Source organism: Podarcis liolepis (assembly GCF_965112155.1).
Source record: "Podarcis liolepis genome assembly, chromosome: 7".
NCBI lineage: Eukaryota > Metazoa > Chordata > Lepidosauria > Squamata > Lacertidae > Podarcis > Podarcis liolepis.
The window spans coordinates 6,769,435-7,340,584 of record NC_139561.1 but is presented as its reverse complement, the minus strand read 5'-3'; the positions used below and the strand labels follow the sequence as shown (position 1 = coordinate 7,340,584).

Genomic DNA, 571,150 nt, shown 5'->3' with positions numbered 1-571,150 from the left:
GGTGTTCATTTCGCTTTATTGGCCGAGGGAGCCGGCGTACAGCTTCCGAGTCATGTGGCCAGCATGACTGAGCCACTTCTGGTGAACCAGAGCAGCGCACGGAAATGCCGTTACCTTCCCGCCAGAGCGGTACCTATTTATCTACTTGCACTTTGACATGCTTTCAAACTGCTAGGTTGGCAGGAGCAGGGACCGAGCAACAGGAGCTCACCCCGTCGCGGGGATTCGAACCGCCAACCTTCTGATCGGCAAATCCTAGGCTCTGTGGTTTAACCCACAGCGCCACCTGCGCCCCTAAGGCAAAAGGTAGGCATGGTTAAACCCTTAATTTTCTTCCAAACTGTAGCAGCCTTGTCTGCATGGCCAAATGAGACATTCCCTCCTGCTGGGGTTGAGCTGTGGCCCCTGGGCACTTTTGACCACATGGATACCTCCTACTCCTGCATAACTTTGCTGCTCTCCTTGAGCTCAAGTTTTCCCTCCAGGGCGAGTGATGGAAGGAAAGGTCCCAGCGCTCGATTGTGGCTCTGGGCACGTTCATTTCAGGCTGCATCTCATTCACAATCTCCCAGCTCTAATGTTGCATCATCCTCAAAACACAACATATGCTGCAGAAATAAATTACAAATTCCATCTGGGGCGGAGTGATGAATTGGAGCACTTGCAAAGTTGCCTTATCGCCGCCATGCATATGGGCACCATTGTGTGTGCGCGCGTGCGTGTGTTGTGCGTTTGAGGGAGAAGGAGGGGGCGTGGGAGGGGTGGAATGAGGAGACAGTTTCCCCTCCCTCCCCCTTTTCTTCCCCCTCCTCTTTTCCCCTTGCTTGCAAGCCCTGTGCCACAAGGCTGCTTTTGCCTTCCTTGCAAAGCGAAATCGAGGCATCCTTTCCTAAGCTGCCTCTCTCAGTTCCATGTTTCCCTTTAATTCCTGCAAAGGAAGGGTGCAAACGGCCAGATTCTTCAGCACATGTCAACCTCTCGCAGCTTCAAATTCCTAGTTCTCCCCAGGCCTTTCCCCCAGACGGTTGCCTCTTGACAGGTCAGTGCTGCTGACCATTTCTCTTTACTGATAGGAAACTGTGAACGAGCAACTTTGGCCGGAGTTGGGCTTTCTCTCCCGAGGCACTTTGAGGTTATTTGAAACCACAATAATAGAGGTTCCACTTTATGTATTTCTAAGAGTGTTTGCATACTACCATCTCATAGATAGACCATCTGGGTGGTGAGCAGCAATATGCACACAATAAGGCATCACCATTAAAAACAGCAAAATATTAGAAACAAAATAATTGTTGCAGTGGCTGGCTAATCAAGACAGATTTAAACAGCTGCACAGGCCTGTTGGCACAAATCCAGCCTTCAAACGACCTGAAAATCAAACATGAGGATGCCTGATGAATCTCTGCTGGAAGAGAGTCTTCCCTGCAGCAGGGAGGCAGCCACATGCAATGCCCAAGTATGGGGGACCAATTTAGAAATAAACACGAATAAACTGTGTGTCTCGTGAGACAGACAGATGCCAGCAACAATGCGCAGCAGCAGCAGCAAAAGAAAAAGGAAAGCTACTGCAATTCTAGGCTGCACCAACAGAAGCAGAGTGTCCAGATCAAGGGAAGTTTTTTTGCATTGGTCTGTGTCCAGTTCTGGGCACCCCAGTTTAAGAAGGGTATTGAGAAACTGGAAAATGTGCAGAGGAAAGAGACCAACAGAGGATCAAAGGTCTGGAAACCAAGCCTTATGAGGAACGGTTGAGGAAGTCAGGTATATTTACTCTGGAAAAGAGAAGGCCGGGAGGTGATGGGATAGCCACCATCAAATATCTGAGGGGCTATCAGATGGAGCAAGCTTGTCTTCTGCGGCTCCAGAGGGGAGAAGCAATGGATCCAAATGGCAAGGAAGGTGATTCTGACTAAACCTTGGGAAGAACTTTCTGATGGTAAGTGTCAGGAGTGCGAGCAGGAGCCAGGCCCTGGGACCAATAGGACTCTGCAGGACTGGTGCCTTCCTAAGTTTGTTCTGAAGAGGCAAGGCACGGCCGCACAGGTGAGGCCGATTGGTAACTCACAGCACCTGGTGGAAAGAGCCGGGAAGGGATATAAGGTCAGCATTTCCCTTTGGCTGGTTGCCACAGCAACACGTTTCCTGCCTTGCTGCGTTTGGCTCCTTGCTTCTTGATCCTAGGACCCCTGACTTCGTGACTCCTTGCTTCCTGACCCTCGGACCCTTGACTTCATGACTCCTTGCTTCTTGATCCTCGGGCCCTTGACTTCGTGACTCCTTGCTTCTTGATCCTCGGGCCCTTGACTTCGTGACTCCTTGCTTCTTGATCCTCGGACCCCTGACTTCGTGACTCCTTGCTTCTTGATCCTCGGACCCCTGACTTCGTGACTCCTTGCTTCCTGACCCTCGGATGCTGACTTCGTGACTCCTTGCTTCCTGACCCTCGGACCCTTGACTTCATGACTCCTTGCTTCTTGAACCTCGGACCCCTGACTTCGTGACTCCTTGCTTCCTGACCCTCGGGCCCTTGACTTCGTGACTCCTTGCTTCCTGACCCTCGGACCCTTGACTTCATGACTCCTTGCTTCTTGAACCTCGGACCCTTGACTTCATGACTCCTTGCTTCTTGATCCTCGGGCCCTTGACTTCGTGACTCCTTGCTTCTTGGCCCCTTGACTTCGTGACTCCTTGCTTCTTGATCCTCGGGCCCTTGACTTCGTGACTCCTTGCTTCTTGATCCTCGGACCCCTGACTTCATGACTCCTTGCTTCTTGATCCTCGGACCCCTGACTTCGTGACTCCTTGCTTCCTGACCCTCGGATGCTGACTTCGTGACTCCTTGCTTCCTGACCCTCGGACCCTTGACTTCATGACTCCTTGCTTCTTGAACCTCGGGCCCTTGACTTCGTGACTCCTTGCTTCTTGGCCCCTTGACTTTGTGACTCCTTGCTTCCTGACCCTCGGACTCTTGGCTTTCTGACTCCTGGCCTCCCGTTCCTGCTTCCACCCCGCCATCTTGCCCCCGGTCCTGACATCCCCAGTTGGGACTTGCCCGTGAACCGAACCGTGGCAGTAAGAGCTGTTTGACAGTGGAGAGGACTCCCTCAGAATGTGGTGGGCTCTCCTTCACTGGAGGTTTTGAAGCAGAGCTTGGATGGCCACCTGCCAGGGATTCTTGGGCTGTGATTGCCGCATTGCAGAGGGTTGAATGACCCTCAGGGTCCCTTCCAACTGTACGATTCTATGATTCTGTGGCATCGCTGTCAGTTTACGTCTGCATCAGCCATGGAATCAGAGGCTTCCCTTTCAACCCTTCCTGGCCGGCCGACTGTGTGGGCCAGCTTCCTCCCACGGAAGGACACCCCCCACCGCCAGCACAAGGCTTTGGCTCAGAACATCTAAGCCTCTGCCTGTGAAATTGACACAGTGGTTGAAACGACACCAGGATGTTGGGTGTTGGAGGGGGAACAAAGAGCAGCCTTGACGGCCATTTAGGCCAGCAGGAAGAGGGAGGCTGGCAGGAAGGAGCCTTTGCCCCGGGGGCCCAACAGAAGGTCAAACTTAAATGTTTTAGGCATCTTTTGTCATTCAACCCTTGACTTCAAAACTCTCTGTGACACTCTTCCGATGCCTTTGTGACACAGCGACTGCCAGATTCGAGTTTATGAATAGGAGAGGTCAAAGGGAAGTCCAGCGGCTAGGACCTTCTCAGGCAGACACTGACCCCAAGTAGGGTAGGGTGCTGCTGGTGGCGAGAAGAAAGGAGCCCTTAACAGAGCCCTCTGTCTCCTGCTGTTTGTAGAGAAACTCACTACAAGCTGTGTTAAACGTATGGAATCATACCGAATTGTAAATCTGGAAGGGACTCCATGGGTTCTCTAGCCCAGTGTTTTTCAACCTTTTTTGGGCAAAGGCACACTTGTTTCATGAAAAAAATCACGAGGCACACCACCATTAGAAAATGTTAAAAAATTTAACTCTGTGCCTATATTGACTATATATAAAGTAATTCTCTTGAATAGGAATCAAATAAACACAGAGAAAGTATTTTATAATTACTTTATTATGAAATAGTAAGTAAACAGAAATATGAAAAATTATAAAATACTTTATTCAGTGCGCAACCTGGGCCTGTTTGGCTGAACACAAAGCTGATATTCTGGCTGGAATCAAACGTTGCGGACCGTTCTCTGCTCAGCGGGGATCGATCCGCTGATCCCCGCTGAGCCGGCGGATGACAGCTCCGTCTCCACACTGTGTGCGGAGAGGGAGATGTCAGAGCCCCGCTGCTCTCTATGGGGAATCGGATGAGAGCGGACCGCCTTTCCGCTCTCATCCGATCCCATCCGATCTGATCCCCACCCAGGACGGATGGAAAATAGGGTGGACACAGTCCGGCGCCCGCCTAGTGGGCAAAAATTTGACATATATTTTTTTTAAAAAATCTTTCGAATTTTTCAATTTTTCCCACGGCACACTAGGCAACATCTCGCGGCACACTAGTGTGCCATGGAACAGTGGTTGAAAAACACTGCTCTAGTCCACCCTTCTAGCTCTAAAATCCTGATTTTTCATCCTGGTCACACCTTAGACTCAGCCCTCCAGCTACTTGATTGTAAGAAAACAACCTCCCGGCAAAATAATCACAATAATCATAATAAATTTTATTTATATCCCGCCCTCCCCAGCCGAAGCCGGGCTCAGGGCGGCTAACAATAAAAGAATACAACATTCTAAAACCATTTCATTATAAAATTAAAATTAGATAAATCAACAAATTTTTTCAATGCAATTTGTGGGAATGTTAAGGACTATAGGAAAGGATATAGAGTGGTATCTCGGGTTAAGAACTTAATTCGTTCTGGAGGTCCGTTCTTAACCTGAGGTAACACTTTAGCTAATGGGGCCTCCCACTGCCGCCACGCCGGCGGCGGGCAATTTCTGTTCTCATCCTGAGGTAAAGTTCTTAACCTGAGGTACTACTTCCGGGTTAGCAGAGTCTGTAACCTGAAGCGTCTGTAACCTGAAGCGTCTGTAACCCAAGGTACCACTGTATTGAATAAGCATTATCTTTCCTTCACTCATGCTAGTGAGTGATGTAGCAGAGCAAATTCCCCTCAATATAGCTGGAAGCTTGTTTGCAGATTTGTTTGAATCTCTGAGTTAAGATTATTCCTGGTGTCCCCTTTTGATCCCTCTTAAAAGAATAAAGACACAAGAGTCTGAGTAAAGTAACAAAAAGTGTACTCACATTTCAGTTCACGATTTGATCCCTGAAAGGCGGGCTTTGCTTGGTAGTTGCGCAAAGAAACGGTGAGTTCATCTGATATGGAGACTGAACTCATGTGCAGCTGGCTGAGAGCCAGCAGACAGCAAAATTACATTAAGAGAATACAAAATGGCTGCAGGAGAGCAGCATGGCAGCAAAAGAACAGTATCAAGGCAAACAAGAATCAAGACAACTTCTGAGGCAAAACAACAAGAAGAGTGGACTGCGCCTGAAAAAATGGCTGCATGACTTGGCTCTTTTATGGAGTCGGTCAGGGCCACGCCTTTCGAAAAAGTTACGATAACAGTGGACTAAAATAGATTAAAAACGCACACCAAGTTTCTAAACAACTGTGAATAGGCTTGTTTAATCAGAAATATTTTCAAGGAGGTGACAAAATGAGAGCAGTGAAGGCCTGATATTAACAGGCGGGGAGTTCCAAAGTATAATGCTTACATTTGAACCCCTGGTAGTGTAACAAATGCAACAGGGAAAACAAGCTTTGCAGCAGTTAAAGAAGATACTGTATTTTTCACTCTATAGGACGCACCAGACGGTAGGATGCACCTAGTTTGGGGGGGGGGGGGAGGAAACAAGAAAAAAAAAATCTGAATCCCAGAAGCCAGAACAGCAAGAGGGATCTGGCTTCTGGGATAGCCTCTTGCTGTTCTGGTTTCTGGGATAGCCGCTGGGATAGCTGGTCTAGCTTTGCGTGACGCCTCCACAGGGCACGGGGAGCCTTCATCCCCATGCCCTGTGGAGGCTTTGGGGGCCATCCAAAAGCCAGTATTGCTCTCCCGGCTTCAGCAAAAGGAACCTGAAGCCTTTGGAGCGCAGCACGAGGTCCTGCTGCGCTCCAAAGGCTTCAGGCGGCTATCCCTAAAGCCTGGAGAGCAAGAGGGGTTGGTGTGCACCGACCCCTCTCGCTCTCCAGGCTTCAGCGAAAGCAACGCGTAGCCTCTGGAGCGCGGAGGGAACACTCCCTCTGTGCTTTGGAGGCTTCGCATTGCTTTCACTGAAGCCAAGGAGCCTGCATTCGCTCCATAGGATGCACACACATTTCCCCTTAATTTTTGGAGGGGGAATAAGTGTGTCCTATAGAGTGAAAAATACGGTACATATAGGACAGCGACTAAACCAAGGATGAAACTGGCCAGATCCGTGATGGGTAGCATGAACCTGAGCAAGGGTTCCAATCCTGTGGACCCTTGAAAGCTCATAAATAGAAGGAAGGAACCCCAAGGGTCATCTAGTCCAACCCCTGCAACTGTTAGCCACCAAGCTGCAGAGAGAAGCATCACAGCAACCCAGTGAGAGAGTTCAGCCCAGAGTGAGGTGCTTTAGCTAGAGGCCCTGGAAGGCAGAGGTGGAGGGGCACAAGACTGGTATTTGCAGCCTGGGTCTGCTTGCCTCATCGACCACCACATGGGGGCGCCCTGCCCTCCCACTCTCTTGCTGGACCCCCAGCCAGTGGGGACCTGGTTCCAGGCAGGGTCTCAGAGCTGCACAAATACTGTAATTGCCGGGGTTCTGAGCTAGGAAGAGCAATCAGACTAATTAGCCACCATGCAAATGAAAATAAGCAAAGGGGAGAAACAGCAAAGCCAGTAATTGAAGCCCAATAATGAATATTTAACTCTCATAAGTAAAGTTTAATTAAGTTCCCTATGGCTGAGGCTTTCTGCAGCATCACTGTGGCTTTTGAGCACATTAAGGCGAGCTGGAAATAACCTGAGCAGAGAGAGAGAGAGACGGGGCCTGCCTGTCTCTCTCCTTCCCTCTCCCTCTCTGAGGAGTTGTTTTCCTGCACCGCACTTTAGCCTGTAGGTTTCATTAACAATAAAGTGGAATTAATTTAGAGGCTGAGTCCCCTGCCTCCACCCTCTCCCAAAATGAATAACAAACAGTTTAGTTCCATTAGAATTAATTAGGGACAGATTCTGACAAAATAGGTCATCTTCGTAAGAGTCCTGGACTTAGGGGTAGGTGCTCCTGGGTCTATTCTGGCAGCAGGAGACACCAAGGAGCCTCCAAGCAAGGATGGGTGAGGAAGGCTTTGATAGAGTGGGCATCATGGAGACCTGGTGGAGCGAAGGGAACCAGTGAAACACAGTTATCTCTGGATAGAAGCTTTTTAGGAAGGACAGGAAAGGATGTACCAGAAAGGAGATTCAAACTAAACACTGGGAAGGAACTTTCTGATGGTGAGAGCTCTTCAACAGTGGGACAGACAACCTTCGAAGGTAATGGACTCCCCTTCATTGGAGTTTTTTAAATGGAGGTCAGTTAGGGATCTTGTATGTGTGATTCCTGCATTGCACAGGTTTGGACTAGATCAGAGGTGTCCAAACTTTTTTCAAAGAGGGCCAGATTTGAGGAAGTGAAGGGCCGACCAGAGTTGTTGACCTTTTTATAGGGTTGAAGTTGTTGACTTTTTAATGATTTTACCTCAAAGTTGTTGGGATTTTCAAAGGATTGAAGTTGTTGAGCTTATTTTAGGATTGAAGTTGAGGTTTTTGAGGATTCACCCCAGGAAATTGCCACAGGGGCCGGATTAAACTAACCAGCAGACTGGATTAGGGCCCCGCAAATGGGCTTTGGACATGCCTGGACTAGATGATCTTTGGGGATCAGAAATCCCAAAAGGGACAGAATTGTTATGGATGTTGATACGGGGTGCCAGAGGGAGCATGAAACAGGGTGTGTGTCATTTTCTCTCTGATCAAAACTCTCAGGGAGATCTTCTGATGAAGAATCAGATCAAGGAAAAGAGTCCAAAAGAGGAGATGTTGTACTTGTTAGAATTCCTGCTCCATGGTTTCAGTCATGAGATTGTTGTCTATTACATGACAGTATATGTTTTGACTCCACAGAGTGGGACATGACGGAGACAGGATGTTGGTGTTACTGTGTTCCGTGAAGTGGGACTATTGTCCTTTGTTTTTTCTCTTGGCTGTCTGATGCTAGAGAGAGAGGGAACCATGTTACAGTGCTCCGTGTGTGTTTATATGTAAATAAAGTAGATTAGCCAAAATGCTGAGTTGCTGAGGTCTGTCACGCAAGTTGCACAAACTCTGTGGATCCCTAAGTGTGTCGATATCTGTTGGCATCGGTTGCTGTGATGTTTGGGATGAAGAAAGCTTATGAAGCTCCCGAACGAACAACCAGGAGGGAGAGAACATGCCAATCGGGCATGTGTCTCTACCAGGGTCCTACTCGAGTGTCGGCTGAACTCCTGACAGTACTAAGGGTTACTTCAACTTCCCTGAGAACCTAAAAAGAGCCTGCTGCATCAGGCCAAAGAGGTCCACCTAGTCCAGCATCCCGTGGCCAACCAGATGCCCCAAAAGGGAAAACCAACAAGCAGGATTTGAACACTAAAGACACCCCTCCCCTCCTATGAGGTAAAGGTAAAGGGACCCCTGACCACTAGGTCCAGTCGTGACCGACTCTGGGGTTGCGGCGCTCATCTCGCTTTACTGGCTGAGGGAGCCGGCGTTTGTCTGCAGACAGTTTTTCCGGGTCATGTGGCCAGCATGACTAAGCCGCTTCTGGCGAACCAGAGCAGCGCACGGAAACGCCGTTTACCTTCCCCCCTGAGCGGTACCTATTTATCTACTTGCACTTTGATGTGCTTTCGAACTGCTAGGTTGGCAGGAGCAGGGACCGAGCAACGGGAGCTCACCCCGTCACAGGGATTCGAACCGCCGACCTTCTGATCAGCAAGTCCTAGGCTCTGTGGTTTAATCCACAGCGCCACCCGTGTCCCTCCTCCCCTCCTATAGTTTCCAGCAATTGGTGTTCAGAAGCATTGTTGCCTTCAACCGTGGAGGCAGAGCCGAGCCATCACGGCTAGTAGCCATCAATAGCCCTCTCTTCCTTGCAGGGGTGCCAACTTGAATAACATATTGGGGGGGGGGGGTTGTAAGCTTTGTCCTGCATAATCAATCACGTGACACAGTGCATGCGCCCCGTTTGAATGGCAATGCCCATCAACTTGGAATGCCCCCCTCAAATATTTTATGGGTCCAGCAAGGTCCCCTTGGCCCCTAGGAGTTGGCTTCTATGCTTTCATGCATTTGTCTAATCCTCTTTTGAAGCCAGCTAAGTTGGTGGCCGTCCCTGCCTCCTGGAGCAGTGAGTTCCATAGTTCAACTCTGCGCTGTCTATAGAATGACTTTCTTTTCCCTGTCCTGAACCTTCCAGCTTCGCTGAGTGTCCAGGAGTTTTAGCATTATGAGAGAGGGAGAAAAACTTTTCCTTTATCCTCTCTCTCCACCCTAGGTATCATTTTATAAACTTCTCTCTTGGCGCCTCTTACCTGCCTTTTCTCTAAACGAGAAATTGCTAAATTCTGTTCCCTTTCCTCATAAGGGAGCAGTTCCACCCCCTCGATCATCTGGGTTGCCTTTTCTTGAAGTTTGTCCAATCTCTACAATATCCATTTCAAGGTGAGGCGACCAGAACGGCCTCCGTTCCAGAGCCCCGTTTGCATCTAGAGATAAATGTAGCTTGTGACGGCACGTCTGCACATGCGTGTGTCGCTTTTCCCCGCTTCTGCGCATGTGCGTGACGTCATTTTGAGCGTCTGCGCATGCGCAAGTGGCGAAACCCGGAAGTAACACGCTCCGTTACTTCCGGGTTGCCGAGGAGCGCAACTCGAACGCGCTCAACTCGAAGCATATTTAACCCGAGGTATGACTGTACAGTGTTCTAAAGGTGGTCACACCATAGATTTGTATTATATTGCCTTATTGTATCAGCAGTTTTGTTTCCGAATTCTTTCCGAATGATTCCTAGCATGAAATTTGCCTTTTTCACAACTGTTGCACGCTGGGTCACATAGACTGGCTACATACATGTTCCAGTCATGACAAAGAGGTCCAATTGTTCCATGGTTCTGTTGTTGTGCCATTTGGCATCCATTCATGGCATTCAAATCAGTTGTCTCTTCGGGGAAGATGAGGCCGGGGACAGGGGCCTAGGGTAGTGTCGCACAGTGGTCAGAGTGCTGGACCAGGGATGAGAGACCTGACTTCAAATCCCCACTCACCATCCATCTCACCTGGTGGCCTTAACAGAATTGCTTACTCAGCCATGCCTACGTCTCAGGCTTGTTTTGAGGATGAAAAGAGGGAGAACGTACCTTGCCCACTTGGAAGAAGGGCAGTAAAGACATTATCAGGCCACTGAACTTCCTCTTTGAGATTCTTTTTGGATCAGACCTACATAACTCCCTGGGGTGGCTGGTTCAACTCCCCCAGTGTTTGAAGAAGAAGAGGAGGAGGAGTTTGGATTTGATATCCTGCTTTATCACTACCCTAAGGAGTCTCAAAGCAGCTAACATTCTCCTTTCCCTTCCTCCCCCACAACAAACCCTCTGTGAGTGGGGCTGAGAGACTTCAGAGAAGTGTGACTGGCCCAAGGTCACCCAGCAGCTGCATGTGGAACAGCGGGGAATCGAACCCAGTTCACCAGATTACGAGTCTACCACTCTTAACCACTACACCACACTGGCTCTCTACAACTCCCATCAGGCTCAGTGTTACCTGGCCAGGGACCTGTACCAGAATGAAACCAGCAGCGGGTAACAACATCAACTTCTGCCTCCTGTGTTGTTTTTGCAGCATTAGTCGCACCAACATGACCTCTCCAGGGTGCAAGCCTGGACATTGTACATGGAGATCCTGGCCTGGCTAGATGGCAAGACCTGCCCCCCTCTTGATGGGGTCCAAAGCAAAGCAGAGCATTATTATTATTATTATTATTTATTATAAATTTGGAACCAACTCGGCTGCAGGAGTTGCTGGAAGGACCCCCACAAATACAAAATCCCAAGAACTGGAAGGTACTCAGGGCATCATCCAGACTGACCCCCCAAACCCACAATATGAATTTTCTTGCACACCAATATGTGTGTTTTTGTACTTATATTTTGCCTGGAGCTGGACTATGCAGAATTAGATAAATTAACAGGAAGGATTCGAAACCTGCGGGACCAGAGATTCTTAGAACGCTGGAGTAAATAGATGAACTATTTGATGAGTAAGAGTAATGAACAGATTATGTTTGTAGGATTGCAAGAAGTTTTGTAAGGAGGACTGTTTGAAATATTACAAGTAAGACTATGAGGAGAATTACCGTATTTTTCGTCCCATAGGACGCTCCGTCCCATAGGACGCACCTAGTTTTTTGGGGGGGAAATAAAGGAAAAATTTTTCCCCTTTATTTCCCCCCCAAAAGCAGGTCGGGGAAACAGAACCAGGTCGAGGAACAGTGGGATGGCAGCGCTGCGCCTCCCTGCTGTCCCCCGAGCTTGTGGGGCTGGCCGATGTCTGTCCCGCACGAGGGGCGCTCTGCATCAGGGCGCCCCCCTCTGCGGGGCGGCAAGCTGCTATCCGCAGCGTGGGGAGCCCTGCGGGGAACTCCTGCAAGGCTCCCCACGCTGCGGATGTCTGCCTGGCGCGGGGGGCGCTCTGCTTCAGGGCGCCCCGCCCGCCGGGCGGCAGGCTGCTATCCGCAGTGTGGGGAGCCTTGTGGGGAACTCCTGCAAGGCTCCCCACGCTGCGGATGTCTGCCTGGCGCGGATGTGTTCCTGAAGCCTGGAGAGCGAGAGGGGTCGGTGCGCAAAAAGCATGCATTCGCCCCATAGGACGCACCCAGATTTCCCCTTCATTTTTGGAGGGGGAAAAGTGCATCCTATAGGGCGAAAAATACGGTATTAGTTTAGGATAATTAAGAGTAATAGAGAAATTAAGAAATGCAGAATAAGTGATAAAGAACGGAAAATCATCAGAGGTGTTGACGGAAGTCAAAAATATTGTGTAAGATAAGAAGTTATGTTGGAAATGATATGTTAAAAAACTTATAATGTATAAAATATAGTTTGCCTGGAGAATTGCATTATAAAAGTCAGGGGCGTGAGAATTTCAAAGGCGAGCTGCCTTTCAGTTCATGTATAGCTTTGGGAAAGTACAAATTAAGTAGGTTAACATTCAAAGTTGGAGATGAGTGGACCCCCTACCCCTGCCAGGGACCCTGGGCAGCAGCTGCCTAAGCCTGCAGCGCTCCCCAGGCGTTCCAGCAGGAGAGGGCTGGGATCAGCGGCTGATCACTCTTTTAACTCCAGCCAATTTCATTAGCACACACTCTGCCATCTCTCCTGGGTTTGCTTTTATGAACTTGCAGAGCTCCCCCCCCCCCCCCCAAAGCTGTGTGCTGAGTTCCTGGGATGATGCCTGGATAGAGCTGCCTATTGATTTCAGTGTCAACCTGTTAATTGCAGAGTCTCCATCTAAATCCTCTCTTCGTGAATGAGCATTTGGATGTATGAGTGCCACTCATCAGCTTCCATCGCAGATGTGGGGCAGAGGCAGAGAGAAGAGCTTGCCAGCAGCCAATCCTTGCTTGCAGCCTAAGAATGTCAGGGATTCTTTCCTTGTGTTTCCTGCATTGTGTGTGTGTGTGTGTGTGTGTGTGAGGGGGGGGGTTGAGCTAGATGACCCTTGGGTGTACTTTTGAAAAAAAATTATAATTCTATTAATGGAGTGGAGTGGTAGGCAAGGACCACAGAGCTCCTCTCAGTTAACTGCTGGTCCCCACAGATGGCAAGCCAAACAGGGAAAGCTACAAAATCCAGTACTGATGCCAGGACTCATTTATATATATTTTTAAAAGAGTTAGTCTTTTCTGAGCCTAATGCTAATAGGATAGTTGGAGGAGCAAGCTATTAAGACATTACCTCTGATCCTCCTGGTATGCCCCGCAGAGGACCTTAAGGTCCACAAATGACAACATTTTGGAGGTCCCGAGCCGCAGTGTGGTTAGGTTGGTCTCAACTAGGGCCAGGGCCTTTTCAGTACTGGCCCCGACTTGGTGGAACGCTCTGTCACAAGAGACTAGGGCCCTGCGGGACTTGACATCTTTCCGCAGGGCCTGCAAGACAGAGCTGTTCCGCCTGGCCTTTGGTTTGGGCTCAGTCTGACCCTTATGTTTCCCTCCCCTTATGGTTTTGACTTTTAAAATGAGGCTGCATTTTAAATTGCATTTTAATCTGTATTTTAAATTGTTTTTTCCTTTTCCTTTTTTTCTTATTATGTTTTTACTGAAATGTTATTGATGTTAGCTGCCCTGAGCCTGGCTCTGGCCAGGGAGGGCGGGGTATAAATAATTTTTTATTATTATCATCATCATCATCATCATCATCATCATCATTATCATAGAATCATAGAATCATAGAGTTGGAAGACACCACAAGGGCCATCGAGTCCAACCCCCTGCCAAGCAGGAAACACCATCAGAGCACTCCTGACATATGGTTGTCAAGCCTCTGCTTAAAGACCTCCAAAGGAGGAGACTCCACCACACTCCTTGGCAGCAAATTCCACTGTCGAACAGCTCTTACTGTCAGGAAGTTCTTCCTAAGGTTTAGGTGGAATCTTCTTTCTTGTAGTTTGGATCCATTGCTCCGTGTCCGCTTCTCTGGAGCAGCAGAAAACAACCTTTCTCCCTCCTCTATATGACATCCTTTTATATATTTGAACATGGCTATCATATCACCCCTTAACCTCCTCTTCTCCAGGCTAAACATGCCCAGCTCCCTTAGCCCTTCCTCATAAGGCATCGTTTCCAGGCCTTTGACCATTTTGGTTGCCCTCCTCTGGACACGTTCCAGTTTGTCAGTGTCCTTCTTGAACTGTGGTGCCCCGAACTGGACACAGTACTCCAGGTGAGGTCTGACCAGAGCAGAATACAGTGGCACTATTACTTCCCTTGATCTAGATGCTATACTCCTATTGATGCGGCCCAGAATTGCATTGGCTTTTTTAGCTGCCGCGTCACACTGTTGGCTAATGTCAAGTTTGTGGTCAACCAAGACTCCTAGATCCTTTTCATCCTGGGTAACCTCTATTATCAGAAGCCATATGTCCCCTTCACTTAGGTTCTGCTTCTGTGCTTCCCATTAGGACATCAGAACATAAGAAGAGCCTTCTGGATCCGACCAAAGGGAGCCATCCAGCCCAGCACCCTGTTCTCACAGTGGCCAACCAGACACCTGTGGGAAACCAGCAAGCAGGATTTGTGCACAAGAGCTCTGTTCCCTCCTGTGTGGTTTCCAGTAACTGGTGCACTCAGAAGCATTGCTTGCCTCCAACCGTGATGGAAGAGCACAGCACATTTTGGCCCCCGGGGCAAAGCGCAAAATGCCAGGGAACAAGGCAGGGAGTGAAGAGCAACATTGAGAACAAAGCAGGGAATCCAAGCCACCTAATCTGATGGTTGGAGTGAGGATCAAAGGCCAGGGGGGTAGGGGTGGGGGGGAAGGAGCCTTCGCTGAGTCATGCTGGGTGGGTGCAGAATCTAGGAGACCTCAGAACGTAGCCCCTGACCATTTCCTCCCTAGGGGTGGGAGGGAGACATGACCCCAGGGTTGGGAAGAGATGATTTGCTGAGAGGCTGCTGTAGAGGCAGTGTGTGTGTGTGTGTGTGTGTGCGCGCGCGCACTGCTGATGTGGTGGGAGACCTGGCCTCCAAGGAGCATGTTGCTGCTGCTGCTGCTACCACCATGAAGGAGTTGCCAAGGCATTTCTTGGAGGCCAGATCAGCTGCCTCTATGGATTCCGCCACCTGAGGCAGTCGCCTCACCTTGCCTCACGGGTGGGCCAGCCCTGTGGCAGATAGTCCTCTCCCTGTGAAATTTGTCTTATTTCCTTCCAAAGCCATTCTTATGTACTAAGCTTGGATCCTAGAATGCAACAACAGATTGGCTTGCAGGAAAAATCACTACAGGACTCCGAGTATATTTCAGCCATCCAAGTTGGTGGCCATCACTGCCTTCCGCAGGGGCAAGTGCCACAGTTTCACTATGCGCTGCATGAAGAAGTACTCTCTTTTATGCTTCCTGAATCTTCCAACACCTGGCCGGCCACTATGAGAACAGAATGCCAGACAAGGGCAGACCCCCTTCGCCCAGACCCAGCTACTGCTGCCGGGCTCTTCTTGTGATGGCACTGGGGGATCTGCCTGTCAGGAGTGTGTGCAGGAGCCAGGCCCTGTGACCAATAGGACTCTGCAGGACTGGGGCCTTCCTAAGTTTGTTCTGAAGAGGCAAGGCGTGGCTGCACAGGTGAGGCCGATTGGTACCTTGCAGCACCTGGTGGCAAGAGCTGGGAAGGGATATAAGGTCAGCACTGTCTACTTTCGAAATCACTGCCCTTGAGGATGGAGCTGTGTGCTTTGAAATGGGCTACACAGAAGGCTGTCTTGAGCTTTCGTGATTCCAGCAAAACATCCAAAGAAGGAAGCAGGCATCTCTTCCCCGAGGAAGATTTGGTTGCCATGTGCCTGCAGGAGGTATGGTTGCTGCTGATTCTGTGCCCATTTAGTGCTCTCCAGATGTTTTGCCCCATCACCAGGGGCTGTCCTGGTAGAAGTCCAAAACAGCTGGAGGACACCTGGTTGGCAATGGAGGCTCTGGGGTAGATGTTCAGAGATCCTTCCTTCCTTCCTTCCTATGGCATGCACGGTTTCCCTTCTCATTTAATCCCTGCAACCCTAATGTAGAGAGCCAGTGTGGTGTAGTGGTTCAGAGCGGTGGACTCGTAATCTGGTGAACTGGGTTCGATTCCCTGCTCCTCCACATGCAGCTGCTGGGTGACCTTGGGCTAGTCACACTTCTCTGAAGTCTCTCAGCCCCACTCACCTCACAGAGTGTGTGTTGTGGGGGAGGAAGGGAAAGGAGAATGTTAGCCGCTTTGAGACTCCTGAAGGGGAGTGATAAAGCGGGATATCAAATCCAAACTCCTCTTCTTCTGTGAGGTAGGTGAGGCTGAGGGGCAGTGACCACCTAGTGAGCTTCATGGCTGACTGGGAGGATTTGAACCTTGGTCTCTTCAGGGTCCAAGTCTGACCTTCTTACTACACCACAATACATGTCAACACCGGGGTGGCAATCAAGGGCACCATTTCAGGGGACAATAAATTAAGTAGGATATATAGCAGAGCCTTCTCGTGAGTACATTCAGGACCAAACTCCAAAAAGGTCGTTTGTTGTAAAAGCAATTTGTGTTGGATTTGTTTTAGGAACTACAGCAGCGTTGTCAACTCAGATGAAACAAACATCCGATAACATTTGCTCTTAGCCAAAAGAGTTGGCATTTTTGGCACGCAAACTTAATGGGCGGTTGGGAGGCAGGTGGAATTGCTTGGAACGACAGCCGCCTCCTTCGGTAAAGATGGCCAAAGCCATTTGGGCACAGCCCTGCGGAATAACAACAACTTGTGGCCTGGAAAACCTGGAGCTGCTGGTGGCTGAGTGTGGGGAGATGTGCCCCTTGACCTCGCCAGAAGAGGGAAGCATCTTTCAGCCTGTTCCTCCGTAAGTGGAGAGCCTGCTAGCAGAGTCAGGAGGATTGTTCGCTCCGCTTTCTCTCCCTAATCTGCATGTGCTCATCAAGCACTCTAAACAAACCACCAAAAATAAAACAAAATTGTCTCTTCTGCTAAACGGCAATCATTCCCCGGCGGCCTCTTTTCCAAAACGCCTTCAATGACAATGAGTGATTTGTAACAACATCCAATCGGGTGCACCTCACCCTAACCCATAATTGCCTGCTTTTCCGTGGCGCTTAAAAGCTTTCCAGGTTACAGGAACAGAAGCTTCTTGTCAGAACACCAGGCTATTATACAGATGAAAGGAGCCGGCGTTTTCCCCGCTGCCCGTTTTGTGATGGCCTGCCCCTCCTCTCCCTCCCCTCTCTCTTGAGCTATAATGGGAGCGTTTGACTTCGGGACATTGCCAAGATGATAAAAAGAATTGGAGTCAGGCAGGCAAAGGCTCTCTAGCTAAGCGTGACTCCACAGAGACTGGACATCGCCACCTAGCCTCGCCGAATCATGATGTTGGAAGGGACCCCCCGGGTCATCTAGCCCAACCCCCTACAAAATCACAAAGAAGTCCCAAAATATGGCCATCGGAACTCTGTTTAGAAACCTTCAGCAGTCTGTTACCTTCCGAGGGAGTCTGTTCCACACTCAAATACCTCTTGCTGTCAGAAAGTTCTTTCTAATGTCTAGTCAGAATCACCTGTCATGCAATGTGAATCCATTGGTTCAGCGGCAAAAAAGCTTGCTACGTCTTCCAACTACTTAGCTCATTTGATTAGAGTGTGATGCTGATACTACCCCACCCTCACCTAGCTGCTAGAGCCCGGGTGGTGCGTGTGTGAGCTGAGCTGGGATCAGTCTGGAAAGCGGAGATACAGAGACCTGCTTGCTTTGTGCCGGCTCCAAAGCTGTGCCTAACGGAGAAGCGAAATCTGTTACTGCTGTGAGCCCTTCCATCCTATGCTGAAGTTGTAGCTGTATGTAATTAAAACCATATATCCTAAAGACACCACAGTCTCTGCTGACGTTCATTCTAAGGAAACCAAGTCTGGTAAATGCATGGAACCCCTGGAGTCTCTCACCACTCGCAGATTGGGGGAGCTTGCAACAATATTTCCCCCTGCTTAAAAACTAGAACTGTACCTCAAAATGAGCTCACCTCTTCTCCCCCACTCCAACTACCAATGAAAGTGTTTCCCTTATAATCAGCCTGGTTTCACTTTTAAGAACAAAAATGCGAAGGATTTATTTATTTTTTTGTGGGGGGAACTGAGTCAACAGAACAACTGGAGGCTTTTAGGGGGCAGGGGTGGCACTTCAACTTGGGGAGGGGCCTTGTTAGTATCACTATCCTAATGGGGTAAACTTTAAAAAGGACACCCCAAGGACACAATCATTTCAGTTGCGGATTTCATAAAGTTAATTTCATACAGAACTGATTTGTTGTTGTTTAGTTGTTTAGTCATGTCTGACTCTTCGTGACCCCATGGACCAAAGCACGCCAGCCACTCCTGTCTTCCACTGCCTCCCGCAGTTTGGTCAAACTCATGTTCGTAGCTTCAAGAACACTGTCCAACCATCTCATCCTCTGCCGTCCCCTTCTCCTTGTGCCCTCCATCTTTCCCAACATCAGGGTCTTTTCCCTGGGAGTCTTCTCATGAGGTGGCCAAAGTATTGGAGCCTCAGCTTCAGGATCTGTCCTTCCAGTGAGCACTCAGGGCTGATTTCCTTCAGGATGGAGAGGTTTGGTCTTCTTGCAGTCCATGGGACTCTCAAGAATCTCCCCCAGCACCATAATTCAAAAGCATCAATTCTTTGGCGATCAGCCTTCTTTATGGTCCAGCTCTCACTTCCATACATCACTACTGGGTAAACCATAGCTTTAACTATACGGACCTTTGTTGGCAAGGTGATGTCTCTGGTTTTTGCGCCCAAAAATACATCCGTCTAAAAAGATACATCTGTCTAAAATGTAGTCATCCTCATCTTGCAATCTCCAGGCCACGTTGCAACGTAAGTAGGGTTACACTCCATCCCAATATGTGAGCAGCGAGAGAATCCAGTGGTGCAGTTTAATTTCCTTGGGATGAAGGTCAATGGAGCCTGTGGTATATTTTAGGATATGTGGTTTTATTTAGACATGCACACAACCTGAGCATAAGATGGAGCAACTCACAGCGTTAAAACCCCAGCAGATCTTGCATCTCCTTCAGTCACAGTTTTGGGTCCAGCACAGAGGAAGCAGGTCTCTGTGTCTCCAGCTTCCCCCCTGCTTCCAGCTCAACTCTCACACGCCACTCTGGCTCTTGTTCTCCTACCTAACCCCTCAGGTGAGGAGGGTGGAGGGCAGGCCCACCCATTAGCCTGGAGGGCCCCATCACTTAGTGTTAGCTCTTGCAACCTGGGTCATTCTTTGGGGATGCTGTTGAGGACATTGAAGTGGCCAGCTAAGCTTATCGTTTTACAAAGAAACTTGCCTGTCTAGTTTAGAAATAGAGATCCTAACCCTTCCTTGGGCACAAGACCCCTAGAATTAGAAGGGACCCAAGGACAACACCCCCAAAACTCGTAACAACCTGTTTGCCTGTGAACTTTCCTGAATAGAGATATGGGTGATATACAGCTTAGAACAATCAACACAACCTCGCCTGGGGTGGGGGTGTCTGCTCCCCCAGGTATCACGGAATAACACCACCACTTGGCCTTCCATCATACATGTCATCTCTTTCATCTGTACCACACCGACTTGCATTTATTCGTGCAAGGTTCAATGTCCTTCCATCGAACCTGCTGAGCCATAGATTTTCCAGGGGTTTGGTGTCTCCGCTATGCGTGTGTGACGGGAAAACTGTTGAATCTCTTCCTCATATAATGTTCAACTGTCCCCTACATAGCATAGCCAGGACTAAATTCCTGGGTCCTGCTTTATTGCACTTGGTTGGCAGGCCTGTTGAGTCACATGCCACACTACTTTTGCAGGATACAGATCCTTCTGTAACTCTGCAGGTGGCGAGATTCCTGAAGGCGGTTATCTCACACACAAAAACCACCAAAAAACAACAACAACACCAAAACTAATCGGACAGTTATGATGAGAGTGCATGTCGGATCTCGTCTTCAGTTTTCCTTTTTCTGCGATCCGTCCCGTGAAGCTCTCCGGGCCCCAAGCTGTTATTTGGCTCTGCTCAATGACCCACCCTTGCATTGTGGTGTTCACCTTCTGGTGTCGAATATATCGGTCTTTATGCCTCTGTGCTTTTATGTTTGTACATATTTTATGGGCTAATAGCCATAAATAAATAAAATACAGCTTAGAACACAACTTAAGATCTCTATCACTACAGGAAAAGGTAAGAAGGTGCACAGAGTTGGGTATAATTTCCAAAAGCTCTTTGCAATAGCTTTGATGACTCCTGGATCTACCTGCATCATGTGGAGAAGATCCTTCTGGATGTTCAGAAAGCAGATCCCATCAGTCGCAGACAACACAGTCAGATGACAGTGGGACTGGTGGGAGTTTGGGTACAAACATCTGGAAGACCACCAGGGTGTTGAAAGTTGCTGGGGTATAGCATGAAAGAAGCAGCCCCCTTTCGCCCACGTTTTAATCTGGAACCCAACAATGTTCTTGCCTGATAAGGGAGTCTCCATTCATCTGATTCCCCTTCCTCTTTGAAGTGCGAGAGCAACATCAAAACAAATCCACAGAGGGGGATGTCAAACAGCTGGCTGCCAATTTCCAAGAGATCAAACTCCTGTCCCAGAATAGCGCGGCTGATTGCCATGTCATCATTTGCAATTTTCTAGCAATTAATTCTGCTCCTGGTGACATCCGGTCACTTTTATACACAAGGGGCTTCTTGCTGATCCTCCTTGAACAAACAGTCAAACATTTCATGGCAAAGCAGAAGCCGAGAGGATGTCGGATCCCAGTCATGTGCCCCCGACAAGATATATGACCCCCCATCCCAGTTCAAGGGACCACTCCATGACCCCAGGGGTCACCGATGCTAGTCCTGAATCACTTCCTGTTCTGATGCTCTGACGGCGAACCATTGGTCTTAGAAAAATATCCTCTGGGAGCAGATTGAGTATGTTGATGGGGGGGGGCAGGTGGCGTTTAATTCCCAAAGATCAAACTCCTACCCCAGAAAAGCTCCCATCTCTGGGCTAAGGTTACCAGATTTTTTTCAAAGAATCCGGGGACATTTTTTTTAAAAGAGAGAAAAAGTTCTATTTTAAAAATCATTTTTTATAAAATTTAAGAAGTAATATCTTCTCTTCTGGGTCTCCTCTATTGTGCAGCCTTTCTCTGGGCTCCAGCCTGCTCTCTTGGAGCGCTATCTGCCGTGGAGTAGACTTGGGTCGGGCCTGGGCTTGGCCATGTGTTCTTGCCCTCCCAGTGCTCTCCTACCTCTCTTCCTCAGCGGCAGTGGTGTGGCAAGGTCAGGGCTCCCCTCTTTTTTCTCCTTCCTCTTTCTCTTCTTCCTCCTTCTCCCTGCATTGGCTCCAGGGTTTTTACTGGCCCTGGAGCGCCGCTGGGCAGTCGGGCAGGTGGCTGGATACTGTCACTCCTGGCTCAATTTGGCCCTGGAGCGCCGCTGGGCAGTTGGCCAGGTGGCTGGATACTGTCACTCCTGGCTCAATTTGGGTCAGCGGCTCCCCCAGTTGACACGCTAGGCGTCCCCAGTTCCTCCTTGGCAGTGGCTCTGGCTGGCTTCAGGAGCTGCCCGCTGCCGTGGCATCCGCCATTTTGCCTCACCGGAAGTCCCCATATGATGTGTCTTGTGCCGTTGAACCAATCACGCAACATTCATTCTCTACTAATAAATCTACAACACTTAAAATATACATCGGGTGACATTAAATGAAATCCGGGGACATTCCGGGGACAGATTTTGTCCAGGGACAGATTTGTAAATCCGGGGACTGTCCCCGGGAAATGGGGACGTCTGGTAACCATACTCTGGGCAACAGATTAGATTGGAAACAACTGTGGTCTGTTCCATTTCCCTGACCAGAAGCTCATTTACCATCGTGGTTCAAAAACTTCTTTAGGCCCCCACTTGCTTGGTCCCATAAATTCACCCCCAGTGCCCCCCACTCTACCCTATCAAAAGCATTATTCAGAATAGCAGTTTACAAAGCCCAGGAAGGAAAATAATTGTTGTTGCTGGCATGTCTTGGGAGACAATTGACGAGTGTGCTTTTGGGGTTAAAGTCAAACTATTGGAAAGTTACAGCGTCTGCTTTGGCTGTAGAGATGGATGCAGGAGAGATGTGTTTTATTGCAAGTGGGGCTATCGTTCTGCCCGGACACTGAGGTCCATCTCCGAGGGCCTTCTGGCAGTTCCCTCACTGCAAGAAGCCAAGTTACAGGGAACCAGGCAGAGGGCCTTCTCGGTAGTGGCACCCGCCCTGTGGAACGCCCTCCCACCAGATGTCAAAGAGAAAAATAACTACCAGACTTTTAGAAGACATCTGAAGGCAGCCCTGTTCAGGGAAACTTTTAATGTTTGGTGGACTGTTGTATTTTAATATTCTGTTGGAAGCTGCCCAGAGTGGCTGGGGAAACCTAGCCAGATGGGCGGGGTATAAATAATAAATTCTTATTATAATTATAATGAAGACGTGTGGTTGCATTGCTGCAGATACACCATGGCGTTTCTTCTCTCTGCACTCCTCCCAATAAATAAAATTGGGAAATAATAACACAATAAAATTCAGAACAGTAACAATTAATTGCACATTTATTAAAAAAATATATCAATATATGCCAAAAACATATGCAAAAATGAATAAACACAAAAATGAATATATGATCTGCTCTAATCTTGTAGCTAAAAGAAAAAAGAAAGAAAACCTACTGAATTATTGCCTGTTGTGCAATTGCAAAGGGTTTTGTGGGACAGTTTAAAAACCTTCCCTCAAATTCCAAAATATTTCCATCATTAGAACGAAAGCTTTGTGGGATGAGGCATCAGACCACGCAAGGAGGAAAATGGAACCAAAGTGGGAGAAGGACAAAAGAAGTTCTTCCTGATCTGCTCTGGTCAGACCTCACCTGGAGTACTGTGTCCAGTTCTGGGCACCACAATTCAAGAAGGACACTGACAAACTGGAACGTGTCCAGAGGAGGGCAACCAAAATGGTCAAAGGCCTGGAAACGATGCCTTATGAGGAACGGCTAAGGGAGCTGGGCATGTTTAGCCTGGAGAAGAGGAGGTTAAGGGGTGATATGATAGCCATGTTCAAATATATAAAAGGATGTCACATAGAGGAGGAAGAAAGGTTGTTTTCTGCTGCTCCAGAGAAGCGGACACGGAGCAATGGATCCAAACTACAAGAAAGAAGATTCCACCTAAACCTTAGGAAGAACTTCCTGACAGTAAGAGCTGTTTGACAGTGGAATTTGCTGCCAAGGAGTGTGGTGGAGTCTCCTACTTTGGAGGTCTTTAAGCAGAGGCTTGACAACCATATGTCAGGAGTGCTCTGATGGTGTTTCCTGCTTGGCAGGGGGTTGGACTCGATGGCCCTTGTGGTCTCTTCCAACTCTATGATTCTATGATTCTAAGTGTTTGCTGGATCAGAACAATGGCCCGTCTAGCCCAGCATCCTGTTTGCACAATGGTCAGGCAGAGGTCCCAGTGGGAAACCAGCAAGCAGGATTCAAGCCCAAGAGCAGCCTCTCCCACCACCTGGCATTCAGAAGTATAATACAGGCAGGCAGCTCTGGCAAAAAGGCTCAGCAGTCTTTATTTCATTATGGACAATATATCTACATATACATACAATTTCATTTTTAAAAAAAAATCAGAGCAGTGAAAACAAATAGGACAACCACCTATACCACCTTGAGCTCCTTGGATGAAAAAGGTGGTATAAAAAATGTAATAAATAAAATAAATATAAATGCAAGAAAAAAGGACATAACTAGTCAAAAATCACAGCTCATTTGCTAACTGTAGAAGAAGAAACATTTTTTTTAAAAAAATTGTCTGCATCAGTCTGTGTGGGAATGTTTAGGGAGGCAGGAGAGGATATATTGTTTAATGATATCCTTCTGAACTTGCATTAGCAAGTTCTATGTCTTAGCAGAGTTTAAACATTCCCCTTTAAACGCACAGTGGTTCGCTCGCTGCAGGTTCGTCTGAACCTCTCTCTCTAAGATTCCTGGTAAGATCCCCTCTTGCCCCTCTTAAAAAGAATATACACGACAATCTTATTAAAGTGAATATAAAAGTAGTTTACTCACATTCATTCTGTTCACAGTTAGATCCCTGAAGGCAGACTTAGGTTACAAAAGTATATATACATGTGGGACTATCCTGTAAGGGAGTTAGTCCCAGGTGACGGTAGACAGGCAGTCTGCTCACACATAGAGAAAAACAAAAATGGAGAAGCGAGGAGCAAAAGAATATGTTGTGCTCTTCTGCCCCAGATTAGGCCACACACACAACCTCTAGTCACATGCAGAAGAAGTTTGTCCCAGCTCAAGAGGAAACAGGAAGTTTTCTCCTGGCTAGTACAAAGCATCCCCTAGCATGTCCATTCTAGGAATGTTGTACTTGACTGCTGTGTGTTTCACATCCCACAGTCTGGTGGTAGAGAAAATACGAATGTCAGATGAGTGCAGTACAGTGGAGATCACTGGAGGCCTGGACACACTGCGAGTGGAGAGTGCTGCAAATTATTTGGAAGCATAATGCTCTTCCTACGTCTATGAAGCTAAGGTATCTCTTGTAAGCCACCGTGGGTTCTATTGTTTTGATTTTCGGAGCAGAGCCAGAGGCTGGGGGGAGGCTGAAGAGGGAGGATGCCTTTAGGTTATGGCTACCAGATTATTATTATTATTATTATTATTATTATTATTATTTTGAAGCTGAGTAGCAACAGGGAGTCAGTAGTGAGGATGGCAAGGCAAAAGACCCTGGTCCCAAGTACACATGCATATTGTATAAATGTGCAAAGCCCTCCTTTCGCACCCTGTAAAACATAAATGTGCAGTTTTTTTAAAAACTGGGCAATGGCGTTCCACCTGCCTGTGACTCCCAAGCCTTCCCTGATCTCCTGCCCCCTTCCCCCTTTGTTTTGACAGATCGGGGGAGGCTTGGGAGTTGTGGGCGGCTGGCCATTGCCGTTTTTTAAAAACTCTGCGCATTTATGTTTCGCAGAGTGCAAAAGAAGGGCTTTGTACATTTATACAATATGCATGTGTACTTGGGCTCAGGGTCCTGGCAGGGTAACCGTGTGCCTTGCCTGGGCAACAGCCGCCTGCCTGCAGTTCCTAAGCCTCCCCCGATCTGTCAAAACAAAGGGGGGAAGGGGGCAGGAGATCTGAACCGCTGGACGTCCCCGGTTCACCTTCAGCAGTGGCAGTGAGCAGCTCCTGAAGCCAGCCAGAGCCAACTGCGCTACCAGGGTGCCTCTGGGCTGCTGAGGCTGCCGCTGCCACGTTTCCCGGGGGCAGATTTGCAAATCTGGGGACATTCTGGGGATGGAATTTGTGCGGGGACAAATTTGCAAATCCGGGGACTGTCCCCAGGAACTAGGGACGTCTGGTAACCCTACTTTAGGTCCCTCTATGTGTCACTCCCTGGACACATAGACTCCCCGGAAAAGAACCTGATATTGGGAAAGATGGAGGGCATAAGGAGAAGGGGACGACAGAGGACGAGATGGTGGGACAATGTTCTCGAAGCTACCAGCATGAGTTTGACCAAACTGCGGGAGGCAGTGGAAGACAGGAGTGCCTGGCGTGCTCTGGTCCATGGGGTCATGAAGAGTCGGACATGACTAAACGACTAAACAACAACAACAATGTGTCACCTTTCACCTTAAGCCCCAAATTCTTAAGAAACCAGAGAGGATAGGGAAAGGTTTTGTGCTCTCTGTCATTGCACTAAAACTCGTGGTCATCCAAGGAAGCTGGATGTTGGGAGATTCAGGACAGATAAAAGAAAACACTTCTTCGTGCAGCACATAATCTGTGGAACTCCCTCCCACAGGAAGCAGCGATGTACAACAATTTAGGTAAAGGTAAAGGGACCCCTGACCATGAGGTCCAGTCGTGACCGACTCTGGGGTTGTGGCGCTCATCTCGCTTTACTGGCTGAGGGAGCCGGCGTACAGCTTCTGGGTCATGTGGCCAGCATGACTAAGCTGCTTCTGGCGAACCAGAGCAGCGCACGGAAACGCTGTTTATCTTCCCGCCAGAGCGGTACCTATTTATCTACTTGCGCTTTGAGGTGCTTTTGAACTGCTAGGTTGGCAGGAGCAGGGACCGAGCAACGGGAGCTCACCCCGTCATGGGGATTCAAACCGCTGACCTTCTGATCGGCAAGTCCTAGGCTCTGTGGTTTAACCCACAGCGTCACCCGCGTACAACAACTTAGGGGGCGTTAAAAGTGGATTGGACAAATTCATGGAGAAGACTAAGGCTATCAATGGGTACTAGCCAGGATGGTCATACTCTGTCTCCAAGGTGAATACCAGTTGCTGGAAACCTCAGAAGAAGAGAGGGCTCCTGTGTTCGAATCCTGCTTGCTGGCTGTGCACTGTGAGAACAGGATGCTGGACTCGATGGGCTCCCACTGGGCTGATGCAGCCGGCTCTTCTTATGGTCTTTTGGAATCAGAGCAAGTGAGGGCAGACCTTGAGCTGTCCATGTCCTCCTCTACACAGAAGACTTTGAAAGGTGCAGCCCTTAGTGTGTAGAAAAATATTATATGTCGCTGTTGTGTGTTATATGAGAATGAAGCTGGACTATCTGCCAAGCTGTGCTGATTAGGTGACAGCGAGGCCAAACTCAGAGGTCTCAAATGACTTTTCTTTCATTCTGCGGCAGCCACGTAAATCCTGAGACTTGGATCTGGAAACTGGGATTAGACATTGTTTATTAAACTCCTGTTCACAGATGCTGCCAGCAAAGAAAAGATTGTTGCCATTATGGATTGAGTATGTAGGGGAACGGAAAGGGGGGGAATCACGACTGCCTTGTTTACTCAATTCTCTTTCTTCCTTTTAAACTGGACTGTGAATCTAAGAAAGCACCTCTATCCCGCCCCCCACCCACAGAGAGAGAGGGACACACACACACACAGAGAGAGAGATCCCTTCTATGTGTGCTCATTGGGAGTGCTCATTGGAGTACAGGCAGTAGTAGCACTGGTAAAGCAGAGTGCCTGCTGTTCACCAGGAAACGCATCCCTATCCATCAGATGGGAAGGAAGGCTTCTGGCAACCGGGCTTGCCCAAACACTATACAGTAGTACCGTGGGTTAAGAACTTAATTCGTTCCGGAGGTCCGTTCTTAACCTGAAACTGTTCTTAACCTGAAGCACCACTTTAGCTAATGGGGCCTACTGCTGCCACTGTGCCGCCGGAGCACGATTTCTGTTCTCATCCTGAAGCAAAGTTCTTAACCCAAGGTAATATTTCTGGGTTAGCGGAGTCTGTAACCTGAAGCGTCTGTAACCTGAAGTGTCTGTAACCCGAGATACCACTGTATAACAAGAGTAGGCATCCTAAGGCCGGGGGGGCCAGATGCGGCCCAATCGCCTTCTCAATCCTGCCCACAGATGGTCCAGGAATCAGCATGTTTTTACATGAGTAGAATGTGTGCTTTTATTTAAAATGCATCTCTGGGTTATTTGTGGGGCATAGGAATTCATTCATGCCCCCCTCCAAATATAGTCGGCCCCCCACAAGGTCTGAGGGACAGTGGACCGGCCCCCTGCTGAAAAAAATTGCTGACCCCTGCTATATACAAACATCCGTGTTAGGGTCTTAAACTTGTTGCCATCACTAAAATGTTGTGGGATGAGACTCCTCATCATTTCCAGCTATTTCTTTGCCCTGAGTGTTCCTGTATATATTTGGCACCTGTAAGGAGAAGAAGGGAGTGGAACTCCCTGCAACCTGCACACTCCCTGCTTCGGGTGATGCCACCTGCGATTGCATTGGCCTTTTCAAAAGCAGCCCTGCTGGCTCAACATTTGGCTTTTGATCCTTCCTTCATGCCCTGCTGCCAAGTCAGGTCTCTGCCATCCTATGCCATGCCTTTGATTTTCCTTCTTTGCCACCCAAAGGCAGGCACTGACTTTGATCTCTGTGGATTTGATCTTGTTTCCACTGGTCAAGATGATTTTTCACCTCTCTTTAAGGGCATTAGCTCTTCTTCACGGCCTCACCCGATTCACGGATCAAACTGCTGCATAGGGCATCCTTGGCAGGGGCCTCTGACACCCCACTGGAGACCCCCCTCCAGCCCCAAAGGAGCACACAGCTGAGTCTGGTTGCTTGACCAGCTGTAGCTCCAATCAGTGGCGGAGGAACCCTCACTGGCACCCAGGGTGGCGCAGCCCGTACAGACTGCGCATGTGCGGCATCCCATATGGTTTGTCTAATCCTCTCTTTTTTATCATTCAAAGTTATAACAAGACATATTATCCAAAAACATATCATCCTTGTTCCCCCCCATTTTTCCTCCCTCCCCCCCCACAACCCCCCCACCCCCACCCCACCCCCCAACTTCCCTCAGTTCCAGTCTTTGGTTTCTCTAAGAATGCTGTTTTCTGCATGTTACAAAGTTGTATGGATCCTCAAACTATTTAGCTGATTATTATCAATAAAAAGTTTGTGAATGTTTATTCAAAACTTGCCAAGGAGTCCAGTTCACTTTGTTGCGTCTTCAGATACTTTGTAAAGGGTTCCCATTCATCCTTAAAGTCACAGTTATCCTTGTCCCGTAGCTTAGATGTCAGTTTTGCCAGTTCTGCATAATCCATCAATTTTTCTTGCCATGATTCTTTAGTTGGGATTTCTTCAGTATTCCATCCTTGTGCTACCAGAACTCTTGCGGCCGTTGTCACATACATGAAGATGTTTTTCACCTTTTTTGGCAGGTCTTTCCCTACAATCCCCAACAAAAATGCCTCGGGTTTTTTAACAAATGTTAAATGGAACATTTTCTTCAATTCGTTGTAAATCATTTCCCAAATTTTTAAAATTACCTTACAATCCCACCACATATGATAAAATGTCCCCTCCTTTTCCTTACACTTCCAACATATATTTGAACTAGTTTTGTACATTTTCCCTAACTGCACTGGTGTTGTGTACCACATGTACATCATCTTCATGTAATTCTCCTTCAATAGGGAACAATCTGTAAATTTTAAGTCAGTTTTCCATAATTTAACCCAGTCTTCCATCATAATGTTGTGCCCTACATCTTGTGCCCATCTAATCATAACTGATTTTACCTCTTCATCTTTCGTCTCCCATTCTAATAGTATGCTGTATGTGGCCTTCAGTAGTTTCACTTCCCTTCAATTACTCTTCTAATCCCCTTTTAAAGCTATCCAAGTTGGTAGCTATTCCTGCCTCCCATGGAAGGGAGTTCTATAGTTTAACTCTGTGCTGCGTAAAGAAGAAACTTCCAATACTCAACTTCATTGGATTTTGACACGTTCTAAAGTTATGAGAGGGGGAGAAAAACTTTTCTCTACCTACTTTTTACGATGCCACGATCCACAGATCCATAGGTGTAATAGGTATGAGTTACTCGTGCGTAAACTGGTGCCTTTCTCGGTTAATTTGCCTTGTTAAACCTTTCTGACTGCACAGCCCCTTCTCATCGTGGCTGCCTCAGTCACTGGCAGAATCCGTCAGTGGGCGTTTCTTGAACCTCTTCCAACATAAAAGTTGTTTGACACCCAGTCTCCTCCTCCTCTCATTGCGCGGGAGTCTTCTGCGCAGGGAAGGCGTGGGTAGCGGAGGACCTGGGCTCTCCTCACTGATGTCCAGTGAAGAGTCCTGGAGCCCTCTCTCCAATTCCCCCGTCTGCCCCCCTTTATCCCTGGTGTTGTGCTGATTAGCTTCCCCCTCTACTGAGCTGTTTCTCCCCCTGGTGCTGGGTCCTTCGCCAGCATCATCTGGGAGCCTCCCCTTCGCCTCTCGCTCCGATGTCAGTTCCCTGACAATAGGCATGGGCTTGCGCCTGTGTATCCACAAGGGTGTTCAGGCCTGTTTCCACGGCCGGAGGTGGTGATATGATAGCCTCACTGGGCCCCTGTTGTGTCTGATGGTTTCCCAGCTGGCTTCTCAGAAATTCAAGGTGACACCCTTAATTTAAACCTCAATACAGCTAACCGTTTGACTCTGTTATGTGTTAGACCTGAGGGGAGGGATTGGGGGAAACTCCGTTTTCACGCCAACTGAGATCATTTGTGCTTCTTAACTCTGTGAACTGAGGCAGAGCTTGCTTTTGAAATTCACACTTCTCTGAATTTTGTGATGCCTCCGATAAAAAATAAACGCATACAGATGTGTGCATATTTGGGTAAAGTGTGTAATGACTGTGAGGTTGATAATGTAATAGAAATGTACAGAGTCAAGTAAAATGAAGTACAAAAATGTTCTGCGTTAGGAGCAATGCAAATGGAAATGATGATGAATTTTCACCAGGATTATTTTTTAAAAATTGCAAACGGTTGCTCAAATGTGTCAAAACAGCCTTAAAGCTAGGGGGAAATGATAAATGAGAATGGACAGATTTGTCCTATTCTAGAGCCGAGTGCTAAGGATGCTAAGGTCTGTTTGTGGGGAAAGGTACAAAGTCCTGTCTGTTGTGGAGGATAATTCAAAGATATGAGCAGCCCCACATGGCCAGACACCTGCCTTTCTGCTGATACTATTTTAGGCTGCATCAACAGAAGTTGATTGTCCAGATCAACAGAAGTAATAGGACCATTCTGTTCTGCCTTGGGAGAAAAGCAATGACAAACCTAGACAGCATCTTAAAAAGCAGAGACATCACCTTGCCAACAAAGGTCCGTATAGTTAAAGCTATGGTTTTCCCAGTATTAATGTATGGAAGTGAGATCTGGACCATCAAGAAGGCTGATCGCCAAAGAATTGATGCTTTTGAATTCTGGTGCTGGAGGAGACTCTTGAGAGTCCCATGGACTGCAAGAAGATCAAACCTCTCCATTCTGAAGGAAATCAGCCCTGAGTGCTCACTGGAGGACAGATCCTGAAGTTGAGGCTCCAATACTTTGGCCATCTCCCTGGAAAGACTCTCTGGAAAAGACCCTGATGTTGGGAAAGATGGAGGGCACAAGGAGAAGGGGACGACAGAGGTCGAGATGGTTGGACAGTGTTCTTGAAGCTACCAGCATGAGTTTGACCAAACTTTGGGAGAGTGCTCTGGTCCATGGGGCCATGAAGAGTTGGACATGACTAAATGACTAAACAACAACAACATTCTGCCTTAGTCAGACCCCACCTGCCGTCTTGTGTCCAGTTCTGGGAGCCACAATTAAAGAAGGATATTGGCAAGCTGGAAGGCTGTAGAGGAGGGTGACCAAGAAGATCAAGGGTCTGCAAACCAAGCCTGATGAGGAACGGTTGAAGGAGCTGGGTATGTTTAGCCTGGAGAAGAGAAGACTGAAAGGGGATATGAGAGTCATCTTCAACTACCTGAAGGGCTGTCACGCGCACGATGGAGCAATCTTGTTTCCTGTTAGCTGCTCCAGAGCAGAAGACCAACAGATTCAAATACCACTAAAGGAGATTCTGACTAAACATTAGGAAGAACTTTCTGAGTGTGAGAGCCATTCAACAATGGAACAAACACATTCAGAAGGCGGTGGACCCTGCTTTGTTGGAGGTATGTAAGCAGAGTTTGGATGGCCTTCTGTTACGGATTCTTCAGCCCTGTTTCCTGCATTGCAAGGAGTTGGACTAGATCATGGGTAGGCAACCTAAGGCCCGTGGGCCGGATGCGGCCCAATCACCTTCTCAATCCAGCCCACAGAAGGTGCGGGAATCATCCTGTTTGTACATGAGTAGAATGTGTCCTTTTATTTAAAATGCATCTCTGGGTTATTTGTGGGGAATAGAAATTTGTTCATTTTCCCCCCTTCAAAATATAGTCCGGCCCCCCACAAGGTCTGAGGGACAGTGGACCGGCCCCCTGCTGAAAAAGTTCGCTGGCCCCTGGACTAGATGATACAGTGGTACCTCAGGTTAAGAACTTAATTCGTTCCGGAGGTCCGTTCTTAACCTGAAACTGTTCTTAACCTGAGATACCACTTTAGCTAATGGGGCCTCCCACTGCCGCTGTGTTGCCGATGCGCGATTTCTGTTCTCATCCTGAAGCAAAGTTCTTAACCCGAGGTACTATTTCTGGGTTAGTGGAGTCTGTAACCTGAAGCGTCTGTAACCCAAGGTACCACTGTACTTTTGAGTCCCTTTCAACTGTACAATTCTTTCAATTCTTTCTTTCCCACCAGGCAGGGGGACCCTCTCCCATCTCTGGTCATAACCAAAAGAGCAGCTGAAGGTGACCCTTTCAAGATCAGGACCTTGCCTTTGTGGCTCCCTCTCGATTTGCAAGGTCTCTATCCAAACCCTTCCAAGTTTCCTCTGCGCCCCAGGCAGTTTGCAGATCAGCAAATTTTTTCTCGGCAAACCTCTCTATCCCTAGAGCTCCACCAGTCAGCCCCTCTCCCTCTCCGCCTTGTCCTTCCGAAGCTCTGGTTGCTGTTGTTCCCCACCCATCCCCATCCCCCAAGAAGCTCTTGAACAATTTCAGACAGTCAGAGTCGTGAGTGATTGTGTCCAAGGATGGCATTTAGATGCACGGCGCAGCAGGCACGGAAATGGCCAGCACTCAGCTTGGCTGCAATGCTAAATTTAACCGGAGAAGAAGCAGGGGCTGTTTTGCAGGCACAAAGCTTGGGATCCACACCTCCCACCCACCCGCCCACCGCAAAATGCCCACACTGGGAATTAACAGAGTTTCAATCAAACGTCCATTCATCTTTCTCCCCTGGCTGTGTTGTTCCTTTGAAAGCCACTAATCACTTCTCTTATCTTTGAGGTTGGAAAAGCTTTTGGTTAAGGATCAGTGTCAACCTTTGCAGATTTTCAGAGAAGGCTGCGGAGGAAATAGAAGGGAGCAGTTGGGGAGGGGCAGAGGAGGAGGGGGGGCTTATGCTTGCTGGTGACAGGGGGGGCTCCAAATTGTTTGATGCTTTCCCACTGAAATGTTGCCCAAAGCAACTCACAATGCAAGGGCAAAATACATATCATAGAACTGCAGAGTTGGGAGGGAACCCAAGAGTCCAAGGCAGGAATCCCGGCTAAAGAATCCTGAGAGATCTCTGCTTACAAACTTCCTTTGAAGGAGAGCCCCCCCCCCACCTTCTGAGGGAGTCCATTCTCCACTGTCAAACAGCTCTTACCATCAGAAAGTTCTTCCTAAAGTTTAGTCAGATTCATCTGGCATAACTTGTTTTTGAGAAACCCATACTGGTTCTTACTAGTCACAACATCCTTTTCTAAGTGCTCCCAGTTCCTTCCAGTCTGCAGGGAACTCACATGTTGTCCAGGAATCTCAAAGATTATAGACAGAGGCTGTGAGATTATATCCGAAGGCAGCCCTGTTTAGGGAAGTTTTTAATGTTTGATGTTTTATCGCATTATTATTATTATTATTATTATTATTCTGTTGAGAGCCGCCCAGAGTGGCTGGGTGAATAATCGGTGAATTTATTATCGGTGAATAATAAATCATCATCATCATCATCATCTGCAAGCTCCATAGTAGCCTTGAGTGTAGCTCACCAGGCCCTGAAGATCTGAATTCATTCAAAGTAGCTAGCTGTTCCCTTATCACCCCCTTTCCTATCTTGGGCTGCAGCTCCTTCTCTGCATCGTTTAGTCCAGGGGTCAGCAACCTTTTTCAGCCATGGGCCGGTCCACTGTCCCTCAGACCATGTAGTGGGCCAGACTATATTTTTTTTCCAGGGGGAGAATGAACAAATTCCTATGCCCCACAAATAACCCAGAGATGTATTTTAAATAAAATGACACATTCTACTCATGTAAAAAACACCAGGCAGGCCCCACAAATAACCCAGAGGTACATTTCAAATAAAAGGACACATTCTACTCATGTAAAAACACGCCGATTCCTGGACCGTCTGTGAGCCGGATTGAGAAGGCAATTGGGCTGCATCTGGCCCACGGGCCTTAGGTTGCCTACCCCTGATTTAGTGTGTTCTCACCAGGCTGGGTATTGTTCATCTGGCAACTTTTCTTGAATCCTGTCGTATCAAATCCATTCATATTCTGAAACAGTGGTGGGGACCCTCCAGTCCACAGGCCAAACCTGAGCCACTAGAGAGTCCAGTTGTACCCACTGGACCATTCCTCCCCCCCAAAAAAAACCCCCCATGCCCACCTGTCAATCAGTTGCTGTCACTCAGTTCTGCAGCCCTAGCCTACAGGTGCCCCTTAAGAGCTAAGCCCACACTAGGGAGAGACAGAAAGAGACACAGCTCCCTTCTAAGTCCTGGTCCTGACCCAGATGGCAGCATCTCCTTTTGCGGAATAAAAGACCACCAGCAGCACTCAGCGAAAACAAGACACGAAGTTGTTGTTGTTTAGTTGTTTAGTCATGTCCGACTCTTCGTGACCCCATGGACCAGAGCACGCCAGGCACTCCTGTCTTCCATTGCCTCCCGCAATTTGGTCAAACTCATGTTTGTAGCTTCGAGAACACTGTCCAACCACCTCATCCTCTGTCGTCCCCTTCTCCTTGTGCCCTCCATCTTTCCCAACATCAGGGTCTTTTCCAGGGAGTCTTCTCTTCTCATGAGGTGGCCAATGGAGCCTCAGCTTCAGGATCTGTCCTTCCAGTGAGCACTCAGGGCTGATTTCCTTCAGAATGGAGAGGTTTGATCTTCTTGCAGTCCATGGGACTCTCAAGAGTCTCCTCCAGCACCATAATTCAGAAGCATCAATTCTTTGGCGATCAGCCTTCTTGATGGTCCAGCTCTCACTTCCATACATCACGACTGGGAAAACCATGGCTTTGTGATGGCCTGGGATTCCGATTCGGAGGATGAAACAGAGGAATCCCAGCCTGCACAGGAGTCCCCGCCTCCAGGGCCGGCTGAACTGGGGCAAGGCCTAGATGCTGAGGAGCCTGCACCTGTGGCAGTGCATCAGGAGCTGGCCCCAGGTGAAGCCCTTCTGGCCCCAGAGGGGCTTGATGACTCAGTGGCCACAGGTGAGCCTCCTCCAGGGCCCAGTAACCCTTCGGCCTCTCCTGATCTGCAGAGGCTTAGGGCAGAGAGGCGAAGGGAACTGGTTGCCCCCAGGAGGAGTGCTCGCCTTAAGGCCAGAGGAGGCGGGGCTCCTGGGGGTCGGGACCACCCCTGACCTTAGAAGAGGATAAAAGCCCAGTCAGGCCGGCCCCAGGTTGCGGGAGCAACGTCGTTGTTGGCTACGGACCTTCCTGTGTTCCTGTTCCCTGCTCGGCTTCCTGTTCCTGACTATCCAGTACTCCTGTTCCCTGCTCGGCCTCCTGTTCCCGTCCAGCCGGCGTTCCTGTTACCTGCTCAGCCTCCTGTTCCAGCGTTCCTGTTCCCCGCCCGGCTCTCTGCATCGGACCTCGCCCCTCTTCGTGTGGACTCTGCTACACTCACGGTACCTTACCCCCGGGACCAGCACAGGCTTTAACTATACGGACCTTTCTTGGCAAGGCACGAAGTAGGACTGCTCTTTTTTTCTGAGGGTACCCAGGACCTGCCTAGTTCCACAGGATCCTCAGCTGCACTTCTCTTGAGTAGCAGCTGCTACACCTCCTGCTCCCTTGCCTGGCTGGATGAAGGAGCCGGCCCTTTGAAAGCCTTTGGCAGGCCAAAATGTTTGGCTCCACCACACAGGCCTCTTCAGCTCCCATTAGGGAAGGTGCCAGCTGCTGCCTTGCAGTGGGCACCACGTCCACCTGGCAGCACTCCAGCAGGCAGCTTTATCCAGAGTTGCAGGTCTGAGAACAAAGGAACGTGCTTGTCCTAGAGTTTGGACTCCCACGGGTGCCATGGAATGCAGGAATCACATCTAAATAACCCCTGACAGCCAAGCTCTGCTTAGAACCCTCCGTTGACTCATAGAATTGTACAGCCGGAAGGGACTCCCTAGGGGTGGAGGAAGGGGGGTGCAGTGGGGGCAGGCTGCCCTGGGTGTCACCACTGGGGGGGGTGACACAATGCCAGGCGGCACTCACTGCGGGGCTTGCAGTGCACCTAAGCCACGCATCTCTCCTGGGAGTGACACACTGGCTTGGGCACTGCAGGCTCCGTGTGTGATGGCCTGGGATTCGGACTCTGATGCTGAACCTGAGGGATCCCAGCCTCCACAGGATTCCCCGCCTCCAGAACCAGCTGAGCCGGGGCTGGGGCATGAGCCTGAAGGGTCCTCACCTGTGCTGGGTCCTCAGGTGCAGGCATCAGCTGAGTCTGCTCTGGCTCCTGAGGTGATGGAGGACTCATTGCCTGCTCCACTCTCAGCCCCGTCAGAGGAAGCTGAGGTTGCCTCTGGGTCCGGTAACCCTCCAGCCTCTCCTGAGCTGCAGAGGCTCAGGGCAGAGAGGCGGAGGGAACTAAGTTCCCGCAGGAGGAGTGCTCGCCTCCAGACCAGGAGGCGCGAGTCACCAGAGGATAGGGGCCGCCCTATGCCAGATAAAAGCCGCCCAGCCCCAGTCCCAAGTTGTGGGAGCAACAATGTTGGTTGCTAGTTCCTGCCTGAACCCTGTCCTGCTTTCCTGCCTGAGCTCCTGACCCGCCCTGGCTCCCTGCTTGCAAGCCTGCTCCTGACTTCACCCGGCTCCCTGCCCTGCACCCAACTTAAGCTACTATGGACTGCCTGCGTGTGATGCCACACATGCGCTGTACATGGCGGTTTGCCGCCCACACCGGGATCCTCAGCTCAAGGCTGCAGCCACGAATGGCGGATCGTCTGCATGCGGCTGCGGCGACATGATGGCTGCTTGCGCCCCCGCAAGGTGCCTTCTTGTCACCCCCCCCATCATGGCACCCAGGGTGTGTGGGAATGTTCTGGGGTGCAGGAGAGGATATATTGACTAATTATATCCTTATCCAACTTGTCCTAACAAGTTCCCAAAATATCAGCAGAGTTTATAGACATTCCCCTTTAAGTTCGCAACGGTAACGTGTGCACAGGTTCGCTAGAACCTCTATAATAATTACTCTGGTAATTTCCCCTTTGTTCCCTCTTAAAATACAAGACACAACACAGTCTTTATAAAAGTATAAAAGAGTTTACTCACGTTCTGTTCACAACATGATCCCAGACGGCAGACAGGCTTAAAAAGTTACATATACTTAGAATCTATCTTATTGCAAGATAGACCTTATCTCCTCTCTTGGCTGAGAGCCAAGAGGGCATATTTACATGCTTCCTCATCGAAGGAAAATGGCAGAGAGAGAGAGATGGCTGCCTGCCCTGTGCTTTTGTCATTACCTGCACAGGTGAGGCCACACCCACCTCTGGTCACATGTGGAGGAAGTCCGTCCCCAGGAAGTTTACCTGCTTGCTGGACAGACATCCCTCCCCATGTTGTAACATGTACTCTCTAGGAATGTTGTCATTGACTGCTCCTGTGTTTACATCCCACAGGGTGCACTGCCCTCCCATTGTGACGCCACTGTTCCCCTCCCCAGTGATTTCCCTGTGAAAACTCGCTCTTTACCGCTGAATCGGAGCAAATGGCAGTCTGCAAAAAACTCAAATTGCCTTTTGTTCCGATTCCGTATCAAAGAGCAGGTTATCGCGAGGCGAAAAAAAAGTGCTCAGCCATAGCCTAGAAAGCACAGGGCAAACGTTAAGTGTGGGTGATCCCTAGAATCGATGGGCAGAGAGTTCAGGGAAGCTGATTTGGGAGAAAGATGTCCTGAAAGTAAGAGCAGTTCAGCAGCAGGACAGGCTTCCTTGGGCATTCTTAAGATTTAAGGGTGACTGTAAGGCTGAAATTGCATTGAGAAGAGGATGCGAAGGGGGGGCACGGAGTGGCTCCCTTATGAAGAAAGTTTGCAGTTTGGGGGGATTTTTAGTTTAGAGAAAAGATGAGTAACAGGTGACATGATAGACGTTTATAAATTGATGCATGGCATGAAGAACGTGGATGGAGAAAATCATTTCTCCCTCTGTCATTACACCAGACCTCATCCAAGAAAGCTGAATGTTGGTAGAATCAGGCGGTATGTAAAACTTAGACCTAGATGGCCTTTGGTCTGATCCAGACAGCTCCTCTTATGTGAACCCAGTGGTTCGTGGGTGGCGCTGTGGGTTAAACCACAGAGCTTGGATTTGCCAATCAGAAAGTCGGCAGTTCGAATCCCCGTGACGGAGTGAGCTCCCATTGCTCGGTCCCTGCTCCTGCCCACCTAGCAGTTTTAAAACACGTCAAAGTGCAAGTAGATAAATAGGTACTGCTCCGGCGGGAAGGTAAACGGCATTTCCATGCGCTGCTCTGGTTTGCCAGAAGTGGCTTAGTCATGCTGGCCACATTACCCGGAAGCTGCATGCCAGCTCCCTCAGCCAATAAAGCGAGATAAGCACCGCAACCCCAGAGTCGGCCACGACTGGACCTAATGGTCAGGGGTCTAAAAATAAATAAATCAACCCAGTCCCTCTCCCAGCTCTGTGATTCAGCTTGCTGCCTATCAGTTCCAAATGTAGGTGATGCTTCTTGGAGGAGAACATGCAGTGGGAGACAGGATACTGGAGACACAAGCCTCATCTTCAGGTTGTCCTCCCTTCTGCTGACTCCCCAGCTAGCTCTCCTGGCCCACTTGTGCCGCAGTTCAGCATATTTCCTGTGCGAAATAAACATTACTTTCTTGCCCACCTAAGTCCAATTCATCTTCCTGTCAAGGAGATCACACAGAGAGGGAAGGAGGCAGCAAAAGGCCACTTATTGCTTACGTATGGCAAAAGGAACGGCGTGCTTGTCCACCAGACCCTCTTGGTGTTAGACTTTTTCTCTCATTCTCTCTCTCTCCCCCCCCCCCTCTTCCAGTTTCCTTGTTTAATCAAATTGAAGCAGGGATTATACGAGCCTGAAAAAGAGCCACCTTGTTCGTTGCAACGGTATCTTTGTTCTATCCAGGACTATAAAACCCTTTGCGATTATTATCTTTTTCATAAACTTTTATTGAATCCGGTGTTACGAGGGCCGTCGAAGGCGGTGCAATTAAACTTCCCCAGTCATCTCATTCTGAACTCCGGCAAGCTACACTGATGGGGAGATTAAAAACTAATACAGATGACAAATGCAGGCAGACAAGCCCAGCCAAGGAGTCTGGAATGGAGGGGGCAGGCGGGCAGGCAAGAGACTCAGGATGGCTGAGCTGAGAGTAGGCATTCCAGACTCAACCTTTCCATTTCCCTTTGGCTGCAGGTTGTCTACTCCACAGGCTCACTTGGGATCAGCTATACAGCTGCAAATAAAACGTTTTAAGTGTGTTTTAAAATGCAACATACAAATGTGACACTAGATGGCGGTGGTGAGCTATGGCAAATTCAATATTTTTTTTTTCCAAAACGCTTTTTTTGAAAAGCATTTTCACAGTGGTTTTTATATGTTTGTAGATTCTACCTTGGACCTCCCAGAAAGACCTAAGGGATACTGCCATCTTTCTGGGTCACCTTGCCGTGACCTGGACTCACTGAGGTTTTGCTGTAATGCGAGTCTGGGGTCTGCTTGGCAAGAAAGAACAAAGCTGTCCTGGTTTCCATGTTTAGCCCTTCCGTTAACTTCACATGCAGAGATTGGAAGACAGGAACTGTTCTTCTCCCAGGCAAAAAGCTTTTCCAGTGACCTGGTCTGGAAAGCAAGTCTTAGAGGACAAACAGTTGAGGGAGCTGGGTCTGTTTAGCCTGGAGAAGGAAAGACGGACAGGAGAGATGAGAGCCATCTTCAAGTATCCTGGTTTGAGAGCAGTACATGTGAAAAGGATCTAGGAGTCTTGGTTGACCACAAACTTGACATGAGCCAACAGTGTGACGCGGCAGCTAAAAAAGCCAATGCAATTCTGGGCTGCATCAATAGGAGTATAGCATCTAGATCAAGGGAAGTAATAGTGCCACTGTATTCTGCTCTGGTCAGACCTCACCTGGAGTACTGTGTCCAGTTCTGGGCACCACAATTCAAGAAGGACACTGACAAACTGGAACGTGTCCAGAGGAGGGCAACCAAAATGGTCAAAGGCCTGGAAACGATGCCTTATGAGGAACGGCTAAGGGAGCTGGGCATGTTTAGCCTGGAGAAGAGGAGGTTAAGGAGTGATATGATAGCCATGTTCAAATATATAAAAGGATGTCACATAGAGGAGGGAGAAAGGTTGTTTTCTGCTGCTCCAGAGAAGCGGACACGGAGCAATGGATCCAAACTACAAGAAAGAAGATTCCACCTAAACATTAGGAAGAACTTCCTGACAGTAAGAGCTGTTTGACAGTGGAATTTGCTGCCAAGGAGTGTGGTGGAGTCTCCTACTTTGGAGGTCTTTAAGCAGAGGCTTGGCAACCATATGTCAGGAGTGCTCTGATGGTGTTTCCTGCTTGGCAGGGGGTTGGACTCGATGGCCCTTGTGGTCTCTTCCAACTCTATGATTCTATGATTCTAAGTATTTGAAGCGCTGTCCCATGGAAGATGGAGCAAACTGCTGCTCCAGAGGGTGGGACCGAACTAATAGAGTCACTGCTAGCACATTTGAAAAGCCAAGCAGTTTCAAATTGGATGGGGGGAATGTTCAGATTTCTGCATTGCAGGGGATTGGACTAAATGACTCTTGGAGTCCCTCTTAACTCCGTGATTCTGTGATTCTATCCATTCCTGAGCATTTGCTGGGACTGGGCACAGGCCTGCTCTAAACATGATTCCCTGGACCCGCAAAATGCTTTTCTCTTCTATTACCATTCCTATGGCCTTAGATTTTGAGAAAGCCTGAGAAACGAGACTGCAAAGGATCTAATGTGACAGAAGGAAGCTTCTTAACACTTTCTTTCTATAAAACATAATTCATTCAGACTCTTTTATTTTCTAGAAGGATGAACATCATGCCGCCTTAAAAACTAACAATTTTATTATGGCATGAGCTTGTGTGGGGGCTACAAGCCTCTTCGTCAGATGTGTGAAATGTTAGCCTGAGTTACAGGTACATATACTCATAACAGTGTTAGAATTCCTGCTCCATGATTGCAGTCATGGGATTGTTGTCTATCATATGATGGTGTATGTTTTCATTCCGCAGAGTGGGAAGTGACGGAGACAGGATGTTTGTGTTACTGTGTTCCGTGAAGTGGGACTATTGTCCTTTGTCCTTTCTCTTTGCTGTCTGATGCTAGAGAGAGAGGGAGCCACATTGCAGTGCTCTGTGTGTGTTTATATGTAAATAAAGTAGATTAGCCAAAATGCTGAGTTGCTGACGTCTGTTACTTGTCGAGTGCCAGCTCGACATCTGAAGAAATCAGTCTCGCACCAAGATAGGTTGAAGAAATATGGCTGCTCTGGCTCCTTAGAGCTACTGCAGCACAGCCTTTATTGTGTGAAATCAGAAAGATACAAAATACAAGCAAAGCAATTTGTTCTCAGCCAGCAGATAAGGGCCATCGCACTAGACCACGCGAGCATCAGGCCATGCTAGTTGACCAATCATTTGGGACAGCACGAGCTATTCACGCGCTGTTCATGCTCCAAGGATGCTTTTAGCTATGAAATCACCCTGCAATAGTAAGAACTTTGCTCATGCTCTTATGTACAAGCAATCATTTTCCCACATGCCCTCTTTTCTTGTTTATATTATAAGAGGAAAAGAGGGACCATTAATCAGAATCGCAATCCCATTACCTAAGCATTTATATTTTGCAAGATAAATTCCCCTTGTAATCCCTGTGGTGGGCCTTGGTCGGTACCACCATGCAGTACATTGGGAAATCAAAGAAAGCAAGCATTGAATACATAATAAAACCAACAATACATGCAATTACAATCAATAATAAATTTCTTAACCATAATCCATTAAGTAACCAAGAAAATAACCAATCCCATGGATCAAAACCTTCAGGTGGATTCAAAGGATTATGGGCTATCATTTGTTCCATATAATCAATAATAGCAGAGATATTGGTCGATTGATCAGTTATATACATACAACAATGAGAATGAATTAAGGCATAAATTCCACTTTTAGAGACAAGGATTACATTTAAAGCATAAAAAGTTTATAAAACAACTTCTCTTATTTCTGACATTTCTGTGTTAATCATTTTTAAAGCCAAGATAGCAGAATTAAACAAGGCTTCAGTCAAATTTGCCAATCTATGCAAATCACGGTAATTCATCCCTACACCTAAAAAGGGAAAAAGGGATCTAGAGATGGCTGTTCCTGTATAATGAGAAATAGGTGATTATACTTCCCTTCTGTTACGCAAACGAACCTCTGGGAGCTTATCTATTTTATATATCAGGGGTATCAGTATTCCTAGAGTGTAGGTTCCAGAAAAGGCCAAGGGGATTTCTTTGTAGGCCCTTGTGCCACAAAATAACCATAAATCAGATTGAAGCAAACATGTAGATTTACTGCTCTTTCTCATCCAGTCCAACCAAACATAAAAATCTCTACACGCAGCTTGTTGTTCATAGGTCATATAGGTTGTGACATTATTAACTGAGACTTTCGGTCTATCACTCATAGTGGTAATATTAAAAAAAAACAAGAAGATCCATTAACATACTCATAGGTCCAATTACAATATGGATAATGACCTAAAAATTTTTTTTTGCTATTATGATTAAAACGAAAACAATAAGACACTATTTCAATCAACAAAACACAGGCGATAAACTTATACGATTGTCCTTCATATTATTGCTAAACTTATATGAAGCATTTACTGGAATGCTAGCATACCACCACCAAAAAAAGCTCAAAGCTTTGAGAAGCTTTTAAAAATCATTTTTCTCAGCAGCTAAAAGGCACTAGCCAAGCATATTCCGCTTGATGTAACTAAAAAGATTGCAACAAGGTCGAGAACAGAGCCCATTGTCTTCGCAGGCCATGTTAAAGAACCATATTGCAACTTTCTTTCTGTCCGGGAACCATGCCAAAGCACAAAAATGAAACAACTGGAACACACTGAAATCCTTTCACCCCCTCCCTTGCCAAGAGTCCACAATAGTTCCAAGACAGCCCTTTGTACATGCTCAGGGGAACACATCATAGGGCAGGACTCCTGAGGGAGGAGAAAAAAAGAGATCTGGGGGGTAAAATCCAAGCGATGCCAATCCGGCGAGGGCATCCCACAAAGAACAAAAATCAGAAAAGGCCTGAGAAATATACGCAGGGCCATTGTCAGTTTTTAAGGTATGGGGTTTTCCCATAACAGCAAAACAGCGCATCAAATGTTGAATAACATGTCGAGTGGTCTCTCCTTTAAGAGGAGTGGCCCAAATAAAGCCAGAGGCAGTGTCCACAGTGAGGTGTACCTTAGAAAATGGAGCCAAAGAAGGCGTGTGGGTGACATCCATTTGCCAAATTGCCAGGGGATGCAGGCCTCTAGGGTTGACTGCATCAAAAGGAATGACTGTGGGAGATTTAGCGCATACTGTGACCCAATGTCTCGAGCTTGAGAAATGGGCAACGAAAAAAAAATTTCGCCAGAACTTTAGCATTTTGATGAAATACAGAATGACTTTCAAATGGGTCTGAAAACAATGAAAAAATACCATTCTTCAAAGCATGGTCTGCCTGGGCATTAGCTTCTGCCAAATACCCAGGGTGGCCAGTGTGAGATCTGAGATGGGCAACATAAAACTGACAAGTTCTAGCTTGTACCAAGTTCTGCAAAGTGGAAAACAATGTAAACAAATTTTGATCAATAGCAGGAGTGATATAAGACAATGGTAAGACATTCAAAAGATTATATACATACTGAGAATCCACAATGAGATTGAAAGGGATATTAGCAAACTGTTGAAATGCCAAAATTACAGCTGCCAATTCAGCACGTTGTGCTGAGGACTGCTCAGTAGTATACAAACTTTTCCATTCCCCCTCCTCTTCCCACACCACCACCCCTCTGGATTTGGTACCATCAGTGAACACAGTAAGGGCGGAGGGTAAGGGTAGGAGGGACAAAGCAGTTTGCAAGACATAACGTAGCCCTGTAAGAAAAGACAAACGAGGGTCTCTAGGAGGATTGTGAATGATATTTCCCAAGAAATCAGCAAAAGCTATTTGAGTAGAAACGGCTGTCATCATCAGATGCTTAAATTCTTCCTGGGAGAAGGGCAGGCACACTGACTGTAAGTCCATTCCAGAAAGGGCAAGGGCTCGATGTCGGCCCTTAGCAACAAGGTCCATGACGCTGTTGGGTGTAGCATACACGTTACGCGGGGGAGTATGAGGCAAGTGAAGCCACTCCACAATAGACACAGTCCCAGGCTTCTGGCCTGTGGTGTACAATATAGCTGTTGGAAGGAGCGGGGTGGCAAATACTGCAAGTGATAATTGTGCCATGGAAAGAGAAGGAATCCTGTCCACCATACATCTGCGGAGATGGTTGTTCACAGTGGTTAGAGCCTCTTTCATTGCAGAGGTGACTGTGATCTTGTCTGCTGGATCCTTATGTCCTTTAAGGGTAGAAAATAGTGGAGACAAAGTGGAGGTGGGCAGGTCCAAATAACTCTTTATCCAATTCAGCTGTCCAAGAATTTGTTGTAAATCCACCAGTTTAAGATGATCAGGAAACTGTAGTTGAGGCGTGACTGGAATGGCAGCAGATGCTGTCAGCTTGTGTCCCAGGCACGTAATGGGTAAAGTCCGCTGGATTTTTTCCTTAGCCACTGTCAATCCAACAGGTTTTATCCTTAGCAGGATTTTGGGACACGGTGGAGGACAGGACCATGGCTAGCAGGCCGTGGCTAGCAGTGCCCACTGACTGGCAGGCTTTAAGCATATCAGCAATGGCTATATTTGATGTTGCCATTAGAAGGCGCAGCGCTTGCTTACAGTCCTCATTTGCATTAGCAAACGCAAGCTGGTGTACAATCAGTTCTTGTGCTGCCAGGTCCTGAACTTGCCACTTGAAGGTATTATACAAGCGATCAACAAATTGTCCATAGGGCTTTGCAGGGCCCTGTCTGACGTTTCCCCATCGGCCATCTCGCTCATTCCTGTCATCAGGAACAGAGGCCAGAGCCTCTTGGGCTGAGGCTGTGGTGGCTGCCCAATACATAGGATCAAGGGCCAACTGTTGGGCAATAGGAAGAAAATTGCCTCCTCCCGTCAGCCCATCGAGAACATCGGTTTGGGTCAGCATAATGGGGGCTGGGGGTGCAGGAGCAATCACAGGAAAGTGATTTGGAGTATCAGAATCAAAAGGCAACAACGGAGCAGCAGTACAAAGAGTCTCTTCTTGGAGAGGAGTGGTAGAAGCGGTGCCAGATGCCTTTTCCCACAGTTACTCATGATGCGCAAACTCTGCGGATCCCTAAGTGTGCCGGTGTCGGTTGGCATCGGTCACTGTGATGTTCGGGCAGAAGAAAGCTTTTGAAGCTCCCGAACGATCAACATGGAGGGAGGGAACATGCCAGTTGGGCATGTGTCTCTGCCAGGGTGCTACTCGAGTGTAGGCTGAGCTCCTGACAAGCAGACCCTCCAACATTCCTCAGATGGAAATTGTGACATTTCTCACTCTCCCGCAACTGACCCTTCTTGACCCCCCCTCATTTCCTATCAGAAGACGGGCGAGGGCCACCACCACGACACCAGCAGGACCTCCACCGCCCCAAGAAAATCCCTTAATCTCTATTTTATTTTCTTCTTTGGTAGAGTTACAAAAAGAAAACCACACACCAGTAAACAAATTTTAGAAAGGGGCAATATTAGATGTGACACACAGAGTATTGTTTTGTATATTTAAAAAAAAAACAGGACTCCTTGCGCTCCGCTCTGCTCCTCCTTTCTTCCCTCCCAGGGCACCCCTGCTCTCTGCTTGCCCCTCAGAGCCGTCCGGCGGCAGCCCTTCCTTCTCCTTGCCCAACCTGCAGCAGCCACTGTGTGCTGCCCACAGGAGGCTGGCAGCAGCTGCCATGGACAGTGCCAGATTTACGCATAAGCTAAACAAGCTATAGCCCTACTCTTTGGGAGGGCCCCCCAAAAAATTAAGGGGGGAAAACTGGGTGTACATTTCCAAAATATAAGATCAAAAACAAATAAAATAAAACCTACATACAGCAACAGTGTTTGGTGTTGTGTAGGCTCCTATGATGTAAGTAATGGGCCCCGCCTGCTAGCCTGCTCCCTCAAATATCACTGGTTTGCTCATTTCTATATACAGTGGTACCTCGGGTTACAGACGCTTCAGGTTACGCGTTTTGAGCTAATGGATGCACCAAAACCCGGAAGTACCAGAACGGGTTACTTCCAGGTTTCGGCGCTCGCGCATGCGCAGTAACACTAAATCGTGCTTTGCACATGTGCATAAGTGACAAAACGCATCATGCACATGCACAGACGCAGCGCTGCGGGTTGCAAACATGCCTCCTGCACGGATCACGTTCGCAACCCGAGGTTCCACTGTATAGGGTGCCTACATTCTGCATGGACTGGCTGCATGGCAACAGGTAGCAGGCAGCTTCAGTCTGCAGCGCAGCACAGTTGAATGTAGGTCAAGCTGTTGTACCTGTTGTGTAATATTAGAGAGTGCTTGTAGACTGGTGATCAGGCAGCATGGGCTAAGGGTATGAGTCTTATGCCTACTGATTGATTTCATGTAATACGTAATTTATTTACTTTGATCCCGTTATAAAATTACTTTAGAAAAATATCCATCTTTATTATTTAGTAGGCCTATATTTAGCATATTTAGTAGGGCCCCATTACCTTCAGTAGGTTAGGGCCTCATCAAACCTAAATCTGGCCCTGGCCATGGAGAGGCAATGAAATGTTCTCTTGCCACAGCCCCCAACATCTGTGAGAAACACTGGCTCATTCTCTACTGGCGGAGGAAATAGGGGCATTCTGGGATCAAATCAGAAGCATAGCTGTCAAGTGCCCCTTATTTGAAGGGACAGTCCCTTATTCCAGCACCATGTCCCGCTGCTGTCCCTTATTGATAGATGTCCCTTAAATGTTCCTTAAATGATGTCCCTTAAATTTCAAAGGAAGCAGGTCCTCTCCCTCCCTCCCTGCCGGCCAGGGAGGAGGGAGGCTCCAACTGTGTTGCTTGGCTGCGTTGCTCACCCAATAAGGAGTCTAAGAACGACTGGGGGGTGGAGCTTGCATGCCTTGTGTGTGGCTAGTTAATGCAAGCTGAGGGGTTTTTTGAATGCTGGACGCCATTTTGTTGCACGTGCTGCTGCAAACTTTGCAGTGCAAAGCCAGGCCGGGGAGCCATCTTAAATTGAGGCTGCATAGGCCTTGTGGTGCATGTGATTCAGATTCTATTCAGATGAACCTCTGGTTACAAGGTTGGCTGGACAGTGTTCTCGAAGCTACCAGCATGAGTTTGACTAGACTGCAGGAGGACAAGAAGACTGGAGTACCTGGAACAGGTGAGACTGCAGGTCCCTTATTTTGGCTGCTGGTCCCTTATTTTCAAGGCTGCTGGTCCCTTATTTTCAAATCTGTAAGTTGACAGCTATGATCAGAAGCCGGGATGGCTTTTGTAATTCCAGGATTGTCCCTGGAAGGAACTAAAGACTACATTGCAAAGTTGGTTACATCATAGACAATTGAATGAACTGTTTAAGGAAGACAAGAAGAAAAGTTTCAGCTACACAGTGTCAAACTTTCAAAAAGAGGTAATTGAGAGTGATACGAAATTACTTTTTAAAAATGTATACAGTGGTACCTTGGGTTAAGAACTTAATTCGTTCCGGAGGTCCGTTCTTAACCTGAAACTGTTCTTAACCTGAAGCACCACTTTAGCTAATGGGGCCTCCTGCTGCTGCCACACCGCCAGAGCACGATTTCTGTTCTTATCCTGAAGCAAAGTTCTTAACCTGAAGCACTATTTCTGGGTTAGTGGAGTCTGTATCCTGAAGTGTATGTAACCTGAAGCGTATGTAACCTGAGGTACCACTGTAGTCACTTCTAGGATGCCCTGGGAGGTTGAAAGGTTTGAAACCTCCACTGGTTTCTAGATATATTGTCATTTCAGATGTCAGATTTGTGTTCGTTTTTTCTTCTCCCTGAGGACTGGCTTTTTTGCCCTTTGCAGAATGCAGAAGGGCTTTGTTCGCAGATGGTGGTAGGTGATGCCACTGGAAGAAGCAGGTGGATGAATTTCTCCTCTCTTCTTCCTCATTTTCCTTTCTAGATTGTAGGCTAGAGGGCTGTTTTGTCTTTTTTAACTTTTCCTTTTCTTTTGAGTGATTTGAAAGCTGAGCTGGGGGCTCTTTTTTTGGCTGAAGAGCAGCATTTTTTAAAAAAATAAAAGAAATCCCTTTATCCCTTGATGTTGTGGGGGATGTTATTGGGACCTATAATGGTGTTGCCCTAGTAGAATATAGGGGCAGATTTGACCCCTGCCTTTTTCTTATAGGGTCTGGTCCACAATTTTCTGTTGCTGTCTTTAAGAAAGCGCAGAACTGCCAACCAAGGTCAGCGGGAGGAAGGTCTGTCATTGTCCAAGATTGGGCTGTTGATCATTACTGACACATTTGAGTGGTTTCAGCTGGGAACTATCAACAGCACTTTCTCTTCCAGCTCTGCCTTTATGATAGATCATTCCTAGGTACCAGTCTGGCCTTGTTGAGCTGTTTCCCCCTCCACCATTTCATTTTGTTGGATGGGTATTGCAGTTTGAGGAATGCTTGATGTAAATTCTTAAAACGCAGAGTCTCTGCCTGATGGGTCTCAAGAAAAGTGGTAGTATCTTTAAGCTTGGTTGTGGATCTTGTTCTGGGTGTAACCTGGAAGTATATAAATCTGAGCAGCAGTCAGTGGATCTCCTGTGTAAGGCGGTGCCCTTATGTAGCTGCCAGGTCCGTCCAGAAAGGGAACCTCTTCTGTGGACTGGTCTAGGCTCAGGCTGATGATGGGGTGCAAGTTTGTTCGCCTGGAAGTTCTGGTGAAGCTGTACAGGTGCCTCCTGATCATGAGTCCAGATTATGAAGATGTTGTCCATGTATCTCAGGTAGAGACAAGACTTTTTACTTCTAGCACCTCTCTGTTTGTCAGGAATGAGCCAGCTCCAAGTGAAGGTTTGCAGCCAACTGCAGAAAGCAGCCAGGAACAGAGAGGCTTAGATGTTAGTCAGGCAGGAGAGAGCCTGCAGCTGCAGACTTCGGCTCTTCCTGAGCTTGATGGGTCGGCTGATAAGGCAGTTGCTGAGAGCAGGCTAGAACACAGTCAAAGCTTGCAGGAAGCACAAATAGGAGAGAACAGATTCAGAGACAGCCTCTCAGACCAGGAAGAGGTTTGAGCTGATCCACTAAGTCCAAAGAGTGGGTGAATGGGAGGGTTGCTAGACAGGAAGCAAAACAAGAGACGAAGGGGTCATAAGTTCAATATCTTCTGTCAACGCTGGAAACAGTCTTCAGAAGGGTCAACTTCAGTAATGATGCCGGAGGCTTTGACAGAGCCGTCCAGAGCTATCTGTTTGTTTTTGCAATAAGTCCTCCTTTTTAATTACCTACACTTACTGTGTTATCAAGCTGGCAACCTGGACTCCTGACACTGTTGGTGCCATTGCCATTCTAAGAGAACGATGGAGGTGTTCATGGTGAGTTCTGGCACCTCTTTTTCTAGAAAAATAGCACTGGGTAGAGGAGAGGTTTTTGGAGGCTGGAGTGGAGAAGGCTTGTTCTGTGTCAACCATTAAATGTTTGTTTAATTTTGGAGCCAGGCAAGTGACCATGGCAATGCCACTGATCTGAAGACATGTTCTCCACAAGGCTGAAGTAACTGTGGAGTACAAAGTGGCAGAATTTAATAGCAAGGTGTGCTGGAGCCTGTCAACAATGGGATCTCTGATAGCTTGCATCCCATCTCTGAGGGTGGTGTGAAGAACATAAGAAAATAAGAGGAGTCTGCTGGATCAAGCCAATTGCTCATCCAGTCTAGCATCCTGTTCTTACAGTGGCTGACCAGGTGCCCCAATGGGAAACCTGCAAGCAGGATCCAAGCCTAAGAGCTTGCGGTTTCCAGGAACTGGTATTCAGAAGCATTTCTGCCTCTGACTATGGAGGTAGAGCGCAGCCATCATGGCTAGGAGCCATTGACAGCCCTCTCACCTATGAATTTGTCTAATCCTGGTGAGAGCTGGACCATCAAGAAGGCTGATCGCCGAAGAATTGATGCTTTTGAATTCTGGTGCTGGAGGAGACTCTTGAGAGTCCCACGGACTGCAAGAAGATCTAATCTCTCCATTCTTAAGGAAATCAGCCCTGCTTGCTCACTGGAAGGACAGATCGTGAAGCTGAGGCTCCAATACTTTGGCCACCTCATGAGAAGAGAAGACTCCCTGGAAAAGACCCTGATGTTGGGAAAGATGGAGGGCACAAGGAGAAGGGGGCGACAGAGGATGAGGTGGTTGGACAGTGTTCTCAAAGCTACCAGCATGAGTTTGACCAAACTGCAGGAGGCAGTGGAAGACAGGAGGGCCTGGAGTGCTCTGGTCCATGGGGTCACGAAGAGTCGGACACGACTAAACAACTAAACAACAACAACAAGTTGGTGGCCATCAATACATTCCAGAGGAGTGAGTTCCATAAGTTAACTGCCGTATTTCCGCTGCATAAGACGCACCTTTTTTCTTCCTAAAAAGTAAGGTGAAATGTCTGTGCATCTTATGGAGTGAGTGTTTGGTCCCTGGAGCCAAATTGCCCAAGGGCAAAAAGCAGATCATGCTTTTTTTTTTTTTTTTTTGAAAGAGGGAAGTGGGTGTTGAAACAAAGCCGCTAATCTGCAAGCGATTGGGGAGGGAGATAAGGGACTCTACAAATAAAGGAGGCTGCTTGGGAGGGGGGAGGTAAAAGTACATGGATCCTCAGGATTTTTGCATTGGGTCATCCCAAATTCACCATCAGATCACATAGCATGTCCATGGCTACAGCCTGCACACACACACACACACACAAAAATCATGCACCCACTGTTTCGTGGGGCTGCAATGGTGCAAAAACGTGGTTACAAAGCACGGATCCACATGGATTCTCAGGATTTTTGCATTGGGCTACCCCAAACTTACCGTAAAATCACATGTCTGTGGCCGCAGCATGAACCACAAAAATTATACATCTACTGTTTTGTTCAGAATATTTTTTTTCTTGTTTTCCTCCTCTAAAAACTAGGTGCGTCTTATGGTCAGGTGTGTCTTATGGAGCGAAAAATACGGTATCTGGGAGGCTGGGGAACCAGGTGCAGCGGAACTGCTCAGGAGCTGCAAGCGACTGGCCACAAGGACCAGCTCCTGTTTCTGGCAGATCTGGAATTTAATTTTCAGCAAAGAAAAGCGACCGCTGACTCTGCAGGCTGTGAAGAAACTGCTCCTTTAAAAAAATTATTGTCTATAGGGAATTAACTCAAAAGGGCACCATTCAAAGCGGAACTTTTAACCTTCTGCAAAAATGCAGACCGATACTATGATCTGTGTATTTTTACATTAAGTGTGATCTAAAGAAAGATCGCATTATGCACTTTGTATGTCAAAGGAAATGGACATTTTTTGCCACCTGTATTTCCAGCAGTGGGTGCTTATTATTCCCTTTCTTCAACAGTGACTTTATTCTCCCTTCAACCTTCACAGCTTTAGGAAGGCGAGGTTTAAGCTGTGTTTTCAAAAACATCTGCCGCAGCCCCTCCACTACAAGCAGTTAGAACAATCCTATTCCCTTTGAACCGTTTGTTTCCTCTATACATATCTCTTCAATGCAGTTTAAAGGCAACATACACACCTTTATTTCCTATTCTCGACAGCTTCTAACGATTCTGGACTTTTTTTATATAAAAAACCCAAGCACCTCCCATCCAAGCCTTATGCCTTGAAACTGACAAGCTCCCATTTCACTGATTCTCTCTCTTTTACAGGGCAGGTTTTGAAATATGTTCCTTTTGATGTTTGTCGTTCTTTGATGATTGTAATTTTTGTTGGAAGCGGGGAGGAGTTTTGATCAAGTGTCCTCTGCTTTGTTTAGAGGTGTATGATAGAGAGACGTCTTTCTCTCAAAACACAGCTGGACCAACAGCAGTGGCTGAAAAGGGCATGGCAAAAACGCTTCCTGATTTCAGGCATTTGCATCAGGGCTTTGCACTTCCAGACACTTTGAGCATTTGGCCTTGTGGGATATAATCCTCTGGAGCAGTCAAGTACAACATTTCCTGTTTGCCTAGAGTGAACATGCAGGGGAATGTTGGTTCAGCCATAGCTGTCAACTTTCAGATTTGAAAATAAGGGATCAGCAGCCTCACCTGTCCCAGGCACTCCTGTCTTCCACTGCCTCCCGCAGTTTGGTCAAACTCATGCTGGTAGCTTCGAGAACACTGTCCAACCAGCTCATCCTCAGTCGTCCCCTTCTCCTTGTGCCCTCCATCTTTCCCAACATCAGAGTCTTTTCCAGAGAGTTTTCTCTTCTCATGAGGTGGCCAAAGTATTGGAGTCTCAGCTTCACGATCAGTCCTTCCAGTGAGCACTCAGGGCTGATTTCCTTAGGAATGGAGAGGTTTGATCTTCTTGCAGTCCATGGGACTCTCAAGAGTCTTCTCCAGCACCATAATTCTAAAGGATCAATTCTTCAGCGATCAGCCTTCTTTATGGTCCAGCTTTCACTTCCATACATCACTACTGGGAAAATCATAGCTTTTACTATACGGACCTTTGTTGGCAAGGTGATGTCTCTACTTTTTAAGATTTTAAGATGCTGTCTAGGTTCAATGTTACTAGTGAGCACAGTTACCCAGTCAGGATTTGAATCTTGGTCCTAACTTTTGGGGTTAAGTTTCTATTTAGCTGTCCATTAATACTGACAAACCGTATCTCCTATTCATCTCTCAGATTCCCTTGTAAATCTCAAGTACTGACCTCACCACATCCTGCGGTAAAAAAATTCCCCCAGTTAATTACACATTGTGTGAAGGTAAGTGTGTGAAGCTACAGCATTCCTACTATGAGCTTAAGTGACACATTCTCTCTCTCTCTCTCTCTCTCTCTCTCTCTCTCTCTCTCTCTCTCTCACACACACACACACACACACACACACACACACACACAGTAGAGCCCCTCCAAGCCAAAGGCACAAAGGCAGAAAGCCAGCAGCCAAACGAAGCCTCAAGCGGTGGTTCCCACAGCGCAGCAACCCGGCAAAGGGGATGCAGCAGCAAGGAAAACCACACTGTCACCTCTCCGCTGGGAAGCGCTGAAGCAAAGGCAAGTCCCCAGGCAACGTGGCCAATTTGATTGGCACAAGGCAGGTAAACTCCACCCCCCAGTCATTTTCAGACTCCTTATTGGTGAGCAACGCAGCCGAGCAATGCAGTTGAGGAGCCTCCCTGGCCGGCAGGGAGGGAGAGGAGCTGCTTCCTTTGAAATCTGGGAAATTTACGGGATATCAACAATCCGGGATAGCAGTGGGAAACGGCGCTGGAATAAGGGAGTTTCCTGCCAAATAAGGGAAAGTTGACAGCTATGTGAACTTCCTGTTACACCTGGTCTGGAGCATCTTTCCTTTTGCATGTGACCAGGTAGGTGGGCATGACCCTTCCAGACCCCACAAAAGGTCCAGACACGCGGCCATCTCCCTCTTTTTGACTCTTTTGCCTCCTGGACTGCTGGGGTATACCCATATGGACTAAATCCACTCCTCTACTTATTTGCAACTTCAAGCCTAAAGCTTGCCTTCAGGGACCACACTGTGCTCTGATCATGAGCAAACTTCTTTTTGTTACTTATGAAAAAGACTGTTGTGTCTTTATTCCTTTTTAGGAGGGATAAAAGGGGTCTTACCAGGAATATACTCCAATCTGAATGAAGCCAGATTGGATTGCTTAATAATAATAATAATAATAATAATAATAATAATAATAATTTATTTATACCCCGCTTATCTGCCTGGGTTTCACATATAATATAAATGTGCTCCAGTCCTTTTGAAACAGTTCGTCGTGCTGATTCCGGATCTTCCCCATCAGCTTTGCTAACTCTGCGTATTCCACCATCTTACTCAGCCATTCTTCCAATGTTGGAAGTTCCTGCTGCTTCCATTTCTGAGCCAGAAGTATCCGTGCAGCCGTTATGGCATACATAAACAAGTTTACATCTTTTTTTGGAATTTCATCTCCAATTAAACCTAACAAGAACACCTCCGGTTTTTTACTAAAATTATATTTAAACACCTTTTAAAATTAATTATAGATTATGTCCCAGTAAGCTTGCACCTTAGTACATGTCCAGTCTTCCAGCATTCAGTTTCATTGGATATCCATGACTTGGAGTGTTATGAGAGAGGGAGGAATACCGTATTTTTCGCTCTATAGCACGCACCCGACCATAACACACACGTAGTTTTTAGAGGAGGAAAATCCGTAGGCATGCCACCCGTAGGCATTCCCTCCATAACACGCACAGACATTTTCCCTTACTTTTTAGGAGGAAAAAAGTGAGTGTTATGGTGCAAAAAAGACAGTACTTTTATCAGTCCATTTTCCCCCACACATATGCATGGCATTTTATAAACTTCTGTCGTGTCGTCTTTCTACTTGACTTTTCTCTAAACTAAAGTCCCCAATACCTTTCCTTAATAGGGAAGCTGCTCCAGCCTCTTGATCAAACTGACCTCAGATGGAAATTGAGTCATTCCTGCCTCTCACAGAGAAGGAGAGGAGGCTGTGAGCTGCTTGCTTGTATGCCGATTGGCAAGTTCAGGATGTTTCCTCAATATAAAATTGTCTTGGGCTCCATGATCACCGCAGATGGTGACAGCAGCCACGAAATTAAGATGCCTGCTTCTTGGGAGAAAAGCAATGACAAACCTAGACAGCATCTTAAAAAGTAGAGACATCACCTTGCCAACATATAGTAAAAGCTATGGTTTACCCAGTAGTAATGTATGGAAGTGAGAGCTGGATCATAAAGAAGGCTGATCTCTGAAGAATGGGTGCTTTTGAATTCTGGTGCTGGAGGAGACTCTTGAGAGTCCCATGGACTGCAAGAAGATCAAACCTATCCATTCCTAAGGAAATCAGCCCTGAGTGCTCATTGGAAGGACAGATTCTGAAGCTGAGACTCCAAGACTTTGGCCACCTCATGAGAAGAGAAGACTCCCTGGAAAAGACCCTGATGTTGGGAAAGATGGAGGGCACAAGGAGAAGGGGATGACAGAGGACGAGATGGTTGGATGGATGGTTCTCGAAGCTACCAGCATGGGTTTGACCAAACTGTGGGAGGCAGTGGAAGACAGAAGTGCCTGGTGTGCTCTGGTCCATGGGGTCACGAAGAGTCGGGCACGACTAAATGACTAAACAACAACAACAAGGTGCATAGGTACCAGTCCCTGTCTCTATCACGACTTCAGATAATACTGGTTCTGCCCAAGTTCCACATCTTCTGTAATCAATGGTGAAGAATCCAAAGTCTGTTCCTACTAAGATACCAGCTCCTCTGCTCCATCACATAAGCAAATACAGTGGCTTTTTCCTAAATAACTCAAAGGAACCAATAATGAAGTGGAATTGCATAAGCAAGAGGTTCCTGAAGGCAGAAGAGAAATGGTCCTTAAGATCTATTTATTTCTAGAACTTCTTATGTGACAATTACTCCCTTCAATGGAGTTGCTCTCAGGCTTTGCTTTCAAACCATCAAGAGTTTTCCAAGAGTGGTACTAATAGAAAGAGAGAAATGATTTGAGTTGAATCTTGGGGCAAAAGGAAAGAAGCTCCGTTTTCACTCAGATTCTCAAAATATTCTGCCAATAGTAGACTCAGCTCAGTCAAGTCCCACTTCTCTCCAGGTCTCAGGGACGTTTTTTTTCTAAGTTGAAAAGTCCGGAATGTTGTATAAGCTTTCCTGGAAGGGAGATTGCTCCATCCCTTCAATCATTCAGCTCCAAGTCTCAGGAAGGCCGATTCAAGGTAAGACATGGGGAGTCATGAATCACAACTGAGTCAACGGCAGACTTCAGAAAGATTGCTGCCGCTCTCTGATTCTGGGAGTGCTGCAAAGCTCTCCTTCAACAGGACCTACTGTACACATCACAAAGAAGAGAATAAGATCAGGTAGTCGACTGCTTGAAATCCAGTGCCAGATTTACCTATAAGCTAAGCAAGCTATAGCTTAGGGCCCCACTCTCTTGGGGGGGGGGGGCAAAAAATTTAAAGGAAACCTGGATGTACATTTCCAAAATATAAGATCAAAAACAAATACAAGAAAACCTATGTACAGCAACAGTGTTTTGTGTTGTGTAGGCTCCTATGATGTAAGCAATGGGCCCTGCCTGCTAGCCTGCTCCCTCAAATATCACTGGTTTGCTCATTTCTATATACAGTGGTACCTCGGGTTACAGACGCTTCAGGTTACGCGTTTTCAGGTTACGGACGCACCAAAACCCGGAAGTACCGGAAAGGGGTTGCTTCCGGGTTTCGGAGCTTGCGCATGTGCAGAAGCACTAAATCGTACTTTGCACATGCTCAGAAGCGCCAAATCGCATCATGCGCGTGCGCAGATGCAGCACTGCAGATTGCGAACATACCTCCTGCACGGATCACGTTCACAACCCGAGGTTCCACTGTATAGGGTGCCTACCTTCTGCATGGCCCATTACTTACATCATTGTTTTGGATTTTTGGGGCGGGCCCCAAGAGAGTGGGGCCCTAAGCTATAGCTTGTTTAGCTTATAGGTAAATCCATGGAGTGAGCTTCCAAAGGGCTACTGTCCCTCCCTCAGCTCCCCAGCCCAAATTCTGCCAAGCAGACCCAGGAATGTGCTTGGCAGGGAAGCCTTACAGATCACAGCAGCGGCTCCCTGGAGGCCAACAGTGACACTGGTGAGAAGCATGCAGGTGAAAATGCCTGCAGAGCTCCCAGAGTGGCAAGTCAGCCCCAAAGGTGATGAGTGGTGCCTTCTGCAAGGTTTTAAGTGAGGAAGGGAATCTCACCAGGCTGCAAGCCTTCCTGAAAGTTGCCAGCTCTGTAGCCTTTGAGGAATCTATGGAAGCAGCAAAGTGGTGGATTGAAGTGAGGGCCTTCTGGCAGTTCCCTCACTGCGAGAAGCCAAGTTACAGGGAACCAGGCAGAGGGCCTTCTCAGTAGTGGCGCCTTCCCTGTGGAACGCCCTCCCACCAGATGTCAAAGAGAACAACAACTACCAGGCTTTTAGAAGACATCTGAAGGCAGCCCTGTTTAGGGAAGTTTTTAATGTTTGATGTATTATAGTATTTTAATATTCTTTTGGAAGCCGCCCAGAGTGGCTGGGGAAGCCCAGCCAGATGGGTGGGGTATAAATAATAAATTATTATTATTATTATTATTATTATTAGGGGGGAACCACCCCCACAACATGCTCCGTCTGCCCCCAGGCATCAGCGTGAGGGAGTGGGCCTGAAATATTGTGGTCCTTCATCACTGGGTCTCACAATATTTCCTCAGTGGGCATTTTACTGCTTCCCACTTTGAGGGGTTCATTCCATCTTCAAGACAGAAAACCAGGTGAGAGGTTGCACACTTAAACAAACACTATTTTTAAAATGTTAAATTCCGCCTCAGGGCAGGGGCAGGGGCAATCCCAACAATTCAGCTTCCGTTCACCTATGAATTGTGGGAATGCTCAGGGATGCAGGAGAGGATATATTGTCTGCTTATATCCTTTTCCAACTTGTGTTAACAAGTTCCACAATTTAGCAGAGTAACATTCCCCTTTTTTAAACTTGGAGCAGATGCGTTTGCTCAGGCTCGCTAAAGCCTCTATAATAACTGTTCTGGTATTTTCCCCTTATTCCCTCATAAAAGATAAGACACAACACAGTCTTCTACAAAAGTATAAAAAGAGTTCACTCACATTCTGTTCACAATCAGATCCCAGAAGGCAGACTTAGCTTAGAAAAGTAACATACACTTGGAATCTATCTCATAGGAAGACAGTCCCTTTGTCCTTTCTTGGCTGGAAGCCAAGAGGGCATCTTTGGCTTAGTAGATGTTGCTTCTTCGATGCATGTGGTGAAAGAGAGAGAGATGGCTGCCCTGCCCTGTGCTTTTGTCGTTACCTGCACAGGTGAGGCCACGCCCACCTCTAGTCACATGCAGAGGAAGTCTGTCCCAGCCCAGAAGGAAACAGGAAGTTTACCTGCTGGCTGGACAAACATTCCTCCCCATGTGTAAACATGTTCACTCTAGGAATGTTGTACTTGACTGCTCTTGTGTTTCACATCCTACACGAATTCAGCAAGTGTGTTCGAAGTTGACGAGAGAGAGGAAACTTCCACATAAGAAGACGTGAGAAGCTGTCTTTCCCTTTGACTCTGATCCAGCAAGATGCCTTCCAGACTGAGGAAGACCAGGAAACTGAGGGGTCATGCTAGCCATGGCCACGGCCGTATTGGCAAACACAGGAAGCATCCTGGAGGCTGTGGTAAAGTTGGGGGTTTGCACCACCACAGAATTAATTTTGACAAATATCCTGGTGTTGTTTTTTTTGGAAAAGGTGGTATGAGACATTACCACTTGAAGAAAAACCAGTACTTCTGCCCTGCAGTGAATCTGGATAAACTCTGGACGCTTGTTAGTGAGCAGACAAGACTCAACGATGCCAAAAATCCAGCAGGATTAGCTCCAGTTATTGACGTAGTACGCTCGGGCTACTGCAAAGTCCTGGGCAAGGGACAACTGCCCAAACAGCCTGTAATCGTGAAAGCAAAATTCTTCAGCAAGAAAGGCAGAAGAGAAAATCGAAGAAGTTGGTGATGCCTGTGTGTTAGTGGCATAAAGGATTTTTCTATGTATCCAGGCTTCAATAAACACGATTTCAGCTGTGTATTCATAAAAGAAGAAGAAGACATGAGCAGAATATAAGAAGAACCTAATGGATCAGGCCAATGGCCTATCTGGTCCAGCATCCTGTCTCACAACGGCCAGATAGATATGATACGATAATATTTAATGTCATTGTCCCATACAGAACAACGAAACTGAAAAAATCTACATCAGACATTCAAAAACCAACAAGCCTGCTTTCCCAGCTATACCAGCCTGGTTAGCTCCCTAAAAACTCTGATACCCCATAATTAAATACAATATACTCCCATATATAGAGAGCCAGTGTGGTGTAGTGGTTAAGAGAGGTAGACTCGTAATCTGGTGAACCCGGTTCGATTCCCCGCTCCTCCACATGCAGCTGCTGGGTGACCCTGGGCCAGTCACACTTCTCTGAAGTCTCTCAGCCCCACTCACCTCACAGAGGGTTTGTTGTGGGGCAGGAAGGGAAAGGAGATTGCTTTGAGACTCCTTAAGGGGAGTGATAAAGCGGAATATGGGCTACCTTACAATGCGTTTAAAACCAAAATCGCATTTGAATAGAAACTGTTTCTCAGGTGGCTAGTCCTAGTCTTTATAACCCTGTACCTTCTTCCAGAGGCTCCAATACTTTGGCCACCTCATGAGAAGAGAAGACTCCCTGGAAAAGACCCTGATGTTGGGAAAGATGGAGGGCACAAGGAGAAGGGGACGACAGAGGACGAGATGGTTGGACAGTGTTCTCAAAGGTACCAGCATGAGTTTGACCAAACTGCGGGAGGCAGTGGAAGACAGGAGTGCCGGGCGTGCTCTGGTCCATGGGGTCATGAAGAGTCGGACACGACTAAATGACTAAACAACGACAACCTTCTTCCAGAAGGCAGAAGCTGAAAGAGATCATTTCCAGGGTGTGCACTGTCCTGCACTATCTCTGCAGCTTTCTTATGGCACCTGGAAGCATAGATTTGATCCAAGGTGGGAAGAGTGCACCCAATTATTCTCTCCGCAGTCTTTACAACCCTGGATGTCCCAAAGGGAAAACAGCAAGCAGGATCTGGGCGCAAGAGCCCTCTCTCCTCATGTGGTTACCAGGAACTGGTATCTAACTGGCTCTAACTATGGAGGGTTGAGAATAGCCATTGTGGCTAGTAGCCATCAACAGCCCTCTCCTCCGTGAATTTGTCTCACCCTCTTTTAAAGCTATCTAGATGGGTGGCGATCATTGCCTCCCGTGGGAGCGAGTTCCAAAGTTTAACTATGCACTGGGTTAAAAAAGGACTTTCGTTCATCTGCCCTGAATCTTTCACAGGGCTGACAATGCAGAGGGAATGAAGTTTCATATAGACACAGCACACACCAGCTCATTAGGAACCCTCCTAAAAATTTAAAACAAGACAAATCACCTTTCATGGGTAGTACATGGAGATTCAGTGCTATTAGTACTATTAATATGGAGCTGTGAGTGAAGGATGGAAAGGGGGAAGGGTCCTTTTTGGAGCGAGCGATTAGTCCAAACAAGCAGGCATCACCAATATGCAAGGGGAGAAGGGGGAGAAGGAATGTGCAAAAACCCAAAGACCTGAACCCTGGAAGCTGACTCATAAAAGGAATGGGGGAAATGGAAGAGGTCCAGTACCCCCCCCCTCCAAGACGCAAAAATAGGGTGGAACAGGTTACAGTGGTACCTCAGGTTACATACGCTTCAGGTTACAGACTCCGCTAACCCAGGAATAGTACCACAGGTTAAGAACTTTGCTTCAGGATGAGAACAGAAATCACGGGGCGGCAGCAGGAGGCCCCATTAGCTAAAATGGTACCTCAGGTTAAGAACAGTTTCAGGGTAAGAATGGACCTCCAGAATGAATTAAGTTCTTAACCCGAGGTACCACTGTACTGTTTTGGAGGGACAGGGGGTGGGCGGGTGTGCGGGACTCCCTGGTCCTGAATGGAGTAAGTGTGCCCCTGAAGAACCAGGGGCACAGCCTGGGAGTCATTTTGGACTCACAACTGTCTATAGAGTCACAGGTTAATTCTGTGTCCAAGGCAGCTGTCTACCAGCTCCATCTGGTGCACAGGCTGAGACCCCACCTGTCTGCAGACTGTCTCGCCAGAGTTGTGCATGCTCTAGTTATCTCTCGCTTGGACTACTGCAATGCGCTCTACGTGTGGTTACCTTTGAAGGTGACCCGGAGACTATAACTAATCCAGAAGACAGCAGCTAGACTGGTGACTGGGAGTGGCCACCGAGACCACATAACACTGGTCTGGAAAGACCTGCATTAGCTCCCAGTACATTTCCGAGCACATTTCAAAGTGCTGGTGCTGACCTTTAAAGCCCTAAACGGCTTTGGTCCTGTATACCTGAAAGAGCATCTCCATCCCCATCATTCTGCCCGGACACTGAGGTCCAGCACCGAGGGCCTTCAGGCGGTTCCCTCCCTGCGAGAAGCCAAGTTACAGGGAACCAGGCAGAGGGCCTTCTCGGTGGTGGCGCCCGCCCTGTGGAACACCCTCCCATCAGATGTCAAAGAGATAAACAACTACCTGACATTTAGAAGACATCTGAAGGCAGCCCTGTTTAGGGAAGTTTTTAATGTCTGATATTTTATTGTGCTTTTAATTCTGCTGGGATCCACCCAGAGTGGCTGGGGAAACCCAGCCAGATGGGCAGAGTATAAATAATAAATTATTATTATTATTATTATTATTATTATTATTAGTTGGCTTTCAGCTGCTTATGGTTGATACCGTGCAATTAAATTGCACATAAGATGTGAACGTACTGTACAAATATAAAATCAAACCAAAATCAACCAGTTAAGCCAGAGGGAACCAGGAAGAGGGCCTTCTCGGTAGTGGCGCCTTCCCTTTGGAACACCCACCTTAAACACCCACCTTAGGAGAACACTTCAATCTCCCAGGACATTCTATACAAGATCTCAAAGTAGCTGTTTTACTACAAAGGAATTTCAGAAATAGACTGGAAAGAGAAGCTGCTGAACTACAACTCATTGCCAAACTTAAAACCATGGACAGACCTGGTCTGAACAGAGACATTGGATTCTTATCTCATTATACATGACTAAGCCATTTTTCACCTTCTCACCCCTTGCCTTTTCCTGTAAGACCTATTGCAGTCGTTAAGAGTCGTCAACAGGCTCATCTCAGCTATCTGCCAATCTCCCATTCCCACCACCCTTCTGAGTAATACCCCTCCCCACCTTCTCACTATATAGAAGGATCTGGCAACTTCTGTTTCAGTGTATCTGAAGAAGTGTGCATGCACACGAAAGCTCATACCAAGAACTAACTTAGTTGGTCTTTAAGGTGCTACTGGAAGGAATTTTTTTATTTTGACTATGGCAGACCAACACGGCTACCTATCTGCACCTTAATTCAGTCACTGCCAGCTGATGGGTTCTCTGATCTGCCTCTCCTTTGAGTTTCCTATAAGAGCCATGCAGATCCTCCAGAGGCAAAACCCACCTATCTGAGATACAGATTGTAGCAGTTCAAAGCCTCAGACTTCTTCCTCTCTGTTTTGCATTACTCACTCACTCACTCACTGAGAGGTCACTCTCCAAAGAAGGAGATATGTAATTACCCTTGATTGTGTGAGGCTTCTCCTAATTCCCTCCCCCACTGACTCATGCATGCTAAACTCCCCATCTCTAAATGCTTGTTGAATGGAACTCCAATTCAACAAAGCTGTTTTGATGCACTAAATAAATATCAATTGACTACTTTTTAAAAAATAAAATAAAAAGGAGCTTATTTGAGAGGCTTAGTGAGTATGAGGCAGCTGTAGGTTTGCAGGCTTGGCTTTGAAACACAGGCCTTGTTCTAGCAGCTGTCTGCTAAAACCAGGCATTTGAGAGTCACTCTGGTCATTAGGAATGCCACACACAAGAGCTCTCTTTTGCAGGCATGAACTAAGCCCCAAAACATCCTATTTGTCCAACAAGGGCTTGACAGAGGCAGATGGGGAGGAGGGGAGCTGCAGCAGCAGCAGGTCTAGGAGTCAAAAGAGTCTTCCTGAGCAAGCTTTTGATGACCTCTGCAAATAGGAGCCAATAGGATTCCCACTGGGGTAGCCATATGAGTCTATTGCAGCAAAAAGAATGCTTCATGTGCCGCAATATCGTGGCACGTGGCCACAATCTCAGAGTGATGAGAGACCTCAGGATTCCAGGTGTTTACTTAGGGCAGGGGTCAGCAAACTTTTTCAGCAGGGGGCCAGTCCACTGTCCCTCAGACCTTGTGGGGGGCAGGTCCATGTGTCTCACCCCTGAGAGAAAGAGACGAGCTGCTTTGTCTGGCCAGTCACATGGCCCATGGGCAGCCTTGCCCTTCTGCAATGCTTCCATGTCCACTTCAGTAACCAACTGGCATGGTACAGAACTGTGGCTCAGTGGTTAGAGCATCTGCCTTGAAACCAGGTTCACTCCCCAGTGGCACCTCCAGGGCTGGAAGGGACTCCTGCCTGAAACCCCAGGTTGCTGCTGCTGGGCAGTGTAGACCAGGGATAGGCAACCTAAGGCCTGGGGGCCAGATGCAGCCCAATCGCCTTCGGCCCATGGACGGACCGGGAATCAGCATGTTTTTGCATGAGTAGAATGTGTGCTTTTATTTAAAATGCATCTCTGGGTTATTTGTGGGGCATAGGAATTCGTTCATTTTCCACCGCAAAATATAGTCTGGCCCACCACATGGTCTGAGGGACAGTGGACCGACCCCCTGCTGAAAAAGTTTGCTGACCCCTGGTGTAGACAATAGATCAGGGGTCAGCAACTTTTTCAGCAGGGGGCCGGTCCACTGTCCCTCAGACCTTGTGATGGGCTGGACTTTATTTGGGGGGGGGGGGAGAGAATGAATTCCTATGCCCCACAAATAACCCAGAGATGCATTTTAAATAAAAGGACACATTCTACTCATGTAAAAACACGCTAATTCCCAGACTGTCCGTGGGCCAGATTTAGAAGGGGACTGGGCCAGATCCGACCCCCAGGCCTTAGTTTGCTTACCCGTGACTTAGGGTTTGATTTCTAGGTTTATCTAGGTTTGGTTCCTTTTCAACGAAGGTCAGCAGAGACTCTGGAGTCTTTAGGATATATGGTTTTATTTACACACCTATAGAACGTGAACATAGGATGGTGGGGCTCACGGCATTAATACCCCAGCAGATTTTGCTTCTCCATCAGTCACAGCTTTGGATCCAGGACAGAGCAAGCAGGTCTCTGTGTATCCAGCTCCCACCCTCCTCCCAGCTCAGCTCTCACATACCTCTCTGGCAATTGTTCTTTTACCCAGCAGTTAGGTTGGGATAGGAGGCCTACCCATTCATTCTATGGCACAGAGCAACTCCTATGGTGCTTGACTAGTCAGCCAAAGCCATTGTCTGGAGAACGGGACTGGTTTGGCAAGCTTGCTCTCATACCTTCTACCCCCCAGAGATGCAGGAGCCCAAAATTGGAAGTCACTCAGGGCATCATCAAGACTGCCCCCCCCAAAAAAAACCCTCATAACAAGGGAAGGTTTGCCAGACAAATGTCATGAGGCAAGTGGGATCTGCCTTGCCTCTCCTTGAACTGAAGAATGAGCTCATTTTGCACAGAAAGTATCCCAGAGAGGGCAGTTCAAGTTCACGCTGATGGCAAAAGTTCCTGGGAACACAACACACAAACCCTTAGGAAGTCATTTGGCTGGAAGAGTTGAACACATGCCGGGCTGAATGGTGCCAGAACAAGCACCAGGCACGGCAAAGTTGGGCTGCCTTTGACCAAGGGGTCAGCGCTGAAACCCTGGAAATTGGGGAGATGGAATGCCACACAGTGTGATCAATCTGAGAAGAGAGACTGATCCTGCTCCTGCTGCAGAATTCAAAAGGCTGTTTCTTTTTTAAAGCTGCCTGTGTAAATAGCTTCTCTGTGTCCAGGAGAAAAGGGAGAAGGCAGGAGAGGAAGAGGCTTGACAAAACCCAGCCTTGAGCCCAGAGTCAGGCACTAGGAGGCATCCAAAGGGTTTTGATGAGGGCAGGAGGCTGGTCACTGGATATAAAGTGCCCCAGCCAGTGGAGAGGAGAGGAGCTGTCCCTAAATGCAACTTCAATCCTGAAATGAAGAGTGGAATAGGGGAGTCTCCCCAAAAATTCCCACCAACTGTTCCAGAGTTTATGACCATATTTTTCGCTCTATAGGACGCACCCAACCATAAGACGCACCTAGTTTTAGAGGGGGAGGACAAGAAAAACAATTCTCTCCCTCTCTGTGCAGCGCCCCTTCAGCGAAGCGGCAGGAGAAACGGAGCCCCTTCCATTTCTCCTCCCGTTTCGCACAGAGGGGGAAAGCTGCGCAGCGCCTCTCCAGCGAAGCGAAGCCAGGAGAGCAAGAGGGATTGGTGCACACCAACCCCCCTCGCTCTCCTGGCTTCAGGGATAGCCGCCCAAAGCCTCCGGAGCGCAGCAGGAGTGCCCCCTCTGCGCTTTGGAGGCTTCGCGTTGCTTTTGCTGAAGCCATGGAGCCTGCATTCGCTCCATAAGACGCACACACATTTCCCCTTAATTTTTGGAGGGGGAAAAGTGTGTCTTATAGAGTGAAAAATACTGTATTTTGGGATGAATTGCTGCTGATCTCCTGGCCTCAGAATCATGGACTCCCCAAGACATGAAGGGGTTTGGGGTGAAATCCAGAATCAACAGGTTGCCAAAAAACAACAACAACAACAACAACAGTGGAGGAAAGACATGTGTAAGAGAGGACATGACAGAGAAGTACAAAGCTATGCATGGTGTAGAGAAAGTAGATAGAGAGAAGTTTTCTCCCTCATCATCCCAGAACTGGCTTGTGCCATACAGTACTTGTGCCATTCCCATCTGCTTAGCCACAATCTGAAATGGAAGTTTGGATCAGATGGGCTTTTGGTCTTATCCTGCTGCAGGCAGTGGTGCAGGGATATGGGAGAAGCATAGAGGCAGCATTTTTGCCTGTGCTGGGCCAGGCTCAGAGGTTGGGGTGTGCCTAACAGTAATGATAGTACCTCGACACAGCAGCCTGCATATTTGGACTCTATGCGTTCTTTAAGGTTGCATCATTGGAACAGTACTTCCAAACTTTTCACCACTGGCTGCTGAATAATGAAAGAATATTGCTGTGTGTTTTAGGGGGGTCAGTCTGGATGACACCCTGAGTCCCTTCAAATTCTTGGGTTCCTGTTTCTGTGGCGGCAGAAGGTATGAGAGCAAGTGTGCCAAACCAGCTCCTTTGTCTAGGCAATGGCTTTGGCTCAGTAGTCAAGTGCCATGATGAGCATAACCAAAGGAGCTGCTCTGTTTCATTGAATGAATGGATGGGTCTTCCCTGCCTCGCTCACTTAGCTGCTAGGTAGGAGAAGGAAAGCCAGAGGGTTGTGGACTGGGCTGTACTGTTCTATAGGTGTGTAAATAAAACCATATATCCTAAGGACACCAGAGTCTCTGCTGACCTTCATTGCAAGGAAACCAAACCTGGATAAAGACCTGGAACCCCTGGATTCCCTCACTCCTTGGAGATTGTGGTGTGGCGTGTCTCACCCTCCAATGCCAAAGTTTGGGTTCCTGTATGACAGAATGCAAAGGGGCTGCCGTAATCCCGGGGAGTCCAGATGGCTGCTCTTGGTGGAATGATTGCCAGTTCCACACAACCGGTGCCAATGGAAATGTTCTCTCCAGAGCAAATATCTCTCTCAGGATCACCACAGGGGAGAAAATAATTTCATCCGTCCAACAAAATTTATGCCATTTTGAGTACAGATGTGCATCTATCATGCTTAAAACTATGCTAACCGACAACAGTTTGTTTCTCCAGTGCACATCTGGTGGGGAGGCAGAGAAAGTTCACACCTTATGGTACAAAAGCAGCAGGAACACGCTAATCCTTTGCAAATTGTGCCACAAATTGTTTGCCAAATAGAACCACGTTGCTGCTGCCAAATTTGGAGGCTGGAATTGTTCTGCTGGCTTGCTCTGCTGTGTGCTGTTATTGGTATGGCAATGGAGGAAGAGGACCCCTTTTCAAGGGTCTTCTGAGAAGTAGATCAAGGCAGGGTGGGAAAGAAGGATGCTCTGATTTAGGAGCTGTCCCTCCCCATCCAGCCCTCCCCTCCCACTAGACATGGACCATTCCTCAGTCCTTATCAGCCCTGCTGTTTCAACCCAAGCCCTCAGTTTAATCAGAGGGGGTTGTGTGCATTGCCTCCTTCTCTGCAGCTGCTCACAGCTGGGATTTTGAGAATCTCGAGTGAGAAGGTTAACCAAGCTGTCAGAGTAGATTCCCCCCCCCCAAAAAAAAGATGGCAAAACAGTGACACGTGTTTAGTTTGGGGTTGGGAAACTAATGGGAAATAGATATTCCGGCTGTGCAATGTGCTAACTGCCTTTGACATGAATGATGGACCTTTGCTTGGAACAAATTCATCCAGTGCCTAAACACATTATTTCGAGTGCTGATGGCACCGTGTTGCAAATATTCTAATGCTGGTGCTGCCTGCATTTGCTCTGCTGCGTATCCAGCACATCTCATTTGGTGAGGCCAGGGGGAATAAGGCGGATCTGTTGTAGAGTTTGCAAATGGCTCCTTCTTCCTCCTCGCCACATCTCACCTTTGCATAAAAGGTAAAGGGACCCCTGACCATTAGGTCCAGTCATGACCAACTCTGGGGTTGCTTCACTCACCTTGCTTTATTGGCTGAGGGAGCCGGCGTACAGCTTCCAGGTCATGTGGCCAGCAGGACTAAGCCACTTCTGGCAAAGCAGAGCAGCTCACGGAAACACTGTTTACCTTCCCGCCAGAGTGGTACCTATTTATCTACTTGCACTTTGGTGTGCTTTTGAACTGCTGGGTTGGCAGGAGCAGGGACTGAGCAATGGGAGCTCAACCCGTCGCGGGCTTCGAATCGCTGACCTTCTGATTGGCAAGTCCTAGGCTCTGTGGTTTAACCCACAGCGTCACCACAATCTAGAACCCCCTCAATACAACAGCCTTCTCTTCCAATAGATTATTAACAGATGGATTATCACAGGGTGATGCGTCAGCAAAAAACAAACAAAACACCTCTCCATGGAATTCTAAGCTGCATCAACAGTTGTTCTACTCTGTTCTGCCTTGGTCAGACCCCACCTGGAGTTCTGTGACCAGAAAGTTGAAACCAAGCCTTACGAGAAATGGTTTCGGTTACGCTTCCTCAAACTTGGCCCTCCAGATGTTTTGAGACTACAGTTCCCATCATCCCTGACCACTGGTCCTGCTAGCTAGGGATCATGGGAGTTGTAGGCCAAAAACATCTGGAGGACTGAGTTTGAGGAAGCCTGGTTTAGGGAGTCGGAGATGTTTAGCCTGGAGAAGAGAAGTCTGAGAGGTGATCTGAAGGGCTGTCCCATGGCTTTGCCCAGAAGGTTAGTTCCTCTTCTCAAGGTATTGATCACCACAGTATGAAAGATTGCTATGCACCAAAGGCCTTGATTTACAATGAAACAGTCCCCAAAGGTGGCTCAAAGCTTCCATATGAGGATGTTTGTAAATGTGACTTAAGTGACTTTGACATCATTGAGTGGGAAGCTCTGGCATGCGTGAGGAACATCTGGTGTCTCAGACTCTGGGCTGGTGCACACAAATGTGCCAAGAAATGTCTCCTGCAGGCCAGTAGAAGCGCATAAGCAAAATGAAGAGTAAGGAGGGAGGAGACGAGAGTTGAAAATGGGCTCATGCACGCAGCTTGAGGTTGATCAAGATTGGTCTACCTAAGCATTTGTATGCAGACATGTGTGGGCTACTTTAGGAAATCTACATTATATGGTATGCATATGATGTTATATGTATAATTACACTTGACTTGATCTTAGCCCAAAGGCCGAGAAGCCTTTTGACTTGCGATTTCGATCACACACAGTCTGTAGTCCGCTGGCAGTAGGAGTACAATATGGGCATGTCTTTAAGTTAACATCTTACATTAAAAACCTGACAGTACCAAACTATCGAAGGCTTTTCACCAAAGCCAGACTAAACGTCTTTCCTTCTGCAGTGTTGGATGGCAGGTTGAGAGGAGTTCCCTACCAGGACAGACTTTGCTCGTGTGCTCAAGACATCGATTCCATAAAACATATTTTGTTGCACTGTGCAAAATATGAGCAAGCCAGGGCTGAACTGATACTACCCTTGCTGGTACCTTTCCCAGGAAAACCAGAGGCTCACTATGTCAGGTTCCTATTGGAAGACCGGACATATGCTAGAACATTAGCAGTGGCAAAGTTTTTATCGGTGGTTGCAAGAACCAATGATCCCTATATTCTGAACAAAATGCTTGTTTAACCTGGAAGTAGGCTGTGTGAATTGTGTATTGTTTTGTAATGATTTGTTGGGTCTCTGGACTATAATAAAGATTGGTGATAATAATTTGTATAATAATGCATCTATCTTCATCATCATCATCATCATCATCATCACCATCATCATCTTTGTGGTATTGTAACTTTAGGAAAAAGACAATAGCCTAAGTCCCAAACATAAACTGTGTGTTTCCAGAGGATTGGAGAATCCAGATCCTGGTAGGACTTTATTTCCACTGCTTCAGTCTTTGATGCTCAACATTCACCATTCACACCAGCTCAAGAAATGTGGGTGCCTTGATTTATATCAGTACTTCTCCATTTCTTGATTGATTGATTGATTGATTGATTGCTTTGTATGTAGCATGATGTAATGACCTGCTACTACACTTTTGGATTATTAAGTAATGGCAATAAAGGAAGTTCTTTTTAAATTTATTTTTATGATTAGTAGTAGTAGTATACGGATTCACAAACTGCATCACAGCAGAAATCCATAGAAGAGGGTGCACAAGATGAAACAGAGTAAAGGCAAGCTCCAAGTTGAGTAAAAGCAATTCTGCAAACTCTAAAACAATAAAAACCATCTCTTAAAAACAACATAACCCTTTCATCAGAGATGCAGTTTTCAAATCGAATCAAATACCTTTATTGGCATCACAGTATAAATTAACATTTCAAGTCCCTGGGATAATTAAAAGGACAAGGGTGAAGCTGTTGAGGGTAGAAAGGTCACACTGCGATTGTGTGCACTTAGATATTCTGCTTTGCCCTGTCTGCTCCCCAAAAGGATGGTTCGTTGGGAACCCTTTCGGGTAAAATTGTGGCTAAAAAGGAAGCTGCTAAAGCAGTGATCTGCCAGGAGAAACCTTATTTGACTTCTTCATGGAGTTATAAGCCAGAGGTCCAACATTTTGCTCAGCATCAGTTGGCGAGGTCTACTGTGTAGAGAGCAATCTAAGAGAATGCGGTCCATTGAATCGGGTACTTCTTGGTTGCAGACACACAGACGGGCTTTGATATGGGGTATGTGAGAATCTACTTTGGTCACTGCAGAGGGGAAGACATTTAATCTCACAAGCATAAAGGCTTTTCGATGGGATAGATCCTTCAGAGATGCAGTTGATCGTCCATAAACGACCAGGTAACACCCCAAGGAAAGCCTTCCAAAACAAAAAAACATCTTCAATTGCTGCCTAAACATAATGGCACTAGACACCAGTCCGATTTCAGCTTGGAACTGGTTCCAGGGGGCTGGCGGTGCAACACTAAAAGCCCAGTTTCTAGCACAGGCTGAGCGCACCTCTGGGGCATACGGTACTCTCAGCAAATTCCCCAACAGAGGAGCACAATTGCCGGGCAGGGGTAGATTGGGCAAGGAAGTACCTTAGATATCCTGATCCCAAGTTCTTTAGGACTTTAAATGCAATTCACAAAGGAGCAGATACCCACACTGCATTTAGGCACTTTGCTGGTGCATATCTCCTGGCCCATGTTAAAACAGGGTTTTTAAAGCCCCCCCCCAAAAAAAAAACCTAGTGAGGGTTGGGCTAGATGACCTTGGGGGCATCTTCCAACTGCAGGATTCTAGGATTCTGTGCTCACTAGTGGAGCAGACTAGGGGGTTGGACTAGATGGTTTCCAAGGACCCAGCCAGCTCTGTGATTCTATTATCCTATCCTGGCTCTTTTTCTCTCGGTGGGTCTTTCAGTGCCAGCATCTCTAGTGGGGGCTCCTCGCAGGAGAGGGATCGAGGGGCGGCTTAGCACATTACCTGCTTTGTCTTGCAGGGCTTAACACTGCGCTGGAAAGAATATCTTTATTCCTAAACCCTTCAGTCCCAGTAGGGACAGCTTGCCTGGCAGAACTGTGCAGGGAGGGCTCCTCTCTCTCCGTGATATTACTCAAAGGAATGAGCAGCTATTATGAAATCATTAAATTAATAACTTGGTAATATAGGCAGATATATAAAGCAATCTGTTCACAGAACAAAAGAAATTACCACCTCCCAAACATTCATAATTTAATTTAGCAATGAATTATTAGTAGCATGGAGGATTTCAGCCTCAAAATGTCAATAGAATCATGTAAATATAACTTTGCATTCCTAATGCTCAGTGTGTCGACAGAAGGGGGTAGGGAGAGCTGGGCATTGTGTGGGTACCATTTTGAAGATTCCTGTTGTGGGTCGGGGGCACTGCTTCTCTTTTAGCCCCCGAACCCAACAGACAGAAATACACAAGATGTCTGGCTTTTAATTAAGAGTTTATTAAACGCTCAAAGCTCTCTGAAGGAAAATGAAAACATGGGCGAGAGCTGGGATTTACTCTGTTTGTAGGATTTAAAAGAAAGACTCGACCCAGCGATATTTGAAGAGCCCAGGAGTTTCAGGCAGCTGAGAGAGTTTGTGGGTTTATTGTGGGAAAACTAGAGGGAGCCCATTTGGAAGAGCGAGCAGCGGAAACAAAATCTGTTCAGCAAACTGTGAAGCTCCAACATTGGCTCAGATATCTAAATGGCCATCTAGGCACCAACCCGTAACAAACTACAGTTCCCATTATGCTTTGGGAGAACTCATGATTGTTAAAGTGGAATAAGAGTGCTTTTATGGTGTAGATGTGACCAAGGTCACACCAGTCCAGGAAGAGATGGGGGACTTGTGGTCCTATTTCATGCCAGAGGTGCAGGAAGCAATTCCAGGGGCAAGAAATGCTGAGCAGTAGTGGGGTCCATTGGGCCACCCCATATGACTCCCTGTTGGCTCTTGGGTACAGTCCAAGGACCCCACCAGCCAATGGAGGGTGGGAGAAGGAACCTGGCAATTCCAAACACAAGTGAACATACTCAAGAAGGATATTGACAAGCTGCCCTCCATCTTTCCCAACATCAGGGTCTTTACCAGGGAGTCTTCTCTTCTCATAAGGCGGCCAAAGTCTTGGAGCCTCAGCTTCAGGATCTGCCCTTCCAGTGAGCACTCAGGGCTGTTTTCCTTCAGAATGGAAAGGTTTGATCTTCTTGCAGTCCATAGGATATGATAAAAGGTAAAGGGACCCCTGACCATTAGGTCCAGTCGTGACTGACTCTGGGGTTGCGGCGCTCATCTCACTTTATTGGCCGAGGGAGCCAGTGTACAGCTTCCGGGTCTTGTGCCCAGCATGACTAAGCCGCTTCTGGCAAACCAGAGCAGCGCACGGAAATGCTGTTTACCTTCCTGATGGACCTATTTATCTACTTGCACTTTTATGAGCTTTCAAACTGCTAGGTTGACAGGAGCAGGGACCAAGCAACGGGAGCTCACCCCGTCGCGGGGATTCGAACCGCCGACCTTCTGTTCGGCAAGTCCTAGGCTCTGTGGTTTAACCCACAGCGCCACCCACGTCCCTTATGGGATATGATAGTTGTCTCCAAATATCTGAAGGGTTGTCACAAGGACGATGGAGCAAGCTTGTTTACTGCTGCTCCAGAGTGGGGGACCCAGACCAATGGATTCCAACGACAAGTAAGAACGCTCTGATGGTAAGAGCACTTTGACAGTGGAACAGAGGCTCCCTCGGATGGAGGAATTCAATCCTTGGAGCGATTGAAGCACAAGTTGAGGGGCCACCTTCCAGGGATTCTTTATCTGTGATTCCTTTGTTTTATGGGTGGTTGGACCAGATAGCTCTTGGTATCCATTCGAGATCCACAATTCTATTTTTCTAAGACCAAAGGAAGAATGCACATTCAAGCCCCATGCAGAAACTCCATCCACAGTGGCTGGTTCAGGATCTCTTCTGGCGACAGCCTGAAATGGAATGAAGTCTCTGCGCTGCCATGGCTGCACCTCCATCATCTTCCCTCCTGCTGCAGAAACTCACCAGAGCTCAGAGCAGCCCCCACTGCCCCGCTAATTCCAATCCCAAAGCGCACCGGAGAAATCTGTGCCCGACGCCTGCCTCTGCCTCGTGGTCTGCCTCAGACTTTCCGCCCGTGTCTTTTTTCCATCCGAGCAACCCAATAGTTTCTCTTTTGGTTGGAAATTAATTTGTTATAATATATGTGTGCATACGTTGATTGCTTTTGATTAAGTTTAACAAGCTGCAAAAAAAATCTGCTGAATTGAACACCAGAGTAAACAAACCCATTTTCGAGGTCTGCTTGTGTATAATTAATACACGCTGTCATTTTGGGTGCAGTGAATATATCTATTATGTTACAATAAAATATGTGTTGTGGTAATTACTACATGCAGCCCAAATATGCACTGAATAAGTTTGCAACCATCTCCAGACACAAGTTGCATGCCAGGCATTTCCCTTATTGCTTGTAACTGAAAGACATCTGTGATTGTGAAGGGGGGGAAGAGAGGTTAGCAATTAGAGATGGCGCCAAAGCGGGGGGTGGGGGGTGGGAGTGTTCAGAAATGAACTTCTCCAGTTCATAAAGCTTGAAGTACTTACGGGGGGAGCCCAGCCCCCTCCTGTATTGTCTGTTGAACTTTAGCTAACAGATTCAGGCTCCACACAGGTGTTGGTGAATAGTAGATTTGCTTTACCGGATCATAATTACAGAGCACTTTTGCAGGGCTCTAAAGCACATTCCCACAGCAGAGTTCCTCTTAGACTGTGGAGAAAGACAGAAGGGAGCCAGAGGGACTGCATGCTTCTACTTGAGGATAACTTGAAGGACTCTGCTGATAGGGTCCCTGTCACCTCAATGCTTTTGCTCAAATGTGCATTGCAGGAGAGGAGGGAGACAGGCAGCAGAGAAGGATCGTGGCAGAGTAGGGGGTGGGTGGGCAGTTCTCACAATGGAGGGATGCAAGAAGACTCAGAAGGGACCCCAAGGGCCATCTAGTCCAACCCCTGCAATATAGGAGCCACAGCTAAAGAATCCCCAACAGATGGCCTGTCGACCTCTGCTTAAATACCTCCCTTCCGACATCATCACCCCAGTTATTTGATGAGTAAGCAGGCAGAAATAACTCCCACCCCCTACACACACATTCAGCTGAGCTACATGGGAGAGAGTGGGTGCATCCGCTACTGGGGGGTGGTGGTCCCAAAATGTTAGCACCCCCTCATTGTACATGCTCAAAGACACCATCTTTATTGTTCCTTCACATCTTTCGTATCCGAGATAGGAGCCATTTCAGTGTCTATTTAGGACACTGGAATGTTTTAGCTCAGGCATAGGCAAACTCGGCCCTCCAGATGTTTTGGGACTACAACTCCCATCATCCCCGACCACTGGTCCTGTTAGCTAGGGATGATGGGATTTGTAGTCCCAAAACATCTGGAGGGCTGAGTTTGCCTATGCCTGTTTTAGCTCAAACTCTGCAATGCCCCAGCCTGGGGAAGCCTAATGAAGAGACGATCAGGAGGCCCTGTCTTTCTACAAAGCCCCATCAGGGATCCTGTGACATGGCCAACGAAGGACTCTCCACATGCAGGGTGAGTTCTGTGGGAGATATTACAGCTGAATCTAACAATGAATACCTATGCTACTTCTGACTGTCTCGCCAGAGTGGTGCATGCTCTGGTTATCTCCCGCTTGGACTACTCCAATGCGCTCTACGTGGGGCTACCTTTGAAGGTGACCCAGAAACTACAACTAATCCAGAATGCGGCAGCTAGACTGGTGACTGGGGGCGGCCGCCAAGACCACATAACACCGGTCTTGAAAGACCAACATTGGCTCCCAGTACATTCCCAAGCACAATTCAAAGTGTTGGTGCTGACCTTTAAAGCCCTAAACGGCCTCAGTCCAGTATATCTGAAGGAGCGTCTCCACCCCCATCGTTCTGCCCGGACGCTGAGGTCCAGCGCTGAGGGCCTTCTGGTGGTTCCCTCATTGTGAGAAGCAAAGCTACAGGGAACCAGACAGAGGGCCTTCTCGGTAGTGGCGCCCGCCCTGTGGAACGCCCTCCCATCAGATGTCAAAGCGATAAACAACTACCTGACATTCAGAAGACATCTTAAGGCAGCCCTGTTCAGGGAAGTTTTTAATGTATGATTTTAGTGTATTTTGGGTTTCTGTGGAAGCCGCCCAGAGTGGCTGGGGAAACCCAGCCAGATGGGCGGGGTACAAATAATAAATTAGTAGTAGTAGTAGTAGTAGTAGTAGTAGTAGTAAATGAAGGAGTTAAGGACCACAGAGATGTGAATTTCTAGAGAAGGCACGGCTAGATCATGCCCTCTCACCTTCACGGAAGGAGAAAGTAAGGCTTGCTTCGTGTTCCTTTCTCTCTCTCTCTCTCTCTCTCTCTCTCTCTCTCTCTCTCTCTCTCCTCTTTGAATCCTGCAACTGAGTAGACATCTGAGGCTGGGGCTCTAGACTCAGACTGCGTGTTTGAGACCAACTTCTGCATTTCGTAACCAAGGATACCTTACCTGTGTTGTTTCTGCTGTGCCATCGAACAATGCATGAGTGAGACCTCTGATTACTATAAGTAAAGCATTTAAGCTTACTTAAGGTTGTGGTCTATTCACTCCAGGAAGGGTAGAGGCCAGAGAACACAATTGTAAGCACTTAATACTGGAACATTTAAAGACCCGACAACCTATATTTCCTGCTGTTTTAAACACTGCTGGGGCGTTTTTGGCTAGAGAGTGAGTCCAGCCCCATGTCCTTTTTGAAGCCAGGCAGTCAAACTGGTTTTTCTTTTGCAGTTTCCCCACACATTGGGATGAATTGGTATTCCCCAGTTGTTCCCAACAAATTCAGCCTCTGACCAAACAGATCCCAAGCCAGAGGAAGAGACGGTGGCTTACAGGCCAGATGGAAGTCCAGCCCATATACAGGCAAGGACTCCTCTGGAGCGATGTCTCCTTGGGAGTGAGGCCCTTCTCTCAAGGAGACCTCTGGAGAGAAGGGAGTTGAGAGGAGTCAGCTCAGGCTGGGGTGTTGTTCCAGCAGCTCCAGCTCAAAAAAACCTAATGTTGGCCTGGAACAACATCCACGCACCAACTCTGTGCTCCTCTGCTTGTTATCAGATCACCTGCCTAAGCCAAACCTGACCACAAGGATGTTCTGATCCTTTGTAGTGCCTTCTGCTTGCTTAGACTCTGACCATGGACCAACTTGCTCCTCCCTGTTTTCCTGCCAGTTCATGACCTTTAGACAAATTCATGGAGGAGAGGGGTGTTGATGGCTGCTAGCCATGATGGTTCCTTTCTGCCTCCACGATCCGAGGCAGCAATGCTTCTGAATAACAGCTGCTGGAAACAGCAGGAAGGGAGAATGCTCTTGTGTTCGAATCCTGGGTTTTCGATTCAGTAGGGTCGCCATATTTAAGAAGTAAAAATCCAGACACCTAGCTCTTTCTTTCTTTCTTTCTTTCTTTCTTTCTTTCTTTCTTTCTTTCTTTCTTTCTTCCTTCCTTCCTTCCTTCCTTCCTTCCTTCCTTCCTTCCTCCCTCCCTCCCTCCCTCCCTCCCTCCCTTCCTTCCTTCCTTCCTTCCTTCTTTCTTTCTTTCTAACCCAAAAGCTGCTGAGTGTTTTACAAAACCCCCCCAAAATCCCCAGTTTACTTGCTGAAGATCCAGGACAAACCACCACCTTCCAGAAATCCCTCCTGGACGTCACGTCCGCCTTTGAAACCCTAGTAATGTCCGGGAAATCTCAGATGAATGGCAACCCTATATTAGGGCATCTGGTTGGCCACTGTGAGAACAGAACGCTGGACAAGATGGCCCCCCTTTGGTCTGATCCAGAAGACTTGTCTTACAGTGTTGCACGGGTACATGTCAGAGACAGAATGGAATCCAGACTGGAGACAGACCAAACTGAAGACAGCAGGTGAGAGCAACTTTAGAATGAAAATCCATAGCAACTGGGGCCAGCCCCCTTAGCCAAGCAAGAGGTTTAGATCAGGATTTAGGAGGACGAAATGGGCTTCCTGGTGTCCACGTCAGGACTGGCTGATGACCGAAATTTCATTCTGCTTAAAGGAGGGACACTGTAGAAGAGTGTGCTGTGTTTTATTAAGGCATATTCTCTTTTCCCCTCCCAAACTTCACACCATCATCTCAGTTTCCTCCCCATTCCATTGTTCTGACAATATTTTGGATCTGATACTCATCAGCCATCAGAGCAGATTCCCCAAGCTCCTCAAATGTTGCCTCCCCTTCTTTCTGAGTCTGTCACCATATTTCAGAGTCATTTTGTTTCAACTGAAATGATCAAGGAGATGGAACAACTCCCCTCGGGGGGAAAGGTTGCAGCGTTTGGGACTTTTTCATTTAGAGAAAAGGCAAGCGAGAGGTGACAAGATAGAACTATATAAAACTATGCCTAGAAAGTGGATAGAGAGCAGGTTTTTCTCCCTCTCTCATAACGCTAGAACTGACGGACATCAGTTTCAGATTCAGATGACAGGAAGTTCCTTCTCCATACAACACAGAGTTAAACTGTGGAACTCCCTCCCACTGGAGACAATGGTAGCCACCAACTTAAAGGTAAAGGGACCCCTGATCATTAGGTCCAGTCATGGCCGACTCTGGGGTTGTGGCGCTCATCTTGCTTTACTGGCCGAGGGAGCCGGCGTACAGCTTCCGGGTCATGTGGCCAGCATGACTAAGCTGCTTCTGGCAAACCAGAGCAGTGCATGGAAACGCAGTTTGCCTTCCCGCTGGAGCGGTACCTATTTATCTACTTGCACTTTGACGGGCTTTCGAACTGCTAGGTTGGCAGGAGCAGGGACCGAGCAACGGGAGCTCAGCCCATCGTGGGGATTCGAACCGCCGACCTTCTGATCGGCAAGTCCTAGGCTCTGTGGTTTAACCCACAGCTCCACGTGCGTTCCAGCCACCAACTTAGATGGCTTTAAAAGAGGATTAGACAGATTTATGGAGGAGAGGGCCACCGATGGCTACTAGCCAGGATGGCTATGCTCTGCCTCCAGAGTTTGAGGCAGCAGTGCTTCTGAATAGCAGTTGCTGGAAGCCCCAGGAAGGAAGAGCGCAGCTTTGGAGCATCTGTTTGGCCATTGTGATAAGAGGATGCTGGATTTGACAGCCCCCTTGGGCCTGATCCAGCAGGCTCTTCTTATGTTCTTACTTTAGCTAGGAGAAGGAACAGAAATCTACATGATGATGATGATGATGATGATGATGATAATAATAAAATTTATTTATATCCCGCCTTCCCCAGCCAAAGCCAGGCTCAGAACGGCTAACAACAATAAAAGTAACACAGTCTACATAAAATCCCAATCAATTAATTGAAAGGCATTCTAAAATCAACTCATTCTAAAATCAATTCAGAATCAAATTAATGGCGACCATTGGGCTAGAGTTCTAGGAGGGGGTCAGACTGTGCCTTGGCCAAAGGCCTGGTGGAACAGCTCCGTCTTGCAGGCCCTGTGGAAAGATGTCAAGTCCTGCAGGGCCCTGGTCTCTTGTGACAGAGCGTTCCACCACATCGGGGCCACGGCCGAAAAAGCCCTGGCTCTGGTGGAGGCCAGCCTAACCTCCCTGTGGCCCGGAACCTCCAAGATGTTTTTGTTTGAAGAGCATACGGTCCTCCGTGGGACATACCAGGAGAGGTGGTCCCATAGATCCAAGGGACCTAGGCCGTATAGGGCTTTAAAGGTTAAAACCAGCACCTTCAACCTGACCCTGTACTCCACCGGGAGCCAGTGCAGCTGGTATAGCACCGAGTGAATGTGATCCAACTGCGAGGACCCCGTAAGGAGTCTTGCCGCGGCATTCTGCACCCACTGGAGTTTCTGGGTCAGTCTCAAGGGCAGCCCCACGTAGAACGTGTTACAATAATCAAGTCTGGAGGTGACCGTCGCGTGGATCACAGTGGCTAGGTCAGGGCGAGACAATCGCAAGCAGACAATCACTGTGTGTGTGTGTGTGTTGATAATTTTTACGATGCCCATTCCCTCTCCCGGCCCGGTCATCAACTGTCCTCCTCAACAGCTTCTGTTTGCATTTAACATCCCATAAACGTGGATCTCAAGCAGAAGGTCACCTTTGGCAGTCACACATACTATTTAGGAGTTTCTTCGTTTATGGCATTTACCGTATTTTTCGCTCTATAACACGCACCCGACCATAACACGCACGTAGTTTTTAGAGGAGGAAAATCCGTAGGCATGCCACCCGTAGGCATTCCCTCCATAACACGCGCAGACATTTCCCCTTACTTTCTAGGAGGAAAAAAGTGAGTGTTATGGTGCAAAAAATACGGTATATCCCACCCTTTTCTCCGAGGAGCTCAATGTGGCATTCCTAGGACTACCCCTCCTCATTTAACCCCCACAACAACCCTGTGATGTAGGCTAGGCAAAGCGGCATTGACTGAGGTCACACCCATGGCTGAGTTCCCCTTACCGGGTCCAGGTGAATCTCTTCTCATGTAACAAAGGACCAGATCATAGCTCTGTAGCCAGAGAGGGTTTCAAAGGCTGCTTTCCGCTTTGAAGAGAGGGCAGAACCGATGGAAATGAGGTAGGGCGCATTTATTTTTCATTATAATCCCAGGTGATACCGCCATGTAGCTGACGTTTTCCTATTCAAAAGGAGTCGAACGTTTGAATTTTGGCAGCCAAGGCCATTACAAATTTTTTTTAAATCCCTTTCGCCTACAGTTAGCAACATTTGTTGTATTTGGGTTAAAGGAAGTGTATCATTTTAGAAGCTACTTGGCCAATTATTACCTTTTCTTCCTTAGCAAGCCCCCCCCCCCCACCGCCACCCATGTACCGTCTAATGATAGTAATTGCAGGCAGCTTCAGAGAACAGGGAAATTAATGACTAAGAATGAAGGCAGTTAGCAGCCAAAGGAACCGGGGCACTTGGTGCAACGCCATTGTTGCTGGCATTTAATATTTATGGCTGGTGGTGTCAAATAAGCTGTAAATTGAATGAGGTTGTTTGCAAGGTAATTAAAAAGAGGCAAGGCAGGAGATGGAAAGTCTCCTTTATGGGGAGTTATAAAGCGGATGTAATTGGGGATTTGGGTGTTCAGCAGGGAGGGAGCAGCCTATGGGCTCACGGAGAAAGGGGGCACCCCACTCGTGGGACGGGGAGGGAGGGCAGGCTGAAGGCAAAGGGCCTCATTGGAGCGGAAAGTCTGGCAGGTGGGCCTCCCGCTGCAGAGAAGCACCTTCTGTTCGCCGGGGCCGATTAGAAGACAGGCATATCTAAACATGTCAGGCTAATTACAGAGTTGTTTAGACAGCAGCCGTGCTTCTGCTTCTCGTAGGGGCTGCGTAATGATGGGTGGAAGCTGCTGCAAATAGCTCTGCTCATTCCCAGAAATAGGTCAGGCCACGAGTGGAGGGGGCTCGTGGCAGCGGAGCTGCTCTGTACAACGGCTGCCGGCCCCATCGGCAATGGCAGGCAGCAAAGTGCTTTGGAAGAGGGGTTTTGCTCAAACGGGCGTGGTAGAGAACTAGGCATTTCTGAATGCAGGAGCACAGCATAGCAATTCAAAGCACCGCAAGTCAAAATGCAAGTCTTGAAGAAAGAGGCAGTGTCAGGGGCTCAGGGACAGAGGCACAGGGGAGAGAGGAAATGGAGAGCGAAGGGGAAGAATCTGAGGGCAGCGTAGGGGAGTATGACATTGACCTGAGAGATTCCATGAGCTTCTCCAGCGAATCAGGAGATTCCCAGAAGGAGGCGCCGATGGTCAGGGCAAGGGGGGTCCCAGGGGGGACACACCAGAAACAAGGGGCCAGCGGAAACTCCCAAAGCAGCAGCGGGAGATCAGGACCAGCTTCCCCACCAGAGCGTAGTGGGGGGGAAGGGTCCCATGTGTCAGGGCCAGCGTCTCCTCCAGCAAGGGGAGAAGATGAGTCAGGGCTGACCACGCCTCTATCGGAGAGTGGGGGAACGGAGGGGAGGTCAGGTCCAGCTAGCCCCCCCGAAGGGGGAAGCAGTGACAGGAGCAGTGTAACGAACGGTCAGGAGGAAGGTTGCCGGCTGGGCGCGCGCGCCAAGTTCGAATGTACAGGCGTGTGGGACAGCAGAAACCCCGGATTGGGAACCAGGTCCTAAAGCCCGCTGGAGGCAGGGGGAAGACTCAGGGGACTCAACGTCAGAAGAGTCTAGGAAGGGCGAGACCCCAGCGGACAGGCGGAACCAGAGGAGGAAAGAGCAAAGGAAGAGGTGGAGCAAGGCTAGAGTCTTAAACTGGTGTCTGGGGGGAGGAGATTCAGACGGAGCTTCAGCGGTCTAGAGTTTCAGACGTAGAGCTGCACGCTGCGGTTGTGAAAGCGAAACTGAACTTCAATAAAGACTTTTGTATATAACAACGAACTGGCGTTGGTCCTTTGTGAGCTGGGACCTCGGGCAGCTCTGACAGGCAGTATAAAAGTGTTTATACACCGATGCTGGAAGCCTCCAAGCCAAGGTGGGTGAACTCTACAGGAAGGACAGAGAAGGACGTGGTGTTACTCTGTCAATGTCTGCTGTATAAACCACCACGGACCTCCTTCCCTCTTTGTCGTGCCACTCCTTGCTCGCCCTGGGTGGGGTCCTGGGGGAAAGGGGTGCCTCCTCCTCCAAGCAAACGCCTCGCTCCCCTTGTTTAATGGAGCAACCAGCCTCCGGATCGCTTTCCATGAGAACCTTTCTCCAGCACAGCCGAAAATCCTTGGCTTCCCACTCCTCAGCAAGACTCCGACTCAGACTATTATTAATGTCAGCTTTGATGCAACCCTATTCCTGCTCCAGTTAATTCTGGAGGCAAGCCTGCGACAAACACACGCAAAGAGCACAATGGCTTGGCCGCGGTGCCATTCGCAGTCTCATTTCCAAGCCAATCTCTTCCCGAGCTTGCAATACACAAAAAAAGTGGCAGGGTGGAAGAGCTCTAATGCAGCTGTGGGACGAGGGGCAGAAAGAAGGACTTGCGTGCGCATGTAAAGGTAAAGGGACCCCTGACCATTAGGTCCAGTCGTGGCTGATTCTGGGGTTGTGGCGCTCATCTCGCTTTCTTGGCTGAGGAAGCCGGCGTACAGCTTCCGGGTCATGTGGCCAGCATGACTAAGCCGCTTCTTGCGAACCAGAGCAAAGTACAGAAATGCCGTTTACCTTCCCGCCAGAGCAGTACCTATTTATTTACCTGCACTTTGACGTGCTTTTGAACTGCTAGGTTGGCAGGAGCTGGGACCGAGCAACGGGAGCTCACCCCGTCGCGAGGATTCGAACCGCCAACCTTCTGATCGGCAAGTCCTAGGCTCTGTGGTTTAACCCACAGCGCCACCCGCGTCCCTGATACAGTAGATAGATAGATATAATTCAGTTGTACCTTGGGTTAAGAACTTAATTCGTTCTGGAGGTCTGTTCTTAACTTGAAACTGTTCTTAACCTGAAGCACCACTTTAGCTAATGGGGCCTCCCACTGCTGCTGCGCTGCCGGAGCACAATTTCTGTTCTCATCCTGAAGCAAAGTTCTTAACCCGAGGTACTATTTCTGGGTTAGTGGAGTCTGTAACCTGAAGCGTATGTAACCTGAAGCGTATGTAACCCGAGGTACCACTGTATAGTGTTAAAAGTAAAGTCGACAGGAATTTTAATTTGCTGCAGCTGTGAGGTGATTAATTGTTTTATGATCATTCTGTAGTTTCTAGTTTTGTTTGATGGTTACTGTATATTGATAAATGGCAGCCCACTGATGGCAGCAGGCCAGTCGTGTTGTGCAGTGGGGCATGGGAAACCAGAGGGTGGTGACTGCAATATCACCATATTTTCTCATTAGGGAGTAAACCTCATTTATTTCAAGAGAGGTATTTCTGAAACGGGACGCTGGTGGCACTGTGAGTTAAACCACAGAGCCTAGGACTTGCCAATCAGAAGGTCGGTGGTTCGAATCCCTGTGACAGGGTGAGCTCCTGCCAATCTAGCAGTTCGAAAGCACGTCAAAGTGCAAGTAGATAAATAGGTGGGAAGGTAAATGTCATTTCCGTGTGCTGCTCTGGTTCACCAGAAGCAGCTTAGTCATGCTGGCCAGCTGTACGCTGGCTCCCTCAGCCAATAAAGCGAGATGAGCACCACAACCCCAGAGTCGGCCACGACTGGACCTAATGGTCAGGGGTCCCTTTACCTTTTACTTCTGAATAAAGCATACCAAAACCAACCAGTTGTATTTTATTCTGAAAGGCAGCACACTTGGGGGGGGGTGTGTGTGAATGAAATACTTTATATGTCCAGCTTCCTTTTGTCAACAACAAAGTGTTGCTGGTTTTGTGTTGAATTTATGCTATATATATATATATATCCAACCTAGATAGATAGATAAACAGGTGGTAGATAGATACAGTAGATAAATAGATGAAATACAGTGGTACCTCAGGTTAAGTTCTTAATTTGTTCCAGAGGTCTGTACTTAACCTGAAACTGTTCTTAACCTGAAGCACCACTTTAGCTAACGGGGCCTCCTGCTGCCGTCGTGCCGCTGGAGCACGATATCTGTTCTCATCCTGAAGCAAAGTTCTTAACCCGAAGCACTATTTCTGGGTTAGTGGAGTCTGTAACCTGAAGCGTATGTAACCTGAGGTACCACTGTAATGTGGACAGGAGGAAAGTACTAAAGCAAACGTACCCTGGTAACTTCTCCTATCCAGCTTCTCCTGCTACTCTGGAAGGGTCCTATCCTGAGTCCCAGGAGGTGGGGGTTAGCATTTTTTCTGTTGCTTGCTTTGCAGCAGTGATTAAGCATCCTTTGACTGCCAAGTGCCAAAGCATTAGAGATCCCTCCACATTTTCTGCTCAAAGTTTCTTCAGAAATGTCAGAAAGAAGGAGAGAGAGAGAGAGAGAGGGAGGGAGAGAAAGAGGAAGAAAGAAAGAGAGAGGGGGGGGCCCTGTTGGCATGGGGCCTGGTACAATTGTACCCCTATAGCCCCCTAGGAGTGGCCTCGTTTCCTGACATCTGGGAGCTTGAATGAACATGGAAAGTGCTTAACACAACATGTTAATCCGAAAAGGATTTTATTGAACGGATTGGATTAGAAGCAGAGTTCAGTCCTGAAAGGCCCGTTCCATCTCCTGCTTCTGAATCGTTCCCAGCTGGTCATAAGAAGAGCAACTTTCTTTTTTCTTTCTTTCTTTCTTTCTTTCTTTTATTTATTTAACTTTTACACTTTTATTTGATTTCTTTTTTTAAATAATTTTTTATTAAAGTTTCACAAATTTTTATAAACATATAACACAAACAGAGACAAACAAAATAAACAAGTATAACTTGAAAGCCATATTTTCATATACCTTAATTCACCGACTTCCCCGTACCTCCCCTTTCTACATTCCAATTTCAAAATTTAATTCAACAAATCCTTATTCTTAATTTTATCTAGTTTATAACCCTTCTTCTTCTTTAACTTAACCCTCACAGCTGTAAACCACACTTTTTAGAACCAACGTCATTCTAGCATTCATAAATTTTACAGTATTTCTTAAGATAGTCCTCAAATTTCTTCCAATCTTCTTCCGCCGTCTCTCTTCCCTGGTCTCAGATTCTGCCAGTCATTTCCGCCAGTCCCATAAAGTCCATCACCTTCATCTGCCATTCTTCCAAGGTGGGTAGATCTTGTGTCTTCCAATACTTTGCAATGAGTATTCTTGCTGCTGTTGTAGCATACATAAAGAATGTTCTGTCTTTCTTTGGCACCAATTGGCCGACAATGCCCAGGAGAAAGGCCTCTGGTTTCTAGAAGAGCAACTTTCTAACTTCAATAGCATTCCCTCCCTGTCCCTTTGTGTGTTGTGCCTCTTAGATTCTAAACCTTCCAAGCAGGGACTGGCCTTGTTTGAATTGCTTGTATTTAAGCCACCCTGGGAGTCCTTCTTGGCCCAAGAGGGGCGTCCAAATGCTCTGAGGATGCCTCTGGACTCTCTCTCTATAATTTGGCCCCATGGGTGATATTTAGCAAGTATGAAATGGACTGATATAGTGATTTCTTTTTCAATGAGAACTTCAGAGAGCTTTATTGTTTTTCTATTATTATTATTATTATTATTATTATTATTATTATTATTATTTGCAGTATTATTACAATCTGTATCATGGTTTGTTAATTTTTATTTGTCCTTTCAGTGCCCCGGGGAAGGCTGTTACCACCACCCAACCCCTAACCTTAGATCATCTAGTGAGCTTTGTGACTGGATACTGGATTTGAAGCTGAATATTCGTGGTCCTGCTTCATGAATCACATTTCAGACTATTGACAGGCATGACATAGTAGGGTGGGCTGTCTAGGGCTCAGCTATACAGCTGCAACTAAAATGCTTTAAATGTGTTGCAAAGTGCAATATACAAATGTGACACTAGATGGCGAGAGTGAGCTATGCAAAATTCAAAGTATTTTTCAAAACTTCTTTTAATCATTTTCACAGTGTGGTTTTTTTTTTAAAAAAGTGTGTGTGTAGATTCCACCTCTATCTGTGTGTGCAGGCACACCTGTCTGTGTGCACCATGGCTCCACAGGTGTGCAAAAGAAACAGAGCTGGTGCTTTTCGGATAGTATTCATTTTCTTGGGTAGCTTATTGCTTAAAAATGGGTAGGATTTTACTTAAGGTGGGAGAGAAATTTCCAGAAAAGGGTGGGGCGGTGGCTAAACCAACCTCTCAGCAGTGGAAGGGGCTTATTTATTTGTTTATTTATTTATTTATGAAATACTTTATTGTCCCTTGTACAACTTGTATACAGTGAGATTACATGAGCACCCCCCACTCAGCTCTCTTAGTCTTAATTCCCCTTGTTTACTGATGCACACCCACCAAACCCGAAAGTCTGTTGCCCTGTTGTTATCTTTTCATTCACCAGCCTAACAGCCCATGGATAGAAGCTATTCTTTACCCTGTTGGTGCGACTAATCATGCTTCTATATCTTCTGCCTGAGGGCAAGAAAGTGCCGGCCAGGGTGTGAATCATCCCTGAGAATTTTCCTCACTCTCCTGAGGCAACGTTCTTTTGCGATGTCATCCAGTGGATTCATGGGACAGCCCATAAATCTTGTGCTGTATTCACCACCCTCTGTAGCCACTTCCTATCAGTTGATGTCAAACCAGCATACCACACCGTGATGCAGTATGAAAGGACACTTTCTATTGTGGACCGATAGAAGGAGATCATCAAATGTTGATTGACATCGTTCTTTCACAATACTCTGAGGAGATGGAGTCTCTGTTGGGCTTTCTTAGCCACCCGGGTTGTATCGAGAGCTTCCTGGCATCCAAAACCAGAATGGTGCCAAGTGGCTTTGACTGCAGAAAACAGCAGGAACTGGGCCCATTTACCCCCAGTCCATAGCTGTCAACCGTCCCTTATTTGGCGGGAAAGTCCCTTATCCCAGCGCCATGTCCCGCTGCTTTCCCTTATTGATGATGTCCCATAAGCCAGGGAGGAGGCCAGGGAGGAGGGAGGCTCCACCTGTGTTGCTTGGCTGCATTGCTCACCCAATAAGGAGTCTAAGAATGACTGGGGGGCGGAGCTTGCATGCCTTGTGTTGATCCAATCGGCCGCGTTGCCTGGGGACTCGCCTTTGCTCAGCGCTTCCCAGCAGAGAGGTGACGGTGGTTTTCCTTGCTGCATCCCCTTTGCCGGGTTGCTGCGCTGTGGGAACCACCGCTTGAGGCTTCGTTTGGCTGCTGGCTGGGCTTTCTGCCTTTGGCTTGGAGGGGCTCAGAAGTTGAACATACCTGCGCTTGGAAAATCCCTTATTTTGGCTGCTGATCCCCTATTTTTGAGGCTGCTGGTCCCTTATTTTCAAATCTGTAAGTTGACAGCTATGCCCCAGTCGGCAAAGTCTGTCCAGGTTGCAGAATCTTGATAGGCTAGTTGTGCAGAATAGCAGGGAATGTGCTGCAGGAGAAGGATATAAACAAACAGCTGCCCCCGCCCATAAGCCATCAGCAAAGGCTTCAAAACAAATTAAAGTTGTTATAGCAACTGGAATGTGAGGGCAGCAACTCGTGCGGCCCAAATTAACACACAGGCTGCCTCTTGCTGCTAATTAAACGATCCCTTCCGTATCCCAGCCCAGGGAGTGAATTGTAAATCCGATCTTGCCTGGAACAGGCAGAGTGTTTACATCAGCATGACGAAAGGGTGGGATGCGGCTGTTTTATATGAGCATTAGCATGTTTTTCTACTCCTCCCTTCATGCTTCTGTATTTCCTATGTGTGGGTGTGTTGCAATTGTCTTAGCTGATGCCCTGCTCTGCTTTGTTGCTCTTCATTTGGGAGGGTGGGGAATTCAAAAAAAGCTTTCTGACAGCAAGAGCTGTTCGGAAGAGGTTTTCAAGCGGAGGTTGGATGGTCATCTGTCATGAATGCTTTAGCTGAGATTCTTGCATTGTGTGGGGGGTTGGACTAGATGACCCTTTGGTCCCTTCCAGCTCTAGGATTCTAGGATTCTATGATCAGCCAAGAATCTATAGTTAGAACTGGATATGGAACAACTGATTGGTTCAAAATCGGGAAAGGTGTACAACAAGGCTGTATATTGTCTCCCTGCTTATTTAACTTATATGCAGAATTCCTCATGGGAAAGGCTGGACTGGATGAATCCCAAACCGGAATTAAGATTGCCAGAAGAAATATGAACACCCTCAGATATGCAGATGACACAACTTTGATGACAGAAAGTGAGGAGGAATTAAACACCCTCTTAATGAGGATGAAAGAGGAGAGTGCAAAATATGGTCTGAAGCTCAACATCAAAAAAACGAAGATCATGGCCACTGGTCCCATCACCTCCTGACAAATAGAAGGGGAAGAAATGGAGACAGTGAGAGTTTTACTTTCTTGGGCTCCATGATCACGGCAGATGGTAACAGCAGTCATGAAATTAAAAGACGCCTGCTTCTTGGGAGAAAAGCGATGACAAACATAGACAGCATCTTAAAAAGCAGAGATAACCCCTTGCCGACAAAGGTCCGTATAGTTAAAGCCATGGTTTTCCCAGCAGTGGTGTATGGAAGTGAGAGCTGGACCATAAAGAAGACTGATCACCAAAGAATTGATGCTTTTGAATTATAGTGCTGGAGGAGACTCTTGAGAGTCCCATGGACTGCAAGAAGATCAAACCTCTCCATTCTGAAGGAAATCAGCCCTGAGTGCTCACTGGAAGGACAGATCCTGAAGCTGAGGCTCCAGAACTTTGGCCACCTCATAAGAAGAGAAGACTCCCTGGAAAAGACCCTGATGTTGGGAAAGATGGAGGGCAGAAGGAGAAGGGGACGACAGAGGACGAGATGGTTGGACAGTTTTCTCGAAGCTACCAGCATGAATTTGACCAAACTGCGGGAGGCAGTGGAAGACAGGAGTGCCTGGCATGCTCTGGTCCATGGGGTCACGAAGAGTCAGACACGACTAAATGACTAAACAACAACAACATGATCAGCCTGTTGGAACTGTGGGCCTTGGGGTTCCTTCCAACTTTGCAGGTCTATAATTCAAGGAAATCATGTGTGCACACACACACACATAGACATGCCCCAGCTGGGAGATTTTGAGGCTGCTGTCATTTGTGCAACAAATAAACTGCTCTCCTGTGTTTCTGCCTTTCTCTTCAACCTGTCTGCAAGCTGCATTGTGTCTATTTTTAAGTCAAGGTGCATCAAGGCCAGTAATTGCAAAGTGGGGACGCCTTGCCATTATGTTAATGACAAAAGGAAGACCATGATTCTCCACTCTGACTCCCCCAAAGGCCATCTATTTGAGGAAGGAAAGGAGGAAGGGAGGGATAGCCCTCCTTGCTGCAGCTTTTCAGTCCAGCACATTCAGATCTTGTCTCCAGCGCACCTATGTACACAGCAATGTTCACTGGCTGATCTCTCTGGCAAGCTTCCAGGGCATCCCTAGGTGTGGGCGGCCACAGGCAGGAATGCTTCTGAACACCACTTGCTAGAATCCACAGGGAAGCACTCGGGTCGTGCTTGCAGATTTCCCTTGGGGACATCCAATTGGCCATTGAGAATAGGAGGCTGGACTAGATGGACCATTGGCCTGATCCAGGTGGGATGATCAGAAACGGATAACCCCGTTTTCAGGCCATGGGCCATGTGCCAGCTTCCCCTTGTCCTGTGCCGTTTTCCGTTCTGAATTGTTTCCCCACAAAGCCCAACCATGAATGGTGTCAGGTGTGCATGCAGGAGCCAGGCCCTGCAACCAATAAGACTTTGCAGGACCGGGGCCCTCCTAAGTTTGTTCTGAAGAGGCAAGGTAACTCACAGCACCTGGTGGCAAGAGCTGGGAAGGGATATAAGGTCAGCATTTCCCTTCGGTTCTTTGCCACAGCAACACGTTCCCTGCCTTGCTTCTTGATCCTCAGACCCCTGACCTCCTGACTCCTTGCTTCTTGACCCTTGGACCCTTGACTTTGTGACTCCTTGCTTCTCGACCCTCGGACCCTTGACTTCGTGACTCCTTGCTACTTGATCCTCAGACCCCTGACTTCGTGACTCCTTGCTTCTTGATCCTCGGACCCTTGACTTTGTGACTCCTTGCTTCTCGACCCTCGGACCCTTGACTTCATGACTCCTTGCTACTTGATCCTCAGACCCTTGACTTCGTGACTCCTTGCTTCTTGATCCTCAGACCCCTGACTTTGTGACTCCTTGCTTCTTGATCCTCGGACCCCTGACTTCGTGACTCCTTGCTTCCTGACCCTCAGACCCTTGGCTTCTTGACTCCCGGCTTCTGGACTCCCGTTCCTGCTCCCACCCTGCCATCTTGCCCCCGGTCCTGACATCCCCAGCTGGGACTTTGATCGCCCGTGAACCGGACCGTGATAAATGGTCTTGCTCACAACAGCTCCCACTGCATCATCCTCTTGCCTTCCTTCGCCCTCCCCTGCCCACCCCTTACTGGGTCCATGTTTGGGAGACATGTGGGGGCAATCAATCTCCAGCTCCCCTCCCCCTGGTCTTCCACGAGCTGCAATTCCTTTGGGTTTTAAAAGCTTTGTCAAGAATGGGTGGGAATTTTCACACCGCCAATTTCCCTGCCAGATGATATGATCCCCCTGCAAGATTCCCCTGGAAAATGTCAATTAGGATGAAATGTTTCAGTTTAGAGTGCAGAGGAAAATGAAGCTGCAAAGGGTGTGTTTCACCAGATTAAATCATTGCGATTCGATTGAAAAGCCAGCGGAAATACACAAAGCCTTGTTGGCTTTTAACGTTCTGTGAAATTCCCTGACATTTGGGCTTCTGATGGGATGTGAAATGTTTTTAAGGGCTGGCTGAATTCCGCCCCCCTCCCCAATCAGTCAGAAAATAATATGGGCAGTGCTGATGAAAGCAAAATGTTTTGTGGGGTGGGGGTTGTGGTGGAAGAATTCTGAAAACAGCTGCACCGTTTTTTTAAAAAATGTGTATTTAATTCTGAATATTGCATTTTACATTTTCCTCTGAGGTTAGAATCCCCTTTCCCGTCTTCTAGATTGGGGTACCCAGGAGCCAAATATGGCTGTCCAAGGCTCTGTCTGGCCCGCTGGACTCCCCAAGACAGAACAGAAGGCTACTATTACTGAACACTAGACTTCTGTTGGTGTAGCCTAGAATTGCATTAGCTTGTTTTTGCTGCTGCATCACACTGTTGACTCATGCTCAGCTCTTGTTCTCCTAAGGCTCCCAGATCCCGTTCACATCTGATAATCACAAAACAATTATTAATAGACACAATCGTAAGTTCCCAGGAAAGTCATCTTAGTGAGAATCACGCAGTAACGCAAGGCTGAGCATTATCCTGGGGGTTTGTGTAGCTAGTGGCTCCAGGCCTGTTCACAACTGAGTTGAATTTTTTTATTTGATTGATTGATTCCCTTTGTATTCCAACTTTATCCCCATGGAGCTCATGCAATCCCTCACTTCCTGGCCAAGTGAGGTTTTCAACCCTGGTCACTCCCAGGCCCTTGTATGACCCTCTAGCCACAACACCAGACTGACTGTCAAAGGCAGTTGAACTTGTATTTGAAGCTCTTCCACATGACATCTCCCTCAAACTGCTCCTAAAAGGTAAAGGGACCCCTGACCATTAGGTCCAGTCATGACTGACTCTGGGGTTGCAGCGCTCATCTCGCTTTATTGGCCGAGGGAGCCGGCGTACAGCTTCTAGGTCATGTGGCCAGCATGACTAAGCCGCTTCTGGCAAACCAGAGCAGTGCACAGAAACGCCGTTTACCTTCCTGCTGGAGCGGTACCTATTTATCTACTTGCACTTTGATGTGCTTTTGAAATGCTAGGTTGGCAGGAGCAGGGACCAAGCAACGGGAGCTCACCCCGTCACAGGGATTCGAACCGCTGACTTTCTGATCGGCAAGCCCAAGAGGCTCAGTGGTTTAACCCACAGCGCCACCCGTGTGCTTAACCTCCAAGAATTAGAACATAAGGAAAGCCTGCTGGATCAGGCTAATGGCCCATCTAGTCCAGTATCCTGTTCTCTTGCCGTTTACCTTCTTTATCTTCTTTCTACAAGAAAGAAGATTCCACCTAAACATTAGGAAGAACTTCCTGACAGTAAGAGCTGTTCGACAGTGGAATTTGCTGCCAAGGAGTGTGGTGGAGTCTCCTTCTTTGGAGGTCTTTAAGCAGAGGCTTGACAACCATATGTCAGGAGTGCTCTGATGGTGTTTCCTGCTTGGCAGGGGGTTGGACTCGATGGCCCTTGTGGTCTCTTCCAACTCTATGATTCTATGATTCTATGATTCTACCTTCCCACCGGAGCGGTACCTATTTATCTACTTGCACTTTGATGTGCTTTCAAACTGCTAGGTTGGCAGGAGCAACTGCTCCTACCCACTTGGTTTTCCCTTATAAATTTGGGTTTCTCTGATCCAGGGATCATCCAGTAAGTTTTGAAAAATGCAACTCCAAACTGCTCCTTTTGAGACAGCAGAGGCATTTCCCCTTGTGTGTGTGTGTGTGTGTGTGTGTGTGTGTGTGTATACAGTGGTACCTCGGGTTAAGAACTTAATTCGTTCTGGAGGTCCATTCTTAACCTGAAACTGTTCTGAACCCGAGGTACCACTTTAGCTAATGGGACCTCCCGCTGCCGCTGCGTGATTTCTCTTCTCATCCTGAAGCAAAGTTCTTAACCCAAGGTACTATTTCTGGGTTAGCGGAGTCTGTAACCTGAAGCATCTGTAACCTGAGGTACCACTGTATCGAGCATCCATAAGCAGGCTGGGAGCTGGAGAGACAGAGACTTGCTTGCTCTGTGCTGGATCCATAGCTGTGACTAAGGGAGAAGCAATATCTGTTGGGGTGCCAATGCCTCCTATGCTCAGCATCTATAGATGTGTAAATGGAATCATATTTCCTAAAGACACCACAGTCTCCACTGACCTTCATTCCAAGGAAACCAAACCCTAGACAAATGCTTGGAACCCCTGGAGTCTCTCACTTCTCAGAGATTAGGGTGCAATGTAATGGTATCAAACAGCCATTTTCCCGTCTTGAAATGGGAAATCCCATTTTTGTTTTTTGGTGTTTTTTTAATTGTTTTTATTGATTTTCCATTAAAAAACATCCAATTAAATATCCAATCATAATACTTCAATTAAAAAAAAACTAAAATAAAAAAGATCAAATTATAGTCCAAATTGTATTTATTAATTTCTTGGGGCTCCCCACGGTCTGGATCTCTGGAACATATCTCCACATCTTAATCCTGCTTCTCATTGTTGGGGAAATCCCATTTCTGGATTGTGTATAAAACAGTCTGTGCAGGTAAGTTTGCATTGCATGGGGAGGGGAGGGGAAATACAATCCTATTCTGCAATTCGGGAGGGACGGTTTGCAAGCACTGCTCAGCTGATTCCTGTGTGCATGCCCTGTTTCTGCACAATTAATACATTTGAATAAAAAAAGATGGAAGGCACAGACAAAAAAGGAAACACTTCTTGTTATGGGTTGGAAAAAGCAGGCTTGACCTTCAGCTTCAACTGTAAATGCATCTCTGCGTGTGTGAACTAATAAGGTCAAACGGGAAGGGAGACAATGTGGATTCCAAGTGAGATCCAGCTCCCAGGTATGATCAAGGCCCCAGCCCAGCTATTAATTTGTTAGATGCCCATCTGTCATTGCTTTTGATAGTTAGCAAGCTTTGTTGGACAGGCTCTCTCCCAGGTGCTGTCATACCTTTGTGGTCTGTCGAACGATTTACAGGATTTAGAGTTAGTGGCAATCACCTGCCTAACATCTGTTAGCAGGGTTTTTGTAAGCTTGCAGCTTTGTTCAAAGTTCCTTCCAGGTAAGCCAGGAGGGTTCTGTTCGGCATCCTGAGAATGGCATATCACCTGCATTACGTCCTTTATTAAATCGAGCATTTCTTGCCAGAAGGTTAATGTTTGAGGACTTGAGCATCATAAATGTAGGTCAGTGGTGTGTAGTGTTTGAGACCTCCAGCCCCTGCCCACCTGGGGGGTTTGTGTTCTTCAGAAGACCAGGAACCATATGGCACCTGTAACTCAATTGCAACTTGAATGGATTCAGTGTCAAATTTATCTGAAACATCTCACTCCTAATCACTCCTCTGCTTTGCTGCCTTCCTACACTCCCACCCCATGCGGGGGAAATATACTTTGATCTCTTGAGAAATCCAGCAGCGCCCTTCTCTGTTTCCTAGACACTCACTGCATGGCCAGGCAGAAGAAGAAGAAGAGTTTGAATTTCATATCCTGCTTTATCACTCCCCTTCAGGAGTCTCAAAGCGGCTCACATTCTCCTTTCCCTTCCTCCCCCACGACAAACACTGTGAGGTGAGTGGGGCTGAGAGACTTCAGAGAAGTGTGACTAGCCCAAGGTCACCCAGCAGCTGCATGTGGAGGAGCAGAGACGCAGACCCGGTTCACCAGATCACGAGTCCACCTCTCTAACCACTACACCACACTGGAGAACAATCCCCACCACCAACTCCACACTTTTCAGAAGGAGAACTTTCCTGCAAGGGCAACCGGTACAGTTTTAGGGGGGGGGGTCTAATAAAAAGGATTTGCTTAATCTCCCATAGTGTTTTATGTTCAGCTGGTTTGGAAATAGCAGGCATGAAACAGGTGGCCTGCTAAAAAAAAAACCTGTCAAAGTGAAGATAGATAGGTCCAGGGGCTTTAATGCCAGGCCCCTTTGAAGTTGTTTTGGGGGTAAAGGTAAAGGGACCCCTGACCAGGGGTAGGTCCAGTCATGGCCGACTCTGGGGTTGTGGCGCTCATCTCGCTTTAATGGCCAAGGGAGCCGGCGTACAGCTTCCGGGTCATGTGGCCAGCATGACTAAGCTGCTTCTGGCGAACCAGAGCGGGTGGCCAGGACATGATACTGTAGCACCCCACTTGTCACTTTTTTCCAGGATGACAAGGAACCATTAATGAGTACTTTTGGGGTTCAGACAGTCAACCAGCTACAAATCCACCTAACAGTTACCTTATCCAGCCCACATTTTAACAGCTTCTTTGCAAGAATATCATGCAGGACTTTGCCAAAACCCTTACTGAAATCAAGATACATTACATCCATAGAATTCATTCCCCTGATCCACCAAGCTTGTAACTCCATCAAAAAATGAAAAAGAAATGAGTTTTGACTTGCATGACTCGTTTTTGGGGAAACCCTTGCTGGGTCTTGGTAATCACAGCATCCTTTTCTAAGTGCTCATAGAAGAACTGTTTAAATATGTGTTCTTAGACCAGGGGACAGCAACTATTTTCAGCCGTGGGCTGGTCCACTGTCCCTCAGACTATGTGGTGGGCTGGACTATACAGTGGTACCTTGGGTTACATACACTTCAGGTTACAGACACTTCAGGTTACAGACTCCGCTAACCCAGAAATAGTACCTTGGTGTCATAAACGTGGGGGTTGCTCGTGTGCAAGTTGGTGCCACTCCTGGCTAAGTTGCCTTGTTAAACCTTTTCTGTCTGGACAGCCCTACATTTCGTGGCTGTTCAGTCGCTAGCAGAATCCGTCAGTGGGCGTTTCTTAAACCTTTTCCAGCATAAAAGCTGTTTGACGCCAAGTCTCCTCCTACTCTCCCTGCGCGGAAGTCTTCTGCGCAGGGTGGGCGTGGGTAGCGGAGGACCCGTGCTCTCCCCGCTGGTGTCTGGTGAAGAGTCCTGGAGCCCTCTCGCGGATTCCCCCATCTGCCCCCCTTTATCCCTGGTGTTACGCTGATTTCCTTCCCCAGGTGATGAGCTGCCTCTCTCCCTGCTGGGCCCTTCTCCAGCATCACTTGGGAGCCTTCCCTCCGCCTCTGGCTCCGATGTCAGTTCCCTGACACTTGGGTTAAGAACTTTGCTTCAGGATGAGAACAGAAATTGCGCAGGAGCAGTGGGAGGCCCCATTAGCTAAAGTGGTACCTCAGGTTAAGAACAGTTTCAGGTTAAGAACGGACCTCCAAAATGAATTAAGTTCTTAACCCGAGGTACCACTGTATTTCGGGGGGGGGGGGAAATGAATGAATTCCTATGCCCCACAAATAACCCAGAGATGCATTTTAAATAAAAGGACACATTCTACTCATGTAAAAACACGCTGGTTCCCTGACCGTCCACGGGCCAGACTGAGAAGGTGATTGGGCCGCATCCGGCCCCCAGGCCTTAGGTTGCCTACCACTGTCTTAGACCCTTCTTTTAAAATAATGATGTTCGTTGGCCACTTAAATGTTCTCATCAGCATTCCAAAAGAATGAGCAAAGTTCCAAGAATTCCAGCCAAGTGGGCCTCACCTAGCTGCTAGGTTGAAGAACAATAGCCAAGGTAGTGTGTGAGAGCTGAGCTGAACTCAGGCTGGAAGATGGAGACACACAGACCTGCCTGCTCTGTGCTGGATCCAAATTTGCCACCAATGGCGAAGTAGGATCTGTTTGGATGTTAATGCCATGGGCCCCTCCATCGTATGTTTTGGTTGCATCCATGTGGAAATAAACCATATATCCTAATGACGCCATAGTCTCTTCTGAGTTTTATTCCTAGGAAACCAAAACCCGAGGAAGTAGCTGGAACCTCTGATGCCTCTCACTGCTTGGTGATTGGGGTGGTGTGAAAACAGGCATTCACAGCTGGTACTTCCAAGGAAGACTGGGAGGAGATTAGAATCAAAAAATTTAATAAGCAAATCTTTCCGGGGTTTGTTTTTTTTCTACTAAAGCAAATAAAAGTAAATATTAACTGCATATCATCAATCATTTTGCAAGTACAGCTATTAGGCAACAGCAAAACCCTCTTTTCCCCCCGGTATAGCAGAACAATTGCAGAGTTAAAATGAAACATAAGCATCTATGGTGTTTGAATTATTTAGCAGACAGTATCCCTTACATCCCTGGACTTCTCTTTTGTACCAACCATGTGCAGCTTAAAGTAATTCTGCATGCAATGATAACATTTTTCATCCCTATAATTAATTTACTGGAAATAAGTTAGGGAAACCACCACTGCCTTTCTCTTTTGATAGAACGCATGGATCTGTGATAAATTAACGAGGTATTCTTGCTCCCAAGCACGAAAACAATACAGAGGAAAGAAGGGGCGGAGAGAGAGAGAACCCAGCAAATAGCATATTGAAATTATTGAGATGAACGCTTCTACAGTGGCTGCTTTTACCACAAAGCATATATTTCATTGTGCATCTCAGCTGCAATCTTGTGTGCTGCTAAGGGTGACAAAACAAAAACGAGGCAGTGGAACTTAGTGCAAAATGACTGCACTCTTTCCATGCTCTTGTGCAGGGCCGTCTTAAGCATACCTGGCGCAGTGGTGCAAAGATCCCTCTGGCGTCCCGCCCCCCCCCTTTCCCAGAGTTGTTGATCCTTTTTTTAGGACTGGAGGAGGTGCACAGTGGCTGGAGGGCGCCTCCTCCGGCGGAGAAGAGGCGGAAGCTGAACGTGGCGCCTCCTGGTTCAACTAGCCGCTTTGTGCCACAATGGCCACAGCAGGCAACACACTGAGCGAGTGGGCCTGCACCAAGCAAGCGAGGGCGTGTGTGCCGCTCCTGCCATGCATCGGCTCAGTTTTGTCCCTTTTAGCCTTCTGGCACCCTGCAGAATTCGGCGCCTGCAGGCTAAAAGGGAAAAAACCAAGCTGATGCTCAGCAGGAGTTGCTCACTCAGCATGCTCGTTCGGTGTTCCCCGGACTCTAGCCTGGCGCCCTCCAGAACTTGGCACCCTGGCGCCCCCCGCCACTAGCATCTATGGATAAGACGGGCCCGCTCTTGTGCAGCATCCATTTTCACAAGGAACACTTCAGCTGGAGTGAGCCGGTGTCACAGAATCACAGAACTGTTCCACTGTTGAATAGCTCTCACCGTCAGGAAGTTATTCCTAAGGTTTAGTCAGACTCTCTTTCCATAGCTTATCAAATTGTAGAGCTGTAAGGGACCCCAGTGGTCATCTAGTTCAGCCTGCTGCAGTGCAGGAATCACTCAGTGAGACTTGTTGTTGTTTAGTCGTGTCCGACTCTTCGTGACCCCCTGGACCAGAGCACGCCAGGCACTCCTGTCTTCCACTGCCTCCCGCAGTTTGGTCAAACTCATGCTGGCAGCTTCGAGAACACTGTCCAACCATCTCGTCCTCTGTTGTCCCCTTCTCCTTGTGCCCTCCATATTTCCCAACATCAGGGTCTTTTCCAGGGAGTCTTCTCTTCTCCTGAGGTGGCCAAAGTCTTGGAGCCTCAGCTTCAGGATCTGTCCTTCCAGTGAGTGCTCAGGGCTGATTTCCTTCAGAATGGAGAGGTTTGATCTTCTTGCAGTCCATGGGACTCTCAAGAGTCTCCTCCAGCACCAGAATTCAAAAGCATCAATTTTTCGGCGATCAGCCTTCTTTATGGTCCAGCTCTCATTAGTTCTGAGTAAAAATGCATAGGATTGCAATGTAAAGCTACATGGTCTCTCCCTAGTAACCTGAGAGAAAGCTCTCTTGAATACAGTGGGACTTACTTCTGAGAAGACATGTAAAGGCTTGCAGCTCCATTTCCAGTAAAGGAAGCAACACTCCCTGTGTTTCCTTAAAAAATGGCTGGCTGGTGAAGCATTTCAGTTAAAGCATTTAAAGTGGATTGGTGACATTTTCCTTCAAAAGTATAGGAAGGGCTTCGTATGCCAGTTTCCCTATTTCCTTCATTTGGTTCAAGCATTTTATTTTCCATATAAACAGGACTCCGTTTTTGCACCTACGCCCACACACAGCACTTTTAATTGTCCTCTGAGATGTGGAGGAGAGGAAAACTGGGACATTCTAGGAACAAACCAGAAACTGGGATGGTGACTGTAATTCCAGGACTGTCCCTGGAAAATCGGGACACTCAGAAGGTATGCAACCAAATATGCATTTGTTAGGTTTGGCTGCTAATCTCCTGCACAACCTGGTTTGAAAACCCGAGGGAGTCCGTTCTCCTGTCGAACAGCTCTCCTCACCAGAAAGTTATTCCTAAGAACTTGGTTTGGTTGGGTTCTCCCTTCTTGTCATGTGAATCCATCAGAGCAGTCGCATGTCCCTCCATCTCTGTAGCAAGTCTGTGCCCTACACAAAGGAGGCTGGCAAGGCTGCCCTTTGCAAGAGGATGCCTGGGTCAGCCATGTCCGGTCCTGCCCCTTTGTGTTCAGCTAACTGGTTGATCACCGAAGAATTGATGCTTTTGAATTATGGTGCTGGAGGAGACTCTTGAGAGTCCCATGGACCGCAAGAAGATCAAACCTCTCCATTCTGAAGGAAATCAGCCCTGAGTGCTCACTGGAAGGAGAGATCCTGAAGCTGAGGCTCCAATGCTTTGGCCACCTCGTGAGAAGAGAAGACTCCCTGGAAAAGACCCTGATGTTGGGAAAGATGGAGGGCACAAGGAGAAGGAGATGACAGAGGACGAGATGGTTGGATAGTGTTCACGAAGCTACCAGCATGAGTTTGACCAAACTGCGGGAAGCAGTGGAAGACAGAAGTGCCAGGCGTGCTCTGGTCCATAGGGTCACGAAGAGTCGGACACAACTAAACAACTAAACAACAACAACAACAAAACTGGTTGACAATAGCCGCATGGCTGCCTTCTCTCGCTCAGAGGATTGTGGAGCCACGTCCATGAAATCACATGCTAGTAAAGCAACAACAACACTGCAGGTGAACATGACCCACGTCAAGTCCTTTGCAAACCACCACCACCCTTTTCATTTTGAGCAACCAGCTTTGTTTATGAGTCTCTAACATATTTGAGTGCCGGCTGAGGAGGTTTTTCTCCCCGACACTCCAGCAGGCGAGTAATTCCCTTTGCACAAACATGTGAGCGGAATGCCAGCCAGACAATTAGTGCGGCTTTTATTTTGCCTGCTTGCCATCCTTGCTAAGCTGAAGGAAATTTGATTTATTCCAGTAATAGGGAGGCAAATGCACTGCTCCTTCTAAGTTCACCCTCTCGTGTGCCTCACCATATACATCGCTGAGTGCGGAGAAGGCAGGGAACAAACCGTGTCAACACCCTGTGCTCAGCTGGAACAAGACCTGACGGCCACAACGTTCTTAGCTCAATGCAATGCATGAGTTTGGCAAGGGGAAAGAAAGGAGAAAGGTTATATCTGGCCCAAGAGCTGGACATTCTGATAGACTTACTCCCTTATTAGGGAAGGTTGCTGCATTTGGGACTTTTCAGTTTAGTGAAAAGGCAAGTAGAAGTTTATACATTATGCTATGATAGAAGTTTATAAAATTATGCCTGGCATGCAGAGGGTGGATGGAGAAATTGTAGGATGTGAAACACAAGACCAGTCAAGTACAACATTCCTAGAGTGAACATGTTTGCACATGGGGAGGAATGTTTGTCCAGCCAACAGGTAAACTTCCCGTTTCCTTCTGGGCTGGGACAGACTTCCTCTGCATGTGACTAGAGGTGGGTGTGGCCTCACCTGTGCAGGTAACAACAAAAGCACAGGGCAGGGCAGCCATCTCTTTTTGACTACATGCATCGAAGAAGCAACATCGGCTTAGCCAAAGATGCTCTCTTGACTTCCAGCCAAGAGAGGACAAAGGGACTGTCTTCTTATGAGATAGTTTCCAGGTGTATGTAACTTTTCTAAGCTAAGTCTGCCTTCTGGGATCCAATTGTGAACAGAATGTGAGTGAGTAAACTCTTTTAATACTTTTATAGAAGACTGTGTCCTGTCTTATCTTTTATGAGAGAATAAGGGGGAAATACTAGAACAGTTATTATAGAGGCTTTAGCGGGCCTGAGCAAACGCATCCGCTGTGCAAGTTTAAAAAGGGGGATGTTACTCTGCTAAATTGTGAACTTGTTTACACAAGTTGGAAAGGCTATAATCAAACAATATATCCTCTCCTGCATCCCTGAACATCCCCACAGAAATGTTGCCCCCCACCGCCCCTCCGAACACTAGAACCTGTGGACATCCATTGAAGCTGGATGTTGAAAGATTTAAGACAGATAAAAGGAAGTCCTTCTTCCTGCAGCACATCGTTAAACTATGGAACTCCCACCCACATGAGGCAGTGATGGCCAAAAACTTGGATGGCTTTAAAAGGGGATTGGACAAATTCATAGAGGAGACATGGTTAAGTCTGGGGGGGGGGGGGACAGGAACATGATGTGAGGGGCAGGCAGGACTCCAAAGAGTGTGGGATGGAGGCAGGGGACCAGGAGAGTGACCCAGGAGAGGGGACAAGTGATTGATGGGGCTTGGTGTTGCCTGTAAGTAGCCAGGGGAAGCGGGAGAGTCGGGGCAGTCTGCGTGGAGAAAGGCATGCCAGATGTAGAAGGCAAGGCTGTTCAGCCAGCAGATGGGTCTGCAGGCTCCCCACCTTCTCCTGCCCTGCTGTCTTCTAGATTCTGGAGGGCCACAAGGCAGCAAGAGCTGTGATGACTGCCGCGCAAGAGAAGTCTCAGGTTCTGTATGTGCAACCCACGAGGGGAGGGCATATAAACCAGAACACTGGTGTGTGTGTGTGTGTGTTTGCTTTCTATTGCCATAACTGCTCCATAGGGCCCCAGACCAGTGGACAGCTGCTTAGAGGCTAGAAACATGTTTACGTGTATGTTTCTCTTGCAAAGAGAGAGTTAACTGTCATATGTGTGCCTTCCTTATCTGTGACGGGACAGGACACATAAGAATTATCCCCTGGTCTCCATGCTGGCCCAAATAGGACTAATTTAGCCAGCTAGCCCTGGTGATCATCTAATGTTTATTGGATGGTTTCCCCCCCCCCCAAATTGATTTTTTAATTCTGAAATTATCATTATTCATGTTTTATACTATATTTTATGCTGTTTTTTGTTGCATCAATTAAGTGCTTTAAATTTGTTCTTAGCCGCCCTGAGCCTGGTTTTTGAACTGCGAAGGGTGGGGTATAAATAAAAAATTTATTATTATTATTATTATTATTATTATTATTATTATTATTAACCCCAACAACCATGCTCTGCCTCAACAGTTGGAGGCAGCAATGCTTCTGAATACCAGTTGCTGGAAAGAACAGGAGGGGAGAGGGGTCTTGTGTTTGAATCCTGCATGAAGGTTTCCGATTAGGGCATTGTGTTAGCCACTTAGAGAAGAGGATACTGGACTAGATGGGCCATTAGCCTGATCCAGCAGGCTTTCCTTATGTTCTAATTCTTGGAGGTTAAGCACACGGGTGGCGCTGTGGGTTAAACCACTGAGCCTCTTGGGCTTGCCGATCAGAAGGTCAGCGCTTCAAATCTCTGTGACGGGGTGAGCTCCCGTTGCTCGGTCCCTGCTCCTGCCAACCTAGCAGTTCAAAAGCACATCAAAGTCCAAGTAAATATATAGGTACTGCTCTGGCAGGAAGGTAAACGGCGTTTCCGTGCGCTGCTCTGGTTTGCCAGAAGCGGCTTAATCATGCTGACCACATGACCCGGAAGCTGTACGCCGGCTCCCTCGGCCAATAAAGCGAGATGAGCGCTGCAACCCCAGAGTCAGCCACGACTGGACCTAACGGTCAGAGGTCTCTTTACCTTTAAGCACATCTTTTAGATTTTAATTTTCCTTTTTCAGAGCCAGCAACTCCCAATTCCCCATGGCTGCCAATGCAAAATGATCACAGACCACATCTAGATGTTAAGTCTGTATTTGGAGTACAGTGGTGCCCCGCAAGACGAATGCCTCGCAAGACGAAAAACTCGCTAGACGAAAGGGTTTTCCATTTTTGAGCTGCTTCGCAAGACGAATTTCCCTATGGGCTTGCGAGTGTTCCGATTTTTTTCCGCTCCCCCCCTTTTTCTAAGCCGCTAAGCCGCTAATATTCTTTTAGCCGCTAAGCCGCTAAGCCTTTAATAGCCGCTAATCCGCTAAGCTGCTAATAGGGTTGCTTCACAAGACGAAAAAACCGCTAGACGAAGAGACTCGCAGAACGGATTATTTTCGTCTTGCGAGGCACCACTGTATTTATACCACACCTCTTAACAAAGGCCTGCTCATTGAGGAGCTTCCAGCAACTGCAGGAATCATTGCTGCTGAAAGGGTCTTAGGGGTCATCTTGTCGAACCCTGGTCAGCAATCCCCACCATCCACCATCATGCTTTATTAGCTGTCGTCATGACTATAGACTTCCTGAATTCAGAATGCGGAGGGGGGGGGGAGAGAAAGCAGAGCCCACACTTTGCCAGCGCTCTCCCGCAGGAGCACTGCATAGCTTGGGAAATGCGCGGCCGCACCATTTAGTCAATTGATCGGTTGCATTTCTCTCTTAAAAAGAGCTCCCCTGCTAAATCAAGCGGCAGCGTTCAAAATACTTTTGCATCGCTGTTTATAGGAAGTCCTGTTTTATAAGAAGATTGGCACCATCGTAGATCGAAGAGGCACTGGCAAATACCTGATATGGCTGTCGGGAGTTCAGCTTACACTCGAGTCGGACCCTGGCAGAGACACATGCCCCACTGGCATGTTCCTTCCTTCCTGGTCAATCGTTTGGAAGCTTCATAAGCTTTCTTCTGCCCGAACATCACAGCGACCGATGCCAACCAACACCAGCACACTTAGGGATCCGCAGAGTTTGCGCATCATGCGTGACAGACCTCAGCAACTCAGCATTTTGGCTAATCTACTTTATTTATATACAAACACACACGGAGCACTGCAACATGGCTCCCTCTCTCTCTAGCGGCAGGCGGCATCTGAAAAGCACCACTTTAGCTAATGGGGCCTCCTGCTGCCGCCGCACCGCCGGAGCACGATTTCTGTTCTCATCCTGAAGCAAAGTTCTTAACCCGAGGTACTATTTCTGGGTTAGCGGAGTCTGTAACCTGAACCGTATGTAACCTGAAGCGTCTGTAACCCAAGGTACCACTGTACTCCTGAGCCAGGTTCAAGATCTTTGCATTAATTCACAAAGTGCTGAACAACTTAGGTCCAGGGGACCTCCTGAACCCTTCCATCCCAGCTTAGTCACTGAGATCAACTGCAAGAGCATTGTTGCTCATCCCCCAAGTTCTGACGTTCATCTGACAGCTTCGAGAAACAGTGCCGTTTTCTGACATTGGCCCAGTCCTGTGGAACTCTCTGCTACTGGAGATTTAGCAAATAAAAAAATTGTCCAGTAGCACCTTAGAGACCAACTAAGTTCGTTCTTGGTGTAAGCTTTCGTGTGCATGCACACTTCTTCAGATACTTAGTTGGTCTCTAAGGTGCTACTGGACTATATATATATATATATATATATATATATGCAGGTTTTGGTGTCCTCGGGTGTCTTCCCGTGTAAAAGTTGGGGTGTCTAGGCGACGTTTCGACGAGGTCTCACTCGTCATCTTCAGGCTGGTGCTTTCGGCTTCTTGTTACTTCTTGTTCCAGTAACAAGAAGCCGAAAGCACCAGCCTGAAGATGACGAGTGAGACCTCGTCGAAACGTCGCCTAGACACCCCAACTTTTACACGGGAAGACACCCGAGGACACCAAAACCTGCATTCCTGTACCCGTGAAAATCTACGAAAACATATATATATATATATATATATATACTGCATCAGATATTTCGACTGCATCAGACCAACACAGCTACCTACCTGAATCTGGAGATTTAGCAGTCACTTTCTCTGCCAATTTTTAAATGCCTGCAGGCAATGAAGAATGCATCCTTCCCTAATGGTTAATGGAGGTCTGTTTCAAACTTTTAAAATAGTTTTTATGGCTGTAAAGCACTTCAGCATTTCCCCCACACAAACAAACGAACAAATAAATAAATGTGGAAGTGGCATATTTTACTCTTGGTGGGCAAGTCCATGTGTCTCGCCCCCTGAGATAAATAGAAGAGCTGCTTTGTCTGGCCAGTCACATGGCATGTCCACTTCAATAACCAACAGGCATGGTACAGAACTGTGGCTCAGTAGTTTGAGCTTGAAAGCAGATTGGGCCAGGTTCACTCCCCAGTGGCACCTCCAGGGCTGGAAGGGACTCCTGCTGGAAACCCCAGGTTGCTGCTGCTGGTCAGTGTAGACCAGGGGTAGGTAAACTAAGGCCCGGGAGCCAGATGTGGCCCAATCGCCTTCTAAATCTGGCCCGCGGACGGTCCGGGAATCAGCATGTTTTTACATGAGTAGAATGTAATTATTTAAAATTCATCTCTGGGTTATTTGTGGGGCCTGCCTGGTGTTTTTACATGAGTAGAATGTGTGCTTTTATTTAAAATGCATCTCTGGGTTATTTGTGGGGCATAGAAATTTGTTCTTTTTTTCCCTTCAAAATATAGTCCGCCCCGACCCCGCAAGGTCTGAGGGACAGTGGACCGGTCCATGGCTGAAAAAGGTTGTTGACCCTTGGTGTAGACAATAGATCAGGGTCAGCAAACTTTTACAGCAGGGGGTCGGTCCACTGTCCCTCAGACCTTGTGGGGGGCCGGACTATATTTTGGAAAAAAAATAAATGAATGAATTCCTATGCCCCACAAATAACCCAGAGATGCAATTCAAATAAAAGCACGCATTCTACTCATGTAAAAACACGCTGATTCCCGGACTGTCCGTGGGCCGGATTTAGAAGGTGATTGGGCCGAATCCAGACCCCGGGCCTCAGTTTGCCTACCCATGCAATAGGTGAACCAATGGTATGAGCCAGAATCACAGAATTGTAGAGTTGGGAGGGACCCTGCAGCTGTCCCGTACAGGGATCGAACCTGCAACCTTGGTGTCACCAGCATCATGCTCTAACCAATCGAACTCGTCAAGCTCCTTGTGTCACTAATGAGCTATGGCTCATATTTAAAGGCAATTGTGCGGTCTGTGGATAAGTGCGCCCTTCTCATTTTGTCACCACTGTACAATGGTACCTCGGGTTACATATTCTTCAGGTTACATATGCTTCAGGTTACAGACTCCACTAACCCAGAAATAGTGCTTCAGGTTAAGAACTTTGCTTCAGGATGAGAATAGAAATCGTGTTCCAGCGGCGCAGCAGCAGCAGAAGGCCCCATTGGCTAAAGTGGTGCTTCAGGTTAAGAACAGTTTCAGGTTAAGTACGGACCTCCGGAATGAATTAAGTACTTAACCCAAGGTACCACTGTAATTTGCTCACCAGCAATTCCCCAAGGACAAAAACAACAACAAAAACAGCCTGGGGGGGGGAGGCGCAGAACCCCAGCAATTGACTTCCCTCCACCGAAGGCAGTCTTGCAGCTGATGGGCAATTTCAAGCCACGGCCATCACCGTGGCTTCTGGCCTGGCTCCCTTCAGCCCAGAAGCGATTTCCTTTGCCTTGGAATACCTTGCAAAGATGCGTTCCCTCCCGCTCCCCACCCCTTTTCCCCAATCTCCACCTGCAGGTAGAACAGGTGGAAGGCAATTATCATAAAGGCAGCGGCAATAGGCAATTTCGTGGAGTTCTGTTTGCTTGCGAGGCACATCAGAATCTTTCAATTTCATTGCCCTCCGGAGATTGTATCTATTTTCTTCCCCATTTGGAGAGGCGGCTGTTGAGAGCATATATAATGGGCCCGGGTATTTCTGAGAAGAGCTCTGGTTCTTCCACCGAGCTTCTTTCCGATCAGTCACCTGAACAAGCGGCCGTTTGCCTCTTAGCAAATGAGGCCATTCAGACCCACCCTCTCTTGCCTCTGGCCACATTTGAGCCATGCAGCCACAAAAATATTAGGAGGTTGCTGGATCAAGCCAGCGGTCCATCTAGTCGAGCACTCTGTTCTCACAGCAGCCAACCAGATGCCCCAAAGGGAAACCAGCAGGCTGTACCCAAAAAACAGGTGACCTCTCCTCTCCTGGGGTTTCCACCAACTGGTATTCAGAAGCATTGCAGCTTCCAGCTGTGAAGGCAGAGCATAACCATCATGGTAGTTGAGCATCCAGTAATGTCTCCAGGTATGGCTGGAAGTGAGGGGTGCGGGAGGCGCTGTGGGTTAAACCACAGAACCTAGGGCTTGCTGATCAGGAGGTTGGCAGCTCGAATCCCCACAACGAGGTGAGCTTCCGTTGCTCGGTCCCTGCTCCTGCCAACCTAGCAGTTCGAAAGCACACCAGTGCAAGTAGATAAATTGGTATCACTCCGGTGGGAAGGTAAACGGCGTTTCCACGCGCTGCTCTGGTTTGCCAGAACTTAGTCATGCTGGCCACATGACCTGGAAGCTGTACGCTGGCTCCCTTGGCCAGTAAAGTGAGATGAGCGCCGCAACTGCAGAGTCGGCCACAACTGGACCTAACGGTCAGGGGTCCCTTTAAATTTATATAGAACTAGGGATGCAGGTGGTGCTGTGGTCTAAACCACTGAGCCTCTTAGGCTTGCTGATCAGAAGGTTGGCAGTTCGAATCCCCGCGACGGGGTGAACTCCCGTTGTTCGGTCCCAGGTCCTGCCAACCTAGCAGTTCGAATGCACGTCAAAGTGCAAGTAGATAAATAGGTACCACTCCGGCGGGAAGGTAAACGGCGTTTCCATGCACTGCTCTGGTTCGCCAGATGCAGCTTAGTCATGCTGGCCACATGACTGTACGCCGGCTCCCTCGGCCAATAAAGCGAGATGAGCGCAGCAACCCCAGAATCGGCCACAACTGGACCTAATAGTCAGGGGTCCCTTTACCTTTTTACTCATGACCATCTTAAAACACAGCAAGGCTGCCCCACCCACCCACTTTGTTTCAAATGTCATGTGTGTGTCATTAAGGTCCGTTTCCACATTGCCACCTGCCTGTCCACACAAGTGGGTGGAGAGGGGGCACAGGTGCCTTCATGTGGCTTATGTATATTCCTGCATTGCAGAGGGTTGGGCAATATTCCCCTCAGGGCCCCTTCCAACTTTGCGATTCTATGATTCCAAATCAGGTCAAAGCTTGTTTGCGGGAATGCAGGAATCACGGCTGAAAAATCCCAGACAGAGGACCACCCAACCTCAGTTGAAAACAGTGTTTTCCAAACTTGGGTCTCCAACCGTTCTTGGACTACAACTCCCATCATCCCAGTGGTCAGGGATGATGGGAATTGTAGTCCAAAAAGAGCTGGGAAACACAGGTTCAAAGCCTCCAATGAAGGAGAGTCCACCATCTTCTGAGGGAGTCTGTTCCACTGGCAAATACCTCTTACCGTCAGAAAGTTCTTCCTAATGTTTAGTCAGAATCTCCTGTCTTACCATTTGAATCCATTGGTTTAGGTCCTCCTCTTTGGAGCAGCAGAAAACAAGCTTGCTCCATCTTCCATGTGAACAGTTGAGGGAGTTGGAGGGTGTTTAGCCTTGAGAGAAGATGGGTAGCTATCTTCAACTTTCTATCTTCATCTTTCTTCTCCTGTCAAGGATAAACTCCCTCCAACTCCCTCAACTGTTCATCGAAGGCTTGGTCCATTAAATGATTGAAAAAAAATTTATGTTAACCATTTAGAGGTTTGTTTTTTTTATTAGGTTAAGCACATGGGACGCGGGTGGCGCTGTGGATTAAACCACAGACCCCAGGACTTGCCGATCAGAAGGCCAGGGTTCGAATCCCCGCGACGGGGTGAGCTCCCATTGCTCGGTCCCTGCTACTGCCAACCTAGCAGTTCAAAAGCACATCAAAGTAGATAAATAGGTACCGCTGAATTGGGAAGGTAAACGGTGTTTCCATGCGTTGCTCTGGTTCGCCAGAAGCGGCTTAGTCATGCTGGCCACATGACCCGGAAGCTGTACGCCGGCTCCCTCGGCCAGTAAAGCGAGATGAGCGCCGCAACCCCAGAGTCGTCCACAACTGGACCTAATGGTCAGGGGTCCCTTTACCTTTTAAGCATATAGTTTTTAAAAAATATAAATGAAATAGGCACAGACCAGAAATATGGTGGTTTGACCATTTCCAGCTGTATTCACCTACAGAAAGGCAAGTTGAGGCAGCTGCTCTGAGCTTGACCCTCACCTTCCTCAAGCAGGATGGGGAAGTAGGATTGTGGGGGGACGGCCAGTGACTCAAACAGCACACACTTTGCTTCTTGGTATGTTTATTTTAGATATTGGTTAAGCACTCCCAACCGCTCTCCTCTTGCCAATGCCCCCACCAGCCCCAGGGCTCTGGAGGAGGTCATCTTGAACATGGAGGGCAGAGATATTTTGTTCCCTGTTGTAGACATTGGTTAAATAATAATTAAAAAAAAACTTTACAATAATACATTTTTGTTGTGGTTTTGATCCTTAAAAAAGAAGACAGGAAAGCTAAAGGAACCCTATCCAGGTTATGTGTTTGGTTACGTATATCCATATGTACCGTATTTTTCACTCTATAAGACGCACCTAGTTTTTGGAGGAGGAAAACAAGAAAAAAATATTCTGAATCTCAGAAGCCAGAACAGCAAGAGGGATCGCTGAGCAGTGAAAGCAGCAATCCCTTTTGCTGTTCTGGCTTCTGGGATAGCTGCGCAGCCTGCATTCGCTCCATAAAATGCACACACATTTCCCCTTACTTTTTAGGAGGGAAAAAGTGAGTCTTATAGAGCAAAAAATACGGTATATAAAGAAGCAGGTCTCTCTTGATATACATATGCTAGATATGCCTAGGATCAAAGGAGAGTAATGAATGCTGGTTGCCAGCTATGGCTGCTTCCATCCATCAGGAACCCAAAGTGACATTGGGGCAACCTTGAGAAGAGGAGACGTTTCACCTCTGGGACAGCAAAAATCCTAGAAAAGAGAGAGGAAGGGAATCAGAAGAAACAGCAGAACGGGGTATCTCCTCTGAACCTGTCCGATACGCTTCTTGTTCCACCACGAGACTTGACTGGGTTTGCTATCAGGAAGGCTGTCCTGAAGGCCTAGAAAATCATGGGGTGTTGCTGCTCATCTCACAGTGCTCCTTGCACTCCTGGAGGGACCCCCTTGCCCCCCGCCAGCTGCACAAACCTCTTCTCCACCTTCTGCTTCGAGAGGAGAAAGTTAAGACACTTCTGTGGGTGACGGAAGCTAAGCTTGGCTGAGGGGAGGAGACAGTTGTGTGTTTGTTTGTTTTCCAAGCAGCAAAAAGGAATGGTATGGAGACTGGGGGGGACAGGGGGAAAGGGGTATAGCTGTCTCTTGCCCTGCAAAGCAGTTTGGCAAACTAAGGCGCATCAGCCACAACTGGCTAAGTCTCTCCGTCCAGAGTCAGCCTCCGCGAGATTCTCCAACCGCTTGCAAAAGCAGGCGCGCTTCTTTGAAACGCCATTTGCGAACCCTTTCAAACATGGATGTATTTGGACACAATGGGAGACTCTCGGACTCTTGCTCTAGACACTTCAAACCAAAAGGAAACAGAAAGCGGAAAAAACCCCTTCTTTTAGTATGCAGAATTCCCGGCGTTTAAGTGCTCCCTCAGCACAGATTTCCTGGGGGAAATTGTCCTGTCAAAGCTCCTGCAACTTGCCACCGCGCCTTTTCGAAAGCAGAGACTCCGGAAGGCCCAAAGGCCGAAGGAAACGTTTTCAAGGTGTCTTTGTCCATCTCTTCATGCGCAAAAGTTTGGGCTGCGCCTTCCCCCACCCCCTCAGAGCACTCATCCCTCTTTTCTTCTATAATGCCACTTTCAAAAGGAGGAGAGGGAGAGCAAAGAGGGTCCCTGGGACAGAAGGCCGGATGCCAGATCCATTTGTGTCCACAAACGTCTTCTGTTCGGGGATCATGTCTGTGGTCAGCGACTTCTGCAGGGAGAAAGGAGGAGGGGGGGGGAGAGAGGGGGGAAAAGAAAGGAGGGTCAGTTCAACAGAGCGGCAGCCACCCCAGGGCACTGGAGTTTTCCTTGAAAGAGCTGCTTCTCTCCTTCCAAGCCAAGGAGAGCCAGAACTCTTGGTTTCGAGAGAGGATATTGGCAAGTGTCGTTGTGGGCATGCAAAGCAATACAGCTCTCCTGGGGAGATTAGTAAAAACCTAGGCAGTGACTGCAGGAATCTCTGCATCAAAATAATAATACAGTGGTGCCTCGCAAGACGAAAAGATACCATTCTGTGATTCTCTTCGTCTAGCGATTTTTTTCGTCTTGCGAAGCAAGCCCATTGCAGGATTAGCGGATTAGCGCTATTAGCGGCTTTTAGAGGCTTTTAGCGGCTTATCTGCTGATCGGATCAGCTGATAAGCGGCTTAGCAGCTTAGAAAAAGGGGGGAGGGGGAAAAAACCAGCAGGAACTCGCAAGACATTGTCGTCTTGCGAAGCAAGCCCATAGGAGATTCGTTTTGCGAAGCACCTCCAAAACGGAAAACTCTTTCGTCTAGCAAGTTTTCCGTCTTGCGAGGCATTCGTCTAGCGGGGCACCACTGTAATAATAATAATAATAATAATAATAATAATAATAATAATAATAATAATATATTACTTTTACCCCAACCACCTGGCCACACACCCCCAGCCACTCTGGGCAGCTTCCAACAGAATATTAAAAACATGACAAAACATCAAACATTAAAAACTTCCCTAAACTGGGCTGCCTTCAGATGTTCTCTAAAATTCAGGTAGTTGTTTATTTCCTTGACACCTGATGGGAGGGTACTGTTGTTGTTGTTGTTGTTGTTTCTTTATATCCCTCCCATTACCCTGCCCAAGACTCAAGACTGAATACCCCAATCAAAGCAACACAGATAAAATGCAAAAAGCTACAAATGTTTAAAAGTCATTAAACTCCAATAGAATTAAAACCGTCTAAAGAACAGATCTATTAAAATGCAGATGGTGAAAGACAATAAAAGCAGGACAGCACTCCTTAAAAGCCCTTTCCTTAAAATACAACAGTCATTTCCCAAAGGCCTGTAGGGATAATACCATCTTCACTTGCTGTCAGAAGGACAACAAGGAGGGAGCCAGTCTAACTTCTCTAGGGAGGGAGTTCCAAAGCCTGGGAGCAGCCACCGAGAAGGCCCTATCCTGCATCCCCACCAAGCAGGCTGTGATGGAGGCAGGACTGAGAGAAGGGTCTTCCCTCAAGATTTCAGAACCCAGGCCGGTTTGATGGGAGGATATAGTCCCTCAAATAGGGTGAGGTAAAGGGACCCCTGACCATTAGGTCCAGTCGTGGCCCACTCTGGAGTTGTGGCACTCATCTCACTTTTATGGCTGAGGGAGCTGGCGTACAGCTTCCGGGTCATGTGGCCAGCATGACTAAGCCGCTTCTGGCGAACCAGAGCAGCGCACGGAAACACTGTTTACCTTCCCGCCACAGTGGTACCTATTTATCTACTTGCACTTTGACGTGCTTTCGAACTGCTAGGTTGGCAGGAGCAGGGACCAAGCAATGGGAGCTCACCCCATCGTGGGGATTCGAACCGCCGACCTTCTGCTCAGCAACTCCTAGGCTCTGTGGTTTAACCCACAGCGCCACCCACATCTCACAGTCCCTCAAATAGCTTGGGTTAAAGCCATGAACTCATGGACAGACCTTAGACGAGCCACTGTTCTACACACACACACACACACACACACCATGTACCCCTACCCACTATTATCACATCTGCTTCACATACTGACGGTCCTGAGTTCAAGTCTCTCTGCAGCCTCCTGGGGAAGGCTCACCACTCACTGGCAGCAAAGCTTACCCTTGACATGCAGAAGGACCCAGGTTTAAACCCCGGCAGTAAACAATCTCAGCCAGGAGATGGTAGGAAAGGTCTCTTTTCTCTCTGCAAGGCAACCCCTTGCTAGTCTGTGAAGCCAATGGGCTCATCCACAAGTCTGCTTGCCCCGCTGCCTTCCCCTGGGAAAACCCACGGCTTAGCTCTGAATTGGAGCAAACGGCAATCAGGTTTTGCACAGATTGCTGTTTGTTCTGATTTATCGCTAAAGAGCATGTTTTCTGGGGGCACAAAGGCAAAATCACTCGGACCCGTGCCTAGAAAGCAGAAAACCACTTGAACCTGCACTTCCTAGGCATAAGGCAAGCAAAAGTGTGGACCAGCCATACGTACAGATACTTTCAATTGACGTTTCTGACTGCGGATTCCTTTAATTGTCGGCTTTTAACAGATCGTGGTTTCAATGTGCTGTGTACACCGACTGGGATTGTTACGATTCTTTTATAATGAATGGTTGTTTATAGATATTTAATAAAATATATAGAATCAATTTACTACGCTAAAGAGGCCAACAGTCTGGACTGGGCTGGGAAAGGGAGCTTCCTCACTTCTCCTGATCACCATCTCCTAATAATTCCAGTCTACCTTTGCAGGTGTTGTGAGGATTACTGAGCTGGAGCACATCTGCTTTAAGTACTTGAAATGTGCTCCACTGGTATCATCATCATCATCAGTCATCAGTTACAGATAGGTAGCCGTGTTGGTCTGCCATAGTCAAAATAAAAAAATTCCTTCCAGTAGCACCTTAAAGACCAACTAAGTTAGTTCTTGGTATGAGATTTCGTGTGCATGCACACTTCTTCAGATACACTGAAACAGAGGTTGCCAGATCCTTCTATATAGTGAGAAGGTGGGGAGGGGTATTACTCAGAAGGGTGGTGGGAATAGGAGATTGGCAGATAGCTGAGATGAGCCTGTTGACGACTCTTAACGACTGCAATAGGTCTTACAGGAAAAGGCAAGGGGTGAGAAGGTGAAAAATGGCTTAGTCATCACAAAACAGAGAAACCAGTAGGAGAACACTTTAATCTCCCAGGACATTCTATACAAGATCTCAAAGTAGCTGTTTAACTACAAAGGAATTTCAGAAATAGATTGGAAAGAGAAGCTGCTGAATTGCAACTCATTACCAAACTTAAAACCATGGAGAGACCTGGTCTGAACAAAGATATTGGATTCTTATCACATTATACATGACTAAGCCATTTCACCTTCTCACCCCTTGCCTTTTCCTGTAAGACCTATTGCAGTCATTAAGAGTCGTCAACAGGCTCATCTCAACTATATTATGGAAATCTGTTCATGCTAATGTCTTTGATATGTTAGGATACAATATACCCCTTGGAACCTTAAATAGTTCTGCTTGGTTATCTAAAAGCTGCAATTCCACAAAATAATCAAGAAATAGTGTTCAAACTTATAACATCTGTTAAGATTGCAATATCAAATAATTAGGAGGTGGGGGAATCAAATCTCCTGCTATATCTGAATGGACTGAAGAAAATTTGGTTTGATTAAGCTAACTTATTAACAAAACAATACATAGAAACCAGCCTAACAGGTTTGTGGAGGGGGGTATATTTTATCATCTTTTGGAACAACAAGTTCAATGATAATGTCCAACCTTTTGCTGCTTTGAACCTGCTGTGGCAGCACAGCACAGTATGCTCTTTGTCTTTGGCTTATTTTCTTTACTTTTTTAAAGAAATTAAGACCCCAAAGTAATTACAACTTGATAGAATGGCCCCACTCTTTAAAATGAGTACATAGTAAACGGGTCCCTCGAATCTGCACCCCGGCACCTCTTTTGATCCCCGAATGAGAGATTCTTTCTGGGAAATGGGGCCTAAATAGATGTCAAAGGGGACTTCTCTGTATTTGTCCCCTCCAGTTGAAATCTCTTGAGCCTGGGAAGAACGACGACGTGAGCTTTGAAGAGGCTCCTCTCGGGGATGAGCAAGAAAGGACCAAAGAGCCCCTAATGTTTCAAAACCAGGAGCTAGTAGAGGAATCAGAGCAGCATCCTTTGGCATGAAACCATCAAAGACGCACGTCTCTTTCCCTTCATGAACTTGAGAGAGATAACTTCAGCTGCAAAAAAAAAAGACCTCATTAAATTCCACAAGATGGATTTCCTTCAGGAGCTCCTCAAGCCACAGAGAACAAGCAAATTACCTTGTTTATGAGATGCTGCTGTACATATAAAAACCATCTCTGAATTGATGGAGTGCAATTTGACCTGGGCGACAGGGGGAAGGCAGTTATACCAGAATGCCCAGTAGAGAGAGGTGGAAGCAGCAGAGGACGGGTGGCCTTCATTCACGATTTACTATGTATTATTATTTATTGGTTACATTTTTATCCCACTTTTTTCCCTCCAAGGAGCTTGAAGGGGCATACAGTGGTGCCCCGCAAGACGAATGCCTCGCAAGACGGAAAACTCGCTAGACGAAAGAGTTTTCCGTTTTGGAGGTGCTTCGCTAGATGAATTTCCTATGGGCTTGCTTCGCAAGACGACAATGTCTTGCGAGTTCCTGCTGGGTTTTTTTCCTCCCCTCCCCTTTTTCTAAGCCGCTAAGCCGCTTATCAGCTGATCCGATCAGCAGATAAGCCGCTAAAAGCACTAATAGCGCTAATCCTTTAATCCGTCAATGGGCTTGCTTTGCAAGAGGAACAAACCGCTAGACAAGAGAATCACAGAACGGATTCTTTTCGTCTTGCGAGGCACCACTGTACATGGTTCTTCCGCCCCCTCCTCCTTTAATCCCCATGACAACCCTAGGAGGGAGGTCAGGCTGAGAGGCAGTGAATGCCTCAAGGTCACCCAGTGGGTGTCACGATGGCCAAGTGGGGATGTTAGCCCTGTGAGGGAGGTTCGGCCAAGAGTCAGTGACTGGCCCAAGCTCACCCAGGGAACTTCATGGTGAGTGAGCAACATCATCGGATGGGTTTTCCCAGGACCAAGGTGAAACTGCCAAGCTCCCGCAGCAAGAATACTCATCGCAAAGTATTGGAAGACACAAGATTTACCCACTCTGGAAGAAGGGCAGATGAAAGTGATGGACTACATGGAATTGGCGGAAATGACTGGTAGAATCCGAGACCAGGGAGAAGAGTTGGTGGAAGAAGATTGGAAGAAATTTAAAGACTATCTGCAGAAATACTGTAAAATTAATGAATCTTAAAATGATGTTGGACTGAAAAGAAGTGGTTTTGGTAATAAGGTTAATAAGAATAGGTAAATATAGATAGTTATACGGAGGAAAATATATTGTTATAATAGGTTAAGTTATAGAGCAAAGATAAATGAAAGAGGGTAAGGATTTGCTGAAAATACTTGGAAAACGGGGATACAAAAGGGGAGGTGTGAGGAGGTCAAGGAAATAAGCAAATGAGCTCAAAGATGCTGAAAAATGGATTTATTCTTTTTTAAAATATTTTTTTTCTTTTTCCTATTTCTTAGTTATCTGTTTTTTGTATTTTGTATCATTTTCTTTCCCCCCCCTTCTTTCTAGGTTGCTTTTTTTGTTAACTTTCTTGCTAGCTTGTGTTTGTTAGTTTTTTTCCCCCCTATGTGTAATTTTTTGCATAATCTCAATAAATATTCTATTAAAAAAAAAAAGAAACTGCCAAGCTCCCAACTTAGTTTTGCTGTTGGATTTTGTTAACATACTCATAGAATTGTAGAGTTGGAGTGGATCCCAGAGGGTCATCTAGTCCAGCCCCCTGCAATGCAGGAATCTCAACGAAAACACCCACGACAGGTGGCAATCTCTGATCTTGTTACATTTATAGTACTGAAATGTTAGGAAAACGTTTTTGCACTCTTTGGTTTTGAAATGCCTTCTTGCTTGTAAGCTACTTTGGCCTGATTTTTTGAGTGGAAAAGTGGCATACAAATAAAATTACGAATGAATGATGAGCGAATGATGGCCAAGTGGGGATTTGAACCCTGGTCCCAGAGGGATGCGGGTGGCACTGTGGGTTAAACCACGGAGCCTAGGACTTGCCGATCAGAAGGCGGTTCGAATCCCCGCGACGGGGTGAGCTTCCGTTGCTCGGTCCCTGCTCCTGCCAACCTAGCAATTTGAAAGCACACCAGTGCAAGTAGATAAATAGGTACCGCTCTGGCGGGAAGGTAAACAGCGTTTCCATGCATTGCTCTGGTTCGCCAGAAGCGGCTTAGTCATGCTGGCCACATGACCCGGAAGCTGTATGCCAGCTCCCTCGGCCAATAAAGCGAGATGAGCACTGCAACCCCAGAGTCAGCCACGACTGGACCTAAGGGTCAGGGGTCCCTTTACCTTTACTACCCAGAATTCCCAGTATGCAGAGCCAGGGGGGATACCTGTCTATCTCTAATGTGGGATGTAATCCTCTGGAGCAGTCAAGAACAACATTCCCTGTTTGCCTAGAGTGAACATGCAGGGGAATGTTGGTCCAGCCAATTGAACTTCCTGTTACACCTGGTCTGGAGCATCTTTCCTTTTGCATGTGACCAGGTAGGTGGGCATGACCCTTCCAGACCTAACAAAAGGTCCAGTCACTCAGCCATCTCCCTCTTTTTGCCTAACGCCCACCTTCAGGGACCACACTGTGCTCTGATCGTGAGTAAGCTTCTTATTGTTACTTATGAACAAGACTGTTGTGTCTTTATTCTTTTATGAGGATTCAAAGGGATCTTAACCAGGAATAATAGAACTTATGAGACTCTAACGGATCTGCAACTAGTCTCCTGCTGTGTAAAAGGGGGGATGTACTCTGCTGTATGAATAAACTCACTAGCATGAGTTAGGAAGGATAATATTTACAGTAGACACTCGGGTTGCAAACATGATCCGTGCGGGAAGCATGTTCGCAACCCGCAATGTTTGCAACCTGCAGCACCGCATCTGCGCATGGGCGGATCGCGATTCGGCACTTATGCACACACACAAAGCGTGATTTAGCGCATCTGTGCATGTGCAAGCACCCAAACCCATAAGTAACCCGTTCCGCTACTTGTGGGTTCTGCGTGGTGCGCAACCCGAAATTGCGCAACCTGAAGCGTCTGTAACCCGAGGTATGACTGTAATCAATGTATCCTCACAACATTCCCACATCTAACACATCTGGATTCCCAAAGACCATTCCTTTCTCAAAGGTCTGCAATGGTGCTCTTCCATGGGTGCCCTGCCTGCAGGCTCAGCTTGCCCCCTCACCCTCACAGGGGCCACCCTGTGACACCCATGCCTGGCCCCCCTGGATCCATGCGCGCTGAACTCCGGGGCTTGATGTCCTTGTGAAGCAGCGGCCCAAGGGCAATGGACAAATTCTCATGCTCATCACAAGCTGGCAATTACTCAGCTGGAGAGGCGGGAGGCTTGGATACTATCTGTTTGCTTAAATATTTCGCCTCTTTACATGCATTTCTTGACACTCCGACTGCCAGAAGAGATTTGGAGAGGGAAAAAGAAGGGCCCCCACATTTAGCTCCCTGGGAGGCTCCCGCCCTTTCCTTTTTTTAATGAGGGAGGAGAGAAGAGAATAAGAGAAGAGATTTCATTGCACCAACATTGCTGCTTCTTCATGAATGTCTAGATCTTGGACAGCGGTTCTGCTACACGGCGTGCCAAGCCGAAGGGGTGCAAAATTGAGAAGATCCATCACTGAGAAGGTCCATTTGGGGGTGTCAAATTTTGGCCTTGCAAGGGCGCCATATTACAAAAGATTACCCAAGTCTGCCTGTATCTTGGGAGTGGGAAGCTGGTATTAGGATAGAATAAAAAGACTATGAGCAAATCATCTAGCTGATGAAGGGCCCCCATGCTTAATATTATTGATTTGCTTATTTAGCATATTGTTTGTCTCCTAATGTTTATACACCGCTGGTTTGTAAAAATAAAATAAAACAAAAATCTCAAAGCAGTCTGCCGAAAAGATGCCACACTCAAAGAGCGAGTTCGATTCCTGAATTGCAGAGGGTTGGACTAGATTGCTCTCATGGTCCCCTCTAACGCTACAATTCTGATTCTAATCTTATGCGACACCTGTAATGATGGCATTTCCACCGACAGAAGCAGCCAAGTGGGTGCATATGGGCAAGGTGACCTCGCAGGTAGACTGGTCCCAAGTTATTAAGGGCTTTGGATACTAATCGAACACCTTGAACTTGACCCAGTAGCATTTGAAATTTTCAATTATTCTTGTAATTTTTCTTAGTGATAATTTTTTTGCTTTATCTTTTTTTGTACACCATTTTGAGGTGTGTGGTTTTTTTATTTTCTTTTAACAATTAGGCAGTGCATAATTTTTTTGAAATAAATATTCACAGTTTTTGGAAGAGAAGGGATGGAAACTGGTGCGCTGATATACTGATAAACAGAGGATATCTATATTGGTGTACAAAGGCTTCTAAGTGTTGTGTACTGAGTTGAATAGGATCCAAAATGCAGCAGTCTGATTGGTCCTAGAACAATATGATCCAGAATTCAGCAGTCTGATTGGTCCACAGGAGCCACCCAATCCAGCTCCAGGTGGAAGTGAATCCACAACCTGATTGGCCTACAGGAGAATCCCGGAATTAGCCAATCACGTAGGGCCCATTATGTAAATAATGTATATAAAGCAGACTTTCTGGGGGAACTTCCATTCCTCCTCACCACTATGAGCTGAATAAAGAACATGAAATCCACTCTCGGCTCTGAGGATATTTCACTAAGCCACCCCAAAAAGGGCACCTGCATCCAGCACTGAGTGCATATTATGGGGTATATGCCCTAGAACCTTAGAATTGTTATCCCTGAGATTAAGAGTCTCATGCTCTACTGACTGAGCCACCAAGTCTAAACCTCCAGACAAATTCTGGAATAGGGCACTTTAGGTCTTTTTTTGTGGGGGGGAGGGGGTTGTACAGTTTGGAGCTGGTCCTTGTCAACTACAGCATCAAAAGACTTTTTTTTTTTTTGCCTGTGCAAAATGTAACAAAGGTTGTCCAGGTTTGACCCCAGGCTTGGCTAATGAATGTCCCTTGTTCCAGGGCAGGCAGTGAATCAGTCAATGGGGCCGAGGATGTGCTAATGGAGAGGAAAACGTTCTGTCCTATCCCCCTCTTGCCGTGGGTGGGGGGGGGGGAGAGGTTCTGTCGCGAGTAGAGGTGCCCGCGAACAGAGCACCGGGCCTCTGATGCGATGCAACTCTAGCATGAAATTGAGCCGCTGATTGTCTCATGCGGCGGTAACGAGAAGCATAAGATGTAATTTCTCAGGCATGCCGGATCTAATTAGAGGCTGCCCAAGGGTGACATTGCTGCCTTTTGCATCTGCTCGCCGAGCTGAGGAGGGGATCCAAATGGCCAACAAGACCCCCGGGAGAGGAGGAAGGGCTTCAGCAGAGAGTTGTCTCGCAGGTGGGCTGGGGGGTGCAAGCAGGCATTGTGTCTCCACGCACATGGGAATGCGCCCCGTGGTGAGGGGCTCACTGAAATGGTCATGTGCTCCTGCTGCTCCCTCGAGTCTTGTCCAAGCGTGGCTTAAATCACAGAATCAGAACTGTCATGTAGGAAGGGAGCTCAAGGGCCATGTAGTCTAGCCCTTTGCAAGGCAGAAATCAGAGGTAAAGACACTCTGACCGATTCCCACCCAGTCTCTGTTTAGAAACCTCCAATGAAGGAGAGTCCATCACCTTCCCAGGTCATATACTGTATAGACTTGAGTATGTTGTTGTTTAGTCATTTAGTCGTGTCCAACTCTTCGTGACCCCCTGGACCAGAGCACGCCAAGTACTCCTGTCTTCCACTGCCTCCCGCAGTTTGGTCAAACTCATGTTCGTAGCTTCGAGAACACTGTCCAACCATCTCGTCCTCTGTCGTCCCCTTCTCCTTGTGCCCTCCATCTTTCCCAACATCAGGGTCTTTTCCAGGGAGTCTTCTCTTCTCATGAGGTGGCCAAAGTATTGGAGCCTCAGCTTCAGGACCTGTCCTTCCAATGAGCACTCAGGGCTGATTTCCTGAAGAATGGAGAGGTTTGATCTTCTTGCGGTCCATGGGACTCTCAAGAGTCTCCTCCAGCACCATAATTCAAAAGCATCAATTCTTCGGCGATCAGCCTTCTTTATGATCCAGCTCTCACTTCCATACATCACTACTGGGAAACCATGGCTTTAACTATACGGACCTTTGTTGGCAAGGTCATGTCTCTGCTTTTTAAGATGCTGTCTAGGCTTGTCATTGCTTTTCTCCCAAGATACTTAAGTATAAGCCAACCTAAATATAAGCCGAGGCACTTAATTTTAGCGCAAAAAACTGGGAAAACTTATTGACTTGAGTATAAGCCGGTTCACCACACCACAAACCTGGTGGTGGCGGCAGTGGCGGAGGAGGAACGAGCAGCCCAAAATCAGCCCTTTGGGGCTGCTCGTACCTGCCTCACTTGAGTATAAGCCAAGGGGGGCTTTTTCAGCATAAAAAAATGTCTTGAAAAAGTCGGCTTATACTCGAGTATATATGGTAATTATAAACTTGTAGAGTTGGAGGGGACCCAAAGGTCATCAAGTCCAGCTCCCAGCAATGCAGGAATCTCAACTAAAGCATCCATGACAGATGGCCATCCAACCTCAACTTAACCTGCCCCCCAATGAAGATCATTTTTTAACAAAAACAAAACCTCCATTGAAGGAGAATCCACTACTTTCTGATGGCGTCAGTTCTACAGTTGAACAGCTCTTACCCTCAGAAAACTCTTCCTAATGTTTAGTTAGAACCTCTTGTCATTTGAATCCATTGGTTTGGCTCCTAGGCTCTTGAGCAGGAGAAAACAAGCTTGCTCCATGTGGCAGCCCTTTAGATATTTGAAGGTGGCTGTCATCTCATCTCTCAGTCTTCTCTTCTCCAGGTTAAATATCTCCAAGTCCTTCAGCTGCTCAAATGACCCCTCATTGGAGGCAGACTGACCATCAGTGTGTCTGCTCTGCCTCCCTGTGTCCCCCCGTCACCCTCTGTGAGCTGACCCCACTCATCAGCTGCTCTTTGGAGCTAAAACTTACACAAGCAACAAGAACATGAATGGAAAGTGGAGTTGGTGGGACTGGCCTATGCCCCATCCTCTAAGGAAGGAAGGCTGGGCCTTTCAGACTCCACACTGTGACTTGCTGTGATGGCCTGGGATTCGGACTCGGATGCTGAACCTGAGGGATCCCAGCCTGCACAGGATTCTCCGCCTCCAGGACCAGCTGAGCCGGGGCTGGGGCATGAGCCTGAAGGGTCCTCACCTGTGCTGGGTCCTCAGGTGCAGGCATCAGCTAAGTTTGCTCTGGCTCCTGAGGTGATGGAGGACCCATTGCCTGCAGATGCTCCACTCTCAGCCCCGCCAGAGGAAGCTGAGGTTGCCTCTGGGTCCGGTAACCCTCCAGCCTCTCCTGAGCTGCAGAGGCTCAGGGCAGAGAGGCGGAGGGAACTAAGTTCCCGCAGGAGGAGTGCTCGCCTCCAGGCCAGGAGAGACGAGTCACCAGAGGATCGGGGCCGCCCTATGACTCAGGGCAGATAAAAGCCGGCCAGCCCCAGTCCCAAGTTGTGGGAGCAACATAGTTGGTTGCTAGTTCCTGCCTGAACCCTGTCCTGCTTTCCTGCCAGAGCTCCTGACCCGCCCTGGCTCCCTGCTTGCAAGCCTGTTCCTGACTTCACCCGACTCCCTGCCCTGCACCCAGCTTCAGCTACTATGGACTGCCTCCACGTGCACCTTTGACCTCGGACCGGACTTGGACCTCGCCTCTCAGGTTACCCACAGGACCAGCACACCTGCTAAGCAAACCAGTGCTCTTGAGTCGCCATGAAGGGATACAGGGATGCCTTCTCATAGGACTTACCTGGATGGAGGCCGAAGTGGTGGTCACACCTGTGTCATAGATGGTGTTGCTGTCATTGGCGTCGTATGTTGATGTCTCCATCTTGGGCGGCAAGGTGATGTGTTGAATCGGCGGGAGAGGCCGGTCCGTGCCGTTGCCAAAAGCCTGGATGGCATTTCCTGGAGAGGGAAACAGACAGCTTTACTGAAGGAACAACGAAAGCTCCTCCTCGACATCACCTCCATGCCCTTTCCTATCAGGCTTCCCGGTTAGGGACCCACCCCTCTCTGACCTGCCCATTGCTTCCTGAAAGTGCTCTGCAGCCCCACATGAATCCGATATAATGACTGTAACCACAGGAGACGGTAATGGCAACCAACTGAATGGCAAATTCATGGAGGAGGGGGCTAGTGAGGGCTACTAGCCAGGCATGAAGGCTAAGCTCTGCCTCCACAGTTGGAAGCTGCAAGGCTTCTGAATTCCAGTTGCTGGAAACTCTTGTGCTCAGATCCTGCTTGCGAGTTTCTCGAAAGTGGCACTTGGTATGTAATGGTGGAGAGGGCTATTGATGACTACTAACCATAACGTGATCAGGCCAGTGGCCCATCAGGTCCAGCATCCTGCTCTCAAGGTGGACTCGATGGGCCATTGGCCTGATCACATTATGGTTAGTAGCCATCAATAGCCCTCTCCACCATTACATGTGGTGCGCTCTCTCTCTCTCTCTCTCTCTCTCTCTCTCTCTCTCACGCACACACACACACACGAGGCTTCACGGTGTTTGAGAACAGCCCTAACCTCCCTCTGGCCAACTTCTACTCTGGGGACCATAGAATGACTTACGCAGGCAGGGGTTTTCCATGAAGTCCTTCAGGAACTTCTCACACTCTTCCTCCATGTTGCCACTGCCCCGGCAGGAGCACGACGGGGACACAACGAGGTTGGCAGTGCTGGAGTCGACATAGTTGGGTGTCATGTCTAACCCTGTCCAAGAAGGGAGAGGGTAAAGGTTAAGGGACCCCTGACCATTAGGTCCAGTCGTGGCTGACTCTGGGATTGCGGCGCTCATCTTGCTTTATTGGCCGAGGGAGCTGACGTACAGCTTCAGGGTCATGTGGCCAGAATGACTAAGCCACTTCTGGTGAACCAGAGCAGCACACGGAAATGCATTCCCGTCAGAATGGTACCTATTTATCTGCTTGCACTTTGACGTGCTTTCGAAATGCTAGGTTGGCAGGAGCAGGGACCGAGCAACGGGAGCTCACCCCATTGCAGGGATTTGAACCGCTGACTTTCTGATCGGCAAGCCCTAGGCTCAGTGGTTTAACGCACAGCACCACCCGTGTCCCCCCTACACACAGAGGGATGGGCAAATGCCACCGTCTTTGTAATTCCTTTCTCAAAACCCTGCTCCATTTGTCTAGCACACATCAGGTACTGGACCCCCAGGGTTCAATTTAAGCAATTTAAGCATCATTGTGTATCTCACAGACCCAGCTCTGGGCTGCCCCATGATATTGTGGGAGACTGCAGTCAAACAGAACTACGCACGACTCCTAGTTAGTACATGAAGGGGTTAAGGACTATATTGTATTGCTAGATAGACTCAGTTAAGTCATGCTCCTCCTCTCCAAAGAGGAAACAAGGACTGTTTCCTCCTCCTTTCTGCCATGTGCTTAAGTCTACACTTAGACCACTTGTCTGACTCTGGCTGTATTTTCTACCCAAGACTATTTTGCCGGTATTATCCCTGCATGGAACAATGCATGACTGAGACCTTGCATCTGCAAGCAGAGCATCTTAAACTTACTTAACATAGAATCGTGGAGCTGGAAGGGACCCCAAGGGTCATCTAGTCCAACCCCCTGCAATGCAGGAACTTCAACTAAAGCATCCTCAACAGATGGTCATCCAGGCTTTGCTTTAAAATGCCCAATGAAGAAGATTCCACCATCTCCTGATGGAATCCATTCCACTGGTAAACAGCTCCTACTGTCAGAAAGTTCTTCCTGAGGATCAGTCAAAATCTCCCTTCTTGTAACTTGAATCCATCAGTTCGTGTCCTACCCTCCAGAGCAGGAGAAAACAAGTTTGCTCCATCTTCCATGCGACAAGCCTTGAAATATTTGAAGATGGCTATCACATCCCATCAGATGGTCTTTTCATTGCAAGAGGGGCAGAAAGAGGTCAGCTGCTGTGTGCAGCTAATTGGGATAAGAAAGGTCCATGAACCTACATTCCTAATGTTGTTCTGCTGCACAAGCTGTGACTTGATAGCCTCAGGTAGGAGCAGAGGAGGGAGGTGGATGGAAGCCTTTCTGTTTTGCCTCAAGTGACAAAATTCACAATGGGGTAACATGCAATTCTATATTGGATTGTCTTCCTGTATCAGATTATACATGGCTAAGTAAAATCTGATTTTGGGGGTGGGGTGGGGTGGGGAGAGTACAAACCACTATTTTAATGAGGAATCCAGCTGTAGACTTGGAATGTGTGGGAATGTTCAGGGAGGCAGGAGAGGATATATTGTTTAATAATATCCTTCCTAACTTGCACTAGCAAGTTCTGTAACTTAGCAGAGTTTTACATTCCCCTTTTAAACACACAGCGGTTAGCTTGTTGCAAGCTTGTTTAAGCTTCTCAATATAAGATTCCTGGTAATTTCCCTTATATTCCTCTTAAAAAGAATAGACATGACACAACCTTGTGTAAACTATATAAAAGAAGTTTACTCACACATTCAGTTCACAGATGGATCCCTGAAGGCAAACTTAGTTACAGAGTATATACATGTGGAACTATCCCATATGGAGATAGTCTCTTTGTTTGCTAAAAGCCAACAGAACATTTCTAGCTAAAAAAACTGCTGGTCTTGCGACGGAGAAGGCAAAGAGAAGAAAGAAGGGGGGCTGCATGTCCTATGCTTTTGTTACCTGCACAGGTAAGGTCATGCCTACCTCTAGTCACAGGCTAAAGGAAGTTTGTCCCAGCCCAGGAGGAAACAGGAAGTTCCAACTGGCTGAACCACTCTAGGAAAACTAGGAATGTTGTACTTGACTGCTATCTATGTATCACAAAAGGGATGTCATGTGGACACTGCCAAAAATAAAAATACAAGACACAACAAGCAGTTTCAACACAGCATTGGCTTCAGTGTGGATGAGCCCATTAATGCTACTCACCTATTAGGCCTGCGTAGGAACCAAGACAAGCCTGGTAATTGTCCCCAGGGCAGCTGGTCAGTGAATGGAAAGAGGCTTGGCAATTCGTGTGGAAATCTGCCAGTCTTGACCTGGTGACAAAGACAAGGGAGGAAAGGGGAAGGAAAGTTTAAATACTGCCCTGCTCAAGAAGTAGCAAGTTGTTTATGAGAGTCAGGGTGAAGGGAAGAGAGAGGAGATGAAGGGAAGCATGGTATTGCCAAATCCTGGAAGACCTTTAATCTTAGTGCCATGGTACCTTGGTTGTCAAACTTAATCCGTTCCGGAAGTCCGTTCCAAAACCATAGAAAGTAGCGTAAAATGGATTAATCCGTTCCAGACTTTTAAAAACAACCCCTAAAAGAGCCATTTAACATGAGTTTTACTATCTAATGCAGGGGTCAATTTTACTATCTAATGCAGCAAACTTATCCAGCAGGCGGCCGGTACACTGTCTCTCAGACCTTGTGGGGGGCCGGACTGTATTTTTTTTGGGGGGGGAATGAACAAATTCCTATGCCCCACAAATAACCCAGAGATGCATTTTAAATAATAGCACACATTCTACTCATGTAAAAACACCAGGCAGGCCCCACAAATAACCCAGAGATGCATTTTAAATAATAGCACACATTCTACTCATGTAAAAACATGCTGATTCCTGGACCATCCGCAGGCCGGATTTAGAAGGCGATTGGGCCGGATCCAGCCCCCGAGCCTTAGTTTGCCTACCCATGATCTAACAAGACCACTGATCCATAAAATGAAAGCAATAAACAACATGCTGCAGTCACACAATCAATCAGTCAGTAGCAGAACCGTGTTCCACACAGTCACAAAAACAAAAGAGCCGCAAAAACAAAAAGCAAAAACAGACAGACCTCAGCGTAACACTCAAAACGGGGCACGTTTGGCTCCTGAAAAAGGTTCGCAAACCAGAACACTTACTTCCGGGTTTGCAGTGTTTGGGTTCCAAGTTGTTTGAGTACCAAGGCGTTTGAGAACCAAGACACCACTGTAATTTGGATTGCTGGTATTCAAGGATTTGCAAATGGTCCTTCTTGAAAAGGTATCTCATAAACAAAATATCTAAAGGGCAGGGTTCGACTGGCCTTTTTTTTGCTATATATAATAGAATTATAGAATTGCAGATTTGAAGGGGACCCCAAATATTGTCTAGCCCTATTCCCTGCAATGCAGGAATCAGAGATAAGCATCCCTGACAGATGTCCAACCACTGATTAAAAACCTGAAATGAAGGAGAGTTCACCACCTTCCAAGGGAGTCCATTCCACTTTCGAACAGCTCTTACCTTAAGAAAGTTCGTTCATATGGCATGATTTTATTTCTTATACAAATATGGAGGCACATGGTCACTCAGCCACCAGCAAATGTCTGACTCATTTAAGCATATACAAAACTTTGGACACATCTACGCAGCTGCAAATAAAACATTAAAAATGTGTTGTAAAGCGCAATGTACAAATGTGACACTAGGTGGCGATTTTCAAAACCTTTTTTAGAAAAAGCATGATCACAGTTTATTCTTAGTAATGATGGAACTCACAGATGAAGAATAATTTTTATGAATCTTTTTGTCTTTTAAAAAAAGGAGTATTTTTGTGAGTTAATACTTTACTATGCCTTTGGAGCTATGTTGCATCTTTAACTATGATTCCTGCTTTGTAAGGTTCAAATTAGATGGCTCTTTGGGTCCCTTTCCATCTCTATGATTTTATTATCTTTGTACTTTTGTCCTCCCAGGCTTTACGGTTTACATTTCTGACTCTCTCTTTTTGCCCTTTTTGTTACGTTTGCACTTTTGGCTGTAGTCCGCAAATCAATAAAATAGAATAAAGAATAAAGGCAGTCAAGGGTCTGGACGGCTGCAGGAGGTGGTCATCATGTCACAAGTCATATTCGCAACCCTTTTGTGGCTCTTCCTGGACCTCACACCGTGAGCGAGAGGAGGCAGAGAAAGCTGCCAAGAAGATCTATGTCCGAGATGACCACGGAGGCGTGAAGACCATCACCCAGGGAAGCGCAGAAACTAGAGCGGGGCTGAAATGACTCACAGCTTTTCATAAATTTTTCTGGCAGTGCAAAAAAAGGAAAAAAAGCCACTCTTAGCATTTGGTCCCCACGTCCTTCTTGTGAAATTATGCACTTCCTTCGTTGACAACTGGCTGTCTTTTCTCTCAGTTAACCCTCAGTGACATCTTCACGCGGCCAAATTGAATTGGCTTTGCAGCGTTGTGGCATCTCGTTCGCTGCATAGAATCATAGAACTGAATCATAGAACTGCAAGGTTTGGAGGGGACCCCACAGGCCATCTAGCCCAACCCCCTGCGGTGCAGGAATCACAGCTAAGGAATCCCTGACAGATGGCCGGCCAACCTATCTTTAAAAACCTCCAACGAAGGAGATGATGCCGTCTCGCGAGTGAGTCCACTGCAGAACAGCTCTTACCATCAGGAAGTTCTTCATAATAATAATAATAATAATAATAGTAATAATAATAATAATAATAATAATAATAATAATAATAATAATAATAATACTGTAATAATAATTTATTATTTGTACCATGCCCATCTGGCTGGGCCTCCCCAGCCACTCTGGGCAGTTTCCAACAAAGATTAAAAATACATTAAAATGTCACACATTAAAAACTTCCCTAAACAGGACTGCCTTTAGGTGTCTTCTAAAAGTCAGATAGTTGCTTATTGCCTTGACATTTGCTGGGAGGGCATTCCACAGGGTGGGTGCCACTACCGAAAAGGCCCTCTGCCTGGTTCCCTGTAACCTCACTTCTTGCAGTGAGGGAACCGTCAGAAGGCCCTCGGAGCTGGACCTCAGTGTCCGGGCTGAACGATGGGGGTGGAGACGCTCCTTCACGTATACTGGGCCGAGGCCATTTAGGGCTTTAAAGGTCAGCATCAACACTTTGAATTGTGCTCAGAAACTTAGACACAGTCACCTATATCCTTTTCACAGGTACTGCTGTCAAACCAGGTGTCTCCCCTCCCTACATTCTCTATTTGGGGATCTCACTATTCCTGCCTAAGTGGAGAACTTTACGTTCAAAACCTAGTGGTTTTGAAGCAATAAATAACCTTTCATAATTCAACACACCTGCCTGGAGGAAGCCTTTTAATCTGTGCCTCTGGGAGGTTATGTGTGTTTCATTTCACTGGCTTTGACCTCACAGCTCTCTCTTCCTCCATCCCATCAAGAAAGAAACTTGCACCCCTATTTAATCCAGATAACACTGAGCTCCCTTTTAATGTGTCCAGTAAATGTAATGGCACGTATTGTGGAGTGACCAGTTTAACTATGTGGTTTGGTGAAGATGCACCTCCTTCTGCCCAAATCTTCCAGCAATTCAGCCTGTTGGCATTTCATAGGCATTTCATCGTCTTCGCGGCAATACAGGGCAGGCTTGCAATGCTAAAATCCTGGCATGCGCAGCTGAGTTTGACATGTTCTCTCTGCCTCTCGCTGGAGCCTGGGCGCGCTGGTGTCTTCAGGCATCTCCTGCTGGAAAGCTGGCTTGTTCTGGGCAGGTAATGACGCAATAGAATCGATGGGTTTTCACCCTTCTTCACTTTGAGGGAGGCTCCAGGGTGGGGGCAGGGAAGGTGCTGTGGCCGCAGTAGGAGAAAGGGGGCCATTTAAAAAGCAGAGACATCACCTTGACAACAAAGGTCCGTATAGTTAAAGCTATGGTTTTCCCAGTAGTGATGTATGGAAGTGAGAGCTGGACCATCAAGAAGGCTGATCGCTGAAGAATTGATGCTTTTGAATTATGGTGCTGGAGGAGACTCTTGAGAGTCCCATGGACTGCAAGAAGATCAAACCTCTCCATTCTGAAGGAAATCAGCCCTGAGCGCTCACTGGAAGGACAGATCCTGAAGCTGAGGCTCCACTGCTTTGGCCACCTCACGAGAAGAGAAGACTCCCTGGAAAAGACCCTGATGTTGGGAAAGATGGAGGACACAAGGAGAAGGGGACGACAGAGGATGAGGTGGTTGGACAGTGTTCTCGAAGCTACCAGCATGAGTTTGACCAAACTGCGGGAGGCATTGGAAGACAGGAGTGCCTGGTGTGCTCTGGTCCATGGGGTCACGAAGAATCGGACACAACTAAATGACTAAACAATAACAACAACATTTCATTTGCAGCCCCTTCGCAGGGCCGGACTGGGCACCAGCAAGACACTGGGAACACTGCTTACCTTTCTTAGTGGGTTGTGAAAACTACTATTCCGGATAACCCTTTTTAGAGTGTAGGGGCAGTAGGGGTGAGTTTATGGAAATAAAATGCTTGGGAACCACTGAGAGGTAAATATCAGCCTGTAACTTGAGTCTACCACATACAGTTGGTATAAGGATTTCTGGCATCACGCTTGTGAGAGATGTTCAGCACCTGCATAGGACAAGGCCACCTAAACACTAAGGAAGCTTCTTCTTATTTTGCTCCTCGCCTGAGACCTGCTTTGTCCAGGTAGGCAGGTAGAATTATGAATAGTTATTTCTTTGTTTAACCACGGGCTAAAGGAAGCACGGGACGCAGGTGGTGCTGTGGGTTAAACCACAGAGCCTAGGACTTGCCGATCAGAAGGTCGGCGGTTCAAATCCCCACAACGGGGTGAGCTCCCATTGCTCAGTCCCTGCTCCTGCCAACCTAGCAGTTTGAAAGCACATCAAAGTGCAAGTAGATAAATAGGTACCGCTCCGGCGGGAAGGTAAACGGCGTTTCGGTGCGCTGCTCTGGTTTGCCAGAAGCGGCTTAGTCTTGCTGGCCATATGACCTGGAAGCTGTGCGCTGGCTCCCTCAGCCAATAAAGCGAAATGAGCGCCGCAACCCCAGAGTCGGTCATGACTGGACCTAATAGTCAGGGGTCCCTTTCTTTACCTTTACCTTTACCTTTACCTATTTTGATCTATAAGCAGCCTTGAGGTCCGTGTCAAGGGAAAAGGTGGGGTAGAATCAATCAATCAATCAATCAATCAACCCTTTGGTATAAATCTGGAGAAATAGTACATGTTGCATTTTCACAGATTTATTCCCTAGGTGGGTATCTCAATGCTCAGGTTCTGCTGCGTCCCTGATCCCAGGTTCAGAGTCGGTCACATCAATTGCCCCAGGAAGCATCACAAGCTCGTTGCCAACAAGGAGAGAAATTTGTCACACACACACACACACCCCACCGGCTCCTGCTCCTGGCTTGTAGCATCCTCCAAGGCAAATGTTATTCTTTGCACAATACATGACAGGCCAGCTGGTAATCTTTCCGTAATATCCAAGCCAGATGTCGCTCTTTCCATTAGGCACAATGAATTCACAGTTATTGGATGAGATTTTAACTGCCAGGAATAAACCTTCCTGGAGCCATTCCAGGTCTTCTCAGGTTTCCGTCTTTCAAGTGCCTCGGTCGGGAGCCCTGGGCCAAGTCCCTGGGTGTGGTGGCATGGAGAAGTCAAGCCAAGCTGCCACTGAAGCACTCCTGGGGCAGGCAGGTGGTCCCGTCCAGGCTTCAAAGCTGAAGGGGGACCTGGCTGAGGTTCTGGAAAACGGGATTAATGCTGAAGGGAGGCCAGGAGGCCCGGAGAAGAGTCCAAGAACTTGGTTGGGTTCCTTTCCTGACATACTTTTGAGAAAGGTATAAAGGAAAACAGATGAAAAACTCAGGCTGCCTTCCAAAGGCTCCATTTCAAAATTAAATCTCCCAGTTGTTCCTCTTTGAGGAACTCATTACATGAATGTACTTTCCTTCTGGAACCATTTGACTTGGCCGGGACTCGCTGAGAATGTCTCCTTGGCAAACAAAGAGCACACATCGCTCAAAGTGGCTGCATCCCCGGGCCTCTGTCATGGGACAGGGCCATGATCAAGCACTGGCCTAAGCTGCAGAACCCCCTGAGCTTCGCATGGCATTTATTTTTATTTATTTATTGCATTTCTGTCCCACCTTCTTTGCCAAGAAGCTGAAGATGGCCCACATGGAGCCAGTGTGGTGTAGTGGTTAAGATCGGTAGTCTCGTAATCTGGTGAACTGGGTTCGCGTCTCCACTCCTCCACATGCAGCTGCTGGGTGACCTTGGGCTAGTCACACTTCTCTGAAGTCTCTCAGCCCCACTCACCTCACAGAGTGTTTGTTGTGGGGGAGGAAGGGAAAGGAGAATGTTAGCTGCTTTGAGACTCCTTAAAGATAAAGGGACCCCTGACCATTAGGTCCAGTCGTGACCGACTCTGGAGTTGTGGTGCTCATCTCGCTTTATTGGCCGAGGGAGCTGGCATACAGCTTCCGGGTCATGTGGCCAGCATGACTAAGCCGCTTCTGGCGAACCAGAGCAGCGCATTGAAATGCCGTTTACCTTCCCGCCGGAGTGGTACCTATTTATCTACTTGCACTTGATGTGCTTTCAAACTGCTGGTTGGCAGGAGCAGGGACCGAGCAACAGGCACTCACCCCGTTGCGGGGATTCGAACCGCTGACCTTCTGATCCACAACTCTGTGGTTTAACCCACAGCACCACCCGTATCCCTTTGAGACTCCTTAGGGTAGTGATAAAGCGGGATATCAGATCCAAACTCTTCTTCTTTTCTTCTCTCCCTCCACATTTTATCCCCCAGACAGCCCTGTGAAGTAGGCTAGGCTGAGAGGCACTGACTGGCCCAAGGCCACCCAGTGAGTTTCATGGCTGAATGGGGACATCGGAACCCTGGTCTCTCCCTAGTCCAACCACTACACAACACTGGCTCTCAACCATGGAGCCACACAGGAGTTGAAGCTACAATCTCCTTGTCCACAGTCAGATGTGTTATCCCTTACACCACTGGTCCAGCTCTTGTAAAACCAGCCCAGGCCTGGATTTCAAAGCATGTCTGGATTTGAAGTGCTCTGTGCATACGCTGATATGCAGATGTGCAAGTGCACAGTAAAAACAATGAGCTAGGTATTTGTAATCAAATAATGGAAAAGCAAGTCTAGAGCGGAGGTGTCAAGGGGGAGGAGATCTGGAGAAATAAGCAGCAGGTGCATTAAATGAGGATGGAGAGGACCATGTATGCCACCTTGAGCTCCTCAGAGAAAAAGGTGGGCCATTAATGAAATCAATCAATCAGTAATACTGGGGATCACAGTGCTGGCTATTTACCACTTAACACCTAACCATAATCGGAGGAGTAAATGGCTTGTGGGCATCCAATGAAGCCGAGTGTCAGAACATTCAGGACAGATGAAAAAGTCCGTCACGTAGCATGTCAATAAACCCTGGAACTCCCTCCCACAGGAGGCAGTGATGGTCACCAACCTAGATGGCTTTAAGAGAGGTTAGACAAAAATTAATGGAGCCAGGCCACGAGCCAGGGTGGCCACACTCTGCCTCCACAACTGGAGGCAGCAATGCTTCAACTGCGGGAAACTAAAGGAGGGGAGAAGGCTCTTGTGCATGAATCCTGATTGCAGGTTTCCCAGAAGAGGCATCTGCTTGGCCACTGTGAGAACAGGAGGCTGGACTAGATGGGCCATTGGCCGGATCCAGCAGGCTCTCCTTATGTCCTTATGCTTAAGAGTTCTTATGCTTCTCCAAGGCCTGCAAGTATCTGCAGAGTCCCCAGAGGCCCCGTAAGTAAAGGGCTGAGGGGAGCTGGGTGTCTGGAAGGAGAGGACAATTACAGAATGGCTTTCATTTGGCAAATTTGGGCTAAGGAAACTGCAGGTTGACTTGGAGAGATTCTATCTTCCAGAAGTATTGGCTCAGTGGAGACCAACATTTGGAGTAGCCCTGGTCTTAAGGTTCTGTGTACAGTGGTACCTCAGCTTACAGATGCTTCAGGTTACAGACTCCACTAACCCAGAAATATTACCTTGGGTTAAGAACTTTGCTTCAGGATGAGAACAGAAATTGCGCAGGAGGCCCCATTAGCTAAAGTGGTGCTTCAGGTTAGGAACAGCTTCAGGTTAAGAACAGACCTCCAGAATGAATTAAAATAAAAGAATTCCTTCCAGTAGCACCTTAAAGACCAACTAAGTTAGTTCTTGGTATGAGCTTTCGTGTGCATGCACACTTCTTCAGATACACCTTAAGTTCTTAACCTGAGGTACCACTGTAGTTGTTAATCAATTGATATTAATTTTTGTATCTTTATTTTAGATCTTACTGTGATTTATGTGGGAATTGTTCAAACTGGTTGTGTATTTTTTGATGTTTGATTGTTTATGACTACTTTGTTACGTTGTAATTATGTACTTTTCCATGTTGTAAGCCACCTTGAACGTGGTTTAAACCAGGCATGGCCAAACTTGGCCCGCCAGATGTTTTTTGGGACTACAATTCCCAACATGCCTGACCACTGGTCCTGTTAGCTAGGGATGATGGGAGTTGTAGCCCCAAAACATCTGAAGGGCCAAGTTTGGCCATGCCTGGTTTAAACCATGTTCAAGGTGGCTTACAAATAAAATTATGTATGCATGCATGTGTTAAAACGCACACACTCAAAATGTATGCATTAAAATGCACACCTTTAGGTGGGATCATCTGGACTGTTCCCATGCAAGTCCACGAACCACACGTGTGGATTTCTTTCCGTCACAAATGGCAAATAGAATTGAGAATGGCAGCCCATAAAAAAACAACTATAAAATCTACAAGGAACATTAAGTGAGTTTCTTATTTTATACAGAGGAAGGTAATTGAGCCAACTGTTCAAACGGATGTTTTGGGAGCCTCCAAAACAGAGAGAGAGAGAGAGAGAGAGAGAGAGAGAGAGAGAGAGAGAGAGAGAGAGAGAGAGAGAGACTGGCACAATTGCTTTGGTCTTTTGCTTCCCTCCTCCACCAAAAAGCTCCTGCCAAAAAAGAGCTCCTTTCTAGTCACCTTGTTCTATATCTTGCTAAGAAAAAGACTTTCCTTTGGGGAATGTAGGCCATGAAGAAGTGTAACCTTTCTCAGAGATGTCATCTGTGTAGCCCTCTGCTCACTACAGTGTCTCTCTTAGTGCCCTGACCTTTGAAAGACATGTACCTATTTTGTCTGTTTATCCTTGTAGTAAACTGCATCCAAGGCCCTTAGACTATAGTTTTAGCTCTTTGGCTTTTTGCTCATCTCTCTTCTGGAAGCCTAATTCCCCTCTGGTCCCCTGAAACTTTGGATTCGCCTGCATCTTTTGGAAGTGTGTGCCTGCAGCAGCAAATGCAAAGCGTATGTGGTTCCAGATCCACCTTCCTCAACCTGGTGCCCTCTGGGTGTTGTGGACCGCAGGCTGATGGGAGTGATAATCTAATAGAGGTGAAGACTACAAAGCTGAACCAGGCTGCACTCTGTGAACCAGTCTTGGTCTAGTCCAGCACAGGTAGATGTGTTTATCTTTTAAAAACATGACCACCTGTGCTGGATCAGACCACAGTGGGGCCATAGAGTGCAGGTGGAGATTTGTGGGTGTCTATCTCACTTAGGGCGCTGTGGGTTAAACCACAGAGCCTAGGACTTGCCGATCAGAAAGTCGGCAGTTCGAATCCCCATGACAGGGTGAGCTCCCGTTGCTCGGTCCCTGCTCCTGCCAACCTAGCAGTTCAAAAGCACGTCAAAGTGCAAGTAGATAAATAGGTACAGCTCCGGCGGGAAGGTAAACGGCATTTCCGTGCGCTGCTCTGGTTCACCAGAAGCGGCTTAGTCATGCTGGCCTCATGACCCGGAAGCTGTACGCCGGCTCCCTTGGCCAATAAAGCGAGCTGAGCGCTGCAACCCCAGAGTCATCCATGACTGGACCTAATGGTCAGGGGTCCCTTTACCTTTACCTACCTCACTTAGGAGGCCAGCCAGGGCTGGGTCAGAGAAACCAGCAGCCAGCCAGCCCCAGAGAACATCTCCTTGCATGGTGAGACTTGTTGAAGTCAATGGGAGGTCCCTGACAGCATCTTCCATCACTCTGGTACATTTCAATGCACCTACCAGGGGGATTGTGCTCAAAGGCTTATGTTCCACTAGCAAAACTTCCTTTTCAAATCCCACCTCGGTATTTGCCAGTGTGATGTTGTTTCCACTTAAGAGCCCGTGTTTTCTTTTTAATTCACAGCGGTTAAATGCAACTTGAAGAGGAGTCCCCTCCCCGTGGCATCCCCTCACCTGTGCTCAGAGGCCATGATTACCTAGCGAGGGAAGGGAAGAATTAAGGGCATGCATCATTTGATTTTAATTGAAGGAAGGTTCTATCCCATTGAACTGCTAACTAAGCCGAACACAGGATTGTGTTTACATAAGCAAGCCCCGAGTCGATATAGACTTGCTGTCACGTTAAGTCAATACTTATGAAAGTTCTCTGTTTAATTATTCAGTGAGGATTGACTTATTATTGTGTTAAGATGGTGGTTAGCCTTGAGCAAAGGGAGCCGCAGAACTGAAAAGGCTTCTTTCGGCTTTCCCCGGAATCGGCTGGGGCTCAGAGATAGAGAGAGAGATAGACGGTCTCTCACATCTTCACCATCGTCAGAAGCTCCTTCGATTGGGGGGGACGACACAGCTGGGGATGGGGAGAAGGAGGCAGCTTTCCATTTTATTATCTTTCCATTCATACATTCCCGAATCAAAGCACGACCCCAGCAAGCCTTGGAGCTGAATATCAGCCAGCTGAGATCAATGATTCCCTAAGAAAAAGTCACCAGCCTTATTTCACTTTCAGAGCTAATCGAAGAGCCTCAATTCCCCCAGATGTATTGTTCCACGCTGCCCCAGTCTCTGAGCGATGAGAGACTCCAGGGCTCTTGCATGCTTAGCCAGGGTTCAGATTCCCTGGAATGAAGGTCAGTACAGCCTGTTGCATCTTTAGGGTATGTGGTTTTGTTTACACCGACATACTGAGCATAAGATGAAGGGGTTCACAGCATCAGTACCCCAGCAGATCTTTCTTCTCCATTAATCACAGCTTTGGCTCCAGCACAGAGCAAGCAGGTCTCTGTGTATCCTGATTCTAGCCTGCGTCCAAAAGCTCAGCTCCCACAAACTACTCTGGCTATTTGTTCTCCTGCCTAGCAGCTAGGTGAGGAGTGACCCATCCCTTAGCTTTGAAGGGTCCCATCACTTAGTTGTAGCTCTTGCAACCTGGCTCACTCTTTTGGGATGCTGATGAGGACACTTAAATGGCCAGCCTAAGGTCTATGTCATATCAAGAAACTTATCTATTTCAACAATAGAATCCTTTATTAGATTCTGACCCTTGCTGCCCCCAAGAATTGGAGGGTCTAAACTTAGGCATCATCCTGACTGACCTTCACGCCCCCCCAAACCCCACAACAATATGCTTGCAGGGATGAACATGTTCCCACCCCCTTGAAGAACAAAGCTCAGGTCAGGGGGAGGTATATATGGATGTCATAAGAACATGTCCAATCAGAGGGAGGCTCAGGGTCACCTCCCCCTTGTGGAGCACTTTCCATTCGGCACAGCCCCTCCCCTCCATTCTTCCCTGATGGGGACCAAGGAGAGCTGACATTTCCCCATCTAACTACATGGACAGTATTTATATAATTACAGGGGAGGTTGTGGTCCTGTATGAAGGGTGAGTCAGCTGAATGTCATTCTGTCATGAGAGAAATGGGTGTGGGTGTGTCATTTCTATGACATACAGTACCAACATAATGCTAAGCCTAAATTCAAGCTTTGTTTTCCCATGAGAGCAAAGCATCCAATGTAAGCCATTAACCATGGATCCCTGTGGCACGTGAACAGGTGTTACCTGCCACGGTTTATTGATCCAGCCAACCATTTAGGTAAAGGTAAAGGGACCCCTGATCATTAGGTCCAGTCGTGGCCAACTCTGGGGTTGTGGCGCTCATCTCGCTTTATTGGCCAAGGGAGCCAGCGTACAGCTTCCGTGTCATGTTGCCAGCATGACTATGCCACTTCTGGCAAACCAGAGCAGCGCATGGAAACGCCGTTTACCTTCCCGCCGGAGCGGTACCTATTTATCTACTTGCACTTTGGTGTGCTTTTGAACTGTTAGGTTGGCAGGAGCAGGGACCGAGCAACGGGAGCTCACCCCGTCATGGGGATTCGAACCGCCGACCTTCTGATCAGCAAGTCCTAGGCTCTGTGGTTTAGCCCACAGTGCCACCCGCATCCCTGACAACCATTTTACCAAGCAGTAAAGGCGGGGGAAGCCTTACGACTGGATGAAACCCCCAACCTTGGTTATACACGAGAAAACATAACAGGGAAAGAATTGTATTGCATTGCTAGACACGCTAGAAAATCTGGCCAGTCACATTGGGCTTAACTCCCACAAAGAGAAGTGACTGTTGAGCTACGGAACTCCAGATGATGAGCTCAACACTACAAATATATGGCTCTTTCCCTAAGAAGGATTTCTGAACCCCTCCTTTCCACAGATTAATAGGCAATTCTGATTCCTCTCCTGCCCTGCCTATTCTCTGGCTAAAACCTGGACCTGTGAACAGCTGCTCCAAGCCCTTCTCATTATGTAGTGTAATGAGAAGGCCGAATTGCTCTGGTTGTTGGTTTTTTCCAAAGATGTACTGTATTACCAAATGACATTTTGCCCATTGCTGCAGAGGGTGTGAAGCTCTTTGGGTCCAGGTAAAATAATAATAATAATAATAAGCAAGCGTCCCACTTGGAACACGGATGCTCTCAGAGTCAGGTCATTTAATGAGCATCTTCTCCTCTTTCGAGGTTTTCCGTTGGAGGGTGTGGAAAAGAGAGTCGGAATTGAAGGAAGAACCCCAATGAAAAATGAAGGTCTCTCCTTGCCTCTGGAGACGGTGGAAACACAGCCTTTGTAGAAGATGGGAAATTCTTCCGAGGCAGCACTCAGTGAAGCATGTTAAGACCAGATTATTTGTGGTCCTGATTTGCTGATGCAAGATGAAAAAATACAGCAAACTGCAGCTGCTGAAATCAGCTCTTTTCATCCTTTCCCCTCCTCTTTCCCCTTAGCTGAGGTTATGGTTTTGAAAAAGGTTTTATATTCTGAAGCTAAAACCTGTCCGGTACAATCAGCGCCGCGGTGCAAAGTGTCTGTCAGAAATCCCCGCAGCTGCGGGGAAGACAAGAAAAGCCACACAGAGGGGAACGAGGGTGCCAGCAGAGGGAGGGGGTGCTGCTCCTTTTTTCCAGCCACCTTTTTCCATTCCAAGGGGATAGGGAGCCGGATCCAGGCACCCTGGGGTGGGGCTGGGGGCTTTTCCCACTCTCAGCCAAGGTCCCAAGGGGTGGCAAACAGCACGTGACATACAAATGCATGGGGGGGCGGTTTACTGGCTGCTGCTTTAATGAAAAGCGGGTCATTGGGAGGCTGAATCATGGAATTGTGGAGTGGCAAGGTACCCCCAAAGGTCATCTAGTCCAACCCCTCGCAATGCATGAATCCCAATAAAGAATCCTTGTCGGGTGGCCATCCAACCTACTGCCTCTTTTTTAAAACAACAACAACACCCAGTGAAGATTTGTACAAGGGAGGGGCGGTGTTGTTAGCCTTTCCCCTGCTAGCCACGTTTCCATTCTTCATTTCTGCCCCCCCTGGTTGCATTAGCAGTTTGACCCCAGTCCTATAAGGGGCAACCTACTCCCTGCCTCCTTTCCTCTGATGTCCTCCTGCACTTGAGATAACAGTTAAGGGGGAGGGGGGAAAAACAACTCTCTTTAAAGGCTCTCCAATTACAGCTCATCTTTTTGCCTATTAGCTCCTGGGTTGGAGGTTTAATTACCTGCTGTCCTCCTAGCACAGAAACCTTATCTTGTCTCTAGGTTGTTATTGGGGTGGTAAGTGCGTAAGTGCGGTGTTCTTGGTTGTGACTGGAGTCCCATCACTTTGTTGTTGTTTAGTCGTTTAGTCGTGTCTGACTCTTTGTGACCCCCTGGACCAGAGCACGCCAGGCACTCCTGTCTTCCACTGCCTCCCACAGTTTGGTCAAACTCATGCTGGTAGCTTCGAGAACACTATCCCACCATCTCGTCCTCTGTTGTCCCCTTCTCCTTGTGCCTTCCATCATTCCCAACATCAGGGTCTTTTCCAGGGAGTCTTCTGTTTTCATGAGGTGGCCAAAGTACTAGAGCCTCAGCTTCAGGATCTGTCCTTCCAGTGAGCACTCAGGGCTGATTTCCTTAAGAATGGAGAGGTTTGATCTTCTTGCAGTCCATGGGACTCTCAAAAGTCTCCTCCAGCACCAGCACAGCACCCATCACTTAAAGGTAAAGGGACCCCTGACCATTAGGTCCAGTTGCGAATGACTCTGGGGTTGCGGCGCTCATCTCGCTTTACTGGCCAAGGGAGCCAGCGTACAGCTTCCGGGTCAGGTGGCCAGTAGGACTAAGCTGCTTCTGGTGAACCAGAGCAATGCACGGAAACGCGGTTTACCTTCCCGCCATTATTTATCTACTTGCACTTTGATGTGCTTTTGAACTGCTAGGTTGACAGGAGCAGGGACCGAGCAACGGGAGCTCACCCAGTTGCGGGGATTCGAACCACCAACCTTCTGAAAGGCAAGTCCTAGGCTCTGTGGTTTAGACTAGAGCGCCACCCGAAAGCCGAAGGAATGAGCATCCTTTTTCCCAAGAACAGCCAAGCAACGCCTTCCACGTGGTCTCTTGCACCTGGCACTGCATGTTTCATGAGAAAATAAGAAGAGCACCTGCTGGGTCTGGCCAATGGCCAGCATCCTGCTTCTCACAGTGGCCAACCAAATGCCTTTGGGAACTCCACAAGCAGGATTCAAGCACAAGAGCCCTCTCCCCTCCTGCGGTTTCCAGCAACAGGTATTCAGAAGCATTGCTGCCTCCGACTGTGGAGGAACACTATAGCTATCCTGGCTAGTAGCCATTGGTGGCCCTCTTCTCCACGAATTTGTCCAAATCCTCTTTAAAAGCCATCTAGATTGGTGGCCATCATTAGCTCCTGTGGGAAAGAGTTCCACAGGTTCAGTATGTGCTTTGTGAAGAAGGACTTTCTTTGCCCCCAGTCCAGCTAGAGCTGCTACTTCAGGTCAAGGTGCACACAGTGACCATCTGTCCATTATTTAGAGGCCATGATGGCTTCTGTAGAATCCACTCCTAATGCTTTTTGACTTCCGACCTGTGTGCTTTTCTCCAATGCCTTCAGCCACCCAATTTCCCTTTCCCCTTGCTGCCCTCTTGGGCTTGCAATGCTCCCCCTTTATACATCTATGCCCCTCCCCTTTCCCACCAAGCCTTCGGGTTCGGTCCCCTTGTGCCCTGACCCTCCTGACAGTCACCTCTGCCAATCACAGAAAACAATGGCCCATTCGAAAATACCAAGAAGCCCACCCGATTTGCTCTCTTTTACACTTTCCTCCACTTCCGCTGTCATCTTTTCTGGGCTGATTTATATACATACATATTCTCCTTCATTCCTTATCTCGCTGCTCCTCATGTAGAGCCCAGAGTAGCTACCAATGTATAAAATATAGCAATAAATGACTCCTGAAAGCACAGTCTAAAAATACAGCCATAAAAATGCCATTAAGCAGCCTATCACAATCCGAAGTGCTGCAGGCATCCTGTCCCAATGGCCTGCCAGAACATAAATGTTCTTTGCTGGCATCTGAATAAAGTTGGGGTGGGGAGGAGCCAACCTGACCTGCAGAGAGAATAAATTCCACAAACAGGATGCCGCCACCAAGAAGCCCCCGCCCTCAGACCATCCTCAATGGGGGGGCACCAGCAGAACCTCCCCCCCCCCCCGGACCTCCTAACGCCCAAGCTGGTCAGCACTGGGCAAGACGCTCCATTGAGTACTGGGCTCTTAGTCATTCGGGGATTTGTACATTAGTATCAACCCTCTGAAACTGGGCCAGATCATTTCGTCTTGCCATTCTAGATAATAAATGGGCAGTAGCATTCTGTACCAGCTTCAGCTTCCCAAAGCACTTGGGCAAGAGGATCCCAATGTGCCAGGACCTCTCCAGCCACAGAAGCCAAGCTGCCCTCTTCGGAATCCAGCTCAGAAGCCCCAGCGAAACCATCGTCTCTCCTGCTCTGCTCAACAACTGCTAAAGCCAGCTAGGCTGCTGTAACTGAAGAAGTTTCTGCCACCAAAGACAGAGAAAGCCACTGAGAGAGAGCTGCAGCTCTTATTCAGGACTCAGCCTTGGAGCGCAGAGGCTGAAACAACACCTAGGTTTTTATGGAGCCTGCAGCCAGAGGCCTGCATGGAACTGTCCAAGGTGCCAAGGAAGGCTCTCCCTCAAAGCAGAAGAGACTCAGAAAAGTCCAGGTAGCCCCCTGCCCACTTCCTGACACGCGGCAAACTATCCTGTACTGGAGCAGAATATTCTGCAGGATCAGGCCAATGGGGGCCCACCTGGTCCAGCACCCTGTTTTCACAGTGGCCCACCAGATGCCAGGGGAAACCCTTCTGAAGTCATTCCACATGGGACAATGAAAGTACCTTTGAGGGGCCCCATCCGCAGAAACCTTGTGCAAAGGCTGTTAATGGAGGAACAAAGTGAAAGGTGCCTTAATATCAATGCTGGATGTTCCATAAACAAATTTCCCTTTAGAATGGCCTGGTTGGTTCCTAATCTATTTCGGTGGTCCCCTTTGCCACCCAGAATTCACTGCTCCCAGTTCCACAGCAGAGCTAACCTCGAGAGCCAGTGTGGTGTAGTGGTTAAGAGCGGTGGACTCGTAATCTGGTGAACCGGGTTCGCGTCTCCGCTCCTCCACAAGCAGCTGCTGGGTGACCTTGGGCCAGTCACACTTCCTTGAAGTCTCTCAGCCTCACTCACCTCACAGAGTGTTTGTTGTGGGGGAGGAAGGGAAAGGAGCATGTTAGCCGCTTTGAGACTCCTTAGGGTAGTGATAAAGCGGAACATCAAGTCCAAACTCTTCTTCTTCTTCTTCTAATGTATAGAAAGATACTAACAGGACAATGCAGTGGTACCTCGGGTTAAGAACTTAATTCATTCTGGAGGTCCGTTCTTAACCTGAAACTGTTCTTAACCTGAAGCACCACTTTAGCTAATGGGGCCTCCGCTCCTGTCATGCCACCGCTGTGCGATTTCTGTTCTCATCCTGAAGCAAAGTTCTTAACCCGAGGTACTATTTCTGGGTTAGCGGAGTCTGTAACCTGAAGCGTTTGTAACCTGAAGTGTCTGTAACCCGAGGTACCAGTGTAGTTGCTTGATTAGCCGAGCATCCACCTAAGAGTGTGCAGAGGAGGCCTAAAACACCAAGCAACAGATGCTGGCAATGCCCAGGGAGTCTTTCTTGGGCAGCAGGAGGGTGAGGTGGCTGCCCAACATTCCTACTGAGCAGGCAGGGCCAAGCTGGGGCAAGTTTCCCATAGGCTTGTGGGTCTCCCTTTGGGGCATCTGGGTTTCCACTACAGGAACAGGATGCTGGACCAGATAGGCCATTGGCCCGATCCTGCAGTCCCTTCTGGTGTTCTTACGCTCTTGCACTCATGCAGGATTCCCACAGGGATTTGGCTGGCCACCTTGAGTACAGGAATCGTCCCCATTCCAGGGTGAGGCTTTGCCAGGGATTCCCCATTCCTGGGCACTTGTTGGGCCCGGGCCCAGTTCTACTCCAAACACCATTTCCCAGGCCCACAAAAGGCCTTTCTCTGATATTATCATTAGGTAAAGGGACCTCTGACCATTAGGTCCAGTCGTGGCCAGCTCTGGGGTTGCGGCACTCATCTCACTTTATTGGCAGAGGGAGCCGGCGTACAGCTTCCGGGTCATGTGGCCAGCATGACTAAGCCGCTTCTGGTGAACCAGAGCAGCGCACGGAAACGCCGTTTACCTTCCCGCCGGAGCGGTACCTATTTATCTACTTGCACTTTAACGTGCTTTTGAACTGCTAGGTTGGCAGGAGCTGGGACCGAGCAACGGGAGCTCACCCCATCGTGGGGATTCGAACCGCCGACCTTCTGATCAGCAAGTCCTAGGCTCTGTGATTCAACTCACAGCGCCACCCGCGTCCCTTTTATCTATTATCTTTATGATGGCCTTAATTCATGGGAGAGCCTGAGAAATAAGATGACCTTTTCCGTTTAGAAAAGAGTAGAGCAAGAGGGAGGGAGGGACATTGCAGTGCCTGGGACTTTTTAATTTAGTTTAGGAGAGTAAAAGGTGACATGGTAGAAGTTTATAAAATTATGCATGACTTGGAGAAAGTGAATAATGTTTTCTCCCTCTCTCATAACCCTAGAACTCACAGACTTCAATTGAAGCTGAATGTTGGAAGGTTCAATGCAGATGTTTAAAAAGGACTTATGTATGCAGTGCAGAGTTAAACTGTGGAACTCACTCTTGCAGGAGGCAGCGATGGCCACCAATCTGGATGGCTTCAAACGAGGTTTGGACAAATTCATGGAGGAGAGGGCTATCGATGGCTACTATAGTTCTGAATATCAGTTTCTGGAAGCCACTAGAGGGGGAAGGGCTCTTGTGCTCAGGTCTTGCTTGTGGGCTTCCCAGTGAAGCATCTGGTTGCTCTCTGGGAGAACAGCTGGACTAGATGAGCCCGGCTGGCTTGATCCAGCAGGGCTCTTGGATGTTCCTATGTGCTGTAGTTCATCCACTAGCCATTCCAGCAGCTCAGAGTTTCTTCCCCCCGCCTCCTGCCTTTGTACCCAGCATTTAGCAAGGGGCAAGGGGAGGCACACAAGGATCGGCAGTGCCCATTGGCCCTTGGAAGAGAATATTGCCCTGGCAGCTGATTAGACTGCCGGGGGAGTTCTGGCAGCTGGAGAGACAGAGAGACAAAACCAGAGAGACAGGGCAGAGCAAGAGACCGAAATTCAGGGAGACAAGTCTAGCACTAATGATGTTTCCCCCTTGGCCAGCACTTTGACACCTCCTTTTTCAACATCACTTGCAATTTCTTTCTCCCTGATCTCCTGAGACACATCCCTGCCCCTGTGTCCAGCCCTAGCAGAGCGTCACGTGCCCTCCCACCCCCACAAACACGCAGACACATGCGCCTAGACCAGCTCCCTTCCCCTGCCTTCCTAAGCAGGCCTGTCTTCTTGGCAAAGTCAGCTCCAGGTTGCCTGGTCCATTGGGGCCAGATGATTGGCAGGATCCCCATCCTGTCTCACAGTGGCAGACATGAGGGATGAACCAGCATGGCCAGCACTGTCGCCATCCCCAACAGCACCCCATCTGCGTTAGAGTACTAGAATTGTTGAGCTGGAAGGAACCAAAAGAGCCATGTAGTGCAACTCCCGGCAAGGCAAGAATCACAGCTAAACTATCCCTGACCTCTGTTCAAAAAATTCTAAGAAAGAAGAGCACAACATCTTTCAAGGAAGTCCATTCCCTTGTCAAACAGCTCTTACTGTCAGAAATTTCTTCCTGACGTTTAGTCAGAATCTCCTTTCTTGTAACTTGAATCCTTTCATTTGGCTCCTACCCTCAGAAGCAGCACAAAACAAGCTTGTCCGTCTTCCCCATGACAGCCCTTCAGATATTTGAAGACGGTTGTCCAATCGCCTCTCAGTTTTCTCTTCTCCAGGCTAAACATTGCCAGCTCCCTCCACTGTTCCTCACAATTCTTGCTTCCAGACCCTTGATCACCTTGGTACCCCTCCTTTCCACACTTTCCAGCTTGTCAATCACAGGACTCCAGGTGGGGTTGGACCAAGACAGAATAGAGTGGTACTATTACTATTACTTTAAAAAGAGGGAAAGTTGACGGCTATGGTTTCCCCAAGAACACTCGCAGCATGCACCCAAATCACTGCGTCAAAGCAATCCATCATCAGAGATGCTGGAGACTCCATCAAAAACCACACACACCCAAAACTCAGAGCCACAAATGGACCACAATGACAATGTTTCATTGGTGAGCCCAGGATGATGAGCCTGTTTTCCTTAGTGACCTTCCTTTGGAAATAAACTCCAGGGCTCAAGGCCTTCCTTCCTAGGTATCTTCTCCCACGTTTGAAAACTCTGCTCATAACAAAACCCAAATTTCACAAACCATTCATGAGCCCCAGAGGCTTTGCCATTAGGAAACCTGGCTTTGAAGGAATGGGTTTCTGTGCAGTCAGTTTGAAACTGACCCAAAATCCGCATTTTTCCTTCTCCAAGGGAGCATTTCTAAAATGCATTAACTTGAGCTGTTGAGCAAATGCATAACAGAAACCCAGCTGTATAAACAAGTGCTCAAAGCCCTCTCCCTTATCAGTCCGTGACGGCAATGTATGGCCTTGACTGTTCCAGTGGAGCAGGGATGGCGCATCTGGGTCTTATCTTATGTCCTGACCACACTCTGACGCACAGGTCTAGTCTGGGAACAGCGCCAGGAGAGTTGGTGACCTTCTTACCCCAAGATAAGAGTGCTGGAACAGGAATACCCTTATATGGTCAAGAGTACAGGAAGAGGAACACCCTTTTATGGTTAAAAGTACCGGAGCAGGAACATCTGTGATGTCAACCTGCGTGTATAAGCTGACGTGGCTGGATTCCTGGGGAAGGGGGGAGAGGGTGCCTGGACGATATATATATACTGCATGAAATTTTTCATTTCTTTGGACCTGCTGTGAGCTGACCACGCAAGTACCTTCTGCTATACGGAGAGCAGAATAAACTCTTTCTCTGAACCAACCCTCGGTGTCATTTGACTTCCTTCCTCCCATCCAGGAGCAATGCTCACCATACCAATTGGTAAAGTCCAATAAGGCTACAGCTTCACAGTGAGGCAGTCCTTACCGGCAGAGGGGGTCCGACCTGCACAGGCTGCGGAGCTCCAGGCAGTTGGGCTTCTCCTTGTCCTCGTAGGAGCAATGGGGGACGATGGTCTGTCGGCGTCGCTCGGCGCACGCCTGGTCCCTGCAGGAGCAGAAGAGCAGCCGGTAGGTGTACTCGTGGGGCACGCGGTCGAAGAACTGGCGCAGGGCTTTGTGGCACTTGCGGCGGTTGCAGCGCTCCGTGGATGAGATCTCCTTGTTGCAGATGGAGATGTAGCTCGAGCGGAGGCGCTTGCAATTGTCGTTCAGGTTGCAGGCTTTGGCCGCATCGAGGCAGTGGTTGCTTTTGGCGTTGGCAGTCGAATCCATCCCTGTCCCGGAAGAAGAGAAGAAGGGGTTACTGTGCATAAGTGTTGGTGTTGACCTTTAAAGCCCTAAACGGCCTCGGTCCAGTATATCTGAAGGAGCGTCTCCACCCCCATCGTTCTACCCGGACACTGAGGTCCAGCTCCAAGGGCCTTCTGGCGGTTCCCTCACTGCGAGAAGCCAAGTTACAGGGAACCAGGCAGAGGGCCTTCTCGGTGGTGGCGCCTTCCCTGTGGAACACCCTCCCACCAGATGTCAAAGAGAACAACAACTACCAGACTTTTAGAAGACATCTGAAGGCAGCCCTGTTTCGGGAAGCTTTTAATGTTTGATGTATTATAGTATTTTAATATTCTTTTGGAGTGGCCGGGGAAGCCCAGCCAGATGGGCGGGGTATAAATAATAAATTATTATTATTATTATTATTATTATTATTATTATTATTATTACCCCGCCCTCCCCGGCCAGAGCCGGGCTCAGGTCAGCTAACACCAATAAAATCACAGTAAAAACATAATGGGGGGGGGTGTCAATTTAAAATACAATTTAAAATGCAGCCTCATTTTAAAAGTAGCCAATAGATCAAGACCATAAGGGGAGTGAAACATAAGGGTCAGACTGAGTCCAAACCAAAGGCCAGGTGGAACAGCTCTGTCTTGCAGGCCCTGCGGAAAGGTGTTAAGTCCCGCAGGGCCCTAGTCTCTTGTGACAGAGCGTTCCACCAAGTCGGGGCCAGTACTGAAAAGGCTCTGGCCCTAGTTGAGACCAATCTAACCACCTTGCGGCTCAAGACCTCCAAAGTGTTGTTATTTGTGGACCTTAAGGTCCTCCGTGGGGCATACCAGGAGAGGCGGTCCCATAGGTACGTGGGTCCTATGCTGCATAGGGCTTTAAAGGTCAAAACCAGCACCTTAAACCTGACCCTGTACTCCACCGGGAGCCAGTGCAGTTGGTAAAGCACTGGATGAATGTGATCCTGTGGCAAGGACCCCGTAAGGAGCCTCACTGCGGCATTCTGCAACAGCTGGAGTTTCTGGGTCAGCTTCAAGGGCAGCCCTGCATAGAGCGAGTTACAATAATCAAGCCTGAAGGTGACCATCGCATGGCCAGATCAGGGCAAGAAAGGTAAGGGACCAGCTGCTTGATACGGCGGAGATGGGAAAATGCCACCTTTGCTGTGGCTGCAACCTGTGCCTCCATGGAAAGAGAGGAGTTGAATGTTACACCCAAGCTCTTGACAGAAGGCAGTAAAGGTAAAGACCATTAGGTCCAGTCGTGGCCGACTCTGGGGTTGCGGTGCTCATCTCGCTTTATTGGCTGAGGAAGCCAGCATACAGCTTCCGGGTCATGTGCCCAGCATGACTAAGCCGCTTTTGGCAAACCAGAGCAGTGCACGGAAACGCCGTTTACATTCCCGCCAGAGCGGTACCTAGTTATCTACTTGCACTTTGACATGCTTTTAAACTGCTAGGTGGGCAGGAGCAGCGACAGAGCAACGGGAGCTCACCCTGTCACGGGGATTTGAACCACCGACCTTCTGATTGGCAAGTCCTAGGCTCAGTGGTTTAACCCAAAAAGCGCCACCCGCGTCACGACAGAAGGCGGTAGGAGCCCCCAGTAGCCCTCTCCTTTATGAATCTGTCTAATCCTCTTTTAAAGCCATGCAAGTTGGCGGCCATCACTTCCCCCAGTGGCAAGGAGTTCCATAGTTTGCCTATGGACTGTCTGAAGAAGACCTTTCTTTTATCTGTCCTAGATCTTCCATCATGCACCACAGGGTTCTCTGGGCGCTTCCAGACGGGTCCTTTATAATGTGCACTTTGTGTGATCTGTGCCCTTGGTGCTTTGAGGTGTGCGAGAGAGACATGCACCCCTCCTCTAGCTGCTCTCTGGGGTCCTTTTGCAGCAGGTGGGATTCTTATCTATGCTCTGGGAACAGCAGGTTGCTGCCATTTGAGAAGGAGAACTCCCAAGCATGGCATCTGGGTCCAAGATTACATGCATCTCTGATCCAATTTGAAGGATGTGCACCTGGGAGATTTGGCATAGGTACCTCTAAAATGCTCAGAAGGGGCAATCAAGCGAGAGAGAAGGGACTGACACAGAAGCATCGTTGTGGGGCTTGCCCCCCCCATCCCTTTCCTTCCACTCCATCCAGCTGTTCCCTCTCACCAAACCACAGAAGCACTGACCCACTAACTCTGTGGCTCCCAAAAAAACATTGTTCAGAACATCACTTTGCACAACCCGTAACGGAAGGTAATATCACAATAAAATTCAAAACAGTAACAATTAATTGCAGCTATTCAAAAGCCAATTAAAAGTATTTCATTTAATGGATTCAACAAAACTGATCCAGCGAGACCAGCTATTCAAAGTCTGATAGTCATTTACACCTTCCACCCCTCCCCTGCAATCCCCTTGCCTCTTAGCACCCCCTGCCCACTTTGGGTAACACTGAGACCCTCAAGGGCTGACACCAGCAGAGCATTCTGGAGCCCTAACCTGGAGTCAAAAGATTTTTAGGGTGCCCATCAGTGAAACTTGCAGGCCAGCATAAGGGTAAAGGGACGCCTGACCATTAGGTCCAGTTGTGGCCGACTCTGGGGTTGGGGCACTCATCTGGCTTTATTGGCCAAGGGAGCAGGGGTACAGCTGGTCATGTGGCGACCCTTTTTCTGGTTTACAGTGGTTAGGTAAACGTAAAGGGACCCTGACCATTAGGTCCAGTCATGGCTGACTCTGGGGTTGCGGCGCTCATCTCACTTTATTGGCCTAGGGAGCCGGCGTACAGCTTCTGGCTCATGTGGCCAGCATGACTAAGCCGCTTCTGCAGAACCAGAGCAGCGCACGCAAACGCCGTTTACCTTCCCGCTGGAGCGGTACCTATTGATCTACCTGCACTTTGGCGTGCTTTCGAACTGCTAGGTTGGCAGGAGCGGAGACCAAGCAACAGGAGCTCACCCCGTCGCGGGGATTCGAACCGCCGACCTTCTGATTGGCAAGTCCTAGGCTCTGTGGTTTAACCCACAGCGCCACCCGCGTCCCGCAGGCCAACATACAACAAGAGTAACAGAGCATCATTTAAAAGGAAAGGTGGGAAATCACAATTGAAAATGCAGAACTGGACAAAAGTAGAAAATGCAGCAGAGCTGAATGAAAGCCTCTTCCAGCTCGCAGTCATCGCTGGAGGGGCTCCTCTGCTCATTTTCTCAAGGGTTTTCTTGGAAACTGCAGCTGAAATTGGACAGAGGTGGGCAGCAGGGAGACTCCACATGCCGCCAGTGGCCCGCCTTGCTCCACCAGAAGCACCAGAAGAAAGGAACAAGGCATGTCTGAAGCTGCCATTAACCCTGAAGCACTGAGCTGGGCTGGGTCATGTATCTGTTCTATAGTGGAGAAATATGACCCACCCACCCAAAGTGAAAATCCTCTCCTGCCAACTGCAGTTGGATTCTCAGCATCTGCCCTGCATCACCAAATATTGGCATAAAAAGAGGAGGAAGGAAGGAAAAATGAAAGCTGGGATTTCTGTCTGAAAGAAGCATTGGTCCCCCCCACCAGAAGAAGAAGAAGAAGAGTTTGGTTTTGATATCCTGCTTTATCACTACCCTAAGGAGTCTCAAAGCGGCTAACATTCTCCTTTCCCTTCCTCCCCCACAACAAACACTCTGTGAGGTGAGTGGGGCTGAGAGACTTCAGAGAAGTGTGACTGGTCCAAGGTCACCCAGCAGCTGCATGTGGAGGAGCGGGGAAGCGAACCCGGTTCACCAGATTACGAGACTACCGCTCTTAACCACTACACCACACTGGCTCTCCAGCTCCCTGAGTCTGCTCCATAGCCACCCAGAACCTCAGCCATCATGTCATTCATACCTCATGGACCTATTAGAACCTCTAGGAGTTCTTTGTCAAGGAGCAGATAGAAAGAGGTGATCTGGTTAACAGGCTGGACTTGTGGTTTGGGGGGGGGAAGCGTCAGAAAAAGGCAACTAAAAGGATCAAGGGGTTGGAGCAACAGGTTGTAGAATGGATTTCTCTTTCCACAACATACTCATTTTTCAACAAAGGTCAGTGAAGCACATAATCTGAATGAGAGTTGTGCAAGCAACTTTTGGGGCCACACCATTCCTCTGGCCACACATCAACAACAAGAGGTCCACAGCTACATTCAGAGACAGCATGCACCCATCCTGGCCCCAGGATGTGCTGCCTCCGGTGGTGATCAGCAAGCTGGCTTGAGGTACAAGGCCTCCCTGAGCAACAGCCTCACTCCAGTGCACAAATCTCTGACCTCAGAGATCCTTTCCAGATGTTCATGGGGGAAGTTGATTTGGTCTGCTACAAGCTGGCCTGAGTCTTCAAAGCATCTTCCTTGCCTTTGTCAACCAGGATGGTCAAGGGGCCAGAGTGACTCCCCTGTAAAGAAAAGTTGCAGCTTTGGGGGAATTTCAGTTTGGAGAAAAGCCAAGGAAGAGGTGACTTGACAGAAGTTTATAAAATGATTTCTGGGATGGAGAAAGTGGATAGAGAAACATTTTTCTCCCTCTCTCATAAAACTAGAACTCGCAGTCATCCGGTGAAACAGAACTTTGGAAGAATCAGGACAGAAAAAATACCGTATTTTTCCGTGTATAACACGACCCCATGTATAAGACAACTCCTATTTTTGGGAGCCCTCAAGTTTCTTTTGTAAGTTTGCCGAGCTGTTGAGCAGCTGTTCCACGATCCCCCGCTCTGGTTGACCGAACTGGTGCCGTAATACACCGCATTCTGACACTCACCAAATTCTCTTCCTAAGCCGGGGAGAGCAGGTAAGCAGCCTCCTCTCTGACATTTCCCTGCTACCACTGCAGCACCAATCTTCGCTTACTTAGCATATTAAACTGTGTATAAGACGACCCTCAATTTATCAAAAAAAAAAAAAAGTACAGTGGTACCTTGGGTTACAAACGCTTCAGGTTACAGACGCTTCAGGTTACAGAGTCCGCTAACCCAGAAATAGTACCTCGGGTTAAGAACTTTGCTTCAGGATGAGAATAGAAATCGTGTGGTGGCAGCGGGAGGCCCCATTAGCTAAAGTGGTGCTTCAGGTTAAGAACAGTTTGAGGTTAAGTATGGACCTCCGGAACAAAGAAAGTACTTAACCAGAGGTACCACCGTAAACCGAGGGACATGGGTGGCACTGTGGGTTAAACCACAGAGCCTAGGACTTGCCGATCAGAAGGTCGGTGGTTCGAATCCCCGCAATGGGGTGAGCTCCCGTTGCTCGGTCCCTGCTCCTGCCAACCTAGCAGTTCGGAAGCATGTCAAAGCGCAAGTAGATAAATAGGTACCACTCTGGCGGGAAGGTAAATGGCGTTTCGGTGTGCTGCTCTGGTTCGCCAGAAGTGCTGGCCACATGACCCAGAAGCTGTACGCCGGCTCCCTCGGCCAGTAAAGTGAGATGAGCACCGCAACCCCAGAGTCGGCCACGACTGGACCTAATGGTCAGGGGTCCCTTTACCTTTACCTTACCACTGTAAACCAGAAAAAGGGTCATCTTATACATGGAAAAATACAGTAGTCCTTCTTCATGCATTACAAAGTTCAACTATGGAACCCGCTCCCAAAGGAGGCAGTGATGGCTACCAACCTTGACGGCTTTAAAAGAGGTTTAAACAAATTCACGGCGGAAAAGGTTCTGCTCTGCCTCCACAGCTGGATGTAGCAATGTTTCTTAATCCTAGTGGCTGGAAGGAGAGCTGCTCTTGTGATCAATTCCTGCATGCAGGTTTCTCAAGGACATCTGGTTGGCCACTGTGAGAACAGGAGGCTGGGCTAGTTGGGCCACTGGCCTGATCCAGCACATACTCTTCATATGTTCTTATGGTAGGAGCACATTCATCATTAGTCTTTTATATATACCAGTATATATATATACATTCTTGTTGATTTTTTTAACAGATTGGTTCCAACAGTCATACAACACAACTTCTCATCTTATACAATATTTTAGACTTCCATCAACCCCTCTGATGATTTCCCATTCTTTATCACTTATTCTGCATTTCTGCATTTCTTAATTACATTTAATTGTCCTTAACTAATAATTCTCTTCATATTCTTTCTTGCAATATTTCAAATAAGCCACCTTACAAAACTTCTTGCAGTTCTACTAGCATAATCTGTTCATCACAATTACTTTTCAAATAGTTCATATATTTACTCCAGTCTTCTAAGAATCTCTGATCCCGCAGGTTTCAAATCCTTCCTGTTAATTTATCTAATTCTGCATAGTCGCTCAACTTCATCCTCCATTCTTCTTTCGTCGGTAGTTCTTCTTGCTTCCATTCACATTCATCATTAGTCATTCCATGCCAGTCTTATTATGGTGCCTGGGCCCTCCCCACCCTAAGCCACTGAGCCTAATGGGAAGATAGCTTACTGGGAAGTACTGGTGCCCCCAGTTCCCTTCTCCTGCAATAGCCAGTTTCCTTCACTGCACAGAGCCAGTTAGCTGCTTTCCTGATAGAGTTTAAGCAACACGATAACCATATACATACGTAATAGACAATCTTTATAGAATACCTTCAAACCATAAAGAGTTCAAAATGAAATCTTCAGTCTCAAAGTCTCTGAAAATTTTTAAATGAAGTGAGCTACCAAGCTTTGTACGATGAAAGACAAGCTGTGAAGCTTTGTGTATTCAGCCAATATGATGTCCAACGCTGAACAGTGATTCCGGATATTGACTACTGTTTTGCAGAACTCTTCATCAGTGTGGTGGGTGGATATAGAATGCTTCATAAACCCATCTTATTTCGAATGACCACATTATTACATGAGAACTGTTCCACAGCATTTGATATTTTCATTTACACACATTCATTCGAAATAAGATGGGTTTTTGAAGCATTCTATATCCACCCACTCTTTAGGGTTTGAAGGAATTCTATAAAGATTGTCTATTACGTATGTGTATGGTCATCGTGTTGCCTAGACATTGTTGACGTTCTCTTTGCAACACATGGGTTTGTTTGGAGACTTCATGACAGAGTTAACATGTGTCAGGTGCCAAGTTCTAATACAGCGTAAAATTAAAGTCAGACCAGGGAAAGCATGAGACGACACGCAAGTGAAAGGGGCGCCCCTCCCACGTGCCTGCCTTGAACTCAAGCCTGTCCTCATCCGCCATCTGCTCTTGATTCAAACCAGCTTTCTCTGCGAGGGGAGTAATGTTTCGGTTCCTTTTGCTGAAGCTGATCCTGGCCCTGCCACCAGCCCTCTATGGCTGGGGGATGCAGAGCTCCTAAAGCCACAACAGAAAGTCCTTCTCCATGCAGCGTATAGTTAAACTGTGGAACTCCCTTCCACAAGAGGCAGTGGTGGCCACCAACCGGGATGGCTTTAATAGAGGATTAGGCAAATTCATGGAGGAGAGGCTATCGATGGCTCCTAGCCACAAAGGCTCTGCTCTGTCTCCACAGTTAGAGGCAGCTATGCCTGGAAACCGCAGGATGGGAGAGGGCTCTTGTGTGCCAATCCTGCTTGTAGGTTTCCCTTTGGGGCATCTGGTTGACCACTGTAAGAAGAGGGTGCCAGATTAGATGGGTGCCCATTGGCCTGAACTGGCAGACTCTTCTGTCGGATGTTGCAAGAGGGAGAAGGTGGCAAGTCACACCAGCACTGGCCCACCCATGAGGCAAAGCGATGCAAGAATGTACCTCTTGCTGCAGCAGGTGATCTGTGGTGCACTTGCTGTAAGAGTTTTATAAAGGTCATATATATATATATATATATATATATATATATATATATATATATATACACACCGTATTTTTCGCCCTATAGGACGCACTTTTTCCCCTCCAAAAATGAAGGGGAAATGTGTGTGCATCCTATGGGGCGAATGCAGGCTTTCGCTGAAGCACCGACCCCTCTCGCTCTCCAGGCTTCAGGAAGCTCTGCGCAACCCTCGGGAGACGGGCTCCGAGGGTTGCGCAGAGCTGCCTGCAGTCCCGGGATCAGCGCAGCTAAGTCCCGCCCCGCTCCGGATGGCGGCGCAGAGCTGCGTGGAGTCCCGGGATCAGCGCAGCTCTGCGCGGCCACCGGGAGCGGGGCGGGACTTAGCGCCCCGCTCCGGATGGCGGCGCAGAACTGCCTGCGGTCCCGGGATAAGCGCACTTCTCCCCATCGCCAGCCCCAGAAGCTCGGGGGACAGCGGGGAGGCAGAGCGTGCCTTCCCACTGTTCCCCGACCTGGTTCTTCCAGCCCTGCACCTGGGGGGGAAATAAAAAAATATTCTTTATTCCCCCCCCCCAAAAAAAAAAACTAGGTGCGTCCTATGGGCCGGAGCGTCCTATGGGGCGCAAAATACGGTGTATATATATATATATATATTAGATGTTCATAAATGTACCAAGCAAACACATACAAATATAATAAATAAAAATTCCTTCCAGCAGCACCTTAGAGACCAACTAAGTTTGTTATTGGTACGAGCTTTTGTGTGCATGCACACTTCTTCAGATATCTGAAGAACATGAAACATGTGAAACACAAGAGCAATCAAGTACAACATTCCTAGAGTGAACATGTTTACACATGGGGAGGAATGTTTGTCCAGCCAGCAGGTAAACTTCCTGTTTCCTTCTGGACTGGGACAGACTTCCTCTGCATGTGACTAGAGGTGGGCGTGGCCTCACCTGTGCAGGTAATGACAAAAGCACAGGGTAGGGCAACCACCTCTCTCTTTGACTACATGCATCAAAGAAGCAACATCTGCTTCGCCAAAGATGCTCTCTTGGCCAGCCAAGAGAGGACAGAGGGGCTGTCTCCTTATGAGATAGTTTCCAGGTATATGTTACTTTTCTAAGCTAAGTCTGCCTTCTGGGATCAGATTGTGAACAGAATGTGAGTAAACTCTTTTAATACTTTTATAGAAGACTGTGTCGTGTCTTAGCTTTTATGAGGGAATAAGGGGGAAATACCAGAACAGTTATTATAGAGGCTTTAGCGGGCCTGAGCAAACGCATCCGCTGCAAGTTTAAAATGAAGAACGTTACTCTGCTAAATTGTGGAACTTGTTTACACAAGTTGGAAAGGCTATAATCAAACAATATATCCTCTCCTGCATCCCTGAGCATCCCCACAGAAATGTGGCCCCCCACCGCCCCTCCGAACACCAGAACCTGTGGAACTTCACTCCTTCTTTCCTGGTGAGGGACACCATTTGTTAGTTTGCCTCAGGTGCTAAAATGTCTTGGACCAACCCTGGGCCACACACCCCTCCCCATCTCCCTATCCTTAACCTGGCACAGGAGAAAGGAACAGCAGGGAACGCATCTCCCCTCCTCCTCCAGCTTTTGAGCCTGAATCCAAGCTGCCCTTTTGCAAGAGCATCAGTGCAGGGATCTATGTAAAGCAGGCTTGATTGGCTAATCCTCCCGAGTCCCCCCTGCTCTTGCCCTGCCTGAGACCGGCAGGGACCTGGATGCATTTTAATAGATCTAGAGCTTGCAGGAGTCTTGCTTTCTGGGGAGCTCATTAATGAGGTACAAGCATTAAACTTTCATGAAGAAGAAGAAAGGGAGGCTGGAGCCGGGCCTTTCGGAGGGGGAGCTGAGCATCGCTGACCCCATTTGTTCTCGGGGGCCAAAGAGACATCCGCTGCCTCTCCTGCCTCAAAGGCCTCAAATACCCAAGATCCTTTATTCCACACTCAGAAAGGAAAGGCATGTTTTCCCTTTGCCCTCCTGCATCTCCAGGGCTCGCCAGAAAACATAGCTGTCAACCATCCCTTATTTGGTGGGAAAGTCCCTTATCCCAGCGCCGTGTCCCGCTGCTGTCCCTTATTGATGATGTCCCTTAAATTTCCCGGGTTTCAAAGGAAGCAGCTCCTCTCCCTGCCTACCAGCCAGCCAGGGAGGAGGGAGCCTCCAACTGTGCTTCTTGGCTGCGATGCTCACCCAATAAAGAGTCTAAGAACGACTGGGGGCGGAGCTTGCATGCCTTGTGTTGATCCAATCGGCCGCGTTGCCTGGGGACTCGCCTTTGCTCAGCGCTTCCCAGCGGAGAGGTGACGATGATTTTCCTCGCTGCATCCTCTTTGCCGGGTTGCTGCACTGTGGGAACCACCGCTTGAGGCTTCGTTTGCCTGCTGGCTGGGCTTTCTGCCTTTGGCTCGGAGGGGCTCAGAGGTTGAACATACCTGTGTTCGGAAAATCCCTTATTTTGGCTGCTGATCCCTTATTTTCGAGGCTGCTGGTCTCTTATTTTCAAATCTGTAAGTTGACAGCTATGCCAGAAAACACTTGGGACAAATAAAGTTCAGAACCTAAGGAGATCCTGCCCATCTAGTCCAGCATCTCACAGTGGCCGACCAGATGACCATTCAGGGAAACCCCAAAACAGAAACCAGGTACAAGAGCCCTCTCTGGACTAGTGGGCCTTAGTCTCGGTTGCAGGGGAGGTTGTAGCCTCTGCCTGCCCCTTCATGGAAAAAGATATCCCAATAATGGGATCTGCGAGGAGTCGCATCTGTCCAGGTACCCAGGTGGGTGCTTGGGCCAGAGCACTCCTCGATGGGGACCCCTCTGGGGGTACCCCTATTTGATGAAGGTCATAGGACTCCCCAGTTGTGTCTGCCCTGGGAACACTCCAAGAGGAAGGGCTGGAGTGTGAAAAGGTATATCCAGTGCCTATGCCACACCTTTCACATCCGTAATCAATAAAGTTGTGGCCTATTTGACGCAGGTGGCGCTGTGGGTTAAACCACAGAGCCTAGGACTTGCCAATCAGAAGGTTGGCGGTTCAAATCTCCGTGATGGAGTGAGCTTTCGTTGCTCGGTCCCTGCTCCTGCCAACCTAGCTGTTCAAAAGCACGTCAAAGTGCAAGTAGATAAACAGGTATCACTCCGGCGGGAATGTAAACGGCATTTCCATGTGCTGCTCTGGTTGTCCAGAAGTGGCTTAGTTATGCTGGCCACTAGACTTGGAAGCTGTACGCCGGCTCCCTCGGCCAATAAAGCAAGATGAGCGCCGCAACCCCAGAGTCGTCCATGACTGGACCTAATGGTCAGCAGTCCCTTTACCTTTACATTCTTTGTCCTTTGTGGGGGGGCCGGACTATATTTTGCGGGGGGGGGGGGGATGAATGAATTCCTATGCCCCACAAATATCCCAGAGATGCATTTTAAATAAAAGCACACATTCTACTCATGTAAAAACACACTGATTCCCAGACCGTCCATGGGCCGGATTTAGAAGGTGATTGGGCCAGATCCGGCCCCCGGTCCTTAGTTTGCCTACCCATGGTCTTGAGCCTTAATCTGGGGAAAAGGCAGGATATAAATAAATTGTCGTCGTTATTTGGATGCTTCGACATACCATGCTTTGCAGATGATGCTGCAGTCATTCCTGGGCTCCCAGGCACTTGACCTATGCTCAGCAGGTAAGGGGGCCTTGTGGCCCTGCCCATAGAACATGCCATGCCCCCCCCCCAGGGACAGCATCTGAAGACACCCCAGTTTCCGACCTGCCTGTCCACCTGCCATCCCCAGCATGTCCCAAGGGGCTCCTTGGTTTTGCAAAAGAAAGCTTTGAAAAGCTGAGCTCCATTGCTAACCTGCTTTGTGGTGAGACTTAGCAGGTTTGACAGCCGCTGGGCGAGGAGGTGGGAGGTTTTGAAATTTAAATAGCATGTTTTCCACATCTGCCTTTGGATCCAACCTGAGGGTAATCGTTTTACATCCCCGTGCAGCTGGAAAAGTGACGCTACCCAACGTTTAGCTCCTTTCCTTGTGCAAGGACAACCCCCCCCCCAGCTCTCAGCCCCCCACCCACCCACACGCATACACGCTTCCTGAAAATATTTTCGGCGATGAGATCCAGAATAAATACATCCAAGCGCTAATGCTTCTTGAAGCCAAACACGGCCCATTCCTTATTTTCCACCAGCTAAATAGTTTATTGATGGGGATTTGCTTCAGAGCGGAAAAAAAGAAAAGTATTGTCGACTGGAATCTAAGCGCTGCATTTCTTGGAAGGGAGTTTTGCAGATTTCCTTCTGAATGTCAATTCATATTTCCTGCCCATGGAATTAGGAGGGGAAGGGAGGACCAAAGCGGCCGGCAGCCCTTCGGGGCAGCTCTGTGTATGGGGCATTGTCTGAGCACATCCAGTTCTCACTGCCCAACACAACATGCACACGCACACAGCAGGTTCCTTGGCTGCCCCCAACCCCAGCCCCTCCAGGAAAGAGAGGAAAGACCCACACAAACCACAGGGCAATCAATGGGGCTGCACGGCTGCTCTCCTGAGCCACAGCTTTCTTGAAGGAATTTCCCCAAGGTCTGCTTGGACATGCATACAATTATACATGGCATGGAGGAAGCGGGCAGGGAAAATTTTTGTCTCCCTCTCTCATAAGAAGAAGAGTTTGGATTTGATATCCCGCTTTATCACTACCCCAAGGAGTCTCAAAGCAGCTAACATTCTCCTTTCCCTTCCTCCCCCACAACAAACACTCTGTGAGGTGAGTGGGGCTGAGAGACTTCAAAGAAGTGTGACTGGCCCAAGGTCACCCAGCAGCTGCATGTGGAGGAGTGGGGAAGCGAACCCGGTTCACCAGATTACGAGTCTACCACTCTTAACCACTACACCACACTAGAACCCAAGGTCATCCAGCGAAGCTGATTGCTGGAAGATTTGGGACAGATAAAATAAAGTTCTTCATGCACCGTGCAGTTAAACCAGGGGTCAGCAAACTTACTGTGCCTCGGGCTGGTGTCTCCAGCACCAATCGCACAGACGAGCACATGCCCAAACGCGTGTGCACACGCTATTTCCGGCACACTTCCGGGTTGGAGGAGCACCAGAAATAGCTTGTGCGCATGTGCACGGGCCTCCTCCGACCCGGATGTGCACCAGAAATAAACGCTTGCACATGCACAAATAACACATGCACATGCTCACAAGCTATTTCCGGTGCTCCTCCGACCCGAAAGTGGGCAGCGGTGCAGCGCAGCACCAGTAAGAGCGGGCGGTGGCAGCGGGCAGCGGGGGTCGCCGCGGGCCGGATAAACGAGTCTCTCGGGCCTTATCCAGCCCACGGGCCTTAGTTTGGGGACCCCTGAGTTAAACTATGGAACCCAGTTCCACAGGAGTCAGGAATGGCCACCAACCTGGATGGCTTTAGAAGAGGATTGGACAAAGGCATTGAGATCTTAAAGACTGTTGTAAGATTGAGGACTGCTGAGATGTTACGGTGATAAGAAATAGAGAATTGCAGCTGTAAATCATAACTTTAAGGAATGTATAAAGAAAATGAGGGAATGAATTGAATGGAGGGTTGCTGAGAAAGGTTAAACATAAGGATGTAGAAAAAGGGAGGTATGGAGAAGTCCGGGAAATAAGGTGTATGAAAATATGTTTAAGAAATTATACATGTTTATTTGTTTGTATGTTTTGTTCTGTTTTGTTTTATTATATGTTTGGAAAATTAATAAAAATTATTTTTTTAAAAAAAGGACAAAGGCATTGAGAAGAGGGCTTTCGATGGCTACCAAGCCATGGTGACTCTGCTCTGCCTCCACAGACAGAGGCAGCAATACTTCTGAATACCAGTCACAGGAAGCCCCAAGAAGGGAGAGGGCTCTCGTTCTTGAATTCTGCTTGTGGGTTTCTCACAGGGGATCTAGTTGGTCACTTTGAAAGCAGGATGCTGGACTAGATAAGCCCCCGGCCTGATCTAGCAGGCTCTTCTTATGACATTAAAATGCCACGAGCATGCACCCACGTGACGATGGAAACTGACTTTCCCTCTAAGATCAAGTATTAGTCATTGGCTATATTTATTATTATGCCTCTCTGGGTTGCCATCAGCTGCTGTCAGCTCATAATCTTTGCAACCGCGTTTACAGAATCAAGTTCAGCATTTATTTATTGCTTTGAAGCATTTATCTGCTACTGTTCAGCCAAAACGTCCACAATATCGCCCAAATTTAAAGCAAGCAACTAGCAGAAGCATTAATAAAATAATTTGGCAACGGAAAAAAGGGATAAACAGCACTGCAACATTGCCACCAAAAGCAGAATCGACCCACAAGGATGCTGTGGGACTACAATTCCCATTACCCCTGACAATTGGTCAGGATGGCTGCTGGGAATTTATTTGAGGCTATTCTTCTCTCAAATATTTACATGACTTTATTGCTGCCGTTTCTGAATATTCTGTTTCCATGTCAAATGTAAGCCTCTGCTCTAAACATTCCACATATCATAATTAAAAACAGCTTCTGTATTTACCCAGGCTACTTAGTATCATGACAGGACGATCAAAGGAAAGACTGCCTCCATCAATGCCTAGAGTGAGTAGGACTTAGATGCACCTGGTGAGAGAAGGAGGGTGGATTTCACCACTCCACTAGGAGACAAATCCCCCCCCCTTCCAGGCCTACCAGAAAAATGCAAATGAAGCCAGCTGGATGCCACCCTGCCTCCTTGGAAGGGGAGGGGCAAAGTCCTCTTTCTGGCATCCTTCCTGGCCAAGACCACTGAATGCTGAGTCAGTGGCTTGAAGTTGAGTCTGAGAAGCAAAGAATCTGCTCCTGAACTGGGGTGGGGTGGAGGAAGGGTTGTTTTGCCCCACTTTGCTGACACAAGGTGCCTTTTGCCTGCTCTCGATTCCTGGAGAGGGATGACCAGACCACCGAGGGATCCATGCTCTAGTTAGGTCCAGGCTGCGTTGTCGTGGTGGGTAATATAGGAAGTGGTCCAGAACATAGCTGTCAACTTACAGATTTGAAAATAAGGGACCAGCAGCCTCGAAAATAAGGGATCAGTAGCCAAAATAAGGGATTTTAGTCAACCAGCAGCCAAACGAAGCCCCAAGCGGGGGTTCCCACAGCGCAGCAATCCGGCAAAGGGGATGCAGCAAGGGAAACCACCATCACCTCTCCGCTGGGAAGCGCTGAGCAAAGGCGAGTCCTCAGGCAATGCGGCCAATTTGATCAGCACAAGGCATGCAAGCTCCACCACCCAGTCGTTCTTAGACTCCTTATTGGATGAGCAACACAGCCAAGCAACACGGTTGGAGCTTCCCTCCTCCCTGGCCGGCAGGGAGGGAGGGAGAGGAGCTGCTTCCTTTGAAACCCAGGAAATTTAAGGGATATCATCAATAAGGGACAGCAGCAGGACACGGCGCTGGGATAGGGGACTTTCCCGCCAAATAAGGGACGGTTGACAGCTATGGTCCAGAGGTTGATGCAGAAGATGGCTGCAAGAGCCTTAAGTGGAGTACAGGGTCAGATTTAAGGTGCTGGTTTTGACCTTTAAAGCCCTTCACAGCCTAGGACCCTCATACCTACGGGACCGCCTCTCCCGGTATGCCCCGCGGAGGACCATAAGGTCCATAAATAGCAACACCCTAGAGGTCCTGGGCCCTAAGGAAGTCAGATTAGCCTCAACCAGAGCCAGGGCCTTTTCAACACTGGTTCCGGCCTGGTGGAACGCTCTGTCTCGTGAGACCAGGGCCCTGCAGGATCTGATTTCTTTCCGCAGGGCCTGTTAGACAGAGTTGTTCCGCCTGCCCTTTGGCTTGGAATCAGCCTGATCCCCTCCCCCTCTTTCCTTTTCCTTCTGTGATGGAACTCCTACTTGGGGACTTCCCTGGCTTTTTTCTGGCCCACGTAGGACCAGTATGGATAGTTACCCTTGGTGAAGACTTGACGTTTTCATCCCCCAAAAAGTTTTCGATTTGAGCTTTACTGAAAGGAGGCTGTATTTTAATGTTGTATTTTAATCTTGTTTTTTTAAAGTTGTATTTCAATCAATTGTTTTTGTATCTGGTGTTAGCTGCCCTGAGCCCGGTCTTGGCTGGGGAGGGCGGGGTATAAATAAAACTTTTTATTCTTATTCTTCTTATTAAGCAGGATCAGGTGTTAACAGATGTATAATGTCAATGGTCACCCATCCAACAAACTTGTTTTGGGGGACAACTGGATGTCACAAGAGGAAGACCAGGGCAGGTCACACACATTAGAAGAGGCGGCTGGATCAGGCCAATGGCCAGTCTAGCCCTGCATCTTCTTGTTGCAGTGGACAACCAGATGCCTATGGGAAACCTACAAGCAGCACCTGAGCCCAAGAGCCCTCTCCCCTCCTGGGGTTTCCAGCAACTGAGATTCAGAAGCACTGCTGCCTCCAACTGCGATGGCAGAGCTGAGCCATGGTGTCTAATCTATGGTTACCAGACATCCCCGTTTCCCGGGGACAGTCCCCAGATTTTCATATCTGTCCCTGGAATTTCCCCGGATTTATATTTTAAGTGTTGTAGATTTATTAGGTAAAGGTAAAGGGACCCCTGACCATTAGGTCCAGTTGCGGACGACTCTGGGGTTGCGGCGCTCATCTCGCTTTATTGGCCAAGGGAGCCGATGTACAGCTTCCGGGGCATGTGGCCAGCAGGACTAAGCCGCTTCTGGTGAACAAGAGCAGCACACGGAAATGCTGTTTACCTTCCTGCTGAAGCGGTACCTATTTATCTACCTGCACTTTGACGTGCTTTCGAACTGCTAGGTTGGCAGGAGCAGGGACCAAGCAACAGGAGCTCACCCCGTCATGGGGATTCAAACCACCGACCTTCTAATCGGCAAGTCCAAGGCTCTGTGGTTTAACCCACAGCGCCACCCGCATCCCTTGTAGATTTATTGGTAGGGAATGAATGTTGCGTGATTGGTTCAACGGCACAAGACATATATCATATGGGGACTTCCGGCGAGGCAATATGGCGGGCGCCACGGCAGCAAGCAGCTCCTGAAGCCAGCCAGAGCCAACTGCGCTACCAGGCTGGCTCCAGGCTGCTGAGACTGCCACTGCCGAGGGGGAACCGGGGACACGCAGTGCGTCAACTGGGGGAACTGCTGACCAACCCCTGCAACCCAAATCGAGCTGGAAGTGATAGCGCCTGGCTGACTGCCCAGTGGTGCTCCGGGGCCAGGAAAACCCCGGAGCTGATGCAGGGAGAAGGAGGAGAGGAGAAGGAGGAGAGAGAAAGAGGAAGGGGGGAAAAGAGGGGAGCCCCGACCTTACCGGGCCGTTGCCACTGAGGAGGAGACATAGGAGAGCACCGGGAGGACAAGGACACGTGGCCGAGCCCAGGCCCGACCTGAGCCTACTCCATGGCGGCTAGCACTCCAAGAGCCCAGAGGAAGGCCGCGCAACAGAGGAGACCACAGAAGAGAAGATATTACTTCTTTTTTTTTTAAAAAAAAAACCTATTTTTTTCTCTTTTCAAAAAAAAAGTGTCCCCGAACTCTTTGAAAAAAATCTGGTAACCTTAGTCTAATCCCCATTGATGGCCCTCTCCTCCGCCTGGAATATGTCCAACCGTCTTTCAAAGCCATCCAAGTTGGTGGCCATCACTGCCTCCTGTGGCAGTGAGTTCCATAGTTTATCTATGTGTTACATGAAGAAGGACTTCCTTTTATCTGTCCAGAATCTTCCAACAGTCAGCGTCATTGGATGTCCAAGAGTTGTAGTGTTACAAGAGAGGGAGTAAAAACCTTTCTCAAGGGAGTTTGTGAGACAACCCACCAGTCAATCATGCAGCTTGGCCCAAAAGGCCTATCCTGGTCAAAAACTGGCCCGCAGAGCTAAAGGCATACCCCATGCCCTGCTCTGTCCCAGGCACACAGTATATTCAAACGTTGCACACATCCGATTTCTCTTGTGAGCGTTTGCTGACGCACGACGCTCTCCGTTGAACATCTCCATGTTTCTTAGGATGAGATTTCTTTGCACTGCCTGTGGGTCTCCCCACCTGCCCTGAGTTTTGGAAACTCAAGGTCCACTGTGCACCCAGCTAATTTCTAAATCATTTTCAAGGTACAAGTTTCCAATATACCAGACATGCACAAAACAGTGGTTAAGGAAAAGACATTTTGCTGCCTGAGGCGAAAAACAAGATGGCACCCTCCTCCAAGGCTCGTCCTGAAGCCAACTGGACTGGTAGTTGAATCCTACTTTAATACAGTGGTACCTCAGGTTACATACACTTCAGGTTACATACGCTTCAGGTTACAGACTCCGCTAACCCAGAAATAGTGCTTCAGGTTAAGAACTTTGCTTCAGGATGAGAACAGAAATCATGCTCCGGCGACGCGGCAGCAGCGGGAGGCCCCATTGGCCAAAGTGGTGCTTCAGGTTAAGAACAGTTTCAGGTTAAGTACAGACCTCCGGAACGAATTAAGTACTTAACCCGAGGTACCACGGTACTGGTGAAACGACTACCCTCAAGGGCAAAAGGCTAGCCTAGGGGCTACAGGGCAGGTCATATGACACTCACAGCTCTGTTCGCTCACTGCCCCACCTCAGCATCCACCGCCTGAGGCAGCTGCTTCATTCTACCTCATTGTAGGGCTGGCCCTGATGGGATGAACCAGATCCGCTTTAAAGTGCCATGTGTCCATACACAGACAGCCCTGAACTCCCAGGAGAGAGGAGCAAGACGATGTTGGTTCTCCTGGAGTTCTGCAGTCAAGTCACCTGATGGAAAACAGCAAACAGAAATGGCCAGGAAGCCTTTTTCCCTTGGCCTCTCTTACCTGAGACAATTGAAGCAAGTCTGAATATATCAGTGAGACGAGAGGTGACTGGTTCGTAGGGGGAAGCTTCATAAAACTCTTCTCCTGGAATGAGAAGGAGGAGAAAGAGAGACTCTTAGAAACTCATCATGTCCTTTTGCTTTTGCACGGGGCGGGGGCAGAGAGCCACAGATCCCTGGATCCCTGTTAATCTGCGATTTGTTTCTTGTGAAAACAAACTCAGAGCAGTTGACCAAAAACCTAAATCAATAGCATTGTTAATCAGAAAAATTAACAACAACAATTTAAGGCTTTGGAGAATTTAAAATGACAATAGACTAAGCACAGATTAAAACTCACACCAACTTTCTAAAGATCTGGGCAGGCTTGTTTTTAACAGGCAGCAAAAAGAGGACAGTGAAGACGTCTGTCTGATGTCAGTAGGCAGGGAGTTCCAGAGTGTAGGTTCCACCACACTAATATACTAACTTCTTGCAAATGTGGAATGAGTATTATTTGGCACCTATAACAGCACCACCTCCACTGATTGGATAAGAGGGTGATGTGGCTCAGCAGCTATCATGGGTTGGCCTTAGCTGATCTGTGAAATCAGATTCAGCTCACAAACACTTTTCTCCAGATAAAGCTCTCTTCCCCCCTTTTTCTTGATATCTGACCTATGAAACAGGACTGACAGCCTCACAGGGTTGTTGCAAGCATGAAAGAGGCAAAGGCTATTGTAATAGGTATGAGTTACTCGTGCGTAAGCTGGTGCCTTTCTCGGTTAATTTGCCTTGTTAAACCTTTCTGACTGCACAGCCCCTTCTCATGGCGGCTGCCTCAGTCACTGGCAGAATCCGTCAGTGGGCATTTCTTGAACCTCTTCCAACATAAAAGTTGTTTGACACCCAGTCTCCTCCTCCTCTCACTGCGTGGGAGTCTTCTGCGCAGGGAAGGCGTGGGTAGCGGAGGACCTGGGCTCTCCTCACTGATGTCCAGTGAAGAGTCCTGGAGCCCTCTCTCCAATTCCCCCGTCTGCCCCCCTTTATCCCTGGTGTTGCGCTGATTGGCTTCCCCCTCTACTGAGCTGCTTCTCCCCCTGGTGCTGGGTCCTTCGCCAGCATCATCTGGGAGCCTCCCCTTCGCCTCTCGCTCCGATGTCAGTTCCCTGACATCCATTTTAACACGGACAGTTCTAAGCATCAAGAGCCTAAGTAGTTTGATTGAACGGCCCCTGAAGCTGCTCAGGCAAGGCATTTCAGATGCATCCGGGAGCCCTTGCATTCCCAATTCACCCCTGAAGCCCTGGTGTGACCGTGATTCACACACCAGACCAGAGGGGCACGGAAGCAATCCAGAAGAGGGAGGGCCCCAGTTTAAACCATGGATTTCAGCAGCTCTTAGTCCCAACGCCACTTTAAACCACAGAATTTTAGAGTTGGAAGGAACCCCAAAGGCCATCTAGTCCAATCCTCTGCAATGCAGGAATCAAAGCTAAAGAATCCCTGGCCATCCACCGTCTGTTTAAAAACCTCCTACAAAAGAGGGTCTTCTCTGTATCGTTCCAATTTTAGTATAAAGGTAAAGCGACCCCTGACCATTAGGTCCAGTCATGGATGACTCTAGAGTTGTGGCGCTCATCTCGCTTTCTTGGCCGAGGGAGCCAGCGTACAGCTTCCGGGTCATGTGGCCAGCATGACTGAACCACTTCTGGTGAACCAGAGCAGCGCACAGAAACTCTGTTTACCTTCCCGCCGGAGCGGTACCTATTTATCTACTTGCACTTGATGTGCTTTCGAACTGCTAGGTTGGCAGGAGCTGGGACCGAGCAACGGGAGCTCACCCCGTCGCAGAGATTCGAACCGGCGACCTTCTGATCGGCAAGTCCTAGGCTCTGTGGTTTAACCCACAGTATATGTGCTACCGAAGCGAGTACCCTACAACAGAGAGCCTGCCACCTTCTGAAGTAGCCTGTTCCACAGGCAAACAGCTCTTGCCACCAAAAATCTCTTCCTATTGTTTAGTCGGAATCTCCTTCCCTTAAATTGGATCCATTGGTTCAGGTCCTGCCCTCTGGAGCAGCAGAAAACAAGCTTACTGCATCCTGCATATGACAGCCCTTCAGGTATCTGGAGATGGCTATCATGTCACCTGTCAGCCTTCCCTTCTCCAGGCTAAATAACTCCAATAATAATAATAATAATAATAATAATAATAATAATAATAATTCATTATTTATACCCCACCTATCTGGCTGGGTTTCCCCAGCCACTCTGGCCGGCTTCCAACAAAATATTAAAATACAGTAATGCATCAAGCATTAAAAGCTTCCCGAAACAGGGCTGCCTTCAGATGTCTTCTAAACGTCTGGTGGTTGTTTTTCTCTTTGACATCTGATGGGAGGGCGTTCCACAGGGCGGGCACCACTACCGAGAAGGCCCTCTGCCTGGTTCCCTGTAACTTGGCTTCTCACAGTGAGGGAACCGCCAGAAGGCCCTCAGTGCTGGACCTCAGTGTCAACTGGTCCTCCTCCTAAGGCTTCATTTCCGGACCCTTGACCATTTACTTCAGGGGTCGGCAAGGTTTACCTCGCCTGGGCCGGTTCACTCCAGCAGAGATCCCTCTGTAGGTTGTATTGTGTGTGTGAGAGAGAGAGTGCATGCGCACGCAGATGCAATTTCCAGCAACGCAGAAGCGAGTCCCCATGCCGCGCCGGTTTAGTGCAGCACACGGGGACTCACCGAGCGGGCGGCTCGGGGGCCAGTTAAATGATCCCTGTGGGCCGCTTGTGGCCCATGGGCCTTAGGTTGCCAACCCCTGATTTACTTGTTCCACCCTTTGTGATCAGGAGTTGCAAAACAAGCTCAAAGAATGGAAAGACTCTGGTGGAGGAGGAGGAGGAGAAGACTTCCCTCCCAGGTTCCTCCTGGGCTGCTTACTCACAGAAGATATTCTCAGCCTGCAGGAGGAGGAGGAGGAGGAGGAGGTGATGGTGGCAGCTGCCCCCCTCCTCTCTTGTAATTAAGAAGCTCAGCTGCTCAAACACAAGGTTATTAGCAAGCCAGGAGCACTCCAGGAAGGGTCAGCCCCCACCACAGGAGCTCCTCGCTGGACAGTTACAAATGCATTTCATTACAGTACTGGGGATTGTTCCCCATTGCCAGGCGAGCTCAGCTGCCCCCGTGCACAGAGGCTGCTTTTCAAGGGCACGCTTCTCACACAGGCTGCTTCTCTCCTTTCTCAATAGGGAACGGGAGCCCGGGAAGGGAAAGACAGAGCTTTAAGGGGAGGTTCACATGGAAATCATAGAGTTGTAGAGGCGTCATCCCCCTGCAATCCGACTTGAAATGCAGCAAGGTCGTTTCCCAGCCACCCACAGAGTTCCAAGATGCATTTACAGAGGATCGTTCCCATCAGGAAGTGGGATGCCTGAACCCGACACGCAGGATGGTTGACAGATTCTGTGTACAGATCTGTAGGCACAGAACACCCCCCGACCCAAACTAGTTCGTTAAGAAAATCCCCATACAGTGGTGCCCCGCAAGACGAATGCCTCGCAAGACGGAAAACCCGCTAGACGAAAGGGTTTTCCGTTTTTGAGCTGCTTCGCAAGACGAATTTCCCTATGGGCTTGCTTTGCAAGATGAAAACGTCTTGCGAGTGTTCCATTTTTTTTTCACTCCCCCCCCCCCTTTTTCTAAGCCGCTAAGCCGCTAATAGCCTTTTAGCCGCTAAGCCGCTAAGCCTTTAATAGCCGCTAATCCGCTAAACCGCTAATAGCGCTAAGCCACTAAGCCGCTAATAGGGTTGCTTCGCAAGACGAAAAAACCGCTAGACAAAGAGACTCGTGGAACGGATTATTTTCGTCTTGCGAGGCACCACTGTACTTGGTTCCATGGGTGACTCTGGGTCAACTCTCTGCAGCAGCTTATCTTAAAGTTTTAAGTATCTATAGGCTTATCCCATTTATAATTTTTAAATTTATTGTTGTACATTGTTTTAAATGTTTGTTTTCCTTCTGGGATTGTACCCCCAAGTGTGTTTTACAAGCTGGTCTCTACCTGTAATAAATTATCTATCTATCATCTATCTATCACAGGACCTTTTCAGTTTCCCACCCTGACAATTACTATTTACGAAGCTGTTGTCTGCGCACACGTGATGGCCAGACATTTGCGCGGCCGCTGACTCTGCACCCAGTTTCCTAATCAGATTGAAGCTGGTTTCAGAAACGGCAGCATTTGTCAAGGAACAGCAGGACCGAAACGGATCGTGGCTAACATCGTGTGAACGCGGCTTCTAAATTTAGCAGTGGGAGTGCACTGGATGCAGAGGAAGCGGTCATTTGAACGTGCCCAAAGAGGCTCTGGGGACACAGGTGGCACTGTGGACTAAACCACTGAGCCTAGGGCTTGCCAATCAGAAGGTTGGTGGTTCGAATCCCTGCGACGGGGTGAGCTCCCATTGCTCAGTCCCTGCTCCTGCCGACCTAGCAGTTCGAAAGCACGTCAAAGTGCAAGTAGCTAAATAGGTACTGCTCTGACGGGAAGGTAAACGGCATTTCCGTGCGCTGCTCTGGTTCGCCAGAAGCAGCTTAGTCATGCTGGCCACATGACCAGGAAGCTGTACGCCGGCTCCCTCGGCCAATAAAGCAAGATGAGCGCTGCAACCCCATAATCATCCGTGACTGGACCTAATGGTCAGGGGTCCCTTTACCTTTAAAGAGGCTCTGACTTCCATCTAAGTGTGCAAAGGGGGAGTAAGTGAGGAAAGTCCTGGTGTCTGTCAGCCATAGCTCAGTGGCAGAGCAGCTGCCTTGCATGTAGAAGGTCCCAGGTTCAATCCCTGGAATGCCCAGGAAGGGTTGGGAGAGACCTCCTCCCCGAAATCCTGGAGCGCTGCTGCCGGTCAGGGCTTGTCCACATCCCTGTTTGTCCCGTGCTTAAAAAAGCTCAGGTCTGAGTGGTTTTCCACTTCTCCCATGCTTTCTAGGCACAGGTCCAAACGGTTTTGCATTTGCCCCACAGCTCCCCTGGAAAAATGCTCTTTACTGTTGAATTGGAACAAACAGCAATCCATGGAAAACTCAGTTGCTGTTTGGTCTGATTCAGTGGTAAGAGCCGTTCAGCAGTGGAACAGACTCCCACGAGATATGACAGACTCTCCTTCCTTGGAGGTTTTTAAGCCGAGGTTGGATAGCCATCTGCCAGGGAAACTTTAAATGAGATTCCTGGACCTCAGGGGGGTTGGGCTGGATGACCCTTAGGGTCCCTTCCAACTCAGCAATTCTATGAAATCGATTAAGTGGCTAGCCTTGCTTCTGCCTCCATGAAGCTGGAGAATTGCTGGCGTGGAATCAAAGCTTTGTCTCTCCATGGGCAGCTCTGACAGGCCACAGCTTTGCATTTCCCCCTCGCTGGGCTTGCAATGACAAATCACACATTCGCAATTCAGGTGCCTCAGCTGCTTCTTTTTCTATATCGCCTCGCCAGGGCCATAAGTAATTAGGTATCTGAAAAACTTTGCCCCTCGCTAGGAAAATTGCCGTGCATCAAAAGGGCAATGGACTTCCCCTGAGCTGGAGGAGGCAGAAATAGCCTCTGGGGGAAGCACCAAGATGGAACGGGAGCTGCCTTGTGGGTGGGTGGGGAGCTCAGCTGGGCTCCTTCCAGAAGGAAATAGGGCCTTTGGGCAGTTGCTCAGGGGCAACATCTTGGGCAGGTGGGCAGATCTTGCCGTTTGCAAACTATCCTTTGCCTGTAGGTGCAGAGAAATATGCCCAGAGACTTGCATTTGCAGGAAACAGGAAACTGTGCCACGGATCTTATATGTGTAAAATGGGGTGCATCCATCAACAGAGCACCCCCCTTTTCACCAATGCTTTCCTCCCTCCTCCTGCCAGTTTACTTATAGCTGCTGCACCTTCCTAGGCTAGTTTGTTTCTGACAGATTAACATAGAAAAACTGAGATAATGAGGTACCGGTAAATGGCACACAGAGGCTGGGTACTGCCTTCTTTTTCATTGACAGGGTCCCTACTTCATGCTAAAAATTGAAATGGTAACACTTAGAATCACAGAATTGTAAAAGCCGGAAGGTACCCCCTCTCCCCGGATCATCTGATCCAACCCACTCCAGGGCAGAAATCTTTGCAAGATTCTTTGCATTTCCAGTGAAAGGCAAAAGGCTGCATTTCAGCTGGCTGGAGATCTTTTGTGAAATCTCGATGCGTTTTGCACATTGAACCTCTGCAATCAGGAATAATATATGATGATGATGATGATGATGATGATGATGATGATGATGATGATAATAATAATAATAATAATAATAATAATAATAATAATAATAATAATAATAATAATAATATATTATTATTATTATTTATACCCCGCCCATCTGGCTGAGTTTCCCCAGCCACTCTGGGCGGCTTCCAATCGAGTGTTAAAAACAATACAGCATTAAATATTAAAAACTTCCCTAAACAGGGCTGCCTTCAGATGTCTTTTAAAGAGAAGATAGCTGCTTATTTCCTTCACATCTGAAGGGAGGGCGTTCCACAGGGTGGGCGCCACTACCGAGAAGGCCCTCTGTCTGGTTCCCTGTAACTGCACAGAGTTCCATGGATCCTACCCCCACTTAGATTGCTGGTATGTGTGCATTGTAATGGATCAACACCATTACCTGCATTCCTGGACACGCTGTGGGGAGGAGGGCCATGTGGGACTCTCCTGATGAGCTGCTGCACTTCAGAATTTGCCATGGCACTGCAAGTCTGGATTGCAGGTAGTGCCAAGGGGGACACGTACCTTGGGCAGCCCGTTAGAGGGACAGCAAACCATATTTTGTCCCCTTCCTTTTTCATACCCCTCGCTGCCTGCAGCAACGCAGAAGCAAGCCCCTTTCAATTTGGTTTCTTTGCAGGGTTTGTTCTCCACTGGGTGGGGAAGGGGAAGAGGTGTAGCCAGGGAAAGAAGGCATGGGAAAGGGAGCACACCTGGTCTGCAAGAGCAGCAGCTTCAAAAGAGCAGCCAGCAAGGTCATGTGGCTTGGAAGATGTGCTTGAAAAGCCTACAATCTTAACCAAGTCCATACAGCAGTAAACCTTATCCAGCCTCTCTTCAAAGAAAGCTTGGTCTAGGCTTCCCTGGGATTCTCCCATCGAAGAATGAGATGCAGACTTGCACAACCGGCACTGGTACAGGTGCCATGTAATACCCGTTATCCATTTATAAGAACTCAAATCGTTTGGTTCTTTGGAACTCCCCGCCTCATGAAATCAGGCCGGCGTCTTCACTGTACTTTTCACAATGCCAGTGCTGCCAATTGAAGCAATCATGTCGGCAGACATGGGTGAGGCGATCTCGCAAGTAAACCGGTCCCAAGTTGTTAAGGGCTTTATATACTAATAGCAACACCTTGAACTTGGCCCAGTAGCAAGCTGGCAACCAGTACAGATCTCTGAGCAAAGGTGTTCTGTGCTGACAAGGCCTCACTCCCGTCAGCAATCGTGCTGCAGCATTCTGCACTAACTGCAGCTTCCAGATCAAGCGCAATGGAAGCCCCACATAGAGTGCAATGCGGTCTCATCCATGAAATAACTGGTGCATGAACTACTGTGGCTAAGCTGTCCGTAACTGTTTGAAACTGTTCTCCCTGAATTATTCCTCCACCTGCTTACAAGGAGAGGCTTACTAGCCATTTTAGGCACTGATTTCTTTCTGTTTTGTTTTTTAAAAAATGATCTCTTAAAGCAAAAGGTAATTATTTTTTCATGTCCTGTGTACAGTCATACCTTGGGTTGAATGTGCTTCAGGATGAGCATGTTCGAGTTGCGCTCTGCGGCAACCCGGAAGTAATGGAGCGTGTTACTTCTGGGTTTCGCCGCTTGCGCATGTGCAGACGCTCAAAATGACATCATGCGCAGAAGCGCCGAAACGTGACCCGCGCACACGCAGACGCGAGGACACGGGTTACGTTTGCTTCTAGATGCGAACGGGGCTCCGGAACGGATCCCGTTCACATCTAGAGGTACCACTGTATTCCATCTGGTGAAGGGCTTCACTCCCGCCAGCAGTCATGTGCAGCATCTAGATCAGGCACCCCCAAACTCAGCCCTCTAGATGTTTTGGGACTACAAATCCCATCATCCCTGACACCCTGGTCCTGTTAGCTAGGGATGATGGGAGTTGTAGTCCCAAAACATAAACATCTGGAAGGCCAAGTTTGGGGGTGCCTGCTCTAGATGAAGCACAAGGGCGGCCTCACGTAGAGCGCATTGCAGCAATCCAGCCCAGTTCTCAAAGATCAACTCAGTTTCACACATGGACACCCCTGCTAGCCAGGAAGGTACTTACCCCCTGTCAAGCCAAGGTGGATACTCCAGTAGATCTGAAGGCACAGGAGCTCCTTCTTCATCCCGCGCTTGCAGTGGCAGTCGTAGAGGGGGCTTTCCTGTAGCACCTCCAGTGCTGCCTGGCACTCCTTGTTGGCCAGCATGGTGTTGCGGTCACGCCCGGCCACACACTGGCGCAGCGTGCGGTAACGGGAGCTGCAGCTGGGCTCGGCCGCACACAGCTCGTTGGCGCGGACACAGTCCACAGGGATCCGCCAGGTGTGGAAGTCCTGGGTGGTCAGCGAGGAAGAAGCAGCCCAGGTGTGCAACATCTTGTCTGCAGGCAAGGAGGAAAACAGAGAGAAGTGGCTCAGAGAGGAAGAGAGCAGAGACACAGGGTACCACGTCCCCAAAGCCTGGGTAAGCAGGGTTAGAAACTCAGATATATAAGCAAGGCACCAAACGGCTCCTTAAACCAAATTTGCAGTCACCAAAACGGAATGTCTAGGAGGCAAGACGGCTCTAGAGTCTTTGTTCCCCAAATGATGGACTGACCGTGATTGATTCTCAGTTAAACATCTCGCTAGTTCAGAGCACAACCTTGAGCTAGGTTAAGAGCATTGAGAACTCAAAGAAGAAAAGTCACTTGAGCCAAGGACAGTCCAACAGGCCTGTTCTGACCTCTTTCTCTTAATCATGAATCACGCTGCACAGAAAAAGCATTTGGGCTGCAGAAATTCATTCCAACTGGGCAGATAAAATATAATTGATAGAATTCTGCAGGATTAGGCTGTGAAAACTGGGCTGATCCAACGGTCCCCAGATGGTGGAGATTCCAGGTGTCATCCTGACCCCCAGGCATCTTCACTTGGTTGCAAGTGATTGAAAGCCACATGCTAATTTCGAACACTGTGGGTAAGGGGTGGCATGAAAAAAGTTTAGGAATTCATGCCTGACATGGATAAAGTAGACCGAGAAAAGTTATTCTCCATCTCTCATAACACGAAGAACTGCTTGTGGGTATCTAGTGGGGCCCCTGGTATAATAATAATAATAATAATAATAATAATAATAATAATAATTTATTAATTGTACCCCGCCCATCTGGCTGGGCTTCCCATCTGGGCGGCTTCCAACAAAGATTAAAAATACATTAAAATGTCACACATTAAAAACTTCGCTGAACATGGCTGCCTTCAGATGTCTTCTAAATGTCAGGTAGTTGTTTATCTCTTTGACATCTGATGGGAGGGCATTCCACAGGGCGGGCGCCACCACCGAGAAGGCCCTCTGCCTGCTTCCCTGTAACCTCACTTCTCACAGTGAGGGAACTGCCAGAAGGCCCTTGGCACTGGACCTCAGTGTCCGGGCTGAACAATGGGGGTGGAGACGCTCCTTCAGGTATACAGGACCGAGGCCGTTTAGGGCTTTATAGGTCAACACCAACACTTTGAATTGTGCTCGGAAACGTACTGGGAGCCAATGTAGGACTTTCAAGGCCAGTGTTACGTGGTCTTGGCGGCCGCCCCCAGTCACCAGTCTAGCTGCCACATTCTGGATTAGTTGTAGTTTCCGGGTCACCTTTAAAGGTAGCCCCACGTAGAGCGCATTGCAGTAGTCCAAGTGAAAGATAACTAGAGCGTGCACCACTCTGGCGAGACAGGAAAGGTCTCAGCCTGCGTACCAGATGGAGCTGGTAGACAGCTGCCCTGGATACAGAATTGACCTGTGCCTCCATGGACAGCTGTGAGTCCAAAATGACTCCCAGGCTGTGCACCTGGTCCCCTTCAGGGGCACAGTTACCCTACTCAGAACCAGGGAGTCCTCCACACCGCCCCCCAAGAACAGAACCAAAATGTTATTTGGTTCTGATGTTTTAATGTTTCTGTGTTACCAGGAATGGCAATGAGAAGATCTAAGTATTAAAATAGTAGCCCCAAGCTCCTCCTGCCCCACCTGAAAGGCTGCCTCTCCTTCAACTCAGCAGGATCACCAGGCCTTCAGGGCCTCACAGCTGGTGAGTGTTAGCACAAGGAAGCCACCCACCATCCTTTCCCAGACCAGCCCCAGGAGAAGTGGAGAGCACACCACCCAGAACCTGCCATCGCGCAACACCCAAGGGTGCTTTCCTGAATACTTCATATATTTGCTGGAAACTGCCTTAAAGCATTTGTTCAGGCAAAAGGCAGAGAAGGCATCTAGCAATCAAATGCATGGACCACACATGGACCAAGAGCCACGAGAAAATGCAAGCTTCTTGTTTCTCATCATCTGCTGAGAGAAACCAGGTGTGCTTCTTCCAGCTAGGAGTCGACAACCTATGAGGGACCAGGTGCACATCTGGAGATCTGAAGAAACACCCTGGGAAAAACAGGGGGGTACTCAAGAACCTCCTTGCCCACACGCAACAGGAAAGGCACACAGAGAGAGAGAATATTTAGAACAGATAGAAGCACGTTTTTCTTCACATTAAACTAGGGCACTAAATTATGTCTAAATTATTTGTATAGAAACATAAAAGTGGCTTGCTTAAGCCATGCAGTCCAAGTATCTAACTTAGGCCTCCTTACAGGTAGGGTTGGGGCGCGGGTGGCGCTGTGGGTTAAACCACAGAGCCTAGGACTTTCTGATCAGAAGGTTGGTGGTTCGAATCCCCGTGACGGAGTGAGCTCCCATTCTTCGGTCCCTGCTCCTGCCAACCTAGCAGTTCAAAAGCACGTCAAAGTGCAAGTAGATAAATAGGTACCGCTCCAGTGGGAAGGTAAACAGCGTTTCCGTGCGCTGCTCTGGTTTGCCAGAAGTGGCTTAGTCATGCTGGCCACATGACCCTAAAGCTGTGCGCTGGCTCCCTCGGCCAATAAAGCGAGATGAGCACCGCAACCCCAGAGTCGGCCACGACTGGACCTAATGGTCAAGGGTCCCTTTACCTTTACCTGTACAGATAGGGTTCACATGGTGGGAGTGAGAAAACAAAGCATTTGCTAACCTTCCTCTCAAGGTGAAGGGGTGTGACCTATCTAAGTCTGGCAGAACAGCTTACTCTATGGTCTTAACCCCTTCGTGCATTAATTAGGGTTAAGCATGTTGGTTATTTATCCCACATCGCCAGCCCTGGCAGATGGCAACTCCTGTCTCAGCAGCAGTAGAAGCACCTGGGCAGCTCTTTTGCAGGTAAAGCGCTTTCTTCTCTTTCTTTTTGTCACTTTAAAACACCCAGCTGCCAGCATGTCTTTGGCAGGAAGGTCACAACTGAATGTCAAATGAAAGTGTTACTGGAACATCAGTTCTGGGGGCACAGTGGGGAGGCGGACTGCCCAGCACTGCCAAGCCTCACTTTTTATTTTTAATGTATCACAACTCTCCTAACTGCTCAAGCTGGGTGGAGCCAAGAGGAGCAATAAGGGTACAGCAAGCTCAGTGTTGTTCATTGAAGGACAACTTCCAAACACCACTTTTAGAGAGAAAGGCGGGGAGAGAGAGACCTGCTGTTTCTTCTCCAAAGCCAAGAATATCCCATTGAAATGCTGGGGCTTTAGTCATTCTTGGGATTTGAAGAACCCATCTCCTGCACAGCTGTCCTACAAAGTCAGCCTTTTCTAAAGAATCTGGTTGCCTTTTTATTTTCAGGCACCAAAGAAACATCCCAGCAGACTCCGAGAGCCTCCTAAAACATCCATCAAACCTTACTGCAAGACAAGAGGAGGACAATGGTGATTCTTTCATGTGCTGCAGAAGACGGAGGAATCAGAAGTAGCTTAGAAGCAAGAGGAGTCAGGGGTTGTGCTGCGCAAAGGCCTTGCCACCGTCTTGCAGGAGGGATATGCTTGGCAGAATCCCAGACTGCATCCCTTAACCAAATACCGTACATGAAGATGATCTGTACTCTGCAACACTTAAAAAGTACATGCCCAACATCCAGACTGCAATGTGTTGCCTGTTTTGTAGTCCAGTCAAATGAAGAAACTGTGCTGTCATCACTTACATTCCTGGCTTTGAATCTTGGATCCGACAGATTTTCAGGAGCATGAATCGGATGGAAATAAAATTATGTTGCTTTGTTCTTTCTCCCAAGCCCAGTCCTTTGAGGTTTCATCTAGAAGGCAGAAAGAGATCCACAACTATGCCAAGAAAAGGAAGACTACAAACAAAGAAAGCATTGAATCCTTCTTCCTTCCCTTGTCACAATGGCAAGGACCCCCAAGAGGCAGAAATGTATCTCACGCTTGCATTTGAGCTGTATGCTCAGGGCTTGTTTGTCCCTGGGGTACAGGAATTGTAGTGATCCAGTACATAGCTAAAGGTAAAGGGACCCCTGACCATTAGGTCCAGTCATGACCGACTCTGAGGTTGCGGCGCTCATCTTGCTTTATTAGCCGAGGGAGCTGGCGTACAGCTTCCAGGTCATGGGGCCAGCATGACTAAGCCGCTTCTGGAGAACCAGAGCAGCGCAAGGAAACGCCATTTACCTTCCCGCCGGAGCGGTACCTATTTATCTACTTGCACCAGTGTGCTTTCAAACTGCTAGGTTGGCAGGAGCAGGGAGCGAGCAATGGGAGCTCACCCCATCGCGGGGATTTGTACTGCCGACCTTCTGATTGGCAAGCCCTAGGCTCTGTGGTTTAACCCACAGCACCACCCACATCCCTAATACAGTACATGGTCTTACACAAATGTGTTACTGTTACACAGTTTTAGAAATCATTTGGAGGGCATAAATACATGAAAACTTGGTCTTAAACATTTTGTTCATCATTCTAAAAGAAAATATTTCTTAATCTAAAAACCTTTCAAAATGTCCATGGGGGGGGGGATCAGGAAGGACAGAATGGGACAAAAAGGGCTTTGAGGAAATGGGGAAATACCTGTTTTCTCCCCTTTTTCCAGTCCACCCCCATCCAGCCTTCAAAGCTCTACATTTGGGCAAAAATTCCTAACTTAACATATATTCTAAGAGGGTTCAAATTGGCAGGACTGACTAGGAACAAGGTTTTGGGGCAAAGGTGGATTCAATGAAGACATTGACCCAGTGCGTGGCAGCCTTGAAAAAAGTGAATTCCGTGCTAGGGATCATTAGGAAAGGAAACTGAAAATATTATTTACCACTGAATTGGAGCAAACATCAGTCTGCAGAAAACCTGAATCAGGCATCTCCCAAACTCAGCCCTCCAGGTGTTCTGGGACTACACTTCCCATCATCCCTGACCACTGGTCCTGTTAGCTGGGGATGATGGGAGTTGTAGTCCCAAAACATCTAGAGGGCTGAGTTTGGGGGTGCCTGACCTGAATTGTTGTTTGCTCCAATTCAGCAGCAAAGAGCAGGTTTTCGGTGGGGAAGGGGAGGGAAGCAACACTTGGGCACAGACCAGGAAAGTGCCAACTTGTGCCTAGAAAGTGCAGGGTGTGGATGAGCCCTGAATGTTGGACAATTTTGGACAGACACATGTCTTCACGTAGTTCAGCTATGGAACACACTCGCACAGGAGGCTGTGACCGTCACCAACTTGTATGGCTTTAAAGGAGGATTAGACATATGGATGGAGAACAAGGCTATGGATGGCTGCTAGGGCACCATGTTGGCAGTCCACTGTCCCCAGCCTGGGGGTCTTCTGCATTTCACTGGCCCTCCAGTCATGCAGTCTCAGGAGGGTCCTGTGAGAAAGTGGAGAGGGAATTGCTGCTTCCTCTTCTAAGTTGCCATCTGTGAAATGACCTCGGTCTCAGGCTGCTGTCTGCAGGAATTAGATGCTGAAAGTCTGGAAAGCCCTGAAGGGGTTATCCCAGCAGCCTTGAAGCAGAGCATCCCCTCTTCCAAATGCAAAGGGGTTGGGCTCCATCACGTGTCAGACATGCGGGTGCTGCGCGGAGGTTGGCGCAAGGTGACACGAGAGCCACAGTCCACGCATTCCTTTGAATTCAGCACCCTCTCAGGGTTCACCTAAGTTCACCCAGTTCCATGCCTGGGACATGTTGTTTTCATTAAAACTGCATGATGCGCTGAGAGAGAAAGCATGACAAGATTTGATGCCTTCATCTGCTTTACAGGATTAAAGTCACGCAGACTCAGGAGAGGAGGGAATTTGGGAGCGGTGAATAAGTTGGTGTGTTCTGATTTCATAGGCTTGTAGATCTGGAAGGGACCCCAAAAGTCACCTGGCCCAATGCCCCACAGTGCAGGAATCACAGCTGAAGAATTCTTGACGGATAGCCATCAACCTTCTGTTTAAAAACCTCCAGTGAAGGAAAGCCCACCATCTTCTCAGGTAATCCGTTCAACTTCCTGATGTTGAGCCAGAAACTCCTTTATTGTCACTGGAATCCATTGGTTTGGGTCCTCCCCTTTGAATCAGCAGAAAACAAGCTTGTTCCATTTTCCATGGGTCATCCCTTTAGATATCTGAAGATGGCTATTGTGTCACCTCTCAGTCGTCTCTTCTCCAGGTTAAATGTACCCAACTCTCTCCACCATTTCTCATAATTCTTGATCAGTTTGGCCACCCTGTTTTCCACACCTTCAGCTTGTCAATCTCCTCCTTAAACTGTGTTGACCAGAACTGGTCACAAGACTCCAAGTGGAGTCGGACCAAGGCAGAACAGAACAGAACAGTACTATACTTCCCTTGATTTAGCTTCCTGGGAAGCTCCAACAAGAGCCAACAAAGGCTGCATCTTGGGCTGCTCAATCCTGACTTGGCCAAAGCTGGCCAAAGCTGTGGTTGCTCAGCTTTGGCCATCTGCTCTGAGTGTCATATGAGCCACAGAGACCAGCACTGCACAGAATGAGGCAGAATGGGTTGTCCAAGGTAAGGCCAAGAGTTGCAGGCAACCTAGGAAGCTGGTGGCCAAAGTGGTGTCAACCCTTTGAGTCAAAGCCAAGAACAAGGCTAAAGGAAAAGGAGGGAGGGGGAGGGGAGGGGGAGGGCTGTCAATGGCAGCACAAGAAGATACAATGGAAACTTGAAATGACCAGCTGCCTAAAGTAATTTGACACAGGCAAACAAGCAACAGGAAAGTTTGGGAAGCCAGGAAGCTGGTTCATCCAGCATCAGACCATTGGTCCATATAGCTCAGCACTGTCAACAGGGGCTGACAGGGGCACTCTGGGATTTGGGGCATGCTCTCTCCACCACCACCACCCCCCAATCCAGAGGGAGAAGCAGGCCTGGGTGGGAGCCATGGCAGGACAACCCTTTAGCAGCAGGTGAGAAGAAACTGCTAAGAAACCCGAGGAACAGGATCCAGCAGAGATCAAAACTTGAGCCTTCAAAGGGCATCTTCTCCCAAGACTTTGTTCCTGGCCCAGTTGCTCTTTGAAGTGCGTCAGTAAAGTTTTAAGGCTTTGTAGATCCCAGCTCAGGGAAAGGATGGCCTGCCCTGGGGGGTTTATTAGAGCATTGCTGGGTGCATGGCATTTTCCCACCCCCATATGGTCTGGACTACATTTCCCATCAGCCCCAGACAGCATTGCAATGCTGAACTTTTAAGACTGCACTGGCTGGGGCTGATGGAAATTGTACTCCGAAGCTTTGAAAAAGGATTGGACCACCATGGGATGAGGATACAGCTATCAGTGGTTGCTAGCCAAGATGCCTCAGAAAAGCAGCTGCCAGGAACTGCAAGTGGGCAGAGTGCTCATGTGCTCATGTCCAGCTTGCAAGCTCCCCAGTGTGAGAACAGGATGAGGGCTGAGATGGTCCATTTGCCTGACCCAGCAGGCTGCTGCTCTTATGTTGGAAGGGAGGCAGAGAAGGTTCTGCCCCACATCCATGGAGCCCAGCAGGCCAGCAGACACAATCACCTCCTCTCTTCGCAAGAGTGAGTCTCTCTGTCTCTCCCCATCTTCCTTCTCCTCCACACCCCCATCCTAAACCCATCCACTTAAGCTCAGCATTTCAGGGCTGCAGCTCTCCACCCTGCTCCCCCAGGAGGGAACTTCACTTCTTTTGTACTTTGTTTGACTTGGTCTGGCAGGAACTGTCCCATTGAATGGGAAAACTCAGCTTTCCCCCTGCTTGGTTCAGGCAACGCCCCCCCCCCCCTCCTGCCACCCACTTGACTAAGGAGGGAAGGCTGGGAAGGCTTCCCAACAGCTTCTTGGCTGAAAGACAGTGGGGAGGGGGATCAAAAGGGCTGCCTCTCCAAGGCCCCCTGCCTCCAAGCACACACAGCCTGGCCCTGGCTTGTAATCTGGGGCCATACAGCCTTTGCCTGCCCCACCCCACTGATGCCACCACCATACACAGAAAAGGCACCAGGCAGAACCCCTAGGAAGTGAGGCAGCAGCGACACCTACAGGCAGGTGGGGCCTCTGCCCATTCAGTGCTTCCCAAGGCAACACACAGATGGGGCAGTTCGAAGGGTTGCTCCTCCAGATACTTTCCAGCATCATGTTCCAGCTGAAGCCTGCCTGCTCCGTTGCAAGGCCCTCTGAAGGCCAGCGCCTGGTCCCTGGCAGTAGCCAGCACACAGTCTCTCCATCCCAGAGGCTTATTGGAGACCCTGGACACTGGCCTTGAAGCCTTGCATGGTGACCCCCACCTGAAAGGGAGGTGGAGCTGCCTCAGAGAGGCCTTCTGATCAAGGCCCCAGCTCCTCATGACCTGGCTCTACAGCACACAGAGGCTCAGGGGGACCAGGGTGGAGCTGCCTGGGCAGAGGCAGGAGGGTCAAACAGCTGGGGCCTGAAGGAGGCCAAAAGCGGAGCGCTCTGAGAGGTAGGCAATAAGGAAAGTTGAATGGTTGTTCATGTGGCACCTGTCACATCCTGGCCTATCCTTTCTCAGAGAAGAGTTTGGAGTTGATATCCCGCTTTATCACTCCCCGAAGGAGTCTCAAAGCAGCTAACATTCTCCTTTCCCTTCCTCCCCCACAACAAAGACTCTGCGAGGTGAGTGGGGCTGAGAGACTTCAGAGAAGTGTGACTAGCCCAAGGTCACCCAGCAGCTGCATGTGGAGGAGCAGAGACGTGAACCCGGTTCACCAGATCACGAGTCCACCTCTCTAACCACTACACCACACTGGAGAACAATCCCCACCACCAACTCCACATTTTTCAGAAGGAGAATTTTCCTGCAGGAGCGGGGAATCGAACCCGGTTCACCAGATTACGAGTCTACCACTCTAAACCACTACATCATACTGGCTCTCAGGAAATGAGACAAAGTTGGAGCAGTTGAAATAACGTATGAAGGGTCTGGATCAGGCGAAAAGGGGTTTCATTTAGCCCAGTATCCCGTTTTCACAGTGGCCAAAGGCTCCTAAGAACTTAAGATTCTGGACAGACTGCCTGTGGACCTGGAGGTTCCACAAGAATATAAGATCCTGATGGACCAGGTCAATGGCCCGGCTAGTCCAACATCCTGTTCTTAAATTGCTCAACCAGATGCCCTAAAGGGAATGTTGCAAGAAGGAGCTGAACATAACAGCAACTCGCTCCCCACTTGCAATTCTGAACAACTGGAGGATTATTCTTACTTAAATCCCCACCCCCACCCCTATTTCCAGGCAGAGGTCTGTGTCAGAGCAGGGTTTGTTTGTTTTTGCCCCAAACTTTCCCTGCAAATACCCATTCTTTAAAGCTGAATCGGAGAAAACATCAATTTGGCTTTTCAGCGGATTGACGCTTGCTCTGAATGAGATTTAAAGGGTGGGTGTTCGCGGGGAAAGCTCTAGAGCAAAAAGAGGGTGGGCACTCAGACACAGAGCTTTAAATCGCAGGCTGTGCCTGTTGATAAGGGAAAATAGAAGGTGTTGCAATTCCCCCCCCCTTGGTTTTAACACTGGAAAGAGGGGAGGAAAGGTAAGCCCTGAGAGTCAGAAGCGTGACCGCATAGCTATCATGGCCAGCACCCCTTGATAGGTCTCTCCTCCATGAATTTGTCCAATTCTCTCTTAAACCACCACTGGCGCCTGCAGTGCCATTGGCCTATGACAGCGGTCACTCCTAAGTTCAGTGACTTGAGTCTCAGAGCATTTCCAGACAGAAAAAATAAGTCCTTTCCCACCTCTAGAGGGGAGGGGGCAGCCTTTCTGTTTGGGGGGGGGAGCAGGGCAGGAAGAGCAGAAGTATTAACATTTTTCCTGTGCTCAAACAACCGTTCCTGGCAAAATTCACCACTGCAGAACTACTCCATCAGTATCTCGGTCCTGAAGGAAGGAGAGCTCTCACGTTCCAGCTGTTCCCCTCCCACACACCCTGTGGCTTTATTGCATCATTTTAATTGGTGCTTGTTGTTTTAATATTTTTTGTGCACACCACTTTGTGGTGTGCATGCAGTAAATACGTTGTGTAAACAAAAAAACCCGTTGCAAAGAAGCAGAGTTCTGCTTCAACACTGGACAGAGCGGGGGAGGGGGCGGTGTACACTGAGATACAGTGTGGTGTACTGGTTAGAGTGTTAGACTAGGACAGGCATAGGCAAACTTGGCCCTCCAGAAGTTTTGAGACTACAGTTCCCATCATCCCTGACCACTGGTCCTGTTACCTAGGGATGATGGGAGTTGTAGTCCCAAAACATCTGGAGGGCTGAGTTTGCCTATGCCTGGACTAGGACCTGGGAAAGCAGGATTTGAATCCCCACTCAGCCATGAAGTTCACTGGATGACCTTTGGGGAGAGCCATCTATGTCACCTTGATCTCCTTGCAGAAAAAGGTGGGATATGAATTCAATAAAATATTGGAAAGATTTGTGAAATGATTTTGTGTGGACAACAGTCATTGGACAGGGTGTTGGGTGGGAAGCTCTACATTGGGGAATTGGGGTGCTCAGTTTTAAACAGTTTTATTTCAGGAAAGAGTCCCAAAATTGGCTGCACATTGTTTCTGCAAGAGGAGCTTGAGAGCTTTGACCTCGCTGCCTCCATGACCGCCAATCAACAGCCCACCACTGGCACTTCTATACCACCAGGTAGAGTCACCTGGTACAGTAAGATCATAAGCACATAAGAAGAGTTTGCTGGATCAGGCCTATAGGGGCCTATCTAGGGCAGCATTCTGTTCCCACAGTGCTTGACCAGATGCCTCAAAGGGAAAGCCACAAGCAGGATTGAGCACACAAGTACAGTGGTACCTCGGGTTACAGACGCTCCAGGTTACAGACGCTTCAGGTTACAGACTCTGCTAACCCAGAAATAGTAGAAGAAGAAGAAGAAGAGTTTGGATTTGATATCCCGCCTTTCACTCCCTTTAAGGAGTCTCAAAGCGGCTAACATTCTCCTTTCCCTTCCTCCCCCACAACAAACACTCTGTGAGGTGAGTGGGGCTGAGAGACTTCAAAGAAGTGTGACTGGCCCAAGGTCACCCAGCAGCTGCATGTGGAGGAACGGAGACGCGAACCTGATTCCTCAGATTACGAGACTACCACTCTTAACCACTACACCACACTGGCTCTCAGGTTAAGAACTTTGCTTCAGGATGAGAACAGAAATCATGTGGCGGCAGCGGGAGGCCCCATTAGCTAAAGTGATACCTCAGGTTAAGAACAGTTTCAGGTTAAGAACGGACCTCCAGAACGAATTAAGTTCTTAACCCGAGGTACCACTGTACTCTCCCCTCCAGTGGTTTCCAGCAACTGGTATTCAGAAGCCTTGCTGCCTCCACAGCATAGCCATTGTGGCTAGGAGCCTTCTTTGCCATGAAGTTGACTAATCCTCTTTTAAACCCATCCAAGGTGGAGGCCATCACTGCCTCCTGTTCTGTGGGAGGGAGTTCTGTAGTTTAGCCATGTGCTGCGTGAAGAAGTGGCTGTTGCCATTCATTTTTGTTGTGTGCAGGAGAAATGTGATTCCCCCTGCTCCTTCCTCCCCTGCCCCCCCCCCAACAACACACACACACAAGCACTTGGAAGAGAGCCATTATCTGAATGGTGTTCAGCAATGGTCTTCCCTCCCCCTTTAGGCAACTTTGGTACCCTTGTCTAGCGCAGCTCATCCCTCATCTGGAAAAGCCCCCCCCCCCCTTGAGCATGGCAGACTTGCATAACCAGACAATGCATCTCTGATCAAATTGCTGGAAAGGAGTGGAGCCCAGCGCCCAGGGAACACGTGCTGAGAGACAATTTCATCCCGTGTACTACCTGTTCCTTTCCTTGTGTGACTGTCAGCGGAAGGCCAAGACAGAATTCAGAAGCCACTTCAGCCCTAGAGACCAACATGTCAGCACTGTGTGCTTGTCAAGCTATGAGGTTATGCAGTTTTTCACCAGACACTTATGCAAGGCAGCATAGAAAAGTTGCAATGGCAAATGGTGGCAGAATATTATTTGTTTGTTTGTTTGTTGCACTGATATCCCACTTTTTCCTCCAAGAGCTCTGTGAGGCAGGTTAGGTTGAGAGTGAACGACTGGCCCAAGATCACCCAGGAAGCTTCATATCTGAGTCGGGATTTGAACCCTGATCTCCCAGGCCCGGGTCCAACACTCTAACCACTACACCACACTGGTTGCTTTGACTTTATCACCACCAAACAACACTCTTAGAAGGAGCAGACACCAAGCACAGTAAGGAAACAAAGCAGTCCTCCTCTAGGCTTGGGATCCACAAAGCAAGGAAGCAGCTTCAGCAAGCAGCAGCAACCTTGATGGTTAACAGAATCATCCATGAGAGGGATGGGAAAAGTCACCCACCCAGGATGGTCACCCACCAAACTGCCACAGGTCCCACTCACGATAATCCAGCCCAGATGAGACCACTATATCCCAAGGTATCAAGAGAGAACTAAATCTAGCAACAAAACAGCAGGAACCGTATTTACTCTACTGCAACTGCAATCAAGAGCGCCCAACTCAAGATACTCCGCTTGGTTAAGACTCGGTGATCCATCTGTCCTGTTTCAGTTTCTCTGTTTCCAGAATATGCTTCCATTCAGGGATAATTTTATCCAAGCCATGGACACAAAGCTCACAGTGCTATAGGAATCCCCAAAGGGTTGTTTCCAGGAGACCTAGCCCCTAAATCCCATGCCCTACAAAAAGGACATGGGCCTGAAAACCACACACCCCCCAACCAGGAAGAGAAGGGCAACTTCCCCATTTCCGCTGGGATCTCTCCCCTTTCACATGATGCCGGAGCCCATCCCACTTTAAAAAGATCAGCTTCTTCCTCGTTTTGTGACCCTGTTCAGAAGCCAGCCTAAGGACATCCGTGGCATTGATGTCCTGTCAGTTCACAACGAGACACTCTCCATGGATTTTGGACCTGCTCTGCATTGGTGATCCAGGACCTGGTTTGTGCGAAAAGCAAAAAACCAATGCCTTTGCCTGCCAAATCTTCTGGACACCCAAGTTATCCCAGGCACCTATTGATGTCTGTGGTCAGCCAGCAAACGGAAAGCAGATCTGGAAATCTAATCATGCAGTTTGTCTGGGTGCCAAACTCCTGTTCCAAAGGTTGCATTTGTAATTGGTTTGCCCCCTGCCTGGATCACCTGTCCTAGTGCCAGCCCACACTTTGCTGCCGTATCAAGAGAAGAAGAAATCCCACACACGCCTCCAGAAGACAGAATATCCCCCCCCGCCCCCAACAAAGAAAGCCAGAAATGCTCGCTGCCAGCTAGTCAAGGTTGTACGCTCTCCCCCAAACCCACCACACATTCATAAACATGTACGCTCTTTTTCTTTAAAAGTCATATGTGAGGCAACACACACACAGAGGACAGCAGATTTGTGGAGCTGGTCTGTTGGTTCTGCTGACCAGTTCCAGCTTTCCTTATCATACAATAAGGAAATGGTTTCAGTTGCACGCCACTCTTGAAAGGTAGGGCGAGCCAGCTGCGGCTTTGCAACTCAACTTCAGCTCCCAGAATCAGCACCACACAAGAGCAGCTTTAGTCACCAACCTGGCTGACACCTTCCAGATGTTTTGGACTACAACTCTCACCACCACCACCACCACCCCAGCCAGCGCAGTGACTCTCCCATTCGTTGAAGCATCACACAGCTGTAGGTTTGTTAGGACACCAAGGGAAGTTGCATAGGAACACAGAAAGCTGCCTTATAGTGAGTCAGACCATTGGTCCATTTTGCTCAGTATTGTCTACACCAACTGGCAGCTGCTCTCCAGGATTTCCAGCAGGGGATCTCTCCCAGCCCCTTCTGGGGATGCTGGCAAGGATTGAGCCCGGGCCCTTCCACATGCAAGGCAGATGTTCTACCACTGAGCTACAGCCCTTCCCCAACACAGCAGGAGGTTGTTGGAGAGTATTCCAGGTGAAAGGAAGGAGGTGGGCAGTCTAGATCCAGCTGGGTGGGTCCAGTGGACCCTGGACCTCATCATCAGCCCTGCTGCTCATTGCTGTTGCCAACGGCCCAATCCTGGCCACCATCTCCTTACACTGTGCTGTTTGCATACACACACATTTGTGCAGAGAAAGACAACATGACGACTGGGGTCAGCCTCAGCCTCCGAAAGCATTGCATTTCGCAAGGGCAGTGGAAAGAGAAGAGGCAGAGGTGGGGAAAGGCTGGGGGGCTCAGCAGGCCCGAAATGAGTATCACGCACCCTTCCTCCATTGAGAATTGAGGCTCTCTCTGTGACAGCACCAGTCACTAGCCCAAGCGGGAAATGGGGAGTGGCCAGGTTTTGGCAGGAGGGCAGTCGTGAGCTGCATCCCCCAGTGTGGCGAGGACTGCTCTCTCATGCCCAGTTACAGCCAGGATGCCCAGAGAGGGCAAAGATTGGTCAGTGGGCTCCTGGGGTCTCTGCGCCTGTTCCAGCTGGTCTTCCTGCCACGGACCTTTGCGAGGCTGGACCTTCTCTTGAGGAAGACCCTTCCTTTCCCTTCCCCTCTCTCTGGTTCTGTACAGACATCTGGCATTCTGGGGGTGGGCAAGTGCTTAGCTCCCACTGAGGTCATTTTCTAGTCTAGCAAAGCACTTAAGGCGGTCTCTTCTCGAGGCGCTGGCCGTCCGCAGCCTGGTGTCAGCATTTGGGGAGAGATGGAGGTGATACAGTTTCTCTCCCCTCATATATATGGGTGGGTGGGCAGGAGAGACCCCCCCTCTCTCCATCGCCCTGGCCTATTTCTCCAACTCGCCCTTCAGGACACCCCCCGCCCGGCCATCCGCCCCTCAACCTAGGACTCGACCTGGGGCAACCCCAGGAGACTGGCCTCTCAGTACCCTCCAGCAGGCGGGCGAGGCGCACTTTTATGCCCCCCCCCCCAGCTCGTAAGCCAGGGAGGTTGATTCCTCAGGACAAAAAGAGAGGACGCCCCCCGCCAACCAAATACACCACCACCCCCACAGCTCCGGTTGGCCTGGAAAGACAAAGATGACAATGTCGTCCGCACCCCCGCGCTCTCCTTCTTTCAACTAAACTTTCGGCGGGGGCTCTCCAAGCCGACCTTGGCGGCGGGGAAGCAGCTCCGATCAGAAGCGCTGCGGTGAAGCAGCCGACCCCCCCCCCCCATCCTTCCCCCGCCAGCCATGTCCCGTTTCCTGCCGCGCTCCCAGCTGGCAAAGGCAGCGCTGCCCCCACCAGCTGAGACGCCCCCTGCCAGGCAGATGCGCCCCTCCAACACACACCCGTCCTCCCTTCACACAAGAAGACCCACCAGCGCGCCCCCGTTCCAGTCTTCCCCCACCCCGCTCTCAGCCCAGACTGGGCGCCCCTCCGCTTCGCCGTCCAGGGTCCAACCTTCCCCGGCGCACCTGCTCGGTCACTCACCCAGGCAGAGGAAGAGGCAGAGCACGCCGGCGGCGATCATGGCAGGCAAATCGTCCCCGGGACCGGCGGCGGCTCCGCCAAGGCAGCAGCAGCTCCCGCGCTCCGTGCGCTCTCACGGCTCCGTCCGCCCGTCCTGCCGCCGCCGCCGCCGCCCTGCTCCTCAGTCCCCGCGAGGCGGAGGCGCCGTCCGCCGCTCCGCCGGCAGCATCTTGCCTGCCTGTCTCTTCCACGACGACGGAGCGGAGCTCAGAGCGGAGGCTCCATGCCGCGCCGCCTCTCCGCGCTCTCCGCCTGCCCGACGACGACAACGAGGACGGCGCTCGGCTCGCTCTGGCGGCCGCGGGAAGCAGCCGCAAAAGTGGCCGGCAGGAGGCGGAGGAGGCGGAGCTGTCCGCGGTGCTTCGCCCGGCCTCCGCGCCCGCTCCTCGGCAGCCTCTCCGCAGCCCGCCGGAGCCCAGACGTGCCGAGCTCTCCCCCGGCGGAGGCGCGGGCGGGCGGGGACCTTTTGAGGCGGAGGGGAGGCCCTTGGTGGCTCCGCCAGGGAGGGAGCGAGGGCGGGGCACAGCCTCGCCCGGGCGCGCCGTCCAACTTGGCCCTGAAGACGCGCCGCCCGGGATGCCGCTACCTTCTGCCCCAGCAGCAGCGGCGATGCCTCCCCTCCGAGTAGCGGCACAAGGGAGGCGGCGAGGCGGGTGCAGCGCGGCGAGGAGGAGTCGGATCGCGCGCCGTCGAGCCTCGCTCTCGCAGGACTTACCTGATCTTCCCCCCCCCCCGCCTCCCCGGGACGTCTCCGGGGACGTGGAGCTGCCTCCCCAAACCGAGATCGTGCCTGGCGGTGGCGTCCTGCCGCTCCGGCGCCAAACGGCCCCGAGGGCATCTCTCTGAGGTGCATACAAGCAAAGGAACGCCCAAAGACCTCTGTGTGCGTGCAGAGCGCGTTTCCCTGCCAGCTGATTTCACGCAGCCTGCTCTCTAAACCCTCTCCACGTTCATTTTTAGGAATGCTATCTTTGCATTCATATCCCACCCTTTCCTCCATGGAGTTCAGTTTGGTGCACCCGGTTCTCCTCTGCCTCCCCGTTTTATCCTCACAACAACCCTGTGAGGTAGGTTAGGCCGAAGCTCAGTGACTGGCCTGAACCCTGGTCTCTCCTAAGTCCTAGTCCACCACTCTAACCACTAGGCTGCACTGACTCTTAGTTTCTGGTTTTCTACCTTCCTTCCAGGCAGCACTGAGCTCCCTCCCCCACCCCTGGGAAGCAGCTGGGGGAGACACTACTGACCCAGGCAAAGAGGCACTTAAGAGTCTTGGACTTAGCTTAGACCTTGGAGGTCATCTCAGCGCAGGATCTCACAACTGCAGCCTCCACCAGCTCATAAGGAACTCTGGCCTCTCCCATCAGTTCAACAACCTTCCTGTTGGGAAGTTTGCCCCAGGTAGAGGATCTTGTCTTTTGTAGATCTGACCTGTTGCCTCACTCCCTTGCCCATTCTCTCTAAAGAGAAGGGTGTCTGCGTGGAGAGGGGGAGAGAGTGCAGATTTGGGAAGAAGTGGGCCTACTGGTAGGGAGGTGGTTCTGAGAGAGGCCTTTTCAGCCTCCTCTGTATCACCTGCCACCCCTAGCTGAGAAATCTGGATATCCCTACAGATGCATGAGTGTCTCCCAGCAGACTGGTGAGCAGCTGCTAATGGGCACAGGCTGCTCTGGGGGCTCTCAGGTGGCCAGGCAGCCTCCGCTGAGACAGGGCCATGATTCTGCCCAGCCTGCAAAGAGGTGGGGTGGGGGGAGATTAATTATTGTTGTTGTTGTTTGTTTGCTTGCTTGCTTGCTTGCTTGTTTATACCCCGCCCATCTGGCTGGGTTTCCCCAGCCACTCTAGGCGGCTCCCAACAGAACATTAAAAGCACGATAAAACATCAAACATTTAAAACTTCCATAAACAGGATTGCCTTTAGATGTCTCCTAAAAGTCAGATAGTTTATTTCCTTGACATCTGATGGGAGGATGTTCCACAGGACGGGCGCCACTACCGAGAAGGCCCTCTGCCTGGTTCCATGTAACCTCACATCTCGCAATGAGGGAACCACCAGAAGGCCCCCAGAGCTGGATCTCAGTGTCCGGGCTGAACGATGGGGGTGGAGACGCTCCTTCAGGTATACAAGACTGAGGCCGTTTAGGGCTTTAAAGGTCAGCACCAACACTTGGAATTGTGCTTGGAAACATACTGGGAGCCAATACCGTGGTACCTCGGGTTACAGACGCTTCAGCTTACAGACCCCGCTAACCCAGAAATAGTACTTTGGGTTAAGAACTTTGCTTCAGGATGAGAACAGAAATCGCACAGCGGTGGTGCGGCAGCAGTGGGAAGCCCTATTAGCTAAAGTGGTGCTTCAGGTTAACAACAGTTTCAGGTTAAGAACAGACCTCCGGAACGAATTAAGTTCTTAACCTGAGGTACCACTGTATAGGTCTTTCAGGATCGGTGTTATATGGTCCCGGCGGCTACTCCCAGTCACCAGTCTTGCTGCCGCATTCTGGATTAATTGCAGTTTCCGGTCACCTTCAAAGGTAGCCCCACATAGAGCATGTTGCAGTAGTCCAAGCGGGAGATAACTAGAGCATGCACCACTCTGGAGAGACAGTCTGCTGGCAGGTAGGGTCTCAGCCTGCGTACCAGATGGAGCTGGTAGACAGCTGCCCTGGATACAAAGTCAGGAGTCAGGAGTGTGGGAGGAAAGGAATCAATGGTACAAAGGCTTGGCTGAAAGGGATAGAGGGAGGGCAGAACTGGAACACCCTTAAAATTAGCCCTGCTCAAAGTAAGTCAGCCCCACATGACCAAGCAGGAAAGCTGAAATAGTGGAATGAGACACTCATGTCCCCAAGGGAATTCCCAGCAGGGTGAAATTTCTTGACTGTCATGGAGGTAGCATGATGGTGGATACTTCTTAAAGCACACAACACAGTTTTGCAAAAACTTAAGTCAAACAAAACTTTGATCTTTCATGCAAGGCTTTCTTTCTTTTGCAGCCTCATGGAGTGATGGAGCTTTGTTCTTTCTCTCTCTGCTTTGCAGGGGAAATATAACTAAAGGTTCAGAATCCGTTTTTGTTTTCTTTTGTTTAATTTTCATCAACTGGTGAACAAAATAAAGTGCGGAGATAACAAAAAGAAAGAAAACAAAGAATGAAAAGGCTGCGGTGTTCGGGACATGAAATATACTCGGAGTCGAGAGTGGATTTCATGCTCTTTATTCAGCTCATAGTGGTGAGGAGGAATGGAAGTTCCCCCAGAATGTCTGCTTTATATACATTATTTACACAATGGGCCCCACGTGATTGGCTAATTCCGGGATTCTCCTGTAGGCCAATCGGGTTGCAGATTCACTTCCACCTGGAGCTGGATTGGGTGGCTCCTGTGGACCTATCAGACTGCTGCATTCTGGGTCCTATTGTTCTAGGACCAATCAGACTGCTGCATTCTGAATGCTATTGTTCTAGGACCAATCAGACTGCTGCATTTTGGATCCTATTGTTCTAGGACCAATCTGGCTGCTGCATTCTGAATGCTATTGTTCTAGGACCAATCAGACTGCTGCATTCTGAATCCTATTGTCCTGGGACCAATCAGACTGCTGCATTTTGGATCCTATTCAACAAAGTACATAACAGGACAGTTTAGAGAAAAAAGCAATACTGGTAAGAGGTGACATGATAGAAGTTTATAAAAGCATGCCCAACATGGAGAAAGTGGATAGAAAAAAGTTTTCTTCCATCTCTCAAAACACTAGAACGCATGGACCTCCAATGAAGCTGAAGGTGGGAAGATTCAGGACAGATAATAGAAAGTCTATTTTCATGCAACACATAAACTATGGAACTTGCCACCAGTGATGGCAGCATGCGGCCAAATCTTGGTGGTCACAGTGAGAACAGGATGTTGGTCTGATCCAGCAGGATCATCTTATGTTCTTAGGTTCTTGTTTGCTACTTTTGTTCCACCCCATCTGGGGAACATTACCCTTTGCAGGAAAAAAGCAACCTGTGTCAAACTGCGTGCCTGCTTTTCCTCACTGATGCTTTGTCAGCTGATAAGCCATTTGCCTCTTTGACCCTTTCCATAAGGCAGCACGCTCCTCTCCTCCAAGGACAAAAATGCACATTTCCCCCATTGCAGGGTTTCTTCCACTGCTTAAAACATTGCGAACAGACTTCCCTCCTCACGATTCCAGAACCACACACAGCAGGGTTGCATGTCGAGGCAAGAGATCAACGCTGCCTCCCACCGCCGTGCCGGATTAGGTCAACTGCAAGGGAAGCACTAAAAATAAATGTGGTGTTTGTTTTCCTTTCCATCTTTCCAATTAGGAAAGGTCCTAATTTGGCAGCAGCTGCTTCTGCTGTGGTTCCCCTGGCCCTGGCCTTCATGGAAAGAAAGAGAGCTTGGAAGAGGCCCCTTCAGGCTGGAGCTTTTAACTGGTGTGGGCTAAGCCATTGCTGCTGCTTTTGGGCCAGAGCTCCCTTTGAAAGCCTGCTGAGATGTCCTTCTTTACGCAGAGAAGTTCTAGAACAGGGCGGTCCAACTTTTCATACCAAGTGTGCCGAAAGAACACTCGGACACAGAACCCAAAGGTTGCACACTGCCTGGCAGTGGGGTGGAGAGCGAGGCCGACATTTGATGCCCCACCCCCAGCCTTCATTCTGCCTCCCCAAAGCTTCCCTCCCACATCCTTCCCAAAGCTAAAAGGTAAAGGGACCCCTGACCGTTAGGTCCAGTCGCAGACGACTCTGGGATTGCACGCTCATCTCGCTCTATAAGCCAAGGGAGCCGGCATTTGTCTGCAGACAGCTTCCGGGTCATGTGGCCAGTATGACTAAGCCACTTCTGGAGAACCAGAGCAGCACACGGAAACACCGTTTACCTTCCTGCTGGAGCGGTACCTATTTATCTACTTGCACTTTGATGTGCTTTCGAACTGCTGGGTTGGCAGAAGCAAGGACCGAACAATGGGAGCTCACCCCATCGCAGGGATTTGAACCGCCAACCTTCTGATCGGCAAGTCCTAGGTTCTGTGGTTTAGACCACAGCGCCACCCGCGTCACCACATCCTTCCCTCACACATCCTTCCCAAAGCTAGGAAAGCACTAACTAGGCCATGGGTAGGCAAACTAAGGCCCGGGGGCCAGATCCAGCCCAGTCGCCTTCTCAATCTGGCCTGCGGACGGTCTGGGAATCAGCGTGTTTTTACATGAGTAGAATGTGTCCTTTTATTTAAAATGCATCTCTGGGTTATTTGTGGGGCATAGGAATTCGTTCTTTTTTCCCCTTCAAAATATAGTCTGGTCCTCCACAAGGTCTGAGGGACAGTGAACCGGCCCCTTGCTGAAAAAGTTTGCTGACCCCTGAACTAGGCTTTGGGAAGGAGGTGGGAGGACTCTAGGACCCTATCAGTGCCTTGTGTCTCCTTCCCAAAGCCCAGCTCCTCGCTTACCTCACTTTGGGAAGGCAGCGCAAGGGTTGCCTGGTGTGCGGGGTGCATCAAAAGTTGCTGAGGACCACAAAAAAGGCCTCGGGGGCCACATCCGGCCCTTGGGCCACGTATTGAACCACCCTGATTCAGAAGAAAGTTGCACATGGAGAGGTCCCGGTATTCCTGTGTTGCAGGACAAGGAAATGCTTCCTGCCTGAAGCCCCAAAGGCCCATCACCAGAATAAAAAATGCTGAGCTGGGCAGATCAATGGCCTGACTCAGGACAAAGCAGCTCCCTCTCTTTGCAGCACAGAGTGGTTGGTTTCTGGATATTCCGGGGCGACTGTATGAGTCGTCAATTCAATGCTATTCCATACTTGGCTATGTACACATTAGTGGCTGAAAACGCAGCAAGTCCTTTCCTGGGCTTCAAGTTGTGTTTTCATGTCGCTGTACACATCAGAGAGAGGAGTCTCCACCCAATGCTCACAACCTTTCTGTATTCTGTATTCCCTGCCTACACATTACTCACCCCCAGCTCTGTCATTTGCACATGTTCAATGGCCGTCTCAAATGTACACACCTCACCTTAACTGCAAAGTGAATGTGGCTCAAGTTTTCCTTTTGGCATGAAGTTGGTTGGAGGGCAAAAAACCAATTGGAAGCATTTCTCAAGAAACAACAGGATAGCTCTTATATGTGAAAATGGGGGGGAGGGGTTGCCAAATTTTGTCCTTACTCAGGGTGCCATATTGCCAGAGTTAAACCCTGCACATTTGGCCTAATAATAATAATAATAATAATAATAATAATAATAATAATAATAATTTATTATTTGTACCCCACCCATCTGGCTGGGTTTCCCCAGCCACTCTGGGCGGCTTCCATAGAAACAAAAAATACAGTAAAATATCACAGATTAAAAGCTTCCCTGAACAGGGCTGCCTTAAGATGTCTTCTAAATGTCAGGTAGTTATTCATCGCTTTGACATCTGATGGGAGGGCATTCCACAGGGCGGGCGCCACTACCGAGAAGGCCCTCTGCCTGGTTCCCTGTAGCTTTGCTTCTCGCAATGAGGGAACCACCAGAAGGCCCTCAGCGCTGGACCTCAGCGTCCGGGCAGAACGATGGGGGTGGAGACGCTCCTTCAGGTATACTGGGCCGAGGCCATTTAGGGCTTTAAAGGTCAACACCAGCACTTTGAATTGTGCTCGGAAACGTACTGGGAGCCAATGCAGGTCTTTCAAGACCGGTGTTATGTGGTCTCGGCGGCTGCCCCCAGTCACCAGTCTAGCTGCCGCATTCTGGATTAATTGTAGTTTCCGGGTCACCTTCAAAGGTAGCCCCACGTAGAGCGCATTGCAGTAGTCCAAGCGGGAGATAACTAGAGCATGCACCACTCTGGCGAGACAGTCCGCGGGCAGGTAGGGTCTCAGCCTGCGTACCAGGTGGAGTTGGTAGACAGCTGCCCTGGATACAGAATTGACCTGCGCCTCCATGGACAGCTGTGAGTCCAAAATGACTCCCAGGCTGCGCACCTGGTCCTTCAGGGGCACAGTTACCCTATTCAGGACCAGGGAGTCCTCCACACCAGCCCGCCCCCTGTCCCTCAAAAATAATAACCCCAGTCGTCAGGGGTTAGGTCCAGTCGTGGCCAACTCTGGGGTTGCGGTGCTCATCTCGCTTTACTGGCCGAGGGAGCCAGCCTACAGCTTCCTGGTCGTGTGGCCAGCAGGACTAAGCAACTTCTGTCGAACCAGAGCAGCGCACGGAAACTCCGTTTACCTTCCCGGCGGAGCGGTACCTATTTACCGTATTTTTCGCTCTATAAGATGCACCAGACCACAAGACGCACCTAGTTTTTGGAGGAGGAAAACAAGAAAAAAAATATTCTGAATCTCAGAAGCCAGAACAGCAAGAGGGATCGCTGCGCAGTGAAAGCAGCAATCCCTCTTGCTGTTCTGGCTTCTGGGATAGCTGTGCAGCCTGCATTCGCTCCATAAGACACACACACATTTCCTCTTACTTTTTAGGAGGGAAAAAGTGAGTCTTATAGAGCAAAAAATACGGTATCTACTTGCACTTTGATGTGCTTTCGAACTGCTAGGTTGGCAGGAGCAGGGACCGAGCAACGGGAGCTCACCCTGTCATGGGGATTCGAACCGCTGACATTCTGATCTGCAAGCCCTAGGCTCTCTGGTTTTACCCACAGCACCACCCACGTCCCTTTTTTTTCATGTACTTACAAGGAATCAAAAGCCAAGGAGTGGAAGCATGCTGGAGTCATGTGTACACAGCCCACATCTCAACTCTTTTCCTGGATCTCCTCCACAAAGCTTCCAGGCAGTATTTTTACCTTTCCTTCCAGCTGGGAGGCAACAGAAGCTCCAGGGGGCAGAGAGATCCATTATTCATTATTATAACAAAATCCTTGGACTGATTTCTTTCCTCCACTAACACAGACAAAAATGTTCAAAATCTATTATCACAGAGTCTGCTCTGGTGGGTCGCTTTGGCCTGATAAAGACATCACTTTAATAAGGATTTTGGTTTGTTTTTTCCCCCTTGTGGGCCAACATAACTATTTTTAGTTTATGTGTGACCGGAAAACATTGTGTCTGAGATTTATTCTGAAGCAAAGTATGTTTGAATCTGGCCAGAGTGGAAGGACCAAGTTTTCCCATTTGGCAGTGGAAATTTCCAAGGAACACAAGATCCCTTCCTTTACCACTTCAGACTCCAGAAAGGATGGGCAATGAGTTTTGAGTACAAATGCAAGAGGGAGAAAAGAGATGGTCACCTCCCTGGGGTGGAGGCATACATGAGATTAAATAAATGATTGAAGAACAAAGTTATCAGCCTTGCTCTGGCTGGGATAACTCTTGGATCCTACCTCCACTGCTGAAGGCAGAGTGCCTTTGAATCTCAGTTCCTCGGCACCATGTACTGTTAGATTGGGACCTGCTTGTGGGCATCTCCACTTCATGGAGAAGATGCTGGACTAGATGGGCCAACTTTGGTCTGATCCAGCAACCAGGTTCTTCACATAACACTGGAATTTGTGGACATGCAATGAAGCTGGAAGTGAGAGCTGGATCATAAAGAAGGCTGATCGCCGAAGAACTGGTGCTTTTGAATTATGGTGCTGGAGGAGACTCTTGAGAGTCCCATGGACTGCAAGAAGATCAAACCTATCCATTCTGAAGGAAATCAGCCCTGAGTGCTCACTGGAAGGACAGATCCTGAAGCTGAGGCTCCAATATTTTGGCCACCTCATAAGAAGAGACGACTCCCTGGAAAAGACCCTGATGTTGGGAAAGATGGAGGGCACAAGAAGAAGGGGACAACAGAGGACGAGATGGCGGGACAGTGTTCTCGAAGCTACCAGCATGAGTTTGACCAAACTGAGGGAGGCAGTGGCAGACAGGAGTGCCTGGCATGCTCTGGTCCATGGGGTCACAAACGAAGAGTCGGACACAACTAAACAACTAAACAACAACAACAAATGAAGCTGGATGTTGGACTATTCAGGAGAGCTAAAATAAAGTCCTTCTTCATGAAGCACAGAGTTAAACTATGGAACTCACTGCCACAGGAGAGACTGATGGCCACCAACTTGGATGGCTTTAAAAGACAGTTGGACATATTTATGGAGGAGAGGGCCATCAATGGTCATTAATGTGGGAGCAGTCAATGACAACATTCCTAGAGTGTACATGTTAGAACATGGGGAGGGATGTCTGTCCAGCAAGCAGGTAAACTTCCTGGGGATGGACTTCCTCTGCATGTGACCAGAGGTGGGTGTGGCCTCACCTGTGCAGGTAAATGATAAAATCACAGGGCAGGCAGCCATTCTCTCTCTTACCTCTCTTGCCTCTCTCTGCCATCTTCCTTCGATGAAGCTACATCTAAGAATGCCCTCTTGGCTCTCAGCCAAGAGAGGATGGGACTATCTTGCTATAAGATAGATTCTGAATGTATGTAACCTTTTTAAAGCTGTCTGCCTTCTGGGATCATATTGTGAACAGAACGTGAGTAAACTCTTTTATACTTTTATAAAGACTGTGTCGTGTCTTGTATTTTAAGAGGGAACAAAGGGGAAATTACCAGAGTAATTACCGTATTTTTCGCTCTATAACACGCACCAGACAATAACACGCACGTAGTTTTTAGAGGAGGAAAACAAGAAAAAAAATATTCTAAACGAAATTGTGGATATATGATTTTTGTGGTTCATGCTGTGGCCACAGACATGTGATCTGACATTGAGTTTGGAGTAGCCCAATGAAAAAATCCTGAGGATCCATGTGGACCCATGCTTTGTAACCATGGAGGAGGGAAGGAAGGGGTTACGACTGCAGCAAACACCCCCCCCCCGCCGCCACCCGCAGGCATTCACTCCATAACACGCACAGACATTTCCCCTTACTTTCTAGGAGGAAAAAAGTGAGTGTTATGGTGCAAAAAAATACGGTATTATAGAGGTTCTAGCGAACCTGTGCAAGCGTTACCGTTGCGAACTTTAAAGGGGAATGTCATAAACTCTGCTGATATTTTGGGAACTTGTTAGCGCAAGTTGGATTAGGCTATAATCTCACAATATATCCTCTCCTGCACCCCTGAACATTCCCGCAATTAAGCCATGGTGGCTATGTTCTGCCTCCACAGTTGGAAGCAGCAAAGCCAGTTGCTGGAAGCCGCAGGAGGAGAGGGGAGTCTTCTTGTGCTTGAATCCTGCTTGTGGGTTTCCAACTGGGTCGTCTGCTTGGCCACTGTGAGAACAGGAAGCTGGACTAGATGGGCCATTGGCCGGATCCAGCAGGTGCTCTCCTTATGTCCTCATGTCATTATGTCTGGCAGGGAGCTGCTGCAAACACAGTGAAGCACCACATGTGGACTACAATTCCTGAAGGACGACAGGGCGGCTGGGAGTTATAGCGGAGGGCACCTGGTTGACAAAGACTGAACTAGGAGGATCTTGCTCTGATCTAGCAGGGAGGCTCTCATTTGGAGGGCTTTTCCTTCTTTCTTTTGAATGTTACACCTGGCTGGCTGCCCCAGAGCAGCGGTTCTCAACCTGTGGGTCCCCAGTTGTTGTTGGACTACAACTCCCATCATCCCTGACCACTGGTCATGCTGGCTAGGAATGATGGGAGTTGTAGTCCAGCAACATCTGGGGACCCACAGGTTGAGAAACACTGCCCCAGAGCATCACTTGGCTCATCCCACACCTTCCCACCTCCTGCTCCCATGGAGCTCAGGGTGCCGTGTGTGGGTGATCCCACCTTATTTTCACAGCCACCCTTTGAGGTAGCTGAGGCTGACAAAGAGCAGCCGGTTCAAAGCTACACAGAGAATATAAAGCATGGGCAGGGAGTTGGACCCGGGTCTGCCTAGCCTATGCCTCAAAGCTCTAGTCATTCCACCAGAAGCCTTTAACAAGTAATAATCAGATGATACTTCAGAGGTTTCGTGGCTGCATCACCATCAAAGTCTAAATTGCCTCCTGAAGTTACCCGCAATATCTGCATAAATCTCACAGCATGCCTGGGTTTAGGCTGACTGTGCTATTGTGCAAGGCATTTGCACCTCACAGTGCAAAACCTCGTAGCTGTCTGCTTCTAAAAATATCTCTGTTTGTACCTCAGGAGATCCTCCTTGTTCTCAGCATCCTGACATCTTGGTCAATGGTGGGGAGGGCAGGTCTGGTGGAGAAACACCATTGGAGGGATCCAGCATCAGTTGTTAGACCCGTGAGGAGGAAGCAAGTGTCAACGCATGGCGGGGCAGGCGCTTGCATGGGGGGAGAGCAGGGACAGAATTAAGGGTGAGAGGCAGGGGTGTGTGCTTGGAACACGCCAGGCTTTTGGCTGGGGTGGCTGGATCTTTCTTCTTTTAGCTGTGTCCCATCCCTGTGATTTTGTTGTTGTTTAGTCGTTTAGTCGTGTCCAACTCTTCGTGACCCCATGGACCAGAGCACGCCAGGCACTCCTGTCTTCCACTGCCTCCCGCAGTTTGGTCAAACTCATGCTGGTAGCTTTGAGAACACTGTCCAACCATCTCGTCCTCTGTTGTCCCCTTCTCCTTGTGCCCTCAATCAGTGGCATAGCGTGGGTTGTCAGCACCCAGGGCAAGGCAAGTAACTTGCGCTCCCTAACCCATGGATTTGCGCCCCCTAACCAGTGGATTTGCGCCCCCTAACCCTAACCCCCAGATGTTGCGCCTGGTGCAGCCGGCCCCCCCTGCACCCCCCATGCTACGCCACTGCCCTCAATCTTTCCCAACATCAGGGTCTTTTCCAGGGAGTCTTCTCTTCTCATGAGGTGGCCAAAGTATTGAAGCCTCAGCTTCCGGATCTGTCCTTCCAGTGAACACTCAAGGCTGATTTCCCTAAGAATGGATAGGTTGATCTTCTTGGGACTCTCAAGAGTCTCCTCCAGCACCATAATTCAAAAGCATCAATTCTTTGGCGATCAGCCTTCTTTATGGTCCAGCTCTCACTTCCATACATCACTACTGGGAAAACCATAGCTTGAACTATATGGACCTTTGTTTGCAAGGTGATGTCTCTGCTTTTTAAGTTGCTGTCTAGGTTTGTCATTGCTTTTCTCCCAAGAAGCAGGCGTCTTTTAATTTTGTGACTGCTGTGATTAGAGATGGAATTATGGTGGTGGGGAGGTGAGTGAGGCTGCCATCTCTGTAGTGGTAAGCAGAGCGCTGGAAGGGGGATAGTTACATCAAAGCTCTTGCCCCTTCTTCTCCCCCCACTCTATTTGGGGAGCTGACCTCCTGTTCTGATGCTGTGGGTGCCAAATGTCAAGCTTGCTGAGCAAGGATAGAGGAAGGGGGGTGCGGTGGGGGCGGGTCGCCCAGGGTGTCACCACTGAGGGGGGTGACAAAATGCTAGGTGGCACTCACCACGGGGCCTGCAGCGCACCTGAGCCACACCCCTCTCCTGGGAGTGACGCGGTGGCTTGTGCACCCGCAGGCTCCGCGCTGTCCCAAATGGTCCACCTGGCTGAGTGGGAGGAGGCAGGCAATGTGATGGCCTGGGATTCGGATTCAGATGCTGAACCTGAGGGATCCCAGCCTGCACAGGATTCCCTGCCTCCAGAACCAGCTGAGCTGGGGCCTGAGCCTGAAGGGTCCTCACCTGTGCTGGGTCCTCAGGTGCAGGCATCAGCTGAGTCTGCTCTGGCTCCTGAGGTGATAGAGGACCCATTGCCTGCAGGTGCTCCACTCTCAGCCCCATCAGGGGAAGCTGAGGTTGCCTCTGGGTCCGGTAACCCTCCAGCCTCTCCTGAGCTGCAGAGGCTCAGGGCAGAGAGGCGGAGGGAACTAAGTTCCCGCAGGAGGAGTGCTCGCCTCCAGGCCAGGAGAGGCGAGTCACCAGAGGATCGGGGCCGCCCTATGCCTCGGGGCAGATAAAAGCCGGCCAGCCCCAGTCCCAAGTTGCGGGAGCAACATTGTTGGTTGCTAGTTCTTGCCTAACCCTGTCCTGCTTTCCTGCCTGAGCTCCTGACCTGACCTGGCTCCCTGCTTGCAAGCCTGTTCCTGACTTCACCCGGCTCCCTGACCTGCACCCAGCTTCAGCTACTATGGACTGCCTCCCCGTTGCACCTTTGACCACGGACTGGACTTGGACCTTGCCTCTCGGGTAACCCACAGGACCAGCACAGGCAGACTCCTAGGAGACCCCACGGAGCGTCCTGCCCCGGTTCGCCCTGCCCCCCTGGGCACAGGGCACACGCGCCGCCCCAGGCGCCCAATCAGCTTGCTCCACCGCTGGGGGGTGGGTGCGAGGGGAAACTCTGTTCTTCCGTGCATGCATTTATTTATTTACAATTTCAAATCCTGCTTTTCCTCACCAAAACAGCTTGCAATCTCCAATAAAAGCAACTCCACCTGACAATAAACCATAAGAATGAAAAATGCCGTACAACTGAACAATAAACCAGCGTGAAAAGAGAAGCAGAGAAATGCAATATAAAGCATAATGCAGATCACACAAACAGTGATCCTGTAAACAGCATCAAGACAGAGAAACCAGCAGAAATTAAGGGCTGCAGGATTGGGCCCGTGCATCTGATCGAACACTGGGGGGGGGGCATCATCGTGGAGGGTTTGTATTTACCAATACATAACTGAATGTTAGTGAGAAAAGCCAGGATGAGAGAAAAAAGACAGGAAAATGTGAAAGTGCAGAGGAATCAATAACAGACTTGCACTCAGTGCTAGTGCTCACTTTTTCTTTGCTTAATTTTATTTTTACTTCACACCAAGTTTTGCTAATAGAGCCGTGTTTGCTCTGAGGCCTTTTCGCCTTCTCTCTGCAAGGAGAAGAGATTCCTTGCTTTGAACGTCTCTCTCCTTCTGGCTATTTTATCTGAATCAGCCCTTCTAAGCCTGGATACTTGGCTCATGAATAGTTTTTATGAGATGCAATTTTTATGGGGCTTTGTTTTCCCTAAGATCCTTCGTATTTTGATTTGTTTGTTCCGTTTGTTAACTGCTGAGACTCAGACTGCATTATTCCGATTTTAAATATTTTTCTTGAACTTACTTCCCACCTGGACCATACTGGATTTTGGATTCCTCTTTCTCAACTTTCCCTTGGAGCCCACAGAAGCCAGTTTCACGGATTCCTCGTGCTGAGATTGATAGTATAATTCTGCACACACACACACATTTAATCTTCAGGCTAAACTAATGTAAGGCTGGGAATCTAGTAAGCTTTTTAACTAGTTTTGACTGGGGGAGGTTTGAGGAAGATGCAGCCCAGAGCTTAGCAATATGCCTGCTTTCATGGTAGCTGTTTGGCAAATAAAAATGATTAAACATTCTCATCCCGTTTTCCATTAATGCATAAATTAATTCATATATTCTCTTTATTCTTATCTTTCCGTTATTGCTGAGTCTGTCCTTTTTCATTCAAATCTTCCCCATTTATGTTATTTTGGTCTGACTGTGGTCCCTTTCTCATTACCACCGCAAGCTCACTGGAGCAAAAATTAAGAGCCTCTTTTTCACGTGGAGCTTTCCTCTCTCTCTCTCCCCCCCCCCCCTTTAATTTTTTATTTATGCACTTCCCAAAATTCATCTTTCAATTCTCTTCATTTGTCTCATTTATCCAGACTTCCCCATCCACCCACTCATTTCAGCTTTGTTCCTTGTTTTGCTGTTTATCCATTTATATCACCCATTTTGATTCTATGCAATATCTCCAGTGTTATTAACTGCTGCTCACGTATCTATCCTTACTTTGAAATTTATCTGGTTGTTGTACTCCCCCTCCCTTTTTTATTCACACAACAACCCTGTGAGGGTGGTTAGGCTGAGAGAAGTTGACTCCTAAGATCACCCAGTGATCTTCTTGGGGATCTGAAGCCCAGCCTCTCAGGAATGAGATCCAAATTGTAGCCAGTCCCTCACACTGGTTACCAACCCTGTGCTGAAAACGTTTGCTGGCCGCTGGTGTAGAGCATGTGGCCTGTTGGTATCATGGGGGTGGCTGTTAAGTTGTAGGTGAACATATCAGACGACACAGTGATTCTTCAAACAGCTCTTGTTTATTCAGAGGCCAGAACAGAACTGAATTGAAGGGCTCAGTCAGCCTGCTTATATAGAGCTCTAGTACAACATTACTGTAGCAACTTTCTAAAACTATCCAATCACTGAACGTCACTTTCGATCCTTCATTTGCATAACTATCTACGATATCCCCTGCTGGCCCAGGGTGAGAACTTCAGTACATAACAGTGGCAGCACTCACTCTTCTTCTGATGGGAAATAGAGGACTTGAGGAGGGTCAGTTGGTGAGGGAGTGAGAAATGTCCCTGTTTTCATCTGTGGAATGTTGGGGGGTATGAGGTCATTGTCTTACATTGTCTTACAAAGAAATTTGTCCGACCGCAATAGAATCTTGTATTAGATGCCAACCTTCACTGGATAAAGGTAAAGGGGCCCCTGACCATTAGGTCCAGTCGTGGCCAACTCTGGGGTTGCAGCGCTCATCTCGCTTTATTGGCCGAGGGAGCCGGCGTACAGCGCCAATGTTTGTCCGCAGACAGCTTACGGGTCATCTGGCCAGCATGACTAAGCCGCTTCTGGCGAACCAGAGCAGTGCACGGAAACGCCATTTACCTTCCCGCCGGAGCGGTACCTATTTATCTACTTGCACTTTGATGAGCTTTCAAACTGCTAGGTTGGCAGGAGCAGGGACAGAACAACGGGAGCTCACCCTGTTGCGGGGATTCAAACCGCCGACCTTCAGATCTGCAAGTCCTAAGCTTTGTGGTTTAACCCACAGCATACAGGACCCCAAAAAGTTGAAGGGACATCCAGAATGACCCCCCACAAACCCACCTCATATTTTAATATTTTGTGATTGTAGTTATTTTGCTGGTGTTTTGAGATACCATTTTAAATATATGTATATATTGTAAACCACCAAGGGTTTCGATAATGAAGGGTGGTATATAAATATTCTAAATAAATAGAAACCTCTCGTTTTCCTGTGAGGTTTTAGGCATCAAGGTAAAGGGCCCCTATCCAAGAGTGTGGTGCCATTTTTGAATTTTCCACACTGAGCTCCTCTGTACACAGCCAATCCCAGAGCAAGAAAAAAAAACACACACACACCGGGCACCACAGCACCGGGTCAGAACAGAGTTGTCTTCATTATCTGCACGGAATTGATAATTATGACGAAAGGATTTTCCTTTCCATTTAAGCTTCATTAGGATAAGCTGGATCTTCTCCCACTTTCTGAATCTAATTCGGAAAGAATTACCACATTAACCAGCGTCAAGGTTGTTAAAGTGATGGATAACTCATTAAGGCGCGATTCCCAAGAGGGAAATCCTGTCTGGACACCAGAAAGTGGGCTCTGTCTGCCTTTGCAGGAGTCATTTGGGGCACAGGGAGACAGAAGCATACACCCCTTCACACGCAAACACACTCCATCACTTTTCTTCCTTGTGCACAGGGTGTGATTTGTGTGTCTGACGGCTGCCTGAAGCAACTAACCAGCTTGGCCCCTGTGAGAGCGGGATGTTGGGTTAGATGGGTCACTGGCCTGATCCAGCAGGCTTTTCGGATGTGCTTATGTTCCCAAAGGAAATCCAGGGCCTCCTAGTTTTGGCTTTGTCACTGGAGTGTGCTGGGCCTGGGGGTAACCTGTGAAACGCGGTTCAGAACCGGTCCAGAATCCGAAGGTTCCACTGGGAGTCAGTCCGACAAGGCCAAGGCAGGACATGAGGCAGGAAACCAGGCAAGGACAGGTGCAGGATCTCAGGCAGGATCTAGCATATAGCAATGTTGCTCCCACAACCTGGGGCGGGGTCCAACAGCCTTTTATCTTTGCCAGGGTAACGGCCGGTCCTGATCCCCCGGTGACTCACCTCCCTGTTTCACCTGGAGGCGAGCACTCCTCCTGCAAGTACTCAGGTCTCTCCTTCTCTCAGACCTCAGTCTCTGCAGCTCGGGAGACATCGGTGGGTTACTAGACCCAGAGGCCGCCTCAGCCTCTCCTGACCCAACTGGTAGTGGAGCAGCTGTAAGTGATGGCCCAGCTGAAGGCAACGAGGTAATCCCCACACCTGGAGCGAGGGCAGGCTCAGGCCCCTGACTCGGCCCAGCTGGTGTTTGTTGCAGGGGAACCTGTACAGACTGGGACTCTTCAGGGTCAGGCCCCAGACTTGGTTCAGATGACGCCTGAGGCAAAGAATTTGGTGCAGACTGAGATTCCTCTGGTTCCGAGTCCAAGCCTGAGTCCCAGGCCATCACACTGAGCTGTCAAGAAAGCGGCGGGGAGAGCACCCAAGGGACCAGGAGAATCACAGTAGGGCAGCCAGCACAACTCACATATCATAGAGCCCACATCACAGAGCGGCATTATCACCACAGAGCTCCCTTCAAAACTTGTGTCTATGGACTTCTTGGGCCTTGCAGAGAGGGCTAAGGAGGAAGGCAAACCAATGCAGTTTTTCTCAGGGAGGACTGACTGGTGGGTTAGGAGCCTTGTTATGTACTGAGCTGAATCCTAGAACAATAGGACTCAGAATGCAGCAGTCTGATTGGTCTGCAGGAGCCACCCAATCCAGCTCCAGGTGGAAGTGAATCAATGACCTGATTGGCCTGCAGGAGCAGCCAATCAGGCTCCTGGATGAAGTGAATCAGCAACCTGATTGGCCTACAGGAGCAGCCCGGAATTAGCCAATCACGCGGGGCCCATTGTGTAAATAATGTATATATAGCTAGATGTTTTGGGGAAAGTTTCATTCATTGCTACTATGAGCTGAATAAAGAGCATGAAATTCACACTCGACTCCGAGTATATTTCAAGCCTGGAAGGGCAGAAGACCAGATTCCCCACTCTCAAAATCCTGGGCATGCCTTGCCTGGGTGATAACTTGTTCATTGGCCATCTAATTAATTGTGTGCTAATCGCTAATGTGCAATTAGCCAGCATTCTCCATCTGTCTCAAATATTAGTGCAGTTTCAAAGTTCAGGCAGTAGCAAGACTCAGCATGTGGAAATCAAGAGGAAAAGTCCATCCTCTGAAGGCGGTGGGCTCTCCTTCATTGGAAGTTTTTAAACAGAGGGTGGCTGGCCCACCTGTCAGTGATTCCTTAGCTGTCATTCCTGCATTGTCGGGGGTTGGACTAAACGATCCTTGTGGGTCCCTGTCACCCCTACAATTCTATGATCCAGCAATGACAAACCTAGACAGCATCATAAACAGCAGAGACATCACCTTGCCAACAAAGGTCCATATAGTTCAAGCTATGGTTTTCCCAGTAGTGATGTATGGAAGTGAGAGCTGGACTATAAAGAAGGCTGATCGCCAAAGAATGGATGCTTTTGAATTATGGTGCTGGAGGAGACTCTTGAGAGTCCCATGGACTGCAAGAAGATCAAACCTCTCCATTCCAAAGGAAATCAGCCCTGAGTGCTCACTGGATGGACAGATCGTGAAGCTGAGGCACCAATATTTTCGCCACCTCATGAGAAGAGAAGACTCCCTGGAAAAGACCCTGATGTTGGGAAAGCTGGAGGGCAGAAGGAGAAGGGGATGACAGAGGATGAGATGGTTGGACAGTGTTCTTGAAGCTACAAACATGAGTTTGACCAAGCTGCGGGAGGCAGTGGAAGACAGGAGTGCCTGGCGTGCTCTGGTCCATGGGGTCATGAAGAGTCAGACACAAGTAAACGAATAAACAACAACAACAACATGATCCAGAAGTCCCAGCAAGGCCCGGGAAGCTCCAGTATCTGAGCTGGAACCTCAATGCTCAGAATTGGGAAAGGAGCAAGCTGCATTTATGGTGATTAGTTTGGACGTCAGATTAGGAAGGGAAAGGTAGACCAGACTGCTTTGTGTGGGGCATTTGTGTGTCTGATTCACAACCACAGGATCTTGGTAAGAAAAGGGCCTGAAGAGTTGTGCATTTCATAGCTTTCCCATAGCTTGTCTTTGAAGAAGAAGAAGCGTTTGGATTTGATATCCCGCTTTATCATTACCCTAAGTAAAGGTACAGAGACCCCTGACCATTAGGTCCTGTCGTGGCCGACTCTGGGGTTGCGGCGCTCATCTCGCTTTACTGGACGAGGGAGCCGGCGTACAGCTTCCGGGTCATGTGGCCAGCATGATTAGGCCACTTCTGGCGAACCAGAGCAGTGTATGGAAACGCCGTTTACCTTCCCGCCAGAGCAGTAACTATTTATCAACTTGCACTTTGACGTGCTTTCGAACTGCTAGGTTGGCAGGAGCAGGAACCGAGCAATGGGAGCTCACCCCGTTTCCGGAATTCGAACTGCCAACCTTCTGATCGGCAAGTCCTAGGCTCTGTGGTTTAACCCACAGCGGCACCCGCGTCCTCATCACTACGCTAAGGAGTCTCAAACTGGCTAACAATCTCCTTTCCCTTCCTCCCCCACAACAAACACTCTGTGAGGTGAGTGGGGCTGAAAGACTTCAGAGAAGTGTGACTGGCCCAAGGTCACCCCGCAGCTGCATGTGGAGGAGCGGAGACACGAACCCGGTTCACCAGATCACGAGTCCACCGCTCTTAACCACTACACCACACTGGCTCTTTGAGGTCTTAAGGAACCTGCTGGATCAGGCAAATGGGGGCCGCATCCTGTTCTGGAAGCATTCATGCAAGCACAAGAGCCCTCTTCCCTCCTGTGGTTTCCAGCCTCCAACAGTGAAGGCAAAGCATAGCCATCATGGCTAGTAGCCTCCTCTTCCTCCATGGATTTGTCTAATCCTCTTTTAGAGCCCTCCAAATTTGTGGGCATCACAGCCTCCTGTTGGGAAGGTTGTGGTCTCCCCACTTACCAGAGAATTGCACTGGTTTGCCATGAATATGATTCATATTAAACAATTAGCCCTGCTGAGAAACATTTCTGAATCTTTGCGAGGCAGATGTTTTGAGTTTTCTGTATCTGAATTTGTTGAGGGGAGGCTTGAATGTTATCTTCTACAATCAAAATACCATTAAAGTGAATAAATGCAGATTATACAAAAGCCTGCATTAAAGCAATAGGTTTAGTGAAGGTGACCTGGAGATGTGTGGGTGGATTTGATTCATCATCCGTGTTTCCCCCCCTCCCCCACCGGATGGACTGTGGACGGCAAATGGAGTGGTGCTACACCTCAGTGGCAAAGCGAAGGCTTGCTGTGCCCAGAACTACAGGATCAAGCCCCAGCATGTCCCATTAAAAGGAGCGGGGAAGTGATGATGAAAACAGCCCCTTTGCCCCCACCATAGGAGACCCTGGAGAGCTGCTGCTGTCTGAGCAGAGAATTTGGGGCGAGATGCCTTAGGGCTCTGACTCATCCATCCTTGGTCAGTTTCATCCATGCAGTGCTGGGGAAGAGAATTGGTGCCTTCGCACTCCCAGCCCTTAGCACAAAGCTGTGCATGGATTTTAGCAGTGAAAAAGCATGCCTTTCGGGAGACAAAATACACACACTTCAACATTCCTCTGATGAAAATAGGAACGTCCTATTCAATTATTAAGGGACGCGGGTGGCGCTGTGGGTTAAACCACAGAGCCTAGGACTTGCCGATCAGAAAGTCAGCGGTTCGAATCCCCGCGACGGGGTGAGCTCCCGTTGCTCAGTCCCTGCTCCTGCCAACCTAGCAGTTCGAAAGCATGTCAAAGTGCAAGTAGATAAATAGGTACCACTCCAGCAGGAAGGTAAACGGCGTTTCCATGCGCTGCTCTGGTTTGCCAGAAGCGGCTTAGTCATGCCGGCCACATGACCCAGAAGCTGTACGCTGGCTCCCTTGGCCAATAAAGCGAGATGAGCGCCAGAACCCCAGAGTCGGTCATGACTGGACCTAATGGTCAGGGGTCCCTTTACCTTTATTCTATTATTATTATTATTATTATTATTATTATTATTATTATTATTATTATTACAGTATTATTATTATTTTACTGATTATACCCCACCCATCTAACTAGGTTGCCCCAGCTGCTTTTGGCAGCTTCCAACATATATAGAAACATAATAAAACATAAAACATAAAAAAACCTTCCCTATACAGGGCTGTCTTCAGAAGGCTCCAGGGTCAGATAACTCCATACCCTCCAACATTTCTCCGATGAAAATGGGGGCATCCTAAGGAAAAGTGGGACGTTCCCGGATCCAATCAGAAACCAGGAAGGCTTCTGTAAATCTGGAAAATAGGGTCACTTGGAGGATCTTAAAATATTCAGGGCCAGCCAGGAGGTGATGGCACCAGGAACGCCCATGGCTATGGGACTCTGGCCTGCTTCTTCAGCCCACAGCTCAGCCACCAGCTTCAGAAGGTGTGCTTGGTCTGCCTCTGTCATGCAGGGCCTTGCTGGACCTTAGACTGACCCCCAGGTGCCACATTTCTTGGCCTCCTCAAATTTGGCCTTCCTGACCCCTGCAAACCGTTGTGCTGTGCACTGACCCCAAATACCGAGAGAGCATTTGGCGCCTTGTATCCAACAGCCTCTGCACAATCTTGCAACAGTTGAGAAACACTTTGGTCAATGACACATCCCTCCCACCCACCCCCCTTCGATATGCCAGGATGACACATGCATTCAGACCCAGCCAGCTACATTCCCTACTCCAGGCCGCTTTCTATCTTCCCCCGCTCCTTAAGGCAGCCTTCCCCAACCTGATGCACAACTCTCAGTGTGCCAGAGACCCAGTGTGGTGTAGTGGTTAAGAGCAGGAGACTTGTGATCTGGTGAACCGGGTTTGCTTCCCCGCTCCTCCACATGCAGCTGCTGGGTGACCTGGGCCAGTCACACTTCTCTGAAGTCTCTCAGCCCCACTCACCTCACAGAGTGTTTGTTGTGGGGGAGGAAGGGAAAGGAGAATGTTAGCCGCTTTGAGACTCCTTAGGGTAGTGATAAAGCGGGATATCAAATCCAAACTCTTCTTCCCATCAACCCCAGCCTACATGGTTCTGCGCCCAACACACACACCCTGCAAGACAGACCCATACTGGTTGAGGCTGAGGGGATTTGCAGCCCAAACCTTTGGGAGGTTGCCAGGCTGCTGAAGTCTACCATAGCTGCGATTCATATATTGCGCAGACGCCCCTGCAATTATTCTATTATTTCCAGGCATTCTACAGGATAGGGAATATTATGTTACTCTGTTGTTGCTGCTGCTGCCACCACCTCCTCTGGCTTTAGGACCAGCCCTGTAGGTTGTTTTTCTGCATTCGAACTCACAGATATCCAATGAAGCTGAACACTTGAAGATTCAGGCAGAGCCGGCCCACCTATGAGGCAAGGTGGGGAGACATCCTTGGATGGCAGGATGCACAGGAACAGCAGATCTGGACGTTCCTCTTAATTCCTCCCTTGTTCCTGATGTAGACCTTAACTCACAAGTTCTTCCCTGGCAGGGAGGGGGCGCCGTTTGGTCATTTGCCTCAGGCGTCAAAATTTCTTGGGCCAGCCCTGGATTCAGGACAGACAAAAGAAAGGACTACTTCATGCAGCACATAAAGTATGGAACTTTCTCCCACAGGTGGCAGATATGGCCACCAGCCTAGATGGCTTTAGAAGAGGAATACCGTAGACAAAATCATGGGAAAGGATGGTGCTATTGATGGCTATTAGCCAGGATCGCTCTTTTCTGCCTCCACAACTGGAAGCAGCAATGCTTCTGAGTACCAGTTGTTGGAAACCACCAGAGGGTAGAGGGCTCTTGTGCTCAGATCCTACCTTGCAGTTTCCCATAACAGGCATAAGATCAGGATGTGGGACCAGATATGCCCTGGTTGGCCTGATCCAGCAGGCCCTTCTCAAATCCTTGCATTTGTTTGCTCTTGTGATGGGCTGGAACTCAGTCTCGGACTCGGAACCGGAGGAGTCTCAGTCCGCACCAGATCCTTTGCTTCAGGTGGCATCTGAACCGAGTCTGGGGCCTGATTCTGAAGAGCCCCAGTCTGCACAGGTTCCCCAGCAACAAGCACCACCTGGGCCGAGACAGGGGCCTGAGCCTGCCCTGGCTCCAGATGTGGGGATTACCTTGTTGCCTCCAGCTGGGCCATCACTTACAGCTGCTCCACTACCGGTTTGGTCAGGGGAGGCTGAGGCAGCCTCTGGGTCTAGTAACCCACTGACGTCTCCCAAGATGCAGAGACTAAGGTCTGAGAGAAGGAGACACCTGAGTACTCGCAGGAGGAGTGCTCATCTTCGGGCGAGACAGGGAGGTGAGTTGCTGGGGGATCAAGACCGGCCATTACCCCGTCAGAGATAATAGGCTGCCGGACCCTGCCCCAGGTTGCGGGAGCAACATTGCCGCTTGCTGGTATCTGCCTGTTACCCTGTGCCTGACCTAGCCTGGTTTCCTGCCTCAGCCCTGTTGGACTGACTCCTTGTGGAATCCTTGGATTTGGGTCCGGACCTGGACCGTGTTGCTCAGGTTAACCCCCGGGCCCAACACAGCTCTGATCCCACTTGCAGGCTTCCCACTGGGGCATATGGGTGGCACTGGTGGAGAAAGGGGGGTGGGGGGAGCGCACCGCCCTGGCAGCGTGATCCCGGTGGGGTGCCATCATGGCTGTCCCCCGCCCACGCTGGCCACCATGCCCCTGCAGGTGGCACATCATGCCCCTAGGACAAATGCCCCTAGGACAAACGCCAGCCACACCCCCACCTGCTCTCTGCCCCCCGGTGCCGGAGCGTATGGTCACTGTGAAAACAGGATGCTGGACTGGACAAGTGTTTGGCTTGATGCAGCAGAGCTCTTGAGAGCTTACCTGGGAAAGGGGGCATTTCTCTTCCACCCATTTTGTTGGCAATGCAGGGTTTTATTTTATTGTTTGAGTCCAGGGCAGAGAAAAGTTCCCACCTGGGGAAATTAGATCACCCAGCGGGGACCCTGGTTGGCACAGTATTCATCCTCCTGATTAATCCTGATGTGAGCCTGATGAAGGCCTAGAGGCTGATTGCCAGGGTCTCCCCCCTGTGTCACCTTGCTCAGGAAGCCACAACCACCTCCAGCTGATTGAAGCTTCTCGCAGGCTCACGGATTGTTGCTGTCAGAGAAGCTGCCTTGTTGTGATTACAGAAGTGAAGGCGAGCCGTCGGCCTGGCAGAAAGAGAGTCTCCTGACAGCCGTGACCCCTCTGAATAAATACACCTCTGTTTGTCAAGCCAGAGAGCTTCCTTTGGGTGGAACGCGGTGCGCAAGTTCAGCAGCGCCCTTGCCTGGGGAATTTGCTCACGGACGCATCTGACCGGGACAAGTCCCCATTAAGAGAGCGCTGCTGCTTTGCGTCCTCTCGGGAAGATGGCAATTAAAGCCAGGCAGCGCCTCTGCAATGCAATGCAGGAACCTGTCACTTGCTCACTGTCGAGGCAGGAGGCGTCACTCACCGAAGGTCACCCTCCTCTTCTCTCCATAGCTCCACTGTCTTTCCTCTCCCAGTGCTTGTGGGAGAGAACCACAGGAGAGGAATCTGGCTGGGGTGCAGGTGACATAAGTGGGGAAGCATGGGCAGAAGCAATAAGGCCTTGGCCCAGTATACCTGAAGAAGTGTCTCCATCCCCATCGTTCTGCCCAGACACTGAGGTCCAGTGCCCAGGGCCTTCTGGCGGTTCCCTCATTGCGAGAAGTGGGGTTACAGGGAACCAGGCAGAGGGCCTTCTCTGTAGTGGCCCCCCACTACACCACACTTGACTCTTTCTGGACAGGTATCTCACGTTTCCCAGGTAGTACCCTTTTTGCTTATGAAGAGGACTGGCAGGGGATGCCAGCTCAGGGTCCTTCTTCGCACCATCAGCCTCCAATGCTGGACCCAGATGCCTGGAATTCATCCTGCTTGAAGCATAGGATCTGCGCTGTAAGAGACCAGCATGCTCTTCTGAGATCTGGGAGAGACCCAGGGAGTGTGGATCGCCTTTACCCTCTGAGTAACTGACAAGATTGCCATGGGTCTCAGAGTTCCTGGGTTTTAGGAAGCTGAGAGGGCTTTGCCAGGGAAAGGCACGAGCTGCTTAGATCTTGGACTGGCATAAGGCAGCTGGAAGCTTTCCCCCAGCTATTTGCGTGTGGGTTGGACCAAGGAGTGCTGGGCACCCATCTGAGGATCCCAGCAGAGGTGGATTTAGGGGAGAGTGACCAGTTTGGTTGCACTGGGTGTGGTGCCTCTGGAGCACTGCAGGGGGCGCTGCAACTATGATGTAGAAGGCTAGAGATGCCCATAGGTAAAGGGACCCCTGACCATTAGATCCAGTAGTGGCCGACTCTGGGGTTGCAGCGCTCATCTCGCTTTATTGGCCGAGGGAGCCGGCGTACAGCTTCCGGGTCATGTGGCCAGCATGACTAAGCCGTTTCTGGCAAACTAGAGCAGCGCATGGAAATGCCATCTACCTTCCCGCCAGAGTGGTACCTATTTATCTACTTGCACTTTGACGTGCTTTCGAACTGCTAGGTGGGCAGGAGCAGGGACCGAGCAACGGGAGCTCACCCCGTCGCGGGGATTCGACCTTCTGATTAGCAAGTCTGATTGGTTTAACCCACAGCGCCACCCGCTTCCCCCAGAGATGCCCATGGCACATGTAAAAAGGACTCTTTCCGGAACCTGGAGCCATCCAACATGCCTGCAAGCCGAAGAGTCCGCTGGGCTGATCAGAACTGCGCAAAGCTGCCCCTTCCTTTCTTTTGCATTTCTGATGCAAGCCCACCTGTGTGAGCTGCTCTCCCCAAACCCCTCGGTTGAACGAGGGGCCAATTAGCTCCCAAATGCTCTGCATTAGGTCCGCGCAGGGGAAAGATGTCAGGCGTCCTGGTCATGGCCACATCAGCTTCCACAGCCCCAAATTATATTTGACATTTAATTAAGCCCCCTCAGGCACCTAAGCAAAGAGTGCTGGCTTCGGAAGCAAGATGACTGGGGATTTTCTTCCTAAGGAGCAGATTTGTTTGACTCCGGTCCCTGCTTATCATTTTGATCAGCGGCAATCCAGCAGCTTCAGGAGGCGTTAGGGAGACTTGCTTAATGAGAAAGGGAGATGGGGGCAAAGTGCGGAGAGGGAAGGACAACCAAATCCGGGATTGCCTCTGAAATTGAGCAAAGCTCTTCATTCGCTGTTCTCTGGGGCTCCCATCACCTTCTCCCCCAGAGGCTGCCTGCCTCCCCCTCCTTGGGTTGTAGGGCAGGGGAAGGTGGCTCGTAGACCCAGAGCTTGTGGCTCAGGCTGCCTGAGCATAAGCAGAGCCTGCTGGATCAGGCCAATGGCCCATCTGATCCAGCCTCCCGTTCTCATAGTGGCCCACTAGATGCCCATGATGGGAGACCCAGAAGCAGGAGCCGACCACAAGACCCCTCTTATCAGGTGTGTGTGTGCAGGAGCCAGGCCCTGTGACCAGTAGGACTTTGCAGGACCTGGGCCTTCCTAAGTTTGTTCTGGAGAGGCAAGGTGCGGCCGCACAGGTGAGGCCGATTGGTAACTCACAGCACCTGGTGGCAAGAGCCGGGAAGGGATATAAGGTCAGCATTTCCCTTCGGCTCTTTGCCACAGCAACACACATCCTTTGACTTCTTGCTTCCTGATCCTTGAACCTTGGCTTCTTGATTCCTTGCTTTGTGATCCTCAGAACCCTGACTTCGTGATTCCTTGCATCCCGACCCTCGGACCCTTGGTTTCTTGACTCCCGGCTCTCTGACCCTCGGACTCTTGGCTGCTGACTCCTGGCTCCTGGACTTCCGTTCCTGCTCCCACACCACCATCTCACCATCTTGCCCCTAGTCCTGACGTCCCTGCCAGGACTTTGATCACCCATGAACTGGACCGTGACACCTCTGCCCTCCTGGGCTTTCCATTATAAGAATTTTAAGGTCATATATATAAAATGTTCATAACAGTATAAATAAACCACATATCTGAAACCCCAGAGAAAAAGTCCTGAACAAATTGACCTCAAATATTTCTCTGCAAGGTCGAAGTGGGAAACCTCCCCATTGTCTCTTTCCTCACAAATCCTGCCTTAAGGGCACATTCAAGATATGAACAGGGTGTGAGCCTTTGACCTGCGACCTAAATTCAGGAATTAAGTAGTTATAATAACAAAAGAGTGGCCAAAACCCAGATAATGCAATCAGGTAACTTGCCAGACAGGAGATAAAACAATGCACTCAGATTTCTGTTGAAGACCACCTTTTCTGTGATGTGTGAATGATATTTCTGGGGGTGGTCTTGGACTCTAGGATGGGCAATTTAAAATGTCTATATAGGGGCTTGCATGCATGGTTCTGGGTCCTCCTCCTTTCCTGTGTGTAAGGGGAGCACCCTGTTGCAACAGTTCAATAAAGATCAGGCTTACTAGCTGCTTTGCTTCTCAATATTCTCTGGTTGGCCTCTGTTATTTTCTCCTACCGATAGAGAACCTACAAAAGGACTCTATATGGGCTCTTGGGTACCCCGTAAGGGAAAAGGAGCAGTTTTTTTACTTATATCAATTGGCGAGCTTTACTTATATCACCATAAAGGACGTAAGAGCCTGCTAGTGGATCACGCCAAGGGCTCATGTTCTTACATTCCTCTTCATAACAAAGCCATAGCTGCTCTTTCTGGTTTGTTTTCCTGCAAAACATCTTCCCATTATCATGTCTCGCTGCTGCTCTTCCTTTCTCTCTTTCAAAAATGCTCCCATTTGTTGTTGCATAATTAGGCACCAAGTGTTTGCTGGCGCACTGAAGCAAGGCCACGGGGGGGGGGAGTCGTAGTTACAGAAGAATCCAGGTACTGTTTTCCTCCCCCACCCCCAATAAAGCTCAGATTTTTGAAAGCACAGCCAGGGGGTGCGGGGTGGAGGCTTGCTTATTTATTATTTATTTTATTTAAATACCTCCCTATACCAGCCTAGCAGTTCGAAAGCACGTCAAAGTGCAAGTAGATAAATAGGTACCACTCCTGCGGGAAGGTAAATGGCGTTTCCGTGCACTGCTCTGGTTCGCCAGAAGCGGCTTAGTCATGCTGGCCACGTGACCCGGAAAAACTCTCTGCGGACAGACGTCTGTTCCCTCGGCCAATAAAGCAAGATGAGCGCCGCAACCCCAGAGTCGTCCGCAACTGGACTTAATGGTCAGGGGTCCCTTTACCTTTACCTACACCCACAGCTCTTAGGGCAGTCCACAAGATTTCCCTTTGCGATCCTCTATAAAAAATATGCCCCTCACACTCTAAGACAGTTCAGGAAATGTGTTTGTTTGTCTATATTCAGTGAGCTTCGTGTCCGAGTGGAGATTTGAACCCTGGTCTCCCAGGCCTTAAAAGGTAAAGGGACCTCTAACCATTAGGTCCAGTCGTGACCGACTCTGGGGTTGCGGCGCTCATCTCGCTTTATTGGCGGAGGAAGCCGGTATACAGCTTCCGGGTCATGTGGCCAGCATGACTAAGCCGCTTCTGGCGAACCAGAGCAGCGCACGGAAACACCATTTACCTTCCCGCCCGCACTTTGGCATGCTTTTGAACTGCTAGGTTGGCAGGAGCAGGGACTGAGCAATGGGAGCTCACCCCGTCGTGGGGATTCAAACCGTCGACCTTCCGATCAGCAAGTCCTAGACTCTGTGGTTTAACCCACAGCGCCACCCACATCCCTCCTCCCAGGCCGTAGTCCTCATTTAATCTTCACAGCAACGCTGAGAGGTAGGTTAGGCTGAGAGACAGTGACTGGCCCAAGGCCATCCAGTGAGCTGCATGCCCGACAAGAACCCCAGTCTCCCAGGTCTCAGACTCTAACCACTACACCACACTGCCTCACTCTGGTGGCAGGGAGTTCCCCAGCTCTTCCTTCCTTATCTCATATAAAGTCCCTCAAACCCTTCTTTGCTTCTGAGCATCCTCTTCCCCAACCTGGTACCCTGCAGTAGCCCAAAACAGCTGGAGAGGGCACAGCTGGTTGGCAAAGGCTTGCTTTGAGGATGAGCAAGGAAACTCTGCCTCTGCCCCCCTCCCACTCCAAGTGGGGAAGTGTGGGGGTATCTGATGGATTCTTTGGAGAGCCGCTCCTGTGGAAATGGCTTTGGGGAATGGAGCAAGCAAGGTGCTGATCTGGGCCAGCTCTGCTTTCATCCACTCAGCCTTGCTCAGGCCAGGCAGCAAATTGAGTTTCGCTAAAAGCCTGGGAGGCCTGCCTCCGATCCTGCCCGGGCGGCCGAGGGGAATGAGTGCGCCATCCATTAGGGGGATGTAATCAAGAAGGTTCCAACTGGGAGCAGAGACAATGTAAGTGGATTAGGAGTTCCCTTTGTTGAAAAAGGATGGGCAGACTTGGGCTTAGTGTCAGAAAACAATGTTAAATCTTCCCCGGTCAACATTTCTTTACTCTGGCCAAAGGGCTTTGGAGCTGGTGGAGGGAGGGGCGGAGAATCACCTGATCCTGGAGCAGAGAGGCAGAGCAGAGGGACTAGCGCCCCATCACTTAGTTGTAGCTCTCACAAGGCCTCTCCTCCTCCCAGAGGGGAGAGGTTGTGAGCGGGAGCACCTTCCCGCAGGTGCAGGGAGGCGTATTCAGCTCCTGCTCCTGATTGCTTCTGCTGCCGAGGCCAAGCCTTCCAGCCGACCAATAAGGCCAGGTGGTGGGCGGGGCTAGATGCATTTAAACAGCCGCAGCAGCGCTCAGCTCCCAGTCTGTTCCTGCTTTCTTCAGATCTCCTGCCCTCCCTCCCTCTTGGTATTGACCTTGGTATTGACCTTTTTGCGTATTGACCTTGCCATGGACTTCGGTTGGTTGCCTTGGTTGCCCAAGGGGCCTGGTAGGACTTTTTTATCCATTTGGCAAATTGGCACCAGCCTCTTGGTTTTTTCGCCTGCCTCGTAGCAATTCATCACAACTTTCTGGTATTGGCGGTTAGGCATTGGAATGTGTGTGCTGTGTTGGAGGATTGGGTATGCGCCATCATCTACCCCTCCTCTTTTGGGTATTCCGATAAAGGAATCCGGTGGTCGTGGATCCTCTCCGATGCCCTGCTGGTGGCTAGGGCCATGGCACGACCCCTGGTGACATCATGGGGGAGCTTCCAGTTGTATTTGCATCAACAAGCTCCTCCCATTGGTTGTTAACCCTGATATGACTCCCGTGGAGTCTTGTATTGCTGTTTCATCCAGTGTCTAAGCCAATACTACTCACATGCTGTAACCAATAAAAGTTGTGGCCGAATTTTGCCCATTAACCTAAAATAATGTGTCTGTGTGTCTTATTATAATTCTATGCGGGTGGCGGGTCCTCGACTCACAACCGAGCACATTCTTTTGAGATGCTGATGAGGACACTCAACGGGCTGGCCGAGCTCATTGTCTTACAAAGAAACTTGCATGGCTAGTTCAGCAATATAATCCTCTCTTTGATTCTAACCCGCACTGGGAACAGGACCCCAAGAAGAGACTCAGGGCTGACTGCCCCCAACCCACAACTACTGGTTACAAAATGGGAGATTTTAGTCTTCTACTAGATGACTCAGTTTAGCAGGTAGGTGAACATCTGGGCCATCCATCACATCTGGGCTTTGCCACAGCCACGTCCTCCCTACCCACTGGTCTTTGCTTGTTGCCTTTTTATCCCACCTTTTCCTTCAATGAGCTCAAAATGGTGTGCATTATTTTCCTGCTTCTTATTTAATCACCACCACAACCCTGTGAGGCAAATGAGGCTGAGAGGCAGCAACTGGTCCAGGGTCCCCCAGTGAGTTTCATAGCTGAGCAGGGATTTGAATCCTGGTCTCGCAGGTCCTCATCTGACATTCTTCTTTTTTCTTTTGAAAAAAAATTGTTAGGAATTTCAACATAACAATTTATCAAAAACACATCATCCTCATTCCCCTCCCATCCCCCCCCAAAGAAAAACCCACCCTCCCACCCACCCACCCCCCGGACCTCCCTCATCTCCCCTCTTTGGTTTTTCAGCACATGTTATTCTCTGCATATTATAAAATTGTAAAGATCCTTAATTTATCTATCTATATGTTACCAATAAAAGGTTTGTGAATGCTTATTCAAAACCTGCCAAGGAGTCCAATTCATTTTGTTGTTTCTTTAAGTACTTTGTAAAAGGTCCCCATTCTTCTTTAAAGTCACAGTTGTCCTTATCATGTAGTTTATGTGTCAGTTTCGCCAGTTCCGCATAGTCCATCAGTTTCTCTTGCCACAGTTCTTTGGTCAGGATTTCTCCGTTCTTCCATCCTTGTGCTATTAAGACTCTTGCCGCCGTTGTCGCGTACATAAATATGTTTTTCAGTTTCCTTGGCAGGTCTTTCCCTGACATTCTAACCACTATGCCACACTGCTTCTTATACCCCGTGGCAAATAGCGTACAAATACGGGCTGCCCAAGGGCTTGATGAGCTGAAATTTCCAGGGCTTTAAGGCAATCTGGCAGCACAGAGCAAAACATTCACTTGGAATAAAATGAGCATTTACCAAACTGCTGAGAGCTCAGGTCTGCTGTTTTTATTAATTAGACTTGGAGACACATTTCACTTACACCTGAAAACGTTTATGAAAGTGTGTTTCTTAAGGTGCCCCAGTGGGCGAGGTGTGTGTGTGAGAGAGAGAGAGAGAGAGAGCGAGAGAGAGAGAGAGAGAGAGAGCGCAAAACCTGGGAGGCAACAATTAGCTTGGAAAAATTTATTCTGCATACACCAGCAGAAGACCACTGAATTATTTCAGTTTATAATAACAGTAATATCAGAGACACAAACAGCACATTATATATAAATAAATCTCAGAGAAGAGAGGAATATAATGAACAGTGTAGATAAGTCATGATTACATGGAAAACAAAACAGAATATGAATATGCAATTTAACTTTTAAACATAACTCTACGCACAACAACATGCAACTTAACTATTGCAAACAATAATTTGGGCATATGAAACTAGTAATTTAAACAATTGCTCAGTATTTATTTATTCCTTTAAGCTTCCAAACCAGCTGAAAGGCTTGGCAACGTTGCAGCTATAGAGGAGCGTATCCTAAATATTAAGAAAAGAGAGAAAGGGAGGCAGTGATAGCAGAGATGCAAAGGAAATGGTTTCTGAGCGCTCAGGGAAGAGATGAATGGGTAAGGGGAGAAGAAAAGGTTGGGGGAATAAAATGGGGAAGCAAAAACCTCAGCTGGGAATAAGCCAAAATATTAAAACACAAACAGGTGCATAAGAACTACAAAAGCTAAATCTCTTCAAAGTTGTTTACGAGCCAAAAGCCCAGCTCCAAAGGGCTGGTTTGGAGGAAAGGGCCAGGGAAAGCTTCAAAAAGTGAAGGAGGGACAGGTTCAAAGCAAGGTCTCAGTGCTTCTCTCAGCTGCAAACTGAGCTGCAAAGGGCGCAGCACAAGCAAAAAAAGAAGGATCAGAAAAAACTTGGAGCTAAGCACAGATCAAATTAAGCAAAGAAGCAGTGAGCTGTAAGCTGACCAGTTCAGCAGGGATCAGGGAGACTCAGGAAGGTCAACCAGCCCAGAGCGGCGAATCTTGTACCTTAGTCACATTGATACACTTTGGAACTCCCTGCCTATGGATATCAGGCAGGAACCTTCACTGTACTTTTGTTGGTGCCTGCTAAAAACATTTTTGTTTAGGAAACCCACCTCAGATATTTAGAAAACTGATGTGAGCTTTAATCTGTTATTAGTCTATTGTTAACTTACATTTTCAAACTTCTTAAATTATTGTTTTGAATTGTTTTACTGTTTCATCTTCTTTTATAAACCATCTTGAGGTCATTTTATACACAAGCAGTGTATAAAAAGGTAAAGGGACACCTGACCATTAGGTCCAGTCGTGGCTGACTCCAATAAACCTCACTTTATTGGCCGAGGGAGCCGACGTACAGCTTCCGGGTCATGTGGCCAGCATGACTAAGCCACTTCTGGCAAACCAGAGCAGCGCACGGAAATGCTGTTTACCTTCCCACTGGAGTGGTACCTATTTATCTACTTGCACTTTTTGGCATGCTTTTGAACTGCTAGGTTGGCAGGAGCAGGGACCGAGCAAGTGGAGCTCACCCCATCACGGGGATTCGAACCGCCGACCTTCTGATCGGCAAGTCCTAGGCTCTGTGGTTTAACCCACAGCACCACCCGCGTTCCAAGCAGTGTATATATTTTATGAAATAAATGCAGAAATGCATATGTCCAAAATGTGAACTTTCAAGGAAATGTGATTTTTTTAAAAGGACTTTTTTTTTTAATTCTCAAACAGAAATGTGGAAAAGTGAAGTTAAGTGAAGGTAAGACTAGGGGGAAAGAATGTGGACAGATTAAGCCCCACAACAACCCTGTGAGGTAGGTTAGGCTGAGACGCAGTGGCCATGACCCAAGGGCACCCGGTGAGTTTTGTGGTCAGGTGGTTTCAACCCTGGTCTCTCCCAAGTACTGGCCTGACACCTGAAAACTGGAAGAGGGTACAGGGGGAGGGGGAGAGGGTTAACCCCTTGAATTACCAACCAAACCTTAATTATTAAAAGAGACCTTGTGTATACTGCCTTGCTTTCAGAAAAGGAAGAGGGGGGCAAAGAGGCAACGAAACTGGACTCTGGTCTCCTGGTTCCCAGACTCTTCGAGCTTTTCTGAGAGCAATCGATATTACAGGATTCTGTATCCGGCATATGAATGAAATCACGTTCTCCCCCAACTACTTCTCCTAGCAAAGCCCAACACATTCTGCTGCGTCTTTCTTAGACCGTAGCCATCCGTGATCAAAGAGACTGCGATATCTTTCTCCTAGCCAACTTCAGCCTCATTGCTCAGGTTCCCCGATATCGTGCAGAAGACGTGACGAATCAAAGGAAGAGTCTGCTGCAGCTGTGAGTGTGTGTGTGTGTGTGTGTGTGTGTGTGTGTGTGCCTAAAACAGCGGCCTGTTTATCCTCCTGCAAATGCCTCACTGATACGATCCATCACAAAGTTAGTGATCTTTATATGGGAGCAGCGAGACAGGGAGAAGAAAAGCTCTTAGAAAGTTTACATGGCTAGACAAAGATGATTATCTTAACAGCCACTTTTGAACTTATCTGACTTGGCGGGAAGAGTAATTATGGGATATAGATGATACATACATAGATAGATGGTAGATAGATAGATAGATAGATAGATGATAGATAGATGATAGATATAGATAGATAGATAGATAGATAGATAGATAGATAGATAGATAGATAGATGGTAGATAGATGATAGATAGATAGATAGATAGATAGATAGATAGATAGATAGATAGATCTAAATTACAGAGCCTAGGGCTTGCTGATCAGAAGGTTGGCGGTTCGAATCCCCGCGACGGGGTGAGCTCCCATTGCTCGGTCCCTGCTCCTGCCCACCTAGCAGTTTGAAAGCACATCAAAGTGCAAGTAGATAAATAGGTACCGCTCCGGCGGTGTTTCCATGTGCTGCTCTGGTTCGCCAGAAGCGGCTTAGTCATGCTGGCCACATGACCCGGAAGCTGTACGCCGGCTCCCTCGGCCAATAAAGCGAGATGAATGCCGCAACCCCAGAGTCGTCCACGACTGGACCTAATGGTCAGGGGTCCCTTTACCTTTTTACATCCTGAGCATAAGATAGAGGGCCTCAGAACTAACAGCCCAACGGATCTCACTTTTCCATGAGTCACAGCTTTGGATCCAGCACAGAGCAAGCAGAGCTCTGGGTCTCCAACTTCCAGGCTGCCTCCAGCTCAGCTCTCACACATACTCTCTGACTATTGATCTTCTACCTAGCAGCTAGAAGAGGAGGATGGAGGAAAAGCCCACCCATTAGCCTAGAGGCCCCTCATCATTTGGTTGCGATTCTTTTGGGATGCCAATGAGGACACTTAAGTGGCCAGCTGAGGCCATTGTCTTACAAAGAAACTTGTCTGCCCATTTCAGCAAACTCCCCTGCTAGATTCTAACCCTCTCTGGGTACAGGACCCCAATACAGTGGTACCTCGGGTTACATATGCTTCAGGTTACATACGCTTCAGGTTACAGGCTCCGCTAACCCAGAAATAGTACCTCGGGTTAAGAACTTTGCTTCAGGGTGAGAACAGAAATCGTGCAACGGCAGCGGGGAGGCCCCATTAGCTAAAGTGGTGCTTCAGGTTAAGAACAGTTTCAGGTTAAGAATGGACCTCCGGAACGAATTAAGTACGTAACCAGAGGTACCACTGTAAAGGAAAGGCACTTGGGGCATGATCCAAACTGACCCCACAAACCCACAACAATATATATTATATCACTGGGGTATATGAAGGATCTCACAGAGGAAGGGGGTGCTAAACTTTTGTTTTGTTTTCTTTTGTTTAAATAAATAAAAAAAACTTGCAAAAACAGAGATACCAAAAATATAGAAAACACCAGATGTCCCAGCAAAAATATAAATTCTGTGGAGAGCATGTATTGTACACTCATTAATAAAGCTAACAAGCTGGATTTGGGCCAGAAGTGGAAGGAGATTAATGATTTTAAAATAAAATAAGAACAATTCCTCATTTTCTGCTATCAATACAGAATATCAGCCTTGAATTTCATTATCTCTCTGCAGAAAAATAATGTGTATCTGTTTGAATTCTTTATCGTGTGCTGTATTTTATCATTCTGGTGTTGACTGCCAGAAAATTGACCAGTGTACTCTTTTCATTTAAAAAGTGACACAAATGTCATTATACAAAACTATGGGGCAACCCCCCCTTGAAATACTACATCGCCTCACTGCAAAAGCGATATTATGCAGTTGGGAAAGATTCAGAAAAGGGCAACCAAAATGATCAAGGGGGTGGAAAAGTTGCAACAACTGAGCTTTTTAATTTAGAAAAAAGTCAAGTGGGATCCCTCTCTTACCGTATTAGGACCCAGTGGAACCACTCAGTGAAGCTGATTGCTGAAAGCTTTTGGAGAGGCAAAAGATAGTCCTTTCTTGCACAGAGAATAGTAGAAATGCTCTCTCAAAAGATGTAGAAGAAGAAGAGGAAGAGTTTGGATTTGATATCCCGCTTTATCACTACCCTAAGGAGTCTCAAAGCGGCTAACATTCTCCTTTCCCTTCCTCCCCCACAACAAATACTCTGTGAGGTGAGTGGGGCTGAGAGACTTCAGAGAAGTGTGACTGGCCCAAGGTCACCCAGCAGCTGCATGTGGAGGAGCGGGGAAGTGAACCCAGTTCCCCAGATTGTGAGTCTATCGCTCTTAACCACTACACCACACTGGCCACCAACATTAAAAGAGGGTGAGTCAAATTCATGGAGGCTGGCTATGAATACCAGGTGCTGATAATCACATGTGGGCAGAGTGCTGTTGCCCTTCCAAGTGGCGTCTGGTTGGGCACTCTGAGATGCTGGTAGAGATGAGCCTGATCGAGAAGTACTCTTCTTATGTTTCTGTTTTCTTTGAGACAGTCATGTCCACAATGGAAGGGACTCAATATCCCCTTAACCCAGCTGTGGGAATGTTCAGGGAGGCAGGAGAGGATATATTGTGTATTAATATCCTTCCTAACTTGCGCTAGCAAGTTCCTTTACTTAGCAGAGTTTTACATTCCAGATAGCTAGTTGCAGGCTTGTATAAGCCTCTCACTATTAGGTTCCTGGTAAGTTCCCTTATATCCCTCTTCAAAGAGTAAACACGCCACAATCTTGTTTAAAGTCAATAAAAGAAGTTTACTCACATCATCAGTTCACAGTTGAATCCCTGAAGGCAGGCTTAGTTACAAAGTATATACATGTGGATCTATCCCATATGGGGATAATCCCAGTGTCTGAAAGCCAACAGAGCATTTCTAGCTAAAAAGCTGCTCCAACGATGGAGGAAGTCAAAGAGAGAGGGTATGGCAGCATGCCTTGTCCTTTTGTTACCTGAACAGGTAAGGTCATACCCACCTCTAGTCATATGCAAAGGAAGTTTGTGTCAGGAAAAAGCAGCAATGCAAGAGCGAGCTGCAAGTTGCTGGAATGCAAAACAGGATGTTGATGTTTGGGACTGTACTATTGGAACAAAGGGGCAGTCTATTCACTGTACTGAGCACCGGATGTTAGCTCAGAGTGTCATCTCTCTCTACTGTTGGAGTCTGGAGAGTGCAGACATGTTTCTCTGTACTGCTGGAATGACAGAAATAAAAACAAGTAAATAGATTTCTGTCTGTCTCTTTCCCCTCCCTGAGGGAAGCAGGGAGGAGGGAGGAGAGGTGTGTCCCTCTCACGCTGAGTGGGATCGCCGATAGTGACCTTGCCTGTATCCTGCCGGGAGACGTAGACGGGGAGGTCAACAAGGATCTCAAGCCGAATGCCTGGAGTGTGGCCAGTTACCTCTGACTGCGGCCTGAGAATCTGACAGTTTGCTCCAGTCCAGGAGGAACAAGGAAGTTTCGACTGGCTGAACCAAACATCCCCTTGCATGTCCACTCTAGGAAAATAAAGGAATGTTGTATTTGACTGCTACTTATGTAACACATCCCACACCAGCTACCTAGCCTGAAATGAGGGCTGAAGACTGTGCAGATCCGCTTAGATGCCAGAGGTAGCTCAGTGAAGAAGCACATCCTTCAAGAGCAGGAGAAGCCCTCAAGGGGGTGCTTCTTTCACCTTTGGCAGGTGTCCAGAGGCTTAAGGTCCTGTGTGACCAAATGCTTGCCAGTGCCAGCACCTTGCTATCTGCTTTCTCATGCACAGTGGTGGACCTACATTTGAACTGTCATGGGGGCACAACCAGCAACAAGGGTAACCCCTGTTTTCTTCTTCCATGGGGTTTTTCCATGACAGATCACCATGCCTTTAAATGTCTATGCAACTGACTCTCAAACTTTGGGGTTGTTGAAACACAGACAACAACAAAAATCAATCCATTTGATGGTAGGTTCCAGTGGCAGGGCAGCTGGGGTGCCACCTCAGACGCTTCTGATGCCTAAGGCGGCTGCTTCACCCAGTCTCATGGGTGGGCCGGCCCTGCGCATCAGTGGCCACTAGCCATGATGGCTATGCTGTGCCTCCATGCTCGGAGGCAGTAAACACTTCTGAATACCATTTTCTGGAAATGCAGGAGGGGAGTGTGGTGTAGTGGTTAAGAGTGGTAGACTCGTGATCTGGTGAACCAGGTTCGATTCCTCGCTCCTCCACATGCAGCTCCACCTTGGGCTAGTCACACTTCTCTGAAGTCTCTCAGCCCCACTCACCTCACAGAGTGTTTGTTGTGGGGGAGGAAGGGAAAGGAGAATGTTGGCCGCTTTGAGACTCCTTAGGGTAGTGATAAAGCGGGATATCAAATCCAAACTACTCCTCCTCCTCCTCCTCTTCTTCTTCTTCTTCTTCTTCTTCTCAAATCCCGATTGCTGTTTTCCCACAGGCTTCTGCTTGGCCCCTATGGGAAGAAGATGATAGGCTAGATGGGCCGCTGGGCTGATCCAACAGGCTCTTCTTATGTTCTTCGGTTGCTATGTGGACCCAGCCCCTTTGCAACACGTTTCCCTTTAGCCTGATCTGCCACTTTGGCTAGTCATCGGCAGCAGCTGACTGTCTTGGCTGCTCTTCCAGACAGACAGATGGCCCTGTGTCATCTGAAGCGTGGAGTCGCGCGGCTCAGCCCAGCCAAGTCCAGCCAGCACTGGGCAGGTGTAACAGCTTTTTGTCACGCACCCATCCGCAAAGCCCCCAAAGTGATTTCCGCCTTGGGAGGCTGATGGAGTGAGAAGGCAAGTGGCCGGTTCCTCCAGAAAGCCTCCTTCTCATCACCCAGCGTCCACCGAGGCTGATCCCTCCGGCCCGCCCGGCCAAAGCAATATCAAGGACTCTGGGCTTTGGGTTCACCTTCACAGGCAGCCAGCCTCCCTCCCAATGCCTTTTGCTCTTATGCCAAGAACCATAATGTTGCACTGAGAGGGCCAGTTCCCCAGGCCTCCCGTGCCACCTGCTCAGGATGAAGTCTGGACGGGAAAGGGCATAGAAGCCAAAGGCAAATGGAGATAGATCTGTTGTTGATGGGAGCAGAAGGGGAGAAAGGATGGCAGCAGGCAAAGGGTGGGGAGAGGTCCAAGCAACAGGAAAGAGAAATTTTCTGGCATCAGCGCTGGAGAACCCCCTTTTTTAAGGCAATAAACGCACAGCTGTTTCACTTCCTTTCTGCTGTATTTTTCCTACCCCTCACGCCACGATGTTCTGTCATTGCAGGGGAAAAGCCATTTTCTCCACATCACCTGTTCTTTGCTTTTGATGGAAAGGTTGTGCAGAATGTGGTGGTGTGTGGGGTCAAGGGTGCCAGCCGGCTAATGCCCATCAGACAGTACAAGTGATGAGTAACCGCCAGGCGTCTAAGCCAGGCACGGAGCGCCTGGTGACCCTTTAAAAAGAATTATGTCTCATCTCCAGGCTTCCACAGGGACTGAGCAGCTTCCTCTTCTACCACTTGAGCACACCCAGACCTTCAAAATACGTCTGGAAAGGGCAGCTCTTCCCTGCGTTCAAATTGAAGTTTGTATTTCATTTCTCTTTGAAGGATATATGTTCCTTGCTTTCCAGTGCTGAAGGATTCAAGCAGACCGTGGCCACTGCCAATCTCTGCAGCATGGAAAGCTACCCTCCAACTAGCAGGACACAACCTGGGACCCTCCAGATGTTTTGGAACACAAATGCCATCAGTCCCAGCATGCTGCGGCTTTGCTCCCATCATGCAGCTGCGCTGGCTGGGGGCTGATGGGACTTGTAGTTCAAACTGTTTGGGGATGATATACACAAATTATCAAATGTGGTGACAGTAATAATAATACAACAAAACAACAACACCACAAACTGGCTTATAAGTATAAAACCAAATTTACTAGAATAATAGCTAGAATAGAGATAGACTTGTAACCATTCAAACAAGAAACATACTCATGTGCCATGTGCAAGACAAAGGCTGGATATACTGTAAACATGGAGTGGATAAATGTACAACTCTATCTTAGCAAATTACATGTGCAGTAAACATTATACAGACTGGATAAATGAACCGTTCTATAAGTAGCGTAAGTCCAATCACAGAACGCCAACCCCGAGCCACCACAACGGCAAGGGTAGCAGACTGGAGAATATGAAAAAGTTTTTCAAAGATTGAATATGAAAAGCTGTTTTTCAAAGATTGAACTGGATGCGATGTTCTTCAATGGGTCTTGAGATGGAAACACAAAGCCGTATGCATGGATCAATCACAGGAAGGCAAATCAAAGCCACCACCCTGGTGAGAATAACGCAAGTGGGAAAAAGGAGACCTGTTCTCCGGATATATTACAGGTTTCGCTACGCACTTCATCAGTCCAAAAAGCCAGTCATACAAATTGGTTTGCTCAGGATAAAGAAAGTATTCACAGGCACAGCTTTGTGTTTCCAACTCAAGATTGGACTTACACTACTTGTTGAACGGTTCATTTATCCAGTCTGTATAACGTTTACCAGTTTGGGGATGGCTGATGTAACAGGCTGTTGCACACCGACCCATCTCTGAGAGGTGAGAGACTCCAGGCTCTTAGTCAGGGTTCTGTTTCCTTGGAATGATGGTCCTTGGATATCTGGTTATATTTACACAGAGATACAACCTGAGCAGAAAATGGAGAGGCTCATGGCAATAACACGCCAACAGATCTTGCTTCTCCATTAGTCGCAGCCTTGGATCCAGCACAGAGCAAGCAGGTCTCTGCGTCTCCAGCTTCCAGCCTGCTTTAAGTTCAGCTCACACAAACCACACTGGCTATTGTCCTATGCCAGGGCCCCAACTCCAGAGAACTGACCACCAAAAGCTAAGTTTAGGAACAGAATCCAGGATGTGCAACTGTCTCACTTTAATGCCAACCCCATTCCTCCCACAGGAACCATTAGTGTACATTACAGAGTCAAAAGAGAACCCCTAAACCTAGGTCTGGTCACCTCTTTCTCCAAATGAGCAGGCAGTCATAGGGCAAAGTGGCAACCAAAAGATTGGGGGCAGAGCAAAGACAGCAGCTGGGAGCAATTGACTGTGGAGAGAGGATGTATGCCGGCTGGTCCCATCTGATGTCCTCTCCCAAACTTCTGCTTTCTGGAGGGAGATCTTAGCTGTGATTCCTGCATTGCACTGGCACACCCCAGGGATGTGTGCGAAGTCCCTACCTGTATTCATTGTATACATACGATTGTGTATCATCTGACCTGTCTACTGCAATTATTAAGTTTGCAGATGACACCACCATAATGGGTTTAATAACAGGTGGAAACGAATCAGCGTATAGAGGGGAGGTCCAAAAAATATCTACATGGTGCCTAGGGAACAACTTGCACCTTAATATCAGCAAGACAAAGGAGATGGTGTTGGACTTTCTGAGGAGGAGAGGAGAACTAGCCCCGCTGTACATCGGGGAGGGCTGTGTGGAGAGAGTCTCTTCCTTTAAATTCCTAGGAGTTTATCTCAGTGAAGACCTTACTTGGAAAATCAATACAACCCAGGTGGTTAAGAAAGCCCAACAGAGACTCCATCTCCTCAGAATATTGCAAAAGAACGATGTCAATTGACATTTGATGATCTCCTTCTACCACTGCAATTTCAATTTCAATTGCAGGTGGTTGGACTAGATGACCCTTGGGGTCCCTTCCAGCTCTACATTTCTATGATTCTATGGTCTCAGTTCTTCTCAGGGGAAAGGGACGGCTTAGCCATGAGCCATCAAGCTTTTCATCCGCATTTTCCATTAATTGAAGGCGAAGTATTAATGACAAGTGAGATCAACTGCAATTGACAGTGGAGAAGAAGGAATATTCATGGCACGGCTCTTGCATTTGCATTCTTACTCAGCTTGCATGAATGCAAAAAAAAGTGCGCCCCACTCCTGTCCCCAAATAGACATGAGCCACACGAATGCCCCCCGCTTTGGCTTCTGGTTTCCTTTCCTTCTTTCATCCTTTCACCTCGCTTTGGAAATGTTGCCAAGCACTGAACCGTCTGTCTGTCACAGCTGGTCAAACATGATGCTACCAGCAGAGGCTTCCAGGAGGCAAAGATAAACATGAGCATAAGGGGGTTTAGAAGAGAACAAGAGGGTAATCAAAGAGGGAGGGTAAACAAGAGGGAGGACAATTTAATTTCCTTATAATTGGAAAAGAAAGTCTCGCTCTTTGAACAGCTGTGTCCTCCTACAGGCTCCAAGATGCTTAGGAGATGGGCAGAGCATTTATGCAGATCAATAAGTGTCACCTGTATGTTCTAGTACTGCCAGTACCAGCCTTCAACCAACCTGATGTTCTCAAGATGTTTGGGACTAAGAACTCCCACCAGTGGCAGCTGTTATAAGAATTCTAAGGTCCCAAATATAAAATGAACGTTCATAAATGTACAAGGCAAACACATACATAAGTATATAAACCACGTGTCTGAAATAGTACAGGAGAGCAATCCCAAAGCCATTTTGACTCTCCCAGTGACCTCAAATATTCCTCTGCAGTACGGAAGGAAATGGGGAAAGCCTTCCCATTGTCTTTTTGCTTACAAATCCTGTCTTTAGGGCGTATTTGTGTATGAATAGGGTGAGCCTGTGACCTGGGTGGTGCTGTGGTCTAAACCAGTGTTTCCCAACCACTGTTCCGCGGCACACTAGTGTTCCGCGAGATGTTGCCTGGTGTGCCGCGGGGAAAATTAAAAAATTCGAAAGATTTTTTTTTTTTTAAGTCAAATTTTCGATTGGGGCGCCGTCACTAGATGACCCCTGGGGTTCCCTCCCTCCCTCCCTCCCTGGCTTGGCAGCTGCCACTCACTCACTCGCTCGCCCACCCGTCCCTCCATCCCTGCACCCGGCCTCTCCCCCTCCGTCCCCGGCGCCGTCACCTGCAAAACCTGGTCGCCTCTCATATATTTCGTGCATTGCATTCATCGCCCGCTTTCTCCTCCAAGGAGCTCCCGGGGGTGCGCGTGGTTCTCCCCGTGTTATCCTCGCAACAACAGCCCTGCGAGGTGGGTCAGGCGAGTGGCCCAAGGGAGCACCCAGGGATTGTCCTGGCCAGGTGGGGTGATTTGAACCCTGCTCTCTGCCCGGTCTTCGTCCTCATTTAGCCCCCACATGTGCATGACTGTGCATGACTGAGGTTTTCCCCCCTCGTCTTGGCTATGGTGTGAGTCTGTGCTGTTAATTAATGGGGTTCTGCCTTCGGAGAAGATGAGACAGCCCTCAAGGAGGTGATTATGTAATTTGCTAGCAATTCATGTCCCTCCCGGCGTGACGCTGCGCGCTGACGTCACGGGGCTGTAATGGTGGTGTGCCTCGGAATTTTTTTCATGAAACAAGTGTGCCTTTGCCCAAAAAAGGTTGGGAAACACTGGTCTAAACCACAGAGCCTAAGGCTTGCCAATCAGAAGGCTGGCGGTTCAAATCCCCGCAACTGGGCGAACTCCCATTGCTCGGTCCCAGCTCCTGCCAACCTAGCAGTTCGAAAGCACATCAAGTGCAAGTAGATAAATAGATACCGCTCCGGCGGGAAGGTAAATGATGTTTCTGTGCGCTGCTCTGGTTCGCCAGAAGCAGCTTAGTCATGCTGGCCACATGACCCGGAAGCTGTGTGCGGACAAACGCCGGCTTCCTTGGCCTATAGAGCGAGATGAGCGCCGAAACCCCAGAGTCATCTGTGACTGGACCTTTACCTTTACCTAGCGGTACCTTTATCTTTACCTAGGGTGAGCCTGTGACCTGGATTCAGAAACTAAAATATTCACCATCACAAAAGAATGTCCAGGCTGCCCAGGTAGACCATTAACAGGTTTCTGGGCAGACAGGATTTCTGCTGTAGACCGCCCTCCTTCTGTGATGTATGTATCATGTTTTTGGGGGTGGTCTTGAGCTACAGAGTGGGCAATGTGCACCATTGTTCTGGGTTCCTCCTCCTTCCTGCATGTGGTGAATAAGGACCTTGTTGCAACAGTTTAATAAAGATCAGGCTTACTGGTCACTTTGCTTCTTGATATACTCTATTTGGCCTCTGTTATTTTCTCCTACTGATACGGAACCCACTTAAGGACTCTATATGGGCTCTTGGATAAGGGAAAGGGAGTGGTATTTTTCTTATAACATATCCAATGGGAGCTGTGGTCCCAAACCACTGGAGGTCACCAGGTTTTATATAGTTCTTCAGAGTATTTAGAGAATTTGCATTGCTTCAGTGGAAGCTGCCAAGCTTTGGAAATGTCCTTCCTAGAGAAGATAGACTGGCTCCCTCCTTGTCCTTTCCCCATCAGCAGAAGACCTTCTTGTTGCAACAGTCCTTTGGGAACTGACTGTTTTCTAAGGAAAGGGCTTTTAAATAGGACTGTGCTGTTTTTATCATCCTCATCCTAATAGAATTTGTTCGATGTTGTTTTAATTCTATTAGAGTTTAATTACTTTTCTACTCTCATCTTTTATACGTTCTTCGCTTTTTGTAATATTCGTCCGTGTTCTTTTCATTTGTACAGGCCACCTTGAATCCTGGTCTGGAGAAAAGGCAGGATATCAATCGATAAATATAATAATATCGTAATGTTATTTGCACTGATCTGTTCGTTAATTAATTAATTAATTAATTAAACAAACAAACAAACAAACAAATAAATGAAGCAGGTCTTTGAATTGGAAAACTTGGGGGAGCTGCAGATTGTTTTGGCTTTATTGCCTTTTATTGTAATAACGTCTGCCTACACGCTTGCATTTCCAAGCCTTCATATTAGCAAACCATATTGGGCGCGAGGAAAAATAATAAAGTAGCAAAATAAATAACGGGAATTCAATGAAAATAAATCATCATGAAATTGTTCTGCCATTTCCCCCTGCAAGTTTTTATTTTCTTTTTTTTTTAAAGGTGGGTGTTGGTGGGTGCTGATAAACCTCTCATTCCACGCTTGCTTAGTTTGTGCTCAAAAGGCGGTAGTGGAAATAACAAATCGGTAGGCACCCATTGTCGAATGACACACCATTTTGGGAATGCCCACAAGTACAAAGGGAAAGCAGATAGTTTTGCAGCTAAAATACAAGCACCAATGCAAACATGCGTGGACTTCGGAGAACAAATCAGAATGAGAAAATGGAGTATTCCTAGCCAGAGTCCATTCACCCCAGCAAGCATTACAGAATCTTAGAACTGTAGAGTTGGAAGGGACCCTCAAGGGACATCTAGTCCAACCCCCTGCAATGCAGGAGTAACAGGTGTTCACCTGCGAAAAAATGCAAAGGCAGCTGTGCATAACAAGATGAAGCTTCGCTGCCATGCTGTCAAAGCGCAGAAGCGAATGTTCATAGAGAGTCAGAAATGCGCGGTTCATGCCACAAGCCACTTTTCAGAACTACGTGTGTATTGTGTGGGAACGTTCAGGGATGCAGGAGAGGATATATTGTTCGGTTATAGCCTTTCCAACTTGTGTTAACAAGTTCACAATTTAGCAGAGTAACATTCCCCTTTTTTAAACTTGGAGCGGACGCGTTTGCTCAGGCTCGCTAAAGCCTCTATGATAACTGTTCTGGTATTTTCCCTTTTTTCCCTCATAAAAGATAAGACACGACACAGTCTTCTATAAAAGTATAAAAAGAGTTTACTCACATTCTGTTCACAGTCGGACCCCAGAAGGCAGACTTAGCTTAGAAAAGTAACATACACTCTTGGAAGCCAAGAGAGCATCTTTGGCTAAGCAGATGTTGCTTCTTCGATGCATGTAGTCTAAAAGAGAGAGATGGCTGCCCTGCCCTGTGCTTTTGTCATTACCTGCACAGGTGAGGCCACACCCACCTCTAGTCACATGCGGAGGAAGTCTGTCCCAGCCCAGAAGGAAACAGGAAGTTTACCTGCTGGCTGGACAAACATTCCTCTCCATGTGTAAACATGTTCACTCTAGGAATGTTGTACTTGACTGCTCTTGTGTTTCACATCCCACATATTGGACATGGACTATATATTGGTTAAGAATTACATGAAACATAGGCAAGATAACCAGGTTTCAGGCCCCTTTCCAGACTGCTGGACCCCGGTGATTTGTACTGGCTTCCCCTGCTCTCCCATTGGCCCTGGCCGTGGGTCCTGGGTTCCTTAGGCTTTGCCTCCGCTGACCCATCTCCTTATTCTGAACCCATGATCAAGAGGCTTCCAGCTCATGGTCAGGGCAGACCTAGAGAGTATCAAGACATCCCAGTGCTTAAGGCTGCTCAGCCCATCCCAGTCCCCCCAGGCCCATGTCCACTCGACTGTCTCCACATCAGTTGCCTGGCCTGCAGTAGCACAACCACCAAACACACACACACACACACACACACACACACACACACACACACACACACCCTTCCAGCAATCCTCTCCACCAGGAGGCTGGCCAATAGGCACAGCTGCTATCTTGTTAGCGCAGGAGCAAGGAGGAAGGATTAAGTCTGATTGGCAGGCTGGCAGGCTGGCTCCCTCTCTTAGCCTTTAGACAAATGGTTTAGATGTTTGCTCAGTTTTTGCCAGGCATTTGGGCTGAGTTTATATATTTCCCGTGGCTGCTGTGGATGTTTCTCACGTCGCTGTTTTCCACCGCCACCCACCCCCCATTTCTCTGTATTGCAATAACAGTGATAAATAAATGCAAATGTGATAAATGTTCTTTAATTGTACTGTTTGTATTTTTATATATATACAAAAAATATGCAAACCATACAATTTGGGAGGCTCTGATGGTTGAATATCCTAAAGAAGCATATTTATGTTGCATAATGTTGTGAGTTTGGAGATTATGGATGATGCCCTGAGCCCCTTCAAGTTTTGGGGGTCCTGGACCCAAAGAGAGTTGGAATCTAATATTGCTGAATTAGTCTTATGTGTTGCTTTGTAGGACCTTCTTTGGCTATGTAAGTGTTGTCAGGGACCGTGCTGAGGAGGGCTACAGGATCCTGAATCTTCCCAGGAGCAGGAGGACAGTATAGATTTGGAACAGTGGTTTGCAAAGGGACATAGTTCAGAAGGCAGAAGCTGGGAAATACTGGATGGGGAACAGCTAGCAGAAGAAACACTGGGAGACTCACTGTCTCTGGAAAGCATTCATCCACACAGCCCAAGGTCGAGAAGAGCAGATAAGCTGGCAGCACAGAAAGCACAGTGGTTATGAGATCAGGTTACAAGACATGGTAGCGACGTGGGTGACTAGGGAGGAAGTGGTTGGAGCCCTTAACTGGGAGCACCGCCGTTCCTAGGAAATGGATTATTTGTTCTCTCACTGTGATCATTAAAGCTTCTAACTCTTAAGAAGACTCCTTTTCCTTTGTTCTGCATATTTACTGCCAAAGGGGAGAGGAAGCCTAAAGCCTGACAAGTGTCCTCATCAGCATCCCCAAAGAACGAGCCAGGCTGCAAGAGCTGCAGTTAAGTGATGGGCCTCTCCAGGCTAATGGATGGGCCTTTCCTGCAGCCCCTTCACCTAGCTACTAGTAGGAGAACAACATCCAGAGTGTGAGACAGAGAGCTGAGCTGGAAGCAGCCTGGAAGCTGGAGACACAGAGACCAGCTTGCTCTGTTCTGGATCCAAAGCTAGTGACTAGTAGAGAAGCAAGATATTTTGGGGGTGTTAGTGTTGTGAGCCCCTCCCACCTTATTTTCAGGTTGTATGGATGTGCACTAAAACCACATAACCTAAAGACATCACAGTCTCCGCTGGCCTTCGTTCCAAGGTCTTGAAAGACCTACACTGGCTCCCAGTACGTTTCCGAGCACAATTCAAAGTGCTGGTGCTGACCTTTAAAGCCCTAAACGGCCTCGGTCCAGTATACCTGAAGGAGTGTCTCCACCCCCATCGTTCTGCCCGGACACTGAGGTCCAGCGCCGAGGGCCTTCTGGTGGTTCACTCACTGTGAGAAGCCAAGTTACAGGGAACCAGGCAGAGGGCCTTCTCAGTAGTGGCACCCGCCCTGTGGAATGCCCTCCCACCAGATGTCAAAGAGAAAAACAACTACCAGACTTTTAGAAGACATCTGAAGGCAGCCCTGTTTAGGGAAGCTTTTAATGTTTAATAGGTTATTGTATTTTAGTGTTTTGTTGGAAGCCGCCCAGAATGGCTGGGGAAACCCAGCCAGATGGGTGGGGTATAAATATATTATTATTATTATTATTATTATTATTATTATTATTATTACAAGGTAACCGAATCTGAGTAAACATCTGGAATACCTTGAGTGCCACACTGCTCGGAAATTGGGGTGCTGTGGCACACTAATATCTTTGCACATCCTCATGTCACCTGTGAGCTGCTCATGGTGCTTACAGACACATCTCTGCACCTTGATGTGGCAGAGGCAGCAGGAAGCAGCGCCTTCCCAGTTCAGCCATCAGCCTCGATGTGAGTGTCCCTCCTTTGCTTGCTCTGATCAAACTGTACAGGAAACCTCTTTTGAGATGTCTGAGCCAATCTCCCAAACTGCTGTCAGCGGCTGCCCCAGAGGTCCCTAGCAACATACCTGAGTCCCTTGATTGCTTTTATTGTCTCTTCCTCTTCGAGGCATCACTGCTGTGTCAGCAGGGATATTTATATACCTCCCCCTCTGCGGGCGCGGGATTCTGCCTGCTGGTTGTTAGCAACCTTGCCTGTCTTTCAGTCCTGCTCAAATTAGGTTTGGGATCCCTTGAATATGCCTTGTGGCAGTCATGCACTGACTCACCGCAGCAGCGAAACCTTCTCCACAGACTGCAGGGAGTTGCATCTCTGTGTTTCCTCCTAGAGTTACTATTTCTACTCAGGCTCTCCCAACTCCTGGAACTCCGGGCCTCTTGACATCAGACAGGCGGCTTCATATTGCTCTTTTTGGAGCCTGCTAAAAACATTTTTCTTTAGACAAGCCTCTCCAGACATGTGGAAAGTTGCTGTATGTTTTAATCTGTTTTTAGTTTATTGCTGATTTTATCTTATGGCTGTTTTAAGGAGTGGTTTATGCTGCTTTTGCTGATAATGTTATTGTATTATTCTCTTTATAAACCACAGTGTATAAATTTTATGAAATAAATGGTAAGTACAGACTTCTCCAGAGACAGACCAGACAAGTCTTCGGCTTCCCAGAGCCTCAGAGTCAGGAGGCCAGTCGTGTCAATTTCACAATGCCACACAGCGGCTGGTGGCTGGCTCTTGAGAGCCACAAATCAGTTGGTGTGGGTGAGGCCAGAGAGTCCGTGGGAAAGAGGGTGGCACAAGGGGTGTGGAGGAAATGGAGGGGATTGGGAAACAAGGATGGCTCAGGACATTTGGGTGCCTAAGGTGAATCAGAAAATTGTATCCCCTCCCTAGGAATTCTGTTGTGAAGGCGGTGAAGGTGTGAGTGTCTGAAGGTGGTTGGAGGTTGGATGGCGGCTAACAGATTGAGGTTGAATCCTAACAAGTACTGTTCTTGGGGGACAGGGGATGAGCAGGTATGGGGGATTCCCTGGTCCTGAATGGGGTAACTGTGCCCCTGAAAGACCAGGTACGCAACCTGGGAGTCATTCTGGACTCACAGCTGTCCATGGAGGCACAGGTTAATTCTGTGTCCAGGGCAGCTGTCTACCAGCTCCATCTGGTACGCAGGCTGAGATCCTACCTGCCTGTGGATGGTCTTGCCAGAGTGGTGCATGCTCTAGTTATCTCCTGCTTGGTCTACTGCAACATGCTCTACATGGGGCTACCTTTGAAGGTGACCAGAAACTGCAATTAATCCAGAATGCAGCAGCGAGACTGGTGACTGGGAGTGGCCGCCAGTAACATATAACACCGGTCTTGAAAGACCTACACTGGCTCCCAGTAAGTTTCTGAGCACATTTCAAAGTGTTGGTGCTGACCTTTAAAGCCCTAAACGGCCTTGGCCCATTATACCTGAAAGAGCGTCTCCACCCCCATTGTTCTGCCCAGATACTGAGGTCCAGCTCCAAGGGCCTTCTGGCAGTTCCATCCCTGTGAGAAGTGAGGTTACAGGGAACCAGGCAGAGGGCCTTCTCAGTAGTGGCGCCTCCCTGTGGAATGCCCTCCCATCAGATGTCAAGGAAATAAACAACTATCTGATTTTTAGAAGACATCTGAAGGCAGCCCTGTTTAGGGAAGTTTTTAATGTTTGATGGTTTATCGTGTTTTAAATATTTTGTTGGGAGCTACCTAGAGTGGCTGGGGAAACCCAGCCAGATGGGCGGGGTATAAATAATAAATGGATCATAGAATAGAATCATAGAGTTGGAAGAGACCACAAGGGCCATCGAGTCCAACCCCCTGCCAAGCAGGAAACACCATCAGAGCACTCCTGACATATGGTTGTCAAGCCTCTGCTTAAAGACCTCCAAAGTAGGAGACTCCACCACACTCCTTGGCAGCAAATTCCACTGTCAAACAGCTCTTACTGTCAGGAAGTTCTTCCTAATGTTTAGGTGGAATCTTCTTTCTTGTAGTTTGGATCCATTGCTCCGTGTCCGCTTCTCTGGAGCAGCAGAAAACAACCTTTCTCCCTCCTCTATGTGACATCCTTTTATATATTTGAACATGGCTATCATATCACCCCTTAACCTCCTCTTCTCCAGGCTAAACATGCCCAGCTCCCTTAGCCGTTCCTCATAAGGCATCGTTTCCAGGCCTTTGACCATTTTGGTTGCCCTCCTCTGGACACGTTCCAGTTTGTCAGTGTCCTTCTTGAACTGTGGTGCCCAGAACTGGACACAGTACTCCAGGTGTGGTCTGACCAGAGCAGAATACAGTGGCACTATTACTTCCCTTGATCTAGATGCTATACTCCTATTGATGCAGCCCAGAATTGCATTGGCTTTTTTAGCTGCCGCATCACACTGCTGTTGTTGTTGTTGTTGTGTTGGCTTTTTATTTGTTTATGAAGAATACAGGCAGCAGGACTGAACCAGAGGTGGGGCGTCTCAATTTTGTCCTCCCTCCCCCTCAAAATGAGCCATTATTAGCAGGGTGGAGGTGATTCTGTGGGCCAGCAGCTGAGGAAACCAAGGCACAAAAGTACCTTCTGTGGGTAAGTTTCACTGTTTAACTGCGTGCTGCAGAAAAGACTTTCTTTTATCTTCTAACACTCAGCTTCTTTGGGTGTTTGCGTGTTCCAATGTGGATCTTTTTTTGGGGGGGAGGGGACCTTGAGCTCACAATTGCAAAAATAAAAAAATTCCTTCCAGTAGCACCTTAAAGACCAACTAAGTTAGTTCTTGGTATGAGCTTTCGTGTGCATGCAACAGGCTTATCTCAGCTATCTGCCAATCTCCCATTCCCACCACCCTTCTGAGTAATACCCCTCCCCACCTTCTCACTATATAGAAGGATCTGGCAACTTCTGTTTCAGTGTATCTGAAGAAGTGTGCATGCACACGAAAGCTCATACCAAGAACTAACTTAGTTGATCTTTAAGGTGCTACTGGAAGGAATTTTTTTATTTTTGACTATGGCAGACCAACACGGCTACCTATCTGTAACTCACAATTGCAGTACACTTTGGCTTGGAGCCAATTTGATTCCCTCCCTCCCTCTCTTTCTTTTTTCTTTTCCTTCTCCTCCTGCGATGAGGCTACATTTTAATATTTAAATGTTCCATTATTTTAATGTTGTATTTTATTTTTGTTTTTAAGTTGTAATCATTGTTTTTATTATTGCTTGTAAGCCGCTCTGAGTCCGGCCTTGGCTGGGGAGGGCAGGGTATAAATTTAAAAAAACATTATTATTATTATTATTATTATTATTATTATTATTATTATTATTACACCGTGGGCAAAGGACAGCTACCCCCAGGTGAATTAGCAGTAATATAGACACCAAGGGTTAGGGTCAAAGAATTCACCATGTATTAGGAAACAGAAAAGGATTGATTAGTATGCAGCCTGCTGCGAAAATATAAGATCATTAAGTCCAGGCTCTGCAATTACCTCCCTGTGAGATTTGCAACGTTGATATTCTTCTCTGTTGCTGGTTTTATCCTGTATTTGATTTTAGGGTCGTGTGGGTCTGGTTTTATATTTAATGGTTTCAGATTTTTGCAGTAAGTTCCCCAGAGAATTTTCATTACTGCTTGGCATGTCAATACCCTAAAAGAAATAAATGGAGTAAAAGAAATAGTGGTCAGGAAGCCCAGAGGCAGGGCCTGAGAGCAAACCATGTCCCTGCCTTTTAGTGTCCTTTGGACCTGGAGGAGATTCCATATCTAGCCAGGACTATGGCTGTGTCCTTATCCCAAGTGCAGATTTGCCTAACTCATTATTCCACGTACCGTATTTTTTGTTCTATAAGACGCACCAGACCGCAAGACGCACCTAGTTTTTGGAGGAGGAAAACAAGAAAAAAAATATTCTGAATCTCAGAAGCCAGAACAGCTGCGCAGTGAAAGCAGCAATCCCTCTTGCTGTTCTGGCTTCTGGGATAGCTGCACAGCCTGCATTCGCTCCATAAGATGCACACACATTTCCCCTTACTTTTTAGGAGGGAAAAAGTGAGTCTTATAGAGCAAAAAATACGGTATTTGTGTTTTTTCCTTCTCTGAAGTTGTCATCTACTTGCCAGTGAATGTGTTGGAGGGACCATTGCTTTAGGATGTTGAGAGGAGATAAATCATATCCCCGAAGAAAACCTTGGGAAACCTCTTCCTTGGCAGGCTGGACTGTAAAATCTGCTGGAGAGGCGAATGTGTCACGTGTATCAATCTGAACAGCGTGTGACGTCGAAGCAACAGATCACCTCTCCGTCTCCTCTTCTGCAGGCAAAACATCCCCAACTCCCTCAACCATTCCTCACAAGGCTTGGCTTCCAGACCTTTGGTCCTCTTGGTCACCCTTCTCTGCACACTTTCCAGCTGGTCAGTCTTCTTCTGAGACTGGGGTGCCCAGAACTGGACTCCAAATGGGGTCTGACCAAGGCAGACTACAGCAGTACAATGGCTTCTCTTTGGCCTTCTTCTCCTTCGTATGAGAGCACAGCATTGCATAAGCCTTTTCCCCCCACAGTTGAAATCAGGTTTGTTTAAGCAATAAAGCATCTCTGAGCCTGTGAAGAGCACAGCCCTGACACCAGGAGGCAAGGAGCAGGGAGGGAGGGGCGTGTGGACAGGGAGGGCATGCCTGGGTCCCCCACTGCTTGTCTCGAAGAGCTTGCAGGGTTGACAACATAATGGCCCAGCCACTCTCTCCAACCATCTGTTTTCCCTCCTGTTTGATTTACTGCGTTCATTCTTCTTGGCAACGGAAGCTGAGCTTAATTAAAGGTATTTTTATGTGCATTAATAGCATTTGTTTTTCTTCAAGCCAAGTCAGCAGGATGGGGAGGGAAAGCAAAACCAGCTCTCCCAGTTGTTTCTAAGGGCTGGGATGGAATTTCCTTTAATTCTCCACCTAGGCAGAGAGTCACAGGTTTTATGCACAGAGATTTGATACCCACGTCCAATCCCAGGGCCGGCCCAAGAAATGAGGCTGCCTGAGGCCAAGGACAAGATGGTGCCTCCTCCCATTCCAGGAACAAAAGAAGGCTGGCAATCGCATGCCATTTCCTACAGTAGCCCAGAGGGCAGGAGACATACCACTATCTTTAGGATATATGGTTTTACTTACACATCTATACAAGCTGAGCATAAGATGCAGGAGCTCACAGCACTGACACCCCAACAGATCTTGCTTCTCCATTACTCGCAACTTTTGATCCAGCACAGAGCATGCAGGTCTCTGTGACTCCAACTTGCAGCCTGATTCCAGCTCACGACCTATAAAACACTACCTATTGTTCTCCTCCCTAGCCGCTAGGTGAGGACCCCTCCCCACCCCATACCCTGGAGGGCCTCATCACATAAATGTAGCTCTTGCAACCTGGCTCATTTCTTTGTGATGCAGATGAGGACACTTAAGTGGCCAGCTAAGGTCACTGTCTTCTCAAGAAACCTGTCCTTTCAGCAACTTTCTCTGTAACTGTATTTTTTGCTCCAAAAGACGCACCTGACCATAAGACACACCTAGTTTTTAGAGAAGGAAAACAAGAAAAGAAAATATTCTGAATGAAACAGTGCATGTATGATTTTTGTGGTTCATGCTGTGGCCACAGACATGATATGTGATTTGATGGTGAGTTTGGGGTAGCCCAATGCAAAAATCCTGAGGATCCATGTGGATCCGTGCTTTGTAACCACGTTTTTGCACCGTTGCGGCCCCACGAAACAGTGGATGCATGATTTTTTGGTGCAGGCTATAGCCATGGACATGCTATGTGATCTGATGGTGAATTTGTAGTGATCCAATGCAAAAATCCTGAGGATCCATGTGCTTTTACCTCCCCCCTCCCAGGCAGCCTCCCTTATCTCTAGAGTCCCTTATCTCCCCCCCGATCACTTGCCGATCAGCTGCTCAGTGGCTTTGTTTCAACACCCCCTTACCGCTTTCTTAAAAAAAAAGAAAAAGCATGACCTGCTTTTTGCCCCTGGGCAATTCGGCTCCAGGGACCACGCATTCGCTCCATAAGACGCACAGACATTTCCCCTTACTATTTAGGAGGAAAAAAGTGTGTCTTATGGAGCGAAAAATACGGTAGATTCCAATCATCCCTGGATACAAGATACGAGACACCAAGAACTGGAAGGGACTCGGGGCATCGTTCACACTGACACACGCACCCCCAACCCACAACAAAATGTTGAATGCATTTAATGTATCAGTTTTTGTTATTTCAATAGCAGATGGAACCATCAGAATGTAGGAAGCTGCCTTATATCAAGTCTGCCTTGATATGTCTGAGTGGCAGTTGCTTTCTAGGTTTTCAGGCAAGGGAGGGAGGTTTTTCCTTACCCTATCTGGAGATGCTGGGATCTTCTGCACGGAAAAGAGAACATAGGAACTTGTGGCAGTTGGAGGATGGATGGCAGCTAACAGATTGAGGTTGAATCCTGACAAGACAGAAGTACTGTTTTGGGGGGACAGGAGGCGGGCAGGTGTGGAGGACTCCCTGGTCCTGAATGGGGTAACTGTGCCCCTGAAGGACCAGATGTGCAGCCTGTGAGTCATTCTGGACTCACAGCTGTCCATGGAGGCGCAGGTCAATTCTGAGTCCAGGGCAGCTGTCTACCAACTCCATCTGGTACACAGGCTGAGACCCTATCTGCCCGCGGACTGTCTTGCCAGAGTGGTGCGTGCTCTAGTTATCTCCCGCTTGGACTACTGCAATGCGCTCTACGTGGGGCTACCTTTGAAGGTGACCCGGAAACTACAACTAATCCAGAATGCGGCAGCTAGACTGGTGACTGGGAGCAGCCGCCGAGACCACATAACACCGGTCTTGAAAGACCTGCACGGGCTCCCAGTACGTTTCCAAGCACAATTCAAAGTGTTGGTACTGACCTTTAAAGCCCTAAACGGCCTTGGTCCAGTATACCTGAAGGAGCATCTCCAAGTCCATCGTTCTGCCCAGACACTGAGGTCTAGCACCGAGTGCCTTCTGGCGGTTCCCTCACTGCGAGAAGCCAAGTTACAGGGAACCAGGCAGAGGGCCTTCTTGGTAGTGGCACCCGTCCTGTGGAACGCCCTCCCACCAGATGTCAAAGAGAAAAACAACTACCAGACTTTTAGAAGACATCTGTTTAGGGAAGCTTTTAATGTTTAATAGCTTATTGTATTTTAGTGTTTTGTTGGAAGCCACCCAGAGTGGCTGGGGAAACCCAGCCAGATGGGCGGGGTATAAATAATAAATTTATTATTGCCTGCTGGATCAAGACCATGGACCATCTAGTGCCTGAAGCAAAGTTGCCTCCAACTGTGGAGGCAGAGAATAGGCATCATGGCTAGCAACCATCAATGTGACCTCTCCTCCATGAATCTGTCTAATCCTCTTCTAAAACCATCCAAGTTGGTGGCCATCACAGCTCCCCATGGAAGGAAGTTCCATGGAATGATTATATGATGCATAAAGGACCTCCTTTTATTGGTCCCATGGTGCTCTGCTACTGAGTTATGGTCCAGGATTGCGGTGCAGAGGGAAGGCAATTGATCTCCACGCCCCCTTGCCACAGGCATGGCACAAACAGGGAGCCCTTCCAGCGGAGAGGCTGCCTAGCAGGACACAGCAGAGTCTGGCCTGCCCAGAATGCCCCTCTCCACCTTGCTTCTGCCTGATTTAAATCTGTGCTCAAAGGCAGCGGCCATCTCAAGTGGAGTCAGCTGAGCAGTTGAGCACAGGGTTGTCCGCATAATAGCGCTGGCATTGATGTTGTCCAGCAGTCCGCCAGCCAGCCAGCCAGCCAGGTGGAAGTCTATTAACTGGCCCCATAAATCTCACTTCCTCCCATTAAGACCCCCGGCTAGCAGAAAGGTCCTGCTCCAGCTGCCTGCCACACTTGCTTCCACGGTTCAGCAGCTCCTTCCTCAAATGGGAAAATATTTCACAGCCTCCGAGACTGGAGGGGTAATAATGCCAGACCTAGTGGAGGCGCCTCAGTGGTGCTGGGCCAAGTAATTCATGGTGCAGGACCGAGGCTGGCTCAGGGCAGGCACTCCATCTCCCCAAACTGCCTGTCTCTTTCACGCTCCCCTGTGAAGTCTCAGGGAGAAGCTGGAGCTGGCAAGTGAGGGAGCGCAGAAGGGCTCATCTCCTGTCACCACTGTAAGGTAACAAAGATCAGATCCCTTTGCCTATGAAAGCATGAGAAAGGGGGTACAGCACAAGTGGTCCCTGTTAAGTGCCTTCACTGGAGCAGGTAAAGGTAAAGGGAACCCTGACCGTTAGGTCCAGTCGCGGACGACTCTGGAGTTGTGGCGCTCATCTCCCTATATTGGCCAAGGGAGCCGGAATACAGCTTCCGGGTCATGTGGCCAGCATGACTAAGCCGCTTCTGGCGAACCAGAGCAGTGCACAGAAATGCCATTTACCTTCCCACCAGAGCGGTACCTATTTATCTACTTGCACTTTGATGTGCTTTCAAACTGCTAGGTTGGCAGGAGCAGGGACTGAGCAACGGGAGCTCACCCTGTTGCGGGGATTCAAACTGCCAACCTTCTGATTGGCAAGCCCTAGGCTCTGTGGTTTAACCCACAGCGCCACCCGTGTCCCTGGAGTAGAGGAAGGAGCAATTGTCAGATATTTCCTGTGCCTGGAGAGGAAAACCTGAGGCTTACCATTCACAAGGATCTGGTGGGAAATTAAAGGCCGCTATATGGCATCTTTGTCTGACGAGAGCACTCCTGTGTAAGGAGGAACTAGAGAATGAATCTTCAAAACTGCCTGGAAACCTAGCCTTACGAGAAATGGTGGCAGGAGTTGGGTATGTCCAAGCTTCACGTGAATCAACAGTGTGATGCAGCCCCCCAAAAATAGAAATAGAAATCTAATGCAATTCTAGACTGCACCAGCCAAACTTGAGTGCCCAGATCAAGGGAAGTAATAGTATCAGACCCCACCTGGAGTCCCATGTCCAGTTCTGGGCACCCCAGTTTAAGAAGGATATTGACCAGCTGGAAGGCTTGCAGAGGAGATGACCAAGATGATCAAGGGTCTGGAAATCTGGCCTTATGAGGAACAGTTGAGGGAGTTGGGCATGTTTAGCCTGGAGAAGAGAAGAATGACAGGTGATATGAGAGCCGCCTTCAAATATCTGAAGGGCTGCCACGTGGAAGATGGAGCAAGTTTGTTTTCTGCTGCTCCAGGGGATGGATTCAAATCACAAGAAATGAGATTCTGACCAAATGTTAGGAAGAACTTTCCAACAGTAAGATCAGCAGTGGAACAGACCCCCTTGGAAGATAGTGGACTCTCCTTCATGGAAGATTTTCCAACAGAGTTTGAATGGCCATCTGTCGGGGATTCTTCAGCTGTGATTAATGCACTGCAATGGGTTGGACCAGGTGATCGTGGTGTTTGAAGAGGCAAGGAGGCTCATGAAACCACTTCATGTGGGACCTTCCTACTAACTTCGCTTTTCCCACTAACTTCGCTTAATGAAACAAAGAGGAAGTGAGCCAACTCCTTACAATAACCAGCTAAAGGATGGAAATATATATGTTTACATGTTACATGTTGTCTGTTATATGTGAGTCTGTTCCTTGTCTCTCTGTCATTTTAGAAATGTTTAAGGGGTTTGTGTTTAAAATTGGCCACAACACCCACAGACTGCCTTTCTTAAGTGTGCATAGTTTAAAACTGCAAGCTTGCTTCAAATTTTAGTTTAAAGAAACCATGTTGGACCTGATCAACTTAAACATGACATGTTTTTAACACTGGGAGCTGCCCAGAGTGGCTGGGGAAACTCAGCCAGATGGGCAGGATATAAATAATAAACTATTATTATATTATTATTATTATATTCCAGCTTTCCAGTTCTATGGCTCTATGAAACACTCCACGTGAAATAGTAAAATCCCGTCTGTATGACGCCCCGGAGGCCGTGCTGGAAAGAACAAGCAGCGCACATTCTGGTAGGCAATGTTTGGGTAGCACACCATCACGGATTGTGTTTCTGGTCCTCATGAGTGGCAGTGGGGTCCTGGCTGCCCCAGAAGTGGGGCATCGCTTCACAAGATTTGGCACAGACATGCGAGGGAGATGGGCTTAACAGCCCAACGTGCTCTTCTTCTGGGAACTCAATATGTGCTAGTAGCCACATTTTTTATTTTTAAAATTTTATTCCACCTGCTTAATCAACAAAACCTCTAAGTGGTATATAGGAAATGCTATAAAATATTCATCGAAAATACATGCAAGGTTGAAAACAAACAGAGAAGGCACCTCCCTTCCCCACTTGGGCTTCCCGGCACCCTCATCCAAGGAGCAGGAGGCAGGAGGGAAGCTTCTGCTCACAGAAGAGGCTTGTTGGACTTTCCTGGGCTGCGGCAGACATGCCAGCCTGGATGTGGCCCTGCCTTTGCCTTAGCAGACTGAAGCTGTTATGTACTGAAGTTCTCACCCTGGGCCAGCAGGGGGGTACTGTAGATACTTTTCACTCAGGTCCAAATATGCAAATAAGGGATTGAAAGTGACGTTCAGTGATTGGATAGTTACATAAAGTGGTTACAGTTGCGTTGTACTGGAGCTCTATATAAGCAGGCCGGCTGCACCCTTCCGTTCAGTTCTGTTCTGGCCTGTGAATAAACAAGAGCTGTTTGTTGTTGTTTTTAAATAATCTTTATTAACAGTTTAAAGACTATAAAAAAGAAAAAAAAATCAACAAAACAATACAATACAATACAAAAACAAAAACACTACATTACACTAACACTAAGACATTGAATTAACACCACAAAACAAACACAATTTAAAACACATCCAATAATTTCAGTATCTTATCTTTCATTCACTTGTTTCCACGACCTCCTCACACCTCCCTTTTTGTATTCCACTTCAATTAACTGTTTCAGCAAATCCTTTCCATCTTCCTCTATTTTCTGTCCTGTAATTTATCTTAACTTATTCTAACCTTATTTTTCCCCTTTAATACATTAAAAATCTATTTGTACTTAATTCCTTATAACATTTCTGCTAAGGCCATATACCTTCATTCCAACATTTTTCTAACATTCATTAATTTTACAGTATTTCTGTAGTCAAAACAAAAAAATTCCTTCCAGTAGCACCTTAAAGACCAACTGTGTATCTGAAGAAGTGTGCTTGCACACGAAAGCTCATACCAAGAACTAACTTAGTTGGTCTTTAAGGTGCTACTGGAAGGAGTATTTCTGTAAATAGTCTTTAAACTTTTTCCAGTCTTCTTCCACCGATTCTTCTCCCTGGTCTCGGATTCTGCCAGTCGAATAAACAAGAGCTGTTTGAAGAATCGCTGTGTCGTCTGAGATGTTCACCCACAACCTAACAGAAGCCCACCTGCCTTTCACTCCACCTGCCTTCCTAGGCCTCTTGTTCACATCTGGGCACCACCAAGGGATGCTGAGCTGGCACTGCAGTCCAAGAATCTAGTCCATCTGCCGCACAACCCTCCTGCGAGGCAGATGGTGGGTTCTCCTTCACTGGAGGTTTTTAAATGGAGTTCTTTAGCTGGGATCCCTGCGTTGCAGGAAGCTGAACTAACTGACCCTCCAGGCCTCTTCCAGAAACACAATTCTATAACACTATGTTGCACTGGAGGGTTTTAAACAGAGGTCAGGGATTCTTCAGTTGTGATTCCTGCACTGCAGCGGGTTAGACTAAATGGCCCTAGGCATCTGTTCCAAATCTACAGTTATATGGGAAAGTTATCTGGGGTGATTCAATAGGAGGCTTGCATGGGGTACTAGGGCCATTAAGGGGGTGGCTGGAGCCAGAAACCTCCTTTCTTTGCCTGCTCAAATGTGTTCCTGGTGGAATGGAATGGAATGGAATGGAATGGAATGGGGGGTCCCCTCTTGCAACACACGCAGGGGGCGTGAACGGAACCCCTGCATAAGTGGGGATTCCCCTGTATTCTGAATAATGAACTTTATAGGGTAGTGGGTCACTGAAGGTGAGTTTATGGAAACGGAGGTGGGTTGTGGCCCAGAAAAGTTTGGGAACCACTGGTTCAGAAAAAAAGGCAAGTAAGGGGAGGCATGATAGAGGTGTATAAAATTAGGGAAAGCAGCAAGGCATTCACATATTTGGAATCCGGCAGGAAACTCCATTTTGGCACATAGGACTCCATTAGCCACCGGCTGTTCTCTCCTCCACAGCACTCAAGAGCATACACATTTTGGACTGAGGCTACTTTTTAAGATTGATGCTAAAAGAGGAATAGACAAATTCATGGAGGAGAAGACTAGCCATGGCTACTGGCCAGCATGGCTAAGCTCTGCCTCCGCAGTTGGAGGGAGAGATTCTTCTGAATACCAGTTGCTGGAAACCACAGGAGGCGAGAGAGGGGCTCATGTGCTCTGCTGCTGCTTGCGCACTCCTTTCCCAACAATTCTATGAGTCTATGCATTTGTGAAGTCTACATCCCTTTTACTTGAACTGGCCATTGCACTCTTCTGCCATCGTTGCATTCTGACTATTTAGAGCTCACAACCATCTTGCCCCTTAATGCCATTCTGGCACTTGTCAAAATAAACAAATGATTTTTGAACTTATGAGGCTCAATGGTTCTTGCTAATTCCTCCAAGTAATCAAGAGCAAAGGGCAATTTCACCCAGTCTGTGTCTCAGCCCAGGATTGCTGCATTTGTAAGAACTTGATGTTTTAGTGCGGCAGCCCCTACACTTTGGAACTCCGTCCCCATTGACGTACAGCAGGTGTCTTCACTGTCCTCTTTCTGGCACCTGCTGAAAACATTCTTGTTTAGGCAAGCTTACCCAGACATTAAGGGTGGCGCTGTGGGTTAAACCACAGAGCCTAAGACTTGCCGATCAGAGTGTTGGCGGTTCAAATCCCCAGGACAGGGTGAGCTCCTATTGCTCGGCCCCTGCTCCTGCCCACCTAGCAGTTTGAAAGCACATCAAAGTGCAAGTAGATAAATAGGTACCGCTCTGGCGGGAAGGTAAATGGTGTTTCCGTGTGCAGCTCTGGTTCACCAGAAGCGGCTTAGTCATGCTGGCCACATGACCCGGAAGCTGTACGCCGGCTCCCTTGGCCAATAAAGCGAGATGAGCACCGCAACCCCAGAGTCATCCGTGACTGGACCTAATGGTCAGGGGTCCCTTTACCTTTACCTTACCCAGAAATTTGGAATGCTGATGTATTTTTTAATCTGCTTTTAATTCACCACATGTTTTATTTTTTTTAATGTTTTAAAGAATTGATTTTCCTGTTTTTACTTATAAATGTATTCTGTTCGTTAACTGCTCTGAGGTTTGTTTGTTTTTACAATCAAGCGGTATACTGATGTTATGAAATAAATGAATTAATAAATAAGATTTCAAAATATCCTATCCGTGTGGTTACATTGGTGTAGAGGCCTGGTAACAAAAGCAAAACAAATTCAGAAGGAAACAATGAATCAACATAAATTAACAAAGACATCACATGCAGTTTTGAGCCATAAGCTCCTTTAAAAGATAAGGTAAACAGTGATATATAACCACATAACGTTTGTGCTTTTCCAAAAAGATTAATGGGCCAAGTGGGGGCTTAGGGGGCGGGAAATTGGCTATGATTAATATATGATATAAATAGATAGCAAGCAACATATAAAGCATCACGTTTGACCAAGCCTCTGGAGAGGCAAGCCTTCAGAAGAGAAACCTACCATATAGGTCCTTGATCAATAGTAATGGTTTGATGAGTAATGTCCTAGCGATTTCCTAGAGAATTTGTAAGCTAATGCCAGCCAGAACATCACAATTCCTCCACTCATGCTGTCTATGCCTGTGTCCTCAATCATAATATATTGGGTGAACCACTCCTATGGCTGCTGGAAGGCCCAGAAGGAAGGTACCAAGGGTGCAGAGATCTTAAGGGGATGATGCCCTTGCTCTGGCTAAGACGGGATGCAGGGAATAAAGCTGAATGTTGTAAAATTCAGGACGGAGAAAAGAAAGGACTTCTTCACACAGTGCATAGTTAAACTGTGGAACCCCTTCCTGCTGGCGGCAGTAATGGCCAGCAACTTGGATGGATTTTAAACCTAAGGCAAAGGCAAAGGAACCTCTGAACATTAGGTTCGGTCGCGGCCGACTCTGGGGTTGCGGTGCTCATCTCACTTTATTGGCCGAGGGAGCCGGCTTACAGCTTCCGGGTCATGTGGCCAGCATGACTAAGCCGCTTCTAGCGAACCAGAGCAGTGCACGGAAACGCTGTTTACCTTCCTGCCGGAATGGTACCTATTTATCTACTTGCACTTGCACTACGTTGGCAGGAGCAGGGACCGAGCACGCGGGGATTCGAACCGCTGACCTTCTGATCAGCAAGTCCTAGGCTCTGTGGTTTAACCCACAGCGCCACCCATGTCCCTGCATTTTAAATCTAGATGGCTTTAAAGGAGGATTGGACAAATTCATGGAGGAGTCGCTATCAATGGCCACTAGCCACAATGTCTATTCTGTGCTTCCCATGATCAGAGGCAACAATGCTCTTCCCAACAGAGGCATCTGGTCAGCCACAGTGAGAAAAGCAGATTCTGGATTAGATGGGTCACGCGGGTGGCCAGAGCCCAGGACTTGCTGATCAGAAGGTCAGCGGTTCAAATCCCCACGACAGGGTGAGTGCCAGTTGCTTGGTCCCTGCTCCTGCCCACCTAGCAGTTTGAAAGCACGTCAAAGTGCAAGTAGATAAGTAGGTACCGCTCCGGCAGTAAGATAAATGGCATTTCTGTGCGCTGCTCTGGTTCGCCAGAAGCAGCTTAGTCATGCTGGCCACATGACCCGGAAGCTGCATGCCGGCTCCCTCGGCCAGTAAAGCGAGATGAGTACTGCAACCCCAGAGTCGTCCACAACTGGACCTAACAGTCAGGGGTCCCCTTTACCTTTAGGCCTGATGTTATGTTCTTGCATTCTTATGTTCATTGGTTCCATAGTTCACAAAGAGGACTCCCCACATCCCCAGGACTCTGGCAGTTATCTTTATACAGTGGTACCTCTGGTTATGAACTTAATTCATTCCGGAGGTCCGTTCTTAAGCTGAAACCGTTCTTATCCTGAGGCGTGCTTTCGCTAATGGGACCTCCCGCTGCATGCGCACCTCTGGCGCACGATTTCCATTTGCATCCTGGGGCAAAGTTCGTAACCAGGAGCAGCTACTTCCGGGTTAGCGGAGCTCATAACCTGTAGCATTCGTAACCAGAGGTACCACTGTATCTGATCTTTCAAATGAGCTTGGATAGTTAACACCAGCCACTCAGGGCCACCATGAGGGAGTAATTCCTGCTGAGTGACAGTTTGGGGCTTTTTGATAAGATGTCGAATGGCACAACCCAAGCTAATGAACCTTAACAGTTTGGATGCGCTCCAGCAGTTGGGCTCCTGCGGAATGATAAATCACACATGCAACAGATAAACCAGATATTGCTCTGAGCCTCTGAATAGCAGTTCTATTTTTTATTTTTACACGCTTCCTAGGAGGTCCAGGAAAGGAAGGAAGTGAAGGGGAGAGCAAAGGGGGGAGCCAGCATGCAGACCCTTTCTCTGAACGAAGAAGGGCTCATAGAATCATAATTTTGTAGAGTTGGAGCAAATCCCAAGGGCTGTCTAGTCAAACCCCTTGCAATACCAGCATCACAGCTAAAAAACCCCAGGCAGGCAGCCACCCAACCTCTGTTTAAAAACCTCTGATGAAAGAGAGTCCACTGCCTTCTCAATCTTCTCCTGTGGGAACCTGCTCCAACAGGAGGCTGAGATGGCCACCAACTTGGATGGCTTTAAAAGGGAATTCAGCAAATTCATGGAGGAGCAGGCTATCAATGGTGACCAGCTATCATGGCTCCACTCTGCCTCCACATTCAGAGGCAGCGATACTTCTGAATACCAGTTGCTGGAAATGGCAGGAGGGGAGAGGGCTCTCGTGCTCAAGTTCTATTTTTGGCTTCCCAGAAGAGACATCTGATTGACCACTGCAGGAACTGGATGTTGAAGTAGATAGGTCCATTGGCCTGATCCAGCAGGCTCGTCTGATGTTCTTATTTTCTTATGACTTCAACAGAAACCCTCTCAGCACCTCTGAACAGGCTCAGAACCACCAGCATTAAAATAACTAAGCAAGTATTAGAATTCACCCCAGAATTGGCCCTACTAAACATCTTCCAAGACAACAATGCCCACTTACACCACAAAGAACTCATAACCCACCTACTTTCAGCAGCCAGAAACATCATAACCAGACACTGGAGAGACCTGTCAGGAGTAAGCATGGACCAATGGTACCAGATAGTATGGGAAACAGCCTTACTAGAAAAATTAACCAATAAACTGAAACTGACACGGGGACAAACAGAAGAAGACACCTTTACCCTGGTATGGCCTCCCTTTATCACATACACAGCCCAACAACACAATGACAATAATCCACCAACAGCATACGAATCAATATGGCTAACCTGATCCAAAACACCCACCCACCCCACTCACACATGAAAACAAAGACCACCACAGCCAACCACAAATGAACAACCACACCCTAGGCCAACCCCAACCTCTCTCACCACCAAAGGAACACAAGTGAACAGCAGAGAAGCTGCACAAGCAACGCTGACACCAAACCCTACATACATTAAGCAAGATAGAAACATCGCCACCTGACCCCTAATGTCTCAACAAATGAAACTGATTTGTAAAAATGTTACATGGAAAAAATACAAGAGAGAGACATTACACATACGTCTGTAAATCAAGAATATATTTAATAAAAAAAAAAAAAAAAAAGAACCACCAGCATAAACATGTTATGCTTTTTCTGTTGTTTACTGTCAGAGACTGGGCAGAGGAGGAATGGTGGAGACCGCTTCCCGGGCCTGACCCTTCCAGAGAAGGAGGAGACAGTTCAGAATTACAACAGGAGTTTGAGGGAGGTCACAGCTAAGAGGCAGATGAGGGGGAAAACTGGGAAATTATTGGAGAGGAGGAGGAAGAAGAAGCACAAGGGGAACAATAGCTGGTAGACTCAGAGTTTTTAGAGAGCATTCTAGACCCTCCCTCCCAGAAGACGGCAGGCCTTGAAAGTAGGAGAACAAAGAGCTCAAAGGTAAAGGATACATCTCAGCACCTGTAGTGATGACTCATGAGGAAGTGGGAGGGAGTGGAGATTCACTCGGAGCAAAGCCATTATTCCAAGAGGCCACATTCTCTGTGAATATTGAATAAAAGCAGGTGGTAAAGACTTTCCCTTGCCTTGTCCATTCCTGGCAACCTGCTGTGGGGGTTGGTTCCTCTGCTGCCTGACATCTACTGTCCAGGGTTCCTTTTGGGTTGAGAGGTTCCTATGGGGAAATAGAAAGCCTCTGCTCCTCTTGAAGTATGGGGAAGGGGGTGTTGTTCCCCCCCCCCATGATTTTGCATCACCATCCCATCCCGGCAGCATCTAGTTGTTTTTTCTGAAGACACATCCTCAGCCTTTCTTGCCACAGCCACCCGCCTCTGCCCTGCCCACCCAGTGAGGGGTCTTGTTCCCCGCTTCCTGACAGAGGGCTTCCCTCGGCTCCTCAGTGTCAGGATCCTGGCTCCCCAGAGCCACCGAGACCATCTGCATAATCTTATCCAGGCAATTTGTGCAGGCCACCTTCGGGTCATGGCGATCAGTTGAAGCCACTTATCTGCCCATTTTCTTCCCCATAATATTAGGCTAATTTGATTACTCCGCAACCTGGCTGTGCTGTGGCAGAATAATTGGGAGGCTTTTCACCCAAGGCAGGTCAGTGGCGTTTGGATTCCTAGACACTGCTCTGTCTATCAATGCCAACTTCCAGGCCCACTGAGAATGGAGTGAGCACATCTGTGGGCTCGATTCGGCTTGTCTCCTTCTGCAGAGATACAGGGAAGGAGCAGGGCAGTTTGGGACAGTTTTCAGCCAGCCTGTGCTGATGTCTTCCAGGCTGATGCTGAAGCCTACTGTGATGGCCTGGGATTCGGATTCGGATACTGAACCTGAGGGATCCCAGCCTGCACAGGAGTCCCCACCTCCAGAACCAGCTGAGCCGGGGCTGGGGCATGAGCCTGAAGGGTCCTCACCTGTGCTGGGTCCTCAGGTGCAGGCATCAGCTGAGTCTGCTCCTGAGGTGATGGAGGACCCATTGCCTGCAGGTGCTCCACTCTCAGCCCCGTCAGAGGAAGCTAAGGTTGCCTCTGGGTCCGGTAACCCTCCAGCCTCTCCTGAGCTGCAGAGACTCAGGGCAGAGAGGCGGAGGGAAGTAAGTTCCCGCAGGAGGAGTGCTCACTTCCAGGTCAGGAGAGGCGAGTCACCAGAGGATCGGGGCCACCCTATGCCTCGGGGCAGATAAAAGCCGGCCAGCCCTAGTCCCAAATTGTGGGAGCTAGTTCCTGCCTGAACCCTGTCCTGCTTTCCTGCCTGAGCTCCTGACCCGCCCTGGCTCCCTGCTTGCAAGCCTGTCCTTGACTTCACCCGACTCCCTGCCCTGCACCCAGCTCCAGCTACTATGGACTGCCTCCACATTGCACCTTTGACCATGGACCGGACTTGGACCTCGCCTCTCGAGTAACCCACGGGACCAGCACACCTACCTTGCAAAACTGTAGGTACAATGGAGGAAGCAAGGAGGTCTTCCTCTCCTCCTTCAAATTAGCTTCCTTCACAGCTATATAGAACAGTCAGTGGTGCCTATTGGACGTGCAAAGCTGAAAATGCTGGGAGATATGGTATATATGCTGGATAGGACCCCAAATCTTCCACAAGCATCTCAAGAAATTTGGGATAAGTAACATCTAACTGGTTGAACAAAAACTATCGCTCTAAAACACAGCCTTTTATTCTTGGTTCTCCTTGGGCTTCTGATGGTTTCTGTTACAGCTTAATGTTTCCGTATATCTTGCAAGTCATGTGCACAACATCCCTTGTTCTCTTTATTTCTTATGACAGTGCTCTCCCCTTACCTGTCTGTATCTTATCACAAATATCAGGTCGTTGCTTTTTAAAGGAAAACTGAAGAAAAGAAGAAAATTATGGGAAGATACAGCAATGGAAACTGACGTAATAACTGACTGTACTGTTCCCACGAATCTAATTTTACCATTTAGCTACAGTAAAGAAACTGAACTAATAGAGGCAGGGAATTGATGCAACACCTTTCAACTGCTGCCAGAATTACTATTTGTCAAAACTGAGTTGGGGGGGCTGATAAGAAGACCATACACGACAGAATGGATAACTAAAACCTGGGACATAGAATGCATGGTTAAGCAGAGAGGAAAGAGAACCAGGTAATGAATTCATCGAGAAATGGAGCCCTTTTTAAAAAACATACAGGAGGATATAAAATACAGATAATGTAAACCCATTTGTGTTATTTGGAACCCTGTGATATTTATTTATTATGTTTGATTTTTGTTGCAGAAACCTGTTCCTGTATGTTTAAAGGTAAAGGGACCTCTGACATATAGGTTTAGTTCTATATAAAAAGGTAAAGGTAAAAGACCCCTGACGGTTAAGTCTAGTCACAGATGACTCTGGGGTTGCGGTGCTCATCTCACTTTGCAGGCCGAGAGAGCCGGTGTTTGTCCGCAGACAGTTTTTCTGGGTCATGTGGCCGGCATGACTAAGCTGCTTCTGGAGCAACGCAACACCTAAACCAGAGCAGCGTATGGAAATGCCATTCCCGCTGGAGTGGTACCGTTTTATCTACTTGCACTTTTTGGTGTGCTTTCGAACTGCTAGGTTGGCAGGAGCTGGGACTGAGCAATGGGCGCTCACCCCGTTGTGGGGATTTGAACTGCCGACCTTCTGATCGGCAAGCCCAAGGGGCTCAGTGGTTTAGACCATAGCACCACCTGCGTCCCTAGTTCTATATAAAGGTAAAGGAACCCCTGACCGTTAGGTCCAGTTGTGGACGACTCTGGGGTTGCAGTACTCATCTCGCTTTACTGGCCGAGGGAGCCGGCATGCAGCTTCCGGGTCATGTGGCCAGCATGACTAAGCCGCTTCTGGCGAACCAGAGCAGCGCACAGAAATGCCATTTACCTTCCTGCCGGAGTGGTACCTACTTATCTGCTTGCACTTTTTGGTGTGCTTTCAAACTGCTAGGTTGGAAGGAGCAGGGACCGAGCAACGGGAGCTCACCCCGTCACAGGGATTCGAACCGCCGAACTTCTGATCGGCAAGCCCAAGAGGCTCAGTGGTTTAGACCACAGCGCCACCCGCGTCCCACCTAGCTCTATATACCCCCTACTAAAAAAAATTCAGCATCTGTTATTATACTTCATTATGTTTCATTAGAGAGAGAGAGAGAGAGAGCGAGAGAGAGAGAGAGCGCGCAGTGGCGTAGCGTGGGTTGTCAGCACTCGGGGCAAGGCAAGTAATTTGCACCCCCTAACCCGTGGATTTGCGCCCCCTAACCCCCAGATGTTGCGCCCGGTGCGGCCGGGCCCCCCTGCACCCCCCACACTACACCACTGAGAGAGAGAGAACGCAGCTCTGGCAGGGGACAGCCAGCAAGCTGACTCTGCTGTGCTCTGGCTGCCATCCTCAAAATGAATCTGGTCGTCTCCCTGTGACCTTTGCTTCTTAATATCCTGCTTGAACCACCACATCAGTCATCTTGCCCTTCTCGCCACCTTTGCAGTGGAAACATGGATTTTTCTCCTTCCTGATGTAATGATTACATGAAAAATATTTCTTCGACGCTGGGGAAATGACCAAGGAGAGGACCGTCAGTTCAGGCCAAACCCTGGGAGCCAGGAACATGCCTTAGAATCTTAGAAGCATAGATCTGGTCCGGCCCCCTGCAACGCAGGAGTTGCAGCTAAAACATCCAAGATAGGTGGCCACCCAACCTCTGTTGAGAAACCTCCAAGGAAGGTTTCGAATTAAGGCCTTGCCTTAAGTCATTCCACAAAGAGAGAGAGCAAGGAGTGAAGGAGGTCTCCAGTACGCCCAGTTGCCCCACCGATGAGCAGACAGCATGGCCCAACTCTGCTCCAGCCTCAGGGCAAAATGTCCCATGTTTCATGTGTGTGTCTCAAGTTAGACAAGGCAGGTATTGCCCTCCATACCTTCCAATGAAAATAGAGACATCCTATTCCATAATGATAATTTTTACTATTTATACCCCCACCCAACTGACTGGGTCATCTCAGCCCCTCTGAGCAGCTTCCAGCATATACAGAAACATAATTAAACATTAAAACAATTCCCTATACAGGATTGCCTTCAGACGGCTCGGGGATGGAGAACTCCATACCCCCCAATATTTCTCCAGTGAGAATAGGGGTACATTCTGGGATCAAATCAGAAACTGGGACGGCTTCTCTAAATCAGGAACATCCCTAGAAAACAGTGGGGAAAACAGCCTGCCTCTTGGGGATCCAGGGCAAAACAGACAATGGGTAAAATCGACATATCTGGGCCCCAGGTAGATGCTTCAATGAAATCTAACTCTGTGGGATTTCTCCACGTGTAGATTTGTGCAAATTCTGGTTGCGCCTCTGACATTCATCACGTATTGGCTTCCAGCAGTCGGAAAACAGGCCACGTGCGACCACAATCCAGCACAAAGTTAAGGGTGCTGTGTTGCACAGTGGTTAGAGTGTTGGATTAGGACTTGGACGATCAGGGCTTGACTGAGTAGGGACTCAGTCATGAAACTCACTGTCTCCCAGTGAGAGCCAGTCTGGTACAGTGGTGCCTCGCAAGATGAAAAGAATCCGTTCTGTGATTCTCTTCGTCTAGCGGTTTTTTCGTCTTGCGAAGCAAGCCCATTGACAGATTAGCGGATTAGCGCTATTAGCGGCTTTTAGCGGCTTATCTGCTGATCGGATCAGCTGATATGTGGCTTAGCGGCTTAGAAAAAGGGGGGGAAGGGGGAAAAACCAGCAGGAACTCGCAAGACATTGTCGTCTTGCGAAGCAAGCCCATAGGAAATTCGTTTTGTGAAGCACCTCCAAAACGGAAAACTCTTTCGTCTAGCGAGTTTTCCGTCTTGCGAGGCATTCGTCTTGCAGGGCACCACTGTATAGTGGTTAAGAGGGGTAGACTCGTAATCTGGTGAACCGGGTTCGCTTCCCCGCTCCTCCACATGCAGCTGCTGGGTGACCTTGGGCCAGTCACACTTCTTTGAAGTCTCTCAGCCTCACTCACCTCACAGAGTGTTTGTTGTGGGGGGGAAAGGGGAAGGAGAATGTTAGCCACTTTGAGACTCCTTCAGGTAGTGACAAAGCGGGGTATCAAATCCAAACTCCACTTCTTCTCTTCTTCTTCTCCCAGCCTAACCTGCCTCACAAGACTGTTGTGAGGATAAAATTAGGAGGGGAGAACCACGTACAGACCCTTGAGCTCCTTGGAGTAAAAAGGACGGGGTATAATTGAAATAACTAAATAAATAAATTGCAATCCAAGGGTTTAAGTGATGTCAAACCCATGTCAGTTGCATGGCCAGACCATAAAAGGTCAAAAGAACAGGACATCACCCAGTGACTGGAGGGTCAACAGAATGGCCAAAAAGCTCATTTGCGCTTGTGTGTGATTTCCCTTATGAAACAACGGTAAAAATAGAAAAATGTAAGTGGAAAAGCTGCCACAAATAAAATATTTTCCCTGATGTTTGGGGAAGCAGCACTTGAAGGAAATTGTCTTTGACATTCTACTAAATGTCAATTTTATGTGGGACCCAACTCTGAAGATGAATCCTCCAAACGTTAATTGGAGACATGAGGTTCCCATTAGCTGGGGCAAAACGTTGCATCCTCCTGTTTCAGATGCCTTGATTGATAAAATTATTCTTTTATGGTCTAATTAATCAGAATGTCATTCTGCCTGCTGGAATTTGTTCAGGGAGTGCCAAGGTTCACTCAGCTGCAGGAGGAGGAGGAGGAGCAGGGGCAGGGGCATAGCGTGGGGGGTGCAGGGGGGGGGCGGCCGCACCGGGCGCAACATCTTGGGGTTAGGGTTAGGGGGCGCAAATCCACGGGTTAGGGGGCGCAAATTACTTGCCTTGCCCCGGGTGCTGACAACCCACGCTACGCCACTGAGCAGGGGTGGGACTTCCTCTGCAAAGGGGGCAGAAGGAAGGGTAGACCCACAAAAGGCAGGCGCGGTTGGCATGCAGAGAGAGAGAGAGAGAGAGAGAGAGAGAATGAATCAGGTTTTCTGGTGCTTTTCAGCTTTCTGAAAGCTCCGGCTGCTAGGCCGATTTTCTAGTTCAGGCAACAGTATCCCAGATGAGGCATCAATATAGAAGCATAGAATAGAGTCGTAGAATTGGAGAGTGGAAAGAGATGCCCCTGGAATGCAGGAATCACAACTGAAGAAGAAGAGTCTGGATTTGATATCCCGCTTCATCACTACCCGAAGGATTCTCAAAGCGGCTAACAATCTCCTTTTCCCTTCCTCCCCCACAACAAACACTCTGTGAGGTGAGTGGGGCTGAGAGACTTCAGAGAAGTGTGACTAGCCCAAGGTCACCCAGCAGCTGCATGTGGAGGAGCGGAGACACAAACCGGGTTCACCAGATTACGAGTCCACCACTCTTAACCACTACACCACACTGGCTTTTAAAAAACTTGAAGAAGGCTTTCCTATCACCTCTCAGTCTTCTCTCATTCAGGATAAATACTATTCTCTCCCTCCTCGTTTAATCCCCACAACAATCCTGTGAGGTAGATTAGGCTGAGAGGAAGTGCTCTTCTCCAGGTCCTAGCCCAACCACTACACCACACTTTTTTTCTATACAGTGGTACCTTGGGTTACAGACACTTCCTATATACCTGAAGGGGCGTCTCCACCCCCATCGTTCAGCCCGGACACTGAGATCCAGCGCTGAGGGCCTTCTGGTGGTTCCCTCGCTGCGAGAAGTGAGGTTACAGGGAACCAGACAGAGGGCCTTCTCGGTAGTGGCGCCCGCCCTGTGGAACGCCCTCCCTTCAGATGTGAAGGAAATAAGCAGCTATCCTATCTTTAAAAGACATCTGAAGGCAGCCCTGTTCAGGGAAGTTTTTAATATTTAATGCTGTATTGTTTTTAACACTCGATTGGGAGCCACCCAGAGTGGCTGGGGAAATTCAGCCAGATGGGCAGGGTATAAATAATAAATTATTATTATTATAAATTATTATTCCGGTTACAGACGCTTCAGGTTACAGACGCTGCTAAGCCAGAAATAGTACCTTGGGCTAAGAACTTTGCTTCAGGATGAGAACAGAAATCACACGGCGGCAGCGGGAGGCCCCATTAGCTAAAGTGGTACCTCAGGTTAAGAACAGTTTCAGGTTAAGAATGGACCTTCAGAACGAATTAAGTTCTTAACCCGAGGTACCACTGTACCACACTTCCATTAAAAGAAGCAAAGAGGTTGAGTTTCCCACCTTGCCTTTCTCTCGAGACAGCCAGAGGTCACCCAGCCATGTCAAGCACTGGGCAGCTCTCCTGGAGTGCCTTTTTTGGGGTGTCTCTTGAGCAGAGCTGCTCCAAGACAAGATAATGCCTCTCTGCCATGTTCAGAAGCGCAGACTGGCATCAGAGCTGACCCAAACAGTGCGGGCAACAGGATAGCAGCATCCTCAAGCGCCCCTGAGTGCTACTGGCTAGTTTAGGGGGTGAGGGGCACTACCCCCTCTGCCCTCCAACAAGCGGGAACAGCCAAGCAAGCGGTGCTGCTGTTGCCCCTCAGCTTCTGTCGCCTGAGGCAGGTACCACCCTCTGCCCAATAGCCAGGCCGGCCCTCTGCTTGAGTGCTGTGGGGATGGGAGCTGAGCTGAGTCCTCCCCCTGTCTCTTTCTATTAGCCTCTCCATCTCCACTCTCCGCCTTGCCCAGAGACACAGGACCCCCAAAAGTACCCTCAAGGCACAAGGGGACCGAGGTATAATAAAAACAGCAAGTGCCCTCATTTCCTTTCAAAAGAACTTTCTTAAAGTATTCCGAAACACCATAAACAAGCAAAGCCACCCATCCGGCTAAGTGCGCTGGGATTAGATGTGGGGAGAAATGGCCATTATTACCGCTGGCTAATGGTCCCTATTTTGTTTACACTTTCCACTTTCCCCTCTAATAGCTGCTCCAGGTCTCCCTGTCATTTTTCTCTCCTCATTGCTATTGCTGGCAATTACTCCCCAAGTATTTGCATTTAATGATAATGCCAGGGTCCCGCTTGCCGGGGGCTTTGAATGTGCATGCGTGGCTCTAACTAGGAATGCCGTGATTGGGAAGCAGAAAGAAGGAAGGGTGGGGTGAACCAAAAGTCCCCTCCTGGCAACACCTAGAAACTGAAAAGCCCTTTTGGCTGCAATTGAAATTTGAATTTCAGCAGCAAATCTGAACTGAGGTTTTGTACATGCTATGCAAACAAGGAACCAGCAAATGTAGCTTTTCAGAGATGTGGGGGAAAAGGCAGATATGGCTTCACTATGAGACAGTAAATCCTAATAGCTTACCCACCCTGCAGATGATGGTTAAAAAAGAGAGATTTTTTAAAAAATTACCAAACAATAATGAAGACATGGTGATTTTTAAAAGCAATCATGTCCCCGTTGGCTCAGGATACATGACTCTTACATGCCTCTGTGTCTCAGGAATTAAGTCCTTCCTGGACACAAATGCTTAAGAATATTGGCCGGATCAATGGGGACCCATCTGTGCGGGGCCCAGGGATAACCCAAGAGACGCGGTCCAGGACCGGTCCCAAATCCAAAGGTTCCGCTAGGAGTCAGTCTGACAGGGCCAAGGCAGGACACAAGGCAGGAAACCAGGCAAGGGCGGATACAGGATCTAGCATGCAGCAATGTTGCTCCCGCAACCTGAGGTGGGGTACGACAGCCTTTTATCTTTGGCGGGGTAACAGCCGGTCCTGATCCCCAGGCGACTCACCTCCCTGTCTCGCCCGAAGGCGAGCACTCCTCCTGCAAGTACTCAGGTCTCTCAGACCTTAGTCTCTGCAGCTTGAGAGACATCGGTGGGTTACTAGACCCAGAGGCCGCCTCAGCCTCCCCTGACCCAACTGGTAGTGGAGCAGCTGTAAGTAATGGCCCAGCTGGAGGCAACGAGGTCATCCCTGCATCTGGAGCCAGGGCAGGCTCAGGCCCCTGACTCGGCCCAGCTGGTGTTTGTTGCAGGGGAACCTGTGCGGACTGGGACTCTTCAGGATCAGGCCTCAGACTTGGTTCAGATGATGCCTGAGGCAAAGGATCCGGTGCAGAGAAATGCCCCTGTTTGGTACACCAGGACCAATAGAGACTACAGCTGGAGCTTTAGTTTAGGCGGAAAGACGTGATAGAGCGCATACAAAATCATGCATGCTTTGAAAAGAGACAAGAGGGGCATTTTTGTCCCTCTCCCATGGAGCCAGGGGTCGGCCAATGAAGCTGAATGTTGGAAGATTCAGAACCAGTAAAAGAAAACACTTCTCCCCATGGAACATAGTAAACCTACAGAATTTGCATTCATAAAATATAGGGAAGGTACAATGTGAAATAGCTTTAGAGCAGAATTAGATGAATTCATAGACGATAAGACTATTGGTAGCAGTGGGGGGGTTTTTCCTGGGGGGGGTACACAAGGGTATGCAGTACTGGAACCTGTTTTTCCTAGAAGAAAAGCAAGTTGTTACTTACTGTAACAACTTCATGGTAAGATAAAGGTAAAGGGACCCCCGAACGTTAGGTCCAGTCGCAGACGACTCTGGGATTGCGGCACTCATCTCGCTTATTGGCCAAGGGAGCCGGCGTACAGCTTCCGGGTCATGTGGCCAGCATGACTAAGCCGCTTCTGGCGAACCAGAGCAGCACACGGAAACGCCGTTTAGCTTCCCACCGGAGTGGTACCTATTTATCTACTTGCACTTCGATGTGCTTTCGAACTCCTAGGTTGGCAGGAGCAGGGACCGAGCAACAGGAACTCACCCCGTCACAGGGAATTAAACTGCCAACCTTCTGATCAGCAAGCCCTAGGCTCTGTGGTTTAGACCACAGCACCACCTGCGTCCCTTCATGGTAAGTGCCAGCCTCTTTTTTTTCTAGAAGAAAAGCACCAATTGGTAGCTAGTAGCCATGATGGTTGTTTCCTACCTAGTAGAGTTATTTGGTTGGTCCCTGTGAGAACAGGATGCTGGACTAGATGGGCCTTTGATCTGATCCAGTTTCTTAAGCTGAGGGATAGCTCAGTCAGTAGAGCATCAGACTCTGAACCTCAGCGTCATGGGTTTGAGCCCCAGGTTGGTCAAAGAATTCTGCATTGCTGGGGTTTGGACTAGATGATCCTCATGGTGGGGGGCCACTAGGGGGCGCATTGGAAGATGGCCGACACTACCATCTCTCCGACCCACACGGGGTAATTAAGAGGCTGTTATGGGAGTAGGCAGCCTCCCTTGTTGCCCCAAGGAAATGGGGAACACTGCCCTTGCCTGCTGTGCCCATAAATCACCCCCAAATTCGAAAGAAGAGGGTGAGGGCCCTAGGCAGAATGCCCCCGTGTGGACCTCGGCTCTCCTGGACGCTGTCTCTGATCGCGTACTAGTTGCAGCAATTAATTACAAAAGAAGCAAATGCACATATTTCAAGTAAAGAAGGGGAGTAAAGTCTGCTAATTTAAGTGACCTCTGCGAAAGAAGACGACTGGCTGGAGAAACAGCAATATTTTACGATGAAGATACACCAAAGGCGGGGTATGTTGACAACGGGGCTGAATGGGGGGGGCGGACCTTTTTTACTTTCCTTCTATGTGATTTACAAGAACCCCTCCTCATTAGAACCGTCAGTTGAACTGACCCAAGCAGGATGATTAAGGTCTGTGTGGAGATAAACTTTAACCAAAAGTATGCTTTATGGAGAAGCAATAAGAGCTTTTGGAATGGCGCAGCAATTAATTCAGAGTCGCCATCTTGCCAAAGGATTTATAGCCGGGAGGAAGAACGGGTTTGTTTTCAGACTGCATTCCTAGTGAATCTCCTCAGGTTTTGAGAAAGGAGGCAGATTGGTGAAGATTAATGACGCTAAGACTGTTTTGATGTATGGAAGTGATGTTATATGGAAAACGTCTGGATATGGTTACTGGATAAAAAAAATAATATCCACGCAGGATTACAAAATGTTCTAACCAGCTTGTGGAGACTATCAGAGGTCACAAAGAGAAAGGAAAAATATATGAAAATAACAACAAGAGATGTGGAAAAACAATAAGAAAGGACTGGATAGTACTGTGAACATCATAAGGTTAGATTTGTGGACATTAAAACAGCAGTAAGAAGCAAGACGTTGATTGGATCCCCTTCGGAACTTGAAATATGGGTACCCCCAACAAAAATTTAAAATTTGGCTGTGTAATTTGGAATTTATATAATTTGGTTTGATTTGATGTGATTGGTCGGTTAATAAAAAATTATTCTCAAAAAAGATGATCCTCATGGTCCTTTCCAATTCTACAATCCTTTTTCTCCCAGCCAGACCCAGTTATGAGCTTTGGCATCAGAAGCCAGTAGCAACTTTGTCCCAAGAGCTAAGTATGTTCTGGGTGAGCTGCTGCTCCATGATGGTTGTGTTGGCCTGTTAGCAGAACAAGAAGGCACAGCGGGCTCCTCCGCTGCTCGTGGGGCTTTTCCTCTGCCCCCTCTCTGGCCTCTTTGTGTCTCAGAGCTTCTGTCTATTTGCTCTGAACATCCGGACAGATCAGATTCACAGCCTGAAGGCTCAAAACCTTTCAAAGGTCAGTGTAGCTTCCTCTTGCTTAATGTGAGAAAAGCCAAGGGCAGTCCTCAGATACATCATCCCCTGTGCTGTCCATCACAGATCCAGAGAGTGTTAGGATATTTCCGTTCCACCTTAAAAGGGAGCGGGCTTTGTGAGTCACAGAGTCTGAGCATGTCCTGTTCACAGGATGTTTATGTTTGCTGTTGCTTTCGATTTCTCTCTCTGTCGGAGACACTGACGGAGAACAGTCATGTCTTTCTTTGTTCTGATCAACGCTGAATAAAGCCTGTAAATAATACTCTCCTGGGTGCGACTTTTGCTGTGCATTATCTGCTGATAAGAGTGTGCAGGATCCCTGGAATGTGGCAAGGTATTTCCAGGAAACTCGTGTCGCTAAAAGCTCATACTGCGTGACTACGGGAGATCGATGGATCATCCGGCAGCTGGCTTGGGGCCATGATGGACTTTATCTCCCTGGCAGTATCCCAACAGAGAGGGCACGGGCATGGGACTCACATCCCAAGGGATCTCCAACCTGCACGTTCCCCAAAAGGATATTATCGTCTCCAGTCGAATAGAGCAGATGATGTGTTAAGAGCAGGAATATCAGATGTTGTGGACCACAAGTCCCAGGATGTTCCGTGATCAGAAATGTTGAGGTTGAACAACCCTGAGAGGGTGCCACAGTGACTGGCTGCCCCTCTGTCAGAGCCTGGTTTTCTTTCCTCAGCAGATTCACTCAGCTTGCATCACCCTAGACCTGAGAGCAAAGGAAGGTATCTGCTGCTACATCAAAAGGCCCATCTAGTCTAATCAGATGCACCAGTGGGAAACAGTGCTTCAGTGCAATAATCTGGAGTAATTCAGTGGTGGGGCAAGCAGGAAGGAGGTCTTTTCCTCAGATGGAAAGGGGAAATTATAGCACATAGAATCATAGAATTGTGGAGTTGGAAAGTACCGTGAGGGTCATCTGGTCTGACCCCTTGCAATGCAGGAATCACAGCTAAAGAATCCCTGAAACATCTTGTGGCGATCACACAGGGTCCCCGGACGTTTAACGGTCTATTGATCCCTGTGCCACCACTGTGCTCGCTTCCCCGCTGCCACCAACCCGTTACTCTCGGGTAAAACACTGAGTCCAGACAGCTGTTAAAAGTGAACCAAATAAACAAGTTTATTTTAGAAATATTAACAAGTTTATGGTTTCTCAGATACAGTGGTGCCTCGCAAGACGAAATTAATCCGTTCCGCAAGTCTCTTCGTCTAGTGGTTTTTTCGTCTTGCGAAGCAACCCTATTAGCGGATTAGCACTATTAGCGGTTTAGCGGTTTAGCGGCTATTAAAGGCTTAGCGGCTTAGCAGCTAAAAGGCTATTAGCTGCTTAGCGGCTTAGAAAAAGGGGGGGAGCGAAAAAAATCGGAAGACTCACAAGACGTTTTTGTCTTGCAAAGCAAGCCCATAGGGAAATTCGTCTTGCGAAGCGCATCGAAAAACAGAAAACCCTTTCGTCTAGCGGGTTTTTCGTCTTGCGAGGCATTCGTCTTGTGGGGCACCACTGTAATATTCATGTCAGTAGCTTAACTTTAGTTTCTTTACCGGCCTATACCTTCTTAATACCTTCTGACTGATTATCTCAACTGTTTGACTGACTCCTCTTAACTGATTCTCTCCCTCTCTCACACCAGACTAGCCCAACCCACAGACTTATCCTCTCTGTCTCTTCTAACTCCAGACTGGCGTCTCAACCACCCTAACTCTAACTCTTAACTCCTCCCCTTGGGTTCCCATTGGTTAGTCATTTTACAATTAACCCTTTCCTTATGAACCCAGTATGATGTCACACACCTAGGAGGGCAAACGCCACACATCTGTTCAGAAACCTCCAGTGAAGGAGAGTCCACCTTCCAAGGGAGCCTGCTACAAACAGTTCTTACCATCATAACATTCTTCGTAAGGTTTAGATTCAATCTCCTTCTATTTTTTTTTAAAGTTTTTATTGTTAAAGTAATTCAGCATTAATACACACATATTGCGAATATACAAACATACATTTCATACAATCCTTAAAAATGTTCAAACATACCTACACTCAATCCCCCAGATTCCTTTTCCCATCACCACCCACCACCCCTCACCCCACCTTTGTGTTAGACTTCCAATCTACTCAATTGCAATTTCTTTCCACTTCTATTACTTTCTTTCACACACCTTTAACCTAATTTCATGCTTCTTTTTCTATTACACATCGTTATCCATCTTATTTAGTATTCCAGTATTTAAAATGGAACTTGTTTATTCTAATAGGAGTTCTGATTTTTCAATATGGTTTTGCAAGTATCCTTTAAACACCTTCCAGTCCCTGTCTATCTTCTCTTTTGAGATCCTTCCAATTTCTCCCATTGTTTTGGATATATTGTAGTACTCCAATAATTTGGCAAGCCGCTCTATTTTTGTCGGTATAATACCACTTTTCCAATTTTTTGCAACCAATAGCCTTGCGGCTACTGTTGCATATAAATATAATTTCTTGTCTTCTTCTTTCAGACTTCCGGGTACTATCTGGTACTAGATGCAATCCCCTTCCTTGTCATTTGACTCTATTGGTCTGGGTCCTCCCCTCTGTATCAGCAGAAAACAAGCTTGATCCATCTTCCATGTGACAGTGCTTCGATATTTGAAGACAGTTCTCATATCACTTCTCCGTTTCCTAGTCTCCAGGCTAAATATCCCCATCGCCTTCAACCATTCCTCATAAGGCTTCTTTTCCAGACCCCAGATCAGCTTGGTTTTCCTCCTCTGTACATCTTCCAGCTTGTCTCTGTACTTCTTAAACTGTGGTGTCCAGAACTGGACATAGGACTCCAGTACAAGAATAGCAGAGTATCAACATTTATCAGATGGAGGATGAGCCTTCGATTGCCACTGCCCTTGTGGGAAACCTGCGTTCAGACACAATGAGCTCCCTGACATTCTCAAAGGGCATATAAAGAGGAAAGGACTAAGTCCCTGTAGTCACATTGCAAGAGGCAGAGAATCAGCATCACCAACCAGCATGTTCGCACAGAAGAAGAAGAGTTTGGATTTGATATCCCGCTTTATCACTACCCCAAGGAGTCTCAAAACAGCTAACAATCTCCTTTCCCTTCCTCCCCCACAACAAAGACTCTGTGAGGTGAGTGGGGCTGAGAGACTTCAGAGAAGTGTGACTGGCCCAAGGTCACCCAGCAGCTGCATGTGGAGGAGCGGGGAATCGAACCCGGTTCACCAGATTACGAGTCTACCACTCTAAACCACTACATCATACTGGCTCTCAGGAAATGAGACAAAGTTGGAGCAGTTGAAATAACATATGAAGGGTCTGGATCAGGCGAAAAGGGGTTTCATCTAGCCCAGTATCCCATTTTCACAGTGGCCAAAGGCTCCTAAGAACTTAAGATTCTGGACAGACTGCCTGTGGACCTGGAGGTTCCACAAGAATATAAGATCCTGATGGACCAGGTCAATGGCCCGGCTAGTCCAACATCCTGTTCTTACATTGCTCAACCAGATGCCCTAAAGGGAATGTTGCAAGAAGGAGCTGAACATAACAGCAACTCGCTCCCCACTTGCAATTCTGAACAACTGGAGGATTATTCTTAGAGTCTACTGCTCTTAACCACTACACCACACTGGCTAACTAACTACACTGGCACAGTGTAGTTATCATGGATCACTTTCCTAGGCTGAAGGGTAGACCAAATCAAGGCATGAGAATTAATTTTCTAGTCAGAGCTGGTAGGTCTCATGGGGAAAGCTGTTGAGAGTTGTTACATTTTGAACATCTGCCTTGCAAGCAGCAGGTCCCATGTTCAATCCATGCTGGCGTCTCCAATGGGTTGGGAGAGACTCCTGGCCCAAACCCTGGAGAGCTTCTGCCAGTCAGTGTAGACAATACTGAGATAGATGGACGAAGAGTCTGATTTGGTATAAGGCAGCTTCCTATGTTCCTATATTCAAGGTGGAGGGAAAGCCTCTATGAAGGAGGGAGAGGTGCTGGGGAGGAGATCTCCAGGCTCTCCAAAGTCTTTTCTTCTGCTGCTCTTTGCAACTGCAATGAACATACAGAAAGCCACATGAGATTCCAGAATTTGGGAAGGGGGATTCTCCAGATCATATGTCAAATATTTCTGGGGCAATATGTTTTGCCCACAATGCGTCCCGGGAAGGAGCTGCTAATGGGAGGTCGTGGTAAAGGTGAGAGGAAGACAGTAATTGCAGCTTTTCCAAGAAGAGATTTGCTCTGTCTGTCTGTGTGGGAACTGGCCGGTCTTGCCTCACAGTGGGGTCAGTCTCACTTGGTATTCAGAGAGTGGAGTTCACAGAGAACAAGAAAAATTGATTCGTCTGGTTCAAGGAAAGCCCTTTCTAGGCACTGCATTCCTGGAGGCTGAAGAATTCACCGTACTGGAGCTCTCTCTCCCGCACTCCGATTTCATAAAATCATAGAATTTTAGAGCTGCAAGAGTCCTCCAAGGGGAATGACGAAGTTGGGCATCTGCTTCCGCCTCCCACTTCAAGTTGCAAAGGCCAGCACTCTCCTTTACGCAGCTGCAGGAATAGGAAGGAGCCAAGCTCTCTTTTCAAATGACCTTTTATTTATTTATTTGTTTGTTTGTTTGTTTGTTTGTTTGTTTCAAAATTTTATTCATTTTTCTTTTTCATTCATTACATACATCTCAAATTCTTAACATTTACTATATATTCCTCCCTCCCTCCCCTCCAAGGCTTCCCCCAACTTTCGCTTCTGGTTTATTTCTATTTTCACCCACTTTGCTATCTCTTAACAGAAAAAGTTATTAATAACATATCAAACCTAAAAATAAAAGTAAATACGCCATCATATTTCACTATCTTCTAAACATTTTCTGATGCTGATAATGTGAATGTTTATTTAAATCCTGCCATCCAGTCTATTGACTTTCTTTGTTTCTGCAAATATAATATGAATGGTTCCCAATCTTTTTCAAAGTCTTTGTTGTCTTTTTCTCTTAGTCTATCTGTCGTTTTTGCCAGTTCTGCATAGTTCATCAACTTCTCTTGCTATTGTTCTTTAGTTGGTATTTCTCCAGTCTTCCAATTTTGTGCAATCAACATTCTGTGCAAATGACTTACAGTGGTGCCTCGCAAGACGAAAAGAATCCGTTCCGCGAGTCTCTTCGTCTTGCGGTTTTTTTGTCTTGCGAAGCAAGCCCATTAGTGGCTTAGCGGATTAGCGCTATTAGCGGCTTAGCGGGCTTAGCGGATCAGCTGATAAGCAGTTTAGCGGCTTAGCGGATCAGCTGATAAGCAGTTTAGCGGCTTAGCGGATCAGCTGATAAGCGGTTTAGCGGCTTAGCGGCTTAGCAGATCAGCTGTTAAGCGGCTTAGCGGCTTGGGGAAAAGGGGGGAGGGAAAAAACCCCGCAGGAACTCGCAAGACATTTTCATCTTGCGAAGCAAGCCCATAGGAAATTCGTTTTGCGAAGCACCTCCAAAACGGAAAACCCTTTCGTCTAGCGGGTTTTCTGTCTTGCGAGGCATTCATCTTGCGGGGCACCACTGTATATACCATGATGGGGCCCCATCCATCCTTAGTGCTGACTGGCCAGGAAGATGAAGAAGAAGAGTTTGGATTTGATATCCCACTTTATCACTACACTAAGGAGTCTCAAAGCTCCTTTCCCTTCCTCCCCCACAACAAACACTCTGTGAGGTGAGTGGGGCTGAGAGACTTCAGAGAAGTGTGACTGGCCCAAGGTCACCCAGCAGCTGCAGGTGGAGGAGCGGGGAAACAAACCCGGCTCACCAGATTACGAGTCCACCGCTCTTAACCACTACACCACACTGGCTCTCTGGCTCTCCTAAGGAAGGACCTTACAAAACCCAGCCTTCCCCAACCTGGTGCCCTGCAGGGGGTTTGGGGTACAGTTTCCACAGTCAGCACAGGGACAGGTGGGAGTTGTCGTTCAAAGCACATGGAGAGCATCAGGTTGGTGAAGGGAGATACAGAATCAGAGAACTATAGAGTTGGAAAGGACCCCAAAGGCCATCTAGTCCAACCCCTTGCAATGCAGGAATCACAGCTAAAGAATCCCTGACAGGTGACCATCCAAGCCCTGTTGAAACCCCTCCAACGATGCAGTCTGTTCCACTGCAATCTTTGAAGTGTTGTTTCCCGTTGCAGACTTGGCATGAAGCTTTGAAGCTGCCTGTATTCCGAAGGCTTACTGCTGAGCACTCTTTAACCCTAAAGCAATCACACTGAGACTCTTGGTACAGAAGATGAGAAAGCTACGTTCATTACAGGAAATGCATGCTTTGGTAGATAGAACCGTTTACTAACTAAGCTGGAGAAGCAAGGAGCCAGTGCTTGCTCTTTCATCTCTGCAGGGGAGAGAGAGAAAAGAAAGGTGTCTCCTCACCTTTGCAGCTTCATAAAGGAGAAAGAGAAGAAGCAGGGAGTTCGGTCAGCAGCCCTAAGAATATCAGCTCAGCATTTTAGGAGAGGTCAGCATAACACAGCCTAGGAAGACTGGAAGTCCCCCTCTCCCCCCACTTGCTCCCTGTGAAATCCCATCAGCCTTAACACAAGCTGAGTTGCACCCCAACAGTGAAGAGAATTCTTGCTGCACATTACAGACGACTGTGCTGGATTAGAAGAAGTTGGGTCCAACCAACAAAGGGAGATTTTAAAAAAAAAATCCTGCTCTTCAGCCAAAGGAGGATTGGGAGGGAGGAGGAAATACCGCAATTTTTGCTCTATAAGACTCACTTTTTCCCTCCTAAAATGTAAGGGGAAATGTGTGTGCGTCTTATGGAGCGAATGCAGGCTGTGCAGCTATCCCAGAAGCCAGAACAGCAAGAGGGATTGCTGTTTTCGCCGCGCAGCGATCCCTCTTGCTGTTCTGGCTTCTGAGATTCAGAATACTTTTTTTCTTGTTTTCCTCCTCCAAAAACTAGTTGCGTCTTGTGCTCTGGTGCTTCTTATAGAGCGAAAAATATGGTGACTGAACCCCTTTAGTTTTGGGGTGCTTTTAATCAGGGTGAAATATCAAAATGGGCATACGCTGTGGTGTGAAGCAACAAACAGTCTGGATTTAGCATCCTCTTTCTAGCAGAATCCAGCCAGCTGCTTCCAGGAATGACGGTATCCACCCCTCCTGGTCCTTCCTCCTTATCAGTGGTCTCCTGCCTCTCTTGTTTGGGTTCTGTCAAAAGAATGAAGCAAAAAGAGCCTCTGAACAAGATGTGGGCACCCCAAAGGACAGCTGGTCCTCTCTGTGCTCTGCAGCCGTCTGGGTTGGGTCAGGAAAACAAGGTCCAAACGCAATAGCTTGCTGCACGCAATGGTTCACCCTTCATCAATGAATGAACTGCGTGGAAAGAAAAGGTTAATCCGGCTGTCCCCTGCCAGCATGTTTGTCAGACTGGCTGTCTACAAGAATCAGTCCTGCCTCATGCAGACCTGCATCAGATCTGAGCTGGCCTTGTTGACGGGGGCGGGGGGTGGACAGGTCCACAGAGGAGATGCAAGAAACCAGCTTTCCCTGCCCCGCAACACCCCTCCTGCCCTCCAAGAGTGACTGAAGATAGCAGACAGGTCACCTGGAGGCAGCTTTTCACTTTGTAGTACAGCACATGGTGTCTCTCTCCTCTCCAGGGAATGGGAGTCCCTGTCTCTGTACACAGCCTGGCTTGGGTTGTGGTTTTGCAAGCACAAGGAGACAAGCTGGCCAGCAGTGGGGAGTTTGGGGGCAAAGGTGAACTTGCCCCAGATATGTGTACGTGGGAATAAAAAGGAATTTCGTTTGAGTGGCAGGCAATGGGGGAAGCTGAGAATATAAATTCTCACCTGTCAATTTGTGTAAATACTGCAAAATTAGAATACACATTTATGTAAAGATTCACACAATAACATAATAAGAGTTCTCCTTCATCGTCGTTTGGTGATCACTCGAAGCCGAGTAAGATTGTCTTCCATAAACACGGTTTTAACAGTGAGTCCATAAGTGACTGTGGAGGCCAATTCTAGATCCACACATCCTTCCACAGTGGGGACATTGGTTTCCGGGCGGGAGTTGATCAAGGTGTGGATTTGCCAAGCGTGCCTTCCTCCTAGCACATTTCTCCCTTGCGTCCTGAGTTTGAGTGTCTTCAAAGACCATGACACCTTTGGTAAAGGCTGTTCTCCAATTGGAGCGCTCACAGGCCAGTGTTTCCCAGTTGTCAGTGTTCATACTAGTGTCATACAGTGTCATACAGTGTTCATATTCAGAATAGACTAGTTACTTTGCAAGACGATAATCAGGCATCCACACAACATGACCAGTCCAACAAAGTTGATGTTGAAAAATCATTGCTTCAACACTGGTGATCTTTGCTTCTTCCAGTACACTGGTATTAGTTCGCCTGTCTTCCCAAGCGATGTGTAAAAATTTTCAGAGACACCGTTGATGGAAGAGTCTGCTGCATCAGGCAGTGGCCCATTTTGTCCAGCATTCTGTACTCACACCGCCCAAACAGATGCTGTGAAAAACCCACAAGCGGGAGCCCAAGAGCCTCCTCCTTTCCTATTGTTTCCATCAATTGATATTCAGAAGCTTTGCTGCCTCCAACTGTGGAGGGAGGGCACAGCCATCATCGCCAGTACCCACTGGTAGTCCACTCCTCCATGAACTTGTCTAATCCTCTTCTAATCATAGAATTGTAAAATTGTATGGGACGCTGAGGGTCATCACGTCCAACCTACCACAATGCAACAATCCCAACTAAAGCATCCATGGCAGACGGCCATCCAACCTCTGCTATAGAATCTCCAAGGAAGGAGAGTCCACCACCTTCTGAAGGAGTCTGTTCCACTGTGAAACAGCTCTTACTGTCAGAAATATATTCCCGGTGTTTAGACAGAATCTCCTTTCTTGCTGTGATGGCCTGGGACTCGGGCTCAGACTCAGAGCCAGAGGAGACTCAGTCTGCACCGGATCCTTTGCCTCAGGCATCACCTGAACCAAGTCTGGGGCCTGATCCTGAAGAGCCCCAGTCTGCGCAGGTTCCCCTGCAACAAGCACCAGCTGGGCTGAGTCAGGGGCCTGAGCCTGCCCTGGCTCCAGATGTGGGGATTACCTCATTGCCTCCAGCTGGGCCATTACTTACAGCTGCTCCTCTACCGGTTGGGTCAGGGGAGGCTGAGGCAGCCCCTGGGTCTAGTAACCCACCGACATCTCCCGAGCTGCAGAGACTAAGGTCTGAGAGAAGGAGAGACCTGAGTACTCGCAGGAGGAGTGCTCACCTTCGGGCGAAACAGGGAGGTGAGTCGCCGGGGGATCAGGACTGGCCGTTACCCCAACAGAGATAAAAGGCTGCTGGACCCCGCCCCAGGTTGCGGGAGCAACATTGCTGTTTGCCAGAACCTGCCTGTGATCCTGTGCCTGGCCTTGCCTGGTTTCCTGCCTTGGCCCTGTTGGACTGACTCCTCGCGGAACCCTTGGATTCAGGAGCGGACCTGAACCGCGTTGCTCGGGTTACCCCCGGGTCCAGCACACTTGCACATTGAATCCATTGGTTTGGGTCCTGCCCTCTGGAGCAGGAGAAAATAAGCTTGTTCCATCTTCCATGTGGCAGCCCTTGAGATATTTGAAGATGGCTATCATATCTTCTCTCAGTCTCCTCAGGTTCATCAATGAAGCTAGTAACCCCAGTACCAGGTGTTCCCCTGTTGTCTGCAATATTGTCTCCCTCACCCTCAGGATTTAGTTTGAAAGCCATCTAGGTTAGTGGCCAACACTGCCTGCTGTGCGAGTGAGTTCCATCGCTTACATGCTGTGGGAAGAAGGACATTCTTTCATCCATCCCAAATCTTCCAACATTCAACAAGGGGGGTTGGAATCTAAGAATGGAAATTCTCTCTTGTAAGTTTGTGTAAATACAAAATGAGGATGTACGTTTTTGTAAAAATTGGAACATACATTTATTTAAAAGGGGGCTCTACTGTGTGGTTTTGCATCTGCTGTAATGCTCACTCAGAGTCAAAAAGGTTCTGCTGGCAGTTGTGCAGAGGCATTTTGTCAGCTGCCAGAGTGCCAGGCCCCATTAGGATCACGGAGTCGTAGAACTGTAGAGTTGGAAGGGACCCCCGTGCAATACAGGAATCCATGACAGATTCTGACTCCAATCTCTGTGTAAAAACCGCCAAGGAATGAGAGCCCACCACCTTCCGAGGGAGCCAATCCAGCTATTGAACAGCTCTTACCACCAGAAAGTTCTTCCTAAAATTTAGTAGGAATCTCCTTTCTTGTCATTGCAATCCAGCAGTTTGGGTCCTACCCTCTGGAGCAGCAGAAAACAAGCTATTTTCGACCACCACTCCCATCCGTCCCAACATCATATGGATACTCCAGATGAGTTGAAGCTTCACAACGGAAGCCTGCCAAAATTAAAACTAGCAAAAGATGCCACGAAGCTTTAGATAGCTGAAGTTGGAGATTAGCATTGGATGCTAATGCAGTGCAGGGGGTTGGACTAGATGACTCTTGGGGTCCCTTTGAACTCTACAGTTCTATGATTCTGTGAAATGTTCAGAAGTAGTTGTTTGTGCCTTCAGGAACCAGGTGGACCTGTCCATGGTTCTGAAAATCTCAACCCTTCCCCACAAATACACAAACACCACTTTCCCAGAAAATGCCTAGAGTTTCAAACACATACACCTCAGCCAGTGTGATACAGTGGTTAGAGATCCGGACCATGACCTGGGAGACCAGGGTTCGAATCCCAACTCGGCCATAAACCTCTCTGGGCTACTTTGGGCCAGTCACTGCTTCTTGAGCCTAACCCACCTCACAGAGTTGTTGGTGTGGGAATGTTCTGGGGTGCAGGAGAGGATATATTGACTAATTATACCCTTATCCAACTTGTGCTAACAAGTTCCCAAAATATCAGCAGAGTTTATAGACATTCCCCTTTAAGTTCGCAACGGTAACGTGTGCACAGGTTCGCTAGAACCTCTATAATAATTACTCTGGTAATTTCCCCTTTGTTCCCTCTTAAAATACAAGACACAACACAGTCTTTATAAAAGTATAAAGAGTTTACTCACGATCTGTTCACAATATGATCCCAGACGGCAGACAGGCTTAAAAAGTTACATATACTTAGAATCTATATTGTTGCAAGATAGACCTTATCTCCTCTCTTGGCTGAGAGCCAAGAGGGCATCTTTACATGCTTCCTCATCGAAGGAAAATGGCAGAGAGAGAGAGAGATGGCTGCCTGCCCTGTGCTTTTGTCATTACCTGCACAGGTGAGGCCACACCCACCTCTGGTCACATGCGGAGGAAGTCCGTCCCCAGGAAGTTTACCTGCTTGCTGGACAGACATCCCTCCCCATGTTCTAACATGTACACTCTAGGAATGTTGTCATTGACTGCTCCTGTGTTTACATCCCACAGTTGGGGGGCTTAAATGAGGAGAGGGAGAACCACATATGCCACCCTGATCTCCTTGAATGAAAAGGTGGGGTGTAAATAAACAAACTATGAACAAGCAAAATGAAGGAAAAGCCATGAATAGCTCAGAAGGCCTGGCTTGTGGACCTAAGCAGCACCTTTTCCTTTAAAGCAGGCTTACCATAAGATAATCTCAATCATCGTATGAGCCTTTTCCAAGGAGAAAGTGAATGAATGCGGGGTGGAGAAAAGGGAGATTTTTTTGGAAGCCAGCTGGCCCTATAAGAGGACACATTAGGGCCAGGAAGGGCCACATTTTAGGGCCAGGAAGGCTGAGTGTTGAGATTGTGTGAGAAGTGAGGGAGAAGCTGGTCAACATCTGCCCCAGTTGTCTCCCGTGATTAAGGGCCTGCATGTTTCAGTGGGAAGCATGGCTTGCATTTGTGACAGTTTCATGCGAGATGAGTTATATAAGCTGTACAAAACCAGAGTCAGCAATAATGAGGCTCCAGCAAAATCTCGCGCTGATCTGTGCCGGTGTCCTAATCGCAGCCGACAGCCAGGCTCTGTGGCTGGCTGACAATGATAATACTAGCGTCAGGGCGGGGGAATATCAGGCAGTGAAAGCACTGTTCAAGCAGGGATTACTCTCCTGGTGGATAATAACTAGGCCTTATCGCTGTGTCCCTAAAACCCAAGGACATGTAGGGCTGGAGCCAGCAAGACTCATCTCTTGATGCCTCATCCTTCCTGCATGCGTCCATCTCTTAGCCTCTGTAGACTTGTCCTTGAAAGAGAGAGAGCGAACCACCACAATACACAAAAGCACACAACCATTCACTGCCAGGCTTCGGCAAACACACCAAGGAAAAGCACGCAAACAAATAAATCCCTCCTGACTCAGAGTTCTGGGGGCCGTTGCTTCACAGTGATGCCTAAGAGGGACTCTGGTTATCTGGGTGAATAAAGAAGACTTTATACTGGTGGGGAGGGGGTTTGAAACATTTTGCTCTTGGCCTGCATGGGATACTAACAGGCTGAGTTACAACAGCATGGGATTTTCATTTTCCTTTGTAGTTTTGCTTGTTACATTTTCTGCCGCCCATCCTCAAGCATAGTTCAGGGTCAGGATAAAAAATGCTCTTGCTCTTGATGCAGTTTCCATTACATATCAGCACAAGAAGCTGCTTTTTACTGAGTAAGACTAATTCGTCCCTCTAGCTCCATACTCCATACTGGCAGCAGCGGCTCTCCCAGGTTTCCCAACCCTACCTGGAGTCACTGCCAGTGGGAACTGAACTTGGTGGACTCTCTTTCATGGGAGATCACTGCCAGCGATTCTTGAGCCATGGTTTGCAGAGGGTTGGACTAAATGACCCTCAGGATCCCTTCCACCTTGCCAATTCTATGATTCAAAGAGAGCTGCACCAGTGATGAATGCCAGCAGCAACTGAGAGACGTCTCCATATCCTCGAGGAAGGAGATCATGAGAAGACACAGTGTCATGTGTATAGCAGTGAACAGATAGACACAAACACAAATATATTTGCTGTTTTGCAATCATGAGCCTGTGATGTACCCCAACTCCAGGCAGACAAGTCCCTCTGACACATAAATGCATATTCAGTGGCCCCCCCAACACTCTCTCTCACACACACACACACACACACAGAGAGAGAGAGAGAGAGAGAGGGAGGGAGGGAGGGAGGGAGAGAGAGAGAGAGAGAGAGAGAGAGAGAGAGAGAGAGAGAGAGAGAGAGAGACCTCTACGCACAGCTAGAGCATTCAGGGCATCTCCACCAACATATCAGCCATTTCTTTTTTTCAGGGTGGCAGTAAGCAAGTCAAAGCATTGCCAAGATCACAGGAAAGGAAAGGATTTCCTGCAGTATTCCCCCAAATCTTCTTCTTCTTCTTCTTCTTCTTCTTCTTCTTCTTCTTCTTCTTCTTGAATTTGCATTTTATTTATTTGTTAACATTCTTATATTACATCGGTAAACGTTGTCGTATTACAGGACTTACTATAATATAATTTCCAACATGTACACAAAAATTATATACAAATTTTATTTACCTAGAAAGGAAATGAAACAAAAAAAGAACAAAAACAAAAAACAAATTTCCCCCCAAATCATATACATACCAACACACTAGACTTCCTGTCTATCCCATTGTATATTCCTTTTTTGCAAATGAACGCACTCTTATTATTGTTTATTTCTTTACATTTTATATAATACATTCCTATATCAGTATGTGCTCTTAGTCTTATTTCTCAGCTCAGTCTCACTCCAGCGTCAATCAAACGCTGGCATAGATAGCAAACCTTTACTGTATTTTTGAAGATATGTTTTATATCTATCCCACTTTCCCATAAATTTTTGTTTTGAATTGTCTCTCAAGGTATTTGTTAACTCCGCCATTTCAGCAAATTCTTGTAGCTTGCAATGCCAGTCCATTATTTTCAGGGCTTCTTGTTCCTTCCACCCCTTTGCCACCAAAGTCCAAGCTGCGGCCGTTGCAAAGAATACCTCCCTAAAGACCTTTGGGATGTCATTGAGTTGTGGGGGCTACAGCGTAGGAATCCCCTGCTACCAGTAGGGGCAATAAGAAGCGTTCACACTTATATTTTGCCCCATACTTTCTAGGCACATGCCTGCACTTTAAAGTGCCATGTCCAAGTGTGTGTTGTTGTTTTGCCTGAATGCTTTCACCAGGAAAGCACCACCCTTTAACACTGAATCAGAGCAAACTGTGGGTTTTCCCTGGGGAGGGAGTGGGGCAGAGCCATGCATTCTAGGCACGGGACAAGCAGAAGGGTGGACAAGCTCTTTGTGTCGACCCCACAGCTATTCATATGCCCCAGACATCCCTCCAGAAGAGCTCTGGCTAGAAAACTGCCCTTCTTCTTTCCCTGTGATGCCTCTCTTAGAAAAAAATAATGCACATGCTCCACATGGAGGCCAGTGAAAACCAGCTGTGCCCTGGTGGGCTGTGGGATTACCAGGGGAGGCGGACGCATAATAGCTGAAGGGCTGTCCCATGGAAGATGGTGCAAGCTTGTTTTCTGCTACTCCAGAAAAGAAGACCTAAACCAACGTCGTTTACCTTCCCACCACAGTGGTACCTATTTATCTACTTGCACTGGTCTCCTTTGGAACTGGTTAGCAGGAGCTGGAACAGAGCAATGGGAGCTCACAACGTCACGGGATTCGAACCGCCAACCTTCTGATCAGCAAGTCCAAGAGGCTCGGTGGTTTAGACCACAGCGCCACCTGCGCTCATATTGCAAGAAAGGAGAGCCATGTTAGGAAAAACTTTGTGATGGTAAGAGTTGTTGAACAGTGGAATGGATTCCCTTGGAAGCTGTTGGCCTCCCCCTCACTGGAGATTTTTAAGCAGAAGTTGGGTGACCCTCTGTCAGGGATTCTTTAGCTGTGATTCCTGCATTCCAGGGGCTTGGACTCAATGACCCATGGGAGTCCCTTCCAACTTTACAATTCTTTGAGTGGGAGCACTGAGCTCTGAATCTGCCACAAATACTTAAGGCCTGGAATAATAGGTTTGGGGTTGCCCAAAAAAGGCGTTAGACTGTTTTTGTATGCCACAACTGCAGCAAGAATTTTGTTATCCAAAAATTGGAAATTACAAGAAATACCAACAGTGGAGGAATGGCAGATGAAGATGAAGGACTTTTTGGAGCTGGCCGACCTGACTGGAAGGATCCGTGATCAGAAAGAGGAGGCATATCAAGAAGATTGGAAGAAATTTAAGGATTATTTAGCTAGATATTCTAATAGAACGTAAGTAGACCTATTTGTAAGTACCAAATCAGCCTAGGAGTAAAACATGTTGAATTGAATAACATTATGGATTGAAATTATCAAGAAGAGAAAGAAAGATAGCTATTTGATTAAGTTAATTTTATTAGAAAGTGGATATTGGAAAACTGCTACAATGAGATTTATGGGAACTCAGTTGGGGGGATTTGAGGAAGTCACTTAACAATGAAAATTAAATTGGGCTTCAAACAGTTAGGTGTTTATATGTTTGTTTGGTTTTTTCTTTTTAATGTTGTAATGTTTTTCTTCTATGTGTGTTTGTTGTAAATTTGGAAAACCAATAAAAAAACCTTTGAAAAAACACACACAAATACTTAAGGCCTGTCAACACTTGCCTCCAGACCTCCCACAGGAGGTGCCAACAGATGGGCTTCATCAAATGGGCGTTCACCAGCAGTGACTATGCCAGTAAAATATGCCATCTTACACTCTGTCTTTAACACTTGCAGATGCCTGGCTGCCAGACCCCATCCCCTCCTTCACCCCCATTCCAGGGCTCAGGAGACCAGTGCAAAGACTAAGCCAGGCTGGCCCAAGCCGTTTGGCCACCAGAAGGGAAATTTCACCTCCACCCTCCCCAAAGTCAAGGCGTCATGTACCCCTGAACATGCACAGGTAAGGAACCACAAGATATGCTTCAGGCCACCAGAAATAATACCTTATGCTGTGAAGCGCTTTGAGATTTCCTTAATAGTAAACAGCATAAATATATTTCAAATGAATAGGTCAGAAAGAAGTGAATAAAGTTTGTCTGTCAGTCGCGGAAGTGTGAGGGGAGAGACTTCATCAGGCAAGACCTTCTTCCGCCTGCTTTGTCCCACCCTCCAGACTCTGCTTCCCAATTTGTCTTGTATTATTTCATGCCCTGTGACTTGCCGTTGTTTTTATTGATGATAGTTTAGAAATTATTTATTATGATTGTTAAGAGTGGATTTCTGTTTAATTTTTATATGCTGATGTCAGATGGAAATGGTGGCTGCTCGTGAGTAACCAGTCAGGACTCCGACCTGTCTTTTACAGGCTTTATTTTGGTGCAAAAATATTTACAGAGCAGAACCACAAGTTCATGTCTGCCTCAATCACTAGCAGAATCCGGGAGTGGTCGTTTCTGGGTCCTCCCCCAACATAACAGCTTGGTCATCCCCAGCCTTTTCCTTCCTTCTTTGCGTTTTACACCTCTGTGCAGGGTGGGCGACGGAAGAGGTGTGCTTCCCTCCTGGCCGGCTTGACCAGGAGCGGTGCTGAGGCTCCCGGCAGCATCCTCTGGTCCCTTCCCCTCTTCCCCTCTGGAAGTGTGGCTTTCCCCACCACAGGAAGAGGAACTGCTTCGCAAGATTTTTGGAGGTTCCCTGTAACCCAGCCGCCCCTCTGTTTCCCTTCCCCGTTCCAATGGCAGCCCCCTGACAGCTGATATTCTAACAGATTGTTGAATATCACCGTATTTTTCGCTCTATAAGACGCACCAGACCACAAGACGCACCTAGTTTTTGGAGGAGGAAAACAAGGAAAAAAATATTCTGAATCCCAGAAGCCAGAACAGCAAGAGGGATCGCTACACAGTGAAAGCAGCAATCCCTCTTGCTGTTCTGGCTTCTGGGATGGCTGCACAGCCTGCATTCGCTCCATAAGACGCACACACATTTCCCCTTCCTTTTTAGGAGGGAAAAAGTGAGTCTTATAGAGCAAAAAATACGGTACTTTATTTGATCTAAGTTGCTTATTTTAAAGTTATGTTTTATTATCGCATTTTTGTATTGGATTAGATTGTCATAAGTTGCTCATTCTTTATTTCTTCAGCTTGTAAACTGCCTTGGGTGTTGTAAAATAGAAAGACGGTATACAAATTAAAAGTGAATGAATGAATGAATGAATGAATGAATAATAAGAGCCTGCTGAATCCATCTACTCCAACGTCCTGATCTCACAGTAGCCAACCAGCTGCCTGTAGGAAACCTGCAAGCGGAATCTGAGGAGCAGAACAAGACATCCCTCCTGTGGTTTCCAACATTTGGTATTCAGAAGCATTAGTACTACCTCTGGCAGGGGGGGGGCAGAGCATAGGTATTCTGCCTAGTAGCCATCGATAGCCCTCTTCTCCTCCTCCATTGGAAAGCCATCTAAGTTGGCGCCCATCTCCATGGGAGGGAGTGCCATAGTTTTAGCTATGTGCTGCATGATGCAAGCTTTTCTTTTTTCCGTCTTGAATCTTTCAACAGCAACACAGAGCAAATTGCTCATGGAAAGTATGGCGTGAATGACTAATAATAATAACAATATTTTATTTATATCCCACCCTCCCCAGCCAAAGCCGGGCTCAGAGCGGCTAATAACAGTAAAATAATACAGCATTCTAAAATCAGTTCATTATAAAATCAGTTCAGAATCAAATTCATGGCAACCACTGGGCTAGAGTTCTGTGAGGATTACCAAAGGAGGAGTCAAGCTGTGCCTTGGCCAAAAGCCTGGTGGAACAGCTCTGTCTTGCAGGCCCTGCGGAAAGATGTCAAGTCCCGCAGGGCCCTAGTCTCTTGTGACAGAGCGTTCCACCAGATCGGGGCCACGGCCGAAAAAGCCCTGGCTCTGGTTGACGCCAGCCTAACCTCTCTGTGGCCCAGGACCGCCAAGATGTTTTTGTTTGAAGACCGTAAGGTCCTCCATGGGACATACCGGGAGAGGCGGTCCCGTAGGTATGAGGGTCCTAGGCTGTATAGAGCTTTAAAGGTTAAAACCAGCACCTTAAACCTGATCCTGTACTCCACTGGGAGCCGGTGCAGCTGATGTAGCACCGGGTGAATGTGATCCCGCAGTGAGGACCCCGTAAGGAGTCTCGCCGCGGCAATCTGCACCCGCTGGAGTTTCTGGGTCAGTCTCAAGGGCAGCCCCACGGAGAGCGAGTTACAATAATCCAGTCTGGAAGTGACCGTCGTGTGGATCACAGGGGCTCAGTGAGCTTTCTGTTTCATGTTGAGAACCGAACCTGAGATGGCCTCATCCCATTTACTGACGGAGATTGTAAGAAAACTGGCAACCTTGCCCAACCTGCCGCCCTTCAGATGTTTTAGACCACAACTCCCATTGGCCTCAGCCAGGATAAGTGTAGTATTCTGGGATAGTCCAAAGTATCTAAGGGGTGGGCGGAGGTCTCTTCTCCACATTCCTGCTATGGCATTGTATCTCAAGCCCTTCCCAGAAGGAAGGGGTGAAACCAAAGAATGGGGAGGAGCAAGGCACATGCAGGGCCTGCCAACTGGAAAGTCATCAGCCTGCTCATTTCAGAGCCAGTTCCCGAAGGGAGGCTGCAAACTCAGGAGTGATTTTCCTGCTGACCCTGCCAGGAAATCTGATTCATGGTTTCATCAATATAGTGCATTTATACATCAGGAGGGAGTAATGGGGATGGTGCAAAAGGGCCTCTTGCAAAACCAGCTTGCACAGGCTCAGCAGCCAGCTACATCCAGCCCCACAGGGCTCTCGGTTGCATGTGCCGCCCAGCCCAGCCCTGCCCATGCACCCTTCATGAGTCAGAAGTCACCAAATTGCTCAGGCAGCAGATCTGAGCTTCCTTTTCACAGCTTGCGCCCAGCCGCTTCCCCCTCGCAGCAGCCACTCAAAAGCACTCCTTGCACGTTGGAATCAGCAAAAGCATAAGAAACATCTCCTTGAGCTTTGAACAAAGGCACCAGGGGGTAGTACCAGCTGTCAGGGCATGGGCCAGCAGCAGTGGGGAATTCTGCTAGCAGTCTAGGCAGCTTTCGGAAATATATCCCTGCCGCAGGGTAGCTTCAAGGGGGGCTGCGTGAGCAAGCAGGTGGAAGGCTGCCTGGTCCAAACCCAGTTTAAAGAGAAAGACCCCTAAGAAGGGTGAGTTTGGGAGCCGGCCATCCACAGACAGGAGCGATCAGGGAGTAAACGGAGCAGGCCTCCCAGCCACAATCTGTCTCAAGATGCATTTTGCCTCTAGCTAAACTGTAGTAAATATTTCTCAATTTGCATATTATTAGCATACACCGATTTTATGCGAACCACTGCCTTCAGTGCATTTCCATAGGATGCCTCAGCGGCCTCCCCAAAGATTCACCTTCAGGGAGGAGAGATTGATGGCCGGAGGGGGAGGAACGCCACACGCGGCAATCTTTTCAGCAGCTGCAAGCCTCAGCCTCTGCTATATTTTAATGCACCAATATTTCTCCAGGATTATGCTCAGTCACTTCTTGGCCTGTTATCACTCAGCTGGGTATTTTATGTGGCTGCAACAAAGGCAGGCCGTTCCCACCACTTGGGCAGCCAAGAGCAGGAGGCATCTGGGCAGCGTTGGAAAAGGCTTCCAGCAATGAAGAAATAAGGCACGCTGCTTGCTGAGATTGTGTGAGGCTCGCCACCCAACTGGGCAAAATTCCTGCACCGGAGTGAACGGTTCTCACACATCATGTTTCTCCTCCCATGCAAGTTTGTTTGGCCATCCATGGATCCTCCTCAGGGAAAGGCAGTCTGAAGCTAGATGGACCAATGGTCAGATTCAGTATAAAGCATAAAGGTAAAGGGACCCCCTGACCATTAGGTCCACTCATGGCCAACTCTGGGGTTGCGGCACTCATCTCACTTTATTGGCTGAGGGAGCCGGCGTACAGCTTCCTGGTCGTGTGTCCAGCATGACTAAACTTCTTCTGGCGAACCAGATCAGCGCATGGAAACGCCGTTTACCTTCCCGCCGGACAGGTACCTATTTATCTACTTGCACTTTGACGTGCTTTCAAACTGCTAGGTTGGCAGGAGCAGGGACCGAGCAATGGGAGCTCATCCCGTCGTGGGGATTCGAACCACTGACCTTCTGATTGGCAAGTCCTAGGCTCTGTGGTTTAGCCCACAGCACCACCCGTGTCCCTTGCGCCACTGAAAATAGGGATGTCCTATTCAACAACAACAACCCCAGCCACTCTGGGCAACTTCCAACAGATATAAAAACATAATAAAACACCAAACATTAAACATTTTCCTACACAGGGCTGCCTTCAGTTGTCTTCTAAAGGTTGTATACTTATCTCCTTGGCTCAGGGGTTGCATGACTCCATACCCTCCAACATTTCTCTGATGAAAATACAGATGTCCTAAGGAAAACGGGGACATTCCAGAAACAAATCAGAAACCAGAGCGGCTTCTGTAAATCCGGGGCTGTCCCCGGAAAATAGGGACACTTGGAGGGTCTCATAAGGCAGAGCCTATGCTCCTATTCCTTTAGTTTGGATTTCTTAGAAGGGGACACAATGCATCTCTTGGAAGACACCAAAATTAAGTCCCACAGAAGGTCTGATTGGGTGTCCCCACATCCCTAGACAAGTTGACACAGGTTTGCTTGAGGATATGTACACACTTGTGCACACACACACAGGCTTCTGGACTCTGCAATACCTTCTTGAAATATGAATCTAACCTCCCCTCCCCTTTTTTAAATTAAAGAGCGCCAACCCTTTCAAGGTGTTTGTCATTAAGCAGACTGATTTTCCATCTGCCTACTTTCAGACTGGTCCAGACAAGCTGATAAATTCGGCTTTAATACTAGGCCATGAAAAACGTCTAACTTTGCCAACATTTAAATAAATGATCAATGGCCAGCTTTTTGCTCCCTTGGAAAGGACGGCAACCGCACCAGACGAAGCTCTTCCAGCTGGGCCTGGACTCCACCTCGGAGTGAGGAACCAGGAATTGATGTCGCTCATCTCCATCTAATGGCATATTCAGCCCCCGTTTCTGAAGAGGTTCCAGGTCTGAACTGCGCTCATGCCGAAGTAATCCTAATTTAATGCACCCGGATTCACTCGCTGGAAATTTCAGCTGGTGTTCAGCTCAGCGTGTGACATGGTGTGGAAATCGCATGGCCAGAGAGGATGTGTGTCTTCGAGGACCCAAAGAATGCAGCATTCAGATGGGCATCCCTAGAAGGGGTCCCAAGAGAGAACTCCACAGATGCTTCCAGCACACAAAAAATAATACGCACCTGCCACAGCCGTGACAAGCATCCTTGAGCCTCGCCGTTTCAAGGGGCACTTGGAGAAAGCTGAGAGGGGTGGCAGATTTGCATTTTGTCCCCCAGTGGCGGGTTGGCACCAGCAATCAAAGCACCCTCTCCACCAGCAGATGTTGCAGGGGGAGAACTGAGGAGCTATGGAGCCTGGCACTCCCTGCTGCTGGCATAGGCCTCTGGTGGTCAAGCACCAGACTCCTATCCCCTACCAAGCCTGGGCCTGGAGGGCAAGGGGGACTCTGGCTCCAGAGCCAGCAGCAGAGACACCTGGAACCGAGAACCAGTCCTCCTCTCCTCAGAGCTGCCTGGGGCTCCTTCTCTTACAGTGGGCCAGCCTGCAAGACCAAAGTAAGAAGGCAGGCACTGGAAAAATCTGGCCTTGGCTGGGCTCTGGACCAAGCCAGACCCATCTGGACCTCCACCCTCTCAGCCCCCTGATGGGGCAGGCAGGTCGGTGGGTGGGCAAGCTCTTTGGCTCTCCTCCATAAAGTGAGCGCAGCATGGCAGAGGTCACAAGGAGCGGGGCCTGATCTCATCCCACATGTGAAGCTGGGGGCAGGCAGCCCCTCCAAGTGTCCTTATTTTCCAGGGACATATCTGATTTAGAGAAACCGTCCCGGTTTCTGGTTTGATCCCAGAATGCCCCGCTTTTCCTTAGGATGTCCCTATTTTCATCAGAGAAATGTTGGAGGGTATGGAGCTATCCAACCCAAGCCATCTGAAGGAAATCTTGTATAGGGAAGGGGTTTTTTAACGTTTAACGTTTTATTATGTTTCTATGTATGTTGGAAGCTGCCCAGAGTGGCTGGGACAACCCAATAAGATGTGTGGGGTAGAAATAGTAAAATTATCATTATGGAATGGGACTGTGATGGCCTGAGACTCGGGCTCGGACTTGGAACCAGAGGAATCTCAGTCCTTTGCCTCAGGTGGCATCTGAACCAAGTCTGGGGCCTGATTCTGAAGAGTCCCAGTCTGCGCAGGTTCCCCTGCAACAAGCACCAGCTGGGCTGAGTCAGGGGCCTGAGCCTGCCCTGGCTCCAGATGTGGGGATTACCTCATTGCCTTCAGCTGGGCCTTCACTTACAGCTGCTCCACTACCGGTTGGGTCAGGAGAAGCTGAGGCAGCCTCTGGGTCTAGTAACCCACCGACGTCTCCCGAGCTGCAGAGACTCAGGTATGAGAGAAGGAGAGACCTGAGTACTCGCAGGAGGAGTGCTCGCCTTTGGGCGAGACAGGGAGGTGAGTCACTGGGGGATCAGGACCAGCCATTACCCTGACAAAGAGTAAAGGCTGTCGGACCCCGCCCCAGGTTGCAGGAGCAACATTGCTGTTTGCCAGAACCTGCCTGTGATACTGTTCCTGACCTTGCCTGGTTTTCCGCCTCATGTCCTGCCTTGGCCCTGCAGGACTGACTCCTCGCGGAACCCCTGGATTCGGGACCGGATCTGGACCGCGCTACTTGGGTTACCCCTGGGCCCAGCACAGGGACATCCTAATTTTCATCGGAGAAATGTTGGAGGGTATGGGCAGGCAGGCTGCACCATCTTCCAGCTGACCTCAAAATGTCTTGGACCAGCCCTGTATAAGTGGTCGCACAGCACCGACATGCGCCAGCCTCCTCTGGGCAGAGCCCTTCCTGGGACAGGCGTGACCCGCCAGTTCCCCTGCCTCCTGGCAACCCCTCCCCGCTCAACAGCAGCAGTGCTGGGGCACATTCATCATTCCCCCTTCCACGTGGAGCCATCTGGATGAAGCTGGCCCTCCTGCCACACCACGGAGGATTGTTAACACAAAGCATATGCCGCCTTTGAAATTAATAATAATTTTCACCCTCGCCAGCTGCTAGTAATTGGCTTCACTTTCCCACAGATAACGGAGAGCAGCAGTGTGGAAATCCAGCATCTCTTCTCATGACGCAACAGCCCATTCCGGGGAAGGCTGAGGCGCTTTTCCAAGGGAGGCCCGGCTGAGACAGGGCAATCCCTGGGCCACAACACAGGGCCTCTGGCCGCACAGGCAGAAGCATCAGTTGCTCAGGCAGCACACCAGGCCCCCCGACAAGCAAGCAAACATCCTCTGGGTTCCTTTCTTGTACTCAGGGTTAGCAAATTTATTTATTGCCTTTCTATCTCACCTTTTCCCCCAAGGAGCTCACAATGGCTTCCTCCTCATTTAATTCCTGTAACAACCCTGTGAAGGGGGTTTCGATTAAGAGAGGCAGTGACTGGACGAAGGAGCTTCATGGGCAAGTGAAGATTTGAACCGAGTGCTCTCCCAGGTCCTAGTCTGACACTCTGACCTCTACGCTACCACTGGCTCTCTGCTTTGTGCAAATGCCAGCATCGGAGAATTGCACCAACAAGTACAAAACAACCCCTCTGCAGTGTCACAAATCCAACTCAGTGGTGTAATGTTGGAAAATGTCAATCACTTCTCCTACCTGGGCAGTTATCTTTCCACAAGGGCCAACATTGATGCCGAAATCCAGCATCGCCTGAGCTCTGCGAGTGCGGCTTTCTCCCGATTGAAGTGCAGAGTGTTTGAGGACCGGGACATTCACAGGGAAACCAAAATGCTTGTTTACAAAGCTATTGTACTACCAACCTTACTGTATTCTTGTGAAACATGGACCACTTATAAATGCCATCTCCAACTCCTCAAAAGGTTCCATCAAAGGTGTCTCTGAAAAATTTTACACATCACTTGGGAAGACAGGCGAACTAATATCAGTGTATTGGAAGAAGCAAAGATCACCAGTGTTGAAGCAACGATTCCTCAACATCAACTTTGTTGGACTGGTCATGTTGTGTGCCTGATTATCGTCTTCCAAAGCAACTACTCTATTCTGAACTTAAAAATGGAAAACGTAATGCTGGTGGTCAACAAAAGAGGTTTAAAGACTCTCTCAAGGCAAATCTAAAAAAAAGTAGCATAAACACTGACAACTGGGAAACACTGGCTTGTGAGCGCTCCAGTTGGAGAACAGCCTTTACCAAAGGTGTCATGGGCTTTGAAGACACTCAAACTCAGGACGCAAGGGAGAAACGTGCTAAGAGGAAGGCACGCTTGGCAAATCCACACCGTGATCAACTCCTGCCCGGGAACCAATGTCCCCACTGTGGAAGGATGTGTTGATTCAGAATTGGCCTCCACAGTCACTTACGGACTCACTGTTAAAACTGTGTTTATGGAAGACAATCTTACTCGGCAACGAGTGATCACCAAAGAAGAAGAAATCAAAGGCTGAACTTTTAAATGGGTGCAAGAGGGGTTGAGCAGCACATGAAGCTTGGAATGTGAAAGCTGTGTTTGCAAGAGAACCACGAGAGGCACAGGAGCACTTTTAGGCTGGGGAATGGCAGCCTCTGGATGCAAGCAACGCTAGGCACCCAGTATGGAGGGGGCAGAGACTGCCCGGCTTGGCCTGCCCGGCTCCTGCCTCTGTCCACTTTGGATTTGGGGCCGTCCTGAATTAACTGGTTGCTTTAGGGCCAAGGAAGAATGTCTGGCCTTGCAAGCAGTTTTTTGCCAGGAGGGAGCAGGTGGGTTATCTATCAAAGGTGTGAAGAACCTCGGGCAGGGGCGGACTTCGGTCTTTGAAATTTCGGTGGTGCCCTGTGCGAGGCCACATTTGGTGCCCCCTGCTTCTCGACTTCTGTGTGTGCACTGTGGGAATGTTCAGGGGTGAAGGAGAGGATATATTATTTGATTATAGCCTTTCCAACTTGTGTTAACAAGTTCACAATTTAGCAGAGTAACATTCCCCTTTTTTAAACTTGGAGTGGACGCGTTTGCTCAGGCTCGCTAAAGCCTCTATAATAACTCTTCTGGCATTTCCCCCTTATTCCCTCATAAAAGTTAAGGCACGACACAGTCTTCTATAAAAGTATAAAAAGAGTTTACTCACATTCTGTTCACAATCGGATCCCAGAAGGCAGACTTAGCTTAGAAAAGTTACATACACCTGGTAGCGATCTCATAAGGAGACAGTCCCTTTGTCCTGTCTTGGCTGGAAGCATCTTTGGCTAAGCAGATGTTTCTTCTTCGATGCATGTAGTCAAAAAGAGAGAGATGGCTGCCCTGCCCTGTGCTTTTGTTGTTACCTGCACAGGTGAGGCCATGCCCACTTCTAGTGACATGCAGAGGAAGTCTGTCCCAGCCCAGAAGGAAACAGGAAGTTTACCTGCTGGCTGGATAAACATTCCCTTCCATGTGTAAACATGTTCACTCCAGGAATGTTGTACTTGACTGCTCTTGTGTTTCACATCCCACATGCTCCACATCATATTTTCATCGCCCCAAGGTGCCCCCTCAACTCGACACCCAGTGCGGGGAAACCAGTCACGCTGCCCTAAATCCACCTGTCTCAGGCCCAGGGATCAGGTGAGCCGATTCTGAAAAAGCTAGGTTAGAATTGCTGGAACAGCAGCAAATGTCCCTATCTGTTTTGCTATTTATTCATTGCATTTAACTCCCCTTTCCCCCCTCCAAGGATCTCAAGGTGTCAAACATGGTTCTCCGCCTCCTCCCCACAACAAATCTGTGAGGTTTCTGGCACTGGGCTTGTGGGTTCCTCTTTGAAAACTCTGCAGGAATCCACAAATGCATCACACAGGGCATGTCGTAATTTCTTTCTCAAAAATAGCTTTTATTATAAAGGAGATTATGAAACAACATGCAAGGATCTACATTGCCTTGACATTTTGCAATTTCAACTGCTGTAGCAATAGACGTTCCCAAGTGACGGTCAAAGGATGACATTTGAGTATGACATACCTTGTTATCTGTCATACATTCTGCAATACTGTACTAGCTTCCAAGATTGTGGGAATATCTCCCCCACCCACCCACCCCCTAAAAATATGCACCAATAGCTGCTTTACATCGCCTCCACCCTGCCAAATCTCATTTCCAGATATTGACAGGAGTATTCCTTCCAAGATCTTTCTTCTATGTCTTTTAGAAAGATTTGCTAGTGTTGCTTAGTAAATAATTCTCCTCCTCCTTCTTCATCCCACCTTTTGATACACACCTCTTCAGGTTATCTCTATCATTTTCTGTTGTTTGATTCCTGCTTTCACATCAGCCCTGTTGTTAGCTTCCCAGTCAACCCACTGCAATTGGTGGTTGTCCCCTTGGTCTTTTGAAACTGTGAAGTTTCCACACTAAGGGCTCGTCCACACTTAGCTTTGCTCCACATTTCTAGGTACAAGCCCACGTTTTCCCAGTCTGCGGCTGACCCTTTTTCTTCTTCTTTTTTTTTAGCCCTGCACTTTCTCAGCGGAAAACCCAAATTGCTGTTTGTTCCGATTCAGCATGAAAAAGCAGGTTTCCTGGGGAAAGCAGTGGAGCAAACAAATGTGCTTGGACACAGATCAGGTAAGGGAAAACCTGTGCCTAGAAGGTGTATTTGCAAATAAGCCCTAACATTGCTTTATTCTATCAGTATGAGTCGTCCCTTGTTACATATCCTGCATATTTCTGTTTTAACTTTGCAGCCTTTCCCACTATATCCACACTCAGGCTGTGGACAAACACGGTGTCTCTCTCTCTCTCTCTCTCTCTCTCTCTCACACACACACACACACACACACACACACACATATATATATTACACATATTATTTATTCATTTCTACAACAGCATTACATAAAACTGGTAGCAAGAACCACAAAGCAAAATGAAAGGCAGAAACAAAACCATTCTTCCGTCGCAAGATTGGATTTGGGAGCTGCACGGTCAGGGGAAAAACAATGCTGTCTAGGGTTGTAAAGACTGCGGAGAGAATAATTGGGTGCACTCTTCCCACCTTGGATCAAATCTATGCTTCCAGGTGCCATAAGAAAGCTGCAGAGATAGCGCAGGATAGTGCGCACCCCGGAAATGATCTCTTTCAGCTTCTGCCTTCTGGAAGAAGGTACAGGGTTATAAAGACCAGGACTAGCCGCCTGAAAAACAGTTTTTATCCAAATGCGATTTTGGTTTTAAACGCAGTGTAAGGTAGTCTCTGTGGGAGTATATCGTATTTAATTATGGGGTATCAGAGTTTTTAGGGGGTTAACCAGGCTGGGATAGCAGGCTTGTTGGTTTTTGAATGTCTGATGTAGATTTTTTTCAATTTTGTTGTTCTGTATGGGACAATGACAATAAAGATTATCATATCATATTGTATCGGATGGAATGCATCCATAGGATGTTCTAGAAACCAATAAGATTTGGAGGGTGACAAATTCCACCAAACAGATTTGTATTCAGATGTCAGAAACAAACAAAATGGCTGTGTATTTGCAGGACACTGATAAAGGAGGATGAGTGGAAAGCCATGCAACTCGTCTACATGGGTGTGGAGCAACGCTCTCAGAGACAGGGAAAAACCAGCCCAAGCAGAATTTGGGAAGTTAATAATTATAGGGGATTGGCAGGGGAGAGGAAATGTACCAGCTAATTCTTTACTTGACACAGAGAAGACATGAACAGCTTAAGAACTCTACGTGGGGCTACCTTTGAAGGTGACCCGGAAACGACAACTAATCCAGAATGCGGCAGCTAGACTGGTGACTGGGGGCGGCCGCCGAGACCATATAACACCGGTCTTGAAAGACCTACATTGGCTCCCAGTACGTTTCCGAGCACAATTCAAAGTGTTGGTGTTGAGCTTTAAAGCCCTAAATGGCCTCGGTCCAGTATACCTGAAGGAGCGTCTCCACCCCCATCATTCTGCCCAGACGCTGAGGTCCAGCGCCGAGGGCCTTCTGGCGGTTCCCTCATTGCGAGAAGCAAAGCTACAGGGAACCAGGCAGAGGGCCTTCTCGGTAGTGGCGCCCGCCCTGTGGAACGCCCTTCCAGCAGATGTCAAAGCGATAAACAACTACCTGACATTCAGAAGACATCTTAAGGCAGCCCTGTTCAGGGAAGTTTTTAACGTGTGATATTTTACTGTACTTTTGGTTTCTATGGAAGCCGCCCAGAGTGGCTGGGGAGGCCCAGCCAGATGGGCGGGGTATAAATAAATTATTATTATTATTATTATTATTATTATTATTATTATTATTATGTGGCTGGGCACTGCAAGAACAGGGTGCTGGACTAGATGGGCCATTGGCCGGATCCAGCAGGCTCTTCTGGTGTTCTTAGAGTGTTGAACTAGGACCTGGGAGACCAGGGTTCAAATCCCCCCTCAGCCATGAGGCTCTTTGGGTGACCTTGAGCCAGACACTCACTCTCAGCCTACATCTCACAAGGATGTTGTGGAGATTGAAGAAGGATGGGGGGGTTAAAAAGTCTGGGAAATGATATATAATGAGTTGAAGAAAATGTTCCAATTAACATTTGTTAAAAAACCTGAAGCACTTCTGTTAGGGATTGTAGGAAAAGACTTGCCAAGGAAAATTAAGAACATTTCCATGTATGCGACAACGGCGGCAAGAGTCTTAGTAGCACAAGGATGGAAGAATGAAGAAATCCCGACTGAAGAACTGTGGCAAGAGAAACTGGTGGATTATGCGGAATTGGCGAAACTGGCACACAAACTGGGTGACAAGGGACAATTGTGACTTCAAAGAAGAATGGGAACCTTTTACACAGTACTTAAAGAAACAACAAAATGAATTGGACTCCTTGGCAGGTTTTGAATAAACATACACAAATGTATTATTAATAACACATAGATAGATAAATTAAGGATTTTTATAACTTTATAATATGCTGAGAAGTACATGTATTGAAAACCCAGAGAGAGGAGCTGAGGGAAGTCGGGGGGGGAGGGGAGGGGGGAGGGAAAAGTAGGGGTGAATTAAGGAGGATATGTTTTTGATAAAATGTTATGTTGAAATTCCTAATATGTTATGTTGAAATTCCTAAAATGTTATGTTGAAATTCCGAGACCAGGGAGAGGAGGCGGTGGAAGAAGAATGGAAAAAGTTTAAAGACGATCTACAGAAATACTGTAAAATTAATGAATGTTAAAGGGATGTTGGATTGAAAACAAGCGGTGTTGGTAAAAAGATTAATAAGAATATGTAAATATGGATTGATAATGGTGGGAAATATATATTTACTATAGGTTAAGATACTGAGTAAGGATAAATGATAGAGGGTAAAGATTTGCTGAACTAAATATCTGAACTGGAATACAAAAAGGGAGGTGTGAGGAGGTCAAGAAACTAGTGAATGAAGTATAAGATATGAAAATACTAATCTTTTTTCTGTCTTGCTTTTTGGCGTTTTCTTTTCTTCTTTTTGTCTATTTTGTTAACTGTTTTCTATTGTGTATTTCTATGTGTTTTGTTTTGTATTTTCTCATTTTTGTAGTTTTTCTTAGTTTTTGTATTCTATGTTTAAATTTTGAAGCTTTTGATTGTTTATGAAACTTTAATAAATATTACTTTTTAAAAAAATGAAATTCCTAATAAAAAACTTTTTTTAAAAAAGAAGGACGGGGAGAACCATATACCATATACCTTGGGTTCCCCGGAGGAAAACGGCTGGATATAAAGGCAATAAATAAATAAATATGAATCCGTTGTCGACATTTCAAAGAGGTGATTTAGGTGAGGCTCTGTTCAGGCGAAGGTATGCTCCCCTTTGGAAAAGCTGCTCTGAGGTGTAGCCCAGATCTTACCTTCAGTGGCAGATGAGCCCTGAGGGAGAGCACACGGAATGTCTCCATGCAACCACATCGCAGACTGTGGAGGTGGGTGTGAGTGGAGGCTGCTCAGCGACAATTGCATGATGTGGCTGACAGATTATACAGAAGAGGAATCTCTTCAATTTGCATAATTTGCCTTAGTTTTGCAAAACAGCGCAGAGCATGAGAGCGGAAACAAGCAACCCATGCCAGGTACTACAGAGACAGCCCAGGGGTGCAGGGGTGCCATGTGGTAGCAGCTGTCTGCATGGGCGAAGGAAAGGGGTGCGGTGGGTGCAGGCCGCCCCGGGTGTCACCACTGAGGGGGGTGACAAAATGCCGGGCGGCACTCACCACGGGGCCTGCAGCGCGCCCAATCCTCTCCTCCCCCCAGCTGTAGGGAGGCTGAGTGGGAGGAGGCAGGCAGACTCCATAGGCCCTCGCCCCACCCCATGGGCGGCTTGCACTGCCCCCGGGCACACCGCCCCAGGCACCCAAGCAGCTTACTCTGCTGCTAGCTGTCTGGAAAAGTTGAGGACCCATTTATACTAGGGTTACCAGATGTCCCCGTTTCCCAGGGACAATCCCCGGATTTGCGAATAAGTCCCTGGACAAATTCCATCCCCAGAATGTCCCTGGATTTCATCTAATGTCCCTGGGAAACGCAGCAACGGCAGTCTCAGCAGCCCGGAGCAGTCGGCTCTGGCTGGCTTCAGGAGCTGCTCGGAAGTCCCCATGTGATGGTGATGCAGGGGCTCGAAGATGCAGCTTCCGGGCTGCCCCCACCTTCCCTGACCCCAGCAACTAAGCTGTGAAGGGAGGCTTCATGCTGCCTATCGGAGCAGCCTCCCAACTCCTACTTGCGTGCAAGCAGGAGAGGGGTGGGGATCTCTCAGTTGTGAAGGGAGGCTTCACGCTGCCTATCAGAGCTTGTGTGCAAGTAGGAGGGAGCAGGGGGCTGCTCTGATGAGAAGAGAGGCATTGCGCTGCCTGAGAGCTCCCTGCCCCCTCCTGCTTGGACGCAAGTAGAAGTTGGGATGGGGCTGTTCCGAAAGGCAGTGTGAAGCCTCCCTTCCCAGCTGAGGGATCCCCGCCCCCTCCTGCTTGCACACAAGTAGGTATGGGATTGGGGCTGCTCCGACGGGAAGGGAGGCATCGCACTGCCTGAGCCTCACTGCCACCACCACTCTCGGCCCTCCTTCTCCGCCTTCCCTGCCTGACCCACTGCACACCACTTCACCACCACCACCACCGAAGAACCAACAACTCAGGGGCTGCTCAGGCTTATGGAGAAAGGAGATAGAAGCCTCGGAGGAAGGGGAAACATGGCCGTTGAGGTCAAGGCGGCAGCCGCCCCTCTGCCACCGCCATCGCTGCAGCATCACCGTCCCGAACGTGTAGTAATTAATTAAAGTGTCCCCGGATTCATTGGGGGAAAAACTGGTAACCTTAATTTATACCCAACATTTCCAGAATTGTGAAGGATTTGTTGATTGCAGAGTAGGGCCCCATCCTCCTGCTACATCCTTAAAGAGTGTTGTAAGTTTGGGGAGGTGGCCACCTCATGAGAAGAGAAGACTCCCTGGAAAAGACCCTGATGTTGGGAAAGATGGAGGGCACAAGGAGAAGGGGACGGCAGAAGACGAGATGGTGGGACAGTGTTCTTGAAGCTACCAACATGAGTTTGAACAGACTGCGGGAGGCAGTGGAAGACAGGAGGGCCTGGCGTGCTCTGGTCCATGGGGTCACGAAGAGTCGGACACAACTAAACGACTAAACAACAACAGTCTGGACGACGGCCTGAGTCCCTTCCAGCCCGGGGAATTTGCATGAGCTGAGCTTGGACGCAAACTGGAAGCTGGAGACGTAGAGACCTGCTTGGTATGTGCTAGATCCAAAGCTATAGAATCATAGAATCACAGAGTTGGAAGAGACCCCAAGGGCCATCGAGTCCAACCCCCTGCCAAGCAGGAAACACCATCAGAGCACTCCTGACATATGGTTGTCAAGCCTCTGCTTAAAGACCTCCAAAGTAGGAGACTCCACCACACTCCTTGGCAGCAAATTCCACTGTCGAACAGCTCTTACTGTCAGGAAGTTCTTCCTAATGTTTAGGTGGAACCTTCTTTCCATTGCTCCGTGTCCGCTTCTCTGGAGCAGCAGAAAACAACCTTTCTCCCTCCTCTATGTGACATCCTTTTATATATTTGAATATGGCTATGACTAAGATCTGTGGGGTATTAATGCTGTCGGCTCTCCATCTTATGCTCAGGTTTATAGACTTCACTCGCCTTCATTCCAAGGAAACCAGAACTTGGTTAAGTGCCTGGAACCACTGGAATCTCATGCTGCTCAGAGATTGGGGTGACGTGGAACAAAGAGACTCTGTTTGCAGAGGAGGGAAACGTGTCCTTTTGCCTGTCTCCTCCCCACTCCCCTGGTCTCCTCATTCCTCAGCATCCTCCCCCAGCCCTCCTCCCCCCCCCCCACTCAATCTTTTTCAGCAGTTCTTGTCTTTCCCTCTTAGTCATCATTAGGGTCAGGCTGATCCCGTTAATGGTATTTCCATAATTGAACAAGGAGGATGGCTGTGCAATATCTCGAGAGCTGAAATACTCTCCAGGGCTCCATCAGCTCAGCTTTAATGCAGTTTATTGTTATTTTAGCCTTCGTCAAGTATTCAGCAGGAGCTGGGGGGGAGTATGCCAGGCTGACGGGCAGTGAAACGCGGAAACAATTAGCCAAAGAGCTCTTGCACTCGTGCAAGAGGGCAGCGGCGCAGCTGAGCTGCCAGTCCAAGGACTGGCTCCCTGCCCCTGGTATGACCAAACAGCTCCAAGGCCCGTGAGCTCCCAGGCTCAGCAGAAGGAGCCACCTGCCACTCACCTGCAAGGGCTCTCTTGTCACACTCTATCTTCCAAGGCCATCTCTGCTCAGATTCAAGGAATCTGGCACCAAGCTGGTCCAAGAGGAGGCCATAATCCAGATGCCAAATGCAAATTGAGTCATCTTGCAAGACACAGAGCTCTCTTGTCTTACCTGTGGAGAGTGAATGGTAACGTTGGATGGGATTCCCAAGGGTCATCTAGTCCCACAGCTAAAGAATCCCTGACAGACAGACACCCAACCTCTTTTCAAAAGCCTCCAAGGAAGGAGAGTCCAACGCCTTCCAAGGGAGTCTATTCCACGGTCAAATAGCTCTTACCATCACAAAGTTCTTCCCAATGTTTAGTTGGAATCCCCTTTCTTGTTATTTGAATCCATTGGTTCGGTTCCTCCCCTCTGGAACAGCTTCCCCCCAAGAAAACCTGCTCTTTATCAATGAATTGGGTTCAATTAATGATGATGATAATTTATTATTTATACCCCGCCCGTCTGTCTGGGTTTCCCCAGCCACTCTGGGTGCTCCCAATAGAATATTAAAAACACGATAAAACATCAGTCAGTAAAAACTTCCATAACCAGGGCTGTTTTCTGATGTCTTCTAAACGCCAGGTGGTTGTTTGTTTCCTTTATATCTGATGGGAGGGTGCCACTACCGAGAAGGCCCTCTGTCTGGTTCCCTGTAACCTCACTTCTCACAGTAAGGGAACTATCGGAAGACCCTTGGAGCTGGACCTCAGTGTCCAGGCTGAACAATGGGGGTGGAGATGCTCCTTCAGGTAACGTGGATTGAAGTGTGAACGAGCCCTTAATCACCTTTTCTCTAAACTTAAAAGTCCAAAACGCTGCAACCTTTTTTCATAGGGGAGTCATTCCATCTTCTGGATCATTTTGGCGCCCCTTTTCTGAACCTTTCCCAACTCTACAATATTCTTTTTGAGTTGAGGCAACCAGAACTCTACAAAGGCTGGATCTCCTGCAATTTTTTCAGGTGAAGAGAAGGACCAGAGGCTTCCCTCCTGTTTCACACAGAGAGGTCCTTGGTGACATCACTTCTGGGGGGGGGGGCAGAGGGAGGAGACAGGTAGCCCTGCCCTCTAGAATTCCCTGGCGTGGTTTCCATCTCACATTTTGAGCCAGCATTTCACGATTCAGAACACAGTGGTAGCAAAGGCTGCAGATGACCCCTAACTTGAATTCCCAGCTTCAGTGGGCTGTTTTCAGCCTCTCCCTGGGCAGAATCCAGAGTCCACCAGCAAAATATCCAGGGTTTTGCAATAGCAGAGATTGGGTGGCAGCAGGAGGTCACCCACCCACCCTCCAAATGAAAGGGGTAGCAATAAAGGCAGGGATCCTTTCTCTTTCTGTTGTTATTTCTTCTGAAAAGCGTTTAGATCAAGGGTCAGCAAACTTTTTCAGCAGGGGGCAGGTTTGCTGTCCCGCAAACCTTGTGGGGCACCGGACTATATTTGGGGGGGATGATGAATTCTTATGCCCCACAAATAACCCAGAGATGCATTTTAAATAAAAGCACCCATTCTACTACTGCAATGCGCTCTACGTGGGGCTACATTTGAAGGTGACCCGGAAACTACAACTAATCCAGAATGCGGCAGCTAGACTGCTGACTGGGAGCGGCCACCGAGACCATATAACACCGGTCTTGAAAGACCTACATTGGCTCCCAGTATGTTTCCGAGCACATTTCAAAGTGTTGGTGCTGACCTTTAAAGCCCTAAATGGCCTCGGTCCTGTATACCTGAAGGAGTGTCTCCACCTCCATCATTCTGCCCGGACACTGAGGTCCAGCGCCGAGGGCCTTCTGGCAGTTCCCTTGGTATGAGAAGCCAAGTTACAGGGAACCAGGCAAAGGGCCTTCTCGGTGGTGGCGCCCGCTCTATGGAACGCCATCCCACCAGATGTCAAAGAGAAAAATAACTACCAAACTTTTAGAAGACATCTGAAGGCAGCCCTGTTTAGGGAAGCTTTTAATGTTTAATAGGTTATTGTATTTTAGTGTTCTGTTGGAAGCCGCCCAGAGTGGCTGGGGAAACCCAGCCAGATGGGCGGGGTATAAATAATAAATAATAATTATTATTATTATTATTATTATTATTATTATTATTATTATTATTATTATTACAACACCAGGCAGGCCCCACAAATAACCCAGAGATGCATTTTAAATAAAAGGACACATTCTATTCATGCAAAAACACACTGATTCTTTAGAAGGCGATTGGGCCGGATTCGGCCCCTGGGCCTTAGTTTGCCTACCCATGGTTTAGATGTTTAAAGTGCAACTCATCTGCAGGTAAGACGAATGGGGGTGGGGTGGGGTGATGGCTTCAACAGGGGTTAATTGAGTGCTGGAACTGGGCTGGGGGGGTGATGACTGAAGGGGCTCCAAGCTGAGGGGGTTTGTGGTGGGGAGCTGAATATCAAAACCAGATTCAGTCCATGGTTGGGCGAAAGGCATTTCTGAGGCTTGAAAGGCCCTTGCCAGAGAGGAGGGATGAGAGATCATAAGATCCCCCTGGAAGAAGGTTGAGGGTGGGGAGTGCTGCTCAGGAGCAACCCGTGAGTAGGAATAAGCTCCAGGGGTGATGAACCCCAAAGCAGCAGAGGGCGAGAATGGCAAGTGCCCGCCTATTATGGGGCGGCTTTCATGGAATCAGAGCGAAACCCCAGTGGCCAGGAGACCTCCTTGGATCAATAGGTGTTTGGGGTGACCGGCTAATGAGCTAAGAGGTGTTAAATGAGCGGAGGAGGCCAAGGGGATCGATGGCGCATGTGAAGGAAACGCAGCTGGGCCTTGGCAGCCCTCACAGGAAACACTTGTCTGGGTGTTTACGAAGCTCCAGTAATTGCCAATTAATTTCACTCAAGCGACGATAAAGAAGGGGCAGGAAATGGCTGCTTTCGGCAAGGACCTGGGCAAGAGCCCCAGAGGCGAGTGAGGTTTCTCTCCATCCCCTGACTCTGGAGAGGCCTGGGTTTCATGTAAATGGGAATAAGAGGGAGGGAGGGAGGGGGGAAGATATTATCCCCTGCCAGTGAGTGGCACAGAAAGCAGGCCCCTCTGGAAGGGATGAGGAGGTGTCCGGCCAACTGGCCCTACTGCATATGATTTTTGCATTGGCTGGCATTCCTGCAATTCAAGGGGTTGGACTGGATGCCCTTTGGAGGTACCTTCGAAAAGCAACAATTCTAGGAACCTGATAGCTGCTGTCTCTCTGCAAGGAAAAGCTGGGGAGGGGGGCCTCCCTTAACTAACATTTCTCTCCCCTGGTATATGAACCCTGCGATCTGTCCATTTCAATTCTCTCAGTTTTCCCAGTCTGGAAATATTGACATTTCTGAAGCAAGATTGTGAGCTTTTTAAAAATCCTCTTTGCCATGGAGAGGTGCCAACCTTCCCCATCCCTAGCTAGCCTGCCCTTTCTCTTGGTTTGAGGGGAGGGGTCAGATGGGTGGGGGTACGGGAGACATGCAAAGCCCTTCTGTACCCTACCGTTGCCCCCTTGCAATTGCCATGTCTCCCTGCAGGGAGGGGGAAAACAAAGCTGTACTCTGCGTACGGGTGTCAGGGCACAGAGGTGGCTGGAAGGCCAAGGTGGATGAGAGAAAAAATGAGGAAGAGGCGGCAGGATGGAAGATTATAAAACATGCACGGTGTTATAAGAAAAACTGCTCCTTTTCCCTTATGGGGAACCCACGAGCCCATATAGAGTCCTTATGTAGGTTATCTATCGGTAGGAGAATATAACAGAGACCAACCAGAGAACATTGAGAAGCAAAACAGCTAGTAAGCCTATTAAACTGTTGCAACAAGGTCCCCCACTCACCTCGCACAGGGAGGGAGGAGACAAACGCAGAACACTGGTGTGCAAGCCCTTATATAGACTTTTGAAATTGCCCACCCCATAGCTCAAGAACCACCCCCCAATACATCATACATACATCACAGAAGGGGTGGTCTACAGCAGAATCCTGTCTGGCAGGAAACCTGTTAATGGTCACTTATTGCTCTACCTGGGCAGCCTGGCCATTCTTTTGTGATAAAAAATACTTAAGTTCCTGAGCCCAGGTCACAGGCTCACCCTATTCATACACAAATGTGCCCTTAAGGCAGGATTTGTGAGCACAGAGACAATATCTGAGGTCACTGAAAGAGTCAAAATGGCTTCAGGACTGTTTTCCTGTACTGTTTCAGGCATGTGGCTTATATATTTATGCATGTGTTTGCCTGGTACATTTATGAACATTTATATCTTAGACCTTATAATTCTCATAACACATGGAATGGACAAAGCGCACAGAGAAAAACCTTTTCCTCCCTTTTTCATAACATCCAATGAAGCCAAATGTCAGAAGATTCAGGACAGGGAGTGAGAGCTGGACCATAAAGAAGGCTGATCGCCGAAGAATGGATGCTTTTGAATTATGGTGCTGGAGGAGACTCTTGAGAGTCCCATGGACTGCAAGAAGATCAAACCTCTCCATTCTGAAGGAAATCAGCCCTGAATGCTCACTGGAAGGACAGATCCTGAAGCTGAGGCTCCAGAACTTTGGCCACCTCATGAGAAGAGAAGACTCCCTGGAAAAGACCCTGATGTTGGGAAAGATGGAGGGCACAAGGAGAAGGGGACGACAGAGGACAAGATGGTTGGATAGTGTTCTCGAAGCTACCAGCATGAGTCTGACCAAACTGCGAGAGGCAGTGGAAGACAGGAGTGCCTGGCGTGCTCTGGTCCATGGGGTTGCGAAGAGTCGGACATGACTAAATGACTAAACAACAACAACCAGTTGGAAGCAGTAATGCTTATGAATACCAGTTGCTGGAAACTGCTGAAGGGAAAAGGGCTCTTGTGCTCGAATCCTGATTGCAGGACAGTCATCTGTTTGGCCACTGTGAAAACAGGATACTGGACCAGATGGGTCCCCTTCGGCCTGATCCAGCAGGCTCTTCTTATGTTCTTATGCTATGTTCTTAGATGAAATCATTTTTTTGCGGGAAATTAATCTTGGCTTTCAGAAATTGCCCTTGTTCCTTATTGACGAACATTCACAGTTATTATGGCCTCTAAGAAAAGAAAAGAGTACTTTGTCTCTTGCAAGAAAGAAGTACGATCCTGCCTAGGGAAAGTGTTTTGCAGATTCTCAGAGATTAAATATGTAAAGAAGAATCTCAGCTCCTTCGCTAAGATAGGAGGTGGAGTGGGAGGCGGCCCCACAAATCTTTTCCAAATGGTGATGAAGAAGAAAAGTTGTTTTGCTTGTTTTGTTTGCTGTGGCAGGGGGGAGTCACCTTTTTAACTGATTCCTACAGGGCAGACACCTCCTTTGTGTGGAAATACTTCAGCAAGCCATCACAATGCCCCCTTGCAACCTTAGGAGCACATGATGGTCACCAAAGTAAATTGTGGTTCCATCTTGCTAATAAAGTCCAACACAGTGGTTCCCAATTAGGGGTCCAGGGACCCCTGGGGATCCGTGGAATGCACCCAGGAGGTCCACGGTCCCATCCCTTGCCTCCCACTCCCCAACTAAATTTCTGCCATTTTTGCATGGTAAAAGGTAAAAGTAAAGGACCCCTGACAGTTAAGTCCTGTCACAGACGACTCTGGGGTTGTGGCGCTCATCTTGCTTTACAGGCCAAGGGAGCTGGCATTTGTCCGCAGACAGTTTTTCCGGGTCATGTGGCCAGCATGACTAAGCCGCTTCTGGCACAACGGAATACCGAAACCAGAGCAGCACACGGAAATACCGTCTACCTTCCCACCAGAGTGGTACCTATTTATCTACTTGCACTTTTTGGCGTGCTTTTGAACTGCTAGGTTGGCATGAGCAGGGACCAAGCAACGGGAGCTCACCCCGTCGCAGGGATTCAAACCGCCGACCTTCTGATCAGCAAGCCGAAGAGGCTCAGTCTGTTTTAGCGCAGTGTGATTTTCCAACAGACTGGCCAAAATCAGTTTTGAAATCGCACTGCGATAAAGACTTTGACCCAGCAATATATTGCTGCTCATGTAAGGGAGAACAGAGCAGACGAATTCAAGGCACTGCCGATATTGCACAGTGATCTCAGCCAGTGCCGGATTTACGTATAAGCTAAACAAGCTATAGCTTAGGGCCCCACTCTCTTGGGGGTGCCCCAAAAAGGGGGGAAACGGGATGTACATTTCCAAAATATAAGATAAAAACAAATAAAACAAAACCTACCTACAGCAACAGTGTTTTGTATTGTGTAGGCTCCTGTGATGTAAGTCATGGGCCCCGCCTGCTAGCCTGCCCCCAGAAATATCCCTGGTTTGCTCCTTTCTATATATAGGGTGCCTACATTCTGCATGGACTGGTTGCATGGCAGCATGTGCAAATGGCTTTAGATACCTACAGTATTAGGTCCATAAATTATCATATAGCAGGGGTCAGCAAACTTTTTCAGCAGGGAGCCGGTCCACTTGGGGGGGGATTATATTTTGGGGAAAAATAATGAACAAATTCCTATGCCCCACAAATAACCCAGAGATGCATTTTAAATGAAAGGACATATTCTACTCATGTAAAAACACGCTGATTCCCGGACCGTCCGCGGACTGGATTGAGAAGGCGATTGGGCCAGATCCGGCCCCCGGCCTTAGGTTGCTTACCCATGCCTTATAGCATATATTCAACAACAACAAAAACTGCGACAATTTGTTGTTGGCAAAGGACAGCTGGACATATAGAGGGCCCCATTACCTTCAGTAGCTTAGGTCCTCATCAAACGTAAATCTGGCCCCGATCTCAGCCAATAACGCAGCTGATCTGAGTTGCCTTCCCTCACACCGAGGGAAAACAGGGCAGCTGATCACTCTCAATTCAAGGCACCTTGGCGCTACCTTCTCCTGTCATGGAGGCATTCCAGCTTTTCTCAGTTAGCAGGAAAGCAGCAGCAGCCACAGTGGAGGGGGCCTCTTTGGTGGCTGCCCCACTGAGGCCAGCTTGATGCATTCCCTATCCCCATCCTTTCCCACTCAACATACGGTGGAAGATGACTCTGCTTCTTCTCCCTTCCCCATCCAATCTTCATGGCTACTCTTCCCCTCATCCCCACACCTGATCTCTAATTTCAGACATTGTGATATATCGGAATATCACAATGTTTAGCTGCTGATATATCATGACGTTGAAAACCAGATATCGCTCAGCCCTAGACTGTTTTTAAGCATACTGTACCTGAAATCATTTGCTTGTTAGGGGCCGCCCCACGTTTCATTCAAAAAACTGCTTTGCAGAGGTAACTACCACAGAGTTATCAAAATTTTCAAAAGACGGGGGTCCATGGCTTGGCCTTTGAAAAACAGGGGGTCCTCTGTCATTAGCTAATTGGGAACCACTGGTCTAACCCTTAATAAGAGCAAGGTGGGAGCAGCCTCGTTAGAATGCATTCGCTGAGATTCCCTGATTATTTTTTCTTCCTAGTTCCACAAATGCAAAAATATTTGGGAGGAAAATATACCAGATGTTTCCATCTTATTTTGGAACAGAGGAAGCTTCCTTGAGCTGAGCCAGACCCCCTGGGTCCTCCAGCGCAGTAATGTCTACCATGCCGGGGGGGGGGGGCTCAGTAGGCCTGGCACAGGCCCCAATTTGGCAGGCCCCAATTGGACGCGGGTGGTGCTGCGGGTAAAACCTCAGTGCCTAGGACTTGCTGATCGTAAGAGTGGCGGTTCAAATCCCCACGGCAGGGTGAGCTCCCGTCTTTCGGTCCCAGCTCCTGCCCACCTAGCAGTTCGAAAGCACCCCTAAGTGCAAGTAGATAAATAGGTACCACTCTGGCGGGAAGGTAAACGGCGTTTCCATGTGCTGCGCTGGTGCCGGCTCGCCAGAGCAGCTTCGTCACGCTGGCCACGTGACCCGGAAGTGTCTCCGGACAGCGCTGGCTCCCAGCCTCTAGAGTGAGATGGGCGCACAACCCTAGAGTCGGACACGACTGGCCTGTACAGGCAGGGGTACCTTTACCTTTACCTTTAATTGGCCCCAGCACCTTATTTATTTATTTATTTCATAATATATATATATATACACCACTTGATTGTAAACAAACAAAAAAACTTCTTGAAGCTGTTTACAAAAAGAAATTAAAAATGAAATTATCAATAAGAAAAATTAATTTAAGACTTTCATAAAGTTAAAAATTAGGATTTAATTAAGTAAGTTTGATTTAGAACAGTAAGAAAAGAGAATAAAATAGTTAATAGCTGGAAATATTTTTAGTTTAAGGATGATATTGGAAAGCTGTTACATGCAGATACAATGAAATTCAGAAGGAAGGGATTTGGGGAAGTCAATTAACAATGTAAATAAAATTGGGTTTTTAAGGGATATGGGATTAACATTGCTTTTTTATTGTTGTTTTGTTTTTTAGTATTGTATTGTTTTTTCTTTGCTATGTTTTTCTGTCTATGTCATATTTGTTATAATTGTGGAAAAATTAATAAAAAAAAATTGGGGGAAAAGACTTTCATAAAGTTAAAATAGCAATAAACTAAAAACAGATTTTAAATGCTTTTCGCAGGTGGCAAAAACAGTACAGCGAAGGTGTACTGCCTGGTGTCAACAGCATACCCTACAACATTTCTCTGATGAAAATAGGGGTACCCTACCATATCCTCCAACATTTTGGGATCAAATTAGCAAGTGGCGATAGCGACGGCGAAGAGGACATTCTTCACCACCTCTATTTGCACAGAAAACAGCAGCAGGAGACTCTTTCAGGTGGTTTGCAATTTAACGGAACCACCTGCTCCATCAGGGCCCAGTAGGGGCCACATGATCTCCTGCAATGATTTTGCAAAGTTTTTTGCAGATAGTCGCTGAGATTCAGAAAGAGGTAGACTCCACCATAGGAGCAGCGCCGAGGCGAGAGAGTGCTAGAATCCTGTCTAGTCAAGTTGCGTTGGATCAGTTCCAATCTGCTCCCTCCAAGGATGTGGACAGGCTGCTAGGACGAGTGAAACCAACCACCTGTCTCCTTGATCCTAGCCCATCCTGGCTAATAAAAGCGAGCCAGGAAGAGCTGGGCAATGGGCTCTGTGAGGGAGCCTTCCCCAGACCCGCGGAAAGAGGCAGTCGTTAAACCATTTCTTTAAAAAAAAATCCCGATTGTTGCTTGGCAAGGGAGGCTCACTGGCCAGGACGCTCACTGCTGTCAGCGAGCCGCACCTTGGCCATTCACAGGTGCACCTTGATTTTGGATCATGCTACTAGGATCCGGGTGGTGCTGTGGGTTAAACCACAGAGCCTAGGGCTTGCCGATCAGAAGGTTGACAGTTCGAATCCCCGTAATGGGGTGAGCTCCCGTTGCTCGGTCCCTGCTCCTGCCCACCTAGCAGTTCAAAAGCACATCAAAGTAGATAAATAGGTAGCGCTCCGGCGGGAAGGTAAACGGCGTTTCCGTGCACTGCTCTGATTTTGCCAGAAGCGGCTTAGTCATGCTGGCCACATGACCTGGAAGCTGTACGCCGGCTCCCTCGGCCAATAAATCGAGATGAGCGCCGCAACCCCAGAGTCGACCACGACTGGACCTAATGGTCAAGGGCCCCTTTACCTTTACCTAGTTCCTGCCTGAACCCTGTCCTGCTTTCCTGCCTGACCCGCCCTGGCTCCCTGCTTGCAAGCCTGTTCACCTGGCTCGCTGGCCTGCACCCAGCTTCAGCTACTACGGACTGCCTCCCCGTTGCACCTTTGACCATGGACCGGACTTGGACCTCGCCTCTCGGGTAACCCACGGGACCAGCACAAAACCACAGGAGGGGGGAGGGCTCTTGCGCTCAAACCCTGCTTGCTGGTTTCCCACAGGCATCAGGTTGGCAGCTGCGAGAACAGGCTGCCGGACTAGATGGGGTCCCTTTGGCCTGGTCCAGCAGGCTCTTGTTAGGTCCTTAGGGTTGCAGTGCTTTTGCCCTGTTTCTCCACCTGCGACTGCAGCACCCATCAAGTTCTTTGTCCTGCTAGGAGTCCTTCCTCCCCCCTCTTCAGCAACAGACAAACCTGAGTGTCAGGGAGGCAGAGCGAGAGGAAAACCAGGCCTCCCCAATTATGCAATTCTGCGAGTGGAGGCCTCTGTATTGCCTCGCCCTGTCAGTTTGACTGACATAAATCCCAGCATCAGGGATGGGGATTGTCATTTAGCACCTCTAATACCTCCTGGGTAATGTCATTACCGCCTCCTACTCCAGCCACTAATGCGGTTTGGAGCTGCACCGTGGCGGCACCCGGGACTCGGCGCCCGCCCAGAGAGAGCATGTGGTAACAGAGTAGCTGCCTAATCTGAGGAGACAGCCGAGAAGGGGGGGCAGGGGGGCCGGAGCCTCCGAGTGGGAAAGAGCAGTGGCCGTGCGCAGGCAGAATGAAACCCACCGGTTCACACTCAGAGGTCCCTTGTTTGCAAACCACTGCCCCATAGGTTGGCTCCCAGGGGCAAATCAAAGCACTCCCTCCCTTCCTCTCCTGGGACCACCAATGGTTTAAAGGTGAACGAGGGGGCTGGAAGCCAAGCCTTATGAGGAATCATGCTTGAGGGAGTTGGTTAGGCTCAGCCTGGAGAGATGATATGAGAGTCATCTTCGAATATCTGAAGGGCTGTCACCATCATGGTCCGGTCTACGGGCGATCGAAGTCCTGGCTGAGGACGTCAGGACTGGGGGCAAGATGGCGGGGTGGGAGCAGGAACGAGAGTCCAGAAGCCAGGGGTCCGAGGGTCAGGAAGCAGGGAGTCACAAAGTTAAGGGTCCAAGGATCAGGAAACAAGAAGCCAAACGCAGCTGACCTTATATCCCTTCCCGTGAGTTACCAAGCGGCCTCACCTGTGCGGCTGCACCTTGCTTCTCCGGAACAAACTTAGGAAGGCCCCAGTCCTGCAAAGCCTTACTGTTCAAAGGGCCTGGCTCCTGCACACACTCCTGACAGTCACCTGAAGGAGAGGATCTGAACCAATGGATTCAAATTACAGGAGAGGAGATTCCGACGAAATATTAGTATTATTTTACTCCATGAAGGAAGGACTACAAAATGGGGAAAGTTTGGTACAGGGCAGCCATAGTCCCTTGAGCATGCCAGCACATCCACAGGAGCCCTGCCCAGTTGCTATGCCAACCCTGATGATCCTAGACAGAAGACCATCAAGATCACAAAGAACTTGCATATGGGAGTGGATTCAACATGGGCTGGAACAAAGGACAATGATCTGATCTTCTCTCTGGGAGCAGGAAACTACCAACTCCCCTTTGTCCTCTGGAAATGACTCATGGGGAGGGGGAAAGGAGGAACCAGCCAGGTGACAAGATACTCAGGTTACTTCCACAACCCCTCCCTCAACCCCTCCTTTTGGTGATGTGTCAATGATGTAGTTGTGATGTAGTTCTAGGGGTATAGCTTGGGGGATTAGTAACAAATAAAAGTTGGGGGTCTTCTTTTGTTCTGGGCTTCCATTTTGTTTCACCTGGTGGCAGGTGGGAGTCCTGTCGCGACAGTCTTCAATAAAGACCAAGCCTACTGGCTGCTGTTTTGCTCTGGTATTCCTGGCTGGTGTCCTTGTTTTTTTGTCCAAGGGAGCCCTTGGATTTCTCCGTTACCGGTATGTTCTAATGCTCTCAACCCCTGTCCTCCTCCTCCTCCCTGCCTGGAATCGTTTTCTGCCATTTCGATGGAGGAGGTGGCTGTCATTCAAGAGCAGCAGCGACAGCAGCCCTGACTCTCCCCACAATCTGATCGAAGCCCTGGGCTTTGCTCTCTCACTCTCTCTCACATACACATTTGTTCCCCAGCTGAGCGGCTCCTGCCAAACAGCAGCCTCTGGATGCGGAGCTGGGCTAAGTCTCTGTTTTGATGAGCCAAGCTCTGAAATACATTAGGCTCAGTGTAACACAATCCGAGTGGGAACTCTCTAATCAGGTTAGGTTCCTCACCTGATGACAAGCAGGGCCTCTCTGAGGGACATTTCATTTGCAGGCTCCTGTTTGCTCTTCTGCCAGCCTCCCCCCCCCCCCCTTGTTGCCTCTGCCTCATAGCCTCCAGGGGTGTCTCAGCAACACTTAGCATCCTGGGGCCCTTCCAGGCTACTGCTCTTTTGCATTCAGCGACATTAATAGCAGCAAACTGATGCACAAAGTGGATCTGGCGCTTTTGCACAGCAAAACTGATCCCCTCCCCCCCCAAAAAAAAGAACCCCACGCTTTTTCTAAGAAAGGAAGCGGTGGGAAAATGCACTGGACAATTGCTTGACACAGCGCAATAAGACCTCCCCTCTTGCAGACCAGAATGAATGCTCTGCAAACAGCCATCTGCAAACCGTTCAGGTTGATAGCTCCAGGCTCCTTAAAGTTCCTTCATATGAACCTGCCCAGGTTTTGAGGTCTTCAGGAAAGTCCCTTCTCTCAGTCCTGCCACCCTCCCAGGCACACTTGGTGGGGACGCAGGACAGGGCCTTCTCGGTGGCTGCTCCCAGACTTGGAACTCCCTCCCTAGAGAATCCTTGCTGTCCTTCCACCAGCAAATGAAGACTTGCTTTTTCCAACAGGCTTTGGGAAGCGACTGCATTAAATGAAAGGGCTGCCGCTGTGCTGTTTTTATTGTAATTATTTGTATGTTTTTAATTCTTCTTCTTTCTTTAGCGATCACTCGTAACCGAGTAAGATTGTCTTCCATAAACACGGTTTTAACAATGAGTCCGTATGTTACTGTGGAGGCCAATTCCGGATCCACACGTCCTTCCACAGTGGGGACATTGATTTCCGGGCGGGAGTTGATCACGGTGTGGATTTGCCAAGCGTGCCTTCCTCCTAGCACGTTTCTCCCTTGTGTCCTGAGTTTGAGTGTCTTCAAAGCCCGTGACACCTTTGGTAAAGGCTGTTCTCCAACTGGAGCGCTCACAGGTTAGTGTTTCCCAGTTGTCAGTGTTTATACTACATTTTTTAAGATTTGCCTTGAGACAGTCTTTAAACCTCTTTTGTTGACCACCAGCATTACATTTTCCATTTTTAAGTTGGGAATAGAGTACAGTGGTACCTTGGGATGCAAATGGGATCCGTTCCGGAGCCCTGTTCGCATCCAGAAGCAAACGTAACTAGCGATGGCAGGTCTGCGCACACGTGTGTCGCTTTTCACCACTTCTGCACATGCGCGTGATGTCATTTTGAGCATCTGTGCATGCGCGAGCGGCAAAACCCGGAAGTAACGCGCTCCATTACTCCATTGCCACGGAGCTCAACTCGAACACGCTCAACATGAAGCATATTCAACCCGAGGTATGACTGTAGTTGCTTTGGAAAACGATCATCAGGCACCCACACAACATGACCAGTCCAACGAAGTTGATGTTGAAGAATCATTGCTTCAACACTGGTAATCTTTGCTTCTTCCAGTACACTGATACTAGTTTGCCTGTCTTCGCAAGCTTACACACACAAACACATATAATTATATTAATGTTTAATTGTTTTTTTAATGAAGGGAGGACATGAATACCCCCCCCCCCCCGCACACCCGACAGTTGGCTGAGAGTACTCTTGGGAGCCAAGACTGACCAACCCCCTACAGGAGACACCAGGATGCATTAATGAGAATGCATAGCTGCAAATGATGGATGTGAATGAATAGCAGCACATGGTGGCTATTAATTAACTATTGACGGTTTTTGACTGGCAGATCCTCATTCTGAAATGTTTTTATCTGCCATGTTTGTTTCCATTATTTTTTGCTCTCGCACTGGTTTTCTTTTTATGGGATTCTTGCAGACCACACTTAGCAGTGTGAATGCCTCAGAAGGGCGGGCTGAAAGATTTCTGCATTAATGAACAAATGATGAACAACAGCACCACAGGTTGGCTTGGTTAAGAATTAGTGATTAATTGTTAACCATGAACACCTGCTCTCCTCCAAGTCAGCCAGACTTTCAGTGTTGATTGGGGGGGGGGAGGAATTAGGAGGGCCTACTCCGTGGGTAGGCAACCTAAGGCCCCAGGACCGGATCTGGCCCAATTGCTTTCTAAATCCAGCCCGCAGATGGTCCGGGAATCAGCATGTTTTTATATGAGTAGAATGTGTCCTTTTATTTAAAATGCATCTCTGGGTTATTTGTGGGGCATAGGAATTCGTTCATATTTTTTTTCAAAATATAGTCTGGCCCACCACAAGGTCTGAGGGACAGTGGACCGGCCCCCTGGCTGAAAAAGTTTGCTGACCCCTGGCCCTTGTCCTTTTTGCGGCTTGTACTTCCTGTAATGTCTGTTCCCCCCTGTTATGTACTGAGTTGAATAGGATCCAAAATGCAGCAGTCTGATTGGTCCTAGAACAATAGGATTCAGAATACAGCAGTCTGATTGGTCCACAGGAGCCACCTGATCCAGCTCCTGGTGGAAGGGATTCCGCAACCTGATTGGCCTACAGGAGAATCCCGGAATTAGCCAATCACGTGCAGCCCATTGTGTATATAATGTATATAAAGCAGACGTCCTGGGGGAACTTCCATTCCTCCTCACCGCTATGAACTGAATAAAGAGCATGAAATCCACTCTCGACTCTGAGTATATTTCACACACACACACCCAGGCACGCTTTGAGCACAGACGGCCCAGTTAAATGGCTTTAAAAGAAAATTAGACACACTCGTGGAAGAGAGGGCTATTGACAGCATTGGCTGTTAGCTTTTGCTCTGCCTCTATGGATACAGGCAGCAATGATTCTGAATACCAGTTGTGGGAAACCACAGGAGGGGAGAGGGCTGTTCTTGTTCTTGAATCCTGCTTCCTGGTTTCCCACAGGCATCTGGTTGTCTCCTGTGAGAACTGGATGCTGTCCTAGATGGCTTGATCCAGCAGGCTCTTAAATGATGGAACATGTTCACACATGAAGGAGGGATAGCCACCAACCCCTGGACAGCGACAGCCTCTGCACCCATCTTCCTCTTCTGTGTTTTACCTCTTCTGTGTTTTACCTCTTCTGGATTTAAATTTCTCCTTGCAATATACCGAGTCCACAAAATAAGCTGGGGAAGTAATTAACATAGCTCATCCATGTTGTGGGATAACATGTTGTTGTTGTTGTTGTCCCGCTGCTTTCCCAGAGGAAATTTGTGTTTTACCACTTTGGGTTTATCCAGACTTCCTCATCTCCCAACACTTCTGACTCTGTTGGAATAAACAGCAATTCAGGTTTTCCCTGATTGCCATTTGTTCCAATCGACTGCTAAAGAGCAGGTTTTTCCCCGGAAGGAAGTCTGACCGACCCCTTGGTCATCTCTGAAATGCACACTATCAAGATGTCAGCTGTTTGACAGTGGCAAGGACTCCCTCAGAAAATGGTGGCCTCTCCTTTGGTGGAGGTTTTCAAGCAAAGGTTGGGTGGCCATCCATCGTGGGTTCTTTAGCTATGATTCCTGCTTTGCAGGGGGTTGGACTAGATTACTTTTTGGGTTCCTTCCAACTCTACAATTCCTTGATTATAAGATTCTGCCCCCATGCAAAGCATCCTTGGGAACACACATGACCACACAGAGATGTTAATTGAAAATGTGCTAAACGCAAGTAGTGGGCTGAGACCAGGAGTCAGCAAACTTTTTCAGCAGGGGGCCGGTCCACTGCCCCTCAGACCTTGTGGGGGGCCGGACTATATTTTGAAGGGAAAAAATGAATGAATTCCTATGCCCCACAAATAACCCAGAGATGCATTTTAAATAAAAGGACACATTCTACTCATGTAGAAACACACTGATTCCCAGACTGTACGCCAGCCAGATTGAGAAGGCAGTTGGGCTGGATCCAGCCCCTGGGCCTTAGTTTGCCTACCCATGGCTTAGACCTTTGGTTCACCAAGCCCAGGTTCATCTATCTATATCCCATCTTGGCTCCTTCACAGACATGGACCTGCCCAGACCTACTGAGCCGCGTCTTCAGACCTTGTCCTGGTACCAGATTTCCCACTCAAGGCCTTATGTTTTCTTACGGAGTGTTTTGAAGAAAATCTGGGAATGACCTGAGAATGAAACTGCCAGGGGTGCGGTTGTCCTCTAGTTTCAGTTTCTCCTAGTATCTCAACGTCTATAATACCCATCTTATGTGGGTTCACCAACGTAACTAATGAAACTGATGCAGAAGGTTGAAGAAACCGGCCCAATCTGTGATCAATATTATTGCCATCAGCTTTATTTTAATAGCCCTTGAAAGCCTTCACAATTTTCGATGAAAGTTTCAATGTAACATTTCCAGTATAAAAATTCTAGTTATACAAGTTGCAGTGAAATAATTAAGTTAAAATAATTTGCTTATTTCACAGTACCATAGAATCCCAAATTAAACGAAGCTTAAAAATACCTGTAATCAGTGCTTTTTTCCTAGAAAAAAAGGTGCTGTTACTGCGTACCAGTGAGTACCACCAGAAAAAAGCACTGCCTTTTAGATGTCTGCAGCAGTTTCTGCCCCAGTCTTTTCTGTTTCTTTCACAGTAAGTTTCCTTGCTGTTAAACTGATGCGTTATAGGTCGCAAAAGGACAAAATGCCTTTAACAAAAAACAGATGACTTCTTGATCAGAACAAAATGTTAATCTAGACAAAACGTTTCCCTGGTTTTTTTTCCTTTGGCCCTTCATATAAGGGACATTTTTAATGCATAATATACATTCTCCGTCTGATTCAAGTTACAGATACAAAGCCGTATGGAGACAGGGACCTGCTCGTGCCTGCCGTCCAACATGGCAGTAATTCAAGAGAAGAGCTGTGCATGATGAAGAACATTGAATTGTCAAGGTCCCAAGGTCTTTGATGGATTTTTTTTTTTAAGTCCAGTGCTATTGAGAAAATTTTAATGCTTGCCGCAGCCATTTGGAATTGTGGCTCCTTTGCGATTGTGGGATGCATCTAACTAGCTTCTGTTCAGAGTAGATCTACTGTAGGGTTACCAGACATCCCCGGTTCCCGGGGACAGTCCCCGGATTTGCAAATCTGTCCCCAGACAAATTCCGTCCATGGAATGTCCCCGGATTTGCAAATCAGTCCCCGGGAACTATTATCCTTTATATACACCATAAATTTACTCCAACTTTCTGGAAACCTCTGATCGTCCTGATCAGTGGCGTAGCGTGGGTTGTCAGCGCCCGGGGCAAGGCAAGTAATTTGCGCCCCTAACCCGTGGATTTGCGCCCCCTAACCCCCAGATGTTGCGCCCGGTGCGGCCAGCCCCCCCTGCACCCCCCACGCTACGCCACTGGTCCTGATCCCAGATTCGTCCCATCAGTTTGGCTAGCTCTGCATAACTCATCATTTTCGTCTGCCACTCCGCAATAGTAAGAATTTCATGTGATTTCCAGTTTGGGGCGAGCATGTTTCTTGCCGCTGCTATGGTGTACATAAAAAGTCTTTGATCAACTTTCTTAATTTCTTTCCCCATCAAACCTAACAAAAAGGCTTCTGGTTTTTTGGGGAAGGTGTACTTAAATATTTTCTGGAGATTTTGAACTACAATTCCCATCAGCCCCGGCCAACAGAGCCACATCAAGCTGCGACTGATGGGAGTTGTAGTCCAAGCTATTTTGAAAGCACCAGGATGGGGAAAACCTGGCTTAGGCAATCTGAAACAAACATAACACATTGATTCTGCTCTGTGTTTGTTTCTCTTGCCGGTGATCTCCTGGAAGCACTGGGGTGCTAAATGTTTGTTTGTGGTGATTTTGTTGGATAAAAGCAGCAATGCAAAAGCCAGCTGCAGGTGGCTGGAAAGCAAAACAGGATGTTGTGGTCTGGAACTGTACTGTTGGGAAAAAGGGGGAGTCTATTCTCTGTACTGAGCACCGGATGTTAGCTCAGAGTGTCATCTGACCCGTACTGGAAGTACAGGGGTGGAGGTGTGACTCTACTGTTGGAGTCTGGAGAGTGCAGTCATGTTTCTATGTACTGCTGAAATGACAGGAATAAAATACATGTAAATAGACTCCTGTCTGTCTCTTTTCCCCTCCCTGGGGGAATGCAGGGAGGGAGAGGAGGAGGGTGTGTTCTTCTCACGTCTGACGAGGAGAATCGCCGATTTACGACCTTGCCTGCCGGGAGACGCAGAAGGGAAGGTCAACAAGTATCTCACTCGGTTTGCCCGGGGGAGGCCAGTTACCTCTGACTGCGAGCTGAGATACTGACAGATTTCTGGGTAACAAACACATTGATGGAAAGAGATGCTGCGATAAGGCACCTCCAGCTCACTTCCAGGCTAGAAACCCCTGTGCTGTCTGGGATGGTAACAGGACCCTCTTGGCACATCTACATTCTGGAAGTGCCTGGATGTAGAGAGGCAATTTCACCTGCTCTCCTTGACTTGTGAGGGGCCACCTCCGTACTTCTTCTACGCCTCTGCGTTAATGGTGCCCCTGTGCCAAGAAACACCGTGAACACAATATAACCTCGGCCCCCGGTGACTCTCGACAAACATCCAACCAAACGAAGTGCCCTCATTTGACTGTGAAATGAGAAAAAGAAATGAGAACATCATTTCAGACCAGAACCTCTGAGGATTATTATCGCAGCATTTTTTTCAAAAAGTGACCAGCAGCAACAGACCTCCAGTTTGGAACGACCAGGAAATGCCTTTCTCTAATTTGTGGTCCCTGGAAAAGAACTACAAGCTCCGTCCTCACCGGCACAGGGACGAGGAGAAGCCCAGGGCTCCACAAGATGGACATTGCCTGCCACCAGCCCTCCTTTCTCCTCTAATCTTGGAGTGAGGACCATTCACTCGGGGAGGGGTAATTTTGGTTCTGGGGAGAAGGTAGAATCCAGCCCATCTGAAATATACTCGGAGTTGAGTGTGGATTTCATGCTCTTTATTCAGCTCATGGTAGTGAGGAGTGCCAGTTCCCCCGAGATGTCTGCTTTATATACATTATTTACACAATGCGCCCCATGTGATTGGCTAATTCCGGGATTCTCCTGTAGGCCAATCAGGTTGCGGATTCACTTCCACCTGGCGTCGGATTGGGTGGCTCCTGCGGACCAATCAGACTGCTGCATTCTGGAGCCTATTGTTCTGGGACCAATCAGACTGCTGCATTCTGAATCATATTCAACTCAGTACATTACACCATCCCTCTCACATTCCTCAGAAGAGCAAGGGGACTTCTCTTCCCATTCAAAATCCCACTGACACACACACAGCAGGGTAAATGTCAATAATCCTCCACACACACACACATGTCTGGACACATGAGCAGGATATGTCCATATGAGTCTGACACAAACACACACACAGACCCCAACAACCGTTTTAAGAAGTTTTATGTAAAGGAAGGCTTCAGCCGGCAGGAAGGGGAAAGGTGCATGAATGTTTTTGTCGCTAAGTTCAGAAAAAGGCCAAAGAGCTTCAGGCCTTCGCAAAAGTCCATTGCTTTCTGGGTGCACCTGAATGTTTTTGGCCTCCCAGAGGAAGGTGCCACCCATCCACATGGAATCTATTCCACCTAAGTTCTGAGTTGCGACGACAAAATCTGCATCAATCATTTGGTTTCCCATAGCATTCTTTTTCTTAATCATCTCTTTCTCTTGCAACATCTCCTTTGGTGGCAGTGTGTCAATCAACTCAGCGTAATTGTCCCAAGCTAATGTTGCATATAGAGTTGAAATTCCTATTTGAGAAAGCAACAGGCTCATTCTCTTATCAACACTGTGCGCTCTCTCTCCCTCCCTCCCTCACTCTCTCTCTCTCTTTGGTACATTGTCTTCGGCTAAATGTAATTTTCAAAGCAAATGTTTGTTCTGTTCTCCTTTTCTTTTTCCTCGTTCGGCCATAGAATAAATCTGTGCAAGCTTGGAGACCCTCTGGATACGGACGTCTCAGGATTCTGAACAGCCTCCTTGTCTCCATGCACACGCCCAGATGTACACAGGAACCCAGCTGGCAAGCACTTGGGTCCTTCACTCAGAGTCATGCTGCATAATTGGGCAAATGCCACTTACGACGGGAAATTAACAATCAAGCAGCATACCAGGGCTTAGAGGGAAAGAGGGTGCAGTTTATTACAAGAGCAGAAGAATCCATTAATTACCTAGGCTGTACTCAGACTGCACTGACAATTGCTTGTTTATTTCTAAGGGGTGGTAAAAAAAGAGGAGCAAATAAAGAGAAGGGGAGGGTGAGTCAAAGGAAGAATAGAAATAGGTGTCAGATTCTAAACAAGCCTTGGCAGCAGCAAAGTGGCTCCTTGTTGAAGAAGGTAAAGAAGGTAAAAGTGTAGACTTGCACACTTTATCATAAAAATATTAGAAAGACCTGCTGGATCAGGTCAGTGGTCCATCTGTTTTGGGGGGACAGGGGGTAGGCAGGTGTGGGGGGACTCCCTGGTCCTGAATGGGGTAACTGTGTCCCTGAAGGACCAGGTGCGCAGCCTGGGAGTCATTTTGGCCTCACAGCTGTCCATGGAGGCACAGGTCAAATCTGTGCCCAGGGCAGCTGTTTACCAGCTCCATCTGGTACACAGGCTGAGACTGGCAGACTGGCAGACTGTCTCGCCAGAGGGGTGCATGCTCTGGTTATCTCCTGCTTGGACTACTGCAACACGCTCTACGCGGGGCTACCTTTGAAGGTGACCCGGAAATTGCAATTAATCCAAAATGCGGCAGCTAGACTGGTGACTGGGAGTGGCCTCCGAGAACATATAACACCGGTCCTGAAAAACCTATATTGGCTCCCAGTATGTTTCTGAGCACAATTCAAAGTGTCAGTGCATTTAAAGCCCTACACAGCCTCGGTCCTGTATACCTGAAGAAGCGTCTCCACCCCCATCATTCAGCCCGGACACTGAGGTCCAGCACCGAGGGCCTTCTGGCGGTTCCCTCACTGCGAGAAGCGAGGTTGCTGGTAAGCGTTTCTGCAGCCTCTGGAATCTCACACCTCCCAGCAGAGATTGGGGTGGCATGTCAGAATATGTAACACACCTATTTGAATGCTTTTGAGTAATGCTTGCACATTACTTAAGAAACCATAACAATTGCTCAAAAGCATCCAAATAGGTGGCTGACATATAGATTTGCACATTGTCACAGGATGTGTGCGTATGTGTTTTAAGTTACAGTGAAAGTCAGGAAATTGCAGTGAACGACAGAGAGATGATCACTTGCAACAGTAGAATGGGAGGGAGAAAGCTCCCTTCAAATAATTTTGCCCTCCTGTGCAAAACAAACAAAAAAAATGGCCAGCTTAACTTCTGGATTGTTGCATCAGCAATTGGGCCCATATGGCATAAGAGAGTCTGATTGTTTTACTTAGTTTATTTCATAAAATTCACTGCATGATTGTTAAAAATCCCTAAAACCTCAAAGCGGTTTACAAAGAGAATAAAACAGTAAAATTGTTAGTAAAGAAACCCCATCAATAACTTATAACATAAAATCAACAATAAGCCAAAAACAGATGCATTCACATTCTACATGTCTGGGTAGGCTTGTCTAAACAAAGATGTTTTTAGAAGGCTTCCAAAAGAGTACAGTGGTACCTCTGGTTGCGAACGGGATCCGTCTCGGAGCCCCGTTCTCAACATGAGCAGAACGCAACCCGCGTCTGTGCATCTGCACATGCACGGGTCACGAGTCGCCACTTCTGCGCATGTGCATGATGTCATATTGAGCATCTGCGCATGCATGAGCAGCGAAACCCAGAAGTAACCATTTCCGGTACTTCTGGGTCGCCATTGGACGCAACCTGAAAAGATTTAACCCAAAGCGTCTTTAACCCAAGGTATGACTGTACAGCAAAGGCGCTTGCCCAATGTCAATAGGCAAGGAGTTCCAGAGTTCAGGTGCCTTCCACACTAAAAGACTGAGTTTTTAGAAATGTGGGACAGGTATTATGTGACACCTGTAGCAGTTCCAGTTCCACCAATTGAAGCAGCTGAGTGGGTGTGTATACCAATAGTATGACTTGGCCCAGTAGCAAATTGGCAACCAGTGCAGTTTGTCAACCGCAATGAGATACATGTTTACCATCATAATGCTGGAACTTCTGCTAATTAACCTGACGGCAGTCCGGTACGCACTTAAGTGACCTCTAGCTCAATGGGAAAGGGACGTGGGTGGCGCTGTGGGTTAAACCACAGAGCCTAGGACTTGCCGATCAGAAGGTCGGCAGTTCGAATCCCCACAATGGGGTGAGCTCCCGTTGCTCAGACCCTGCTCCTGCCAACCTAGCAGTTCGAAAGCACGTCAAAGTGCAAGTAGATAAGTAGGTACCACTCTGGCAGGAAGGTAAATGGCGTTTCCTTGCGCTGCTCTGGTTCGCCAGAAGTGGCTTAGTCATGCTGGCCACGTGACCTGGAAGCTGTACGCCGGCTCCCTTGGCCAATAAAGCAAGATGAGCGCCGCAACCCCAGAGTCAGTTACCACTGGACCTAATGGTCAGGGGTCCCTTTACCTTTACTTTTAGCTCAATGGGACACATTTCTGAGAAGATGTGTATAGAACTGTGCTGTAAATAAAGCGGCAGAGCCAGGAGTGATACTTTCCCAGACCACCCAAAAGCGTTCCTCTCGCTGTCAGTCGCATATCCACACACCGGAGCCCTTGGAATCGGGAACGCGTCCATCTCTGCTCCCCTGCGCTGCCGCCGCGCCGGCACCTGACATTTCAGGAGCGCAGAGTCTGGATCTCGCCGGCAACCAACTGCCATCTCAGCAGCCAACGAGGCCCATGGGTGGCAAAGGACAGCTGATACCTGCCTCTTTTCCCCGCTGCAGCAAAACCCCAAGTCCCCAGAGAGTTGTTTCGTTTTTATGGTGAAAGCTTTCGGCTCCAGCAGCATCCAGGAAGGAAATTCAAGCTCTCAGCACGACAGGAGCCCCCGCTTCAGTATTGCTGCGTTAATTGCTTAAAACAAAAATCCCCTCCAAACTATAACCTGAACTTAAAAGCGAGCTTGGGGGCGGGTGGAGGGGGGTTCGGTTTGAATCCTTCTCCTTTTGCAAAAGAGCCCTTGATGCCAAGCCCGGTTGGTCCACAGCGAGGCCCCCTGCTGCTCTGCTCTGCCAAGGAAGCCACTGGAATCAGGATGACAATAAAGCAAAGTGTTTCATTTATAATTCAGAGGCAGCTGGAAAGTGGTTTTTAAAAAAGGGCTGAGGCAGTCAAAACTCTGGTCTCTTGACATGCTTTCCAGAAGAGGCCCCTTGGGGAGGACGGTGACTTTCAAAAGAGTCACTCGGCCCCCGACACGAGCCACCGCCAAGGCCTCAGCCCTTGAGAGGTTCTCCCCTAGGACAGGCCCTCCTGGGGTCAAAATGCCAAGCAGCGCTCTGGCCTGGGCTTGCCAGAGGTCATCTGGTCCTTTGGGGTGAATGGGGCTCTGGCCCACTAGCCACAGGCAGCCCTCAGCCAGCCCCCACCTGCCTGCCCGTCAGGGATGGAGACAGGTGCGCAGGTCAGCACAAAACAATGAATCACCCAGTGAAGGTAGCTCTTCATTCAAGGAAATAAACCACAGCTCAGGCCTAGTGGGCTCAGCAATTCTTTCTAGGAGGTCTCGCCCCAGTGAAGCAGCTGCAAGGACCAACGGTCATCCCTCCTTCCTGGTTTCTACTAGGACTCCTCCTCTCCAGGGTCTTTCCCACGCAATCTGAGGCTGCGTCTGCATGCAACCACCCTTTGCTCTGCCCATTTCATTTCTCCGTGTGTTCTAGGAGAAAGGAGGGGAGGGAAGCTGGTCGCAGCAGGATGGGGAGTGTTATGTTCTGAGTTGAATAGTGTCCAAAATGCAGCAGTCTGGTTGGTCCTAGAACAATAGGATTCAGAATGCAGCAGTCTGGTTGGTCCTAGAACAATAGGATTCAGAATGCAGCAGTCTGGTTGGTCCTAGAACAATAGGATTCAGAATGCAGCCGTCTGGTTGGTCCTAGAACAATGCAGCAGTATGATTGGTCCACAGGAGCCACCCAATCCAGCTCCAGGTGGAGGTGAATCCGCAACCGGATTGGCCTACAGGAGAATCCCGGAATTAGCCAATCACATGCAGCCCATTATGTAAATAATGTATATAAAGCAGATATTTTGGGGGAGCTTCCATTGCTCCTCACCACTATGAGCTGAATAAAGAGCATGAATTCCACACTCGAGTATATTTCAGGGAGACTCCTTCAATTCTTTAGCAGCCTGTCTCCACCTCCTCTCCAGCCCCAACAACCACCTGGGAGTCTGAACTGTGCTCTGCTGCAACCTCTTCCTGATCACTACACCCTGCAACCTCTTCTTTTTCCTCCTCCTCCCAGTCTGCTCCTTCTCTGACCACTCTGACCACTCACTGTCTGACCACCAATCCCTTGGCTCGGAGCCCCTCTTCCCATGGGGGTTCCCTAGGGGATTCCCTGGCCAGTGCCTCCTTCCCAGAGGCGGCAGTTTCTGAAGGAGAATGCAGGCGTCGACGTTGCGCGATGCATGCCAACATCATGCGCGTGGTGTCAGGACATCGGAGGAGCCACTGAGGCATCTGGTTGGCCACTGTGAAAATAGGATTCTGGGTGGTGCCCACTGGCCGATTCAACAGGCTCATGTTCCTCTGTTCTTAAAAAAGTGCAGGGTGGTATAATTTGAGGGTGGGCACTATAAGACAGGGCAGCCGCGCCCACACTCTACCTGGCCCACTCTGGGTGTCCCTGCTCAAAATAAGGGTGCGTGAGCAGGCTTAACTCTAGCTTGCCCCTTCTCTCTGGTCAGATGGCACCCAGGAACTCAGCTCAGTCCCAGCTGGGCGGGCACAGACTCCTCTGGCAGTGCCCGAGGCAGGGAAATCCGACATGGGCGGCCCAGCTTTCCAAGATGCTCTGCGGCTCCTCTCCCTTGCTCGGCTCCTAGGATTCCTGCTTGGGCGAACGCTTCATTCAGGAGCAGCTCCTGAGCTGGCAGTGGGGCAATGCTGCCCTCCTGTGGCAGAACTGCTGCACTCCACCAGCCTCCTGGCACACAACTTTCTCAGCCGAAACCTCTCTGCCTGCTCAGAGGTCACTTGGGGCTGGGATATGTGGTATTTACATTTTCCAATGGCCAACCAGTGCCATTGAGACCCTGTTTAGTTTTTCTCTTTTAATCTTTAATATTATTACATTCCATTGAATCTCCTTAATACTTCTTCTTTTTTAATATATACCGTATTTTTTGCACCATAACACTCACTTTTTTCCTCCTAGAAAGTAAGGGGAAATGTCGGTGCGTGTTATGGAGCGAATGCCTGCGGGTGGCGGGGGGGGGGATCTGCTGCAGTCATGAGCAGAGGATCCATGGTTCCCCTTCCTTCCCTCCTCCGTGGTTACAAAGCATGGATCCACATGGATCCTCAGGATTTTTGCATTGGGCTACTCCAAACTCACTGTCAGATCACATGTCTGTGGCCACAGCATGAACCACAAAAATCATATATCCACTATTTTGTTTAGAATATTTTTTTTCTTGTTTTCCTCCTCTAAAAACTACGTGCGTGTTATGGTCTGGTGCGTGTTATAGAGCGAAAAATACGGTATTTATTTGTGCAGCACAGAGTTAATGGAACCCACTGCCAAAGGAGGCAGTGACGGTCACTTACTGAGATGATGTTTAAAGGGGAGTGGACAAATTCATGGAGTGGAGAAGGCTATTGATGACTACTAGGCATGACGGCTATAGTCTACCTTCACGGTTGGAGGCAGAAGTGCTTCTGAATGTCCTTCTGCTGGAAACCACTGAAGGAGAGCAAACTCCCCTTGTGCATCTGGCTGGAACAGGCCCTTGGCTTGTTCCAGCAGACTCTTCTTCTGTTCTTATGTCAATGAAGTATTAACTGGACAATTAGGTCCAGTTGTGGCCGACTCTGGGGTTGCGGTGCTCATCTCGCTTTACTGGCCGAGGGAGCCTGCATACAGCTTCTGGGTCATGTGGCCAGCATGACTAAGCCGCTTCTGGTGAACCAGAGCAGAGCATGGAAACGCCGTTTACCTTCCCACCAGAGCGGTCCCTATTTATCTACTTGCACTTTGACGTGTTTTTGAACTGCCAGGTTGGCAGGAGCAGGGACCGAGCAACGGGAGCTCACCCCGTCGCGGGGATTCGAACCGCCGACCTTCTGATCGGCAAGTCCTAGGCTCTGTGGTTTAACCCACAGCGCCACCCGCATCCCCACTGAAGTATTAAGGAGGAAGAATTCGAAACCTGCGGGTCCAGAGATTCACAGAAGACTATTTGAAAAGTAATTGTGATGACCAGAATACGTTTGTAGCTTTGCAAGAAGTTTTGTGAAGCAAATTATTTGAATTATTGCAAAAATGGTTAAAGAGATGGATTGTGAGTTAAGATAATTAAAGGCAATAGGATTTTAAGAAATGCAGAAGAAATGATAAAAATGGTGGATCATCAGAGGTGCTGATGGAAGTCCAAAAAGATTGTATAAGATGTGAAGCTCTGTAGAATGTATAATAATTGGTGTGTTGAAATTAATAAAAATTACCGTATTTTTCGCTCTATAACACGCACCAGACCATAACACGCACGTAGTTTTTAGAGGAGGAAAACAAGAAAAAAAATATTCTAAACAAAATAGTGGATATATGATTTTTGTGGTTCATGCTGTGGCCACAGACATGTGATCTGACAGTGAGTTTGGAGTAGCCCAATGCAAAAATCCTGAGGATCCATGTGGATCCATGCTTTGTAACCACGGAGGAGGGAAGGAAGGGGAACCATGGATCCTCTGCTCACGATTGCAGCAGATCCCCCCTGCCACCCGCAGGCATTCGCTCCATAACACGCACAGACATTTCCCCTTACTTTCTAGGAGGAAAAAAGTGAGTGTTATGGTGCAAAAAATACGGTACTTCCTTTTCTTTTCTCTGCCCTGAACCTTCCAACATTCAGCTTCACTGGAGTCCAGGAGTTCTAGTGCTATGTGAGAGGAAGGGGGGGGGGTCTCTCCACTTTCTCCATGTCATACATGATTTTTTAAAGAAAAAAATCTATCGTGTCACTTCTTTCTGCCAGAGTGGTGCATGCTCTGGTTATCTCCCGCTTGTGCTCTACGTGGGGCTACCTTTGAAGGTAACCTGGAAACTACAATTAATCCATAATGCGACAGCTAGACTGGTGACTGGGAGTGGCCGCCGAGACCACATAACAACAGTCTTGAAAGACCTACATTGGCTCCCAGTACATTTCCAAGCACAATTCAAAGTGTTGGTGTTGACCTTGAAAGCCCTAAACGGCCTTGGCCCAGTATACCTGAAGGAGCGTCTCCATTTCCATCATTCTGCCTGGACGCTGAGGTCCAGCGCCGAGGGCCTTCTGATGGTTCCCTCATTGCAAGAAGCCAAGTTACAGGGAACCAGGCAGAGGGCCTTCTTGGTAGTGGCACCCGCCCTGTGGAACGCCCTCCCATCAGATGTCAAGGAAATAAGCAACTATCTTACTTTTAAAAGACATCTGAAGGCAGCCCTGTTTAGGGAAGTTTTTAATGTTTAATACTGTATTGTGTTTTTAATATTCAATTGGGAGCCACCCAGAGTGGCTGGGGAAACCCAGCCAGATAGGTGGAGTATAAATGATAATAATATATTTGGTGGTACCTTGGGTTACATACGCTTCAGGTTACATATGCTTCAGGTTACAAACTCCGCTAACCCAGAAATAGTACCTCGGGTTAAGAACTTTGCTTCAGGATGAGAACAGAAATCGTGCTCCGGCGGCGCAGCAGCAGCAGCAGGAGGCCCCATTAGCTAAAGTGGTGCTTCAGGTTAAGAACAGTTTCAGGTTAAGAACGGACCTCCGGAACGAATTAAGTACTTAACCCAAGGTACCACTGTATTATTATTATTAGTAGTAGTAGTAGTAGTAGTAGTATCCTTATCTCTAAACTAAAAAGTCCCAAATGAGGGGACTCACTCCATCCATAACTTGACTCTATGACTCCAAAATTTAACCCTCTCAGGCTCCAGGTATTTTGGTTCTGGATGTTCTGCGTTGCCCCTGAGTCATTTGAGATCCCTTCACCAAGCATATTTGGCTACCACCAACCATGTCCGAGCAGGTTTTTTGGGGGGGTCCTTCCACTTTCCCTAGGAAAACTCAGTTTACTGCCAAATCGGAACAAACTGAAAAAGATATACCAAGAACTCTGGCCACAACTTTCAATTTAAGGAATAATTCCTACTCAAGAGTTGAAATGAAAAACGCGTATATTCTGCTAAGAATAACAGTTTGAAGCTAGTAGTGGATTTAAATATAACATGTAAGTACGATGGTTTTAAAGTAATAGTAAGTTTGGATACAACGTTTAAGTACAGAAATAATGTAGTTTCAAATATGCAGTGATATGGTACAAAGGTACATGAAATACCAGTGCACAACAATTGTTTTATACAAGTCTCAATGACAGAAAAAAAGAGTCCATATATATAAAAAATCAGGATAAAGAATAAAGGATCAAATAGGGCCAAAACGGAGTATCCGGAGTGTGAATCAGATGTACGACTCAGTAGTGGTGACCAGGACAGGGCCCTGTTTCGGAGTGAACGCCTTCTTCAGCTGGTAATATCAAATAATATGTCAAGGTAGATCAAGGTGCTTCAATGCCATAAATCATAAATATAATAAATTATATACATACTAAAGTGTGTTAACACATATCATAATATTTGGTTCCATACCTCGGTTTCTTGAGGACTATAAATCTGTTGGAAGTCTGTATCATTTAATTTTTCTTTTTTGACATGCGTCTAGAAATAAGAATTTCCAAGAGTTATTATTTCCTAGTCAAATCATTTGTGAAAAACGGACATCAGTTTAGTGTTTTCTCACCTTAGATAATTGAATCCAAGTTTTCTTCCGTTTCTCTGTGCGTTTTCTATTAGTGCGTTTTCTTTTTCAGTGCATTTCCAACAAGAACTCCAAAATCTGAACAAACGGCAATTGGGTTTTCTGTGGATTGCTATTGTTTTTGATTCAGTGGTGGGCGGTGGATATTCCTACGGAAAGTAGCAGGACACACAGAAAAAAGGGAGACCTGGAAAGTGTGGGACTGCCTGGAAAGAGTGGGGCAAAGGGTCAGTTTGGATAAGCCTTAGATGATCCCCGAAAGCTTTCTGCTTCTCCTTGAAATGGTCCAACCCCCTTTTAAAGCCATCCAAATTGGTGGCCATCACTATTGCCAGTGGGAGCAAATCCCAGAGTTTGTGCACTTGTGGGATCTCTCGTACTCTGGAAGCTCACAGTTTGAATGGCAGCACAGAAGATACCCAACAACGCAAGAACATAATTGTAACTGCTTTGGTCTGCCACAAAGATTTTTCCTCGAGTCTGCTTAGTTAACGAACCATGATAATTTCCCCAAGAAATATGTCACTGTATTGGGGATGGATGCTTATATATGCTTCCTTTAATTTGCACTGAAATTGCCAAGTACTGGGACTCCCAGATTTTATCCAACCTAGTTTTTTGGTTTTGATTTGGCTGCGACTGAAAATTCTCTGCCACCATCAGTGGGTGTGAGACTAGTTCTCTCCAGGTTTGTAGGACCTCTTTGATCAACAAGCTCCCAACTGGGTCCCGGGGCCAGATTTATGGTTTGATGAGGCCCTAAGCTACCGAAGGTAATGGGGCCCTTTATATGTCCAGCTGTCCTTTGTCAACAACAAATTGTCGCTGTTTTTTTGTGTTGAATAGATATGCTATATGGTAATTTATGGACCTAATAGGTATCTAAAGCCATTTGCGCATAACAAAATATGTATTTTATCAAAGTAAAACTGAGTAAACAAAGTAAACTGAAATACAATTAAGAGTACAGTGGTAGTAAAGGTAAAGGGACCCCTGACCATTAGGTCCAGTCGTGGCCAACTCTGGGGTTGTGGTGCTCATCTCGCTTTATTGGCCGAGGGAGCCAGCGTACAGCTTCCGGGTCATGTGGCCAGCATGACTAAGCCGCTTCTGGCGAACCAGAGCAGCGCACAGAAATGCTGTTTAGCTTCCCACCAGAGCAGTACCTATTTATCTACTTGCACTGGTGTGCTTTCGAACTGCTAGGTTGGAAGGAGCAGTGACCAAGCTCGGTTGGAAGGAGCAGTGACTGGAGCTCACCCCGTCACGGGGATTCAAACCGCTGACCTTCTGATCGGCAAGTCCTAGGCTCTGTGGTTTAACCCACAGTGCCACCCGCGTCCCTTAGTACAGTGGTACCTCGGGTTAAGTACTTACGGTAATTCGTTCCAGAGGTCTGTACTTAACCTGAAATTGTTCTTAACCTGAAGCACCACTTTAGCTAATGGGGCCTCCTGCTGCTGCCGCGCCGCCGGAGCACGATTTCTGTTCTCATCCTGAAGCAAAGTCCTTAACCTGAAGCACTATTTCTGGGTTAGCAGAGTCAGTAACCTAAAGCGTATGTAACCTGAGGTACCACTGTATATTAATAGTGAAATTTGGGGGAGGGGCAAGAGAGTAGGGCCCTAAGCTATAGCTTGTTTAGCTTATATGTAAATCCGGCACTGCTGGGTCTAGTGGTGCTGAATGTTTAAATCCCATTTCCTCAAATTGCCGACAAAACACCCGGCGCTCAGTGCCATCATCAAGGCTGAGCCATAGGCAGCAGGTAAAGATAAGCCAGGCAGCAGAAGTTGCACCAGGTCAACTTGGTACCCTCAAGGTATAGTGGAGATCAGCTTCTGTTGGTAATGGAATCAGAGGTCAGGGCCAAGGAGCAGGCAAAGGATACAGGGGCACCCCACAGCTCTGCAAGATCTTTGCACTCCTGGAACAGGAAGTCTTCTTTACCCATTCCAGTGGGGGCAGAGTTACTCCAGGGCCTGTGGCTCCTTCACTGCCTCGGGTGGTAATGTTAGAATTCCTGCTCCATGATTGCAGTCATGGGATTTTTGTCTATCACATGACAGTACAATGGTACCTCGGTTAAGAACTTAATTCTTATGTGGAGATAAATTTTCGAACCAAAGCAATATTCCAAGACGAAGCTGGAAAGTTAAGAGTTTTGGAATGACGCAGTTAAAAATGCCGTCGCCATTTTGGGAGGTACTGTCGTAGCCCTTGAGTCTGGGAGGAGAAAGAGAAACAGAGTTGTTTACATATCGTGGATTAACTCCTCAGTGGGACTTAAGAGTGACAACTGCCTAATTTATGATGGAAAGAGCGATGTTATCTACGAAGGAGATGATATATGGAAACCATCTGGACTTAGACTGGAAGAACGGGAAATTCACACAGGATTATTACATTTGCTTATCGGCTTAAGGAGACTAACAGAAGAGATCGTAAAGGAAAAAGAGAAATTATATGAACAAAATATGATGTGGAAACACCAGGATAAGATTGGATAGAACTATGAATTTTGTTTGGACTGATTGGGACTGATTTGGACATTAATGCAGTAATAAGAAGATGATTTGAATCCCCCTTTGGATCTTGAAGTATGGGTTCCCCCAACAAAATTTAAAAATTTGGCTTTGTAATTTGGAATTTATGTGATGTGATTTAATTTGATGTGATTGGCCAGTTAATAATTTTTTTTTTAAAGAACTTAATTCGTTCTGGAGGTCCGTTCTTAACCTGAAACTGTTCTTAACCTGAGGTACCACTTTAGCTAATGGGGCCTCCCGCCACCGCCGTGTGATTTCTGTTCTCATCCTGAAGCAAAGTTCTTAACCCGAGGTACTTTTTCTGGGTTAGCGGAGTCTGTAACCTGAAGCATCTGTAACCCGAGGTATCACTGTATAGGTTTTGACTCCACAGAGTGGGAACTGATGGAGACAGGATGTTTGAGTTACTGTGTTCCATGAAGTGGGACTATTGTCCTTTGTTCTTTTTCTCTTTGCTGTCTGATGCTAGAGAGAGAGGGAGCCATGTTGCAGTGCTCCGTGTGTGTTTATATGTAAATAAAGTAGATTAGCCAAAATGCTGAGTTGCTGAGGTCTGTCACGCAAGGTGCACAAACTCTGTGGATCTCTAAGTGTGTCGATATCTGTTGGCATCGGTCGCTGTGATGTTCGGGCTGAAGAAAGCTTTTGAAGCTCCTGAACGTTCACCCAGGAGGGAGGGAACATGCCAGTCCGGCATGTGTCTCTGTCAGGGTCCTACTCGAGTGTAGGCTGAACTCCTGACAGGTAAATGCAGCATCCTGCAGACCTGCAGCTCACCACCAGGGACACACATATCCCAAGGCTATGGGTTCAAGTCCTACTAGCTCCTGACAGCCATCTGGCCATAATCTTGAAAAGTACTTTCCATGGAAAGAACTGGGATTGGAGCTCAGATTTAATATGCAAAAGCCGAAGTGCGCAAGGATACAAGATGATATCATAATATATGCGAAACAATAAATACAACTTTAATTAACACAATGAGAAACAATATTATGTAGAGAAGATCGCACATGGGTGAAGGGAAGCAATGGATTGGGAAGAGGGAGGCATAGGGCAATACTTGGAAAATTGTTAAGGATACATAGGTGGATTTAAGAGGCAAATAACAAGGAGTTAAAAGAAGAAGATTTGAGAAGAATTTGGTACAAATGAAAATATGTGAGTCATGTTTTTGCTTGTATTGTGGTTTATTTTGGATGTAAAGTCTTCTGTTGAAAGGACTGAACATAAAATAAAATAAAAATAATCATGAAAAGTATTTTCTGAATTGTTAGGTTTATGGAAGAGGAAGTGGAAGTGGCAAAGATTGTCAGATGTGAGTTCAAGTTTCCAAAGTTGTTGCTACCCTAGGTAACACTGATACAGTAATACTCAGTGGCTTTCTGTAGTGAGTGAGATGTAGTGAGTTTGCAATATTAATTTTCTCGTTAATCATTTCGTATTTATTGATGATTTAAACTATGTTTTATGGGTGCTTTTTGCTGATTTGTGTATACATGTATACTGCCTTGATTTTGTTTTTTAATGAAAGTGTGAATTATGAATGCGTAAGTAAATAAACAATGACATAGGGGGTTTGGGTGCTTTGAAGACCCAAAGTCGGAACTTCAAAGCGTCTCGCGGGCCCTGCTAAAACAGAGGGGTTAAACCTTTGTTTTAGAAACTGTTTAAACCTGTTGTGATCAGGAAGGAGTTTGCATTGAATCCTGCCAAACTGAGCAGGATTTAACCCCTGGATGGGGAATCACTGAGTGCAACCAACAGATAATTGAGCCCCACTCATCAGCTGATATCCCTGACCCATCAAAGTGACATCAGCTGACTGACAGCTTTCAGAAAATGGTCTCATATGCCTAATTTGAGTTCCTTGGCCCATGGATCATACATTTCCCACCCCTCACTTACTTCTTCATTAGTTGCTCTCCACAAGATCCTCTTTAAAGCTCCAGGTGGCTTGGGGCCAAAATTTCTGAACTCAACACAAGGGCCTTTTCTTTGAATTTGACTCTTACAGGACGATTGTTGACATGGGGCGGAGACTTTCTGTGGTGGCCCGTCTGTGGAATGCCAACATGACTGTCCTTTCAGCAACAAGTGAAGACATACCTGCTTACTTAAAGACTTTTTATAGGTGTTTAATGCTTTTTAGCTTTCTCTGCTCTTTTTAGCAGTCTCTTGGTGGCTCAAGGCAGAACTTGGCTTCACCTCAGATCAGCTGAGCCACGAGTGGAAGGCAAGTGCCCTGCAGAATGAAAAACCTTATGCGTGTTTGCAGAGCAGCTATATATCATAGTCTTCACCCTTTAATATATTTCATGTAGGCAAGCCGTACTGGCGCATAATGCATCACATGGCACACAGCCTTCAAATTTGCAGCAAGCCTGCTCTCTCCCACTCAGTTGGATCTACCTGCAATAATAATGGCCAGAATACTTCCTTTTTTATGTTTAAATTTTTTATGTTTTACCAACAACCAAAACACAAACAGTGAAGCCCCCCCAGGTGACAGATACATTGGGTATACATAATCAATAATAACATATTCAAATCAACCATATGTACAATTTTATAAACCTTAATACTCCTCCATCCACAAAGTTTATTTGACTTTTAACGTTTTAATTGCCCCAAATTGTTCAAACCTACCCAAATAATTCAATATCTTCTCAAACCATTCCTCCTCTTTCTCATTGACCTTAAATCCTTTCATTCTGTGTATCTTCACAGTTAGATATTCTAAAATTATAATATTATTCAGTTTTTTCCTCCATTGGTTCACCCCTAGCTCTTCTGCATTTTTCCAATTACTCGCTATAACCTGTCTGGCTGCAGTTACCATCCATTTTACCCATTTACATTCCTCTTTTGTTTTGAACTCGGTGCTACTCAGACTAATAAGAACCATTAATTTAGATATTCCCACCTTCCTACCCAGAATTTATATACCAATCTGTTTCCAAAATTCATTAACTAATGGACAATCCCACCACATATGACTGTACGTTCCCATCACTCCACATTTCCTCCAACAATTCTTACTTCCAGGTTTTGTAATATGATATAACCTTACAGGTGTATAATACCATTTTTGTACCAACTTCAACCCCTGTTCCTGGATTATCCCAGAGGTCGCAACAAAGGGTCAGCAGACTTCCTCTATAAACATACCACATTTCGCTCTATAAGATGCATCAGACCATAAGACGCACCTAGTTTTTGGAAGAGGAAAACAAGAAAAAAAATATTCTGAATCCCAGAAGCCAGGACAGCAAGCGGGAACGCTGCGCAGCGATCCAGCTTGCTGTCCTGACTTAAGGGATAGCCGCGCGCAGCTTCTCCCGGGCAGTGGGATGAAGGCTTCCATTGCCTGGGAGAGGCTGCGTGCGGCTAAGGGTCCCCAAGAGCCGCGCTCCCTTTAAAGAGTGGGGTTTTCGGCTTTTCCCCAAAGAGCCGCACACACGCTCCGCGCGGCTCTTTAAAGGGCGTGCTGAGCAGAGCCTCCCGCCTGCATTCACTCCGTAAGATGCACACACATTTCCCCTTACTTTTTAGGAGGAGAAAAGTGTGTCTTATAGAGCGAAAAATACGGTACTTGAGCTCTGAGAGGAGGGCAGGCAGGGAGGCTGCACCTGGGCTCATCTCCCACAACAAATGAAACAAAGCGATCCTCTCATTTCCCATCCACCCCTTCATTCATTCATTCATTCATTCCATCCATCCTCTCCTTTCACTGTGCATTTTTCTTGTTCTTGAGGCTCAAGATCACCTGATCATATGCACTTTCTCCAAGCCCATTTTGATCTTGCACGGGGGCATAAGCTGCCGCCATCTTAGGCACAGAGTAGTCATCCAAGCTTGGGTTGTAGGGGTATTCGTGGCCGATAGGGTCCTCGGGAGTGGCCTGCACCTTCCAGGCGTCCCCTGTAAACTCCTGAGGCTCATCGTACACCAGGTGGGCCAGAGCCTCTGGGTCATCATAGATGTGGTGCAGCCCCAGAGAGGCAGGGGACAGGCCCAACCCTCTGGTGCTGGCATGCAGACCGGCTGCCCCCGGTGGCTCCTCGGTGGTAGGCAAGGGGAAACAGCTGCCACCTGAGCTTCCCAACGACTTGGAGATGGCATCAAATGGCTCCGAGTACTCAGACATTGATTCCTGCTGGGGTTCTCGCCTGGGGTGGGCATCAGACCCCTCCATGTAGGGGCAGTTGGTGCTGGAGAGAGGGCAGCTGGCCGTGGGCTTGACTAACCTGCCCTTCGCGGGTCTTCCTTGCCAGGTGGACTCGAAGGAGAGGGATTTGGTGCCCGCAGTACGGAATGACTGCCCTTCTACCAGCACAGTGGCTTTCGCCCCCTGGGCACCTTCAACAGGCTTGGCTGGACTGGCGGCCCCGGCAAGAAGGGTGGCAACTGAAGATGCACTGATGGAGTTCCTCTGAGCATTGATGGCCCCTTCAATGACCTGGATGATCTCGCTGCCCTGCTTGGTGGCAAATTCAAAGCTGCCTTCTCCAGAGGCACATCTCCGCCCAGCTTCAAAGGAGAAGATGGCCTAGGAGAAGAAACACAAGGTCTCCTGGGGTCAGTCTGTAGGGAGGGACAAGTGGACCAGCAGGTGGAAATGCGCCTCTCTGCTGGGCAAAGTCAGGTGAGGCCCATCAAGGTAAGCAGAGAGTCGATGGGACCAGGTGAAAATGATGTATAGATGGTACTTAACCCCTGTAAAACTAGCTGTTGAATAAATGTTGAAATATACATTTATTAAGAAACCAGAAGCCTTTCTACTTGGAATAATAGGTTTGGAATTGCCCAAAAAAAGATGTTAGATTGTTTTTGTATGCCACAACTGCAGCTAGAATTTTGCTGGCCAAAAACGGGAAACTAAAAGAAGTGCCAACAGTGGAGGAATGGCAGATGAAGATGATGGATTTTGGGGAGCTAGCCAACCTGACCAGAAGAGTCCGTGACCAGAGGGAGGAGGAGCACCAAGAGGAGTGGAAGAAATTCAAATTTAGCTAAATATGTTAAGATAATATACCGTATTTTTCGCTCTATAAGACGCACCAGACCACAAGACGCACCTAGTTTTTGGAGGAGAAAAACAAAAAAAAATGTATATTCTGAATCTCAGAAGCCAGAACAGCAAGAGGGATCGCTGCACAGTGAAAGCAGCAATCCCTCTTGCTGTTCTGGCTTCTGGGATAGCTGCACAGCCTGCATTCGCTCCATAAGACGCACACACATTTCCCCTGACTTTTTAGGAGGGACAACGTGAGTCTTATAGAGCAAAAAATACGGTAAATAGAATCACTTGTGAGTACCAAATAGGCTTAGGATTTGAAAATGTGATGTGTAAAATACTATGTTAAAGTTAAAAATGAAAAGAAAGAAAGATGTTAATTGACCAAGTAAATTTTATGTGAAAATAATTTTGGAAAAGTTACAATGATTTATATGGAAACTCAGCCAGGGGAATTTGAGGAAGTCACCTAACAATGTTAATAAAAGTGGAACTACTATAATCAGGTTAAATGTTTGTCGGTTTGCTTGTTTGTTTTTTGATATTCTTTTTTTCTATCTGTTCGTTATAAATTTGGAAAACTAATAAAAAATGGGGGGGGGGGTCAATGGGACCAGGAGGCTAGGAGACGGGAGCTCCCATAACAACTCTCCATCTTCTAACAACATAGGAAGAGCCTTCTGGATTAGGCCAGGGACCCATCTAGTCCAGCGTCCTGTTCTCGCAGTGGTCAACCAGATGCCTCTATTAGGAAACCAGCAAGCAGGATTTGAGCCCAAGAACCACACCGCCTGTGGTTTCTGGCAACTAGTATTCATCAGCATTGCTGCCTCCAATTGAGGAGGCAGAGCAGAGCCACCATGGCTGGTAGCCATTGATAGCCCTCTCCTCCACGAATTTATCCAATCCTCTCTAAAAGCTATGGAAGTTGGTGGCCCTCACTGCTTCCCGTGGGACTTAAAATGCTCCTCTCTGCTAGGCAAAGCCAGGTGAGACTTAGGACCGCCACGGTTGGGTGGCAGATATTAGGTAGGACCAGGAAACTGTGAGGTGGGAGTTCCCATCACAGCCCTCCATCTTCACATCTGGTTCAGCCCAAAGACATCACCCTAAAGAACTCAAACATAGAATTGTAGAGCTGGAAGAGGCCCAACTGGTCATCTAATCCAAACCCCTGCAATACAGGACTTACTTCCTCTGCACGGTTCCTTCCCTGGGATTTGGGAAGAGAAGAATTCAGGGCATCCTGCAGGAGGCAGAGTGGAGGGGGGGGCAGGAAAGCCCCACCCAGCTGACACAAAACTTCCTCCAAAGACAGGAAATGGCTCTGCAAAATCATGTGTGATGGCTGGGATTCGGACTCGGATGCTGAACCTGAGGGATCCCAGGCTGCACAGGATTCCCCGCCTTCCGAACCAGCTGAGTCGGGGCTGGGGCCTGAGCCTGAAGGGTCCTCACCTGTGCTGGGTCCTCAGGTGCAGGCATCAGCTGAGCCTGCTCTGGCTCTTGAGGTGATGGAGGACCCATTGCCTGCAGGTGCTCCACTCTCAGCCCCGTTAGAGGAAGCTGAGGTTGCCACTGGGTCCAGTAACCCTCCAGCCTCTCCTGAGCTGCAGAGGCTCAGGGCAGAGAGGCGGAGGGAACTAAGTTCCCGCAGGAGCTCCAGGCCAGGAGGCGCGAGTCACCAGAGGATCGGGGCCGCCCTATGCCAGATAAAAGCCGCCCAGCCCCAGTCCCAAGTTGTGGGAGCAACATTGTTGGTTTCTAGTTCCTGCCTGAACCCTGTCCTGCTTTCCTGCCTGAGCTCCTTTCCCACCCTGGCTCCCTGCTTGCAAGCCTGTTCCTGACCACACCCGACTCCCTGCCCTGCACCCAGCTTCAGCTACTATGGACTGCCTCCACGTTCCACTTTCGACCACAGACCGGACTTGGACCTCGCCTTAGGTAACCCACGGGACCAGCACATCATGATTCCCCCACTACCACCCATTTCCCAGATTTGGCTCCTATCTCAGCTCCCTCCTCCGCTTCCCCAGGAGCGTACCATCTCCTACTGCCGCCCAAGGTGGGTGCACACTGTCAGTGGAAAACCAGGTGAGCAGGACAACCCTCCCTCCCTTAAACAGCCAGGAAGGAACAGCAAGGAGGCAGGGAGCAGAAACACATCTGGAAAGGAGGCACATCTGGGAGGCATGGTCAGTGGAAAGGAGGGCCACTGGCAACTTCCTATCCACACCACCAGGTCCGCTTAGGAACAGCAACTGTCTGGCATTGCACACCTGAAATGTGCTGCGCCGGAGACAAACACCCCACAGCCATTACCTTGTCATGACCGAATCTCCGCAGGAACTTGTACGGCCAGGTGTAGATCACTTCCCCCGCTTGCTTGTCCCGCAGCTCCAAGGCATCCGCTTTGGCACAGAGAAAGAACATGCCCCAGATCTGACAGCGCTCAGAGGCCTCGGTTGCCCTCACGGCCACGGGAAACTGCCTCTCAGCAGCTGGAAGGAAACAGAAGAACTTTAAAAGATCTTGGCTGCGGAATCAGGCCAATGGGCCCATCTAGTCCAGCGTCCTGTTCTTACGGTGGCCAACCAGATGCCCTAATGCAGGCATAGGCAAACTCGGCCCTCCAGATGTTTTGAGACTACAATTCCCATCATCCCTGACCACTGGTCCTGTTAGCTAGGGATGGTGGGAGTTGTAGTCCCAAAACATCTGGAGGGCCGAGTTTGCCTATGCCTGCCCTAGTGGGACACATGCAACTGGTATTCAGAAGCACTACTGCCTCGGAGGTAGGCATAGCCATCGTGGCAAGTGGCCCCCATTCTTTCCCTGTGGCAGCACCCACACTTTGGAACTCCCTGCCTATTGACATGCGGTGGGTTCCTTCTCTGTGCTCCTTTTCATCGCCTGCTAAAAAACATTTTTGTTTAGAGAAGCCTGCCCAGACATGTAGTATTCTGCTGTATGTTTTACTTAAATGCTGAGTTTACCTTCTGAATGTTTTTAATAGGTTTTTTTTAAATTTATTGCTTTATTCTCTTTGCAAACCTGCTTTGAAATGTTTTCTCCGTCTTTTTTACAATTGAGCGGTGCATAAATTTAATGAAATAAAATGGCATTCCGTGTCAACGCAGGTTTCTTTCCAATGTCCTGCCCCCAGCCCGCTTTCTAAGGTGCAGCTTCCACCCAAGGACACTGAAGGTGTTGTCAACAAAAATTGGCCTTATTCCCTTATGGGGGACACAAGAGCTCTTATAAAGTCCTTTGTAGGTTGTCCATCGGTAGGAGAAAATAACAGAGGCCAGCCAGAGAATATTGAGAAGCTAGTAAGCCTGATCTTTATTGATCTGTTGCAACAGGGTGCTCCCCTCACCCGCAGGAGGATGGAGGAGGACCCAGAACAAAGGTGTGCCCGCCCTTATATAGACTATTGGAATTGCCCACCCTCAATTGCCCACCCTCAAACTCCACATCACCCCCAGAAACATCATACATACATCACAGAAGGGGGCGGTCTAAAACAGAATCCTGAGTGTGTTGTTTATCTCCTGTCTGCCAGGTTACTAAAGGTAAAGGGACCCCTGACCGTTACGTCCAGTCATGGACGACTCTGGGGTTGCGGCGCTCATCTCGCTTTATTGGCCGAGGGAGCCGGCATACAGCTTCCGGGTCATGTGGCCAGCATGACTAAGCCGCTTCTGGCGAACCAGAGCAGCACATGGAAATACCGTTTACCTTCCCGCCGGAGCAGTACCTATTTATCTACTTGCACTTTGACGTGCTTTCGAACTGCTAGGTTGGCAGGAGCAGGGACCGAGCAATGGGAGCTTCTGTCGCTGGGATTCAAACCTTATAACTACTTACCGTATTTTTCGCTCTATAACACGCACCCGACCATAACACGCACGTAGTTTCTAGAGGAGGAAAATCCGTAGGCATGCCACCCGTAGGCATTTCCTCCATAACACGCACAGACATTTCCCCTTACTTTCTAGGAGGAAAAAGTGAGTGTTATGGTGCAAAAAATACGGTAATTCCTGAATCCAGGTCACAGGTCTCAGGCTCACCCTATTCACACCTTAAATGTGCCCTTAAAGCAGGATTTGTGAGCACAGAGACAATGGGCAGGTTTTTTCAGTTCTTCCCTCCTTGCAGAGAAACGTTTGGTCAGTTTGGGAGAGTCAAAATGGTTTCAGGACTGTCTTCCTGTACTGTTTCAGACATGCGGTTTAAGTATTTACGTACGAGTTTGCCTTGTACATTTAATTTATATATTTGAGACCTTAAATTCTTATAACAAGGACAAGTGGGGGGAGGGAGGAGGGCAGGAAATGGGGAAGGGACGATAAGTGCCTGGGGACTATCAGGCAGCCGTATCGGTGTGAGCCCTGCACGGCCCGCAAAACCACAGTCAGGAAGAGGGCAAGCGAAAGCTAAGGCAGATTTTCCATGACGCCGCCTCAGTCAGAGTGAGCACTTTACATGCCAGTTCTTGGAAGACAGGCTCCACTGTGGTACACGCTGCATGCATGCCTGTTGTTGTTTAGTCGTTTAGTCGTGTCTGGCTCTTCGTGACCCCATGGACCAGAGCACGCCAGGCACTCCTGTCTTCCACTGCCTCCCGCAGTTTGGTCAAACTCATGCTGGTAGCTTCGAGAACACTGTCCAACCCTCTCGTCCTCTGTCGTCCCCTTCTCCTTGTGCCCTCCATCTTTCCCAACATCAGGGTGAACTACACTACATAACACTTTACATGCCAGTTCTTGGAAGACAGGCTCCACTGTGGTACACGCTGCATGCATGCCTGTTGTTGTTTAGTCGTTTAGTCGTGTCTGGCTCTTCGTGACCCCATGGACCAGAGCACGCCAGGCACTCCTGTCTTCCACTGCCTCCCGCAGTTTGGTCAAACTCATGCTGGTAGCTTCGAGAACACTGTCCAACCCTCTCGTCCTCTGTCGTCCCCTTCTCCTTGTGCCCTCCATCTTTCCCAACATCAGGGTGAACTACACTACATAACACTTTACATGCCAGTTCTTGGAAGACAGGCTCCACTGTGGTACACGCTGCATGCATGCCTGTTGTTGTTTAGTCGTTTAGTCGTGTCTGGCTCTTCGTGACCCCATGGACCAGAGCACGCCAGGCACTCCTGTCTTCCACTGCCTCCCGCAGTTTGGTCAAACTCATGCTGGTAGCTTCGAGAACACTGTCCAACCCTCTCGTCCTCTGTCGTCCCCTTCTCCTTGTGCCCTCCATCTTTCCCAACATCAGGGTCTTTTCCAGGGAGTCTTCTCTTCTCCTGAGGGGGCCAAAGTCTTGGAGCCTCAGCTTCAGGATCTGTCCTTCCAGTGAGCACTCAGGGCTGATTTCCTTCAGAATGGAGAGGTTTGATCTTCTTGCAGTCCATGGGACTCTCAAGAGTCTCCTCCAGCACCATAATTCAAAAGCACCCATTCTTCGGCGATCAGCCTTCTTTATGGTCCAGCTCTCACTTCCATACATCACTAGCATGCATGCCTAGCCCCCACCTTTGAGCACAGAGCCCCAAGGAGAACAGAACATCGTCTTGCTTCAAACTCTGGAGCTCTAAGAGTAGTGCTGGGCAGCTGGAGTTGGAGAGCTGATCCTTTCGGTCTTTCCCCCCGACACTGAATCATGGAATTGTAGAAGTGGAAAAGACCGCCCGACCCCCAAAGGGCCATGCAGTCCAAACTCCTGCTATGCAGGAATCTCAGCTAAACGTAAATCTTGTTTACAAGGCCTCTCCTCCTCCCAGAGGGGAGAGGTTGTGAGCGGGAGCACCTTCCCGCAGGTGCAGGGAGGCGTGCTCAGCTCCCTGCTCCTGATTGCTTCTGCTGCCGCGGCCAAGCCTTCCAGCCGACCAATAGGGCCGGCTGGTGGGCGGGGCTAGCCGCATTTAAACAGCCGCGGCAGCGCTCAGCTCCCAGTCTGCTCCAGCTTTCTTCGGATCTCCTGCCCTCCCTCTTAGGTCAGCTTCTTTTGCGTATTGACCTTGCTATGGATTTCGTTTGGTTGCCTTGGTTGCCCAAGGGGCCCGGTAGGACTTTTTTTTTATCCATTTGGCAAATTGGCACCAGCCTCTTGGTTTTTCCGCCTACCTCGTAGCAATTCGTCACAGCTTTCTGGTATTGGCGGTTAGGCATTGGAATATGTGTGCTGTGTTGGAGGATTGGGTATGCGCCATCATCTACCCCTCATCTTTTCGGTATTCCGTTAAAGGAATCCGGCGGTCGTGGATCCTGTCCGATGCCCTGCTGGTGGCCAGGGCCATGGCACAACCCCCGGTGATGTCATGGGGGAGCTTCCAGTTGTATTTGCATCAACAAGCTCCTCCCATTGGTCCTGTATACCTGAAGGAGCGTCTCCACCCCCATCGTTCTGCCCGGACACTGAGGTCCAGCTCCGAGGGCCTTCTGACGGTTCCCTCATTGCAAGAAGTGAGGTTACAGGGAACCAGACAGAGGGCCTTCTTGGTAGTGGCACCTGCCCTATGGAAAACCCTCCCACCAGATGTGAAGTAAATAAGCAGCTATCTTATCTTTAAAAGACATCTGAAGGCAGCCCTGTTTAGGGAAGTTTTTGATATTTAATGCTGTATTGTTTTTAATACTCGATTGGAAGCCGCCCAGAGTGGATAGGAAAACTCACCCCGATGGGCGGGGTATAAATATATTATTATTATTAACCCTGATATGACTCCCGGCTCTGCGGGGTGGAGTCTTGTATTGCTGTTTCATCCAGTGCCTAAGCCAATACTACTCACATTCTGTAACCAATAAAAGTTGTGGCCTAATTTTGCCCATTAACCTAAAATAATGTGTCTGTTGTGATAGGAATTTTATGGTCTTAGATATATAGTAATGTTCATAACTGCACATACATAGATCAGCACAGGAAAGCCAACCTGGAACCATTTTGATTCCTAAACTGACCAAATCCTTTCTCTGCAAGGTTAAAAATGGAAAAGCCTCCCCATTGTCTCTTCCTTCACAAATCCTGTCTTAATCTGTGTTTGAATAAGGTGTGAGCCTGTGACCTGGCCCAGGAAATAAGTATCTTACCACTACAAAAGAATGGCCAGGCTCCCCAGAAATCCAATCAAGCAACTTGCCAGACAGGAGATAAACTGGGACAGGAGAAAAACAACATTTAAATTTCTGTGATGTAGGTGGGATGTATCTGAGGGGTGGTCTTAGGTTACACCCCTTCTGTGATGTATGCATAATGTTTCTGGGGGTGGTCTTGATCTAGAGGATGGGAATTTCAAAAGTCTTTCTAAGGCCTTGCAGGCCATTGTTCTAGGTCCTCTTCCTCTCCTGCGAGTGAGGGGAGCACCCTGTTGCAACAGATCAATAAAGATCAAGCTTACTAGCTGCTTTGCTTCTCAATATTCTCTGGTTGGCCTCTGTTATTTTCTCCTACCAATAGGGAACCTATGTAAGGACTCTATATGGGCTCTTGGATACCCCATAAGGGAAAAGGGCAAAATTTTTATTTACAACACTGTGTGTCTTATTATAATTCTATGCGGGTGGGGGATCCTCGACTCACAACACAAGGACCCTCTCTCGATGGCGGCAGCCCCTTCCTCTTTGCTCCCTGCCCAACTCGGGGTCTCTTGCTCTCCCCTCCTACCTTTGCAGGTGGTGCTGTACAGGGAATTCTCTTCCATGGAGAGAGCAGTGGGAGACGTGGCCTTGCCCTTCAGGAGTTCCTTCTCCAGCATCACTTTCCAGTCTTCAGTGCTTCTCTAAAACCCAAAGAGAACATATTGTTACCAGAAAACAGCGGGGTGTGTGGTTTCTACAGCCCAGCTCCCCATTAAGGGACTCAAGGGTCCCCCAAGTTCCATATCAGAGGAACCTCAGAGAAGCATCAGCTGAGGCAGGATCCTGTGAAAGCAAGGCAGATCTTTATTTTCCTGTTACAACAAAAGTCTCCTCCACACCTTAGGTAGGAGGAGAGGACCCTGAACAAAGGTGTGAAAGAACTTTTAAAGAAATTTCCCAGCCCCTGAGCCAAGGACCACCCAAAAGCATCCTGCATGGGTCACAGAAAGAAGCAGTCTACAACAGAAATTTGAGAGAGTGGCTTGTCTCCTGTCTGTCAAGATATCTGTTGATGTTTTTTGCTGATGGCCCTATCTTGGTCAGTCTGGGCCATCCTTTTGAAATGGTAAATATCCCGAATCCTTTCACAAATTCACACCTATTGATACAAAGGAAATGCTCTGTTGACTGGTCTGCTCTGCTCAACAGATACTTGCCAGGCCGGTTTTGCAGAGGGATAAGCCCCTTCATTCCAAGCAGTTAGCTGTTTTTCACTTGTAAATCCTGTAAATAAACAATCTAGAAAGGCGTTTTTCCTGCTACCAAAGAGAAATATTTGAGGTGAGAGTCCAAATGGCTCCGGGATTGCTCTCCTGCACCCAGTGGCGTAGCGTGGGGGGTGCCAGGGGTGCCGGCCGCACCGGGCGCAACATTTGGGGGGGCGCGTTTGGCCGGCCCTCCTGGAGGAAGCAGGAACCCCACTGTCCTCGGACCTCCTCCGAAGGCTGGCGGTGGGGCGGAGAGACCTTCTCCCCGTGCCAGCCTTCGGAAGGCTGCTCCAAAGCCTGGCGGCGGGAGGAGGTTTCTCTGCCCCACCGCCAGCCTTCGGAAGGCTCCTCCGAAGCCTGGCGGTGGGGCGGAGAGACCTTCTCCCCGCGCCAGCCTTCGGATGGCTGCTCCGAAGCCTGGCGGTGGGGCGGAGAGACCTTCTCCCCGCGCCAGCCTTCGGAAGGATGCTCCGAAGCCTGGCGGTGGGGCGGAGAGACCTTCTCCCCGCGCCAGCCTTCGGAAGGATGCTCCGAAGCCTGGCGGTGGGGCGGAGAGACCTTCTCCCCGCGCCAGCCTTCGGATGGCTGTCCTGAAGACTTGTGGTGGGAGCAGTGGCATAGCGTGGGGGGTGCAGGGGGGCCTGCTGCACCTGGCGCAACATCTGGGGGGGGCGCGGAAGAGACTCGAGTGCTAAAATCCACGGGTTAGGGGGCGCAAATTACTTGCCTTGCCCCGGGTTAGGGGGCGCAAATTACTTGCCTTGCCCCGGGTGCTGAGAACCCATGCTACGTCACTGCCTGCACCATTTGAAATTATGGTTTATGTACCTATGTGTGTGCGCCCACCCTGTGTCTTTATGAACATTTATTTTATTGTTTCGACACCTTAGAATTAGAGGGGTTTGTGCATGCTTTGGTTGTTTCTCACAAATATAAGAAGAGCCCTCTGCTGGATGGGGCCAAAGGGGGCCCATCTAGTCTGGCATCCTGTCCTCATGGTGGGGTGTTCCCTCAGCCTCCTCCCCTCTCCTTGGGAGTCCTCAGGGCAGCCACTGCTGCCATCCTGGTCTCTGGGCTATATCCCCTGCCCCAGAGAGAGGTGCCCCACAGGGGCCTGGGCCAGCTCCAGAGGCACCATTTGCCTGGGGAGCTTATAGCCAGGGCTGCTGCAACCAACAGTCGCACAAGCCTTTGGGAGGCAGAAACATGGCATCCAAGGAAGGAGGGAAGGAAAGAGGGACAGAGGCCAGTGTTGCCCACTGCACCCCTGACCATCATTCAGGTGCCCCAGGGTACCACAACACACTGGTTAAAAACCATTGGTTTAGACTCACAGCGGTTCTCAACCTGTGGGTCCCCAGATGTGGTTGGACTACAACTCCCATCATCCCTGAGCTCTGGCCTTGCTAGCTAGGGATGATGGGAGTTGTAGTCCAACAACATCTGGGGACCCACAGGTTGAGAACCGCTGCACCTCAAAGGGAATCCCAGAAGCAGGATATGAACACAACAACAGCCCTCTCCCCTCCTGCAGTTTCCAGCAGCTGGTATCCAGACGCATTGCTGGCTCCGACTGCGGAGGGCAAAGCACAGCCCCCATAGCTAGGAGCCATCCATATTATTATAAGAATTCTAAGGTCTCAAATATAAAATAAATATTCTTAAATGCACACATATCTACAGTAAATATATGAACTAAGTGTCTCAAATAGTAAGGGAGAGCAATCCTGAAGCCATTTTGATTCTCCCAATGACCTCAAATATTTCTCTGCAGTGAGGGAGGCAAATGGGGAAAGCCTTCCCATTCTCTTTTTGCTTGCAAATCCTGTCTTTAGGGCGTATTTGTGTCTGAATAGGGTGAGCCTGTGACCTGGACTCAGGAACTAAAGTATTCACAAAAGAATGGCCAGGCTGCCCAGGTAAAGCAATCAGCGACCATTATCAGGTATCCTGCCAGACAGGATTTCTGCTGTAGACCACCTCCTTCTGTGATATATGTATGATGTTTTGTGGGGTGGTCTTGGGCAATTTCAAAAGTCTATATAAGGGCTTGGGCACCATTGTTCAGGGTTCTCCCTCTTGTGTGGGGTGAGCGGGGACCTTGTTGCAACAGTTTAATAAAGTTCAAGCTTACTAGCCGCTTTGCTTCTCAATATACTCTGCTTGGCCTCTGTTATTTTCTCCTACCGATAGGGCTCTATACAGGTTCTTGGATACCCCATAAGGGAAAAGGAGGTGGTTTTTTCTTTTAACAATAGCCTCTTCCGTGAATTTGTCTAATCCTCTGTTAAAGCCATCTCTGGTTTCCAGTCAGAATCCTCAACAAGTGTTTCCCCTATTTTCCCCAACATAATGTCACAATGTATGGTTGCATAAGTTTTGTTTAAATCAGTTCTCCAGAGCTTTTGCTTTAATTTAAACAAAACTCGATACATTCCCTAATTCATCTTGCTTTCTTCTTACTCTTGCAAAAAACACAACCCTCCCCTGCAATCTTTCCCTTTAACTGACTAACTTTGTTCTTTATGACATTGTCTGTTGCTGTACACCTGTATTGAAGCTACTGCATGGAACTGTACTAAAAGCTGGTAAGATAAAGGTAAGGGGACCCCTGACCATTAGGTCCAGTCGCAGACGACTCTGGGGTTGCGGCGCTCATCTCGCTTTATTGGCCGAGGGAGCCGGCGTACAGCTTCTGGGTCATGTGGCCAGCATGACTAAGCCGCTTCTGGAGAACCAGAGCAGCGCACGGAAACACCGTTTACCTTCCCGCTGGAGTGCTACCTATTTATCTACTTGCAATTTGACGTGCTTTTGAACTGCTAGGTTCGCAGGAGCTGGGACTGAGAAATGGAAGCTCACCCCGTCGTGGGGATTTGAACCGCCGACCTTCAGATCGGCAAGTCCTAGGCTCTGTGGTTTAACCCACAGCACCACCCGCGTCCCTAAAAGCTGGTAGTTTTTTAAAATTAATAAAAATTGTGCTCTATTGAAGGGGAAAAAAAGCAATCTTTGGTTGGGGGTCATCATCACTGCCTCCTGCGACAAGGCGTTCCAAAGTTTAACTATATGTGAAGAAGGATTTCATTTCGTCAGCTCTCTGACAGACCATGGGCCAGTGAAAGGCAGTTTCTAAACTGCTACACACACAGGATGATGAGGTGCAGCTTTCCACACCTCCCTCTGCATGAGACATGACCTGTACTACCGAGTGCCATTTTCCTCACAGTGAAAGCAAGCTTGCACAGCTCCAGGATCCAGGCCTCCGCCTCGGCCCTCTCAGCAGCCAGCAGGTAGCATTTCTCGGTGGTCTCCAGGAAGAAAGGCGCTGTGTCCTTGGGGCTGCCGGTCTCTCCACCTGCCTCAGCCACCTGCACACAGTCCTCCAACTTGATGATGCGTCTGCTGCTCTCCCCTTTCTTGGCTTTCTCCGCTGACTCCAGGAGCTCAAGGCGGGCCGGGGCACAGGCACTTTCCCTGTACAGGACAGCCCAGAACTTCCGCCATTTCTGAGGGGGAGAAAAAATGCACAGGAAGGTTTGTTTCTCTAGTCATAAAAAAAACCTTTCTATACTGCAAAAGCAGAGACATCACCTTGCCGACAAAGGTCTGTATAGTTAAAGTTATGGTTTTCCCAGTAGTGATGTATGGAAGTGAGAGCTGGACCATAAAGAAGGCTGATCGCCGAAGAATGGATGCTTTTGAATTATGGTGCTGGAGGAGACTCTTGAGAGTCCCATGGACTGCAAGAAGATCAAACCTCTCCATTCTCAAGGAAATCAGCCCTGAGTGCTCACTGGAAGGACAGATCCTGAAGCTGAGGCTCCAATACTTTGGCCACCTCATGAGAAGAGAAGACTCCCTGGAAAAGACTGTGATGTTGGGAAAGATGGAGGGCACAAGGAGAAGGGGACAACAGAGGACGAGAGGGTTGGACAGTGTTCTCGAAGCTACCAGCATGAGTTTGACCAAACTGCGGGAGGCAGTGGAAGACAGGAGTGCCTGGTGTGCTCTGGTCCATGGGGTCACAAAGAGTCGGACACAACTAAACGACTAAACAACAACAACAACCAGCGGCGTAGCGAGGGTTGTCAGCACTCGGGGCAAGGCAAGTAATTTGCACCCCCTAACCCCTAACCTGCCGCCGCTGCCAGCTTCTTCTTGCTGCTGCCTGGTCTGGTCTGGTGTGGTTCTCTCCCGCGCTCAGCACTGCGCTGGGCGGCCGCTGCACTGTCCCTCCCCCAGATAGTCCCTCGCTCTCTCTCCGCACCGCACGCCTGGCACCCACCCCCTCCACAGTGGGCGGCGACCCAGCGGCTCGGATTCGCACAGCCAGCACTGCAGTGAGAGAGAGAGAGAGAGCCAGGTAGGGGCAGAGAGCTGCGAGTGTGAGCGCGCCCCCCCCAGATGTTGCGCCCGGTGCGGCCGGGCCCCCCTGCACCCCCCACGCTATGCCACTGACAACAACAACAACGTTTGAAAGAAGTGCTAAGGTATTTAAGCCCTGTGTTCAGCTCCTGCCTATGGAAAGGCTGGGCTCTATCCAGCCTGATCCTTGAAAGACTCAGGGCCAGCCTGCGCGTTGACGAAATTCACCTGTTTTCTTTCTCTTCGTTAAGAGTATTTTTCATTTGCCCTTTATCAAGCAATTCCCTGGGTGAGTTACAATAATTTATACATTCGGAGGCAAACTGGGGCCAAATTTCAGAGGGAGCAGAGCAATTTTTAAAGGGTTTTAAAAGGACGGGAGAGGCAAGATATCTGGAGCCTGGTGGAAGTGATCCCTGAGCTTCTAGCCTAAAGCAAAAAAGGAGGTTCGAGGCTGGAGAAGGACCAGCTGGTCTTTTTTCTTTTGCTAAATTGTATTAATTTATTAACAACAACAAGAAGAAGAAGTGCAAGCATAACAAAAACAAAAAGGAATACAGAATGTAAACCATAAAGCATCACAGCCTGTAAGGACAAAAATAGACAGATCCAGCAGAGCTCCAAAGGAATAATAAAGTATTAACTCATACAAAGGTTCCATTTACAAATCATTAATATGTGTAAATATAAAATCATTCCCCACTTGTGAGTTCCATCATTATTGAGATGAAAGGTTCTAGTCTTAAATGTCTGAGCCAGACATTTACCTACACTGGTGGCAGTGCCGAAGTTACGTATAAGCTACACAAGCTATAGCTTAGGGCCCCATTCTCTCGGGGGGGCCCCAAAAAATAAAGGAAAAACAACAACTGGGTGTACATTTCCAAAATATAAGATAAAAAACAAATAAAAGAAAACCTACATACAGCAACAGTGTTTTGTGTTGTGTAGGCTCCTATGATGTAAGTAATGGGCCGCTCCTGCTCACTAAAATATCACTGGTTTGCTCATTTCTATATCAATTACTTTGAAAAAATACATTTTTTGTTATGTGCAAATGGCTTTAGATACCTATTAGGTCCATAAATTACCATATAGCATATATTCAACACAAAAAACAGCAACAATTTGTTGTTGACAAAGGACAGCTGGATATATAAAGAGCTCCATTACCTTCAATAGCTTAGAGCAGGGGTCTGCAACCTTTAAGACAAAAAGAGCCACTTGGACCCGTTTCTGAAGAAAAAACAGCAACTGGGAGCCGCAAAACCATTGCGACATTTAAAACAAATATATCTCCGGAGCCATGATCTGACAGCGGGCGGGAAGGTGACGCCGGGACGGTGCGTGACTAACGCACGCACCGCCCCCATGCAACGTCACAGCCAGTACAGCGCCCGCCACAGTGAGGAGTGTCGGGGCGCACAATGCGCCTCCTCCCCTCGCTAGTATCCGCCCCGGAGCCGCAGCAAAGATGTAAAAGAGCCGCATGCGGCTCCGGAGCCGCAGGTTGCAGACCCCTGGCTTAGGGCTTCATCTAATCTAAATCCGGCCCTGACTGGTGGCCATGAGTGACCACAACTCTCAGATTTGGCATAAGAAATGAAATAATGCTCTCTGTCTCTCTTTCTATATATATTTTCACACTCTGCCCTTTAGATACTTTTAGTTTATGATGTATCTATTCAAGAAGGGCAATTTGCCAAACCCTTGAACACCAGCAATCCAAATTCTTAAGATGAAAGGCCTTACAGAGTTTGTCAATTCAGCCCTGAGCTGCTGCTGTTAGGAGAGATGAGAAATCAGTTCTTTGCTTTTCAAATCCTGTTTGGTTTCCATAGACAGGTTCAACAGAGCCAGGTGCAAAAATGGAACAATAATTTGTTTGGGTATCTCGAAATCAAAGAAAGGCTCTGCTAAAGAGAATTCATTAATACATGAAACATTATTAAAAAACAACAAAAATTACTATCTAAAATGTACAGTGGTGCCTCACAAGATGAAATCAATCCGTTCCGCGAGTCTCTTCGCCTTGCGGTTTTTTCGTCTTGCGAAGCACAGCTATTAGCGGCTTAGCGGCTATTAGCGGCTTAGCGGCTATTAACGGCTTAGCGGCTTAGCGGCTATTAACGGCTTAGGGGCTTTAAGAAAAAGGAAACAAACTCGCAAAAACTCGCAAGACGTTTCGTCTTGCAAAGCAAGCCCATAGAGAAATTCGTCTTGCGGAACGACTCAAAAAACAGAAAACTCTTTCGTCTTGCGCGTTTTTCGTCTTGCGAGGCATTCGTCTTGCGAGGTACCACTGTACATTTTAGATTGCTAGATTTGGACATGATTGACATGGAAGTGAAAGAGACAATGATTAAATGGGCACAAGACTTCGGCCACACAATGTATTTAGAGCAAAGGGAGAAACTTTGGCAGGAAGATATAAGGTTTACTGCCTGTAGTACAATAAAAGAAAATTTCATCAAAATGTTCTACAGGTGGTATTTAACACCAGTCAAATTAGCAAAAATCTATAAACTGAAATCCAACCTCTGTTGGAAATGCAACAAGGAAGCTGGTACAACAAAGCATATGTGGTGGAGTTGCACCCCGATTAAGTACTTCTGGGGAGAAATACATGAGGAGTTGAAAAAAATGCTTAAAATCCCATTAACGAAAAAACCAGAGGCTTACCTACTGGGCTTCCTTTTAGGAAAAGAAATACCAAAATCGGAAAAAGAATTTTCTTATATGCGACCACCACAGCCAGGATAGTAATAGCGTCTAAATGGAAAGCTAAAGAACTACCTACCAAGGAGGAATGGCTTCTCAAATTAAATGAATATTTAAAATTGGCTAAATGAAGACACAAGATTTACCCACTCTGGAAGAATGGCAGATGAAGATGATGGACTATATGGAATTGGCAGAAATGACTGGCAGAATCCGAGACCAGGGAGAAGAAACGGCGGAAGAAGACTGGAAGAAATTTAAAGACTATTTGCAGAAATACTGTAAAATTAATGAATGTTAAAATGATGTTGGACTGAAAATAAGTGGTTTTGGTATTAAGGCTAATAAGAATATGTAAATATAGATAGTTATATGGATGAAAATATATAGTTATAATAGGTCAAGAATACAGAGTAAAGATAAATGAAAGAGGGTAAGGATTTGCTGAAAGGACTTTGTAAATGGGAATACAAAAAGGGGAGGTGTGAGGAGGTCAAGGAAATAAGCAAATGAACTTAAAGATATTGAAAAATGGATTATTTCTTTTCTAGAATTTTTTTTCCTTTTTTTATTTTTTCAACTATCTTTTTTTGTATTTTGTGTGTGTAATTGTTGGTTTAATTATTTTTAATTTTTAAAATTTATGTTTAGTGTAAAATCTCAATAAATATTTTTTTTAAAAAAAATAAAATTGGCTAAATGAACAGCATCCATACGACAGCAATCAAAACAAAAACTAAAAAAATGAATGGCAATGCTTTGATGATTATATGACAAAATATTGCTCTTAAGAAGACATGCTAATATGCTCAGATTAAGAATGTAAATGCATCAAAACAATAAATTGTTTGGGTATCAAAGACATCTTAGCGAACACCTTGTTCCAACATTCAGCGAGGAGAAGCCAGTCTTACCTTCCCAAAGGTCTGGTGCTGGAGCAGGTAGAGGAAGCCTTTCTTCACCACTGTCTCTTCCATGGTCAAGGAGGAGCAGCGGCAGCAGCAGGTGGGGACACACAACGTCTCCTTGGCCCCACTCCTGGCCTCTCTGTGGGTGCGCCGCGCACTCAGCACTGCTCAACAAGGCTCCGTTTTCCTTCCTCCACCACCCTTTCTCTTTCTCTTTTTCTAAAAAGCGCTTTCACATCAGCTTCCTGTGGTTGCGGTCTCATCGAGAAGGGCAGAAGCTGAAGACACAGATCACTGTGCCATATGTACACAGAGAAAAGTATTTCTCCCTCTCGCTCAGCAATAGAACTCCTGGACACCCAATGAAGCTGAAGGTTGTAAAATTCAAGGCAGATGGAAGGTAGTAGGTCTTCATGCAGTGCATACATGTGGCTTAGGGCTTTCGAATCTATGGGACTGCCTCTCCTGGTATGCCCCGCAGAGGACCTTAAGGTCCATGAATAACCATAGTTTAGAGGTCCCGGGCCCTAAGGAAGTCAGACTATCCTCCACCAGGGCCAGGGCCTTTTCAGTGATGGCTCCAAACTGGTGGAGTGCTGTGTCCCATGAGACTAGGGCCCTTCAGGATTTAATCTCCTTCCGTCAGGCCTGTAAGACAGAGCTATTCTGCCTGGCCTTTAATTTGAATTCAGCCTGATCTTTTATTTTCCTTCCCTTCCCTTCCCTTCCCTTCCCCTCCCCTTTTTATGAAGATCACCCACTCTGAGACCCCACAGCAAATTCTCCCCTGGCATCCTTGCTGGCCCAAGTAGGACCAATTCAGCCAGATAGCCCTGGGGGTTATCTGATTGATTTTTGATTTATATTGTTATTCATGTTATTATACTGTATTTTATGCTGCTTTTATAATTAAGTGTTTTAAAGTGTTTTAAATTTGTTGTTAGCTGCCCTGAGCCTGGTTTTTGAACCGGGAAGGGCAGGGTATAAAATAATAATAATAATAATAATAATAATAATAATAATAATAATAACAACAACAACAACAACAACAACAACAACAACAACAACAACAACAACAACAACAATGATGGAACTCACACCCACATGAGGCAGTGGTGGCTTCCAACTTGAATAGCTATAAAAGGTAAAGGTAAAGGGACCCCTGACCATTAGGTCCAGTCATGACCGACTCTGGGGTTGCGGCGCTCATCTCACTTTATTGGCCAAGGGAGCCGGTGTACAGCTTCCGGGTCATGTGGCCAGCATGACTAAGCCACTTCTGGCGAACGAGAGCAGCGCACGGAAACGCCATTTACCTTCCCTCCGGAGTGGTACCTATTTATCTACTTGCACTTTGACGTGCTTTCGAACTGCTAGGTTGGCAGGAGCAGGGACCGAACAATGGGAGCTCACCCCATCGCAGGGATTTGAACCGCCAACCTTCTGATCAGCAAGTCCTAGGCTCTGTGGTTTAACCCACAGCGCCACCCGAGTCCCTAGCTATAAAAGAGGATGAGGCAAATTCATGGAGGAGAGACCTATGAACTAGCCATGACAACTGTCTACAGCTGGAAGCAACAATGCTTCTGAAGGCCAGTTGCTGGAAACCACAGGAAGGGAGATTGTTCTTGTGTTCGAATCCTTCTTGCTGGTTTCCCACAAGCACCTAGTTGTTCACTGTGAGAACAGGATGCTGGACAAGATAGGCCATTAGCCTGATGCAACTGGCTCTTCTGATGTCCTTACGTTAGCCCTCTAAAAGACAGGGGGCTGGGCTGGAGGGTCCGTGGGATTGCTTCCAACTGTACTCATGGATCCTCCTCCGTCCACAGCGTTAAGGGATTCTGGCCGACTCCACAGCCAACGCAGATCTCCGTACCGGGAGAAATTCACACAGGAGTATTTCAGTTGACACAGAAGAGCCCTGCAGCTGCATCAGATCCAAGATTTCCACAACGGTGAAGCAGGAGCCACAATGGGAAGCCCACCAGCGGGTCCCAAGCACAAGATCCCTCTCTGGCAGTTGCTCCAAAGCGACTGGTATCCAGGGGCAGATTGTCTCAAGCAATTAAGACATAATGTAGACATCATGGTTGGTAGCCACCAACAGCCTTATTTGTTGTTGTTGTTTAGTCGTTTAGTCATGTCCGCCTCTTCATGACGCCATGGACCAGAGCACGCCAGGCAGTGGCGTAGCGTGGGGGGTGCAGGGGGGGCCGGCCGCACCGGGCGCAACATCTGGGGGTTAGGGTTAGGGGGCGCAAATCCACGGGTTAGGGGGCGCAAATTACTTGCCTTGCCCCGGGTGCTGACAACCCACGCTACGCCACTGACGCCAGGCACTCCTGTCTTCCACTGCCTCCCGCAGTTTGGTCAGACTCATGCTGGTAGCTTCGAGAACACTATCCAACCATCTCATCCTCTGTCATCCCCTTCTCCTTGTGCCCTCCATCTTTCCCAACATCAGGATCTTTTCCAGGGAGTCTTCTCTTCTCATGAGGTGGCCAAAGTATTGGAACCTTAGCTTCAGGATCTGTCCTTCCAGTGAGCACTCAGGGCTGATTTCCTTCAGAATGGAGAGGTTTGATCTTCTTGCAGTCCATGGGACGCTCAAGAGTCTCCTCCAGCACCATAATTCAAAAGCATCAATATGGAAGTGAAAGCTGGACCATAAAGAAGGCTGATTGCCGAAGAATTGATGCTTTTGAATTGATGCCTTATTACCCTCCCTGAAATTGTCTAATTCCCTTTTAAAGCCATCACCACATACAGTGGTACCTTGGGTTACAGACGCTTCAGGTTACAGACACTTCAGGTTACAGACTCCGCTAACCCAGAAATAGTACCTCAGGTTAAGAACTTTGCTTCAGGATGAGAACAGAAATTGTGCAGCGGCGGCAGGAGGCCCCATTAGCTAAAGTAGTACCTCAGGTTAAGAACAGTTTCTGGGTAAGAACGGACCTCTAGAACGAATTAAGTTCTTAACCCAAGGTACCACTGTATAATAATAATAATAATAATAATAATAATAATAATAATAATAATAATAATAATAATATACCCCAGCCAGCCACTCTGAACAGCTTTCAAGTTCCAACCTAATATAAAAACACAACTTAGTGAACAGGGGGCCTGTACACTTTAAAAAAACACAAAACACCAATCCGTGCCCCCAACGCAGCATCTAAAAGACACAACACAAATAGGAAAGGGAGTGGGATGGAAAGCAAGCGAAATTAGCCCCCCAGTTAACAAAGATATGGAGTTCTACTCCTGTCCTTGAAGCTTTTAGAACGTAGACAGAGGAGGGAGGGGAGGTGACAAATGTGATCTGCTGGCCTGTACACAGAGCCCTGCTCCCTCTGCTGCGGAGTCAAATAGTTTTATTTGAATTCATGATGCCTGCCTGACTACTACACTCAGTGCTGTCCAATTCCCCAAATATTTTTCTGCAGGCTTCTATATATCCATAGACTGCTGCCTTGCCTTGGTAATGGACTGGATGAGAGCCAACAAACTGAAGCTCAATCCAGATAAGACGGAGGCACTGTTAGCGGGCGGTTCTTTAGACCCGATGGATGGGAGGTTGCCTTGATATGGTTACACTGCCTTTGAAGGAATGGGTGTGCAGCTTGTGAGAACTTCTGGATCCTTTGCTGTCACTTTGAGTTCCCGTGGCAAAAAAGAGTGACCAATAAATTTAATAAATAAGAATAATGCATGCATGCACAAGCTGTAAGGCAAATTGCAGCAGGCATTGCTCCCTGTGTACAGATGACAAGGGGGCTCTGCATAATTTCCTGAGCTTCACAAAGAGAATTTCTAAATATATATATATTTAGATGTAAAATCTTGGCAAACAGCTTCTGATGTTAACTGGGGGAGGCGGGAGGCTTGGAGAATGATATGCGTACAGTCATACCTCGGGTTACAGACGCTTCAGGTTGTGTTTTTTTGGGTTACGGACCGCCAAAACCTGGAAGTACCAGAACGGGAATGGCAGATGAAGCTGATTGACTGTATGGGGCTGGCAGAAATGACTGGCAGAATCCGTGACCAGGGAGAAGAGTCGGCAGAAGAGGACTGGAAAAAATTTAAGGACTATCTACAAAAATACTGTAAAATTAAGGAATGTTGAATGATGTTGGATTGAAATTAAGTGGTTTCTAGCTGTAATGGTATAAAGGAATATGATAAAATGGTTTTCTTTTTATAAGCAAGAATTTAAAGTTATAATAACCTAAGATGTTGGAGAGAAAATAAGGTGTGTGTGTGTGTTTTTTCTTTTAAGCTGCAATGCTTTGAGATAAGGATTTGCTGCATAAATAATTTGAACTGGGTATACAAGAAGGGGAGGTATGAGGAGGTCAGGGAAATATGTTATAAGAAAATAAGTTGTGAAATTTAAGTGTTTTTAATGTTTTTTATGTTTGCTTTTTTCTTTTTGTTTGTAAAAAATTGGAAACTCTAATAAATATTTATTTTTTAAAAAAGGAAGGACCAGAAAGGGTTACTTCCGGGTTCCGGCAGTTGCACATGCGCAGAAGCACCAAATTGCAACCCGCGCGTGCGCAGACACGCCGCTGCAGATTGCGGACAGTGCGAGTTGCGAGCGTGCATCCTGCACGGATCACGTTCGCAACCTGAGGGTCCACTGTACTTGGTTTCCTTCACCAGCTGAATGGAAAACATGTTAAAGGGTAGATTGGCTGTTTGAGCCCTGGGCCTCTGAGATGGCCTGGTGGGAAGCCAGGAGGTCAGAAAGGGATCAACGGAAGCAGCTAGTGGGGACATCTGGAAAGAGTGGTGGGGGGACTCTCTGAGAGAGGGGGTCCCACTCAAAGGTCATAGAATCGTAGAACTGTAGAGTTGGAAGAGACCCAAAAAAATGTCTAGTCCAGCTCCTGCAATGCAGGAATCCAAGAACTACAAACAGTGGCGTAGCGTGGGGGGTGCAGGGGGGGGGCCGGCCGCACCGGGCGCAACATCTGGGGGTTAGGGTTTGGGGGCGCAAATCCACGGGTTAGGGGGCGCAAATCCACGGGTTAGGGGGCGCAAATCCACGGGTTAGGGGGCGCAAATTACTTGCCTTGCCCCGGGTGCTGACAACCCACGCTATGCCACTGACTACAAAGCTTAGGGGTGGCATTGCCATACCAGAACACACACACACACACACACACACCCAGTACTGTTCCCTGGATCCCGCCCCCCACTCTATCTTTATCCTAGAGGTGGCCAGCATGTTGCAGCTGCCCAATGTTGTTGCACTACAACTCCCAGACTGCCTGGTGCGGGTGGGAGTTGTAGTCCAAGGGCACCTAGAGAGCACCAGGCTGGCAAAGGCTTACGGATCTCTTAGAACACACACAAGATGATGGCATTTCTCTGCCCAGAAACAGCCTCTTATTTATACCCGCCAAGTGGATAGGACAGAAAGTGTTACAGGTCTCCCAGGAAGAATATTTAATAGCTGGTTGTTTTCATTCCCTGCTCGCTCATAAAGCAAATGCAGCCCACACTTCGCTGGAAAGGCAAGCCTTTCTCCTCCGCCCTCCTTTGCTCTCGCCCTCCCCTTCCCGCTCTTCCACCTTCACAACCAAGAGAGGTGCCCTGCCAGGAGGGCCCAGAGGGCCAACACACTTCTGTCATGCTCAGGCCTCAAAAGAAGGGTGGGGCATCCCTAAAGAGAGTGGGTGGCGCTGTGGTCTAAACCACTGAGCCTCTTGGGCTTGCCAATCAGAAGGTCAGTAGTTCGAATCCGTGCAATGGGGTGAGCTCCCACTGCTCTGTCCCAGCTTCTGCCAACCTAGCAGTTTGAAAGCATACCAGTGTGAGTGGATAAATAGGTACTGCTGTGGCGGAAAGGTAAATGGTGTTTCCATGTGCTCTGGCACTCATCATGGTGTCCCATCGCACCAGAAGCTGTTCAATCATGCTGGCCACATGACCCAGAAAGCTGTCTGTGGACAAACACCAGCTCCCTCGGTCTGAAGGAGAGATGAGCGCCACACCCCATAGTCGCCTTTGACTGGACTTAACCTTCCAGGGGTCTTTTACTTTTTCTAGAGCATCCCTCCTCTGTCCCATAGCCAATACAGTGGTACCTCAGGTTAAGTGCTTAATTCATTCTGGAGGTCCGTTCTTAACCTGAAACTGTTCTTAACCTGAAGCACCACTTTAGCTAATGGGGCCTCGTGCTGCTGCCGCGCCGCCGGAGCACGATTTCTGTTCTCATCCTGAAGCAAAGTTCTTAACCCGATGTACTATTTCTGGGTTAGCGGAGCCTGTAACCTGAAGCGTATGTAACCTGAAGCGTATGTAACCCGAGGTACGACTGTAAGTGCTTTATAGCTATAGTTTGGAGCAGGGGTCCGCAAGGTTTACCTTGCATGGGCCAGTTCACTCCACCAGAGATCACTCCGTGGGCCAGATCACACACACACGAGTGCGTGTGCCAGTGATTTTCGATGTCTGCATCGGCACAGATGCGATTTTTGGTGTTTGCACAGATTCAGGCGTGATTTCCGGTGCCATGGAAGCAAGTCCCTGCACCTCGCTGTACCGGTTTAGCACAGCGGGCGGGGACTCGCCAAGCAGGTGGCTCGGTTTGGGGCAGCTCATGGGCCGTTTAAACGACCCCCGTGGGCTGCTTGTGGCCCATGGGCCTTAGGTTGCTGACCTCTGGTTGGGAGGGTAGGGATCCCCCCTATTTAATGCAAATTTGTAACATGATAGTCCAGACCAAAATTAGAGGGGGGTGGCCTCTGACACTTATTTTACACTGGGACAAATTTCTGAAATTGTGTGTGGCATGGAGAAAGTGATAGAGAAAAGTTCCCACCCCACCCACTCTCACAGCAATAGAACTTGTGAGTGTTCAATGAAGTTGGAGGATTCAGGACAGATAAAATTAAGTTCAAGAGTAAAGTCTTCTTGTCTGGGCAGCCCAAGACCTTCATACACGCTGCCCAGGCTTGCGGCCCAGGGAGGTCGCTTTGGTGCTGCTAATGCAGCAGTTGGATTTCACTTCTGGAGGCGCACTCCATTGTCTTTTGAGACAGACGGATGTCAGCCAGCACGTAGTGAAACTTACCGTATTTTTTTGCACCATAACACTCACTTTTTTCCTCCTAGAAAGTAAGGGGAAATGTCTGTGCGTGTTATGGAGTGAATGCCTGCGGGTGGCCGGGGGGATCTGCTGCAGTCGTGAGCAGAGGATCCATGACTCCCCTTCCTTCCCTCCTCCGTGGTTACAAAGCATGGGTCCACATGGATCCTCAGGATTTTTGCATTGGGCTACTCCAAACTCACTGTCAGATCACATGTCTGTGGCCACAGCATGAACCACAAAAATCATATATCCACTATATATTTTTTTCTTGTTTTCCTCCTCTAAAAACTACGTGCGTGTTATGGTCTGGTGCGTGTTATAGAGCGAAAAATAACTCGCTCTGCAGGAGGCAGTGATGGGCACCGACCTAGGCAGCTTTAAAAGGGGATTAGACAAATTCATAGGGAGGGCACTCAATGGCTGCTCAGCAGGGTGGCAATGCTCTGCCTCCACAGCTGAAGCCAGCAAAGCTTCCAAATACCAGTTGCTGGAAACAACTAGAGGGGAGAGTGTTTTCGTGCTTGAATACTGCTTGCAGGTTTCCCATGGGGGCAGCTGGTTAGCTACTATGAGAACAAGGTAAAGGTAAAGGGACCCCTGACCATTAGGTCCAGTCGTGGCAGACTCTGGGGTTGCGGCGCTCATCTCGCTTTATTGACCAAGGGAGCCGGCGTACAGCTTGACTAAGCCGCTTCTGGCAAACCAGAGCAGCGCATGGAACGCCGTTTACCTTCCCACCGGAGCAGTACCTATTTATCTACTTGCACTTTGATGTGCTTTCAAACTGCTAGGTAGGCAGGAGCTGGGACCGAGCAACGGGAGCTCACCCCATCGCAGGGATTCAAACAGCCGACCTTCTGATCGGCAAGTCCTAGGCTCTGTGGTTTAACCCACAGTGCCACCCGCATCCCTATGAGAACAAGATGCTGGAATAAATGGGCTGTTGACCTGATCCAGCAGGCTCTTCTCATGTTCTTATACACAAAGTGATCCTGTTGTCAGTTTATAACTACAGATTGTGATACAATTGCTCCTAAATCTTTTTACTGCACTTGGCAGGGGAAAAAATACCATACATGCTAGGGTAGCAATGCCATTATGTTAGTAGGAGGACCCCTGCTGGTGCAAGCGGGAGAGGAAGGGAGGGGTTGTGAGGTGCTGAGCTAACCCTGCTTGACCCCTCATTCCTGCCCCCTCAACTGCCTCCCATTCAATCTCCTCCACCCACAGCCAGTCAAGGCCCACCACCCAAAGGATGTAAGACCTAGCCTGGAAGCTTTGATCCTATATACAGTGGTACCTCGAGTTACAAACACCTCAGGTTACAACAACAACAACAACAACAACAACAACAATAACAATAATAATAATAATAATAATAATAATAATAATAATAATAATTTATTATTTATACCCCGCCCATCAGCATTACATATTAAAAACTTCCCTGAACAGGGCTGCCTTAAGATGTCTTCTGAATGTCAGGTAATTATTTATCTCTTTGACATCTGATGGGAGGGCGTTCCACAGGGCGGGCGCCACTACCGAGAAGGCCCTCTGCCTGGTTCCCTGTAGCCTCACTTCTCGCAGTGAGGGAACCGCCAGAAGGCCCTCGGCGCTGGATCTCAGTGTCCGGGCAGAACGATGGGGGTGGAGACACTCCTTCAGGTATACAGGAATACAGTACAAACGCTTCAGGTTACCAACTCCGCTAACCTGGAGGAGGTAGGTAGCCGTGTTGGTCTGCCGTAGTCAAAACAAAACAAAAGAATTCCTTTCAGTAGCACCTTAGAGACCAACTAAGTTTGTTATTGGTATGAGCTTTCGTGTGCATCCACACTTCTTCAGATACTTCTGTTTCTCAAGAAGTGTGCATGCACATGAAAGCTCATACCAATAACAAACTTAGTTGGTCTCTAAGATGCTACTGGAAGCATTTTTTTAATTTTGTTTTAACCTGGAAGAGTTACCTCGAGTTGAGAACTTTGTCCCAGGATGAGAACAGAAATTGTGCTCCGGCGGCACGGCAGCAGTGGGAGGCCCCATTAGCTAAAGTGGTGCTTCAGGTTAAGAACAGTTTCAGATTAAGAACGGACCTCCGGAACGAATTAAGTACTTAACCCGAAGTACCACTGTACTGTACCTCCTGTCCCCATGGACTTACCCTTGTTTCCAGGCAAGCTTTTTTGACTTGTTCCAGAGCTTTCCCCACAAGAACCCATTCTTTAAAGCCAAAGCAAACATCAATTTGGGGTTTCCACACTGGAATTTGCTTTGATTGAGCTTTAAAGAGTAGAGTTCTGCAGGAAAAGCTCCAGAGAAGGGGGGAAAGGGTGCTTGGACACAGAGGTTTTAAATTGCAGATTGTGCCTGGGAAGAGTGGAGAAAAGGTAAGTGTGGATAAGCCCCATGTCTACAGAGCTTTAGTGAGAAGGAGCAAGAGCCAGTGGGGTGTAGCGGTTAAAGTGTCAGACTATTTTTTAAAAAAAATATATTTATTAACTTTTCAAAGGTTATACAAAAAAGACAAAAAACAAAAATACAAAAATTAAAAACACATATGATTTCATTCACTTATTTTCTTTTAACTTATTTCTCGGACCTCCTCATACCTCCCCTTTTTGTATTCCAATTCAAATTATTCATTCAGCAAATCCTCACCCTTAATTTTCACTTAATTTTACACCTTTCTTTCTCCCCCCCCCATTATCTTAATCATTACAGCTGATAACCACTTAGATTCTATCCAACATCAATCTAACATTCACTAATTTTGTAATATTTCCCAAGATAGTCCTTAAATTTCTTCCAATCTTCTTCCGCCGTCTCTCTTCCCTGGTTTCGGATTCTGCCGGTCATTTCTGCCAGTCCCATGTAGTCTATCACCTTCATCTGCCATTCTTCCAAGGTGGGTAGATCTTGTGTCTTCCAATACTTTGCAATAAGTATTCTTGCTGCCGTTGTTGCGTACATAAAAAATGTTCTGCCTTTCTTTGGCACCAATTGGCCGACCATGCCCAGGAGAAAGGCCTCTGGTTTCTTCAGAAAGGTATATTTAAATACCTTTTTCAGTTCATTATATATCATTTCCCAGAAAGCCTTAATCTTTGGGCACGTCCACCAAAGGTGAAAGAATATACCTTCAGTTTCTTTACATTTCCAACATTTATTATCGGGCAAATGATAAATTTTTGCAAGCTTGACTGGGGTCATGTACCACCTATATATCATTTTCATAATATTCTCCCTTAAGGCATTACATGCCGTAAATTTCATACCGGTGGTCCACAACTGTTCCCAGTCAGCGAACATAAGATTATGTCCAACATCTTGTGCCCATTTAATCATAGCAGATTTTACCGTTTCATCCTGAGTATTCCATTTCAACAGCAAGTTATACATTCTTGACAAATTCTTAGTTTTGGGTTCTAACAGTTCCGTTTCTAATTTTGACTTTTCCTAAAGTGTCAGACTAGGATCTGGGAGAGATCCCGTTTCAAATCCCCATTCAGCCATGAAGCTCCCTGTGTGAACTTGGAAGGACAGCCACTACCTCACAAGGAGAACCACGTATGCAGGGGCAGACTTTTGTAATATGCCCCCCAAAATGGATCTTCTCAATTTTGTACCCCCTCAGTTCAGTGCACCCTGCGCACAGGAACCACCCACACCGCCCTAAATCTGGCGCTGGCGTACTCCACTTTGAACTCCTTAGGGTGCAGTATAAATGCAATAAATAAATAATAAATAAATAAATACGACTTGGGGTAACTGTGGGAAATGCCCTTGGCACAAACAAGAACAAGCCAAGGGTAAGGCGGTAAAATGGGAAGTGGTGCTTCTGAATAGTCATACCTCGGGTTGAATACGCTTTGAGTTGAGCGCGTTCGAGTTGCGCTCCGCGGCGACCTGGAAGTAACAGAGCGCGTTACTTCCGGGTTTCGCCACTTGCACATGCGCAGACGCTCAAAATGACGTCACGTGCATGCGCAGAAGCGGCAAAAAGCAACGTGTGCGTGCGCAGATGTGCCGTCGCTAGTTAAGTTTGCTTCTAGATGCGAACGGGGCTTCGGAACGGATCCCGTTTGTATCTAGAGGTACCACTGCACCGGTTGCTGGCAACCATAGGATGGGAGAATTCTCTTGGGATCAGATCCTGCTTGTGGGTTTCCAATAAGAGGCACCTATCTGATCGGCCCCTTGTGAAAAGAGGAGGCTGGGCTCCTTGATGGATGCCCTTTTTATGTTCGTATTTCGTTTTGTTTTATAAAATTTTATTGATTTTTCACAATTTTTATAAACACAGACAATACACAATACAAACAAATAAACACATAAGCAAACATGTATAATTTCAAATCCTTTTTTTCTTAAACCTTACTTCACTGACTTCCCCGTACCTCCCCTTTCTGCATCCCAGTTTCAACTTTGTTTCAGCAAATCCTGCCCCTTGGTTTAGTCAAATTTTCCCTTATTCTTTTCTTTTACTTAATCTTTGCCGCTGTAATCCCCCTTTTTCTTAAACCTCAACATTTTAGCATTCATTAATTTTACAATATTTCTTAAGATAAATTTTAAATTTCTTCCAATCTTCTTCCGTCGTCTCCTTCCCCTGGTCTCGGATTCTGCCAGTCATTTCAGCCAGTCCCATATAGTCTATCACCTTCATCTGCCATTCTTCCAGAGTGGGTAGATCCTGCGTCTTCCAATACTTTGCGATGAGAATTCTTGCTGCTGTAGTGGCATACATGAAAAAAGTCCTGTCCTTCTTTAACACCAATTGGCCGGCCATACCCAAAAGAAAGGCCTCTGGTTTCTTGGGAAAAGTACATTTAAGTACCTTTTTCATTTCATTATATATCATTTCCCAGAAAGCCTTAATCTTCGGGCACGTCCACCAAAGGTGATAAAAAGTGCCTTCAGTTCCTTTACATTTCCAACACTTATTATCAGGCAAATGGTAAATTTTTGCTAGCTTGACTGGGGTCATGTACCACCTGTAAATCATTTTCATAATGTTCTCTCTTAAGGCATTACATGCCGTAAATTTTATACCAGTGGTCCACAACTATTCCCAGTCAGCAAACATAATGTTATGACCAATGTCTTGTGCCCACTTAATCATAGCTGATTTGACTGTTTCATCTTGTGTATTCCATTTCAGCAACAAGTTATACATTCTTGATAAATTCTTAGTATTGGGTTCTTACAGTTCTGTTTCTAATTGTGATTTCTCCATCTGGAACCCAATTTTCCTTTTATGTTCGTATTTCGAATCTGGCCGGCCCCTGTCAAAAGAGGCTGCCTGGTCTGACCCGCTTATGGACTACAACTCCCATCAGCCCCCGCCAGCGCGGCCGTACGACGCTGAGGATGACGGGAGATGTAGTCCAAAAACACCTGAAGGGCGCCCGGTTGGAGAAGGCTCCCTCTGACGCCTCCTCCCTGTCCCCACACCGCCTGCCCCTCAGAGGCTGGCTGTTTCAGACTAGCTCCCTACCCCGGCCCTCCGTGGAGGAGCCCTGCTCCGCGCCACGACGCGCGGCCCCTTTAAGAAGCCATGTAAACAAAGTCCATTCCACCCCGCGCATTCCCCTGCCCCGTCCCGGCGCGCGCGCGCAACAGTCTCTCTCTCTCTCCCCCCCCTCCGTCCTGCGCGGTGACGTCACTGCGGCGCGACCGGCGGCTCCCTCCTCTACGCCGCCGCAGAGCAGCCGAGCCATTCCGAAAGCCCGCGCGGCGGCCGCAGCGGCGGCGGCGTCCCTGGTTCGTTCTCAGCCCTCGAGGCCCCCGCTTGACGCCGAGTGCGTGAGGAGGGCCGGCGCCAGTGCGCAGGCGCGGCAGCCCTGGCTGGGTCGCCTGCGGTGGGAGGGGGCGAGAAGCGGCGGCGGCGGCGGCAGCGAGAGCGGCGGCGGGAGCGGAACATGAATGGAGCAAAATGGCGGATCATGTGCAGGTGAGGGGATGCGCGAGGGAGAGCGGGGCTCGGCGGACAGGCCGCGCCGCCGGGCCAGAGACCTGAGGGGGCTCTCGGGGCCTAGCCTGGCGGGGGCCACTCGGGGGCCGGGCCTAGCCTACCGGGGGCCGTGAGAGAGAGAGAGCGCGCGCGGGCCGAGCTCGGCGGGCGCCTCCTGGGCCTGCGCCGGAATGGAGGAGGAGGACGGGCGCCCGGGAGAAGTTCGCGGCCGGGCCGGTGGGAGGGTGGCCGCCGGTTCGAGGCGCGTGGCTCCCCGGTCACGGCCGGAGCCCTGGGCCCGTGTAGCTCAGGACCACTGGCTGGCAGGCAGCGGCTCTCCGGGAGGGCTCCCCACCTGGAGATGCCGGCGGGGGCTGGGCTGAGGCTGGGAGCTTCCCTCATGCAAGGCAGGTGCCCCGCCGAGGAGCGCTGTGGCCAGGCGGAGGAGAAGCGGGGTCGGATCCGGCCCGGGAGTACTTCATTGGGGTTTGATGCTGAGGAGTCGGAAAGGGCTCCGGCTCCCTCTGATCCAGCTTTCTGGGTTTGGGAAGGGGGCCAAAAGATAGAGCACAGCAGAGCTAGGAAGCCCAAAACCCAACAACTAGCCTCGGCCCACTTCTTAGTCCCTTGCCCTGCTGCACTGGCTTCCACGGAAGGGATAGCAAACCTTCTGCCCTCTCTCTAGTCCCAAGTAGCGCAGCGTTGTGCCGGAATTTTTATTCCTCTTTTGCAAAGTCTGCTTTGGTCAGTCCAGCCTCCTTGGTGGTCTTTTTGCCAGGACTGTGCTGTGGTTTAGGAAGAATGGAGAACTTGCAGGAGTTGCTCGGAGGGGGATGTGGACCTTGGGCTCCTCCAGGGCAGTGGCTCTGGGCATAACATCCCCCAGCCTGCTCCTTCTGGATTTGGTACCTCCAAGTGCCACAAGGGTGAGCTGTTCATTTGCTCGTAACTTGGCTGTGCAAGTTCTTGGAGATGAAGTGCTTTGGAGTCACTTTGCACATTGCAGAGAAAAATGGCTCCCCGCTCCTCCACCACCCATCATAGGTGGACATGTCTTTTCTGAAAGGCATTTGTGTAACTCCTTATAATTATGCCCCCAGGAACAGCAGCAGACTGAGAGGAGGTATGTGTGTACCATCTCCCCTCAGATTTACAAGTGGCTATGGTTGACACCAAGTGGGAATGCGAGCACCTGTCTGTTGGAATGCATGAAGTGCCCCAAGTGTTTCCCAGATAGATTTCTTTTCTTTTTTCCATTTTCCTTAGTTTTGCCATTAATAAGAATTAGTAGTCGTCTGACTAAATGTGAACTTCGGCTGTATGTAGATCATTCTTTCTAGCAGAATAAAAATATTCCTTCCAGTAGCACCTTAAAGACCACCTAAGTTAGTTGGTCTTTAAGGTGCTACTGGGAGGAATTTTTTTATTTTGACTATGGCAGACCAACACGGCTACCTATCTGTATCTAGCAGAATAGTTAAGCTATAGAACTCACTCCCATAGGAGACGACAGTGGCCACCAACCTGAATGGCTTCAAAAGAAGATAAGACGAAACAGCTATTGATGACCACTGGCTATGAGGTCTATACTGTGCCTTCACAGTTGGCGCAGCAATGCTTCAGAATACGCTACAGGAGGCAAGAGTGCTCCCTGTGTTTGGGTCCTGCTTGCAGGCTTTCCTTTGGGCATCTGATGGTCCACGGTGAGAATAAGACACAATGGACAATTGGCCTGATCCAGCAGGCTCTTTATATGTTCTTATGTTAATCTTTGGATATATTCACTAGTCATTTGTTTTAATACACCATATGCACAAATGTAAAATAAGTTTCTCAAGTTTCATAATGGCAAAACATCCGGTTTTCTGTTAAGTTTGTTCAGGCTGCCTTTATACCAGGGGAGCTTTCTTGTCCATTGAGCCCAGGATTGTCTACTCTAGCTTGCTGCAGCTCTGCAGTCTTCAGTGAATGCCTTTTCCACCACCTGATTCCCTAACTAGAGATTGAACTTCGCTCTACTATCAAAAGTTTCGAGTTACCATCAACGGGGATGATAATTTAAATTCATTCCAATCAATGTATCTATTTATTGCATATATATCTCACCTTTTCTCAAAGGAGCTCAAGGTGACGTACATGTTTCTCCCCTTCCTCATTTAATCCCCACAACAACCCTGTGAGGTAGGTTAGGCTGAGTGGCAGCGACTGATTCAAGGTCACCTACTGAGCTTTGTGTCCGAGTGGAGATTTGAATCCTGGTCTTCTAGGTTCTAGTCCAGCCCTCTAACCTCTACACCACACTGGCACGAGTAGAATCATAGAATTTCAGAATGGGAAGGGAACACAAGAGTAATCTGCTCCAACTCTCTGCAATGCAGGGTTCTTTTGCCTAATGTGGGGCTTGAACCCACAACCCTAAAATTAAGGAGTATCTTGAATGTCCTTCTCTAGTGAAGTCTGGTGTATACCAAATGTGAAAAAGCCCACTGCTTCACTGATAAACTGCAGGTTCTGGTTGGCTTCCAAGCAGCTTGGATTTAACACATCTCAATCAATTCAGAACTTTATTGCTTGGATCATACTGACTATATGTGGTGATCTTGTGAATAAATGAACATGAGTTCTCAGCTTTTAAAACAAAAAAATACTAGCCCTCCTTGCATAAAGACACTGACCTGGCAAGCAGTTATTTACAGGTCTAGTGTATGATTCCCCACACCAATGCTTAGGTGGATATATTTCATTGCAGGATGTATGGGGGTCCAAACGCAGAGAGGCAATCTGGATTTGCTGATAGATCTCTGGATTGTTTGCAGCAAACTGGCAAGGAGTTCTGTCTCCTAGTTTAAGAGTAGCAGCAACAAAATTACCCTCCTCCCAACACACACACACACACACACAACTAACCTAATTTGTGCTTCTAAAAGGGAGAAAGCTTGGGGTAACTAGGAGCCCCTTTTGTGGAAAAAACTGTGAGCTCTGGAATGCAAAGCACATTCCTGGGTTCAGTTTTAAGTGTATGTTTTTTGCACCAGCTGTGATTGATAGATCTTGGGGTTCTAGTAAAAATTGTAAGTAAATCCAGCAAGCAAGAAGCCTGTCCACACCTCTCCTCAGGTCAACCTTCAGTCAGATAATAGGAAGTTCCAGTTCAATAGAGAGAGACCTGTGTTTACCAGGTGTTACCTGTCAGTTTAATATTGAAAAAGAAGTAATTAACAAATAATGTATGTGTACGTGAGAAGGGGAGTTACCCAGCAGGTAAGAGCCTGATGGATCACTCCAATGGTACAGCCAGTTCAGCATCTTGTTCTCACAGTGGCCAACCAGATGCCCATTGTGGGAAACCTGCAAGCACAACCTGAACACGACCATTTTTCACTCCTGCAGTTTCCAGCAACTGGTATTCGGAAGCATTTCTGCCCTCCTGACTAATAGCCATTGATAGCCCTCTCCTCCACGAATGTGTAACCTTTCATCACATTCTGAAACCCAAGAAGGTATCTGTAAATCGGGGGGGGGGGGACACCCCCTCCCTCTCCTTGTTTTGTTTGGGCAACCCTTCAAAATACTGCCACAGGTGCAGAGAGTTGCAGTTTTCTTCCTGCAGATAGGTTAGCCATTTTGTCTTGTTTTTTTAGCCTACAGGCCCTTGTTGCTTTCAGTCCAGTTGTCATCTGAATGTAGCACATGGTAGATGCCTCTGAACTCAACTGCATATCAAGAGCAGTAGCTGCTTGTACCACCTTCTCCCTGACTGTTTCTCTCAGCTGCCCTGCTGTTTGTCCTCCTTTCTGGGATTTAATGGTGAAACTAGTTGGGTGGTTTTAGAAATTGTTCTAAGAGAGAGTTCTTTACTGTCACAGCAGGATGTTGTTGGCTGGTGTGGATTGCATTTGAACAGAACTTTTCTGGAAGCAGGCCTTGTTGGGTATCACATTTGGGCTTTTGAAACAATCCTTCCTAGGTAAGATTGGATAGTTACCTTGGAGGGTTTTTGCCTCACTCTGTAGCACATGACACGTTGTCTAGAGCTGTTCTTCTGCACATGTCTGACAGCCCTGTACTTGCTCTCAGTTTGTGGTGCACTGCTGTCATCTGGATTCGGTAGATAGCCAGATCAGAGTAGAGGTGGTGAATGGCACGAGATTGGACAAGATAGCATGGCTCTTTTAGTTCTGATCTTATGTAAATGTTCTCTCCCCACCCTAATGCACTCCTGGGCAACTTGTAAGTCATCGAGGCAAGCACAGTCCAATACAGTGGTGCCTCGCAAGACGAAAAGAATCCGTTCTGTGATTCTCTTCGTCTAGCGGTTTTTTCGTCTTGCGAAGCAAGCCCATTGACGGATTAGCGCTATTAGCGGCTTATCAGATCAGCTGATAAGCGGTTTAGCGGCTTAGAAAAAGGGGGGGAAAGGGGGGGGAAACCGCAGGAACTCGCAAGACATTGTCGTCTTGCGAAGCAAGCCCATAGGAGATTTGTTTTGCGAAGCACCTCCAAAACGGAAAACTCTTTCGTCTAGCGAGTTTTCCGTCTTGCAAGGCATTCGTCTTGCGGGGCACCACTGTACAGATTATGGCCTGCTGTGGTCTTGATCAGTCCTATGTTTTGCGATCCCTGGGAATTGGCAAAAGGTAGTCTGTTTAGGCCACGGAGGTCCACAAGTTAGAATCATGGAATTTTCGGTTGGAAGGGGTCCTGAGGGTCATCTAGTCCAACCCCCTGCAGTGCAGGAATAATTTGTGTAGTTTTATGCAAGCCTTCCCCAGCCTAGTTTCATCTCTCCATGACTGCAACTCCTTTCAGCCCCAACCAGCTTGGCCATATAAGGCTGAGGGAAGTTGACCGTAAAACATCTGGAGGAGACTGGGTTGGGGATGGCTGGTTTGGGTACAGGAGCAGATCAGTGCTTATTCTCTAGCCCTGTAACGGCTTGAAAAACAAGGCTGCCACTGTTAACTGAGGGAGAAAGTTGGTGTACAGTGGTACCTCCGGTTACAGACTCCGCTAACCCAGAAATATTACCTCTGGTTAAGAACTTTGCTTCAGGGTGAGAATAGAAATCGTGCAGCAGTGGCAGCAGGAGGCCCCATTAGCTAAAGTGGTGCTTCAGGTTAAGAACAGTTTCAGGTTAAGAACGGACCTCCAGAGCGAATTAAGTTCTTAACCCAAGGTACCACTGTATTTTTGCTCGGTGCTCATGACTTTTGCTTTGGACTTGGAAGGGCTGTTATTCTGCATATCCATTGCAGAAGATGCTCAGAGTGGCTTGATGCTGCCGTTATTGGAAAGTATGTTGAAGCCATCATTTGAATGTCCCAGTCCCATTTGAAGGTTTATCCAAACAGCAGGTTCTGCGATAGTCAAAAAAGTACCGCAAAGGTGGGCTTTCCCTAACCCTACTGCTGCCCCACTTGTCTACTTTTGAGTTTTCTTCTCTTCAGTATCGCTGCCTGTTGAAAGTGTATCTGTCTGTGTTGCTGTTATGGGACTGCTTGTGATGTCAGCCCCAACACCACACATCATGATGGCTACCATAAAACAACTGACTTGGTGTATATTTCTTTCATTCAGTCGTTTGAGCTTTGGGAAGAGAATCTACATAACATAAAGTAGCACTTTTTCAGTCCTTTCTGTAGCATTCCCCCTACCCCTACCCCTACCCCCAGAGTATAAAGTGGCAGCAATAATAATAATAATAATAATAATAGTAAAAAAACCAAAAAAACTCAATTCTATTAAAACAAAAAGTGCCAAGATTATCAGTTGTGGCAACCGTAACCGAGCTTTAAGGTGCCATCCGGTGATTAGATTATACATCTGAGTTTCTAACACTGCTTGCTGATAACTGCAGTACTGACATCTGTTATACTCTTCACTACACTGCCTGACATTTTATCAGTACCAATGCCCACTTAACTGTTCAGCATGCTACCAGTACCTGCCGTCTTTTTAAATCAGTCACCTGACCAATATAGTGTTTCCCATTTGGTTCTGACTTCAACTTCTGGAATGGCTTTAGACTCCACCCTGGCCTCAGGTAAAGTTACTAAGGGACTTTTGGGAACCCTTTGGTCCTTGGGAATTGGCCATCGAAAGTTTTCCTGTCAGCACTCCCATCACTAGCGGATGGGCTTTTCCTGATGTTTCACATCTCCCAAGAAGTGCAGTTCTCTCTCCAGTCCACTTCCTGACATCCAGTTGCTGCAAGACACCTGAGGCATTTAAGCATCAGCTTTGACTTCACATATGCCCCTGTTCCACCAGCATTTTACATTTGGGTGCCAAACTCCACCGTTCCATTCACACTCGGTGCATGAGCCCAGTGGGTTGTTGGTTGCCACCAGGCTTCAAAATTAAGCCTGGCGCCAGGCGCATTTCAGACTTAAAGATTCTGCATTTGTGAGCACCTCAAAAAGTCAGCATGCCATTTTCTGTGCCTGGCTGATACTCGAGGATTGCCTAAAAGTATATATCTTGAAGCCTCGAAATACGGTATGTGTTAAGGATAGACAATATGCTGAGGAGTTTAACAATAAAGAGTAGAGTGTTTTGAAAATTGAAGTATGGTACCAATATTTTTATTGTAAACACCAAATTAAACATGTATTAACAATTTCTGTTAAAAATGTGATATTAACAGTGTTTCACTTAAGTGAATTGTGTATTAGTTCATGCTTATCAAAATAATAAACAAAAAGTGTTGCCGACCCCTTCCCCCCAAATGGCGACTAGACATTCTGTTTTGGCGCCCACAACCCAGGTTCCAGGAGCCATTCATAGAATCATAGAGTTGGAAGAGACCACAAGGGCCATTGAGTCCAACCCCCTGCCAAGCAGGAAACACCATCAGAGCTCTCCTGACATATGGTTGTCAAGCCTCTGCTTAAAGACCTCCAAAGAAGGAGACTCCACCACACTCCTTGGCAGCAAATTCCACTGTCGAACAGCTCTTACTGTCAGGAAGTTCTTCCTAATGTTTAGGTGGAATCTTCTTTCTTGTAGTTTGGATCCATTGCTCCGTGTACAGGAACAGAGAGAGCCAGTAATAGTGGATATCGGTATGCTGTCAGTACCAAATAAAAAATTGATGGGAACCTACCAGACATGCAGACATGAGATTGTTTCTTATTAAACATCAAAAAAACATGCACCGTGGGGTGGTTTAGTCCATTGGCTTGGTGCCTTGAGAAGCATGCATCAAATGGGTCAACTTTTCTGAAATTACAATATGTATAGCACGGGTCTGCCCTTGTGGCTCGTTGGAAGTTGAAACTGCTCTACATGTACTATTACGTTGTCGTCTTTATGAGGATATACGTTTGATTTTTATTATACCTGTTTTGCAAAAGTCCAGGAAAGAATTGGAACTCCATAGTTTAAAACTACTGCTAGAGGATAAGAATCCCAAGACTACATTAAATGTAGCCAAATTCTGTGTGTCTGCAATCAATTGCAGGAAGCAAGTGGTGCCCCATAATGACCAAACCCCCAAATGTTAACTACAGGGAGCACGCTAATAATCAATTTTAATTTTTATATTTAAATCCTTGTTATACTCTCATTGTCTTTTGTATTTCTGATATTTTTATGATCTGTGATATTGTGTGTGTTGACGCTGGTCCATGACCGTATTAATAAATTCAATTCAATTCAATATGTATAGGGTCTTCTGAAACCAAAGGTGAGTGAGAGGTGACATGATAGAAGTTCATAAAATGGCTCAGCTCTGCCTCCGCAGTTGGAGAAAACAATGCTCATGAATTCCAGTTGCTGGCTACCATAGGAGTGGAGATTGCTCTGGCGCTCAAATTCTGTGTGAACAGGTCAAGATGCTGGAATAGACGGGCTCCCTGTAGCCTGATCTAGCAGACTCCTGTAGTTTTATTATGAAAGAGAAGGTGGAGTGCTTGCTACATCTTGTTTTGAGATTTACCTTGGGGAAAACTCCAGCTAGTGCTTCTTCAGTGCTCTCCTGCTCGCTGTCTCATGCTTGTATCCTTATCAAGTGTGCACAGGGCTCCTTCACTGCATCGCTGCTATGCTCAATACTACTTTATCTAGGTTCAAAGGCTTGATATTGTCCAGCCATAGTAAGGAATAATCCCCACCCTTGGGTTGGCCAAACACATGCCTTCATTGGCTGGCAGCTGGGAAATGAGCATTTGGCAAGTCTGAACAGGATGGTGTACAGTCTTCTGTAGCTGGAGGGGCAGACACAGAATGGGGCACCAAGGGGGTTGAAATGTTCTGCACTCTTGTCATTTGGAAAGGAAAGCAGCCATCCCTAAGAATCTCCCAAAGCCATCTTAGAGTGTGTTTGAATGAATCAGTCTTTTTAAGTGGCCACAAACTGAGTTTTTCTGTGGCTCTCAACATTGCAGTTTGTTCTGTATGGTTTCATTGGGGTTTTTAATAGTGTGATCTAGCCATCTAGTGTTAAGTAGTTTATTTTAGAACTTTTTTTGTAGATGTACATAAGCCACATTGTGATGGTTATACCTAAAAGACAGTCTAAGAATTCAATAATAATAATAATAATAATAATAATAGAGTTCCATATCCGCTGCCCTCATTCTTCAAATAATGAATGCAGAAAGATGGAGATGGTTTTTGCAACTGAGAGATTTACCGTATTTTTCGTCCCATAGAACGCACCGGCCCATAGGACGCACCTAGTTTTTTTTGGGGGGGGGTGAAATAAAGGGAAAAAAAATTCCCTTTATTTCTTCCCCAAAACCAGGTCAGGGAATCCAAACCAGGTCGGGGAACAGCAGGGTGGCAGCGCTGCGCCTCCCCGCTGTCCCCCAAGCTTGTGGGGCTGCCCGATGTCTGCCCGAAGTGCGGGGTGCTCTGCTTCAGCGCTCCCCATGCTCTGTGCAGCAGGCTGCTATCTGTAGCCTAGGGAGCCCTGCGGGAACTCCCGCAGGTCTCCCCAGGCTGCGGATATCTGCCCGGCGTGCAGGGCGCTTGCTTCAGGGCGCCTGTGCGCCGGGCAGCAGGCTGCTGTCTGCAGCCTAGGGAGCCCTGCGGGAACTCCCGCGGGCTCCCAGGCTTGCAGATAGCTTCCTGAAGCCTGGAGAGCGAGAGGGGTCGGTGCGCACCAACCCCTCTCACTCTCCAAGCTTCAGCGAAAGCCTGTATTTGCCCCATAGGACGCACATAGATTTCCCCTTCATTTTTGTGCGTCCTATAGGGCGAAAATTACGGTATTCGACTTGGGAAATACAGGAAGACTCCAAGAAGCTGGGCTGCGTCAGCACAACCTGCACTTTACCTACACTGCTGTCTAGCCTTCCAAGCTTGAGGTTGCACCTTCCAGAGAGGAAGGTGAAGTAGCAGAGCTATTATTAGTTGCTACTCACTCTATTGTCTGCTGGCTTCCTAGACCAGGATGAGGTTGCATCACTCTGTCCTTTTTGCCTCCAGCTCAGTCCACGCTGGCTGTGGCCGCCACACTCAGGCACCAGTTATTCCATCCCCTCATAAGAGCATACGAAGAGCCCAACCAAATAAGGCCCATGTAGTCCAGCGTCCTGTTCTCACAGTGGCCAACTAGATGCCCCAATGGGAGATTTGTAAGCAGGACCTGACCACAAGAGGACCTTCTTGCTGTTGTGGTTTTCAGCAGCTGGTGTGCAGAAGTATAGCTGCCTCCAACAGTTGTTCTGGATCACAGGCCCCAAGGAGTGGTTTGATGGAGGGACACCAAAGAAGGATGTCAAAAACACCAGGATGGCCAGTCATAGTTCTTTATTTAAACTTCGTAAAATTTGTAAACAGTGTGCAAAGCCCTACAGTGAGGGTTTGTCATGACTTCTTTGCACCCAAGCAAACATGTATACATCTTTTATTCACAAAGCAGCTTATATCAGTTTACCCAGAACCTCCCATCACACCTGGTCCATGAGGCCATAGGTGGCAGCTATCCAAAGCTTCTCCCCTGTCTGGGCCTAGAGCCCAGCATCCCAAGTCCTACAGATAAGTACAGCATCAAAGAAAGCAAATTAGCATACAGTGGTACCTCGGGTTACAGACGCTTCAGGTTACAGACTCCGCTAACCCAGAAATAGTACCTCAGGTTAAGAACTTTGCTTCAGGATGAGAACAGAAATTGTGCGGCGGTGGCAGCGGAAGGCCCCATTATCTAAAGTGGTACCTCAGGTTAAGACCAGTTTCAGGTTAAGAACAGACCTCCAGAACGAATTAAGTTCTTAACCCGAGGTACCACTGTATATCAAAGCAAGTGACTATAAACATATATATATATGAGCTCATTCTTGCAACAACTACCAATTAGTTTGGGGTTATCTTGATTACCAAGATGGCACTTGCAGGCCTTCTGGAACATTTCGCCTTTGGTTCAACACATCTGTGAAGGCAAAATATAGCCATTATAGACCAGTAGCTATGGATAGCTCTCTTCTCCAGTATGAGTCTGCCCATTCCTTGTTCCTACACCCCAGTTTGATCCTTCTCTTGCACTCCATTCTCTTCTTCTGACCTTTAGACAAGAGGAGAGCCTGCTAGATCAGCCCAATGGCTCATCTTGTCCAGGATCCTGTTCTCACAGTGGCTGGTGAGATCCCCGTGGGAAGCCACAAGCAGGATTCTCCCACAAGAGCACTCTCCCCTCCTGTGGTTGCCGGCAACTGGTATTTGGAAGCATTGCTGCATCCAGCTGTTGAACATCTGGAGGCTGCAATGCTTCTGAATACCAGTGGCATGCCACCTGAAGCCTAACTTATTAATTGGCTCGTGGCAGCATCTGCACATTCCCTCTCCCGCTGTTTTCCGTGTCTTGCTTTGCTTCTAGACCTGGCTTCTAGCTGCCTATCTCAACTCTCAACTGGTGGAATCCCAGAGTTCATTTTGCTGCCTGTGTGGAGATTCCACATTCCAACGCACATGCAGTCTTGAAGGCTTCTCCAGCCGTCCTTCCCAGTAGGAGGCATTGACCTTTTTCTGTGTGCTGTTAGTTCCTCAAAATCCTCCTGAGCTCGGCTACTTGTCTCAAGATGTGACAGACCTGCTGAGTCTGCCATGTTTTGGGATGTCAATGCAAAATAAATAGTGGGCAGGGCACAGGGGAGTCTTCTAGCACTGCTTGTTGATGCCTTGGAACAAAAACCGGTTGACATCTGCATAAAACCCCAGACAATACAAGGCATTTGGTTTTTCATCCCCTGGCTTTCAGAACCAGCATTTCAGAAATAAATTTATGCTGTGCAGCTTCAGGAATTGAGCACATTTTGAAAAAAAATGTCTAGACTTTTAAAGTGTCAGGCTCCTGGGAATTAACATTGAGGATTGCTGTTACAAATGAAATGTAAGCACATAATGAGGATGGGTGTTAGAGAGTGAAATAGACCCAAATGCTGGTGCATATATAGAAACAACCTACGCCCTTTTTCTCTGTAGCAGACAACCCTGTATAATGTACCAATCATTCTTGGCACTCTTGATGTTTAATGTACAGAACCAATGTGTGTTGGAAATTCTCATTTGTTGATATCAACAGATGTTAGAATTCCTCAGTCATAGTAAATCTTGGCATGTTTGAAGTACTTTTGCGTTCCAGGCCGTTGATCTTCAAATATCTTAGATCAGCGGTGTCCAAACTTTTTTCAAAGAGGGCCAGATTTGATGAAGTGAAGGGCCGCGAGGGCTGGCCAAAGGGCCTTTTTTAGGACTGAAGTTGTTATTTCCAGATTAAACCAACCGACAGGCTGAATTAGGCCCCCGAAACAGACTTTGCCCATGCCTGCCTTAGATGATTTATTTCCTCATGGGCATAAAGTTTATAAATAGTATTGTGCAACATAATGTGAATTAGATTTTGGGAATCACTAAGGAAACTGTGTTCCACAACATACATGGAGAAGAGAACCACGTTGATTCCATTGCCAATCATTTCCTTAAAGGTAGAGAACTTGTCTCTTTTATACATTCTTTGTTGTTTTCTCCCATCTTTTCTTTTAAACCTGTTTGGGAGACGGATCTTAGAAGAGCAGTGGATAATGTGCAGTGGAGGAAACCATGTCTCGCTCCCCCATTTAAATCTGCCTCCGCAAATATCCAAGAAAAATCTTTTTAAAATAGCCCATCAGTAGTTCTTTACATATAACTAGAGTCAGTTCTCCTGTGTATTGGAGGAGATGTAACAAAAAAAGACCCTGTTCACACATGTGGCATCTTACAAGTGTGTGCACAACTTTTGGGTAGAGTTCATGAAGGACTTTTCTGAAATAATAGGTGTGCTGGTGCCTTTAGACCCCAAACTGTGTCTTCTATCAATTTCTGATAAATCAAATATGGACTTAATATATAAAACACTTTTTTTTTGTTCATAACTGCTTGTTTGACCATATTTCAGGGCTGGAAGGAATCCTGGTTTTTCTTTAATCATTTGATTCAACAAAGTAAAGTTTATTCTCATTTCTGAGAAATGAAGTTATAAATTGAGGGTATCTTGGGGTTCACCTAAGCCTATGGATTTTGCCTCCGTTAGGTGGCCATTTGTTATTTAATATGACAGGCCAATCATGGCGGTGGCAAATCCTGATGAAATGTAGCGTTGCTTGGTATTCATAACATTTGTCTTGAACTCTCTCTGTATCAGGTTGGCTTTTGGTGTAACATCTAAATCAATGTGTACTTGAGAATGTACCTTATTTTATGAGGTAATGGATGTGTGGGGAGGTTGGTACTTTCCTCCCCTTTATTTAATTTCATATTTTCTACTGGATTGTTACTTCACTGTCATGATAAAGTCTTGGAAAATTAAATGGTAAATGGCTATCTAAAAATGGTCAAATGCAGTGAATTAGTAGAATGAGAACTGTGAAGCCTCAGTACTTAGACACAATTCTCCATTTTTTAAACAACTTACACAAATTAAATATTTGGCTTATTCAGGTTCAGATTGTGTGTCCGGGCCTACACACATGGTTGGCAGAACTACCTAAAGGAGCCCACTGAACTGGAGGCCTTGGAAGTCCTGATCCCAGGACGGAGTTGGTATTTAATGTGGTGGTGGTATTTAGAAGAGTCTCTGGGCTATGTGAGTTTGGAAACAGGGTTCCTTCCAGGTTTCCCTTTGAATTGCTATTACAGTGGTACCTCGGATTGCAGACGGAATCCGTTCCAGAGCTTTGGTCGGATCCTGAGGTTTCCGCAACCAGAGGGACCGCTTCTGCGCATGTGCTCGCAGCGAAACCCGGAAAAATATTTCCGGATTTGCCACATCCATATCCCGAAGGATACGTAACCGGAGGTGAACGTAAGTAGAGGTACCACTGTGCTTTCAAAGGGCTGGAATAGGAGAATGAAAATCTGGTGTTTGCTTCCTATAAGGTGGCAACACAGTTCTTTTAGAGTGTGGTTTTCATCCCCAAGCAAAATGTCAGGGTTTCAAGATTTGTGTTTCGCTTCCCCATGGCTGCATTTTTACTAGCAGGTGCCCTTAAAGGGAAGTCCCACCAGAAATGTAAAATAAAATAATCAAGCTCTCCTCTTTGGTTTGTTACAGAGTCTAGCCCAGCTAGAGAACCTGTGCAAGCAACTGTATGAGACAACCGACACCACAACACGGCTCCAGGCGGAGAAAGCCTTGGTTGAGTTTACCAACAGTCCGGACTGCTTGAACAAGTGCCAGCTTCTCCTTGAAAGAGGGAGTGTACGTAGGCAGAGAAACCCACCACCCTGCTTTCAAACCACCTAAAGTGTTCTCTGGGTATTTGCCTGAGCTCATGGCTTGGTACAGAAAAGCCCTGCAGGGATCCTGCTGGTGTGTTCTCTCCTCTGCTCTGCTTACAGCCATGAACTTGAGAACTGATCACTATTGGGTCTCCTTCTGCTTTCTTTTGGAGTAATTTGCACAGAACACCTTGGCCCTTTCTCAGGGCTTTCTATTTAAAATACCTTCTAAAGCACTATAAAAGAAGTTGAGTGGAACTATTTCAGAATTAATGTGGTCCACTCTTGAATGATAGTTCATAAGATTCATTGCAGACCAGCATGAGAATTGAGACACCTCCAGCAGACTTCCACAGTTCCTAGCCTTGAACACCTCCTGTGATAAATCCTTGTGCTCTTCTTACACATTCTTTCCTCCAGTATACACGACGGTCTTTCCTGTGAATGCATCTGAGGATCAGACCCTCCTGTCTGTCATGGACTGGCTGAATGCAGAGGAATGGTGGAAGGCACCAGCTGGGGTACACCCAAGGAAAGAGAGGGCTCAGAGACACGGGATTGGTGGTGGGATGACATTGAATGGTCAGAGGGAGAAGAGGGAGCGGACTAGGAGGAGGAGGAGGTGTCAGAAGCTGAAGTGGTAACGGTTTAGTGAACAGGAAGAAGCTGTGACAGAGAGCAGTCCAGAATCGGGCAGAAGCAGAGGCTGGAGAGGAGGGGGACTAAGACACCCAGATGAGGCAGGGAGTCTTCCGCCCAGGTCTCCTAGAACCCATAGAGGTATGAAGAGGCTGGAGCAAAGACAGACAAGGCGAATAAGTCTCAGGTTGCTTGGGAAGGACCGGGGGGGGGGGGAGAGATTTAGAGAGCTGTGGGAAGGTGGGGACCTGCAGTCCTCACTACTGCCTCATTGGGACAAGGCCTACTGGGAAGATTTGCTGTGTTCACTAGGCCTGAGCTGCTTTCATTTCTTTGAATACAGAGTTTACTTCACTGACATTTTGTAAATTACTGCTGACCGGCTCCCAGTTCATGCCTTAACACTGCATCACCAGTGTGAACATACTTGCATCCTTGACCTTTGACAATCACTTGGGAAGCTTTGTCCTGCCCTGTTTTTGCCTGCAATTTAACCATTTGCTTTCTGTTTGTGTTTTACAGTCATCTTACTCCCAGTTATTGGCAGCTACATGCCTTACGAAACTGGTGTCACGCACAAACAACCCTTTGCCCTTGGAACAGCGAATAGATATACGTAAGTAGAAGAAGAGAGCCAGCATGCCCAAGACCAAAATCATTTACATGAGGAGTTTATAATTTGCCCATGGTATTAAAAGAGGACGCCAAAATCTGCAGTTGGGCAAACCAAAACATCAAAAACGTGCAGCAAGCTTTTGAGTTCTCCTGAGCTTTTCATCAAACAAGATGTTACACAGGGGAGAAAAGTGAGGAGAAAAAGGGTACAGTGGTGCCTCGCAAGACGGAAAACTCGCTAGACAAAAGAGTTTTCCATTTTGGAGGTGCTTCGCAAAACGAATTTCCTATGGGCTTGCTTCGCAAGACGACAATGCCTTGCGAGTTCCTGCGGGTTTTTTTCCTCCCCCCCTTTTCTAAGCCGCTAAACTGCTTATCAGCTGATCCGATCAGCAGATAAGCCGCTAATAGCGCTAATCCGCTAATCCGTCAATGGGCTTGCTTCGCAAGACGAAAAAACTGCTAGACGAAGAGAATCACAGAACGGATTCTTTTCGTCTTGCGAGGCACCACTGTACAAGCACAAGGCTGATGTTGTAGCATTAAGATCAGCTTGTAGGCCCAGGTCCAAGATAGTGGTGACTAGCTGAATAAGTCTCTCCCGGGTGTTGCAGATACTAGGTTGCACACCTAGGATTCTGGGATAAAGAAACAGTGGCTGCTCCTCATCACTAAGAAACTGACGTTGGGCGTGTAATCCAAACCAGTGGTGATAAACCTTTGGCCTTCCATATGTTCTTGTACTACAGTTCCCATCGGCTCCATTGATCCCAATGGTCAGGGATGATGGGGTTTGTTGTAGTATAGCAGCATCTGGAAGGCTGCAGGTTCCCCCTCCCAAATCTTAAATGAAGCACGCATGTTCCCAAGCAGAACATCTAAACTTCAGTTTATCTGAGAGAGGGGTCAGCCAATGTTACATCATCCCCAAATCTGAAGTGTGTAACCTGCTAAGTGTAGCACTTGGGAGGGACTTATTCAGCCTTAATTTCTGGTTTGGGGCCGAGAAAGGAAGCTGACATTGGTGTCTCAACAAAAGCCTGATTTATGCATTTTATCCCGTGATCTGTGTAGCATCTTATCCGATGAAGAGTTCTGGAGAGTCGTTCATGGAGTTCAGTCGATTATGCTTGGCACAATCCTGTGACAACTGGCTGGTCCTAATAACAGTATTGCCAAACTGGCTTTTGGAGTTTTTCTTATAGACCAAGGCAGCTACCTTTCACTTTTTAAACTTTCGAGAGTGCTCTATACATTTTTTGAATGCTAGCCTTCAGTAACTGTAACAACTATTCAGTCATTTAGTGGCACGATGCTTAATCACCATGCTGCTAGTATGTGACCTTTTATGGCAAAGTTGCACATTGGTTAAAATAACAAAGTAAGTAAAGAATATCAGACTTCTCACTATTATCAAGTATAGTTCCAGATATGTCAGGCTTGTGACAAGTGTTGTCTTGAAAATGACAATTCCCCTGTATATGTCATTAAAAAAATGCCAAATTATATAATAAGTGTTTGGAGGTTCTAGTCCTTATCAAATTATGCATAATTTTCTCCTATTATAGCTATATTCCAGAGTGAGTGGTACCAAGTGATCACTGAAAAAAATTGGGCTGTTTTCTATTGAGTTGCAATTACCATTTGTGCTGCCAAGATCATATATGAGGCCAATTATTTTAAATCTTCCATACTTCAGGATGCATTTTGTCAAAACTGCAATTGCATGTGGCATGTTTTTCCAAAGGAGTTATGGGCTGGCTTTGTCTTATTACATAATTCTTTAAAACACGTTTACCTTTCCTTCCCTTAAGAAGCCCAATGCAACCTGCTAATGTAAACTGAAACAGTCACTTGTCAAACTTTTTAAAATGGTTAACTATTATTAAGTCCAATAAGCCACCCGTACAGTGTTTAAACAGCCTAGAAACACAAGCAGCCATTTGAAAATAATTTAACCACAACAATTACGTACAGTACAATTGCATCTTACGTGGAGGCTCAATTCCTAGGGTTCCACATATACTCAAAAATTGTATATGCCCAAGCCCTTGGAACCCTTAACCCCACAAGCACATAGTGACCCATGTGGACCTGGCAGAAAAATAGCTTTTAAACTCTCTTCCTTGCTTGGAGGGCAAGGGCTACTTAGTGCACTAACTCCAGCAGGCTAAAGATGCTTGCACAAAATCTCGTAGGAACTCTGATGTCCCCACGAGATCTCGCAAGAGCATCATCCCAGAACCAGTGTGCCAAGAGGGCCTTACCCCACAAGCAAGGGGGAGAGCTTAAAATCTGTGCTTGGAAACTCCAAGTGGACCCAGCACTAAAAGCGCTTTAAAGCTCTCTGCCCTTGCTTGCATGTAACTTGCTAAGTTTCAACCAGGCAGCCTTCAACTACGTGAGGTTGAAATCACACAAGTTAAATATGCACAAGTACAGTCATACCTTGGTTTTCGAACAGCTTAGTTCTCGAACGTCTTGGCTCCCGAACACCGCAAACCTGGAAGTGACTGTTCCTGTTTGCAAACTATTTTTGGAAGCCGAACATCCAATGGGACTTCCTGTTGCCTGCAGGAGTTTCCTGCAGCCAGTCAGAAGCCGTGCTTTGGTTTCCAAACATTTTGGAAGTCGAATGGACTTTTGGAACGGATTCTGATCGATTTCCAAGGTACAACTGTACAGTGGATGCTCGGGTTGCGAACATGATCCGTACAGGAGGCACGTTCGCAAGCCGTGACCCACGCGTCTGCGCATGCATGGGTCGCAATTCGACGCTTCTGCGCAAGCGCCGAAACCCAGAAGTAACCCGTTCCGGTACTTCCGGGTTCGGCACGGTGCGCAACACAAAATTGCGCAACCCAAAGTATCTGTAACCCAAGGTATGACTGTACTTCAAAAAGGGACCAAGCCTTTACAGTGGTGCCCCGCAAGACGAAATTAATTCGTTCCGCAATTTTTGTTGTTTAGCGAATTTTTCGTCTTGCGAAGCACGAAATCCCATAGGAATGCATTGAAAATCAATTAATGCGTTCCTATGGTCAAAAAAAGTCCAAACAAAGCCAAATTTGGTACAACAACAGTTTATTAACTGCTCTTTAAAGTCACACATACTGTAAAGAGCAGTTCAAAAATTTAAGGGAAAATAAATTAACTTTATAAACAAAACATGTCTTTGTTTTTAGTCAAAGAAAAAAAGTCGCGAGACGTTTTCGTCTTGCGAAGCAAGCCCATAGGGGAAATTCGTCTTGCGAGGCAAATCGCGAACGGAAAAACCTTTCGTCTAGCGAGTTTTTTGTCTTGCGAGGCATTCGTCTTGCGGGGCACCACTGTATAGCCCAAAAGCCTTCCTGAAAAGGAAGATTATGCTCATCCCATGGAAGGCCGCTAGAGGGGGCAAGATGAGTGTCCCTTGTGGAGGAATTGCAGAGCCACTCACAGAGAAGCAACCGGGCAGAAGCCCCACTCTCCCTGGTCCCAACTAAACATATCTCTGGGGCGGTTGATACTCACACAGCAGGGCAGGTCCACACAGGAAAAGGTCATCCTTCGGAAATTCTGGTCCCAAATCATAAAAGGCTTTCAAAGTCATCGCAAGCACTTTGAATTAGGCCCAGAAGCAACTTGGGAAGCCAGCTTGGCTGTGTCAGTAAGGCGGCGGCACGCTTTGTCAAGGCAGTCCCTCTTCAGCAGCCTGGCCATTGTGGAACAATTGTAGCCTCTGAGCCCTTTTCAAAGGCAGCCATACGTAGGGAACTCTTTGTAGTAACCTAAACATAAATGGGTGGTATTCAACTAAGTTTTGCTCAAGTGTATAGATCCACCGAAATTAATGAACATGATTAAGTGAGGTCCATGAATGTCGGTGGGTCGGAGGTTAGTTGAATACTAACCAGTGTATTTATGCATCACCCTGAGCAAGTCTTTCCTCAAGAAACTTGCTTTGAGGTTACTGTAGGTAGATAGAGTAACTTCTGGCTAATGACAGAGAAGTGGACATTTGACCTCAGAAGGGTCTGGATCTTTCCAGAGCCAGATGTTTCCCGCCTCACCATTTCCTTTCCCAACACATTACATATGTGGTGTGGGGTCCTCAACATATAGCAAGTAGCATGTGCATGCCTGTGTAAAAAGGTAAAGGGGCCCCTGACCATTAGGTCCAGTCGTGGCCGACTCTGGGGTTGTGGCGCTCATCTCGCTTTACTGGCTGAGGGAGCCGGAGTACAGCTTCCGGGTCATGTAGCCAGCATGACTAAGCCGCTTCTGGCGAACCAGAGCAGTGCACGGAAACGCCGTTTACCTTCCCGCCGGAGCGGTACCTATTTATCTACTTGCACTTTGACTGCTTTCAAACTGCTAGGTTGGCAGGAGCAGGGACCGAGCACCGGGACCTCACCCCGTCGCGGGCATTCGAACCGCCGACCTTCTGGTCGGCAAGTCCTCGGCTCTCGTGGTTTAACCCACAGCGCCACCCGCGTCCCGCATGCCTGTGTAGAAATTACAATAAATGTCCCACTTACTCCTTGGTTTGATATTATGTAGTCGCCAGGGACACCCAACAGGCACAGCTATAGAAGCATAGAACTGCAGAGAGGGAATGGACATCAAGGGCTATCTAGTCCAAGCCCCTGTGGTGGCTTTTCTGTGTTGCTGCGGCAGGGGGGAAGGTTGTTTCAAAAGGTCAGCTTCAGGAGATGCTTTATTTATCAGTTTTTGGCTCCTGTCTTTGCCATTCTGCTTTATCTGGATGTTTCCATGTCTTTCAGGGAACTACGTGCTCAACTACCTTGCCACCAGACCCAAGCTGGCCACTTTCGTTACGCAGGCACTAATTCAGCTCTACGCCAGGATCACGAAGCTGGGCTGGTTTGACTGTCAGAAAGATGAATATGTTTTCAGAAACGTCATCACTGACGTCACAAGGTTTTTACAGGTTGGCCGTTTCCTCCAGCCCACCCGTCCCACTTGGCGTATGTAGTGGTTTCACCAAGAAGCTTCCCAGGATGCCATCAGACAGTCGCCACCAACCTAACGCTCTCTAGCTGTTTTGGACTGTAATTCCCAGCCAGCAAGGCCATTTGGCACTGGGGCTGATGGAAAACCCTTCAAGGTGGTTTGCGACAATAAATTAAAATAATGAAACACAGTAGTAGAGAGTACCCAAAATATTAAAACAAAAAACCATCAATGCACAGTACAGAATCACTTCTGCCCAAGGGATCTTAATTGTCTCTCTCGCTGTGTGTGTGTGTGTGCGTGTGCGTGTGCAGTAACATTTGTCATCTTGCTGCTTTGACCTCCCTTGTCAATCAGTCTGACTCTGCCTGTTCCTTCTCCAGGACAGTGTAGAACACTGCATCATAGGAGTGACAATCCTGTCTCAGCTAACGAATGAAATTAATCAAGTAAGTGCCTCAGCCTTCGCCAGTAAACTCAGTGTCAACGCTTCTCCTTTGGATTGCTGCTGTATGTTATGCACTGATTTCATGTCCTTTGGTGGTACGAAATTGAGCACTCCCTCCAGAGACTAGTCTCTGCTGCCTCAGGCTTCGTTTACACCTCTTCCCTATCCAGAGACTCAGAAGGGCACTGCTTTCTATGAAAAGCATTAACTGATGGTGACCCAGAGTTCTTCCTCAGCCAAAAGTCCCCATTTCTTCAGTAAGAATGGCAAAGCCACTCTTTGCCAAATTGCAAATAATCACCCTCTTCCTCCAGCTTCTCCTTTCCTGGCATTTAGATGGCTCAGCCTGCCCCCCATGCAAAGGAGACAGACAACCTCAGTCGGGAAACTTGGGCATTCCCTGAATGCTGCCAGGCTGTCACAGTTTTGTTTTTCAGAACTGTAAATGATTAAACGGACTTCTAAGTTCTTAGCTGGGATTCCTGCGTTGCAGGCTGTTAGGCTAGATGGCCTTTGGGTTCCCTTCAAACCCTAGAATTCTATGAAATTAGTGCTGTAGGCGGTTAGCATGCTTTATTTACTGGCAGAGGGCAGTATATGGGGTGTTCTGCTGTTTCGTGTTTTTCCTTTATTAAGATGGTTACTTTGACTCTGCACTCTTTAACAGACTCTTGAGTTCTAATGATCTCTTTCTCTCTCTCTCTCTCTCTCTCTCTCTCTCTTTCCCTGCTCCCCACCCCACCCAGGCAGACACTACACACCCACTGACCAAGCACAGGAAAATAGCCTCTTCATTCCGAGATTCATCTTTGTTTGATATTTTCACTCTCTCGTGCAATTTACTAAAACAGGTGATGTGAGAACAACATTTGGGGGGGTGGAACTTTGGACAGTGTTTTCTTCTGTGGGTTTAGGACCCTGAAATTGCTTCTGTGAAGAATGCTCTGTCAAGCAAACACCTGTGTGGTTTTAAATTAGCTGAGCTGTATTGACGAGAAATTTAGCTGTCCTGAAAAGGGAACTACAGCATAATAATAATAATAATAATAATAATACCTTTATTGCCAATGTACAACCTGTGTACAATGAAATTAACCGAGCCTCCCCCCCCCACTCAATCAATCTCATTGCACTCTGTGTGCTTGTCGCACAACACACCAACCCCAAAAATCAGTTGCATTATATTATTTTCCGTTCAGCAGCTTAACAGCTCACAGATAGAAACTGTTTGTTAGCCTGTTGGTACGACTGATTATACTTCCATATCTCCTGCCCGAGGGTGGAAGATTAAAGAGGTACTGGCCGGGGTGTGAATCGTCCCTGAGAATTTTTCTCGCTCTCCTAAGACAATGATCCCTTGCGATGTCATCTAGCGGACTCAAGGGACAGCCCATGATATCATGGGCTGTGTTCACCACTCTCTGTAAAGACTTTCTGTCCGTGGCTGTCAAGCCAGCATACCACCCTGTGATACAATATGAGAGGAGAAGAAGCAGTGTTGGGTTCAAATCCCCACTTGGCCATGAAGCTCACTGGGCCAGTCACTCACTGGCCTCACTGGCTTGTTGTGGGGGTTAAATGAGGAAGGGGAGAACCGTGTACACCACCTTGGAGGAAATGTGATGTGTGAATGCAATAAATAACAGAAAGAAAGCAGCAGAAAATGAGGGTAGAGAGACACTAAATAAAAGCCATGTCCTTTTACATGGTTTTGTATGTTTTGTAGTATTTTATGCACCGAGACCACCGTTATTTTTGTTTATTATAGTTTAGTAATTCTTTATTGTAATTGATAAGTTAAACTGTATTATTTGCTGATGTTTAATTTTACTGTTTACTATTAAATTTCAATGGATTATTGACTATTGCTTTATTTAAGTTGTTTATTTTAAAGTTATTGTGACTTTTTATATTGGATCAGATTGTTATTATTAGTGTTCAATGTTTTATTATGTTTTTATATGTGTTGGATATAAAACCCAACCAGATGGGCAGGGTATAAATAAATAAATAAAAGCATTATTATTAAAACTGAGCTCCACAGGAAATAAAGCTTTTACTTTTTCTTTTACTGTAAGATTGGGACATTCCAGTGTTTCTGGTAGCGGAGCCCTGAGATGAAACCTTTTTGCTTTCCCACTCCAGGATTCCCTTTTCCTTTAGGCTTGGCAGCTGTCTTGAACTCTGCCCATTAACAGATGTGGTTTTCCATTCTGTTTTTCTTCTTTTGGTAGGCTTCAGGGAAAAACCTGAACCTGAACGATGAAAGCCAGCACGGCCTCCTCATGCAGCTTCTCAAGCTCACACACAACTGCCTAAACTTCGACTTCATTGGTACATCCACAGATGAGTCCTCAGATGACCTTTGCACCGTGCAGATCCCCACCAGCTGGAGATCAGGTAAAGCGCCTTTCTTCCCTGCTCTGGCCCAGCCGTGAGAGGCCTTGGGAAGTGAGCTGTGTGAGTAGCAGGTGTGACTTTGCAAGCTGTGCGCAGTCTTCCCATCCTCTCTGAGTGACCAGAGTGCTGACAGATCCCCAATTCAAGTATTCCTGTGCTGGAGCTGTTGAGAGTTGTACAGTGGTACCTCGGGTTAAGAACTTAATTCGTTCTGGAGGTCTGTTCTTAACCTGAAGCACCACTTTAGCTAATGGGGCCTCCTGCTGCCGCGCCGCGGGAGCACGATTTTTGTTCTCATCCTGAAGCAAAGTTCTTAATCTGAGGTAATATTTCTGGGTTAGCAGAGTCTGTAACCTGAAGCATATGTAACCCGAGGTACCACTGTAGTCCAAAACAGCCAGAGGGCACCAGGTTGGCACAAGTGAAGTGCTTTGAATGCTCCACGCTGTAGCTTGTGTGGATAAAGATGAGTATGGAACTGCACTTCCGGGTTGGCGCCATCGCCGAATGGCGGACTCCCTCCGAGCTCCGGAGGGAGCCTGCTCGGCAGGGGTTGGGTCCTACCGCGTCGGCGACGCGGGGACCCTCAAAAACCACGGGCACGGAGCCCGTGGACATGGTTGACTCGGCGGGCACCGTTAGCGCCCTCCCAACTCGTGAAGGAGCCTTTTTTCATACTTCGGGTTGAAGTTGCTTCAGGTTGAGTGCTTTTGGGTTGCGCTCCGCGGCGACCCAGAAGTAACGGAACGCATTGCCTACGGGTTTCTCCTCTCGCGCATGCGCAGTCAAAATGACGTCATGCGCGGAAACAGCAGCACGCGCCGACACGGGTTGTGTTTACTTCAGGATGCGAACGGGGCTCTGGAACGGATACCATTCGTATCCAGAGGTACCACTGTACTTACTTTCCTCTTCCCTCCCTGTCCCCTTTCCCTTCCATGTGGTGAATGAATGGATGGATGTTTAGTGCAACTTTTACCATCCTGGTGCCTCCTCTAGGTTTTGGACTGACACTCGCATTGACCGCAACTGGCCCGCAATGTAGTGGGGGCAGTGTTGGGAGCACAGCCCCACATGCTGAGGTTGATGGGAATTGTAGTCCCAAACGTACTGAGTGCACCAGGTTGAAGAGGGCTAGTTTAGTAGAAGCTTCGAAAACAAGAAGCATAAGATGGCACTTTTACACAAGGCTGTACTTGATAGTTGCTACTCGGTTCATGCCGATTAAAAAAATTCTCTCCAGAATGACCGCCTCCCTCAATGGGGAACCAGCATGGGGTGGGGGGAACCTTTCAGCAGAAACATTCTGCAAATAACATTGGTTTTCTTTTCGTTGTTGTCTTAGAAAGAAAACAGTTTGCTTCTGCATGCTAGGTTCATTCAGCAGCAGCAGCAGCTGAATATTAGAGAATTTTCTTAATGTTTGTACAGTGGTATCTCTGGTTGCGAACGGGATCCGTTCCGGAGGCCCATTCGCAACATGAAAAGACCGCAACCTGAAGCGCCGTATCTGCGCTGGTGTGTGGCATGATTTGGTGCTTATGCGCAAAGCGTGATTTAGCACTACTGCGCATGTGCGAGCAGTGAAACCCGGAAGTAACCCTTTCTGGTACTACTGGGTCGCCGCGGGACGTAACCTGAAAAAATGTAACATGAAGCAAACATAACATGAGGTATGACTATATTGAAGTCTGAAAGCTCTGTGTTTCCACTCTCAGCTCTGGGTGGGCGGTGATGTTTAAAATTTCTATACCATCTTCATTCGAGGATCACAGGGCTGTTTACAATAGGAAAACACAGAAATACACCCCACAGTAACAAACAAAAACACACACAGTTTAAAAGGCCATGGTTTGTTTAATGAGGCAAAGGTCTGGGAGTAGAGGAATGTTTTTGCCTGGTGCCTGAAGATACGTAACAAATATAGCAGGCAAGCTTCCCTAGGGAAAGCATTCCACATGCAGGGAACCACTTTTTATGTATGGATAACTCCTGCTTTGCTTCCTTGTGACAGATCAGCTTTAAGTCAGAGCCTCATTTCGCACTGAATTTAAGCCAAGTTATTTGTGACATGAGAAGAACCACTCATGGATCTCCTGAGGTCTTTCAGCATCTTTAAAAGCTGTTGAGAGTGGGGATTGGGGCCGTGGTGCTGCAGATTGGCCTCCAGTTTTAGAATCTTAGAGTTGGAAGGCCTTCTAGTCCAACGCCCTGCAATGCAGGAATCTTATAATCTTATAATCATAGAATCATAGAGTTGGAAGAGACCACAAGGGCCATCGAGTCCAACCCCCTGCCAAGCAGGAAACACCATCAGAGCACTCCTGACATATGGTTGTCAAGCCTCTGCTTAAAGACCTCCAAAGTCGGAGACTCCACCACACTCCTTGGCAGCAAATTCCACTGTCGAACAGCTCTTACTGTCAGGAAGTTCTTCCTAATGTTTAGGTGGAATCTTCTTTCTTGTAGTTTGGATCCATTGCTCTGTGTCAGCTTCTCTGGAGCAGCAGAAAACAACCTTTCTCCCTCCTCTATGTGACATCCTTTTATATATTCGAACATGGCTATCATATCACCCCTTAACCTCCTCTTCTCCAGGCTAAACATGCCCAGCTCCCTTAGCCGTTCCTCATAAGGCAGCGTTTCCAGGCCTTTGACCATTTTGGTTGCCCTCTTCTGGACACGTTCCAGTTTGTCAGTGTCCTTCTTGAACTGTGGTGCCCAGAACTGGACACAGTACTCCAGGTGAGGTCTGGCCAGAGCAGAATACAGTGGCACTATTACTTCCCTTGATCTAGATGCTATACTCCTATTGATGCAGCCCAGAATTGCATTGGCTTTTTTAGCTGCCGCGTCACACTGTTGGCTCATGTCAAGTTTGTGGTCAACCAAGACTCCTAGATCCTTTTCACATGTACTGCTCTCAAGCCAGGTGTCACCCATCTTGTATTTGTGCCTCTCATTTTTTTTGCCCAAGTGCAATACTTTACATTTCTCCCTGTTAAAATTCATCTTGTTTGTTTTTGCCCAGTTCTCTAATGATCATAATGATGGTGAAAAACCCGTCAGCGCCAAGGGTGTTGGTAGGGATGCTGCGCTGAGCAAAGTTGAAGGCCTGAGATAGTCACGAGGGTTGAACCACTTTGCCAGAGTTCGGGTATCCACGGTGATGTGTTGTTTGTTTCTTCCAGCCTTTCTAGATTCCTCAACTTTACAGCTGTTTTTTGACCTGTACCATTCCATCCCTCCTACGTTTTCACCTCTGGTGAGTGTGGCATTCCTGACTTAGTGGGCAGGGGCATATGTTCCAGGGGCATACATCCCATTGAGAAGATTCACATGGTGGGTTTGATCACCCTGTTGGAGATCAGGAGGAAGTTTTTCTCTTCCCCGACCCCTCCACAAAATGGTTACCTGCTGGTTTGCATTGTCTTTCCACAACCTATATGCCAATTCAAGTGTGTATATGGTTTCTATTTTATTCCAGACAACTTACGGTTCTCCCTTTATTCACGCTCCTACCTTTAGGTCTTATCGTGTCTAGTGCAAATTGCCTCTGTACGTAGGTCCCTATTTAACAATGCAGAAAGAGCGAAGTTCCTGTCTCATCTCGTTGATGGTGTCAAGCGAATACTGGAAAACCCTCAGGTGAGTCTGTCAGAACTGTGGATGGGAGTCAACTACCCACGCATATGTGTGTTTTGTCACAAACTGCCTCTTGAAGCTTGGAAACAGTGGAGATCCAAAGGCCCATGGAACTGAGCAACAGGTGGTAAACTAGCTGGCAACCAGGGCAAAGCTTAAGAGGGTGAATAAACACAAAGCTTCATCGTACATGTGGTTAACTTTGGGCAGGCAAAATCAGGGGAAAGAAATAAGTGGCTGTAACTGAGAAAATGAAAATGTCCCAGAATTGAGATCTGTCAGTATGTGAGTGCTTCATACTGAAACCAGCAACATTATGTGGCAAAAGATTTTTTTGGCAAGTCTCTGTGCTGAGCTCTGCAACCTATAGTGCACACACATATGTGTATTGCTGTGTGAACTCTTCAGTATTTTAGTCACTCCTTCCATATCCACTGATAGTGCTCTGCTCTCATTGGACTGTTATGCCAGTTGTTGAAAACCACTGGAGAGTGCTCTTGCACAGGTTTCTGATTGGAACATCTGGTTGGCCATTGTGAAAAGAGGATGCTGGACTATAGACCCAGCAGTCTCTCCTTCTGTTTCCTCTCTCTCCCCCCCCCCCCCACTTCTGCAAACCTTTCCCCCCAGTTGCTGATTCCTTCTTGTGTGTGGACGGTGCCTTTTGTGGTAGGTAAAGGCAGGAACAAGGTCTCTCTTTGTATACTTGTTTGTTCTGCTAGATAAGAAGAAGCTACAAAGAGATGCAGGTCACAAGAACCTCAGCCTACTCCAGGCTTCATAAAGTTCACCCGGCCAGTACCTACCATTCTTGGTGCACAACAGGTTTGAGCAACATTGCTGTGCCCCATCTGAAGACAAGGGCAGCTGTTGACTCCACACAGTGTGCCAGGCTGGTTCACGGTGGTAGGATGCCCACCAACATTGCAGAGCGAGTCAGAGGTCTTAGGTGCTCAGTTATTTAGTGCCTGAACAAATTAGTGTTTCGGATACTGTAATTGATGAGCCCCTGCCACCGGCAGTGTTGGGCTGCTGTTGCCTGGACTCTCAGGTAGACCCATTCATTGTATGCCACAGTGATGAGCCTTCACTAGTCCCCAGCCATGGGAGCAAACGTTTTTTGTGCTGTGCCACACTTTAATGTTGTGAGCTGCCCTGTGATCTTCAGATGGAGGGTGGGATACAAATTAAATAATCAATCAGTCAGTCAGTCAATCCAGTTTACTGATTCCTGTGCCATGACCCATTTCAAAATTTGTTCCTTTCCCAGAGCTTGTCAGACCCAAACAACTACCATGAGTTCTGTCGACTTCTGGCCCGCCTGAAAAGCAATTACCAGCTCGGGGAGCTGGTGAAAGTGGAAAATTACCCTGAGGTCATCCGCCTCATTGCCAACTTCACAGTGACCAGCTTGCAGGTGAGAAGCTGCGTGGTTTGGCACTATGTGGGTGGGTGTTGCGGAGGGAGGGTTTTCAGCAGGGGGAGAGCACCCAAAATCACACTGCAACCTTTGACCTCATTAGGTTGAAACTGAGAGGGGAGTGGTGGGCTCCCCTCTCAGAGTCACCTGCTGTGGGTATATAAGGTGCATAAGGTAATATTGTGCCCCCTGTCATTACGCAGAATTGCCTTGGTTTGTTCCTCGCTGCACCACATTTTAGCTCATTAAGAGCAGAAAACACTTCCAACCGTTCAGACCACAGCAAGGCAAAGCGTACCGTCTGTCAGGGCCACCAGTCTTTGAAACATCTCCTCTCCCCATGTTTGGGAAATGTACTGACGTTAGGTAGCCTGCATGTGAGGGAATTTAAAAAGTGTGTGAAAGGATATTGTTAGGAGAATCTGCTTACTGTATGTTTCTGTAATGTTTGTGTGAGGGGAAATCTCAGCCTTGGACCAGTTTGATAGAAAGTAGACACTGAATTCTTCTTGCTTAACCAGGCATCCAGCTCTGATAATGCAGACATGCTTTTCCTCTGAGAATGTGACTTAATTTCTGTGCATGTGTAAAGCTGAGGTGAGGGAGTGCCTCTGTATAAGCTGCTCTTGTTCTGACCAAATAAAAGCTACCGTAAACGTTGCAACTGGAGTGGTGAATACAGTGGTGCCCCGCAAGACGAATGCCTTGCAAGACGGAAAACTCGCTAGACGAAAGAGTTTTCCGTTTTGGAGGTGCTTTGCAAAACGAATTTCCTATGGGCTTGCTTCGCAAGACGACAATGTCTTGTGAGTTCCTGCTGGTTTTTTCCCCTCCCCCCCTTTTTCTAAGCCGCTAAGCCACTTATCAGCTGATCCGATCAGCAGATAAGCCGCTAATAGCGCTAATCCACTAATCCTTCAATGGGCTTGCTTCGCAAGATGAAAAAACTGCTAGACGAAGACAATCACAGAACGGATTCTTTTCGTCTTGCGAGGCACCACTGTAGAAGAAAATCTGCTACCTTGGCCAGCGTGGCAGAATCTTATTTAATTTTAGAAAAATGGAGGAGCTTCCTTTGTTGTATTCAGGTGCTGAGATGCACAACACCCCCCCCCCCAAAAAAAATAAGGATGTTCAAGGTCCCAAGTACAGACTTTAGGTTCCCCTTTAGAAGCATACAGGTGTCCAAACAGATCTGCAGTGTGCTGCTTACTCTACTTACAAATGTTGGCGGCTGTTTGCTTGAATGGCTCCCATGTCCTTAAGCCCAAAGGCTGGGGGTTGGGGTGGGGGACGCTGGCCAGCCCGCAAGTGGCGTTCTGTTTCCTCCCTTTTGTTCCTGCAGCACTGGGAATTTGCTCCGAACAGCGTTCACTATCTCCTGAGCCTGTGGCAGCGCCTGGCAGCGTCCGTTCCTTACGTCAAAGCCACAGAGCCACACATGCTGGAGACTTACACGCCTGAAGTCACCAAAGCTTACATCACCTCCAGGCTGGAGTCTGTGCACATCATACTGAGGTAAAGGTGCCAAGAGAGGAGTGGAGGGAGAACAGCCTGCACAAACCCTTGTTGGTACCTAAGCAGTTCAGGACCCAGTTATCTGAAGGACCCATGTACCCCTACGTACCTACCCACGCTATAAGCTTGGCCCTGCGGCTGCTGTCCAGTGCACGGGTAAAAGCTGTTAGGTTTGTGAGTACCAGCAGCAGCAGCGCCTTTTCTGTGGTGGCCCCCTAACCCTACAACATCCTTCCCAGGGAAATACACATGATCCCCCTCCCCCTCTCATAGGCCTTTTTTCATTCTGGTCTGTGTTGGGGTGATTTTAGGGTTGCTGTGTTTTAAGAACTTGGTTTTATCTCCTGCATCTGCATGTTTGTTTTTTAAATGCTTTACAACTTGGGGATTTTAATATTGATCTGTTGTTGTAGGAGTTATTACCCACAGAAAAATATGCTGTGGTTATTTATTTACTTATCAGTCTTACTTGTAGCTCCCTCTTATTTGAATGTTCTCAGTCCCAGAGTGGGAAGGAAAGTAAAAAAAAATTAAAAACCATAGAAAAATGATATAGAAAAATTACAAAATCATATCAACAGGACCAATAAACAGCTAAACAATTCTATCATAAGGTAAACAGGTCAAATTGCATGAGCATAAATGAATGAATGAATGAATGAATGAATGAATATATCCAGTTTAACAAAATGTGGGCCTCAGGCTCAAGAGAGCTGCCAGGTAGTGATTTACAGGTGGATTTGCTGGCCTCCTCCAGAGAGTTGCCACAAAACAACAGCATAGTGGGCCTTGCCTTACAGCCTAGAGGTGAGAACTGAGCAGCGTTTTTTGGGAAACAAGCTTGATCCACCTTCTGGGAGCCGCGTTTCACTCTCTCTCCCTGTCTTGCTGCTTGCTCCCCATGCAGAGACGGCTTGGAAGATCCGCTGGACGACACGGGCCTGGTGCAGCAGCAGCTAGACCAGCTGTCCACTATCGGGCGCTGTGAATATGAGAAGACGTGTGCTCTCCTTGTGCAGCTGTTTGACCAGTCAGCTCAGTCCTACCAGGAGCTGTTGCAGAGTGCGACGGCCATCCCTGTGGATGTGGCTGTGCAGGAAGGTGAGGGCCCAGAGATCAGCTGCATCACTCCTGTGCATCACAGCAAAGAAGATTTCGGGGAAAGGGGTTGTATAGGGGGGTGCTGCTGCTTCTTCACCCTTTAGCCAACCCAGTGTCCTTTAAGATTGTGACCCTTTGTGCATATTTTAATTAGTTTGTCATGGGTATTACCTGTGAATTTTTCAGGTTGTAAACTACTTTGAACAGATCTTGGAAAAGGGGACATAAATTGCTTTCCTCCAGAGATTTTGTCAGCAAAGCAGATACGGAATGCGGCAAGAAGGGACTCTGTTTTGCTGCCCCATCTTGCATCATTTGCTGCAAATTATAGTATGTGTTGCAGTAATGGAGCAGTGGAAATGGCAATGGACTTTGGGGCAGTAAGAGAGTAGGTGGCAGGTTTCATCTAAATATCAGAGGAAAGGGGCATTAGAACCTATTAGACGCTGGTTGAAACTGCTGAGGTTAAAGAAAAAAGAATAGCATTTGTTCAAAGGTTGGCTGTGGTTAGGAGGAAGAAGAAATTAAAGTGCTGGCATAATCTGCTATTTAAAACCACTGCTTCTAATAATAATAATAATTATTATTTATTATTTATACCCCACCCATCTGGCTGGGTTTCCCCAGCCACTGGGCGGCTTCCAACAAAACACTAAAATACAATAACCTATTAAACATTTAAAGCTTCCTTAAACAGGGCTGCCCTCTAAAAGTTTGGTAGTTATTTTTCTCTTTGACATCTGGTGGGAGGGCGTTCCACAGGGCGGGTGCCACTACCGAGAAGGCCCTCTGCCTGGTTCCCTGTAACTTGGCTTCTCTCAGTAAGGGAACCGCCGGAAGGCCCTCGGTGCTGCACCTCAGTGTCCGGGCAGAACGATGTGGGTGGAGACGCTTCTTCAGGTGTACTGGACCGAGGCCATTTAGGGCTTTAAAGGTCAGCACCAACACTTTGAATTGTGCTCAGAAACGTACTGGGAGCCAGTGTAGGTCTAACTATAAGAACAGATCAGCAGTGCAACAGATTGTCAGGAAAACAGTAGAAACTCACTCCCTCCTCCCTTTTTTTCAGAAGTACAGTGGTTGAGATATTTTTAGTATGGACTGTAGATGCAAGGGAATCCCATCTTCCCCAATTGTTGGACCTTGATCTTAGCTTTTCAGGGAAACACTTCTGTGGATCAGGACTCTTGCTCTTCTGGTTTCAGGACGCCTGACGTGGCTCGTCTATATCATTGGGGCTGTGATTGGTGGCCGAGTGTCATTTGCCAGCACAGATGAGCAGGACGCAATGGACGGCGAGCTGGTTTGTCGGTAGGAGCCGTTGGATTCCTTAGCAGCCCTGGTTTCTTCTTGCTGAAAACACTAGACTATGGAAAGGGCCATAATGAAGAGCTGTTATCTGGGATGGGTGGCTGGCTGGGTGGGTGGGAGAATTAGTGGCGCAGCTCTGTGGCTGCTCTTACCTTCAGGATTATCACGAGGGCTGTGTACTGCGCAAGTTTGAACTCTGAGGAGCGTCCATTCCAGAATTAGTGGAAGCAGAATAGATTATACAAATCTCCATCTTATTCCACGGAGACTGATTGCACATAGAGAGTTTTCTCTTCCAAATACAAGTTGTGCAAGGGTAGAACATAATTAGGAAAGTGTAGAAAACGCTTCTAAAACAGCAGAAAATGTTGGGTGAGAAGCATTTTGAACTTGACTGAATACTTAAAATTCCACACAGGTCAGGGATCCCTGGGAGTCTTTTAAGCCCTTGTGGTGGATTTCCTTCAATTAATCCACGCCAGTTGCGGCATCCATCTCTGATCACGCATGCATGCTTTTCCTCTGAGATTGTGACTTAATTTTTCCACTTGTGTAAAGTTAATGCACAGGAATGCCACTAGATATGCCTGTGTTGACTCACAAGCCTTTGAACACCACTTTTGTGAGTTCCCAATGGTTGCCGTTGTTCTGACCAAGTAAAAGCTGTTTTAAACACCACAACTGGAGTGTTTAATCAAAGAAAAACCACTACACCCTCTTTGGCTCGAATCCTACATAAAATTTTGGCCAGTGCATTGAGTCATTTTCAGCCTGCAGAGAGCACAGAAGCCTGACTGAATATTCCCTCTGCCCACTGATAGAACTCTTTCTTCTTGCATGCTGCTAGCTGGTGGTTGGACACCAGTGAACTGGAGCAAGTTCTGCGTCTCAGAGGCACCTTCCAGTGGTGACTGTCATGGCCGCAGGCTACCTAACTGCCCTGTGGCTGCATCTTTAGTCTGGTGTCCAGTGACACAAGTGTCTGCCCTGCAGTTAGCCCCCTCTCCTAGTGTCGAAAGTTTGTGCAGAGTTCTGCAGCTCATGCTCTTAATGCCTGCGTTCATCTAACATGGGGTAACAAGAGGCACCTTTCCTCATGGCAGGGGCAATCTCAAACTTGCTGACTAAGTACTGAGCCTCTGTGATGTTGCATGACCTTCAATTCCCACCCCCTCACTTGTTGCCTCTCTAGGGTTCTTCAGCTCATGAACCTAACCGACTCGCGCCTGGCTCAGGCCGGCAATGAGAAGCTTGAGCTTGCCATGCTGAGTTTCTTTGAGCAGTTCCGGAAGATCTACATCGGAGACCAGGTGCAGAAGTCTTCCAAGGTAAATGCCTCCTCGGCCTCCTATGTTTTCGGGCCTACCTGCTCTCATGGCATAATGAAAGGCTCCACCTGCGACTGCTTTTTTTGTGAATTGCTGGCTGTTGGAAGTCGGCCACAGTTAAGGCTAGTGGCCAAAGAAGTCAAATGTTTTCTCTGTACCCAAATCAAGAGGTGCAGGGTGCTTGGAGGAGTTCCAAGTGAATGCAGCTGCCTCCAAATGGGGAATACCGGGGTGAGGTCTGGGCTAGACAGAGGGCAGCATGGCTGTGAAGCCTGAAAGACCCACCCCACAAGCAGCAGGAAAGAAAGCCTGAGCTCTCTATAGCTATTGATGACTACTAGCCACAATAACTCTGCTCTGCCTCCACAGTTAGGCCGAAACACTTCTGAATACCAGTTGCTGGGAAGCACTGGAGGGGAGAGTAGCTCTTGCCTCCAGGTCTGGTCCTGACCGTAAGGATACAGTAATCAGCAAGGGAAACCCACATGACCTGAAAGTGTTGCTGTGCAATGCCAGGTCAATGATGAATAAAACCACTGCCATCCACGACCTGATTGTGGATGGAGGATTTGACCTGGCATGTGTGACAGAGACCTGGTTGGATGAAGCAGATGGGCCTGTCCTTGCCGCTGCTTGCCCACCAGGTTTCTCTTACGCACAGCAACCCAGGTCATGTGGGCGGGGAGGGGGGGTTGCAGTGATTTTTAGGAAGTCACTAGTCTGCACCAGGCGTCCTATTGGGAAGACCCAGTTTTCTGAGTGCATGTTCTGGAAGTTGGGCAATAGGGGCAGTACAGGATTCCTACTGGTGTACTGACCTCCCCGCTGCACCAAGGATTCCCTGCCCGAGCTGCTTCAGGTCGTGGCGGATATGCTCCTGGAGACACCTAGCTTGGTTGTCCTGGGGGATTTTAACATCCATGCCGATGTTAAACCCGAAAGCGCTCAACCTGAAGCACATTCAACCCAAGATATGACTGTATTCTTAAATGATTCTAGGAGGCAGGTGCCATACTAAACAGCCATTGAGTGTTGTGTTTTCTTTTTCCTGACCTGCTAGGCTTCTGTTTCCTCCAGGCACCTGTGGTCTTAAAGGAAAAATAACAATTTCTACTGAAGCCTCTAAGCTTGACTTTGTTTTCCGCTTCTAGCTATATCGGCGGCTCTCGGAGGTCCTCGGGCTGAATGATGAGACCATGGTCCTGAGTGTCTTCATAGGGAAAATGTAAGTGTTCTGACTCCTTGCCAGTTGCACTTGTCCATCATACATCTCTGAAGCCCTTGAGCCTCTGCTGGGATGCTCAGAGAGGAGAGCAGGAACACCTCCCGGCTACAGGCTGAACCTTGGGCCTGAGTTTGGCTGATGGGCTGCTCCAGAGATGCACCTGTCCTCCTCTACACCTTCCCCTACATGAGATTTCTCCTCCCAGCAGCAGTTTTCCCTGGATAGGAACTCACCTGCCTAGGCAGGAGTGAAAAGGCATTCTCCGTTTTGCATGCCAGCCACCTTCCAAGGCAGGACTGTTCTGCCCCTGCCCACCCCCTGGTAGAATTACTTAGTTTTAAATGGTTGAAGGCCTGGGATGAGCCAGTCGAGCTCCTGAGGGGCCAAGGGGGTCAAGCGCTTCCCTCCCTAGCCCCCAGGCCGAATCAGCCCTTGGCTGCCCACCTTGAGGCTTGTGGCTGCTGGGTGAGACTCTTCACAAGGGCTTCTGGAATTCTGCAGCCGGTGGTGGAAGGGGCAGGTTGCCTCACGGCAGAGGGGCATGTTGTCACTGCCGCAGGATTCTCTTGCCCTTGCTGCAGAAATCGGCCCATCAGTGCCACAGCATTCCACGGGCCCTGAGTTTGGGCCAGTGTAGCTTTGGGATCCAAGTAGTGAAGATTATCTGAAGGATAATTTTCTAGTCAACCAAATGTAAGTACTGTGACTTTACGCTGGTCTTTTCTGGCTTGTGTCGTTGTCTGTGGCTTTAGGGGAGGATGGAGATGGGTGAGAGAAAGGAGGGGCAGTCTTGAATCTGAGTGCATTTTTTCTCTCCCCTTCTAGCATCACCAACCTGAAGTACTGGGGGCGGTGTGAGCCGATCACCTCCAAGACACTACAGCTTCTCAACGACCTCTCCATTGGATATCCTTTTCAGCAGACCCCTTCCTTGGGTTGGGGCACCCAACGGACACGTCGTCACAGTTGCATGCAGCTGTCAGGCAAAGCCAGACTTTGGTCTGCCTCAAAATCATCATCCCATTTCTCATTTTGCCCAGAAAAAAAATGGCCCCTACCCCCTAGGCGATTGATTCCAGCTAAGTACTAGGGTTTTGTAGAGAGCCAGTGTGGTGTAGTGGTTAAGAGCAGTAGACTCATAATCTGGTGAACCGGGTTCGATTCCCCGCTCCTCCACATGCAGCTGCTGGGTGACCTTGGGCCAGTCACACTTCTCTGAAGTCTCTCAGCCCCACTCACCTCACAGAGTGTTTGTTGTGGGGGAGGAAGGGAAAAGGAGATTGTTAGCCGCTTTGAGACTCCTTAGGGTAGTGATAAAGCGGGATATCAAATCCAAACTCTTCTTTTGCACTAGAACAGGTTAAGTTCATTTTCTTAACTCGCTTTGTATTTGTAAAGTGCAGATAAATTGGAGAAGAAGCTTAGCCTAGTTGGGTAGGTGCAACTAGGATTTTAAAAAGCAAACTATTAATCAATAATTATGAGTTGGAAGAGGACCCAGAAGTTGCCTTTTCAACTCCCAGCCCAATGCAGATTAATCTCTGCAGTCCTGACCATAACTAGGGAGCAGATCTACCACATGAATGTACTTGCAGAGCAGGTAACTTGCACACAGCAGAAGGAAGGTGAAAATCCCATGGTGGCTGTGTTCTGCCCCCACAATTGGAGGCAGCAGTGTTTCTGAAAATCCATTCCTGGAAACCACAGGAGGGGAGAGGGCTTTTGCTCAGATCCTGCTTGCCAGTTTCCCATAGGCACCTGGTTGGCCACTGTGAGAGCAGAATGCTGGACTGGATGGAACATTTGCCTGATCCAGCAGGCACTTGTCAAGTTCTTAGGGTCACTAGCCAGCCTGACCTTTGGGTCAGGGACAGAGTGTGTGAATGCAACTGCAGTCACGCTGGCTGGGGCTGATGGAAGTTGTAGTCAGAACAATGGAGAGTACCAGGTTGAGGAAACCCATCTTCCCGGGTTTGCATGAGGCTACCTTGTTGGCAGTCCCAGGAACCATCCCTTCATCCTCCCAGGGCTTTCTAACCAGTTTTTGACTGGTGCTGTTTCCTTAACATGGCTTCTACCTACAGCAGCGTTAGGAAACTGGTGAAACTCAGCGCTGTGCAGTTCATGCTGAACAATCACACGGTAAGCTTTCAGCCATCTCTGGTGCTTCACTGAGGTTGAGTGGATTTGCACGGTGAAAGGTGTCCCTGATTGTTCCTTAGGATGAAGCCTTCCTGGCCCAGGTAGCTTCTGTTCCCAAGGTCTCTGCTGAATACCTGGCAGCTCTCATGTCTCCTCTCAAGGGTTGTTGCTTGTGCTGCGCTGCCCCCTGTGGTGGCTTTTCATGCCGTGCTTCTAGATGGCAAAATTCTCCTACGTCCATGCATGAATCATCATGGGAGGCCTCTGTGCTGACAATGTGAGAGACAGGCAGAGATGGAGAGAGACTGTAACTTGAGGAATTGAGGGCAGCAGTACTAGCAGCATCTGTGCCGCCCCCTCCAATTCCCAGGCGACACCCCCAGCATTCTAGGCTCAGTTCCTCAGTTGTCTTTGTAGGTATGCCACAAATGAGTTATTCTAGATCAGTGGTTCCCAAACAATTTTGAGGTCCCACTGCTTTGGTTCCATAAGCTTATCCGCAGTGCCCCCACCCTATAAAAAACATACAGAACAGTGGTTTGCGCAGCCCAGTAAGGCAGATAATAGCACAGTAAAATTCAAAACAGTAACCATTAATTGTACATTTATCCAAAAGACAATTACCGTATTTTTCTCTCTATAACACTCACATTTTTTCTCCTAAAAAGTAAGGGGAAATGTCTGTGCGTGTTATTGAGCGAATGTGTGGTCCCTGGAGCCGACTGGCCCGAGTGCAGAGGCAAAAATCAGGCAAAAATCAGATCGCGCGCTGCAGAGAGGAGGCTGCTGCTTTCCTGCATTCTGCCTCAGGGTCTTATTGCCCACCCTCTTCTGTTTTCGGTTGCTGTGGTTACAAAGCACAGATCCACATAGATTCTCAGAATTTTTGCATTGCCCTACCCCAAACTCACCATCAAATCACATGTCTGTGGCCACAGCATGAAGCACCAAAATGATACATCCACTGTTTCATTCAGAATTTTTTTTCTTGTTTTCCTCCTCTATAAACTATGTGCGTGTTATGGTCAGGTGCGTGTTATAGAGTGAAAAATACGGTAGTTCAATTAATTAAACAAAATTGGTGAACTCGATCCAGTGATGCCAGGTTTCCAAAGCCTATCACTCATTTACGCCTCCGGTGCCCCTCTGCTGCCCTCCTGCCTCTTAGCACCCCCAGGTCATCCCCCACACTCCGGAAGGAGACGTACCACCCACCTTGGGAGCCACAGATCTAGAGGCTGGGCTACGTGTTTGAAACACGGCTGCCCTTCAAGATTGCCAGAAGCCTGCTGTTTTGTTCTTGGGCAGAACCCATTGTCTTTCCTACAAAGGTTTGTCCCCAAATCCGCATGGCACCGGAGCTCTGGGATGTCTGCTGTGACTGTTATGGACCCTCAAATCCGGCCTGCAGACCTGCCCTTCTGTTAGTCCCTTGTAAGATAATGACAACCTGAAAAAGAGAGAGAACCCTTTCAGTTTATAAAAGCCTTGTCTTTCTGCTCGCCTGGAAATGACTATTGCATCCCCAGGTAGCTAGACAGGCCCCTTAGCCCCCACTGCATGAGTTTCTAGTCTGTCTGTCATCTCCTTTGCACACACCTCTGCAACCCTGGATCTGAGATATCAAAGCATCCGAAATACAAGCAGAAGCAAGAGAGAGACCAGTTCCTCTTGCTGTGTAGAGCAGGCATCAGCAACCTTTTTCAGCCGTGGGCCGGTCCACCATCCCTCAGACCATGTGGGGGGACAGAATGTTTTTTTTTGGGGGGGGGGAATGAACGAATTCCTATGCCCCACAAATAACCCAGAGATGCATTTTTAATAAAAGCACACATTCTACTCATGTAAAAACATGCTGATTCCCAGACCGTCTGTGAGCCAGATTGAGAAGGCGATTGGGCCGCATTCGGCCCACGGTCCTTAGGCTGCCTACTCTTGGTGTAGAAAGTATGCAAAATGTTTTTTTCTAGAGTGTATGAGAGTTGCTTTGAGCCTGGGATTAAAACATTTTAAATAAACACATGCCCCCAGCCCTTGTGAAGAGAAGCGTGTCAGGATCCTTGCCTTTTCCTTTCCCATTAGAGTGTATGGCTGATGACCTCTGGAAGGTGCTAAAGGTCTGTTTTCTAGGCTTTTCTAGTCCTTTTGGTAAGGGTTTGCATAGCTTTTTGCGGTTGTTAATTTTCAGGATACAGATCGGTTCAAAGTTGCTTCGCTTGTTACTTTTACAATGCTTGGGCATTTGACTTGAGTCATCCACATTTGTCTGCTGTGCCTCACAATCTCATGGCAGCTGTGCCTTGTATGCACAGGTCCAGGCCTTTCTATGGCTGTCTAGTATTGATGATAGCATTTCAAATGCTAGCTAAAGTGCTACAAATTGTGCAAGTAAATAGTAAAAAGAGGATGTTTTGCTATGATTTCCTGTTATTCACACTTCTGTTGACCATTCAAATTGAATTTCAAAACCACACCTAAATCATGACACTTGAGTAAGTGAAAAACCCTGTGCATTGTAAGTAATCTAGTGGAGCTACAGGCACTTGACAGCTGGGATTGATGACCAAATTCTAGGCAAGCTGCCTCAACTGCCGAAAGCAGGACGAGGAAGACAGCATGCTCTTGACTGGCCAGTGTGGGCACAAGCCAGGCACAAAACCTGCCCCTTCACCCCCTGACCAGCTGCTCCTCAATAACCTAATTTTTGTTCTTCAACAGAGTGAGCACTTTTCGTTCTTGGGTATTAACAATCAGTCCAACCTGAGTGATATGAGATGTCGGACAACTTTCTACACTGCACTTGGGCGCCTCCTCATGGTGGACCTAGGTATTGCACTCTGTTCTTACGGGCCCACTAGACTTTTCTAGTCTTAACTAATTTAATTATTGGTGGGGGCAGTTAATAAGCCATCTTCCTGTAAAGCAAACAAATCTGCTAGGCTGGGGAGGGGGAATCTGAATGTTGATCTTTATCTTGTACACATTAGCACCCCAAAGTTCACTAGACGGGCTAATTGAGGAGAATTAGTTCTGCTGACGGCGACCCCAGGTTTGTGGCGTGTGTTGCTGTGCACAGGGCTGTAGAAGATAACAGTCCTTCATGCCTCTCTTCCAGGGGAGGACGAGGATCAGTATGAGCAGTTTATGCTGCCCCTCACAGCTGCCTTTGAGACGGTGGCGCAGATGTTCAGCACCAACACCTTCAATGAGCAGGAGGCAAAGGTAAGGAAGGTCCAGCTCTCGCTCTCCCAATCTTGAGCCACCTCCTCGCACAAGCCTTCAAGCCACGGAGAGCTTCTGTCGCCTGCTTGGCAAAACATTCTGGACTTCAGCTTAACCCATCAGCCAATGGCCCTGCTCACTGGGACTGATGCAAACTGGAGTCCAAAACTTGTAGTGAGCGCCTGGTTGGCAAAACCTGGCTTGAAGGCTCTCTCTCAGCTTGTGTGTGCAACCTAGAGGGCTCTTCCACATACAGTCTCTAGTGATGGCCAGCCTCCTTCAGAATCTGAAGCAGGGATTACCTGTCAGTGGAGGATGGTATCCTTTGACTTGGGCTCAAGGCAGGTCTTTTACAAATCAAGCATAGTGCATCAGGCCATTAGGAGGAGGCTTTCCCTCAACACACACACACACCTCAAATACCTGCTCCTGCCTGCTGTTGAGGCTAGACCAGAGGTCAGCCACCTTTTTCAGCCGTGGGCCGGTCCGCTGTCCCTTGGACCATGTGTGGGGCCGGACTATGTTGGGGGGGTGGGGAATGAACGAATTCCTATACCCCACAAGTAAGATGCATTTTAAATAAAAGGACACATTCTACTCATGTAAAAACACTTTGATCCCTGGACCGTCCGCAGGCCAGATTGAGAATGCAATTGGGCCGGATCTGGCCCCTGTGTCATACTAGCAACAGTTTTGGCCATACATTGACTCCAGCAAAAGGAAGGCACCAGTTAATGTCACCAGTGTCCGGGTCTTCAGAAAAATACATTCTAGCCTCCCTGGCAGTGCAATATCTGCTTGATAGCCACAGTACAAAACAATTCCAGATTCTCAGAAATGTTTGGGGTGTACAGTAGGGGTGTATGTTTGCTTTTTTAAATGTTTTTTTTTAAAAAACAAAGTGAACGAACCCCATTTGCTTTTAAGTATAAAAACAAATGGCAATTCAAAAGAATGAGTTTTAAATGGGGAAAAAGCCAATTGTTTCTTTTGGGATAAAAAATGGAAACTGTCTGGAACAGCTTGTACTGGTTGCAGGGAGCGGGAAAAGAGAGCAGTCAGGCCCTGTCTGCACCTTTTAAAGTTGCCTATAAAACAGGCCGTTTGTCCTCTCCATTTGAAATTTGGCAAGTCTGATACCATTAAAGAGTTGTAGGGTGCTTCTCAGTTTTATGTCATTTGGATGGAAAGCCCTGCAATTAGACAGCAAATGACTAGCTAGGTCTGCTACTGAAAGAAACGGGAACAAAAATGTGAGATTAACGAAGTCAAATGCACTTGCTCCTGTTCAGTAATGGAAAACAAATAACAAAACAAATGGCATTTTAAATACTGAAAACAAATACAGTGGTGCCTCGCAAGACGAAATTAATTCGTTCCGCGAGTCTTTTCGTCTTGCGATGTTTTTCGTCTTGCGAAGCATGGTCCGTCGCAACTGCGCCTCTTCAAGCGGCTTTAAGAAAAAAGCGAACAAACTCGCAAGACGTTTTCGTCTTGCGAAGCAAGCCCATAGGGAAAATCGTCTAGCGAAGCAACGCAAAAACCGAAAAACCCTTTCGTCTAGCGAGTTTTTCGTCTTGCGAGGCATTCGTCTTGCGGGGCACCACTGTAGAGTAACTAACTGAGATATGTGTCTTGTTCACCTCTTGATGTATACGCCCGGGAAAACGTTTTCTTGCCCGGGAAAACGTTGACTTAGAAGGCAATTGTGCATTTTGAGTACCTTTTAATCTTGTGCAGTGGAGGCACTCTGCTCCATCACAGGAGCCCAGGCAACCACCAGATTTACCCCCTCTGATAGTAAAGCCATACCTGCATGTTCCAATGCATCTGAGGCACTCTAGACTTCTTGAGAATCTATATCGCCAGCTCTGAGCCCACCCTTTCAAACTGTTGCCTGTATTGTCTTCACAAAGCTTATCCTTCTCCTGGGACGAACACAGAGACCAGGGTTCAGTTGCTGTGATACAACATCATCAAGGCTGCCTGGCTAAGTCACCAAGACTTGGACACCAGAGTCTGAATCCTTCTGTGCGCAAAGTGATTCAGAAGCATTTTGGCATTGCCAAAGTCGCCTGGTGAATGGCAAAGTACAGTGGTACCTCAGATTACATACACTTCAGGTTACAGACTCCGCTAACCCAGAAATAGTGCTTCAGGTTAAGAACTTTGCTTCAGGATGAGAACAGAAATTGTGCTCCGGCGGCGCAGCGGCAGCAGGAGGCCCCACTAGCTAAAGTGCTGCTGCTTCAGGTTAAGAACAGTTTCAGGTTAAGAACGGACCTCCAGAACGAGGTACACCATTCATTTGAGGTTCCCAACAAAGCGTGTCAAAGAAATAGGTTCCCCATCTTTCCCATCTCCTGATCAGAGACCTTGGGAAGTCCTGGTAAGAAGGAAGAGGTTGCATCGTGGAGGAGATGAGCTTGGCTGCCTAGCCCTACTCCACAGAGGCTGCACTCTTTGCTCCAGAGGAAGCAGGCCGTTCCTCATCTCTAGCCAGCAGAGAGAAACCTGCCCCATCTCCACTGAGTGACCGAGAACCCACCTAGGCTTAACATCCAGGAGAGTTGGGGCTATATTAGTTCCTGGCTATTTTGCTGCTGCTGGCATAAGCCAGTTGTGTGGCGAGTTCCCGCCCCCCACCAAGGATAAATAAAGACACAAGACACCATAATTTAAGGTTAAATGGGCAAATTAGGCCACAACTTTATTGAATTCAGGAATGAGAGGCATTGGCTTAGGCATTGGTCCTATCGGCTATCCGGCTCCATCCCATTTGCTGGAGACACGGGAAGGGTTAACACCATAGAGGGGGAGTCTCCTGCTGAGGCACATCAACTAGGAGCTCCCCCGGGGTCACCGCTCAGGGGCGTGCCTTTGGCCCACACCTCCGTAGGCTTCGGACAGGGCCACGCCCCCCGGAGTCCTTTATCGGACCACCCTATTGTATCCCTGACCTGTTCTTAGTGGCTATTGCATCCCTCTCCTTCCTTCCCTAATCTTGAGGGGTTTAGTTTAATGCCAATTATTCAGACTTTTTGGTTGGTCTCAGTGGCGTTGTGCTAAGCCTCCTCCTGATGGATGCTTCAGTTTGCTTGCCTTTTGGGCACAAGCCCTGCCTTGAGAGTGAGTGAGAGGGCAGGAAGAATTCCCTCTGGATACCCTCCGTCCACCACAAGGAACATTCATAGTCCCACTGTTCTTCTTTGAGTGGTATCAAATGAGACAATGGGCCTGTAGATGTCGGTGTCTGGCGACTCTCAAGGGAACTTACCACCAGTGAGATGCACGCAATGTGCTCCGTGTCTTCCCACTAATGGGGGAAGATGAGCACTGAGCTGAACTGTGTTCCGATGCTGTTGCTCAGGGAGTACAGCACAATCTCATCTTACGTGCAGTTGACTCACAATTTCAACCTTGCGTGGTTGAAAATGGGCTGGTTGAAATTGCACAGTTTATGTGCACACAAAGAGAGTTTAAGAGCTCTTTTTGCAGCGAGTTTTCCTTGCTTAATGGGCAGGTCCTGCTCAGCAGGTGGGCTCTGGGATGCTCTCGGTGGAACTCGGATGACCGGCAAGAGCATCCCAGAGCCCATGCCTTGGTAAGCAAGGTGGGTGTTTAAAAGCTTTACACCTTCTTTGGGGGCAAGGCCTGTTTGGCCTTGGTCTGGAAGGCAATGATACTTGTGCAGGGGTGGTTCCAAGGAGTGGTTTTAGTGCGCATGGTTTTGTATGTACGAACCATCCTCAGAACGTAATCCCTGCACAAGGTGTGATCATACTGTATCCATTTCTACAGTTGCTTCTTCCCCCTAACCCACACCTCTCCCTTCACACAGAGGACGTTGGTTGGCCTGGTGAGAGATTTAAGGGGGATTGCCTTTGCCTTCAACGCCAAGACCAGCTTTATGATGCTCTTCGAATGGATGTATCCTTAATCCTTATGTATGTCCCTTTACTTCTTCTTGCCACTGCTGAAAACTGCCTTGTGTGTCCTTCAACCCTTCTGATGATACTGCAGCTCAGGTGATGGGCTCTCAGCTGCTTCCCTGATCAAGAAGCAGGGCCTGTGGGCCACAGAATGCCACCTGTAGAATTCCTCTTGTCTTGACATCTGGAGACGCTGCATGACTGTGGCCAGGGAAGAGAACCCACAAATAAGGTGCAGACATAGTGGTGGCAGTGGGATCCCACCAGGATCTCAGCCAAAGGGATCCAGTAAGATAAAGGTAAAGGGACCCCTGACCATTAGGTCCAGTCGTGGCCGACTCTGGGGTTGCGGCGCTCATCTTGCTTTACTGGCCGAGGGAGCCGGCGTACAACTTCCAGGTCATGTGGCCAGCATGACTAAGCCGCTTCTGGTGAACCAGAGCAGCGCACGGAAAATGCCATTTACCTTCCTGCCAGAGTGGTACCTATTTATCTACTTGCACTGCGTGCTTTTGAACTGCTAGGTTGGCAGGAGCAGGGACTGAGCAACGGGAGCTCACCCCATCGCGGGGATTCAAACTCCCGACCTTCTGATCGACAAGCCCTAGGCTCTGTGGTTTAACCCACAGCGCCACCCGCCTCCCTCCCGTAAAGTACTCATCCACTTTTCAGGCTTATTATCTGCACCCTAATCTGGCAACATCAGATGTCTTTTGTGAGTGCCCATGCCCTCCTACCTTTAGCTAAATAACACTCTGAGTTTTAAGAACCTGAATATTTAAAGTCATCCTGGAAGCAGTGTTGCCTCCTTAACTTCTGCCTCACAGCTACCCATCCTACATGCCAATCCTGCAACGGGCAGTTGAGCTCTGGTACCACGACCCAGCCTGCACCACACCTGTGCTCAAGTTGATGGCCGAGCTGGTGCACAACAGGTAGGTGAGGGGAAGAGGATTGGAACTGCTAGGCCAGGGCTGACTTGCCTAGGAATGCAAGGGGGCCATTCTTTTATCTGCAGGGGCCTCCATATACGCCCACTGGGCTGCTTCAATCGGTGGAACTGGCACCACTACAGGTGCCACATAATACCTATTCCGCATTTGTAAGGACTCACTAGTTTAGTGTGGTGGCACATACACTTTGGAAATTCCTGCCTTTTGACACCAGGCAGGCGCCTTCATTATACTCTTTTTTTGGTGCTGGCTAAAAAAAAAAAACATTTTTGTTTAGACAAGCCTTCACAGATGTTTAGAAAGCTGGTGTGCGTTTTAATCTGTTTTTGGTTTATTGTTGTTTGAACTTTTTGAAAATCTTAAATTACGGTTGTCATTTTTTCTTACTATTATTATTACTATTTATAATAATAATAATATTGTTTTACCTTTTATGTAAACCACTTGCTTTTTTTTTACAAACAGTGTATAAATTTTATGAAATAAATCTGAATACGCAGGCTTGACAGTAACAAAGAGCAATGCAAGAAACAATCACAAGAGAACATTTAAACATTTGTTTATTTTATTTATTTATTTGGATACCACCCTTCACCCAAAGATCACAGGGCAGTTCACAACATAAAACTCACAAGAAGCTTAAGTGTAACCACAGGAACCAGGTCAGTTTTCCCTGGAAACTGCATAGAAGACCCTCAGCCCTCTGCTTGCCTCTGTTGGCAGGGGCCTCTGAAGATCTGGACAAACCAGAAGTAGTCCTTTGAGTAGCGCATACTTGTCTGTTGAATTCCACAAGAGACTGTAACAGCTTTTTATTTTCGGTGGCTTTCTAAAAGGATAGCTAAATTCATGGAGGACGGGCCTATCATTGGCCATTATATGAGCTCCAGCTCTTTTTCTCCCCATACTTCAGCCAACTCACAACTTTGTTGCTTCCTTCCAGATCCCAGAGGCTGCAGTTTGATGTCTCCTCACCCAATGGCATCCTGCTCTTCCGGGAGACGAGTAAAATGATAACTACCTATGGTAGGTCTCTTTCAAGGGAACGGGCGTCGCTTGATGGGCTGCACTAGGTTGCAGTGGATGGCCAAGGGATGCCCCACTCCGTGACTGGCCTTAAACGGGTGGGGGGAAGAGGCAGCCTGCCACATTCTCCAGTCACAGACCTCCTCTAAAGGAGCAGATCTGCTGTCTGAAGTCCTGGAGCAGGAGGGAGAAAAGACCCTGCCAAAAGGCAGGCAGGCAGGCCATGGCTCTTCCCCCAGAACTTCCTTGCCCTCTAGCACTTTTCCCAGGTCGCTGTTGATAGTCTCACTTTTTCTTCTCTAATTACATTCTGTGCTAGGTCATTCACATGAATTTTTGGATTATTTTAGAGTAGAACCAAAGCTCATAGCGAGCAGCGACACAGGGCAAACTATGCTGTTATAACGTTTAAAAACAGGAGTAAATTAAAAAGCACCTTTCTGTATCAATATAAAAATTGGTATTGGCCTCACCTCTTGTGAAGGCGACATGTTGAGAGTGAAGTAATGGTCTCCTGCACATTCAGTGTGGCTTTTTGACTTCCACTTCTCTGTTGACCTCCTGAGAATAATATACTCTGGGCTGAGGTTAAAGGGGAAATGTACTGAGCAGAGTTGAGATAACTAGCCTTTTAAAAAATGCTTTTGCAGGAAATCGCATCCTAACCTTGGGGGAGGTTCCGAAGGATCAAGTGTATGCCTTGAAGCTCAAAGGGATTTCCATCTGCTTCTCCATGTTAAAAGCTGCCCTGAGCGGCAGCTACGTCAATTTCGGTGTCTTCCGTCTGTATGGGGACGACGCACTTGATAACGCCTTGCAAACCTTCATCAAACTCCTGCTCTCCATCCCCCACAGCGACCTTCTGGTGAGCTTGTCCGCCTTACATCAGGCCCTCAAACCTTCCCCCACTTCGGGGGCACCTTGAGCAGCCTTCCACAAACTCCTCCCATAAGCGCAAGGATTATCACTAGCACAACAATACTTCTCCCCGCACAATCCTCAAACCTGCTTGAGTGTTGGAGGAGTCCCTGCAACAGATTTGCAGGCGTGCAGGGGAAGAAGGTCTGTCGCACTAGTGATAATCCTTGCACTGATGGGATCCTGGCTCAGCGCTGCTTCACATACAGCCCCTTGTTTTACTGTGCTGCCTGTGCACAAGTGTCACAGTTGGTTTGCAGTTACTCTGCGCCACAGACGGGCAACCTGCTATCAGTGTTTTCCTTCTCGGAGCTTAAGTTAAGATTCCACCTTTTTCATGCCTTTATGTATTTCCCCTCCATGTAGCTTTTGACAACCTGTGCTACAAGGTCTGCACTGAATCCTGCATGTTGCTACTAACAGGTGATTTGGGCAGTAAGGCTCATGCCCCTTGCTAGACAAAACCATGGGGTTAACATGGCGTCGTGGGATCCAAATGGGAAGTTGGTCGGTAGATGCTGAAGAACGAGGAAGTGTGCTGTGGAGAATAAAACCACAAATTCCTCCTCTTACTTACCACCTCTGTTTGCAAACACACACCTTGAAATTCTGGTGTTGAGGGTTCACAGTACATGGGCTATCAACAACCAAAAAGCTATATTTCCCCTGTTATGCTTTGAAACATACTGCTTCTGACAGCAGGGTTGCAGTGGGGTTGTATAAGCACTGTGCTGTTGCTCCCTGTAGCAGTTTTGGGACGCGCCAGGATACGACTCTTCACATCTCTCATGCCTGCATTCTCCCTTCCTTCCTTCGTTTGCAGGACTACCCTAAACTCAGCCAGTCCTATTATTCATTACTGGAAGTACTCACCCAGGACCACATGAATTTTATAGCTAGCCTGGAGCCGCACGTAATCATGTATATTCTTTCTTCCATTTCGGAAGGTCTCACAGCACTAGGTGAGTGTATCCATGTTCTCTGTGTGTCTCCTTGGATGTGTCAGGGGTGGGCAGGAGCCTGAGGAGTCGGGGGGTGTATGGGCAGACGAAGCAGGTGGGCAGGAAGATACAAGGGGCCAGTGACCTGTGGGGTGGGGTGCTTCCCTGTGAGGCAGCTGCCAGTGGTGGTGGAACAGGGGTCAGGAGGAGGAGACTGGGCAATTGAGACGCATCACAAGCCTGCAGCCCTAGGCACCTAGAGAGATAATTAAAGATACAGAACGATGGCGCCAAGCGAGCCTCCTTGGGGAGAGCGTTCCAGTAACAGGGAGCCACTGTTGAAAAGGCCCATTCTCGTGTTGCCACCCTCTAGACTTCCTGTGGAGGAGGCACACGAAGAAGGGCCTCAGGTGACGATCACAGTCAGGGTCGTTTCATATGGGGAGAGATGGTCCTTAAGGTATTGGGAGTCACCCAACTCTCCCCCTTCTTTCCTGTCTTTGTAGACACTATGGTTTGCACTGGCTGCTGCTCCTGCCTGGACCACATTGTCACCTATCTCTTCAAGCAGCTCTCCCGCAGCACCAAGAAGAGGGCTGCCCCCCTGACGCAGGAGAGCGACCGGTTCCTGCACATCATGCAGCAGCACCCAGAGATGATCCAGCAGGTAAGGGGGGGTGCAGGTAGTGGTGGCAGCCGGTGGCCTCCTTGGCTAATCCTATGACACTCATGGAAGTGAGAGCTGGACCATCAAGAAGGCTGATTGCCGAAGAATTTATGCTTTTGAATTATGGTGCTGGAGGAGACTCTTGAGAGTCCCATGGACTGCAAGAAGATCAACCCTCTCCATTCTGAAGGAAATCAGCCCTGAGTGCTCACTGGAAGGACAGATCGTGAAGCTGAGGCTCCAAGACTTTGGCCACCTTATGAGAAGAGAAGACTCCCTGGGAAAGACCCTGATGTTGGGAAAGATGGAGGGCACAAGGAGAAGGGGATGACAGAGGACGAGATGGTTGGAGAGTGTTCTCGAAGCTACCAGCATGAGTTTGACGAAACTGCGGGAGGCAGTGGAAGTCAGGAGTGCCTGGCCTGCTCTGGCCCATGGGGTCACGAAGAGTCGGACACAACTAAACAACAACAAATCCCATTCTTTAGGCAAAATGACTCCCAGAGGGACTTGCATACAATCCAAACAAGACAGTCTCTACTTACAGGTTTACAATCTTATTTTTTAAAAAAGTTCAGGAGCAGGAGGTGCCTGGTGGAGCTGGGCATCTAGCAAAGCAGATGGAACAAGCCCGGTTTCCTGTGTCTCCCACTGAGGCCATCTGGTGGAGAATGGCTGCCCCAACAGTTGAGGGGAGAGGAGACCTGATGGGGCTGGCAGCCTGTCACATCAGAGCTGATGATGCGTCTCAGCTCTCCTGAGCAAGAGGCCAGTCGGGAAGCACCTGCAACAAGATGCTAATTTGCAGCCTCCCTACTTCTTCCTTTCAGTGCAAGCTTGAAAATTATTGTGTGGCTATTCTTGTGTGCACCTGCCAAGGCTCAGTTAAGGCTACTAGACAGGGCAAGAGAGAGCCTGTGCCCCAGCCCAGCAAGGGTAGTGACTTAGCTGATGCCCATCATTACCTGTCATGCTCATCCAGGTCACACTGAACAGACTGGATGAGTCTTCTAGTGTGCTTAAAGGTAAAGGTACCCCTGCCCGTATGGGCCAGTCATGACCGACTCTGGGGTTGCGTGCTCATCTCGCTTAAGAGGCCGGAGCCAGCGCTGTCCGGAGACACTTCCGGGTCACGTGGCCAGCGTGACGAAGCTGCTCTGGCGAGCCAGCACCAGCGCAGCGCACGGAAACGCCGTTACCTTCCCGCTATAAAGCAGTACCTATTTATCTACTTGCACTTAGGGGTGCTTTCGAAATGCTAGGTGGGCAGGAGCTGGGACCGAACAACGGGAGCTCACCCCGCTGCGGGGATTCAATGGTGTGCTTAGGGATGCACATTACCATCACCCAGAGTTACGTTTCCTTGACTGACTGCCTACAAGCAGAGATGCAGCAGACCCTTCCCTCTTTAAATGGTTCCATTCAGTCCTATGTCTTTTCCCAAAAAAGTCCCTGAGATCTCTGAAGGGTGTAACAGCTAGCTTGATTTTGCTCATTCCTTCTAGATGCTATCAACAGTGTTGAATATCATCATCTTTGAGGACTGCAGGAATCAGTGGTCCATGTCTCGGCCTCTGCTTGGTTTGATACTGCTCAATGAAAAGGTAAGGCACTTCTTAGAGAGTTGTTCAACGGCTGGGACTCCTTAAAAGGAGTGCTGAGGAGATGCTGACTCGTGTCAGCACAGCCCCTTGGATAACTTAACCAGCATCCCCTCTTTTCTCCCCCTTCCAGTATTTCTCAGACCTACGGAACAGTATAGTGAACAGCCAGCCTCCAGAGAAGCAGCAAGCTATGCACCTCTGCTTTGAAAATCTCATGGAAGGCATAGAGCGTAATTTGCTCACCAAGAATCGCGATAGGTCAGTATCTCTCCTCTGCTGCAGAGAGCAGACTGCATAACAGCTGGGGATGGAAATCTCCCCTGAGGCTGCCAGCAACTCAAGGCCCTCCAGGAGCCATCGCAGGCATCAGGGGAGACTCTTTGCCTCCGGAGCTTCTCTCTGTAACGTTGCTCCACTGGAAAACATATGAGGTCATGAGCTCCTTAAGAGCTGCTTGGAATTTGCTGGGCAACACTAGTGGCTCAGACACGGGGCGGATATTAGGAATGGGGAATGTTCACAGTAACTCTTACTTGAGGGCAGAAGCAAGTACCCTGCACTTGCAAGTATTTAAAGCAGTCTTCCCCTCTGCCCCATGTGCCCTTCTCATTAAGTCCTGGCATTTCCTAATTAGCAAGGCCCTGAGCAGAAGAATATACCGTATTTTTCGCCCTATAGGACGCACTTTTTCCCCTCCAAAAATGAAGGGGGAATGTGTGTGCGTCCTATGGGGCGAATGCAGGCTTTCGCTGAAGCCTGGAGAGCGAGAGGGGTTGGTGCGCACCGACCACTCTCGCTCTCCAGGCTTCGCGCAGCTCTCCGCAAGGTGCGGGAGCCCGGCACTGGGCTCCCGCGGCTTGCGGAGAGTTGCCTGCATGCTGAAGCCTGGGCGCGCCAAGCTCAGCGCGCCCAGGCTTCACGCAGCTCTCCGCAAAGTGCGGGAGCCCGGCGCTGGGCTCCCGCGGCTTGAGGAGAGTTGCCTGTTCTGGGGGCTGGGGTCAGGGGAAGCTCGGGCTTCCCCTGCCCCAGCCCCGCGCCTGAGGGGGGGGGAAATATTTTTTTCCTTTATTTCCCCCCCAAAAAACTAGGTGCGCCTTATGGGACGGTGCGTCCTATATGGCAAAAAATATGGTAATACTTTGCAAAGCCTCTTCTGCAGGCTAAAAGTGAGCGTGCTTAACTGTCCTAAATAGATTATTTTAGGGAGGTGGGAGTGGAAAGTAGGAAATGTCAACAGCTTTCGGATGTCAGAAAGGTGGGGGAACGGTTCTTGACCAAAAGTAAGGGAGTGGACTTGGCTTCAGCCATTCCACCCCAACCTTTAGGAATGTCTTCCCAACTTGAAGAGCAGTTCAGGGATAGGACAGCCTGCCTAGGGTGGCTGTGGAAACCCATTCCAAGAATATTTTGTGGGTACCAATTAGCCCAGCTTCAGGGAATGTGTGCACACAGCTGCTATCAGCCTAACTTTCCAGCTGATTATTACAGAATTATTGTTCAAAACAGAGATTTTCAGAGAATGGGGATGTTAAAGCAAATTTAAGGGAAATATCAGAGAGGGGTAGAAGAACCTCGCAAGAAACCAGGGTCTAAAGAACCTCGCAAGAAACCAGGACACAAATGATGACCCCTGCAAGTCTTTACCAAACGCCGACTTGCCGTGCCTCAAGAAAGGGCTGTACACTTTATTTTCATTTGCTTTTCTGAAAGTGCCTTAAATGAGGTTACCAATTCACATCCCTGCAGCAAAATCGAGAGCTGTCCTTATACTTCACCGAGCAGCCTTCCAAGTGATTCTGAGAGTTCAGTTGTCAGTACAGGTGGTGACCACCTTGTGCAGGGGTTCCTCTCCCGGTCCCCACGCGTGTTGGCAGAGCGCATTTAAGTGCACCTCACCCCATTCTGCCTTCTTCCAAGGCCCACACGTTGGCGATCGCATGTCCATTGGACATGCCTAAAATGATTGCTGCCTGTATTTAATATGCTGACTTAACATCTTGGGATGGTGGATTTTGCCCGCTTTCTAACCCAGCTTTGGCTTGCCTCCTTGGCAGGTTTACACAGAACCTGTCTGCATTCCGGCGGGAGGTAAATGACTCTATGAAGAACTCCGCCTATGGGGTAAACAGCAACGACATGATGAGCTGACATCTCGCGAGGAACCTCTCTCTGGCCCGGGCCGGGGAGGTTAACTTTTCCGATGGAAAGACAAAAGGGCATTTCTGATCCCTGCTGGTCCCTGGGGCTAGGCTGCAGGAGGAAGGGGTGTTTAAAAAAAAAGTTCACCAGGGCAGAGGGGGCTCGTTTCCTTGGGGGCGGAGCAAGGGGGAGACCAGCATATTTCCCTGGGTGAATGTTGGAGAGGAACCCCAGCGTCCTGCCGCAGCCTGCCTTGTATAAACATGTACATTTTTTCATAACATTTTGAACAAGGTTTATATTGACTCAAGTTTAAAAAAAAAAAAAGTGTGACTGAAATTTTTACAGAGTTTAGTGCACCAATGCTGAAGTGAGGGTTGTATGTGAGTGAGGAAGCTGTGTCTCCTGGCCGCCTGCCGTGTTCCTGGGCAAGGGGGTGTGAAAGTGCAGAGTTATATTTAGTAACCAGTGTAGAGAGAGAGGCACAAGAAGTGTAAAATTCCAAATGTATATTTTTCTTATACATCCCTTTTGACTTGCACCATCCTACCCCAATCTTCCTTCTCCCCTCCCCACCCCTTCTCGTTAGGAACTCAAAGCCATGCCATGCTCCATGCTGTTCCGTGAGTGTCCATCCCTTCTGCCCCATCAAACTGACACAGCTCTCTTCCCGCCTGGTCCCAGCTGGCCAGACCAAGGAAGCCTGAGCTGCTCTGACCATGCCTCCCCTCCCCAGAACATTGCACCAGGCTTTTTCCCTCCGTGTGTGAACCTCCTTGTTTCTCAGCTGCTGGAAAATGCATAGAGAATCTGCTTGAGGGCCTGAGATAGTTTCTCTCCTTCCAAAAAGCAGCCTCGGTGAACTGCCTTGCCGAGCCTGGCCATGGGCTTCCTGAGGCCATCTCTGCCGCTTGTCTACACCTGTCTACAGTAGGGACTGTGGGGAGTGGGCACAGGCTTGCTACCAAGGCAGGCCCAGCATGACATGTAACTCCCCTTGAGAAAAGTCCATTCTCCCCCCCCCCCAAAAAAAAATGCTGCACCAACATCAATGTTTTTCAATATTTAAATTTACTTAAGAGAAAATAATGGGGGGAAATGACCTGTTTGCCTTGTACTTCCCCATTCTTCTTGCTGCTAGTTCTGTGCCCACCCAAGCCCAGCCCGAACCTGCCCTGGTTTCTCTTCCCAAGATAGCACCTCCTCGGTTTTTATTCTTTTTTGTTCTTTCTCCTCTGGCGACTGTGTGTTGGGTCCTTTTTGCGTGAGCAGATTGCTGGATGACTTGTAAGGGTGTTTGCTGCATACAGTGTAAGCATTGTGGCTGCAAATAAACTTCAGTGGTTTCTACTGAGCTGTGTGGAACCAGGCCAGAGTGTTACTCTTGTGTGACGTTAAATGACGGTAGTGTGCGATGACCACGAGCCAACAGGCGGGTGCTTGGGAACAAGAGCGCAAGTTCTTGGCAGCAGTCGGCAACCCTCTTAGCACCTGCTTGCTTCCTCATCCCTGCTGGAAAAATATAGTGGAGGGGCGAGAGGGGGGACGGGAGGAGAGGTGATGGTACCATAACCATCTCCAAAAGTAGCCAGGTTAAGAGGATCTCACGCGCAGCATTTGCCAACACAGTAAGGTCGCATCTTGCATGCATTCAATCTGTGCAATTTCAATGATATGCAGTTGAAGGCCGCTGATTGAACTCCTGTAACTTCAGGTGCAAGCGAGGCAGAGCTCTTAAAAGTTCTTTTTGCGCTGTGAAAACCCCAGTGCAAAAAAAGCTTTTGAGCTCTCTGGATTTCTTGGGAAGCAAAGCTTGCTAATGTGTGCATCAGTTCTGGAAGCCCTGGGACGCTTGTGCAGAGGTGGCTTCAAAGGGCTTGAGTGCACACATTTCTGCATATACACAAAACCCTTGGAACCAAACCCCCACATAAGATGCAATTGTTGCAGGGGACGACAACACTGGGCTGCTTCTCCAAACTCCTTTTTTATGCTGCATATTTCGATACTCTGGTAAGTTAGAGGAGCTGCTAGGGGAATATGTAGTAAACCTGATTTGTAGCTCTCCCCTGAACCCATCTTTTATCTCCACAGCCAACCCTTCACTTTCAGGGCTAGAGCAGATACACAATACAAAAGCTGCTCTTCAAGTTTATTTACATGCTGCTTTTAAGCCTCAACTGTCAATACCCACACTGAGGAAGCCTTTTTCTTTTATTTTGGCTCAGGCACATGCAAGGGTGGGTGCTTTAGGTACATGACAGGCACACTCATTCTAGACCAGGGTGTGGCAAGGTTTTCCTTGCCAGGACTGGGTCACTCCCGCAGAGATCGTTCCATGGGCCAGATCATGTCTGCGCAGACACGATTTCCGTTGCTGTGGAAGTGAGTCCCTGCTCCACCAGTTTAGCACAGCAGGCAGCTCGTGGATCGTTTAAACGACCTCCGTGGGCCCGCTTGTGGCCTATAGGCCACAGGTTGCCAACCCCTGTTCTAGGCAGAGGCATAGAACAGCACACCAGCATCCTACAAGATTTTTCTGAGATCACTGGTACCAATTAGCTTTTTGGGAAACATAACAGTATCCTACATAGTGTGGGTGAATATCCCTCTCAGGATACAGGGCAGCTTAGAGTGTGTGACTTGTAGCTTGGTAACCATATTTAACATGGTCGTTTGTGTTGATTACCTGTGATCATCCCACAGCTTTTAAGTTTGTTGTACAGTGGTGCCTCGCAAGACGAAAATAATCCGTTCCGTGAGTCTCTTCGTCTAGCGGTTTTTTCGTCTTGCGAAGCAACCCTATTAGCGGCTATTAAAGGCTTAGCGGCTAAAAAGCTATTAGCGGCTTAGAAAAGGGGGGGGGAGTGAAAAAAAATCGGAACACTCGCAAGACGTTTTCGTCTTGCGAAGCAAGCCCATAGGGAAATTCGTCTTGCGAAGCAGCTCAAAAACGGAAAACCCTTTCGTCTAGCGGGTTTTCCGTCTTGCGAGGCATTCGTCTTGCGGGGCACCACTGTATTCTGTGAATCAGTGAGAGAGGGTACGAAAACCAGGGACCAATTAGGACTCACCTGCTGCTGTTTTTCATTTTAGCTTTTAATGTTGAGTTCGTTTCCATAGTATTTGGACTCTTGACATTATCAGAGTCTGTTGCTTTGGCTGAGCCCACAAATGTGTCACTGTTAATCCATTATTTAGATCATTTTGGCACCTTAAACAACATTCCAGCAGCAGCTGTGGCTCTTACACCTCTGCCTCGAAACAGGAACAGTCTGCAGCTCGGCTAGAGTTGATGCTGGTGCAAAGCCATGATCCCTGTCCATTCTGAACGTGTTGCCCTTTCTGAGAGCAGAACGTCTCACCCGGAGCTAACCTCTTCTGTGGTTGAGCTGGCTTTCTTGGCACTGTTGTAGACCACACTGTTGTAGCCTTCTCGGTTGCGGGCTATTTCAATGGCGAAGAATTGGATCCTGGTTGCTGCGAAGAGAACTTTCTTTAGGATGGGCATGACACTGGGGATCTTGCTCCAGTTTCCAACGAATACACCACACTTCCCCGCAAAACAGATGCAGAACAAAGGACTGGGAGGGAGGGTGCATGTGCAGTGGGAGGGGCCGTGTTTTCCTTCATCAAGGATGCTCTTGGACTGACCAGCAAAGCCATTCTAGGCATCAGCCTCATGCAGGGGCTGGCCAAATGGCTCATGGGATCCCTTCCAACTCCACAGCTATATGACTCTTACGACCTGGCCAGAGGAAGCACAACTGAAAGCAGAAAAAAGTTACCTTACCAAATACTGTGTTCTCTTCTGTGTAACCTTTACTGCAATCCAGACGTAGAAGTGTGCCATAATTAAAGTCCTCAACTACTCCGTCAAACTGCAAGCAGAATGGACGCCATTTCTGTGTAGCAAGAGCATTCGGTTACTTCCTGCCCCGCAAGAGTCTCAAGAGCAACCAGCCTCAAGCCTCACACCCAACACAAACCTCTTTAGCAGGTTCGGATTTAAGATCCTCCGGGTCGAGCACATCAATCTTAAGATGGTTAAAGTCCTTCCTGAATTCAGTGTAGATCTGGTCGTCAGCTTTGGTAAGTTTCAGGAATTTGGGATCAACTGAAGAAATGAGCTACGCATGGGGAAAGTAGGCAAGGTTAAGTGGGAAGAACAGAAAACAGGATTGCTACCACCACTCTTTCATCCAGGCCATTAAGTAACTGAAGCAAGCTTTCTGCACATCAGCTTTGTGATGTAGGGCTCACACTCAAAGCACCTACAAAACATGGGAGGACAAGACTTAGTGACAAGACCTCAGACTCCAAGGAGCTTTGACAGTTATGTGGCCAATCCTACCAACTGTAATTGACACCAAAGTCATCAAATGCTGAAGCTGTGGGGCTAGGAAATGGTTGTCCTGTATTGCTCCCAATGCCCTCTAAGGTTGGGGGTGCCTGGCAGCTTTATGCCCTAGGTGTCCAGAGCACAAAGGCTAAACCAGAAAAAAAATATACTCCCTTTCCTGTGGAAACGGGAGCTCTTGGCCACAATGCGATGGATGCCCCACCTACATGCTCCACATATTTCTATGACCAGAGGAAGCTTATATAACAGTTCCTCAGCCACGGGACTCTGAGCTCCTCAGGGAAGAGAGGAGATATTTTGCAATTGGATTCTGTCTAACCCAGTGGGAGGGAAACTGGTGATCAGAATTAGTGGCTGGGCTCCCAAGGCCAGCCAAAAACTAGCCCTCAATTTAAACAACGAACCAGTCACTGCTGAGGATATTACCCAATGCTAGTTGAAACGCCAGCAGAAACACCAGCTCCTGAACTACCTGGAGAGCACCGCTGTCATACAAATATCAACTACCTGGATGTGGGGAATGCCCTCAAGTGTGTACACTGAATTAAAGGAGCCAAGCAAAGCGTGCTTTGCCGCAGGACTGGGACCTGGGAGACCAGGGTTCAAATCCCTGCTTGTCATGAAGCTCACTGGGAAAGCTTGGGGGTGGGCCATCACTGCCTCTCAATCTAACCTACGTGGGGCTTAAACAAAGAGGGGAGGAAAGAACCATGAGCACCACTTCGAGCTTCTTGGAGAAAAAATGGTGGTTATAAATGCAATAAATAAATGTGCTTGAACACACAGGCACTCTGTAGGCAGAAGCACAGCTCCCCGCCCCCAAATGCCTAAAACCTGCTCTAGGCAAGCAAATGGGACATTTTTGCCACTCTCCTGCCCCTTCCATTCCTCCACCTGGGAGCCTCCATGTCATCCTCCAGGGCTTGGAGGATGCACCTCTCTGCCTTGTCTTTTGACACTGGAAGCTTATGTTTCTTTGAAGTCACCTTGTTTTTATACTTGGAAGTTGCTTTTAAACAGTGGTACCATGGGTTAAGTACTTAATTCGTTCCAGAGGTCCGTTCTTAACCTGAAACTGTTCTTAACTTGAGGTACCACTGTAGCTAATGGGGCCTCCGGCTGCCGCCGCACAATTTCTGTTCTCACCCTGAAGCAAAGTTCTTAACCCGAGGTACTATTTCTGGGTTAGCGGAGTCTGTAACCTGAAGCGTCTGTAACCCGAGGTACCACTGTATTGTGTTTGAACCCACAATGGAACCTTAGGGCAAAGGGTGATTAACAAATACAGTGGTACCTCGGGGGTTACATACGCTTCAGGTTACAGACTCCACTAACCCAGAAATAGTGCTTCAGGTTAAGAACTTTGCTTCAGGATGAGAACAGAAATCGGGCTCCGGCGGCGCGGCTGCAGCAGGAGGCCCCATTAGCTAAAGTGGTGCTTCAGGTTAAGAACAGTTTCAGGTTAAGAACGGACCCCCAGAATGAATGAAGTACGGGACCAGAGATACCACTGTAAGACGAATTAATACTGAGCGGGGGCGACCGGATTTAGGGGCGATGCAGTGTCGGGTTCGTTGTCACCTCCAAAGGCAGGGCCGGCTCCCCTCCTCCTGTGGCCTAGCAAGGCAGAGGGTCCCCCCGGCGGGGAGCCCCCCTCAATTGCCCACCCCCCCCCGCCCATAGGACTCACGTTGAAGTAGACCTCGGCGTGCTGGTGGGCCTTCATGGCCCAGATCATCTCCACGGTGGGCTGCAAAGAGAAAAAGAGAGAGGGGGGAGGTCCCAGGCTGCTCCCTGTGTCCCCGCGAGGGTCCGGCCCGCCCCCCGCTCCCCCCCCTGCCCCTGGCTCACGTCGTTCCCGTAGGCCTCGGCCGGCAGCGAGAGGGCGGCGGCTGCGGCGGCGGCTTCATGGGCGCCCTGCAAGGTGGGAGAGAGAGAAAGCCGGTGAGGAAGGGGGGGGGCGACGTCGCCGCCATGGCAACCCGGCCGCCCCTTCCCCTCTTCTCACCAGCGCGGCCAGGCCGCCTCCTGCGGGCGCCGCCATCTTGGTCGCGGGGCGGGGCTGTGCGCCGGCGGAAGGGGCGGGGCCCTGGAGGCGGAAGGGGCGGGGCTTGGCCCCTGGCGGCTGAGCGGGGCAGGGAACGGAGAGCGTCCAGGGCGAGGAGAGGGGCGAGCGGGGTTTTCGTGGTCCTGAGGGATCCGTCGCCTGCCCGGCCTCGCCTTTTCTTTCAAGGGCGCCCCCCCACCTTCAGGGGGTCTCTGGATTCGTGGCCGAAGATGGGCACACCCCTCCCTCTCCCGTTTCCTTTTTTCATTATTATTAACATATAAAACACATACATATACATTTGCACAATACACGTACACAACACACTAATTTTCATAACATAATACATCCTACATTATATAATGCCTACCTATACTGTACATAACAGAATGTTGGAACAAGGCGTTCGCTAAGAGCTCTTTGATACCCAAACAAATTATTGTTCCATCTTTGCACCTGGCTCTTTTGGGTTTTTTTTAAATATTAATATTTTATTAGGTTTTATCAATAGAAAAGTTCAGAAAAATACAAAAACAGAAAAATACAAGAATTACAAAATACAAAAATACAAACATTAAACACAAAAAAGGAAAAAACACATATAAAAGAAAACAAAACTCCCTCTTTCTTGATTTCTTATTTGTAGTTAACTTATTTTCCTGACTTCCTCACGTCTCCCTTTTTTGTATCCCTTTTAAAAATTGGTTCTGCAAATTCATGTCCTATTAGTTTATCTGTTATCAATCCCATCCTACATTTTACCTTGTTGCTAGAATCCCTTCAATTCATTTCAATGTCATCAGCATTCAAAAATTTTACAATATTTCTGTAAATAAGTTTTAAATTTCCTCCAATCCTCTTCCACCAGCTCTTCTCCCTGGTCTCAGATTCTGCCAGTCATTTCCGCCATTTCCATATAGTCTATTAGTTGCATCTGCCATTCTTCCAAGGTGGGTTCTTTTGAACCTGTCTATGGAAACCGGGGGGAAAAGGGACGCAGGAAAAAAAGGGACGCGGGTGGCGCTGTGGGTAAAACCTCAGTGCCTAGGACTTGCTGATCGCATGGTCGGCGGTTCGAATCCCCGCAGCGGGGTGAGCTCCCGTCGTTCGGTCCCAGCTCCTGCCCACCTAGCAGTTCGAAAGCATAAAGTGCAAGTAGATAAATAGGTACCGCTTTATAGCGGGAAGGTAAATGGCGTTTCCGTGTGCTGCGCTGGTGCCGGCTCGCCAGAGCAGCTTCGTTACGCTGGCCACGTGACCCGGAAGTGTCTCCGGACAGCGCTGGCCCCCAGCCTCTTAAGTGAGATGGGCGCACAACCCTAGAGTCGGACACGACTGGCCCGAACGGGCATGGGTACCTTTACCTTTATGGAAACCGAGGGACCCGGGTGGCGCTGTGGGTTAAACCACAGAGCCTAGGACTTGCCGATTAGAAGTTTGGCGGTTCGAATCCCCGCGACGGGGTGAGCTCCCATTGCTCGGTCCCTGCTCCTGCCAACCTAGCAGTTCAAAAGCATGAAGTGCAAGTAGATAAACAGGTACCGCTCCGGCGGGAAGGTAAACGGCATTTCTGTGCGCTGCTCTGGTTTGCCAGAAGCGGCTTTGTCATGCTGGCCACATGACCCGGAAGCTGTCTGCGGACAAACGCGGGCTCCCTCGGCCTGCAAAGCGAGATGAGCGCCGCAACCCCAGAGTCATCCGCGACTGGACTTAATGGTCAAAGGTCCCTTTACCTTTACCTACGTATACTATACATATCAACGTGCCTACACACCTTCCCCATACGGACACCCACCAAGTGACTTGACTTCCAGCCGTTCTTGTCACGCTACTTTATTTTTCCAACTAGCTTAAACGCATTTCATTATTTCTTTAATCTCTTCTTTTATCTTAACTTTACTCTCCTTTCAATCTAATCATTTTCTGGATTCACTCAGTATCTGTCAGAAATTCTACTTTTTCCACATAATTTTTGATGTGTTCCTTAAAGATAGCCCACTCCTTATTCACTTTTTGTACCATATCTCCTCTTATCCGTCTCTCGTTTCGAATGGCATTTCAATGGCTGCTTTTTTCCTATTTTATTCAACATCTGCGCTCTGTTCTCTGGAAGGGTTCCTACATCTCACGGGGTGGACTAGATGGGCCTTGGGATTCCTCCTAGCTTGCAGTTCTATGATTCTTCGCTCTGTGCAACAGGCAGCGCAACTCCCGGGCAGCCAGATCTTTCTCTTGCAAGCAGCGTGCTCCTTATATTGTATTTTTCCTGTATTACAACCGGTATTCTAAAGTATTCAAACGCTAAGAAATAAAATTAAAAGCAAAAATTAAAAAGCACACCGCATCTTGCACAGTGGTGCTAAGACTCTGAGCAGTTTTCAAGCGGTCCGTGGGGGTTGTTTGGGAACCACTGATTTATGGCAAGTGCAGAGTGTGAGTTTTGTGGCTACAGAGCTCTTCTGCTGGGACAGAATTGGGTGGCCTCCTGACCCTGCGAGTCACTTGAGAGAGACCCTGGGCCTGAAGGGAATTGTGTCCCAGTAACAGTTGGAGGGACAAACCTAGACAGCATCTTAAAAAGCAGAGACATCACCTTGCCAACAAAGGTCCGTCTAGTTAAAGCTCTGGTTTTCCCAGTATGTATGGAAGTGAGAGCTGGACCATAAAGAAGGCTGATGGCCAAATAATTGATGCTTTTGAATTATGGAGCTGGAGGAGACTCTTGAGAGTCCCATGGACTGCAAGAAGATCAAACCTCTCCATTCTGAAGGAAATCAGCCCTGAGTGCTCACTGGAAGGACAGATCCTGAAGCTGAGGCTCCAAGACTTTGGCCACCTCATGAGAAGAGAAGACTCCCTGGAAAAGACCCTGACGTTGGGAAAGATGGAGGGCACAAGGAGAAGGGGAAGGCAGAGGACGAGATGGTGGGACAGTGTTCATGAAGCGACTAAACTGAGTTTGACCAAACTGCGGGAGGCAGTGGAAGACAGGAATCCCTGGCGTGCTCTGGTCCATGGGGTCACGAAGAGTTGGACACGACTAAATGACTAAACAACAACACATGGAGGGCGAGGTACAGAGATGCTGCTGCGGCAGCCCCTCCAACCCCAGAGCAAAGGGCCACAAGCCTTCTGCTATGCAGGCAAGAGCTTCAAGTTGTGGGCCACCTCCCTTTTCTTGTTACACCTGTAGGTATAGTTGAGAACAGGGGGCAGTTGGATGCCTCCAGGAAGCTCACCAGCAGGGGAGAAGTCTTCTGCAGCTTCTGTTCTCTAGCAGGTGATATTCAGTGGTACACTGCCTCTGATGCTGGAGGTTCCATATAGACATCCTGACTGGTTGCCTTTGGGAGCCTCCTCCTCCTCATCGCATTCGTCCAATCCCCTTTGATAGCCATCTAAGCCGCTAGCCACCACCCCGTCTTGTGGCAGTGAGTTCCAAAAGTTCAGCTACATTGGCAAAGAAAAAGCGCTTTACATGCATTTTTAATAATAATTAAAAAAATTATTTATACCCCTCCCTCCCCAGCCAAGGCTGGGCTCAGGGCGGCTAACAACCAATAATAAAAACAAGCTGAATGAATACAACTTAAAAACAAGATTAAAATGCAGTGGTACCTCGGGTTACATACACTTCAGGTTACATACACTTCAGGTTACATACACTTCAGGTTACAGACTCTGCTAACCCAGAAATATTACTTCAGGTTAAGAACTTTGCTTCAGGATGAGAACAGAAATTGCGCTCTGGCGGTGCGGTGGCAGCAGGAGGCCCCATAGGCTAAAGTGGTGCTTCAGGTTAAGAACAGTTTCAGGTTAAGAACAGACCTCCGGAATGAATTAAGTACTTAACCAGAGGTACCACTGTACAACATTAAAACATTAAAATTCATTCTAACACTCTGACACAAGATGGCGCTGTGGAGTTTCGTTTTTGCTAACCTGGTTTCTGAGATCCCGAATCCCTGCAGTTTCTATCTAGCATGACAGCGAAAGGGGAACACACGCTTCTCTCTTTACTACCTCTGCACTGCCCATGCCTTTACCGTATCTTCTGTCATGAGATCTTTGGAGAAAACGGTGGCAGTATGCAGATACTGTTAGTAGTATTTGTGATTATGATGATACACCTGAAATAAAAGTCATCGGCTGCCCTACCATCTGTAGGCCCCAGAGGGCACCAGAGCACTGCAGTACTGCCCGCTGCCTGCTGATGACGGCGGCGGCTGCTGTGTTGTGCCCGTTTACGCAGCAGGCTCTTTGCAAGGAGGGGATGCGTGGAGGGGGGGGGGCATCTTGGCCAGGGATGAAAGCGGCCCACCGCTTCTGCCAGAACCTCCCGTCGCCTTATAACGGTACGCTAATGAGCCCCATGAGGCAACGTGGGGGTCAAACCACCCCAAAACATCGAGGCGCTTGAGGCTGAAACTCCGAGCTGCAGGGAGACAATCCGGCTAATTCAAAGGACGCGAAATTCCCCGGAGAGGCGCCGGCCAGCCTCCTTCGGATGAACAGGCGCTGGCGGCCCCCCTGCGCTGCCCCCGACTCTTCCAGGGGAGGGCTTGCGCCCAGTGGGGGGGGTGCGATCAGCCTGCCCCCCCCCCCACGGGCCAGGCCCGTCCATCTTGCCACGCAGGGCGGCTCCAGCAGCAGGCAACGTCCTCGGGGCGGGTGGCTGCGGGTGCGCCGGAGCTGCCCCGGTGGCGCGCCCTGCCGAGGATGCCAAGACGCCCCTGAGCAAAAGGAGGGCGACGCTTCCACCGCCCCCTTTCCCTCGTCCTCGCTGGGGGGCAGGACAGTCGAGCTCCATGGCGAGTTAATCCTCCCGCTCACGGAACGTGCGCCCTCCCCGGTCTAAAGACCATCCGAAGGGGGCATGGAGAAGGACGAGACGGGGCTGGGCTTGGCGGGGGTGCAGGTGTGCCTCCAGGCAGACCCTCCTCTCCCCTCTGCGTTATGGCAGATCGCCAGCTCCAATCCTGCCCGGGGTCTGCGCGCCCCGAGCTGCCATCACCCAGCTCCAAGCTGCCGGGCGCGCACGCAGGCGCCGGGCTCCAGGGATGGTCTCGCTGGGGAGGCGCCTTTGGTGGAGGCTAGGCGCTGTCCGGCCGGCCCCGCGGCCCCCCAGGACGTCTGCCCGGCGAGAGGAGGAGGAGGGGGCTGCCGCTCGCTCGCCTCTTCCCCCGCCTTGCGCAGCGGCAGCAGCGGCTGCTCCTCCTCCCCACGCGGGTTGCTGCGGGAGGCGGCCGGGCGGTCGCGCTGGCAACGCGCAGCGCCAGGCGAGAGATGCGGGAGGCAGCAGCAGCAGCAACGAGGATGGCGCCGCCGCCGGGAAGGACCAGCGCCTCGCCCGCCGCCGGGCCCGCGTCGCGCCTTTGAAGGTAGGCGAACGGCTCCACGGGCGGGCAGAGGCCGGCGGGCCAGGCGCGGCGCAGGTGGGGCGGCCGGCTGGGCCCGAGCTCTGCCCGGCTCCAGAGGACGCCTATTGCTGCCTGGCAGGGCGAGGCTGCGCCACCGCCCCGGCCAAGGGCATCCAAGAGCCTGACACCGGGGCGAGGCGCTAGGGCGCGCGAGGAGGCATCGCCCTGGCCTTTGGCTCCCGCTACCCGGAGCTCCCGGCAGGAGCAGCTCCACGTCCAGGGGAAGCCGGCCCTGCTGCTGCTTTGCGGGGGGGGGGGTTGCATGGGACCCCCCAGGACTGGAGTCGCGTGGAATCAATCTATGGAAATAGAATCAATCCGAGCTGGGTCGCCGGCTGCTTCCTCGTAGGGGCGCTCGGAGAAGCCCTTTCCGGGAGGGTCTGTCCAGCTTGGACTGAAATCCCCTCCCCCGCCTTGGGCCTTTTAAATGGGGCTCTCCGATGGTCCCGTCCCGTCCCCCAGCTGCCCGCCCTCCACCTGGCCTGGTGGTCTTTGTAGGATGGAGAAGCCCCTCGGGGATGAAGGAGAGACCCTGCAGAGGCAACAGCCCGGGACTGAGCCTGAGCGCGGAAGCGATTGCTGCGTCGGATCCCTCGGCCTTCCCAGCAGGGAGGGTTCCGGCGCAGGGTCCGTAGGGGGCGCCACTGAGCCATTTGGGGAAGGGGCAGAGCGTGAGCAGCGTGTAGCAGTTGAATGGAGTAGGAGGCGGGCAGGGTGAGCTTTCTTCAAACTACCTGGGCGAGGGAGCGCAGGAGTGCGCAGACAGGGCTGGCCTGGAAGGCGGGGGCTCCAAGACCCTCTGGGGGGGGATTGAAGCACCTTTGGGCGCGGGGTGGGGAAGGTGTCACAATGACTGCCAGCTCGTGGGGATGCGGTGGGGGCAGATGTCATGGCCTGGAGGGCGTCAAGCTCCGAAACAGGTGCAGCGCTGCACCTGTTGGGCGCCCGTCAAAGACAGGGGCAGTATGTGCGGGGCTGAGGCGGGGGTCCAACCCAGCGCGGGCTGGCAGCTCTAGAACCACCCCGGCTAGGCGAGGCAAGTGCAGGGCCTGATCCTCCGGCCCCGAGGCGGCCCGGCCCCTGGCGGCCCCCGTCTCTCCCCGCAGGCCTCCTCCTCCTCCAGCCGGGCGCGGCCCGCTGGTGCTTCGTCACGACGCTCCGCTCGCTGGCTGGCTGCTTTACAACGCGCGCGCCCTCGGAGCGTCGGGTGCTCGGCGCTGCCCGCGCAGTCCTTGCAAGCAGCAGCCTCGCTCGCCCGGCCTGGTAAGTGGCGACTTAGCAGTTGGGGGGTACACCTGTTGGGTTTTTGTCTGTCGTAGACCTCTCGAAGACAGGGCGAGGGGGGGGGCAAATAAGCCAGTCCGGCCTGAGCCCCCTTTCCTCCCCAAGCTAGCTAGGAATCGCTCCTTCCTTTCGTTGCATCTACTGCGTAATTAGACTAATTTTGGCGGCCGTCGAGCGGGAGGCGGCTTGGGAAGCGTCGCCCAGGCTAGGCGGAGCTGAGCTGCTCCTTTCCGGGGGGGGTGCTGCATAAGGCACCCCCGGCGGACTCTGCCTTGTTGTTCCTCACAGCCAGGGAAGGGCGAGGCCAAGAGCGCCAGTCTCGGCGTCTAACCAACCAGATTAAGCAGGGTTGCCAACTTTTTTCCGGCGCGGCTACTGTGCCACATGTCGAGCTGGAACTGCGCGCACGAGCACAGATGCCGGGGTGGCGGTCGGGACTCCGGGGGATAGGAAGCGCTGCTTGACGGCGTGAATCGGGCCCCGTCGGGCTGTTGTTAAAGGCACGGGAGTCCGGCCAAAAAAAGTTGGCAGCTGAGTATCCGAGGGAGGGTCGTCCGCTGGGGTTCGCCAGGGTACAAATTTGGCTCCGACGACCTTTTCCAAGTTCCAGCCCGAGTCTCCTCGAGAGGACTGGCCTCGCTCCCGTCCAGGGCCCTCCGCGAGGTGTTTTGGGGTCGGGCTTCCTCCCTGCTCCCTGGTAAAAGCTAAGAAGGGATCGGGAGCAGCCGAGCTAACGGGTGGCAGGCTGACAGGTCAGCCTCTCCCGGACTGGACGTGCCCGGGGGTCCCACGAGAGTTGACTAGAGCTCCGACGGGCGTGGCAGCCTCCGGCGTCTAAAGTTTGAAAAGGAGCTTTTATTGGCGCGGGAGCCGCCGAACGCGTAATTCGCCTTGCAATGCCTCCCTCGACGGCTGCGGCGCCTTCGGCCGCCCCTGCCAGCGTTGCCCTCCGCGGTTTGCAAGAGGCGATCCCCAGGCGGCGATTCCGGAGCGGGACCACACACACCGCGACACCCGCCTCCCCTCCCCGGCGCGCAAAGCCCGAGTTGCCCCTGATGGAAATTAAAGTCTTCCACGTATCTGTCCCACTCGTCGTTCTTCCTTTACTTTCAGGGGAGAAGCGGTGTAAAAGGCCCCCGTTTTGTCCGCAACATGAGATCCCTACCTGCAACTCTGACAGAGCTTTGGCTGCCAGTCAGTGTGGGATGTATGTGGCTAGGTGGGCCATTGATCTGACTGCCCAAGGCAACTTCCCGTGCGCCCCTGTGGCTATAAGCCCCCGCCCCCCCCCCAATCTCAGGAGCAAATTTGTCAGACCCACAAACAGTTCAAGGGAGAAAAAGAGGGGCGCTAAGGGGGCGGGAAGGAAGCCCCGGATGTTTTGAGGCTGGGAGGGCGGGGCAGAGGAAGCAAACTCACTTAGCCCACCTGGGCCAGCTTGAGACTTTCCTGCTGAATCGGGGCCCCAGATCCTGGAAATGGGCTGTAGAGCAGCAACAGAGGCCTCTAGGTCCTTTTTCCTGCTCCAGACTGAATATCCCACCTGCTCTTTGGTGCGGGAAATTGTCAAGGGGGACAAAGCAAGGGGGTTGGACTAGATGACCCATTGGGTCCCTTCCAAGTCCACAGTTCTGTGAATCTATGATTCTGTGCCGTTGGCTGTGATTAAAAGAGAGAAAGAGTGGCACGCAAGGCCCCACTCACAGTCCGCTAAGGGGCATCCTGACCACGCTCCTGATTCCCACACTAGGGAAGCAATTTTATTTCCTTGGATCTCCCCATTTCTAAGCAATTCTTGTGCCGCTGCCAAGTGACTCTCTCACAGCCACAGAAGACCCCTCCTCTTCTTCCCAACTTTTTCCTTCAGCAGTATCTACTATTGGGGGGTGGGGAGGAGAGGTAATCACTCTCCTCACCGCATGGCAAGGGGGCCGCAAGTGGGGGAAGACTCACAGTCTTTATGGGGTGCCAGTGGAAAACCTCAGGGGTGCCATTTCACGCCTGCGCAGCACCAGATCTGTTTGGCGGCCACCATTATCCACATGTTTACTGACAAGGGTGGCGCTGTGGGTTAAACTGCAGAGCCTAGGACTTGCCGATCAGAAGGTCGGCGGTTCGAATTCCTGCAACAGGGTGAGCTCCCATTGCTCGGTCCCTGCTCCTGCCAACCTAGCAGTTTGAAAGCACGTCAAAGTGCAAGCAGATAAATAGGTACCACTCCGGCAGGAAGGTAAACGGCGTTTCCGTGTGCTGCTCTGGTTCGCCAGAAGCGGCTTAGTCATGCTGGCCACATGACCCAGAAGCTGTACGCTGGCTCCCTCGGCCAATAAAGTGAGATGAGCGCCGCAACCCCGGAGTCGGTCACGACTGGACCTAATGGTCAGGAGTCACTTTACCTTTACCTTTAAGGAGTCTCAAAGTGGCTAACAATCTCCTTTCCCTTCCTCCCCCACAACGAACACTGTGAGGTGAGTGAGGCTGAGAGACTTCAAAGAAGTGTGCCTAGCCCAGCAGCTGCATGTGGAGGAGCGGGGAATTGAACCCGGTTCACCAGATTACGAGTCCACTTCTCTTAACCACTATACCACACTGGGTCCTTTGGAAACTCCTTTGGAAGGAAAGGAGTGTTGGAGGCAGCAGGAGTGCCCACTTGATCCCGTGACCATGGGTGCCCAAGGCAGTGGGTGCCATGCAGTGTACATGGCCCTGGCACCTTCATGGGAAATTGTGTGGGTGCTTGGGCACCCAGGGCCCCAGGGAGTTGGCACCTAAGGGAGGCAGCAGTGCTTCTGTCTACCAGTTGCTGAAAACCACAGGATGGAAGAGGGATATTGTGCTTGGGTCCTGCCGCTTGTGGGCTTCCCAGAAGGGACATCTCTTTGCCAACTGTGAAAACTGGATGCTGGCCTAGGTGGGCCATTGACGTGGATCCATCAGACTCTTCTTACGTTCTTGTGTTACATTTGGGGCTTTAGGGGGGAAGGTGACTAACATAGGATGCAGATAATTCATCCAGCCTCTCTGCAACTTCCTTTTCATCCTTTAGCACACCTCCTCCCCCATGCCATCTACTGGCCCAACTCCCTCCCTAGTTGTTCCGCCTGGTCTTTGGCTTGGAATCAACTTGATTCCCTCTCCCTGTTTCCTTTTTCCTTTCTCCTTCTGTGTTGGAACTCCTTTTGGGGACTTCCCTGGCTTTTTTCTGGCCCATGTAGGACCAGTCTGGATAGTTAGCCTTGACGTTTTTATCCCCAGAAAAGTTTTTGATTGAGTTTTTCCACTGAAATGAGGCTTCATTTTAATGTTGTATTTTAATCTTGTTTTTTAAGCTGTATTTCAAACAATTGTTTTTATATTTGGTATTAGCCGCCCAGAGCCCGGTCTTGGCTGGGGAGGGCGGGGTATAAATAAAAATTATTATTAGTTGGTCCCCTGGTACTAATGTGCCTGGCAGTTTGTTTTCATGTTGGTCTTGGTGTTTGCTTACTTTGGTGAGAGATGCTCCTCTTTCTAAACGCTTTGAGCTTTCCAGCTACTTGTTCCTGGAGCCCATGCTCAGTGCAAGCTGGGAGGATTCCTGTGTTTCTCCTGGCAAAGGAAAGGGATGTTTTACAAGCCATCTGCATTTCGGAGAGCAGCTCCCTCCTGGGGCTCAGGGTAAGGCCCAAATGCCCGAGGAGATCAGCTGTCTGGTACCAGTCGCAGGGGTGGGCGGTTCGAATCCCCGTGACGGGGTGAGCTCCCGTTGCTTAGTCCCTGCTCCTGCTAACCTAGCAGTTCGAAAGCACGTCAGAGTGCAAGTAGATAAATAGGTACCACTCCAGCGGGAAGGTAAATGGTATTTCCGTGCGCTGCTCTGGTTCGCCAGAAGCGGCTTAGTCCTGCTGGCCACATGACCCAGAAGCTGTACACCAGCTCCCTCGGCCAATAAAGCGAGATGAGCGCCGCAACCCCAGAGTCGGTCACGACTGGACCTAATGGTCAGGGGTCCATTTACCTTTACCTTTACCAGTGAGACGGGAAAGAATAGAAGGAGATGCTTCATGCTGAATTGGACAAAGAGGCTGAGAGCCAGAAGGGAGCAGGGGAATGTCCCCAAAGATGCCTGTCCCAGCTGCTGAAGAATCATAGAAATGCAGAGTTGGAAGGGAACCAAATAATACCTGATGAAAGGGGGGACTTTCAGAGGGGGGATTAAGATGGACATGAGAGTTGCTTGGGGACACCAGGAAAAATGGGCTGGGGTGGGGAGAAAGGAGGAAGAGGGAATCAGGTAGGAGGCAGAGAGAGCTGAAGGGAATCGTGTCCCCCTTTGGGATATCAACCACGTGGTCATTTTGGTATGCAGTTCATGGGTTGTAAGAATGTTTGCCACACATTTTGAATGAAGCGAAAGCAAATTCCTCTTGACATAGGCAATCCTGTTAAATTAAAATCAGCTTAGCTGTGAGACGAACTGTGAGATCTAGACCTCCAGATTGTTGCGATGGACAGGGGTGCGCTTTTTTGTGTGAGTTGCCCCTCCGGTGATGAGGCAGCTGTGACTCTTTTCCATGTCCGAACAAGTGGCAGCTGTCCATCTCCGGGGTGCAGGTTAGGCTACTGCGGTGCAAGGAGCTGCCCTTGAAGGCTGATCAGAAGCTTCCGCTAGTGTGTGTTGTTCAGTCTGTCTCCTGATAGCATTGGGTTGTGGGGTTCTGCTACTCTTGTGCTCCAGTGTCCCAGCTTCAAAGGTTCAGTGTTAACTGATAAAGAACAACCACTTGGGGACCAAGACTATAAAAATTGGCTCCTGTCCTCCTATCCTATTTCTCCAGTCTGCTGAGAGCCCCCTTCTATTCATTTTGCCCCATCCACATAGTGGACCCATCAGACGTTCTGGCAATTTTGGGAATCCTCTGTCAAAGCATTTGTAGGAAGCAACATAACACCTGGCATTTGGTGCCCAGTGCTGGAATGGGTGTGATCCTAACTGGAGATGGTATGGATTTGGCATGTGTGTTTTATTCTGTTCTTTTTAATGAATTTTGTGGCCTAGCCCCAATTTTCAGGATGTAATTTATTTATTTATCTCATGAAACGTGTAGACTGTTTGGTTGCAAAACACACACACACACACACACTTCAAAGTGTTTACAGAAAGATAAAATAATAAAACTTTCCATAAGAAGAATTAACAACAATAATTTAAAACTTTCAGGAAGTTAAATTAAATATAGACTAAAAACAGATTAAGACTCTCATCAACTTGCTAAACGTCTGGACAGACTTGTCCAAAGAAAAATGTTTTCAGCAGGTGCCCAAAAGAGTGCAGGGAACGTTCCAGATTTATGTCAATGGGAAGGGAATTCTGAAGTGTAGATGCTGCTGCACTGAAAGACCAGGTTCTTACAAATGCAGAAAAAGTTTGATGTGGCACGTGTAACAGTGCCAGTTCTCAGGGACGCGGACTTATAAAAAATATTGGGGGGGCCCGGGAAAGCTCATGAATAACAAATAAGCTCATGAATATGCAAATAAAGTGGCGCCGCCGCCTCGTGAGCGAATAGGGGAGAGCGTGCTGCGCCTATTAATCAGCTCCGAAGGAAATTGGGTGGAGCTTTTGCTTGGGAGGGAGGGCAGGAGGCATGCAGCCCGACCCTGTGCATTTTGGGCTGGGGGAGGGGCGGCGATGGCGCTCTGCTGGAGGGGCGTCGGAGATTGTTGGGGGGGGCGGAGCACCCCCAAACGAATTTTTGAGGGGGCTCGGGCCCCCTCAAGCCCCATGGAGTCGGCGCCTATGCCAGTTCTGCTTATCAAAGCAGTACGTTCAGGATGTCACTGAATGTAGCTCCTCTGAGGAGACCTGTGGAGCCTCCACACCATCATAGTCTACCTTCAAGTTCTAGCTGGGTTCAAGCTGGGTTCAAGTTCAAGCTGGGACAGGTGGCCATTGGCCTCAAGCCCTGACTCTGAGTTTCTCAGGTGTATCTAGCTGGCCACTCTTGGCAACACAGAACTGGACTGAAGATGCTCTTGTGGACCTTTAGGAGGTGGGTCTAGTCCAGATTGGTTGATTATGTTCTTATATTTATATCTCGCCTTCCTTCCATCATGGAACCCAAGGAGGCATGGATGAGGCATTCCCAGGTGGTCTCAACCAGGCACTGGCCAGACCTGCCTACCTTCAGCAAAGTAGTGCCCACACATACCCGCAGACCAAACCCCTGGGAATTAGGGCGGGCTAGTGAGGTCGGATCCAGCAGGACAACGCTTAGGTTTTGTTCTGAGGATTGGGAAAACCAGTCCATGCTCATCGTGATGGGAGAGTCTCAGAGAAGTGCCAAGAGGCATGTTGGCTTCCCAAATGCTGATTTCATAAATGGATAAACCAACCAACACAGTCCTGCTTCCCCTCTGGAAAATGTTGGAATGTTGTGGGTAGCAGGAGAGGATATATTGATTAAATATTGTCCTTCCTAACTCATGCTTGTGAGTTTATTCACACAGAAGAGTCCATTCCCCTCTTTGCACAGCAGGAAGCTAGTTGCAGATTCGTTGTTGTTGTTTAGTCGTTTAGTCATGTCCGACTCTTCGTGACCCCATGGACTAGAGCATGCCACGTACTCCTGTCTTTCACTGCCTTCCGCAGTTTGGTCAGACTCATGCTGGTAGCTTCGAGAACACTGTCCCACCATCTCGTCCTCTGTCGTCCCCTTCTCCTTGTGCCCTCCATCTTTCCCAACATCAGGGTCTTTTCCAGGGAGTCTTCTCTTCTCATGAGGTGGCCAAAGTATTGGAGCCTCAGCTTCAGGATCTGATTAAGCAATCCAATTTGGCATGCCCAGATTGGAGTATATTTCTGGTAAGACCCCTTTGATTCTCTCCTAAAAGAATAAGGAATAAAAACAGTCTTCTTTTAAAAGTAATAAGAAGTTTACTCACATTCAGTTCACAGTTGTATCGCTGAAGGCAGGCTTTAGAGCTACAGAAAAGGGTTTGAGTTCATCCCATGTGGGAATTCATCCCACATGCTGCTAGCTGAGAGCCAGCAGTGCAGTCCAAGAGAAGAAAAGGCATTAAAAGAGGAAGGTGGCTGCGTGACTGGACCTTTTGTGGGGTCTGGAAGGGTCACGCCCACCTACCTGGTCACATGAAAAGGAAGGATGCTCCAGACCAGGTGTAACAGGAAGTTCAACTGGCTGGACCAACACTCCCCTGCATGTCCATCTTAGGCAAACAGGAAATGTTGTATTTGAAAAGCCTCCCCATCAGCTGAGATGCTTCTAGGGGGATGTAGGAGCTTGCCTTGTGCCAAGCCTAGCCACTGGTCTGTCTAGCTCAGGGACCAGGGTTGTCCACATTAGCAGTGGGAAGCCTCTGAACCTTCCATCCCACCTTCAAGATGTTGCTGGAGCACAGTTGCTTTCACCCCCTGCCCATGGTCCATGTTGCTGGCTGAAGGTGAGGGTTGCGGGGAGTCCAGCAGACCTGAAGATGCCACCGGTTGAACAAGGCTGTTTCCCAGCCATGGGATGGAACTGGGCACCTTTCTGGGTGCAAAACATTTACCCTTCCAGAGAGCAAAGACCCCTGTTGGGCAAGACTGCAGCAGATCCTGCCTGCAGCAGATCCTGCCCTGGTTGGCTCTCAGTTTAGGAGCACTTCTTTATCCTTAGAGCATTGGAGAGGAGGACATGAGGAGCCCTTAGTTAAGCTGACAGTCAGGATGGCACAAAGATTGGGGGGGGGGGAGTCTCCAGCTGATGGGGAAGGGGGCCCCCTTCCAGCTGCCAGATTTATGCAAGTGCCCTGACCTCTTCTCCCCTCCCCCCATTGCCTCACCACAAAGGAACTTAGGAAATGTCACCCGACTGCTCTCTGCTCTTCCGTGTTCCGGACATTCAGATCCAGAGTTTTGGGAGCACGGCAGTGCCAGGGCTGGGCTGCCAGGGAAGGCTGAAAGGTCTGTCTTTTCCCACCAAGCAGCCCTCCTTAATGTACTTGTGCACATCCAGGCACACAGTGGATGCCTGGACAGGACAGGGAAGGCCCTTAGCTGGCTGATAAGGTTTGTGCCAGAAAGACTCTGAGAGAAGGCACAGCGGGGCTGGGGACGGGGAGGAGACTGTCAGCCAGAACGTTTGAGTTTCTTTTTTAAGTTTGCAGGGTCCTGGTTGCTGCTTCTGCTGCCTATGTTGCTCCTCTCATTTCTGAGAAGGGGAGGGTGGTGCCATTCCTGTGCCTTGAAAACTCACTACTTTGCACAGTTCTGGTCGCCTCACCTCCAAAAGGTGTTGGAAAAGGATAAGAAAGGGGCAGCCAAAATGATCAAAGGGGTGTTGCGACACCCCCCAAAAAAGGTTGCAGAGTTTGGGACTTTTCAGTTTAGAACAGAGGTTATCAACCTTGACCAACTATCTGCTTTCTGCGGCACCTCTGTGGGGCTCAGGATCCCAGTTATGTCACCCCTTGCCTGCCAAGCTGGCAGCCCCTCACCCCTTTTCGAACACCCTCCCTTGTGGGGTGTTCCTTCAGCGTCCTCCCCTCTCCTTGGGAGTCCTCAGTGCAGCCACTGCTGCCATCCTGGTCTCTGAGTGCGCATCCCGGAAATGATCTCTTTCAGCTTCTGCCTTCTGGAAGAAGTTACAGGGTTATAAAGTCAAGGACTAGCTGCCTGAGAAACGGTTTCTATCCAAATGCGATTTTGGTTTTAAACGCAGTGTAAGGAGTCTCGATGGGAGAATATTGTATTTAAAAATGGGGTATCAGAGTTTTTAGGGGGCTAACCAGGTTGGGGTAGCAGGCTTGCTGGTTTCTGAATGTCTTATGTAGATTTTTCAATTTCGTTGTTCTGTATGGGTGACAATAAAGATTCGTATCGTATCGAGCTGCATCCCCTGCCCCAAAGAGAGGTGCCTCCTCCCACTGCCCCACAGGGGCCGGGGAAGCACCCCTTGGCCAGCCCCAGAGGCACCATTTGGCTGGGGAGCTTATAGCCAGGGCTGCTGCAAAAAACAGCTGTGCAAGTCTTTGGGAGCCAGAGATGTGAGAGGACATCTGAGGAGGGAAGGAAGGAAAGAGGGACAGAGGCCAGTGTTGCCCATGGCACCCCTGACCACCATTCAAGGCACCCCAGGGTGCCACAGCACACTGGCTGAAAACCATTGGCTTAGAGGAAAGGCAAGTAAGAGGCAACATGGTGGAAGGTTGTAAAATGATGCCTGGCTTGGAGGAAGGGGAAAGAGGAAAGTTTTCTTCCCTCTCTCACAACACTAGAAACCAAGAGAAAGCGGTGGAGTACTACTTTGCATCGGATGCGAGGTCTGTGGCCCCTGTGGAGTCAGCCAAAGTCGCCTTGTCCTTGGCTTCTCACAGCATTCACCAAGGAGGAGGTTGACTGCTAGGCCACCTCTCTTGGATGAAGGACCAGAGGGGAGAAGAGATAGTGAATGGCATTTGTGTGTCACTTTCAAGTAGCATGTGTGTTATATGTGGCATAAAATGTTTCCTGACTCAACCTGTTTTGTGGACACCTTCAGCACCTAGCGTGCTTCCAGTGGAACGGGAAATGGGTGTGAATCTAACAGACGAGGTACTCTTGGTGTCAGAGGCTCTAAGGCAGGCTTCCTCAACCTTGGCCCTCCAGATGTTTTTGACCTACAACTCCCATGATCCCTAGCTAGCAGGACCAGTGGTCAGGGATGATGGGAATAGTAGTCTCAAAACATCTGGCGGCTGGACTAGATGGGCCATTGGCCTGACCCAGCAGGCTCTTATGTTCTTACAAGGCAAAAAAAAATTCTGCTGTTTGTTCCTTTGTGATGAGTCCTGACTCTTCCATCTTCCTGCATTGGTCCGCCTCCCCAACCCTGCAGGACATTGAGCTTCTGGGTCTCAGGCAGACCCAGCCTCTTTCCTGCTTCCTGATCCTGTTAACTTGAGATGCTGCTGGGGGATTGAACCTGCAGAGTGTCTGTTCTGCCACGGAGCTTTGCAGGGAATTCCAGAGGAGGCAAATCCCTCCTCAGCCAGTGGAAGGTTCCTTGGGCGAGGCAGGAGCACAGTCCTTTTGCTCACAGTGCAGCCTGCCAGCAACTGGAGACTGACTGGAGAATTTCCAACACGGGGGAAGAGGGGATCTCGCCACCCAGATTTGAGGGGAGGCACTGAATAGGGAAAGTCAGTTTGGCGATATCAATTGAATGATGGCCCTTTCAGGGCAAATATAAAAATCAATCAAGAAGCAGGAGCAAGGGTTTTAGGTACGTGGGCAAGGACTGCCAATCTCCTGGGTGTCCTGTGCGTAGCAGAATAGGCTGTGACGATGTTATTAGTCCATAATACCATATGAAGAGTCTGCATCCTGTTCTCAGTGGCCAACCAGATGCCCACAAGCAGGATTTGAGCACAAGAGCACTCGCCCCTCCTGCGGTTTCCAGCAATTGGCAATAATAATAATAATAATAATAATATAAAAATCTTTTTACCAATACCACTTATTTTCCATCAGACATCGTTTTAACATTCCTTAATTTTACAGTGCTTCTGCAAGTAGTCTTTAAATAAATAAATAAATAAATAAATAAGGATTGATAACTGGAAAATTGATATTTATAATAGGTTAATATCTTGAGTGAGGATAAATGCTAGAGGGTAAGGACTTGCTGAATTTAATATTTGAACTGGAATACAAAATGGGAGGTGTGAGGAGGTCAAGAAACTTGTGAATGAAGTATAAGATATGAAAATACTAATCTATTTTCTGCTTTGTTTGGTTTTTTTGGTTTTTCTTTCCTTTCCTTTTTCCCTTACTTTCTTTTGTTAACTGTTTTTTATTGTGTATTTTTTATGTGTTTTGTTTTTGGTATTTTTTCATTTTTGTAGTCTTTCTTATGTTTAAATTTTGAAACTTTTCATTGTTTGTGAAACTTTAATAAACATTATTTTAATAATAATAATAATAATAATAATAATAATAATAATAATAATAATTTATTACTTATACCCCATCCATCTGGATGAGTTTCCCCAGCCACTCTGGGCAGCTCCCAATCGAGTGTTAAAAACAGTACAGCATTAAATTTTAAAAACTTCCCTAAACAGGGCTGCCTTCAGATGTCTTTTAAAGATAAGATAGCTGCTTATTTCCTTGACATCCGTTCCACAGAGCGGGCGCCACTACTGAGAAGGCCCTCTGCCTGGTTTCCTGTAACCTCACTTCTCGCAATGAGGGAACTGCCAGAAGGCCCTTGGCGCTGGATCTCAGGGTCCGGGCTGAACAATGGGGGTTATTATTATTAACCTGGTGAGATAGGTGAGGCTAAGAGGCAGCAACAGGCCCAAAATCACCCAGCGACCTTCATGACTGAATAAGGACTTGAACCCTGGCCTCACAGGTCCAACGCTCTCTTGTAGCGGGTGAGGAATAAATAACCTCTGAGCCCCAAAGCACCATCTGCACTGAGGCCAATGGGACCTGGCCTCTTACCCATTGCAGAAGCAGCCACCTTGCTGCAGCCTCCCTCTGCTGAGAACACATCATTCTGCTCCTGGGTCTGGCTCTGAGGTTCCTGTTTGGTTCCCAGCCCCCTGCTCCTCTGCAGCTCTCCCACATGCACACCAGAGCACGATGAGTAGGCTAATCCTGCTTTTAATCGCAGATTATGCATCCCATGACCCCCTCCCTGTCTATCAGAACCAGGCAGTGCGGCTTCCCCTTCACAGAGGACCCGGGTTCCAGGGCTAGCCCAATATATTTGGGTGCCTACTGCAAAATTCCCCCCTTCGCTCCCTCCCCATTACATACAGAGAAATTGACATGGGTCCTAGTCCATAGTGGATTTCTCTCCATTGCAGTGAGCAAGCATGCTCTTGTTTCATGGCCTCTTGGTTTCAGGGGACCTCACACAGGAAAACATACAGGTGGCTTGTTATATTATGTTGCTGTTTATTTATATGCCGCCTTTCAGCCAGAAAGGCGGCTCCCAAGAAAAAACAAGTACAGTGATGCGAATGACAAAATATTGCAGTACAGCAAACATACCAGCATGCCAATACAATCCTATACAAGTCTAAACTAAACGCCTGACATTGCCAAAAAGACAGCTGATTATTCCCCACAAAAACACTGAGAGAGCAAGAATGAGAACGGCTAACAGATTGAGAGTGAATCCTGACAAGACGGAAATACTGTTTTTGGGGGACAGGAGGCGGGCAGGTGTGGAGGATTCCCTGGTCCTGAATGGGGTAACTGTGCCCCTGAAGGACCAGGTGCGTAGCCTGGGAGTCATTTTGGACTCACAGCTGTCCATGGAGGCACAGGTCAAATCTGTGTCCAGGGCAGCTGTTTACCAGCTCCATCTGGTACGCAGGCTGAGACCCTATCTGCCCGCGGACTGCCTTGCCAGAGTGGTGCATGCTCTGGTTATCTCCCGCTTGGACTACTGCAATGCGCTCTACGTGGGTCTACCTTTGAAGGTGACCCGGAAACTACAACTAATCCAGAATGCGGCAGCTAGACTGGTGACTGGGAGCGCCAAGACCACATAACACTGGTCTTGAAAGACCTACACTGGCTCCCAGTACATTTCCGAGCACAATTCAAAGTGTTGCTGCTAAACGGCTAAAGCCCTAAATGGCCTCGGTCCATTATACCTGAAGGAGCGTCTCCACCTCCATCGTTCTGCCCAGACACTGAGGTCTAGCACCGAGGGCCTTCTGGTGGTTCCCTCACTGCGAGAAGCCAAGTTACAGGGAACTAGGCAGAGGGCCTTCTTGGTAGTGGCACCCGCCCTGTGGAACGCCCTCCCACTAGATGTCAAAGAGAAGAACAACTACCAGACTTTTAGAAGACATCTGAAGGCAGCTCTGTTCAGGGAAGCTTTTAATGTTTAATAGGTTATTGTATTTTAGTGTTTTGTTGGAAGCCGCCCAGAGTGACTGGGGAAACCCAGCCAGATGGGCGGGGTATAAATAATAAATTCTTATTATTATTAACTTCAGCAGCAGTTCTTCCCAGGCAGCCTTCTTCTTGCATGAGTTGAGAGGCAGCTCAGCTCAGTAGCGATTGGCACAGGCACCAGAGAGGTCAAGAAGCCGGTTTGCAGCGCCTCCTCTCTCCCACTGAACAGCAGGAGCTGCCTGGAATGCTGAACCCTGTTTGGGGGTGGCTGAGATCCAAGGCAAGGCTGGGATGCAACACGCCCAGCTGTGTAGCTTGCAACAGCAGAGGAAATGTGTGTATCTGGACTTCGTTTTTCCACCTCGTTCTGTTCAGCAGGAAACATCAGCCCAGCTGCTGACGCTTTGTCCCACCAGCCTGAAACACTCCCGCCTGCATCCGAAGCTTAAAACAAACTAGACAGTCAGTGACTTGTCTCTGGTTGCTTGTTTGCAGGAAGCAGGACTGGCCCGTTATATTGTGCTGCCTGAGGTGGAGGGCGAGACGGGGCGCATCCAGAAGCTGGCTGACTTCAGGAACATTTGTGGGAATGTTCAGGGATGCAGGAGAGGATATATTGTTTGATTATAGCCTTTCCAACTTGTGTAAACAAGTTCACAATTTAGCAGAGTAACACCCCCCTTTTTAAACTTGCACAGCGGATGCGTTTGCTCAGGCTCGCTAAAGCCTCTATAATAACTGTTCTGGTATTTTCCCCTTATTCCCTCATAAAAGATAAGACACGACACAGACTTCTATAAAAGTATAAAAAGAGTTTTCCCACATTCTATTCAAAATTGGACCCCAGAAGGCAGACTTAGCTCAGAAAAGTAACATACACCTGGAAACTATCTCATAAGGAGACAGTCCCTTTGTCCTCTCTTGGCTGAAGCCAAGAGAGCATCTTTGGCTAAGCAGATGTTGCTCCTTCAATGCATGTAGTCAAAGATGGCTGCCCTGTCCTGTGCTTTTGTCGTTACCTGCACAGGTGAGGCCACGCCCACCTCTAGTCACATGCAGAGGAAGTCTGTCCCAGCCCAGAAGGAAACGGGAAGTTTACCTGCTGGCTGGACAGACATTCCTCCCCATGTGTAAACATGTTCACTCTAGGAATGTAGTACTTGACTGCTCTTGTGTTTCACATCCCACAACATAGAATTTGGGCTTCTCTTCTGGGGCATCTTTGCAAATCTCCAGGTGGAATCTGCTCTGCCTCCTGCACCTGTGGCTCAGATGCCAGCTTTGGAAATGGAAAATTCTGAGTGGGGCTGTGGTGAGGACATACCCTTTCTGGCTACTGGCCTAGAAGCAAAAATAGCAGCAGCCAGGCCAGTTTTGGGGTGATGGTGATGGTTTTGTGCTCGCTTGCTCTCTTCCTTGCAGATCGCCAATGCCAGGAAGGGGCTGCTGTCGTCTGCCTTGCGAAAAGGGCATATCTAGGCCAGACTGACATCCTATATAGAAAAAGGGTGTGGGGCTGTGTGTTTTTTTCTGTGCGTGTGTGTGTTGCTTTTTCCCTGAGCCTGACTGCACTCAGCTCTCCCCTTATGGCAGTTTCCATGCCATTAACTTGGTGGCTCCTACATTAAGATTTCATTGTCTCTAATGGACTCTGCTGAAAAGGGAGAGGGGGGAGGGGCACTTCCTTGAGCCCCTCCGCCGCCGCCGCCACTGCCGCCCTCAGAAATCCATGGGAAACTTGTGGCTTTGAGCTGCCAGTCGCTTGTGATTCAATGGAGCCTCTTCAGATGGAAGGAGAGAAGTGGACACACCTCCATTTACTCCAATGCGCTCCCGCTGCTGCTTTGGGGAGTGTGGTGTCTGCACATTAGCCACACTCCATTTTTCTCTCCTGTGAGATGCTCTGCTTGATGCAGTTTCCCCCCAAACCAGCTTCAATCTGATTTGATGGAGGGGTAAAGAAAAACCACCGAGCCTAGTGCTTGCCGATCAGAAGGTCAGCGGTTCGAATCCCCACGACGAAGTGAGCTCCCGTTGCTCAGTCCCTGCTCCTGTCAACCTAGCAGTTCAAAAGCATGTCAAAGTGTAAGTAGATAAATAGGTACCACTCCAGCTGGAAGGTAAACGGCATTTCCGTGCGCTGCTCTGGTTCGCCAGAAGCGGCTTAGTCATGCTGGCCACATGACCCGGAAGCTGTACACCGGCTCCCTTGGCCAGTAAAGCAAGATGAGCGCCACAACCCCAGAGTCGGCCACGACGGGACCTAATGGTCAGGGGTACCTTTACCTTTAAAGAACAACCTAACTGGGTTTAAGGGGGTAGTGTGGTTACAGCCTTGGCTACTGGCCAGGATGGGGCTGCTCTGCCTCCCCAGGTAGAGGCAGCAATTTTTCTGAGTATTGGTTGTTGGAAACCACCAGAGGAGAGAGTTGCTTTAGTGCTGGTCCCGCTTGCAGGTTTCCCAATACAGTAGAGGCATCTGGTCAGTCACTGTGAGAACAGGATTCTGGACTAGATGGGCCACTGGCCTGATCCAGCAGGTCTTTCTGACTTTCTTGTGTTTCTGTGCTGTTTCTCTTTTGTTTTAAACAGTCTTTAAATGCATTGGATTTAAGTCCAGTCACTGGCGCAACTTTTGCTCCTGTGTCAAGGTTGTGGCACCACTTCGCGTTTCTTCCTCTGCCTTGTTGTGTGAAGTGTTTGGTCCTCTGCAAAACTGCATTTTGGCTCAGAAGAGTGTGGTTAGAACACCTCCTGCATCTCTGGGTTTCATAAAAAGGTAAAGAGACACCTGACCATTAGGTCCAGTCGTGGCCGACTCTGGGGTTGCAGTGCTCATCTGGCTTTATTGGCCGAGAGAGTCGGCATACAGCTTCTGGGTCATGTGGCCAGCATGACTAAGCAACTTCCGGCAAACCAGAGCAGCGCACGGAAACGCCATTCACCTTCCCGCTGGAGTGGTACCTATTTATCTACTTGCACTTTGACGTGCTTTTGAACTGCTAGGTTGGCAGGAGCAGGGACCGAGCAACGGGAGCTCACCCCGTCATGGGGATTCGAACCGCCGACCTTCTGATCGGCAAGTCCTAGGCTCTGCGGTTTAACCTACAGCGCCACCTGCGTCCCTCCAGGTTTCATAGAATAACAGAATTGCAGAGTTGGAAGTGTCATCCAGTTCAACTCCCTTCTATGCAGAAATCACAGCTAAATGTATGGGAGGAAAGCTACTTTATGTCCCAGCCAGACCCACAAGGCTTTTTGCTCCTGCCCATGAGTGCCCCAGAGGCTTCCTGCCAATGCCACTGGTGGTGCCCTCCCTGGTCATTGGTGTCACATGCACCCTGTAAAAGTGCTAGATGTCCAGCAGGCATCCTGGAGCCCCAGGCACCCATTTCCAGGGGCTCCTGGGACTCTAGAAGGAGCTGAAGGGCAGCGCAACCTGGTGGGTGATGCCAACAGAGGACATGCAGGTGAACTGAGGAGTCACAAGGTGGCAGGTGGCACCCGGCCCAGGTCTGCTGGGGACTTGAGGAAATGCACTTCCAAGTTGGCAGCATGACTGGCATACCTGTACCATATCCAGGTGGTGGGGGCGGTATAGACAGGGGGAAGTGTGGTGTAATGGTCAGAGTGTCAGACTAGGACTGGGAGATGGAGGACTGAATCTTCACTTGGCCAGGAAGCTCGCTGGATGACGGGGGGGGGGGCAGTCACTGCCTCTCAGTCTGACCCACCTCACAAGGTTGTTATGGGGATTACATGAGGTGCGGGGGAAATGAAAATGCCACTTTGATCTCCTTGGAGAAACAGGTAGGATAAAAATGCAAAACATTGACCACGAACAATGAAATTGTATGTTGCAGATATTTTCCCCCACATTTCTTATGCTATTTGTTGTGATGCACATGAGAAAACTTGGTATACTTATTTGTAAAACGTTCTTGCTTGCAAAACCCAATAAAAAGCAAGCAAACTAACAAACTGAGAAGCCTTGGGCAGGTCGTGGGGGTTCCTGGTGCAAGGCCCGACGGGCGCCTCCGCTGCCTCCCTGCCTGCGGGCCCCTCGCTGGGCGAGTCCGGCCGGCCCCTCCGGCTGCTTCTGGAACTTGTGACCCGGCCGAGCGCGCTTCTGGCACCGTCAGCGGCTTTTCCATCGCCGCGGCCTCCTGACCCCGCGAGCTCGTGCAGCCGGGAGAGGAAGGGAGCGAGGCGGGGAAGGCCCGGGCCGGCTGCCTCTCTCTCTCTCCTCGACAGTCGGAAGCGCACCTCCCCGCGGCTGCCGGTCCCCGCCCGTGGGAACTCTGGACGCGCTCAGAGGCACCCTTGGGGCTGGCCGGGCGCCCGCGGCTTCTCCCTATCTGCTCGCAGCCGGCGGGCCGGGCGGGGCGCCGCGAGGTCGGAGGGGGCGCGAGCCGGGCGGGCCCCTGCCTGGGCGCGACAGATAAGCACCACCGGCCAACCCGCCGTTGCCCTCGCTGCCCTCCCTCCGCCGCCGCCGGCCTCTTTCCGACGGCGCTCAGCACCAGCCGAAAGGCAGCCCAAGCGCCGTTGCGCGCCTCCGCCCCGTCGGGCGCTCTCGGCTCGCTCTGAGTACAGTGTTTCCTATGTAGGTTCTCCGGGGCAGAGGTCTCGACTGCTGCCCTAGGAGACCTCTGCGCCACGAGGACGTTAACAGAAACACCGCTTGAGCGGAGCAAAAGCCGTTCACACGGCGGAGCTCCGGCAACCTTCCTCCGCGGGTTTTGGACTCCGATTCACATCTGCGCCCCTGGCGCTGCTGGCTGGGACCGATGCATCCCAAAATATCTGGAAGGGGTCTTTGGGTGTGGCAAAGACCATAGAATCATAGAGTTGGAAGAGACCACAAGGGCCATCGAGTCCAACCCCCTGCCAAGCAGGAAACACCATCAGAGCACTCCTGACATATGGTTGTCAAGCCTCTGCTTAAAGACCTCCAGAGAAGGAGACTCCACCACACTCCTTGGCAGCAAATGCCACTGTCGAACAGCTCTTACTGTCAGGAAGTTCTTCCTAATGTTTAGGTGGAATCTTCTTTCTTGTAGTTTGGATCCATTGCTCCGTGTCCGCTTCTCTGGAGCAGCAGAAAACAACCTTTCTCCCTCCTCTATGTGACATCCTTTTATATATTTGAACATGGCTATCATATCACCCCTTAACCTCCTCTTCTCCAGGCTAAACATGCCCAGCTCCCTTAGCCGTTCCTCATAAGGCATCGTTTCCAGGCCTTTGACCATCTTGGTTGCCCTCCTCTGGACATGTTCCAGTTTGTCAGTGTCCTTCTTGAACTGTGGTGCCCAGAACTGGACACAGTACTCCAGGTGAGGTCTGACCAGAGCAGAATACAGTGGCACTATTACTTCCCTTGATCTAGATGCTATACTCCTATTGATGCAGCCCAGAATTGCATTGGCTTTTTTAGCTGCCGCGTCACACTGTTGGCTCATGTCAAGTTTGTGGTCAACCAAGACTCCTAGATCCTTTTCACATGTACTGCTCTCAAGCCAGGTGTCCCCCATCTTGTATTTGTGCCTCTCTCTTTTTTTGCCCAAGTGCAATACTTTACATTTCTCCCTGTTAAAATTCATCTTGTTGTTGCGGACCCATGCCTTTGTGCCAAGGGGCGCTTCATCCAAGTCGCTGTAGAGCCACTGGAAATGCCGCGGGAGAGGGTCTGCTTAGCCTTTAGAGGGGGAACCGTTTTGAATGAGGCGTTGCTGCCGCTGTGCTGATCCTTTTAGACCACCTGGGCAAAGATGCAGAGTGATGGGTGCAGCTCTTTCGCCTCCAGGTGTTTTGGACTACAACTCCCATCAGCCCCAGTGACATGGGCCTGTGCCTCATACAGGGCTGATGGGAGTAGTAGTCCAGAACATCTGGAAGGCGCCAGGCTGGTGCAGAATCACCCTTTCTACTTTATTGACAGCTTGGGTCGTATACCAGCCCCTTGTGAAAACCATTAGGTGCGCTGGTGCCTTGTTAAACTATGGAACTCTCTGCCACAGGAGGCAGTGATGGCCACCAGCTTGGTCTGCTTTAAAAGAGGGCTAGCCTTAAATTCCTCTGTGAATTTTTCCACCCATGGCTACCAACCACAATGGCATAATAATAATAATAATAAGAAGAAGAAGAAGAAGAAGAAGAAGAAGAAGAATATCTTTATTGTCATTGCCCCCTTCGGGGACAACGAAATTACTTGACTGCTCCATAAAAACACTAATTAAACAATACAGTATAATACAGCAAGGAAGATTAGATGACTTTCAAAGTCCGGGCTTCCCATTCAGGGCCGAGATCGCTCTGGAGAAGAAGCTGTTCTTAAGACGGCTCGTTCTTGTCTTCATCGTCCTGTATCTCCGTCCCGACGGCAAGAGCTCGAAGAGACAGTGACCAGGATGCGATGGATCTTTTACTATGTCCAGTGCCTTCCTATGGCACCTTGTGGCATAAATCTGCTCTAAGGTGGAGAGTGGGCAGCCAACAATGCTCTCTGCTGCCTTAACAACCCTGCACAACCCCATCCTGTCCTGGGTAGTACAGCTTCCGTACCACACACATAAGCCATAAGTGAGCACGCTCTCAATGGCACAGTGATAGAAGGCAAGCAGCAGTTTCTGCGGAAGATGGTTTTTCCTTAGTATTCTCAAAAAGTACAGTCTCTGCTGCGCCTTCTTCACAAGCCCCCTTGTGTTGACACTCCAGGACAGATCCTCTTGTAATTCAATGCCCAAAAATCTGAATGTTGTTACCCTCTCCACACAGACCCCATCAATCAAAATAATAATAATATTATTATTATTATTATTATTATTATTATTATTATTATTATTTATACCCCGCCCATTTGGCTGGGCTTCCCCAGCCACTCCGGGCGGCTTCCCAACAAATATTAAAATACCGTAATACATCAAACATTAAAAGCTTCCCTAAACAGGGCTGCCTTCAGATGTCTTCTAAAAGTCTGGCAGTTGTTCTCTTTGACATCTGGTGGGAGGGCGTTCCACAGGGCGGGTGCCACTACCGAGAAGGCCCTCTGCCTGGTTCCCTGTAACTTGGCTTCTCACAGTGAGGGAACCGCCAGAAGGTCCTTGGTGCTGGACCTCAGTGTCTGGGCTGAACAATGGGGGTGGAGACGTTCCTTCAGGTATACTGGGTCAAGGCCGTTTAGGGCTTTAAGGGCCAACACCAACACTTTGAGTTGTGCTCGGAAACGTACTGAGAAGCCTTACCTAAGGAGCCAACTTGGTGATGTGGTTCAGAGCACCTTAGCAGCTGGCTCATGCAAAAGTCCTCCCCCCCCCCAAGAGCCGCCTCATAAGCCCTCTTGAGAACAAAGGGACGTGTCTTCCTCACCCAGTCCTCCTTGCCCTCCCCTTGACTTTCTGAGCCTATGGAAAATGCCTATGGAAAATCTGAGTGTCTGGATGCTGCCAGGCCTGAGTGGCCGGCCTCTCCGGCACACACAATGTGCCCTTCATGCTCCCTGCCTGCTAACGCCGCCGCCGCACACAGACCGGGCTTTCAGGCCAGATGAATGGGACACGCCTGGTCCCAGCATCTTCCACAGGGGATTCCAGATGCCTCCGCAATCCCCTGCCATCCAGGAAAGAGCTTTTCTGTTTAGCTGCAAGGACGTGAGGCAACTAAATCACAGAGGGAAGGGCGGCAGAAAGACACGCTGCCCTTCCTGATTTCACCCAACTTTTTCTAGAGGCTCGTTCCTTCTGCAATCATTGCAGGCAAATTCTGGAGGCAACAGCACCTTAAAAACTTAACAGGTTTGGGACTTTTGTGCGCCAGAGGCAAAGCAGGCACAATAACTCTGGCAGTCCTTTAGGTATCTATTTGCTGCAGAAGCAGCCGCTCAAAACAACCTCTTTTTCCTGGTCAGTACCAGCCAGTTCAGACCCCATGAGGGTACACATGACATTATTATTATTTTGCTCCAACATGCATCACTTTACCCTTGTTGACACTGAATTGCATTTGCCATTTTACCGTCCATTCACTCTGTTCGGAGAGGTCCTTTCGGAGTTCTTTGCAACCTCTCTTTGTTTTAACAGCCCTGAACAATTCAGTGTCAGCAACCGTATTTGGCATCATCTTCGCTGCTCACTCCTAACTCTGGATCCTTTATGAACAAGCTGTGCATGTTTGAGGGAGGGGCAAGGTGAGCGTTAGGGCAGCCCTCTGCAACCAGGTGGGCTGGTGGGCTGATGGGGAGTTACAGTCCAAAACATCTGGCGGGCACCACCAGACACGAAAAGGTTGTGCTAGGATGTAGTTGCACCTTTGAAACTTTGCACTTTTTGCTGCAGCCTTTCCTTTTGTTTCTAAAATGGTTACATAGCTTTTCTATTCAAAAGGACACAAATTATACATATACATTTGCCAGCAGAATGATTAAAAAACAAAGTTATGGAGGCAGGAGTGCCATCTTGGCCCCGTGACCATGGGTGCCTGGGGCCACGGGTGCCATGCAGCAGGTATGACCTTGGCACCGGGTTTTGTGGGTGCCCAGCCCCTTCATGGGGAATTTTGTGGGTGCTTGGGCACCCAGGGCCCCAGGGAGTTGGCACCTATGCATGGAGGAGAAGGCTATCAATGGCTGTTAGCCACAATGGCTCAGCTCTGCCTCCACAGCTGGAAGCAGCAATGCTTCTGAATCCCAGTTGCTGGAAACCACAGGAGGGGAGAGTTGCTCATAGAATAGAATAGAATAGAATAGAATAGAATAGAATAGAATAGAATAGAATAGAATTTATTATTTCTACTCTGCCCATCTGGCTGGGTTTTCCCATTCACTCTGGGCGGGTTCCAACAAAGTATTAAAATACAGTGGTCTGTTAAACATTAAAAGCTTCCCTAAACAGGGCTGCCTTCAGAAGTCTTCTAAAAGTCTGGTAGCTGTTCTTCTCTTTGACATCTGGTGGGAGGGCATTCCACAGGGTGGGTGCCACTACCAAGAAGGCCCTCTGCCTGGTTCCCTGTAACTTGGCTCTTTGTAGCAAGGGAACCACCAGAAGGCCCTTGGCGCTGGACCTCAGTGTCCGGGCTGAACAATGGGGGTGGAGATGCTTCTTCAGGTTTACGGGACCGAGGCCGTTTAGGGCTTTCAGGGTCAGCACCAACACTTTGAATTGTGCTCGGAAACGTACTTGGAGCCAATGTAGGTCTTTCAAGACCGGTATTATGTGGTCCCGGCGGCCGCCCCCAGTCAGCAGTCTAGCTGCTGCATTCTGGATTAGTTGTAGTTTCCGGGTCACCTTCAAAGGTAGCTCCATGTAGCGAGCATTGCAGTAGTCCAAGGTCCTGCTCATGGCTTTCCCTCAGACATCTGATTGGCCACAGTGAGAACAGGATCCTGGGCTCGATGGGCCACTGGGTGCTTTTAGGGTGGTGCGGCCGATGTGGCCGCACCGAGTGCTGCGATGCGCTGCAGGGGGCAGCACAACAATGCTGTAGAACAGAGCGCAAAAGGGGGGGCACTGAATTTTAGCCTTGCCCAGGGTGCCTCTGAAATTTTAGAGCCCCAAATCCTCAACTGCTGGCCTGATCCAGGAGGCTTTTCTTATGTTCTTGAGTACTTAAGGCAGCCATACAGAAATCCCTTTGTTTCATCTGTGGCTAACGGCTGCATTCTGTTCCTTTAAGTAGCTGTTTGCTGTTATGGATATGTCACTATTGGCTGTTATGAGAGAAGGGACAAAACCAAATTCCACTTCCTCTGGGCCTGGGACTCTCTCTTTGGGGTCTGCCGTGTGGATCTCAACTATCATGGAGTTTCCTTTGCACAGTGCACCCTGAGAAAGGCTCTGTGTCATTGATTCCTAAATGTTCCTTCTGTTTTTCCTGCGAGATGATCTTCCTCATGGGTCTTTCCAAGTGTCTGCTCTTTACTCTTCTTCCTCCCTTTCACTTTGAAGCAAAAAGTTAGGGGCCCAGGTAAAAGGTAAAGGGACCCCAGACCATTAGGTCCAGTCACGGATGACTCTGGGGTTGCGGCGCTCATCTCGATTTATTGGCCGAGGGAGCCGGCGTACAGCTTCTGGGTCATGTGGCCAGCATGACTAAGCTGCTTCTGGCAAACCAGAGCAGCGCACGGAAATGCCGTTTACCTTCCCGCAAGAGCGGTACCTATTTATCTACTTGCACTTTGATGTGCTTTCGAACTGCTAGGTTGGCAGGAGCAGGGACTGAGCAACGGGAGCTCACCCCGTTGTGGGGATTCGAATCGCCGACCTTCTGATCAGCAAGCCCAAGGCTCAGTGGTTTACACCACAGCGCCAACCAAACCCTTGGCCTAGCTGGCTTAGTATTTGCTCTCTGGAATTCCAGACAGGGAATCTTTCCTAGCCCAGCCAGGATGGAACCAGGGATTTTCCGCATGCAAGGCAGATGCTTTGCCCTTGAGCTTCAGCCCTGCTAGCAACAAGCAAGCACCAGGGTGAGCAAGAACCATCCACCCACCTCAGCACTGCTGCCTCCTCCTCCTCCCAGAAAGCAGGCTGCTCATTAGGGCTTGCTCTGCTTGTCAGCCGAGCGCCTCCGCCCGCCTGGCTGTTGCCAGGGCCTTCCTCTGGAGCCTTCCCTGGGGGCTGCCGCTTGCGACAAAAGGGCTCATTACCTCTTCCTTGGCTGGCAAGTGCCAGGCGGGCGCGAGAGGCGGGCATGGATCAGCTGCTGGTCACCAGCCCAGAGACAGGCCTCTTTGGCAGACCCAGACCCAGTGGAGCCAGTTCCCCTCCACTGAGCTAAGAGAGAGACCCCCACATGTCTTCACAGGCTCAGCAGCTCTTTCTGAAATTTCGGGTTGCTGTGATTTTACTGAGATGCATTCACTGCTCAGTAAATTAATGGTTCTGGTTTGCTTTATTTATGTGTTTGATATTCCAGTGTTTACAGCATTTGTTTCCCCTCCCCTATTGTGACTGTTGTGAGCCGCTTTGAGCCCAGTGTTTGTTGTTGGGGAAGTGGAATGAAAACGTTAAAATAATAAGAATCTGTGCAAAGAATACAAATAACACAAGCAGCGTAATGAGAACCATTGGAAGGTACCTCAGGTTACATACACTTCAGGTTACAGACTCCGCTAACCCAGAAATAGTGCTTCAGGTTAAGAACTTTGCTTCAGGATAAGAACAGAAATTGTGCTTCGACGGCGCGGTGGCAGCGGTGGGAGGCCCCATTAGCTAAAGTGGTGCTTCAGGATAAGAACAGTTTCAGGTTAAGAACGGACCTCCGGAACGAATTAAGTACTTAACCCGAGGTATCACTGTATTGTAATTTGTCATGTAAGTGTAATATATTGTGCTCTTTTATGTTTGTTCCTTTATCTTTTCTTCATTTGTTGTTTCTGCTCATTGGTATCGTTTTCTGTTTTATAGGTTATGTATATTTGTCTATGTGAAAAATAATAAAGATTTTCTTTAAAAAACCCAAAACATTAAAATTGAATAAGAGTCAAATAACACGCATGAAAATGGGTGGGGGGAAGAGACTGTTAGTTGAACACAGCTGGGAAAAAGGGACTCAGATTGTAAATAGTTGTTTGTGGTGCTGCTGCTGCTTGGGTTGATCTCAGATGCATTGGTTTCTGTTATGTACTAAAGTTCTCACCCTGGGCCAGCAGGGGACTCAGGTCCACATATGCAAATAAGGAATTGAAAGTGACGTTCAGTGATTGGATAGTTACAGAATGTTGTTACTGTTGCCTTGTAGTTGAGCTCTATATAAGCAGGTTGGCTGAACCCTTCCGTTCAGTTCTGTTCTGGCCTGTGAATAAACAAGAGCTGTTTGAAGAATCGCTGTGTCGCCTGATTTGTTCACCCACAACTTAACAGTTTCCTGCTGGGACAGCTCTGGGTCTTCTGATTCGTGCTCAGTTAGGAAGAACTTTCTGACAGTGAGAGCTATTCAACAGAGGAACGGACTCTCTTGGGAAGTGGTGGACTCTCCTTCCTCGGAGGTTTTTAAACAGAGCTTGGCTGGCCATCTGCCAGGGGTTCTTTTGCTGTGATTCTTGCATTTCAGGGGGGTTGGATTAGATGACCCTGGGAGTTCCCTTCCACCTTTACAGTTCTATGATTCTGTCTCCACGGATGGATTTGTGAAGATGGTGTCCCATCAGGCATTCCATCATTCTCAGCAGGTGAATGAATCAAACACCTGGGCCTGGGCTTTGGAGCTGCTAAACCATTTGTGGTGTGTGTGTGTGTGTGTGTGTGTGTGTGTGTGTGTTTTAAATAAATAATTTATTTAACACAATTGTTACAAAATATAAGCAAAATATTGCAAATACATACATTATATATATATATATATATATATATATATATATATATATATATATATTTCAAATAAGCACATATATATGAAAAAAGGAACAAAAGAGAAAAGAAGAAGAAATAAAGAGAAAAGAAAAAGAAGTTGGAAGAATTTCTTCCAAATTTATTGTACAAATATCTCAATATGAAAATAATAATAAAATTCCATTGGTTGACTTCCATCGCTTACACTGCACTTCCTATATACTGTACATTTTAAGCAAGATTGTATCTGTCATTCTGTATCTTCCCCATACCATCTCACACAAATATTCTAATCAATAAGTTTTCTAAATCTTTCATAAATCTGTTCTAAACACAACCGATACCTTACATTTAATCCTTGTCTACATAAATAATCATTTATTTATTTTTCCAATTTTTCAAATTAATTTTCAACATTTATCACAAACATAATGTATATAACACACAAAAAGAAACATACATTACAATTCTAAAGAAAAATAAAACAAAAACAATAGACGTATTACTTCGAATACCCAATTTAACTTTGATTGTTAACTGACTTCCTCAAATCCTCCCCCAACTGAATTTCATTGAATCGCTTTGTAACAGCTCTCCAAAATCATATTTCTCATAAAATTAACTCCTTCAGGTTTACTTCCTCTTCTCTTTTCTTAATAATCTAGTCCATCATCTTTTAGAATTCATTCTTATTCTAGTCCTAGGCCTGTTTGGTACTTTCAAGTAACTTCTAACATCTTATCTTACAATATTTGCAGAAATAATCATTTAGACATTTCCATTGTTTCTGGATTATATTTTTTGGTTTTTGTCTTATATTTTGTTGTTGTCTCTCCTTGCAGAAGGAGCCGCTGATCCAAGTCCCAGCCAAGCCAGGAGGGATGGGAACAGCCAGGTGAGCAGGTAGGTGGTCCCCACACCTATTTCTCCATCTCTAACAGAGGCTGGCTCTTTGCGGCCTCCCTCCATGTGAATCTTCCCCCCCCAAAAAAATTCTTTTATTGATTTTCCATATTTATAAACAAACACAAATACACAAACAAACAAACATCTTAAATATAGTAATTCCACTTTTGTTTACATTGTTGGGTGACTTCCTTGACTCCCCCAAGCTGAGTTTCAGTGTATATCATTGTAACAGTTTTCCAAAACTATTTTCACATAAAATATACTTAGGCAATTAATATCTTTCTATCTTTTCATTTTCACATTAGACATAGTATTCTATAATATCACATATTTAAATCCTAGGCCAATGGTGCTTGCAAATATTTCTATTTAGATTATCTTAGCATATTTGGTTAAATAGTCTTAAAATTTCTTCCATTCCTCCTGGTACTCCTCCTCCTTCTGGTCACAGACTCTTCCGGTCAGGTCGGCTAGCTCCGAAAAGTCCATCATCTTCATCTGCCATTCTTCCACTGTTGGTACTCCTTGTAGTTTCCAATTTTTGGCCAACAAAATTCTAGCTGCATACAAAAACAGTCTGACATCTTTTCTTGGGCAACCTCCATGTGAATCTCTTAGCTTCACCTCTGCAATCCTGAGATCATGCCGGCCTCAACCCTCCCCACCCCCACCCCACCATCCAGGCGGTTTCTCAGCCCCCTGCCACCAAGCCATGAATCTTTCATGTGCCTGTCAGCTGCCCCTCATCTTCCATTAGCTTCACTTCCCCTCACTCTGCTATCCCGCCCCCCTCCTCACCTGCCGCCCACAGCCCACGCTTGGCAATCTCAGCCCCCTAATAGGGCAGGAAGGCAAAGCCCATAGAGACCTGGACATGGCAGGACTGTGGAGGCGAAAAAGTCCTGTTGGGAGTTGCCCGTCTGGTTCCTTCCTTGGCCTTCCTGACTGACCCGTCATCCGTACGCCTCTTTTCTGTAGCCGAATCATCTTCAAAGTGACTCACAACAGCAACGCTGCCTTCAACTGTGGAGGCAGAGCATAGCCATCCTAGCTAGTAGCCATCAATAGTCTTCTCCCCACTGCCTCCAGTGGGAGGGAGTTCCATAGTTTAACTTGGTGCTGTCACTGCTGTGTGAAGAAATGCTTTGTTTTTATCCCACCAGTTATAGCATTAGGAGAGAGGGAAGAAACCTCTTCCCTACCCACTTTCTCTGTGCCATGAATCGTTGCCTTTCCTCCAATTTGGCAAGGAGTCAAAGGGCCTGGAAAGATGAAGCTCATTTAGGGAGGGAGGGAGGGAGGGAACAGGGCCACGAGAAATCGGGATGCGGCCAGAGTATCCAGCCAGCTTCGCTTTTTGCCCCATTGTCAAATGATCTGGAGGGATGCGGGTGGCACTGTGGGTTAAACCACAGAGCCTAGGACTTGCCTATCAGAAGGTCGGCGGTTCGAATCCTGGCAATGGAGTGAGCTCCCGTCGCTTGGTCCCTGCTCCTGCCCACCTAGCAGTTTGAAAGCACGTCAAAGTGCAAGTAGATAAATAGGTACTGCTCTGGTGGGAAGGTAAACGGCGTTTCCGTGCGCTGCTCTGGTTTGCCAGAAGCGGCTTAGTCATGCTGGCCACATGACCTGGAAGCTGTACGCCGGCTCCCTTGGCCAGTAAAGCGAGATGAGCGCTGCAACCCCAGAGTCGGCCATGACTGGACCTCATGGTCAGGGGTCCCTTTACCTTTGCCTTTACAAATGATCTGGAGCCTTCAGCTAGACAGCATCCCTTTAAATCCTCATTATGGTCAGTAATGCAAAATGTGCTATATGGTGACCCCTTTTTAGGATGCTTTAACAGAGAAAGAGAGAGAGGAGCTGCTGCATGTCATTCCTAGCTTTTGCATCGCCTTTAATCCACATGGAGCCTTTTATTCATTTGTTACTTATTTATTCCATTTCCATCCCGCCTTTTTCTCCACAAGCTCAAAGTAGTGGATTCGGTTCTCTTTTTATCCCGTTCATTTTCCCAGTATAATTCTGAATAACTTGGGAAAGTCACTGCCGTTCCATTTTACCGATGGGAAAATGAGGCCGAGAGATTTCAGCTGCTGCCTGCTTGGCTGTGATTTCCCAGGAGGTGTCCTGTCAGTCAGAGGGGGGTGGGATGGAGGCAGACTGCTCCCCTTGGCTGTTCCAAAGTGATGACAAGAAGAACCTTATAGGACAGGCTGTTTTGGACTTCAACTCCCAACAGCCCCGCACGATGCTGTGGGGCTGATAGCATCAAGGCCCTGCTGTCTGGGGAAGATAAGAGTTGGTTCAAAACATCTAGAAGGCACCCAGTTGGGCAAGGCACTTCTGGAGAAATTGGCCCTGTGAGAATCTGCTCCTTCTAATTTAACCTGCCTCCTTCTCCTTGGACAGGACTTGGTGAATGAGTTGGATCCTCAAGCAGGAGACTGAATGGAGAAACTACAGAAGGTAACTGAGCTGGTCTGGTCTGGGCCTGCCCTGGCAAACGGGTTCCATGGGTTCTCTGGGGCTCTCATTATGGGGTGAGGAGGGGATTTGTCTCGCCAGAGTGGTGCATGCTCTGGTTATCTTCCGCTTGGACTACTGCAATGCGCTCTACGTGGGGCTACCTTTGAAGGTGACCCAGAAACTACAACTAATCCAGAATGCGGCAGCTAGACTGGTGACTGGGAGCAGCCGCCGAAACCACATAACACCGGTCCTGAGAGATCTGCATTGGCTCCCAGTACGTTTCTGAGCACAATTCAAAGTGTTGCTGCTGACCTTGAAAGCCCTAAACGGCCTCGGTCCAGTATACCTGAAGGAGCGTCTCCCCCCCCCATCGTTCCTGAGATCCAGCACCGAGGGCCTTCTGGCGGTTCCCTCATTGCGAGAAGTGAGGTTACATGGAACCAGGCAGAGGGCCTTCTTGGTAGTGGCGCCCTCCCTGTGGAACGCCGGCTGAACGATGGGGGTGGAGACGCTCCTTCAGGTATACTGGACTGAGGCCATTTAGGGCTTTAAAGTCCCTTTGTGAGGGAAACGTGGCTGCAAGGTTGAGTGAGGGGAAAGGGGTACTTGCTCTGTATTCATCTTCTCTTTAACTTCACTGAATGTAATAATCAGTCCACCCATCAGGCTCTTTCAGTACCTGCAAATGAGAAGCTGACTTACAGCACTACAGGGAGGGCTGTGATGTGACCAGGGATCTAATTAAATGGCGCTAAACCTCCTTCTCTGTTTCCTGTGTTGAGCAGGGTGGTTGAATGGCGTGGCCTGCAAGGTCCCTTCGGACTCTGTGAAATTTGAAAACCCTCTTGGCAGGATTCATGTCCTTCAAAAGGTGGCTGTAGAATATTTGCAGAATGACCAGTGGGTTTCTGTTCCGCTCAGCAGAAATATGCAAAATGGGGGAGCAGTTCTAGTAAAACAGATTCCAACACCCATTTGGAAATATTTTTGGAAGAAACAGCCAACACCCTCTGTTGATATTTTATTAAGTCGATGAAGGGGATTTTTTTAAAAAAGTGGCATGTTAGTGACATCCCAGAAGTCTGTGATTCCACGTGATGAACTGAATTTGATCAGAGGCTCCAGTGTCTCTGCTGAGATTAAATTCACTCCAGAATTCACACGCAGGAGGGTGCATTAAAGGCGGGAGATGGCTGATGCATGGAGCGCCCCAGTCTCCAGCCACCCAACACACCCCTTGAGGTTAAGCTCGCTCCATCCTTCCCCAACCTGGTGCCCTCCAGATGTTGTGAATGGCAGCTCCCATCAGCCCCAACCAACACAGCTGGCAAAGACTGCCGTGTGCTCTCTCGGTAAAGGTTAAGGTACCCCTGACCGTTAGGTCCAGTCATGGATGACGATGGCCCTTGTGGTCTACTCCAACTCTATGATTCTATGATGACTCTGGGGTTACGCGCACATCTCGCTCTGTAGACCGAGGGAGCCGGCGTTTGTCCACAGACAGTTTTTCTGGGTCATGTGGCCAGCATGACTAAGCCACTTCTGGCAAACCAGAGCAGCGTACGGAAACGCCGTTTACCTTCCCGCCAGAGTGGTATCTATTTATCTACTTGCACTTTGACGTTCTTTCGAACTGCTAGGTGGGCAGGAGCTGGGACCGAGCAACGGGAGCTCACCCTGTCTTGGGGATTCGAACCGCCAACCTTCTGATCGGCAAGCCCTAGGCTCTGTGGTTAGCTTGGCTAAAAAGATGAAAACGTGAAGAAAAGGTCACCTAAAATACTCCCAGATCAGGTTTCTGTGATCAAGGAGATAGGATTATTGACAAACACAAAAGGCTGTAGAATTGCAGTGGAGTAAGGGAAAAGAGAAAAATAAAGTTCTACCTTGAAATGTTTGCCATGGCTGAGATAATCAGCAAGTGAGTGGCAGAAAACAAAGCATGGAGTCAGGCTGGCTACTAACTCCAGTTTTGGCTGTATATTCATAGGAAGCTTAGCCAGGACATTTGGGTAGGGGCACCGGTTCACGATTTAAGGCGGTAGGACATACAGAGCCAGCACTGAAACACATTCCCTGTCTGGTGTGAAGCAAAGGCAACTCTGTCCCTTTAGAAATGGGGTCAGGTTGGCTCATTCAGGCACCGGCTGACAGGATTACAATAGATGTCAACTTCATTCCTGCATCGCAGGGGGTTGGACTAGATCACTTTTGGGATCCCTTCCAGTTCCACCTTTCCATCATTCTGTGGACACTGAAAAGCTCAGTCCAGCAGGGACACTTGCCAAGCCTTCTATCCTCTGTGACAGACTAGGGGGAAAAGGAAAAATTCTGCAGAAACTTGGAGATGTCGAAGAGGTTGGTATCACTGCAGATATATTTTTATAAATCAGCCAAGCATTGCAAAAAAGCCTCCCTCTATACTCCATGATTTTGTAGTGGTCCAGCAGGGGTTCTGTTAGGTTACATTGAGGATGCTGTAAGGAGAATGTGCACAGATCTCGGAGGAAGTTTGATAACTGCCGCAAGATTAATACTTGCAATGATGATAATAATCACAAACCCTCAGGGGTAATAAAAAAACACCTGCTTTAGGGTTGGGAGGTGGGAGGCGTGGCTTATATTGTTAGGGAACAGGCTCCAGCATCTGTGGGGACATGCAGTTGTGACACAAGCTCTCTTCGGGGAAGGAAAGGCAATTATCTGTTTGTCATATTGGAATAAAATCTGACTGCAGAATGATGTGAGGCAGCAGTACAGGGGTTGCACTTTGGGACAGAGAACAGTCCTCTGTTTGAAGGACTGTCAGGTAAAAACTCAGTTTGAAGATGACCCAAAGAAGGGAGAGAAGCTGTATGTGTTTGTGGAGGGGGTGGCAGCAGTGTGAAGTTCCTCATTCATAGTAAGCAGCACTTGGACGGCAGATGGAATTATAAAATGACCAAGGTTCATTTATTCCTACTCTCTGCAATGCAGGAATCACCACCAGGGCTGGATTTAGGTTTGATGAGGCCCTAAGCTACTGAAGGTAACAGGGCCCTTTAAATCTCCAGCTGACCTTTGTCAACAACAAATTGTCACTGTTTTTTGAGTTGAATATATGCTATATGGTAATTTATGGACCTAATAGGTATCTAAAGCCATTTGCACATGTTGCCATGCAACACTTCCATGCAGTATGTAGGTACCCTATATATAGAAAGGAGCAAACCAATGATATTTTAGGGAGCAGGCTAGCAGGTGGGGCCCATGACTTACATCATAGGAACCTACACAACACAAAACACTGTTGCTGTATGCATGTATTATTTTATTTCTTTTTGATCTTACATTTTGGAAATGTACATCCAGTTGTTGTTTTTCCTTTAATTTTTTGGAGGGGGCCCAAGAGAGAGGGGCCCTAAGCTATAGCTTGTTTAGCTTATATGTAAATCTGGCACTAAATAATCTTTGGCAGATGCCCTCCCCTCCCAACCTCTGTTTTAAAAACCTCCAAGGGAGTCCGTTCCACTGTCAAATGGCTCTTACAGTCAGAAAGTTATTCCTGATGTTTAGTTAGAAAAGGCCACATGGTCACAGTCTTTTCCACTACGGTGAGGCGATGCCCCTTCAGTTTTCTCTCAGCCATAGTACTTATTTATAGTTTTGCACTTACACTTACAAATTAGCCTACAATAAATGGATGTCCTCTTTTTGGGGGCGATGCATAGAATAGTTGGAAGGGACTCTGAGGGACATCTAGTCCAACCCCTTGCTACCGCGGGCAGCGAGTCTTGGCCTCGCTGCTGAAGGAGGGAAATAAATTATCGAGGCTGTATTGAAATGGAAGTCACTGATCAAATGTCAGATGTGGAAGGTTTTACAGTGGTACCTCAGGTTCAGTACTTAATTCATTCCGGAGGTCCATTCCTAACCTGAAACTGTTCTTAACCTGAAGCACCACTTTAGCTAATGGGGCCCCCCACTGCCGCCACACGATTTCTGTTCTCATCCTGAGGTAAAGTTCTTAACCCGAGGTACTATTTCTGGGTTAGGGAAGTCTGTAACCTGAAGCATATGTAACCCGAAGTACCACTGTATTTTGTTTTGTAATTTGACTGCTACGAAGCATCGCCAGATATCTTGGATCCAAAGAGAGCAATCTATTCTGCAATTCTTTTTGTAGGATTATATTGTAATATAGGTAGGCCAGACGAGGTATTCACTTGAAACATTTTAAAAAGACTGCCCCATCTCGCAGGCTGGCTTTCCAGTGTGCCCCTCCCCACCCTGCTTTTTAACATCCAGGCAGTGAAACTTGGCAGCCGGCTCACTCTCGGCTTTGTGATGTGTGGCCGGTTCTAAGAAAGGTTTTCTGTTTCTGTCCCCGACTGGATAGCCAAGAATCTTATCAGTCAGTCTCCAGTCCCCTTTGGTGGCACATTTGCAAGGGGGCTGGAATTCAGCAGCTCTGCCCAGAAAAGAGCGCTTTGGGGACACACAGCAACCCGTCTGATTGGCAGGAGGGAATACAAATGTATATTTGTGAGAAAGCCAGAGTTTACTGTGCCTGCTGGAAGGAAATCCTTGCTGGAAACAGCTCTTCAATACGCTGCCTGCATGGCCAATGCAAATTTCCGTTTGGCCTCGTTGAATGGCATTGACTTTCTTTCCTGCAACTGCTGCTGTGCATGTACGGAAGACAAAAACGGATTTTTTAAAATTAAAAATAATAATGCACTTATAGGGACGCGGGTGGCGCTGTGGGTTAAACCACAGAGCCTAAAACTTGCCGATCAGAAGGTCGGCGGTTCGAATCCCCGCGACGGGGTGAGCTCCCGTTGCTCGGTCCCTGCTCCTGCCAACCTAGCAGTTCGAAAGCATGAAGTGCAAGTAGATAAATAGGTACCACGCTGGTGGGAAGGTAAACGGCATTTCTGTGCGCTGCTCTGATTCACCAGAAGCGGCTTAGTCATGCTGGCCACATGACCCGGAAGCTGTACGCCGGCTCCCTCGGCCAATAAAGCGAGATGAGCGCCGCAACCCCAGAGTCGGTCACAACTGGACCTAATGGTCAGGGGTCCCTTTACCTTTACCTAATGAACTCATATGCAAGCCTTTAATCTATTGGCAGCCATGCAGGAAGGTGGAGCTGCGATTGCATTCAATCTTCTGCCATGTAACGTGCTGGATCAGGCCAAGTTTAGTCCAGCATCCTGTTCTCATACTGGCTGACCAGACGCCCGTGAGAAACCTTGCAAGCAGGATGGAAGCAAAAGAGTGTTGGCTTCTCTTGTAGTTTCAAGCCACTGGTCTTCAGAAGCATTACTGCCTCCAGCTGTGGATACAGAGCAGTCATCCTGGCTAGTAGCCATCGATAGCGCTCTCCTCCATGAATTTGTCTAATCCTCTTTTAAAGCCCTCTAGACTGGTGGCCATCACTGCCTCTAGTGGCAGGGAGTTCCATAGTTTAACCATGCACTGCATGAAGGACTTCCTTTTGTGTCACGGAAAAGAAACGTTTTACTACATATTTTATTACAGATAGGTAGCCGTGTTGGTCTGTCATAGTCAAAATAAAAAAATTCCTTCCAGTAGCACCTTAAAGACCAACTAAGTTAGTTCTTGGTATGAGCTTTCGTGTGCATGCACACTTCTTCAGATACACTGAAACAGAAGTTGCCAGATCCTTCTATATAGTGAGAAGGTGGGGAGGGGTATTACTCAGAAGGGTGGTGGGAATGGGTGATTGGCAGATAGCTGAGATGAGCCTATTGCAGTCGTTAAGAGTCGTCAACAGGCTCATCTCAGCTATCCGCCAATCACCCATTCCCACCACCCTTCTGAGTAATACCCCTCCCCACCTTCTCACTATATAGAAGGATCTGGCAACTTCTGTTTCAGTGTATCTGAAGAAGTGTGCATGCACACGAAAGCTCATACCAAGAACTAACTTAGTTGGTCTTTAAGGTGCTACTGGAAGGAATTTTTTTATTTTGACATATTTTATTATTATTATTAAATATTTTCTTGATTTACAAAAGTGTTTGCAATCTCTCTCGTATTTCCCCCCCCATGTAACATTTTTACAAATCAGTTTCATTTGTTGAGACATTAGGAAGAAAAGGGGGAAAGAGGTGGAGAGATGGGGGGGGGGTCGGGTGGCGATGTTTCTATTTTACTTACTATATGTGTGGGGTTTTGTGTCAACGTTGCTTGTGCAGGTTCTTTGCTGTTCACTTGTGTTCCTTTGGTGGTGAGAGAGGTTGGGGTTGGCCTAGGGTGTGGTTGTTCATTTGTGGTTGACTGTGGTGGTCTTTGTTTTCATGTGTGAGTGGGGTGGGTGGGTGTTTTGGATCAGGTTAGCCATATTGATTTGTATGCTGTTGGTGGCTTTTTGTCGTTGTCTTGTTGGGCTGTGTATGTGACAAAGAAGGCGTCTTCTTCTATTTGTCCCCCTGTCAGTTTCAGTTTATTGGTTAATTTTTCTAGTAGGGCTGTTTCTCATACTATTTGGTACCATTGGTCCATGCTTACTCCTGACAGGTCTCTTCAGTGTCTGGAACAGAAATGTTTTACCAGAAGTTCCCTTTTAGCCTGACACGCGGCATTTTTTCCATAGAGTTCTGCACATTTGGCATGAATTTACACACACACAAATTTTTAACCTTTCCTCCCCTTGCAAAATTCTCCTTTTGGCCTCTGATAACAGACACCCCTTCCCTTCTTCTTCCTCTTTCCCCTTCATTTTACATCACAGGAATTTCCTTTGCTGCCCCCACCCTGGTCTCTGTTGTTGGAAGTTGGAGAGAAGCCGAACAGATTGCGCTTGGCCTGTTGCTTTGTGTGTTGTGATGATGTCCCCCTGTGCTGGTGCTTCTGCAGCCGAACTGACCTATTTTTAAACACCCCATCAGTGAAATTAGCCCCCCCCCCCCGACCTTGGAAGTTTCATGGGAGTCCAAAGTCTGGAACGGCGAAGAAAATGATCTTCGCTGAATATTTCAACCCCACAACCTAGAGAAATTAAATGAAATAACAATACAAATATGCAGGAAAACAATATACAGTGGTACCTCGGGTTAAGTACTTAATTCGTTCCGGAGGTCCGTTCTTTACCTGAAACTGTTCTTAACCTGAAGCGCCACTTTAGCTAATGGGGCCTCCTGCTGCCGCCGCGCAACCGGAGCACAATTTCTGTTCTCATCCTGAAGCAAAGTTCTTAACCTGAGGTACTATTTCTGGGTTAGCGGAGTCTGTAACCTGAAGCGTATGTAACCTGAGGTACCGCTGTACAAGCACAGATTGATCAGTAGATTAACAGTTCCATCAAAACCGGAACAAAACTCAACAGCAGTGAGGACAAAAATTAGAATTTCTGAGCAACTTGTGGGGAAGTCAATACCTTCTGCCGTTACCCGGGGAGGGAACGTGAATCGTTGCCCACAAGCCTCCACAATAGAAACCTCCCACCCTGCTTTTCCATAAATACAAGTGGAAAAGAGGAAGAAGGCAACCCCTACATAGAGTCCCCAAAGCAAAGAGTCCCTCCCCTTTTGGCACTGGGGCAGCAGCCGCCTTTAATCAGCCATATCTGGGGGGCTAAAAGGCACCCCATGAGCCACAACTGGGGTTCCCCTTCTCCTCTTCCTCCTCCCACGCCTCAGGGCTGGTGATGGGGCCGCTAGGAAAGAGGCAGGCAGATGGATTTGCTGGTAGCCGCAATTGCAATGGATTGCAGTGGGATTTCAGTGGAGACAAATACATGGCCAGAGGTGTTGTTCTCATGCACTAGCGCTCTGTCTGTCTGTCTGTCTGTCTGTGTGTGTGTAGTGACATTTAAATGGGAGGAAGAAGCTTCTCGAATGGCCATAAAGCTCTTGCAAATGCAGCTGTTCTAATTTTTGGCCACACATTCTGGCCTTTAGGGAAGCAGCACCACCTGGTGGCTGTTGACTGGCTGCTGCCCTGGATAAGGTGACAGCTGTCAATCTCCATCTGCCTCCACAGGCAAGACGCCTGATTCTTTTTCCCCATCCCTCAACATAAAACACTTCCGCCCCCGCCCCCCCAATCTCCTACATGGTATCAGGTTCATAATGCCTGCTCTAGTATTGCCCCCTTAGTGGAAGCGCCTCCTCCCCATCTTAGTCGGGTCCCCGATTTTTTTTAAAAAAAATATTGATTTGCTAGCCAAGAAAACGACAGCCCTACAAACATAAGAAAGAGAAAGGAAAAACAAAGAATCACATATTTAAACTGTAAAGCACCACAGTCTGGAAGGACAGCTCCAAAGGGATAATAAAGTATTAACTCATACAAAGGTTCCCTTTAGAAATAGCAAAGGTTTGTTAAAAATATAAGCCTTCTCCACCTGTGAGTTCCACCATTCCTTAGAACAAAGGTCCTTTTTTGTCTTAAGTGAGCCAGACACTTGTATGTATTGCTGGCGCTGTGTAAGAAATAACATCATGTCATATATAGACTGTATATTTAAAAAGGTTATTTGAGCTTGGCCCTTTAGGTACGTTTAGTTTAGGACAAGCATTTCCAAAGTCCGTTTCGGGGGTTAATCCGGCCCACCGGTAGGTTTAATCCGGCCCCTGGGGTGAAATAAAAAAAAAATCTCAACAAGAAGAAGAAGAAGAAGAGTTTGGATTTGATATCCCGCCTTTCACTCCCCTTCAGGAGTCTCAAAGCGGCTAACATTCTCCTTTCCCTTCCTCCCCCACAACAAACACTCTGTGAGGTGAGTGGGGCTGAGAGACTTCACAGAAGTGTGACTGGCCCAAGGTCACCCAGCAGCTGCATGTGGAGGAGCGAGGACACGAACCCGGTTTCCCAGATTACGTGACTACCGCTCTTAACCACTACACCAACTTCAATGCTAAAAGAAAAGGTCAACAACTTTGGTCGGCTTTCACGGCCCTTCACTTCATTAAATCTGGCCCTCTTGGAAAAAGTTTGGACACCATTGGCTTAGGGGATATCTTTTCAAGAAGGGCGGTTTGCCGAATAAACATACACAAACTTATTGTTGCTGATATAATAGATGGATAACTTGAGGATCTTTACATTTTTATAACATGCAGAGAATAATATGTGTTTAAAAATCAGAGAGAGGAGCTAAGGGAAGTCGTAGGGGGGAGGGAGGGAGAAAATGGGGGAAAATATAATGAAGATTATTTGCTGGAATCATTTATTATGTGAAAACAGTCAATAATTTTTTTTAATTTTTTTTTTTTTTTAAAGAAGGGTGGTTTGCCAAATCCTTGAACACCAGCAATCCAAATTATTAAGATCAAAGGCCTTCCAGGATTCCGCAATACAACCCTGGGCTGCTGCTGTTAAGAGATGAGAAAGGAGTTCTTTGCTTTTCACATCCCCTCTGACTCGTGTCTTTTCTCCTCTCTCCAGCACCAGCTGACATCCCCAGGGAGCCTCTGCTCTTCCCGGGGCTCCAGCGTCCCTGGGTCACCCTCCAGCATTGTGGTGAGTAGTACCATGCAAATGGACTCTTTGCTCTTAAACGATACCTCACCTCCATGCATGGATCTCTCAGCTGATTAGAGCGTGGTGCTGACAATGCCAAGGTTGCAGGTTCCATCCCCGTAAGGGGCAGCTGCATATTCCTGCATTGCAGGGGGTTAGTTTTAGATGATTCTCAGGGTCCCTTCCAACTCTCCTATGATTCTCCATCAAGCATCTTTCTGGGGCTTCATTCGAAACACTAAAAAGCTTAGCACCATAGCAGGAATGCAAGACTACAGCAGGAGCAGAACCAGAAAAAGTCAAAACCATGCCATCGGCAGCAGGTAAGGCAGGTACACCCTACCTGGCCAAAGCTGAGACCCACACTGGGGTGGAAACTATTGTTTATTAATATCCTTCCTAATTTGCGCTAGCAAGTTCCTTTACTTAGCAGAGTTTACATTCCCCTTTTACATGCACAGCAGATAGCTGGTTGCAGGCTTGTGTAAGCCTCTCACTATTTTATACAATTCAGTCTGTCTCAGATTGAATTGTATATTCCTGGTAAGTTCCCTTGAATCCCTCTTAAAAGAATAAAGACACGGCAATCTTATTCAAAGTCAGTAAAAGAAATTTACTCACATCAGTTCACAGTTGGATCCCTGAAGGCAGACTTAGTTACAAATATGTACATGTGGTCTACCCCATATGGGGGAATAATCCCAGTGCTTCTGCTAGCTGAGAAGCTAGCAGAGCAGTCCTAGCTAAAAGCTGGTCAGACGAAGAAGGGGGGGGGAGAGAGAGGTGTGCTGCGTGACTCATCCTTTTGTTACCTGGACAGGTTAGGTCACGCCTACCTTCTATCACATGCAAAAGGAAGGATGCTCCAGCCAGGAGAAACAGGAAGTTTTGACTGGCTGGACCAAACATTCCCTCGCATGTCTTCTCTAGCAATCCAAGGAATGTTGTACTTGACTGCTCTCAGTGGATTACATCCCACAGAAACTTGTGGGGTGGCTGGAGCAGGGAAACCAGTGTGGCTGGTTACAGATGAGCTGAGATTTAAGAAGGGCATGAATAAGAAAGGGGAGAAAGGGGAAATTATGAAGGAAGGAAGAGTATACATGAGTAGCCAACAGCTGCAGGGAGAAAGACTATATGGGACTGGCGGAAATGACTGGCAGAATCCGTGACCAGGGGAATGAGACGGCGGATGAAGATTGGAAGAAATTCAAAAATTATCTTAAGAAATATTGTAAAATCAAAGAATGCTAAAATGTTGAGGTTTTAGGGAAAAAGGGGAGTACAGCGGTAAAAGATTAAGTAAAAGAAAAGATTAAGGAAAATTTGATAAAGTTAAGGGGTAGGATTTGCTGAAATTAATTTGGAACCTGGGATGCAGAAAGGGGAGGTATGGGGAAGTCGCTGAAATAGGGTTTAAGAAAAAAGATTTTGAAATTATACATGTTTGTTTATGTGTTTGTTTGTTTGTGATGTGTAATGTTTGTCTTTATAAAAATTGTGAAAAACCAATAAAAAAATTTTATATATAAAAAAAAAACAGCTGCAGGGAGAAAGGTCAGGTGGGCCAAAGCTCAGGATGAACCAGCAAGTATTAGGTCCTCTGTGTGGAGAAGATGGAGAGATCACCCAATAGCATTTCTCCATCACCCAACAGTGTGATGCAGCAGCAAGCAAAGCTAATTCTATTCAGCAGAGGTCCAGTCTCCAGATCAAGGGAGTAATAATCCTGCTTTATTTTGCTTGGGTTAGACCACACCTGGAGTACTGTGTCCAGTTCTGGGTACCACAGTTTAAGAAGGATATTGAGAAGCTGGAAGGTGTGCAGAGGAGGGAATCCATTCCATTGTTAAGCAGCTCTGAACAGAAAGTCCTTCCTGATGTTTAGTCAGAATCGCCTTTCGTGTGATTTGAAGCCATTGGTTCAAGTCCTACCCTCCAGAGCAGGAGAAAACATAGAATCATAGAATCATAGAGTTGGAAGAGACCCCAAGGGCCATCGAGTCCAACCCCCTGCCAAGCAGGAAACACCATCAGAGCACTCCTGACAGATGGTTGTCAAGCCTCTGCTTAAAGACCTCCAAAGTAGGAGACTCCACCACACTCCTGGGCAGCAAATTCCACTGTCAAACAGCTCTTACTGTCAGGAAGTTCTTCCTAATGTTTAGGTGGAATCTTCTTTCTTGTAGTTTGGATCCATTGCTCCGTGTCCGCTTCTCTGGAGCAGCAGAAAACAACCTTTCTCCCTCCTCTATATGACATCCTTTTATATATTTGATGTCACATAGAGGAGGGAGAAAGGTTGTTTCAAACTTGCTCCATCTTCCATGTGACAGCCTTTGAGATATTTGAAGATGGCTGCCATATCATATTTTCAACCCATTTGTTAACAAAAAGAGATTGTTTGCTTTGGTCTAGCTGTGTTTCTACCCCATGATATTTAATGTAGACAACCAGGCTCAAAAGTTTGTAGCTTTTAAGTCGGCTCGAATATCCAGATCCATTGACAAATTAATATGTTGTGCAATGTAATATAGTTTTAGGTTTGGTTTTGTAAGTGAGTGTGTTTATTTGAATACCTCCTGAATCAAGACCTGGAACGCTGATGCTTCTGTCTTCCTTCCCAGGCAAAAATGGACAATGAAGTCTACAAGGACTTGGCAGCAATCCCCAAAGACAAGGCGATCCTGGACATAGAGCGCCCCGACTTGATGATCTATGAGCCCCACTTTACCTACTCCCTCCTGGACCACGTGGAGAGGCCAAGGAGCCGAGAGGTGGGCCAGCCCAACCCCCCTTTTCGGGCCTGGGGTGGGTGGGTCCTTTGCTTTGCCCAGAGTACCGTAGCAAAAGCTATTTTGAGGTTGTGATTCTGTAGGAGTTGTTAGGAAACAGCAAGGCCCGACGAAAGAGGAATGGAGGATGAAGCTGATGGACTATGCTGAGTTAGATAAATTAACAGGAAGGATTCGAAACTTGCGGGACCAGAGATTCTTAGAAACTGGAGTAAATATACGAACTATTTGAAAGGTAATTGTAATGAACAGATTACGCTAGTAGGATTGCAAGAAGTTCTGTAAGGAGGATTATTTGAAATATTGCAAGAAAGACTGTGAGGAGAATTATTACAGGTAAAGGTAAAGGGGCCCCTGACCATTAGGTCCAGTCGTGGCCGACTCTGGGGTTGTGGCGCTCATCTCGCTTTATTGGCCGAGGGAGCCAGCGTACAGCTTCTGGGTCATGTGGCCAGCATGACTAAGCCGCTTCTGGCGAACCAGAGCAGTGCACGGAAATGCCGTTCACCTTCCCGCCAGAGCGGTACCTATTTATCTACTTGCACTTTGACATGCTTTCGAACTGCTAGGTTGGCAGGAGCAGGGACCGAGCAACGGGAGCTCACCCAGTCGTGGGGATTCGAACCGCCGACCTTCTGATCGGCAAGTCCTAGGCTCTGTGGTTTAACCCACAGCGCCACCCGCATCCCTGGAGAATTATTAGTTAATGATAATTAAAAGTAATAGAGAAATTAAGAAATGCAGAATAAGTGATAAAAACGGAAAATCATTAGAGGAGTTGACGGAAGTCAAAAATATTGTATAAGATAAGAAATTATGTTTTATGAACGTTGGAAATGATACGTTGAAAAAAACTAATAATTTTTTTTTTTTTTTAAGGAAACAGTAAGGCCAGTTCTGTAATGGCTGGCTAATTAATACTGTGAGGTTTTTGTGTTCCACGAGCCCCACTGTGGCTTGCAGTATAGACACAGAATCATAGAAAACTAGGGTGGAAGGGACCCTAAGGCTCACGCCCTGAAATGCTGGAATCTCAACTAGATCATACATGGCTCAAGCTCTGTTATAAACCTCCAATGAAGGAGATTCCAAGGGAGTCCCTTCCATTGTCAAATGGCTCTTACCCTCAGAAAGTTCTTCCGATGCTTTAGCCAGAATCTCCTTTCCTGGAATTTGAATCTATCATTTCGGGTCCTCCTCTCCGGAGAGGCAGAAAACAAGCTTGTTCCATCTTCTGTAAGAGAGCCTTTTAGACGTAATAGATGACTCAGATGTGAGCGGCCTCAAGTGAAGTTCTCTCTCTCTCTCTCTCTTGACTCCCTTCTGCAGCGCTCCCTCTCGCCCAAATCCCTCTCTCCTCCTCCTTCTCCAGAAGTAAGTGTTTCTCGGGGTTGCCTTGGAGATGGGTTTCCAAGATGGGTTACCAAGAGCAGAGAAGAGGCCAGGGGGAGGGAGGGTGTGGGGAAGAGATGAGCAAGGCTGTCAGTGCGACAGGGTGGCGGGGAGAGCGATGTGTTCCTGCATCTGCACGGGCAGCAATTGAGCTCAGCGCACCGGGGCCTGTCAGCTCCAGAAGCCCTCTGGCCAAGAGGCAAGCCCCTTTGCAGGACTCCTTGCCAAACGACAGGCTGGCACAGCTCCTCGGCCGCTGACAGTCTCTTGGTGGAAAGCAGGGTGCAGGCTGGTCTTCTGCAACGGGAGGGAAAGGGCTGTGTGGCAATTCAGCCCGGGGCCGGCCCACCCGTTACTGCCGATGAGGCAGCTGCCTCAGGCTGCAGGCTGGAGACAGCTGGGGGGAGCTGCAGATCTGGGGACCCCAGGAACCTGCCATCCGCCGCCCCCTGTGCTTGTAGGTCGCAGCTGCCACCAGGGAAGAACAGAGCCACTGTTGCCACCTGCCTCTTATTTTCTCCCGTTTTGCCTCAGGCGGCAAAATGTCTTGGGCCGGCCCTGAAACCAGACTGCTGGCCTCCTCTGACCTCCTTTGCTCTGCCCACAGGTCACTCGCGACTGGATGGAGGAGAGCAAGTCTCCAGGCAATGCCTCCCAGCCGGGCAGCCGCCGAACCAGCAGCAGCAGCCGCAGCGGAGTCCACCATTTCCACCGCCCTGGTAGGGTCCCCCACCCCTTGCCAAAGGCGCCTTCAGACTTTCCCTGACACCCCCACCCACGCCTTAGACTGCTCCCCTAGACCCTTCCCTGCCCTCCAACAGCTGCAGCCTCTCCGGGGGGTCTCAGTCATAGAACTGTAGAGAGTTGGAGGGGACCCCCAAAGGTCATCTAGTCCAGCCCCCTGCAATGCAGCCGTCATACGCTACATGGGGCTGCCTTTGGAAAGGGCTCAGAAACGTCAGCTGGCTCAAAGAGCTTCAGCCAGACAGAATCACAGCTGTCAACTTTCCCCTTTTTTAAAGGGAAATTCCCTTATTCCAAATAGGATTCCTCGCAAGAAAAGGGAAAAGTTGACAGCTGTGGACAGAATATTGACCCCCTTGTTAGAACAGCTCCGCTAGCTGCCCATCTGTTCCTGAGCACAGTTGAAAGTGCTGGTCGTGGCCTATAAAGCCCTATATGACTTAGGCCCAGGCTCTCTGAAGGAGCATATTCCCTTATAAGAACCTGCCCAGGTTTTGAGATCTTGAGAGGAGGTCATTCTCCTAGTTCCACCACCCTCACAGGCCTACTTGGTGGGGGGACGCAGGACAGGGCCTTCTCGGTGGCTGCTCCCAGACTTTACAACTCCCTCCCTGGAGAAGCCAGGCGGGCCCCCTCCTTTGGTCCTTCTGCCAGCAGGCAGAGACCTTCTTATTCCAACAGGCCTTTGGGAACAGACTGTTGTTTTTTAAGGAAAGGGCTTTTAATAAGTGCTGTGCTCTTTTATTATTTGTATTTTAATAGACGGGTTTTTAAAATTGCTTTAATTCTATTAGAGTTCAATTACTTTTTATATGTTTCTTAACTGATTTAATTGGTGGTGTTGTAATTTGTGTAAACCACCTTGAGTCCCAGTCTGGGGAAAAGGCAGGATATAAAAGATGATGAAGAAAATAAAAATACACTGGTAGCTTGGTTTAAGAACAGCTTAGTTTTTGAACTACTTGGATTAAGAACGCTGCAAACCCAGAAGTAGGCATTTTGGTTTGTGAACTATTCCTTGGAATAAGAACATGTTTTGCTTCCTGTTGAGTGTGTTCCATTTGTAAATTGAGTCTCCCGCTGCTATGGGAAAGCATGCCTTGGTTTAAGAATGCTTTGGTTTAAGAACGGACTTCCGGAACGGATTAAGTTCGTAAACCAAGGTAAAGGTAAGGTAAAGGGACCCCTGACCATTAGGTCCAGTCGTGGCCGACTCTGGGGTTGCGGCGCTCATCTCGCTTTACTGGCCGAGGGAGCTGGTGTACAGCTTCCGGGTCATGTGGTCAGCATGACTAAGCCACTTCTGGAGAACCAGAGCAGCGCACGGAAACGCCGTTTACCTTCCCGCCGGAGCAGTACCTATTTATCTACTTGCACTTTGACGTGCTTTTGAACTGCTAGGTTGGCAGGAGCTAGGACCGAACAACGGGAGCTCACCCCGTTGCGGGGATTCGAACCACAGAGCCTAGGACTTGCTGATCAGAAGGTCGGCGGTTCAAATCCCTGCGATGGGGTGAGCTCCCATTGCTTGGTCTCTGCTCCTGCCAACCTAGCAGTTCGAAAGCACACCGGTGCCAGTAGATAAATAGGTACCGCTCCGGCGGGAAGGTAAACGGCGTTTCCGTGCGCTGTTCTGGTTCGCCAGAAGCAGCTTAGTCATGCTGGCCACATGACCCGGAAGCTGTGTGCTGGCTCCCTTGGCCAATAAAGCGAGATGAGCGCCACAACCCCAGAGTCGGCCACGACTGGACCTAATGGTCAGGGGTCCCTTTACCTTTAAAAGGAGAAATATGGGCGGCAGCAGGCCGGAAAACCACCTCGGGGGTCTCCCTGAGAAGCGGCCCCAAACCAGTTACTGCGTCCCGTGAGCACTTCCCTGTTCCTTCCCCAGATACCAACACGGCAGAGATGAACATCTACAAGAAGCCCCCCATCTACAAGCAGAGAGGTAGGTGGCGCTCCCTGGTGCCCTCTGGGGCGGGTGAAGGTGGGGCTACACATAGCAGAGGCTCAGAGTCACCTGCCCCCCCCTTTGCACCTTGCAGAGCAGTCGGTGACGCCAACCCCGCAGAGCAAGCACCTGATTGAAGACCTGATCATCGAATCCTCCAAGTTCCCGGCTGCCCAGCCGCCCGACCCCAACCAGCCGGCCAAGATTGAGACGGACTACTGGCCCTGCCCGCCCTCCTTGGCAGTTGTGGGTAGGTGGTCCTTGCAGTGTTTTTATGTCAGCCAGTGGGGTAGTGGATGGGGGAATGCAGGGGAGCAGAGCTGCGGGGCTTTTCCCCCAGAACTGGAGCAATGATGCCATCTGGTAAGGTGCCCGGGTGATTGGTCTCCTTTGTCTGGCAAACGAATGAGGCGATAACAAGGCTTTCAAGTTTGCTTGTGAGAGATTAGCGTAGAGGAAGTTGGATAATGAGGGAAAGAATCGAGCAGAGGCTGGATACTCCTTTCCTTTTCTTTGATGGGGTTGCTGCTTCGTACCGGCAGTTTTAAACGGTAGTGATTCCTTGCGAGATCCTTTGCATTTCCAAAACAGCTATTTACAGCCTTCAAAATAAATAAATAAAAGCAGATTGAAACATACACCACCATTCTACATGCCTGGGCAGGCTTGTCTAAACAAGAATGTTTTCAGCAGGCACCCAAAAGAATACAGTGAAGGTGCCCGCCTGATCTCAATAGGCAAGGAGTTCCAAAGTGCAGGCGCTGCCACACTAAATGACCAGTTTCTTACAAGTGAAGAACAGGTATTATATAGCCCTGTAATAATGCCAGCTGCACAGAATGTGGCGGCTAAGCAGACATATATGGGGTGAGGTGATCTCGCAGGCAAACTGGTCCCATGTCCTAGTTCCAGGTAGGTAGCCATGCTGGTCTGCCATAGTCGAAACAAAATAATAATTAAAAAATCCTTCCAGTAGCACCTTGTTGTTGTTGTTTAGTTGTTTAGTCGTGTCCGACTCTTCGTGACCCCCTGGACCAGAGCACGCCAGGCACTCCTGTCTTCCAATGCCTCCCGCAGTTTGGTCAAACTCATGCTGGTAGCTTTGAGAACACTGTCCAACCATCTTGTCCTCTGTCATCCCCTTCTCCTTGTGCCCTCCATCTTTCCCAACATCAGGGTCTTTTCCAGGGAGTCTTCTCTTCTTATGAGGTGGCCAAAGTATTGGAGCCTCAGCTTCAGGATCTGTCCTTCCAGTGAGCACTCAGGGCTGACTTCCTTCAGAATGGAGAGGTTGGATCTTCTTGCAGTCCATAGTTGCACCTTAGAGACCAACTATGTTTGTTCTTGATATGAGCTTTCGTGCGCATGCACACTTGCACACGAAAGCTCATACCAAGAACAAACTTAGTTGGTCTCTAAGATGCTACTGGAAGGATTTTTATATATATATATAATTTTGGTCCCATGTTGTTAAGGGTGGTTGATATAAGAATAGCAACCCCTTGAACCTGGCCACCAGGGCAGATTTATCAGCGCAGGTGTTCTGTGCTGCCAAAGCCTGTCAGCAATTGTGCTGCAGCATTCTGCACTCATTGCAACCTCCAGATCAGGTGCAAGGCAAGCCCCACACAGAGCGCAAGGCAGTAATCTAGCAGCGAAGTAATCCATGTGAATGCTCAGGTAAACTGGCCCCACATTACTAAGGGCTTTATAGAGTCCTAGCTTCACCTTCTTTGGTCCCTTTCATCTTCCCCTCCCCAAATGGATACAGTGGTGCCCCGCAAGACGAATTCCTTGCAAGACGGAAAACCCGCTAGACGAAAGAGTTTTCCGTTTTGGAGGTGCTTCGCAAAACGAATCTCCTATGGGCTTGCTTCGCAAGACGACAATGTCTTGCGAGTTCCTGCTGGTTTTTTTTCCCTTTCCCCCCTTTTTCTAAGCCGCTAAGCCGCTTATCAGCTGATCCGATCAGCAGATAAGCCACTAATAGCGCTAATAGCGCTAAGCCGCTTATCAGCTGATCCGATCAGCAGATAAGCCGCTAAAAGCCTCTAATAGCGCTAATCCGCTAATCCTTCAATGGGCTTGCTTCGCAAGACGGAAAAAACCGCTAGACGAAGAGAATCACAGAACGGATTCTTTTCGTCTTGCGAGGCACCACTGTACTATAAGGTTTCCACCCTAAGCACACTCACCTGGGGACGATCTCTTCTGAAATCGGAGGGGGGGGGCATCATTTTTGAAGGTGAGGAAATCCTCCGCCCAAGAAGCTGTCTGCCGCATGTGAGACACTCTCCTGCCTTGTCTTTCTGCAGAGACTGAGTGGCGGCGGCGGATGGCCTCCAAAAGAGGCGAGGACGAGGATGAGGACAGCACGGAAGAACTGGGGAGCCTGCGAGAGTTGCAGAAGCAAGAGCTGAGCAAGGTGGGCAGGGGGCTTGGGGGCAGGTGAAGCCGGGTGGGGGCGCTCTTGGTTGCCAGTGGCCCCTTGTGTGGCTGAGCTCCACCTCTCGCTGCTCGCTCTCTCCGCCAGGTGGCCTCCAACCTTGGCAAGCTGATCCTCAAGGAGGAGATGGAGAAGTCTCTCCCCATCCGGAGGAAAACCCGTTCGCTTCCAGACCGGACGCCCTTCCACTCCTGTGAGTAAGCAACCCCTACCCTGCCCCCTGCTAAAACCAGGGGCTGATTTCCGATGCTTCTCATTCTTTTTGTCCTAAAACAGGAAGGCCACATCTTTTGTGCACCCCTGTTTGTTTGTTTGCATTTATAATCCACCCTTTACTCCGAGGTGCTCAAGATAGCACTCTGTTAGAATTCCTGCTCCATGATTGCAGTCATGGGATTGTTGTCTATCACATGATGGTGTATGTTTTCATTCCACAGAGTGGGAAGTGACGGAGACAGGATGTTTGTGTTACTGTGTTCCATGAAGTGGGACTATTGTCCTTTGTTCTTTCTCTTTGCTTTCTGATGCTAGAGAGAGAGGGAGCCACGTTGCAGTGCTCCGTGTGTGTTTATATGTAAATAAAGTAGATTAGCCAAAATGCTGAGTTGCTGAGGTCTATTACGCAAACTGTGAACACTCTGTGGATCCCTACATGTGCCAATGTCTGTTGGCATCGGTCGCTGTGATGTTTGGGCTGAAGAAAGCTTATGAAGCTCCCGAACGATCAGCCAGGAGGGAGGGAACATGCCAGTCAGGCATGTGTCTCTACCAGGGTCCTACTCAAGTGTAGGCTGAACTCCTGGCACATTAATGGTTCTCTTCCTCCCTTTTTTATCCTCTCAACGACCCTGCCAGGCAGGTTAGGTCACCCAGGTCAGCCAGTGAGATTCATGATGGCTGAGTGGGGATTTGACCCCTGGTCTCCCAGGTCCTTGGCCGAAACTCTTAACCGCTATGCCACACATAATAATAATAATAATAATAATAATAATAATAATAATAATAATTTGTTTATACCCTGCCCATCTGGCTGGGTTTCCCCAGCCCCTCTGCATGGCTCCCAACAGAATATTGAAAACACACAAAACAATCAAACAGTAAAAACTTCCCTAAACAGGGCTGCCTTCAGATGTCTCCCAAAAGTCAGATAGTTGTTTATTTCCTTGACATCTGGTGGGAGTGCGTTGCACAGGGTGGGCGCCACCACCGAGAAGGCCCTCTGCCTGGTTGCCTGTAACTTCGCTTCTCACAGTGAGGGAACCACAAGAAGGCCCTCGGCGCTGGACTTCAGTGTCCGGGTAGAACGACAGGGGTGGAGACACTCCTTCAGGCCACTTAGAGCTTTAAAGGTCAGCACAAGGACGCAAGGACGCAAGACCTGGTCCATCTAGCTCAGTACTGCCTTCGCAGACTGGAAGCAATCGCTTTCCAGGGTTTCAGGCAGAGATTGAACCAGGGACCTTCTGCATGCAGATATAGGTATTATATCAAGTTTAGGCCAACTGTACTCCTGCCGTGATCTACAGAAGGAACCCATAGGAAAAGTTGAGATTGGCACACAACATGACACTACTTTGTCCTCTCCTGGGGAGAGTGGCTGAGTGAACAGGCCATGCCCATAATTGCCCACCCATATTCCCAATGCAGGCTGAATGAATGACTGGGAATAAGAAGAGCTTGATGGATCAGGTTAATGGCAGATCCAGACCCAGCGCCCTGTTCTCACAGTTGCCTCTGTTTGTGAAGGCATAGCAGAACCTTCAAAGATAGTACCTCTCCCCCATGACTTTGTCCTTCTCGAGAGACAATGGAGTGTGCCTCCAGGGGTCATGTGTCCACAGTGCCTGCTGTGGCTGAAGAGACTGGTAACTCGTAACTGCTGCCTCCCCTATATTGTTTTTGCTGTGTTAGCTGCACCAAAGTGACGCAAGCCTGGGCAGCGTGTCTGGAGGTCCTGGGCTGCCCAGACGACAAGACCCCCCTCTCAGCCACACTGGAGTGGTCTACAGGAGAGTAGACCAATGCATTTGACACCAGATTGGCTGCAGGAGTTGCTGGAAGGAGGCATTCAGTACGCCATCCAACAGTCTTAGGGACGTGGGATTTGTGTAGGATTTAGCCTTCTCCGAAAGATGTCCCACAAGGCAGTGTGTACATGAATTTGTCTAATCCTCTTTTAAAGGTTGGTGGCTCTCATTGCATCCTGTGGCAGAGAGTTCCACAGTTCAGCTGTGTGCTGTGTGAAGAAGCAGGTTTGGCCAAAAGAGCCCAGGGGACACAGAGGCAACTGCCCTCCTGCAAGTGTGCCTGAGCATTTGGCTCCATGAGAGATGTCCCTGGTGCCCTTCAAGTGTTGTGGCCTACAACTCCCATCAATCCTTGCCAGCCTGGCCATGCTCCCATCAGCCCCTGCACCAAAGAGCTGTGCTGCCTGGGGCTGATGGGAGCTGTAGTCCAAAACCACCTGGAGGTCACCCGGTTGGGGAAGGCTGGTCTATAGCAGCAAATGTGCCCCTTGGTCAGAGCTCCTTGTCTTGCTGCCGCCCTGAGCAGCAGTCCCACGGCCTGCCCTTTTCCCAAGCTCCCTTCCAGAGCTGTCATCTGCCCATGTTCTTGAACTGTTGCTCAACCCAGCTTAACAGGAGCCCTTTCCCCAGCCATATTAATCGCTGGTCTTCCTCTTTTTCCAGCTCTTCATGGCGGAAGCTCGAAATCTTCCTCCCTTCCTGCCTACGGGAGAAGCACCCTCGCCAGGGTAAGGAGCCAGTTAGGGGCCTCTGCCCTGAACCTTCCAACCTTCAGCTTCTATGAGTCCATATATATATATATATATATATATATATATATATATATGTATGTATGTATATATATATATATATTTATTAAGCTTTACGCAACAAATTTAAATTCAAACACATCATTCACCTCCTCATTTATATTCTCTGAATCTCTTGACTTCCCTCTGCCCTTCCACGGTTACCATTACAGTGGTACCCTGCAAGACGAACGCCTCGGAAAACGGAAAACTCGCTAGACGAAGGAGTTTTTCGTTTTCTTAGCCGCTTTGCAAGACACATTTTCCTATGGGCTTGCTTCGCAAAACGAAGCTTGCCCCGCAAGCTCCGGGGATAGCGGGGAAGCGCAGCGCGTCTTCCCCGCTGTCCCCGGACCTCTTTTGAAGCAAGGGGCGGCGGGGAGAAGATCGCTTCTCCCCGTTGCCAGCCACGCAATCTCCGGGGACAGAGGGGAAGGTGCGCACGCCTTCCCCTCTCTCCCCAGACCCCTTTTGAACCAAGGGGCGGCAACGGGGAGAAGCGATTCTCCCCGCTGCCCCTTCCCTTGCTTTAAAACAGGTCCGGAGATTGCGGGGCAGGCAACGGGGAGAAGATTGCGCTTCCCCTCTGTCCCCGGACGGTCTCCATAGGAACGCATTGATTGATTTTCAATGCATTCCTATGGGAAACCGTGCTTCGCAAGATGAAAAACTCGCAAGAAGAAAAAACTTGTGGAACGAATTAATTTCGTCTTGCGAGGCACCACTGTATCAATCTTTTATTTTATTTTATCTGCTTATCTTATTTTCTCTAATTTGTTAAAAGAATAACAACCCATTTTTCCAGGGTTTTTCATACGTTACAAGCATTACTCAAATCCTGCCAAAGTTTTAAAAATTGTTTACGGTGTTCTCTTGAGCACATTATAAATTTTCCCCATTCCTTCTTAAAATTCCTGGCTTCTGATTTTCCCTGTCAGTTTCGCCATTTCGGCGTAGTCCATCATAGTCCTTCAGCTTCCACGAGTTCTAGTGTTGTGACAGAGATAGACTTTTCTCTTTCCCTTTTCTTCTCTTGTGGCTTTCCCCAACCCATGGTTGCACTCACTGCAAGCGCTTTCACGGTCTGGATTGGGCCCATTAAATGCTAGAATACCCCTTGCTTGCCTGCCTGGAGATGGTGTTTGTGTGTGACTTTTGTGCTGCTGGAATGTACCGTATTTTTTGCACCATAACACTCACTTTTTTCCTCCTAGAAGGTAAGGGGAAATGTCTGTGTGTGTTATGGAGTGAATGCCTATGGGTGGCGGGGGGGATCTGCTGCAGTCGTGAGCAGAGGATCCATGGTTCCCCTTTCTTCCCTCCTCCGTGGCTCGCTTTGAAACAGCAAAGCGGGAGAAGAGCCGCTGAGTGGGGAGGAGAGAGGGACAGAGAGCCTGCTTGGTTTAAAGGAGCAAAGCGGGAGAGGAGAGGAGCCGCTTACATGGGTGTAAGCGGCTCCTATCTGGATGGCTCCTTTAAAGCAAGCAGGCTCTCTGTCCCTCTCTCCTCCCCACTCAGCTTGCTAAATAGCAGCAAAGTTTTTCAGCTCGCTAAGCCAGGGAGGTGAGAGAGAAGCAGAGCCTGCTTGCTTCAAAGGAGCAAAGCGGGAGAGGAGAGGAGCCTTCTCCTCTTATACCCATCGCCTGCATTATTAGCAGCATCCTTCTCCACCCACCCCACGCGTGTTCCTTCTCCCCTTAAACCCCTCGCCTGCATTATTAGCAGCATCCTTTTTTTGCATTGGGCTACCCCAAACTCACCGTCAGATCACATGTCTGTGGCCACAGCATGAACCACAAAAATCATACATCCACTGTTTTGTTTAGAATATTTTCTTTCTTGTTTTCCTCCTCTAAAAACTACGTGCGCGTTATGGTCGGGTGCGTGTTATAGAGGGGAAAATACGGTATGTAGCCTGCTATGAAATGAGAGCAATGCATTTGACCTGTTTTGCCGCTCGCCCTGAGCTCCGTTGAATGCAGACCCTAGAAGATTATCCACAGTGGGGTGCAAGTCTTGAGTTGAGACAAACTGCCCATCTCTGCTCTATCCCTGGGATGGAAGTAGAAAATGTAGAGGTGTTTGGAGGGAATGTGCATATTCCACACATCTAGAAGTCTTCCGGTTTCCTTTTTATGAAAGCAGTCTTGTCTTGCTGGTGCAGAGAGGGCTCAAGAACAGTCTAATCTGAGGTGGTGGAAATCATCTCAATGATCACAAGAAGGACCACCCTTCCAAATTGTGCCTGTCCCTCTGGTGCCTGCTTCCATTCTGAAACCATAGAATCATAACATTGTAGAGTTGGGAAGGAACAACAGGGAGTTGGAGCATCATCTAGTCCAGTGTTTCCCAACCTTTTTTGGGCAAAGGCACACTTGTTTCATGAAAAAAATCTCGAGGCACACCACCATTACAGCCCCGTGACGTCAGCGCGCAGCGTCACGCCAGGAGGGACATGAATTGCTAGCAAATTACATAATCACCTCCTTGAGGGCTGGCTCATCTTCTCCGAAGGCAGAACCCCATTAATTAACAGCACAGACTCACACCATAGCCAAGACGAGGGGGGAAAACCTCAGTCATGCACAGTCATGCACATGTGGGGGCTAAATGAGGACGAAGACCGGGCAGAGAGCAGGGTTCAAATCACCCCACCTGGCCAGGACAATCCCTGGGTGCTGCCTTGGGCCACTCGCCTGACCCACCTCGCAGAGCTGTTGTTGCGAGGATAACATGGGGAGAACCACGCGCGCCCCCGGGAGCTCCTTGGAGGAGAAAGCGGGCGATGAATGCAATGCACGAAATATATGAGAGGTGACCAGGTTTTGCAGGTGAGGGGCCCCCGCCAGCCTCCGCTTCCAACACCCGGCGCAATGACGCCGAAGTTTCCCCCCGGGCTCGGCTCGGGGAGCAGCGCTGCTCCCCCCCGGCTCCCCTTCGCCCTCCCGGCTCTCTCTGCCGCCCACTGGGGACCCCCCTCACCTGCCAAGTCCGGAGCGCCGGTGGAAGTTGCATGCATGCATGCAGGGCGCCGCATTGCCATTGCATTGCACTGCACTCCATGCAATGCCTGCACGCATGCATTGCCTTGCACGCCCGCCAAGGGGTCTCCCCGCGGTCCGATGCGTCCCCTCTGGCGCGGATGCAGCATTGCAAAAATAACCCCCCCCCCGACGCAGCCCTACCTGGGGGGCAGCCTCCGCCTCCGCCGCTCCGCCTCCGCGGGGATCCCCGGGCTCCATCCTGCCGCCCGATCTCCGCGGGGGCGCAGGCAGGCTGCGCGGGGTCTGCGCGGAAGAGCCCCTGCCCGCCCGGCCGCCGCCGCCGCGCTCATTCCATGGCCGGGAGAAGAGCGCTTCAAACAAAACGCCCGGCCCGCCAGGCCACGCTGGGAAACGTAGTTCGCGCACCCCGCGTGGGCGCGGAACCCAAGGGCGAGGGGACTACGGATCCCGGCAGCCCCTGCGCCGGGGACGGAGGGGGAGAGGCCGGGTGCAGGGATGGAGGGACAGGTGGGCGAGCGAGTGAGTGAGTGGCAGCCGCCAAGCCTTGGCCGAGAGCCAGGAAGGGCCTCCCCGGAGCAGGAGGAGGAGGGAGGCGCAGGGAGGGAGGGAACCCCAGGGGTCATCTAGTGACGGCGCCCCAATCGAAAATTTGACTTTTTAAAAAAAAAAATCTAGTGTGCCGCGGAACAGTGGTTGGGAAACACTGATCTAGTCCATGGGTAGGCAAACTAAGGCCCAGGGCCCAGATCCGGCCCAATCGCCTTCTAAATCCAGCCGGCGGACAGTCTGGGAATCAGCGTATTTTTACATGTGTCCTTTTATTTGAAATGCATCTCTGGGTTATTTGTGGGGCCTGCTTGGTGTTTTTACATGAGTAGAATGTGTCCTTTTATTTAAAATGCATCTCTGGGTTATTTGTGGGGCCTGCTTGGTGTTTTTACATGAGTAGAATGTGTGCTTTTATTTAAAATGCATCTCTGGGTTATTTGTGGGACATAGGAATTCATTCATTCCCCCCCAAAAAAAATATAGTCCGGCCCCCCACAAGGCCTGAGGGACAGTGGACTGGCCCCATGCTGAAAAAGTTTGCTGACTCCTGAGTAGTCCAACTCCCTGCAGTGCAGGGAACCACAGTTGAAGAATTCCTGACAGGTGGCCATCTAAGGACCTCCAAGGAAGGAGGGTCCAACACTGTCTTCCGAGGGAGTCTGTTCCACTGTCAAACTGTTCTTACAGTCAGAAAGTTCTTCCTAATACAGTCTTACCTTGGATCCCGAACGCCCTGGGACTTGGACGTTTTGGCTCCCGGACGCCGCAAACCCAGACGTGATTGTTCCAGTTTGCAAACATTCTTTTGGAAGCCGAACATCCGACAGGGCTTCTGCGGAGCTTCCTGCGGCCAATCAGAAGCAGCGATTTGGCTTCCGAACGTTTTGGAAGTCAAACGGACTTCCGGAACGGATTCCGTTCGACTTCCAAGGTGCGACTGTATTTAATTGGAATCTCCTTTCTTGCCCTTTGAATTCCTGTGATTTGGGTCGTCCCCTCTGGAGCAGGTAGAAAAGCTTCCTCAGTCTTGCATGGGGCAACTCTTCAGGTATTTGAAGATGGCTGTCAAATTCTGATCCACGCCATCTTTGACCAAGAATCGCACAGCTGGCATTGGCCCTGCAGAGAGACCTGCTGGCCTGGGGCTGAGGCAAGTAGCTGGGGCAAGTAGCCCACATCTCCTGCCATTATTGGGAGTGGGGGGGGGGGAGAATCCTTCTGCCACAAGCAGAAAATGAGTAATGAAGGCACAATCACATCATGGACACGTGGAATCGGTTGCCTTTCTCCCACAAAGCTGCAGTTCCCAGGAGTCTTTGGGGGAAGTGATGTGTGCTTTAGATGTGTGGTCTGGATGTGACCTAGGAAAGATCGAAGCGCCCCCTCTCTTCATGCCACAAAGGCACCAAGGTTGGCATGTCTCTGTGGGTGACCCTGACTCTTCTCCTGCTTTTTTCCGCCTTCTACAGCTGCAGTCCACAGAGTTCAGTCCTACCGGCAGCGAGAAAGGGAGCCCAGGTAAGCGAAACTACAGGGTTGGGGTGGGCCAAAGGCAGACCTCTCATCTGCTGACGTCAGTCACCTGCCCTAGCTTGGACCCTCTTCTGCTACTTCTCAGCCACTTCTGACCTCCCTCCTGGTCACAGAATTGTAGAGTGGGAAGGGACCCCAAGGGCAATGTTAGAAACTGGGATACAAAAGCTAGGAGCCAAATGGCTCCTGGGACCTGGGTTGCAGGCGCCAAAACAGAATGTCTAGTCGCCAGGGGGGGGGAGTGTTTGGCAACACTTTTTATTATTTTGATAAGCATGAAATAATAATAAGCAATTCACATATGTGACACATTGTCAACATCACATTTTAAGCAGAAATTGCTAATACATGTTTGATTGGGTGTTTGCAATAAAAAATATGGGTACCATACTTCAGTTTTCAAAACACTCTTTTTATTAACATATTGCCTATCCTTAACATATACAATGGTACCTCGGGTTAAGTACTTAATTCATTCTGGAGGTCCGTTCTTAACCTGAAACTGTTCTTAACCTGAAGCACCACTTTAGCTAATGGGGCCTCCTGCTGCCCCCGTGCCGCCGGAGCATGATTTCTGTTCTCATCCTGAAGCAAAGTTCTTAACCCGAGGTACTATTTCTGGCTTAGCGGAGTCTGTAATCTGAAGTGTATGTAACCTGAAGTGTATGTAACCCAAGGTACCACTGTACTTCGATGCACATACATTTCAGTAATCCTTGAGTGTCAGCCAGGCATGAAAATAAAGCACCCAGACTTTTTGAGGTGCTCACAAATGGAGAATCTTCAGGTGCGAAATGCGCCTGGCGCCCTGCTAATTTCGAACCCTGGTCATCTACTCCCAACCCCCCACAATGCAGGAATCACACTAAGTGGTCTTGGAAACTTAGCAATGAACCAACTGAAGAAGATGGCAGGGGACTGTTGTCTTGTCACCTTCATCCCCTTTCCTTCTGTCTTGCAGGTCTACAGGTGAGCACACATGTCCAGCCACAGGTGGTCCCCCTGAGAGGTGATGTATCAGGCCAGTTTCCCCAAGGATACCCGGGAGAGTGGCGGCGTCTCACCCAAACCCCAGAGGAAGGCTCAGGAGGGTTTGAGAGGGGGGCCAGGAGGGAATAAGGTGGTGCAACTGGCTGCCTCCTGTGGGTCTACAGCCATGCCAAGCACTATTTCTGTGGGAGAAGGCCCTGCAACTGTGTTGGGTTTATTTTCCCTCCGCAGAACGGCCAGAGAGGGCGGATGGACAGGGGAAACTCCCTCCCTAGTATGCTGGAGCAAAAGGTGAGAACCGCCCCTGGGGCCATGGGGGAATATCCACCGTCCTTTCGCATGGGGGTAATGTGTCCTGATGCGCCCACAAAGAAATGCAACCAAGCGGCCCCTTCGTTAACTTTGCTTTTCTTCCTCCCTGAAGATTTACCCTTACGAGATGTTGATGGTGACGAATCGGGGAAGAGTGAAACTGCCTCCAGGCGTGGACAGGACAAGGCTAGAGGTACAAAGAAATAGCACTGGTGCAGATCTATCTTTCTCAACCTTGACACTCTGCAAATCACTTCCTTGCTATTATCATTATCAACATCATCATTATTACAGTCGTACCTTGGAACTTGAATGCCTTGAGACTTGAACATTTTGGCTCCCAAATGCCGCAAACCTAGAAGCGAGTGTTCTGGTTTGCAAACGTTCTTTGGAACCTGAACATCCGACGCAGATTATGCGGCTTCCGATTGTGTGCAGGAAGCCCCTGCGGCCAATCGGAAGCCGCACTTTGGTTGTCGAATTTTTACGTAAGTCGAACAGAATTCTGGAATGGATTCTGTTCGACAACCATGGTATGACTGTACTATTATTATTAATAATATTATTGATGTTGTTGTTGTTTTAGAAAATGTATAAGCCACTCAATTGTCAGAAAAACTCAAAAGGGCTTAACAGAAAAGAAAAAGCAATTAAATTGGCAGTAAGAAGAAATAACAAGACATTGGAAAAGTTAAGATAACCAGAGACTAAAAACATATTAAGACTCGCATCAACTTTCTAAACATGTGGACAGGCTTGTTTAAAGAAAAATGTTTTTAGCAGGTGCTGAAAAGAGTAATAGGTGTCAATAGGCATGGAGTTCCAAAGTCTGGGTGCTGCTGCACTAAAATTCTTACAAATGTGGAACAGGTATTATGGGGCACTTGTAATAATAATAATAATAATAATAATAATAATAATAATAATAATAATAATAATAATAATAATATTTATTGTCATTGCCCCCTTCGGGGACAACGAAATTACTTGACTGCTCCATAAAAACACTAATTAAACAATACAGTATAATACAGCAAGGGAGATTAGATGTTTTTCTAAGTCCAGGCTTCCCATTCAGGGCCGAGATCGCTCTGGAGAAGAAGCTGTTCTTAAGACGGCTCGTTCTTGTCTTCATCGACCTGTATCTCCATCCCGACGGCAAGAGCTCGAAGAGACAGTGACCAGGATGCGATGGATCTTTTACTATGTCCAGTGCCTTCCTATGGCACCTTGTGGCATAAATCTGCTCTAAGGTGGAGAGTGGGCAGCCAACAATGTTCTCTGCTGCCTTAACAACCCTGCACAACCCCATCCTGTCCTGGGCAGTACAGCTTCCGTACCACACACATAAGCCATAAGTGAGCACGCTCTCAATGGCACAGTGATAGAAGGCAAGCAGCAGTTTCTGCGGAAGATGGTAACTGCGCCTGCCCTGCTGATTGAAGCAGCAGAGGGGCCACATGTGGGGTAAGAAGGTCCAGATGTTGTTGGGCTTCAACTCCCATCAGCCTCAACAGCCCACATGGCCAGTGGGCAGGGACGATGGGAGCTGTAGTCCAATTTCTGCAAGGCACCAGTTGCTGTGCATAATATTGAGCTAGACAAATCACTTGTCTTGACTCAAGATAAGGCAGCTTCCCATGTTCTGACACGAAATACAACACCTTTCCAGACAAGCACCTTGCCCACCGGCATTGTTATGGGCTCCACATTTGTAGAAACTCTCTTATCTTTCAGCCGGGCAGCACCTACCCTTTGGAACTCCCTGCCGATTGATTTCAAGCAGGTGCATTCACTGTACCCTTTTGCAGCACCTACCCAAATGTTTACGGGACGCGGGTGGCGCTGTGGGTTAAACCACAGAGCCTAGGACTTGCCGATCAGAAGGTCGGTGGTTTGAATCCCCGTGACGGGGTGAGTTCCCGTTGCTCGGTCCCTGCTCCTGCCAACCTAGCAGTTTGATAGCATGTCAAAGTGCAAGTAGATAAATAGGTACCGCTCCGGCAGGAAGGTAAGTGGCGTTTTCCGTGCGCTGCTCTGGTTCGCCAGAAGCGGCTTAGTCATGCTGGCCACATGACCCAGAAGCTGTGCGCTGGCTCCCTTGGCCAATAAAGCGAGATGAGCGCCGCAACCCCAGAGTCGGTCACGACTGGATCTAATGGTCAGGGGTCCCTTTACCTTTAGCCATATGTTTTAGAAAGTTAGTTCAGGTTTTCATTTGCTTCTAAAAAGTTATTTTTCGTGTGTCTTGACTGCAAACCACTCAAGTGGTTTCATGAATCTTATGAAATGAATGAATGAATGAATGAGCAAGCCTCCTTCCTTCTCTCCCCATCCCAGCGCCACCTGTCAGCCGAGGATTTCCTGCGTGCGTTTGAGATGTCGCCGGACGAATTTGGCAAGCTGGCCCTGTGGAAGCGGAACGAGCTGAAGAAGAAAGCCTTCCTCTTCTGATCCCGGCCCCCGCGCAGAGCCGACATGCCCGGCGTGACGCTCCGTGCGTGTGTGCCGACCCGTCTTTCATCACAGACGCTTTAGGGCTACTCTCGAGCTCGTTCGAAGGGACGTTGCTCCTTTCTCCCCACCACCACCCAACCGCCCTCACTGCAGAGGTGGCTGCCATGCCTTGACTCTTGGGGCAGAGGAAAAGTGGGTCAGGAAAAGAGTGGGGAGCACCCTGTGCTGGATGTGGCAGCGGCTGTGGGGGGTGCCAAGTCCCTTCCCCACTCCCACCCTGGTGAAAATCACAGCAGCCATGTGTGGGGTGGGAAGAGGCCAGGGTGGAGATTAGGTGTTCTGTGCTGCGACCCTTAAGCTCATTCCGTTGCTGGCCATGCATCCTCTCTCCCCTTTGGCACACAGGCCCATCAGGTTTTCTAAACTTGGGCAAGAATGAGCCCCCGACTTGGCCCAGCGGGCAGATCTGAGCATCATGGCACCAGGCAGACTCCCACCCTGCAGCAGGACCAGATTGAAGAGAGTCTCTCTGCCCCAGCACCCTCTTCTCACAGGGGCAGCCTTGCCACACTCTCCCACTGATTTCCGCCCCCTTGTGACTGGTACTCAGCTGCCCGCTGGATGTGCCTAGCCTCCGCTGGAGTGAACGTGACCTGGGGCTGCTTCTCATCTAAATGGCTACCAAGCAGCAGTGTGATGGCACCCTCCCCAGCAAAAACAAAAAAAGCTTCCTTTGCTAGCTCCTGCCCCTACTGCACTGGACAAACGGAAGTATTTCGTGGCCACTCTTTAAGATGTGCTGTCTACAGGAGGAATGCAGCCACTACCACGGTGCCCACAGGCATGGAGAAGGGCATAGAGGTGGGCTTCATTTGGAATCGAGGCATGTGTCCAGGCCCCCGTTCTGCAGGGGGTCACTTGGAGTCACTTCCAACTCTATGGTTCTAGTTTCTTCCCCGCTGCCAAAAGCTCCCTTTGTAGGCCAGCTTCATCTACCCATTTCCACCCCAGCATTCCCAACTCTTCCTGCAAGCTGGGCCTGGGCCAGCTATATGTGGCACCTGTTTCCTGCTCTCCCTCTGCCCTGCCATCCCATCGATCTAGGCTGTAACATTCTTCTGTGCTGCACCTGCTGCCTGCCCCCCCACCCCAAAATCTGGGGGCCCCTGCCACCTACCCTGCAAGCTCTATTCAGCGAGACTGAATAGAGATGTGTCTGAAGAGAGGAATGCATTTACCTGCTGCTGTCATGCCCGTAGTTCAGGCTCGCCTCTTCAGCCTATGTGCCTCCCCCTCCACATACCCTGCACTCGTACGTACACAGATCTACCTGCCCTGTCTCCACAGCTTCATGCTAGTCCTGTGGAAAGGACTGCAGAGAAGGTGGCTTGATGCAAAGCCTAGGTATGCCCCTGCTCCTGCACAGCCAGTGTGGTGTAGTGGTTAAGAGCGGTGGACTCGTAATCTAGTGAACTGGGTTCGATTCCCTGCTCCTCCACATGCAGCTGCTGCGTGACCTTGGGCTAGTCACTCTTCTCTGAAGTCTCTCAGCCCCACTCACCTCACAGTGTTTGTTGTGGGGGAGGAATGGAAAGGAGATTGTTAGCCACTTTGAGACTCTTTAAAGGTAAAGGGACCCCTGACCATTAGGTCCAGTCGTGGCCGACTCTGGGGTTGCGGCGCTCATCTCGCTTTATTGGCTGAGGGAGCCAGCATACAGCTTCCGGGTGATGTGGCCAGCATGACTAAGCCGCTTCTGGCGAACCAGAGCAGCGCACGGAAACGCCGTTTACCTTCCCGCTGGAGCAGTACCTATTTATCTACTTGCACTTTGAGGTGCTTTCGAACTGCTAGGTTGGCAGGGGCAGGGACCGAGCAACGGGAGCTCACCCCGTTGCCGGGATTCGAACCGCCGACCTTCGGATCGGCAAGTCCTAGGCTCTGTGGTTTAACCCACATTGCCACCTGAGACTCCTTGGGGTAGTGATAAAGCAGGATATCAAATCCAAACTCCTCCTCTTCTTCAACCCTAAAAGATGGAGGAGTGAGAGCTCTCTTCTGCTTCAGCCACTGCAAGGCCCACAACACTGTGCCACAGCCCTGGGTCTCTCAGAAGCTACTACAGGTAGTTTAAGTCATGCAAGGCAACTGCATTTATGCCAAGGGACAGGAGCCTCCTAGCCGGCCCCTTCTGTCTTGGGCATAGAGGCCAGGCTCTGCAAAGGATCACCTTGGGAGTGCAGCCACTCTATGGGCAAGATCCAGGCTGCTCGTGTCGCTTTCCGTACCAAGACAGGCTTTCGTTATGAGCCAAACAACCATCAGACTCAACCCAGACTGAGCAGGGAGATCCAGGACAGGAGACTAGGCTGTCTCTACACTGCCACACATTTCTGCTCACCAAGAGCTGAGAATCACCTGCCCACCCCCATCTCCTCCTCCTGGAGGCCAAGGCTCCTTTTTGCCCATCACCATCACACTCCCCCTGCCCCAGGGAGCACACAAGTGGTTGCGTGCAATACACAAGCACCCGTGCCTGTTAAACTACCAGGGCCCACAAGTCAGCACAGTTGGACTAGGTGATCCTTCGGGCCCCTTCCAGATTGCATGATTCTAGGAACACAAACCAATGTTGCACAGGCTGCTAGACATCAACAGGGAGTTGCAGGGTTGGTTTCTGCTGGGGCGGAAAAGATCTCTCTCTCTCTCTCTGTCCCAATGAGCACCTTCCTCCACAAAATCTACCAGCCCTTAAGTGGTGGCTTCTCACTGACTGGTAAAATTACTGAAATCCAGAGGTACTTTTCATCAGGCTATTTAAAGAGGGGGAAGAGTTTGCCAAGGAGGAGAGGGGTGCTGCAAGCCACACTTCCAAGGAACATTCCCCAATCCAGACCAGCGCCAGGCCTACCTGTCTCACTTAAGGGGTCCTGCACTGCACCAGCAAAAACCTCCTATCCACAATGCTGTCCTGGCACTTTTCAGTCTAGTAAGGGTGCTGCCATTGCATTGTGGGACGGAGAGCAGAAGAGCCTGGAAGGGTTCGCTGCCCTTGGTGGGGTGGATCAAAGCAGCAGCAGCAGCAGCAGCAGTCTAGGCCCAAGCAAGTCTATCTTTTGAGTCAGGAAGATGACGAGAGGTGCTTCCCCTCCACCTGGCGCCTTCCAACTGCTTTTGATGGCAGCTCCCACCAACCCCAGCACAATTCCAGTGTGCTGGCTGGAGCTCAAGGGAGCTGCAGCCCCAAACATCTGGGAAGCAGCAGGATAGCACCCTGGCCCTGAAATCCAGCCACCAAGACTGCCCAATGAGCCATTCCCCAGGGCTGGGGGAGAAACTGCCTTTCCTGGCTCAGGAGCCCAGTGTTCAGCTCATGCCTTTTCCCTCCACACAGCCCCTGCCATGCTGCCCCCCCCTTACATTTCCTTCCTCCTGGCCACTCCACTTTGTGCAAATGTAAAGAATGTAATTTATTAGAAGTCACCGGCCTCTACTTGCTTTTCACTGCTATTCTGTGAGCATATCTATAAATAAGGACCTCCTAGTGCGAAGAGCGGCCTACCCCTATTCCACCACCCACTTCGGCTGACGTCAGAATCTGTGTGAAAATGATTTCCTCTCTAACCCCCACCCCCTTTTAATTAAATGTGAAGTGGCTTTATTCAAAAAGGTCTTGTCCTTGCTTTGTTATTTGCTTGTCAGGACTGATGTAAGAGCTGCACACACTGTTAAATCCTTTCTAGCCTCTCTATTATTTCATAAAATCTATGCACCGTTTGATCATTAAAAACAAAACAAAACCTCAAAGCGATTTACAAACAGAATGAAATTAAAATAATTACTAGTAAAAACCCTAAAGCAAAACAATAAATTGAAAACAGATTAAAACATATAGCAATATTCTACATGTCTGGGTAGCCTTGTCTAAATAAAAATCTTCTGTGCACAGAACCAGAAAGAGTACAGTGGAAACACCTGCCTGATATCAAATGGCAGGGAATCCCAGAGTGTAGCCGCTGCCACACTAAAAAATTAATTTCTTACAAATACAAAATGAGTATTATATGGAACCTGTAACAGTGCCAGTTCTGTCAATTGAGTGGGTATCTATGGGCTAATGTGATCTTGCAAGTAGTGCAAATCTCTGAGCAAAGGTGTTCTATGCTGACAAGGCCTCACTCTGTCAGCAATCGTGCTGCAGCATTCTGCACTAACTACAGTTTCCAGATCAAGCGCAAGGGAAGCCCCACACAGAGGGCATTGCAGCGTTCCAGTCTGGAAGTAACCAATGCAGGAAAAAGTGAGAAATGCTAAGAAAACGTTTGGATGAGGATAGAGGGAACTGGTCATTTTTCAAGCCCTCCCTGGCACATTCCTCTTAAAAAAAAAAAAAGACACTGCCCAGCCACTTCTAAGACAACAGACCACAGGCACTAGAAGAGAAATCTAGCAATCTACTCTATTCTTCCTGAGCACACTATTCTTCCTGAGCCAGACTGGGCCTTCAGGTAACTGCACATACAACCTGCTGAAAGAACACAGAAGCAGCTGCTGGATCAGGCCACGGACCCATCTAGTCCAGCACCCTGTTCTCACAGTGGCCAACCAGATGCCCCTATTGGGAAACTTGCAAGCAGGATTCAAACACAATCACATTTTCCCCTCCTGTGGTTTCCACCAGCTGGAATTCAGAAGCATGGCTGCCTCCGACTATGCAGGCATTGTGGCTGGCTGCCTCTGCTCCATGAATGTGTCTAATTCTCTTTTTAAGCCTTCCAAGTTGGCAGCCAACACCGCTTCCTGCGGGAGCGAGTTCCATAGTTTAACTATGTGCTGTGCAAAGAAAAATGCTCACCAAGAAAATAGCACGAGTAAAGGGTTTTATTTCATCCAAATCCAGCCAAGCTCCTGGACCAGCCACCATTCTGATGATAAGACCACATTCCCAGGGCCATGCCTACCTGCCATGCCAATCACTTATCAGTCTTCCTAATGGGATTCAGTTGAGAATTACTTTGCATGGGAGGTGATTTAGACTTCGTTCTTTTCAAGGTCATTCGACAATGACCTGGTCGTGTCGGTCCAGCTTCAGGCATCACCCACAAAAGGCAGGCTGATAACAGGAGCTCCACCAACCCGTTATTTCAGCCAGATCCATTTGTCGCCAGCCTCAGCGTTGTAGCCTTGTTCGTATTTACGTCCAGGAAGCTGCAGTAGAAAGCACAGAAGATCCATGAGGATAAGGGCACAGCTTCACTCTTGTCATCCCTCCCCTGAAAACATAAGAGCAGGCCTGCTGGATCAGGCCCAAGCATCCTGTTCCCACTGTGGCTAGCCAGGTGGCTATGGGAAGGCAGACCCGAGTGCCACAGCAGTTTTCTCCTGAACTTTAGATTCCCGGCAAGTGGCATTTGGAGGCATACCGACTCCTGGAAAACAGGCAGAAGAATATTGTCGCCGTGGCTCGTAGCCATAAACAATTCCCTTTTCAAAGGTGGTGGCTGCCACGACATCTTGTGAGAGCCAATTCCACGGCGGCAGCACAGCATAAAAAAGTCCTTCCTTTGGCTTCTCCAATGTTTAGCTTCACCGCATGACCCCATTAAGGTAAAGGGACCCCTGACCATTAGGTCCAGTCGTGGCCGACTCTGGGGTTGCGGCGCTCATCTCGCTTTACTGGCCAAGGGAGCCGGCGTGCAGCTTCCGAGTCATGTGGCCAGCATGGCTAAGCCGCTTTCTGGTGAACCACAGCAGCGCACGGAAACACTGTTTACCTTCCCGCCAGAGTGGTACCTATTTATCTACTTGCACTTTGACGTGCTTTCGAACTGCTAGGTTGGCAGGAGCAGGGACCGAGCAACGGGAGCTCACCCCGTCGCAGGGATTCGAACCACCGACCTTCTGATCGGCAAGTCCTAGGCTCTGTGGTTTAACCCACAGCGCCACCCACGTCTCTTATGACCCCATTAGGTTCTAGCATTATATGAGAGGCAGAGAAAGCTGCTCTCATTCCACTTTCTCTATACTATGCATGGTTTTATGCACCTCTTGCCATGTTCTCATCACACACACACACACTTCTTAAGTGTGTTGTCATAATAAAATGTTCCTTTCTCCTTGGAAAAAGCCTGACCACGTGGGCACGAGGTGGTAGCCATCCTTCATAGGGAGCTGTTTCAGCTTCATGATATTTTGGTTGCCCTTTCAGAGCCCTTTGGGGATGGCAACCAGAACTGAACACAAATTTTTCAACAGTTTTTTTTTTTTTAGCAGGCTGTGGAAAACACTGACCCCGCAAACTTATAATGGACTGATAGCCATTCCCTCTCCTCTCTGGTTGTCTCATAAGAACATCAGAAGAGCCTGGCTACTGGATCAGGCCAATGGCCCATCTAGTCCAGCTTCCTGTTTTCACAGTGGCCAGCCAGATGCCTCTATGGGAAGCCTGCAAGCAGGATCTGAGAATGAAAGCCCTCTCTCCTCCTGTGGTTTCCAGCAACTGGCATTCAGAAGCATTGTTGTCTCTGACTGTGGAGGCAGAGCATAGCTAGCAAGCCATGAACAGGCCTCTCCTTCAGGAAATTCTCTAATCCTCTTTTAAAGCCATGGCGGCTAATGGATTGAAGTTGAATCCTGACAAGACAGAAGTACTGTTCTTGGGGGACAGGGGGCGGGCTGGTGTGGAGGACTCCCTGCTCCTGAATGGGGTAAATGTGCCCCTGAAGGACCAGGTGCGTAGCCTGGGAGTCTTATTGGACTCACAGCTGTCCATGGAGGCGCAGGTTAATTCTGTATCCAGGGCAGCTGTCTACCAACTCCACCTGGTACGCAGGCTGAGACCCTACCTGCCCGTGGACTGTCTTGCCAGGGTGGTGCATGCTCTGGTTATCTCCCGCTTGGACTACTGCAATGTGCTCTACGTGGGGCTACCTTTGAAGGTGACTCGGAAACTACAGCTAATCCAGAATGCGGCAGCTAGACTGGTGACTGGGGGCAGCCGCCAAGACCACATAACACCGGTCTTGAAAGACCTACATTGGCTCCCAGTACGTTTCCGAGCACAATTCAAAGTGCTGGTGTTGACCTTTAAAGCCCTAAACGGCCTCGGCCCAGTATACCTGAAGGAGCGTCTCCACCCCCATCGTTCTGCCCGGACGCTGAGGTCCAGCGCCAAGGGCCTTCTGGCGGTTCCCTCATTGCGAGAAGCAAAGCTACAGGGAACCAGGCAGAGGGCCTTCTTGGTAGTGGCACCCGCCCTGTGGAACGCCCTCCCATCAGATGTCAAAACGATAAACAACTACCTGACATTCAGAAGACATCTTAAGGCAGCCCTGTTCAGGGAAGTTTTTAATGTATGATATTTTAGTGTTTTTTTGGTTTCTATGGAAGCCGCCCAGAGTGGCTGGGGAAACCCAGCCAGATGGGCGGGGTACAAATAATAAATTATTATTATTATTATTATTATTATTATTATTATTATTAAAGTTGGTGGCCATTACTGCCTCCTGCAGGAGAGCCAAAGTTTAAGTGCTGTATGAAGAACTGCAGCTACAGATCTCCAGAGAATTCTTTTTAAGAAAACTGCAAGTTTCAGAATTCTTGGGGGGGGGGGATTGGGCACAAGTTATTGTTTTATAGCAGTGTACATTTTTTAAAAAATAATTTTTACATTTATTCTATTAAAATATTTCAACATTAATACATATTATGAATATACAAACATACATTTTATACAATCCTTAAAAATATTCATACATACCCACACTCAATCCCACACATAATTTTCCCACCACCATACCTCACCCCACCCTTGTGTTAGACTTCCAATCTACTCAATTGCAATTTCTTTCCACTTCTATTACTTTCTTTCACACACTTTGAAACCAACTTTCTACTTCTTTTTCTGTTACACATTGTTATCCATCTTATTTAGTATTTCAGTATTTATAACGGAACTTATTTATTCTAATAGGAGTTCTGATTTTTCGATATGATTTTGCAAATATCCTTTAAACACCTTCCAGTCCTTGTCTATCTTCTCTTTTGAGATCCTTCCGATATGGATATATTGTAATACTCCAATAATTTGGCAAGCCACTCTGTATCATACCACTTTTCCAATTTTTCCAGTTGTACATTTTTGTGTGTGCAAAATACCACCTCTCTCAGGCTACAGATCTAAAAGCTGAGCTGAGGATCAAACAACCTCATTTTAAAAATTGCTGAATTGAAAAAGACGGGTGGTACGTACAAGGCACCTGAAGTATCCGAGCATAAAACCAAAAGAACATTGACAAGATGAAGGTTCACAGCCCATCACCATGAAAAAGTAACAGCGTGCTGGACCTTAAAACTTAAATATGCAGGGTGTCTCTTGGGAGTTCCTCTTCTGCCACCTTCCAAAATTACATTTTAATGTACCACCACTGAATGTTCTCCTCTTACCTCCTTGTATTCATTAAACGCTTTGTCAGCATCGAGGCCTCCCACTGTGATTTCAGGTATGTAGAAAGGGAGAGTAGTCGGAAGGATCACACTGTACTTGTCCTGTGCCCTAACATGCAAAAAATAACAACAGCAACTTGGTTATGCTTACTGAAAAGGCAGCAGCTTTGGGGATTCACACTGGGGGGGGGGGGAGAGAAATGACAGGTTTTTTGGGGGGGGTAAGGAGATAAGATGCTCCTTTCAATCTATCAACATCAGAGTTTACCACCCACCCACTCACCCAAAAGCAGGCCAGAGTTCCACAGAGCAGGATAGACCGGCAGCTTTTCTCCTTTCTCGGCTTGGGCTTGAATTAAGTACCAGCTTCAAAGGGTGCTTGCTGCCTCTCTGCATGAGTCACTACTCTGCTTTGCCTCTGCACAGGGTGGGCATCTCTACCTAGCAAATGAGTGGCCCATTAACTAGGGCACAGAAATGCAGCTGTACTGTCCATAGGAGAGGCCCACTGCATCTCTGCAAGTCATTGATCTTGGCTGCTAAACAGAGGGCATAAAAAACCAAGGTTAGCTTCCCCTGAGGGGAAGGCAATCCCCACTGTGAAGCACCTCCAACTTCAACCCTAGATAAAAAAATAAAAATATATCAAGAGTATGCCTTGATAATCCAATTTATAAATCAAATACCTGTTGGAGATGCAAGAAAGAAATAGGAACAATGTTTCACATGTGGTGGGAATGCCGACTTATTAAACAATTTTGGAATGAAATATATGAAGAAATCAAAAAGATGTTTAAAATATCTTTTAGTAAAAAACAGGAGGTATTCCTTTTAGGAATAATTACAAACGATATTCCTGGCAATCAAAGGAAAGTTTTCCTCTATGCGACAACAGCTGCCAGGATGCTCATAGCAAAAAACTGGGGGGGGGGGGGAATCCCATCAATAAAAGAAAGGCAAATTAAACTTTGTGAATATATAAATTTGGCAAGATTCACAGCATTCTTAAGGGGACAATCAGACCAAAAATTAGCAAAAGAATGGGATTGTGTTAAAGAATATAAGAAAAAACATTGCATATCAGTATGTAACGAATGAAGCTTTGCAGGGTTAAAGAAATTGAAAAACGGTACAAAAGGTATAAAGATAGAGGTAATTTACATTAGGCACAACAATTCAGAAAGATTAAAAATTTTGAGGTCTCAAAACAGAGGAAGGAAGTCAATATGTACATAAAGATTATTATGATGGCATGGTTTTCTTTGTGGGTGTGGTTTTGTTTTGTGTTTTTTCTTCTTCTTTTGGATTTTATGTTTGTAATTTTTGTTGTAATTTTGCATTGGGGTGAAAAAAGATAATCCAATATATAGGAAACACTGCTGTATGTATTCAATTCTGAAACATTAAAGCTGTGCCACACTCCGCAGCAGGAGGCGGCTCTGAGATGCTTCTGTAGAAAGAGATGCAACATGAAAGGAGACTAGTTAGAAAGTCCATCCTTACAGAACCCTCAAGTGATGAAAAGAGACATCGTCCTGTTCAGGCCAAGGTCCCTTGTTGAACTTCAGGTACTCAATATCTTCTATTACCTGCCAAGAGAAAAGGATTAGCATCAATGCAACCAGTCAGCTCTCCACAAGGACACCTGAGCTTCTTTGCTACCACAAGGCTGCAAGGCCAAGATGACCAAGGGGTATATACTGCACCACAGACGTTAAAGTACGGAGTTTAGATGGGTTTTTAAAAATCAGCTTAACCTGGAGAACGAACTGGAATGAAATGCGGTGGGAAGTCTAAAACAGGCACCCCCAACCTGCGGCCCTCCAGATGTTTTGGCCTACAACTCCCATGATCCCTAGCTAATAGGACCAGTGGTCAGGGATGATGGGAATTGTAGTCCAAAACATCTGGAGGGCCGAAGGTTGGGGATGCCTGGTCTAAAATCTGCAACAAGGAACTCCATTAAGTGCAGAGTTCAGGCAAGGTGATTAGAAAGGAAACGAGAGGCTGAGCAATTGCTGTTCCCAGCAAGTCAATATCCTGTAAGTCACCCCCCCCCCATATTTTGGTTTACAGTACAATCAAATCTCTGCCTTGCTTGGAAGGTAAGGATGGTCTGTGTAGGGGGCAGTTCCAAGGGAGTGGCTCAGATATACACGTTTTTGCGTCTATGTGCCATCCCTGGAATGTAATGCCCCCACTACAAGACGCGATCATACTGTGATTTGCCTACCTTCCCAGTGGGAACACAAAGTGGCTAACAGTTCAGCATCACATGCACAGAAAAATAATAAAGCACAATATTAATAACTTCATAGCATAGACACCACTGCAGTATCACCAAGGAAGCCATCTGAGAACTTCAGCATGCAAAAGCGGTGTTCTTCCATTCAGCCATGAGCTCTCCCTTCGATCACTTGCAGGGGAAAGGACTCTCTCCTCTGAACCTCTCTGGAAGTCGAAGGGACAGATTCTTGCCGCCTACCTCCTACAGCTCCCCCAATACTCCAGGGGAAGAGGTGAAGGTGCATGTGTGATAAAACACACCAAGAATTCAAGGCCTTTTGTAAGCTTAATGCAACCCTTGCCCCCGGGACGGCCACATTGCTTTTCTTAAAATCACAGAACTGCAGAGCTGGAAGGAACCCCAAGGGTCATCTAATCCAACCCCCTATAATGCGGGAATCGCAGCTAAAGAATCCCTGACACATCGATAAAACAATAAAAACATCCAAAAACTAATTCTGATATAGATGCAGACTGGGAAATTCCCTACTTGAAAGGCTTGTTGCACAAAGACCTGTCAGCTTCTAGCTGATGCAGTTAGTTCACTTCCATGGAAACCAAGAGGGAGGAAATACAATGGAATAAAGGAGAAATATCACACACACACACACCCTGGCTAGATCGAGCAGGCAGGGGGTGTTGGAAACAGCTTGCTCTGCTGGTCTACTTGCACTACTCTGAACATGCCCACTTCATTTCATCCTTCCTGAACCTGACAAAGCAAAGCTGGAAAGATGGACAATAAACACACAAGCAGCCTCCGCCACCATCAGAGCAATGGAAGGGATCCTGCAAAAGAGGTCACACAAAGAGAGACAGCTGATGGCAACTTACTTTTTCCACGTGTTCAGCCTCGCTTGTGGTATACTGCAAGACCTCAGAAGTCTCACTAGAAGGAAACAAGGTAACACTGAATCACTTTATTTGATATGGAGGAAAATAATAGTAATAGTAATAATAATTTATTATTTATACCCCACCCATCTGGCTGGGTTTCCCCAGCCACTCTGGGCGGCTCCCAACTGCATATTAAAAGCAATACAGCATCAGATATTAAAAACTTCCCTAAACAGGGCCGCCTTCAGTTGTCTTTTAAAAGTGAAAGTTGTTTATTGCCTTGACATCTGCAGGGAGGGCGTTCCACAGGGCAGGTGCCACTACTGAGAAGGCCTTCTGCCTGGTTCCCTGTAACCTCACTTCTCGCAGTGAGGAAACTGCCAGAAGGCCCTCAGAGCTGGACCTCAGTGTCTGGGCAGAACGATGGAGGTGGAGATGCTCCTTACAGGTATATAGGATCGAGGCCGTTTAGGGCTTTAAAGGTCAGCACCAACACTTTGAATTGTGCTCGGAAACGTACTGGGAGCCAATGCAGATCTCTCAGGACCAGTGTTATGTGGTCTTGGGAAACAAGAGGCAACCCCCAAATCACATACTGCATGTATGTCATGGAGTCGCTACAGAATGTGCCATATCCCAGAACTGCAGGAGAGATGAGAATGGATTCTGGAGGGGCAGCAGGACATATCTGGGGTAACACAACAAGCTTTCAACAACAACATGCTTGGGAGAGAGTGGGGTGGAGGGCGGCAGCAGCAGAGAGACACAGCAGTAATCGCAGATTTTGGTAAGGCTCGTTTGACAACAAGCCGAGCCTTTAGTGTCATTGGCCCAGTCCTGTGGAATGCCCTGCCACTAGAGATTCAGCAAACACCTTCTGTGCCAACTTTTAAATGCCTGTTGAAAACTTTCCCATTCTGCCAGGCCTGTGCAGGCAATTAACAAGACATCCCTCCACAATGGTTAACTGATATCTCTTTTTAACTTCTTTATGACTTTTATTGTATGGATTTATGTTTAACTGCTGTGATAATTTTTTTTTTATGACGTAGCGGTACATAAACATTTTTGCAAGAAACAAACAAACAAACAAATAAATGAATACGGAAGGGGAAAGCTACAAAATCATATAATTGTAGAGTTGGAAGGGACCCAGGGGTCATCTAGTCCAAGAAGAACTACCGTATTTTTTGCTCTATAAGACTCGCTTTTTCCCTCCTAAAAAGTAAGGGGGAATGTGTGTGCGTCTTATGGAGTGAATGCAGGCTGCGCAGCTGTCCCAGAAGCCAGAACAGCAAGAGGGATTGCTGCTTTCACTGCGCAGCGATCCCTCTTGCTGTTCTGGCTTCTGAGATTCAGAATATTTTTTTTCTTGTTTTCCTCCTCCAAAAACTAGGTGCGTCTTGTGGTCTGGTATGTCTTATAGAGCAAAAAATACGGTAAATATGCCTTTAATGTTTTCAATAGCACAGAAAGGCGAGATGTAAATTGTTTTATTAAATAAATTCCAACTTGCAGAACGATAGCCTAAAAACATACAAGAAACAAAATATTAGTTAAAAGTAAGAAACCCCTTATTGAAATGGATTAAGTAAAGCAAGTACAGGAGTTAAGAGGATCCACAGCAGAAACAGAGAGGTGCAGCAAAACAGAATTTTTTAAAAAAGAAGTAATTAAGTTAATCTCTTCAAAGGTAATTTATATACTGTAAACTAGAAGTGTCTGAAATAATGTAGCAGGAAAGAATGAGTAAATTGAGTTGCTTGGAAAGCAAAATTAACGAAGATGTAGTTTTGGACAGGACGAGAAGGGGGCAAAAACAAATGCAGTGTGCAGATGAAGAACCAACTACGACAGGCCACACCTGAAGATGTGGGAGTAGAAGTCCAGAAGCAACTTGAAATGGGGCAAAAAGAGTGCAGCCAGATGTGAACCTGGAAAGGGTGGCACAAGGCAGAGAAAAAAGAGCCAAGAGGGTTAAGGCAGATCAGCCTATGAATGGAAACACCCAAGAGGGAAGCACCATCCAGTTCTTTTCTTCCAGTCCTTTGACAGAGAGCAAAGCTGAGATTTGCACTGTAATTTCTAAGGCCAATCGTACATGAAGAACCAGAATACAAACTGTATGACACAAAGCTGCTGATGTACAAGCAGTTTTACTAAACGGTGCTTGTTTCGTGTTAACACATACTAACCTTATCTGAGGCAGGAAAGATTTCTTGTAGCCATCTTCAATGCTCTGAAGATACGCAGGTGATACTTTCTTTTCATACGGCTTTAAAAATAAATAAATCACACATTCAAACTCAATGTGACCGAAGCTACTGCTGCTGTATTCATTTGACCAGCTGAAGTCATTTAACTATCACCTTTATTATAACATCTAGAATTTCCAGAGAGGCTTCAGAATTATAAAGTTGAGTATTTGTACCAATGCAGTGATGATCAAAGTCAGAAGATGCACTTGTCCAGGCAGGTCTTTCCCTCTTGCCCTTTAGTAATACCAGTAGGGGAGGGACGAAAAGTCACACCACAAGACGCTTCTGCAACATTATTATTTATTGCTTTCCTACCCCACCGTTTCCTCCAAGGCACTACTCAAGGTGGCATACATGGGTCTCCCCACTCTGCTAGAGCAGAAGGAGATGGAAGTGGAAGTGGAACCACTCATTCCTTCCACTCAGCTGAGATCAGCTCCTCTCCCCCACCCTGAAATGTTCCCATTCCACCTGGCCATTGTAAGAAGAAACCGTGCAACTTTAACAAACAGTGTCTGGGTTTGCTTGTTTTCCTCTTCCCTCCTCATCCCCTTTCCCTTTTGCCTTGTATGTTTTAATTATAAGCCCCTAGGGCATGGACTGCCTTGTTTTATTGCCTTCTGTAAACCTTTTCAGCCCAAGAGGTTGGCAAAAATGCTTCATATAAATAAGGAAGCAAGCCGACTTGCAGAGTTAAAACGTGATATATTCCTACGAGGGCAGTCTTCCACACCCTAAAGTGATTTGTCAGTAGAAAAACAATGCCGGCACCACAAGTTCTACACTTCTGGAGAAGGAGCACTCTTTGTCAGACTAATACACTAAGCCCGCAACTCACGTGGGGGTTACAACCCTGGGATCACACCTAAAGCCAAAATCGCATGTAGTCAAAACACACTGGGTTCAATGGTCGGTGGGATGGCCAAAGTCTCCCCCCCCCCCCGGACACTCTCTTGCTTTCCACCTCCTTTATTTGTTACTTTGCCAAGGTGATAAAGCTGAATGTGCACAAGTTAAATGTGTGTAAGTTGCGGGCTTATTGAACACAATATTATTCGCCCGCCCAAACCAAGCATACCTTGCCTCTCTCTTCAATCCTTTTCATTACTTCTGAGACAGGTACGTCAATATAAATGGTCAGGTGAGGGGGCAAGAAATCAGAAAGACTAAGATCCTTCATTGTATCGTAGTGCTCCACGCCTAGAAAGCCAGCAAGAGAATGCTTTCGTCAGCTAAAGGCACATCTTGTTTCAGGCAGAGAAAATGTAGAGTTTTACACCAGCTATTCAAACCACTCTGTAGCAGATGCGTACTGAAATGTCCCACTGTATCACATTGTGCCTGTGAGACCACCTTTGGAGAGTCAAAAAATTAAAAATCGCTTGCAGATGACCCAGCAAGTCCCCTTCTTCCTGCTACAACTCTCTCTGCTCCCTCATTCTCCTACCCAAGAGCCAGGAAGCTATGTGGTTAGATCAGGACACACCAAGAACACAGCAACTCTTTGTACAAGGACAAGCCAAGGAGCTCCCTCATTGCCTAGCTCAGAGGTCATAGTGTGTCTGCCTTGCAAGTAAAAAGTCCCAGATTGCGCTATATAATGTATGGATTAGGTACAAAGATCTCCTAGAAAGGAAAACACCCAGCTGGATATTCCCAATGGAAATAAAAAGGCCCAGAAAAAGTTAAATATGGAAAACAAATGGTTGAGATATTCGGATTTACTGTTGGAAGATAATGAAGGATTTAAATTAAAACCATTTGATCAAATTAAAGATAAAGTGGATTGGTTACAATACTATCAAATTAATGAATTGTATAAGCTTGATAAGAAAAATGGTTTTGCAACGGAAAAAACCAAATTGGAAACGGAGTTGTTAGATACTAAAGTTAAGAATTTGTCTAAAATGTATAATTTGTTGCTGGAGTGGCATACAAAGGATGAACAAGTTAAACGGGTAATGACTGACTGGGCAAGAGATGTTGGACATAATATAATGTTGGAAGATTGGGAAAGGTTATGGAAGAAAGGGGTTACGTTTACTGCATGTACTATATTAAAAGAAAACATCATGAAAATGATGTATAGATGGTACTTAACCCCAGTAAAATTGGCAAAGATCTACCACATGAATGATAATACATGTTGGAAATGTAGAGAGAAAGAAGGTACTTTTTTCACATGTGGTGGATGTGTCCCAAGGTGAAAGACTTCTGCGAAAAGATTTATAATGAATTGAAAAAAAATGGGGGGGAGAATCCCAGATCAATTCCCTGAATCTCCAGGGAGGGTTGGGAGAGACTCCTACCCAACAGTAAATTCCTTCTGCTTACATGATGATGCTATATCACAACCCCTCCCCACCTCAAACACACACACAAATACCACAGTGGTCATGGGCAGAGCAGAGGGAGGTAAGTTTCAGGTCTGGGAGAAAAGTGGGGAGAGAGACCTTAGAGTTGGGCTCCCCTGTTCCAGTCCTACCTTCTTCCAATAGGATTCGGGCCTTGTTTGCTCGCCCCACATTATCCAAAGCAGTACCGATGGTGGCTGGGTTATAAATCTTTTAAATAAATAAAAAATTCAAACGATGACTTACACCTCTTGTGGATGTAGCCCTGCTTATACATCGCCTCCAAGAACACGAAGTCACTGTAGGGGGAGCGCTCCAGAACCACTCCTTGCCCTGAAGTTAAACAGGGATCACAACTTCAAAATGAGAAACACCATCACATATTATTCATACAAGTTATGGGGTTTGGGCTTAGAGCGAGGCTAAGTTTTTATTTAGGCAACCTTTATTTAAAGCTTGTGCTCCTCAACGCTTCTTCTTATTATGACAGAGTGGTGCAGAGCTAACAACTTGCTCATAAATACAAGGAAGACAAAGGAGCTTGTGGTGGACTTCAGGAGACAGAAAAGCAACGTCCAGCCACTTTTGATTGATGGGGTCTGTGTGGAGAGGGTAACAACGTTCAGATTTTTGGGCATTGAATTACAAGAGGCTCTGTCCTGGAGTGTCAACACAAGGGGGCTTGTGAAGAAGGCGCAGCAGAGACTGTACTTTTTGAGAATACTAAGGAAAAACCATCTTCCACAGAAACTGCTGCTTGCCTTCTATCACTGTGCCATTGAGAGTGTGCTCACTTATGGCTTATGTGTGTGGTACGGAAGCTGTACTACCCAGGACAGGATGGGGTTGTGCAGGGTTGTTAAGGCAGCAGAGAGCATTGTTGGCTGCCCACTCTCCACCTTGGAGCAGATTTATGCCACAAGGTGCCATAGGAAGGCACTGGACATAGTAAAAGATCCATCGCATCCTGGTCACTGTCTCTTCGAGCTCTTGCCATCGGGACGGAGATACAGGATGATGAAGACAAGAACGAGCCGTCTTAAGAACAGCTTCTTCTCCAGAGCGATCTCGGCCCTGAATGGGAAGCCCGGACTTTGAAAGTCATCTAATCTCCCTTGCTGTATTATACTGTATTGTTTAATAAGTGTTTTTATGGAGCAGTCAAGTAATTTCGTGGCAATGACAATAAAGATATTATTATTATTATTATTATTATTATTATTATTATTATTATTATTATTATTTTCTCCCAGTTTGCAAAGCAGCATTATGCATGCAATAATTAATTTCTTGACACTACACCCTAAAGCCCACATGTTCAAGGTCTGCTAATCACAGGAAGAACCTGCAATTGTATCTTAAAGTTGGCAGGAAGTGCAGTGCTCTGCTTTGGCAAACCACTCAACCCTCCAGATCATATTTGTTCAAAATACCTTTGAAGAAGTACAGTACAATTGGATCTTATACAGGAATTATGTTCTAGGGGTGACATATATACACCAAAATATGCGTACTCAAACCACCCTATTGACTCTTCTGGAAACGTGTACCAAACAGGCCTTGCCCACCAAGCAAGGCAGAGAACTTTTAAGCAGGCAAGGCCAGCTCAGTGTGTTAGCTCTGGGGTGCTTCTGCAGGGCCATCCGAGCTCCCATGAGATCTCACAGGGCTGTCCCCAGGCTTCCAAAGCCAGCACGCCAAGAAAGCCTAGCCCAGCAAGGAAGGCAGAAAGTTTAAAAGCTCTTTTAACTCTAAGGAGTTCATTTCACTTTCTTGCAATATCTCCATTGCTATACCAGTCTTGGCTTTTGAGTCAATATAGGCAAATATAGGCAGCTATTGGGGGGCATTAAGTTGAGGTTCTAAAATAACTTAGCTGCAATCTTTGTGTTAAGAACATTCACTCATCATGGCATAAAGTAAGTCGTCAAGGTGCTTTTAGTGTCACTTGTGAACAGGACCAGACCAAGCCATTTTTATCCCTAAAGAGGAGTTTACTCAAAATGGCACTCCATTGGCCTAGTAATGAGCCAAACCAATTTATCTCCAACTCAACTGCTCTTAACAGTTGTTGTTGTTGTTGTTGTTATCATCTCCCCGGTCTTGGCTGGGGAGGGTGGGGTATAAATAAAATAATAATATTATTATTATTATTATTATTATTATTATTATTATTATTATTATTCTCTCCCCAGTCTTGGCTGGGGAGGGCGGGGTATAAATAAAATATTATTATTATTATTCACTCCTGAAAAAACATGTGTGCATTTAATTTGCTAAATTTCAACCAGCCTGTCTTCAATCATGCAAGTTGCAATTGCACAGGTACCGCTTCTTAAAACGTTCTAGTCTCCATCAACCTGGTATCTGCAATGTCCAGGAAGCCTGCAGCCAATGAGACTTGTAATCCAAAACATCTGGAGGGCACCAGGTTGAAGAAGACTGAAGAACCAACTACGGCTGGCTGCTGCTCTGTGAATTCCCAGTTATGTTTTCATTTTGCCACATTTTCTCTAAACAGAACCCAAATTTCAATTAGTAAGTTTATTTAGGAACAAAAGGAACTACATTACCTGTGGTCAGCAGGTGTTCCAGGGCATCAGCATACTGTAGGAGGCGGTTACTGAATAACCAGGCTTGAAGCCGATACGAGTTTCCATCTGGGTGTTTAGGAGTGCTGTAAAATTTCTCCAGGCTACAATTTCCGCTGAATTTTGAATCCAATATTGTTCCATCTCCCGTGACCCTGTCCACATAATGAATATCTGCTTCTGGAAAGTATCGCAAACCTGGAAAGAGCAATCAAAGATTTGAAAGGGAAAGCCTGATATTGATGTTCATCTTAAGCCACTCCAGAATACAAGCTCAATTGCGTCTCTATACACATGCAAGGACTTTCTTTACATTATCTACACAGCACTCTTCAACGAAGTTCCATTCCAAACCTACTTTTCAGAAGCGAACCAATGCAAGACAATTGGAGGTCTCTGTCTTTAAAATAGTCTTCTCAAATCCCATCTTCTCCAGATGGCCACTGTTGTATATTTATTTATTTTATACACCTTATGTCCTGAGAGATCAGGATGGATCAAAGTGTAATATAACACTAAGACCCCATTATCTAGGCTATTAAAGGTAAAGGTAAAGGGACCCCTGACCATTAGGTCCAGTCGTGACCAACTCTGGGGTTGTGGCCAGCATGACTAAGCCGCTTCTGGCGAACCAGAGCAGCACATGGAAATGCCATTTACCTTCCCGCCGGAGCAGTACCTATTTATCTACTTGCACTTTGATGTGCTTTCGAACTGCTAGGTTGGCAGGAGTAGGGACTGAGTGACGGGAGCTCACCCCGTCGCGGGGATTCGAACGCCGACCTTCTGATCGGCAAGTCCTAGGCTCTGTGGTTTAACCCACAGCGCCACCTGCGTCCCTATCTAGGCTATTAGAAGTTGACTAAATTTTTTTTTTGTCAATTTAGAAAGTGTTTCTGATTAACAACAGATTCTTCAAGTTATTAATTATGCTTAAAATAAGCAACCAAAATTCCACAGGGCTGACAGATACTTTCTCATACAAGGCATTTCTCCTCCTCCATCACATATTAGGGAACATCTCTTCTGAGGCAGCACTTGCCAAAACATAGACACGCATTTATAAACAAAGATGGTTTGCTGTTTACAAAGCCAGGCAGTTTCGTACAATGGTTAAAGTATCAGACTAGGGCCTGGGAGAACAGGAGTCAAATACCCACTTGGCCATGAAGTTCACTAGGTGACCCAGGTCAGGTACTGCCTCACAGGGTTGTTGTGGGAGTTAAATGAAGAGAGGAAGAACTATGCACCTTAAGCTCCTTGGAGAAAAAGATGGAATATAAACGCAATCATGCAATAGTTCCACTTCGTCTCCAAACGTATGTAGATTTGACGCAGAAAATACAACTTGTAACTAGTTTGCTATGGTTTTGTTAACTGTGCAATAGGCCTAGATGAAATGAACCCTCCAACCCAGAGCCAGCCATCAAAAGTCAACCAGAATGAAGAGGGCTGTCATTGATACATAGATATTCTATGCTGCTTCCCAAAGAAACAGCAACAGAAACTCACACCCAAAGCTCTGATACAAAAACTAAATAGAAACAGGGTGGGTGTGCAAAAAAAAAAATCCCCCACCTCCGCTTGAATAGCCAAAGACCTAGTTTAAGAGGAATGCTTTTGTCTGCAACCTAAATATATGTAACAGTGGTACTAGGTGAGCCTCCCCCAAGGAGGGCATTCCACTACCCAAAAGGTTACAAAGGATATGTGAGTTCCAACAGCAAAACAGAAGTACATGCCTAGCTTCTCTGCTACTTGCTGTGCAAGCTTGCCCTTGCCGCTTCGTAGATTGCCATCCACCGTGAAGACTTTGCTGTATTCATTCAACCTTGGAGTAGTTCTCTCTCCCAAAAAATATGCCAGCCAGTTATACCGTAGGCTGCACCGGGAACTCACATGAAGCCTTGCCTAGAAGGGAAAAATCAGATGGAATTGACTATATTTGGGGTTTAATGTTCTGCCATATTAACATTATATGCAACAAAACCATACAGTGGTTTTTTTTTGGGGGGGGGACCACAGTATTGACCTAACTCTGACAGAACTTTTTCAAAAAGAAACATTAGACGTCATTAGATAGCTTTATACTGGTTTCACCAGAAATGCAACAGAAAACTATTATTTATTTATTGTTTATTAATTGCAATTACATCCCAACTTTTCCCCTCAGGGAGCTCAAGGTGGCATACATGGCTCTGCTGCTTCTCATTTAATCCGTAAAACAACCCTATGGGGTAGGTTAGGCCCAGGGTCACACCCACTGAGCTTCGAGGCTGAGTGGGGATTTAATCCCTGGCCTCCCAGGTCCTAGTCCAACACTCTAACTACTGTATCACACTGGCTTCCTACAATGAACAGAACCCTCCCCAATTTTAACTGAGCTTCCTTTCATTGGACTCAGCTATACAGCTGCAAACAAAACATTTTAATTGTGTTTTAAGTGCGATATACAATGTGACACAAGATGGCAATGGTGAGCCTTATGGAAAATTCAATGTATTTCTAAAAACGCTTTTAAAATAGCATTTTCAAAACGGTTTTTACATATGTGTAGATTCCACCATTAATACCAGCATGTCACCAATTGTCACATTCACAAATTAAGATGGATTCAAACAATCATACAATGACTGAAATATTGCCAGCAACAACTTAATAGGCAAAATTTTCTATAGGTTCTGGACACCTTAAGGGCCACCTTCTCCCCTATCTACTGTCTTATCTGTCTTCTTCAATAACTGAAGTTCTGATACGTGTGCTCCCAAATAGCTGAAGTTCAACAGGAACTAAATAGGATCAGGGCCTTCTCAGTAGGAGCACCAAGGTCTGACAAGGAAACCTGCAGAGGCCCCAAACTGTCTTCAGACAACAGCAAACTTTATTTTGTCTAAAGATAAAGCAGGACATAAATATTTCAAACCAGTACCATTGGTACCAACTAGAAATCTCAAGTTTCTGTCACACAAGAGATCAGTGTCACATTTCACATCAGTTACAAAGCTGACAGCTACTTTGCCCCCTCTCCATATCATATTAAAAAAGGACAATTATTAAAGAGCAAGGGTTTCTTGCAATATTAGCAACCTTCTCTGAGGCATCTTAATGACTTTTCTATGCAAACTTAATGAGCTTAAGGGGACGCAGGTGGTGCTGTGGGTTAAACTCCATTGTGTGTGTGTGTGTGTGTGTGTGTGTGTGTGTGTGTGTGTTTTAAGCAACTGTTTAAGCGTGAGTCTTAAGCTCATTAAAGGTAAAGGTACCCCTGACCATTAGGTCCAGTCGTGGCCGACTCTGGGGTTGCGGTGCTCATCTCGCTTTATTGGCCAAGGGAGCTGGCATACAGCTTCCGAGTTATGTGGCCAGCATGACTAAGCCGCTTCTGGCGAACCAGAGCAGCGCACGGAAACGCCGTTTACCTTCCTGCCAGAGCGGTACCTATTTATCTACTTGCACTTGACGTGCTTTTGAACTGCTAGGTTGGCAGGAGCAGGGACCGAGCAAAGGGAGCTCACCCCGTCACGGGGATTCGAACCGCCGACCTTCTGATTGGCAAGTCCTAGGCTCTGTGGTTTAACCCACAGCACCACCTGCGTCCCCTTAAGCTCATTAAGTAATTCCCTAAATCTGCATTTAGCTAAAAGCACTACTTCCCTGAAACGAAAAACATAATCCCCTCAACACCGAAACCCCCTCAGAAAATGACAATGTTTGCCATCTACTGTACTGTAAACTCTCCAGATGGATGCTTACATTTGGCGATGACCTTTACCCAAACCGCTTTGCGGCGGTATATAAATACAGTAAGCAAAACAAGCAATCTGCAAAGCGCTGTTTTAAAAAGGTAAGATAATGGACTATTGGGGGCGGGGCGGGGGCAGCTTCCAGTCCATTAATTCCTACAGTGGTTTCTGTCGACCAAAGCGATGCGGCCCCAATTCCAACCCGAGGTGGGCCTGCTCGCCATCCTTCCTCCCCGTCCACCTCGCCGGGGGGGAGCCTGGGGGGGGGGCTAGCCTACCTCACAGGGTTGTTGTGGGAGAGGGAGAACCTAGGGCGGGCGCCACCTTGAGCTCCTCTGAGGGAAAAAGGCGGGTCCACAAGGGAAGCCTTCCCACCCCCACCCCCTCCTACTCACCACCCTGAGCGAGCTGAGTCCCGCGCGGGCCCTGCCAGCCCGCAGCACCGGCGCCAAGGACATGGCGGCCCTCAAGGGTAGCGGAGGCCGCGAGAGACAGACAAGCGCAGCTCCCAGAGAGGCCGCCGCCTCCCGCGCCGCCAAATCCGTCGCGCCTCGATGACGTCCTGAGGAGGCCTCGCCCCTTTCCGCCCAACGCCCCGCCCCCGTACGCGCTCGGATGGACCAATCAGGGCCTCCTGCCCTCCCTCTCCACGGTTGGGCAGGAACGGCCGCGGGCGAGCGGAGAGGAGAAAGGGCGCAGACGGCGCCCTGGGCGGGGAGGCTCCACCTCTCTCCTCCCGCGGAGAAGCCATGGCTCTCCTGGGCCGCCTGGGAGCCCTCCTGCAACGGGCCGTGGAGACGGTGAGCGGCGGGGCGAGGGAGCGGAGCTGGGCTAGCGGAGCTGGGCTGGCCGCTTGGCTCCCTGACTGGCTGGCCGGCCAGTCAATCAACTGATCAGGGAGCTGACTGGCTACCTGATTGGTTATCTGGCTGGCAGGCTACTTGGCTGGCCACCTGGCAAACGAATTGATTGGCTGGCTAGGAAGCTGGCTGGCAGGCTACCTGGCTGGCTACCTGATTGGTTATCTGGCTGGCAGGCTAGCTGGCTGGCCACCTGGCAAACGAATTGATTGGTTGGTTGGCTGGCTAGGAAGCTGGCTGTCGGGCTACCTAGCTGGCTACCTGGCTACCTATTTGGTTGGCATGGGTGTAGCCCCCCCCATTAATACAAATCTGAGGTTCTGCCCCCCCCAAACAAAAATCCTGGCTATGCCCATGTTGGCTGGCTCACTGGCTACCTGGCTGGCGGGTGACCCCCGCAGGTGGGGTCAGGGATGGAGCTCATTCCTTAGAAAACCGCTTCCCTCTTTGTTCCCATCTGCCTGTCCTTTCAGGGTGGGCTGAGGAGCAGGACCAGATTTAGGTTTGATGAGGCCCTAAGCTACCGAAGGTGACAGGGCCCTTTATATGTCCAGCTGTCCTTTGTCAACAACAAACTGTCACTGTTTTTTGTGTGTTGAATACAGTGGTTCCTCTGGTTGTGGACGGGATCCGTTCCAGAGCTCCGCGCAACGTGATAGAGCATTTCTGCGCGAGCGGCAAAACCCGGAAATATACTTCCGAGTTTGCCACTTTCGCAGCCCAAAGTTTGCGTTACCCGAGGGCAACGTAAGCCAAGGTTCTACTGTATATGCTATATGGTAATTTATGGACCTCATAGGTATCTAAAGACATTTGCACATAACAAAATGTATTTTATCAAAGTAATTGTAGAACTGAAATACAATTAAGAAGTAGTATTGGGGGGGCCAAGAGAGTGGGGCCCTAAGCTATAGCTTGTTTGGCTTATATGTTATTCCAGCACTGCTGAGGAGGCATATAAGCAAGGGAACAGCGTGGGCCTTTACCCTCACAGCAGCTTTCTCCTCCCCCCCCCCCCTAGCAGGAGGAGCCGCGCCTGGACCTCCCGGCCGCCTTCACGGACCACTGGAAGGGCATCACCCAGTATTACCTGGAGAACACCGGTAGGAACCCCTGTGGCCATGAATGCCAGCACTCCCTTTTGTGTGCATCCACACCTTGCTTTTCTTCTTGTTGAGCCGTTGCTGCTTCCTTTACCGCTGCTCTTACTGTTGATTGAAGGAAACGCAAAGCTTATGGTACACAGTTATTTTATGGAGGTGGAGGAAGTTTCTTAGATTAAGTTAGCTGTGATTCCTGCATTGCAGGGGTTTGGGCCAGATGACACTTTGGGTCCCTTCCAACTCCACAATTCTATGATTCTGTGAATGTTCTTTTCCGAAGGAAGGCAGGTGACATGCAGGCGGAAAGGGAAAATAATATATTTGTGGCCCAAGTTGTCCTGACCTGTCAGACCGGTATGGCACACATTCAAATGAGGCTATATATGGAGTTGAGATGCTTATCTCCCACCTTCCTGCCCAAAAAGTACCCTGGAGACACTCTTATCAAAATGATAAGAAATCTTTCCTTTAAAAAAACAAACAAACCATGAAATCAAGGTGAGCAAAGGGGAATCTATAGGGACAGAATGGGCTAGTTTTGTTTTCTGCCATTTCCCCCTTTTAAGGATACATGACACCTTTGGATCCAGCTGACATTTCCGAAGAACTTTGAAAGGCAGGAGTATATGATGATAGTATGAGAAAATGCCATAGAGTGGGCCAGTCCTTGTTTTCCAAGAGGGAACCACCCTGCTGTTTTGCGAAAGTACAAGTAGAAATACTTGTATAAATAAAATTATGGATAAAAGCCAGTTAACACTGGCAAAAAACAAATCCTGGCCCATAAATCAGCCTCCACTTGTGTGGTGTCCTCCAGATGTTAATGAACTGCTTCAACTTCATCATCCCTGACCCTCCAGTCTTGCTGTCTTGGAATCTGGAGGTTGGGGAAAGCTGCTACAGAGCTTCTGGGATCAGAGTCTGGTTGAGATCCTTTAGCCATATACAGAACTTGCCATGCAGTTGCAGAGAGGTCTGCAGCTGCATTCTGCAGGTATTAGTTCTGGATATTAATTTTTATTACATTAATATCAGACCCTTCCTCCCAAAGGAGCCCAGGGGAGCAAACAACAAGGAAGAAAGCAAAAACATATTAAAATGTTTTTAAATGATGCTCTTCAACCATCTTTTCAGTGCTTGGGTAAAGGAATGAATGAGATCCCTGTGTCTGATGAAAAGCGGGTGAGTGGGTATGCTTGTGACAAGCTGATTGTCTTTTCTCAAGATGAAAACAAGCCAGCAAAAGAGACAGACATCCCCTGGCGCTTGAAACAGATGCTAGATATCCTAGCGTACGAGGAGAAGAAGCAGCCATCGGGGGAGACAGGACCCTGTTTGGAGTACTTGCTTCAACACAAAATCCTGGAGACCCTCAGCACTCTGGCAAAAGCAGAGGTACCACAGCTTCCTTTCTGAGGCAGTCCTGTACTTTTCTGCTGTCCCTCCCACCCAAGCAGCGTCTGCTTGGCTGAAATGCAATAGGAGCAGGGCCTTTTTGGCAGTGGTGCCACTGGCTGCAGGCATGACCCTCACTTTGCATGGAGGAGTCAGGCAGTGGAAGAGAATTGCATGCCCAGTTTAAGGGGTTCCACAGAGGATGCCTGGTCTGAGAGCTCCCCAAAATCCTGTTGCTGGGTTTATCTTTTAAGCCAAGGATGGGGAACCTGTGGCACTCCAGGTACTGTTGGATTGTCCGCCCCAGCCAACATGGCCAGTGTACCTCCCATGTACTATTCGTGAGGCAGAAACAGAAGCAGAAGCCAGCTTTAAACACCTCCTAAAGATCCATCTTTTTAAGCAGGCACTCCTGGCCTCTTAAGAGTCATCACGTGATCCTACCAGATCATTTATTGATGTTTAACTGAATGTTTTATTGATGGCTTCTCTGTTTTTACCGATGTATTTCTTTTTATTTTCGGTTTTAAATGTTGTAGAGACATTTTTCTTCTTTAAATCATCTTACCGTGTTTTATGTTAGCCGCTTAAAGATTTTACATACTTTTAAAATATATATATATATTAGATTTTCCATAATTATAACAAACATCACATAACGGAATAACACACAAAAACAAAAAGAAAAATACATCAAGAAATAAACAAAAATAAACAATGAAAACAAATTAATTATTTAAAAGTCCAACCATATAAACATCTTAATTGACTTCCTCCAGTCCCTCCCTTCCTTTTCCTTTTAATTGAATGTAACAGCTTTCCAATATCATTATTAAACTAAAATATCTCCAATTATAAGTTTTTCACTTTTCTTAGTGTTCTAAATCCCATTTATTTGATTATATCCTAATTTAATCCTAGGCCTGTTTGTTACTTTCAAGTAGTTTCTAATTTTTTATATTGCACTATTTGTTCAAGTAGTCCTTAAATTTCCTCCAATCTTCTTGAAATTCCTCTTCTTTCTGGTTGCGGATTCTTCCAGTCAGGTCAGCCAGCTCCAAAAAGTCCATCATTTTCATCTGCTATAAAGATTTTACATACTAAGTTGTTTATAAACATTATTGATGAGGATGATCATGGAACTCTCCTGCAGAATAAATTCAACCCACAGACACCTTTTCTTTCCCCCCTTCTCTATTCAAGTAGGTGTTTGGAAGCAGCAGCTAGGCATAACTCGAAGGGCTGTTGCTGGGCTATTTTATGCTTTCTGGGTTGTTTGCAATTTTAGGGTGCTTAACTGAACTCCTAATTTTTGGCGTTGTGTTTTATTTTGCTGTTCTCACTGACTTGCCTGAGTCAGTTTCAAGGCTCCTTGAGGCCTTGTGGCAGGAGGGGACAGGGCAGGATCTTCCGAAGGGACCCTCTGTAGCAGTACTCTTGTCTCTCTTCTGATCCCCAGTATCCCACGGGGATGAGGTCTCACGTGCTCCTCTTCTTCAGCCGCTTGCTGGGACAAATGCAATGCCCTCTTCTGCATTACCTGAACGTGTACAGGCCTGTCCAGGTGAGTGCCTTTCTGCTGAGCCAGCCAGGGTTCGTCTGAGTTGCCCGTGCCAAAGAAGGCAATTTCTGGCACTCCCCTCTCCGTCAAATCTGGCGAAAGTTCCAATTAGCATTGTACTCCGTGCTGACAAAGAAAAATCAAATTCTGTGCCAAGGCAACTCAAGTTCTGCTACAAGAGCAGGATTCCATTTTCGAAAACAAAGCAGACTTGCATGTTTTCTCTTGGTTCGCGTGATTCTGAGCCCTGGGCTCAAAACTCTTTTGGTTACAGTAAGATTGCATCTTATGTGTGGGTTTGATGTATAAAAACTCTTTTTGCAGTGGGTTTTCCCTGCACAGAAAAAGTTATTAATCTCTCCAACTTGCTTGCATTTAACTTGCAGGATTTCAGCCAGCGGCCTTCAACCACGTATGGTTGAAATTGAGCATCTTAAATGTGTGTAAGATGCGATTGTAAAAGGTAAAGGGACCCCTGACCATCAGGTCCAGTCGTGGCCGACTCTGGGGTTGCGGCGCTCATCTCGCTTTATTGGCCAAGGGAGCCGACGTACAGCTTCCGGGTCATGTGGCCAGCATGACTAAGCCGCTTTCTGGCGAACCAGAGCAGCGCACGGAAACGCCGTTTACCTTCCCGCCTGAGTGGTACCTATTTATCTACTTGCACTTTGACGTGCTTTCGAACTCCTAGGTTGGCAGGAGCAGGGACTGAGCAACGGGAGCTCACCCCGTGGTGAGGATTAGAACTGCCGACCTTCTAGGCTCTGTGGTTTAACCCACAGCGCCACCCACATCCTACAAGATGCGATTGTACTGTATTCTTAAAGCATCTTTCTACCCATTTGCTCCTTGGAGCCACTGCTACCCTCACCCACCCACCCGCTGTCCTTCTACAGAAACTCCTCCACCTTGGGAACGACGCGTTAGGCTCTGAGCCTGAGAAGGAAATGATGCAGCTTGTTGCTGCCCTGTGTACCAAGATCAAACAGGATCCGGCCCTGCTGCCCTACGTCCTAGAGGTGAGGGACTCTTGCATCTGCTTGCATCCAGGTGCCAGTACATCTTTTAACAGTCTGGGACAGACTGCAGAGTGCTCTGTTTTTGCAAGGTCTGTATGTGCGTGGATGACCTTTAAAGCCCTAAACGGCCTTGGTCCAGTATATCTGAAGGAACATCTCCACCCCCATTGTTCTACCCGGACACTGAGGTCCAGCTCCAAAGGCCTTCTGACGGTTCCCTCCCTGCGAGAAGTCAGGTTACAGGGAACCAGGCAGAGGGTCTTCTCAGTAGTGGCACCTGCCCTGTGGAACGCCCTCCCACCAGATGTCAAAGAGAAAAACAACTACCAGACTTTTAGAAGACATCTGAAGGCAGCCCTGTTTAGGGAAGCTTTTAATGTTTGATGTATTACGGTATTTTAATATTTTTTGGGAAGCCACCCAGAGTGGCTGGGGAAGCCCAGCCAGATGGGCAGGGTATAAATAAATTATTATTAATTATTATTATTATTACAGAAATACACATACCTGATCTTTTATTGCTTTATTTTCAAAAGTTATACAGCATTTACTCAACATAAATTATCTTAAGTCAGTGGTTCCCAAACTGTTCTCTCCTGGCCAGACCACTTAAAAATTGCTGAGAGTCTTGACAGACCACTTACCGTATTTTTCGCTCTATAGGACGCACCTTTTCCCCTCCAAAAATTAAGGGGAAATGTGTGTGCATCCTATGGAGCGAATGCACGCTCCTTGGCTTCAGCGATAGCAACGCGAAGCCTCTGAAGCACAGAGGGAGCGCTCCCCCCGCACTCCGGAGGCTTTGCGTTGCTTTTGCTGTAGCCGCCTGAAGCCCCCGGAGCGCAGCGGGACTTCCCGCTGCACTCCGAAGGCTTGCGGATAGCCGTCTGAAGCCTGGAGAGCGAGAGGGGTCGGTGCACACCGATCCCTCTTGCTCTCCAGGCTTCGCTTCGCTGGAGAGGCGCTGCACAGTTTTCCCTCTCTGCGCAGCGCCCCTTCAGTGAAGCGGGACGAGAAATGGAAGAGGCTCCGTTTCTCCTGCTGCTTCGCTAAAGGGGCGCTGAGCAGAGAGGGGGATAATTTTTTCCCCCCTGTTCTCCCCCTCCTATGGTCCGGTGCGTCCTATAGAGCGAAAAATACGGTAATTCTTTTCCTGCCTGTTGCCACAGTTGTTCTGTGTGTGTGTGTGTGTGTGTGTGTGTGTGTGTGAGAGAGAGAGAGAGAGAGAGAGAGAGAGAGAGAGAGAGAGAGAGAATGAATCCCCAGTGCTCCCAAACCATGCACACCAAGCAGACCTTTCATGCTGGGTCTGCAAATCAAGTAGTGTATGAATTGCATGAAATAGCTAACTCATTTCGTTTTAGGAATCAAGCGGTTTACTTATTATTTGAAGGGGCTCAGTGGGTGTTGCTTTCTGCAGTGGGTGCTCAGCTGCAAAGCTCAGGTTCATTCCAAGCGTGTTGATCAGGCATAGGCAAACTCTGCCCTCCAGATGTTTTTTGAGACTACAATTCCCATCAGCCCTGACCACTGGTCCTGTTAGCTAGGGGTGATGGGAGATGTAGTCCCAAAACATCTGAAGGGCTGAGTTTGCCTATGCCTGGTGTTGATTCTGGAGGAGCCACCTATGGGTTGGACCCAGCTGGGGGATTGTGTCTTTGCTTGATTTCCCACCTTAAGCCCAGCATGCCAAACAGGGATAATGTAGCCAGATTCTCCCCCCGTTTTCAAGGGCAAGAATGTGGCGAGTGGGCAGAAAGTGGATCCGGCCTTCCAGCCTCAGGGAGCAACAGCAGAGCCCGCCTTGGACCTTTCCCGGACCCTGCCCACCCCTGTAGAGCAGGACAGAAGACTGTGCCCAGAGGAAGCTTCCTGCAAGGTGCGGCTTGTGGAACCAGCCTCCTCTGCCCCAAACCTGGTGACCTCCCTCATCAGCTTGTGCAAGAGCAAGGTACAGGGCCGTGGGGTGGGGCGTAGGCTGCCTCTTGCTAGGGCAGGTGGAGAAGGTGAGACTTCATATCAAGGAGGGGCTTCCTGAGCGTTGTTTTCCCTCCCTTGCAGAAGAGGAAGGTTGCCCTCAAAGCTCAGGAGAACCTTCTACTGCTAACCAGCATCGACCATCAAGCAGCTGCCCTGGCTCTGGCGCGAGACAGCAGGCTTTGCCCCCTGGTGGCTGACCACCTCTGCACGCTGTGTGAGGCCATCCCAGCCACTGTCAACCCTGCCGATGTCACCACGCTTCAGCCGGTCAGCTGGAGGTAAAGATACCCCCAGAGTTTGGTTTGTTTTTTTAAAAAAGGTTTTATTGGTTTTCCAAAAATTTTAAACAAACAAACAAACATAAATCTTAACTGTACTTAATCCATTCTTCATAACATTTTTAGGTGACTTCCTCTAATCCCTCTGGCTGAGTTTCAGTATATATCTTTGTAACAGTTTTTCAAAACCAAATTTCTCATAAGATCAACTTAACCACTTAACGTCATTCTTTCTTTTCATTTTAACTTTAAACATTTTATTCTCTAACATCACATACCATATTTTTTGCTCTATGAGACTCACTTTTCCCCTCCTAAAAAGTAAGGGGAAATGTGTGTGCGTCTTATGGAGCGAGTGCAGGCTGCGCAGCTATTCTGAGATTCAGAATATTCTTTTTCTTGTTTTCCTCCTCCAAAAACTAGGTGCGTCTTGCGGTCTGCTGCGTCTTATAGAGCGAAAAATACGGTATTTAAATCCTAAGCCTATCTGGTATTTGCAAATTTCCCCAATTAAGTTATCTTAACGTATCTAACTAAATTTCATCCATTTGTTCTGGTACTCCTCCTCCTTCTGGTCGCGGACTCTTCCAGTCAGGTCGGCTAGCTCTGAAAAGTCCATCATCTTCATCTGCCATTCAAGATACCCCCAGAGTTTTGGGGCCACAAGACCTTGGTTTGGAGGTCTAGACCTTGGTCATCCTCCAGCAAGTGAAGTGGCCTAGCTGGTTTTGCGTGGCTTGTTCCCTGGGAGCCAAGGAGCCCCCATTGGGGCTGTTTAGGAGGAAGTCTTGCTTCTGAAGACCAGTTGCTAGACACCCCAGGAGGGGAGGGTGCTCTGATGCTCGGATCCTGCTTGCCCATTTCCCTTTTGGGAATCTGGTTGGCCGCTGGACTAGGTGGGCCATTGGCCTGATCCCACTGGGTTCTTCTTGACCTTCTTATGGGTGCAGGTTTCTCCCTCCCAGCCCACAAGTCTCCATAAATCCATACACCATTTTGTAAAAAAAACAACCAACCAACTTCCAAATGCAATGCTGCCAATTAATAATTACCGTATTTTTCGCTCCATAACACGCACCTGACCATAAGACACACCTAGTTTTTAGAGGAGGAAAACAAGAAAAATATTCTAAACGAAACAGTGGATATATGATTTTTGTGGTTCATGCTGTGGCCACAGACATGATATGTGATCTGACGGTGAGTTTGGGGTAGCCAAATGCAAAAATCCTGAGGATCCATGTGGATCTATGCTTTGTAACCACATTTTTGCGCCATTGCGGCCCCACAAACAGTGGATACGTGATTTATTTGGCGCAGGCTGTAGCCATGGACATGCTATGTGATCTGATGGTGAATTTGGGGTGACCCAACGCAAAAATCCTGAGGATCCATGTGCTTTTACCTCCTCCCTTCCAGGCAGCCTCCTTTATCACTAGAGTCCCTTATCTCCCTACCCAATCGCTTGCTGATCAGCTGCTCAGCGGCTTTGTTTCAACATCCCCTTCCCTCTTTCTAAAAAAAAAAAAAAAGCGCAATCTGTTTTTTTACCCCTGGGCAATTCAGCTCCAGGGACCACGCATTCGCTCCATAAAACCCACAGACATTTCCCCTTACTTTTTAGGAGGAAACAAGTGCGTCTTATGGAGCAAACGATACGGTACATTGAAAATATGACAACATGTTAAACGACATTTAATTGAGGACACAGAGTATTTGGCACCATTAAGACTCAAGCTTGTATTGAATCAGTACTAGATTCCCTATCAAGACTTGGACTGGGAGAGACACTGCCAGAGTCATTCTAGATGGTGCCAGGCCCCAGGGATGTTTCCTTTTCTTCCTCCAAACAATGCCTGGCACTGCTACTGAGTGGGGATAACAGCCCGCCCACCCCCACTATAGGTCTTGGGGTCCCAGTGCCCTCCTTTCAACATTAACTGTGCCTGCATGATATCTGGCACCGTGGGGAAGCATTCCCCCATTTACATGTACAGTGGTACATCGGGTTACATATGCTTCAGGTTACAGACGCTTCAGGTTACAGACTCTGCAAACCCAGAAATAGTGCTTCAGGTTAAGAACTTTGCTTCAGGTTAAGAACAGAAATCATGCTCCGGCGGCGCGGCAGCAGCGGGAGGCTCCATTAGCTAAAGTGGTGCTTCAGGTTAAGAACAGTTTCAGGTTAAGAATGGACCTCTGGAATGAATTAAGTACTTAACGCGAGGTACCACTGTATATTTCAATAACTTTTTGTTGATTTTTTTGTCACAAAAGTAATACAGAGACTTTCACATGGGCAAGGAGAGCCAGTATGGTGTAGTGGTTAAGAGCGGTAGTCACGTAATCTGGGGAACCAGGTTCGCTTCCCCGCTCCTCCACATGCAGCTGCTGGGTGACCTTGGGCCAGTCACACTTCTCTGAAGTCTCTCAGCCCCACTCACCTCAGAGTGTTTGTTGTAGGGGAGGAAGGGGAAGGAGAATGTTAGCCGCTTTGAGACTCCTTCGGGTAGTGATAAAGTGGGATATCAAATCCAAACTCTTCAAGGGAAATAACAGTACAATAGCATCTTATGCACAATTAACTTGCACAATTTCAACCTTGTGTGGTTTAAAGCTGGCTGGTTGAAATTGTGTAGATTAAATGCAGGCAAGGTGGAGAGCTTAAAATTCGTGGTTTTTTGCACTGGGTTCTCCCGGCGTTGGAAGAGCTTTCAAGTGCTCTGTCTTGCTTACCGGAATCTTTCAAGATCTTCAAAGCTCTCTGCCTTGCTAGGGGAGTAATTCCTGTTCGGTGCACCAGCTCTAGAAGATAAGGATTCTCATGTGGGGGCAGGTTTGAAGGGGTTAGTTCAGGTATACGTGTTTTTGCATATATCTGTGATCCCTGGAACTTAACCCCCACGCAGAATGCAATCGTACTTTAAAGCTGAAGAGCGTATGATTGAAAAACTGGTATACGCAGAGATACAGTGGTACATTGGTTCTCGAACTTAATCCGTTCCAGGAATCCATTCGACTCCCGAAACGGTTCGAAAACCAAGGCGCGGCTTCCAATTGGCCGTAGGAGCTTCCTGCACTCAATCGGAAGCTGCATAAGCCATGTCGGACTTTCGGCTTCCGAAAAGCGTTCACAAACCGGAATACTCACTTCCGGGTTTGCGGTATTCGGGAGCCAAGCCGTTCGGGAACCAAGGTACTACTGTAAAACTGACTTTCAGTGAATGTCAGGCAAAGTACACACCTCCCTCCCTATTCTGTGTGTCTATAACCCAAACCAGTCTGTTTTGAAGCTGTTAGACTTACCGTATTTTTCGCACCATAGGACGCACTTTTTCCCTCCTAAAAAGCAAGGGAAAATGTGTGTGCGTCCTATGGAGGGAATGCAGGGGGGGAGGCAGGCGGGAAAAGCCCGCAAGAGCCGCACACAAGCTCCGTGCGCTCTTGCGGGCTTTTCCACAGGAGGGAGAAGGGACTGACTGGCCAGGAGAAGCCACGGTCTCTTTAAAGGGGTTGCGCGGCTTCTGCGGGCTTTTGCGAGAGGTGAGGGAATTCCCCCACCTCCCAGGAAAGCCAGGAGAAGCCGTGCAGCCCTTTTAAAGTGCGCGTGGCTTCTGCCGGTTTTGCGGGAGGTGGGGGAATTTCCCCACCTCCTAGAAAAGCCAGCAGAAGCCGCGCAGCCCCTTTAAAGAGCGCAGGGCTTCTGCGGGCGGTGGGGGAATTCCCCCACCTCCCGCAAGAGCAGGAAGAAGGTCTGCGAGAATCGCACAGGCTGCCTGCAGCCTGTCCGCTGCTCCCAGAGCTGGTGGGGGGGTAATCATATTTTTTCCCTTGATTTCCCCCTCTGAAAACTAGGTGCGCCCTATGGTCAGCTGTGCCCTATGGTGTGAAAAAGACGGTATTTTGCCTCTCACTCTCAATCTGCCTGACGAGATGTTCGGACAGATCAGTGCTCCATAGATTGCTGAACTGTACCTCTCGCCCTTCCAGGCTTCAGGGCAGCTGCGTTGAGGAAAACGCCTTCCCAGGCCAGGCCAGCCTGGAGGCTTTCTTTGCCTGGCTCGATCTCTGTGATTGCCTAGTGAAAGAGGCGCACCCGGTAAGAGACCTCCTGCTGAGAACTCACTCTGAAACTCACCTACAGGTGGTACCTAACACCAAGGAAACTAGAGCTAATACGCCCAGGAACCTCACCAAAATGCTGGAGAGGGTGCACCTCCACAGGCACATACCTCCACATGTGGTGGGAGTGCTCCAAAATCCAACTATTCTGGACAATAGCCATACAGGAAATATGTAAAATAACTAAGCAGGTATTAGAAATCACCCCAGAACTGGCCCTACTAAACATATTCCAAGACAATAATGCCCACTCATATAACAAAGAACTCATAGCCCACCTACTCTCAGCAACCAGAAATGTCATAGCCAGACACTGGAGAGACCTGTCAGGAGTAAGCATGGTCCAATGGTACCAAATAGCATGGGAAACAGCCCTACTAGAAAAATTAACCGATAAACTGAAACTGACACGGGGACTAATAGAAGACGATGCCTTCCCCCCAATATGGCTCCCCTTTATCACATACACAGCCCAACAAGACGACAACAAGAATCCACCAACAGCATATGAATCAATATGGCTAACCTGATTCAAAAACACCCACCCACCCCACTCACACACAAAAACAAAGATCACCACAGCCAACCACAAATGAACAACCACACCCTAGGCCAACCCCAACTTCTCTCACCACCAAAGGAACACAAGTGAATAGCAAAGAGAACCTGCACAAACAACACTGACACAAAAACCCACACATACATTAAGCAAAACAGAAATATCGCCTCCCGACCCCACCCCCACCCACCATGGCCCCCTCCACCTCTTCTCCCCTTTTTTCTTCCTAATGTAACCTTAATGTCTCAACAAATGAAACTGACCTATGGAAAATGTAACTTGAAAAAAGAGGCATTGTGCATACCTTTGTAAACCAAGAAAACTTCAATAAAATATTTAAAAAGGAAGAGACCTCCTGCTGAAATCTCCACCCACATCCACGTTGTTAAGTCTTTGGAAGCTGCCTCAGGCTCTTTGCCCCTTTCCCTCCAAGTTGCAGAGAGCTTTCTGCGTTGTCACTTCTCCCTTGGCCTGCTAGCCGACTCGGGTTTCTGAATGAGGAGGAGCTGCGGAGATCACGATGAGTCATTGTGGTGTTTCACCCCACCAGGTTGTGGCAGGTGCCGTAAGTGAGACGGTGGCTCAGAGGTTCTTCCAGGGAGTCCTGCAGTCCCAGCTCCTGCAAATGTGAGTCCAAGCTTAACATGGAAAGAGGGGTGAGCACCAAGCCTTGTCCTGCTTGGGGGAACTCAGAGACCTGCCTAATAAGCCCATGGCCAAAGTCACACACACACCCCCATTCATCCCTGTCTTCCTTGGCAGGTCAGAACGCGGCATCCTTCTCTCGACAGCTGTCCTGACTGCCTTGGTAAGACACATCCGCTCTCCTGCGCTCCTCCAGGAATTGGTTGGGTTTGTGCTGGGAACCAAAGAAGAACCCGCAGTGGCCAAGGATTTAGGCCACCAGCCGCAACACCACCTCTGCTCCCAACTGATTGAGCGCTGCAACCACCTGTCTGACGAGGTGAGCTGAAATCCTGCTGGAAAAGTTCCACCTGAGCAGGATTCCTGCAAGCGTCAGTGGGGAGAAAGATGCAGCACGCAGCGGTGGCTCAGTGCTTGGGTCAGGTTGCCCTTCGGGGGCAACAGCTTGCTGGACCTCAGGCTGTTCAGGACTTCATCTTGATAAGACAGAGGTCTTCAAGCCTTTGAAGGCCAAGCATCAGCGCTTCCTTGTGGGAAGCAATCAAAAGCCTCAGAGCATGTGCAGAGGACTTTTTCTGAGTCACAAAAACTGCCGTGCTCCCAGGAGTTTCAGAGCGAGGTTGGGGATTATGGGTTTTGTTGGGCTTGAGGTCTTCTCCCCACTTGTTGGGAACTTACCCCTGGGGCGATAGTGATGACCAAAGACCACAGCAGGCCAAGGAGATCCCAGCATGGGGGACGGTTTTCCAGCCCTCCCCCTGCCCCCCGAACCTTCCCTTGCAAAATGGAAACTCTCATGGTGCCTTTGAGGCTTAGTGAACCCCAGGGAAGGAATCAGGCTCAGCTCTTTAGGAGGAAATGAAGCCTTCAGCAGTAGCTGAGGCTTCCGCAGGATAACAATGAGCTCTGCGGTTGAATCTCTACTCTACATGGGACTGCCCTTGAGACTGACCCAGAAACTCCAGCGGGTGCAGAATGCCGCGGCGAGACTCATTAGGGGGTCCTTGCCGTGGGATCACATTCACCCAGTGCTATACTAGCTGCACTGGCTCCCGGTGGAGTACAGGATCAGGTTTAAGGTGCTGGTTTTTACCTTTAAAGCCCTATACGGCCTAGGACCCTTGTACCTACGGGACCGCCTCTCCTGGTATGTCCCACAGAGGCCACAGGGAGGTTAGGCTGGCCTCAACCAGAGCCAGGGCTTTTTTGGCCGTGGCCCCGATCTGGTGGAACGCTCTGTCACAAGAGACTAGGGCCCTGCGGGACTTGACATCTTTCTGCAGGGCCTGCAAGACAGAGCTGTTCCACCAGGCCTTTGGCCAAGGCACAGTCTAACCCCCTTCTTTGGTAATCCTCACAGAACTCTAGCCCAATGGTTGCCATTAATTAGATTTTGAATTGATTTTAAATTGAATTGATTTCAGAATGCTATGTTACTTTTATTGTTGTTAGCCACTCTGAGCCCGGCTTTGGCTGGGGAAAGCTGGATATAAATAAAAACAACTTCTTCTTGATATTGATATTGATATTGATATTGATATTGATATTAATATTAATATTATTTTCTGCCAGGCCCCTTAGTAGTGTCAGAAAAGGAACACCAAAATGATCAAGGGGAAGGAGCGACTCTCTTCTGTAGAGAGTTGCTCTTCTGCTTGGATCCTATTGCCAGTTTCCCATTGGGGCATCTGGTTGGCCACTGTGAGAACAGGATGCTGGACTAGATGGGCCATTGGCCTGATCCGGCAGCCTCGTCCTATGTTCATGGCTTGATCAAGATGGGAAATGACAGTCTGCAACCCCAAAACCCAGCAACTTGGTGCCCTTGTCCCTCAATAGCTGCTCTTGCTTGTCTTGCTACCAACTGACCTTCCCTCCAGGCTGCCTGAAGTGAGAGCTTCTCTCCCAGAAGGGAGGCTTCCCATGGCCAACCCCTGACTTCCATCTCCCTATACCTTTTTCCAGGTGGCAGGAGGTGGTGGAACTCAGCAGCTTCCAGTGCTGGGAGCAGGGCCTCCTTGCGGGCTTTCCTGACTCCTTGCCCTTCTTCCCTCTTCCCCTCCAGATCAGTATGGCCACCCTAAGGCTGTTTGAGGAGCTGCTGTGGCTTCCGGATCAACGTGTCATGCAGCGCCTGGTCCTGGACCACCTGGAGGAGCGCAGCTACCTCCTGAGAAGCCCACCTGGACAGGAGGAGTCCCTTGCTCGTGAGCAGGAGCCCTGCGAGGATGGGTTGTAAGTGAGAGTGGGAGAGGAAAGTTGGGGGACGGGGTCCTCGTCCAGGCCAGCCACTCAATGCTTCTGTTCTCTGTCCCTGTAGAGAACTGGAGGAGGATCCCTACTTCATAGACGGGTTCCCAGGCACCAGCTTCCAGGTCTCTACCAAGCCGGGCGTCCCTGCCCCAAAGCAGCAAGCCCAGCCGGAGGATGTGAAGGAGGTGGTCAGCAGGTATGAAGGCAGGGCAGGGAGACCGGCTCACAATACATGAACAGCTTAACTGAACTCACAAGGCAGGCCTTCGCCAGACTCCTCCACCCCACCCCAGCCAGGCCCAAGCATTTCAGACATGCTAGATAACTCTGTGGGTCTCTCCCCCCAACTCTACAGTTCTATGGTTCTTATTTCCATGAGGGCCAGCCAGGTTTGGCTGTCCTGACCACTGCTGATGGGAGTTGTAGTAGGCACAAGGTAGACAGGGGCTGCCATCAAGGGAGCTATGTGGCTTGGCCATTTTACAGGATTTTTTTAAATGGCTGAGCATTTTGGTTGGAGCTTGTATGATATATTAGGCAAACAACTTGGCTTTCTGCATCCAGCTTGGTTTTCAACCCTGCCTGGATTATATCTCTGCAATGTATATATATATATACAGTGGTACCTCGGGTTAAGTACTTAATTCATTCCAGAGGTCCGTTCTTAACCTGAAACTGTTCTTAACCTGAAGCACCACTTTAGCTAATGGGGCCTCCTGCTGCTGCCGCCACGCCGCCAGAGCCCGATTTCTATTCTCATCCTGAAGCATTCTTAACCCGAGATACTATATATGAGTGAGTGGAGTCTGTAACCTGAAGCGTATGTAACCCGAGGTACCACTGTATATATATGGGTTATCTGGTCCAAACCCCTGCAGGAATCACAGCTAAATAATCCCTGACACCTGGTCATCCAACCTCTGCTTAAAATCCCCAAGAGAAGGAAAGGGAACTGCCTAAACACCTGCTGCCATGTTAAGGTTCTTCCTAATGCTGACCTCTTCCTAATGCTGACCCTCACACCTGGGTCCTGGGTTTCAGAGGCTTCTTTCCCCCCCATCATTGCCATCCCACTTCCTTCTTTCTCAGCTTCCTCTGTCTGGTTCCCAGCGAAGCAAAGACCTCTGCCTACCTGGAAGAGGCCGGGTATGACACCTATGTCCACGATGCCAGTGTGCTGGTGAGTCCCTTGTCTCCCTGCCTACCTGATCTCTGCTTATGTGTGATTCCTGGCGTTGTTCCCTGCTCCTGCGATTCACAGCAATTGAGTTAATTCTCCTTTATTGTCTCAGCTGGGCCCTGCAGGAGCCTCTCCTTAGCCCCTTCCCCTGCCCACCCTCTTCCATCCATCCCCTCCTCTTCTGTCAGTTCCAGGAATGTTGTACCAAGGCGTCTCGCTGGCACTGGCCGAAGGCCCCTCGGCCCCTGGAGACCTGCTCTGCCAGCACCGGCTTCTACGAGGGCCGTTTCTTGGAAGTGCTCTTTGAACGGCTGATGCGCATCCTGGACCAGGTAAGGATGGGAAAGGGATCCTTGCTGGGAGTGGGCAGCATCGCGAAGACCCTGGAGCCTGGTGTTTCTGTGGCCTAGAAGCGGCAGGGAGCGACAAGTTTCAGGGCCTGCTTCCTTCTCTAGGATGGAACACTTAAGATTCTCCACCAGACTGCCTCAGCGGGGGAGCTGGAAAGCTGGGCTCTGCTGTGAGAGGCCAGCTCCATTTGGCCTCCTCTCCCCTCACCTGTCACCTGGGGGCAGCCATTCCATCAGGCGGTCTCAGGGGAAGAGAAAGTGGGAGCAGCAGGGCTCATTGCATCAGCTGTGCTGGAGGCCCAGCTCCTTCAGCCGCCTCCTACCCCTGAACTGGGCCACCTGGTCAACTATTTAGAAATCTCTGCCTGAGTTTTTGTTTTCCTCATCCCTCCCTTTCCTTTTCCCCTTGTGTGTTGTGTCTTGTCTCGTAAGCCACTCCAGGAGCCTCTGGCTGATGAGGAGCATACTCAAATGCTCTAAATAAATACAGTGGTACCTCGGGTTACATACGCTTCAGGTTACATACGCTTCAGGTTACAGACTCTGCTAACCCAGAAATAGTACCTCGGGTTAAGAACTTTGCTTCAGGATGAGAACAGAAATCGTGCTCCGGTGGCGTGGTAGCAGCAGGAGGCCCCATTAGCTAAAGCGGTGCTTCAGTTTAAGAACAGTTTCAGGTTAAGAACGGACCTCTGGAACGAATTAAGTACTTAACCCCAGGTACCACTGTACATAAGAGGGATGGGGAAGTGAATGATGATCAAGTGAGCTGTGCATAAGCAAGCTGCTGGCTAGCTCTGTGGAGGCTCCTTTTATTGGCACAATATGCAAAAACCAGTCAGATTTTGGACTGTGACCTTTACACATCTTCCAATCCTGAGATCATGGGGTGGTACAAAGTTATTTTGGCACCTGTTTCCACCGCGTCATTTTCCCCTGGCACAGTGTATGATGAAGGAGACAAAGATCACAGACAGGGCATGGCAGACCACTAAGAAAGCAAAAGGTTAGATAGGTGGCATGATGTTCAGACAGCTGAGGCTGCCTGTGGGCGGAAGTGTGCTTCACACCCAGCGATCATCCCTACAGGGAAGGCCTTGAAATGCCACCTTGCAGCTGGGGCTCATTCCATAGCATAACAAAAAGGTCTTGGTTGCAGAGAGCAAGTGCAGAATGTCGTGGGAGGGGGGAATCGCTTCTCTCCTGCTCTCTTCCCTCCCCCTCCGGTGACCCTCTATGCCTGGCTGTTTGTGCAGGCTGTGAATGGCGCCCCACAGTTGAGTCCTCTGCCCCTCTTCTTATTCCTCCCTTGCAGCCCTACGCAGTGAACCTGCAGGTGACGTCGGTGCTTTCCCGCCTGGCTCTCTTTCCCCACCCTCACCTCCACGAGTACCTCCTGGATCCCTACTTGCCTCTGGCCCCCGGCTGCAGGACCCTCTTTTCCGTCCTGATCAGGGTAATGTCTAGTCTTGGCAAGGCAGGCGGGGTGGGTGGGGAGAAATGGGGAATGCTGCCTGGGGAAGAAGGTGCCTTTTGGGGTGTCCTGTGCCTCTAAGCTAAGGGGATCCCTGTCGTCCCTCCCCCCAGCGCCTCCTCTCCACCTGACTTTGAGGCCTGACTCACAAGCCGCCTCGCTGGTCTCTCCTCCTTCCAGGTGATTGGAGACCTAATGCAAAGGATCCACCGGATACCAAACTTCCCCACCAACTTGCTGCTGGTCCGGAGGGGGCTGATGGGGCTGGTCCCTGCTGAAGAACAACAGTGAGTGTTGGGGGGACACGACACACAGGTTGAAAGGGCTGGTGCCGACCTCCAGTTTGGAGAAAAGGAAAGGTAAAGAAGAGGCTGCATGAGATGAGGGAACCCTAAAATGATAGACAGCATGCAGCAAGTGAATAGAGAAAAATGAAGCTGAATGGTGGAAGATTCAGGACAGATAAAAAGAAAGGACTTCTTTGCGCAGCGCAGAGTTAAACCATGGAACTCCCTTCCACAGGAGGCAGCGGTAGCCACCAACTTGGTGGACTTAGAAGAGGATTAGACAAAGTCAAGAAGGAGGAGAGGGTTGTTGATGGCTGCTAGCCAGAATGACTCTGCTCTGCCTCCACAGTTTAAGGCAGCAATGCATGTGAACACCAGTTGCTGGAAACCACAGGAGGGGAGAGAGGGCTCTCGTGCTTGAATCTTGGCTTGCAGGTTTCCCACAATGGGCATCTGGTTGGCCACTGTAAGAACAGGACGCTGGACTAGATGAGCCCCCTTTGGCCTGATCCAGCAGGGCCATCTTATATTCAGGCACATCCCAAACTCTAAGGCATGGTGTGTGGGGATGACCAGACCTGTCATTTTCATATTCATCTATTCCTTTCACAGTCTGATTAATAATAATAATAATAATAATAATAATAATAATAATAATAATAATAATTTATTATTTATACCCTGCCCATCTGGCTGGGTTTCCCCAGCCACTCTGGGCAGCTTCCAACAAAATATTAAAACACAATAGTCCATCAGACATTAAAAGCTTCCCTAAACAGGGCTGCCTTCAGATGTCTTCTAAAAGTCTGGTAGTTATTTTTCTCTTTGACATCTGGTGGGAGGGCGTTCCACAGGGCAGGTGCCACTACCGAGAAGGCCCTCTGCCTGGTTCCCTGTAACTTGGCTTCTCGCAGCGAGGGAACCGCCAGAAGGCCCTCAGCGCTGGATCAGACGGAGCTGCACAGACCATAGAATCAGAGACTTGTAGAGTTGGAAGGGACCCCAAGAGTCATCTAGTCCTTCCCCTTGGGAAGCAGGAATCACAGCTAAAGACTCCCTGACAAATGACTATCTGCATGGAGGAAATGAGACTGACCTGTAAAGGAGGCAGTCTTTGGTTTAAGTCTCCCCTCCGGCAAGCTCCTGTCCTCCTGGACGTGACACTGTGGCCTCCTCTGCTAGGGTTGCAAAGGACTCAGATAGTGCATATATGATGAAGGTGTTTAGCAAATGTAAAGTGCTGTCGTTCTTGAGAAGCAGAAGTGGGGAGGAGAGCAATAGGAAATGAGGGCAAGGCCGCTTCCTCAGCCTCACATGCTGCTTCCTTACAGGATCGGCCATCGTACCCTCCTGGAGGGGGTGGTTGTCCTCGAAGAGTTCTGCAAGGAGCTGGCGGCCATCGTCTTCGTCAAGTCCATGCGCGAGGTCCCCGCCTGACGTTCCAAGGAGCGCGCTGCCCCTTTTGGACCCCACACTTCTCAAGGGATGGATGCACAGCTGGGGTCTGGCAAGGGCATTTGTGGCAACCCTAGAGGGCCCTTTGCAGCCTCGTGAGAACCGGGCCGCAGCCGTCGCTGGTTGCCTTCATGCGGGGAGAGCAGAGGCAGGCCCCCTGTGCTTGAAGGGCTGCCCAGGAGCCCCACGCCCAGTCCCTAGAGCAAAAGTCTCAGAAGTCAGGCTGCGACGAGGCGAGACCTAGCTCTCCCTGAGGTCGAGCGTGTGGTTCCTCAGCAAAGCCAGAAGTGCTCTGCCTTCTCCCTCAGAAGTCTCTCGCCTTGGCTCCAGTTGTGATTTCAGAGCATCATGGCTCCCTCCCTCCCTGCAGGAGCCTGGAGCCTGCATGTGGCACCTCAGGGCAGTCTGGTACAGAAGATACTAAAGGCTCCTCCTGGACTTTCTGGGTTTTTAATCTCTGGCTTGTTTTATTTAATGTTTGCCTCATGGGAAAGTGGGGCAGGCAGGGTGACCGAAAGCTGCTTTGTGAAAGGAAGAATCTTCCTACTATCCATGGCTGGGCGTTAGGGGTGATGTGGCCGCCTGCCTCTCTACAGGCTACAAAGGCCAGGACAAGAGGGGGAGACACCATTTGCTCCTAACCATGGCAGACGTTTTCTTCTTCTGCCCCTCTTGCTGGATTGATCTGTCCAGCCTCAACTCCTCAGGAAGAGCCCTCTCCCTTTCGTTTTTACTTTCTATTCTAACAGAGTTTCTGCTAGCCTTCCTCTCATCAGCTGCAACTTAACCCCTTCCCAAAGAGCCTCTTCTCAACGTTGATTCGCCAGATGGCGTTGGACTACAGCTCTCCGCATCCTTAGCTTGCAGGACCAGTTGTCAGGGACTATGGGAGTTGTAGTCCAATAGCATCTGGAGACCCAAGGTTGAGAGAGGCTGGGTGACAGGGTGGAAGAGGACCTGGGAGGCCAGGGTTCGAATCGCTACTCAGCCATCATGAAACTCACTGGGTGTGATCTTAGGGCAGTCACTGCCTCTCAAGGTTGTTGTGGTTGGAATTATATGAGAGAAGAACCACATGTGCCGCATTGAGCTCCTTGGAGGAAAAGGTGAGCTATTCCGTTTCAATACGCAATACGTAAATAAATGCCACCACCAGCAGCCCTGGCTGGGGCAGGCTCCACCCACCATGGCCAGGCACGGCGTCCAGTCCGTTGTGGGTCTAAAGACTCTTTTCAAGTGCAATACATGTGAGGAGGGAATCTGCCCCCCCTCTCCGTAAGCTGGGGCGCACTTTGGTGTCTCCACACTGCAGCTACAGATTCTCTGCTTCTACCCTGACGGGTTTCTTACTCGTGCCTTGAAATAAATAATCTGTGGTAAACATCCTGGCTTTGCTCACGCTCATGTTTAGGACCTGTGGGAAGTCACTGAGCCCCCTTTTCTCATTTACAAACAAAAAGAACACGCAGAAACAAACAGTAGAACACAGGGGGAAACTGGCCTTTTTGTTTTATTTTTACCAAGCCTGGCTGGATTCTACAAGGCTGCAAATCATCCATAAGGGTGGCAAGAGGTCTAAGCTCCTCCTGTCAAGGTCCTATTTCTTGCAGCTGTGGGGAGAACCCAGAAGCTGGGCATTTGGGGGCGGCATGCACAGGCATTGCCATGCTCCTGGTGTGGAAAGGTGGAAGAATCACAGCTGTGAGCTGCCACTCTGGAGCAAGAAAAGGTTCTCCTGGCCGGTTCCAGAGTTCAGGCGCCATTATGCCCTCAGCTGTTGCGTCGTTTCCTGCAAAGGCACAATGCAAGGTGTCCTCTGTGGCACCACAGACTCCCAACGTCCCTCATTCCAGCAAACCGAGCATTTTTGGCCCAGCTGAGGCTCCTCCAGGGATCCTTGCCTGGCCCAAGTCACCAAAGTACACACCTGGGGCCATCCTGTATCTCCACAGGGGGGTGGTTCAGCTGTGAATGGGGACAAAGGACTCTTCATCAAGCCTCTGCAGGATCCGGCTCCGCAGGGCCTCATCCTCCACCTTCCGCCAGAGGAAGGCTCCACTCTGCAACGCCGGGGGCGCTTCATCCAGCCACCGTCCCTTGTCGCCTACAGCCGCCATGATGTTGAAACAGATCCCATCGCTCTGTCCAGGTTCCTTCCCAAGATGCTGGACCCCAAGCAGGCCTTGGATGCGGACGGGCACCTGGGGGTGTGGCAGGGAGTCCTGGAGTAGGCGCTGGATGGCCCCCAGGAGCCTGTGGCCCAGCTGTGAGGGAGCCAGGCCGCTTGTGGCCAGAGGAAGGCCCGGAGCCCCCGCTGTCCCCTGAAGCACCCACAAGTCGCCACTGCTGCCAACGCAGACAACCAGCAGGCGTTGGCAGATGAAGGCGCAAGGCAGCTCCACGGGCAGCGTTCGCGGGTGGGCCGGGCTGGCTTGGTACCGCAGAGCCAGCTCTATCAAGGGCAAGATGTCCCGGGAACGCAGAGGCAGGGAGGGCGTCTCCCTGTTCCACCACTGGGCCTGCAGGGATTCTGCGTCAGCTTCCTGAAGGGTCTTCAAGGCACCACCTGGAAGGGAGAAGATGCCTGGGGTTAGGTAGGAGTCGAGACAATTGTGCCATGTGTGTGCACCCACAAGGATGGATTTTCTTGGCTATATGCCAACCCGATCCAGGGTTCACTTTCCTTGGAATGCTCAGTGGAGACTGGTGTTTTTAGGATACATGTGAAGGCCATTACCTTGCAGAGAAACTTGTTTAGCAACCTCCTCTAATTAGACTGTAGCCCTCATTGGGTCCAAGACCCCAAGAATCAGAAGGGACTCATCCAGTCTGACCCCCACCCCCACTCCAAACACACTCCAGGTGTTCAGAAGTGGCCTTGGAACACAGCCACACCGGGACACCCTACTTCTTGCCCAGTTTAATGCTTTGTCCTTCACTGGGGAAAGGAAAAACACGGAGCCCCAGCTTTGAGAAGAGATTTGTATTTGCAAAGGCACTGTTAGGGCCCGGCACTTTTGCCCTGGGTCCCAGATCTCCTGCCATCTCCTGGGTCCCTTCTTAATAAGACTTACAGGGCTGGTGAAAATGCTGAAAGGCCCAAGGCCAGCGAGAACTCAGGCCAGTGGTTTCCACAGTGGGTGGTAATACCCCTTGGGGGGGAGGCGACAGGATTACCTGGGAGGATGCTAAGAGGCAATGGGGGGGGCGAGGGGGGCTGGAGGTGGGTCCCTCTGAGGCCACTGATGGCTTATTTAGGATTGACCAGGCTGGCACCTCAAGTGAAACATCTTCCTTACTTCGTATTTACTGCTCTTACTGCTTTCAAAGCTATTTTCTTTGGTTACATTTGTTCGTCTTTATGTTTCTAAATTATCACAAGTCGCCAGATAGCCAATTATTGCTAACAGCTATTAAATTTTCTTATAGTTACAGTACATCTGTGAAGCTTTGTGTATGTTTGGGAAGTACATAAATGCAGACATTTCATACTATAAATTTCCTTCATCTGTATGTTTTTGTTAGTAAGAATGTATAAAATACTTTTCATGCAAAATTCTTCGCTGTATATATTTTTAAGCTGCAATGTTGGATCAGAGCATGTGTTTATTTTTTTGAATAAATGTTTAACTAATTCTTACTGTTCTGAATTTTTTTGTATTCTCTTGCTTAGTGGGTGGTGCAAACTGCTGTTCTGGAGAATGCTTTCTATGGGATAGTACTGAAGAAGTTTTGGAAGCACTGCGACACAGATGGGCATCTCTGCATGCAAATCAACTTTTTGCTGGGTCTAGGAAGGCCCAGCAAGCTTCCTGCATTCCTCTGCTGCTGTTGCAACCCCCAGCTGGCTCTGCATCGAAGCAGGGCACCTCTTGCCAAGGGGATAACCCCGACCTCCCAACCCGCAGCTCCAAACCCCCTTGAGATGCGCCCGGGCCAGCACCGGTGGGTCGGGCGAGGAAGACGAAGCGGATCCAGGCGGGGCCCCTCTCCTCCACGGCCAGCAGGGTGAGGGGCTGGCACTGCAAGCCCGTCTCCTCTTGGACCTCCCTCCGCATGGCCTCCACGATGGTCTCCCGGGGCTCCATCCGCCCCGCCGGCAGGTACCACCGCCCGTGGCACTCCCGCTTGGCCTCCTGCATCATCAGCACTTCTCCCTGTTGGGCGAGGGGGCGAGGAAAGATATATAGACACATATACATTGTGGGAGGGGGGCTGTCCGGCCACCTGGACTCCGCCGCTCCCTGCCGGACCCCCGCCTCCGTGCGAGCGGGCTTGTGGATGCTGCAAAGCAATCTGGAAAGGATGCTTTGCAGCGTTGCTTGGCCTGGCGCGCCGTCGAGGGGCCAAGGCAAGCCAGCCGCGTCCAGCCTGGGGGTCCTGGGCAAGCGGGCAGCGCTGGGCAAAGAAAGGGAGAGAGAGGGGAGCGCCTCCCGCCACCCCCGAGAACAGCCGCAGCGTCAGTTTCTCCTCCCGTCCCGCAGCCGCACCTCCTCGTTGAGCAGGACGGCCAGGACGATGTAGCAGGTGTTCCTCCGCAGGCGCGCCGGCTCCAGATCGCGGCCCTGCGGCGGCGGCGGCGCCACCACCGGCCAGCCCCCGCCGCCCAGCACCGCCGCCACCTCCTCGTCCTCCGCCGCCGCCCCAAGCCCAGCCGCCAGCGAGGACATCCTCGCCAGGGGCGCGGAAGACGCGGGGACGGGGCGGGCGCGCGGAACTCTGCACGCGCTCAGGGGCTCGCTCGCTCGCGCCTGCTCCCGGGGCATGGGAGGCGGGGTGGAAGGAAGGCAGGCAGGAAGGAAGGAAGGAAGGAGAGCGGCTGCTCGGGCCGTTGAGGGGCGAGGCGATGGGGAAGGAGACGCCTCTCCCGCGCCAGCTGGCTGCTGCGCTCGCTTTCTGTTGGACAGGGACAGCGTCAATCGCCCGATGACATTGTGACGCGCAAGGTAGTCAGACGTTCAAAAAACAACAACACTGCTTCGCTCAGCTGGTCATCTCAGAGGAATCGAACATCAGAGGAGCCTGCAGGATCAGAGCAGCACCCTGATCTCACAGTGGCCAAACCTGCAAGAGCCCTCTTCCCTCCTGCGGTTTCCAGCAATTGACATTCAGAAGCATTTGCTGCCCATGAGCGAGGAGGCAGAGGATAGCCATCAGGGCTAGCAAGCCCTCGATACCCTCTCTTCCTCAAGGAATTTGTCTAATCTGCCGCACTTCATTTTATCCGTCATGAATCTTCCAACATTCAACTTCACTGGATGTCCAGGAGTTCCTAGTTTTCCTCCCTTATGAGAAAGGGAGAAAACATTTTCTCTACCAACTTTCTCCATGTCGTGCATTATTTCATAAATTTCTCTGTCACATCTCACTTGCCTTTTCTCTAAACACTCAAGTCCCAAGTGCCACTACCATTATGCACAGGGGAGTCTCCCAAGCCCCTGGATCATTTTGGCTGCCCTTTTCTGAACCTTTCCCAACTCTAGTGTCCTCTTTGAGGTGAGGCAACCAGAGCTGTACACATTATTGCAAGTACAGTCACACCTTAGATTTATTCAACAGCATTGTATCAGCAGCTTTGTTTTCATTTCCTTTGCTGATGATCCCTAGCACAGAACTTGTTTGTTTTTTTAGCCGCTTCACCATACACTGACTCATGCTGTCTACTATGACCCAAAGGTCTCATTCCTCGTGAGTCACTGCCAGTTCAGATCCCATGGTATATATGTGAAATTCAGATTTTTGGCCCCAACATGTATCACTTTACACTTGCTTGCATTACCTTGCTTTTGCCAATATAGTACCCATTATGTTGGACAAGGTCTTTTTGAAGCTCTTCATCATCTCTTTTAATGACCCTAAATGACTTATCATCAGCAAACTTGCCCACCTCACTGCTCATTCCTAACACTAGATCATTTATGATTATGTTAAAAAGCACAGTTCCCAATACTGGCCCTTGGGGGACTCTACTTCCTGCATCTCTCCATTCAGAGAACTATCAATTTATTCCTTCTTCACTTCCTGCAAGCTAACTAATTCCTGAACCACAAGAGGTCCTCTCCTCTTACCCCATGACTGCTAAACTTACTATGGAGAATTTAGTAAAGGACTTTGTCCACGTACAGTATCTCAACCATCTAGACCTCTATCTAGATGGCCTGTTGACACTCTCTAAGAGCTCTAATAGGTTTGTGAAACTGGACTTGCCCCTGCAGAAGCCATGCTGGTTCTGTAGGGCTTGTTCTTCTTGTTCTTCTGCTTGATTATATTATGCTTAACGATACTTTCCACCAGTTTTCACAAGGACAGATGCTAAGCTAATTGACCTTTAATTTGCAGGATGGTCCCTGGATCCCTTTTTAAAACTGAGCATTACATTGGCTAATTTCCAGTCCTCAGACATGGAGGCTGATCTGATGGTGAAGATACAAATTTTTGTTAGTTCAGTAATTCCACAACTGACTTCTCTGAGAATTCCCTGGGGCTTCAGCCACCAGGTGCAAAGGAAAAACTCCAGTTGCACCAAAACACAGCCAGTTCAAAGGAAGGAAGGGCTGCTGGGGGTCTTTTGTGGGAAAGGACACCTTGGGAGGCTTGATAGTGCCTAAATTCAGGACCTGGCTGAGCTTGGACATTAACCCTTTCTCCCACAAAGGGCTAGCTCAGAGCAATAGCAGGGCTAGCTCAGAGCAATAGCAGCCCAAATACTCTAGACACTAAAAGCACCTTCCTTAGATTTCTGATTTTATGGAATGGCCACCCCAGCCCACTGTATACTGTCATATCTTAGGCTCTATAAAATGGCAACCTCCCCTGTAGGGGAGGGGCAGCTGATAGGTCTATGCAGCAGAGATAAAACAGTTAAGAGGAGAACGTGGAAGGTGAGTAGCATTAGACAGCCAATAAATGGCTCTTAGAAACTGCATGGCTACTGAGCAGGGCCTGACAACCCCATTTCGCGAACTCACCACCACAGGAGCCAGCGATGTGAGCACACTCCTCCCTTCAGTATTTCACTACTCCTACTCCATCAAGATGGGCAGGTAGGGAGCCCCTCCACCCTCCACCCCTACTTAAAAGGTCAATACTGGCCTGGAATGCTTCTTTCATTAGCTCTTAAGCTAATGTTCCCCTTCACACACACATTCTGCTTTTTAAGATGAGCAATATAAGGTCTAATAAAAATGCATTTATTTAATATACAAAACTTACAAATGCACTTAGGTCAAGGTCCTAGCTAGTGATAGTGTTCAAGTAGACATGCCAGTGTTTTCACCGGTGGTGGAGAGGGGGAACCTCAGCGGAATAAGAAACCTGAGATGTAAGCAGCTACAAGGAAAGTGGGGGGAGAGAGGCTGTTTTCTTCTTTGGTATCTCACCACTGCACCCCAATCCGAAGTGCAAATGCTGTAGAAGTGCACTAAGCTCAATCTGGGGCACCCATCTTCAAAGCAGCCAAGTGTCCAGACAAGAAAAATGGTACCCAGATTCTTGGAGTCTAATACTTCCCCCAACAAACAGCTCTTCCACCCCTGGCATTTAAAAAGGCAAGTCTGCTTATGGCACAGTATTCTTGTGTCAAAAAGGGCATTTGTAGTGAAAGGGAAAGAGAGAGATACCTCCCCTTCCTGTAGGCACATCATGTGGGCAGGATATCTGACAGGCAGCAAGTACAGAGAGGAAGGTGGCCACCAGTCATAATCAAGGCACCACTTTGAGACAAGGAGGGGAGGGTGCCCTGAGAGCCAGCTTGCAGTGTGGGTGGTAGCTGTACAGTACACAAGGCTTCACATTGCCAGGACGTGGTATGTTTCAAACCCATCTCCCTCCACAACCAAGCTGTGAAGCACTGCAGTCATCGCTGTCCCAAGCTGTTCCAAGTGCCAGCATTTGCAAACAAGGCTTCCCTGCGGACAAGCCTAACAGATCGGATCAGCCACCTTCTTCCTGGGGCGACTTCGCGGGACCCGAGCCGAGCCCTGCAGAGGAGGACAAAGTGTGAGTGTTCTGGCATGCAGACCCCAGCCTCGGATACAAGAGCTGAAAGGGTGGGGGCCGGGGTTGCAACCTCTCCCTTTGCCAGCACAAGCCAGGGCACTTCCCAGGCTGTGCCCACCACCCAAGGGTCTCACCTCTTTGACAGGCGACTTCTTCTTCACCATGCGGAGGCTCTGGGTCCTGGCCAGCGGCTTGGAAATCAAAGCCTTCCTGCTGTGGCCCCTTACGCCAGCAGAGAGCTCAGAGTCTGACCAGCACTCCTCTTCGTTGCTGTCAGAGCCCAGCTCTTGAGGAGATGCCCTGTGTCCTATGAAACAACCAAGAGTGGTAGGCAAGGAAGGCTGGAGTTTTTCTCATGCCTGTTTTAACACCAAACAACTTGCACTTTTAAATGTAGATACAGCTGCAACAGGAGCCCAGGAAGTTAGAGGGGGAGGGTCTTCTTTCCCCCTTGCAATTGCTGGTGATGCAGGGGGAGGGAAAGGAGCAAACTGGTACACCAGTTATTGTTGGATTGTCATCTGCCCCAGTCAACACAGCCAATGGTCAAACACCCTTCCCATGTGTTGTTCATGTGACAGAAACAGTGGCAAGCTCTCTGTCTACTCCCTCCCTGCCATGCATTCTATGACTGTCTTCCATGTCACTTCTTGCTCGCCTTTTCTCCAAACTAAAAAGTCACAAACATGGCAAGCTTTCCTTAGAGGGGAGTTGCTCCTCCACCCCCTTGATCATTGTGGATGCCAGCAGTTCCAAGCATTTTCTGGGCTTGCTCACCTATTGGCCTCCGGCGGAGCTCCTGTTCCTCCAGGTACAGGGGATCAGAGTAATGCACAGGAGCCGTGTCTGGGATGGAACGCAGGTCCTGCATGCTGAAGCTACGCAAATGCCCGGCCAGGGCCCCTTGACTCTGAACAAGGGGAGACAAAGGGAGGAATGAAGCAGAGAGCTTGTATGCAAACAAAAGTCCACGTTCAAAGGCAGCTCATTCCCCAATGACAAGAAAAGCTTTGCTTCCAAAAATCTTTCCTGGAGGTAATTTTTCTCCCACTATGGAGAAGAAACCAGCATGATATGGACACTGCTCCTTGCTCCAATTGTGCTTGGGGAAGATGAAAGGAATACATAGGGTTAAACAGAGCTGACAGACAAGAGGACTGAGCAGAGAGAATTGCCATGGTTAGTGATGTCACATGAGACAAGCTAACCCAGATATTTAGAATGATGACGTGTTTCTAGTTTACTGCTGGTTTTAATTTTTGGATGTTTTAATTGCTTTTACTGTTTTATTCTTTTTGTAAACCGCTTTGAGGTTTTCTGAAATTAAGCAGTATATACATTTTATGAAATAAATTTAATAAATAATGAGGAATGAGACAAAGAGGGGTGTCCTGTGCCAAGGGAGGGGGACACAACTGATAAATGACTCCCAAAAGCAGAATTCCCTCAAATCCCCTTTGGCAGGACCTTCTTAAAGAGTGTGCAGAATGCGAGGCAATCCACAGCTGCAGCCATACAGGGATATTTCTAAACATCCCCACCTCCACAAGCAGAGGTCTGTTTCAGAGGCATCCAGAGAAGGAACCAGCCCAAGCTGGGAAGCGTAATCCTGCTCAAAGGCCTAAGCATCTGCCTCGGGGCCACACTCCCAGTAAGAGCTGGGAGTAAGCCCAATTTTGTTCTACATTCATGTGGATTATTAAAATGAGGTCACCCTACCAGCTCCTTCCCACAGGTGGCAAAGCTTATTGCAGGCAGTATCTGGTCAACTGGGAAGGGCAACTGAGTCCAGAGAACTACCCAGATTCTGGCTGGTTACATCTCAGTCAGCTGGGGTGAGAGGTTTGCATAGCATGCTTCAACCACCCTCCATGGCCTGGCAATGCTGAGCTGGGAACTGGCAAGGCCACAGGGGGCTTTAGTGCAACAGACAAAGCCTCCAGGGCTGCTGCTTGTTGCCCAAGCTAGCCTGCCACCCCATCCCCTTCTTAGCCAATATGCAGAGGAAACGTGGTTACTTTTGCTGCAGCTTGGGCAGCAGCTGTGGCTGCAACATTGAGGCTCTTCTTCCCAAAGCTCAGGAGTGTCTCGTAGCCACGCTCCTGGGCTTGAAGGATGAGCTGATCAATTTCCTGCAGGGAAAGAGGAAGAGGAAGAGGAAGATTGCATGAAATGCACATGACTCTGGCAGAACTAAATAAACAATAGGCAAACCACATTGAAGGCTGGAACCTTTGGTGACCAAAACCTCCATGCATGTAGTAACTCCCACAGAGACGCTTCCAGAAATCCTTTGCTCATCCAGAACTGGACGGAAAAATGAAGGAGTGGCTCACCTGGTGCCAGACCCCTGAATGCCTCCCCCCTTCCCTGAAGCGGACAGTCTGTTCCAGGATTACTCTCACCTTTTCCTTGTGGGATAATGTGGGATGTACAAATTTGCGGTACAGCCAGCTAGCCCCCCTTGTGTATGGAGACAACAGCCAGATGACAAATCCCATTTTGATCTCATAGTAGAAGGGGAACCTGTTCAGAAGAAAACACAGTTGTGAGACCAGGGAGCGGGTGGGCTTTGGGATCTTTTCTGTTCAACAGCGGACATGTCTATGTAGTTCATTGAAACAAGGGGGTGGGGAGAGAGGGAGAGGGAGAACGGCAACTCACCAGGAAATGAAAGTATCTGCGAGGGTCTCTGTGGCCATGAAGAGGGCAAACACGATCCAATACATCATCCAGCGGACCTGCCAAGTCACCAGGAAGTGTTAGGTCCCTCCTAGTCAATGAGATGCAAATGCCCGGGGAAACCCTGCCCTGCTACGGAGAAACTGGTCTCCGGTGGCACCCAAATCTTCAGCTCTCGATGTGGAATTGCACCATGGACACACAGTACGTCAACAAAGGTAAAGAGACACCAGCCACAATATTGACTGTCCCCCATCTAACTTTGGTTTATTAATCATCATGACAAGTGTGTCTTCCAAGCCGCAAGTGTCTTTAATTTGGAGAGCCACAATCATGGTCCCCGGGCTGAGAAGAACATAGGGGCATATAAGAAGAGCCTGCTGGATCAGGCCAATGGCCCATCTTGTCCAGTGGCTGACCAGACGCCCCAGTGGAAAACCCCCAAGCAGGATTCGAGTGCAAGAGCCCTTTCCCCTCCTGCAGTTTCCAGCAACTGGTATTCAGAAGCATTGTGGCCTCCAACTGCAGAGGCAGAGCGTAGCCACCATGGCTAGTAGCCATTAATAGCCCACTTCTTGATGAAGTTGTCTAATCCAGTTTTGAAGACATCTACGTTGGTGGCCATCATTGCTTCCTGTGGGAGGGAGTTCCATAGTCTAACTTTGCGCTTGCATTAAGAAGTCCTTCCTTTTGTCTGTCCTGAATCTTTCAACATTTAGCTTCATTGGATGTCCACCAGTTCTAGAAGGCCCTGCCCCAGCCACCCACTGCACCTCAGGCAAGAAGAGGGACAGACAGCAAGACCCCTGAGGAGGAGCATCATGTGGGAGAAGACCACACAAAGGGAAGTCATTCAGTGCCACTTGTAGTTCCCAAATGTCCAAATGTAGTCCTCAGGGCAGCCCCACAAAAAGTGCATAGTGCTCAATGCCACAGCTGAGAACAAATGTCCCTGGCTCTGGAAAGCAGAGCACCTGGCTGCTTTAGCCAGGCACTGTGGGAAATACATTTGTTTTATTTCTGCAATAGCCCTGGGCACTGTGGCTACAGAAGAATCTGCCCACTCTTGAAGCCACTCATGAACACTCACAGTCCTGAGATGGCATCAACCCACAGCTTGACTCAACTGCAGTGGACCCTCGAGTTATGTACTGCTCTAGATACGTAACTTTTGGGTTGTGAACGCTGCAAACCCGGAAGTGTATACTTCCGGGTTTCACCATGCACGCATGTGCAGAAGCGCTCTGCGCACCACACGCATACGCAGAAGCGCTCTATCACGCCACATGTGTGCACAGAAGTGGCGCCTCCAATTACGGACTTTTCAGGTTAATTATGGACCCCCCAGAATGAATTTAATTCGTATCCGGAGAGTCCACTGTACTGTATTCAGAATCTGAGGGTTACTTCAGTCTTCTCCCCCCCCCCCTGCCCCCACACCACTTACATATTCCCGGATATTTTTCGTTTTCACAGCCTTGTAGGAAGCATAGGCAGGGTAGAGCATCCCAAGCACCAGCCTGTAACGGAAAGGGGGCGTCAGGAAAGCAGGCCAGCACCGGTACAATCCAGCTAGGATCCACAGGCACCACTGCATCGCATAGCGCTGCACCTTGGCCTTTGCGGCCTCCATGGCTGCCCCAGAGAATATGCTATTCCGACCCTGGGGCATGGCAAGAAGGGTGCAAGAGGCCTCCAAGCACCAGGCAGGCAGCCGACTGCACTGAGCAGCTCAGGCACTCTCAAGGATTATTTCTGGGGCCTTCTCCCTCCTACACACATGCCTTGGGTTGCTCAATGAGAGGTGGGACCGGCTCAACAAGCTCCTCAGCCAGGCCTTCCTTGGCTGCTGGGTGTAAACAAAAGGGCAGTTGGAGACATAAACCTCAAGCCCCTCCAGGAGCCTCCAAGACAGGAAGCCCAGCTCAGTCCCCCATGAAATCTAAGGATCTCCCCAGCCCCTGACTCAAAACTGCAGGAATGTTGTGTAGAGCATTCCACCATCTTGCTGGCACCATAACATATATGGAAACAGGGAATATTTGATCAGGGTTACCATAGCTCAGTAGAAGAGTACCTGGTTGTGCACAGAAGGGACTAGGTTCATTCTCCAGCATTTGCAGGGTAGTTTGGGAAAGATCTTTCTCTAAGATGCTGAAGATCCCCTGCCAGGCAATTCTGAACAAGATGGACCAATGGTCCAACTCAGTATAAGGCAACAGCATTTCTGAGGAAGGAGCTCTACACAACCAATCAACCATTGTAGAGGGTTGGGTTAGATGACCCTGGCGGTCCCTTCCAACTCTACAATTCTATGATTCTGAATCGATGGGATGCTTCTGGAACTATTGATGGCATGCCTGAAAAGATTCAGTTCCCCAGTCTGGAGCCCTTGAAATGTTCTGGATCACAGCTCTCATCGGCTCCCCCTGCTGTGCTCCCACTCTATGGGCCACGCTGGCTGAATCTGATGAAAAGACATCTGGAAGGCACCAGGTTCAAGAAGCATACAATAGCAAAGACTGAAAGAAACTGAGGGCCATTAGTCTGCAGTTAAGCAAAACTGAGGCAGGTTATATTTAAGAAAAATAGCGGCAGGGAGGCTGAACAATTGTTTACTGAGAAAGATGAGCAAGCAATATCTTGAAACTACAAGGGTGAAGATTTAGAACTTTATAAAAAAAAATTAAAAAATTGTCCAGTAGCACCTTAGAGACCAACTAAGTTTGGTCTTGGTATGAGCTTTCATGTGCATGCCGACAATAATAATAATAATAATAATAATTTTATATTTCTACTGCGTCAGACCAACACAGCTACCTACCAGGATTTAGAACTTGCAAGATTTAAGCTGTAATGTTTATGGTGCATCTGAGTTTCTCTGCATCAGAGAAGCCCAGCATTATGTGGCTCCTTCCACACTAGCATGACTCCTCTCTTAAGGATGCAAAGCTGGGGGTCATAGACTTAGAGGAATTGGGTCATCTAATCCAGCCTCCTGGTGCTGACTCAATTCAGAACCACTATGTGCAGCTTGTGAGACACCAGAAGAAAACCCGACTACCACAGGAGTCAAGTGCAAAATGGCCCTTAGCATTTTGCCAGTTGTGCAACCAGGGAGGAGAGGGCATGTCTTGTCATGCCTTGCATTCAGCACTCAAAGAGCATAATATGGCTTGTCATGTCTTGCATTCAGGACTCAAAGAGCATAATATAACCTTTGGCTCCTTTGAGAAAAGACCAAGTTTATCGGTGGAGCTGAAGGAACATTGCAAGTTTCAAGAAACCAGCATCAAGTTTTAGGTGCCCAGAGGGCCCCCAACCACTCTGTCAAACCGGAGGATTATAAAGGAAATAAAAATTAAAGGGGAAAAGGTCTCTATTGCTAAAGAAAGGGAAAATGCTCCATTGTCTCTGTTCTTTCCACAGATCTGCAACTGAATGGCATCCATGCCCTTGGCACAGCACCCGACTCCCACACTGCCTACAGCCCTGACTCAATTGCATGAGAGTTATTCATGCCAAGCCTCCAGAACACACTTCCTCAATGGGCACCCTTGTTACACATACACTTGGCCTGGCGCTAAAGGCATCCCACAAGCATCCAAGTTACACTCCATCACCGAACCAGAGTGCATCTAAAACAGCAGCGTTCCACAAGTGGAAGTGCACAAACTTTTTATTAATCTTAATTAGATTTTTTTGCAATGCGTTTTAATGTCTTTTACAGCCCTGGGACCTTAGGAGGAAGGGCAGGCAATAAACTGAAGTAATAATAATAAATAATAATAATGTAGTATTATAATGTGTTTTGGGGGGTGCTCCATGGCGTCTGGGAGCCAGGGTGCCACTCAAAGCGCTCATCGTTTTCTCTCTGGAGATGAACCCCACCCGCCAAGCTGGAGAGAACAACGGGGCGAGGCGCCTCCATTTACCAGCCCAAGTTTCTAGTCCTCTGGATGGGCATGAACTAAAAAGGAGGCGCAGTTCCAGTCCCATTAGCTGCCATCCCACCCACCGACCGAGCTGCCTCAGGCTCCTACACTGGACTGGCTCCTTCTGCTGTCGGACGAAAGACCCCCCCCCTCCCCGTGACCCCTTCGCCCAGGGCTGAACCCTCGCAGCTTCGCCTCACGGAAACGCCGCGGGGCCCCCCAGAGGCCATCCAGTCGACCCACCACCAGCTCCCGAACGCAGCCCAACTCACACCACGACGCGGTACAGGGCCCAGGAGATCATGGCCAGGGCCGCCGGGGCCCCGGAGGCGCCTCTGCTTCCTCCGCCTGCGCCGCCTCAGCCAAGGATGCCCCGACCCCGCGGCGGGCGGCGGCAACAGGTGCGGCGACCTCCCCTCGCCAGCCGTTTGAATGTTGGTGCCGGTGCGCACGCGCGGCCCCCTCGCGCACCAACGGCTCTGCCTGCCTCCCGATAGGCTGCCCTGGGCCCCGCCCCTTGCGGGCGGGCGAATTAGGAGTCAGAGAGAAGACGGCGGTTGCTGCCCCTTAGTGGGGCTGGCGGCTGCTCCCCTTCCGCCCTCTCTGACTGGCTTGAGGAGATCTAAGGAGCAGGAGGGAGAGTCGCTTCCGGCCTCTTCCGCCAGCTTGGGGCCCTCTCTAGGCGTTTTGGGACTACCACTCCCGTCAGCCCCAGGAGGCGATCCTTCCGGTCCGGGTGTTTCCTAACCGCCGAAGAGGCTGATGGGAGTGGTAGTCCAAAACATCCCTGCTTCTTTTATTTTCTTGTATTAGAGTTTGCACTACAGTTTGAATTCTATGGAGTTCTAAGAATTTATATAGAAGAACGCATACCAAAAAATGCAGCACCTAGCAAAGTACATTACAATTGCTACAAAAGACAGAAAAATCATTAATTGATCAGCCAGAACCACCAGCAATTTTCATGGGGCTCCGTGTTCAGCAGGGACTGGCAACTTGAATAAAATATTGGGAGGTTGGTTCCTATGTTGTTGAGGGAGGAAAATTTGGGAATCCGCGTTCTAGGTCAAGGCTGTCATCACTCAGGTAGTAGTAGTAGTGAGGCATCTAATCATAAGCCTGCATTTTATTAATGTTTGATCAGGGCTTGTATATCAAAGAGAGCTTAAAGATTTTCAAATGTTTCATGCCAGGCAGAAGATCAGCTGCTTAGAGAACCTTGGCAATGTTTTCCTCCTAGACAAGGGGCCCCTTGATTTATAGCAGAAAACAATTCTCAAAGTCGTAAAAAGGGGGAATTACAGGCTGAGAGTGAGGACACTGACCCTACATGTTACAGAAGATAAAAAAAGGCAGAGATAAACATAATTAGGAATGAGTAAATAGTAAAATAATACCAATGTGCCTCCCAGTAAAATGAGCCAGATCTTCTTCCTAAGGCCAAGAGCAATGGAGAAGCATCTAGCTGGCAGAAAGAGAGCATTTTTGGGAAGTCTTTTCTAAAGCTGTTTCTTTCTTAAACTGAGAGAGTTAAAGGGCAATAAATGTTGGGAAGAGCTAATGGGAAAAGCAGCTGGCTGAAGGGGGGGTGTAAACTGAAGAGGCTTCTTTTGAAGCTGTTTTTTACCGAGTTCCTTTTTTACTTTACAAAGGCCTTATTCCTTTTAAAAGGCTACCTATGTTATGTATTAAATATATTGGCTTAAATGTAATTATGCAAAGGATTTAAGAAATGCTAGATTCTTATTTCATATAGTTGTAAGAGTTGTATTTATCCTGAAATTAAGTCAGCCACCAGCCTAGCCCCCCTGCCAGACAGGAGACGCCATCGAGCACTCCTGATATATAGTTGTCAGGCATTTGTTTAGAAACCTTCAAATGAAGGAGATCTTTTCAATGTTGATGTGAACTCAAGATCCTTGACATATGTTTAAGATAAAAATTTAAGATTAACCATTTGTTTTAGAAGGCAATAGGGCAAGGAGGGCAAGAGGTGAGCTGGTAATTAAGATTCCTTGTTGAGACACATGTAAGATATATTACTACTTATTTGTCATTTATAGATGTAACAATATATAGCTCTTTGTGTTCCATATAAGGACAGGAGGATATGGGTGTATCTTTTGTGATTGGTTCTAGCAAACAACCAATAGGAATTTCAACCAGGCTGATTGGACAGAGGCAGCCACAGGAGGAGCAAAGGGGGCTGGATTAAGGGAATATAAGTGCTGGCCATAATGGCAGGAGCCCAGGCCAGAGCTTGGTAACCATATACCACTGTGCCTCTCATTTATTTGTCTGACAAATAAATTATTATTTTAATTTCTCTATTGCTGCGTTGAATATTTCATTCCAGCTAAGCGTTAACCACAAGCAGGGTGCTACAGTAGTAGTAGTAATAATAATAATTATTATTATTATTATTTATTTATTTATTTATACCCCGCCCATCTGGCTGGGTTTCCCCAGCCACTCTGGGCGGCTTCCAACAAAACACTAAAATACAATAAGGTATTAAACATTAAAATCTTCCCTAAACAGGGCTGCCTTCAGATGTCTTCTAAGAGTTTGGTAGTTATTTTTCTCTTAATAGTAGGAGATCTCGAACTCTGAGAGTTCAATAGGCCAATATTAAGAAAGGAGGGTTTATGTTTCCGTAGTTCCATCTCTCTCATTTGGCAACATAGGATCAGAATGTCAATAAGTCGTAGAGTTGTAGAGTCGTGGGTCATGTTACAGAAAATAGGGCTCCACCGTACACAATCTCTATGACATTATTCCTTGTTTAAAAGGACCACATTTCCCCTTTAAACCAGAACTTTACAATCAGTGTTTTCACATGCACAACAGTTCCCCCTGCTGGAGTGTTTTGCTGCTTGGAAAGAATCAATTTATAACTCTCATATTTGTAAATAAGATTTTTTATTAATGAATAATGTGTTTTATGAATGATACTCCTGCCTTTTCTTCTCTTAGAGATATCCCACAAGGCAGCAGATGTTTAGGATCAGACTTCTCCTTCTCCTAGATGGTCAACCTTCCCAGGTTGAAAAGTTCCACCTGCCCCTCACCTCCCTGTAGAGCATGTGCAGAAACCGCCTTCTTGACCATTGGACCCACTATTGGTCTTGTCCACTCAATCTGCCAGAGCCTGTTTTTGCATGCAGGGGAAGTCTCTAAATCATTGAGGGTTTGAGACCTATCAGCTACCCCCACCTGGTTTAGCTGGCCAATCAGCCAAAACATCTCAGTGAGCATAAAAGTGGGCCATGTTTGGTTCATATCTGACCTTGGCAGTCACCTTTGTAGTCAGATAGTCAGGAACTCCTAAATGGGCTGCAGATAGGTCATTCATTGGTAGGTTGGGTACTTGTCAACAAAATAATGAGTGAGACCTGTCAAACTTAGGTCTTGTGCATCAGTAAGAGAAAAACGAACCCAGATAAATACAGTATCTAAAAAAAGTAGATACAGTATGTCAGGAAGATGAATGGCAGACCTGGATGGGCTATTTACAATGTATCATGATGGACAAGTTGGAAAAACATGTAACCTTTGCATGCTCCAGTTTTTGCTGGACACTTTATGAAGTTTTAAAAGTTGTTCCCCACTTTGTTTAGGGCTCTTCTTCTTCCTTTTGTTGGAGAAGGGAGAGACACTGCTGCAAGAGATCAGTAAAGACCAGGTTTAAAGAGCCTGCCTTCCTTTCTTTTACCTGATTGTCATCTCTGTTTTGTTTCTCTGACCAAGAGTGGACCTTGGGAGATCCCACATCTCTCGAAAGGGGGTTTGGCTGTAAAAGCAAACCCCAATTTCCACAGCACCCTGCAATACAGGAATCACAGCAAAATAATATATAATGGAGAGGCCTCCCAAATAGAAAGGACAACACCCTTTGCCTAATGCTGACCCCCAAAAGAAGGCAGGGGGGAGGGGGGAAGAGGTGTTTTCCCCCCCATGTGAATACAACATTACTTGACATGACAGTTCAAGGCAAAATCAACACCAGCTTCCAGACAGTTAATGAAGAAAGCATGAAGAAATAGGGAATAAATAACTTTATTACAATGAATTAAATTTCCCAAGTCAAATTAAAAGGTGTAGAGGTGCCACTATTTTTCACAGCGCACATTCCCAAGTGCATTTCGTATGTGGTTAAGCAGAAGTGTCTGTCGTGAGAAGTGTCCTGTCCATATAGAGTCTCCCCTACCTGCTTAATATCATGCCTTCCCTAGGAAAGGTCCAAGCGTCCTGATGGAAGCTTCACTTCACCTTTATCCCCCCAATAGTTTTCCTCAAGTTCTTCCCAGCAGAGATTTTGAAGGCCATTCTCCTTGCGAATTCAAAATGCTGTTGGTATTTGCTAATTTTGAGCAGCCTCCACACCTACCTGCCAAAGACTATCTTGGCTGAAGACAAGAGAAACTCAAGTTCCAGAATGGTGAGACACAGAATCTCTGTGTAGGCCCAGAGGCACCCTGCTCTCCATCCAAAAAGAAGAAAGGCTGCAGTCCTCACCATAACCTCTCAGAGGTAAGCCCCATTGGATTCAATAGGGCTTACTTCAAAGTAAGGGGGTTAGGATTGCAACATAACTCACACCATAGGGCTGAGGCCATCACACTTGTGTCCTTCATATCCCTGGGCTTTACATTCCTGAATCCAGAAAGGATGCTGTGTGTGTGTGTGTGTGTGTGTGTGTGTGTGTGTGTGCATGCTACATTTTACACCACAAGAAATGCAGAGCCGAGGGGAGTTGAACTGTCCTTTTCCCCACCCTGCTGTTGCTGTGCATGGCTATTCTCCATGGCTTGAGATGCTTTTCTCCATCGCCTTGGGGAAAGGTGGCTGTGGAGAGTGAGGGTGAGGTCTAGAGAGGAAAGGTATAAGGAGAGAAGAAGAATCCTGGTGGATCAGGCCAATGGCCCATCAAGTTTGGCATCCAGTGGCCAACCAGATGCCTCTGGGAAACCCAGAAGCAGGGCCAGAACACAACGTGATGAAGGAAAACTGGAGAGAAGGCAGGGAGAGTCAGTTGAGTTTCAGCCTGGAGTCTTTCCCAGCCCTACCAAGGGATGCTAGGGGTTGGGTGTGGGACGTTCTGCATGCCATTATAAGAGAACAAGGGAGGCGTTCATGGTGGGTTCCAGCACCTCTTTTTCTAGAAAAACAGCATTGACTACACTCTGCCTTTACAAGCGTTAGGTGTAAAGGGTCTCAATTGCACCGGAGGCTTTCATAAATACTGCAAATTAAAAGAGGAGACCACGTTTGGGTGCCCTGCTCCTTCCACTAAAGGAAGGCAGTGCATGGATTTCCACCTACGCCCATAGAATCATAGAACTGTAGAGTTGGAAGGGACCCAAAGGGCCAACCCCCTGCAATGCAGGAATCACATGACCCTCTTGAACCCAGGTATCTGTGGTGCACCACTTTCTGTTTTATATAACCCTCTGCACCACATTCCTAAGCCTGAGCCATAGATTACCAGGCTTCTCCCTGCCCTGGCTCCTGTTCTTGCCCCAAGTTTAGCCTGTTTTGCTGTTCTCCTTCTGTTTGCACACTTGGATGCTCTGCTTGCCCTATGGATTCCATAGCCTCCTTCTACCACCCTTTCCAGAAGCCCTTGGCCTGACTCTGGGAGGCCAAGAGTCTGATTGAGGTTTCTCCATGCTTCAAATGGTTCTGAGGATCTGGCCCATTGAATGGTGCTAGCAGGAGATGTCACCAGGAGATCAAAATCCCATTCACTTTATTCTGGGACTGGACAACAGCAAGTCCCACCTTCTGCTGCTCCTCATCTCTCCTGAGCCAGTCCCAAGAGGTTCAAAGCCAGCCTTGATTTGGAAGAGGGAGCTTGGCTAAGTTGCAGCCACCCTGAGCCGGCAAAGCAAGCGACATGCAATGCTGACCCACTCAACTGGGCAAGAGTTTGCCCCATGCACCACCTTGAGTCACAGAGACCCATCTGCCACCTCTGCCCCACACTGAAAGCAGGCTTTGCTCTTTTCTTAATACACTTTTTGCCTAACGAGAAGCAATAAGCAGGACTGAGTACACTTTGGGGAATATGTAAAAATATAGAGAGACGTCCGCTGCCAAAGTCACATATTTTAGTTGCATAATAAAATAGCTGCATATAGTAACTGTCTTCATATAATCATAAACCGTATGCATCAGTTGCTATCCAGATGGATGCCTGGTCTCGATCCTGTGATATCTTCCAGCATATTCCTCTTAGTAGGTGGAATAATGTTTTGTGGACCCTCAGAAATCTGCAAATGAGCTTAGAAATCATGGGATTTCTGGTAGGGGTTGTGTAATTAATATTTATCTCTCTTTACTTGCTACCTGATTCCCAATCCAATCGCCATTATGTTTTCTAGCTCTCTGTCCGCAACAGCTAGAAAGCGGCTTTCTTAGGATGAGAGTTGCTGTAGGTTTAGAGGTTAATAAGAGCTGATGGACCAGTCAGAAAAAAACTGGGATGTTAGAGGCACAGCTGGAAGTCAGCTGGGAGCTGCTGGTGCAGAGCCATAAAAAGTGTGTGTGTGTGTGTGCGCGCGTGTGCGTGCGTGCGTGCGTGCGTGTAGAATCAGGGTTTATTTGTTGCAAGGCAGGAAGTATGGAGCAAAGGATGTTGGTTTGTGTTGAGCTCCCTGTTAATGGATTCGTATGGATTGGCAGGAGCCAGCTGATGCCCTCCAGACCTCATTTCTACTGCACTTTCATCATGGTTTGCACTCAGGATGCTATTCCATTCCTTAAAAAAACAAAAACAAAATTAAGCTTTTGGGAGATCTCAAAAGAAATGGAAGAAACCCGGGAGGAAAGGCAGGAGAACAGTGATTGGATGACAACGTTGTCATGTGGGTGTACTTTAAAAAACCAAAAGTGGCAACCCCAGAGGAAATCCCAAGTGTGGAAACATAACATTTCAACTCTGACACGCTCAAGGGATCACCTCAAAAGGTCATTTCCAAGTGTGGTCATTATTCCGGGGAGCTTCATGTGTGTAGAGTTACTTCAGTGCTGAAATTTGGCAACAAGATTTGCGTTCCAACCGGCACGCTTGGCCAGCGTTGCATGGAGTTAATGACGTGAGGTCTAGGGGCGTGTTATTATTATTGCATATACATCCAGGTCGACGTAAGAGTGAGTGAGTGTATGTTAGGTCCCTTTTGTGTTCTGCAGGAGCCTCTGCATTGAGGAGGCCCTGAGCTTACATCCTTACCGTGGAGAGTAGAAGGGTGGGGAATGAGAAAGCAGCCTTGCTCCAAGTGACTACAGTGCTCAGGTGCCCACCTCCAGCAGAAGTGTGTGTGTGTGTGCAGGTAGGGGATGGTGGTGACCTACCTCTGCCCTACAAGCTGAGATCTACCACAATATGCTTGTAAACAAGTGTGTTCCCCTTGAAGCTCGGCGCCAGTAGGATATCCATGTCCTCCAACGGGATGGGGCGGAAGGCGCGGGGAGCCTGCACAGAGAGTTCCTGGAACTTTGCAAACTTCTGCTTCTCTTCGTCCCACAGGTAGATGTGGGTGAAGGAGAAGTCACTCCCTAGGGCCATATATTGATGCTGGGACACACGGAACGGCTCCATCACCATGGAGCCTCGGGAGGGCAAGGTCTGCAGCTCCGTGAACCGCAGGCCCTCCCACTTGACCACCTTGGAGTCGCCAATGTAGCGGCTGAGGCACAGGAAGTTGTCCCTCTTGACCCGGAAGTGCTTGACCATCTGGACGTCCATCACGTCTGCCACATCGCCCAGGTGGAGGAACTGCTTCTGCGAGCGGTTCCACTGGTAGATGATGGGGGCCTGGGAACTGCTGGAGATGATCAGCCGGGGCTTGCCGTCAATCTCCAGGTACTCCACGTCGGTGTCACGGTGCCACGAGTGCAGGTCCTGGTGGGAGTAGAAGCCGTTCTGGTTCCAGCGGTAGAGGCTGGTGGAGCCAGCTTTGGAGCTGTCCGCAATGACGAAGAACCACTCGCCCTCGATCTGGAAGGCCTCGATATCGTTGGGCTTGCGGATCTTCTGGCTGTCAATGTCCTGGATCTTGATGAACTTGTCGATGTTGGTGTCCCAGCGGTAGATGTAGGAGCCGCCGAAGAGCTGGGCCACCACGACGTAAAGCTGCGACTCGGCCACGATGGGCTTGCAGTAAACGGCTGAGTGAGCTGCAAGAGAACATTATGAGGCATCAGCACACGGAAAGGTCTGTTATAGGAATTCTAAGGTCTTTTATATATATATATATATATATATATATATATATATATATATATATATAAATGTTCATAAATGTACAAGGCAAACACATACATAAGTATATAAACCATGTGTCAGAAATAGTAAAGGTAAAGATAAAGGGACCCCTGACCATTAGGTCCAGTCGTGACCGACTCTGGGGTTGCGGCGCTCATCTCGCTTTATTGGCCGAGGGAGCCAGCATACAGCTTCCAGGTCATGTGGCCCATCGTGGGGATGCGAACCGCTGACCTTCTGATCGGCAAGTCCTAGGCTCTGTGGTTTAACCCACAGCGCCACCCGCGTCCCGTCTGAAATAGTACAGGAGAGCAATCCTGAAGCCATTTTGACTCTCCTAAATTGACCTCAGATATTTTTCTGCAAGGAGGAAGGAAATGGGAAAAGCTCTCCAATTGTCTTTGGACTGTAGGGGCTTATAGTTACCTGTAAATACAGTCTGGCAAGTATCTGTTAAGCTGAGCACACTATCAATATGCGTAAGAGATTCAGGAACTAAGTATTTACCATCTCAAAGGAATGGCCAGGCTACCCAAAAAAGGCAATCCTGGCAGACAGGAGAGAAGCAACACGCTCAAATTTCTGCTGGGGACCACCTTTCTGTGATGTATGTATGATGTTTTAGGGGGTGGTCTTGAGCTACAGGGTGGGCAACTTCAAAAGTCTATATAAGAGCTTGCACACCAATGTTCTGGGTTCCTCTCCTCCCTCCCTGCGTGGGGTGAGTGGGGGACCCTGTTGCAACAGTTTAATAAAGATCAGGCTTACTAGCCGCTTTGCTTCTCAATATTCTCTGGTTGGCCTCTGTTATTTTCTCCTACCAATAGAGAACCTACATAAGGAATCTGTATGGGCTCTTGGATACCCCATAAGGGGGAAAGGAGCAGTTTTTTTTACTTATTTCAGTTGGAAGGAGACCCGAAGGGTCATCTCTTTCGATCCCTGCCCTGGAATGCAGGAATCACAGCTAAATGTTGCAGGCAACAGACTACAAGGAAGGAGGCACCATGGACAGAGGATTGGGAAATGCAGCAATAGCCGCTTCAAACAGGTTGCGATGAGGAATGGGGCATGCACCTTAGTCACCCCTGCCCTCTGGCATTTTTAAATGCATGACAAAAGACATGCATCTGTTGCACACGTGCATGACAGTTTTAGGTGGACATTCTGCAAAGGCCACCACTCCCAGATACATCATGTCTACATCACAGAAAATGCGGTCTACAACAGAAATCTGAGTGCATTGTTTATCTCCTGTCTGGCAAGTTACCTGATTGCATTATCTGGGTTTTGGTCACTCTTGTTATTATAACTACTTAATTCCTGAATCTAGGTCACAGGTCAAAGGCTCACACCCTGTTCATATCTTGAATGTGCCCTTAAGACAGGATTTGGGAGGACAGAATCTGTGAGGAAAGAAACAACGGGGAGGTTTCCCACTTTGACCTTGCAGAGAAATATTTGAGGTCAATTTGTTCAGGACCTTTTCTGTGGGGTTTCAGACATGTGGCTTATACCGGTATATACAGCTATGGACATTTATATTATGACCTTAAAATTCTTATAACACAACTCTACAAATTCTATGGCTCCATCCACTGCTTACCAGGGATGCGGTCAAAGTCCCGCAGCTTCCGTTCGACATAGTCCCACTTCAGGATGCTGCAGCTGCTGGAACTGGGCTGGGCCAGGGCCACGTAGAGGTCGCTGGAGTACAGGAACGGCTCTGCGGACACAGACTGGAAAGGCAGGACCTGGTGCACCACAAAATCTGATGGAGGAAAGAAACAAAGAGACCTTGTCTGTATCCCAAACAATTCCTGCTGATTGCCTTTTAAAAAGCCCTTAAATGGCTTGGGACCCTGGATACCTGAAGGGCCACATTCTACCACACCAGCCTGCCTGAACTCCATGGGTTCCCATTCCCACATGACATTAGACACAGGTCAGGAAAAACATTCTTGATTACGATGTCCTATTTACATAGCATCCTCACCTCCTGGACATCAGTCCAGTGCCAGGGTAACCTTCCCTACCAACCCATGTTTTGCCACGTGAAGTGTAGGTCGTTTATAGCCATGGTTTCATCCGTTCTGTTACATTTCATTGTTCTGTAGTGTGAACATAAGAATGTAGGAAGAACCTGGTGGGTCAGGCCAATGGCCCATCTTGCCTAGCATCCTGTTCTCACAGTGGCCAACCAGAAACCAGGACCCAAGCACAAGAGGCCTCTCCACTCCTGTGGTCTTCAGCAGCTGGTCTTCAGAAGCACTGCTTCCTCTGACAGAGCCATCCTGGCTGGTAGCCATCGACAGCTCTCTTCTCCTCCATGAATCTGTCTAATCTTTAAAAGTCATCTAAGTTGGTGACCAGGGACGCGGGTGGCACTGTGGTCTAAACCACAGAGCCTAGGGCTTGCCGATCAGAAGGTTGGCGGTTAGAATCCCCACGATGGGGTGAGCTCCCATTGCTCGGTCCCTACTCCTGACAACCTAGCAGTTCGAAAGCACGTCAAAAGTGCAAGTAGATAAATAGGTACCGCTCCGGCAGGAAGGTAAACGGCGTTTCCATGCGCTGCTCTGGTTCGCCAGAAGCGGCTCAGTCATGCTGGCCACATGACCCGGAAGCTGTACGCCGGCTCCCTCGACCAATAAAGCGAGATGAGCATCACAACCCCAGAGTCATCCGCAACTGGACCTAACGGTCAGGGGTCCCTTTACCTTTAAGTTGGTGACTATCACCATCACTGCCTCATGTGGGAACAACTGTCACAGTTGAACTATGCACTGCATGAAGAAGGACTTTGTTTGACCTGTCCTGAATCTTCTGGCATTCAGCTTCACTGGATGTCCAGTGTTAGGAGAGAGGGAGAAAAATGTTTCACTATTCACTTTCTCCATGCTGTGCATCATTTTACAGAGCTCTGTTCATGTGACCTCCTCTTTGCCTCTCCTCGTACCTAACCCTTTTCTCCAAACCAGAGTGTCAGGGATGTGACTGAGTTAGATGCCTGGGAAGAATCTGACTCTGAAGATGAGAGAATGCAGTCACAAATAAAGCAAGAGTGGGTTAGTTTGACCCCCTTTCCTCCTGAGTTTCCATTCGCCGATAGAATAGTAGACTCAGAAGGCTCACAGTCGGTGGGCGGGGGAGGAATCAGACGGCCTTCAGGGGGTTGCTATGCAACCAGAAGGGAGGCAGCGTTTAGAAGGCTCTTCGTTTGAGAGTGCAGGGAAAGTCCATCCACCTTCCCCCCAAACCAGGAGGGCTGAAAAGGTTGAAATGCAACAGAAGTGCAAGGGAGGAAGGACTGGACTTTGGCGCACTTCATGCTGCGGAAGGGGCGGAAATTCAGAGTGAGCAACTAGTTAACAAGGGAGGCTGGTTCGGTGTGTTAATTGTAAATAAACGTACTATAAACCTGCCAGAGGCTCATTAATTCGTATTGGAGCTTGCTCGTGCCTGCCAGAGATCCTGACATGGAGGTTGGCATAGTTTTATAAAGTCAGTCATGACACCTCGTACTCGCCTTTTCTTTCAACGAAGAAGTTCCAAACCAGGCATAGGCAAACTCCAGGTGTTTGGGGCCTACAACTCCCATGATCCCTAGCTAACAGGATGAGTGGTCAGGGATGCTGGGAGTTGTAGTCCCAAAACATCTGGAGGGCCGAGTTTGCCTATGCCTGTTCCAAACGGTGCAACTTTTCTCCATGCGAGAGTCGCTTCGGCCCTTTGATCATTTCGGTTGCCCTTTCCTGAACCTCCACAGGTTTGTAGTGAGACAACCAAAACTGTACAAGGTATTCCAGACGTGGTCATGGCTGGCACAGATCTGCAGGAGAAGGGGATGGCAAGGCAGGGTTCACCCACCCCCAGCAAAATCTGTAGATGCAGCACTACTTCTGGGTGCCATTCTATTTCCCAGAAGGCCATGCAAATACCAGCTGTTCCTACCTGTGGTGACGCAGTCAAAGTCCTTGAGGGGCAGGTCCCGGATCTTCTGGCCTTGGTATTGAGCGGGGCTCCCACAGAAAACGGCGGGGATGCTTGTGTTGGTGCTATCCATCCACTCCACTAGCCACTTGATGTTGCAGTCACAGGTTAATGAGTTGCCCCGGAGGTCTCTGTCAAAGAGAGAGGCAATTCAGGAGCAATCACCTCCACCCACAAATTGGCTACCGTATTTTTCGCTCTATAGAACACACTTTTCCCCCTCCAAAAATTAAGGGGACATGTGTGTGCGTCCTATGGAGCGAATGCAGGCTCCTTGGCTTCAGCGATAGCAACGCGAAGCCTCCGAAGCGCAGAGGGAGCGCTCCCCCCGCGCTCCGGAGGCTTCGCGTTGCTTTCGCTGAAGCCTGGAGAGCGAGAGGCGTCGGTGCGTACTGACCCCTCTCGCTCTCCAGGCTTCAGGGATAGCCGCCTGAAGCCTCCGGAGTGCAGCAGGAACTCGCGCTGTGCTCCAAAGGCTTCGGGTTCCTTTTGCTGAAGCCAGGAGAGCAAGACTCTCCTGGCTTCAGCAGAGAGGGAGAGCTGCGCAGTGCCCCTTCAGCGAAGGGGGGGGGGAGAAATGGAATGGGCTCCATTTCTCCTGCCGCTTCGCTGAAGGGGCGCTGAGCAGAGAGGGAGAGAATTTCCCCCCCCTGTTCTCCCCCTTCTATGGTCCGGTGCGTCCTATAGAGCGAAAAATACGGCAATTTAAGAGCAGTCACCCAATCCAAAGGCAAGATTGCAAATCTGCTCCAGCATTCTCCAACTACTGCTGTCCCCCGCACTCTCCTCCCTAAGTACAGAGATTCCCTGTGCTTTGAAAATCTGAATAACATTTGTTTGCTGTCCATCTTCACCAGTGATAATGCTGATCTTACAATTCATTTGCTTGTCAGGGTAGACTTATCCTGCTTAACTAGTTTTTTCTGTGATCTTCTCTAATGCTACCACATAATAAATAAATAATAATTGATGTCTGGAATGGCTCTAAGTGCAAGAAAAGCAAGACAAAAAAAAAAAAAAAAAAAACCAACCCTAGAATATTTGCTTTATGAAAATTACAGGATTTTAGCTGGAAGTTACAGGTTATGCCCTGATTGGAAATGAAGCAGTGTGACCACCCAAAACTTTTTCATGTATTGAAATTAGTGTTGAAAGTACGATAGCGTTTGATCACCAAACAGCATCATGGACACAAACAATAATAATAAATGCACAGTGAAAAGAATGTCTGCTTCATTTCCAGTCAATGCCCATCCTGAGACTTCCTGCTGAAATTTGATAACCACAAACGTTCTGGGTTTTGTTCCACTTTTACTGCGCTGTGATCTCTCCGGACAGCAATATTATGGTAGCCCAAATCCACTACTATTGTGTAAAGGACATGTTGCTTTAAGGTGAAGTTGGTGCTTTTAAGTCTCACTGAACTTGAAAAGGAGAATTATACATATGCTTAATGCTCTCCTATTCCCCACAAATGAAATAAAATTATTTAACTGGGTGCCTCTTGCTGCTCCAAATTAAATTGGTCCATTCTGCTTGGCTCACCCGTTTTCAGCAAACCCTCCCCAGTAATTGAAGAAGAGAAGAAGAGGAGTTTGGATTTGATATCCCGCTTTATCACCACCCGAAGGAGTCTCAAAGCGGCTAACATTCTCCTTTCCCTTCCTCCCCCACAACAAACACTCTGTGAGGTGAGTGAGGTTGAGAGACTTCAGAGAAGTGTGACTAGCCCAAGGTCACCCAGCAGCTGCATGTGGAGGAGCAGAGGCGCGAACCCGGTTCACCAGATCACGAGTCTACCGCTCTTAACCACTACACCACACTGGCTGGGCTGTGGTTAATTTAATTACAATGGTGGGTCTTTCATATATGGTGAAATTCTTGCAGCTTGCCATGAACTTGTGGGCCACAAATATGGGAGGACATTGCAATATTTGCAATTGCAAAAGGTGCAGGGAGCAGAATTACTTGCACCGAAGTGGGAAGGAACCTTACAGGTCGCTCAAGATGTCCAGCGGTTTCAGGAGGCCTCTGGGCAGTGTCTGCAGATTGTTGTAGGCCAAAGACCTGGAAGAAAGGAAGACGTGAATGTTGGGTTGTGCCAGGGGTTCCCCCCTTTGCTGCTCTTGAGGAACATAAGGATGTAAGAAGAGCCTGCAGGATCAGGCCAGGGGCCCATCTAGTCCAGATTCCCATTCTCACAGTGGCCAACCAGATGCCCCAGTGAGGAGCCCACCAACAGGACCTGAGCACAAGACCCCTCTCTGTGGGATGTGAAACACAGAGCAGTCAAGTACAACATCCCTAGAGTGGACATAAAAAGGAGATGTCTGGACCAGCTAGTCGGAACTTCCTGTTTCCTCCTAGGCTGGGGCAGACTTCCTCTACATGTGACCAGATGTGGGTGTGACCTCACCTATGCAGATAACAAAATACCTCAGCGGAGGCCGCCATCTCTCTCTCTTTGACTACATTCGTCAAAGAAGCAACATCTTAGCCTAAGATGCTCTCTTGGCTTGCAGCCAAAAAAGGACAAAGGAGCTGTCTCCTTATGGGATAGTTTCCAGGTGTATATTACTTTTGTAACTTAAGTCTGCCTTCTGGGATCCATCTATGAACAGAATGTGAGTGAGTAAACTCTTTTATACTTTTATAGAAGACTGTGTCGTGTCTATTTCTTTTATGAGGGACTACAGGGGAAATTACCAGGTAACATTTCAGAGGCTTTAGCGAGCCTGAGCAAACGCATCCGCTGTGCAAGTTTAAAAAGGGGGGAATGTTACTCTGCTAAATTGTAGAACTTGTTAACACAAGTTGGAAAGAATATAATCAAACAATATATCCTCTCCTGCATCCCTGAACATTCCCACACTCTCCCCTCCTGCCATTTCCAGCAACTGCTTTTCAGAACCTTAGCCATTGTGGCTAGGAGCCATTGATAGCTTTTTCTTTCAGGAATTTGTCTAATCCTCTTTCAAAACCATCCAGGTTGGTGGCTGCTACTGCTGCTGTGACAAAGGCAGACCCTCCCAGTGTCCCAATTTTCCAGGGAAAGTCCTGGAATGTCAGAAGCCATCCCGGTTTCTGATTTGATCCCAGAAGCTCCTATGTCCCTATTTCCACTGGAGAAATGTTGGAGGGTATGCAAAGGCAAACCCTGCCACCCCTACGGACACCATGTGACCCAGCCAACTCTCATGGACAAGAATCCTGCAGGAAGGCATTGAAATATCTCTGTGGGCATAATGCATCCTGCCCTTTGCATTGAAGAAGCGCTCCCCCACCCCCTGGACAGATCTAGTATACCTGAAGGAGCGTCTCCACCCCCATCGTTCTGCCCGGACACTGAGGTCCAGCTCCAAGGGCCTTCTGGTGGTTCCCTCCCTGTGAGAAGTGAGGTTACAGGGAACCAGGTAGAGGGCCTTCTCGGTAGTGGCGCCTGCCCTGTAGAATGCCCTCCCATCAGATGTAAAGGAAATAAACAACTATCTGACTTTCAGAAGACATCTGAAGGCAACCTTGTATCCGGAAGTTTTTAATGTCTAATGTTTTACCATTTTTTATGTGCTGTAAGCCACCCAGAGTGGCTGGGGAAACCCAGCCAGATGGGAGGGGTATAAATAAAATAATAATAATAATAATAATAATAATAATAATAATAATAATAATAATCCCTGACCATTTGATCCATGTCTTCATGATCATCATAATTCATTCATATGCAGTGTGAATAGAATTGCATAATTACAAAAATACAACAAAAGTAGTCATAAGCAATAAAAAAAAATCAAAACACAAGCAACATAATTTAACACCTCCCCCAAACAAGTCATAATAAGATCCACAAATAGAGATACAAAAAATCAACATCAATAATAATGTGATTCCTGCATTGCAGAGAGTTGGACTAGATGCCTCTTGGGCGATTTCTAGCTCTACAAGTCTATGATTCTATAACAGCAAAATTAAGATCTCCAAAATTAAATCTTGACCCCAACAAAAAAAGTCATAAGCTTCATGATTTGATTTGAGTTTCCATTGAAATGAGACTATTTTAATGTTTTAATGTTGTATTTTAATCTTGTTTTTAAGTTGTATTTCAATCAATTCGTTTTTATATCGGGTGTTAGCTGCCCTGAGCCCGGTCTAGGTTGGGGAGGATGGGGTATAAATAAATTTATGATGATGATGATGATGATGATGAAGATGATGATTATTCTGGCAGGCACGTCCCACACTGCCAGGAGTGCACCAGTTAATCTTAGTTTGCCAGCAGCATGCAAGGCCAAGTCTGCAGATCCTTCTGCCCAAGTGGCAACTCACAGGTGTGTCAAGGACTTGAGCCCACGAAAGGCGTTTTTGGACAGAGCCTGGATGTCGTTGTTCTCGATGAACCTGAAGGCAAAGAGAAAGACATATTCTCACCCAGGGACTCCCATGCTTTTTGTAGGCCACTGCCCTGCCTTGGTTCCATAAACTCATCCATAATACCCACTACCCTATCCTTAAAAAAAGCATCATTCAGAACAGCAATTTGCACAACCCACCAAGGAAGATAATAAAATCTTGAATAAAATTCAAAACATTAGCAATTAATTGCACATTTACTCAAACCCTCCCATTAATTGTAGATTTAGTTTAATCAATTCAACAAAAACTATGAGCTTGACTGACCTCAGTGAAATAAAAAATTAAGGTCTTGTGTGTGTGTGTGTGTGTGTGTGTGTATAATGTAAATGTTCATAAATGTACCAACCAAGCGCATACATAGATGTGTGGAGCACATTTCTGGAGCAGCACAGGAGGACCGCCCTGAAACCATTTTGGCTCCCAAACTGACCAAATGTTTTCTCTGCAAGGAGGGAGGAGGTGGAGGAGCCTCCCCATTGTCTTTTTGCTCACAAATCCTGTCTTTTAAGGGTATGTCTGTCTGTGTATGAATAGGGTGAGCCTGTGACCTGGCTCAGGAACTAAGTATTTGTCATTACAAAAGACTGGCCAGGCTCCCCAGGGTATCCAATCAAGTAAGCATTAACAGGTAACCAGCCAGACAGGAAGTAAACAACGCACTCAGATTTCTGTTGTAGACCACCCTTTCAGTGATGTAGGTATGATGTATCTGGAGGCGGTCTTGGACTCCAGGGCGGGCAATTTAAAATGTCTATATAACGGCGGACACACCTTTGTTCTGGGTCCTCCTTCTTTCCTGCATGTGAGGGGAGCACCCTGTTGCAACAGTTCAATAAAGATCAGGCTTACGAGCTGCTTTGCTTCTCAATATTCTCTGGTTGGCCTCTGTTATTTACTCTGATCGATGGAGAACCTACAAAGGACTCTATAAGGGCTCTTGTGTCCCCCATAAGGAAATAAGGGCAGATTTATGTTTATTACACCAGCTTTTGAAAGTCTGATAGTCATTGACACCCCATCCCCATCCCCCGCCAGCCCTCCACTGGCTGCGTAGGGATGGGCATGGCTGTAGCTAGAATAAGATGTGAGACCTTTGTTGTGTATTTTGTTGTTCCTAAGACTTATAAACATCAGCTCTCCCCTTTCCCCCTGTTCCTGCCACTTCTTCCTACTACAAGTGTTGTCCCAGTGTGTCCCCTTGTAGAGGGTAGAGAAAAGTGGCCCGTACAGGTACTGCAGGTGGGAGAGTCCGGTGAACGCATTGTCCCCAATCAAGGAAAACTTGTTGGAATTCAATAAGCTGCAAAGAGAAAAGACACGGTGTTAAGGCGGTTAGATGGGACAGTAAACCCTAGCAATGCTTGGCTTAACATTTCATGTCGGGTTGCGGGGGTTGGACTAGATGACCCTTGGGTCCCTTCCAACTCTTCTACAATTCTAGGATTTTGCTTTGAGTATCACAAGGAGATGGCTTCAGAAGAGGGAGAGATGGGACCTCAGCGGCTCTTAGTTGAGAGACCAGCAACTTTAAGCTTCCCTGCTGCTTTATTCCATCCCAGCTGAATTCTGCAAATTCATCACATGAATTCTGCGAGTTATTTAGAACTCGCTAAAACGACAGAGTTAATAAGAAATCAATCGATAGATAAGCTTAAGAAAGAATGGGAATGTTTGGAAAAATTACTTGAACAAACATGGTTCCAACAAAGTTAGTTCTTGGTATAAGCTTTCGTGTGCATGCACACTTCTTCAGATACACTTTTGATCTGAAGAAGTGTGCATGCACACGAAAGCTTATACCAAGAACTAACTTAGTTGGTCTTTAAGGTGCTACAGGAAGGAATTTTTTTATTTGGACTATGGCAGACCAACACGGCTACCCATCTGTAAATGGTTCCAACAATAACACTTGGCTGTGTTTAGACTAATTTCGCAGACAGAGGTATCCCAAGATGGAGACCAATAATTAAATACAGATCAAAGGTAGCAATGGCTGATTTGAAACCAGAGAGCAGACAGAAGTCAACAAACCAACAAATTAAAAAATGGGATTCAATCCAGTAGGAGGGACTTTGTGAGCAGCATACCCTGGTACTGGTTTGAATTAGCAAAATAATGCTTTTTGTTTGATAGGTATTTTTAGTCTTGTAAATTTTTCGGTTTCACTGCCGTTCATTTTTCTTTTCTCTCTCTCACACTTTATTTCTTTTATATAATACACATTTATTCTAGATGTTTGATAATTGGATAATGTATACTGTAATAACTATCTTTAAGGTAGAAATATCCAATGTAAGTTGTGTTTTTTTTCTTTGTTTTGTTTTTTTGTATGAAATGCTTGTTTAATAAAAGTGAATAAAAATTGAATTAAATAAATAAATGTGTAACTAAAAAATAAATAAATTCTGTAAATAGGAACTAGTGCCTGGGTTTGTCGTCGTCCCCCCCCCCCGCAATCTTTTTCCTTTTTGTGTTGTGACTTTTAGAATGTAAGGTGTAAGGAGTGTTCTTATTACTGATATTTATAAGCCTCTCTGGGAGGGTTTTTCTCCTTGCTTTTTCTGAAAAGCTGGGTAAAAATACTTTTAAAAAATCAGTAAATGCTCCCCCCCCCACCTCGTTCAAGGTCTGACATATTTAAGGTAAGGGTTTTTTTCTTTCTAAACTGATTTTCCAGTGACCCCGCAGGTGGTGTGCCTTCAGGACTGATGTCCTGCTCTGCACATTGCAGAATATTTATTTATTCATTTAATAAAATTTATATACTACTTGATCCCAATAAACCCCGCACTCAAAGAGGTTTAGGGAAAAAAGATAAAACAATAAAACTACCAGTAAGAAAAATGAACAACTTTAAAACTTTCGAAAAGTTAAAATAACAATAGAATAAAAACTGATTTAAACTTGCACCACCTTTCTAAATATCTGGGTTGGCTTGTCTAAAGAAAAAATGTTTTTGGCAGGTGCCAAAAAGTACAGCAAAGGGAGTGGAAGGAATGAGATAGGTTTTAGGTTATGTTATGTTTTTAATAGGTCATGCTATATTCTGGATTATGTTATGTTTTATAGATTATGTCTAAATAGGATGAGAGTTCGGAGATACGTGCAAATGTATATGTGAACCCGGTCTTTGGGTGGGTGTTTGATTTTCGTTGTTGTGTATACTGTGTATATACGGACAATGACAATAAATTTATCTAAATCTAAATCTAAATCTAAATCTAAACCTGTATGGTCTCAATAGGCAGGGAGTTCCAAAGTGTAATGGTGCCAATTCTGTCAACTGAAGCAGCCGAGTAGGCGTGTAGGGGATGAGGCTCTAGCCTAGAGAAGAAAAGGTGTCAACTAGCAGCTCAGGTGATGCAGAGTTCCTCTCAACTTGTAAAGGAGCTAAGAACTTGCAAGGAATTCCAGTTCCACAAGAGCTATGCTCTGCTTTGACCTAGGAAACTTATTTCATGGGAAGTTATCTTGACTGTGAAAGGAACTCCAGACAGTTTAGTTGAAATGGACAGAAGGAAAACAAAGGCTCGTGAAAACCAGATGTTTCCCACTCCAGTTGGGTGCAAAAGCAATTCTACTAGTGCCTTGCCCTGTGGCATTAACTATACAGTGGTACCTTGGGTTAAGTACTTAATTCGTTCCGGAGGTCCGTTCTTAACCTGAAACTATTCTTAACCTGAAGCACCACTTTCGCTAATGGGGCCTCCTGCTGCACCGCCGCTGCACGATTTCTGTTCTCATCCTGAAGCAAAGTTCTTAACCCGAGGTACTATTTCTGGGTTAGCAGAGTCCGTAACCTGAAGCGTATGTAACCTGAAGCGCATGTAACCCGAGGTACCACTGTATTGCAGAGTCCACATTCCAACCACTGCCGTTTCTAAGCTGAAAAAGTTAATGTGTCAAGGCAGAAAGCATGTCCTCTCTCATCTGCTGCCATGAAAAACTCCTGCCCTTAGCTCAATTACAGTGGTACTTCGGGTTACAAACGCTTTGGGTTACAAACGCCTCAGGTTACAAACTCCGCTAACCAGGAAGTAGTACTTCGGGTTGAGAACTTTGCCCCAGGATGAGAACGGAAATCGCACAGTGGCGGCGTGGCGGCAGCAGCGGGAGGTCACATTAGTGTGCCTCAGGTTAAGAACTTAACTCGGGATAAGTTCGTAACCCGAGGTACCACTAATAATAATAATAATAATAATAATAATAATAATAAATTTTATTTATATCCCGCCCTCCCCAGCCAAAGCCGGGCTCAGGGCGGCTAACAACAATCAAATAATCAAACAATCACTGTACTAGCCTAGGCAGTCACTCTAATGGTAAAGTTCTTTGGCTGGCTAAGCAGCACTGTGACAACTCAGGGTAACAAGAACCCTCCTCCCCAAAGACAAAACCAGGGGAAACAGACTGGCAGAGAGACATACAGGAACTGCAGGAACGGGAGGTGAGCGAAGGCGGCTTCTTTGATTTCGCTGAAGTCTGCATTTATCAGGGTCCTGCAGGAGAGGAGAGGGGGGGAAAGAGAAATGCTAAAACGTCTGCTGAAACAGAAGGAGGCAACTGAATCTCACAAAAGGATTTGAGCAGCAGTAAAAAGGTAGCTTGTCCACACTTCCACTTGTCCTGGGCCTGTAAAGCACAGGAGTTAGTGGCGTTTCCCTTGCCCCACTCCTTTCCCTGGGAAAACCCATGCTTTTAACTCTAAATGGGAGTGAAAGTCAATCTGGAGAATTGCCCTTTGCTCTGATTGAGCACTAAAGAGCAGTTTTCCCTGGGGAAGCTCACAAAACACCGGGATAAGAGAAATGTTTTTCTCTATCTCAGCACTAGAACTTGTGGACACACAATGAAGCTGAATGCTGGAAGATTCAGGAAAGATAAAAGGTATCCTTTGTGCAAAAGATAAAGGTAAAGGACCCTTGGATGGTTAAGTCTAGTCAAAGGCAACTATGGGGCTCCCTCACTTTCAGGGCGAGGGAGCCAGCGTTTGTCCGCAGACAGCTTTCTGGGTCATGTGGCCAGCATGACTAAACCACTTCTGGTGCAACAGAACACTGTGACAGAAGCCAGAGCGCACAGAAACACTGTTTAATCTTCCCACCGCAGTGGTACCTATTTATCTACTTGCACTGGTGTGCTTTTAAACTGCTAGGTTGGCAGGAGCCAGGACAGAACAACAGGAGCTCACCCCATTGCAGGGATTCGAACTGCCAACCTTCTGATCAGCAAGCCCAAGAGGCTCAGTGGTTTAGACCACAGCGCCACCCACGTCCTTCGTGCAGTGCAGTGAAAGCATGGAACTCCTGGAGGATGCAGTGATGACCAGCAACACTGATGGCTTTAGAGGACCAGACAAAGGCAAGGAGGAGGAGAAGGGCTATTGATGGCTACCGGCCATAATGGCAGTCTTTTGCCACTACAGTTGGAATCAGCAGTGCTTCTGAATACTAGTTGCTGGAAACCAGCTTGGGTATGGACTGCATGCCCTCTGCATGGCGACGTCTGGTCAGCCACTGTGAGAACAGGAAGCTGGACTAGATGGACCACTGGCCTGATTCAGAAGACGCTTCTTAACTTCTTATGTTCTTATGATACACTGAGAGTTTGTGTACCATCGCACTAGAAAAATACGTGGATTCCACACCTGTGTAATTGGTCTGTACTTTGATGAGAGAGTGCAGGATTCTGTGGTTCCAGAGAGTGAACAATCTCGAGACAGGGAATACTAGGAATACTAATAATACTAATAATACTAATAATACTAATAATACTAATAATAATAATAATAATAATAATAATAATAATAATAATAATAATAATATTTTATTTATATCCCGCCCTCCCCAGCCGAAGCCGGGCTCAGAGCGGCTAACAACAATAAAAGTAACACAGTTTACATAAAATCCCAATCAATTAATTGAAATGCATTCTAAAATCAATTCATTCTAAAATCAATTCAAAATCAAATTGATGGCAACCATTGGGCTAGAGTTCTGTGAGGATTACCAAAGGAGGGGGTCAGACTGTGCCTTGGCCAAAGGCCAGGTGGAACAGCTCCGTCTTGCAGGCCCTGCAGAAAGATGTCAAGTCCCGCAGGGCCCTAGTCTCTTGTGACATGACAGAGCGTTCCACCAGATCGGGGCCACGGCTGAAAAGGCCCTGGCTCTGGTTGAGGCCAGCCTAACCTCCCTGTGGCCCGGGACCACCAAGATGTTTTTGTTTGAAGACCGTAAGGTCCTCCATGGGGCGTACCAGGAGAGGCAGTCCTGTGGGTACAAGGGTCCTAGGCCGAATAATTGTGGCAAAACCAGTTTCCAATCTGCAAAGTAGGTGGCTTCTCCATTAGTGGCTCAAAGCACGAGCGATGAATTGGCTGTTTCCAATCACACTCCCAGCCACAAACTCACTCACGCCTGCTTCCAGATGTGTGTACGGTTTATCTTTTTGTTTGTGGCATTTATGTTCCATCTTTTTCTTTGAGGATCTCAAGGGGGCTTACATTGTTCTCCTCCTCCCCATTTTATCCTCACAACAACCCTGTGAGGTTGGTCAGGCTGAGAGGCAGGGAGTGGTCCCCGGTTAACACCCAGTGAGCTTTTTTTATTTGAGGCGTCCAGATAATGCCATTGTCATCAAAATGCCAACCTATCTCCACCCCCAACCCCATTTTGTTTCCCCATACTGGGAACAAACTGTGAAACCCCGCCAATGCTTATGATCCTTTCTGGGGCAAATCTAACAAATTATTTAAAAATAAATAAAAATCCGCTGTTGTTAACTGCTGCCTACAAGCTAAAGATTGCTATGAAATAAAAAATTTAAGGTGTGTGTGTGTGTGTGTGTGTGTGTGTGTGTGTGTGTGTGTGTAATGTTCATAAATGTACCAACCAAGCGCATACATAGATGTGTGGACCACATGTCTGGAGCAGCACAGGAGGACTGCCCTGAAACCATTTTCACTCCCAAACGGACCAAATGTTTTCTCTGCAAGGAGGGAGGAGGTGGGGGAGCCTCCCCATTGCCTTTTTGTTCACAAATCCTGTCTTAAGGGTATGTCTGTGTATGAATAGGGTGAGCCTGTGACCTGGCTCAGGAACTAAGTATTTGTCATTACAAAAAACTGGCCAGGCTCTCCAGGGTATCCAATCAAGTAAGCATTAACAGGTAACCTGCCAGACAGGACGTAAACAACGCACTCAGATTTCTGTTGTAGACCGCCCTTTCTGTGATGTAGGTATGATGTATCTGGAGGTGGTCTTGGACTCCAAGGCGGGCAATTTTAAATGTCTACATAAGGGCGGGCACACCTGGGTTCTGGGTCCTCCTCCTTCTCCTGCGTGTGAGGGGAGCACCCAGTTGCAACAGTTCAATAAAGATCAGGCTTACGAGCTGCTTTGCTTCTCAATATTCTCTGGTTGGCCTCTGTTATTTTCTCCGACCGATGGAGAACCCACAAAGGACTCTATAAGGGCTCTTGTGTCCCCCATAAGGGAATAAGGTTTACATTTATTACAGCTAATTAAGACCCTAAAAAGCACCCTAAGGGTCTGTCTGCGCTACTGACTTCATTTGCTTTTAATGCCACTCTGTTACCCTAGGAATCCTGGGAATCATAGATCTGGGGTAGGAGGCCCCTCACCAACAGGAATCCTTTGTGGAAAGCTAGGGCAGCAAACGTTAAGATAAAACTGATTTGCTTGCAGCATATGGCTGGGCGTCCGATGTCATCCTCCTCAATTACTGTCAGGCTGTCCTACATTCACAGATTTCACGTCGTCTCACTCACTGGCTACAGGCCAAATGCTAAACTGCACATTTTTCTAGCTGGTAGGCGCCAGCCATCAGAATCCTGATGGCAAGTGACTGGACCGTGCGGACTTGTTTAGCCTTTACTGTGGTTGTTATCTGCATATTTTGAAAATCTTTGAATTATTATTATTTTTAAAAGTTGTCTCCTGACTTTAGCTCTCAGCAGGCAGAGCCTGGGGCCCCAATCTTGCTCCACTCCACACACACCCCTGAGATTGATCTCTCCTCTCTCTGTCCTTCTCCTCCTCTTCTTGCAGTTTCCCTTCTCTTTTATACATAAACTGAGCACAGCCAAAGAAATATAGTCCCTTGGCAGAGAGGATGCATTTAAAGATCTCTCCATTTGCTGTGATTAATGAAGGGTGGTTGGAGAGAGGCTGGGAAAAACACTTAAACAGATCAATGCGGGCATCAGCCTTGGCACGAAGACAGAGCCAGGCGCAGCAGTCTGGGAGAAAAGTGTTAGGAAATGCCAGAAATTCCCAGTGGGAATAGGATGGGGTTGCGGGGCTGCTGAATCAACTCGCAGCCCTAAGGCTTGGTTTCCAGACCCTTGGTCATCTTGGTCACCCTCCTCTGTTCCTTCTGAGACCTTGGTGCCCAAAATAGTCTCACTATTGCTTTCCTTGATCTTGACGCTGGACTTCTGTTGATTCAAAACCATCTCTCTCTCACACGCACACTTGCAGTTTGAAGTGGAATTCTGCCATCTCAGTTGATCACACCTTCGTTCTGCATAAATTGGAATTATCTCATCTTATTATGCAGTCTGAATCCCTCACTTCAGGCTGTAGGTGATGGGGAGAGAGTCACACACAGAAAGCCCTGTCCAGAAGCAAGAAACTGGCATTATCAACAAGAGGAGTTTGCCAAAACTCTCTCTCTCCTTCTGATGTGCCCCA

General features: G+C 48.3%; 11 protein-coding genes and 1 long non-coding RNA gene across 20 annotated transcripts in view; 5 read left to right on the top strand and 7 right to left on the bottom strand.

Moving 5' to 3' along the window:
* The first annotated feature begins 57,974 nt into the window (after nt 1-57,974).
* On the top strand, nt 57,975-58,502 carry LOC310710451 (large ribosomal subunit protein uL15-like). Its single transcript, XM_083511320.1, has one exon. The coding sequence runs from the start codon at nt 58,001-58,003 to the stop codon at nt 58,427-58,429; it is 429 nt and encodes a 142-aa protein (XP_083367446.1). The 5' UTR covers nt 57,975-58,000; the 3' UTR covers nt 58,430-58,502.
* Nucleotides 58,503-109,165: 50,663 nt separating this feature from the next.
* Nucleotides 109,166-188,853, bottom strand: GFRA2 (GDNF family receptor alpha 2). Its single transcript, XM_083514319.1, has 8 exons — nt 188,382-188,853; nt 172,745-173,059; nt 164,409-164,492; nt 145,478-145,826; nt 124,756-124,865; nt 122,417-122,557; nt 121,595-121,752; nt 109,166-109,836 (listed from the first exon to the last, which is right to left on the bottom strand). Exons 1-8 carry the CDS (start codon nt 188,419-188,421, stop codon nt 109,708-109,710), a joined length of 1,326 nt encoding a protein of 441 aa, XP_083370445.1. The 5' UTR covers nt 188,422-188,853; the 3' UTR covers nt 109,166-109,707.
* On the bottom strand, nt 156,015-351,626 carry DOK2 (docking protein 2). 2 transcript variants are annotated; one of them, XR_014528658.1, is made up of 6 exons: nt 351,033-351,626; nt 346,257-346,538; nt 342,348-342,462; nt 337,011-337,189; nt 332,266-334,220; nt 156,015-156,115 (listed from the first exon to the last, which is right to left on the bottom strand). XR_014528658.1 is itself a non-coding variant. In XM_083514301.1 (5 exons), the coding sequence occupies exons 1-5, from the start codon at nt 351,093-351,095 to the stop codon at nt 333,399-333,401; spliced, it is 1,461 nt and encodes a 486-aa protein (XP_083370427.1). In that variant the 5' UTR covers nt 351,096-351,626; the 3' UTR covers nt 331,865-333,398. The 2 variants fall into 2 exon arrangements, 1 of the variants encoding a protein (XP_083370427.1); XM_083514301.1 differs by lacking the exon at nt 156,015-156,115 and having other exon boundaries at nt 331,865-334,220.
* A 12,180-nt stretch (nt 351,627-363,806) lies between these two features.
* On the top strand, nt 363,807-417,312 carry XPO7 (exportin 7). The gene is made up of 28 exons (XM_083514169.1): nt 363,807-364,096; nt 377,631-377,777; nt 378,959-379,052; nt 383,818-383,984; nt 384,391-384,456; nt 385,202-385,306; nt 386,690-386,855; nt 390,047-390,120; nt 390,384-390,503; nt 391,771-391,917; nt 393,266-393,438; nt 394,346-394,539; nt 395,745-395,850; nt 397,043-397,178; nt 398,330-398,403; nt 399,229-399,309; nt 400,482-400,545; nt 403,264-403,372; nt 403,661-403,767; nt 407,609-407,697; nt 408,527-408,634; nt 409,596-409,678; nt 410,329-410,543; nt 411,420-411,558; nt 412,044-412,204; nt 413,710-413,808; nt 413,939-414,066; nt 415,863-417,312. The coding sequence occupies exons 1-28, from the start codon at nt 364,079-364,081 to the stop codon at nt 415,954-415,956; spliced, it is 3,264 nt and encodes a 1,087-aa protein (XP_083370295.1). The 5' UTR covers nt 363,807-364,078; the 3' UTR covers nt 415,957-417,312.
* Nucleotides 417,313-419,025: 1,713 nt separating this feature from the next.
* PBDC1 (polysaccharide biosynthesis domain containing 1) lies at nt 419,026-422,379 on the bottom strand. The gene is made up of 6 exons (XM_083514484.1): nt 422,319-422,379; nt 422,162-422,227; nt 422,001-422,060; nt 419,937-420,077; nt 419,741-419,852; nt 419,026-419,427 (listed from the first exon to the last, which is right to left on the bottom strand). Exons 1-6 carry the CDS (start codon nt 422,352-422,354, stop codon nt 419,309-419,311), a joined length of 534 nt encoding a protein of 177 aa, XP_083370610.1. The 5' UTR covers nt 422,355-422,379; the 3' UTR covers nt 419,026-419,308.
* Nucleotides 422,380-426,327: 3,948 nt separating this feature from the next.
* On the top strand, nt 426,328-491,783 carry DMTN (dematin actin binding protein). 6 transcript variants are annotated; one of them, XM_083514332.1, is made up of 16 exons: nt 426,328-426,712; nt 455,116-455,176; nt 457,595-457,651; nt 467,051-467,125; nt 469,753-469,902; nt 471,250-471,294; nt 471,920-472,031; nt 473,948-474,004; nt 474,102-474,257; nt 476,323-476,432; nt 476,541-476,646; nt 479,144-479,208; nt 484,292-484,357; nt 485,577-485,636; nt 485,770-485,850; nt 487,998-491,783. In XM_083514332.1, the coding sequence occupies exons 3-16, from the start codon at nt 457,634-457,636 to the stop codon at nt 488,109-488,111; spliced, it is 1,215 nt and encodes a 404-aa protein (XP_083370458.1). In that variant the 5' UTR covers nt 426,328-426,712; nt 455,116-455,176; nt 457,595-457,633; the 3' UTR covers nt 488,112-491,783. The 6 variants fall into 6 exon arrangements, with proteins under 6 accessions (XP_083370458.1, XP_083370461.1, XP_083370459.1 ...); XM_083514333.1 differs by lacking the exon at nt 426,328-426,712 and adding an exon at nt 427,582-427,738 and having other exon boundaries at nt 485,586-485,636; XM_083514330.1 differs by lacking the exon at nt 426,328-426,712 and adding an exon at nt 427,582-427,738.
* A 1,194-nt stretch (nt 491,784-492,977) lies between these two features.
* On the bottom strand, nt 492,978-511,230 carry NDUFA10 (NADH:ubiquinone oxidoreductase subunit A10). Its single transcript, XM_083514374.1, has 10 exons — nt 511,024-511,230; nt 508,628-508,796; nt 506,868-507,083; nt 504,541-504,627; nt 503,019-503,140; nt 501,878-501,957; nt 499,680-499,734; nt 498,063-498,148; nt 496,560-496,668; nt 492,978-493,322 (listed from the first exon to the last, which is right to left on the bottom strand). The coding sequence occupies exons 1-10, from the start codon at nt 511,084-511,086 to the stop codon at nt 493,254-493,256; spliced, it is 1,056 nt and encodes a 351-aa protein (XP_083370500.1). The 5' UTR covers nt 511,087-511,230; the 3' UTR covers nt 492,978-493,253.
* LOC310711985 overlaps nt 500,868-571,150 on the top strand; it is a 129,478-nt gene continuing 59,195 nt past the window's right edge. Inside the window, exon 1 of the long non-coding RNA XR_014528693.1 lies at nt 500,868-501,078. This is a non-coding gene — a long non-coding RNA (uncharacterized lncRNA). The remainder of the gene's footprint in view (nt 501,079-571,150) is intronic.
* Nucleotides 511,231-532,530, top strand: FHIP2B (FHF complex subunit HOOK interacting protein 2B). The gene is made up of 17 exons (XM_083514257.1): nt 511,231-511,428; nt 512,513-512,591; nt 513,817-513,986; nt 515,446-515,550; nt 516,444-516,566; nt 518,299-518,517; nt 518,628-518,824; nt 522,815-522,923; nt 524,056-524,132; nt 524,268-524,469; nt 526,216-526,385; nt 526,471-526,599; nt 527,493-527,583; nt 527,772-527,915; nt 529,249-529,389; nt 529,588-529,694; nt 531,026-532,530. The coding sequence occupies exons 1-17, from the start codon at nt 511,378-511,380 to the stop codon at nt 531,129-531,131; spliced, it is 2,220 nt and encodes a 739-aa protein (XP_083370383.1). The 5' UTR covers nt 511,231-511,377; the 3' UTR covers nt 531,132-532,530.
* NUDT18 (nudix hydrolase 18) lies at nt 532,634-535,992 on the bottom strand. Its single transcript, XM_083514371.1, has 3 exons — nt 535,640-535,992; nt 535,093-535,306; nt 532,634-533,715 (listed from the first exon to the last, which is right to left on the bottom strand). Exons 1-3 carry the CDS (start codon nt 535,913-535,915, stop codon nt 533,111-533,113), a joined length of 1,095 nt encoding a protein of 364 aa, XP_083370497.1. The 5' UTR covers nt 535,916-535,992; the 3' UTR covers nt 532,634-533,110.
* On the bottom strand, nt 538,319-546,364 carry REEP4 (receptor accessory protein 4). 3 transcript variants are annotated; one of them, XM_083514417.1, is made up of 8 exons: nt 546,037-546,364; nt 543,277-543,349; nt 541,812-541,888; nt 541,553-541,673; nt 541,166-541,279; nt 539,925-540,057; nt 539,282-539,454; nt 538,319-539,128 (listed from the first exon to the last, which is right to left on the bottom strand). In XM_083514417.1, the coding sequence occupies exons 1-8, from the start codon at nt 546,066-546,068 to the stop codon at nt 539,069-539,071; spliced, it is 783 nt and encodes a 260-aa protein (XP_083370543.1). In that variant the 5' UTR covers nt 546,069-546,364; the 3' UTR covers nt 538,319-539,068. The 3 variants fall into 3 exon arrangements, with proteins under 3 accessions (XP_083370543.1, XP_083370542.1, XP_083370541.1); XM_083514416.1 differs by lacking the exon at nt 546,037-546,364 and adding an exon at nt 544,654-544,777; XM_083514415.1 differs by lacking the exon at nt 546,037-546,364 and having other exon boundaries at nt 543,277-544,477.
* Nucleotides 549,806-571,150, bottom strand: part of LGI3 (leucine rich repeat LGI family member 3) — a 27,985-nt gene continuing 6,640 nt past the window's right edge. Inside the window, exons 2-8 of the mRNA XM_083514287.1 lie at nt 566,864-566,935; nt 563,665-563,736; nt 562,350-562,421; nt 560,022-560,093; nt 557,988-558,157; nt 555,640-555,804; nt 549,806-553,945 (exon numbers count right to left, since the gene is read on the bottom strand). Of these exons, the coding sequence (XP_083370413.1) occupies nt 553,128-553,945; nt 555,640-555,804; nt 557,988-558,157; nt 560,022-560,093; nt 562,350-562,421; nt 563,665-563,736; nt 566,864-566,935 (1,441 nt within the window). The 3' untranslated portion in view covers nt 549,806-553,127. The remainder of the gene's footprint in view (nt 553,946-555,639; nt 555,805-557,987; nt 558,158-560,021; nt 560,094-562,349; nt 562,422-563,664; nt 563,737-566,863; nt 566,936-571,150) is intronic.

What these genes read in the sequence shown, in the direction of transcription:
- LOC310710451 (XM_083511320.1), top strand. Translation starts at nt 58,001, where the DNA reads ATGCCTTCCAGACTGAGGAAGACCAGGAAACTGAGGGGTCATGCTAGC.
- GFRA2 (XM_083514319.1), bottom strand. Translation starts at nt 188,421, where the DNA reads ATGATCGCCGCCGGCGTGCTCTGCCTCTTCCTCTGCCTGG. An exon ending in CCACCTTGGCTTGACAGGGG is followed by an intron (nt 164,493 to 172,744) that starts GTAAGTACCTTC and finishes TTCTCATTCCAG; the next exon opens with GAGAAGAGTTTTATGAAGCT. An exon ending in AGGTCGGACCCCCTCTGCCG is followed by an intron (nt 124,866 to 145,477) that starts GTAAGGACTGCC and finishes CTTTGTCACCAG; the next exon opens with GTCAAGACTGGCAGATTTCC.
- DOK2 (XM_083514301.1), bottom strand. Translation starts at nt 351,095, where the DNA reads ATGGAAGAGACAGTGGTGAAGAAAGGCTTCCTCTACCTGCTCCAGCAC. An exon ending in TGTGCAAGCTTGCTTTCACT is followed by an intron (nt 342,463 to 346,256) that starts GTGAGGAAAATG and finishes TTTGGGTTTTAG; the next exon opens with AGAAGCACTGAAGACTGGAA. An exon ending in GGAGATTCGGTCATGACAAG is followed by an intron (nt 334,221 to 337,010) that starts GTAATGGCTGTG and finishes TTCTTCTCCTAG; the next exon opens with GCCATCTTCTCCTTTGAAGC.
- XPO7 (XM_083514169.1), top strand. An exon ending in TCACAGTGACCAGCTTGCAG is followed by an intron (nt 391,918 to 393,265) that starts GTGAGAAGCTGC and finishes TTGTTCCTGCAG; the next exon opens with CACTGGGAATTTGCTCCGAA. An exon ending in TCATGCTGAACAATCACACG is followed by an intron (nt 400,546 to 403,263) that starts GTAAGCTTTCAG and finishes GTTCTTCAACAG; the next exon opens with AGTGAGCACTTTTCGTTCTT.
- PBDC1 (XM_083514484.1), bottom strand. Translation starts at nt 422,354, where the DNA reads ATGGCGGCGCCCGCAGGAGGCGGCCTGGCCGCGCTG. An exon ending in GAGGCGGCCTGGCCGCGCTG is followed by an intron (nt 422,228 to 422,318) that starts GTGAGAAGAGGG and finishes CCCACCTTGCAG; the next exon opens with GGCGCCCATGAAGCCGCCGC. An exon ending in CCGAGGCCTACGGGAACGAC is followed by an intron (nt 422,061 to 422,161) that starts GTGAGCCAGGGG and finishes TTCTCTTTGCAG; the next exon opens with CCCACCGTGGAGATGATCTG.
- DMTN (XM_083514332.1), top strand. An exon ending in GGTCACCCTCCAGCATTGTG is followed by an intron (nt 467,126 to 469,752) that starts GTGAGTAGTACC and finishes CTTCCTTCCCAG; the next exon opens with GCAAAAATGGACAATGAAGT. An exon ending in AGAAGCAAGAGCTGAGCAAG is followed by an intron (nt 476,433 to 476,540) that starts GTGGGCAGGGGG and finishes TCTCTCCGCCAG; the next exon opens with GTGGCCTCCAACCTTGGCAA.
- NDUFA10 (XM_083514374.1), bottom strand. Translation starts at nt 511,086, where the DNA reads ATGTCCTTGGCGCCGGTGCTGCGGGCTGGCAGGGCCCGCGCGGGACTC. An exon ending in GGGCTACATCCACAAGAGGT is followed by an intron (nt 503,141 to 504,540) that starts GTAAGTCATCGT and finishes CTGGCTTTCTAG; the next exon opens with GCGTGGAGCACTACGATACA. An exon ending in CGTTTAATGAATACAAGGAG is followed by an intron (nt 493,323 to 496,559) that starts GTAAGAGGAGAA and finishes TTTCTACTGCAG; the next exon opens with CTTCCTGGACGTAAATACGA.
- FHIP2B (XM_083514257.1), top strand. Translation starts at nt 511,378, where the DNA reads ATGGCTCTCCTGGGCCGCCTGGGAGCCCTCCTGCAACGGGCCGTGGAG. An exon ending in GTATTACCTGGAGAACACCG is followed by an intron (nt 512,592 to 513,816) that starts GTAGGAACCCCT and finishes TCTTTTCTCAAG; the next exon opens with ATGAAAACAAGCCAGCAAAA. An exon ending in CTTCAGCCGGTCAGCTGGAG is followed by an intron (nt 518,825 to 522,814) that starts GTAAAGATACCC and finishes TCGCCCTTCCAG; the next exon opens with GCTTCAGGGCAGCTGCGTTG.
- NUDT18 (XM_083514371.1), bottom strand. Translation starts at nt 535,915, where the DNA reads ATGCCCCGGGAGCAGGCGCGAGCGAGCGAGCCCCTGAGCGCGTGCAGA. An exon ending in CCGTCCTGCTCAACGAGGAG is followed by an intron (nt 535,307 to 535,639) that starts GTGCGGCTGCGG and finishes CTCGCCCAACAG; the next exon opens with GGAGAAGTGCTGATGATGCA. An exon ending in CTTCCTCGCCCGACCCACCG is followed by an intron (nt 533,716 to 535,092) that starts GTGCTGGCCCGG and finishes TCTCCCTTCCAG; the next exon opens with GTGGTGCCTTGAAGACCCTT.
- REEP4 (XM_083514415.1), bottom strand. Translation starts at nt 543,501, where the DNA reads ATGCCCCAGGGTCGGAATAGCATATTCTCTGGGGCAGCCATGGAGGCC. An exon ending in CGAAAAATATCCGGGAATAT is followed by an intron (nt 541,889 to 543,276) that starts GTAAGTGGTGTG and finishes GTGACTTGGCAG; the next exon opens with GTCCGCTGGATGATGTATTG. An exon ending in GCTCCGCCGGAGGCCAATAG is followed by an intron (nt 539,455 to 539,924) that starts GTGAGCAAGCCC and finishes GTTGTTTCATAG; the next exon opens with GACACAGGGCATCTCCTCAA.